Here is a 576,716-nt window from a genome sequence, read left to right as displayed (position 1 = left end):
TACCTACAGTAAGTCTGCATGCTCAGGGCAGTTTAAGAGAGAAGCGGGTCTGTGTGCAAAGCTGTGCGGAACCATTCCCCTTAGTAGACTCTCGTATTGTGCCAGCGTTTACTGCTCATGCTGGGTCTACGGGAACGGAGTTCTGGCAGCTTATTCCTGGAGAATTCTCTACTGCGCATGTGCAACATTGCAGATGAGCGATCGGGTCTGAATCAGGCCCATCCTGATACTGTAGGCATTTGGGGGCAGCAATGAGCATGTTTAAAAAAAAAGGGAGGGATTGTGCAGTTTTGGGGGCATGGCAAAGACTGCTTCCTTCCTTGAATGTAAATTCACCGGCCTCAGCAGCTCATGGCCATCATCAGAGGGGTGCTGTGGGTACTGTCCCGGCCTGGCCTCTCTGAGTGCAGCCAGTGCCATGTAAGATGGCATAAAAGTGCAGAAGGTTTTTAGAGGCAGTTATATTGGGTAGTAATCAATGCGGGGGCGAGCGGCCCAGCGAGGGGGTTAAACGGTGGGGATAGCAGAAAACCAGCGATCCTAGCTGTTTAACCCCCTCGGCGGCCTCTCACCCTATTCTAGGTTCCGGGGAAAGTCCTGTGACAGTGAGGATTCCCCCAAACAGCGAGGCTCATGGCTAATGCAGGGAGCCTGCTGCATTTAGCCGTGGGTCTCGCTGCTTCTGCAGTCGCATACGCCGATTCCCCCTCGCTCCAAAAACGGAGCGAGGGGGAATCGGCGTATGCGCGCGCGGGGGATGGGGTGGTGTCAGTTGAATACTGGCCTGGCGAGCGGTGACAGCGAGCAGGCAGCCCTGCTCGCTGTCACCGCTCGCCCCCGGCATAATTGAATACTACCCAATATGTCACAGGATTTGTTTTTGCAACTTGTAAATTTACTCAGTTTCCAGTCTCATATTTGGATAGTGGACAGTCTGAAGGTAAACGAGATTGGAGTGACCAATGGTAAAACAGGCCCACCACATAGGTGTTTTGTCAAGATGCTCACACAAGGGAGGGTCAATTCCCTAATGGATTAGAACAAAGTAGTGTAGGCAATGGTGAAGCGCTATAAAGATTCAATGGGATCAGTTGGTTATTACAATGATAGTAAATTATTTATTCAAATATTAATCGTCTCAGGCAAAAACTTTGTTGAAAAAAACAAGTACACTTTACTGTTAAATTAAACACTTCAAAAAAACATGAGAAATTGGACATTTTACAGAGGAAAGTATACTCATTGTTGAAGTCCCTCCTGTTCCTATATTGTTTTATTTTTAGAAAGCATAGTCCCCAAGGCAGGGTTGCCTACCCTCCCGAAAATCGTGTTCCCCTCACAGCTCCCCCCCCCCCCCCCCCCCCGAAAGGTGTGAATCCCTCCAGAAAGCCGAAATTTGTGGCTTTTCAGGGGAGGGGCTAAATATGCAAATAGTGCCATTTAGCCCCATCATCTACATCAAGCCCGGCCCAGAAGTGCTGCTGACAGTCTCCTCTCCGGGTTCCCCTGCAGAGGAGACTTTAAAAGTAGGCAAGTATGTCCCAAGGTGATTAAAGATGAAAGATATCAGCCTGGGAGTCCATATACCTGACTTAGTTTAGGTACCGCTGGAGGATGTTATGCTCCAATGCTAGGAAGATGACTTCACCATCTTGCGGTTATAGCAGTCCAAGGATTGGCCAATGGTGTCCCTATTGCTGCATAGGATATTAGGATAGATACGGTGACTAGATCAAGTGGGGATTAAAGTTTAAAGGAGCCCATACACGCTCCGTTTTGCGGCTCCGTTATGTACTTTTAAAGTACACATCGTATCGGATCGCATGCCTTGTGCATGCACTGCGATCCGATGTATAAGCCAGTACAAAAAGTATGTGCAGCACATACTTTTTGTACCGTACTATGTGATGCGCGGGAGCGCGCATCGCATAGTACAGAACGGAGCCGGACACAACGGAGCGTGTATGGGCTCCTTAAGAGCTGGTTCAATGTGGGATGTACATCCAGGTCCTCTAATGTCCAGTTGGGCCAAGGTGCTACTGATGCCTTTCGTTGTTGTCCAACAACTTTTTCAACCGTTGCGTCTGTGCGTAATCCTAACCATTTAACAAGTGTACAATAGAAACAGGTTGATTGAGATCGGAGCTGACATCACACACACACACACCATCCCCTAAAATGCCTGGGCATGCCTGCTTTTTTTTCTGACACTGGAAAACATTTGGTTACCTTTCTGTCAATCAACTTGCGAACCATTTGCGAATAAATTCAGACAGTGTGACAGGCACAGCGCCGGCAGCAACAGGACAGCAGCAGCAGGGTGCAAAACAGGAAGTTCCTGCCCAGTGCCTACCTGCGCTGTACCCTATGCCGACCCTGTGGGGGTCGGCATAGTGTACAGCGCAGCACAACCCCACAGACACATGCTTATACCAACATCCCATCTTCATTCACCTCCATCTTAGTAAATAAACCCCACAATGCCTGATTAATATTTTCTGGGGTGTGAATCATAGGGTGGATAGTATCTTGGTCATTATGTCAACATTGACAGGTTCACATGAGATTTTTGCATTTCTGTTGTGTCAGAATGTGGACTCCCAGTTATACCCTTGCCCAGCTTTGGGCTTTACCATTCCCAATCATAGGGGGTTATCCAGAGCTGATCGCAGGCTGGGAAATGATCAAACCACTGCACATGTATTACGCATGTGCGAGGCCGTCCTGTGACTTTTTTATCGCTGACAGGAAGCCGGCGTTGGAGGGTGGAAATAGTCTCCTGTTTCTGGGATCAGGCTCCAATCAGCTTGTTTCTATCAATGTCACGGACCCACCGGTCGCCTGCTCCGATACGTCAATCTGAGCAGCTCCGGCCGTGACTGGGGTTCACTTTGGACTCTCGGGTCCTTTACTTGAGGTACACTGCCACCAGCCAAGACCTGATATTAGCGCTTGAAACTGCGCAAGGGGCGGCTTGGCTCGCACCTGACCGTACAATACAATATACAAATGGTAACACGCTGGAGCGTTCTCTTCTGAGGCTAATGAGTCTTAAGAACACAGAACCAGGACTGAGAATATGTATTATTTATTCCTAGAAATACTACAGAGCTTTAGAAAATAGTTACAAGATTTTACAATGATTTTAAAAGTACACACGAGTTTAAATGCAATTTCAGAAATAAAATAAAAAGGAAAAAATGACAGAACCGTATCTTACACTTAAGTACCGATCCTGACCTTTCTATCGCAGCCATGAGAAAGTCCTGCGCTACGCATAGACTGCACATACTGGGCGAATCAGGCGACGGTGATCGGCTTGCGGATGGATTTGCTGCTAATCGCAACACTGTAAAATGTTCACAAGCTTTTCGCAGGCTTGCACAGAGCAGCAACTCACTCTATCTGGGTGCAAATTAGCAGCCCAGCAATCAGGTCTGAATTATCCCATAACTCATATTGACCTTGTCATTTTGTCGATCTTTTGATTATGTTGACATTATGCATGTTGACCACATGTGTTGACCCATCATCCAGATCCCCATTTTCTGGGCATGCCGAATCCAGCGGCTATGTCCCTGGATGCAGCGTCACTGGCCCCGGCAGTGCGATTTTGTAGGTGGTTCTGTGTTGCCCATTAACCATGTGGATTCACAATTTTGGGAATGCTCTTGTTCCTTGTGTGCATATGACTAAGGGGGTTACTCTGATTGATTCACAAGGCTGCGAATTCGCAGCCTTGCGAGTCCACCAAACCCCGCCCAACGCATGAACGCTCACCCGCCGCCCCCTAGAAGTGCGGCTTCGCTCGCACAGGCTGCGATTGGCTGTTTTGCTTAAACATCCATTTGCATGCCTCGGGTAACCGCCCACATCATTCGATGGTCGCCGACCATCGAATGATGTGGTGCGTGCACGCATATACTGTATAAGTGACTTTTAAGTCACTTACATATGCGTGCACGCTGGCGTGGATATGGGCGGGCAGCTGACATCCGGTGATGTCAGCTACCCGCCCCCCGCACCCGCGTCACTGCCTCATTACCATGAGAACGCCCAGCGTTCTCATGGGAACGCCCATGGAATGCTGGGCGTTCCTATATGGTAATGATGCAGCCCGGCGTTCCCCGCCCATCTCCGACCCCAGCACGCCGTGGGTGCACGCACCCTACGTCTGCACATGCGCTGAAACGCGCCTGCGCAGACACGCACCATCGGTCCTCCGTGCGTATGCACAGAGGACTGAACGGATAAAAATAACCCCCTATATATACAAGTACTACTCATATGCCACGCTGCACCAGCACTATTGCAAGATTAAAGAAATCCAGAAACACGATCTGTTGGTGGCACTTTTGGGGTTAAGAACCTTACAGGCTTCTGGTGCCCATAGTTGGGTATCTAGTACAAAGACCTATCTGCCGGCACTACCCCCCTACCTGCATGTTTTGTAGAGTTTTAAAACAAAGTAGTGCCACTGCCACAAACGCCACAGCAGTTTTCATACCACTCTAGCGGCACTATATGGTGCTGCCTATCCACCACGTCTGACATGAAGAGAAAAAAAGTGGCCATCAAGACTATATAGGAGTTTAAATGGAATGCAGTACGGGCCAGTATCAGTGGGTGCTGCATCGGTCATCCAATTCGAACAAAGTGGTCTTAGGAGCGGGCTTCGATCATAGGCTCAACAGTAAAAAGGTAGGCAGTCATTTGGCAGACCATAATTGGTCAACAGGCCAAAGGTTGGCACACTAATATATTCCCCCCTACTGTATGTCCACTGGGGTGGTAAAGTATGAACAAGTCCTTTTTTGGGGGAAAGACACATGTTGACCTTTGTTTGTGTGGGAGGTTCCCCCTGGCTTGCGAATGGATGTTACTGTGTAACATCCATTCGCATGCCCTGCGTGCGAATCGCGCTTGCGAATGGGTGGCGGCAGACAACCATTCGCAAGGCGGGGTTTGGTGGACTCACAAAAATAATCCCCCATGCGTCATATCCTCGTATCGCCTGCTACTCTCCCACTAGTGACATCACTGTGTCCTATGGCGTCGCCTAATATTTAGTAAATTCCCCAACAAGCTCCACCCCCTCCACACAACCGAATAATGAACAGGACCCTAAAAAAAAACAAAGACCCGGTTCACCATCTTTGCCAATTCTCTTTTCTCCACGCACCGTAGACGAGAACAGACGGGGGCGCAGGTGGTGGCTGTAAATGCCTTTCTCCATAAACAAATCCTCTCTGACGAGCGAGGTGAAATATTCTGTACAAGACTGGTGATATTCTACTGCGGTAGCTTTGGATATATAGCTCATGGCCTCCGCCGAAGACTTCCGTGAATCAGATTAATTGCCCTCTAGATATGTAACAAGCTATTCTTCTCCGGAGAGAAATGCTAAGTGCAGTAAGGTAGTCTCAAGTGTGGGGCCAGAGAAATATGGTCAATGCGAGAATGTCAATATTCAGCAAGGGCTGCGGCAGGGGAAGCATTAAATGAACAGTCGGCACAGTGAGGAGATCTATTGATTATGTTACTTTTACTGAAGTAATTTGTGAATAACTGTGCACTTTATTATGTAACTGCTGCGCCGCGGAGTTAACACGGAACGGCTGATGGTATCTCTTTCCTGGGCTCACAATCTGTATTAAAGGGGGGGGAATAGTTTCCTTTGCTGGCTATAAACCAGGCGAATTCTCACCTTGGGGACGCTCCTTGTGCGATTACTACTGTTACAGGGTACAGGCACAATAGCAGCTGTGAGCACTTGCCAATCACTTTGTTGATGTAACCATAGGTGCCGACAGTGCCAGATTAAGCCTGCGGGGGCCCCGGGGCACTTTAGACAAGGGGGTCCCCTTGCACTTGTCATTACTGGTCACAAACTGCATGGGAGAATATTACACTGTCAGGGTGTAAAGGCCGTATAAACTTGGCCAATGGGTAACTACAGGGGATATATAGATATATAGATATATAGATATATATATACACACATACACATAAATACATACCACATGAAAAGCCTGTGTTTGTCCCTCTGCACCTTACTCTGTAGGAGACCTCACAGTCCCAGTGCTGCCTCTGATTAAAAACCCTCCCATGACTAGTCTGCTGCTGCTGTTCTCCATGGGCCTGAGAATCATGTAATGAGCTCCACCAATCAGAGCTCAGCACAAACATCTCAGCCTCTGCCCTCTGGTGCAAAGTGTCATGGGACTTAGTCAACTCCCAGTAATGCATTGCACACTTGTGCAGTCAGTGTGCCTCGGCTCCCGATGCTCAGCACCATTAATCATTGTCACATTGGCAGATAGGTGAATCTGCAGCACTACCCCACACCCATGCACAAAACCTTTAGCTAAAAAAAAAAAAAAACATGACCCCTTGTGCCCCCATTATAATCCGGCCCTGGGTGCTGAAACAGGGGGGGGGGGGGGGTTCTGGCATGGTCACACCCATGGCAGCTATTCATGGGCGTACTCATGCAAACGCTTGGTGTTCACATGCTAATGGCGGTGTGACGTGGGTGCCAGGGGCGGGCAGCTGACAGGGGCTGGCTGGCAACTTTTAGCCTGGGGGGCAAGTCCAGAGCACCGGCCCATAAGTAACAGCGTATCGTTAAATGGAGGTTTTTCGTATATGTATTAATAAAATAAAAAAACAATAATAGGACACCACAGGCTGCTCCCCTGTATAATATCAGGAGCCCCACAGGATGCTCCCCCTGGCTAGTTATACCAGAACCAGTGGCATTACTAGCCACTTTGGTACCCTGTGCCAGAAAGGAAATTGGTGCTTGCCCCACCACCACACTAAAAATAGGAGAGTGCGCGCCGAAGGCGCGCGGCAAAATGTAGGAGAGATACTTCATGGGGAAGAGGCGTGGCCCTATAAAAGTACTAATAACATCGTAATGCCCATAACACATTATACCACACACAGTAATGCCCATTATGTATTATGCCACACAGCATAATGCCCCTTACACAATATGCCGCACACCATAATGCCCCGAGTACACCTGCATATGACTAGATAATGGCCCAGGGTTACCGACAGTAGTAGCGCTGTATATATATATATATATATATATATATATCTATATCTGTATATATATATATATATATATATCGCACACAGTTACCGACAGTAGCAGCGCAACTTATATTGTACATAACGTCCACATCAGTTGCCGACAGTAGTAGTATCACAACTTATACATAATGCCCACAGCAGTTGCTGACAGTAGTAGCACTGCTTATACGTAACACCCACACCAGTTGACGACAATAGCAGTGTTGCCTATACATAACAACCGCACCAGTTTCTGACAGTCAGGGCCGTTTCTAGACAATTTTGCTTCCAGGGCGAAGAAGAAAAAATGCGCCCCCCCCCTCAGAAAATGGTAGCGAATAAATTGCGCGCGCCGAAGGCGCGCGCGGCGAAATAGGGGTGGGGCTTAACAAAACGGGCATGGATTAATGTTTAAAAGGGGTGTGGTCTAGCAGGAAAACAATCACCTTACATCTCACTTTTGCAACCTGCATGACCAGACATTGGTTACTGCAGGAATTGTCATTGTCCTTCCGCACTTAAGTTGGCGGGCTGAAAATATAAAGGCCCACACAATGACCTAGTACACCTCACAGATCAAGGCCAAACAATGACAGACTACTTAAATCATTATACACTGTTTATCCATGATGCCAATTACACATTACGCCACACACCATGATGACAATTACATATTACGCCGCAAACCATGATGACAATTACATATTACGCCGCACACCATGATGCCAATTACACATTACGCCGCACAGCACACCGTGATGACAATTACATATTACGCTGCACACCGTGATGACAATTACATATTACGTTGCACACCGTGATGACAATTACATATTACGCTGCACACCGTGATGACAATTACGCATTATACCTCACACCATGATGGCAATTACATATTACGCTGCACACCGTGATGACAATTACGCATTATACCTCACACCATGATGGCAATTACATATTACGCCGCACACCATGATGCCAATTACACATTACGCCGCACAGCACACCATGATGACAATTACATATTACGCTGCACACCGTGATGACAATTACATATTACGTTGCACACCGTGATGACAATTACATATTACGCTGCACACCGTGATGACAATTACATATTACGCTGCACACCGTGATGACAATTACATATTACGCTGCACACCGTGATGACAATTACGCATTATACCTCACACCATGATGCCCATTAGACCCCACACCGTGATGGCAATTACACAATACTCCCCACACACCGTAATGCCCATTACACATTATGCCCCACACGCCGCTGCCACACAACTGATGCCGATTACTAGTGCCAGATATGCCCCCACAGTGTCAGATATGCCACACATATATGCCTCCATAGTGCGAGGTATGCCCCCCAGTGCCAGATATGCTCCCACAGTGCCACACATATATACCCCCACAGTGCCACATATATGCCCCCACAGTGCCACACATATATGACCCCACAGTGCCACATATATGCCCCCACAGTGCCACATATATGCCCCCACAGTGCCACATATATGCGCAGTGACAAACATGCCGCCACAGTGCCAGACATATATGCCCCAACAGTGCCAGAGATATATGCCCCCCCAGTGCCACACATATATACCCCAACAGTGCTACATATGCCCCCACAGTGCCACATATATGCCAAGTGACAAACTTGCCCCCACAGTGCCAGACATATATACCCCAACAGTGTCAGACATATATGCCCCCCAGTGCCACAAATATATACCCCAACAGTGCCACATATGCCCACAGTGCCACATATATGCCCCCACAGTGCCACATATATGCCCCCACAGTGCCACATATATGCCCAGTGACAGACATGTCCCCCACAGTGCCAGACATATATGCGCCCCCAGTGCCAGACATAAAGGTGCCCCCAGTGCCAGAACATATTATCCCAGCAGCAGCACAACTCACCGTTGTTGTTGTTGCTGCTGCCGGGTAGAGCAGAGTTCAGGTCTCCGGGTCCCCCGCCGCCTCCATCGCCGCTGCTGCTTCAAAGGGGAGGAAAGGGGAGGGGAGCGCATCACGCAGCGCGTCTCTCCTTCCGTCTGTCCCAGACTCTGTGATTGTGCCGACAATCATATCTCGCGGGCTGGCTCCTGATTGGCTGCCGGCCCGCGAGTTCTGTCAGACAGTGAGTGACATAGTCAGGGGAAGGAGAGAGTGAGACACGTGAAGCGCTCCGCTCCCCTCCCCTCCGAACGATATCTGCTGTGGCGGGGGCGGCGGGGCACGGTTAGAAGAGGAGGAAGGGGGGAACTGCCAGGCGCCCCTGCTATTTAACAGAGGCGGACAAGCCGTGCGGCGCCCGGGGCAGCTGCACGGCTTGTCCGCCTCTAGAAACGGCCCTGCTGACAGTAGTAGTGCTGCTTATACGTAACACCCACACCAACACCAGACGCAACAGCAGTAGTGCTGCCTGTACATATGTCCACACCAGTTGCCGACACTAGTAGCACTGATTATACATATGCCCACACCAGTTGCCGACACTAGTAAAGCTGCCTGTACATATGCCCACACCAGTTGACGACACTAGTAGCGCTGATTATACATATGCCCACACCAATTGCCGACACTAGTAGCGCTGCCTGTACATATGCCCACACCAGTTGCCGACACTAGTAACGCTGCCTGTACATATGTCCACACCAGTTGCCGACACTAGTAGCGCTGATTATACATATGCCACACCAGTTGCCGACGCTAGTAGCGCTGCATGTACATATGCCCACACCAGTTGCCGACACTAGTAGCGCTGCTTGTACACATGCCCACACCAGTTGCCGACACTAGTAGCGCTGATTATACATATGCTCACACCTGTTGCCGACACTAGTAACGCTGCCTGTACATATGTCCACACCAATTGCCGACACTAGTAGCGCTGATTATACATATGTCCACACCAGTTGCCGACACTAGTAGCGCTGCTTGTACATATGCCCACACCAGTTGCCGACACTAGTACCGCTGCTTGTACACATGCCCACACCAGTTGCCGACACTAGTATCGCTGCTTGTACATATGCCCACACCACTTGCCGACACTAGTAGCGCTGATTATACATATGTCCACACCAGTTGCCAACACTAGTATCGCTGCCTGTACATATGTCCACACCAATTGCCGACACTAGTAGCGCTGATTATACATATGTCCACACCAGTTGCCGACACTAGTATCGCTGCTTGTACATATGCCCACACCAGTTGCCGACACTAGTACCGCTGCTTGTACACATGCCCACACCAGTTGCTGACACTAGTAACGCGCCTGGACATATGCCCACACCACTTGCCGACACTAGTAGCGCTGCTTGTACACATGCCCACACCAGTTTAAGTACACTCACATTTTACTTAACTGGTTCAGGGCACTTCAGGCTGGCAGCTCATCATCTCCTTCACAGTCGTGTAGCTCTGCCCCCTCCGGACGTTAGCCCCGCCCCTTTTTCGATCCCTACAGGGACGCTGACCAGGAGCAGGGAGGGATCCTCTGTGCTGTCTGTGCTGCTGCCTGTAATGCAGTGTGATACAGGCGCAGCAGCTGCTGGCAGCCACAGAGGTCTGAGCTCCTCAGAGAGTCCAAAGCCACTCTCTGTAGCGGCCTCCTGCACTAGACGTCCTCAGTGCAGGAGGCCGGCGGCCATGTTTCCGAAGACCAGTCGGAGACTGGTTAGCCCTGGCTGCAGCAGCAGCCTCAGAAACAAACAGGCGGCCCGCACACAATAGATTGAGCGGCCTGGGGGGCACATGGCACCCTGCCCCCCAGCCCGCCCCTGGCAGCTGAGGTCACCAGATGTCAGCTGCCCACCCTGCTCACGTAGCAGGCGGGCACCTCAAATATGAGTCACCAGAAAGTGACTTAGATTTGTGAATGCTTAAGAAATCATTCGATGGTCGGTGATCATGGGATGATTTTGGGCCCCGCAAATGGATGTTTATGGAAAACAGCCATTCGCCTGCGTGCAGGAACATTCGCCGTGCGAGCGGGTGTTCGTGCAGGCGGCGTTTAGTTGGCTCGCAAAGTTACGAAATTCGCAGATTTGCGAGTTAACCAGATTGACCCACTAGGAACACGCTCTACAGTAAACCTTTGGGGTGAGGGAATAACCAACCTGGGGTTGCTTTACAAATGACTCAAGCTTTAAAAATACGGATGAAATCCTGGACCCAAAGCAACTGGGTCCCTATTACATTTGTCCACACAATGGATAATACATTTAACCACTGCTCTTTGTCCTTTAACATGTATCATGTATGTACCCTTGACAATGCTAAGTGTTGGGGGCTTACTTGCCTATTAACCCCCCCCCCCCCCCCGAAGGCTAATTAGAAATGTCCAGAATACTAATTAGAAATATCAGCTACTCCGCTGAGACTCTACAGACCACAGAGTCTGATTACCCCCAATGTCATTGGTAGTCTGACGGCTGAGTGAAAGGCTTGTGATGTACATGAAGATCAATGTCACCAGAATGGGCTCCATCTGATCAATATGCTCCTTATATTTTAGATACTACAGAACAAAGACCTTGGCAAGAATGCCAACATTGGAAGTCATAAGTGATCCAGGCCAAGAAGACGGGGAGGATGGTTATCAAGACCTCAGATGCTTGTCCATTGTTCCTTCTCTAGCAATAGTAGTAGATTTATTTTGATAGACCATTAATAACTGGAGCTTCTCTTGTTGGAGAAAGACTTCAAATAAACAACAAATCTCCCATTGGCCCTTATTCTGGTTGGTGTGGTAATGTCCGCGTGCGGTCGGTCCGCCGATGTTTTGTGTCTGTGCATGTGCAGAGGCGTCTCTGCGCATGTGCGAACGGGACGCACGTCCAAAATCCGCATGAAATGTGAACACTACAAACAGGGGGTGGAGAGGGGCGTGAAGGGCTGTTTGGGCTCATTACCATATGTTTACACCCCGCGTTTCATGGGCGTTCCCATGAAAACGCTGGGCGTACGTATGGTAATGCGGCCGTGACGCACGTGTAGGGGGCGGACATATGACATTGCCGGATGTCAGCTGCCCGCCCAGATCCCTGCTTTTGCACGGAGAAATGCCCGTGTGGTCTGAGGTTGCGGGAGCTGGTGGACCACTCGGTCCTGCATTCGATGGTCTGCGACCATCGAATGATGGGGGAGGTTCCCTGAGATGGAGGAGGTGTTCACATGCGAAATCCACTCGTGCTCCGTGCGGTCATCGGCTTACCGCATTCGGACAGAGTGAGCGATCCGTACGAAAGGCGGGGTTTAGGACGCACGGTCCTGGCCGCATATTCGGCTCCGTCCGCACCGACAAGAATAAGGCCCATTGTGACAATGTGATTGGAGCAGGCCATTGATCATGAACAACCGTTGATGGACAGATGCACAGGTGCCAACTGCACACGGGTAGAACATAAACCATTGATAGGTCATCATTGATCGTCTCTGCCGTCAATGGTTATAAATCAATCGGGAAAAGCCCATGATGGTCACCACTAACAAGAAACTAGAGATTCCAGGTACAATATAAAGTTAATATTGTGCAATGACATCACGAGAATATGCAGATTCAGGAAGCAATAATTTTAATAATGTAATAAACCTTTCTTGGCCGGTCATTTAAGCATTGGGGCAGTAGATGTCGGAGTGCTAGATTTTCATGTTAGGAAGAGGGTAGTAACCTCCCCTTTTTCTAAAACATATCAGTTTTTATTGCACCAACTTGTTCCGATGGACGTTCTTGGTTTTATAAGCCCACAGCCATCATTGATCTCAGCATGACGGGAGAGTGCACACTCCGGGCCTGCACAAATTTACACATGCAGGCGGATCGAAACCTGCACGGGGCGGGGCGGGTGATGTCCCATCTCCGCGGCATATATAAAAATCAGATCAGACTGACGTCTATCTTAAGGTGCATACACACTGTACAATTTTTTTGACCAATTTGGTTGAAAGACATTTCCATTGAACCCAGTGTCCTGGACGAAAGATGTTGACAAAAGATATTGTCAACAAACAAACGACGAATGATGATGCGCATACCTGCCAGTTGTTCATCAAGATTGTTCGTCAACTGTGTGCGCAGCTCAATTTGAATATCTTTCAAAAAGAGCCTATAAACTGTAGCTAGATCTATCTTCTTTCGTCTGTCGTCAATATATTTCGTCAACATCTTTAGTCCAGGACACTGGGTTCAATAGAAATGTCTTTCAACCAAATTGGTCAAAAAAATTGTACAGTGTGTATGCACCCTTAGAGCGGGTGAAAAATCATTTGATGGTCGGCAACCATCAAATGATTTTTCATCCATACGGCCGCATCGGAATAAATGTGTCAGCGTACACATCCAGGTGGACATTCACATGTCAGCAGGGGGGGGGGGGGGGATGTTCGCTGCCCGGTGTGCACCTCAAATGTGCTTTTGATTGGCATATAAATGGTGCAAGCCTTGAAAAATTAACCCCTTAGGATGAATGGGGGTATTATGGGAAAGCACCCAACTGGGAAGGAGAAGGCGGGGGTGCTGTAGACTAACGCGTTTCGCTGGGTATCCCCCAGCTTTTTCGAAGGTCGCCCTTTAAAAAAGCTGGGGGATACCCAGCAAAACGTGTTAGGCTACAGCACCCCCGCCTTCTACTTTGCAGTGTGGCTGAGGAACAAAGTCCAACTTTCCACAAGGATACCTGAACAAGGACCCAAAAAGTGCACATTTGAAGTGTATTATGTACTACATTTATTCATTTAAATGTGTTTTTTTTATGTATTTTTAATAAATTGGTTGTAATTATTGTGTGATTTCCTTCCTTAAAAAGGGCAGTTTCTATTTCTGAATTTTCTTGTTCTGAATAAGGGCCTCTGTGTTGTGAACACAGCTGTATGTTCCTCCCTTTAGGCTTTTCAACAAAAGACCAGTAGGGGGCAGACTAGATGAGCCAAATGGTTCGGATCGGAAGTCACATTCTATGTTGTAAATTCTAACAACAGAACATGGGAAGGGGGTTAAGAAAAAATGAAAAGAACGCATTTCAACAAACAATCAATAACCATGGAAAAAGTGTGTGTGTGTCATTTTAATTTTTTTTTTTCTTACCCGATGTAAACAAATCCATGTTGTAAATTGAATATACTTTAGGTAGTATTTGGATGTATTTCTTCCGCAAACCTGTGAAAATGAACATACTGCATGGAAAACGGGCTCTTATTCCTCAGTAATTCTGAGATCCAGAAGGTGGCGCTATAAGGTAAGTTATTTTGGTTCTGGCTCCGCCATCAAAAGCAGTTGTTGGTTTTTTTTTTCCGTATACGGATACCTTTGTAGTGGGCGCATAATATCCCATTCTGTGATGGGGAGGGGAATACTCCATCACCCTTTATTTTTTAAATAAAACCTGTACTATAACCTGTACTATAAAAAATGAAAGTTCAATTACAGCCTTTGGTTCTACTAACGTCAATTATGTGGACAAGATGAGAGAACCTGAAAAAGAAATGTTTAGCAGAACGGGTGCGTGATAAAGACAACATGTAAGGACATGGGAGTATAATGCGATTATAGTTTAATGGGTAAAAAAAAAAAACAATTATGTGGGGTACACGCCAGGACGATATGGCCCAAAACGAGTCAATCGACCGATTGTATGTAAATCAGCCATGTTTTGGGCCATTTCGCTGCTCGTGATCGGATCGCAATAATATTAGGGGCATTTTCGCGGCAGGTCGGTGGCGCCGTCAGCTCGTGAGCGGGTCATATGTTCCCGTGACGACCCGCTCACGAGCACCATCTTTCTGGTGTGTACCGGGTACTATCCATAACTTGGAAACTTTGCAAATAATCTTCAATATGTTAATTCATTGGCTACTGCCGCACACGCAGCAGCATTTACTACATTTCACTTTATGGCATTCTAGGTGTCTTTCATATTAAGGTAGGTAATACGCATTTCCCTAGGATGCGAGATGCAGTCAGTGTTGTACAGAGAGCCACTCTCCGCCAGAGGGCTGCCCAGTGTTTTGAAATGTTTTTTAAAATTCTGCCACCTGCTGTTGAATACCGCAGCACGCCAGCCTTCCTGCTACCCACTCCACTACACCAATGCCTACCAGCCCTCTTCCAGCACCCTATGGCATGTGACAGGTGGCCCATCACAACTGATCGCACAAGTGTATGGCCACCATTAAGGGCCAATCCAGTTAAGAGCACCAGTTTTAGAAAGGCGCAATGCTTCTCTGCGGGATGGTCACGGCATAAACATTGCTCATTTTTGTCTGCATCAATGTTTTATGGGACTAATTCATATTTGTAGACAATTGCAAAAGCAAATATGATCATTTTTTTTAGGCCTCAGAACCGGTAAACTTAGCAACTGAAGCTGCTGCCAAGAAATGATAGACTCTGACCGGAGCCAATGCAAACTCATATGCAACTGCGTACACATACGCAGTCTATGCGCAAGAACAAGGGGCGACTGCTAGGGTTGCTCTATGGTCACCCATGACTGACCACAGCAGTAGCGACACTAGCACCATGTTTCACTAAGTGCATGATCGCACTTGATGGCTGATATACACCCCAACAGCTAGTATGACAGCTCTGCAGTTTTGGCAGTCACTTCCGAATACTACTACCAAATGGTCACTTCCTGTCAAACAGTCTATGATAAAAAATCTTAGTGCGATCGCAATGGAACCAGGTGTGATCACAGCACATGCGCAGTCTGCTCACTTGAGGGAACATGAATTGTACGCAACTGGTAGAATTGTGCAATGAAGCACGTTCTCTGTTGAATAGGCCCCTCTAACTAGGTTCCAATTTTATATGTATGTAGATAGATAGATAGATAGATAGATAGATAGATAGATAGATAGATAGATAGATAGATAGAATGAAGACAGCGGCACTCACGGATTTGGGTGATGAAAAAAATTTCTTTGTTTAAACATAAATCACAAAACATATTTCCAAGGTTTCAAAGCTGGACGCCTCTTTGTCAAGGTGTGATTGAGGGCACCACGGTATTTTTCTACTCATTTGGGGTGAGTGCCGGTCTTCCATACTTGTTTATATATAGATAGATCTCCAAATTGAAGAAGGCACTCAGAGACAAAAAGACAAATCTGTATTGCGGCTTAGCGCTTGGAGGAGCTTTCTCCAATCCTCAGGAACCAGATACAGTGACACAAATACATCAATAGATACTTACATAAATACTTCTGAATGGCACCGGAGCAGTTACTGGATGGAAGTGATATATATATATATATATATATATATATATCAATAAAAAAATGAATTCCTCTGCGCAGCTATGTGTATAGTCACTATGGACTAGTGAATTATATGGACTAAGTGGAAGACTGGACATTATTTTACACAATCGCCACCATTGGGATAATGCTAAGAATGCAGAGAAATAAAATATGTGCCTTTAGTTATGTTGGCCTGAAATCATTTGGACTCCATAAAGGTAAATACTTGTGTTCTCTCGATCGGACATCAGGGAGAGGAGCAATAAAGGAAAGATGTTTGACACTCAGCGTGTGCAGTGTTCCACCGAGCAGTAACAGACACTTGAGCGACGCCGCGGGCAAACGCCAGTAAGTAATAAAGACCCTTTGACTTTAGAACAGATAACACTGACGTGCCACAGGATTACCTCTGATTAAACCACAGAAGAGATTACATGTGGCCGGATTCAGACCTGTACACTCCCCTGCAAATTCACACCCTGAGCAATTATCGAATGAATACGCACGGATCGTAGTGCGCATGACCTCCCTGCGATAAAAGCCAGCGTAGGGTTTCCATCGCTGTTTCCAGGGAGTGTCAAGGAAAAACCCCAGACGTAATAAGGGAGGACCTCTGATGGCAGCTATGGCCTGCGCAGCCGCTAACTCCCTAGCTACTCAGCAATGCCATTCGCAGCCTTGCACGTGGGCGGGATTTCACTCTGGTGACTAAATGATCACTGGGCTCTGCTTTTTTTTTTAATAGCAGCCTTTAATCCAAAAAAAAAAAAAAAAAATACACAAATGTCTACAAGATGCTTCAAGCCTGCTTTGCCATCTTTAGTCTGGCCTGTGGGCATGACGCAGTGAATCTTGTAATCCAGGCAAGAAACGGTTTTTGTAGTAATGTAATGCAGCATTCTGTACAAACCGCAATTATAAACCTGGCAAAGCTCCAAACTCATATTACAGTTTTTTTGTCTCCTATATATCACTTACACACACATAAAAAATAAAAAAAGTACAAAAAAAAAAATATTTCATTAACGGGTTTCAAATTTACAATTTTTTTTTATTAGCTAATTAAACACCGACATGCAAAAATAAGCACTAAATACAAATTTCTACAGCACTGTTTCCTAAAGAATGTAAAGGACTAAAATGTTCGTCGTTGCTCGTGTGTTTATGAAGATGAATCCTGCGCTACTAAAATAAAAACCGTGGCTTTTTCTCATGGCTCATGGTTAGCTTTTAAAACATATTAAACAGTCGGATCTTTCCCTGGGGAACCGAAGAGACCCAACGCAGAAGGGGCTGTAATATGTGTACATTCTGGAAGCTGGGTATAAGGCAACAAATACTGATAGGATGATCCCTAACACAGAACTAATGAGACCCTCGTAGGCTGACTACGTTGTGTAGTAGTAAAGGGCTAGAAAGTAAAATAATTCCTAGACGTGTGAAGACGTCAGAAGCATCAGTCTTGACTAACGTTACAAAAAAAAAGCTTACAATCAAAATGATTTATCTTCATCAAGTACAAATTGTTTGTCGTTTTGTTTTTGCACTTTAAGGATGTAACTTTGTGAGTACTGTTGTTGCTTGTTTATGATCTTTGGTCGCAAACGGACGATAAATGCAACCACTGAACCGGGCGGAAGCCCCTATCTGCCGGTTGTGCGTATGATGCTGCTTAACGGACCCCTCCCCCCTGTCTTGGCGTCAGCAGCGTTTGGAGGCACGTCGGAAGATGAGGTCTACATGATGTAGACCTTCTCGGCTTGGGAGAAGTTGAAGACTTCTTTGGTTCTTGGACAGATTACTTTGTCCTCTTGGCGTATAGAGAGAAGAGACTGGATTAAAAGAAGGGGAAAAAAAACAGTTTTAGTGGGAGGTTTTTATACGTACTTTAAAAAAAAATAAACTGATTAAGTAGTGTTGCCTAAGCCTAAGGATTATTATCAACAATTTGTTTAGAAAAAGTGCAGATACATTTTTTTTTAAATTACATATTTTAAAATTAAAATGTAAAAAAAAAATGTAATGTACACATTTTCAATGACCATTTATCTAATAAAGTTTAAAAGAATTAAAAAAATAAGGAATTTGGTACTCACCGATAATTCCCTTGCTCCAAGGCAGCAGGGGACACTGCAGTCATAACGTGTGGGATAGCATGGTGTACTGGAGGAGTCGGCACTTTAAGAAAATTTGAATGTGGCTGGCTCCTCCCCCCTTCTATCCCCCCCCAGACCTCAGTCTTAAAAAACTGTGTCCGCGAGAGGAGATGATAGGGCAAGCAACCGACAGGAGGAGGATACTGTCACTCAGAGAAAACAGAGATTAGGCCAACACACATTGAAAAAACAGCAAATATGTATCAACAGACACACTTGTACATATAGAAACATAGAAAAAGAAGAACTTTTAACAAACATACAATTGCATGTTCACCCTTTATGTTAAAGGTAAGTACAATTTCTGTATGGCAGGAAGACTAGCGCTGGGTGGGCGTGCAGTGTCCCCTGCTGCCTTGGAGAAAGGGAATTATCGGTGAGTACCAAATTCCTTATTTCTCCCTCGGCCAGCAGGGGACACTGCAGTCATAACGTGTGGGAATAATACCCAAGCACTACTCCCGGGTGGGAGAGCCCTGGGATTCCTGCAACACCGCCCTTCCAAAAGATGCCTCAGAAGTGGCAAAGGTGTCGAACCTGTAAAACCGAGCGAAGGTATTTGTACCAGCCCAAGTGGCCGCCCTACACACTTGTGCAAGGGAAACCCCCCTAGCCAGGGCCCAGGACGTACTTACCGACCTGGTGGAGTGGGCTGATATGGTAGCCGGTGCCTGTCTTTGAGCCTGCACATAGGCTTCCTTTATGGTCAGGCAAAGCCAGCGGGCCAGCGTTTGTTTCGAGGCTGGCCATCCTCTCTTTTCGGCTCCATACAGAATGAAAAGATTATCAGATTTTCGTACATCTGCCGTACGTTTCAGATAAATTCGTAAGGCCCGAACTACATCCAGCAACTTAGATTCTCCAGATAAGACTGGAATCACGATGGGTTCATTTACATGAAATGCCGAAACTACCTTTGGCAAAAAATCCTTTCGGGTCCTTAGCTCTGCTCTGTCTTTGTGGAAGATTAAGAAAGGAGCTCGGCAAGAAAGAGCCCCAAGCTCTGATACTCGGCGCGCCGAAGCTAAAGCCAGTAACATGACCGTCTTCCATGTGAGATATTTAATGTCTACCGAGGAAAGAGGTTCAAACAGGTCTGACTTAAGGAAGTTCAGTACCAGTGGGAGTTCCCATGGCTCTGTAGGTGATACAAACGGTGGTTGTATTCTCAGTACTCCTTTTAGGAATGTTTGCACCTCCGGGATAAGGGCTAACCTTCGATGGAAAAAGATAGAAAGGGCAGAGACCTGTACCTTTAACGAGCCCAACCGGAGACCGGAGTTTAAACCCACCTGTAGGAATTGTAGTAGTCTGGACAAATGAAATACAGCCCTTGGAAACTTCATGGACTCACACCAACGGATATAGGCCCGCCATATCCTATGATAGTGGGCCGATGTGACCCCCTTCCTGGCCTTTAACATGGTGGGAATAACCGAAGATGGGATTCCCCTCCTTTTTAGCAGATTGGCCTCAATAGCCAGGCCGTTAAATGCAGATGACCTAAGTTTTGGTAACCGAATGGTCCTTGTTGAAGTAGGTCTGGACGCATTGGGAGGCGCCAAGCGTCTACTGACAGGAGCTTGAGGTCGGAGTACCACGATCTCCTCGGCCAATCCGGTGCCACTAAGATGACGGTTGTGTCCTCCCTCTTTATCTTTTTGAGGACTCTTGGCAGAAGAGGAAACGGAGGGAAAATGTAGACAAGTCTGTATGGCCACCGAATGGACAAGGCGTCTACTGCCGCCGCCGCTGGATCCAGTGACCTGGCGCAATAGAGAGGCAGCTGATGGTTCAGTCTGGAGGCCATCAGATCTATCTGTGGAGTCCCCCACCGGAGGGTGATCTGATGAAACACCTCCGGATGGAGGGCCCACTCCCCTGGGTGGAAATCTTGTCGACTGAGATAGTCCGCCTGCCAATTTTCCACCCCTGGGATGAAAACTGCCGAGAAATCTGTGGAATGAGCCTCTGCCCATTCTAAAATGGGTCGAACCTCTCTCATGGCGGCACGGCTCCTTGTGCCCCCTTGCCGATTTACATAGGCCACTGCTGTCATGTTGTCGGACTGAATCCTTATTGAACGTCCCCTGAGCAGGTCGTGTCCCTGCAACAGGGTGAGTCTGATGGCTCGCAACTCCAGGATGTTTATGGGGAGTTTGGATTCTTGGAGTGACCATCTTCCCTGAAACCTGTGGTTCAGGGCCACTGCTCCCCAGCCTCGGAGGCTGGCATCCGTCGTCACTATGGTCCACGTACAGGGTCTGAAACTGCGGCCCTGCAACAGATTCGGGGTATGGAGCCACCACCGAAGAGAGGTGCGGGCTTTTTGTGACAGGGTGATTCTCTTGTGGATCTGAAGGTGTGATCCCGACCACTGGGATAACAAATTCCCTTGGAACTCCCGTGAGTGGAAGCGGCCGTATGGGAGAGCCTCGAAGGAGGCCACCATCAACCCCAACAGGCGAGTACAAAGATGTGCAGAGACTCTGCGTAGAAGCAGGATCTGACATACTCTCGACTGAAGGGTCCTGATTTTGTCCATTGGAAGGAATACCCTTTCCTGGACTGTGTCCAGTATCAGACCTAGGAACTGAAGTCTTTGAGACGGGTTTAGTTGTGACTTTCTGAAGTTTACTATCCACCCGTTTTGTGTTAGGAAATTGCAGGTCAGAAGGGCATCTGCCTCTAACTTCTGTTGACATGGCGACTTTAAGAGGAGATCGTCTAAGTAAGGTATGATGGTCACGCCCTGTAGACGAAGAGCGGTGACCATACAGGCCAGCACCTTTGTAAAAACCCGCGGGGCGGATGAGAGGCCAAAGGGTAAACCTCTGAACTGGTAGTGACTGTCTTGGATGGCGAACCTGAGGAATCTCTGATGTGGTTCCCAAATGGGGATATGTAAGTATGCGTCTTTTATATCCAGGGAAAGAAGATATTCCCCTTTTTCCAAAGATGTTACTACTGAACGAATTGACTCCATTTTGAACTTGTGATAAAACACAAATTCGTTTAGGTTCTTTAAGTTGAGAATAGGACGGACGGAGCCGTCTGGTTTTGGCACGACGAAGATGCTTGAGTAATACCCGGTTCCCCGTTGATGAGGTGGAACCGGGATGATTACTTTTGAGAGAATGAGAGACTGGATGGAGCCGCAGAGAGCTGAGGCTGTTTCCACACAAGATGGAAGGCCTATTGGAAAAAATAAGGTTGGAGGTGGGGCCGTGAACTCCAGTTTGTAACCCTGAGTCACTATCTGGAGTACCCAGGCGTCTTTGCAGTGGGACTTCCAAGTGTCTGCAAACAACAACAGCCTGGCGCCCACCTCGGGATCCCCCAGGTGAGCAGGGAGACCGTCATGCCACCGGTTTTTCAGTGGCCTTCTGGTCTCTAAGGGAGGAAGTGGCTGAGGGTTGTGCTGTTCTAGCACCACGTCCTCGGCGGCCTCTGTAGGATGAGAAACCTCCCCTGGACCTACCTCTAAACCCTGCGTTACCTCGAAAGGACCGAAAAGTAGGAGACACAAATGGCCTTTTTGCAGCCGGAGCAGAAGAAGGAAGGAAAGGCGACTTTCCCCCCGTTGCCTGTGAGATCAGCCTATCTAGATCTGGACCAAAAAGCATGTCACCCGTGAAAGGAAGGCCTTCCACAGCCTTTTTGATCTCTGGTTCGGCCTGCCATGAGCGCAGCCAAACAGAGCGTCTGGCCACCACTGCGGAGGCCGAGGCCTTAGCTCCTAAAACTGAAATATCAGAAGCCGCTTCACCTATGTATGAAGAGGCATCCCTGATGCACTCTGCCAAGGGAAGTAGTTCATCCCGCGGAGTGTTTTGTTCTAAACCAGTGACAAGGTCAGAGGCCCATTTTTCCATTGCTCTGGCTACCCAAGCAGATGCCAGAGCAGGGCGGAGCAGAACTCCTACATTTGAATAAATGTTCTTAAGAGAACTATCCAAGCGTCTATCCTGAGATTCTTTTAGGGACACTGCCCCAGGTATAGGGAGTGTGGTTTTCTTGGATAGGCGGGATAGAGACACATCCGGAGTGGGAGGGGTCTCCCATTTTTCTCTTGAGCTATCTGAGAAGGGGTAAAGGACCTTTAATCTCCTTGACATTTGAAATTTTCTGTCAGGAGATTTCCAGACTTTTAAAAGAGGGTCATCTAACTCCTCTGAGTCTGGGAAGGTTAGGGGGTGTTTTTGAACCCTACCAAAAATAGATACCTGAGGTGGTGCTGAGGTATCAGCAATCTGAAAAGTGTCCCGGATTTCTCTGATCAGGCCTTCCACTCCCTGCACCTCATCTTCTGGAAGGTCATCCCCAATAGGATCCTGAGCCAGATCTGGAGGAAATTCCCCCTCCTCTAAGGGGATACAGTTATCAGTGTCGTCTGCTAGGACTATAGCCGGCACTGCTCTTCTCTTCACTGGAGGTGAAGAGGGTCTAGTTTGGGAGTAGGAAGATACAGACTGTTTTAGGGAGTCAACCGACTGAATAAGGGATGAAGCCCATAGTGGCTCAGTAGTAGCAAGCTGCGACAGGTGAGAGTGAAAAACTTCCCTGTCCTTTCTGGAAGCCTCCATTTCAGCTGTGAAGTTAGAAAGGAGGGTCTGTAACACATCCCCAGAGTTCTGGGTGGTATCCTGAGGCCCAGGGGAACTAGGAGTAACAGCAACCTGCACCCTTGCAGCGGTCTGTATACGTGTATAGCAAGGGCCACACCCTTAATGTGCTGCGTGTACTGCTGCTTGCAGTCCTTGCAAGTGTACACTTTTTGTGCAGCCTTAGAGGAGGTAGCCCTTCCTGCCATATTAGTGTAGACAGAAGTCCCCCAGAGCAACTACCCCTGTTAATCAACACACACACACACACACAGTCACAGGCGCTCTAAGCACAGGTAAGGCAGAGGCCTGAGAGAGAACAGGGAGAGAGGAGCCAAGCCTTCCCCCCGATTGTGTTGAACTGGGGATATTCCCCTGACTCACAGTACTGCTGAGGTCCCTGGGGATGCGCTGAAGCCCAAACAGGAGCCGGTACACCGGGACTGCAGGGTTGATGCTGCTTTACAGTAGCGGAGAGATGCTGCGCTCCGTGTAATGGCGTCGTCTGTTCAGGAGAAGCACGAGGGAAGCACCGCCCTCCTGACGCGTACGCTTCCCGCGCCGATCTGCTGGGCGGGAACCTGAAGCCAGCCGCGTCAGCGCTGCCGGCAACCATCAATGGCTGCGGCCGACTGACACTCTCCCCAGCCAGTGCGCTTCTGGCTGGCCCCCTTTCTTTGTGTCCTGGAAGCCGGGGGAACGTAGCCTTGGACCCGGACGCACGCCGCATGCAGCTGCGGCGGGTCCCCGGAGCGAAGCTCCGGTGGCTTGGGAAGCAGAGGAAACACTGCGTGCAGTGTCGACTGCTCCCTTCCAGGATTCTTCGTTGCAGGCAGACCGTCCTGTCTGCCTGTCTCTATTAATAAAAATAGTAGAAAATAAACAAAATTAAATAAAAAACCTAATCTCCCAAAGGAGACTATTGCCCAGGAGACCGACTCCTCCGGGCACTTTTTTAAGACTGAGGTCTGGGGGGGGATAGAAGGGGGGAGGAGCCAGCCACATTCAAATTTTCTTAAAGTGCCGACTCCTCCAGTACACCATGCTATCCCACACGTTATGACTGCAGTGTCCCCTGCTGGCCGAGGGAGAAAAGTTATTATTTTTCACCTACCATAGAAAATATGTAATTTAAAAAGGGGCAATTAAAAAATATTGGGGCCTTAAGACTTCTATTTTTTTATTATTATTATTAATTTTGGAACAGCTAATTCTTTTTCCTTTATTTTAAAAAATAACTTTTTGTAATTGAATATATATATGCCTTTTGGTGGCAACATTCTTATACATAATACTTTGGGTGACATTTAATGGGATGTTATTTTTAGTAAGGTTCTGAAATCGCAGATTATCGCATTTTCTGATATCGGGAATTAAAAAAAAAAAAGAATGCAAGTCATGAAATGTGTGATTTTGGGGGACACGGTAATGTGCATTTTGTGTAAAAAAAAAAAAAAAAAAACGGCGTGGGGAAATACTCGTTTTGTATTTTGGGAACCAGGACCGGAGAAATTCCAATGCCCGATCATGATTAGCTGGTGGGCGGTCCTAACTCTTGGTCTGTGGGCGGAGCCACAGATAATAACAGAAGATCGCCTTATCTGAACAGCTTTCGTAGGGAGCCGGAGAAGTACAGAAGACAACATGTGAGTAAGGATTTCTTTCCACAGGAACCCAAATGGGTTCTACATGGACAAGAGGACAGGCCATTGGTGTACCCATAGGTAATGTATGAGTGGATGATTGTAGTATGCAATAAAGTTTTACTATTCGTATGTGTCTGTGTTTTTTTTCCATTATTTGTTGCCGAACTACAAGTAATGCTCCACATGCTGGGACTTGTGGTTCTCCAAGTCCCTGCATGCGGTGCAGGCTTGCTGGGACACATAGTTCCACAACAATACACTATTTTTTTACACAAATATCAGCCCGGTGCCCACCGCACAGGGGCTACAGGGAGAGCCCTGGGCAGCAAAATTCTGGAGGGGGTGGACCCCTTCATTTGGGGGGTCCCCACTTCCCCAGGATCCCTGCCCAGACTGACCGATCAGGGGGGGATGCTTTGGCTGGGGGCACTTGTATAAAAAAAAGTCTCCCCCCGGCTGTGGCATTACCCTGCTGGCTGATAGGGCCCAGGGCCCAGTGCTGGTTCTTGAAATACGGGGGACCCCTACTCGTTTTGTCCTCTGTATTTTGGGAACCAGGACTGGCCCTTGAGTCTGGTGCTGTTTTTAAAAAATCCAGGGACCCCTATCTGGTTTGCCCCATGACTTTTTTAAACCAGGAACGCCTCTTTGAGTCTGGGACTGGTTATGCTCAGGGTAGGGGGGACCCCACAAGGTTTGTTGTTTTTTGTTTATTTACTTTTACACATTTGTTATGGACAGAACCATGCACACTTGCACAGATCGCACTGTTCTGTGAATGATTCTGTCAAACTCGTATGCCAGAACCTGGTCTATTTGTGTTAAGAGTTTCCCAAAATTGCATCCTATTAAATTTGCGAGTTGTATACTTTTTAATGGGAAAACATCTGGTTGCGAATTGAAGTGTGTTGAAGAGACTACAGGTCAAAATGTGCAATTTTCATGGCAAAAAGTGCATTTTTACCGTAATTCGCATCCTATTGCCAATTTTGGTAAAACTTGCAAATTTGGCAATTTTTTTGACTAAAAAAAAAAAAAAAAAAAAATATCGCAAAAGTCGAGATATCTCATCCCATTAAATGTCACCCTATGTGTTTCGAAGGAAATCGTGGCTTTGACTAGGAAACGACTGCAACTTTGACATGGTTCCGTCCCACAAGCCGGTACAGATACAGAACATAGAAGAAGAGGTACTCACATTGTAGCCATACACATATCCGTTAGGAAGCATCATGGGAGGGTTGTTTTCATTCATTACGTCTCCTGAAATCTTGCACACCAGCCTGGAGTTGGCACAGTGTGCCATTGGAAGTGGCTGAGCGAGTTTATTCAGGGACTTGCTGCACACTGGACAGTCAGGGTTTTTGGAAGTCCCATCTTCTTTGTAGCACTGTCTGTATCCGATTGTTCAAGGACAATAGACTGTTACAAGAGAAGGAAGGGAAAGAGAAAGGAAGTGGAAGAGAAGAGAAAACAAAAAGGGGGGGGGGAGAGAATACGAGCAATATTTACAAAATACCCACAACCCACTTCTATCAGCTCTGCACCCACACACACGATTCTATCAACACATCACACAGAATCTATTAGTCCGACACACATACACACCGATTCTATCAGTCCAGCACACATACACACCGATTCTATCAGTCCCGCACACATACACACCGATTCTATCAGTCCCGCACACAAACACACCGATTCTATCAGTCCCGCACACATACACACCGATTCTATCAGTCCCGCACACATACACACCGATTCTATCAGTCCCGCACACATACACACCAATTCTATCAGTCCCCCACACATACACACCAATTCTATCAGTCCCGCACACATACACACCGATTCTATCAGTCCCGCACACATACACACCGATTCTATCAGTCCCACACACATACACACACCAATTTGATCAGTCCCGAAAAAAAAAAAAAACGATTCTATCAGTCCCACACACATACACACTGATTATATCAGTTCCGCACACATAACACCAATTCTATCAGTCCCGCACACATACACACCAATTCTATCAGTCCCGCACACATACACACCGATTCTATCAGTCCCGCACACATACACACCGATTCTATCAGTCCCGCACACATACACACCGATTCTATCAGTCCCGCACACATACACACCGATTCTATCAGTCCCGCACACATACACACCGATTCTATCAGTCCCGCACACATACACACCGATTCTATCAGTCCCGCACACATACACACCGATTCTATCAGTCCCGCACACATACACACCGATTCTATCAGTCCCACACACATACACACACCAATTTGATCAGTCCCGAAAAAAAACAAAAAACGATTCTATCAGTCCCACACACATACACACTGATTATATCAGTTCCACACACATAACACCAATTCTATCAGTCCCGCACACATACACACCGATTCTATCAGTCCCGCACACATACACACCGATTCTATCAGTCCCGCACACATACACACTGATTCTATCAATCCCGCACACAACGATTCTATCGGTCCCGCACACATACACACTGATTCTATCACAACACCACACAGACACAGAATCTATCAGTCCCATACACATAAATCGATTCGAACAGTCCCCCCCGCACACACAAAGCCCCAATCTACCAGCCCTTCACACACGCACACACACCTCCACCCTAAACACATGGCCTTAGCGGTGTCCTCACAATAAAAACTCTATTTCACAACCTCAGGAGGTGTCAGTTCCAGGAAAAGCCAGAATGACTATTTCCATGATAAAGCCGCCAGCCTGATACATAGACATCTCGGCTGCGTCACGTATGAAGGATACGGTGTTTTGATGGCAGAAAGGCCCGCTTGAAGAGTTATAGTAAACACAGAGTTATTCCCCAGTTGATGTAGTCTATAGTTGTCATATCGGAACTGCTGTATGAGCATGCGCCATCGCGCCGGGTCCAAAAGGTCCTGTACAGGAGAGGAGAGGGCTCATTAATCACATCACTACCACTGCCCATCATCCTGGTCCTACAGCAAATATCGTAACTACCATCCACCAATTGCTCAGTACAAACAATGGCTGCTCCTGACACCGGCCTGGGCCTTTCCCTGGTAGACCATGAATACGCCAGCCAAAGCTCATAGTGATATTTCTAGTTTTACGCTGCAACCTTACAATGGGCAGCATTATATGGGCAATGTAATCGGCTGCAAAACTCCCGCCAGCCAATCACAATGCATCACCACTGAGCTTTTTGAAATTGTGACAGTCTGTCAACTTTGCCCGATGACCTGGGGCATGGGACCTGCCGGGTGGCCTGAAAACTGTGACAGTTATTTGCAGCCACCTACTAAGCGGGGATACTGTGGGGTATTTTTTTATTTTTTTTTACTATTAACAATTAATAGCATATAATGCAGTCTTTTATTTAGGAGGACAATTCAAAAGCCAGTGGACTACAGGAGGTCCCAAGGCACCATTCATAGGTGATCTATCCATCTATGTATGTATTAGTAAGAAGGACCAATCACAACACAGTTCCCCAGGAAATTGCAATCCTTGCATTAGATGTGATGGCGCTTTCATGTTCCCCGATATTCTTCAGCTGGTTACAAAGGAAGCAATACGTATAGCATGACATAGCATGATGCTATGAAGTCTGTAGAGCAGGACATAATGGGCCTCATTCTGTGTCGCACGCAACTACTGTATGTTACCTGCAACCGGAATCAGTCATCACTATTATTTCCACTTACACCATGTTAGGTGGTAGAGATTCATCTGAATTGCCGTTCTTTCAGAATGACACAATGGGGCAGTTGTATTAAGCCTGGAGAAGAGATAAACTGGAGATAAAGTGGAAGGAGTTAACGCACCAGCCAATCAGCTGTGTTTGAAATATGACAGTTGGGATCTGATTGGCTGGTGCGTTATCTCCTTCCACTTTATCTCTTCACCAGGCTTAATACATCTGCCCCATTGTATCTATCGCTATGGCGCATGTGCCGTTTGCTATAACTTGCTAAACTCTGACACATTCGGACCAGTGTGCAGGATACATACAGATGACTGGTGGTCAGTAACCCAAAGGAGGGAGTCCCAACAGGGGTCAGCTAAGTATACTAACCCCCTCCCATGGCCCCCCTAACCCTCCCTCCGTTGCAGCCTGACCCTAATTCTCTCTGCTAGTGCCTAACCCCCGCACGCCACCACCTAAACTAAACCCTTCCGCCCGCCGCCTAACAATAAGTGCCTAAACCTAACTCCTCCTCCACCATCCTAACCTTCCCATCCCCTGCAGCTTAACCCTAACCTTCCATTCTCCCTCCCTCCTACCTCCCTCCCCCCCAGTAGTGCCTAAACTTAACTCCTCCTCCACGCATCCAAATCCTAACCTTACCGTCCCCTGCAGCTTAACCCTAACCTTCCTCTCATAGTAACCCTAAGTTCCCCTAGTAGAGCCTAAACCTAACCCCTCTCTCCTTGGAGTGCCCCTAACCCCTAAACTCACCAATCTGGATGCCGGCCCGGAATACAGACAGCCGGCATCACAATTGGTGAGTTTACGGCACCAGTTTTTTGAAGACAGTCAGGATGCCAACGTCGGTATACTGGAAGCCAGCATCCAGACTCCCAGAATGCTGACTGCATCACCAGCGTGTGACTCAGAATCCGGTACGTCATCAGCTTTGACGGCCATTTCCACTCAGATACTTTGCAGTTTTGTGGAATCCCCAGGTTTGACTTGAGCATTGTGTTTCTACAGGTTCCTGCCGTTCTGTAGTAAGTACAGGGAGGTGGTGTACAAATCACTTTGATAATACCGGTCTGATCCTCATGGCGGGCGCAGTCGCACAGCACCCTTCAGAACTGAGACTTGCCCAAATTTGTTTATGCCGCAGGTTGTGTAAAGAGTAAGGACGCACGTACCTTATACGGAGAGATGTGAGTGTCTGAGGGAAAAGCCAACATCCCCATCACTTGTCGTACCTCGTCCAACTGGCTTCCTTCAGCCTGACTGAAGTGTTTCCTCGCATGTCTAGGAGGACAGCCATTTTTAGACAGGTCAGTGCAGAAAAAAACATAGATCCGTTCGGCTTTCATCAACAAGCAGGAAGGGAATAGATATTTTTGCCTGAACTGCGGCAACATTAATAAGTTGAACTTAGTACTTATTCTGCCCTAAATAACAAACACTTGCAGCCACTCCACAGATCTCAGACACTGGGGATAAGTGGTGAAGGCATAGGATAAACATCTCACTGCAGGCCAGTATCAGTACCAAGTCTCCTGTGTATTATTATTTATTAACAGTTTCTTATATAGCGCACACATATTCCGCAGCGCTTTACAGAGAATATTTGTACATTCACATCAGTCCTTGCTCCAGTGGAGCTTACAAACTATATTCCCTACCATATGTACACGCGCACGCATACATTCAAGGGTTTTTTGTTGGAAGTCAATTAACCTACCAGTATAATTTTGAATTGTGGGCGGAAACCAGAGTACCTGGAGGAAACCCACGCAAGCACGGGGAGAACATACAAACTCCGCACAGTTGAGGCCATAGTGGGTATCGAACCCATGACCTCAGTGCTGTGAAGCAGTAATGCTAACCATTATACCATCCGTGATTGTATAAGAAAAAACTAATTGTTTCCCCCATTGGTTTTTCTTAAGGTTCATACACATGATGAGATTTTGACTAGGCGATTTTTCCCTTGAACTACCCGGAGCCCAGAACCATACAATATTGCCTATATTTACTAGTGGACGATTTTGACTATACTAGAATGCCAGACTGTACACAATATAGTCAAAATCAGCTTGCCTACACAGTCTATTTTTTCTTGTGATGCCAATCCCACAGGGGCGCACATTGGCCTCACAAGCTGTATACACACTGGGACTAATTCAGGTTAGCTTGCAAAAGCAAAATCTCTCTAATGGGCAAAACCATGTGCACTGCAGGTGGGGCAGATGTAACATGTGCAGAGAGATAGATTTGGCTGGGGTGTGTTCAAACTGAAATCTAAATTGAATTGTAAAAATAAAGCAGCCAGTATTTACCCTGCACAGAAACAAAATAACTCACCCAATCTAACTCTCCCTGCACATGATGGTTTTGTCCATTAACCCCTTGAGTGGTGGTTTTTGCTGGGGCAGGACAAACTTACCAGGGCAGGTTTGTCCTGCCCCAGCAAAACCCACCACAGATCCTAGGAAGCCGCCGTCTCCCCCCCCCCCCCCCCCCCCCCCACACCTCTGCTCCCCTCCAGCGTTAGTACGCCGGAGCTCCCCTGCCGCCACTGCTCCCTGCCGCCTGTCAGTCATCACAGCGGCAGGCTCGGGGATGTTTTGCGGCGGCTCGGGAGGACTCGGGCGACTGAACTCTACCGAGTCCCCCCGAGCCGCGCCGACCATCCCCGAGCCTGCCACCTACGTCACTTATGCAAATGGCGGCTGGCGGCAGGGGAGCTCCCCAGTCCCCTCTTCTGTGTTTAGCAGCATTACAAGGGGAGCTACATGTGTATTATCCTAGGGCACCTGGAACCTTTGCATAGATTACAAATAATAAAACAGAAGTCTATCAATCCCTGAAGAATTTAATATTACTGCCGTAAATAATGTGTGTTTAGACTGGAAGAACAGAACTCCTGCACCGAGCAGTGATCATACTGTTTATTAATTATCCCAAACAACTCTGTAATGGCATCTTTATTTGCAGCCGACTGGAAAGAAAATAACGTCAATAATAGAAACACACTGGGTAGCAATTTGCCACAGCCAGAGGATAAGATGTACGGGCCACGGTGCTGATGGAGTGGGGACCGATAAGTGGCACTTTCTAATAGTCTGTATGGAACAGAGGCGTGACGTCGCCACGTAAAGTTAAAAGGAAAAGTTGTTGTTTGCAGAACCAAAATTGCTATTAAGTAGTGAACATTAATTAGGACTTCAATACATTTATGTTGTGCCTGGTGTCAAGGATTTGGGATTGGAAATGCTGGAGGCTGCTTCCTTAGTTTAACAGTACGATTTGGCAGGGAGGCCCCTCTCGGACTCTGTGAGCTGCGTACTTTGCAGAGTCAACCAGAATCCGGTCCTAGGATTCAAGAAAGTTTGGGAACCAATGGTCTACAGCATTTGGCTATTCAATTAGAGGCAACACATCTTTTTCTCCTTGTACCTCCAGGGCAAGTTTGATTTCTCCAAAATATTTTTATGCAAAAAAATGAAAATCAACAGGACTTGGTGGCCATACACACGCAGATTTATCTTCAGATCTGTCTGGTTGGAACAAAAACATGGTTATGGATGAGAGCAAATGACAGTTGACCATTTGCTTGAAAATGCTAGAAAACTTACAAACTGTCACTCGTCCATAACCATGTTTTTGTTCCAACCAGCCAGATCTGAAGATAAATCTTATGCAGCCCACACACGCACCGATGCCGGCGGTGCGATGCTGTACGATGGGGTGCGCGCTCCCGCGGCACCTCATCGTACAGTACAAAAAGTATGTGCTGCACATACTTTTTGTACTAGCTTTTTCTAGCACAGCATCGCATCGCATGCACATCGTATGCACAAGGCATACGATGCGATGCTGTGTGTGCTAGTTAAGCCCACAACGCACGCTGGAATCGGTGCGTGTGTGGGCTGCATTACAAGTGTATGGGCACCTTTAGAGCAGTAACTTGGATCTCAAGTCACCTCAACAACAGTCCTTGTTTAAGGCAGCGGTTCCAACCTGGGGTATTTGTACCCCTGGGGTTATGCTGTGGACCAGTTGGGGGTGCTTGAAAATAATATTGGTAATGGTGAAAGAAGTTGTCTACCGATGGTGGTAGAAGTCTTCCGTTGCCATGGAGATGAACCGCTTTGCGTCACTTCCGGTTCCGTCTGCAGAATCATCAACTCATGCTTTTGCTCGACAAGCAATCCACTGGGAGCTACCCGAGCTGCCATCAAACATCACGCACTGAGGCAGGTGGAGGAAGCAGCGGCATTTATCCTACAGGTGTTTAGCGGGAACCCCAGAGACAGTTCACAGTCAGTGGCCAGACACAATTCCTGACAGCACACTACGCCTTAATATAAGGACACGCATACCACTCGCATCCACTCCACTCGTAAGTACTGTGGATATTTCACTTTTTCAGTCCTATATTCCATGCTTGTCTGGCCAGTTACAGATTAATTGATTACATGGCATTGGCTTAGGAGAGAAGGGGTACTCCATAAATAAAAAAGCCTCTTCAAGGGGTATGAGGGAGAAAAAAGGTTGGTAACCACTGTTTTAAGGCTATCAATACTAAAGCACAGTAGACTTAATTAGTACCTCAGTTAGTTTGTGCACAAGCTGGGATATCCGAGAACCTGGATTGTGGGGGTGCTTCGAACACCAATTTTAGGAATCGCTGCCTTTAGAGTGTCATAACTGCTCATACCACAGCAATGGCATTTACCGTTCCTCAGCGGAGACCAAGGACAATAACTAGGTCACTCGTCTATTAGGACAACACAGAATATAGTCCAATTACCAGTCCATTTCCTGCAAGCCAGGCGGACGTTTGTTAAGACACAGCTGGAGTTTAAATAAGTTTGAAAGCTGCCTGCAAAGGTTCTTCACAAGTGACAGACAATTGATAAGAGCCTTAAAAATGTAAATGTGCCTTATTAATAGCTATATTGCACTGAAGACCACTTTACATCTTTACGTATAAAGTGCGCCTACTTGGCATGCTATGAGGGATGACTGTAAAAAGCATTTTAGTATGCGCACAGCCATGAGCCGTAATGATTGTTTTAAATAACATAAAAATTCAATGTATGTTAGAGACAATTGAAGTTGATAGTATTCGCTGGTTCCTACTCTCTCTTCACAAAATGATCTTCATAAGATTCCACTTAGCGTTTCATAATGAATAAACGTGTGGTGTGGGGACTGTAGACAGTTTCGGTGGGATTCAGATTTGCACCTTGACAGAACCGCATTGCACTGCAGGTGAGGCGGATTTCAAATAAGGTAGATTAAGGGGGGCATTCAATTGTGCGGGAGGTTAAAAACCTCACTTACCTTATGTCCAGTTATGGATTACTGTGGGTATGTGTACTCCCGAAACCCGCGGTATACTATTTAAAGAAATTGTAGGGTTTTTAGTGCAGCGGGTGAAAAAAAAAAAAAAAGCGATCTTCCCTCCATCTTCTGATTGCGGAGGTAGCTGCTGGGAGGTGCAAGGGTTGTTGGGAGATGTAGTTCTTCCAGCTGTTGGTGTTGGTGAGTTACACTGTCACTAGGGGGTTACACACACTCATACAGACGCTTAAGGTGGCCATACAGACGTAGATTTATCTTCAGATCTGGCTGGTTGGAACAAAAACATGGTTATGGATGAGAGCAAATGACAGTTGATCATTTGCTTTGAAATGCTGGAAAACTGCCAAACTGTCACTCATCCATAACCATGTTTTTGTTTCAACCAGCCAGATCTGAAGATAAATCTTACTAGTGTATGGGCACCTTAAGAAAAAAATAGAGATAGCTTAGCGCCCAGAATGCTGCCATCTGCTGGTACACATGCAAAGTGACAGAATTCTATTGATGGATGAAGAAAACAAATGTATGCATAGACTGCAAAGGAAAGGTGGGTAAATATGTTGATTTTTGCCTTCTCTTGGACTGATCTCTGGTTTACAGATTGCTATTTTCTCAAGTAATAGATAACTAATATGGAATGTGTCAGTTTTGGATTCACCAAGTGTAATAGAAACACTTTCATAAGATACCAGTCTCTTGGTTTACATCCATCCAATTAAAGCGGCATCCATGTAGCTTGAGGCCACCCAAGGGATAATCCAAGTGTGTACACTCCACAAGATTTATCACTCTAAACAAAAAACAACTAATCAACCTGCAGATATTTTGGTACAGTAATGGGTGCGAGCGGAGTCCCTTAGCAAGAACTGCTCCTACTTCCTTGCCTCTCTGCATTGTCAATGACCTTTTTTTACCAAGCTGTATTCTTTCATTAGAAGAGTTGGGTGACTACATACTAACACACACCTAAGGCTGAATAGCAATAAATGGATTCCTGTTTGTTCAAAAGCCTCACTCGGCTGACAAAGGAGAACTTCAGCAAGAACCTGGCAATACAATATGTATACATACATGACACATTCGCTCAGAGGTTCCCAAATGCGGTCCTCAAAAGTATTCCAATGGTGCAGGTTATAAGGATAACCAAGCTTGGATGCAGGGGACTTAATTAGTACCTCAATTTGATTTAACCATCTGTGCTCATCCATGGCAATCCTTTAAACCTGAAACCTTACGGTGCCTTGAAGACAGTGTTTGGGAACTTCTGCGTTCATTAAAAACTCAAGGCTGATGTGGAAAACGAATGGCAAGTCATTAGTAACATGAACAAATCAGCCGGCATGATGAAACATTATACAAACAATGCCACTGATCCAATTCAAGAGACTAGTAGACCAATGTGGACCACTATTAGAGAACAGTGTCTTATTATTGCTTTTTGCAAACAGAACACTACTCCTTGTAAGTATATTCATCACTGCGGAACACAGGTTGTGCTTACAGGAAATCTAAAAACGAGTAAAGACAAAGTAAAATCTTCTCACCTAACAGCGTCCAGCCTTTTGTTCTGTCGAATGAGTTCAATAAACTCCTGGATCCTCAGGCTAAATTCAAGGCAGCTCTGGAAGAAGAAATTACAGTGAGAAATGCCTCCTGCCAGGCACAGATCAATCTCATGTCGCTATAAATTATCCCTTTTCCAAACATACATGTTAGAAGAGATGAACACTTTACAGACAGCCATAAGCGACTGTTACCAGAAAGTAGATCCATGACGATCCCTTATAGGATACACCAGGAATTGGGATGCCTCCTTATCCTTTACTTTGCCTTAAAATCACTTAGACCAGGGGTGGCCGAACCTGTCCTCGAGATCTACCAACGGTCCACATTTTCCAGATCACCTAGCTGCTGCACAGCTGTAGTCATTACTAACTGTCACATTTCCCAGACTCCCTAGCTGGTGCACAGCTGTAGTCATTACCAACTGTCACATTTTCAAACCTGCTGCATTCATTCCTACTATAGATCCACAGGTGGCCTGAAAAACATGAACTGTTGGTAGATCTTGCGGACAGGTTTGGCCAACCCTGGCTTAGATCTTGGTCATTCTAAGAACATTTGGTAATCTGATCACTTGAGAGCCCAAATGCTCTACAAATGTAACCTAGCAAGTGTGGCAATCTAGTCTAATGCAAGTACAAACTGTATATGAATTAAACTTAATTCATTTTATGGGAAGTAAAAGCAAGTTTAGGAAATATCCCTTTCTCTCAATAGCAAACCTGACCTACTGTATACAGGGAAGTCGGATACACAGATTACTAGCAGGTAAATGTAACAGAGGAAGCAAGTACTTGCATATTATCATTATTACGTATCCTAAATAATAAAAGGCCGACATTGCTCCTCACTTCTATGGGTGGGGGGGGGGGGATTCGAGTGTTCTGCCTCCCATCCCATCATTCTCTAGATGGGGTCTGACGGAGCAATTCAAGTGTTGCTCTGTTCAGATGAGCACAGCCGTCGGCGCTGATATTACTTTTATATTGTTCTGTCATTATGACAGGACGGTAACTAGTTTACTTCTAAAACATTATGACAGTGCCTTGCATGTTATTTTACGGCAGTGGGAAACAGATTGAATGAATGGTCGGACTGCAGTCATCCCTCCCTGTTCTTGCAATAATTGTGTTTGAGGTGTGGGTTGCTGGGTGTAGGTCACCCCTACAGTCACTCTAATCTAAGCTTGCATTCGCTATGATGCCAGTTGCCCCTGTTACTATAGGCACCAGGCCAAAGTTTATTCCACATGACATTTCTATGCAGCCCCAGTAGCAGCGATAACAGTAACGTCAGGGAGCATGTATAGAACATATATGATAGGCTGTACCAGTGAGCATCACTTTCTGGTCTGATTTGATTATGGCTGTTCTTTTGATGCCGACACACTTAACTATCTGTAGGCGAATACTGTAGACAGGTTAGGCGATTAGATACAGTATGGCAGCTGGCTGTAGAGGATGGAGAGTGAATGTGATAAAGCAGACTAGGGCAATATTCAAACCGGGGCACGACTGTCGGAAAGCCCAGACAGTCGTGACCCTGGCCCATTCTCGGCCCGCTTGCCTGTTATTCAGCAGGCGGGATTAAAGGTATAAAAGGGGGCGTGGCCGTGGAAATGGCCGTGGATCCTCTAGATACGGCCGTGATCTCGACAATCCACGGCCGTTCTCGGTAAAACAAGACAAGACAAAAAAAAAAAAAGACAGCATTGAGTAGGCACTCGCCGTTATTTCCCCTGTCGGAAATATCGGCGGGGGATTGAATACTGTCCTAGGCCTGGGAGGCAGGCAAGGAAGATGCAATAAAGACAGATACTGGCTATTTATGGTTGCCTTATTGATGTGGTTATCAGAAGGGAAAAAGCGGATGGCGATGAATAGCACAGTTCAGGGAGGAAAGATTAGAGGTCTACCCAAGCCATTATTTCCTTGTATGAAGTTTTGTTCCCCATAGCCCCAGAATTGGAGGTGAGATAGCAGTCCATGTCATTTACTGTGCCTGGAAAGGGTGTGACAACAACACTGGATTTTATTGGCTGCTGCACCTGTTCAATCAGAGGCTGACTTTCAGCTGCCACCCTGTCTGTCAATCATGACTTAACAAAATCACAATATTGCACCGAAGAGAGATTACACTGTGTAGACATATCTTATTGCCCGACATCATCGTGTATCATCGCAACATTTAATAACTTTGTAAGCCACAATCACATTTTCTAGAATTCTGTGTGGATGTGGGATAACGAGCTATAAAAGAAGTTTAATTCAGCTTTAAACAAATTTTGCAGAGAGAGCGTTTAATCCATTCCAGATCATAAAGCGTTCAGCCAAGAGCAACGAGAGACACGTAGGCAGGACGGGGAGTGGGATAGCAACAGAGAGCTCAACTAAAGTACTCATTGGGGGAAACACAAGGGGCTGCGTTATAATCCGGCACCAACCACGCAGCGCAACTAGAGAAACCATCTCTGCATTATTCTGACCACCGGGGGGCGCTGTACTACAGAGTTAAATGGAAGACAGGTTTTATATAAAGGTTGACAGATGGTACCCGATCATTTGATCAACATGCGTTGGATCGACCACTATAGGTGGACATGGCTTAGGTCGACAAATGAAATAGGTGGACATGGCTAAGGTCAACAGGGTTGGAAGAGCGACAAATGAATTAGGTCGACAATGGAAAAAGGTTTTTTTCAGCCGACATGTGGCGACAGACGGTATTTCAAGCCCTACCATCCACTAGGGCGTGGAGGGAGAATAGAATAGAGTGACGAGCCTAGAGAGGCAGCAGCCCATGCAAGGGGATGAGGTACACTTTTGACGGTGTCCATGCCGACATTCAGGACAAAAAAATGCGACAAACTTATGTCAACCTTTTGACTGTTGCTTGCGTCGACCTTCCAACCTTGTCGACCTTTAGTGGCCAACCCAATGCATGACAATCTAATATTGGTCGACCTAATTGCCCATATCCTGACAGATCAGGTATAGTGTAATGACCTTCTCACAACTCCATGTATAAGATTAACACAGAAAGGTATTAATCATATACAGTAATAGTAATCTCTGACAAGAGTATAAAAGACAATGGCAAATAGCGTCCGTGGCCTATTCAATGATGTCGGTTCCAACAGCATTGACGGCAGACTCCGACAAAACAGAACCGACTTTAAAACAAGTTTTGTCGAATACGGGTGCGGAATATCCAATTCACAGCTGTTTAATCGACAATCCGCGGCCGTTTTCGCTGACACGCCAACTTTCCGGAACTAGACAGCCGGAACATTGAATTCCGGCTGTCGAATTTCAGTCGAGCTGGGGAGCCTGGGATTCCGACTATCGGGATGTTCCCACAGTCGGAATGCAATATTGAATAGCCCCTTATATAGTTTAAAAGAGCAGATAGAAACATAAAATGGAGCAGATGTGAAGAGATATAAATATGGCATATAAAGACCGATGAAACCCACAGCAGAGGAAATTGGGGCAGATGTATTAAGCTTTAACAAGAGATAAATGCAAGTGTGATAAAGAGAGATAAACGTCCAGCCAATCACCTGCCAACTGCCATGTTACAGGCTGTGTCTGAAAAAAGTCAGTAAGGAGCTGATTGGCTGGACGTTTTTCTCTCCTTATCATACTTGAATTGATCTCTTGTTAAGGCTTAATACATCTGCCCCAGTGTGTTGTGTACAAACAGTAGGTCTGGAATTCCTGTGTGACTCACTGTGGCAGTCCTCTGGAATAGAAGGAGCCCATGTACAACGTACTGATGAAAACCCAATGTTCAAGTTGGTTTTATATTAGAAGAATAAAAGGAATGCAATCATAATGTCAACATTTACATTGTTAACAACCGCAATGTTGACAGTTATGATGCACCGAGTCGACAAGTTAAATATCAATATTCTGAATGCACTTTAGGGTTAGCTTAAAGCAGCGGTGTGGAACCTCGGGCCCGCGGGCTATATACGACCCCCGTAGCGGGTCTGAGTGGCCCGCCCACCCGCTTTGCCGGGAGTCAAGTACAGGGGAATTCTCGTGAGAGGTCGGTAGTTCTAGCGAGATTCCTCATAATCAGCAGCATCCGCAGACTGTCAGTCCTATTCAGCGGCAGCCGCCGGATCGTGGGACGGCTGCAGCAGGACAATTTGTAAGAGAAATTTTTACATATGGCCAGTGATATGTAAACCATGTTCCAGCATTTGTTCTCTATGTTACACCTTGCGGTCACACCTTCCCATTGATTTTACAGTTCATATACATACTGCTGGTTACTTACAGTCCGCGGGTCTCTCTTAGTGGCCCATTATATTTTAGAAAGCTGCGGACAGGATTTGGCTCATCCCCATTGGACAAGCCTGCTCACCAGTCTTCTGTAGGTCTGCCCCTAGTGCTGAGGTGTCGTCTATTACTGCAACCCTTTATAACGTGACCCACACAAAGGACGGCGGAGGGACTTACCTTCATTTTCCTGAGTCTGGATTTGTTATCATGACACCACGCTAAGCAGGTCATGGTTTCCTGTCTTTCCAGGGATTCCTCAACTTCCTTCGCAGTTAGGAACATTTCTATATTCACTAGATCCTACGTAGAGAGAAAATAAAACGTTTAATTAACTACAGTATAATATTTTTACTGTATTGCTTAACTAGGTACGGCGCATTGCAGCAGTACCTGGAGGAAGGGTGCTAAAACGAACTGCAGATATAATTATGTAAAAAGGGCCCAGGATAAAGAAATGTTGCACCAGGAAAATTAACCCTTTGAGCGCCAATATCTCTGTGAGAGATGTGCAAAATATACGCTACAAATGGCAGCGTCTCTCACATTTGTTATATAAATTCAAAAAAAATATGTGTTTAAAAAAAAATGATATTTCCTATATAAAAGTAAACATTATAGGTCATTATGATGAAAAAAATGTTTGCATGGTAGTTTTCATACACATTTTGACAAATATAATTAAAGTACCTAGATATTAGCATTGGCAGGCCACAGATACACTTCATAACGAAAGTGTTAGGGTGTACAATTTTTTTTGACCAATTTGGTTGAAAGACATTTCCATTGAACCCAGTGTCCTGGACTAAAGATGTTGACGAAAGATATTGACGACAGACGAAAGAAGAAAGATCTAGCTACAGTTTATAGGCTCTTTTTGAAAGATATTCAAATTGAGCTGCACGCACAGTTGATGAACAATCTTGATGATCAACTGGCGGGTATGCGCATCATCATTCATTGTTTGTTTGTTGACAATATCTTTTGTCAACATCTTTTGTCCAGGACACTGGGTTCAATGGAAATGTCTTTCAACCAAATTGGTCAAAAAAATTGTACAGTGTGTATGCACCTTTAGATCCAGCCAAAGCAAAACTTAACCCGAACAAATCCATCAGAGCCAGTTTTCAGTATTTCTTCATCTTTACCGGCTTTACCAATTATAGAAGGGATTCCTCACCGCAGCAGTAACAACTCAGGCTGAAGGATCGCGAACATTGCTACCAGTAGCATCTTCGCACTTTTGTTTATGATAAATGACCCTGCATGGACCAGTGTAGATAAGCGGCTGAATGCTCTGGTTACCAGAGAGTTATTGCCAATACAATGACAGAAATGATTACATTAATAATCCCTGAAATGACAAAACCGGTATGGTCATGTGAGGTGGAGGCAGAGGATCAGTTGAGCGGGAGATGATGGCAGAGGGCAACATTGGGCCAGGTAAGTAAGATGGAGGCAGAGGGTCAGGTGAGCGCGAGATGGTGACAGCAGCAGAGGGCAAGGTGATGATGGCCAAGCAGATGGTCAAGTCAGCGTACGGTGGAAACGACCGCAGAAGGCCAGGTTAAGTATGACGACACAACAGAAGGCTGTTGTGTAGGGTACGAGGAACATGTGACTAGTTAGTGATCTGTAGAAGGCACAGCCAATCAAACCAGATTTCTGCTCCCTAGCATGGTGATTAGCTGGCTGTGCACAGATAACATTCACTATCAATTTACACAAAGATAACCTGCCTGGCTACAGGGCTCTCTTACTTCTTGGTCTTTGTAATTACGGTTTTGACCCAAATATATACAGAGGCAGCATATTTCAGTAAATAAATACATTGCTTTTCTCATTTACTTGAAAATAGTTTTTATATGAACATTACTAGAGACTTTCTGGTCACTTGGGAAGTTTTTGGAGACCATTGTTACTCCGCTCCCAACAAAATAAAAGGCAGCAAACAAAAAACAGCTGTTCCCCCAGGATGAGCTGAAAGGAATCAAAATATCGGCATGGCGGAAATATTCCAGCACTCACCCCGCTTTGGCAAAGATCTCACATTCCAGAGGAGAAAAGCTGCAAGGCCTATGCAGAGACACACACACACAGGGGGGAGTCACTGCTTCTAGATATACATTTGTCAGACCGCCAAGTCTATCATTAAGAAGAGGAAAGCTGGGTTCTCGCTGGGGGACTGCTCAAGTTACCCAATCCCTGTATTAAACAACCAGAAGTTACCCTGGAGGAAAGATTTAATAAATGGAAAAAAAAAAAATCACCACCAATATACGTTTAAAATGTCTAAATTTGACAGGATTTGGGGTCAGAATGAGTGCAGTGCATTGCTCTATGATATTATGTAAATGCTGATAAAATGGGTGTGGTATGACTTGCCGACGGGATCCTGACAGCCAGTAGTATGTTTGTGACCAATCAGCTGCTCCGTTATGCAATTTCTAGGGAAAGGCCCACGGAACTATAGACACATTCAGGCATAGACAGTGCGTAAATCTGATTGTTAACATACATATCCGATTGTGAAGCAGCTATGCATGTGTAGGACCCCACACACAGTGAGCCCAAGTCACTAATGTCCGGTGTTTGGGGTCGGACGGACCTGGCCTGCACTCCCAAAAAGGGAGAGGGCAGGGAGTTGCCACCATTATTTGAGAGTGGTGCAGCCAGAGCTTGCATCCTTGGAAGCAGATTTCCTGGCATCTTCATCACTGACAGTCCACCTATACTACATAACCCAGGCATGGCCAAACTTGTGACATCACACTTGGCCCCCATATTGGCCTTTTAGCAACAGTCCAGGAAATGCTGTCCCGTGTGTCTAACATTTCAGCATGCTCAGATATGTAATCATTTTGTCTCCTTTTTACCAGACACTAAATAAAGGTTCATACAGAATAGGTCACTTCTCCATTATCTTCTTCAGAGGGTCCAACTCATAAGTCTCCCCTATGTTTTTAGTGCCTGAGGCTATGTTGCTTGATACCCACCACTGGAAAATCCACAACGCTCAGTAAATACATTGATGATTCTTAAAAGCTCGGTGTGCGAGGGTGGACATCCTGTGTAGGATGCCCAGGACCGTTGGCTCTCCGATACTTGTGGGTAGGGGTGTGTAGAAGTAAAACATGTGGTCCTACAAGTGGGATACAAATGACCTTTGCCAACACAAAGAAGAAGATGTCCAAGTTTTTTCAAGTTTCTTGTACCTTCGATAAAGAGGTGGCAGGATTATTATATATTTTCGAAAACTACTTAGTTTCCTCTTCTTATTTTCCCTTCAAACTGTGACTTTCTGTGCCGCACGTAACAAGGAACCTGCAGGGGTGGTACCACACTGTGCTCGTCATTGGTGGAATGGACAGTGGTAAATGTCTCCACAAGTGTTTTTTAACCAATCTGTATTTTTCAACCCTGCAGATGATCCTGTTGAGAACGGAGTTACCCCCCGCCGAAAAACAACACCACTCCACATACAGACATGTTTGTAGCTGGCCACCACTGGGGTTTCGAATTCTTGACTTATGGCCGGGACTCACTTCGGGTTACTGTGCAATGTAAGGTCTGTCCCTATGATGCCTGCTTTAAAAAATTGTTGTGTGCTAACAACTAATACACTAATTACTATTCCAGCTGCTGCCTGCTAGCAACTAAAATGCTAATTACTATTCATTTTGTAAAAGTCTTCTATTTCCCATTCATTACCATTTACATTATCATTAAAATGTGAAGTAACTAATAGAAAATACAGTATTATTAAAAAAGAAAACTGCAGGAGATCTGTTCTAGCCTGATTTATGTACTTACCACAGACGCACAAAGTAAAAAAAAGCAAATCCGGATATAAAATAACACGAGTATTAGATGGATCCGGCTGCAAGAACATTCGGAGGTAAAACGTAAAATTAAATCGGTCACCTACTTATGAGGAAGGCAGCCATTTTGTTTACATCTTTTTGTGCCTCGCGTCTTCATTACATGACTTGAGAACGGTTTGCTAGCACTCAGAATGCTGAATTGGCCTGCAACATGGCTGCCTGCCTGTGCAACAGGCGGCCATGTTTCCAGGTATACATGAACTTGCAGCGTCAGATCTGCAGTTCACTGTACTCTGCTTCGAGGCGCCGTAAATGCTGCCAGTTAACTGGTACCGCATTTCTTGAAACTCCACTGAAGGGAAACGGGACGTCTTCGAGTAAGCGATGAACCTGATTTATTTTGAATTGGCATCCACAGAGATTATTTGGAACTGCATAAATATGTCACGCTGTGACAGTTCATTCTTCCACGGAAGAAGGAGAAAACCTCTGTGGGGAGCTGTACAATTCAATGTACTGCAAACACAATAATCCAGTCCTGAGAATGTTTGTATTAACATAAAAATGAACTTGTTCCAGCACATTTAAAGTAGATGCATTTCCGAAGGCACAGCGCGGAGATCCTTTCAATTGAAATATTCTGAATATGACAGTTATCAAGAACAGCTCTGGGGTGAACAAAGACACACAGCACAAAGCAGCATTATTAGCTGTTAATAGTAATAAAAAAAGAACAGAAAAATATATATATATATATATATATATATTATACACAAACATACAGATAGAAGATACTGTAGGTACATGTGTACATGTGTATATATATATATCCATACTAATACATACAATTTTTAATGGGTGGGGCATGTTCAAACCTAAATTGCCGTGTAAAAATAAAGCAGACAGTATTTACCCTGCATGGAAACAATATAATCCGCCCAAATCGAACTCTCTCTGCATATGTTACATCTGCCACGTATCGCTAACGACCCTGCACATCGTCTGAAAATTTCTTCAGTCGGGAGAGGGGGTCCCAGTGTGTATGCGATATGCGATTCTCCTGTGGCACCGCCAATATAGTTCTCAGTGCCGGAATTCGCCCAGTGTGTACGCCGCTTAAGTCGATGCTGGTCAGTTTAGTCATTTGTGAAACAGGTGCAGGCGCAATAGCTCAGATCTCTACAGCCTAAAGCGAATCATAGAGCCCCCCGGCAGCTCCAAGCGCAGACCCAGCGAGAGCTGCTCATGCGAAACCACACGTTCATCTAAAGGAAAACCAAAAGAAAGAAGAGAAAAGACGACAAGCTGAGGGAACCGCTAGGGAGAATGAACCCTTCCATGATACATAGGTGCACAGGTGGTAAAAAGATAGTTCTAATCTGTATTTTTTTTCTTCAAAAAAATAAATAAAATTTAAGAACAGATTATTACGGTTAAAAATGCAGAAGAGGATTTAAAACGTCACTTTGTGCGCTCTGGTGGCTACAGGGATAGAACGGGTCCATCTCATGCACAGATGAACCACTGAGCAGAGAGTGGCTGCACGTAGTACATGGACTAAACAGTATTGGCATTCAGGACAGGGGTGGGTGAAGCTCAGCAGCATTCACCAAGTGTAGGCCTGTCTCCCTCAATTTCTGGGAGTGGCGAGGCCACTTCCTCCTGTGAGATGCACCCCTGCAGAACACCTTCCTCCTGTGAGATGCCCCGCCCCCCCCCCCCCCCCCGCGTGCAGTACATCTTCCTCCCAAGAAGCACCCCTGCAGTACGCCTTTCGTCTGTGAGATGCCCCCCTGCCCCTCCAGCAGTACGTCTTCCTACCATGTGATGCCCCCCCTGCAGGGCCGGCGCCACCACTAGGCAGCTCTAGGCATTTGCCTAGGGCGCCGGCACCTGGAGGGCGGCAATTCGCCCCTCACCCCCAGCATGTGCATATAGCTGGCGGCGTCGGCATCCCTGCAGTGCTGGAGCGGGCAGGGGTGTCCGTGCCTCGGGGGTACCTGCGGCGCTGTCACTGTGTATAAAGCTGCTGCTGGCGGCGGCGGGGTCCCTGCAGTGAATAGAGAATAACTAGCGCTATGCGGCGACGCGGGAAGCGCTTCTGGTTTTGAAAACACTTGCCGCACGCTGATTGGCTGAGATTCAGCCAATCAGCGTGCGGCAAGTGTTTTCAAAATCAGAAGCGCTTCCCGCGCCGCCGCATAGCGCTAGTTATTCTCTATTCACTGCAGGGACCCCGCCGCCGCCAGCAGCAGCTTTATACACAGTGACAGCGCCGCAGGTACCCCCGAGGCACGGACACCCCTGCCCGCTCCAGCACTGCAGGGACGCCGACGCCGCCAGTTTTATAATACAGGTACCACCACCCGGGCACCGGGGCGCCCCCACCCCGACTCGCCTGGGGCGCTCCGGGGCCTTGCACCGGCCCTTCCCCCCTGTAATACGCCTTCCTCCCGAGAAGCACCCCTGCAGTATGCCTTCCTCGTGTGAGATGCCCCCCCTTGCAGTACACCTTCTTCCCTTGAGATGCCCCCTGCATTACATCTTCCTCCCTTGGGATGACCCTGCATTACATCTTCCTCCCTTGAGATGCCTCCTGCATTACATCTTCCTACCTTGGGATGCCCCCTGCAGTACATCTTCCTCCCTTGAGATGCCCCCCGCATTACATCTTCCTCCCTTGAGATGCACCCATGTAGTCGGCCTTCCTTCAGAGAGAGGCACCCATGCAGTCCTCCCTCCTCCATAGAGATGCACCTCAATAGCCCAGCTTTCTCCCACAAGATGTACCCCAACAGTCTGCTTTGTAGATATCAGAACCCGCAGCATCACATAAAACAGGAGACATTACCATATATATATACACACACACACACGTAGGCTTTAATTTCAATTACCTTTCCCCTCGCCTTATCATCCACATCACGTCCGTTATTTTGAAATCCTCCAGTGATTTTCCATTTCAGGAAGAAAATTAATGCAAACCATTATTTGTGTGTCTCCTTGATGATGGCTGTCAGGGCTGAGGTTTGGCCTGATCAGCCTGCAAGGAGGAAGGGCCTCTGCTCCATTTACCTCATCACACGCTGCCCCTAATGGCAGGCGCTTCATACACACGGGCACGTCAGAGGATCCAGTCAGTTAGATTTACTTGTGAAATGCCACACTACAGGAAAGTAATCACTAGCTAGGCATAGCTTATGGCAGACAGCACTGGGGCATGGTGGGAGAATAAAAAATAGTGTGCAAAGCGTAGATGAGGCACCATGCCCGAATCAAGGCAAGGGTAGCGAGCCACGCAAGGGGACGGGGTGCTACATATTAGTGTTTATGTTGACTGTGTCGAAAAAAAAAACACATGTCGAGTTTTTCAATGTCGACCTTACACGTCAACCTAATGATCCTGTCGACCTTAAGTCATGTCGACCAACTTGCTGGTGACCTAATGATCCATACCCCCTAAGTGAGCACGCACCTAACCCACTAACAGAGTAGCAATGGTATACACATTAGGTCGACACGCATTGGGTCGACAACTGAAGGTCGACAGGCCTTAGGTCAACACCTGAAATAGGTTGACATGGGTACGGTTGACAGGGTCTGAAGGTCAACACAACCATTATGTCGACAATGGGGAGGTCGACAGTCAAAAGGTAGAAAATGAGTTTTTCAAAGTGTTTCTGAGCCGACATGTGCCGACAGGCTGCATGTCATGCCCCACCATGTCGCAGTGGGAGAATAAAATAGTGTGGCGAGCCTAGCTGGGCACTGTGACCCAAAGCATGGCGAGCACAGAAAGTCATGTGGCACACTTAGACGGTGTCCATGTTCAAATTTGTCGACACAAAAAAAGTGAAAAACACGTCGACCTTCCCCATGTTGACTTATTTCAACCCAATGACTCATACCAATGTATAATCTAAATGCATAGTCTGGATAATAACATTAGAGCAGGTTCTCAAACTGTTGGTCCTGACCCCAAAGTGGGTCCCGGCCTTCTCAGCATGGGGTCGCGACTCCATGTTGCTGATCATCAGGCTGATGACTTCTCTAATCTCAGTCAGTGATTCAAGAAGTCTGAAAAATCTGTTATATTAGACTCCTCCCATCATTTTGTGCCTCCACAATGCTGCCATGTATGTGCTATCTGCTGACTACCCATGTGATGTGATGGGTTAAGGTATATTACACTCCTCCCATCACTCTGTGCCCCCACAATGCTGCCATGTATGTGCTGTCTGCTGACTACACATGTGATGTGATGGGTTACGGTACATTAGGCTCCTCCCATCACTCTGTGCCTCCACAATGCTGCCATGTATGTGCTGTCTGCTGACTACACATGTGATGTGATGGGTTATGGTATATTACACTCCTCCCATCACTCTGTGCCTCCACAATGCTGCCATGTAGGTGCTGTCTGCTGACTACACATGTGATGTGATGGGTTATGGTATATCAGACTCCTCCCATCACTCTGTGCCTCCACAATGCTGCCATGTAGGTGCTGTCTGCTGACTACACATGGGATGTGATGGGTTATGGCTGGGGTAGCCAACCCTAGTCCTCGAGAGCTACCAACAGTGCATGTTTTGCAGGTCTCCTCACAGAATCACAAGTGAGCTAATTAGCTCCATCTGTGTATCTTTTAAAATGTGTCAGTGATTAATGAGTGCAGCTGTGCAGCAGCTAGGTTGTCTGGAAAATGTGAACTGTTGGTAGCTCTCGAGGGCTAGGGTTGGCTACCACTGGGTTACGGTATATTAGACTCCTCCCATCACTCTGCCTCCACAATGCTGCCATGTATGTGCTGCCTGCTGACTACACGTGTGATGTGATGGGTTATGGTATATTAGACTCCTCCCATCACTCTGTACCTCCACAATGCTGCCATGTATGTGCTGTCTGCTGACTACACGTGTGGTGTGATGGGTTATGGTATATCAGACTCCTCCCATCACTCTGTGCCTCGACAATGCTGCCATGTATGTGCTGCCTGCTGACTACACATGTGATGTGATGGGTTATGGTATATCAGACTCCTCCCATCACTCTGTGCCTCCACAATGCTGCCATGTATGTGCTGTCTGCTGACTACACATGTCATGTGATGACCTTCTGCAGTAACTTGCCGGGGTCCTGTCATTTTTTTTATTGTCTGATGGGGTCCAAGAGCAAAATAGTTTGAGGAACCCTGCATTAGAGAATGGGGTGGGGCCCTCAAGCGATCAGGGATTTCCCCTGTTCTCCAGTGCGCCAATCCAACCCTATCCACTACACTACATAGTCTCTGGCTGGATAGCCTGCAAATAAGAGCAGCAACTTCTTTAAATGACGTCTAGAAAAGTAGGGAGCAAAGGGCAGAGTAGCAGCATCAGTGGAAGAATTAGCTGCTATTTAATAGCATTTGATTTTACAGGCAATATTTACTTTGATTCCCGCTAATTGCGGTGTTTCAGCTGCTCTCTGGGGCCTTTGAGAAATGTTCTCTTTTACATCTCGCAATAGAATGCTTCCAGCAAAACTAAATAATACACACACAGGAATTATTCATCGCCGAGCAGGATCTGTAATGAGGGGCTGCATGAAAGGGAATAAATAACAGATTTTTTTGCAGAGATAAAACAATTTACACAGAGACACAAAGCCCACAGACAAGGGTATCAATTAGTTTGTTAGCACTTTGTTCGTTTTAGTTGAGCAACGTGAAAAGAAAAATGATTTGCATACGCTTTTCATATTGCCATTAAACAAAAAATGGGGAGAGAAAATATGTTCTTGGTGATTTTCAGCGGCGATGGAAGCTGTGAAGTAATGATGACAGGGGACTTTAGGGTTTTTTTTTTCCCCACTGAGTTTCTGATGAGCTTCATCAATAGAATTCAGACCGGCGATAAAAACGGCTTTACATGGCCGACATATTAAGAGTTAAACGCACAATTTTGCCTGCACAGAGGGGGTGATTGAGGGCTAGATTTATTAAGCTTGGTGAAGTGATAAAGTGTCTGGTTTTTATCACCGGCCAATCAGCTCCTACTTGTGCAGTTACAGGCTTGGTTTGAAAAAAGGCAGTTAGGAGCTGATTGGCCGGTGATAAAAAACAGATACTTTATCACTTCACCGCGCTTAATAAATCCGCCCCTCGGACGGGGGATTCTGTGCATGATCACGGGAATGAATGGCTTCGGCGAGAGAGGGCGGGCAGAGGCGGACACCAGGCCGGAAGAGGAGAACACCTGAGCGTTCCCATGGGAACGCAGGGGGGACGCTGCCTGCCGGGGACGGGCGCCTGACGCCACATGACACCATGTCAATCCTGACTGACTTTTATTTTCGAAGTTGAGCAAAATCATCCGATGGTCGGTGACAATCGAATGATTTCTCTCCCCTTCGGCCACATGCGAGGGGATTTGTTCGCGTCCATCCCCTCGCATGTTACCGTGGGTATTTTCTGGTGGGGCCGGGCGTTCGGGCGGTGTTAAGCCACTTGGTAAGCAGAGAACGACTGCTGCTTGGCAAGCGGTACTGAATCAGGAGTTTATATATTCTTCTTCAGGGTATATTTTCGTTTTATCGACATTCAGGATGTTCACGTTGATATGTCGATATAACACTGACAGTGCTGTGACTGTCGACTGACAATGGTAACATAACAGGTCTAGGTTGACATCAGGATTTCAGTAGGGTTAGGAATGGGGGGTTCTAACACTAGAATAAGGTTATGCTGACTGTCAGCATGCACAATGTCGACAATATGACATGTCAACATGCTACATGACATACCACACCCATTCAGTGTTGTTCTTTCCATGAGGAAAGCACCAAAATACCTTTCCCCCATGCCCAGTAGGTGACGGCAGCCATTTCTCTCCTCGGTGGTGACAGATATCACTGTACACTTCCTCCCGTAGTCACTGAGAGGTTGGAGAGTACGGATACTCTATACAATCTTTCATCGTGCTAGCAATCACTGTGTCCATAGGTTCTGGCTTTAGGTGGTTACCACCACCAGGTATGGAGCCCGCAGGTAGAAGTGCAAAGGACTGTGGGAGGTGGCAACAGTTTATTAAGATACTCAGTTTAAAACCTAAAATACTACAGTTTAGGCTACATGAAGGGAACCCTGCACCATTGCATGTCTAGGTGTAGTTTTAGTATAAATCAGTCATTCTGCATTCCATGAACATTTTTTGAAGCTAAACTGGGTGCAGGGCATTGTGCTGCCCATGGGAGGATCATAAGCAAAGTGCATCACAAAACGCCCCAGTTTTCCTCGCTGTGCCAAGATGGGTGACTCAGCGTGGGTGACTCTCTGCTTTCAGGGCACGCTTCTGCATGCTAGACGCTGACATGTGCGGAGAGGCGGACAAACCTCCAGAGATGCACTGAGCAAAAGTCACATGAACGTCCAACCTTTCACCGCTCTTCAGCGCCCCATTCCCTTTACAATGAAGTGTTTAAAGTTGCCCACTAAAAACATGATGCAGTTTTACCTTATCAATGGCTGTTAAACATTCATATGTACTTGCTCAGCTCCACAAAATGAGACGGCGTCCCCATGTGAGTTTTTGTGTGCGAGTAATAGCCATTTTATGTAGCACGGATCCTCTAATTATCGCGATGTGTATAAGTCTTGTGTGCTGAGCGATCTAGTCTAGTCTGATCGCTCAGCAAACAGGGCTTGCCAGATGGCCCACACACACACGTAGCCATGTGTGTATGGGCCATCTATGCTAACCAATCTGGTGAGAACACTGGCGATTAACTACATGTAGTCAAGATCTAGTCAGGTGATGGCGACACGTGGGGCCGCGCATCCCGCTGCTCGGTTGCAAACATACGGAGCTATCCGTGCTTCGTTTCTTACCGGTCTATTCAGATCGCTTAGGTTTGGGCCACACATAGAGGGCCAAGCAGGTCCCGTTCAACGGGACCCACTTGGCCGCTATGCGTCTCCTTGCTGAGCAGCGACCCGCTGCTCAGCAAGGAGACACATAGCGGCCAAGAGGGTCCCGCTGGCACTTTAATGTGCTGCCCGCAGCTATGTGCGGCCTGGCATTTAAAAAAATGGGCTAAAATGACCCCATGTTTATGCCCCTTTACTGCTGGATGATAACTCCCGCGCACCATGGATGCTACAGCGTAACAGAACAGAATGTGATTATCTCATGCAATGTAGCAGAACACAAACACATATAAATTAACACAAACACGCGCTTCATTGCTGTCTACGGATAAAATAAATAAATAAACAAAAAACCCCGAAATGTGTTTGATTCCAGAGTTGAATTCCAAGGTCATAAGAAAATCAAAATAACATCATTACTCAGTCTAACAAGCTTGCCCCGACGAGCCGGCTTTACAGCCCATTCTATCAAAATCATTTGTTACTGTCGCTTCTATTTCTCCAACTCAACAGTGTTTATCACCTCATTAGAGAGCTGGAGACCATTAGCAAATTACCTCAATAGTCATATTTGATTAGCACAGATTTCGCTGTCAGCACCTGTTGATGTAAAAGCTCTGGTGTCATTATTTTCTCAGCGAGATGGAATAACTCTGCATAAGGGAAGGGAGAGCCGGAACGCGGAGGGTGTATGGGTAGGTGGTGTGTAGGCAGGCTGTACAGTTATTCGCACTTGGTGATATGGGTCTGCTTATTGATGTACAGATTGAAGCACTGTGTCACTTTAATGTGCTGCCCATATTTCATGTTTTCCTGTAGATGAATGCAGGACCGTACAAGTCGCACGCTCCTCCCTCTCAATCTCAGAGTTACTGCTAAAATCTGACATCTACAAGCTGCAGCCAAATTGTGGAATAGACCAGTTGTCATGAAAGCGAAGCCCATCAACAATCTAGTGACGTCCCTGAGGCATGTCGTGCTTGTGCCTCGGTATAGAAGTAGGTAAAACCTTTATAACTAGATTATATTGGTAGAGTTGCAATTTAAACAGCGCAGTACTGCAAAGCTCTTTAATCAAAAGCTTATTTAACTGGCTGTGTGGAGAACCGGATTCCCACATGGTGAGTCATAGGGGAATATCCAATCGTCATCCCTGACTGATTCAATTAGCTACCAAGACCCCGCCTGTGAAGCCTCAGAGGGGGCACTTTGCTTGGCAGCCTCAGGCGCTGCAATGAAAAAAAATAAAAAAAAATTAGCATTACAATGCACCGTCTGGGATTTAACGTGCAGGGAAACACATGGATTAACCCTTGCGTCTGATTGGATATCACCGACAGAGGATAGCATATACAAAATGACGGTGACTTACCAAGCAAATCTATAGATATCCAGCCTGGCAAAGCTCAGCCAATGACATTAGAGTCCTTTTTGGCCAGTGCTTGCACTGAGTGGGCTCTCTGTATATCGGGAACCTCGTGGGGCTATTCAGTTGTTGCCCAGATGTGACTCCCACCACCCACTCCTAAGAGTTTGGCTTTGGGAATAGCGCCCAATAGTTTAAATGCTTTACATGTCTGAAAGCGATCCACTTTGAAAGTGTTGGGCATCCAGTTTCTTGCGTCCACTGGCATAAATCGAGTGGATATTGCCCCATTTAAAGTGATAGGAGGTCAGGTGCCAGCAAAAAAAAAAAAAATACTAATGGATTCCCTCCTTCCCTCAGGAGGACAGCATGAACGGGAGGTCAACACAACAAGTGTCAATACTTGCTATGTCAGCAATGCGAATATGGACAGTTGGCATGTCAACCATGTCCCTAACCGTAAACCTAACCTGACCGGGAAATTTACGAAAGCCATCACCTTCTACGGACTGAGAATACTCCAGAGGCTCCCCCGGTAAGCTGCCGTGCAAAGACCTCTATTCTGAGACACCTTCTATCTGGGTACACAATGGCCGACATGTCGGTCATCCAATGGAACGGCTGACCAATCGTAATCATGTTGGTGAGTGTGTACCAATGTCTGCGATCAATGTCAGCAACTCCAACCACACCTGAGAGACCCCCAAGGTACAAGCACCTAATAACCAATAAAATAGCGCTGTATGTTAATGCATCAGGGCTTATTGGATCCCCATTTAGTGTGAAGGGATATCGGAAAGCTGCAATTCAAAGCATGGAAACCGCACAGACACCTATTACTCTTGTATGGTCACATCGTCATCTTCATTCCTCCTCAGGAACTCCATGTGCCTACACATAGGTGTAACACCACAACTGGAGAATTCCCCACACCAAATCGCTTTTCCATCAAATTCACAACAATCCAAATTCGCGCAGGCAAAGATTTGTGGTTTGAAAACGGATTTGTATTATTGCAACAAGTTGTTGGTCGAAACACAGACCTAGGCCCCCATACACTATGCAATTTGGGTCCGGCGGATCGGGCTGAGAAATCGGGGGAAATCGGCCCAAATACCATGGCTGAGATTTAATAGGAGGAGAGTTTCAGAAAGTGAGAGATTTGGGACTAAATCTCCAGTGTGCAGTGCATTACTGGGAGTTGACTAAGTCCCATGAGACTTTGCAAAAGAGGTCAGAGGCAACAAGGCTTGTGCTGAGCGCTGATTGGTGGAACTTATCACATGCTTCTCAGGCCCATGGAGGACAGCAGCAGCCTCATCATGGGAGGGTTTTTAATTAGAAGCTGCACTGAGCCTGTGGGCTCCTACAGAGTAAGGTGCAGAGGGACAAAAACAGGCTTTATATGTCATCAGGTCAAATAGGCCCAAATCGGAATAGTATATTAAGGCCTTAAGATGCCCTGGTTGGACCCCCTCCCGGCGTCAGGAAACAAGGATCGCATGCGATCCTGCTGGCCAGGAGGCTCCTTGGTGGCTCAAGGGGAATTGGATGCGACTTCTCTTGTAGAAGAATTTGCATAGTGTAATCTCTGTCTCCTTGCCCACCACCCCTCCTCCATCCATCCCATTTACCCATAAGAATGGGCTCTACCTACACACAGACAGCTGTCTGAACACAATCAGTATCATTGGAATGTTAGAATTGCTCATGCGAGTACTATGCACACTGGTGTCTCACCTCTATACCGCTTTGCCTGGCCAGCTTGACCGCAGTGTTATAGTAGCCACAGCGCAGGAGGTGTTCCACCATCATACGGTCCATGCGTTTCTTCTTCCACATGTTGGCAGCCGCCACCTGGTCACTGCTGTGCTCCTTCAGGTGTTCAATCCGCCGCTTGCACAACTTGGCGCTCTCATCCTCTGCCTGGATGGACTCCACTGCCTGAAATACACAGGGACAGCCAGATGAAGGCGGATACTCTGATATGTATGACGGGGGGAGTGGGGGCATTCTAGTATCTGATATGGGACCTCCGATAAACAGATTGACACTGGTAATAATGCATAGACAGTAATAGGGATAATAGGATCCCGGATAGAAAAAACGGGGCTTTGTAGAAACAAAACCAAGGGAGTGAGAGATAAAGTACCAACCAATAGACATTTTTGTAGCACAGCCTGTAACATGGCAATTAGGAACAGATTGGTTGGTACTTTATCGTTCTCCAAGATTTGACATTAACCACTGTGGTTACGTAGCCCAAACACACCCTGCCTCAAGCTGAATAGAGTTCCGACCAGCACAATATCCCAGTAATCAGCAAACATGCGATGTGAGTAACACGGATTTGTATTCTGCAATGTGACTCCACACAGCTATACTAAATCATCAACAATGTATGGGGTGGGACGAGGTAGGTCACGGAACGATACTGTTCATATGTATAACTTTGGTCACAAATAGCGCGACACATTCATAACTGCACACCAATCGGCGGAACCAAGGATACGGAGCCAATATAAGATATCATGGAGCAAAGTGACCATAGTTATTCAAGTCACTGCATGACTATCATCAAGGCCTTCATTTCTGCACTATCCCAGACTGCTGACGGATAGAGACACACCCACCTCACGCCCAAAGCAACTGCTGTAGCAAAAGAACAAAAACAGACATGAACCTGGACAGCTAAAAATAAATCCTAGAATAACAAAAAAAAAAATATGATAAATATAAATAACAAGATGCCCCATTAAGTTTACTGGCTCTTTAAATGCTCACACTCGGAGATTAAGGCGGTGATCGCGTCATAAGCGACTCAATCTGAAAGGGCTAAAACATGTCACATCCTGAACGTCTACACCCCGGGTAGCCTATTATTACCAGACAAGTGTCAAATTGGGATGCAGTGCTGCCCAGCTGTGTACACTTAATAAGTGTTGTCTGCATATTATATTTTGCCCAGGTCGATCCGTATAAAATATCACAACATTAAGACCATTACATAAATCTATTTATCCGTACGAGATCACAGAGCTGCACGGGCAAGAAGTCTTTTTATAGGCAGACAGGAAGGCATCAGACAAGACCGGGCCTACATTCCATTTCACATGTCTACATAAACCCATCAGAAATTTCATTACTCAAAAACACAGGGGTCATCGGCGGATTATTTGCAACAAATAAAAATAAATAAAAAAAAGTCAATCATTTGCTGAGTGTAAAAAAAAAAAAAAAAAATCTCCCAAAAAAAAACCTCATCCACAATTCAATAAAATGCTGTGAAGTGTAGAAGCCGCGGCCGCGCAGTCAGCGTTCTGCTGGAAATGTGCGGATGAGAGGAGCTGCTCTCCCCCAGCCTCATTCATCAACGTCTCCTACTTGCTGGATTGAAAAGCAAACATGCTTGAACCAGAATACATGTAAATCGCGGTGATTGATTTGATGTCTCTTTCATTCACTGCACTTGGATGGCAGTCATATATTGTTAACTGGATGTTATTCCGCTTCACATTCACGTCGCGTAAAGCCACGATGCCAAATAACGGCAGAAGGAGAAAAGAGAAAGAAGGAGTGGGAATTTAACAGACACACAAAAAGGCCGCACATAAATCAGAGAGACGGCTTTAGACGAGATCCGGGTAAAGTGCAAGATCCAAGATCTTGGTTAGCAGGCTTTAGATATTGATACGCTAAAATCAGTGGTTCCTTACCACAGTCCTCAAGTACCCCCAACAGTTCACGTTTTCCAGGTCACCCGGCAAGCGCAAAAGTGTAGTCGGTACTCATTGACACATTTTAAAACACGGGTGTCAAACACAAGGCCCGCGGGCCAAATGTGGCCCGCGCAATTTAGAGTCTAGATCCACTTTGCATTGGCTGCCTGTGGTGGAATGAGGGACCGGGCTGATGGGAAGGCGCCCGCCGGGTTCTCGCCCTCTCCTGCCCGGCTCGTGTCCCACTCGTCACCGGAGAGACGCCGCGGGTTGCCGCGTCACACTCCCTCCTCCACGTGTCTGCCGCGTCACTCTCCTGCGCCTCGCGCACCCGGCCACTAGTCTCCGGCTCGCTCCGATTCTCTCCTCTCTCTCCTCTCGGCACAACACAGCAGCCAGCACGGACGGAAGCCAACGCCACAGTCTCCAACGTCAGACCTTGCACCTGATACACTCAGCAGCAGGTACCTTTATCCAACTATGGAGCTCGAGAGACGGGGGTTTTTACCACCTTTCAGCGGCTCAGTGTATAGATCAGGATATTAATCCAGGGAGCAATCTACCCCACACTTCTTCACTTCTGCCTCGCCGTGGCCACGCCCCCACACTTCACAAGTGGTGTTTTAATAGTTGTGCTTTTAATAGAGCTAGCATTCTGACACTGCATGTAAACATTAGTCACATTAATTGGATATCTACATAGTATTTATATACTCTCAATGTGCTTGATTTCCAGCATGGGGGTGCAGGGGGGTCCCCGGTAAATACCAACCAAAGATGAAGTCTCTGGAATTTTTGGTTTTAGGTGGGAGTATGGGATTGGTTTGTACTATGATGCCAACATACAACCGGCCCTTTGAGGGTGACCAAACTGCTAATGCGGCCCCCGATGAATTTGAGTTTGACACCCCTGTTTTAAAAGATCCGCAGGTGGAGCTAATTATTTCACTTGTCTTTCTGTGAGGAGACCTGGAAAACACGCACTGTGTGGGGTCCTGAGGGCTAAGTTTGAGAACCTGAGAGCTAGAAGATCAGAGTTATAAGCTAGCAGGCTTTAGAAGAGTTATAGGCAACATCAGTTATAGGCTAGCGACATGTTAGTAGAAGATCAAGTTATAGGCTACAAGGCTTTAAGGTGGCCATACACCCTTGAGATAAGGCGCCGCAGTGTATGGATATCAGATCCACCTTTAGCTGCCCAGGATCACATGCGATGTCCTTCTGCATGTTACGGGTTCGATCCCGTTCCCCACCACCAGGAGGGGGCCCCGAGTCAGAGGTCCGATGACCACCAACTCAGATCCGATGCAATGGGGCTGCACATCAGATCGGAAGTTATACACATGCGGTTTAAGCCGAGTTGACTGCCCGATCCATCGGAATCAGGTGAAATTGGGCCAAATCGTATAGGACTGTATATGGGGGCCTTTAGAGTTCTCCAGCATTTTATATATAGGGTTAGAAAAGGACAATGACCCCTCAAGACTGAACTCCCTACAGCAAGAATCTAGATAATGGAAATGCTGTAGATGTGGTCTTCCGGAATTTTGCTAAGGCTTTTGATACTGTGCCACATAAGAGGCCGATCAATAAATTGGAGGAATTGGGACAGGCCAGGCAAACGCTCTGAAGATGAACATTCTTCCTCATTTATTGTATTTATTTCAAGCTCTCCCAGGAATGATCCCCTCGCATACCTTTCACGGCCTTCAGAAAAAAATCTTGCACTTCTTATGGTCAGGCAAAAGACACTCTACAGCGGTTCCAGGGAAGGTGTCCCAAACATTAAACAATATTTTTATGCTGCTCATCTCTCTTGGGAGTTGCTTGGCATTCTAGCTCTACCTCACGTCACTGGTTCAATTAGAATCAGAATTGGTTTGAATGCTTTTTAGTTTCTCCCTTCTTTGGATTCCTCGAAAGACCAGACCTCCTGGCGTATCAGCTTTTCCATCTATCGCCTTCGCTCTATCTCTTTGGGATAGGCTAAGTCCTAGTTATTGCTTTATTGTCCTCCTGCCCTCCTCCCCCTCTTGGACAATCCGGCTTTCCCTAGTTGTAAAGACAGACCCCCACAAGATAGAACAACCCCTGTCCATCGGGATCCCTCCTGTCGGGCAGTCATCCGGCACCCATAACAAATAGACCAAAGGTTGAACTTGATGGACGTACGTCTTCTTTGAGCCTAGACAACTATTAAAACACCCAGTTCAGTCAAATTCTTGACAATCATCCAAATCAGTCCTCCCAAAGCTGGATTAGAAGTCAAGGGTGAGCAAGCTGGACCACCAAAAATGTAGTATTATTATTACTACATTTTATTTATTGAATAGAATCAAGTTTATTGGCCATGTATGGTTGCGCACACTAGGAATTTTTGGTGGATTACAGGGCAGCATCAAACAGGGGTAAGGGGTGTGTGTGGGGGGGGGGGGGGGGGAGACATTACATGCATTCCATTTCTAGCTACGACTATGGTGGTCAGGTCGCCAAGTAGGGTCACGTTGTTTGTCTGTTGATATTGGGATTGCATTTGCTTTGATTGGATTGTTCAGGTGATGGACGGCTAATGGAAAGAAGCTTCTTGCGGATCTGGACGTTTTGACTGGGATGGACCTGAATCATCTTCCGGATGGTAGGATGTTGAACAGGTTGTGACCGGGATGCAGCGTCCATCGCGATCTTCTCGGCGCGTTTCCTTACCCTGGATGAGAACAGATCCCTTATCGGGGGGGGGGGTTGGTCCCTATGATCCTTTCCGCAGTCTTCACTATCCTCTGCAGTTTTTGTTTGTCATTCTCGCTTGTGCCACCGTACCAGATTGTGATCGAGGAACATAAGACAGACTCCACAATGGCGGTGTAGAATACACACAGCAGCTCTTGTGGGATGTTGAATTTCCTGAGTTGCCTCAGGAAGAACAGGTGCTGATAGGCCTTTTTGATATTTGTGGTTATGTTTAATCCCCATCTTAGGTCGCTGGACATGGTTGTTCCTAGGAATTTGAAGGATTCAACCCGCGACACCACTGCGTTGGCTATTGTTAGCGGGAGCAGTGCATTTAATTTTTTCCTGTAGTCGACCACCATCTCAACTGCTTTGGTGGGGTGTAGATCGAGGTTGTTGCTGCTGCAGCACTGTCAGCTTCTCCACTGCATGCCTGTATGCGGTCTCGTCAACATCCTTGATTAGGCCGATGATAGTGGTGTCGTCTGCGAATTTGATGATTTTCACGGACTGCTCAGCTGAGGTGCAGTCATTCGTGTAGAGAGAGAAGAGCAGAGGGGAGAGAACGCATCCTTGGGGGGCTCCAGTACTGATTGTTTGTGTGCTGAATGAGAAGGCACCGGCTTTGACCACCTGTTCCCTTGCCGTTAGAAAGTCCACTATCCATGAGCATGTTGATCCTGGGACTGCTAAGGAGAGGAGTTTTGGCTGCAGGATGCTGGGGAAGATGCTGAGCTTAAGTCCACGAATAGGAATCTCGCATAGGTGCCTGGGTGGTCGAAGTGTTGTAAAATATGGTGCAGCCTGAGGTTGATCGCATCCTGTACACTTCTGTTCGCCCAGTAGGTGAACTGCATGGGGTCAAGGTGAGAGTTCGTCACTTCTCTCAGGTGCTTCAGTACTAGTCTTTCGAATGCTTTCATGGCCACTGAAGTTAGTGCAATTGGCCTGAAGTCATTTAGGTCCTTCGCCGGTATTTTCTTGGGGACCGGAACGATGACAGAGCGTTTGAAGCAGGCTGGAACCTTGCACAAGTCCAGGGAGGAGTTGAATATCGTTGTGAAGATGGTGGAGAGCTGAGCTGCACAGGTCCTAAGGCTGGATGGCGACACACCATCCGGTCCCGCAGCCTTCTTAGGTTTTATTCTTTTGAGTACTGCTTCTACCTCCCCTTGGTCCATGTGGAGGGCCTGGGAGTCGTGGTCTTTGTGATGGAGTGGGGGAGGTATGGCCTCCTGAAATCTGCAGTGGAACTTATTCAGGTCTTCTGCAAGTTCATGGCTGGTTTCAGACTGTGGTTGGGCTTTCTTGTAATTTGTGATGGTTTGCATGCCCTTCCATACTGCTGCAGGGTCCTTTGCTGTGAGGTTGTGCGTCAGCTTGTTTGTATATTCCCTTTTTTCAAGTTTGATACCCCGAATCAAGGAGTTCCTGGCTCCTTTGTACTGTGCCCTGTCCCCGCTGCTGTATGCCTCCTCCTTGGCTCGGCGGAGTTTCCTGAGCTGGCTACCGAACCATGGCTTGTTGTTGTTGAAGGATCGGATTTGCTTGGTTGGTACACAGAAGTCCTTGCAGAAGCTGATGTAGGTGTGACTGCATCCGCTAGTTCATCTATGTCAGAGGCAGAGGATTCGAACACCGTCCAGTCAGTGCAGTCGAAGTAGGCCTGGAGCTTTGTTTTTGCCTCGATTGACCAGTTTTTGACAGTCTTGATAACAGGCTTAGCAGTCTTTAGCTTCTGGATATATGTTGGAAGAAGGTGGACTATGCAGTGGTCGGAGAGACCCAGTGCTGCATGGGGGATGGATCGGTATGCAGACTTTATGGTGGTGTAGCAGTAGTCTAGCGTTCGCTCCTCTCTTGTGTGGCACGTGACCTGCTGCTTGTATTTGGGAAGCTCCTGGCTCAGGCTGGCACAGTTGAAGTCGCCGAGCACAATTAGCAGTGAGTCTGGGTGTTCAAGTTCGATGTCCATTATCAGAGTGGCCAGCTGAAGTTGGTCTTCTGTTGGACTTGGTTGTGGGGGGGATGTATACTCCCACTAGGATAATAGAGGCAATTTAACTCCTGAGGGGAGTAAAAAGGTTTGCATTTGATGGTAAGAGTCTCTAGTTGGGGGCTGCATGACTTGCTTAGGGACTTTATGTTGGTGCATATGCCCCCTCCTTTGGATTTGCCCGAGAGCTCTTTGTCGCGGTCGGCCCTGAAGAGGCTGAAGCCTGACCGAGTCACTGAGGATTCGGTGATATGGTCTTCCAGCCAAGTTTCTGTGAAGCATAGGATGGAGGATCTTGCAGTGGCCTACCATGCGACTTCCCTGCTGGCTGCAACTTTGTTGCATCCTTTCTGCACAGGGTAGCAAGGGCAGAGTGGACTGTGAAGGCTGCCAGTCTGCCCACCTCCCGCTTCGTCAGGCACATACAGGTGGTCTGCTCCAGGGGTGAGCTCCATTTCAGAAGGGCTTCTCTGCTGTGCTTGGTCACCACACTTGGCAGGGGCACCGCACTCGAGGGGGTGATGAATGATGAATGAGGACAAGGACAGGGGGAGACAAGAGGAGACATATAGTTTGGTTGAGCTGCACAGCTCAGAGGCAGCCTTCTGCGGCGCCATATTTGTGGTATATATATATATTTACATATCTAAAGAGGAGTACCCTGTGTACACATCTGCTGGCCTAGGAACTGTGGGCAAGTGTTCCTGTCACATTCCACACCAAAAGGGCTTTAAAAAATAAAGGATTACCCTTCCAATGCGAATGCCTCATTATAACTGCTCCGCAGACATCTCAACTGCAGATCCGCCTAGGGGTAAAATTGGCTTACACCTAAACCATCCACCTCCAGAAACCTAGTCATTTGCCCAAAGAGATGTATTATGAAATGACCAATACCAAAGTGCAACCTTCATCTGCTCCGCAGAACCACGCTTACAATCACCAAATATAGGTCATCCCTTTGCCTTAAGATATTACATTCCCTCACAGTCTTCATTTGTGCTATTGAGAAGGAATGGTTATGTCAGTTTTATTACTAGCTGATAAGGAACACTGTAATAATAAATCTGGAGAACACAAAGCGAGAAGGAGTATCAAACCTGGGAGAGAGAGACACCAATTACCAATCAGTTCGGAGCTTGTGCAGTATGTTGTCCCAACGTGGAGGGTTATTATTTTTTAAAGGGGCAATCATTTGCTTGGCAAAAACCATGCCTTGTAAAAAAGAAAAAGAAAAAAGAGAAAAGTCCGTACAGCATTGTGCACGGGCACTGAACTCAGACCTCATTTCATTGCACCATTTGTTTTGACAGAATCTGAGAGGTTGGTACCTCTACACTGGTATTTCTAGACAAGGTTTGATACTTCTCCCCGAAAGTGAGATTACCCAGGAATGCCCCGACTAATCCTACCCATCACATATAGACTACCTCTGTAAAGCACTACAAGTGTGGACAGTTTATATAAACATATCACACAAATCTGTTACACATAATTAAGAGCAAACTCTAAACCATACAACTTGTAGCTATGGCGTCTGGCCCTCAGCTGTCCCACGCCCTCCATATCTCTTATAGCTGTGCTTGTACATGAGAGTCGGGGATTAACATCTCTTAGCTACGAGAGGATGTGAATTAGAGGCCGAAGCAAGGCAATATATATAATAGATGTTGGAGGACTAGAGCTGCCATTAACCTTTTTCAGTCCAAATTATTTTTTGTCTTGTTTAAATTAAATTGAATGTTGAACGATGTTAATGTTCTTATTTTAAAGTGTCTCACCATTGGATCTGCTGCTAGCGCTAGTGCTGTTGAGCCTGACTAGACGTTGGACCTGAAAGGGTTAAGAGTAGGGATGGAAGTATGGCTGGAGACATGCCATGACTCACCCGGAGCACAAGCCTAGATCTTCCTAGCTATGAATGGATGGCTCTCCGTTTCCCAGGGTACAGACATGCTGTGTACAGACTGGAGGACTTTAGAATAAAGTCACACGCCCAATTTAAGAAGCATTTAATCCGACATTTAAGAGGCCAGACTTGTGTTCTGAATTTAGGGTTCGGGGTAAAAGCTGCGGCATATTAAAACCAGCCGATGATCTTAGGGAAAAAATTAAGCCTGAAAATTCAATGAAAAAAAAAAAGGGTACTTATGTATTATCTGGGCTCCCATGTTAAATACACCCCATTTTTTCATACCCCTACTATCCAACTACGCATGGAGTTGATTTTATATAAAGTGGCGAGCGCAGCGAGCCACCGTGCCCGAAGCGTGGCGAGCGCAGCGAGCCCCGCGAGGGGACGCGGTCTCATAAGAAAAACGGGAGCCCAGATATTACATAAGTACCAAAAAAAGACATGCCAATTGTGCTTTTTGGTTCATGTCGGCAGCATTATATTATTATAAAATGAATGTATATATTACTATGCCCAGATAAAGTCATTAACGGCTGTTATTTGGGAATCGTGGTAAAGCTGCAAATCTTGAAAGAAATAAGATGTAAACCACACCTGGTACCAAGGAGAGGAATACTAGCTTGGGCTTATGTAAGCTCAGATTCTGCTGTCAAAACAGTTGGAATCACCAGCCATATACACTGTACTGCCTCACCCAGACCTCCCAAGCTTTGTTACAAGAACAATAAAAAATAATGAAGTGAATTGTGATTAAAGGTTTCCTCCTCAGCCATCACAAACTGCAAGAGGCATGTGCACTACGAGCATTAAACAAGGTTTAATATGTTCTGATCTCAAACAAGCTAAAATGGCAGCGCAAAGCATGTCGGTTATAAATGTTTAAACCACAATATTATAGCACGGTTTCTCCCCAGTGTGTGTGAAGCCACCATAGGAGTTCTTACTGACTGTAATTCTGTCACTAAGGGGTCCATGCACAGCAGGGATGGGGAACCTTAAGCCCTCCAGCTTTTGTTGAACTACACATCCCAGCATGCCCGGCTACAGTTTCACTATTTGGCCATGCTAAACCGGTGGCACGGCATGCTGGGATGTACAGTTCAACAACAGCTGGAGGGCCGAAGGTTCCCCATCCCTTGATTTACTGCAGGCATGTCCAACGTTGGCCCTCCAGATCCAATAGTTTTAGCATTCTCTAATAGCAAAACTGTGGCAAAGCATGCTGGGATGTGTAGTTTCAAAACATCTGGAGGGCCAACGTTGGACATGCCTGATTTACGGGATACATTCAGCACACCAGATTTGGGGGGTGCCGGCAGTTGGAGAACTGATTTTGAAAACCCGACACAGGTCACAACGCCAACATCAGAATCCCAACAGTCCGCCCCCCCGAATGTAAGTATGCTTGGGCTGGTTGGGGTTAGGGTTAGACACTTTGAATGGAGGGTTACAATTAGAAGGCAGGTAAGGAGGATTAGGGTTGTGTGGGGGGTTGAATACTTACCTCCAAGGTGCCGCTGTCAGTGTTCTATCATCTGGCATCCCGGCTGAAGATATCCCATACCCAACCCTTATGTACTAAGCCATGGAGAGATATAAAGTGGAAAGGGATAAAGTGCCAACCAACTCCTGTCATTTTTTGTAAACACTGCAGGAAACACAAGGAGCTGCTACTTAAACTCTCTCTTCACATAGCATGGTACGGTCACACTGCCGGTAGTGATGGGTTACCCATCTTAGAATGTATGAGACACATGGCATGCTACAAACCGTGGTGGCTGCTCCGTCTATATATAAGCAACAGCAGGTGCACGAAAGTGAACAGTTACTTTGTGTGTGTGTGTGGGGGGGGGTTTATAGTCTGTGTATTACTGTTGGTGTGGCATGCAGTGTAACTGACAGGGAGCAGGTCTAGCCCTGTCATAGGCACCCTAGCCACTTGCCTAAGGCATCCTAGATCCATATGGGCATTAAGCCAACCTTATTAGCCAATAGGGTGCTTGGATTCCGGGGGCGAGATTCTGCATACAATGAGGAGGTTAATAAATATCACTACTCCTCAGCCTTCATAAGCTGTTTAAATCACAGTTCCTGTTGGCTGCTTGACTATACATACAGTAGTAACATCCTAAAGCATTACTCAGAGCATTGATCGGTATGCTGCAGCCTAGAGCTGCCCTCAGCCAAGAAGCCTCCCGATTGGCAGCCGGAAGTTCCACGCTGGCCTACCACCAACCCGGGCCTCTCCACATAGGAGCAAGCGCAACAAGAGCATGTCCAGTCTACAGATGGGATAATGGGGTCCAGACCACCCACTCCTGCTCATGTCGTATTTGTTTTCGGGCCTTCCCTTACAGTATATCTGTCCTGCTGCCTCTGGCCACAATACATGATATGGTAGACCTCATGGGCTGGGCACAAGAAAATAAATCTCCACAGCAATGTATCCAGGATATGGCCCAACGATCCATTTCTATGGGGAGTTGCTTTCCAAACCTCCAACCGTAAAAAAGGACAGAAGAAGATCCTTATGTTACACACAAAAATGGTTCTATACCTTCAAGGATAAAACCACGTGAAACTCACCTTGCCTCACTTGAAGATGTTCACATAAAGGTATCTTTAGAAACAGGAAATTTCACAACCCTAAAAAGGTGATTCCTATATTCATATAAAGGCTTCTTTATTGTGGATTCCATGCAGGATAAAACACCTCCAATCCAAATGCAGAACAATATAGAACAAATTTTGTGCCTAACATAAGGATCTTCTTCTGTCCTTTTATGGTTGGAGGTTTGGAAAGCGACTCCCCCTAGAAAAGGATAATTGGGCCATATCCTGGATACAGCGCTGTGGAGATTCATTTTCTGGTGTCTAATATATCGATGTGTGAGGGAGAGTCTTCGTTCTAGGTTAAGTGGGACAGGAAACAGGAATGTGTAGCTTGCAATGAATAAGTACCTTTCTCTTAAGAACACTTAGTTTCTCCACCACCCCATCCAGAAGGCTGACTACGGAGTCCACAGCATTGCAGCTGCTCAGGGTCTTCTCCAACTCGGCCACAACCATGGTGACATGGCTTGTCTCTCGATCAATGTTCTTCTGTGCCGCCCGGAAACGTTTGTTCAGCGTCTCATAAGGTACCTGAGAAAGACAGGGAACGGCACATATGTGATCAGTGTGACACAGACATCTGTGCTGAGTTTATACCATTACAATCTGTTGGACTCGCAGCAAACTCTCCTGCCAAAATCTTGTTCTGCGTTCTTACACCCTAAAAGCAACTCTCAGATTATAGAATGCAACAGGGCTGGTTCTGAGTGGGAAGCAAGGTAACTAAATTTTCATCTGCACAATGCATTCATTATCGTTGCATGCAGGGTAAATACTGTCTGCTTCTGCATGCAGCTAATAAATACAACACAGCTTTATTTTTACAGTGGTCAATGCTGGGTCCAAGCCCATAAGAAATCAGGTCAATGTTGGGGCCAAGCCCATAAAAAATGATTTATCCTATGATAAATGCTCTTTGCCGTTGTGCCGCACTTAAACCCTGGCAAAGGAATCCTTAATTCTTAAATTGCTCTAAAATGTGCATTTAAATTTGCAACCTTACAGAAATGTTTGTATGAATGTACACAGATGTAGCCATACCCAAGTACGGGATTTGCGCGCACTGCGTACTTCCGGAATATTGCATCGCTTCTAAATGAGGACCCCATTTTACGACCAATTCAATTATGTACATCAGTGGGTCCTAATCTCGGCCCTCAATGCACACTAATGGTTAAAGGTTTCAGTGACATGCTTGAGGTATTCCTTAATTCACCTGTTCTCAAGTATGGCTATCCTTAAAACCTGGATGTAAGTATGCATTGAGGGCCGAATTTGGTAACTCCTGTGGTGGGATGTAATGGGGTATGAGTTGTCGATATGTGCGACTTAGCGCTAAACGTTTGTAAACTCGACCAATGCGATAGGATATGGGATATGGGAACACACAAACTCGCTGGTCTCCTGCCATTCCAAAACTAGGAGATGTGCGGGTCCGATATTACTCGGTTTTACTTGGTTCTCAAATCCGGATGGTATTGGCTATCCAAAACATGTGACAGCCGATAGCCAATACGATCCTCATTTGAGAACTTAGTAAATCCAATTAAAACTCAACCCGCACATCTCTACCCAGCACTCAGGAAAAACATCTTTAGTATAATATGCGTTTTATTGGTACCAATGGGATCTTTAATGCCCCTACCCCCCATGCTGGTATTTGTGGTGCTCCAAGCAGCAACATGCACGGGGAGGCTTGCTGGGACCTGTAGTTCTACATGTAAAACATAATATTAATTTTTTATTTTTTTTTCATTGAAATGCTATGGACTTGCCACAGAATTCCTTAATTGCTCTGGGGGAGGGGCATTTATAGGGGAGTCCTCACTCCCCCAGGGAACCCCAGACAGTGCTGACTAGTTTTGGTCCCTACAGTCCCAGGGACCAATATAACATGTCCCCCGGCTGTGGCATTACCGCCCTGGTAATGTCTAGTGAATGCGAGTCTCCAAAACACTGCCATCTGCTGGCAGAGAGTGAAACTACATCTCTCTCTCACACATGCTCAAGCACAGAAGGCAGCAGACTAGCTTTCAAAGCTTTTGCGTCGAGCAGGTTTACTAGTATTATGTATATATTGCTTACCATAAATACATACTTTATAGTTAGTCTGCTGTTCCCCAGGCATTCTGGTACTTGTTGTGCTACCCCCATACATACACACGTGTTGCCCAAGCTTGCTGTGCAGCAATTTGCCAAGTTCCAGTCACAAACAAGACAAGCTGGCAGAATCCCGCCATCCTCCATGTAATTAAAGTGTCATTTTATCAGTTACAATGAAGTCATCCGGAGAGCAATCAGAGTCTGGTTAGACCAGTTTAAAGGTGCCCACACACTAGAAAGATCTGCGATCATAAGATGTGCGCATAAATTAGCCTTCAAATCTTTTGTCCGATCTGGACAAAAGATTTCAGGCAAGTGCACATCTTTACCAAAGATTTTTCTTAAGATCCCGTGTGCGTTCCTATGGATCTTTTGTTAAATCTTCTGATCTTTTGTGCAGCAGGTAAGATCAGAAGATTTAGCAAAAGATCCACGGGAGCGAGCATCGGCCGATTTTCGACCGATTATCGGTAAATATCGGCCGATATATCGAAAATCGGCCAATCGGCCCAAAAATCGTTCTAGTGTGTGGGCACCTTAAGCTCACATGTTCGGAATGGAGTATTCATTTACCAACATAAACACATAGACTGTGACAGCAGATAAGAACCACTTGGACCATCTAGACAGCCTTATCATCCTTATGGTACAATCTCCCTTTTGAACCTGGTGCCCACACACTAGAAAGATCTGCGATCTTAAGATGTGCGCATAAATTAGCCTTCAAATCTTTTGTCCGATCTGGACAAAAGATTTCAGGCAAGCGCACATCTTTACCAAAGATTTTTCTTAAGATCCCCTGTGCGTTCCTATGGATATTTTGTTAAATCTTCTGATCTTTTGTGCGTGCTGCAAGATCAGAAGATTTAGCAAAAGATCCACGGGAGCGAGCATCGGCCGATTTTTGACCGATTTTTGACCGATTATCGGTAAATATCGGTCGATATATCGGCCGATTTATCGAAAATCGGCCAATCGGCCCAAAAATCGTTCTAGTGTGTGGGCACCTTAACCCATGCATGTTTAAAAAAGCTCTACTGTCGAATCTCACCATGGCCCTAAAGGCCCCCATACATTAGGCCGACTTGTCCTCAGGACAAGTCGGACCCAATTCTCCTGTGAGCCGCCCGGGAGGCTCACATACAATTTGGCACTTGATGAGCCAAATTTGGCATGTGATAAATCTCTTGCGATTTATCACGTCGGGGAGCAGGGGGCAGGCAGTGAGGTGCAGAGGGGGCGGCGGTGATCCTCATCAGGGGGAGCAGTGGGGCGGGCAGCGGGTCCCTGAGCGCTTAGCTGCCGGCGAGTGCTGACCTGGCCGGAGCGGTGTGATGATCACAGTCTCTCATTCAGCAGCGCTGCGGGACGGGAGTGGGACGCGCAGTGGCGGGTATTAGATTTTTAAAAAACCTGTCAAATGACTGGCCGTTCTCTGATTGGCTGAGAGCTCTCAGCCAATCAGTCATTTGACAGGTATTTTAAAAATCTAATACCCGCCACTGCGCGTCCCACTCCCGTCCCGCAGCGCTGCTGATCGAGAGACTGTGATCATCACACCGCCCCGGCCAGGTCAGCACTCGCCGGCACCGCCAGCTAAGCGCTCAGAGACCCGCTGCCTGTCCCACTGATCCCCCGGTTGTCTGCATGCATATGCCTGTCAGGTGGGCAGGCATATGCATACAGGGCGGTCAGACGTGATCTTATGTGCAGACCGTCCGACCTCCCTGATCCGGTCCGATGTGCACGGGACCGCGCATCGGATCGGATCAGATATCACACACCTGTGATTTTGGGCCGATTTCACCCGGTTATCGGCCCAAAGTGCTGAAATCGGATGAAATCGTCCCAAAATTGCATAGTGTATGGGGGCCTTAACTGTGCGGAGTTTGTATATTCTCCCGTACTTGTTTGGGTTTCCTCCGGTTACTCCGGTTTCCTCCCACAATCCAAAAATATACTGGTAGGCCAATTGGCTCCCAACAAATTAACCCTAGAATGTCTGTGTGTGCGTGTACATGTAGTAGGGAATATAGAATGTAAGCTCCACTGGAGCAGGGACTGATGTGAATGTTCAACTATTCTCTGCGAAATAGGTGTGCGCTATATAAGTAATACCCCTTCTACACCGCCGCAAAAACTCGGGTCAGAGGCAGTGTAAATGGGTCATTGTATAAATGGCCCTATAATGGAAACTACTGAGGAGGAGAGGGATCTAGGTGTCACTATTCCAGGTTATATAAAGGCAGGTAGGCAATAGAACACAGCAATGAAGAAGGAAAGTCAGATGCTTGGTTGCATAGGGAAAACCCCATGTATTTGACAGCATGTCCGATGAGATGTGCGGTCCCGTGCACATCGCACCAGAGCTTGCAAGTCGCAGCTGCTGCACTAGCAATCTGCCAGATCGCAGCCAAGCCATGCAAGTTTCACTGGGATCTCATGTGATATATCCAGGGCTGGTACCACCACAAGGCAGCTTTAGGCATTTGCCTAGGGCGCCGGCCACTGGAGGGTGGTAGTTGGAAGCAGGGACCCCCTGGATGGAGGTGAGCGGCGGTCAAGTGACTCGGCGGTCGCCGCATCACCACCCGTTCCCCGTGGAGAGACTTAGTGGAGCATCACCCCCTGTAGAGCGACGCAGTGGCCACAGTGACTTGGCGGCATAACCCCAGCCACCCACCCCCCGAGCAGCACAGCGGCCGCACTACCCCACCCTCCCCGGAGTTTAACCTGCAGCCGCCGTGATCATGAAGCATGGTCTGGAAAGTGAAAGCTGCGGGCTGAGACTGGGGTACATCCTGCAGATGTGTTTCCTGCTGCCCTGGCCATACTGACCGCCAGCGGCACCTTCGCAGCGCAAGGTAAGGACTCGGGCAGGTGGGAGCAGGGGATGAGGATGCCGAGATCTGACACACAAGACAGGGCTGGTGAACCAGGCACTTTATGGCTGCTAGGATGATTTTACAGTAGTTCTGGGGACAACTATCTCTATGGGCTGGGTACACTGCACTTAGATGTGCATGTGATCCTGTTTCCCAGGTGGCTTAAGGGGAGATTGTGCGCAACTTATCTGAGGGGAGAATTCCCTGTAATGTATGGGGGCCTTCAGATGCATTTCACTAATAGAGCAATTTTTACTTCATTTGTAACTCCATACATTAGGGGCATGCAGCCTACGTCACACCAGCTGCTGTGGTACCACAAACCGGCATGCTCTGTGTAGGCCTGCTGGGATGTGTAGTTCCACATGTTGCCTACTGCTGACAATAATGGAGCACAGTACATGTACACATACCTCGCTACTTTAAGGAGGGATGCAGTGAGCGCGCTGGAGGCCTACCCGAAATTGTGGGGCGTGGCCTAGATGGAAGTGGGCATGGTCTAGAGTTGCGCCGTTTTCTCAAGGCCACGCCCCCGTTTTCAGAATAGACGGTGACGGTGTCGGGGGGAAGGTTTATCATTTTCTTGGATGCAATAGAGAAATTATAGACAGAATTAGATTGGTTGCTATGGGCAACATCAAAACTTTTAATTTTTAGAAACTTTAGTAAATGTACCCATAAATTATTATTACATCATAAATTTAGTGTAAATGTAGGTCTCATATACGTCCCATTGGGGACTCCTAAGAACAGAGCGACGGTGAGCTCCTGATCCTGACCATACCCTGATCTGCAATGGTAATTCAGGTCACACAGCCGTAGCTTCCCAGCACAGAAACTGACTGCTCCATCCAAACCCTCCTGATAAATGTTGTCTCTGTGGAAGCGTGATCAGACTGCCCCTCTCCATTTCTCCCAGCATTGGGAACATCATGCAGATCACTGATCCAGCAGGAAAATGCAACACTTTACATGATAGAAAGCACCAGAAGCACCAGGCTAAATCCTGTGGAAATGATTCGACCAGAGAGTGCACATTAACATCTGACTTGCCGGTACCCAACACCGATGCAAAACTGTGCCCCCTTTTCTCATCCCTGGCAGTGGGTGCACAGAGCAGTTTGGAATTCTAAGAAGTCAATTTCAGGAAATTAAAGGGTCGTTAGGTCTACACATATGTCGACATGCACTGGGTCGACTTGGCTTAAGTCGACACAAGAAATAGGTCAACATGGCTGGAATGTCCACACAATCATTAGGTCGACGGTCAAAAGGTCTCCATGAATTTTTCACTTTTTTGTTTTCAGGATTTATTTTAAATCTTTCAATAAAACCAATTTTAGACTAAACAAAATTAAAACATGCAAAAGTAATTTTCAGAGAGACGCACAAATTCAAAATAACGAAGGAGTTAAGCATTGGCACTGGATAGGTCACTGGCATTCAACATTTTGGATAAAACCATTCGTTTAGATGCCTTTTCAGTTCCCAGTCTGTTTCGAAGCTTCGAATGAACTAAAAAAAAAATTCTACACTAGCTGAAGATGATTCAGCAGTCAGTTGTTCAATAATGGGAAATACAAAAGGATTTACGAATGTTGGGGGGAGAAGCTTGATGCTAGGCAGACTTAGCACCTCTTATCTGAATCACCTCCCTATATCTCTGTTGTGTGTCTGATTTACTGCATTGGTTCAGCTTACTTATACCCCTTTCACACAGAAAAATCCCAAAAACCCAGGTATTTCCCGGATACAAAAACCCGGGTACAACTAGGCAGCAAGGGGCTGACCCCCTTTCACACAGGAGCAAAAACCCGGGTATTTCCCGTGTCGACCCCTTTCACACAGAAGCCGGATTTTTCCTGCAAAACTCTGTGTGTCATAAGAAAAGGACAGTTTTAAAGGCACACAGAGATGAGGTCATCAAAAGTGGGAGGTGTCTGCTCACTGGATTGCATTAAACATGGCTGACAAGTTGCAGAACACCCTCACTATTAACCTAAATACTATGACACAGTAGAAAAACAAGGACACATTGGTTGTATGTTTGAAAGAACTGGTTTTATTTTTCACAAAATGTGTTTTATGCAGTTCACTTTAAATATAAAATGTTTTCAAATATAAATCTTTAGTGGTCATAAATATCCTTACAACACTGAAACGACATTGAACTATTGCAACACGAGGTACAATATGTATTTAGCATAGGTATACTATCAGTGGTGGGTGAATAGGTTGTGCTGCCATCCAAGCTGGTATAGTATAGGGGAGACACACACCTAGTCCGACTGTCCAGCAGCCACACATTTTCATCCGGCACTGTATATATAGATAAACACTTGTATTTGCAATTTTTGGTATCTGTAGGGCACAGGTCTTCAACCTGTGGCCCTTCAGATGTTGTGGAACTACATGTCCCCGCATGCCCTGAGTTTTTTTGCCATCCAACTATAGGAAAAAATGTGGCAATGCATGGTGGGACATGTAGTTTCACAACATCTGGAGGGCCACAGGTTGAAGACCTGTGCTGTAGGGCAATTCTAAACACTCTGGCTCCTGCCGGGCAGTGAAAACCCGCACGGCCAGGAATCTGTGCCGCACACAGCAGTTTACAATGATGGGATCCGGCTGAAACCAGGCGGGCTGGGTGAATGGTCACATCTGTGCCCATTATTAACTACGGTGTGTGTCACGGCTTCCTGGCCGTGCGGGGTTTCGCCATCCGACAGGAGTCGGAGTGTGTGAAATAGCCCTTAGTACACCCAAAAAAAATATAAATATATAAATATAAGCCCCAAACAGGGAATTTTTTTATTGCCTTAAAGATAAAGAAGAAGGCACACTGTGTACACATTATAGATTATGTTCAGCCACATATCTAGAGTATACTCTATTTGTACACATTTAAATAAAAAAAAGTTTGAGAACTTTGATTCAGCTCCAAACTGAAGAACCAAATGAGCTTTTTTGAGGCTCATAAACTAAAGAACCATAATACTCTACTGTGTGCATCAAAATGGAACACAGCATTTAAAGGCCCTTGTAAGTGCCACTTTTTAACCAAGAAAAATTGAACGAGGCCAGAAAAAATAGAAATAGAACAACCATATAGCAACATTACTACAAATGCCTGTAGGCAGTGCTGATTACAGTGCTAACAGGAGTGTTATGATTACTAGCATTCACTGAATCATCAGCATAATTTTTCACATTGCCATATTGCCTACTACATCCTGTGCCATTGACAGTATCATGCACTGTCTCCTGTGGACTGGTATTGGCATGTGGCCTACTTGGCTGTGTGGCATGTGAAAAATTATTGCCCATGTTTTCAGTATAACTACGCCCTTGGCCCTGCACAGTAGTTTGGCTTGAATTTGAAGGCATAAATGTATGGCCTCTGTGTGGTGGATTACAATAATCACCCTCAGCGTACGGACTACACAGCTTGTAAGGGTGCGGATTCTGTAATGTAGACACCATATTGGAAAGGAAGGTCATCTGTGCATCACGATTTTCACGCGCTATGCGTTCGTGCAGACCCACCAACTGTGTGAGAAAGGAATCTTGCAACTGTCTCTCGTTGTCAAAGAAGCGCTGTAGTCGGGCATCCTCTTGAGTTTGAAATTCAAGATCGGACTCTCGGAGATGATCTACCAGGATTCTTGACATTGAGCGCGTAGCAAGCTCCATCTTTGACGGTTTTTTCTTCCTTGCAGGTACATCAAATACTAAAAAAAAGGAAAAATCATTACAATCCAATAGCGCCATGCCAGTATATATATATATATATATATATATATATATATATATATATATATATATATATATATATATATATACACACTACTACTACTGGTTCCCACAATACCCCTCTCCAGGGCACACCACATGTGTGCTGTAGTAGTGGGTGCGTGGTTGTTACCTGTGTTACTGTGGGACTACAGGTCCCAGCAAGCCTGCAACACATGCTGATACTTGGGAGAACCACAGGTACTAGCATGTGGGGCATTAAAGGCCTGCTGATACCTATAGCCCCCTGTACATCTATTAAAATAGATACACAAACAATACTTGAAAAACTTACTGTTACGACGCAACGTTGGGGTCTCAGTCTGTGCAGGAGCGGGTGTCCCAGATGGGGTAATGGTGCTGGCTCCACTGTCGTCAACCTCAGCCTCTATTGGATCAATTGTGTCCTCCATGGCAGCAATAGGATCAGGGATGCTGTTGTCTATGCTGTCTTCCAACTCCATTATAGGTGGGCAAGATGGGCTGCATTCTGGAGTTATGCTCCGTGATGAAGCTGCACTGGATGATGATATGGCAACAGGGTTCACCAGGGCAGAATTGCCAAAGACCTCGTTACATTGGTCGAAGTAAACCCATTCCATCCTCCCAGCACCACTTTTCCTCCTGTTGTTGTCACAAACTTTGTTGTAATACCTGCGCAGAGCTTTTAGTTTGTTGACCACCTGCTGCTGGGTGCGCACAATGCCCCTTGAAGTGAGGACCTTGGCAATATTGGTGTAGACTACAGCGTCCTTCACTGTGCCAGTAATCTGTTTGCGGATTTCTTCCTCCCCTCTGACACTGAGCAGCTCACGGATCTCCTCATCTTTCCAGTGCGCCATGTCCTCTGCCACGTGCGCTCAGCCAATCAGGGAAGCTGTAAAGATCAGCCAATCACGCAGCACCATGCTGCACAGCCAATGAACATGATTTTTCAATAGTCGGGAGAAAAACACGGGTCGGGACCTTTCACACAGCCGCAGACACGTGTCTGACACGGGAAAAACCCAGGTAAATTACTGGGTCGAAGTCCCGGAACTTTAGACCCGTGTTGACCCTTTCAGACAGAAGAAAAACCCGTGTCGACACGGCAAGAGCAGGGAAATTACCGGGTCTTTTTTTCTGTCTGAAAGGGGTATTAGATAAAGAGCACAAGCAAAAAGAATTTGGAATAACACCAGGGATTCCCTTACAATAGGCTTTGTTTTGATGTCACAACATATTAAATAAATAATAATTTAAAAAAAAGTTATAAAAAAAAAAAAAAAAAAAAACAACATTTGGTTTAAACCAGCCAACCCTGACCAAACCATAATTGGCCAAACAGATGACACGCAGGCACAAATTACTTTATTTTATATTTCTTACAAATACATCAATTAAAAAAATATATAAACTTTTATCCGAGGAGTTCCATGGACAAAAAATGCTGATTAAAGACAGTTTGGGAACCACTGGGTTAGATAATTATTCCAATGCACAACCCTCTTGCCTGAAGGCGTCATTAAAATGAAAAACAAGGGCGAAACAAACCAACAAAACTCCAACAATGACATAGCGGAATACCAGAAGATATTAGGAACGGCGGATATGTCATTAATTATCTCTCGCTGCCTTATACCATGGAAGACTGGGCTCGCAGACAGACAATCCAACGTTTGTATTCCCCCCCTCGTGATATGGCCCAGCTAAGAACACGCCGCATATTTACAGCTCCCCTCTGACTGATGTGTCCTACAGAAACATCTGGTCATTAGAGCTGGAGGCGATTATTAGTGTATTATTTTTGTTTGTAACATTTACAGAAGGTTACTAGTGTTCATTCTAGCACCCTGCACCTTTTAAAATACATGCAGTTCCTCTTTCCTGCCTGGGGTGTCGCTGTCTGCTTTAGAGCTTGTAGTACATTCTGGTATGTAGAGATGGAGCAGCTCACATTGGAGCTGCGCCTAGCGATTCTATCGCCATTCGGCAGCCACCACTAGCCGCCGCCAGAAGAAGGCACAGCACTAACTAATAGAAGCAGGGGTGAGCTAAGACAAAGGAGGGTAATGGCTAGTTGTAGCTACAGGTTGGCAGTGGGTTACTGGTAAGAACAGCAGGACTCCATGGGTTTATATAACGCCGGTTTGGGGGAGGAGAGCCACAGTTTGGAGCGGCCAAGGGCGGTCTTCCGCTGAGTGGCCACTCGCAAGTCTGTGTGATCGAACGCAAGTCCCAAAATTTATACCTTAAAATAAAGATTTTTTCCCCTACCCTTTCCCAACCTCGGGGTGTGTGCACAAATAACCCCCACAAATTTCCTCTTGTGAGCTTGGAATTTATACATGGTGCTAACTGGAGTGAACCCTTCATATTACTGGAAATGAGCAGAACCTTTGAGGACTGGTGGGTCAGGCCATTGGCGTATGTCATGTTCCAAAAACAATAATACCCCTTTCACACTTGCACCTAAATCCCAGGTTTCTGCATGTTCATACCCACCAAACCGGGATTTTGTCAGGTGTGAACGCAAACTACCCAGTGTCCTAGTGTCACTTCTTTCACAGATAACCAACTCAGTATGTTTAGGTGAAAAATATGATCCCAGACAAATATGACTGAGCCCAGGAATACACTATGCACCTTCTGTTCCTTTCCCACTGCACTCAAAAATGTTTTCTGCGCCAGGGCAGTGGTATGAAGAATGTGCTTTCCCCTCTGTAAACAAAACAATGTTTTGCTTTTTTTTCAACGTGCCGTGAAACAGAGCATAGCTCCGCCCACAACACCCGCAAAGCCCCGCCCCGTATTTTGATTAGCTCACAGGCCAATCAGTCAAACACAATGGATGATCATCGATAGGTAAAAATATCAATGGTCATCCATTGCATAGTTTAACACTATCGATGGGCAGTTGCATTATTGCCTTCGATGGCAATGGCAATGGCAACGATGGCCATCCTTACCTCTGGCCACCACTACCAGGGTCTGTTAGGTCTGCCCCCATTAAAAATGTCATTATGTCCTTCCCAAAATGGCCACCGCCTCCGCTAGCAACCAAAATATCTCATCTAAGGTGACTGCCATTTTGGGAGGGACATTTTCAATGGAAGGCAGATGCGACAGACCCCAGCGAATGGAGGAAGGGTGGAATCCACTGATAACGACCAGTTGTAGAAAAAGTCTACGCAGACCGTCAGCACCCACAAACCACCAAGGGGTCTGTGGGGGGCTATTGCTACTCCACTGTACCAGGGAATAAAATACTTAACCTCTACAGGACCTAAAATGGGTGTTAATACCTAGAATTACCTAATTCTGTTACTTAAGTTGAAACAATATAAATGTACTGTGGAAATGTGAGTAATGAGCAGTTTATATATGTAGTACATATATACAGAAGCACCAGTGATCCATTTGCTACTACAGGAAAGCCGCAGCTGCAAATGGATCGGACGGTCATGCTGCGTAGTGCTCCCACGTGTCATGCGCATCACAGGAGCAAACGCTGCAAGGTAGTAGCAGCAGACATCTGCGGTGACATCACAGAGGCGGGTGCAAGCCATACCAGGGTGTCACTGGCCAAGTGCCAGCTCCTGTTCCGTGTAAGGATCTGGTGCTGCACTATACTGTTATGTGCACAAATGCCCCCTGTCACGGTGTAGGAGTTGGCACTGCAGACAAGACACTCCATCCGGCCACATCTGGTTTTGTTTTATTTTCATACAATGCATACAGTACATTCCTAAACTGCATTTTTTAAAACCTATAAAATCCTAAAACATGGGCTGAAAAACCTCATTTTGGTTTTCTAAACATCCTAAAAAATCCAACAGTTCATTATGACACAGTGAAGTTGCTCATCGGAAACCTGGGTCGGACCCAGGATTCTGAACCCCCAGGCTGACCCGGGTCATCCATTATACACAGGGCTACCCTGATTCAACTTTTTTTTTTTTTGAACCCGGGTTGAATTGCCAGGTTCTTCATGTTGATACTTTCACACTAAACCTTGACCCGAGTCGACCCAGCAATAACCTGGGTTTAAATCGTTAATACCCCTTTCACACTCGCAGCGCCGAGTCATACCCGGGAATGTATTCCCGGAAGCTTCCCGGGACTCTACCCAGGAATGTACTCTTTCACACTGCACTCAGACCTGGGATCGACCCGGGACAGCCCCATTCACACTGATCCCGGGAAATCCCTGCAAATACATATGCATGTCATTAGAAATGGACTCCAGGGGCCAAATGTAATAGGGTGAGAGTTTCAGATAGTGAGAGATTTTGGGAGAGTTTTCCCATGTTTTTTTAAAGCAGCAATCAATTATATGGCAAAATCAACCTGGTTTTGCAGTGTAATTGATTGCTGCTTTAAAAAACATGGGAAAACTCTCCCAAAATCTCTCACTATCTGAAACTCTCACCCTATTACATTTGGCCCCAGGGCTCTGAAAGATGACATCAGCATTTGTGAGCCCAAGAAAGCTCCAATGAGCAGCTTTTTTAAAGTTCTGTGTACGGGACCATTCACACTGACCGCATCCCGGGTCGATTCCGAAATCTACCCAGGTCAGGACGTGGGTAGCAATCAGATATTCTTTCAAGACCCTTTCACACGGAGCTAAATCCCGGGTTGATGCGCGTTCATGTGCAAAAACCCAGGATATAAGGGGTATAAGCGAAAGGGGTATTAGGAACATTAGAAGCTGCTGTAGAACTACAGGTCCCATTATACCCTGCCACGACAGAACACTATACATTTGCTGTGTGTTACTGCACATGTGTGTAATTGCACTCCCTATACAGCTGGTTACAGGCCGCGGGAGCAGTAGAACACTGCAGCACTTCCTATAAGGTTGCATTCAGCACACAGGAAGCGCGCAGAGAGCTGGCCTGTCAGCATAATCCCCCACGTATGCAGAGTCCTGGCAGGTCCTGCTGTCTGGATATACAGTAAATAACGCACTGGTCATTACCCACCACTATCTGTAGGAAATAGATGCTGCTTACAGAAAAGGCAAACGTTCTACCAAGAACAGCTGCCAGGAGAGAAACCGTAAAGCTGTCCAATAACAGGACATACAGAAACACAAGGGCCTGATAGCTGTCTAATCTAGTACAGTGGAGGTGACCTAACAGCTGCGCCAACATCTCACTGCGACGCGTTCTATGGCAGTGAGAACCCCAATGCAAAGAAAGAAAAAAGTAACACGGAAAGGGGCGGCTGACCGGCCGAAATATACATTATACATCCACTGCAAAAGGAGCAGAACAAGGCTATAGACGGTTATGGTACAGTGTGTCAACACCCATAAATTGTCAACATACCCTAGGTTGACATTGATTTTTCCCTTTTTTTGGTGTCTATGTGAACACGTTTCCATGGACAACGTAAAAGTGTACCGCTGCACTCGCCATGCTTCGGGCACACTCTTATAATCTAACGCCATGCCCATGAAAATCTTGTGTCTAACTTTCCAGCGTCAACCGTCACTGTAAAATTTTTTGATTGTCGAATTTAGTGACTGTCGACAGGGATGGATACCGCTACAGACACCATGTAACGGAGCATGGAAATATACTGTAAGTGCCACTCTGGACATTATCTTCCCTTAAGGATGGCACAACATCATGCCCAGCCAGCAGAAAGTCAGTAGCAAGTTAGCAGGTGGGGCTAGACATAATACATACGGTGATGGTGGTTCTCATTCCCTATATAATATTAACATGTTATAGTTAAGTCCTTTCTCTACAGAAATAATACCGCATCAGAATAGGAGTGCCCGCATTTTATATGGGGGCCACCCCCCTATAGACACCATATCCCATCAGAATAGGAGTACCAGCATTTTATAGCCGAGACCGCCCAGACACCATACCCCATCAGGATAGGAGTACCAGCATTTTAAAGCGGAGACCTCGCACTATAGACACCATACCCCCATCGGGATAGGAGTACCAGCATTTTAAAGCAGAGACCTCGCACTATAGACACCATACCTCCATCGGGATAGGAGTACCAGCATTTTATAGCGGAGACCTCGCACTATAGACACCATACCCCCATCGGGATAGGAGTACCAGCATTTTATAGCTGAGACCTCGCACTATAGACACAATACACCCATCAGGATAGGAGTACCAGCATTTTATATGGGGACCTCCCACTATAGACAGCATACCCCATCAGGATAGGAGTACCAGCATTTTATATGGGGACCTCCCACTATAGACAGCATACCCCATCAGAGTAGGTGCAGAGAAAAAAAAAGGAATGATGGAGACACACTCCATACATCAAGAACACTGGCAGCCAGAACAATGATGATAAACTCTGTTATATGACATTGAGTACAATCAATTTTCTTGGCATCATTTATGGCCAAAAATATGGGTCCACCATGACCAGGTGACCTCATTAGGTGGGTCACTAACATTCCTAAGTTCATGATCAGAACACTGGACCCCTGGGCCAGCACAACCCAACCACCCCAAGGCATCAGACAAGGGTGAAGTAGCAGTGTAATAGGGGGCAGCAGGGGAGAGGTGCTGCCCAGAGGGTCCTGTGTTCTTAACGTTAAGGACTCCCCTGGTCAGGGTATGACAACCTATATTTTTAGCCTCAAAATTATGCCAAGAAAATCACTTTGACTCTATATTATATAAGAGTTTGTTCTGATTGCCAGTCAGTGGCGTAACAATGGCACTGCAGACTAAGCGATGGCTTGGGGAGCCGGCACTGTGGGGACGCATGTTGTCTGCAGATTACAATGGGTCTAGCTGTCTATACGAACTCTATTAAAAATGTCCCTCCAAAAATGGCCACCGCCTTGGAGGAGACAGATGCTAGAGGTCCTACTGGACAGTTGAATAGATGGTAGAGGTCCTACTGGGTAGTATATATTGCTACCCGGAATTTAAGGATTACAGGTAGGGATAGAGTTATATCCCCAGGCAATGGACATGTAACTCCCTTGTAACAAGCAAAAACACTACCAATTAATAAGAAAACCCTGGCAATGAGCATTTCTGTCCCGAAGGGGACAGAAATCATTCGTTGACCATTGAATGCTTTCTCTCCTTTTCGGTAATAAAAGTCAGTCTAAACTGACTTATTTCTGTCGGAGTCCGCTGAAGAGGGGGCGGCCGCTGACATGGGGATGCCCTTAAAATGCTGGGCGTTCCCCTGCTACTGCCCCCTACACGCCCCCAGTAGTACCTCTTATGTTTAGAATAAGAGTGTGCAGCCCATTCACCCCTATACAGACTTCCAATAGACACATCATACCCCATCCAAATAGTAGTAGAAATATTTTATAGCGAATACCTGCCACTATAGCCATCATTGCCTTTCAGAATAGGAGTACCAGCATTTTATAGCGGAGACCTCCCACTATAGACACCATACCCCATCAGAATAGGAGTAGCAGCATTTTATATAGGAAACCTAACACTATACCCAATCAATATAGGAGTAGCAGCATTTTATATGTGACACTTCCCACTATAGACACCATACCCCCATCATAATAGGAGTACCGGCATTTTATAGTGGAGACCTCCCACTATACACACCATACCCCCATCAGAATAGGAGTACCGGCATTTTATAGTGGAGAACTCCCACTATACACACCATAACCCATCAGAATAGGAGTACCAGCATTTTATATGGGGTATTCACTCTATAGAAACCATAACCCATCAGAGTAGGAGTTACATCATTTTTTAACCGAGACCTCCCACTATAGACACCATACCCCTATCAGATTGGGAGTACCAGCATTTTATAGCGGAGACCTCCCACTATAGACACCATAACCCATCAGAATAGGAGTAGCAGCATTTTATACGGGGGACCTCCCACTATAGACACCATAACCCATCAGAATAGGAGTAGCAGCATTTGATAGCTGAAAACCTCACTACAGACATAACACCCCAACAGTATAGGAGTAGCAGCGTTTTACATGGCACACCTCCCACAACAGACACAATGCCCCATCAGACAAGGAGCAGCAGCACATCATAAGGCAGACTTGCCCCTACATATATAGAATAACACTGCCAGCTAGTGTGTGAGACGTCCCTGTGCCCCCACCTTTGCCAAGGCATGGGTACACATGAGGGGTACTGGTATATTCCCTGGACCATGTGACACACCTTTAAAGTTGGGTACTCCTGAACCTTCAGAGCCATTGAGAGCTGAGCAGCTGATTCCTGGACCGCCATCTTGGATAGAGAGGGGGAGGGGTACACAACACTAGCTGGAAGCTACATGCCCACTGTCCTGGGCATCATGGGTAATACTGCTCACCCAGCAATGGGGCAGACAATACTAATAACAAATAATAGGAATCGTGTAAAAGAAAAAAACCAGGGCGGGCGCATGAAGGAGAGGACCCAACTGACAGCTCAGCAGCAAAACAATTAATGCCCAGACTGCTCCCTGGCTTAGCTCGTCCCACTCTCAGACACACCTCTCAATTCCTGAACGACACGTTTGCTAGCCAATCGTAGCCGCCCAGACCCGCCCGCTGGCCAATCATGACTGGAGCGACTTGACACTCCGCTGTGAAACCACAGGTAACTTACTGACGTAACAATGAAAGTGGGAGGAGAGACAGAAAGGGGACGGCTGAACCAATGTCTCTGTAGAGGAATTTTTCACAGCCAATAGGCAGACCCGGTTAGCTTTGTAACCTGCCCACTGACTGGCAGTTGGGCGGTCCTACTTGTTTTGTTGACAGTTGGGACAACGAATGGGGTGGACTGTGCCATGTATGGCAGCGTGTCTGCACCAATAGCTACGCTCTGTGTTGTGTCTCTGTGTGACGGAGAAATGTCACAACGAAAGACAAGTGGGCGGGTGAGAGTTAAAAAATTATTCTCCTGACAGAGCATTATTACTATTAGCGTTATTATTACTCTATAATTCAAAGCACAACCTTATGGTGTGGCAACTTTTTATCTCATGTGAAGAAAGGGAAAGAAATTTATGTCATACTGAATATGGCTTATTAAGTCTGCAGCCTGGGAATTGGTGAATTTTTATTCCCAAAACAAAGTTATTCTTTAAGGGGCATACACACGTAGAGATCTGTGCTAAGCAATTTTGCTAAGTTATTTTGCTAAGCAATTTTGCTGGTGTCAAGATCTCCCATGGGGAGCACATACACATGCAGAGATTTGTGCTAAGTGATTTTGCTAAGCGATTTTTCTAAGCAATTTTGCTTAAGCAAAAAAAGTCAGGGTAATGGTTCAGAATGGGAGATTGTGATCAGTATCTCTCATTCTGCACACACAGAGAGATTTGCAGTCATTTGCTAAGCAATTTGACTAGATTTTGACTGCATGCACTGACTTAGTTAGCAAGAGATATTTAATCTCTCGGAGCATACACACGGAGAGATCTGTGCTTACTTTCTAAGCAATCTAGTCAGATTGCTTAGAAAATAGCAAAAATTTGCTCCGTGTGTACACCCCTTTAGTCGTGTGTGTGTGTGTGTGTGTATATTTATATATATGAAAGAAAAGAAGAAAATAGCGCAACCAATGAGCATTCACATAAAAGTATTTTACTTATAAAATCAAGCTCACATACATATAAAATATCAGCAATCATTTCGCCCAACACTTGGAGTCCACAACCGCATCAGGCAGACGGAAGGAGTCGGGACACGTTCACCGCCACCGGTGCGTCTCTAAGCGGACCAGGAGACCAGAGAGGCCTTGCACAGCGTTGTATGAAGGTAACCACGCCTCAACATGTTTCGTGACACAAAGGACTTTGTCAGGAGGTGTGGCTATCATGGATATATATATATATATATATATATATATATATATATATATATACTTACTATATACATATATATAAGTATATATAGAGAGAGAGAGTAAATCTTGTCCCCATCACTCCGTGTCCCCAAATGGGGTGTCTTGCCCTGGTGCCCTCCGAATGTGGTGGTGCCACAGTGTATATTCCTTGGTTGCTGGCGGCACTCAGGGACCCACGAAACAAGTTTAGAATATGTGAAACATTTTATTCATATAATGTTATACCTATATTTATAGAATAAAATCTTTCAAATGTATTCTAAACTTGCTTTGTGGGTCCCTGAGTGCTGCCAGCAACCAAGGAATATATATATATATATATATATATATATATATATATATATATATACACACACTCTAATACCAGCGGCACTCTGTAGACTTTGTACAATGTCAGAAAAAAATACACCAAACTCAAGAGCGTTCTAGCCTATAGAGGGCTATTATCTCTCTTGAGTTTGGTGTATAAAGTCTACAGAGTGCCGCTGGTATTACAGTGTGTATGTTTCTCCTAAAACAATAAGGAGACAGGAGGCACCTGTGGCAGTTGTCACCTACTGTATTTTGCAAGTGCCGGCTATATGGAAAACTATATATATATGTTATATACCTGCCTTTATGTCCTGACGATGGGGGCTTGACCCCCAAAACGTTGACAGACCTTATTATGGAATGAACCTGGTCATGGGTTTGATTCCCACCATGGCTCTAAGGGCCCTCACTTCCACTGAGCTCCCCTGGCTGGCATCTCCCGGGAGGGCTTCATAAGATTTGCAGCGGAATGTACTAAGCTAAAAAAATGCAGTAAAATCCCTGTTTTCAGGAGTTTTACCGCATTTCCTAATGTATGAATCGCCGGCCGCCGCATCACCGCATAGCAGCCTATGGGCTTCTTTTCGTCGCAAACCCACCGCCTCCACCGATCCCCCCTCTCCCCTTCCCTCCGGCTTACCTTGCTGCAGGTCCTCCTGGACCCAGAAGGTAAACCCCTCCTCCCCCTAGCAAGGCAGCCAGACACCCTTCCAGCTGTAGGGGGGGGGGGGGGGAGGCGCCGGGGACAGCCACTCTGAGCTATCCCGGAATGAGGGGAGGAGGAGGTGCCAGGGAGGTGATGGAGACCCCCGCACACCACATTGCAGGTATCGGGAGGGCCTCCGTCACCGCACCGCAATGCCAGACGCATATGTTAGTACATATGCGCTGGCATCGTGGCAGCGAGGGGCGGCAATGTATATACATACATCCCACCCTTGGCACTTGATGTGCCATTTTGTACATGTGATAAATCGGATGCGATTTATCCCATATAAAACCCCGGGGAAGCTGCAGCAGAGCAGGTTCAGGGGGAGCTGCAGGATAGGTAGTGGGAAGGGTCCGTCATAGAGGCAGACGGGGACCGGAGAGCAGGGTGGTCCGGTCCGGGGGAGCGGCAGGAGAGGTAGCGGCAGGTGGGGACTGCAGAGCAGAGACTGGGGGAGCGGCGGGAGAATAGAAAAAAAAAACTATTCAAAATATTTTGGTTTCTATTCTCCCGCTCGACGTGGGGACCGCTGAGTAGAGTCCAGTGTAGCGGGCGACAGGCGGCAGCTTTCAGTCCTCCTCCTCCGGCAGTCACTCCCCGGCACCAGCAATGTACGTAATTCAGCGCATTGCCGCTGGGGGAGCATCACATGGTTTCCCTGCTCCCCCAGCGGCACTACGCTAATTGTGTACATTGTACACTGGCAGTGCCGCAGGAGGGGGACTGAACGATGCCGGGGAGTGACTGCCGGAGGATGGGGAACCATCGGTGGATCGCGGTGACCCAGTGGACGTGGTGGCCGGGCCGGAGGATGGTAGGTATAACGCACAACACACACACATTTCCCCCACTATCCACATCATATCCCCACTATCCACGTCATACCCCCAGTATCCATGTCAGCGTGGAGTTGATTTTATAAAGTGTGGCGAGCCACCGAGCCCGAAGCGTGGCGAGGGGAAGCGTATCCGTATCAGTTACGTAGTTTACGTAGGCAGCATAGTGCTGTATTGGTATTCTCAATACAGCACTACGTAAACTACGTAACTTTATCATTTCTGTAGATGGTCTGACCTCCGGATCTGATCCGATGCGCACTGGACCACGCATCGGATCAGATCGGACGTCAACCCCTACGCAATTTCAGCAATTTCACCTGATTTCTCGGCCCAATCCTCCAGAATCTGATGAAATCAGGGCCAAATTGCGTAGTGTATGGGGGCCTTAACTGTGCGGAGTTTGTGGTAGGGAATATAGATTGTAAGCTCCACCGGAGCAGGACCTCACACACCTCCTGAGGAAGCCGCCGAGGATACAGAAGGTGGAGAAATGCGTAGAGCACCACGGGGATCGTTGCTGGCTAATACACAGGACAGATATTGTTGAGGATACTCTGAAAGGACTGCATAAATATGGATTGCACCAGCGGTCGGGCTGCTTACCAGGTACTGGAAGCCGGACCCCCTAATGTTTTTATGAGCTCTAATAAAGCTTAAAGACCACTATTATGTGCACATAGCACATGCTGACTTTGAAGTCAAATGGTTACGCCGCACAAGCCGGAAGTGGGGCAGCACGTGTCCCACTGTACTACAGAGAGCCGCGACCAGAAGTCAGCGGCCGATGTTAGGTATGGCAAACGGCATACCTAACAAACATGCTGGACTACTGATACCAGCGTCGCTCACGGCATGATGTCATTCCTCGATGCCCGACAGCCAGAAGCTGACTTCCGCCAACCACCGCTCTCCCAGATGGCAGTGTTTCGCACACATACATGCAGTGGCGGATTCAGAAAAAAGTTAAATGGGGGGCACCATAAGAGAAGAGGATTTCTATTTTGCACGTGAGCCACTTAAAGTATCGCTAAAGATGTGGCCATTCGAAACTGGGATGCCCATTTCTTGTCACTTTGGGAGCATTCCTCTCCATTCTTTTTCAAATACTCCTTACCTGCATGGTGGTTTCACTGCAAACAGGAGCCTCACCGGGAAATGCATCCTCGGGGGTGTCTCCTCCCTAACCTTCCTCCCTCACTCAGTCTCCCCTTCACTCTATGGCCCTTATTCAGATCTGATCGCAGTACAAATTTGTTCTCAAAATGGGCAAAACCATGTGCACTGCAGGTGGGGCAGCTGTAACATGTGCAGAGAGAGTTAGATTTGTGTGAGTTATTTTGTTTCTGTGCAGGGTAAATACTGGCTGCTTTATTTTTACACTGCAATTTAGATTTCAGACCTCTATGCGTCTCTTATCCTCCCTGTGGGTCAGCCAACTTGCCTCCTCTTTGTCTCCTCAGCCTCCCTCCCCTGTGATTACCTGCCTCCTTGTGTCTTCCAGCCTCCCCCTGTGTCAGTCTGCCTCCTTCCCTTATGTCTTCCAGTCTTCGTCCCCTGTGATTTCTGGCCTCCTTGTGTCTTCCAGCCTCCCTCTGTGTCAGCCAGCCTCCATCCCTTGGGTCAGCCAGCCTCCCCACCCTGTCACTCAGCCTCCCTTCCCTATGTCAGCCAGCCTCCCTCCCCTGTGTCAGCCAGCCTCCATCCCTTATGTCATCCAGCCTCCATCCCTTATGTCATCCAGCCTCTGTTCCCCATATCAGCCAGCCTCCGCTCCTCTGTGTCAGCCAGCCTCTGCCCCATTTCAGCCAGACTCCCCCCTTATGTCAGCCAACCTCCCTCCCTTGTGTCAGTCAGCCTCCCCACCCTGTGACAGCCAGCCTCTGTTCGCAGTGTCAGCCAGCCTCCCTTACTTGTGTCAGCTAGCCTCCCCACCCTGTGTTAGCCAGCCATTTCAGCCAGCCTCCCCCTCTCCTGTCAGTCAGCCCCCCTCCCCTGTCATCCTGCTTACACACCCTCTGTCAGTCAGCCTCTGTCTCCCGATATTGCCAGCCTCCCTCCCTTGTGTCATCCAGCCTCCGTCCCCTTTATCAGCCAGCCTCCAAATTATTCCCAATGAGCGCACACATGCTCTCAGTACCTGCATTTGACAGCTGACAGCCAGCCCCTGCTGCACAACAAAAATTTTCTACTGACTTTGGGAGCGGAAGGTGTAGGGGAGGTGTAGGGGGAGGAGCAATAGTGGCAGCACTCACCTTCATCACATAGGCAGGCTGCTGGCTGCCACAAGCTCCTCACATGGCAGCCAGTACGGAGAGCCCCGCTGGCCGGAATTAATTTTACCGCCCAGCGCTGAGCTCAAATCGGAGTGCAAAGCTGTGCTGGGTTCTAGTGCCCGACTGCTACTTCCTGTAAAATTCAACTTCTCAACAGGGGAGGGAGGCAACCCCCCGCGACCCCCCCTCCCACGATTTGTGGACCTTAAAGCAGTAAAGCAGCCCATACCCGCGACCCCCCCTCAAATCGCGGCACCACCGCCCCCCGTGACCCCCTCCCGCGATTTGCGGCAAAACACTCCCCCCGCCCCCCCTCCCGCGATTCGCGGCACCCACACCCCCCGCGACCCCCCACCACTCCCGCGATTCCCGGACCCCACCCCCCGAGATTCACGGCAATCCCAGGATTGCACAAGCTAAACACTGACATGGCTATGGTCGACAATGAAAAAGGTTGACATGAGTTTTTGAAGATTTATTTTCTATTTTTTGAATGTTTTCATATTCATTCTCATGTGTCGACATGGACACCAATGAAGTGCCACACTTATGTCAACATTTACATGTGTTGACCTTTCTGTGTTTATTTTTTCTTGTGGCGATTCGGCACATGTGTCGACATGGACACCAATGAAATGCCACACTTATGTCAACATTTACATGTGTTGACCTTTCTGTGTTGATATTTTCTTGTGGCGATTTGCGGCACCCCCCGCGACCCCCCTCCAGCGATTTGCGGCACCCCCCATGACCCCCCCTCCCACGATTCGCGGCAACCCCTGCCCCCGTGACTTCCCCTCTAATGATTCGCAGACAACCCCCCTGCCCCCGCGACCCCCCCCCTCCCGCGATTTGCTGCAAACCCCCGCGCCCCCACCTCCCTCGATTCGCGGCACCCACCCCCCGCGACCCACCCTCCCGCAATTTGCTGCACATCCACACACACACCCCCCCCCGCGACCCCCCTCCCGCGATTGTCGGACCCCCCAACTCCCCCTCCCGTGATTCGCAGCACCCACTCCCCCATCCCCCGCGACCTCCCCTCCCGCAATTCCCAGCACTACCGTCCGTCCCCCCCGACCCACCCTCCCGCCGCGATTCACGGCAAACCCAGGATTAAATGGCACAAGCAAAACACTGACATGGCTATGGTCGACAATGAAAAAGGTTGCCACACTTATGTCAACATTTACATGTGTTGACCTTTCTATGTTTATTTTTTCTTGTGGAGATTCGCTGCACCCCCCCCCCCCCCCGCGACCCCCCCTCCCGCAATTCGCGGCAACCCACCCCCACCCCGTTACCCCCCCCTCCTGCAACCCACCCAGGAAGATTAGCTCCTAGAGGGGTATATGTACATACATATTGGAATTACTATTTGTGCAATAGGTTGCTCATATAATCACTATTGTAGAATTTAATTTAAGATTTTATTTTTACCCATCTACTATAGATGTTCCTAAAGTATGTGACTGGTTAGAGCGCATATAAACTCTATATGATAGTAACACAGTGGTACCTACAAAAATGCAAGGACACACTATATCATTCACTAAATCATTGATAGACTTTATCAAAAATAGTATCATTACGCCCTTTGGGTATCATGCTGATATTAGCCCTTGGGCACATACCTTAAAGCAGTAAAAAGATCAAATGTGTCAATCTACTGAGGGTCTTTTGTGTACCAAGATTCTCAAAGATAAATACATTATAACTGTTATAACTTTTTACAAATACAAAAAAGGCATTTGCTCTGTTGTGGTCTCAAAATAGAGTTGAGTGGGTCCATTTTGAATTTTGCTGCAGTGTATTTGGCAACACAGCGCTGACGCATCCAGTGGCACTGTCACTCCTCATTGGCCAGCCAGATGAAGAATAAACAGGAGGCCCCTGACACACAGTCGTCCATGTCCACGTCACAGTTCACCGATCCTCAATATCTAATAATGACAACAACTGCAGTGGACTCGGTTCCTCTGTCCTGTCCGACGCCGCACAGCCCATGGTAGAGTGTGAGTCCGAGGCAACCACAGAGCAGGAGACCGAAAGCAAAGACCACAACTGCGGTAAAAAAGTAATAAAATCTAAATACCAATAAACATTTTTTCTACTAATCCAAAAGCTATATGCTGCAGAGTGCCTCTAGTGTGCAGGTGGGAGAGGGCCACAAGCACATATATGCAAACACCTCTGCTATTTTTATCTATGGTTTTTAATAATAGTGTTTTCTGTTTATCCCACTTGCCGTTTACAACGTGCCGCCAACGAAGAAAAGTCCAAACCATCCAGCAGTATGCAGTAAGAGCTTTCTCATCCGTAATAGTAGAACACCTGAGGGAAATGGATTTGGAGGCTAAGAAGGATGCTCTGAGAAGTTTTTAGGCAATGAGCGACAGCTGCAGCAGTCCTTTTTGCCTTCTTGGAACGGACATTTGCTCATGGGTCATAATCCACATTATCCATAGGCCACAGCATACCTACGCCCCTAGCAGTTTGTTTGACCACCAACCACACCAAGAGCACCCTGAATATAGAGGGTCCAGTAGCCGATCCCCCAGCACTGCTACTAGCTACGCAACCAGAACTGCTACTAGCTACGCCCCCAGAACTGCTACTAGCTACGCCCCCAGAACTGCTACTAGCTACGCCCCCAGAACTGCTACTAGCTACGCCCCCAGAACTGCTACTAGCTACGCCCCCAGAACTGCTACTAGCTACGCTCCCCAGCACTGATACTAGCTACTCCCCCAGCACTTCCACTGCCTCGCCACCAGCACTGCTACTAGCTACGACCCCCGACACTGCTACTAGCTATGCCCCACGACACTGCTACTAGCTACGCCCCCAGAACTGCTACTAGCTATGACCCCCCGACACTGCTACTAAATTACCTTAAAAAGTACCTATTGTTTTATTTGATGTCAAATTTTATATTGTATTTGGTTTGTAATGTTTGTACTTCTGGGTGCATGCAATTGGTTCCTAAATTGTGTTAACAGGTCTGCAGAAGAGACCATGTTAGATAGGTAGGTGGAATGTCTTGAACACCTGGTGCCTGGTGTAATATAGTTGAAAGTTGGAGTTGAAAAGGAATGGGGCAGTCATTTACAAGACCAAACCATGTCTTGTACATGACTGCCCCTTTCCAAAAACTTCCAACATTGCTGCTGAAATCTGAGGCTATTACATCCGGGACCCTAGTTTATTAAGGGGCCCTTTTATCATGATCGCATTTACAATGCGATCTGGGCGGAATAGTACCGCCCACGATCGCATTGTAAAATGCGATCATATCGGGGCAATGTATCATTTTTAAGGGCGCAGGGACAGGGCTCCGATATAAGCCCGTCCCTGCGAAGCCCTAACCCGGAAGCCGGGCAGTGCGAAGTGTAGCCATAGGCTACAATGGGCTATCGCCACATTACAATGGCGATAGCCCAGGGGTGCGATGCCGGGCTGCCCGATATTGATACATCGGGCAGCTTCGCATCCCCCATAGAAACCTATGGGGGATGCGGCCGGCGGCACTGCGGTCCCCCTTTAATACATTTGGCGAATACTAAATATTTGCGGTGAACCCCCGAAAACGGATGTTTTCGGGGATTTAACCGCAAATATTGCTTGATAAATGCGGCTCTAAGTCACCTTGTGGACACAGTTTGACATATTATATGCAGCAATTCCTCAGTTGTGCTGTAGAATAACAAAATGACTGCAATAGGCATGTAGAGGGTTAAACATCCAAAGCTGTTTGTACCTAGGGAAGCATGTGACTCGGATCCGATAAGGATGCAGGGGATGGCAGAGTTAGCCGGGATATCAGGGACAGGAAAGGGAGCCCTTGTGGGCTTGTTTGTGGGCGGGTGTTGATTGCGTTGGCTGATAGGCAGGAAAGAATGGCAGGTTAATTAATTAAAGTCTTCATTAAGTGATGATGCAGTGTATATGGTTGGTTTTCCGTGTGCTCACCTCTCATTGACTACAGGCCTTCGCTCAATCACCCGCTCGGGGGCAGCGACCCCACCCGGACGGGTGGCCAGTCAATGCAATATGTCGAGCGGATACCGCTTGTTTAGGGAATGTTTGTTTACATCTGTCAGTTGTGGCGTGGAACTTAGATAATTAGCCGTTGTTTCTTTGCCACCATTAATTAATTATAATAGAATTAATTAGCTTAAAGTGCTTTAAATAAATCAGCTAAAATTTTCTGCCAATCCTAAGTCTCCAAGTCTTTATTTCAGGTTTAGATAAGTAAGATCACTGAATGTGAAATGTATACATGCTAAAGGTCACACATCAGATGCTAGGATGTTTAAAGAATTGACACTAAAGTATTACAATGTCTTCCCTGAATACACTTTTCACAAGTCGTAAACTTTTCAAGTCTCTTTAATGTGGTAATGATTCCTTTAATGGTGGCCCTTTTGTGTAATGGTGGCTCTCTTTTATGACCTCCCCCTTGTTAGAAACCTTAAAAAAATGTAATCCATAGGAAAAACCGGGGCTTACCTTGGTTCTATTTGAACGGAGCTGATCCGGCAATATCCTGGGAAGCAGTGCAGTTGGAATGTGTCTAAAACCCGTGTCCACCCCGGGACTGATCCAGGAACAAATATCCAGGTCTAAAGCTGCCCATACACGGCCCGATGCCGGGCTGTGCGTTCCTTGCTTTGAGGTGCGCGCTCCCGCGGCACCTCATCGCACAGTACAAAAAGTATGTGCTTGCACATACTTTTTGTACTTAGGCCCTTATTCTGGTTGGTGCATACTTTTCCGTATTCTTACGGTGCGGTCCGCACGCCACTCTGTGCGGTGGCGTACGGGCAACGTCCGTAGAAACGCCCACGTGTCCTCCGCATTCGGACGGACTCACTCTTTAAGAACAGGGCGTGTGTACGGACGACAAACAAACCGTGCGTGTGCGGTGGACACGTACAGATTCTGCACGGTCTTCCCGCGTAAGCACGGTCTTACCGCGTTAAAACGGACGGGAAGCTGTCCGTACGCACCGATGCGGAGTGTTTACGCAAAATACAACCCTTTTGTACTGAGTACACACAGCGATCACATGACCCACTTTTAGGCAACCTAATTAAAAAGTGATTGTTAGCTATTTCAATCAATTAAATCCTAATCTATACTGAACCACATTCCTAGTACATTCATTACACACATTAACCCTTACAGCATGTGACCCTAACATACATCTATATACACTATTTACATTTAGCTTATTGAAAAGATTTGAAACAAGTTACACATATACTTTTGCATGTTTTAAAAAAACACGGACAACTTTGAACTGTAATTAACAATTTATTTATGAAACAAAACGTAGAAAATAAAGAATAAATAAAAAAATGAATTGGCCCCATTAAGGACCCGGTCCAATTCTGCCATTACCTGGCGCATGTGGCCTCTAATCAGGACCGTCTTTTCATATGGGCTTAATGGGCACTTGCCCAGGGGCCCCAGGTGTATAAGGGTCCTATAATGATAGCTGAGGATCCCCTTTTTCCAGGGATACCAGAATTTTGAAAATTGGCCCTGGGGAACTGGAGATATCCAACTTCAAAGCAGCAGTCCACATCCGACCTGTTAATTGCAGTTACCAGTCATATTTCTCAGATTCTCTCTGATTTAAGAGTTTTTCTGAGATTATATTCCAAAAGCTGGGACTCTCCCCTTTCTGTCGACACTAGCGGCTTGTCTCTATCATGCCCAGAACCAGAGATATCAGCCTTCCAGCAGCCGGTCCCTGCTCCAACTCCAAACGTCTGGTGTACAGTTTTATATTTTTGTCAAAGGATTGCTCTGCTCCTGATCTCTGATCCCAGCACCACCTGAAAGTTGGGATTCTAGGTTTTTATACTATTGAAGGCTAAGAAATCTATTTCCAGATAATGGTGATATCTGCAGTCAAACAAGCTGCCCTTCCACCGGAAAATGACAAATATTAAGCCCACTCCATTATCCAACCCTCCCCTGCATATAAAACACCCCTACCTCCCTGGAAGGTATTTACAAGGGACCCTTCATTCAGCGCAGTGCCCCCTTCCACACGTTAGTGTTCTCCCTCCCACCACCTGTGCAGTAAAGGAGTAATTAGCATAAGTTATTGCTCCAGGTCCTACATGTTGACTGGAAGATAGAGCACCCCCTGCCACCCGTGGGACATCAAAGCTGCTTCTAATAGCACCCCCCACCCCTAGGAGGGGAGAATGGGTAAGGGCCCCAGTGCATTGCTTTGCCCAGGGGCCCACACAGCTGTTAAGACGGCCCTGCCTCTAATTCTGATGAGGGCCCCACGGAGACCCTCTTCTGCTTGGGCTGGCTCATCTGTGGACCAAAGAAAAAAGGAAAAATTAATAATGATATTCAAGCATACATTTAACATAGTCATACCTACATTTTAAACATGCACCGTGACAGGTGTGTGTGTATATGTATATATATATATATATATATATATATATATAGAGAGAGAGAGAGAGAGAGAGAGACACATATATAACTATATATATGACACATACACCTATACATACTACATGGAAAGCCTGATTTTTGCCCTATACCCTTTACTCTGTAGAACACCTCACAGTCATACTGCTCCTTCTCAATCCAAACCCACCCATGACTAAGCTCTGAGAAGCATGTCACGCGCTGCACCAATCGCACTTCTGCAAACAAAGTTCAGTGTCTGTTATATGATGGAGCCTGGCAGGGGAGTTACACAACTCTCAGGAATGCTCAGTACATTTGTGCAATCACACATGGCTTGCCTGCTGATGGTCTGCTCCAGAAATCATTGTCATAATGCCATTTAGGGAAAGCTGCAGCACTAACCCACTCCCATGCTCAAAATCATTACTAAGACCAAATCAACACACAATTATGGTGCAAAACATACATGCAGACCGCAGGGGGTGGTTAGCTAGAGGAGGGCCCAGGGGCACTGACCACTTGTTACTCCAGTCTAAGCCACGCCTGTCCATACTCCATTTATGCCATACTTAATCTAGTTTAGAAAGATCATTCACCAGTAAACTCTACTCACCTATATGAGGCTACAGATTGTATGCTTGCAGCAGGGACATGTAACCCTTACATGAGCAAGTCATCCCTTTCTTCCAGGATACAGATTAACTACACAGGTTCAGTGGCACTTAAAATCGACATGAAAGCCATCCTCACAACCTGTGTCATTTATATGTGTCCTGGATGAAAGGGATGGTTTGGCCACCCTATCTAACCCCAAAGTGTGTCTGTTGCTATCCCGTTTGTTTTGTCACTTTATAGTATTGTAAAAATCAATTGAATCACCAGTGCTACATAGCAAATCGTAAATGCCAAAAGGATAAATTAATCCTTATGTATACATACCAATTCCGGCCGCCTGGACGACCTCACAGGCCTCCACCTCCTCCTCAGGGGCCTCCAATGGTCCCACCTCGTCCTCGGCTTGGATGACCTCCTCCTCGGGTGGCAGCGCCTCCACAGCCCACCCCTCCTCATCCTCCACTTCTTGGGCCCCCTCCTCCGGCCTCCCTTCCTGAGGAAGCTCCTCCAGGGCCACCTCTGCCTCCTCCTCCACTTCTTGTGCCCCCTCCTCCGGGCTCCCTTCCTGAGGAAGCTCCTCCTGGCCCACCTCTGCCTCCTCCCGGGCCTGTCTTGCTCGATCACGTGCTGTGTATGGGAAAAATCAAAAAAGTGCCAATTAGTGGTAATTACTATTAAGCCTTATCAAGCTATAAATGCAAAGGTTATAAGTACAGATAATTGTACAGGCAAACAGCTCCTTAGTGGCCTTTACAAAACACAGCCTGTGACATTTGGGCCATTGTAAGCATCACAAGCATTAATCCTCCCCAATAACATATTGTATGACCATTACAGGGTGTCAAACAGGAAGTAGCACACATATAGTGTATGCCATGTTTAACTCATGATCAGGCTGGTGACCTTAGTGGCTTACATAATGTCATTTAAGCAATTATGTACAAATGGACATTTCATGTGAAAACACTCACATCTAGCAATACTGCCCCTGATTTGCTGGAGCAAATCCGGCTGGGGCGGGCGGGCCCATTTATAACAAACCGGCAAAAACGCAATGCGTATGCGGTGGCCCGCCGCCGCATATTCGCCCGCACACAGGTGCGGCGGACCATCGCTCAGCTGGAGCGGCGGTGGTCTGACCTGAGGCGTCGGGCCTCAGGTCAGACCACCGCCGCTCCAGCTGAGCGATGGTCCGCCGCACCTGTGTGCGGGCGAATATGCGGCGGCGGGCCACCGCATACACATTGCGTTTTTGCCGGTTTGTTATAAATGGGCCCGCCCGCCCCAGCCTGGTCTCCATAACGGAGACCAGTGTCCTGAGCTCCGCAGCTGAGAAGGGTGCTGCTCTTCCATAAGCCGCCATCTTAGCAATGGCACTAATCAAGCAATCATGAGCTGTCATTGGTTGATCAGAGTGATATTTGGTATTAACTTTATTGTTCATTTTTACACTAACAGCGTGTATGCGCCCGAACAGACGGCTAACCCATTGCATCGCACATCCACACTTGCATTTTAGCAATGGCACATGAAAATACTTCCTGTCCTGTGATTGGTTGTTAACTTAACTATTTGGTATTAACTTTATTATCCATATTGACATGGACGTTGTGTATGCGCCCAAACATCCGCGATAACATCGCACCGCCAAGCAACGCATGCTATAGCTTGTCATCGCTTAGCTGTACTTCGCATTACTTACTGTATGCATTTATGTGTATGCGTACATTTATGAGAAAAAAACACATACACATACTAGCACTTGGCCATTACATTGGACACCTGCCTGGTTGGCTGCCTGCCTGCCTACCTCCTACTGCTTCTATATTTAGAACTAACCCCCCAAAATCAACATATATTGTATGTGATCATCAAAAATACATCTGAACCAAAAATATTCACATCCACATCCCACACATACATGGTGAAAAAAGTAAGAAATTCAATGTACTCACCAGACTCGGATGATAAGGTCAACTAAAAAAATGAATACATAAAATATGAATTCAAATCTATGGACAATACGTGCAATATTGGCCTTAAACCAATACACCTCAAACACAATACGTAGTGCTATTGCTATTGCCATTAAGAGGCCATGCTGGCTAATGTTTCAATCCGAGGACACAAAATTTAAGTCATTGTCAACCTTAATGGGGATAATAGATCCAAAACATGTTTGGTCTGGACAACATTCAGAAATGTACCTGAAGTATCCCAGGGCCACAGAGTCCCGCAGTTGGTATCCTCTTCTGCTTTCTGGGGAGCGGGATGGGCGCATGGGCGGGTCTTGCGGCTCAGATGGAACCTCCCACTCATCAAAGGGTATCTCACGCCGCACAGCTATGTTGTGGAAAAAAACACCCAGGCCCACAATCCTCGACACCATTTCAGGCGCATACTGTAAGTCACCACCAGTGCGGTGGAGCACTCTAAATCGACCCTTCAACAGGCCAATTGAGCGCTCCACCACTTGCCTGGTGGCAACATGCGCCCTATTGAATGCCTCCTGTGGACCTGGTTCTGGGGAGCTGTACGGCGTAAGTAGCCAGGGCGTACATGGGTAACCGGAGTCACCCAGAACCCACGCATCACGGCCTTCAAGCTCTTGGAGTCTTTGCCAAATCCCGGTTTGTCGGATAACATGCGAGTCATGGGCACTTCCAGGAAACTTCGAGTTGAAGGAGAGAATCTCCATGGATGGGCCACATACCACCATCACGTTCAGTGAGTGGAACAATTTTCGGTTCCTATATATCTTCCCACTTCTTGATGGAGGCACAAATGGTACATGGGTGCCATCCACAGCCCCTATCACATTAGGGAAGCCAGCAATTTGATGGAATGCCTGCTGGCTTCCGTGAAGGGTTTCTTGGGCAAAAGACATGGCCACGAAGTGCCCCTTGCGCCTATACATGGCTGACGTCACACGCCTCAGGATTCAGCAGAAAGCCGGCTGAGATATTCCAGCAAGTACTGCCACTACTTGTTGGAAAGATCCTGAGGCGCAGAAATGCAACACCGCCAGCAGCTGTGTGTGAGGCGGAATTGCTGTCGTGATCCCATGAAGAGGTTCTAGATCACTCTCAATTAAAGAGAGTATATCTAGAATTACATGTCGGGGTAACCTGTACCTAGTAAGTACTTCATCATCGGGCATCCCAAAGAGTGTCACCCGTGTGCGGAAGATTCTAGCACGTCCTGGCCTCCTTGGGCGACGAGTGGGGTGAGCCGCAAGTGCCCTTAGCCTCTCACCCATGTACTGCATCACAGCTTCAGCTAGCTACTGTACAACAAAAAGTGAATAAATAAGGATAGACCTATGCAAAGATTGGTGATGTTCCATAATTTGACACATTTGATGCAAATATACGTACAATGCAGGGGCGCCCAGTGTAGTCCCACAGATCCATATTATCTATAAAGAAGTCACAATAATATAAGCTCACCACACACCTTGTTAAAGACAAATGTCGTTAAAACATGTAAGAAGTAAACACAAAGTAAGTATTACTGGTGTGCTCAACTGGTCATTAACTACATAAAAACAATTCAAATAATGCTGGGACATGTAGTTCACAATTATATGGTGACACACACGTTTAACATCTGTCAGTTAAATGGTGGCCAGGTAACATGTTTCTGTAATGCTGTACCAACAATCTGGAGCAGCAGAATGCTTACCTTACAACCTGGTCCAATACAGCTCTGGAGACAAATGCACCTAGCTGCTATGCACTATTTATAGGCCTAGCACATGTGTTGTGCATGACATCAGTGATCACTATTGCATGACTTCTGGGACGGATTTGAAAATGGATTGGGGAAATTTATTTGTATGGACAAGCTCCAGACTAACACAGTGCTACTGAACATTGACAGATAGCATTTAGGATTGCATAACGTTACAGGTGTTCATGGCAACAAATCTTTAAACAGGTCACCTACATTACAGTTTGATCTGACGCCAGGTTTTGCACAAGCGAGTTACAGCTACTATGGGCGAGGCCTATGCGCCGCACACACACCACGGCGTACGCTGCCGTACGTGACGCTGGCGCACGGAACGCAGGTTGTTGCTGATTTACGCCTATTACACAAAAAGTATTTAAAGTTGTGCTACAAAGGCACACAGTTGTTTCTAACATGTCTGGCTCTGATTCAGAGGGAGACCAGGAGTTGCAGAACCTGTTAGCCCGCATGGAGTCCAACACCACCTATGTCCCCCTCAACCCAGACCAGCCAGTGGGAGAACAGCAGCCAGCTGGGCCATTGACATCAAGCCAATCGGCAGCAGGCCCATCTTCAGCATCAGCAGAATCATTGGGAACACAACAGGTGGCTTCCCAACAGAGTAGCCTAGCCAGCACTTCGAGTACAGCGACAGGTGGCCGTGGCCGTGGGCGTGGCCGAAAGAGGACAACAGAGGAACCAAGCAGCAGGAACATGGCATACGAAGCGCAGGAGCTTGCCATCCTGGTGACCCGCGCACGGGATTGGATCGAGTGTCCACAGGACCGGCTGACACACACAAGGAGATGGAAGATCTGGGAGGATATAACGGCGGAGATTAATACGGTGGCTCCACAAGTTCGTGAGACGGAGCACGTTAAGAAGAGGCAAGTTCATGTGTGTTACATTTGAGCAGTACAAGTCCAGTAATATTTACATTATATCTTAGATGTAGTTGCTCAATGGCCGGTCACGTTGTTTGGAGGCACAGACATGTTTGCCATGTCATTGAATTGATAGTTATTGTAGGGTGAGTGTAAGTGTATGTACTAAGGGTTGGTTATCAAAATTTATATTATGTAAGTTTGGTGTCAGGAGGCACATGTTGTATTATGTTGCAGATTGCAATGGGTGCTACAGCAAACATGAGGAGTGACATGTATTCATATGTACACTTTTGATTGCAGGTGGCACGACTTCAAAGCGAACCTCAAGAAGAAATTGACCCAGCGGTGGGAACACAGCCACACCTCTGGGGCTGGCCCCATGCCTGGAAAGCTGAAGCTCACCCCCCTGGAACAGATGGCAGAGTGCTGCATTGCAGTGGAGGAGATCCGGGGGGTGAGCACCATAGACAGCGAGCCCCCAGCGGAAGTCATGGCTTCTTTGCTTGAAGGTAATTATTTGCCATGCCATAAGTAGATGTGTCGAATTTGGCATGGAATGTGTTGTAATTGTAATGTTCTCTTTCAACAGCATCCTCACCGCTTGGTCAAGCATCTCTTGAGGAGGTTGAGGAGTCTGTGCCACCTGGCCCCAGTAGCAGGCCCGTGCAGCAGCAGCCAATGTCCGTGGCTGAATTGTCCACGTGGGGGCATGTGCTTGGGAATATTCAGCAGCAGGGAGAGTCGGCATCAGAGCGGGTGCGTAGGACCGAGGAGGTGTTGCAGGGTTTGATCAGCAGCCAGCAGAGTATAGCTGAGAGCCTGCAGGCTATGAGTGGCAGCCAGCAATCTATTGCTGCTAGCCTGCAGGTGCTGGCTGATCAAGCCCTGCGGCAAAATGAGCTCCTCCTCCGCCATAATGATCTTATGGTGGAGCTAGTTAACAGCAATAGGGTCCTGATAGCATCCGTTTCTGGTGCATTACCAACATCAGCACTCCCTGCTGCCAGAGGGGGAAGAAGATCCACCCCCTCCCCAGCATGTGCTTCACCTGCCCCACCATCTGACCGTGGCCGTGGCCGTGGCGCAAGAGCTGCTGCACGTGGCAAGGAGCCTGCCAGGGGCAAACGTGCCTGCAAATGAACTTGTGTCCACATTAATCTCCACCGTTATGTCTTCCCAAATCTTTCATTGAGCTGTGTGTGTCAGCTTCCTGTGTCCAATTCCGTGCCGAGGGTCACCACATTTGCCCTGGCTTCGAATGTCATGTTTGGTTCCCCTGTTGCCCTGTTTCAGCTAGCATTACTGTCTGCTGTACTTGAAGTGTTGGTGCTCTACTTTTGTTGTGAAGCCACCTGATGTGTTCCTAATGATTCTGCTGGGGCTATGTATGTCTATAATACATTTATTATATATTATTTACTTTTATTGCTGGTACTGTATGCTACCTTTTATTTTGTGATGATTTCAAATGTATTTTATAAGTAAGTTCCTTTAATAAATGTTTTGTTGTTTCCCCCAAATGTGTGATTTAATTGGTACATGTAGAAGTGACATGTGTATTTGTATTATTTATATTAAGTTGCGTTCATTATTTGCAGTGTAAAAGTGTGTGACAAGTGCAGCATGTAATGTTCCCTTTAAGCTGCAATGGTTCCAATTGAAGCAGTGAGAAGCGTGTAATTAACAAGTAATGAGTAAAGGAGGTGATTGTATTGTGTTCAGCTGACATTGGTTGAGGTGCGTCCGTCCTGATTAGGCGTTCCGATTGCCTAGCGCATGACCGAGTGGTGTCCGCCAAGCAATACTTGCTTATGGACACCGCACATTTCTTGCCTTTTTGTTTGCGTGCATTCGGCGTGCTGTCCGAATGCACGCCCAGCAAAATAAGTGCACTCCCCCGTGTCCGCCCATGTTTCCGCCCTGTTTAGCCCACTTTGAAACTACGCCCCTGTGTCATTCCGAATGACGCCCATAACACGCCCAAATTTCCCGAGTGATTGCGGTGCACATTTCTGTACGGTATTAGTGAGAACGAGTACGGAGACCGTGCGTGGCACATGCGCATAGCGTTCCCCACGCATCCGCAGATGGCTAAAAAACGCCATCCGAAAGAATACGGGAAAGTACGCACCAACCAGAATAAGGGCCTTAGTTCTCATCACATTGCATCGCATTGAATGCACAACGCATGCACATGCAATGCAATGTGATGTGATCTGTGCTATTTAAGCCCACAACGCAGGCCCGTATCGGGCCGTGCATGGGCAGCTTAACTCGGGTCTCTAGAGGAAAAGGGGTATAACTTGTTCTAACTTAGGCATGTCCAAACTCTGGCCCTCCAGCTGTTGTGAAACTACACATCCCAGCATGCCCTGCCACAGTTTTGCTATCAGGGAATGCTAAAGCTATTGTAAGGTATGATGGGATGCATAGTTTCACAACAGCTGGAGGGCCATCATTTGGACATGCCTGTTCTAACTGTTCTATGCTCCCCACATACAAGTCACTTGTTTGATAGGCCGTGAGATTAGAGATGGGTACACACTGATCAGACCGCCAAAGCCGTTGGCGGGTGTGTATCACACATAAGTCTGTGACCGACGTCACAGATAAATCAGGTCAGCTGTTCATCACAGTCGATGGCAAGCCAATCAGATTCTATCCATTATCTTCTAGAACATGCTAAATAAATAAGACGTTGAATCTGATTGGTTGCAATGAACAACATCCCATCTTCAATAGATCTCCCATCTTAGTAAATTTACCTCATAGAGTAGATGTGTATACTGACCTGGATCGGCTGCATGAATGGTGGGCATGTCGACATCTTGGTCAACTGTGTAGCAGCCTGCGTCTTGGGTACCTAGGTATGCTGTGGCCCTGTTTCCCTAGTGCGAGGTCCATCTGATGGCTGGGTTTGCTTGGCCTTCGTTGGCCAGGTTTAAAAGGTTAAGAAAGTCTGTGGACAGGTTTGGCGTCCTCAGTGACTAGTTCTTCAGGTAGGTAGTAATGATTTGGGCAGGTGTGAAGCCTGTCGAATGAGATAGCGCCCAGATGAAGTTTGGGACAGCATTCGACAAAGCATGTAAGAAAGTGTATATAGCTGGATCGCAGTAGGGCGATCACCTAGAACATGGTGCAGACTCCATGTTTCTGGAGACCAGTGATTGAAGGGAGGGTTTGCACAGAGGCCTCATCTCTTAATCCAGCCCGGGGATTTAACTACAGAAGTAAAGGTGGCCATACACACGCAGATTTATCTGCAGATCTGGCTGGTTGGAACAAAAACATGGTTATGGATGAGAGCAAATGACAGCTGACCATTTGCTTGGAAATGCTGGAAAACTGACAAACCGTCACTCATCCATAACCATGTTTTTGTTCCAACCAGCCAGATCTAAAGATAAATCTTACTAGTGTATGGGCACCTTAAGGTTATCTGTGAGGTATTTTATTTTCATTATATCAAAATTTCAAGTGAAAACAAGCTCTACTTCTAGATGGAATCCTGTATACTGGACGTTCTCTGTATATCTGTTATTCGAGTGAGGCAAGGCTTAGTTATTATTGTAGTGCACTACTTGGATTTTGTTAAACATTCTTTTTAAATCCGCTTGCCAATAACAGAGATTTATTTGCACTTATTTTGATATCCTTTGAATTAGAGCTGTGACAGACAGACCAGGAGAAGTATTGTCAGTAGGGTTTTCATTTCATATCTTAGAACAAAACTAGGAATATTGTAATTGAACTGGAAGACTGTCATTGCACATTAAAATAAAACACTGTCATCGAATTCTGACTCGTGTGAATGAATAATGCAATACTGAAGCAGACATGGTTTTAATCTTAGAGAATGATTGACACATTCGGCTCATCACAAATTTCGCTATTTAGGTGACTAAAATGCATCAACATTCATTTTTAAGTATTGTTTAATATATTATTGATTTACTTACTCATACTTTAAGGATGAAGGAGTCACGGATGATTATACTCCGGGCTAGGAAATACTATTTTAGAAATGTTGGGTGCTACAACTGTCCTCTTCACTATAGAGATCTGGGGAGAGAGTATTAAATCTTAAAAGGACAGATGTATCAAGCTTCAAAAAGTTATAAAGTGGAGAGTGATAAACAACCAGCCAATCATCCACCTGCATACTCCCAAGTTTTCCATATAGAGATTAGGGACACCACGCGAGTGCCCGAAAAGGGGCGTTGCTTATGTAAATTAGGGTGCGACGTATGCAAATGAAGGCCACATCCCCATTTTCGGCCACTGCACCTCTGAATAGACGCTGTGCGCATGCACACAGCGTCTATTCTGTCAGATTGGGGGGACTCCCAACTACCTCTCCCCCCCCGCAGTGGGACTCTGCAGGCCGCGGGAGGGACAAGGGATGCTCCAGTGTTTAGCGGGACAGTTGGGAGGTATGTACCTATCATTTTTAAAACTCAGTCTGTAACATGACAGTTAGGAGCTGATTGGCTGGTTGATCATTACTTGGTTGCTACTTTATCTTTCTTCACATTATAAGTAATGTTTCTCCTCTTATGTTCTCTGCATTCAGTTTTCAACACGAGTACAAGCACTGGTATACTAAGCAGGGGTGGAATATTCAGTGAAGGGTAGTAACGTTTGGCCAGAGTGGCAAATGATTGCGGCCTGTGAAACCTTGTCATTCACTATGACAATAATCCAGTCAGGCTGCCCGGTGGCCTCAAGCAACCAGAATACTTTCCCTAGAGCATGCAGCGCTGGAATCCCTTGTGCCGCTACTAGACCGGCGTACATTCTGTTCAACGGGTGAATGCACCCAACATAACCGGCGGGGGATGGACAGGGGAGTGGGGCACCGGGCGGCCCCATTACCATGTGGGAACACCCAGCGTTCTCATGGTAATGAGGTCGTGACGCGGGTGTGGCGGGTGGGCAGCTGTCATCACCGTGGCCCTTATTCTAATCGGTGCGTACTTTCCCGAATTCTTTCGGATGGCGTTTTTTAGCCGTCTGCGCATGCGTGGGGAACGCAATGCGCATGTGCCACGTATGGTCTCCGTACTTGTTCTCACTAATACCGTACAGAAATGTGCACCGCAATCATTCGGCCAATATGGGTGTGTTATGGGCGTCATGCGGAATGACACAGGGGCGTAGTTTCAAAGTGGGCTAAACTGGGTGGAAACATGGGCGGACACGGGGGAGTACACTTATTTTGGTAGGCGTGCATTCGGTTAGCACGCCGAATGCACGCGAACAAAAAGGGTAGAAATGTGCGGTGTCCAAAAGGCTAGTATTGCTTTGCGGACACCACTCGGTCATGCGCTAGGCAATCGGAACGCCTAATCAGGACGGACGCACCTCAACCAATGTCACCTGAACCCAATACAATCACATACTTTACTCATTACTTGTTAATTACACGCTTCTCACTGCTACAATTGGAAGCATTGCAGCTTAAAGGGAACATTACATGCTGCACTTGTCACACACTTTTACACAGCAAATAATCAACACAACTTAATATTAATAATACTAATTCACATGTCACTTCTGCGTGTATCAATTAATACAGACATTTGTGGGGCCAAAACAACATTTATTAAAGAAACTTTGCCAAAAATGTCAAAAACATCACAAAACAAATGGTACCATAACAGGACTAAAAGTAAATAATATATAATAAATAGCCACAGCAGAATCATTAGGAACACATCAGGTGGCTTCACAACAAAAGTACAGCACCAACACTTCAAGTACAGCACACAGTAATGGTAGCCGAAACAGGGCAACAGGGGAACCAAACATGACATTTGAACCGCGGGCAAATGTGGTGACCCTCGGCACGGATTTTGACACAGGATGCTGACACACACAGCTCAATGGAAGATTTGGGAAGACATAACGGTGGAGATTAATGGGGACACAAGTTCATTTGCGGGCACGTTTGCCCCTGGCAGGCTCCTTGCCACGTGCAGCAGCTCTTCGGCCTCGCCCACGGCCACAGTCAGATGGTGGGTCACGTGGAGCACATGCTGGGGAGGGGGTGGATGTTCTTCCCCCTCTGGCAGCAGGGAGTGATGATGGTGGTAATGCACCAGACACCATTAGGACCCTATTGGTGGTAACTAGCTCCACCATAAGTTCATTATGGCGGAGGAGGAGTTCATTTTGCCGCAGGGCTTGATCAGCCAGCACCTGCAGGCTAGCAGCAATAGCTTGCTGGCTGGCACTCATAGCCTGCAGGCTCGCAGCAATACTCTGCTGGCTGGTGGTCAAACCCTGCAGCACCTCCTCGGCCCTACGCACCCGCTATGATGCCGACTCTCCCTGCTGCACAATACTTTCTAGCACACGGCCCCACGTGGACAATTCAGCCGCGGACATTTCCGGCTGCTGCTGCACGGGCCTGCTACTGGGGCCAGGTGGCACAGACTCCACAACCTCCTCAAGAGAATCTTGACCAAGCGGTGGGGATGCTGTTGAACGAGAAAATACCAATTACCACACATTCCATGCCAAATTCAAAACATCTACTTATGGCCTGGTAAATAATTACCTTCAAGCGTAGAAGCCATCACTTCCGCTGGGGACTCGCTGTCTAAGGTGCTCAACCCCCGGACCTCCTCCACTGCAATGCAGCACTGTGCCATCTCTTCCAGGGGGGTGAGCTTCAGCTTGCCAGGCATGGGGCCAGCCCCAGAGGTGTGGCTGTGTTCCCACCGCTGGGTCAATTTCTTCTTGAGGTTTCCTTTGAAGTCGTGCCACCTGCAATCAAAGTGTACATATTAATACATATAACTCCTCATGTTTGCTGTAGCACCCATTGCAATCTGAAACATAATACAACATGTGCCTACTGACCCCAAACTTACATTTTTAAAACCAACCCTTAGAAGATACAACAACAGTCACCCTCCAATAACTATCAATTCAATGTCATGGCAAACATGTCTGTGCCTCCAAGAAACGTGACCACCCATTGACCAACTCCATCTAATATTTAATGTAAACATTACTGGACTTGTACTGCTCAAATGTAACACACATGTACTCGCCTCTTCTTAACGTGCTCCGCCTCACGAACTTGTGGAGCCACTGCATTAATCTCCGCCGTTATCTCCTCCCAGATCTTCCATCTCCTTGTGTGTGTCAACTTTACCGCTGGGCACTCTATCAAATCACGTGCCCGGGTCACCAGGATGTCAAGCTCCTGCGGTTCATATGCCATGTTTCTTGTGGTTGGTTCCTCTGTTGCCCGACTGCGGCCACGGGCACGGCCACTGGCACCGCCACTGCCACTGGCACTGCCACGGCCACAGCCACCGGTTGCTGTACTTGAAGTGCTGGGCTGGCTACTCTGTTGGGAAGCCACCTGCTGTGTTCCCAATGATTCTGCTGATGCTGAGGATGGGCCAGCTGCTGATTGGCCTGATGTTGATGGTCCATCTGGCTGCTCTGGGTTGAGGAGGACATAGGTGGTGTTGGCCTCCATGCGGGACAAGAGATTCTGCACCACCTGTTCTTCCTCTGACTCTGAGCCAGCCATGTTTGCAACAACTGTTTGCCTTTCTAGGACCACTTTAAATACTATTTCTGTAATTGGCGTTAATCAGCTGCAACCTGCGTTCGGTACGGCCCGTGCGGCGCATACGGGACGCCCCTTGGTGTGGAAAAATATTTCTCAAAAACCTGGCAAACTGAGTAAGTCTGATTTAGTAGCTAAATGCAGATTCCAACACCAATGACAAAATAAAACTGAGGTCACACATGAAATGTATATTTGAATGTACATCTGTACTGTGCACTTGTTTGGTATGTAGTACAACTGACACTACCCATTCCATATGTAAATCCAGTCCACCACTTAGCCACAAGTAATCAGTGCTAGCATCCAAATCACATGTGAAAGCACTCCAAATTCAGGCTGGATGCTAGCTACTTTTCATTCCACCTCTGTAGTATGGGCCAGTAGAAGGTAAGTGTACACATGGCAGCATGGCCTAATTTTTGGAAAAGGTCTGCCACTATTTGCTATGTTTCTGCTGCATACCTTTCATTATAAAATAGCTGTTTAGTACCTTGTGGAGTTAGGTGTAAGTGTCTAGTGATGCAGACTATTTCACCTGTTGCTTATACCCATGTTTGGTGAATGTTATAGATTATATATAATGTGTTTCCATCTTATTTTACACTGTCTGTTTAGGATGGGTGTGCGATGCAATGGGTTAGCCGTCTGTTCAGGCGCATAGACGCTGTTAGTGTAAAAATGAACAATAAAGTTAATACCAAATATCACTCTGATCAACCAATGACAGCACATGATTGTTTGATTTGTGCCATTGCTAAGATGGCGGCCTATGGGAGAGCAGCCCCATTCTCACCAGCGGAGCTGAGAACACTGGTCTCCGTTATGGAGACCAGGCTGGGGCGGGCGGGCCCATTTATTACCAATAGGCAAAAACGCAATGCCTATGCGGTGGCCCGCCGCCGTATATTCGCAAGCACCCAGGTGCGGCGGACCATCGCTCAGCTGGAGCGGCGGTGGTCCGACCTGAGGCGCAGGGAGCCAGACAAGCTGCAACAAATAAGGGCCAGCATTGCTAGATGTGAGTATTTCGACAGTAAATGGGGATTTGGACATGATTGCTTACCTGACATTATTTAATCCACTAAGGTCACCAGCCTGATCATGAGTTAAACATGGCATACAATATATGAGTGCTACTTCCTGTTTGACACCCTGTAATGGTCATAAAATATGTTATTGGGGAGGATTAATGCTTGTGATGCTTACAATGGCCCAAATGTCACAGCATACCTGCCATGTTACAGGCTGTGTTTTGTAAAGGCCACTAAGGAGCTGTTTGCCTGTACAATTATCTGTACTTATAACCTTTGCATTTATAGCTTGATAAGGCTTAATAGTAATTACCACTAATTGCCACTTTTTTGATTTTTCCCATACACAGCACGTGATCGAGCAAGACAGGCCCGGGAGGAGGCAGAGGTGGCCCAGGAGGAGCTTCCGCAGGAAGGGAGCCCGGAGGAGGGGGCCCAGGAAGTGGAGGAGGAGGAGGCAGAGGTGGCCCTGGAGGAGCTTCCTCAGGAAGGGAGGCCGGAGGAGGGGGCCCAAGAAGTGGAGGATGAGGAGGGGTGGGCTGTGGAGGCGCTGCCACCCGAGGAGGAGGTCATCCAAGGCGAGGACGAGGTGGGAGCATTGGAGGCCCCTGAGGAGGAGGTGGAGGCCTGTGAGTCGTCCAGGCGGCCGGAATTGGTATGTATACATAAGGATTAATTTATCCGTTTGGCATTTACTATTTGCTATGTAGCACTGGTGATTCAATTGATTTTTACAATACTATAAAGTGACAAAACAAACGGGATAGCAACAGACACACTTTGGGGTTAGATAGGGTGGGCAAACCATCCCTTTCATCCAGGACACATATTAATGACACAGGTTGTGAGGATGTCTTTCATATCGATTTTAAGTGCCACTGAACCTGTGTAGTTAATCTGTATCCTGGAAGAAAGGGATGACTTGCTAATGTAAGTGTTTCATGTCCCTGCTGCAAGCATACAATCTGTAGCCTCATATAGGTGAGTAGAGTTTACTGGTGAATGATCTTTCTAAACTAGATTCAGTATGGCATAAATGGAGTATGGACAGGCGTGGCTTAGACTGGACTAACAAGTGGTCAGTGCCCCTGGGCCCTCCTCTAGCTAACCACCCCCTGCGGTCTGCATGTATGTTTTGCACCATAATTGTGTGTTGATTTGGTCTTAGTAATGCTTTTGAGCATGGGAGTGGGTTAGTGCTGCAGCTTCCCCTAACTGGCATTCTGACAATGATTTCTGGAGCAGACCATCAGCAGGCAAGCCATGCTTGATTGCACAAATGTACTGAGCATTCCTGAGAGTTGTGTAACTCCCCTGCCAGGCTCCATCATATAACAGACACTGAACTTTGTTTGCCGAATTGTGATTGGTGCAGCGCGTGACATGCTTCTCACAGCTTAGTCATGGGTGGGTTTGGATTGAGAAGGAGCAGTATGACTGTGAGGTGTTCGACAGAGTAAAGGGTAGAGGGCCAAAATCAGGCTTTCCATGTAGTATAACACTTTTATTGGCAAGCTGCTTAATCAGAGGTAAAGTCATTCAGGTGCCAACAGGGAGGGGTAAATCTGGTCAGGAAAGAAAACAGTTTGTATCCCTATTGCACACTGAATGAGAAATATACATATAATAATCAGATATTACAGAGATCTTGGTTGCATATATCTGCAGATATAGGGTTAAGCCCCCAGGCCGTACGTCAAGGCATCTCTGTCACTGGGGGTCCCTAACACTGGGTATGGGTCTGGGGTGTGGGCCCCCAATATGCCGGCACAGGCTGACTACTCCAGGGCAGCACACAAATGAAAGTTAGTAGGTGTTAAATAAGAAGCACATAAGTGCTATGTAAGGAGGTGAAGTTGTGGTTAAAATAATATATACAATGTGATAGGGAAAAACATAAATGTTAATAAAGTGTTAGGGTGTGCTACCCTGGAGCAGACCAGCCATACCAACAAAGAGGGAATCACACTCCCAAACCCATCCCATGCACAATAACAAATTTATGGGCCTAATAGCCCAGTGTAAGGCCACATGATAATGGCTTACAACATCTGAGAGCCAGCTTACCTGGAGATACCCCTGGCTTCTCCAATGGCACTCAGGTGTCAGCAATCCCTCCTAATGCTGACCCATCTGTGCCTCTCTCAACTGCACAACACTTTTATTGGCAAGCTGCTCAATCAGAGGTCTGTCATTCAGGTGCCAACAGGGAGGGGTAAATCTGGTCAGGAAAGAAAACAGTTTGTATCCCTATTGCACACTGAATGAGAAATATAATTATAATAATCAGATAATACAGAGATCTTGGTTGCATATATCTGCAGATATAGGGTTAAGCCCCCAGGCCGTACGTCAAGGCATCTCTGTCACTGGGGGTCCCTAACACTGGGTATGGGTCTGGGGTGTGGGCCCCCAATATGCCGGCACAGGCTGACTACTCCAGGGCAGCACACAAATGAAAGTTAGTAGGTGTTAAATAAGAAGCACATAAGTGCTATGTAAGGAGGTGAAGGTGTGGTTAAAATAATATATACAATGTGATAGGGAAAAACATAAATGTTAATAAAGTGTTAGGGTGTGCTACCCTGGAGCAGACCAGCCATACCAACAAAGAGGGAATCACACTCCCAAACCCATCCCATGCACAATAACAAATTTATGGGCCTAATAGCCCAGTGTAAGGCCACATGATAATGGCTTACAACATCTGAGAGCCAGCTTACCTGGAGATACCCCTGGCTTCTCCAACGGCACTCAGGTGTCAGCAATCCTTCCTAATGCTGACCCATCTGTGCCTCTCAACTGCACAACACTTTTATTGGCAAGCTGCTCAATCAGAGGTCTGTCATTCAGGTGCCAACAGGGAGGGGTAAATCTGGTTAGGAAAGAAAACAGTTTGTATCCCTATTGCACACTGAATGAGAAATATAATTATAATAATCAGATAATACAGAGATCTTGGTTGCATATATCTGCAGATATAGGGTTAAGCCCCCAGGCCGTACGTCAAGGCATCTCTGTCACTGGGGGTCCCTAACACTGGGTATGGGTCTGGGGTGTGGGCCCCCAATATGCCGGCACAGGCTGACTACTCCAGGGCAGCACACAAATGAAAGTTAGTAGGTGTTAAATAAGAAGCACATAAGTGCTATGTAAGGAGGTGAAGGTGTGGTTAAAATAATATATACAATGTGATAGGGAAAAACATAAATGTTAATAAAGTGTTAGGGTGTGCTACCCTGGAGCAGACCAGCCATACCAACAAAGAGGGAATCACACTCCCAAACCCATCCCATGCACAATAACAAATTTATGGGCCTAATAGCCCAGTGTAAGGCCACATGATAATGGCTTACAACATCTGAGAGCCAGCTTACCTGGAGATACCCCTGGCTTCTCCAATGGCACTCAGGTGTCAGCAATCCCTCCTAATGCTGACCCATCTGTGCCTCTCAACTGCACAACACTTTTATTGGCAAGCTGCTCAATCAGAGGTCTGTCATTCAGGTGCCAACAGGGAGGGGTAAATCTGGTTAGGAAAAAAAACAGTTTGTATCCCTATTGCACACTGAATGAGAAATATACATATAATAATCAGATAATACAGAGATCTTGGTTGCATATATCTGCAGATATAGGGTTAAGCCCCCAGGCCGTACGTCAAGGCATCTCTGTCACTGGGGGTCCCTAACACTGGGTATGGGTCTGATTGTTTGATTTGTGCCATTGCTAAGATGGCGGCCTATGGGAGAGCAGCCCCATTCTCACCAGCGGAGCTGAGAACACTGGTCTCCGTTATGGAGACCAGGCTGGGGCGGGCGGGCCCATTTATTACCAATAGGCAAAAACGCAATGCTTATGCGGTGGCCCGCCGCCGTATATTCGCACGCACCCAGGTGCGGCGGACCATCGCTCAGCTGGAGCGGCGGTGGTCCGACCTGAGGCGCAGGGAGCCAGACAAGCTGCAACAAATAAGGGCCAGCATTGCTAGATGTGAGTATTTCGACAGTAAATGGGGATTTGGACATGATTGCTTACCTGACATTATTTAATCCACTAAGGTCACCAGCCTGATCATGAGTTAAACATGGCATACAATATATGAGTGCTACTTCCTGTTTGACACCCTGTAATGGTCATAAAATATGTTATTGGGGAGGATTAATGCTTGTGATGCTTACAATGGCCCAAATGTCACAGCATACCTGCCATGTTACAGGCTGTGTTTTGTAAAGGCCACTAAGGAGCTGTTTGCCTGTACAATTATCTGTACTTATAACCTTTGCATTTATAGCTTGATAAGGCTTAATAGTAATTACCACTAATTGCCACTTTTTTGATTTTTCCCATACACAGCACGTGATCGAGCAAGACAGGCCCGGGAGGAGGCAGAGGTGGCCCAGGAGGAGCTTCCGCAGGAAGGGAGCCCGGAGGAGGGGGCCCAGGAAGTGGAGGAGGCAGAGGTGGCCCTGGAGGAGCTTCCTCAGGAAGGGAGGCCGGAGGAGGGGGCCCAAGAAGTGGAGGATGAGGAGGGGTGGGCTGTGGAGGCGCTGCCACCCGAGGAGGAGGTCATCCAAGGCGAGGACGAGGTGGGAGCATTGGAGGCCCCTGAGGAGGAGGTGGAGGCCTGTGAGGTCGTCCAGGCGGCCGGAATTGGTATGTATACATAAGGATTAATTTATCCGTTTGGCATTTACTATTTGCTATGTAGCACTGGTGATTCAATTGATTTTTACAATACTATAAAGTGACAAAACAAACGGGATAGCAACAGACACACTTTGGGGTTAGATAGGGTGGGCAAACCATCCCTTTCATCCAGGACACATATTAATGACACAGGTTGTGAGGATGTCTTTCATATCGATTTTAAGTGCCACTGAACCTGTGTAGTTAATCTGTATCCTGGAAGAAAGGGATGACTTGCTAATGTAAGTGTTTCATGTCCCTGCTGCAAGCATACAATCTGTAGCCTCATATAGGTGAGTAGAGTTTACTGGTGAATGATCTTTCTAAACTAGATTCAGTATGGCATAAATGGAGTATGGACAGGCGTGGCTTAGACTGGACTAACAAGTGGTCAGTGCCCCTGGGCCCTCCTCTAGCTAACCACCCCCTGCGGTCTGCATGTATGTTTTGCACCATAATTGTGTGTTGATTTGGTCTTAGTAATGCTTTTGAGCATGGGAGTGGGTTAGTGCTGCAGCTTCCCCTAACTGGCATTCTGACAATGATTTCTGGAGCAGACCATCAGCAGGCAAGCCATGCTTGATTGCACAAATGTACTGAGCATTCCTGAGAGTTGTGTAACTCCCCTGCCAGGCTCCATCATATAACAGACACTGAACTTTGTTTGCCGAATTGTGATTGGTGCAGCGCGTGACATGCTTCTCACAGCTTAGTCATGGGTGGGTTTGGATTGAGAAGGAGCAGTATGACTGTGAGGTGTTCGACAGAGTAAAGGGTAGAGGGCCAAAATCAGGCTTTCCATGTAGTATGTATGCATGTATGTATAGGTGTATGTCTCATATATATAGTTATATATGTGTATATATATATATATATATATATATATATATATATATATATATATATACACACACACACACACCTGTCATGGTGCATGTTTAAAATGTAGGTTTGACTATGTTAAATGTATGCATGAATATCATTAGTCATTTTTCAATTTGAATTTCCTCCACAGATGAGCCTGCCCAAGCAGAGGATGGTCGCCGTGGGGCCCTGCTTAGACTGCGAGGCCTGATGCGCCAGATGTTGGCGGAAATGGACTGCATCATTGATGGCGATAATTAATTATGTTTTTGTGGACAGTTGTTTTCTAATAAATAGTTATTTAAAGTTCAAAGTTGTCAGTGTTTTTTTCTAACATGCTAAAGTATATGTGTAACTTGTTTAAAATCTTTAAAATAAGCAAAATGTACATAGTGTATATAGATGTATGTTAGGGTCACATGCTGTAAGGGTTAATGTGTGTCATGAATGTAGTAGGAATGTGGGTCAGAATAGATGAGCATTTAATTGATTGAAATTGAGAACAATCCCTTTTTCAGGAGGTTGCCTAATTGTGGGTCATGTGATCGCTGTGTGTACTCAGTAAAAAAGTGTGGGATTGAGCATAAATACTCCGCATCGGGGCGTACGGACAGCTTCCCGTACGTTCTGACGCGGTAAGACCGTGCTTGTGCGGGAAGACCATGCAAGAATCTGTACGTTTCCACCGCACACGCACGGTTTGTATGTCGTCCGTACACACGCCCTGTTCTTAAAGAGTGAGTCCGTCCGAATGCGGAGGACCCGTGGGCGTTTCTACGGACGTTAGCCGTACGCCACCGCACAGCGTGGCGTGCGGACCGCACCGAAATAATTCGGGAAAGTACGCACCGATCAGAATAAGGGCCCTAGTGAGATCACGCCCTGAAATCACCCCGTGTGGAGGCCCCATTAGTACCCGCGTCTTCCAATGTTGCCTGATGCAGGGCAAAGACAGAGAATGTAAACCACGTGCCAGTCACACCGGGCACTGCGACAACACACTTCTGTGTGTTTAATCTGTTCCATTCACAATAGATGACATTCTGTTCTGTACTCTGCACAAAACTCATAATAATATTTTCAAAGAAACACACAAAAGACAAATCCCCTGCACACAATGATGCACAGTGAGGGGGAGAGCACGGGCGCAGCGCTGTGCCTAATGCATGCACATCGTCCTACAGCTCTGGGCTGGTTTGCAAACTAAACCCATCTTCAGTTTGACGTCTATAGATAACCATTTGTCAGGGACGTCGCAGCCAACTGGAAGGGCTTACACTTAACAGAACAGATGGCCCAGCCACCATCATCTGTCAGAGGAAACAGCGCGCGTTCCTGGTGCAACACAAGAGGGAGCATGTCTAATCTTTAACCTTTAACTAATGAAACTTAGCTGAAGCTGTTTTAATTGCTGTATGTCAACTCGTTTATTGCAAAGGTAACGTGATTTAATGGGGATTTTACTTATGCAGCCTGGGCATTCTTGCTGCCTGGCATCCAATCCATAAAGAGCTTGTAAAGGAAAGTTGTTTGCATGTTAAGCATCACACATAAGTTAAGGCAATAACTGACAACTCAATTTCGATTGTCTTGCAGAAAAAAAAAGATGAGACAACAAAACGAAAGTGTATGAATGCTTACTTGCCTACCCTCCCGGAATGGGCGTGAGGCTCCCGAAAACCAGATCCTCCTCCCGGCCCTCCTGCGTGCTTCCCAAAACACCCCGCCTCCCCTGGATTGGCTGAAATAAATTCCGGAATACGTGGGTCCACAAGAGGAGGCGGGACTCAAATGATACATATTGCATCATTTTAGCCCCACCCCATCCTCGTAGACCCGCGGAGTTTGCAAGGATTGGGGGCGGGGCTTTGTGACAAAGCATCGATTTGGGTCTCCGCTCTGGGCTTCTCCCGTTTGTTTAAAATGTTAGTTCACAGCCGTGCCTGATTAAACAATAGACTGATAAGGCTGCAGCCTAGGGTGCCAGGATTGGAGGGGGCTCCTTGAAGGTGACAACCGAGGAATATAAGGAAGGCCTTTCTTAGCTAATCCCGATGTACTGTGGTGGGTAAAGTTCTTAAAGTGACTGCCAGATAGCTGTGCCAATGTAACTTACTGATGTACATTGTGCTACAGCGCCAGCTGGGCAGCCTAAAGCCAAAGTCTCCTTCACACGCCACAAGCATTAGATCCTACATGCCAGTTCTATAACCTTTGTTACATGCACATGGGCAGTATGAATGGCGAGTCCTTGAGCACCCATACACATGTGTGTTTATGAACATTACAAGGGATGCTACATGTGTATTAGTTTAGGGCACCTGAGGCCTTTAATCAGGCCTTGGTGTACAGCATTATTCTTGAGACATGTAATGTGCTGCATGTAGAACAGGGATAGTTACGGAAGGGATGACAACCGTTCCCTAAACTATGGGCAGATGTACTAAGGCTTGGTGAGTGGAGTGTTGAGAGATAAAGTACCAGCCAATCGGCTAGTAACTGCCATACCGTGTACCGTGTTTCTACGCCTCCTACTACCGGCTAGCTGCTGTGTATGTGCAGAGATGCTGCAGCCACACCTCCTGACTAGCATCACCTTACCCTTACTGGTCATTAGTAGCTGGTAGAGGGTGGAGCTTGGAGACACTGCGCTCAACCCAGTACACCTGTAGAATGGGACTGTGTTTGTCACATTCTGATTTGTCGCAGCATAAAAGGCAGTCTCCTTGAAGGCAAGATGTTTATTGCTCAAAAAGTATTACAAAAGACTATGGGTTAGATGTATGAAGCAGTGGAGAAGTGATAAAGTGCCTAGTACTTTGGCCCTTATTCTGGTTGGTGCGGTCGAGCCGCATATGCGGCTCCGACCGCACCAGACGAATCCCCGCCTACAAGACGGATCGGCACGGCCGTCCGTACACGGACGGCTGCCGATCCGCATGAAAATGGTGGAGGCGTACGCCTCCACCATGGTGGGAGCTGCCCCCTGCATTCGATGGTCGTCGACCATCGAAGGCAGGTCCGCACGCCGCGGCAGCTCCCGCAAGCTGAGACCACACGGACAATCGTCCGTGTGGTAGCTTGTATGGGGGCTGAAAGCTGACATCCGGCGACGTCAGCTTTCCGCCCCCATGAGTTGCGTCATGGCCTCATTACCATGCGTACGCCCCGCGTTTGCATGGGAACGCCCATGAAACGCGGGGCGTATACATAGGGAAATGAGGGCATGAAGCCCCTCACGCCCCTATACGCCCCCTTTGCGGCGTACTAACGCTATGTGCGGCGAATTCGCCTGCACATGCGCAGATTGACCTCTGCGCATGTGCAGACGGAAAACATCGGCGGTACGGCCGCACGCGGGCCGTACCGCACGAACCAGAATAAGGGCCTTTATCACTGGCCAATCAGCTTCTAACTGCCCCTTTTTAAACACAGCCTGTAACTTAACAGTCAGGAGCTGATTGGCCCCCCTCCAGTTGATCTCCGTCCTCTGCTCCTCCCACCTTCTTCACACGATTCTTTGCCCGGTGTCATGATGTCACCCATGCGATGTGACAGGAGGGGGAAGACACCTGACACAGGCAGTGCCAACATCTCTGTGAGTGATGTTTAAAATATCCGCTAAAAAAATGGCAGCATCTCTCACATTTGTTATATAAATTAAAATAAAAATTGTTGTGTAAAACAAGATTATATTTCCTATATAAGGTAACATCAGGGGTCATTATGATGAATAGAAATGTGTCCTTGGCAATTTTCACACCTATTTTGAGAAATTCATTTGGCACGCAAAGGGTTAATACCTGAAGATTTTATTATGTGGAGGAAATCCTATATAATATGTAAGTGCAATATGCATTCTTTCTTCAGAACATCTGCTGGAATGTGTATCATTTGTTATTATGTTTTTGTTTTTCATTTTGATTTTATAGCAGCAATAAAATGTGAATGTTAATACTACTATATATATATAGTAATTCTGTTCCCAGATCGCTGGCACAACTTGGAGTATTATTTAGTTTATAATTGTTTTGATTTCCAGAAGGTGACTGATGCTCTCCGTTTGCAATTACACTTAAGGTGCGTACACACTGCTGCAATTAGTCATGAAATCGCTGGCAAAATGGTCGCTCAGTGACCATATTGCCAGTAATTTCATGTGCAGTAAATGGCTGGGAGCGCGCTCCCGCGGCCAGCCCTTCATGGTCGCAGGAGCTTGCTCCTCCGATTCTCCCCCAAAATTGCTGGTCGCCGGTGCACAAAGCACTGTGCACCAGCGACAAGCGACACCTACTAGTCCAGCGTCGGCCGTTTCACCGCCCACCCGCCGCGTCACCGCCCACCCGCCGCGTCCCCGCCCACCCGCCGTGTCACGGAGCCAGCCCCTGCATCTACAGTACCTCCGTTTCTCTGCCCGCGCTCACAGCAGCATCTCCCCCCATCAGCACGCTAGTCCTGCACAGCCGCACTATCCAGTAAGTGCATAGGCTGTAGTAGAGGGCATTGGTGTTGGGCAGCATGATTATGTTCATGCTGCCCATCGATGGTGATTTGCACCATCGGTGGGCAGCATGAGCATTACCATGCTGCCCCACACCAATAGTACATGACATCAAATAAAATGAAGGGGCATTAGTGTACGGCAGCATGATTATGTTCATGCTGCCCATCGATGGTGATTTGCACCATCGGTGGGCAGCATGAGCATTACCATGCTGCCCCACACCAATAGTATGTTAACTAATTTTAAATGAAGGGGACATTGGTGTCGGGCAGTATGATTATGTTCATGCTGCCCATCGATGGTGATTTGCACCATCGGTGGGCAGCATGAGCATTACGATGCTGCCCCACACCAATAGTATTTGGGCTCAATATAAATGAAGAGGGCATTGGTGTCGGGGTGGCAGGGGCCGCACGGCCGTCTTGTGTCCCCACACCCCTGGCAGGAGCGGGGCACTAGCGGCTGCTGCCGCTAGATTATCCTGCCCCTACAAAGATGACCCCTGCTACATCTGTATATACACCATATACACTTTTATTCCCTTCCAGAAGGACTTCCCACAACCCATGTCAATCATAAATGAATTTAAATAGAGGGTAAAAAAATCTAGTCAAAATTGCTAGCAATTTTCAGGGAAAATTGCTGGTCCCTCTGAAAAACTGGAAACTGAGCAATATATTGCTGAGAAATATATTGCGGAGATATATTGCAAGTACACTGAGCAATATATTACTCAGCAATATATTGCAAGCAATATATTGCTAGCAATATATCTCCCCCGTGTGTACACAGCATTATTTAATTATAGAAACAAATGTGTTTATAGATACAGGTTGAGTATCCCTTATCCAAATATCCGTTATCCAAATTATTCTAAAAAACATACATTCCAGAGAGTGGGGGAAAAAAAATTCTTGCTAAAGACTTACTGGGACATCTGTAACTGGCACTACTGAGAACATGATATGTAACTGGCACTACTGGGGACATCTGTAACTGGCACTACTGAGAACATGATATGTAACTGGCACTACTGGGGACATCTGTAACTGGCACTACTGAGAACATGATATGTAACTGGCACTACTGGGGACATCTGTAACTGGCACTACTGAGAACATGATATGTAACTGGCACTACTGGGGACATCTGTAACTGGCACTACTGAGAACATGATATGTAACTGGCACTACTGGGGACATCTGTAACTGGCACTACTGAGAACATGATATGTGACTGGCACTACTGGGGACATCTGTAACTGGCACTACTGAGAACATGATATGTAACTGGCACTACTGGGGACATCTGTAACTGGCACTACTGAGAACATGATATGTAACTGGCACTACTGGGGACATCTGTAACTGGCACTACTGAGAACATGATATGTAACTGGCACTACTGGGGACATCTGTAACTGGTACTACTGGGGGTAGGACATGTAACTGGCACTACTGGGGGTAGGACATGTAACTGGCACTACTGGGGACATTATATGTAACTGGCACTACCCCCCCCCCCCCCCCTAGTTACGGCCCTGGTCATGGCAATCTGTTAGGGAACCTGGATTATGACATTGTTTACAAAGTTTATAGTTTTCAAGGTGTAATTAATGTGGCTGTAATCTGCTGCACACAGAGGCTATATACTGTATAAATTCTGTATCTGGTGGTGATTGTTGCTGATTTATCAGCTACTGACTGTACATAGTGTGCACAGGGCACACAAGGTGGTGGCAGAGCTTCTCAGAGACAGCTGGGGGATCCAGAGGAAGTGCCAAGAGCTGTTTTGTTTGGTCCCTGGCACCAGAATTGGATGCACATATTTAAAGCTGAATGCTGGGTGTTTCGAATGCAGAAGAAGATTTTGGGGCAGATAAATAACAGGTCCCGCTTCTCCTGCATAACGTGGAGAAGCATTTCACCGCAATGTATTATGCAGGGGGCAGCCAATAAGGAGAGCCGTTATTTCATGTCTCAGCAGCTCTCCTTATCGGTGCCCCCTGCAGCCCTGCGCATGAGCATTTTAAATAACCCTCCCCCCCTCCGTCCGGCTCTCTGGGCATGTGCGAGATCTCGCTATTATCGTGAGATTTCCAGCGCAGCCCATTGCCCAGCAGCAGGGCTAGCGTTGTCCCTGCAGTGGGGATAGGACAACGCTAGCCCTGGGCTGGCAAAGTGTCCTGGGCAATTTAACGCCTTGAAGGTTGTTAATACATCGCCCCGGCCGCTAATTGCTGGGGAGGATTGCAGGGGACAGCCCCGCTGAGTGTTACTCGCCGGGCGGTCCGTAGCGCACGTTAGGTGCGCTGCTAAAACATATGAAAAAACATAATACCCCCCCAGTTAACTAGCGTTAAGTGCAGATATGCGCTTAACGCTAGTTGATACATCCGCCCCTTTATTGGGTAATAACTTTTTAAAAGTCTCATTATAACCCTTTCGGGTCCAACGTCTAGTCAGGCTCAACAGCCCTAGAGCTAGTAGCAGATCCAATGGTGAGACACTTTAAAATAAGAACATTAACATCGTTCAACATTCAATGTAGACCATTTTTTTATATATAAAAAAAAAAGACATCTAATTTAAACCAGACTGCTTGAATTGCCAAGAAATTTGAACTGCAAAGGGTTAATGTAAAATTTGTTCATATTATTTTTCTTTAAAGCAGAGATATGGGTGTTATGAAGTAGGACATGATCTACTGTATGCTAAAATACGATCTTGTCATTATTCTTCATTGATCAATAAAACATTGTCAAATATAGCTCGCTGTATCCAGGGATTGTTAGCTGAAATGAGCTAATGTGTTGCTAAACCAGAACATAGGGGCAGATTTATTAAGCTTGGAGAAGAGATAAACTGGAGATAAAGAGGAGAAAAGGTAAAAGGAGATAAAGCACTAGCCAATCAACTCCCAACTGTCTTTTTCAAACACAGCTGATTGGCTGGTGCTTTATCTCCTTTTACCTTTTCTCCGTTTTATCTACAGTTTATCTCTTCTCCAAGCTTAATAAATCTGCCCCAAAATGAGAGGGATTTGCGCAAACAAATAGATCAATTGAATATCGCTCCACAATCTCCCATTACATTAGACGGGAGATTGGGCGTGATATAATAATTGAATGCCACCCGATGTGTGATATTTGTACATCCGTGTATGAGTCAGAATCTGTATGAAATGGGTTTCGATGCAGAGTTTGCCGCTTTTTACCACACCAATGTCTGCTGTGTTTCACCTGCGACTTTCACCTGCGAAATCCATTCCTGTGCAGATGATCTTGCAGCCAGTAGAGATTAATACGAAAAGACAACAAAATTACTGAAAGATAATAATATCATGAAAAATAATGACAATTCCAGACATGATAGTGTAATATGGGCTGACAATATCCAGAGGTAGTCAGAAGGAAGGGTCATTATTTAATGATTCCAGGAGATACCACGTGCGAGAATTCATTTCTAAGGGCCAGTTTCAAAGGGGGTGACAAGGTGAACATACGGTAACCATGTATCGAAAAACGTTGTTGTCGGTTTATCTTTTTGGAGTGAAGTTTCAGTTCAGTCCACTGTGACTGTGACATGGGGGATGGGTCCGTAGTGATCCACTGGGACAGAATGTTATTTTTTTTTTGTAGTCTCTGTCAACGATTGCCAAGGGTAAATTTCTTATGATCAATAGTGGAGTATGTTCCCCAAAATACCCAGGAAATGGAGATGTCAAAGTCTATGTTCAATGTTGACTTTGAGGGTGACATTCTATGCTTTGAGATAAATGCGCATGTTTTTTTAGCGCACCACATCGCCGCTATTCGCACTTTTTAAAATCGCATTTTTCAGTCATAATTCGCATATTTAGTGTGATGCGATTTGGAGGCTGAAAAGTGCGAAGTGGTGCGATTTGCGGCGAAGTGGTGCGATGTCTTTAGTCCTGAAAATGTGCGATTTACATGTCTGAAAATCGCACGTTTGCAGGAAAGCGCAAATTTAAAAAAAAAAAACGAGCGCGGGGTCCCCCGCCAGAGCATAACCAGCCCCGGGCTCATTGAGCCGGTGCTGGTGACATAAAATCAGGGTCCCCGTCAAATAGGGGTCCCCTTGATTTAATGAAACCAGCACCAGGCTCAAGGTCCGGCGCTGGTTCCCAAAATACGGGGGACAAAATGACTAGGGGTCCCCCGTATTTTAAGAACCAGCACCGGACCCAACCAGCCAGCAGGGTAATGCCACAGCCGGGGGACACTTATTATATAAGGTCCCGCGGCCAAAGCATTAACCCCCTGGCTGGTCAGCATGGGCAGGGGTCCTGGGGAAGTGGGGACCCCCCCAATGAAACTATTGTTTTCTACTGGCGAACTATGAGTCCCAGCAAGCCTACCCCGCATGCTGGGACTTGGAGAACCACAAGTCCCAGCATGCGGGGCATTAAAGGGCCCGCTGGCACTTGTAGTTCTACAGTACAAAAAATAGTTAAAGAAAACACACTGACACCCTGAAAAATAGAGATGTTTCTTCCTCGGCGTCTGTATTCAGAATGATTTCTGGCCAATCAGGAGCCGACTTTCTCGGCTCCTGATTGGCCAGAAATCATTCTGACTAGAGACACAGAGGAAGAAACATCTCTGCGCCTGTGAAAGTCCTGTGAGCCGGGTACCAGATGGGAGCAGCGCTTCTGCCGGAGAGGATGCCGAGGTCGTCGCCGGGGACCAGGTGAGTAGGATTTCCTTCCTTAGGTACCCCTGGGGACTACCTCGGATCCTGGACCCCGGATTCTTCAGCCCAGGAGCCCCGGAACCCCGGACCAGCCCCGGAACCAGGACCAAGGCCCCGGAACCGGACTCTTCTGCCCTGGAGCCCGGACCCAGGATCCAGGGACCGACCTACGGGCTCAAGGTAGGTAAGTATCAGTGTGTGTGTGTTATGTGTGTATTAAACTTTTATTTTTCAGGGTGTCAGTGTGTTTTCTTTAACTATTTTTTGTACTATAGAACTACAAGTGCCAGCGGGCCCTTTAAGGCCCCGCATGCTGGGACTTGTGGTTCTCCAAGTCCCAGCATGCGGGGTAGGCTTGCTGGGACTCATAGTTCGCCAGTAGAAAACAATAGTTTTTCTTCTTTTTTTTACACAATACATCAGCCCGATGCCCACCGCCCAGGGGCATCGGGGACAGCCCCGGACTATCAGCATGGGCTGGTAAGTCCTGGAGGGGGGGGACACCTTCATTGGGGGGGTCCCCACTTCCCCAGGACCCCTGCCCATGCTGACCAGCCAGGGGGTTAATGCTTTGGCCGCGGGACCTTATATAATAAGTGTCCCCCGGCTGTGGCATTACCTTGCTGGCTGGTTGGGTCCGGTGCTGGTTCTTAAAATACGGGGGACCCCTAGTCATTTTGTCCCCCGTATTTTGGGAACCAGCGCCGGACCTTGAGCCTGGTGCTGGTTTCATTAAATCAAGGGGACCCCTATTTGACGGGGACCCTGATTTTATGTCACCAGCACCGGCTCAATGAGCCCGGGGCTGGTTATGCTCTGGTGGGGGACCCCGCGCTCGTTTTTTTTACACCAGAACCCTGCACAGAACATTGCGATCTGTGCAGGGTTCTGGCTAATTCGCCAAACAGAACCGGGTCTGAAATAAGTGCGAATATTAGTCACCTTAAAAGTGCGATTTGCGAAAACGCATTGCATTAAATAAGCGATTTGGGTACTCTTTACCTAGAAGGGCGCCCGTCGTGGTGATCGCGGGTACATTTATGTCTGGCCGCGACGCGACCGACGCGATGCCCGCGATTTCCCATTGAAACCCATGTTAAACATGGAAATCGCGTCGGTCGCGTCGCGGCCGTCCATAAATGTACCCGCGATGCCCGTGACGCGATGCACCCGATTTCCCATAGGAATCAATGTTAAATGGCCCGACCGACGCGATTTTACTGTTAAATGCCTCAATGGACCCGATTTGGCCATAGGAATCAATGTTAAATGGGCTACAGAGCCCAAATAGGCACAATTAACCCTTAAATGTCCCCCCAAATTTTTAACGCCACCCCACCCCACGATTCACCCCACGATCCACGCCAACCCGTACGCGCCCTCCGACCTTTTCATGCCCTACTATCCACGTCGGCGTGGAGTTGAGAATAGAATAGTGTGGCGAGCGCAGCGAGCCACCGAGCCCGAAGCGTGGCGAGCGCAGCGAGCCCCGCGAGGGGACACGGATACCTTCACAGTTATACGCGTCCCCTCGCGGGCTTCACAGGTGTCCGTGGCGACGCGGACACCTGTGAAGCCCGCGAGGGGACGCGTTTACCTGTGAAGGTATCCGCGTCCCCTCGCGGGGCTCGCTGCGCTCGCCACGCTTCGGGCTCGGTGGCTCGCTGCGCTCGCCACACTATTCTATTCTCAACTCCACGCCGACGTGGATAGTAGGGCATGAAAAGGTCGGAGGACGCGTACCGCCGCCCCGCGCGGGCTCGCTGCGCTCGCCACGCTTCGGGTTGGCGTGGATCGTGGGGTGGCGTTAAAAATTTGGGGGGACATTTAAGGGTTAATTGTGCCTATTTGGGCTCTGTAGCCCATTTAACATTGATTCATATGGCCAAATCGCGGGCATTGAGGCATTTTACATGAAAATCGCGCTCAATCAGCCTTTTTAACATTGTTCCCTATGGGAAAATCGCGGTCATCGCGGGTAGCAGATTTTTATGTACCCGCGATTTACCCGCGATGCCCGCGATTTTTACCCCCGACGCCCGCGATTCCAATCGCTGGCGCCCTTCTAGGTAAAGAGTACCGCGATTTGTATACTTTTCTTAACGAAAACATCTGGATGCGATAAAAATGCAAATTTATCTCGCACTTTTGGTCAGCATGTATTAACGCACATAATATGCGATTTCTGTCCCTTAGCGCATCCTATTAAATATGCGTTTTGAAGGAAAAATGCGATATCGACATTTTTTTTACTAATTAACGCAAAAAAACGCAAATCTCATCCCATAGAATGTCACCCTATGTATTCCTGAAGAGAAAGCCAGGGAGAGATAGTACAATAGTGCAAGACCACATGCAATGTACAAGACCCGCATCAGGAGTCCCACATATTTAGCATCAGAAGCGTCCTCTATAAGGTGTTTAAAGGTGGCCATACATCTACAGATTGATTGTCAGATTGGGCTGGTTGGAACAAACACCTGGTAATATCTGAATGACATTTTTTGTCAGTTTTCCAGCATTTCAAAGCAAATGGTCAACTGTCATTTGCCCTCATCCATTACCAGGATTTTGTTCCAACCAGCCTAATCTGACAATAGATCTGTAGATGTATGGCCACCTTAAAGGTGCCCATACACTAGTAAGATTTATCTTCAGATCTGGCTGGTTGGAACAAAAACATGGTTATGGATGAGTGACAGTTTGTCAGGTTTCCAGCATTTCCAAGCAAATGGTCAACTGTCATTTGCTCTCATCCATAACCATGTTTTTGTTCCAGCCAGCCAGATCTGAAGATAAATCTGCGTGTGTATGGCCACCTTTAGTCTTGGGGTGAAGTAAGATCTTCTAATGCCTCTCCATATAGGAGGAGACCAGGCATTTATTTAAGAATTGGTAGGATTTCATAGTTAAGTCAGGGAATTCCAGCTGCCATATTAACATACCTCTTGGGGTTTGATCTGCATCAACACCTCTAATAAACTTTAGGGCCCTTATTCAGATATGATCACAGTACAAATTTGTTCTCAAAATGGGCAAAACCATGTGCATTGCAGGTGGGGCAGATGTAACATGTGCAAATAGAGTTAAATTTGGGTGGGGTGTTTTGAAACTGAAATCTAAATTGCATTGTAAAAATAAAGCAGCCAGCATTTACCCTGCACAGAAACAAAATAACTCACACAAATCTAACTCTCTCTCTCTCTGTACATGTTACATCTGCCCCACCTGCAGTGCACATGGTTTTGCCCATTTAGAGAACAAATTTATACTGCCGTCAGATCTGAATAAGGGCCTAGGTGTGTTATTGGCCCTTGCATACATATTCTATGGTGCACTAAAGAAATAGCTTCCAGGTAAAATGTACTGTGGATCTATTAATCTCTTATATATTTGGCTACATCTATCACTCAAAGTGTGTCTGACTCTCTAACGCTGGGTGGAGCCTCTGACTCACATGACTGACTCACATGACAGAGAACCAGCACAGTGAGACACCCTCTGCCTCCCCATGTTACCCAGCAAAGACACAGCTACTCACCAGACACACCAGGTGAGCGCCCCCCGCCGCCCCCCTCCCGCGATTCACGGCACCCCCCCCACCCACCCCCCCCTCCCGTGATTCGCGGCACCCCCCTCCTGCGATTCACGGCACACACCCCCCGCAACCCCCCCTCCCGCGATTCACGGCACCCCCCCCACGCGATTCGCGGCAAAAACCTCTCCCCCCGCCCCCCCTCCCGCGATTCGTGGCCCCCAGCTCCCCCCCTTGCGACCACCCCTCCCGTGATTCGCGGGGCCCCTCCCACGATTCACGCGCTCCCCCGCCCCCACAAACCCCCCCTACCGCAATTCGCGGGAACCCCCCCCACTATTTGCGGCAACCCCAGCCCCCACGACCCCCTCTCCGGCGATTCGGGGCACCCCAACCCCCCGCGACCCCCCTCCTCCCGCGATTCGCGGCAGCCTGCCCCCGCGTCCCCGCTTCCGCGATTCGCTGCAACCCCGCGCCCCCCCTCCCACAATTCGCAGCACCCACCCCCACGACCCCCCCTCCCGCAATTCATGGCACACCCACCCGCGACCCCTCCTCCCGCGGACACCCCCCCCACCCACCCCAGACGCCGCGATTCACAGCAACCCCAGGATCAAATGGCACATGCAAAACACTGACACGGCTATGGTCGACGATGAAAAAGGTTGACATGAGTTTTTGAAGATGTATTTTTCATTTTAAGATTGTTTTCATATTCATTCTCATGTGTCAACATGGTCACCAATAAAGTGCCACACTTATGTCAACATTTAATGTGTTGACCTTTCTGTGTTGATTTTTTCTTGTGGCAATTTTTTTCCAGTGACAACTATGTGCACATCAACCTAGACATCATCAACCAATTCTTTGTATAATATATAACACCTGTTCTGTTTTACTGTAGGTGTTTTAAGTCAGATCTTTTACTGCTACTATTACTGTTTATGTAAATGCATTCTGAATGACAGCAACATCCTACCATCCTTTTACAAGAATATATAACCAACTAGGTGATTCATTGTGCCCCGTGCCCCCCCTCCCGCAATTCGCGGACCCCCGCGCACCCCCCCTCCCGCGATTCACGCCCCCCTCCCACGATTCACGTCACCCCCCGCGCACCCCCCCTCCCGCAATTCGTAACCCCCCCTCGCGCGATTCACGCACCCTCCCATGCTTTCGGACCCCCGCCCTCTCCCGCGATTCGCGGACACCTGCGCCTCCTCCCTCCCTTGATTCACGGCACCCCCCGCGCCCCTCCTGCAATTCACGGCACCCCTAAGCCCCTCTTTAGTCCCCCGTATACTCACACACCCCTATCACTACCCAGCTTCCTGCACCGTAACTTCCACCACTGGGGAGTCGCTGACGCTGTTTTGCCCACATGCCCCTATCATGCCTCATAGCCCAGCCTCCTGCTCTCATGCACCCTAACTCCCACCCAGTAGGAGGAGACACTGACTCAGGGCCACCATCCTGTACTCCTGTACTGCCATGCTGGACCCTCACCCACTGGCAGAAGCTGCACAGTGTTTCCCACCCTCCTCTTTAGTCCCCCTTATGCCCACACACCCCTATCACTACCCAGCCTCCTGTTTTCCTGTGTCGTGACCTCCGCCAGTGGGGAGCCGCTGACTCAGAAATACCCTACTATACTATTGCACACACACACACTCCTAAACAACACGCACTCACAGCCCCCCCACACCCACAAATGTCACTGTACCCTCCACACTATCAATGTACATCTTACTCTGTAACCGCTTTTTAATTAAACAAAACAATACACACCCCCTTCCACATCATATGCTCTCTATTTAACACATTTCACCTATAACTCAAGTTACAATACAGGCATCTTTCATACAATTCTAACCATATTTCTCATATACAAACATTCACAAATTAAGGGGGCGCAGCCACCTACGACGGTGTGAAGTGCGCCCGTAGGGCGTGATGAATCACCTAGTAGAGAAGTAATCAAAGCAGCAGAATGGGTGATTGGTCAATGCTTTGTTTTGGAGATAGATCTATCTATCTATCTATCTATCTATCTATCTAGGTGTGATAAAGAGGCGTCCAACCTCGAAACGTTGGATTATTTTCTTGTGAACCATTTTTAACAAAGAAAGGTTTTTTTTACACTACAAAACCGTGAGTGCCGCTGTCTTTTTCCTAGTATGCTTACTTTTTACTGATGGCACCACAGTGTTTTAAAACAACATTGGGGAGAGTGTCGGTCACCCACAAGCATATCTATCTATCTATCTATCTATCTATCTATATATATATATTATTTCTAGAAGGTGATTTGTGATGACGATCCCTTTTTCTCCCTTCATATGTAACCAAAATCAATGAGGTACAATTTTAAAGATGAAGTTCTCCGCTTCTGACGAATTGTTAATTTAGAATTGCATATTGTATTGTTTGTTTCAAAATCGAAGTTCAAAAAAAGCACAGTTGAGACGGCTTTTCGCGACCATCTACATATTCTGTTCACCTGCCAATATACCTGAGCTGTGGGAAACATTTTGGGAGGTGTTATCCGAAGAGACAACATCAACCCCAGGAATCCTACAATCTCACATTGCAAGAATTGCAACACATTTTTATACATCATATTGGAGGTAGGAGCAGATAGGGACTGGGGGTAGGGTGGAGACTTTAGTGGGCTAAAAACTGTCACAGCTCAAAGTGAAAGTACATTGCAGAAGCCGTCATTTTGACAGGCTTTTAACTAGTGTATAATAAAAGGAGTGTGGTAAAGGCAAATCAAATTTAGATTGTCAATAGTCATCCTTGTTAGAAACTCTTTCATCTTTTACCGTGAAATAGGCGATGGAGTATTAGCCCCTGCAAACACACGTTTCGGACACTTTTTTTAGATTAAATTAAATTTGAACTTTTTTGACTTTGTTACCAATGGATTTCTTGTTGGGCAGTTTTGTCATTTCACTTAATTTGCATAAGATGTGTTTGTAGTAATAGATACAATTGAATTGGAAAAGGAAAATTGAAAGAAAAGTGCAGAACGATGCTTCCCGTGGTATATCTGTCGCACTGGACATCCTGCGCTGTATGGCGTATAGACGCTGGGTATATGAGGACACATCTGTATCTATCTGGGGGTGCAGGGGAATTTCCCACTCTCAGGCACATTGCACATATCGTTCACTGTAGAACACAGGCGGTACACCAGTGGGATGATCGTTGCCTGCAATTGAATAGCGCCTATTTTATTGTCATAAACTTCATGCATAATGTGCTAATTATTCACTGCAAGGAGCGCACGGCAAACCGGATCTGCAGTAGACTTGAGCCACCGCGAGTCTAATAAAATGTTGACATATTTAGAATTTTCATCGGCCAGTGACGGCTACTTGCACCAATGGGCACGTCATGCGCTTGACGGTTAAGGAGTGTATGTGGCGGTGCCATATAAAAGCATGCCGGCAAAAGGTGAGCTTACGAGCGGCCCATGTTTTCCCGGGTGCCGCTTATCATTTCTGACTGTGATACGTTTCATTTATTCGTGGGCAGAGGAGCTGACATCAATAGAATATTGTCAGCGTGAGCTCCAAATGTCCAACAAAACTGTGGTCCTGTACAATGCATGGATGCGGGAGGCCTGTACCATGGACCTGGTGGCACAGCCGCAGTGCCGTATCAGTGGACCGGGCCAGATAGTTGAGGTAGACGACAGCCTTTTTGTTAACCCCTTCCCGCCACAGCCTGTTTTTGCCTTCCTGACAGAGCCCTTTTTTTCAAATCTGACATGTATCACTTAAGTGGGGATAACTTTTTTTTGCTTTTACTTATCCCAGTGATTTTGAGATTGTTTTCTCATGACACATTGTACTTCAAGTTAGTGGTAAATTTTCGTCGATACAGTCTGTGTTTTTTTGTGAAAAATACCAAAATGTCGTAAAAAAATGGAAAATTTTGCAATTTTCAAAATGTTAAATTTTCTGCTTGTGAGACAAATAATCATACCACTCAAAATAGTTAATAACTAACATAGACCATATGTCTACTTTATGTTGCCATCATTATTTCAACCTCCTTTTAATTTTTTTGGACACTAGGAGGCTTAAAATATGAATAGCAAATTCTCAAATTTTCAAGAAAATTTCAAACACTGATTTTTTTAGGGACCAGTTCAGTTCTGATGTGACTTTGAGGGACTTGTATGTGAGACACCCCCATAAATGATGCCATTTCAAAAACTGCACCCCTCACAGTATTCAAAACAGCATTTTGGAAGTTTGTTAACCCTTTAGGTGTTTCACAGGAATTAAAACAAAGTGTAGGTGAAATTTCAAAATTTCATTTTTTTTGCAGATTTTCAATTTTAATACATTTTTCTAAGGAACACAGTAGATTTTACTAGAGAAATGTGACTAAAAATTGATTCCCCCAATTCTTTTGTTTTAATAAATATCCTATATGTGGCCCTAGTGTGCACGTTGACCAAACCACAGGCTTCATAATAGAAGGAGCACCTACTTGATTTTGGAGCCTTCTTTTTATGAGATTATTTTTTAGGCACCATGTAGGTTTCTAGGCACCATAAGATGCTAAAAGTTAGGAACCCCCCCACAAGTGACCCCATTTTGCAAACTACACCCCTCAGGGAATTCATCTAGGGGTATAATGTACATTTCAAACCCCCAGGGGTTTCACCAATTGTGGTACAACTGGGCAGTGAAAATGAAAAATTAAATTTTTTACACAAAAATGCAGTTCTGGCTCAAAATTTTTCATTTTCACAAGGAATGAAGGAGACAAAGCACCCCAAAATCTGTGCCCCAATTTCTCCCGAGTACGGCAATGCCTCACATGTGACCAAAAAATACCATTTGGGTGCATGGCAGGACTCAGAAGGGAAGGAGTGATTTTTGTATTTTGCAGCTCAGATTCTGGTGGAATTTTGGTGGGTGCTATGTCGCATTAGCAAGACCCCCAAAGCACCAATACAGTGGAAGCCCCCCACAAGTGACCCCATTTTGCAAACTACACCCCTCAGGGAATTCATCTAGGGGTATAATGTACATTTCAAACCCCCAGGGGTTTCACCAATTGTGGTACAACTGGGCAGTGAAAATGAAAAATTAAATTTTTTACACAAAAATGCAGTTCTGGCTCAAAATTTTTCATTTTCACAAGGAATGAAGGAGACAAAGCACCCCAAAATCTGTGCCCCAATTTCTCCCGAGTACGGCAATGCCTCACATGTGACCAAAAAATACCATTTGGGTGCATGGCAGGACTCAGAAGGGAAGGAGTGATTTTTGTATTTTGCAGCTCAGATTCTGGTGGAATTTTGGTGGGTGCTATGTCGCATTAGCAAGACCCCCAAAGCACCAATACAGTGGAAGCCCTCCACAAGTGACCCCATTTTGCAAACTACACCCCTCAGGGAATTCATCTAGGGGTATAGTGTACATTTCAAACCCCCAGGGGTTTCACCAATTTTGATACAACTGGGCTGTGCAAATGAAAAATTACATTTTTTTACACAAAAATGCAGTTCTGGCTCAAAAGTTTTCATTTTCATAAGGTATGAAGGAGAAAAAACACCCCAAAATCTGTGCACCAATTTCTCCCGAGTATGGCAATGCCTCACATGTGACCAAAAAATACCATTTGGGTGCATGGCAGGACTCAGAAGGGAAGGAGTGATTTTTGTATTTTGCAGCTCAGATTCTGGTGGAATTTTGGTGGGTGCTATGTCGCATTAGCAAGACCCCCGAAGCACCAATACAGTGGAAGCCCCCCACAAGTGACCCCATTTTGCAAACTACACCCCTCAGGGAATTCATCTAGGGGTATAATGTACATTTCAAACCCCCCGGGGTTTCACCAATTGTGGTACAACTGGGCAGTGAAAATGAAAAATTAAATTTTTTACACAAAAATGCAGTTCTGGCTCAAAATTTTTCATTTTCACAAGGAATGAAGGAGACAAAGCACCCCAAAATCTGTGCCCCAATTTCTCCCGAGTACGGCAATGCCTCACATGTGACCAAAAAATACCATTTGGGTGCATGGCAGGACTCAGAAGGGAAGGAGTGATTTTTGTATTTTGCAGCTCAGATTCTGGTGGAATTTTGGTGGGTGCTATGTCGCATTAGCAAGACCCCCAAAGCACCAATACAGTTGAAGCCCCTCACAAGTGACCCCATTTTGCAAACTACACCCCTCAGGAAATTCATCTAGGGGTATAGTGTACATTTCAAACCCCCAGGGGTTTCACCAATTTTGATACAACTGGGCTGTGCAAATGAAAAATTACATTTTTTTACACAAAAATGCAGTTCTGGCTCAAAATTTTTCATTTTCATAAGGTATGAAGTAGAAAAAGCACCCTAAAATCTGTGCACCAATTTCTCCCGAGTATGGCAATGCCTCACATGTGACCAAAAAATACCAGTTGGGTGCATGGCAGGACTCAGAAGGGAAGGAGTGATTTTTGGATTTTGCAGCTCAGATTCTGGTGGAATTTTGGTGGGTGCTATGTCGCATTAGCAAGACCCCCGACGCACCAATACAGTGGAAGCCCCCCACAAGTGACCCCATTTTGCAAACTACACCCCTCTGGGAATTCATCTAGGGGTATAATGTACATTTCAAACCCCCAGGGGTTTCACCAATTGTGGTACAACTGGGCAGTGAAAATTAAAAATTAAATTTTTTACACAAAAATGCAGTTCTGGCTCAAAATTTTTCATTTTCACAAGGAATGAAGGAGACAAAGCACCCCAAAATCTGTGCCCCAATTTCTCCCGAGTACGGCAATGCTTCATGTGTGACCAAAAAATGGCAGGACTCAGAAGGGAAGGAGTGATATTTGGATTTTGCAGCACAGATTCTGGTGGAATGTTGGTGGGTGCTATGTCGCATTAGCAAGACCCCCAAAGCACCAATACAGTGGAACCCCCCCACAAGTGACCCCATTTTGCAAACTACACCCCTCAGGAAATTCATCTAGGGGTATAGTGTACATTTCAAACCCCCAGGGGTTTCACCAATTTTGATACAACTGGGCTGTGCAAATGAAAAATTACATTTTTTTACACAAAAATGCAGTTCTGGCTCAAAATTTTTCATTTTCATAAGGTATGAAGGAGAAAAAGCACCCCAAAATCTGTGCCCCAATTTCTCCCGAGTACGGCAATGCCTCACATGTGACCAAAAAATACCAGTTGGGTGCATGGCAGAACTCAGAAGGGAAGGAGTGATTTTTGGATTTTGCGGCTCAGATTCTGGTGGAATGAATGGTGGGTGCTATGTGGCATTAGCAAGACCCCCGAAGCACGGTGAAATGATGAACCTAATAATCCATAGATGTGTGGTATATTTTAAAACACTCCTTTATACATAGGCCGTGTTTTTCGGGGCAAGTGTCACACTGGAAAATAGTTTGCTTTCTTATTCCCTTTTTATAGCAAACTTTGCACCTTTTTTGTGTCCTGCCCTTTTTTCCAGTGGAGGGGATTTCATCAGGAAAATGCTGCCCTGGTACAATACGGGGCCCTCTGCCTGCTGGTTCCCAAATATTAGGCCCTTTATGACTTCCTCTTGAAAGTGCATAAATGTCCCCCTCTGGCTGGTAGAACGGAATAGCACGTAAGCGTTATACAGTGCCATCTGGATGATATACACGGCCAGCTTCTTGTACCAGATTTTTGTTTTCAGCAGGGCACTGTACGGCTTCAGTACCTGATCTGAAAGATCCACTCCGCCCATGTACTTATTGTAATCCAGGATACAATTAGGTTTTGAGGTGTGGGTACTGGTACCTCGTACAGGGACGGAGGTGGTACTGTCTCCGTGAATTGTTGTCATCCCTCTTGTCCTTATATTTGACCAACAACATATTTTCGGTGTATTGTGCCCTGCTTTCACCCCTTCTCATTACTTGGGCAATGTGCGTTTTTGGGAGGCCTCTTTGGTTCTTGCGCACAGTACCGCAAGCTGCTGTACCTCTTGAACCAAGGGCCTTAAACAGGGGGATGCTAGTGTAAAAGTTATCCACATAGAGGTGATAACCTTTATCCAGGAAGGGGTGCACTAAATCCCAGACAATTTTTCCACTAACACCTACGAGGGAGGGGGGGCATTCTGGCGGTTCAATTCTTGAATCCTTCCCTTCATATACCCTAAACCTGTGGGTGTACCCTGAGGTGCTTTCACACAGCTTATACATTTTTATGCCATACCTTGCCCTCTTATTGGGAAGGTACTGGCGGAATTTAACCCTTCCTTTAAAATGTATAAGGGACTCGTCTATGCAAATGAATTTATCTGGGATGTACATCTCTGCAAATTTGGCACTGAAATGATCAATGACCGGCCTGACTTTGAATAGCCGGTCAAAGGTGGGATCATCTCTGGGTGGGCACTGTGCATTATCGTTGTAATGCAAAAATTTAAGGATTAACTCAAAACGAGTCCGGGTCATGGCCATACGGTAAAGTGGGGTGCTGTACAGAACATCTGTACTCCAATATTGCCTAATTTCTGGCTTTTTTACTATGCCCATATGAAACACCAGACCCCAAAACGTCATCATCTCTACTGCATCTACAGGGGTCCACCTAGCAAATGATGACGTGGGGTTTTGAGCAATAAACTGCTGGGCATATAAATAAGTTTGGTCCACCATTAAATTTATAAAATCATCAGAGAAAAAGAATTTGAAAAAGTCAATTTCTCTGAGACCTGTGGAATCAAATTGGATTCCTGGGATGGCCAAAAACTCAGGAACCTGGGGCTCAAAATTGTCTGGTGGTGGGGTCCATACGAGATCAATTATTGGGGGGGGGGTCTCAGCTGCTCTACGGGGGCGTCTTTGAGGGGGTCCCTCATCACTAGAGGAGGAAGAGGAGCTTAAGATGAATCCTTCAAATTCCCTGCTTGCATCACTGGCTGTGTCAGAGTCAGAGGCAAGCATGGCATATGCCTCCTCCGCTGAATACATTCTTCTGGATGACTGGGATGACATTTGGGATGACATTTGGGATGCCATTTTTATTTTTGTGTTTCTGGTAGTGAAATGTTTCAACACGTGTATAGTGTAGGGGGGGTACAAACTTTATTTCAACCCGGGGGGGTATGTAGTGTGTAGTGTGTATGTAGTGCAGAAAAAAAAAAGGTCCTGCGCCAAAAATTGAGCACAGATGTTGGTCAGTAACGTCCGTCACTGAACAGCGCTCAAAGGCAACAGGAATTTGATCAAAAAAAAAAAAAATAGATCAACCCTGTGCCGAAAAAGCTGATCAGTGATGTACGTCACTGATCAGCGCACAGTGGCCACAGGACACCCACAAAATCACAGTGTGTGTAAAAAAAAAAAATTAAAAAAAGACCCCACAGCACCCTCAAAAAAAAAAAAAGGTGATCACTGATGCGACACTGATTACCAGTGAGGGGCAGCAGGTGCACAACCTTTGGTGCAACTGACAGTGCAACTGGCAGCAACTGACAGGTATATATAAAAAAAAAAAACCCTGCACCCCCAAAAAGTTGCTGATCAGCACAGATATACTGATCAGCACAACAGGGGGGGGGGGCAGCAGACACAAAATATAGCACTCTCTGTCACTATCTCTCTCTATCTCTCTATCTATAACTCTATCACACTGCAGCAGCACAACACAGGAAGTCACAAGAAGTCACAAGATCCAGGAAGCATCCAGCACGCTACAAGCAGTGATCAGGTAAGTATTTGCAAGGATCAGGTCAGTATATCACGGCAGATAGGCACGGTGACCGCACTGCACGCAATTCCAGACCGGAATGGCGTCTGCAGTGCAGTCACTGTTAGTTTAAATCACCCTCCATGGCTGTGATTGGTCCGTCGGTCCGACGGACCAATCACGGCCTTTGGGGGCGGGTGGGGTGACACCAGTGTCACCCTTACACCCCGTGGTGATTGGTGCTGTACTTTACAGCACCAATCACCACCGATCCCTGTGTCACCGGCAAACGTTATTCGCCGTTACACAGAAAACGCTGTAATTGGCTGTTCACATTTGAACAGCCAATCACAGCGATCGCCGACGGGGGGGAGGCATCGCCGCCCCCCCTGGACATGCTGGGATATGTCTGCTGTCAGGGACAGCAGACATCTCCAAACTGTCACCACGTCTATAGACGCGGTGACAGTTTAAAGCCATGACGTACATTTATGCCATGCGTCGGGAAGTACATCCCGGCCATGACGTAAATGTACGTCAAATGTCGGGAAGGGGTTAAAAGAAAAAGCAATGTCGGCCGTGTTTTACCTCAACAATGGGTTTTTGGAGGCATCTCACGAGAAACTGGGCAGTGCTTCATTACAGTTGTGCCGAAACGTGACGCCGCCACTCTTGTGTCCGCCATAAATGACAACATTGAGCCTGGAACAACCATTTACCTTTTCCTCTCCTCAAACTGCTGCGAAAACCTTCTTTAGAGCGCCTCAATCGTTCATGCCAACCCCGCTTGCCAAGAGCTTCTGCAGCATCTGAAGCCCCCCCCCCTGTCATACACACACACATGCAGCCTTGCAGTGAGCAGCTACTGTAGTTTTTATCTATTACACTGAGTTATCTGTAACAGTATGTCACTGGCTTTGCCCCTGCCCACCCTGCAGCCAAGCCCACCACCACCCAGAGGGCACCGCTGGCCCCATCAGCTGCAGCAGCTCCTGAGTGGGAGACAATGCAGGATGTGAGTGCTGCTGAGACACCCAGGCTCTGCTGCTAAACTTTGCAGAACTAGTGTCAGTGTGGAGGAGAGGAGCGAGGTGCTGCAGGCAGCAGCATGGAGCAGTAGTAGCGGCATGGACCGGAGCATCTCCGCCTGAGCCCGTCACTGCGCAGCAGAGCCGCACAACTCCGGCTGGGGCAACGTTCCAAAGGTTTGCATTGCGTTCTGTGCACCCCCCAGACTCCCCCCTCCCACCCCCCGCACCCTCTGCATCCCACCCCTCCATCACCAGCGTCTTATATAACCCCCCTGATACCTGTCCGTGGGTCCGGGGAGTGAGTGTGGATTGTGCATCTGAGTGGAGGGGGGTGTGCTGCTGCTGCTATTGGGGGGTGTGTGTGGGGATAACAAAATCCCATGCTCCAGAAGAAGAAGAAAAGGGCTTGCTTCCCATGCAAATGACCGCTCTGCCTGTAACAAAAGCCTTGATGTGGAGCTGGGAGGGAAAAACCTGATGTGACAGTCTAACAACCTCAGGCCACTCGCCATATTTTTGTTTATACATATTCAATCCCCCCCATCCACTCCCCCCCCCCCCCCTTTAGCCCCTTGACATGGCTGAATCTCCTGGTTTGCCATCATTTTCCTTTTCTCCTGCATCCCCCCTGTCGATCAACGTTATTATTGTCATGATTCTATTATTGTAATTGTGTTTGCTGCTGGTGAGGATGGGGGGTGGTGGTGGAGAGTTCACAGGAGATGTGTACAAGAATGTTTCATTCAATGCAGCCCTGTGCCCCTACTTTACTTATGGGGGGGGGGGAGTCCTTCTGTTTCTACTTAATTATTCTAATAAGACCATACTCAAATCTGGATACAGTATATTAGAGATGAGACTAGAACTATAGCAATACAAAAAGGAAGCACATGGCTTGCTATTTGCTGGATTGCAAGCTCTTTGGTCCAGCAGCTGTTGCAGTTTGGCAGCTGTACAGATACATAAACACAATCATTTGCCGCCCGGGGGGGTTTGGGTGAGAATAGGACACGCTTATTGTGTTCTGTATCGCACATTGGACATTAACCCCTCTGTTGCTAGGAAACACTTTGGCGACTCACTCGCGATCCACCACTGCCACAACCCCGGCACGGATGAGGTTAACGTATAAGAGTCGATGGAAGTGTAATGGAAAGGGGCATGCGGAGATAGGAGTAAAAAAAAAAAAAAAAAGCTCCTCGGGATGTGAAGTGTGGACACTGCCAGTGATTTGCTCTCGTGGATTCTAAATAATTACTGTCAAATAACTGTCACGTCATTTCACGGTCAGCAGGAGAGATGAATAGTTGGAGCTCGTTGGCGAAGATGCGGAGGATCTTACATGGAGGGTAGGTTTCATCAAAATAAAGAGCTTTTTACGTAGGGTTCCTTAGGAGGCGAGTTGATTAAGGCAGCAGCTAAAACAGGTTTTTTTTTTTTTTTTTTTGGATAGAATATGTTGGTGACAACATGGTGAGGCTTCAGTTGTGAGAGGATAGTGCGGTCCCTGCTTTAGGCTAATACGTTGAGAGGCTGGAGTGCCACAGATCCTGACAGATCGCAGAGCACAAGGCATCCCAGCGGTTGTTGGGGTTTTTTTTGTGTGTCTTTAACTGTCTTACAGTATGTGTCATTGTTCTGATTTTCATTGAAAGCAGAAGTGATTGGTGTGAGGGGTCTATCGATCACGTACCGGAGCACACAGCGATGCATGGGGGTTTTCACTGTTTTTTTTTTTTACCTGAATGTCAACACAGTCGACATGGACACAGTTTTAAGTGCACCGCATGTCCTCGCATCGTGGTGTGAGGGGTCTATCGATCATCACGTACCGGAGCACACAGCGATGCAGGATTCTCTTCTGTGGTGTATAAGATAATTCTAACACCGATGGTGAAGCTCTTCAGGGTAGTAGGGGATGGAGGAAAGTTGCTGAAATAATTGCAGAATGGAAATGAAATAAAAGATAAAAATGCACTGGGCTATCAAAGCGATATGTTGATATTTTGAGATCAATTGTCATTTTTTTTTTTTTATCGGTGATCAATACATTTTGCAATTGTTCATACCAGCATGAGTCTATCTATTTGGATTGTATCATTCGCAACGGTGCTCCGATCTTGCATTGTATTATGGCACAGTAAGATGACAGTTATGCGTTTCATGGTTTTTGGAATCTGCTTTGGGTCAGAGAGACAAATGATACAGGGCCGTCTGGTACTAAGCTTGAAAAAGTGATAAAATAGAGAGTGATAAAGCACAAGCCAATCAGCTGCTATCTGCCATGTCACAGGCTGTGTTTGTAAAAATGACAGGTAGGAGCTGATTGGCTGGCGGTTTACCACTCTCTTTAAGGCTTAGTAGATCTCGCCCATAGTATTTATGAGCACTGTGACCCGTCCATAAAGATGTACAGTGTTTGGAAGGTACTGTACTGTATGTTAGTTACCTGTTCAAGAATTGGACAATTAAGGACTGAGACAAGGAACAGGCAGAAGAGGCAACTGCCTTGGGTGTAAAGGAATCTAGGTGGACCAAATACAACACTGAACACACAGTTTGTGTCCTGTGCGACATTTCTGCTTGTGCTTTTCCAGACACCTTTAGATTCATCTCTGACTGTTGACAGGGGTTGGGATCATTTGGTCTACAGCATGATGGTCGACAGTCATTAGGTCGACACCATCAGGTCAGCATGGGAAAAGGTCGACGTGGGAAAAAGTCGACATGGTTATAAGTCGAAAGGTCATTAGTTTGACAAGTCGTTAGTTTGACAGGTCATTAGTTCGACAATGTCTATGTCGACAGTCAAAAGGTTGACATGGGGATTTTCACTGTTTTCACTGTTACCTGAATGTCAACACAGTCGACATAGACACAGTTTAAAGTGCACCGCATCCCCTCGCAGTGTTCGCTGCGCTCGCTATGCATCGGGCACACTATTTTATTCTCCCACCACGCCCTAGTGGATGGTAGGGCATGAAATACCACCTGTCGGCACATGTCGGCTCAAAAAACAGTGAAAAACCCCATGTAGACCTTTTCACTGTCTACCTAGACACTGTCGAACTAATGACATGTCGAACTAACGACCTGTCGAACTAATGACCTTTCGACCTAGAACCATGTCGACCTAGGCCCATGTCAACCTTTTCCCATGTCGACCTAATGGTGTCGACCTAATGACTGTCGACCATCATGCTGTAGACCAAATGACCACATCCCGCTGACAGACAGAAACTGATAACCCAATACTGGGTGGTGCAGGGCCATTCTAGGGTAGAGGAACTGTTTGGCATCTATGGGCTGGATAACAAAACTCTGCTACCCACCACTAACACAGCGACAGAGAAAAGGCTATATTTATAAAGAGGTGTAAGTGCTAGCAAAAGGCTCTCTATCTAACAAAGGGTTAATGCTGGGAAAGTCCGAGTTTTCCAGGCCTTACCGTCATTTGTGCACTTTACCGATATCCCCATAGTTTCTTAAATGGTCAATTGTCATTTTCTCCCAAAAATTTCCAGTCAGATTGGAAAGATAATCTTCTAGTGTGTATGGCCTTAACCCTATTTAATAAGCTGTGAAAAGTTTCACTGGATAAAACAGTTATGCGAACGCACAGATTGTTGTTATACATACGCATTTCACAGTGACCCAACACCAGGGGCGAATCGGCAACAAAACTCCCGGGGAAGATCCCCATTGGCCGGGATCCCAGTGGCCGGGAGAGGATAGAGGCTGACGAGCTGGTTGTGTGCACGTGTTAGGTGGTAGAGGGTGGCAAGTGGGTGTGTTAGGAGGCAGAAGGTTGCAGGCTGGCAATGTGGGCATGTATGAAGGCCACATTCCCGAGCCACACACGCCCGTCATTGGCAGCATTATTAGGATACCCGAGTATGTACAATAACAGGTACCACAGCTACTGATACTTATACCGCTTAGGCGACCACTGAAGATACTGAGGAAAGCTGAAGTTCCTCAGTGACATACAATCCACAGGTAGGAAGCAGAACGACAATTACTTCTGAGTTTAGGAAGAGCTGCCGCTACACAATGAGAAATGTGGAAGCTTTTCAAATGCAAATGACACAGAACTGAATAGGGTGGATAACGCTCCCTGCAGATGGCTTTACGTCTGACGTCCTATTCATACCTAACGTTTTCTACAAGTGTAATGAATTAAAATAGATTTATATAAAGGTACCTCATTGTAATGTGCCCACTCGCTGCTGAAAATAGGCTACCATCTCTGCTCTCATTCCAATGCTTAGATGATCACATCATCTGACTTGTTCGCTTTTAGCCCCTCCCACTTTAATATCGCCGAAACAGGGACGGGTGCGATTTGGCCGGTCTGAAATATTATGTGCTGCTGTTGATATTCTAATGTACTATAAAGGGGCGGCGGTACTTATGTAGTATCTGGGCTGCCGATTTCTAAATCGGGTCGGATCGGGAGATCGCATCGCATCGCATGCGACCATGCGATTCGATGCGATGCGATGCGATGACCCGATTTTTCCATAGGAATCAATGTTAAAATGGACTGAGTCCATTTTAACATGGAATTCAATGGGAAAAATGGGTCCTTTTCATACCCCTACTATCCAAGTGGGCATGGAGTTGGATATAAACCTGTGGCGAGCGTAGCGAGCCACCGAGCCCGAAGCGTGGCGAGCGAAGCGAGCCCCGCGAGGGGACGAATACCGTCCCCTCGCGGGGCTCGCTTCGCTCGCCACGCTTCGGGCTCGGTGGCTCGCTACGCTCGCCACAGGTTTATATCCAACTCCATGCCCACTTGGATAGTAGGGGTATGAAAAGGACCCATTTTTCCATAGGAATCATTTTAACATTGATTCCTATGGAAAAATCGGGTCATCGCATCCGATATCGGATGCGATGCGATGCGATGCGATGCGATATCGCATCGCATCGCATCTGATTGTATGCCTTAACTTAAGGCATACAATCAAAAAATCGGCAGCCCAGATACTACATAAGTACCGGGGCGGCTTTTTGGAACATATAGTGCAGGGGATAAACTGCTTAGTACATATAAACATACATGTTATCGTGCATGGAATATATATGCTGGCTGGTTACCAGAGAGATCGGGTACACTGAGGGTATCTCGAGCTTCAAAGATCTGTCTTAGGATGCCTCTAGGCTCTGATTGGCTAGTTTCACAGGTCAAGCGTTGGGCTTAGGAGTGTATGTGCAACCTTATGTTGATTCCCAGTCACCGCCAGCTCCAGATACATCATCCTCTGCACCACCGTGTGGTAGGGATGGCCATCAACGCTATTGCTATCGATGGCGATAGTGCAAATGACCATCAATGGTAGGTAGCACACTATATGATGTATGACCGTTGATGGTTTTAAATATCAATGGCCATCCCTTTTATTTGACCGAATGGCCCATGGGCCAGTCAGAACCTGGGGGGCGGGGCTTTATGGGTGTTAGAGGTGGAGCTATGCTCCATGTCCCGGCCCCTTGGCTAAGAAAAAAAAAAAAAGCTATTTGGTTATGCTTTGACATCGATTGAAGGAAAGCATCTGGTTCTCCGCCATTGATGGCAAAACTATTCTTCATCGGTCATAAATCATCAATGATGATACCATGGGGTTGCAAGGTAAAAGAAACTATTTAGGGTGCCGTTGCTGGTATTTACAAGTCATCCCAGTGGTGCATTGCCCCTATATCGCATTTAAATGAATTGCCCCTTAAGTCAAATAAGGGACTATCCCCATCCTATTCATCCCCTGGGCATCTATGTGGTTGCCTACTTTTAAAGTCTCCTCTCGGGGGGAAGCCTGGAAAGTAGACTGTCAGCAGCACTTCGGGGGGCGGGGCCTGATGTAGATGTCATCAAGTCTTCCCCCCGTGACTGCAAATCCCGTAATTCATGGGTCTTCAATGAGGGGACGGGGTTAAATGATGATTTGCATCTTTAGCCCCGCCCCTCCCCCCCAGGAAAGCCGTGAAATCGCAGTAATTTACCGCTGCAGCCATGGGGATTCAGGGGGTGCAGCCAGTATCCTTGAGGATTGCCCACCTTTCCGGGTCGCCGAGAGATGGACCCAATTTTCGGGTGCCTCCCGGCCATTCCGGGAGGGTAGGCAACCCTGGTGTTACCAAATTTAATGCATAAATACAGCCGACACTCGGATTCTAGTAATAAATTCCCAAAACGTATGCATTGTGCTGAATATGAATACACACTGCTAAATGGTGTCTCAGAACAATAACACATTGAGCGGGATGTATGTATCATGTATCACACACATATTATTGCGCTTATGCAAGCCATGTTGGGAATGGTGAAGGATCTTTGGGATCCATCTTCGAAGGACTCAGGCAAAAATAAGCCCGTAGGCCACAAGAAGCTTATAGAATGCAAAGGGCAAACTGAATTGCACCTTTGGATATATCTAAGTGATAAAAGAGCTCTTTATTGATTTGAATTCCATCCTGGGACTTGTAGTCCACATTCAATATTTTGTAATACTTTTTATATCTAAAGCAGATACACCAGTATATATAGGGGTTGTTTTGAAGCCCTAAGGTACTGTACTGTATACTACTACAACAGGAGAATGTAAAATATGTCTCAGGGTGACACTACTTATAGGTGTCAGTTCAGGCCTAAGTCGCTTATTTGGACAGTAGTGATAGGATTCATTGAGCGACCAGTGGTGTCAAAATTAAAATATATATGAACCCCTTGATGAAGTCACAGAGATCAAACATGCTGGCCGCCTTTGCACACCTACCTCATTTAATAAGACAAGCGCCTTCTATACATTGCCATGGTTTTATCCTTTTTAAACCTTTTCTCTTGTGTAAGAATCTGTTTTTAGAGTTTGTCTAACTGATACCTGTTTTTTTTTTAAATTTACTCTTATATGTAGAAATTGGCGTTTTTGAACTGTATACTGTCATAAATGGTTCTTTATTTATATAACCAGTTGTCAGTATATAGCGAGAAAAAACAATGAACTCAATACCAGCCTATACATAAAACCCACAGATTGTAACACTCTCTTGGAGGTAAGTAGCTTTCACCCAGCTTCATTAAAAAGAGGTCTTCCTTACTCGCGACTACATAGAATCTGCAGTAACCCGATATATGAGCAGCAACAAATGCTTAAAATGAACGATAAATTCCTGCAGCGAGGATATCATAATAAACCCCTCATTTGGCTATGGAAAAGCACTAAAAGCCCCCAGAAATGTGACACAAAATGATACTGCCCCAGAACCGATGGTATGGGTGAATTCCTTTATAACGGCTACTACCACCTTCAATAAAACTGCCAAAAAACATTGGCCCGTGGTGCAAAAGGACCCAAATCTGACATCCCTGAGTAACAAACCACTCCTGTCTTGCTAAAAGAGAGGTAAAAATATATAGGATTACATCATGCACACAGATATAACAGGATATAAACCGTTACAAGATCAAACTTTGTCGTTACTCCACTGTATGTATATATATATATATATATATATATATCTTATATATTTGGCTACATGTGTCAATCATCCGGACACTGTGTCCGTAACGCTGGGCGGGGTCACACACCCCCTCCCAGCTGACACATGTAGCCAAATAGCCATACAGCACGACGTCATGGAAAGAAGTGCGTCAGGACCAATTAGCCAACGGCAGCAGGCCGGGGGGGGGCGTGTCCGGCAGAGGGGCGGGGCAGGCGCAGGCAGCTCACACTCCGACAGCGCCTACTCCAGGGCGCGGACCAATGTCGGGCTGGGCCGAGGGCAGGATGCCATATGCCCCCCGGCACACTTACCCAGTCCCTATCTGCGGCCCGCGCTGGACCTCCTGAGGACATGTACTCAGTGCAGGAGGCCGGCGGCCATATTCCTGTAGCCGCCTCCGTGTTCTGGAAGCCGCGGCCTGCGCTGGAGGGCTGGAGGAGGTCCAGCGCGGGCCGCAGACAGGGACTGGGTAAGCGCTTTCCCCCCCCTCCACGCTCCCCCCAGCAATATCTAGCACTGTGGGGGCATATCTCCCTCCCCCCTCCCCCCAGCAATATCTGCCACTGTGGGGGCATATCTGGCACTCCACGCTCCCCCCAGCAATATCTATCACTGTGGGGGCATATCTCCCCCCTCCCCCCAGCAATATCTGCCACTGTGGGGGCATATCTGGCACTGTGGGGGCATATGTGTCTGGCACTGTGGGGGAATATGTGTCTCTGGCACTGTGGGGGAATATCTGGCACTGTGGGGGCATATGTGTATCTGGCACTGTGGGGGCATATGTGTCTGGCACTGTGGGGGCATATGTGTCTCTGGCACTGTGGGGGCATATGTGTCTCTGGCACTGTGGGGGCATATCTGGCACTGTGGAGGCATATGTGTATTTGGCACTGTAGCGGAATATCTGGCACTGTGGGGGCATATCTGCTACTGTGGGGGCATATCTGCCACTGTGGGGCCATATGTGTATTTGGCTCTGTGACGGAATAACTGGCACTGTGGGGGCATATCTGGCACTGTGGACATCACATTGTGCGGTGTAATGGGCATCATGGTATGGGGCGTAATGGGCATTACGGTGTGGGCGTGTCTGCCACTGTGGGGGCATATCTGGCACTGTGGGGGCATATGTGTATCTGGCACTGTGGGGGCATATGTGTCTGGCACTGTGAGGGCATATGTGTCTCTGGCACTGTGGGGGCATATGTGTCTATGGCACTGTGGGGGCATATGTGTCTCTGGCACTGTGGGGGCATATCTGGCACTGTGGAGGCATATGTGTATTTGGCACTGTGGCGGCATATCTGGCACTGTGGCGGCATATCTGCTACTGTGGGGGCATATCTGCCACTGTGGGGCCATATGTGTATTTGGCTCTGTGACGGAATATCTGGCACTGTGGGGGCATATCTGGCACTGTGGACATCACATTGTGCGGTGTAATGGGCATCATGGTCATTACGGTGTGGGCAGCATTGGGTAATTGCCATCACAGTATGGGGTGTAATGGGCATCAAGGTGTGCGGCATAATGTGTCATTAGCAACACAGTGTGCTCTCATTTTAATGGGGCGTAGCCCCCTATGACGGTGTGAAGAGCGTCCGTAGGGCGCGATGAATCACCTAGTATATATATATATATATATATATATATGCATGACGCAGGCAAAATGTACAGTACCGGTGGCTGTCCGAAACAGTCAACAGGAACATATTGTGCGTGACCCTGTACAGTTTTGTGAAAGACTGAACAATATATTGATCCATCGTTCATTAAATCGCTTAGTTGTGTACCAGCAATATGGCATGGTGCGGGGAAATCACCAGAACATTGATTGCCGGTTGTCCTAGTGTGTACCCAGTCATATAGTTAAAATGATACAGAACACTTGAAAGGATAAAGTATCTCCTGCATCAGACATCAGCATAGATTGGGCAATCTGCAGTATTTACTTGTGATGTCATTGACCTTACGGGTCTCCAGGTGACACAGCGGTGCTGCATAAAGTCATTGTTATATTGGATTTGGGGATATTTGGACTCTTTGGCTTTGTGACGTAGAGTGCAGTAATTTGGAGGTAGAGACTGCTTAATTAGGTTTGTGTCTGCATGAATGTCTGCGCTCTGATAAGAAGGCCCAGGGACCTGTTTATGTGTATCGGGAACAAGAAATGACATATCTAATTCTCATGCTGAAAAGCAGCTGCTACATTATCTTCTATGACATATTTCCGTTTTCGGGCTGTCGACATATATACATATAATGTCGACATGTGAAATGCCAACGTTCATCCATGGCTGGGCAGCTTTATATTAGAGTTAGGCTGCGGGAGGGGAAGGCTAGGGTCAGGCTACTGGAGGAGAGGATAGAGTAAAGCGCCATACACATTGGCTCTTATTCTGGTTGACTCGCAAGGCTGTGAATTTCGCAGCCTTGCGAGTCCACCAAGGGCCACCCACTGCATGCACAGGGAGGGGGGGGGGAGTGATGGTCATGTTACGGCTGCAGCATGACCGTCGTTAATGAGGACTCCCTCGCGCGCACGCATCGTTGACAATATTGAGTGTACACACTAGGTGATATTGTGAACAATATCGCCGTGTGTATGGGGCGTTAGACTGCCAAATTGTACATTCATGGAGTGTGAGAGATTTATGTTTAGCATTCATTACTCTCTTACGGAATGTCATTGATGGGGGATAGATTGGGCTTTTGTGTGCCACCATATTTGATCTGTTTGGATTAGCGACAGTTCAGCGAGCAGAAATAAGTGCACTGAGCCATAATTCCATCATTGTCGTTATCAGCCATTTAGGACAACATCCATATAGAGTCGTTGTTGTGGGTGGTCTGTGCCATCTCCATCTTGCAGAATGGGATGGGAATGGACAGCACGCAGCATGGCTGATGAAAGAGAGGGTCAGAAGGAGCGCTGAGGTTACGTCAGACATTCCTGAAATGTCACTTACTGACGCAGTGGCCCTTATTCTGATTGAGTCGGACGGAGCGCGTTTTTTAGCCAACTGCGCATGTGTACCGTACGCAATGGGCATGTGCGGCAGCCCAACCACCGTGAACGGACGTAACATAGCGACCAAAAAAAACTATGCTGTGCATGGTCGGACACAGTGGGTGTAATGTGGGCGTATAACAGGGCGCGGCATCAAAACTGGACGTTAACGGGGGAGTGCATGGGGGGGTGACAACAAGTGCTGGGCGTATGCCTCGCACGAGTCTACGAGCAGTCGGAGCTGCTCACATGAGAAACACTCTTAAGAAAAAAAGCAAGTCTCAAGCTTCGTTGACCAGCCGATCACCAGCCACATGATTGGACCCGCATTCGGGCGGGCAATCAACATGCACAATGGCTAAAAAACTTGCATGCAATACACCCCCCTGCAGCATAGATGTTTCTCTCATTAATCAATTAACTAGCTACACTAGTAAGTGCCGTACGCACACGGGAGCGCACGTGCATCAGTACACCACTCCCCTTTGCGTGTTGGTCCGTCCGAACGGAATTGGTGGGCTTGTAGGCTTGACTTCGCTCACCGTGTGCGCGGTTCAACCGGACGGATGCGTGCGTACAAATATCCAAAGGAATGAATAGAATAGAATAGAATCTTTATTTGTCATAAACATGGATTGTATGTATGTATTAAGACCTTCCCATGCAAATTGTTACTGCCCATGTATGGTTTATATAGGACTCATTTCTCCATGGTTTATGTAGTATTGGCACATGGACCCCTTGGAGTCATACGCATCTCAAACAACTGTCCACTTGCAGATGAGTAGGAATAACTGGGCTGCAACTCTGTGTTCACATATAGGCTGAGAGATCTGAGGCAATGTCTTGAGCATCTAGGTGGAACTGTGGGTTATTCAGACCTGAACGTACCCATAGGACCGTCTTGCATCAGGAATTGGGATGGCGCAGATCTGTGCTGGACGGATGCCGGGTCACCCACGCCTTGAAATATTGGCAGCCACAGAGTGATGAGCTGCACATTATGTGTAAATGACCATATCTCCATTTTTTAGGGACATTTTGGCCTAACACATTACAAGTGAAGAGTCACCTTTATTTTCTAGCACAATACAATATCTGCAGCTGACTTGCTTAGGGCCCTAACTGGTATAACATGGTAGGCGGCTCTGCTGGTATAATGAGGTGACTGGGTAGCCCCTGATGGAATAAGCTGGGCACTGATGGTATAAAATGGTAGGCGGCTCTGCTGGTATAATGAGGTGACTGGGAAGCCCTGATGGAATAAGCTGGGCACTGATGGTATAAAATGGTAGGCGGCTCTGCTGGTATAATGAGGTGACTGGGTAGCCCCTGATGGAATAAGCTGGGCACTGATGGTATAACATGGTAGGCGGCTCTGCTGGTATAATGAGGTGACTGGGTAGCCCCTGATGGAATAAGCTGGGCACTGATGGTATAACATGGTAGGCGGCTGTGCTGGTATAATGGGGTGACTGGGTAGCCCTGATGGAATAAGCTGGGAACTGATGGTATAACATGGTAGGCGGCTCTGCTGGTATAATGAGGTGACTGGGTAGCCCCTGATGGAATAAGCTGGGCACTGATGGTATAACATGGTAGGCGGCTCTACTGGTATAATGAGGTAACATGGTATTCATCATTTCTCCATGGTTTATGTAGTATTGGCACATGGACCCCTTGGAGTCATACGCATCTCAAACAACTGTCCACTTGCAGATGAGTAGGAATAACTGGGCTGCAACTTGGTGTTCACATATAGGCTGAGAGATCTGAGGCAATGTCTTGAGCATGTAGGTGGAACTGTGGGTTATTCAGACCTGAACGTACCCATAGGACCGTCTTGCATCAGGAATTGGGATGGCGCAGATCTGTGCTGGACGGATGCCGGGTCACCCACGCCTTGAAATATTGGCAGCCACAGAGTGATGAGCTGCACATTATGTGTAAATGACCATATCTCCATTTTTTAGGGACATTTTGGCCTAACACATTACAAGTGAAGAGTCACCTTTATTTTCTAGCACAATACAATATCTGCAGCTGACTTGCTTAGGGCCCTAACTGGTATAACATGGTAGGCGGCTCTGCTGGTATAATGAGGTGACTGGGTAGCCCCTGATGGAATAAGCTGGGCACTGATGGTATAAAATGGTAGGCGGCTCTGCTGGTATAATGAGGTGACTGGGAAGCCCTGATGGAATAAGCTGGGCACTGATGGTATAAAATGGTAGGCGGCTCTGCTGGTATAATGAGGTGACTGGGTAGCCCCTGATGGAATAAGCTGGGCACTGATGGTATAACATGGTAGGCGGCTCTGCTGGTATAATGAGGTGACTGGGTAGCCCCTGATGGAATAAGCTGGGCACTGATGATATAACATGGTAGGCGGCTGTGCTGGTATAATGGGGTGACTGGGTAGCCCTGATGGAATAAGCTGGGAACTGATGGTATAACATGGTAGGCGGCTCTGCTGGTATAATGAGGTGACTGGGTAGCCCCTGATGGAATAAGCTGGGCACTGATGGTATAACATGGTAGGCGGCTCTACTGGTATAATGAGGTGACTGGGTAGCCCTGATGGAATAAGCTGGGCACTGATGGTATAACATGGTAGGCGGCTGTGCTGGTATAATGGGGTGACTGGGTAGCCCTGATGGAATAAGCTGGGAACTGATGGTATAACATGGTAGGCGGCTCTGCTGGTATAATGAGGTGACTGGGTAGCCCCTGATGGAATAAGCTGGGAACTGATGGTATAAAATGGTAGGCGGCTCTGCTGGTATAATGAGGTGACTGGGTAGCCCCTGATGGAATAAGCTGGGAACTGGTGGTATAACATGGTATAATGAGGTGACTGTGTAGGCTCTGTTGGAAGTAGTTGGGCACTGAGGGTATAATGAGATGACTTTAGCGCTATTTGTAAAACATGGTAGCCTCTGATGGATTAAGCTGGGCACTGATGGTATAACATGGGAGCCCCTGATGAAATATACTGGGCACTCATGGTATAACATGGTAGGTGGCTGCTAGTATAATAAGGTGACTGTGTTGCCCCTGACAGAAAAGGCCAGGAGCCGATGGTTTAATGTGACAGGTTCTGGTGATATGATAAGGTGACTGTCTAGCCTGTGATGGAATAAGCCGGGCACTGATGGTATAATGAGGTGACTGTGTAGCACTGATGGTATAACATGGTAGCCACAAATGGAATAACCTGGGCACTGATGGTATAATGAGGTAATAGAGAGCACTCTCAGCCTATCAACGGCCAGCCTGTCTTCTGAATCTTAAAAAAAATTCTGCCGCCGCTGGCCGCACGGCACCCCCCCCCCCCCGCTGCCACCCCATCGCTCACCTTGGACGTACCTATGCCGCTGATGGGTTTGATAAGATAGATTTTATGTTAAGGACCTTCAATCTCTAGGGTACGACCCATTGCGCACATCGGGTCGGAAGGGATGTCAAACACATCCAATTTGTGCCGATTTCTCAGCCTGATCCATCGGGATCGGGTGAAATCAGCCCATATCGGATAAGTGTATGTGCACCTTAAGATAGTAGATACACTAGATTTGACTGTATAGTAAGGTTGCTGTGCTGTGTGGGTATTGCCACCACCGGTATAGCACTATTCTAGTTACAGATTGGCACTGTATACTATGCTTAGTTCGGATGGTACAATACGCTTTTATTTCTTTTTTTTCTTTTAATATACAATTATACGAAGTTAGTTATATACAGACATGAACAGTGGACCCCTGATGTTTGCTACTTGAAACATGTTTTTAATGTAAAAATGCTCCCAAGATGTGGCAGAATTATTTCAAAGAAATACTTTTCTAGCCACCTCTTATCCTGTTGAAATTTTTGTATTTTAATTGTGCTTGTTAAACTCTTTTATTTGCTTTGAAGTGAAAGTAAACGAGCCTAATAACTGGCGCTATACCCCGTACATAGTCACATGACTTCACCTCTCCGCTTGGCCTAACGTTTAAAAGAAAAGTTGTCGTTATTGGCCTCGTTTTTCCTGTGCCAAAAAAAAGAGCAAAAAAATTGAAGGTCATAGCTTTATTTATAGTGAAAAATTTAAAAGACAAATTAGAATCTCAGCTGCCTTTGACAGCGCTGCGGAGTGCGAGCTGCTTGGATTGTCATTCATTTTTAACACCTGCCATTGTAGTTTATTTTAAAGACATTCTTCCCATTGCAATGGTAGCTAACGATACCTAGCTTAATAGTTTTATCGTGTGTTTGCAAAGTATCAGTTCCACCAAATATTGGAAGAAATGCAGCAAGCTGAAATATGCACCAAACCTCAAAAAATACCTATTTTACAACTTAACCCACCATTGCTCCACATTGGGGGTTATTCTGGTTCATTCGCAAAGGCAAATTCCTTTTCAAATGGACAAAACCATGTGCACTGCAGGTGGGGTAGATGTAACTTGTGCAGAGAGAATTAAACTTGAATTTAGAAATAAAGCAGGAGCAATCATAGGGCAGTATTCAATGAGAATAATTCTCTGTGCATGGCGAGAGATTTTTTCTCTCGCCATGCACTCACCCTGTTCCGGAGGGCTCGCTGCCACTCCTGCTCCCACTATTCAATGTGGTTAAGACTCGCCGCCACTCGCGGCGAGTCTTAACCCCTGCAGCGGACGAGCGTCCGCGGCAGGGAGCTGGCAGGGAGCCGGGGGACGGTGGCAGCCAGGGAGATTAAAGTCTCCCTGGCTGCCCCAGAACATATGTGGAGGGAGGAGGGCTCCCTGGGACCCAGGCAGCACAAGCTGCCCCCCCCTATAGCCAGCGGGGGACCCAGTATTCACTGCACCCGATCGTGCATATGTAATGATCGGGTGCAGTGAATATATGAATATCTAATGAGCGGCTCGAGAGCTCCGGCCCCCTGCTGGCTGCACTGTGTATAAAAAATTTTTTTTTTTTTTTTTTAAATATATTTTTTTAAATTAAATATATATTCATGTACTATAAGCACATGAATAAAAATAACATGCCCCTTCACAGAAAAAAAATCCTGATTTTTTTACACCAAAATTAAAAAAAAAAGTTCACATTCCAGTTCTCCATGAAAAGATGGAGAATTGCTACACGGAGAGACACGGCGAAAATCACTTAAAAAGACGGCGAAAATATCACATTGAATAGGGTGGTTCACTTTTGGAGAGCAAAATGCTCCTTCCAACGCGAAAATAGCACAAACTCGCCATAAAACACGGCAAATTTTTCTCATTGAATACTGCCCAAAGTAGCCAGCTGCATTCTCTAACTGCCTCCCAAGAAGAAGTGAAGGGATACGGTCATTAGGTATACAACAACTAGGGTCAAGGTCGACATGGATCTAGATCGACATGGGTCTAGGTCGACATGACATTAGGTCAACACAAGCATGTGGTTTTTCACAATTTTTTGAGCCGACATGTGCCGACAGGCGGTATTTCATGCCCTACCATCCACTAGAGCGGCGGGAGAATAAAATAGTGTGCCGAGCGCAGCTAGGCACCGTGCCCGAAGCATCGTGAGGGAAGCGAGCGATGCGAGGGGATGCGGTGCACTTCAAACTGTGCCCATGTTGACATTCGGGTCAAAAACAGTGAAAAACCCCATGTCGACCTTTTGACTGTCGACCTAGCCCATGTCAACGTAATGCTTGTGTCGACCTAATGTCATTTCAACCTTGATCCACAATGCTGCCGGAAGCTGGGTGGGCGCCTGTTGTCCTGGAGCCAGGCAGGAAGCAATAGATGCGGTGAGAGGGCAGTGTGCCCATGATGAGTTGGGCTGTGCATCCGGGTACGGGAGAAGCCGGGCAGCGTCTGCTCAGGCGCTGCCCAGCATTAGTCTGCACATGTGCAGTCTAATACCAAAATCTAAAAATTGAAATCCATGTGTTTTGGGGCCAAATCCCGGGATCCCGCCGATCCTGAGATTGGCCACCCTAGATGTGAAGCACTCGGCCATGGGGCATATCTCCCCCCTGCACAGCCTGACTCTGTGTGAAGGCCCCTAGAATAGTTGGTGCCTGGGCATCTGCCCGGTGTTGCTATAGATTAAGATGGCCCTGGCTAGTAATACAAAGAACTTCCAAGGCTACAGCATAATATCAGGGCCGGTGCTACCACTAGACAGCTTTAGGAAGCTGACTAGCCGCTGGCCACTAGAGGGCGCCCCTTTACTTTGATGAACATGTAAATTAAATATTTTAAGAGAAATCCCCTGCAGTGCACTCTGTTATATTTTAAAATATTTCTGCCCGGCAGTGGCGGCACCAAGCAGGAGACAAGGCCAGTGTCTCCGCCGAGCGGGAGACCCGGGCAGTGTCTCCGCTGAGCAGGAGACCCGGCCAGTGACTGCGCCTAGTGGGAGACCCGGCGGCCGGAGCCGCTGACCAGAAGACCGGGCTCCAGACAAAGGAGAATTTTTGCCTAGGGTGCTAAATAACCTTACAGCAGCCCTGCATATTATCTACCCTTTCAGAATAATGCTGTAATTAGCTTTCAATTAATCTCTATAGAAATTACATTTTCTCATTGTCTTCATTTATAAAATACTAAAAAGTAGCTACAGAAACACAATCAATGCAAATTAGCTGTAATGTAATTTTTACTAAAAGATACAATATAAAAATCACATTGCTTTGCGGGAATAGGATGATGATGCTTTCTGTTTGTACTGTGGGACTGATTCAGTCCTGCACGCACAATGGTGGCCCGACTGTACATAGGCATTGTCAGTAATGTGCATAGGCAGGGCCCGGCTGTGATCGCCTTCAGACAATTTCTCCCTTGGCAAGGCGCTCGCATCTGAATCAGTCACCTGTGTCTCAATGTTCTTTCTAAAAAGGTACCACAGTAGCCGCCCCATCACTGCGGGGTCCTAGCCCCTGTGGTAGCAAAGCTCTGTGGTCAAAAAGTCCCAATGAAATTATTTAGCCCTTGCACCATCCAATTTGTCAGGAAAAAAGTCTAGATGGGATTGTAAAAATGAATTTTAAGTGTCATTCTACAACCCATATTTTTGATGATCATCGGTGGGCAAGCACCTGTGACCAATTCCACCGACAAAAATCCCAGGTTGGTGCGCATTCATGTGCAAAAACTTGGGATTTTTGGGACGGTAGAGAAGGGGCATTGGAATGAAATACTTTCATCTTAAAATTTCAAATTTTCCAAATATGTAAAAAATGTGACGTAATCAGGGCTGTTTTTGTGCAGGCTCCAGCAGGAACTGAGGCCCTTATTCTAGTTCACTCTTTCTGACAAAATATTTCTTAGATGGACAGAACCATGTGCACTGCAGGTGAGGCAGGTGTTACTTGTGCAGAGATAATTAGATTTGGGTGGGGTTTTACACCTGCCTCACCTGCATTGCACATGGGCCCTTATTCTGGTCGGTGCGGATATATCCGCGTGCGTTCGGCCCGCCGATGTTTTGTGTCTGCCTATGTGCGAGCGGGGCGTACGGCCTAATCCCGCATTATATGTGAACACTCCGAACAGGGGGTGGAGAGGTGCGTGAAGGGCTATTTGGGCTCATTACCATATGCATACGCCCCGCGTTTCATGGGCGTTTCCATGCAATCGCTGGGAGTACGCATGGTAATGCGGCCGTGACGCACGTGTAGGGGGCGGACATATGACATAGCCGGATGTCAGCTGCCCCCCCAGATCCCAGCTTTTGCACAGAAAAATGTCTGTGTGGTCTGAGGTTGCGGGAGCTGGTGGACCACTCGGTCCTGCATTCGATGGTCGCAGGTTCCCTTAGATGGAGGAGGCGTATTCCGTGAAAAATACACGTGCGGTCCGTTCGGCCAGCTTCTTACCGCGTACGGACGGAGTTTGCGATCCGTATGGAAGGCGGGGTTTCGCACGCACGGTCCTGGCCGCATAATCGGATCCAGCCGCACCGATCAGAATAAGGCCCATGGTTCTGTCCATCTAAGAAATATTTTGTCAGAAAGAATGAACTAGAATAAGGGCCACAGTTCCTGCTAGAGCCTGCACAAAAATAGCCCTGGACGTAATATACAATTTCTGATGGTATATATGGATTCTCCATAAAATGTACAAGCTGAAATCTAAATTGCAGGGTAAATATAAAGCAGTCAGTGTTTACCATGCACAGAAAAAGATATAACCCAACCCAATCTAAATCTCTCTGCCCCACTGCAGTGCAGCATGGTTTTCCCAGTTGCTTTGATAATTTACTTTACTTGCAAATATGAAACAGGCCCATTTTGAGCTCGCTGGAGGCCAGATGTATCAAGCTTCAAAAAGTGATAAAGAGGGGAGTGATAAACCGCCCGCCAATCAGCTCTTAACTACCATGTTACAGACTGGGCTTGTAAAATGCCATTTAGGGGCTGGTTGGCTTGTTGTTTATCACTCTCCACTTTATCACTTTGTCAGATTGGGCTGGTTGGAATAAAAAGCTGGTAATGGACAAAATCTGGTGACAGCTTTTGGCAGTTTTCCAGCAATTCAAAGCAAATGGTCAACTGTCATTTGCTCTCATCCATTACCAGGATTTTGTTCCAACCAGCCCAATCTGACAATCGATCTGTAGATGTATGGCCACCTTAAGGTTGTAATGTATATGTGTATATATATATACACACTACAGTATATACTGTGGAGATTTATCCCTTGTAGTTCACATGTTTCCCTAATGATACTGAAGTTTTGAGATCAGTACTCACTGATTATAAGCGATGACATAAAAAGTCACCATTTGTAGTTATTATTTACAGGAGATTATTAATACATTCAAATCCCTTCTGTATTACTGTATGTCAATAAAATGTGTTGAAATCTAGTGGCATACAAATGTGTATCTAACTATAAATGATGCATTAAGTGCTAAAAATAATCTCATTCTGTGCTCCCAGAAGGAGTACCCGCCAGGGGCACATTTATTTGCCAAAATTTGCACTTGCAAAATGTGTTGTCCTGGAAACTATTTATAGCATTTAAATATTTGTAAGGAACTAATTGTGCTCAGGGGCTTCCAGGAGAATTAATATTGGAGAAGGAGCCAATCACGTGCGTAGGAGATTATATATATAGTTACATAGTTACATAGTAGGTGAGGCTGAATAAAGACTTGCGTCCATCTAATACCGCTTTTAGACCGCACTCTAGACCCGGGTTATTGCCGTGTTCTTGCGGCCCCAACACGGGTCATGGTGCGGTCTGAAAAGGCCACCACGGGTCGAGCAACACGGTTGTTCAACCCTGGTAATGACCAGGGTTGAACAGAACACGGCTATGACCCGTGTCAAGTGCAGTGTGAACGGGTGCCTGGATCGAGCGACCCGTGTCCCGTTCACAGTATGGAGGAGGCAGTACTGCCTCCTCCCGTGCCCCCGATGACGCGCCGCCGCCCAGCTCCGCCCCATGTGACGTCACCGACTCGGCAATACGCTGTGTCGGAACTTTCAGACCACATTGCCGTGTTGCTCTGGGGATGGGACCCGTGTCCTAATCCCGTGTGCGACACGGCATTTGCGGTCTGAAAGTAGTATAATTCAACCTATGTTTATAGTAGCTTATCCCTTGTTGTATAGTATGTTCTGATATTTTAAAGACAGATTATGTTACTTACCCGTAGATGTTTTTTACCAATAAATGTTTATCCAACCTTATTTTAAACAAATTTATAGTGTCTGCCGACACCACTTCTCCAGGAAGAGAGTTCCAACGTTTGACTGTTTTTGACGATTTTTCCGACCCGATCAATACAATCAAAATCGCGGGCGCCGTGCTAGGAAACAAGTACCCATTGAGCACTACACCCCAGTGTGTTATCTATTTGGACTCCTAGATCCTTTTTGAGTACTGATTTACCCAATTCATCCCCACTTAGGTTATAAGTAGCACACTGGTTATGTCTCCCAAGGTGCATGACCTTGCATTTGTTCACATTGAACCTCATCTTCCACTTTTTTGTCCACTCATCTAGATTGTCAAGATCATTTTGAAGCGTGGTGACATCTGATGATTTAATAACTCTGCTCAGTTTTGTATCGTCCGCAAAGATGGATACATTGCTGAGTAACCCCATCCCAATATCGTTAATAAAAATGTTAAATAAAATGGGCCCTAGAACCGAACCCTGAGGCACTCCACTTAGTACTGGTATCATATTAGATACGGCACTGTTCACGACCACTCTTTGTTCTCTATTACACAGCCAGTTCCCTACCCATCTACAGATATTTGCCCCTAATCCCAGGTCCTCCATCTACAGCGTTTCCATTATCAAGGTTTTTGCTAACCTCTTCATAGAAACCAAGTAGATTAGTTTGGGATGAACAATTTTTTCACGAACCCATGCTGGTTATTACTGAGTAAACTATGAAGGTCTAAATATTCCTGGATACCATCTCTTAAAAATCCTTCAAATAGTTTACCCACTATTGATGTTAAAATAACAGGTCTGTAATTAGCGGGATCCTCCTTTTTTGAATAATGGCAATACCTCTGCTATTCTCCAGTCTTTTGATGGGAAGCGGTACATCTGTCAGAATGAACTTAGGTCTACAGTCATTAGGTCGACCCCACTAGGTCGACTGGCAGGAAGGTCGACCTGACTTAAGGTCGACATGGGCCAAGGTCGACATGACTTAAGGTCGAATTTGCATAAAGGTCGACATGAGGAAGGTCGACTGGTCATAAGGTCGACATGGGTTTTTCACTGTTTTTTTATCCGAATGTCGACACAGTCGACATGGACACAGTTGGCAATGAGAATCGGACCCTCGCAGCGCTCGCTTCGCTCGCAATGCTTCGGGCACGGTGCCTCGCTGCGCTCGGCACACTATTTTATTCTCCCACCACGACCTAGTGGATGGTAGGGCATGAAATACCGCCTGTCGGCACATGTCGGCTCAAAAAACAGTGAAAAACCCATGTCGACCTTATGACCAGTCGACCTTCCTCATGTCGACCTTTATGCAAATTCGACCTTAAGTCATGTCGACATTGGCCCATGTCGACCTTAAGTCAGGTCGACCTTCCTGCCAGTCGACCTAGTGGGGTCGACCTAATGACTGTAGACCTAAGTTCATTCTAATAGATGACCGCTTCCCTTTTGATGATAGTGAATTATCAAATATATAATGTAGAGGGGAAACTAATTACTCCCTTAATTCCATTAGTACCCTAGGATGAATCCCATCTGGCCCAGGTGATTTATTTGTTTTGATTTTGCTGAGCCTCAATATTATTTCCTCGGTAGAGAAATCAATATTGAGGTCCGTCTTGTTCATCCCATTTGTGGTATGTGTGTGTTCCACAGTCTGCTCTCCCTTAGTAAACACTGATGAGAAGAACTCATTTAACAGTTCTGCTTTTTAATTATCCTCCGTAAAACTTTTTCCAGTGATATCGGTTAGTGGGTCTATGTTGTCCTTAATTATACGTTTACTGTTTATGTATTTGAAAAACTTCTTGGGATTAGTTTTGCTTTCAGTGACTATACATTATATACTGTATGTGTATTCCACAAAAAGGGGCTGATTCAGTCGGGGTTTGTGCACTTAATTTCTGCACATGTGCAAACCTTGAAGCGAATGGCTTTGGCGAGTGACAAATCACCGGTCTGTTCACTTGAGGGAGGGCCGGACTGGGCACCCCCATAAAAACGCCTGGGGACGCGGGCGGGTCAGTGCCTGCTGGAAGCGGGCGTGCGGTTGACCCCAATGCACAGGCCAATCAATCAAAGAAAATGGATGACCATCGATAGGTAAAACTATCCATAGATGGCCAGATGGCCATCCCTACTCTTTACTACCTTATGCCACATGTAACCGCATATCGCGATCACTGCTTTTCTGGCCTCAGCCGTAATCTTTCATTTCTGTACTTACACCAATGAGTTGTGGCCTAACTAGAAATTTTGCACCCCCCCCCTGCCACAGAAGTTTCTGACATGGGGGCGCCCCGCTGTGTGACACGACCGGTGGGTCAGACTCAGCCATCTGTAGCATGCAGAAACTGTGGCTCTCCAAATGTTGTGAAACTACACATCCCAGCCTGCTTTGCCACAGCTCTATCATTCCTTAATAGCAAAACTATGGCAGTGCATGCTGGGACTTGTGGTTTCACAACAGCTGGAGAGCCACAGGTTGTCCAGGCTTGCATTTACATATTTCTCCTGCAGGCCATCTTCTCTCATTGGTACCTCCACCTGCTTGAAGCCAGAGTTTGCTGGAACAAATGCACTGCACATGTACAGTAGTCATATATATACACATTTATACTGTATTTATTGGAATCCATAATCTGACAATGACTATGGGGCTGATTTATTAAGCTTGGAGAAGAGATAAACTGGAGATAAAGCGGAGAAAAGGTAAAAGGAGATAAAGCACCAGCCAATCAGCTGTGTTTGAAAAAGACAGTTGGGAGTTGATTGGCTGGTGCTTTATCTCCTTTTACCTTTTCTCCGCTTTATCTCCAGTTTATCTCTTCTCCAAGCTTAATAAATCTGCCCCTCAATGCTTCTTACCTGGAAATAATAGATATTAACACAGGATTTCCAACTTTAACAGTCTCCTCTCTGACTTTCTGCAGCAGTTTTTAGTTTTTTTTGGGGGGGGGGGGGGGGGGGGGCTTGAGCGTGACCTCATTAAGCCCCGCCTCCGGGATGTAAAATAACCTAATTCACGGATCTCGGTGGAGAAGGCGAGGCTAAAATGTCGCGATTGTGTCGTTTTAGCTCCGCCCCCTTCGCTGAGACCCGTAAATTGCGGCATTTAAATGCTGAGGTTGGGGGGATGACGCCGCGATCGGGGGGCCAGTAGGGGGAGCCGATTTTCGGGAGCCTCCCGGCCATTCCGGGAGGGTAGGCAACCCTGTATTAACACAAAGCCAATAATATAGAATTGTTATGGAATGTGGGCACAATCTGAGTCCCAAAACTAGGATGTTTTTAGGACATAATGTGCTGGTGGAATCTCATTTATGGCCGCATTACATCTCTCCATCACCAAAACTCATTTCCTTTATTTTTCTTTTTTTTATTATTGTATAAAGCATTGATTCTGTTCAGCTGGTTGCGCAGTGCTCTCAAAGGGGGTTTAAGCTGTAAATTTCAGTCAGAATATCTGTCCGTCATTTCTCTTCTCGGAGCTTTAAACTCTGAAGACAAATTAGGACAAAACTGTTAAATATAAGGCCAAAATATAACAATCTTTTTTTTTTTTTACTGCAACATGTGTGCTTCATCGTGTGTTTTTTTGTTCTACATTTATTTTTGGTTTAGAAAAACTCTCCCTGTCTGTACAACGGCTGCGGATTGTCAAATTCACCCGTTCAAAAGAGTCCGAATTGCATCGCAAGCCGCACACAATGAAATTACTTTTACATAGAGCACAAGTCATTGCAGACGACTTAATCGGCGCCTGCGATAAAAACACCTCCACATGCGTACTTCCTGTCAATCATCCTGCTTACTGCCAGCGAAGTTGTAGTTGAACTGAAAGACGGGAACTGCCCTCTCAGAATAAGAGTCAGAATCAGTTTATTGGCAGGTGTATCAATACAAGGGCAGCACGGATGGTGTAATGGTTAGCATTACTGCCTCACAGCACTGAGGTCATGGGTTCCATTCCCACCATGTGTTATATATACGGGGCAGTACGGATGGTGTAATGGTTAGCATTACTGCCTCACAGCACTGAGGTCATGGGTTCCATCCCCACCATGTGTTATATATACAGGGCAGTACGGACGGTGTAATGGTTATTACTGCCTCACAGCACTGAGGCCATGGGTTCTATCCCCACCATGAGTTATATATACAGGGCAGTACGGACGGTGTAATGGTTAGCATTACTGCCTCACAGCGCTGAGGTCATGGGTTCTATCCCCACCATGTGTTATATATACAGGGCAGTACGGATGGTGTAATGGTTATATTACTGCCTTACAGCACTGAGGTCATGGGTTCCATTCCCACCATGTGTTATATATATACAGGGCAGTATGGACGGTGTAATGGTTAGCATTACTGCCTCACAGCACTGAGGTCATGGGTTCCATTCCCACCATGTGTTATATATACGGGGGCAGTACGGATGGTGTAATGGTTAGCATTACTGCCTCACAGCACTGAGGTCATGGGTTCTATCCCCACCATGTGTTATATATACAGGGCAGTACGGATGGTGTAATGGTTATATTACTGCCTCACAGCACTGAGGTCATGGGTTCCATTCCCACCATGTGTTATATATATACAGGGCAGTATGGACGGTGTAATGGTTAGCATTACTGCCTCACAGCACTGAGGTCATGGGTTCCATTCCCACCATGTGTTATATATACGGGGGCAGTACGGATGGTGTAATGGTTAGCATTACTGCCTCACAGCACTGAGGTCATGGGTTCCATCCCCACCATGTGTTATATATACAGGGCAGTACGGACGGTGTAATGGTTATTACTGCCTCACAGCACTGAGGCCATGGGTTCTATCCCCACCATCCCCACCATGAGTTATATACAGGGCAGTACGGACGGTGTAATGGTTAGCATTACTGCCTCACAGCGCTGAGGTCATGGGTTCTATCCCCACCATGTGTTATATATACAGGGCAGTACGGATGGTGTAATAGTTATATTACTGCCTCACAGCACTGAGGTCATGGGTTCCATTCCCACCATGTGTTATATATACAGGGCAGTATGGACGGTGTAATGGTTAGCATTACTGCCTCACAGCACTGAGGTCATGGGTTCCATTCCCACCATGTGTTATATATACGGGGGCAGTACGAATGGTGTAATGGTTATACTGCCTCACAGCGCTGAGGTCATGGGTTCTATCCCCACCATGTGTTATATATACAGGGCAGTACGGATGGTGTAATGGTTATACTGCCTCACAGCGCTGAGGTCATGGGTTCTATCCTCACCATGTATTATATATACAGGGCAGTACGGATGGTGTAATGGTTATATCACTGCCTCACAGCGCTGAGGTCATGGGTTCCATTCCCACCATGTGTTATATATACGGGGCAGTACGGATGGTGTAATGGTTATATTACTGCCTCACAGCGCTGAGGTCATGGGTTCCATTCCCACCATGGATCGAACCCCAAAAAAAATTAACCCTAGAATGTGTGTGTGCGTGTACATGTGGTAGGGAATATAGATTGTAAGCTCCAATGTGGCAAGGACTGATGTGAATGTTTAACTATACTCTGTAAAGCGCTGCGGAATATGTGTGCGCTATATAAGTAACTGTTAATAAATAAATAATAACACACAGGAATTTGTTTCCGATAACTACCGCTCGCTGTGACAATACATTACATTACATTAGAACATACAATAAGACAATATGCAACATGCCAGACATGATATAGGGAAGAGACATGACAGATACTTGACTACTAGGTGATTCATCGCGCCCTACGGGCGCTCTTCACACCGTCGTAAGGGGCTGCGCCCCCTTAATTTGTGAACGTTTGTATATGAGAAATATGGTTAGAATTGTATGAAAGATGCCCTGTATTGCAACTTAGGTGTCCGCGAATCGCGGGAGGGGGGGTCGCGGAGGGTGCCGCGAATTGCAGGAGGGGGGGGTCGCGGGGGGTGCCGCGAATTGCAGGAGGGGGGGGTTGTGGGGGGTGGATGCTGCGAATCGCGGGAGGGGAGGGATTGCAGAGAATCGCGGGAGGGGGGTCGCGGGGTGGGTTGCCGCAAATCGCGGGAGGGGGGTTACGGGGGCGGGGGTTGCGGCGAATCATGGTAGGGGGGGTCGCGACGGATGTGCCGTGAATCACGGGAGGGGGGGTCACGGGGTAAGGTGCCGAGAATCGCGGGGCGGTGTGTGTGTGCCGTGAATCGCGGGAGTGGGGGTTGCGGGGGGGTGGGGGGGTGTGACGCGAATCGCCACAAGAAAAAATCAACACAGAAAGGTCAACACATGTAAATGTTGACATAAGTGTGGCACTTCATTGGTGTCCATGTCGACACATGAGAATGAATATGAAAACATTCAAAAAATGAAAAAAAAAAATTCAAAAGCTCATGTCAACCTTTTTCATTGTCGACCATAGCCATGTCAGTGTTTTCCATGTGCAATTTAATTCTGGAGCTGCCGCGAATCACGGGGATTGCCGCGAATTGCGGGAGGGGGGGGTCGCGGGGTTGGGTGCCACGAATCGCGGGAGGGCGGGGTTCACAGGGGTTCCGGGGGGTTGCCGCGAATTGCGGGAGGTGGGGGGTCACGGGGGGGTGCCGCGAATCGCGGGAGGGGGGTTTGCGGGGGGGGTGTGACGCGAATCGCCACAAGAAAAACTCAACACAGAAAGGTCAACACATGTAAATGTTGACATAACTGTGCCACTTCATTGGTGTCCATGTCGACACATGACAATGAATATGAAAACATTCAAAAAATGAAATAAATCTTCAAAAACTCATGTCAACCTTTTTCATTGTCGACCATAGCCGTGCCAGTGTTTTGCATGTGCCATTTAATCCTGGGGCTGCCGCGAATCGCGGGGGGGTGCCGCGATTTGCGGGAGGGGGGGGTTGCGGGGGGGTGGGTGCCGCGAATCGCGGGAGAGCGGGGTTCATGGGGGTTCCGGTGGGGGGTTGCCGCGAATTGCGGGAGGGGGGGGGGGTCGCGGGGGGGTGCCGGGGTCCCGCGAATCGCCGGAGGGGAGGTTGCGGGGGGTGTGACGCGAATCGCCACAAGAAAAAAATCAACACAGAAAGGTCAACACATGTAAATGTTGACATAAGTGTGGCACTTCATTAGTGTCCATGTCGACACATGAGAATGAATATGAAAATATTCAAAAAATGACAAAAAAACTTCAAAAACTCATGTCAACCTTTTTCATTGTCGACCATAGCCATGTCAGTGTTTTCCATGTGCAATTTAATTCTGGAGCTGCCGCAAATCACGGGGGGGTGCCGCGAATTGCGGGAGGGGGGGTCGCGGGGGTGGGTGCCGCGAATCGCGGGAGGGCGGGGTTCACAGGGGTTCCGGTGGGGGGTTGCCGCGAATTGCGGGAGGTGGGGGTCACGGGGGGTGCCGCGAATCGCGGGAGGGGGGGTTGCGGGGGGTGTGACGCGAATCGCCACAAGAAAAAATCAACACAGAAAGGTCAACACATGTAAATGTTGACATAAGTGTGCCACTTCATTGGTGTCCATGTCGACACATGACAATGAATATGAAAAAATTAAAAAAATTAAAAATAAATCTTCAAAAACTCATGTCAACCTTTTTCATTGTCGACCATAGCCATGTCAGTGTTTTGCATGTGCCATTTAATCCTGGGGCTGCTGCGAATTGCGGGGGGGGGGGGGTGCCGCGAATCGCGGGAGGGGGGTCGCAGGCGGGGTGCCGCCAATCGTGCAAGGGGGGGTCGCGGGGGGGTCCTTTTTGCCGCGAATCGCGGGAGGGAGGTCACGGGGGGGTGTTTTTTCCGCGAATCGGGGGGGGGGGTCAGGGGGGAGGGTTTACAGCGATTCGCGGGAGGGGGGGGTCGCGGGGTGGTGGTTATGCCGCGAATTGCGGGAGGGGTCGTGGGGGGGTTCTTTTTGCAGCGAATCGCGGGAGGGGGGGTCGCGGGGGTGTTTTTGCTGCGAATCGCGGTAGGGGGGGTCGCGGGGGAGCGGGTATTTTTGCCGCAAATCGCGGGAGGGGGGGGGGGCGCGGGGGGGGGAGGTTTTGCCGCAAATCGCAGGAGGGGGGCGCTCACCTGGTGGCTGTGGAGTAGCAGTGCTGGGCAACATGGGAAGGCAGTGGGTGTCTGGCACTGTCTGTGGGCTCACTGGGCTGGTTCTCTGTCACATACCTCCCAACATGACCCTCTCCAGGAGGGACACAATGCTCTGTTTCTAGACTTCCCCTTAATGTATGATTGCCATCACCTGTTTTAAACAGGTTAATTTCTCAGAAAGGTGTTCAGCACAGATGAAGGCAATCACACATTAAGAGGAAAGTCCAGGAACAGAGCGTTATAGACACAGACACCCACTTTGAGTGACAGATGTAGCCAAATATATAGGAGATGTGGTAGGGGTGTGACTATAGGCCCAAACACACTGGGCGACTTTCAGCTCAAAGCTGCACAGTGTGTACACCCCAGCGGGAGCCCCATGCTCCCACATCATCGCCGGGAAAGTCGCTCATCTGCTGACAATACCAGCTGGCCAGGGGGAAAGCCGCTCAGTGTGTATGGACCTTAAGTGTGAGGGCTACGCTAGTGAGGAATTGACTAGGATGGCCACCTGGGGGAAAAAACAGTTTCTGTGTCTAGTCATCCTTGTAGGCCTTAGGCTGTACCGTCTGCCCCGCGTGTTCATTCACGCGGGGCGGTCACGGCCCGGTTGCAGCCGGTTGGCACCACTGGAAAGGATGGCTGCCATCCCAACCATTGTAAACTTCTGTGCATGGCACGGCCTCTTCGCCGTGCAGGGTTTCGCCCCCCCGGCGCCAGCCAGAGCATGTGAAACAGCCCTGAAACAATGATTTTCTACTTTTTTACCACACTTAATAAGATTTCAAAATTGCCAAGGCACATCATGAGATCCCCACAGGGCAAAACACATTGGCCCCCACAGGAAAAATAATAACTTATTGGCCCCATATAATAAACAATCACACTGATCCCCACAGGTAACAAAAATAAAATACATTGTCCCTTTTACATGAGAAGAAGAGACCAGTAAATAACAATTGAACTGGTGGTGGCTGTAAACTGGTTTGGGCATCTCTAGATCAGGGTTACCGACTTTCTTATTCTCCTCTCCGGGAGAAGCCCGGAGAGGAGAGTTTCAGTAGCCGCTCAGGGGGCGGGGCGTAAGCGTGACATCACTAAGCCCCGCCCCCATGCTGGTAAACCAGCGAATTCAGGGATCTCCATGGAGGGGGCGGGGCTAAAATGACGCGATTGTGTCATTTTAGCTCCGCCCCCTCCTCTGACACCCGAGGATTGCGGCATTTTAATGCCGCGATCCGGGGGTCAGCGGAGGTCCCCCCTGAATCCGGGAGGGTTGCCCACCCTTCCGGGGGGCCGGGAGGGGGACGCGATTTTCGGGAGACTCCCGGAAATTTCGGGAGGGTCGGCAACCCTGATCTGGGGGCACACTTGAGAACAGCTCAAGGCACACTAGTGTACCAGGGCACAGTGGTTAAAAACAGTGCCTTAAAAGATAAAGTGGATGGAGATAAAAATGCCAATGGTTGTAAGTTATCTCTCTTCAATGCTTAGTACATTGGGCCCTCACTTGTAAACAATCAATAACATCTGTGCATATATTTGGAATGTCCGCATGCGCAGTTATTCGATAACCGCTCAGTTCTCTCATTAGCGATCCGTGCTGAATGAGGCCCATGCCTTCGTAGTGCTACTTATGGTGGAATCTGTGCGGAAATCTATTGTGTATTATTAACCACGCAGAATGAGAATGCTTTTATGATGTTTTCATTGCTCTTCCAGTCTGCTTATTAAAAATAATGTACTTAATTTGCTGACAGTAAAGTCATTAATAGGAAATAAATGATTCATTAAACATTAACCATGAGTTGTGATTTACAGACATCATTTGGGTCCCGGCCAAAACCAATTAAGACCTGGGAGCATATATTCATACTAGGTGATTCATCGCGCCCTACGGGCGCTCTTCACACCGTCGTAAGGGGCTGCGCCCCCTTAATTTGTGAACGTTTGTATATGAGAAATATGGTTAGAATTGTATGAAAGATGCCCTGTATTGCAACTTAGGTGTCCGCGAATTGCAGGAGGGGGGGTCGCGGGGGGTGCCGCGAATTGCAGGAGGGGGGGTTGTGGGGGGGTGGATGCTGCGAATCGCGGGAGGTGGGTCGCGGGGTGGGTTGCCGCGAATCGCGGGAGGGGGGTTACGGGGGCGGGGGTTGCGGCGAATCATGGTAGGGGGGGTCGCGGGGGATGTGCCGTGAATCACGGGAGGGGGGGTCACGGGGTGGGGTGCCGAGAATCGCGGGGGGTGTGTGTGTGTGCCGTGAATCGCGGGAGTGGGGGTTGCGGGGGGGTGGGGGGGTGTGACGCGAATCGCCATAAGAAAAAATCAACACAGAAAGGTCAACACATGTAAATGTTGACATACGTGTGGCACTTCATTGGTGTCCATGTCGACACATGAGAATGAATATGAAAACATTCAAAAAATGAAAAAAAAAACTTCAAAAACTCATGTCAACCTTTTTCATTGTCGACCATAGCCATGTCAGTGTTTTCCATGTGCAATTTAATTCTGGAGCTGCCGCGAATCACGGGGGGTGCCGCGAATTGCGGGAGGGGGGGGTCGCGGGGTTGGGTGCCGCGAATCGCGGGAGGGCGGGGTTCACAGGGGTTCCGGTGGGGGGGTTGCCGCGAATTGCGGGAGGTGGGGGGTCACGGGGGGTGCCGCGAATCGCGGGAGGGGGGTTTGCGGGGGGGTGTGACGCGAATCGCCACAAGAAAAACTCAACACAGAAAGGTCAACACATGTAAATGTTGACATAACTGTGCCACTTCATTGGTGTCCATGTTGACACATGACAATGAATATGAAAACATTCAAAAAATGAAATAAATCTTCAAAAACTCATGTCAACCTTTTTCATTGTCGACCATAGCCGTGCCAGTGTTTTGCATGTGCCATTTAATCCTGGGGCTGCCGCGAATCGCGGGGGGTGCCGCGATTTGCGGGAGGGGGGGTTGCGGGGGGTGGGTGCCGCGAATCGCGGGAGAGCGGGGTTCCGGTGGGGGGTTGCCGCGAATTGCGGGAGGGGGGGGGGTCGCGGGGGGGTGCCGGGGTGCCGCGAATCGCCGGAGGGGGGGTTGCGGGGGGTGTGACGCGAATCGCCACAAGAAAAGAATCAACACAGAAAGGTCAACACATGTAAATGTTGACATAAGTGTGGCACTTCATTGGTGTCCATGTCGACACATGAGAATGAATATGAAAATATTCAAAAAATGACAAAAAAACTTCAAAAACTCATGTCAACCTTTTTCATTGTCGACCATAGCCATGTCAGTGTTTTCCATGTGCAATTTAATTCTGGAGCTGCCGCGAATCACGGGGGGGTGCCGCGAATTGCGGGAGGGGGGGTCGCGGGGGTGGGTGCCGCGAATCGCGGGAGGGCGGGGTTCACAGGGGTTCCGGTGGGGGGTTGCCGCGAATTGCGGGAGGTGGGGGGTCACGGGGGTGCCGCGAATCGCGGGAGGGGGGGTTGCGGGGGGTGTGACGCGAATCGCCACAAGAAAAAATCAACACAGAAAGGTCAACACATGTAAATGTTGACATAAGTGTGCCACTTCATTGGTGTCCATGTCGACACATGACAATGAATATGAAAAAATTAAAAAAATTAAAAATAAATCTTCAAAAACTCATGTCAACCTTTTTCATTGTCGACCCATAGCCATGTCAGTGTTTTGCATGTGCCATTTAATCCTGGGGCTGTTGCGAATTGCGGGGGGGGGGGGGGTGCCGCCAATCATGCAAGGGGGGGTCGCGGGGGGGTCCTTTTTGCCGCGAATCGCGGGAGGGAGGGAGGTCGCGGGGGGGTGTTTTTTCCGCGAATCGGGGGGGGGGTCACGGGGGAGGGTTTGCCGCGATTCGCGGGAGGGGGGGGTCGCGGGGTGGTGGTTATGCCGCGAATTGTGGGAGGGGTCGTGGGGGGTTCTTTTTGCAGCGAATCGCGGGAGGGGGGGTCGCGGGGGTGTTTTTGCCGCAAATCGCGGGAGGGGGGCGCTCACCTGGTGGCTGTGGAGTAGCAGTGCTGGACAACATGGGAAGGCAGTGGGTGTCTGGCACTGTCTGTGGGCTCACTGGGCTGGTTCTCTGTCACATACCTCCCAACATGACCCTCTCCAGGAGGGACACAATGCTCTGTTTCTAGACTTCCCCTTAATGTATGATTGCCATCACCTGTTTTAAACAGGTTAATTTCTCAGAAAGGTGTTCAGCACAGATGAAGGTAATCACACATTAAGAGGAAAGTCCAGGAACAGAGCGTTATAGACACAGACACCCACTTTGAGTGACAGATGTAGCCAAATATATAGGAGATGTTAAAGTTAGCTGTACCTGTTATGATTATGAGCACTTTGGGGGAGATAGGGCAAAGATTCGAGAGGTAAAGTTGTAACTGGCCTGAAATTTAGCAACTTTGTCATTTTCTAAGTGATCTGACTTCATTTGACTCGATCGCTTAGAAAATGACCCTTCATCACGCAATGTGTAAGGGCGATATTGATGCGCGGTCCCATGCGTTGCTATCGCCGGGCGATGTAGATCATGCATGCATGATAAATCTAGTCAGATCGCCAGTGTTCTCACCGAAGAACACTGGGCCTGACAGATTGCTCAGTACACATCGCTGACACATCACTGTGCAGCGCTGTGTGCTGAGCGATCTTGCTGAGCGAACTACAGTAGCATTGGAGCTGGAGATCATACATGCTGCAAGTAAGATCTCTGGGGCGGGCCCGGCGGCAGGGAATGGGGAACGAATGGGATACATCACATGCATGTGACTTCTCCAAGGGGAAAAGTCGCAAAGTGTATGGGGGCCTTAAGTTAGAGGTGGCCAAACCTGTTCTCAAAATCTACCAACAGTTCATGTATATCAGGCCACCTGTGGATCTATAGTAGGAATGAATGCAGCAGGGTTGAGAATGTAACAGCTGGTAATGACTACAGCTGTGCACCGGCTAGGTGGTCTATGTGACAGTTAGTAATGACTACAGCTGTGCACCGGCTAGGGAGTCTGGGAAATGTGACAATTAGTAATGACTACAGCTTTGCACCGGCTAGGGAGTCTGGGAAATGTGACAGTTAGTAATGACTACAGCTGTGCACCGGCTAGGGAGTCTGGGAAATGTGACAGTTAGTAATGACTACAGCTGTGCACCGGCTAGGTGGTCTATGTGACAGTTAGTAATGACTACAGCTGTGCACCGGCTAGGTGGTCTATGTGACAGTTAGTAATGACTACAGCTGTGCACCGGCTAGGGAGTCTGGGAAATGTGACAGTTAGTAATGACTACAGCTGTGCACCGGCTAGGGAGTCTGGGAAATGTGACAGTTAGTGAGGACTACAGCTGTGCACCTGCTAGGGAGTCTGGGAAATGTGACAGTTAGTAATGACTACAGCTGTGCACCGGCTAGGGAGTCTGGGAAATGTGACAGTTAGTAATGACTACAGCTATGAACCAGCTAGGTGGCCTGGAAAATGTAACCGTTAGTAATGACTACACATGTGCACCCAGCTAGGTGGCCTGGCAAATGTGACAGTTAGTAATGACTACACCTGTGCACCAGCTAGGGAGTCTGGGAAGACAGTTAGCAGCTGATTTCCTGGTACTTTATCTCCATCCACTTTATCCCTCTCCAGGGCTTAGTACATAGACCCCTAAATTTGGTGCGCAGACCTCAGAACACGCACAGCTTGCTAAAAATCCCAAGAGCCGACCGCAACCGGAATTACGCGCCAGTCGTAGTCAGGCACGAAATGACGAAACTAAGTACTAACGTATACGCGGCGCCTGAACCCGCTGCAGATGCACTGCGCTTGCTGCTGAGACCAAAGTACATCTGCTGTCACTTAGCATTTCCATCACCTTATTTAGCCCGTCTGTGTGTTCTCTGAGAGGTTAGAATTTAATGATCAATGGTGCAATTACTAATGTTCTCTGCTGTGGCGTATTTATTGTACTGTCATTACAGTCCATCCGCACATAAAACTCGATTTGAATGTCATTTAGAGCTGTGAGAGGGACGCACGTCTGCCAAATCCCAAGTGATGGTTTTACTTGTTCAAGCAAATAGGTAAATGCTTATTTTTAATGTTCTTCTTCCTTTAAGTGACTTTCTGCAGAAGTTACAGACTATGAAGCCAAATTCTCTCTGCTCACAATGAAAAATAAATGCAAGAAATGTTGAGAACTCTTAACGCTGATGTTGCTTTGGACAGCACGGATGTCAGCTGCCCACCCATTTCCTTCCCAGCGTGCATGCATAGGTAAATGAATTGAAAGTCATTTTTATATGTGTACATGCACCATATCTTTCGATGGTCAGCGGCCATCGAAAGGTGTTGGTGTTCCCCCCCTGGCCTGCGAATTGAAGTTACTATGTTGCACTTGCGAATGGGTGGCGCCAGCCAATTATTCGTAATGCGTGGTTTGGTGGAATCAACCAGAATAACCCCCATGGTGTAGAGGTTAGCATTACTACCTTACAACACTGAGGTCATGGGTTTGAGTCTCCGCTGTGTGGAGTTTGTATATTCTCCCCATGCCTTTGGGTGTTTCCTTTGGGTCCCCCCAGTTGATCCTAAATCAGCCCCAAAATATATGTGCGGTAAGGATATAGGGGTGTTGTCACGGTTTTAAACTCGGAATGGTGAATACCAGACCAGGAATTGGCTTGACCGGACTCAGGTGTGCGGAGTCTAACCGTACCGGTGGATTTCACCAGTGACCCCTCCAAGCGGAATTTGGGCTTCGCTGCACCCGGTACGCCGGTCGCGGTCCTCTGGTCAGGTTTCCCACATGGTGCTGGTATACACGGAGAGTAATACCACTTTTACACCAGAATACCGGGTAGGACCCGGGAAATCGAACACGGGAAATTGCCAGGGCATGCCCTGCCTCAGACCCCATTTACACTGCAATTCAATCCGGGTTATTCCTGGGTAAGGCCCTTTCACGCTGAAAACGGATCAGCCCTGTCTTTCCTTGCTGGTGTCATTAAAAATGGACCTTTGGGCTGTTTGAGATGAGGTCACAAGAAAGGGAAAAGGGAGGGGGTGGGTTCTGCTCCCAGCATTGCAGAAAAGATGGCAGACGGAGTAGCTGTGTTGCAGTTTGTGCTGTACTTTTCAGCAATTGAGAGTTTGAAGCAGCTTCTCACCCTGTGCTACTTGCTTCACACTTGGAGGAGGAGAGCACAATTCTTGGCTGAGAGGTCAGATCAGGTTTGGGGTCAGCCAAAGTGGAACACACTGCGTGACAGCCAGTGTGTGCTGCAGCAGATGAGGCTGTAAACACAGTGTGGAGTGTGCTTGCAGCACAGAGCGTGGTAACGCTGCTGCTGCGCTGCTACATGCGCCCTGTGCGGGTCTCCAGCAGATGACATCATCTGCCAGAGCCGCAGAAGCACCAATCAGCTCTTCGCGCCCCTCTACCCACCAAATAACCCGGATAATGACCATTTACACCACCCTGAGCCCCGGATAAGCCCAACCCTGAACATTTGCCGGGTCAGATTCCCGGGGAACAGTACCCGTGTTATTTTTTTTTCAGCCCATTTACACCATGCCCTGCACCGGACTGGAGCGGCAATATCCCGGGTCCAACCTCTGGTGTAAAAGGGGTATAAGGCAGGGTAAGCTCAGGGGTACTCACTGTCAAACTAGCCAGGTCAGGAACTTGTGGACAGATATAGGTAGCAAGAAGCAGGCGAGAGCGAGAGCTTTTGGGGGGGGGGGGGGGAATGTCAGGGAAAACACAGGCGTGCCCTGACATATGAAGGCAAGCCTTATGACGTCAGCTCTGGTCCCGATCAACCTGTTTCTGTCCCAGCCGTCGAGTAAGTCCTGGGGTACGCACACAGTGAGAAAATCATCCGATGGTGAGCAGCTTACGTATGGATTTGCTGATAATTACAAACCGCGCGTATCAGTTCGGAGGCTTGCATTGGGTAAGATCTCCCTGTGGCTGGACAGCGATTTCCTGTTTGCAGGGCTCAGCAAATTAGCCCAGCGTGCAGGTCTGAATAACCCCCCAAGTTACTTAATATACAAAAATAAGTAAGAGTTTTGTTACTTTTGTTTACAGTGATCGCCCAGAGCAGAGGTGGAGCAGTACTGATAGTGCAGAGAATTGTATTAGTCCGTGGTGTCATAGATGGGCGCCTCTGCGTTCTGCCGCACATGTTTACGGAATTCCATGTAATGATTTATTAATGACTTTTCCCCCGAGTGGCCCGAAGGCAGAAGGTTAATTGAATAAGGTACTGCAGCAGTCCATAGCAGCGCTGCTCCGGTCTGCTCAGTGCGGACGGGAAAATCCAAACATCATTTTTTGTATGATGGTAATAAATATTTGAATTGAAAAAACTCAAACCTGACGCGTTTAGGAAGAAATAAGGGTACTTGTGTAGTTTCCATGCGGCAGGCTATGCTAGGTTTTCAGCGTAGGCTAAGCTATGTTGTCAGAGTAGCCCAGCGGCTGCCTAGTGTAGTCAGCGTAGTGACTCCGCGGCAGCCCTGTGTAGTCAGCGTAGTGTCACCGTCAGGCAGCTAGTCACCGTACTGTCCCCGGGAGTTGCAGCTCTGTCCCCGGCCAGCCTAGTGAGCGCCTCTCACACAGCACCGGTAACCGCCAGATCCCCTGTGCTGGCGGACGCTGGCGGAGAGGGAATAATGCGGGTGCTGGCTGAGAGGCTCTCCATCTGTCAGAGACGCAGGAGTGTCTCAGACGCTTGTGCGTCTCAGTAATTAACCCCCACTATCCATGTCAGTGTGGAGTTGAATGTATAAAGTGTGGCGAGCCACCGAGCCCGAAGCATGGCGAGCGGGCGCCGATTACTTGACGTGTATTCCGCGTGCCCTCACGGAGCTCGCTGCGCTCGCCACGCTTCAGGCTCGGTGACTAGTGGGGGTGTTTCAGGAACACATTCACACCTGTCATGTCAGGCAGGTTAAAATGGTCAATGGTTCCCACACAATGTAATAAGCGCTGACTGACTACGCTAACTGCGTAACTCTGACTGACTATGCTAACTACGTAATGCTGACTGACTACGCTAACTACGCAAGCTCCGGCTAGCTGCGAACGGGCGGGAACACAACGCTGATACTGACAGGGACGCCTGACTGACTATGCTAACTACGTAAGCCCCGGTTGGCCACGAACAGGCGGGAACACTGCGCTGATACTGACAGGGACGCTACGCTAACTACGTAACTGCTGCCGTGAAACTACACAAGTCCTGAAATAAGAACTGCTGGGAAAGAGGGTTTAGTAACCTGGCCTCATTTACCTACTGTAACTACTGTTACAGTTTACAGAGGGAAAGACATCTGATGACACAGTTGAGGTTACAGACAGGGCCAAAAGGAGGGTGGTGCGCAGGTGCCAGTGCACAGGGTTGAGTGCTCTGGGGATAGCATCATCGCTGCCCCTGCATCTGTAGCAAGGTGACCTGTGGTGCCTTTCACTTGGGACGCTCCAGCCAAGCACCCTGCGGTGCAGTAGTGTCAGGCCATAGTGGTTTTTGCCCACCCACCCTGATGGGGGCAGCTTTATCATAGCATGCATTTAGGGCATGGAAAATGGCTGCTGTCCTGTGTAAGTATACATAATGGGGGGTATTCTGATTCAATCGGTCCCCCATGCGTTCGAACGGGGGACCGATTGTTTGCAACTGCGTATTCACATAGGTTTTTATGCACATGTGCAGCGCCCACAACGATCGCACACGGAAGTCCAGGCGGGAGTCGTGGAGGAGCAGGAGGTGGCAGGCCGGGCAATTTTGCATATGGGAATGCCCAGGGCGTTCCAATGCAAATTGCGGGGGAGGGGGGCAGCAGCTGGGCCTTGGTGGACTTGCAAGGCTGCGAGATTCGCAGCCTTGCGAGTCAACCAGGATAAGGGCCAATATATCTGCCATCTGTACAGAGAAGACTCTGTATCTGTAAATTGAGGTACCAGCTCTGCTGGCGCATGTCTAATGAATGATGGATAGGTACATGTGTTTTCAAAATAGACATTCATGTCCTATTACTGTACCTCTAATTATACAGTGCAAAAAAAAAAATTGAAAGTAGGTTGACGTGTCATTTATATGAATATGTGACAGACTCATTTGCCGCTTTTTAGGGAATTTATAGGAGAGCTGGAGGTGAGGCAGGAAGATACAGATACTGGTAGTGGAACAGAAGACAGGAAGGGTCTCAGAATTAGGAAGGGTCTCTAGCGATTGTTAGCAAACAGCGCATGGGTGGTGATGTGCTGTGTCCACGTCTTTGCCAACTTACCAGGATTCAGTCATACCCAACTCCGTTGTTTCCTTGACACCTGTACCTAGTATGGGGTAGGTGTACCTGCCGGTGACAGTAATGGCGGGTGATCTTGTGGGGCGGTGCGATTACAAAGATGTTTTTGTCTCATAATACTCGTATTGGCATTTTACTGGGCGTCCGGAATTGCGTTCACATTACAAATCAGTCAGAATGAGGCCCAGAGCTGTTACCAATGGCTCATAGAGTCAGGGGCGGGTTGGGCCAGGGTGCCATGTGCCCCCCGGGCCGCTTACCCAGTCACTGGATGCGGGCCGCGCAGGATCACCAGGATGGTCTACCTCCTCCAGCCCTCCTGCGCTGGCCCCGGCTTCCAGAACACAGCCGCGGCTACAGGAAAATGGCCGCCGGCCCCCTGCACTGAGGACATGTCCTCAGTGCAGGAGGCCGGCAGCCATCTTCCTGTAGCTGCGGCCGTGTTCTGGAAGCCGCGGCCAGTGCAGGAGGGCTGTTGGTAGTAGCCTTACTGGACTGGGGTGTGGGCAGGAGGGGCATGTACTGCGCTCTCCCCCACCCCCCCTCCCGCCAGCAGCAGATGGTGAGACAGCAACAATGGTGAGTTGCTGGTGGGAAATTCTGGCACTGTGGGGCATATGTGTTTCTGGCACTGTGGGGGCATATCTGGCACTGTGGGGGCATATGTGTATTTGGCACTGTGGAGGAATATCTGGCACTGTGGGGGCATATGTGTCTCTGGCACTGTGGGGGCATATGTGTATTTGGCACTGTGGGGGAATATCTGGCACTGTGGGGGCATATGTGTCTCTGGCACTGTGGGGGCATATCTGGCACTGTGGGGGCATATGTGTATTTGGCACTGTGGCAGAATATCTGGCACTGTGGGGGCAAATCTGACACTGTGCGGTGTAATGGGCATCATCGTGTAATGAGCATTGGGTAATTGCCATCACAGTATGGGGTGTAATGGGCATCAAGGTGTACGGCATAATGTGTAATTAGCATCACAATGTGCAATCTGCAGGTACACAATACAATCATGGTACAGGCCACGCCCCCTTAGGATAGGCCACACGCCTAATTTTTCAGAATTCCGTCTTCCTGAAAGTTGGGGGGGGGGGGGGGGGTATGGGCCAGTGCTCTGGACTTGCCCCCTAGGCTAAAAGTTGGCAGCCAGCCCCTGCATAGAGTTGTTGTATAGTGTAGTGTTAAGCTAGCTTAAGATAAAGGTATAAATGATCACAATAAAATGATGGTGTCATACATCTGACTCTAAATAAAGATGTTTTTGGAGATGAAAGGGGAGAGAACTCAAACTCCCCCCCCCCCCCCCCCCCCCCCCGCCAAAAAATAATAATAATCACACTTTCACACACTTGACTGAAAATCATTGTTTAATATATCACAGAGCCTGGCGTACGGCTCAAATCCCTCCGTTAAACCTCCATTTTGGAAGTTGACAGAAGATTGTAAAAATAAATGTGAATCTTCAGCAAATTTGTGTCTCTTTAATGATGCCCAGTCATTAAGAACATTATACAACATTGGCAGTGCTTCAGATCAAATCCCATTTATCGGCAGATGTGGACCGAAATTAGGATAGCTGAGTACAAGCAAGTGGAATACTTACTGCAGTCATTTGTTTCTTCTCTGCTGGGTCTGCAGAGTTTTGTCAGAAATAATGAGTATTAGGACGAACCAATAATAATAAAATGTAGTGAGACGTTAGTCACAACTTAAAGGGAACAAAAATATTAATGTTTATAAAAGAAAGCCCAGGCTTAGAAAATCAGGTAAAATATCTGATATCGCCCATATTAATATAGCACAACCAAAACAAGGTTGGCGACTAGAGGCCGCTCAACGGACTAAATTACTCCTTTGTGTGCCAAAAGATGTCATAATAGAAAGTGAAAGCAATTTTTGCAGGGACACTAATCTTTTTTAATACCCTTTTCACACCAGCCAATATTCCCAGGTTGTCCGTGGAAACAACTCAGGACTAGCGCTGGTGGGAAAGGCTCCAGGGCCAAAATCCCTGAACTGATGTGCTAGCTAGCAGGCTTGTTCCCGGGACCGTCACGGGTTACTGGCCGGTGTGAAAGGAAACTTACCCGGCTTGTCTAAGTGTCCGCCCGTCATTCAGGGGAGCTGGGTCAGCGACGTGGTGATTGGCTGTAACTCGCCGTGTCCCGGAATGGCCGGGGCGGGGCTGGGCACTGGTTAGCTGGAGGAGTGTGGTTGTGGAGCTCCTGTGTCCCGAAGCAGAGGATCCCGCACAGCCGCTGACAGTCTCCTCCGGAGTCCGCGTCCAGTCACAGCCAGCAGCTCCTGTGTCCCGCAAGCGGAGGATCCCACACAGCCGCTGTCAGTATCCGCCAGAGCCCTGGAGTAGTCCCGGGATTTCATTGGTCGCCTGTCACACAACCCTTACCAGCGGCAGCATGTTGCACCGCAACAGCCTTCCTAGCAACCACAGCGGCGCGCTTTATCCTCCTGCACACCGCTCTGAGCACCCGGCCAATCCCGCTGCCCACACTATCTCTCCCCTAACACCAGAAAATGCAGGGACTAGGTGGATGTGAAAGGTGCCAACCCAGTTATGTCCCTGCATGATTCCTGGACTGTATTTACTGGTGTGAAAGGGGTATAACTTGCTGGATATGGAGAGAGGGAGCTATGAAGACAGAGCTTGGAGGTAGGAGCAGATAGGGACTAGGGGTGGAGTGGCGAGTTTGTGGGCTAAAAACTGTCACAGCTCAAAGTGAAAGTACATTGCAGAAGCTGTCATTTTGACTGGCTTTTAGCTAGTTAATACAGAATTGTTCTGAAAAGTAACCAGTCCGGAGGGGATTGGTAAGACATCCCATTTATCAACAGATTTTTAGTTATTTAAAACTCATTGCATATGATAAATGGTGCCGTAACCAATCAGCTCCCAACTCCTTTTTCAAACACATGATAGATGGGAGATGATTGGCTGGAGCGCCATTTTTCATATGCAACGAATTTTTAATCTCTAAAATCTGTTCATAAATGGGCCGTTATTTTGCTCTGTTTTAAGGCTAAGTTTGGCTAAGTTTATTTTCATGTACCATGAGTACCTGACAGAAGTGAATTTGGGGCTGATGCCTGTTTATGGAGAGAATCTTGTGTAAGTTTTTTGCCAGTGAATATGTCAAAATTGAGCAAGACAAATTTTGGTCTCATTGACGACTCAGTATTTAGTGTGTCTTTTTCACACAGTATAGAGCGGTATATTTTTCCAGCACACACTTGTGGGAGAAGATTCACATGTTTCCCTCAAACCACGCTTACAGGCGGCTGCCATATTGGGCCTGCACCAGTAATAACTAGAATGCAGCCTAGAAGCTAGTGACATCACTCAGACACGAAGGCAGATGTTACAGTGATGTCATCGCTTCCGGTCACAAAACAATGGTATAAGTAACTGTATTCTACATTGAGACACCAATGTACTTTTGCAATGCTCCTTGCAGTGAGATTTTGAATGCAGAGTGATTTACAAGGGGTGCCAGGTGGCTGTTCAACGATCGGGATCTCGACAGTCAGTCAACAGTTTTCCGACTGTTTGACTGCCCGAGAGCCGGAATTCTGACCAACAGGGGCTATTAGAACCTGTGGCGAGCGCAGCGAGCCCGCAAGGGTCTTTTTTGCGCTCTGTCGTGATCCCTGACCTTCGGCCAGTTATACCACACCCATTTACAAGAAGGAAACATTTGTGGGTGGAAATAGGAAGTGGTGGCAAAAGCACAGGTGTGTCAAGGCCATTTTCAAGGTATGTATCTTCCTTCAGCTGCGATCATGTATTTATAGAAACTGTGAGCGTTTATATTCATTTCTGAGTGTCAGATACACGTGCAATGATTAGCCATTCTGCAGCCTGCCTAGACATGTGCATACAATCCTGAATTAGGCCTTTAGTCTATAACTGCCTGTGATCGGGCGCCTGCCCTTACGCTCTGGCTACGCGCTTCAGGTCCACAGATGCCGGTTCCTCTTCTCACGGGACCTGGCCAATAGGAGATTCCCTGTTACTGACTCCGCCCACAATGCAGTTGGCGGGGATATCGCTGCCACCACCAGACTCCTCCTACGTGGTGCCTGGAACCACCAGAAATGACCCGGGGCTGCAGCGTGAGTGTGTCCCGGCTCCCCTTTGCTGGCGCTGGGAGCCGATGGACTTAGACTCCCAGCGGCAGCGCCGGCCACTATCCTCGGGGGGTGCTCAGAGGAGGGGGGTCAGCGGCCACTAGAGGGGGACCAGTGCTGCGGCGCCCCATGAAACAACCCACAACAGTCCACATTTGAATTTGGCGCCAAGCGGCCTTTGTCCAGATAGCGCCACAACACGGAGAGTTTACCCCTTCAGTACTGTGGCAGCCATTCACCACGTGTGCCGGGCTCTCCAGCCAGATGATTGACTGACATGCTTGCCTACTTTCCTGGATCCTACAGTAGACACTTATTTTTTTGTTGGGTAGTCCCCCAAAGCCCTTGAACAGTGGCCACCCCTCCTGCATTCTGCCCACTTCCTAGTGAGCAAAATGTGGGAGGGGCAATGCCTAATGTCAAAATGAGTCTGGCCCCGCCTCTGCCACTGCCCACCTGCTTCTCCTCTCCAGGCACCTCCTGGAGAGGAAAACTTGAAAGTAGCCAAGTACTGTATGTTGGTTGTTAGTTTATATGATGATAAGGGTGGTATAGCGCTCACCTTGGTGGGTGTTCTATTATGGCTGCTGGTCTCTGGGAGCGGGCTAGCCTTCTGGGATAATCTGGATAAGATAGGGGTGTAGAGATCTGCGCTCTGTACTAAGGTTGTAATACGTCTGGCTAGGTGATGTGTCTCTAAGCCTATCCTGATATTTCTGATGTGTTCATAGGTTCTCGTTTTCAGTTTGCTAATGGTTCTCCCTATATATTGAAGGCCGTATGGGCATGAGGCCAGATACATCATCCTGTGCTGTTACATGAGATGTGATTCTTAATTATGAACTCTTCTTGTGTTGTGTTAGATCGTTATCGTTGTTTTAGTTGATGTGTTTTGTAGTTTGCAGTAGTTGCAGGATCCACGGTTATAAAAACCATTGGTGATTCTGATCTTCGTGATGTTCCTAATATGGTTGTGGGTTAGCTGTTTCTTGAGGTCTGGAGGATTTTGTAAACGATTCTTGGTTTGGGTATGAGGACATCATTCAGAGTCTCGTCCTCTAGAAGCACATGCCAGTGTTTCTGGAGTATTGTGTGTAGTTGTTTAGTGTCTACATTGTACTGTGTTATGTTGGTCCGTTTGTGGTCTTGGGCTTGTACAGTATGTGAGAAGTTGGTCCCTTTCTATCTCTGCTGCTTTCTGGTATGCTTCCTTAACTCTATTTCTTTGTAACCCTTGTCTGTGAACTGTGTGGTTAAGGGATAGATGTAATCAAGCTTCAAAAAGTGATACAATGGAGAGTGATAAACAACCAGCCAATCAGCTCCCACCTGCCATGTTATAGGCTGGGTTTGAAAAAAGACAGGTAGGAGCTGATTGGCTGGTTGTTTATCACTCTCTACTTTTTCACTTTTTGAAGCTTGATACATCTGGCCCTTAATCTGTCCCTTGTTTGTGATAGTCTTGTAATTTTGAGCAGTTGCAGCAGATTCTTTTGAATTGGCTTAATAGAACACATTGTAGACAATTGGGGTGATGTCCACTGTTTGAGAGGATGTAGTTCAGGGGTGGCCAAACTGGTCCTTGAGATCTACCACATTTTATAAATCACCTATGCACAGCTGTAGTCATTAGTAACTGTCACATGACCCAAATCCTCTAGCTGGTGCACAGCTGTACTCATTACTAACTGTCACATGACCCAAATCACCTAGCTGGTGCACAGCTGTAGTCATTACTAACTGTCACATGACCCAAATCACCTAGCTGGTGCACAGCTGTAGTCATTACTAACTGTCACATGACCCAAATCACCTAGCTGGTGCACAGCTGTAGTCATTACTATCTGTCACATGACCCAAATCACCTAGCTGGTGCACAGCTGTAGTCATTACTAACTGTCACATGACCCAAATCACCTAGCTGGTGCACAGCTGTAGTCATTACTAACTGTCACATTTTCAAACACGCTGCATTTATTCATACTATAGATCCACAGGTTGCCTGATATACATGGACTGTTGGTAGATCTTGGGAACAGGTTTGGCCACCTCTGATGTAGTTTATATGTTTGGACTTTATCGCTATGTTTCAAGCCATATAGGGGCCAATTTATCACCATCCGAATCCTCCATTGCAGATGTGCTGTGATAATATCATCCAGATTCGTAATGTGATAATCAATTACATTGCACGGATGTTTCAATTATCGCCTGCAGGGACAGAGCTTGCGAGAAAGCTCTGTCCCTGCGATGGCTCCCTGCAGCATTATCGGAGTATTTTTCATTAAAAAAAAAAGGCCTGATCATGTGCTGCGCATGCCCCACCTCCTTCATCGCTGCCGCTACCACCACAGTACCCCCTTCCCATTATGAAGACACCCCCTGTGTCGCAAAAAACCCCCACACCACTGACATACCCTGTTGATCTCTGATTGAAGCTCCTACAGAGCTGTCAGTCATTGGGACTTCCAGCTCCTCTATAATGTGATAATATGACAGGGAGGCCGGGACCCACCCGGAATGGCCCGACCCACCGCTGTGCAATGCCTTAAAAACGGCATTGCATGTTGGGGGCGTGTCTAAATCACTGCAGTTTCTCTGACCACGCCCCCAAACATGTAGCCACTCATGTGACTCCACCCTCACCCCCCTGCAGCTACGAGATTGGGAAAGTTCCTGCCATCACAGATGTGTTAGCTCTCCTCTAATGCCTTATATACTTGCGGATTGTGCATTGTGTCACTTGTTTACAAGATACGGCTGCATTACATTACATCTCTAACCTGTACACATTCCTGTTTACTGCAAACATTTATTTGACTCTGGCAGCTGAACTCAACAGGCGGCCGCAGATCCGTGGTGGATTACGCCGTTATATCGCATTAGGCTGATAAAAGTTCTGCTTATCTGAGAAAAGTATTTCAAAGTGTGCAACAAATTACACTAAATCAGAGCAACATGTTGCCAAGGCAATCTAATTATCTGTGAAAGCCTGGCTAAGTTATCAGCAATATAACAGGAATTAGCAGGTCTCACGATGGAGAGCTGTGCACTGGAACTGTTCTCCGTTTCAAGAACCGACGTTTAGAAATGAATTTCTATTAATACGGGGGATGTACGGCATCACCACAATTTAGAGTAAATCTGATTAATATTTAATAACCTTATGTTTAAGTCTTATAAGATCAGGCTACAGTCTTTTCATCATATATTGAAGCATCTGTAGTCTAGTACAGTGGTTCTCAAACACGGTCTTCAGGACCCCACACAGTTCACGTTTTCCAGGTCACCCGACAGGTGCACTCATTACTGACTGACACATTTGAAAAGGTCCGCAGGTGGAGCTAATTATTTCACTTGATTCTGTGAGGAGACCTACAAAATATGGGGTCCTGAGGACCGACTTTGAGAACCTGTGGTCTAGTATCTGCTAATAGCCAATGCCCACCTCCCCATCAAAAATAATACCCCACATCATACTTGCCTACTTTTGAAAACTAGTTTCAGGGAGATTATAGTTGGTAGTAGAATTTTGCAAAGTGCCCCATTGAAGGGGCGTGTCATGCTCCAACCAAAGGGCGTGTCTAGTTTCATATATGGAGAGATTGTGAAAAGAGATTTTGAATGTGGCCCCTAAAAGCGTGGGTGTGTAATTTTAAAGGACATATACAAATGTAGATGAGCCCCAAAGCAGGTAGTAAGAGATACTATACTTGGTAAAATGCTGGGAAATGGGCCCGATGATTCAATGTAAATGTATCTGACTCTCATTCCTTTTTTCCCCCCAAAATGTAACCGTGTAATGTGGGCTAGGTGAAATGAGGGAGATTGCTAGACTAATGAGGGAGAGGTACTTATGTAGTATCTGGGCGTCCGATTTAGAAATCCGATCAGATCGCATCGCATCGCATCGCATGCGACCAAATCGTATGCGATGCGATGGTCAAGATTTTTCCATAGGCTTCAATGTTAAAATGGTCTGAGTCCATTTTAACATAGAATTCAATGGGAAAAAGGGGTCCTTTTCCTTTCCCCACTATCCAAGTGGGCATGGAGTTGGATATAAACCTGTGGCGAGCGTAGCGAGCCACCGAGCCCGAAGCGTGGCGAGCGTAGCGAGCCCCGCGAGGGGACACAGAATACTTTTTAAGAAATATGCGTCCCCTCGCGGGGCTCGCTTCGCTCGCCACGCTTCGGGCTCGGTGGCTCGCTGCGCTCGCCACACTATATAAAATCAACTCTGTGCCCACTTGGATAGTGGGGAAATGAACAGGACCTTCTTAACATTGAATCCTATGCAAAATCGCATCGAATCGCATCGCATCGCATCACATCTGATTGTATGCCTTAAGGTAAGGCATACAATCACAAAATCGGCAGCCCAGATACTACATAAGTACCGAGGGAGATTGCTGCTATGTCAGGGAGTCTCCTGCAGAATGTAGGAGGGTAGGTAACTATGATGTAACCATGTAATGTGGGCTAGGTGACATGAGGGAGATTGCTAGACTAATGAGGGAGAGAGGGAGATTGCTGCTATGTCAGGGAGTCTCCTGCAGAATGTAGGAGGGTAGGTAACTATGATGTAACCGTGTAATGTGGGCTAGGTGACATGAGGGAGATTGCTAGACTAATGAGGGAGAGAGGGAGATTGCTGCTATGTCAGGGAGTCTCCTGCAAAATGCAGGAGGGGAGGTAACTATGATGTAACCGTGTAATGTGGGCTAGATGACATGAGGGAGATTGCTGGACTAATGAGGGAGAGAGGGAGATTGCTGTTATGTCAGGGAGTCTCCTGCAGAATGCAGGAGGGGAGGTAACTATGGTGTAACAGTGTAATGTGGGCTAGATGACATGAGGGAGATTGCTATACTAATGAGGGAGAGAGGGAGATTGCTGCTAGGTCAGGGAGTCTCCTGCAGAATGCAGGAGGGGCGGTAACTATGATATAATGTGGGCTAGGTGAAATGAGGGAGATATGGTAGACTAATGATGGAGAGAAGGAGATTTCTGTTATTTCAGGGAGTCTCCTGCAGAATACAGGAGGGTAGGCAACTATGCTCTATATACGGTATATATATATATATATATGCTTGAGATTGTGGCTGCAAAAGGAAGGATTCAGAGCCTTAATGACAAAGAGACTGTTTAACTGTCCAAAGGCTTCTTTAAAGAGATACACAGACTAATTCAGACTTCAGCACCTGTATTCTAAGTAAATTGTGTCCATTGCTATTGTTGCTTGAAGAAGCTGAAATTGTAATAAAACCCCTTTATTTCACTATCACCTGTTTAATTCGTGCCTCTCTGTGAATAAATCTGAGTTGCCACTGAAGACATTGCCGAAAGGTAAATCTCTGTGACCTCTGACCCGACACATTTCTGGTAGCAGCAGTATACTTTTATAAGTTAACAGACTTTTTGGCAATTAGGGAATCACAATAGGCAATATACACTGTGGCAGGGGCAGCATCTTTACACATGAAAGTAATGTGGAGGATCCGGTCCAGGTTTTTGAGCAGCAGCAGTAAGAAAACTGATGTGATCAGGGTTGGGCTGATTAGCAGCAACTGTGCTCTCCTGATATAAGGCTTTTCAGGGCAGAGAGTCATTGTTCCTGATGGTGGATTAGGTGCCCAGGTGATAGACCGGGGTGTGGGAAACGGTAGGGAGCACTGGAGCATTGTGAAGAGCTTGTACTATACTGTGAAACCTGTATGCTGCATTGCTGTAACCAACCTGGCTTATGCTGATTACCTGGTATGCTGTTTACATGCTACAAAATAAAGACCAAGACTTGATCCTATCCAGTGTACGTGATTCCTTGTCACAACACATATGGCTTATCATACGGGATGCTGTTTGTAATCTATTTTTCGGAATGATGTGTTTTAATCCATTATATTCTATTTTAATATATTTTCCCATTAAAAGGAAAATAAAATAAAGGAGAGTGTGGAGTTTAGGGGACAATTCCGCTACCAAAAAGTTATTTTTTTTTTTCACCTTGATCCCCCTGAGTGATGGCATTCCCTCTCTGCGAACTCTCCTCCTCTTTATAAAACTGACTTATAGTAATTAAGTTTATAAATACTTTCTATTAAGTGGATTTGTCATTTCATCTGCAGAACTGCTGGCATTCTAGGAATACTTTTGTCTGCGGCCAGGTCTGGTTGCACCACTTGCCAAATCTCCATTTATCTAAATCATCCCTCTATCTCCCATTTGCTGAGCTGGACATCCAGATAGATGCGGCATTTTATGGCTCATCTGTGTATGATCAGCAGAATGACTACTCTGCACTAATTCTGTTGGAGACACATTCATAAAAATAAATCAAGTTCTTATTTCCAAATGGACACTTACCATAGGTCCCAGGTGTCCTGATAACTGCTGCATAGCTCTGATTTCAGGGCTCTGTCCCACCGCTGTGATCAGGACTGCATTGTCCTGATTTTCCACGCAGTCGGGAGGTACATTCACTTCTGGTCTGCAAAAGTGCACAGAAAAATCCCGTATTCCTGCCCACATAGAAAGGATCGCACATCGGGTGCACGTGCATCAGGGTTATGTCTAGAGGTGTGTATGTGAAAGACACGTGTACATTCATGCACTGTTACTGTACACCAACATTTGAACAGTCTGCTTAAGTGTAAGATAAGATTCATAAATGGCTTATATGTGAATTACACTACATACAAATGGAGATGCGCTCGTTAATTAGTCCGGAACTCCACAGCTTTCCTTCTCGGTACAATGTTCGCTGAGACGGGGATGCACGAGCGTCTCACACAGTTTCATGTAAAAAATTGGGAAGCCATACCAGTCCCCCTAAAAGGTGTGCAAGTCTACCGCATAAAAAGGTGTTTTTGAAGCAGCGAGTCATGGATGTGCTGCTGTCAGTGAGGCTTGGATGTGCTGCTGTTTGTGAAGCAGGAATATGCTGCTGTCCGTGAAGCAGGGATGTGCTGCTGTCAGTGAGGCGGGGATGTGCTGCTGTCAGTGAGGCATGGATGTGCTGCTGTCAGTGAGGCGGGATGTGCTGCTGTCAGTGAGGCGGGGATGTTCTGCGGTCAGTGAGGCGGGGATGTGCTGCTGTCAGTGAGGCATAGATGTGCTGCTGTCAGTTAGGCATGGATGTGCTGCTGTCAGTGAGGCGGGGATGTGCTGCTGTCAGGCATAGATGTGCTGTTGTCAGTTAGGCATGGATGTGCTGCTGTCAGTGAGGCGGGGATGTGCTGCTGTCAGTGAGGCATAGATGTGCTGCTGTCAGTGGGGCGGGATGTGCTGCTGTTAGTGAGGCAGCACAATTTTTTTTTTTATATTCATTAATTTATATTTTTTATTGTCCTAGGATTTATAGATTAGCTGTCCATAATCATGTATAATGTTCTACTTTGCTGCTTTGTTTGTAAGGTGGAGTGTCTCTATCTGTCAAACTTGCCTCCTTTGTGTTTCTTTGGCAGCTACAGCGCATGAGGCAGGTAAAACAAAATCCCTGATAAACAGCACCTTATGGATGTTACTGTACTTGAGGAATCGAAAACACGGCAGTATGCTGTGAACTCTAAAAACATATAGGCTGTATTGCTATCATTACACATCGGTTCTTATCTATCTTCTAAAGTTCAGGGCATTCAGTATACTATTTTGTATACCCAGAGCCACCTCAATGGTTGTTATTTTGGATTTGCTCCCATTATCGCCAGGTTTTATCTGCACTGCAAATTTGTTTTATGAAAAGATTACTGGTGGCGCGAGGTGAGCTGCCTTCTGGAAGCATTTCTCATCAGCGGTTCCTTTTATGTCAGATTTGTTGATACTTTTATTTTTCTGCTGCAAAATAATACATTTTACAAGTTATTTATTATAAATATCTCTGGAATATACAAAGACACATTTCAACACGTTGTGATTAGCACACATAAAAATCCAGCTTCTCAGTAATGGCTGAAGACACCAAGGATCAAATGGCGGGCAAAGGTGTCCATGGACAGGAGGCCTTGTCTGCAATGATCCCGGTTGCCTGGTTACCAGATGTAAAATAACACGATTACCGGCTCCTTGGAAAGTGTAAACAGTAGATAATTTATGTGTTATTAATATTAGAGTTATTCAGATGTGACATTATTCGTTTGTCTTGCTCCCCAAATGCAAATCTTGGAATAATAAAATGTACGTGAATGTTATCCTACTTACATTTAATTATATGACTGAAGAAAACAAAAGATGTCCGTGAACAGTGCATGGAGACTGCATCGCTGCACCGCGTCCCCTCGCATGATGTGCTCGCCATGCTTTGGGCACGGCGCCTCGTTACACTCGGCACACTATTATAGTCTACCTCCACGCCCTAGTGGATGGTAGGGCCAGGGCCGGTGCAAGCCCCCCGCCCCAAGCAAAAAAAACCCCGCGCCGCCCGCCCGGGCAATACAAATCCCCCCCCCCCCAGCGGGGAGCGGGCGGCGTGGGGGAGCAGCGTTGATTCACGCCACGCAGTCTCTTATTCTTCTGACGCTTCTAAGGATCCCGCCTCTGTCTCCCAAGCTTGTCAAAGGCACTAGTATGAGCGACTAGCAAGATTATTGTATGACTGCATACTGTATGGAGGTCATTCGGGTTGGCTCGCAAAGCAACTAAACACCGTCCAGCGCCTGCACAAACGCCCACCCACTGGGCTGCGAATGTCTCCGCAGGCATGCAAATGGCTGTTTTGCATACCCTTTGCAGCCTTGCATGCAGGACCGATTTCATCCGATGGTCGTCAACCATCGAATGATTTCTTCGGTGTTTGCAAATCTGTCCCTCTCTGGTAACTCAGGATTTGTGGTGTCCTGCCCGCCCACGGAATGAAGGAAGCCGCCTCCGTTCGCACAAGGATGCCCAGAGCCCCCAGCCTGCCTCCTGCACGCCCCCCCACCCCCACTGCGAGCACCTCGGAGACTATGCAAGTCTCCCAGGGTGCCCGCAGTGAAGATCTGCACATGCGCATGTTCCCATATGCACATGCACAGATCTACAACATCGGTCCTTGTTGTGAATTCGCAACGGGGCGAATACACAAGAAGGGCCTCCTATGTCTTCAAAAAAGGGGCACATGCGCAATAGCACCTATGTGCATTGGTAGACCCCCACCATCGGACCTGGGGAGCGAATTCGGACCTGAAAATACCGCATTGGTGATATTGAGCCTACACACTGAGCGATATTAGAAATGATGTCACTCAAAAGGGGCAAAATTGGTGATAGTGTTTATAAAATGTGTATGTACTAGTGTGTATGGGGCTTGAGCGCCAGCAGAGCCGGACAACCCCAACAATTTTGGGGATACGGTCATTTGGTCTACAATAACTACGTTGACAAGTATTGAGTCGACATGGGTCAAGGTCAACCTGGGTCTAGGTCGACATGGGTTAGGTCGTCCGGGTCATTAGGTCGACACAAGCATTAGGTCGACAGCCAAAATGTCGACATGGGGTTTTTCATGCCCTACCATTCACTAGGGCGTGGTGGGGGAACAAAATAGTGTACCCGAAGCATGGCGAGTGCAGCGGTGCACTTTAACCTGTGTCCATGTCGACTGTGTTGACATTCGGGTCAAAAGACAGTGAAAAACCGCATGTCGACATTTTGACTGTCGACCTTGCCCATGTCGACCTAATGACCCTGTCAACCTAGACTCATGTTGACCTAGACCCATGTCGACCTTGCTGCATGTCGACCTAGTGGTGTTGACCCAATGCTTGTCGACCTAGTTGTTGTAGGCCACACCCCAGTTTTGTATCTGCTCTCCCTCTATCAGCGCTCCTGGCTCTGTCTGCAGAACAATGAGACAGCAGCAGAGGTTCTGACCTAAGAATGACTTGCTAGCTACTTATACAATGTTAAGACCATTTCATTTATGCGCAGAGTTATGATGAGCAGAGAGTAATATCGTTGCTGCTTTTGGAGACAGTTGGGACCAGTTAAAGACATTTAAACATTCATTAAATGCTACATTTGTCTAACTATCTCTCCTTGTTGTGCGCGCTTGCTACCATAGAGGTCTGTAGTCCTAATGTGATTAATTTATTCATTAATATGGATATTTTATGGCATGAGTTACAGTGTCATCTCTGCCTTATGCTCTGTATAGTTACATGAAATGTTAATCTCTGATCTCAAGTTTGCAAGTTCTTTCAAGCTCCCTACACACTACACCATCCCCGCCGACGGTGATATTGGGGCAGCGGGAATACGGTGGAGTCCCGGCTCCACCAAGTTCAGTGGTGGTGGTGGGGGGGGGCGGTGTTGTTGGGGGGTTGCGACGGCCATCGTTAGCATGGCTGTCGTTAATGAATACCTTCGTACGTTTGCCATCTGTACATGTTCAGATGATGTAGAGGGTGATAACGATATTCAGTGTACACATTAGGTGATATATTAAAATATATTGTTTAAAAGGGCCCTATATCTTTTACTGTATCCCCTAGTGTGAATGGGGCTTTACATAACTGCATTATAATAAAAACACAATTATTAATAACTAACATTGAGATAATTTAGGCAAAAATGCATTTTAAATACCTACTTATACTAAGTTGATTTAAATTAGACCTTGTAAATGAATTGCCTCTTGCTGTGGGTTCATGGGCGGCGGTGGCATTATGTACAATGGGTGTCTCGCATTGCTAGGACTGTGGGTTTAATTATCTCCCTGGGAGACATCTGCTGTTAGATTATTCCAAGTGCTCTGTTTAATTCCCATGATCAGTGCTGCTCAGAAAACTGTCGTACAGCAACTGTCAGTATAGATGGCGAGGCTGAGGAAAGCAAAAATAGCAAGTAACGTTTTACCTAGACAAATAATGTAGCAGTGCCCAGTGACAGGAACTAGCACCATGCCTGTACACAACTGCCCAGAGCCAGGAACTAGCACAGTGCATGTAATCACCTACTGCCCAGAGTCAGGGGCGAATTTAGGGGTCAGGCCGCCCCTAGGCACAACATTTTTGTCCCCCCTGTTACCATATAAAACTCTTATATTTTGGGAATTAGATTGATTAGTACTCTGCATATTGTATTGTTAAGTCTATTAGAATATAATTGCAGATGTCAAATATATATGTTATATCAATACAAGATATAATAAATATATTTTATATAATATTTCACTCTCAATAATTATTATTGGGATAAGAGAGATATATGATTCCTAAAACTCAACAGTAATCACCTACTGCCCAGAGCCAGGAACTAGCACAGTGCCTGTAATCACCTACTGCCCAGAGTCAGGAACTAGCACAGTGCCTGTAATCACCTACTGCCCAGAGCCAGGAACTAGCACAGTGCCTGTAATCACCTACTGCCCAGAGCCAGGAACTAGCACAGTGCCTGTAATCACCTACTGCCCAGAGTCAGGAACTAGCACAGTGCCTGTGATCACCTACTGCCCAGAGTCAGGAACTAGCACAGTGCCTGTAATCACCTACTGCCCGAGCCAGGAACTAGCACAGTGCCTGTAATCACCTACTGCCCGGAGCCAGGAACTAGCACAGTGCCTGTAATCACCTACTGCCCAGAGCCAGGAACTAGCACAGTGCCTGTAATCACCTACTGCCCGGAGCCAGGAACTAGCACAGTGCCTGTAATCACCTACTGCCCAGAGCCAGGAACTAGCACAGTGCCTGTAATCACCTACTTCCCAGAGCCAGCAACTAGCACAGTGCCTGTAATCACCTACTGCCCGGAGCCAGGAACTAGCACAGTGCCTGTAATCACCTACTGCCCAGAGCCAGGAACTAGCACAGTGCCTGTAATCACCTACTGCCCGGAGCCAGGAACTAGCACAGTGCCTGTAATCACCTACTGCCCAGAGCCAGGAACTAGCACAGTGCCTGTAATCACCTACTTCCCAGAGCCAGCAACTAGCACAGTGCCTGTAATCACCTACTGCCCGGAGCCAGGAACTAGCACAGTGCCTGTAATCACCTACTGCCCAGAGCCAGGAACTAGCACAGTCCTGTAATCACCTACTGCCCAGAGTCAGGAGCTAGAGCAGCGCCTGTAATCACCTACTGCCCAGAGCTATGAAGTAGCACAGTGCCTGTAATCACCTACTGCCCGGAGCCAGGAACTAGCACAGTGCCTGTAATCACCTACTGCCCAGAGCCAGGAACTAGCACAGTCCTGTAATCACCTACTGCCCAGAGTCAGGAGCTAGAGCAGCGCCTGTAATCACCTACTGCCCAGAGCTATGAAGTAGCACAGTGCCTGTAATCACCTACTGTCCAGAGCCAGGAAATAGCACCATCTCTGTAATCACCAACAACCCTGACTTGATCCGTATTGCTGAGTTCACCCACAACATTTTCAATGGTCCTATGTTTGGGCATCCTCATATTTACAGTACCATTCATCATGATCCCCTCACTGTCATTATTGCTGAGGCTTCTCGGCATAATGCAGCTGTCTTGGCACGAATTTAAGGATTAATCACACAATAGGTTATTTGCTATCGCCGTGACAAGTGGCAAATAGAAAACGAGGTCTTATTGCTGCATACTAAATAACAGAACCGTGGGTGAGAGAATGGATGTGGGGAGCGAGGCAGGGTCTGTGGTAATAGCATATCAGCAGGATTTGGGCTTGTTAATGCTACAGGGGTAGGAGGTGACTCCAGGAGTTGGGTGGGTGGCCTCTGTTTTGTTGAACTTTACATAAAGTTTGGACATTAATGTGGAAATAGTGTTGATACAAGAAACCTTTTTAATAGCTGGTTATACCGTATATATATATATATATATATATCACCTCTCGCACATCCACCCACTCGCCCTGGGGATGAATGAGCCACCACAATGCAAATGAGATGTACAGTATAATCCAGTTTACATTAGAATACAGAAACTATTTTTCAAAGCCAAACATGAAAACGTTTGTATCTAATTCTCTAAAAGGCTTTTAGCAGGACTTTCTTTGTAGCAGTATAAACGTATCAATGTCATAAATTAATTTGTTTCTAAGTGCCATTTATACTGAAGTTGATAGAAAGCGCTGTGTTGAAGTTATAAATTGATTTTCCCCCCATTTAGCCATCCCTCCACGCGCTATACTCCCGGCCTCTTTATCTACACGCCATTCTCTGCTGCTGAGATGCTTGTTCTTAAGTTCCATTGAAGCTGATATTGTGAAATAATAGAAGTTGCCTTGTTGTGTTATAGAAAACTATCTTTTGTATTAATATTATACTTTACTGCCGAGTTTAATGTCCGTTTTGGCGAGAGCCTTATCTTCGCAGGAAAGGCATTTTCTCCCCCATTCATCTGCCTCTTTTAATGGTTACTTGTATCTCATTGTTCAGGACTGAGCAGTGGCTGTTTTCATCCATAAAAATATCTACGGTACTTTCATAGTAATTCATTTTTAGAGGCCGTGCATAATATTTTTTAAAAGTGCATTTGCCATTACAGCGGGCTACAAAAAGAGAAAAAAAAATCCAATAAAATTCCAAGTAAATATGCCAAGTACTTGTCTTCCCAACGCATTCATCTATAGTATATCTGCAGTGTAGGGGGGAAAAAGCTTTTCAGCGCCTGTGACAAAATAATAACGGTTATCATTAGATTGGAATGTTAGTATGGGTATTTGCATTCCCCTTTTTTGTTATTATTACCGGGCTAGTGTTTTTCTCATTTTTATTGTATTATTCTGAATATTGGTTATGTATGCCTTCATAAGTATACAATGGCGTGTATACCTATACTGTTCTGTGCATTTAAACGCACTTATCTTACAAATCATATAGTGCTGCAGCTCGGTTAAACTGAGCTTCGGAATTTCTCTATTAACCGTTTAGTTTGTTGCAGCCAGGATGGGAGAGATCTGGGAATCGGAGCCCCCTGTCACCCCATCTTTGGACATAATGCTTTCTATAGTATATTACCAGGCAATAACTAGTTAAGGGCACATTGTTTGGGGGCCAGTTTGTTTTTAAAGAGGGGGTTCTTCTGTTTAAAATGTGGGTTCCCCTGAGTTTATGGCAGCTGAGATCTTCACCCACCCGTTAGTACAGTGACCATGTTGCATTACATACTTGTCTACCCTCCCGGAATGGCCGGGAGGCTCCTAAAAATCCGGTCCCCCTCACCCACGCAGCCCCCACACCCGCTTCTTGCTGCACCAAATATGGTTTTAATACGGGTTTTACGGTTACGCGTTGAGGGCGAGGGGCTAAAATGACTCAAATTGCATCATTTGGCATCATGTTATCCCCTTCTACATTCCGCAGACCCAAAAATTGACGCATTCGCCTACCAAGGGGGTGGGGCTTGGTGATGTCAGCCTCGTCCGTTCCCCTGACTTGTTTTATGTGGTCTCCTGTCCAGAACACAGTTTCCATCAAATGAAGCCACCCCTAGTTTTTAGTTGCCAATTTGATGGGTGCCAAACACTTTGTGTCATCGCCACTTCCAATGACTCTGAACTTTTATTTTTTTCTGTAGTGCTGTGATCTAAGCCCCATGTGTTCTATAGTGCAGTGAGCTAAGTCCCATGTGTTCTGTAGTTCAGTGAGCTAAGCACCATATGTTCTGTAGTGCAGTGAGCTAAGTCCCCTGTGTTCTGTAGTGCAGTGAGCTAAGCCCCCTGTGCACTGTAGTGCAGTGAGCTAATCCCCATGTGTGCTGTAGTGCAGTGAGCTAAGCCCCCTGTGTTCTGTGGTGCAGTGCGCTAAGCCCCCTGTTTTCCGTAGTGCAGTGAGCTAAGCCCCCTGTGTTCTGTAGTGCAGTGAGCTAAGCCCCCTGTGTTCTGTAGTACAGTGAGCTAAGCCCCCTGTGTTCTGTAGTGCAGTGAGCTAATCCCAATGTGTGATGTAGTGCAGTGAGCTAAGCCCCCTGTGATCTGTAGTGCAGTGAGCTAAACCCTTTGTGTTCTGTAGTGCAGTGAGCTAAACCCTTTGTGTTCTGTAGTGCAGTGAGCTAAGTCCCCTTTGTTCTATAGTGCATTGAGCTAAATCCCTTATGTTATGTAGTGCAGTGAGCTAAATCCCCTGTGTTATGTAGTGCAGTGAGCTAAGTCCCCTTTGTTCTATAGTGCAGTGAGCTAAGTCCCTTATATTCTGTAGTGCAGTGAGCTAAGTCCCCTGTGTTATGTAGTGCAGTGAGCTAAGCCCCTCTGTGTTCTTTAGTGCAGTGAGCTAAACCCCCTGTGTTCTGTAGTGCAGTGAGCTAATCCCAATGTGTTATGTAGTGCAGTGAGCTAAGCCCCTCTGTGTTCTTTAGTACAGTGAGCCAAACCCCCTGTGTTCTGTAGTGCAGTGAGCTAATCCCAATGTGTGCTGTAGTGCAGTGAGCTAAGTCCCATGTGTTCTGTAGTTCAGTGAGCTAAGCACCATATGTTCTGTAGTGCAGTGAGCTAAGTCCCCTGTGTTCTGTAGTGCAGTGAGCTAAGCCCCCTGTGCACTGTAGTGCAGTGAGCTAATCCCCATGTGTGCTGTAGTGCAGTGAGCTAAGCCCCCTGTGTTCTGTGGTGCAGTGCGCTAAGCCCCCTGTTTTCCGTAGTGCAGTGAGCTAAGCCCCCTGTGTTCTGTAGTGCAGTGAGCTAAGCCCCCTGTGTTCTGTAGTACAGTGAGCTAAGCCCCCTGTGTTCTGTAGTGCAGTGAGCTAATCCCAATGTGTGATGTAGTGCAGTGAGCTAAGCCCCCTGTGATCTGTAGTGCAGTGAGCTAAACCCTTTGTGTTCTGTAGTGCAGTGAGCTAAACCCTTTGTGTTCTGTAGTGCAGTGAGCTAAGTCCCCTTTGTTCTATAGTGCATTGAGCTAAATCCCTTATGTTATGTAGTGCAGTGAGCTAAATCCCCTGTGTTATGTAGTGCAGTGAGCTAAGTCCCCTTTGTTCTATAGTGCAGTGAGCTAAGTCCCTTATATTCTGTAGTGCAGTGAGCTAAGTCTCCTGTGTTATGTAGTGCAGTGAGCTAAGCCCCTCTGTGTTCTTTAGTGCAGTGAGCTAAACCCCCTATGTTCTGTAGTGCAGTGAGCTAATCCCAATGTGTGCTGTAGTGCAGTGAGCTAATCCCGATGTGTGCTGTAGTGCAGTGAACTAATCCCCATGTGTGCTGTAGTGCAGTGAGCTAAATCCCCTGTGTTATGTAGTGCAGTGAGCTAAGCCCCTCTGTGTTCTTTAGTGCAGTGAGCTACGTAAGTCCCCTGTGTGTGTGAGCACCTTAAGAATTAACAGAAGATTAAAAAGAAAGGATAATGTTTTATGTGAAGATGTATGTAATGTATGTGCTGTCAGTGTATACAGGATCAGCAGCGGCGCTGTCTATCACAGCCACCTGCAGAACCCAGGACTTGACACAAGGCTGCACTCTCCTAAACCCCTCCCCAGACTCCTGTGAAAGTAGCCAATGAGATTCTTATGGCGTGCATAGGAGAGTGAAACCTAATGTCAGGTCCCGGGTACACAGGTGCTGGATGACTCGCGGACAGTCGGGATCCCGATGGTCAGTATACAGACACCAAAATCCTCTTTGTTCAACTACCCAACAAACGCGATCCTGACCATGAGGGTCTATTCTAACACCAGCGGCCTAGATTCCTATGTCTGTATACTGACCATTGGGATCCCGACCATCGCTGAGTCATACCGATTTTACATAGGGAACAATCTGAAATGGGGCAATGGACCTGATTTTTCATTGTATACCCACCCTTATGGGTATTTTTCATGAGAAATGCCCCCCCCCCCCCCATTGTTAACACCACCCCACGATCAAGGCCAACCCGAAGCGTGGCGAGCGCAGCGGTACGCGTCCTCCGACCTTTTCATACCCCCACTATCCACGTCGGCGTGGAGTTGATTTTATATAGTGTGGCGAGCCCGAAGCGTGGAGAGCTCAGCGCGCTCCGCGAGGGGAAGCGTAATACCTGCGAAGTAATGCGCGTATCCTCGCGGGGCTCGCTGCGCTCGCCACACTTCGGGCTCGGTGGCTCGCTGCGCTCGCCACACTATATATAATCAGCTCCGCGCCGACGTGGATAGTGGGGGTATGAAAAGGTCGGAGGACGCGTCTACGCGATTTCGGGGGGTCCTGATGGATACAATCTTTATCGCTGGTGCCGTGCTAGGTAACAAGTACCTATATTACATACATATTCGCATATATGTTGATATGCGCTTAGCGGTGTCCCCCTCTCCCCTCCTCCCTGCCTGGACTTCTGCTTCCAAAGTGTTTAACCTTTATGATAAAATGTCATTTTGTTGCCATCGTCCTCACCTGTTACTATGCAGTTTGTTTTGCTCATTATTATGTGTCGTTTCATTCTCCCGAATTGTTTTCAATAAATATGTAATGTTCCCTCGCAGTTAAATGAAAAAAATGTGAATTCATGGAGGGAAAAGACACCTGAAAATAGAAAATTATCTTTTGTGAAATTCGTTTTCGTCGGCCGGCTTCTAATTCTCATTTCATTTTGTGACTTCTCCTAATGCGATAAACGTGTTTTTAATATATTTTTTGGAACAAACAAACATAACACCGTAAACTAAAAATAACCTACTGTAAATTAATTTGTGGTACATGTGATAATTATTTTATCAAGTCTGTAAAACTGATTACTTATCAGGGTATGTGATCTGCTATAAACACGTATAAAATGTCACCTCATAGCATAGAGGAGATTGGTGCTAAGGCCGTAAGTGCAGACTGTAACAAGGTATAAAATCTCAATTTACAGAAGAATTTAGAGCGGGGCTTGTTCTACACAAACACCAGATACAGCACTTAAGAGATATGTATTATTCTATATTTCATAATTTACCCTTTGTTATTAGTAGGGCCAGCAGGGTCCAACAACAGAAGTCTTATGGCCCTGTACATTGTTATTTCTAGCCCCACCCCCACCCCCTTAAATATTAAGCCCCCTGTATTGCTCAGTCACCGCACTGGCTAGTCTGGGCTCCTGCACTGTTGAAGGAAGGAGTGTGGAACACAGGCTTCTCCCATTCCTACGTCATCCGTTTCAGATATGACGCCGGCTAATGAGCCAATCGTAGTTTGCAGGCCTGCAGCCAATCACTGCGGCTGCCGGTACACAAGCTCTAACTGGCTGGCGGTCGGCGCCGTATTTTCAAATGGCATTTGGTATGACCTCGCTAGTGAGGCCACTGTGGCAGAGGAGATGGTGGAGCGGCTGGCTCGCAGAGAGCAGGTGGCTGGGGGTGCATAGCAGACAGCCAAGCCGGCGGAGGCACAGAACAGACAGCCGAGGGGCTGGGGACACAAAACAGACAGCCAAGAGGCAGGGGGAACACAATACTGAGTACAACATCATTGCCGCTGCAGCCATACTCTGGGGCCCCTCCCCTTTGACCACCTTGTTGCCGGGACTGCCAACCAACTCCTATTTCAATCAACAGATACAGTAGTAAGGCTCTTCTGGTTATTGATGCTATACTTTTGTGTGGGACATTCATTGAGGTCAAACACAGTCTTTCTGGAGGAGAATTTCCAGTATCAAGATCATTTCTTTTTTTTTACTGCTTGTTTGGATCCAGGAATGTTGTAACTAGGGTTACCACCTAGTCCCTTTAATTCCGGACACATATTAATTACACAGGTTCTGTGGCTGGCTGACTTCAAGACTCCACTTCACCTGATTTTAAACTGCCACAAAACCTGTGTAATTAACATGTGTCCGGAATTAAAGGGACTAGGTGGTAACCCTAGTTGTAACCCTGCTTGGTGCAGATATTACTCAGATCTGATCGCAGTACAAATTTGTTTGGAAAATGGGCAAAACCATGTGCACTGCATGTGGGGCAGATGTAACATGTGTAGAGAGAATTAGATTTGGGTGGGGTGTGTTGAAACTGAAATTGCAGTGTAAAAATAATGCAGCCAGTATTTACCCTGCACAGAAACAAAATAACTCACACAAATCTAACTCTCTCTGCACATGTTACGTCTGCCCCACCTGCAGTGCACATGGTTTTGTCCATTTACTGCGATCAGATCTGAATAAAGGCCAATGAGTGAACGCTCTGAGTTGATTTATTTTGCCAACTGCGGCAGTTCTCCATGCGATCGAGTTCCAGGCGGGCGGGGTGATGCCATGATCTACGTCTCCCCTCTTTTGCCATTGTTTCTGGCATTACAATGCTAACCATTACACCAGTGGTTCTTAAACTCGGTCCTGAGGACACCACACAGTTCACATATTCCAGGTCACCCGTCAGGTGCACAGGTGTATTCATTACTCACTGACACAGGTGGAATTAATTTTTTTACTTGATTCTGTGAGGAGACCTGTAAAACATGCACTGTGTGGGGTCCTGAGGACTGAGTTTGAGAACCCGTGCATTACACCATCCATACTGCCCTAGAAACCGCCTGGAAAATGGGGCAGAAGCCATTTTCCTGGAGACGTGTGCATTAGATTCCGGGACACCGCTAGTGACAAAGTGGAACCGCATGGCCATGGCTGGAAAGGGGGCGGGGCATCAGATGGAGGAGGTGTGGTCTCATTGAGTGACCCCTGGCTGCTTTGCCAAAGCAAAGCATAGGTTATCTCTGGCTCCCTCACCCTGCCCCCGCCCCACATGCGTGCCCACGGGACACTGTGGCCTGCTGCTGGTGGGACACCGGGACAGTGTCCAAATAGCTGGAGTGTTCCTCCATAATCGGGACCATTGGGAGGTGCGTATACATGTGCAGCTGTACAATTACATTCCCACAAAGGTGGTGCTAAGTTGTATATTGTGTAGTTAGAGGAACATTACGAGCACAGTGCCGGAGGCCTTCCTTCCCCACTATACATATAAAATGCTGCTTAGACTCATTCTAAAATTTGAGTTAATGATGTGGCTGCTTAGTTAAACCCCTATTTGGAGTGGGGAGAATCCATCTGCTCCCTAAGCTGTTGTGAAAGGTAAAGTGATGGTAATGGCTGGGATGTTGCAGAGAATTTTATGTACAGTTTCACTTAGGAAATTCTACTCCTCCGATGTGATGTGAATGTGCAGGTCTACAGCGTTCTGACTGGTATCTGTGCTGGTGTACGGCAAAGCTGATTTATCCTGCATAAAGCCAGATTATAGAAGTACTTCCCCTAACTCCATTACACCCTGCAGCTCCGACGTGTGAGGAGAATATGTATGGAAGGTGTAATAACATTTTATGGCCTAAAGTAAACACTGAAACATATTAACTGGCAAGGAATGGATTGTTATAAATCACGCGGGATTGCAAGTGCCAAGCGAGAGTTCATGGCTAAAGCTCATTCATGCCTGGAAAAGGCATTTTCTTTGGGATTTTTATTTTAATTACCATATAGGATTTTTTTCTTTCTTTTCTTGTTAATTATATTGTTGCTACAATAGAGCCATTCTGAGGTATTGGTGTTGTTCGCCTTTTAATTTAAGCAATAATGGGCTATTAACTATCTATCTATCTATCTATCTATCTATCTATCTATCTATCTATCCCGTATCCTCAGTAGAATTTGAAATAGCCCATGAAAAACATAGGGGACGATGTATATAAATGCCAACCAATTGGCTTCTTTAATTTTTTAGGCACACCTTATCACATGACAGTTGGATGCTGATTGGTCATCTTTTTTTGCTGAAATTTGATCTGAAGGCCCCCATACATTAGTGCAATTTGTCTGAGGAACAAGTCGCATCCGATTTCCCTTGATCTCCCCCCGGGAGTCCTCCATTCGGGCTGGTAATGTTTTCAGCCCTGCGATCAGTGAATTCTCTTACCAAATCTGCAAATCCGTAGGCAAGCCGCTCACCGTGGGATGATTTTTCCAGTGAGTGCAGTCTGTACGTAGCCCAGGACTTACTCGGTGGCTATGATAGAAACAGGCTGTTCGGAGCCAGGGCTGATGTCACATGACTTCCCTGAAAACCACTGGCCAATCCTGGTTGCATCACATTGCAATTAGGGTGCAGTTTCGTAAGAAAAAAGGCTCCCAACGCCGCCCAGCTGTTGATGAACTACACATCCCAGCATGCCTTGCCTTAGATTGACTCTTTGGTCATGCTGAAACTGATGCAAGGCATGCTGGGATGTGTAGTTCCTCAACAGCTGGAGGGCCGCTTATTACTCACCCCTGAGCTAGAGGGTCTATTTACTAAAGTGCGTGTTTATCGAAGTGGTGTTGTTGCCCATAGCAACCAGATCAGATTCTAACTACTATTCTCTTCCAGATGGAATCAGTTAAATGAGTAGAATGTGATTGGTTGCTACGGGCAACATATTAATTTCTAAAAAACAATTCTTTAGTAATTATACCCCTGGATCAGTGGTTCCGAGCTTGGGGTACTTGTACCCACGGAGGTACTCTGCAGACTGGTTTGGGGCACTTGAAAATAATATTGATAATGGCAGAAGAAGTCTCCCGATGGTGGAAGAAGTATCCTGTTGCCATGGAGATGAACATTGCGTCACTTCCGGATCTGTCTGCAGCATCATCAGCGTCTCCTCATGTTGACTATGGGAATGTCGACAGCCATAAGGTTGATGTGAGTTCTTAGCATTTTTTTTTTTTGGCCAACAGGCTCAGCAAGGCATCGTGTCCGAAGCATGGCGAGCGTAGAGAGCTATGTGATGCACTTAGCCTATGTTGACTTTCTGATAAAAAATAAAAAAAAAACGGAAAAACTCGTGTCGACATTTTGACAGTCGACCTTCTCATTGCAGATCTAATACTTGTGTCGAACTTCCGACCCTGTCGACCTTAGCCATGTCAACCTATTTCAGGTATCAAACACATATACAAATGGGGATTTCCAAATCTTGGGCGCAATACTTAGATGAAATGAGTCTGAAGGTCTGTATCTTCTGGTATCTTCAAACTCTTCAGTAATATTGTCAATGGTATATAGAGAAAAAGAAGGGATCAAATAATTAAGTACTTCTATCCCAGTTTGAAGAAAAAAAACATATGAAGGAGATAAAATGTATGGGCGTACCCCCACTCACGGTAAGCAGGGCAATGTACAAACACGTAGAGGTTTCTTTTTTTCTCTCTCCTGTTCGATTCTTCTCCACTAGGTGAGTTATATTCGTCTCCATAGATGGAAGTAAAAAAAAAAAATTATAATCAATTTTTATTTCATTTTTTATCATTTTTTTTTTCACTTCCATCTATGGAGATGAATATAACTCACCTAGTGGAGAAGAATCGAACAGGAGAGAGAAAAAAAGAAACCTCTACATGCTTGTACATTGCCCTGCTTACCGTGAGTGGGGGTACGCCCATCCATTTTATCTCCTTCATATGTTTTTTTCTTTAAAATGGGATAGAAGTACTTAATTATTTGATCCCTTCTTTTTCTCTATATATCATTGAGAATATTCCTGAAGAGTTTGAAGATACCAGAAGATACAGACATTCAGACTCATTTCATCTAAGTATTGCGCCCAAGATTTGGAAATCCCCATTTGTATATGTGTTTGGTATTTGAAGGGTTATTGGGTGATAACCAGGGGAAAGTACAGTTCATAGGACGCAGCGCGCCATTTCAGGTCATATCCTAAGAAAACCTTTTTTTCGCAGTTCTATTTCAGGTATCGACCTGAGGCCTGTCGACCTTTAGTGGTAGACCCAATGCTTGTCAACCTAATTTGGGTCAACCCAATGACCCGTAGCCATCCTACAGGCACTAGCGGGAACCCCGGAGAAAGTACACCACCAGCGGCAGACACAGGGGGACCCGTAATATCACCACAACATAACAAAGAGATATATTTGAAGGATATCATTATCATGTTACCGGAGTACTCGTACAGGGCTATGTACGTAGCTGTGTGTACACAACTCCCACCTCTGAATCAGGGCCAATGCGGGTTATTTCGATTCTGAAGGATCTGTAACAGGATGCTCCAGGTGCTAGTTATCGGTACAGGACCTGCTCATGCCCTACATGTGTGCGAACAGGTCCTACGATGTAGAGAGCAACCTGGCACCAGACTGTAAGTGATTAACAGTCTTCTGACATTTGGGGGCCTGGCGGGGGCAAAGATGGCTTCCATTCCCCCCCCAAAAAGAGATATATTGACGCTGTTTAGAGGATGGAAGAGGCCAGGGGTCTCCATCATTACATGCCTGACGGTGAGTCCAGTGAACCAATGCAGCATCCTAGAATGCAGGTCACATTACTACTGCAGCAGGAGTCGTCTGCAAGCAATAGATGCCTCCTGCTGCTTTACAATACAGAGATCGTCCCTCCAACCACATCTAAATTAGTCTCTATGTGAACACACACACACACACACACCCATGAACTGGTTACGATATCATGCAGCTCCACCCTCTTGTAACAAATTGCAGAGATTTGCGGGTAACTGTGGAGAAGGTGGAGCCAATTTAGCACAAGCTCATTAGAATAGCATCATTAGGTCCCACCACCTCTGGACAGGCCTACAAATTGCAACATTTTGCCATGAGGGGCCGGGGCGATCTATATATGGAAATACCCAAAGAAAAATCAGACTTTTGACCCTGTTACAGGTGACTTAATTGGTACCTCAGAAAATTTGACTTAACCATGTGTGCTGAGCCCTGAATATACTTAACCTGTACCGTTGGGGAGCGTTGAGGACTAACTAAAGGCAATATAACACCTTATGGGCAGTTCCACAGTAGAATAAGTTGGAGGCCACGATATTCTCACAAGTGACTAATTTCTGTGCAGAATGCATTTTCTCGATAATTGTTAATGTGAGTCACATCCTGCAGTTCACAAAGGAGTAATAACATGTCTGTCACATTATATTTTCCATCTCGACATCCCCGTAAACCTTAGGAGAGAAGAGCAGTGAGCTGTGTGCGTCTTACAGGGTTAATGAGACACAACCATATTTTATCTACAGTTTTGGCAATGTCACACGTTCCGTAGTGGGTTAGCGGTATAATCGCGGAGTTGAAATCTTGAAGATGATTTTAGTTTGTACAACAGATGTCATTGCCGATGTTTTTTCTTCCCCCTGAATTTGCATTGGCCCATCGGCGGGGGTCTGGGAGAATAATATTGACCTTTTCAGACCAAGGCTGACTAATGAAAGATCTGACACAACGGGGAAAAGTGACACCAGAAAGTCTGTGGTTTTTTTTTTCTGCTGTTCATGGAAAATTGAGCCTGTAGATTGTAATCTAAAATAAATTGCTGTTCAGCCAAGAAAAGCCGCGGTCTAACCTGCTCAGACCGGTGTTCCCCCCTCTATGTGATTCAGGTTTATTGGGGTGTTTTTTTCATTATCTCATGCAACTTTTTCAAAAAGCTTTGGTTTATCTTTGTGGTTTGCCTGTTTTCAGCAAAACATATATGTTATCTTGGTCAGTGGGGTAGCTAGGACAGCGCAACCTGCTCGGGTGAGCGGATGCCGGTAGGACGCAGGGTATTTGCAGATTCCATGTAGTCTGTCTGTCCGCATGGAGGGCCAGATGTATCAAGCTTCAAAAAGTGATCAAGTAAAGAGTGATAAACAGCCAGCCAATCAGCTATTAACTGCCATGTTATTACAGGCTGGGGTTGAGAAAAGAGAGGTAGGAGCTGATTGGCTGGTACATACGGCCCCAAATCTGCTGAAATGGCCCTGTAAAATGGCCGCCGCCTTGTTGGGAACAGATGTTCAAGGTTCTACAGGAGCTCTAGCATCTGTCAGGGTAGCGCAGCGTGTACAGCTTTACACGGGAGTGCCAGATTCCGGGAGCGATGGAGTACTGTGAGTATAGAATGCCCTGGCAATGAGCATGTAACCCCATGGCAATGAGCATAGAACACTGTGGCAACGAGCATAGAATCTCATGTTTAGAGTATAGAAACTCATGCTTAGAACAATGTTTACAACATAGAACACTGTGGCAATGAGCATAGAAACCCCTGGCAACACACATATAACTCCCTAGCAATGAGCATGTAATCTCCTGGCAATGAGCATGTAACACAACAGAGCCTCCCCAACCGGTATGAAATCTCTTATCCAGAAACCTCATTATCTAGTAAGTTACAAAAGTTAAAAAAAAAAAAAATTGTGCTGCAGTTATGGGTTAAAAGGTGACAGAGAATAGAGCAACAGCCAACAGGTCTACGCTCAACGGTCAACATAGATAAAAGGTCTACATAGGCAAGTGGAATAGCCTCCCATCAGAGGTGGTAAGACAGTAGAGCAATGTAAACATGCATGGGATATGATATTCTTACATATAAATGATCAAATAGGTTTTAAGGATAACAATATGTGTAGCAGACAGGAGGATGTTTGTACTTTTAACTGCGCTGATGTACTGAGATGCTGCCTAGGGTATACGAATGTGAAGGTTCACCAACCTTCAAATACAAATGGAAAAAGACAAAAGAAATCGACACCCCTGGCGCACTTCAATCATATAACACTTACACTATAAATCACAAGGATATTGAATCCACACAAATCCGAATCAAAAGAGAAAGAGTCCCTCTGTGTTTTTCCACATGGACAATCAAAGTTCCAGTAAGGATAATATCCTCCAAAGTATCCAATGTTTGTTTTGGCCCTCTCTCCTCTGGGTTTTTCTAAAGAAGAGAAAAACTGATTGTGCAGACACCTTTTTTATAGATGACAGATATTTAATGTTGCACTCACAATTTTGCAGAATTAAAATGGCATTATAGTCACCATCCGGTGATAGACGTTGTGGGAGGTTACACCCAATAATTCCGCGATTGTGCCCAGTATTTTTAGCTCTCTCCCCTCTGAGTTTTTCTAAGGAAGAAAAAAAACTGATCGTGCAGACACCTTTTTAAAGGATAACAGATATTTTTATTGTTGCACTCACAATTTTGCAAAATGTTGCCTTTTTTATCCTGTAAAATTGTGAGTGCAACAATAAAAATATCTGTTATCCTTTAAAAAGGTGTCTGCACGATCAGTTTTTTTTCTTCCTTAGAAAAACTCAGAGGGGAGAGAGCTAAAAATACTGGGCACAATCGCGGAATTATTGGGTGTAACCTCCCACAACGTCTATCACCGGATGGTGACTATAATGCCATTTTAATTCTGCAAATTCAGCCGGTGACAGACGTTGTGGGAGGTGACACCCAAAACTTCCACGGTGATAAGGCTCCGGAACCTCTCAGACGTTAAAGTATGGTCCACAGCGTAAAGCATACACAGAAAACGGGTATTTCTTCCAGCCACGGGAACACCAGCTTAATGCATTTCGGACCTGTTTGGTCCTTCATCAGCGGATAACAATATGGATAAAAAAGGGACAAACTAAATGGGCACCAGCCAATCAGCTCGTAACTGTCTTTTATCATACACAGCTGATTGGATGTTGGGGTATCACCTTCCACTTTATCACCACTGTCTCACTTTGGGCCAGATGTACTAAGCTTGAAAAGTGATAAAATGGAGAGTGACAAAGTGCCATCTAATCAGCTGCTACCTGCCATGCCACTGGCTGAGTTTGAGAAATGACAGGAACAGATGCAGCACCTCTCATTCATCACTGGGAATTGCCAGATTGCCCCCGCTGGCGATCGCCAGCAGAGAGGCGCTCCAACCGACTGGGATGCGCGAGTGGCTCACACGGCGGGGAGCAGAAAACCTGCCCGCCTCTGCTTCAGGGAGGTGGGCAGGGTTTGGGGGGTGTGGCCAGCGACTGGGGAGCGGCAGGGAGGTGGTGGAGAGCTCGAGCGTCTCGTGCGCACAAATTCCCTTCTGGTGGTTGGCGATTCTATCGCCAGCCGCTGGCAAGAAGAGCGGCGCTCCATCTGTAGGAGCTGATTGGCTGGTGGTTTATCACTCTCCATTTTATCACTTTTCTATCTTAGTACATCTGGCCTATATCTGCCCCATTGGATTGTGTGCTACAGTGCTGGAGCTTCAGGAAGTCTCTTGAATCTTGAGGAGGTCTTCTGGAAGAGCAGGGACCTCTCCCGGGTCTCAGAGAAGTCTGTGGGGACTTTTTGGCATTCCCAGTATTGCTCAGCGGTGATTGATACCATGATGTGCGAATGTTCTTGGCAAGCTTCTTGCCCCTGTCACTCATTAGCATGCCTTGGTAGTATAAGATATGACTGCAGCTCCCATGCTACCAGGGTATACGGGAACATACGTAGAGCCACAGGTTGCCAGTACATATTGCCGTATCACTGCACACTGGATCCCATGCCTGTGACTGTCATGTCCGGACTGCTGTACCGTACGTAGGAGTACAGGTGTTCTGGGGAAGTGTCAGGGCTGATTAGTGTTTGCGTTTCCAGCTGTCATTGTTTAGCATACATTTCCCGCGTGAAGCCGGCTCCAAGGTGACTGTTGTGAAAGGTTTTCTCCGTGTGAGAACTGTTTGTGTACTCACAGAATAAAGTGCTCGCTGCTTAACGAGCTGCCACGGCGGAGCGGTTCTGTGACAGCCGCACCGATCCATGTACAGGAGTAAATCACAGGAGACTTTGCGTCTGCCGCTCACATCACTGTGCCACACTGCTGGGTGTGAGCGTAATGACAGCTCCGACATTACGCTGTTACATAAACCCCTTGTTTTAATCTTTTGTGCTTTTTTTTTCCCAGTGTACTGTATGACTTTTGCTAACATACGGTGGTACAAGCGCTTTGGAGAATATGATTCAGTGCCATTTCTTCTATTGCAGCTCATTATCGTGAGTGTCTGAGGAAATGCAGCAGAGTTTAACCCCCCGCTGTTTTATAGATCCCTGGCTTTCTGCTAAACACAGAGGGCCAGATGCACTAAGCTTCAAAAGTGATCAAATGGAGAGTGATAAACAGCCAGCCAATAAGCTCCTACCTGCCATGTCACAGGATGTGTTTGAAAGATGTCAGGCAGGAGCTGATTGGTTGCTTGTTTATCACTCTCCATTTGATCACTTTTCAAGCTTAGTGGCTCTGGCCCAGAGTCTGAATATTAAGCCTGATTCAGACCTGGGATGGTTGTACAATCTACAGCAGGGGTTTTCAAACTCGGTCCTCAGGACCCCACACAGTTCACATTTTCTAAGTCACCTGGCAGGTGCACTCATTACTCATTGACACATTTTAAAAGAGCCACAGGTGGAGCTAATTATTTCACATGTTATTTTGTGAGGAGACCTGCATAACATGCACTGTGTGGGGTCCTGAGGACCGAGTTTGAGAACCTGTGATCTACAGTGACAGGAGAGGAGAAGCAGGTGGGGCAGGGATGGTGGCAGGCCCCCAGGGCTAGGCTAGTTACTGTTAGGTGCAGCCTCCCACAGTGAAATTCTGTATTTGGGACATATTTGCATAGAGGTGGGGTTAACATAACACAATTAGCATAAATGATATCAGTAGGCCCCGCCTCCTCTGCTGGGACAGCAGATTCCGGTACTCTTTACCTAGCGCGGCGCCCACGATTTTGAGCGTGGGCATCGCAGGTAAAAAAATCGCGGGCATCGCGCGCATTGAATGCACTAAAAATCGGGTGCAACGCGACCGACGCGGTGCCCGCGATTTCCCATAGGGAACAATGTTAAATGGCTCAATTGACCCGATTTTCATGTTCAATGCCTCAATTGACCCAATTTTTCCATAGGAAACAATGTTAAATGGCCCACAGAGGCCAAATAGCCACCCTGAAGTGTGAAATGGCCCCCACAATTGTTATCGCCACCCCACGATCAACGTCAACCCGAAGCGTGGCGAGCGGTGGCGGTACGAGTCCTACGACCTTTTCATACCCCCACTATCCACGTCGGCGTGGAGTTGAGAATAGAATAGTGTGGCGAGCGCAGCGAGCCACCGAGCCCGAAGCGTGGCGAGCGGACGCGGATACCTTCACAGGTAAACGCGTCCCTTCGCGGGCTTCACAGGTATCCACGTCCCCTTGCGGGGCTCGCTGCGCTCGCCACGCTTCGGGCTCGGTGGCTCGCTGCGCTCGCCACACTATTCTATTCTCAACTCCACGCCGACGTGGATAGTGGGGGTATGAAAAGGTCGGAGGACGCGTACCGCCGCCCCTTGCGGGCTCGCTGCGCTCGCCACGCTTCGGGTTCACGTTGACCGTGGGGTGGCGTTAACAATTGTGGGGGCCATTTCACACTTCAGGGTGCCTATTTGGCCTCTGTGGGCCATTTAACATTGTTTCCTATGGAAAAATCGGGTCAATTGAGGCATTGAACAGGAAAATCGGGTCAATTGAGACATTTAACATTGTTCCCTATGGGAAATCGCGGGCATCGCGTCGGTCGCGTCGCACCCGATTTTTTAGTGCATTCAATGCCCGCGATGGCCGCGATGGGCGCCCTGATAAGTAAAGAGTACCCAGATTCCCAGTGTCCTGGGCGGAATCAGCTACTTAGGGGTAAATTTACTAAGATGGTAGTTCTACTAAAGATGGGATGTTGCCCATAGCAACCAATCAGATTCTATTTATTATCTTCTAGCAGGTGCAAAACAAATATATAGTATATACATAATAGTACATTTACCCCTTAGTACCCGCCTTTCCCCTACTGGTCTCAGGTTTTTAAAGTTATAACGATAATAATAATAATAATAAAAAATATTTTTAAAATAAAAAAATTGTCTAAAGTATTAAAAAAGTGGGAAAAATATATAATTGACAATAAAAAAAAAAAAGGGATGAGGTGGTAACCCTACCCTACCCTGCCCCCATCCTTGCCCCACCTGCTTCTCCTCTTTTGTCACTGTAGATCACAGGTTCTCAAAATTCTTTATCCAAAGTTTCACTTTTGTTCCAAGATCACTATCCTGAGGCCGTCCAAATGCACTCTTTTAGCATAGTATCTCCCTATGATAACAGGAGGGGGTGGGGCCAGGGCCGGATTAAGGGGGGGGGGCGGCACAGGGGGTCAGTACCCCTGGGCCATCCTCTATCTAGGGGCCCCCTGTGGTTGTGGGGTTTTTTTTAGCAAAAGGTTTTGGGCATGGTAGTGGGGTAGTGCTGCAGCTTCATCTATCTGCCAATGTGACAATGATAAATGGCGCTGAGCATCGGGAGCCAAGGCACAGTGACTGCACAATTGTGCAGTGCTTTACTGGGAGTTGACAGTCCCATGAGACTTTGCACAAGAGGTCAGAGGCTGAGAAGCTTGTGCTGAGCTCTAATTGGTGAAGCTCATCATATGCTTCTCAGGCCCATTGATGATAGCAGCAGCAGCCTCGTCATGGGAGGTTTTTTAATCAGAGGCAGCGCTGAGCCTGTCAGGTCTCTTACAGTGTTAGGTACAGAAAGACATACAGTCTTTTTATGTGGTATTTTATATATTTATTTACTAGGTGATTCATCGCGCCCTACGGGCGCTCTTCACACCGTCGTAAGGGGCTGCGCCCCCTTAATTTGTGAACGTTTGTATATGAGAAATATGGTTAGAATTGTATGAAAGATGCCCTGTATTGCAACTTAGGTGTCCGCGAATCGCGGGAGGGGGATTCGCGGGGGGTGCCGCGAATTGCAGGAGGGGGGGGGGGTTGTGGGGGGGGTGGATGCTGCGAATCGCGGGAGGGGAGGGATTGCAGAGAATCGCGGGAGGGGGGTCGCGGGGTGGGTTGCCGCAAATCGCGGGAGGGGGGTTACGGGGGCGGGGGTTGCGGCGAATCATGGTAGGGGGGGTCGCGGGGGATGTGCCGTGAATCACGGGAGGGGGGGTCACGGGGTGGGGTGCCGAGAATCGCGGGGGGGTATGTGTGTGCCGTGAATCGCGGGAGTGGGGGTTGCGGGGGGGTGGGGGGGTGTGACGCGAATCGCCACAAGAAAAAATCAACACAGAAAGGTCAACACATGTAAATGTTGACATAAGTGTGGCACTTCATTGGTGTCCATGTCGACACATGAGAATGAATATGAAAACATTCAAAAAATGAAAAAAAAAACTTCAAAAACTCATGTCAACCTTTTTCATTGTCGACCATAGCCATGTCAGTGTTTTCCATGTGCAATTTAATTCTGGAGCTGCCGCGAATCACGGGGGGTGCCGCGAATTGCGGGAGGGGGGGGTCGCGGGGTTGGGTGCCGCGAATCGCGGGAGGGGGGTTTGCGGGGGGGTGTGACGCGAATCGCCACAAGAAAAACTCAACACAGAAAGGTCAACAAATGTAAATGTTGACATAAGTGTGCCACTTCATTGGTGTCCATGTTGACACATGACAATGAATATCAAAACATTAAAAAAATGAAAAAAATCTTCAAAAACTCATGTCAACCTTTTTCATTGTCGACCATAGCCGTGCCAGTGTTTTGCATGTGCCATTTAATCCTGGGGCTGCCGCGAATCGCGGGGGGTGCCGCGATATGCGGGAGGGGGGGTTGCGGGGGGTGGGTGCCGCGAATCGTGGGAGAGCGGGGTTCATGGGGGTTCCGGTGGGGGGTTGCCGCGAATTGCGGGAGGGGGGGGGTCACGGGGGGGTGCCGGGGTGCCGCGAATCGCCGGAGGGGGGGTTGCGGGGGGTGTGACGCGAATCGCCACAAGTAAAAAATCAACACAGAAAGGTCAACACATGTAAATGTTGACATAAGTGTGGCACTTCATTGGTGTCCATGTCGACACATGAGAATGAATATGAAAATATTCAAAAAATGACAAAAAAACTTCAAAAACTCATGTCAACCTTTTTCATTGTCGACCATAGCCATGTCAGTGTTTTCCATGTGCAATTTAATTCTGGAGCTGCCGCGAATCACGGGGGGGTGCCGCGAATTGCGGGAGGGGGGGTCGCGGGGGTGGGTGCCGCGAATCGCGGGAGGGCGGGGTTCCCAGGGGTTCCGGTGGGGGGTTGCCGCGAATTGCGGGAGGTGGGGGGTCACGGGGGGTGCCACGAATCGCGGGAGGGGGGGTTGCGGGGGGTGTGACGCGAATTGCCACAAGAAAAAATCAACACAGAAAGGTCAACACATGTAAATGTTGACATAAGTGTGCCACTTCATTGGTGTCCATGTCGACACATGTAAATGAATATGAAAAAATTAAAAAAATTAAAAATAAATCTTCAAAAACTCATGTCAACCTTTTTCATTGTCGACCATAGCCATGTCAGTGTTTTGCATGTGCCATTTAATCCTGGGGCTGCTGCGAATTGCGGGGGGGGGGGGGGGGGTGCCGCCAATCGCGGGAGGGGGGTCGCAGGGGGGGTGCCGCCAATCGTGCAAGGGGGGGTCGTGGGGGGGTTCTTTTTGCCGCGAATCGCGGGAGGGAGGTCGCGGGGGGGGTGTTTTTTCCGCGAATCGGGGGGGGTCACGGGGGGAGGGTTTGCCGCGATTCGCGGGAGGGGGGGGTCGCGGGGTGGTGGTTATGCCGCGAATTGCGGGAGGGGTCGTGGGGGGGTTCTTTTTGCAGCGAATCGCGGGAGGGGGGGTCGCGGGGGTGTTTTTGCTGCGAATCGCGGTAGGGGGGGTCGCGGGGGAGCGGGTATTTTTGCCGCAAATCGCAGGAGGGGGGGGGCGCGCGGGGGGGGAGGTTTTGCCGCAAATCGCGGAAGGGGGCGCTCACCTGGTGGCTATGGAGTAGCAGTGCTGGGCAACATGGGAAGGCAGTGGGTGTCTGGCACTGTCTGTGGGCTCACTGGGCTGGTTCTCTGTCACATACCTCCCAACATGACCCTCTCCAGGAGGGACACAATGCTCTGTTTCTAGACTTCCCCTTAATGTATGATTGCCATCACCTGTTTTAAACAGGTTAATTTCTCTGAAAGGTGTTCAGCACAGATGAAGGCAATCACACATTAAGAGGAAAGTCCAGGAACAGAGCGTTATAGACACAGACACCCACTTTGAGTGACAGATGTAGCCAAATATATAGGAGATGTTTATATTAATCCCTCCCCCTGCAGTTACCCATTAACCAAGTTTATACTGACTTTACTCTGTGTTTTGGCAGTGTAATATTCTCCTGTGAAGTTTGCGGCCAGTAATGACAAGTGGGAGGGGGCCCCCCCGTCTAAAGTGCCCCGGGCCCCCCAAAGGCTTAATCTGGCCCTGGGCGGGGCTGCATCCTAGTGGGTGTGGCCACATCTGGCTTTACAAGAAAAACACCTTTATTCTTTTGCATGCGGTAAACTACTATCCCAGGGGGATCATGGAACATCGTGACCATTCTCAAATAAATGTGACTTCCCTGCCCAGGCAGGACAGTTGCGTGGTACAGTATATAGAGTGGGGTGGTTAGTAAACTGGCAATTATGTATGCAATATTTATTTAATTTGTTTCTTATATAGCGCAGCATATTCCATTGCGCTTTACAATTAGAAACAACAGTGATTAAACAAAGTATACAACACATACTAAGCACATATGCAAGCAGAAGTGAATGCAGGGAATACATATAAGTTGTAGAAAGGCAATCAGCTCAAACTCGGGCTAAAAATTAAATAGATTCTTCAAACTATAATATTATATGACCCAGGTTTAGAGGTTCAGCAGTAATCCTCCGATGCAGCCCCAGGATACTGTATGTGTGATTTGGCCAATGATGTGGGGGAGAGGTCACTGGTTATTGATTGGCGCTGGTCTGCGGTGCTTGGAGAGTGACGCAGTGCTTCCCTCATCACACAATTTGGGCACCACTGGTGTAATGGGCCCCATACATCAGCAATCACAATTTATGGATTTTCAGATATTGGGATATTTTGGCCAGATAAATGGATTTTCAGATCTATCCGACTTTGCCCACACATTACAGATTTTTTCAGTGATCGGCAGATTTTTCCATCTAAAGATTGCATCTTCATATCTGGAAATTGCCCCAATCGATTGTCATTTCAGCTGTTCATAATGTAAATAGATAAAGAAAACGAATTGGGAATGCCCACACATCTAAAAAAGATCTGCAGATAATACCAGATTATTAAACATGTTTAAAAACCTGATTAAGCAATCGATTGGCGATTCTGATTGGGATTGCCAAAAGGGGGAGCCCATACATCTAAAATTAATTGTGGCAATCATCTCTATATCTGAAAATTGTCACAATTAATTGCTGATGTATGGGGCCCTTAACGTATGCTTGTGTGGAAGGAAACAGCAGAATGAGTCATCGGTACGAATATGATCACACACATAAAAGGCAAATTAATTTGCAGCGATAACTGAATCAATTCCAAAAACACATGGCACAGAACAATAGTAATATGTTATTGTGTTCATTTCTGTTACAAACTTTATTATAATTGCCCTATTTATTACATGTGATAATAAAATAACACTACAGTATGTGTCACTCCGCGCCTGAGCAGCGAATCTGTTAATCCTGGCTTTTACCAGTAATGATTTACTGATTTAATATCGCATTTCCCCAGAGACTTGCCAATAACCTAATGCAGACTTTTATAGAAAAACACAATGTGGAGTCGCAAAGTGCTAGAAGCTGTCACAGACTTAAATGCAGGAATGTCGGCCATTCGTTTTTCAGCTGTCCTCAGTTACAAGTAAGGGGACTACAGTATTTACTCAGAACATCGATTTTACTAATTTGATAGATTTTTTTTGTAATTGTTATTGTTGCTCATTGCAGCAATAAAATAATCGGCTAAAATCGTCTGCGGGCGGCTGAGTGATCATTATACCTTCATCAGGCCAGTATCGGGAGCCATGTGCAGGGGAACTGAAAACTCAGACTAGGGCCAGATGCACTCAGCTTCAAAAGTGATAAAATGGAGAGTGATACACAACCAATCAGCTCCTGAATGATATTTTTCAAACACAGTCTGTGACATGGCAGGTACGAGCTGATTGGCTGGCTGTTTATCATGTTTATCACTCTCTAGTCATCACTTAGGGCATTTCAGTGGCTATTTATCAAAGCCTGGAGAGAGATTTAGACAGATGTATATTTACTAAGATGGGAATTTTATTTCACATGGGATGTTGCTGTAGGCAACCAATCAGCATCTACATCTTATTAATTTAGCACCTTCTAGAAGATAATAGATAGTATCTGATTTGTTGCCCATAGCAACATCCCATCTCCTATATATTTGGCTACATCTGTCACTCAAAGTGGGTGTCTGTGTCTATAACGCTCTGTTCCTGGACTTTCCTCTTAATGTGTGATTGCCTTCATCTGTGCTGAACACCTTTCTGAGAAATTAACCTGTTTAAAACAGGTGATGGCAATCATACATTAAGGGGAAGTCTAGAAACAGAGCATTGTGTCCCTCCTGGAGAGGGTCATGTTGGGAGGTATGTGACAGAGAACCAGCCCAGTGAGCCCACAGACAGTGCCAGACACCCACTGCCTTCCCATGTTGCCCAGCACTGCTACTCCATAGCCACCAGGTGAGCGCCCCCTTCCGCGATTTGCGGCAAAACCTCCCCCCCCGCGCGCCCCCCCCCTCCTGCGATTTGCGGCAAAAATACCCGCTCCCCCGCGACCCCCCCTACCGCGATTCGCAGCAAAAACACCCCCGCGACCCCCCCTCCCGCGATTCGCTGCAAAAAGAACCCCCCCACGACCCCTCCCGCAATTCGCGGCATAACCACCACCCCGCGACCCCCCCCTCCCGCGAATCGCGGCAAACCCTCCCCCCGTGACCCCCCCCGATTCGCGGAAAAAACACCCCCCCCGCGACCTCCCTCCCGCGATTCGCGGCAAAAAGAACCCCCCCACGACCCCCCCTTGCACGATTGGCGGCACCCCCCCTGCGACCCCCCTCCCGCGATTGGCGGCACCCCCCCCCCCCCCCCGCAATTCGCAGCAGCCCCAGGATTAAATGGCACATGCAAAACACTGACATGGCTATGGTCGACAATGAAAAAGGTTGACATGAGTTTTTGAAGATTTATTTTTAATTTTTTTAATTTTTTCATATTCATTTACATGTGTCGACATGGACACCAATGAAGTGGCACACTTATGTCAACATTTACATGTGTTGACCTTTCTGTGTTGATTTTTTCTTGTGGCAATTCGCGTCACACCCCCCGCAACCCCCCCTCCCGCGATTCGTGGCACCCCCCGTGACCCCCCACCTCCCGCAATTCGCGGCAACCCCCCACCGGAACCCCTGGGAACCCCGCCCTCCCGCGATTCGCGGCACCCACCCCCGCGACCCCCCCTCCCGCAATTCGCGGCACCCCCCCGTGATTCGCGGCAGCTCCAGAATTAAATTGCACATGGAAAACACTGACATGGCTATGGTCGACAATGAAAAAGGTTGACATGAGTTTTTGAAGTTTTTTTGTCATTTTTTGAATATTTTCATATTCATTCTCATGTGTCGACATGGACACCAATGAAGTGCCACACTTATGTCAACATTTACATGTGTTGACCTTTCTGTGTTGATTTTTTACTTGTGGCGATTCGCGTCACACCCCCCGCAACCCCCCCTCCGGCGATTCGCGGCACCCCGGCACCCCCCCGTGACCCCCCCCCTCCCGCAATTCGCGGCAACCCCCCACCGGAACCCCCATGAACCCCGCTCTCCCACGATTCGCGGCACCCACCCCCCGCAACCCCCCCTCCCGCATATCGCGGCACCCCCCGCGATTCGCGGCAGCCCCAGGATTAAATGGCACATGCAAAACACTGGCACGGCTATGGTCGACAATGAAAAAGGTTGACATGAGTTTTTGAAGATTTTTTTCATTTTTTTAATGTTTTGATATTCATTGTCATGTGTCAACATGGACACCAATGAAGTGGCACACTTATGTCAACATTTACATTTGTTGACCTTTCTGTGTTGAGTTTTTCTTGTGGCGATTCGCGTCACACCCCCCCGCAAACCCCCCTCCCGCGATTCGCGGCACCCAACCCCGCGACCCCCCCCTCCCGCAATTCGCGGCACCCCCCGTGATTCGCGGCAGCTCCAGAATTAAATTGCACATGGAAAACACTGACATGGCTATGGTCGACAATGAAAAAGGTTGACATGAGTTTTTGAAGTTTTTTTTTTCATTTTTTGAATGTTTTCATATTCATTCTCATGTGTCGACATGGACACCAATGAAGTGCCACACTTATGTCAACATTTACATGTGTTGACCTTTCTGTGTTGATTTTTTCTTGTGGCGATTCGCGTCACACCCCCCCACCCCCCCGCAACCCCCACTCCCGCGATTCACGGCACACACATACCCCCCCGCGATTCTCGGCACCCCACCCCGTGACCCCCCCTCCCGTGATTCACGGCACATCCCCCGCGACCCCCCCTACCATGATTCGCCGCAACCCCCGCCCCCGTAACCCCCCTCCCGCGATTTGCGGCAACCCACCCCGCGACCCCCCTCCCGCGATTCTCTGCAATCCCTCCCCTCCCGCGATTCGCAGCATCCACCCCCCCCACAACCCCCCCCCCTCCTGCAATTCGCGGCACCCCCCGCGAATCCCCCTCCCGCGATTCGCGGACACCTAAGTTGCAATACAGGGCATCTTTCATACAATTCTAACCATATTTCTCATATACAAACGTTCACAAATTAAGGGGGCGCAGCCCCTTACGACGGTGTGAAGAGCGCCCGTAGGGCGCGATGAATCACCTAGTCTTAAATAGAACTCCCATCTTAGAAAATGTCCCCCTTAGTGTCACCCAGTGCGCTGTATTCATCATGTCACCCTATGTGTAAAATGTAATGTGGTACACTGATACGGTGTCCAGGTCCTAATGGATTTTGCCCTTCAGTGTTGACCCTATGACCCATGCCCCACAGTGGTGAGCGAGGACATATCGTCCATGTTCCCTCCAGTCAGGACAAACATGTCGGTGACAAGATTGTCCACTGAAATCGTGACTGTTTCTTCGAAACTCTGGGCAAGTGACAGGTTAACTGCATAACAGGCATATGGGGCCAGGGCCGGATTAAGGGGAGGATCAGGAGCCCCCTGTGGTTGGCATGTATTTTTTTTTGTGCATGGCAGTGGGGTAGTGCTGCAGCTTCGCCTATCTGCTAATGTGATAATGATTAATGGCGCTGAGCATCAGGAGCCAAGGCATACTGACGGCACACGCAGTGCATTACTGGGAATTGACTAAGACTTTGAACAAGAGGTCAGAGGCTGAGAGGCTTGTGCTGACCTCTGCTTGGTGGAGCTCATCATATGCTTCTCAGGCCCATGGAGGACAGCAGCAGCGGCGGCCTCGTCATGGGAGGGTTTTTAATCAGATGCAGAGCAGAGCCTGTCAGGGCTCCTACAGAGTACGGTACAGAGGGACAAACACAAGCTTTTCATTTATATATTTATATTAATCTCCCCCCCCCCCTGCAGTTACCCATTGACCAAGTTTATACTGCTTTTTGTGTTTTGACAGTGTAATATTCCCCTGTGCAGTTTGTGGCCAGTAATGACAAGTGGGAGGGAGCCTCCTTGTCTAAAGTGACCCGGGCCACCCAAAGGCTTAATCCGGCCCTGCATGGGGCATAATCACTCATATCCCCGGGCTTTGCTGGACAATACAACAGCATGCCACAACCCAGGGAGTTTTATCATACATCTTTAACTTTCAGTTATGTTGCTATCTTTGTATAACTCTTATCTTTGCACAGTGTTAGTACATCACTCCCAGTGTTACAGCCTAACAATCTCCAGCCTAGGAACTAACAGGCAGTCATCGCTGTCATTAAAATGTCAGCTTCCTAGATTAGCTCCCTGACTGACAGCAATACAGATATGATGACAGCGGGATGTTTCTGTGGAACACGGAGTGACACTTATACACCAAGCGTGTCACAGCGAAATGTGATTTCTGTATCTTAAGCAGGGAACGTAGCTCTGTGTAAGAATACAGCTCCCATCCGCTGTGACAGAGAGACAAATATTGTGCTTAGCGTTCCGCCAACCATTCTTTCCAAGCCGCTCACTCTCTAGTATTTCTGGGGATTTTTAGGATTGGGTATGAATAATAGTGGTAACGTTATAATAACTCTGGAGACAGGCTGACGAGTGAGACGTGGAGCCTGTCGCATAGCTGTCAGGGAGAGTAATTAGATGGGGCTTAGAGTACACCATTGTGACAAATACATCTAAAAAGAATGGCCCTCGTGTCCTGTGTTATCCTATTTAAACGTCATATCATTTATTTTGTACTTTTTTTTTTTTTTGTAGAATGTCATTTAGGTTTTAGATTTTGTTGGGACATATATTTTATTCCGGTATAACGCTGGCTGTTACGGCAAAGTAATGGAACTACAGTATATTGGGCCTTATTCTAGTTCACTCTTTCTGACAAATTCCTTCTTAGATGGACAAAACCATGTGCACTGCAGGTGGGGCAGATGTAACTTGTGCAGAGAGAATTAGATTTGTGTGAGTTATTTTGTTTCTGTGCAGGGAAAATACTGGCTGCTTTATTTTTACACTGCAATTTAGATCTCACTTTGAAGCAAAACCCCACCCAAATCTAATTCTCTCTGCACAATAACATCTGCCCCACCTGCAGTGCACATGGTTTTGTCCATCTAAGAAGGAATTTGTCAGACAAGTGAACTAGAATAAGGCCCAAAGTGCACTGCAGGTGGGGCAGATGTTACTTGTGCAGAGAGAATTAGATTTGGGTGGGGTTTTGCTTCAAAGTGAGATCTAAATTGCAGTGTAAAAATAAAGCAGCCAGTATTTACCCTGCACAGAAACAAAATAACTCACCCAAATCTAATTCTCTCTGCATATTTTACATCTGCCCCCCTGCAGTGCACATGGTTTTGTCCATCTAAGAAGGATTTTGTCAGAAAGAGTGCACTAGAATAAGGCCCATTGAGTCATGTTACTTCACCCTTTATACTAGTGTTGCCCCATTCTGCCTTACCCCCGTTTTCTCTGACAGAAGTCCTCAGATGGAATGTACATTGTACATTATAACATTGATACAAACGTCAATTAGAACTTTGTTATCATTAAAACAGACAGTAAATGGGTACTGCGCTGCCGGTGGGGCAGATGTAACATGCAGATTAGATTTGGATGGAATGTGTCCAAACTGAAATCTAAGTTGCAATGTAAAAATAAAGCTGCCTAACATTTGTGGTCTACATTCAAAAGCAGCCAGTATTTATCCTGCACAGAAAAAATATAACTCAACCAAATCTAACTCTCTGCACATTTTACATCTACCCCACCTACAGTCTTTTTTTACTTTACTTACAAACATGAATCAGGCTCTTTATACACTGTATAGTAGAGTAATTCAGGTTGTATTCACTGCTATGTGGTACTTGATGGGCCACACGCCCAGCTTGTTGTATGTACAGTTATGTCAATTTTAATGGCCATTCAGACTGTAGTGTAGTCTCACTGCGTATTACCCTCTTGATAAATGAATGAGAACGATAGAAGACGTGGCCCTTCTTCTGCCAATGACAGTTGGGGTTCCGGAGAATACCAACTTAATTGTCATTTGGGTACTTGTGTATTATCACGGCATCCATCGCATCGCATACCAAAAGGTATGGGATGCGACGCGATATCGCGGGATGTTGTACAATGTCATACAATTTTAAAATTGTATGACATTGTATATGGCATACAATGCCATACAATGCGAAGCGATGCGATTAAAAATTGTATAAGCACCGTAATGGGTGCTTACAATCTGAAATGTACCCTAATGGGTGCAAATGCACCCCCACGCCACCCCCCCACTATAAACGTGAACCCGAAGCGGGGCGGCGGTACGCATCCTACGACCTTTTCATACCACCACTATCCACGTCGGCGTGGAGTTGATTTTATAAAGTGTGGCGAGCGCAGCGAGCCACCGAGCCCGAAGCGTGGCGAGCGTAGCGAGCCCCGCGAGGGGACGAGGATACCTGTGAAGCCCACGAGGGGACGCGGATACCTGTGAAGGTATCTGCGTCCCCTCGCGGGATTCGCTGCGCTCGCCACGCTTCGGGCTCGGTGGCTCGCTGCACTCGCCACACTGGAACTAGACACGCCCTTTGGGTGGAGCATGACATGCCCCCTCAAAGGGGCGCTTTGCAAAATTCCACTACCAACTATAATCTCCCTGAAACTAGTTTTCAAAAGTAGGCAACTATGTATTATAGTTGCAATGCAACATTCATTGTATCATGTGGATTAACTGTGCCACTACTTTCCTCTGGGAAGCTGTATAATTATCAGCTAACAGATGGAATTCCAGTCTCCCCTAAAGACAAAAGCAGCAAATTCACTTATAGCTAACTTAAAAAGTTTTTTCTTTTCCCCAATATAATAGAGACATCCGGAACTTTAAAGTCACCTTGCATATCTCATATAACATTAGTAGATGTGTGGATGCAGGGCAGGCATGTAGTATGCTGAGAGGGGCATGGTAACGTTATAGTGGGAATACTTAGCACACACAGTGGGGAATGGGGCGTGACCAGTGGGGGTAGTGTAGCCAGTCTAAGAGACTGCACTGGCTTCACTGTGGCTGGCAGTGGCTTCCTATTGGACGTCAGAACTGCCAGTCACCCAGGGCAGTCCCATTGGGAGGTTTTCCCTTCCTCTGGGGTTGCCTCTTTGGTTTCTATGGGCTGCAGCAAAAGGGGGAAAAGTATGTGCATGCACAGTCGTGAGGTCATTACTGCGCATGCGCCAGTCCTGTCATCCGCATTGTACAGGCGATGGGGAGCAGGGAGGAGGAACATCGCAGACATCAGCACCGCCCATAAAAACTTATGTTCACTATTTGTGTTTTGACCATGGCCATGTTGACATTTTGAACCTGTGGACCTATCCTAAGGATGCCATGCAAGAGATAGGTGATAATCAGTTGGAAGGTTGAAGCAGTAACGGCTCAGTCTTCTCAGTGCTGGACCTGGAAACCAGTAACGTGTGGAGCTACCAGTGCAGTGTGTCTGATTTACGTGCTGTATGTGTAATGAATATGACAGTTCTCACAGTGCAGGTGCCCAACATTTGGCAGATCACTGTTGCGGAGACAAATTATCATAATGCCCCGGTGGCTACAGAGAGACACCATCTCCAACAAACACTTAATCATATCATAATGTACAATGGGGATACTACTGCAAATTGCTAGGTGCCAAACAAACACTTTGGGGATTCATCGGAGTCTAAAAATAAATCTCTGCTTCCGTCCTCCTTATGACATACGTAGCTCATTCTATCTTATCCCACGGGTGCTCTATAGGATTGTGATCTGGTGACTGAGGAAGCTGCTGCATTAAGATAAATTCACTGTCATAGAGCTGGAACCCTTCCAATAGCGCTATATTGCTGAAGAAGCCCATTCACAGCTGCCGAGGGATGGACCCATACAGCTACTATGTTCCAGTACCTCTTAGCATTCTAACATTGTTCTTCTTGTCCTGTGTCATGGACAGATGCCAAGTCAGCGTTCTACGTCTGGCAATATCGATGGGTGGCACTTGTGCATAATTGCCTACCCTTTCGGGGCCAGGAGGCTCCTGAAACTCGGGTCCCCCTTCCGGCTCCATGGGAAAGGGGGCGAGTCTCCCCCATAGCCCACACATCCCTCTTTCCTGCTGCACCAAATACTGGGTCTGCGGCGAGGGAACGGGACTAAAATGATGCTATTCACAGACCCGTGTTTGACTGACGTGGGGGCGAGGCTTGGTGATGTCAGCCTTGTCTCCCCCCCACCCCGACAATTAGTGTCTGAGATTCCCTCTGGGCTTCTCTCGGAGAGGAAAAAAAAGGAGGCAGGCATGTCTAGTAGATCCCAGGTGTGTAATTAGCAGCACCTGGGATTTCCTGATATAAGGGTTTCCAGGGCAGAGTCAGCTTGCTCTTGATGGTGGATTAGCTACCCAAGTGATAGGCCGAGGGTGGGCTATGGTAGGAATCATTGGAGCCTTGCAAGAGTCTGTTATGCTGAGATTTTCTGTAAATACGATTGTATATGGAATTAACCTGGTATGCTATGACCTGCTGTTCAAAATAAACAACAAAGTCTCCCCCCCCCCCCCCCCCCCGTGTTTGAGATCCTTGTCACAGTAGATTGTAATTTTCTTTGGTCACTTAAATTAAACCTAACCCTAAACATCATTAAAGCTAGCCCTAACTCGAATTAAAATTTAACCCTAACCTAAAATCATGTGTCGACATCTGTCACATCTTCCTATATGAACAAGACCATCAAGAAACAGAATTGTCTTCAAAATGGAATTAACACAGAATTGATACAGCCAAAACATATTGTTATAAATTTATTTTAGGTATAGTCTAACCCTTTAGCTCCCTCTGGTGTACCTTAAAAAAAAAAATAGATGTAGACTGGAAATGTAGATAACTAGTGTGAAATCGCTGAATATTAAAGCCTTTTATGCAATTAAATCAACATGCAGCAATTGTCTAGGAAGCCTCACCTCAGACCTGACCATTGTCTGTCTGTAGCAAACCGCAGAGTGAAACTTTCATTACACCAATGTCACTGAATGCAATTACCTGACTGTTCGTTGTTAATAGCCAACATTTCCAGGAAAAATAAATGATGTATTCCATAATGCAACTGGCAACAGTGATAATTAATTAAGATTGCGGCTCCTTTTAAATTGAATCTCTAAAAACTCACTACGACCCCTGCCTATTAGGATGTTTCTCACATGTTCTGTACACAAATTCTGATAACTGGACAAAGTTATGTTAGTGATTAAAACATCATTATTAGAATATAGCGTGATCTCTCTGCACTATCACACTAATCCGCGTCAGAAGATAAGCTCAACGCACTATGGGCCACCCTAATTTTAACAGATCCAGAATCCCTCTGGGTTATCTCCCATAGAGGAATTCAAAGGAACTGAACCCTGTAGAGGATTGGGGTACCTCTCTGACCGCGAACATCAAGTAAGGTAGGTGCAGATCTTAATCTCACTTTTCATGAGACACCGCCCTCTTTATCATTTGTTTAAGGGTTTAATTAAACCTTTCTACCAGGCCGTCTGTTTGCGGGTGGTACACTGAGGTGGTAATCCTGGCTACTTGTAACAACCTTCATAAATTTGGAAACAAAAGCAATACCTTGGTCCATTAAAACCTTCAGTATTACCGGGTGGGTATACAGGGTTAGTAACTCTCCGGCAATAGTGGCAGATTTCATAATACGCAGGGGTATAGCCTCCAGATATCTAACATACGTATGTAACATACAGCCGGTATTTGAAAATACTCCTAATTTTCCAGCCGTATTTGGCAGATAAAAATAGATAAAATAAATAAATCATTAATCTAAAAACCCGACATGCGGCCCCCCCTCCCAGCAATTACCAGCCCCGGGCTCAAAGATCCTGGTTCTGGTTTAGAAATTCAGGGTTCAAACCAGATAGAGGATCCCCACAATTTCTATAACCAGCACCAGGCTCAAGGGCCAGTCCTGGTTCCCAAAATACAAGGGACAAAATGAGCAGGGGTCCCCCCCGTATTTTGAGAACCAGCACCGGGCCCAAACAGCCAACAGGGTAATAGCACAGCGGGGGGGAGACTTTTTATACTTAAGTTTCCTGGCCAAAGCATTCACCACACTGCGTGTGTGAACTACACAGCATTTACCGAGCAGCGGCGACGGACCCCCCGTTCACACTGCTAAGGCAAATTCCCGGGTTAAGCAATTCTACCTGGTAATTTGCCTTTTAACACAGGTTTTTTTTTTCAGAGTGAATGGGTCAACCCGTGTCTGTATACCCGGATCTCAAACACGGGTAAAAAGAAGGGTTCACACTGCAAAAAAACCTGTGTTAAAAGGCAAATTACCGGGTCAACATGCTAGACTCGGTAATTTGCCTTGCAGTGAGAACGGGGTATTATAGTGTGACAGTGCTTGGCCATGATGAAGCTCCAACCCTAGGCAAAATCCCAATCCTGGTCAAAGCATACCACCATGCCAAATTTGGTAGAACTAGGCACAAAGACACAGAAATAAAATGATGATTACTATCCACTTGGATTAGAAGTAGTACAGTAATGTATACGCAGGTACATAACGGTACAGCATGCCAGGATATTCATTACAGCCAGATAGGTGAACATGTTTGTACAGTATGGTCTAAGCTGGGTATGGAAGTGTTACAGCGTTTCTTGTCGTGTGTTACATACTGTAAGTAGGCTCTGTACTGGTTAGTGGTTGTCTTTCATTTACAATAAAAATGGTTATTAAGCGTCTGTCAGGAGCTGTGTGGTTGGCGTGTCATCCTTCATTGTCAGTCAGTTCCCTGCTAGCCCTGATTGTGTCACGTTTGAATTAATTGCAATGTTTTGTTCATGTCTTTTGTATCAGTGTGTATCGGGAGCTGAGCCTTGAGATTTCTTCTGTGTACAGTGTTTTCTTTGCTACGCTGTCAGATAGTAATCTGCATTTCTGGTATGAACGGTGATATATAATAAGCTATGGGGGCAAAGGTCACTGACTCATCTGCAGTCCCTGTTTTATATCTGCATGTAAAAGGCATGTTCTGTATTATACAGAACGTATTCGGTGAAAGGGTGAATAATGGGATGCATATGACATCCTGGTGTTTAGGACCCTGGCGGTTAAAAGACCGACACCAATATCCCGATTTGGAGAATCCCGACAGGGGCTCCGTAGTATCCAAACCCTCTCACTATTTTCCCTACCCCGCCTTTGCAGCAGCCTAACCCCCCCCCCCCCTTCCCTGCAGCTTAACCTTAACCACCTTAGCCTGACCCCCACTCTCTGCAGCCTAACCAGGGGCGTAACTAAGTTTTTAGCGCCCCCCCGCCGGATGGTTTTTCGGCGCCCCCCTCGAACACCCCCCCCTCCCCGCCGCCCGCCACCTAACCGGACCCCCCTTCTTACACTTACCTGTCCCCGCAGTCTGCATCTCGCCCGGCTCTCTGCCGGGACCTGCCTGACGTCACGGTCCCGGCCGGCTCCTGCTGCTGCAATGAAAACTGACTCTTAGAAAATGGCTGCCCCCATACTGCAGACAGAAAACTGTCTGCAGTATGGGGGCAGCCATTTTATAATAGTCAGTTTTCATTGCAGCAGGAGCCGGCCGGGACCGTGACGTCAGGCAGGTCCCGGCAGAGAGCCGGGCGAGACGAAGACCACAGGTAACTATACCTCCGCAGCCCCCGGCGGCGCCCCCAATTTCTCTGCGCCCCCCCGCCACCGCGGGGGCTGCGGAGGTATAGTTACGCCACTGAGCCTAACCCTAACCTTCTCCTTCCCCCTGCACAACCTAACCCTAATGTGGCCCATACACTTGTTTATGTTAAATGCAGTCATTTGATCTTGACCACATCTGTTCGGTAAATCGAACGATCGTATGCAATCTTTAGGGACCATACGCAGGCCCGGTGGTTGATTTAGCGTTGATAGATAGTATGTGCTGCACTTAATATCTACTGAATTGCATGAACGATCGCATGTGGTTTTTTACTACATACGATCGCTCAAAATGCAATCCGCAGGTGGGGGGGGGGGGTGGGGGGACCGCTTTCAGCGGCAGCAGGTTTGGGGTGAGGGGCCCGGAGGTCAGTCAGTTAAAACACTGGGCGACCCTCTGATTGGCTGAGCTCTCTCAGCTAATCAGGGGGCCCCCCCGCATGGTAATTTTTTATAAAATTATGCCGCCGCGCTGACCCCTGACACCTGCTAGCGCCACTTCATAGCGCTACGCTACTCTGCCGCCCTCTGACCGCTCTCTTTAAGCACCTGATGTGCCATAGCGAGATGAAATGCTATATTAGGTGCTGAAAGGGGCACTTTCTGCACCATAAGATGCGATCGGATACGATGGACATTGCATTTTGATGTTGCATCGCATCCTATCGCATAAGTGTATGGGCAGCATAAGTCCCCCCCACTAGTGCCTAAACCTATCCCCCCTTCCCTGGCCGCTTGGCTAGCCCACACCTACTACATACTTACCAATTGGGATGCAGGCTATCGGGTATCCGGTGCCGGCATCCTGAGTCTTTTGCAGCTTCGGCGCTGGTCTCCTGGAGGCAGTTGGGATGCTGACAGCGGTATACTTAATGCCATCATCCTGACCTCTGGTATACCTCCCAACTGTCCCGATTTTCACAGGACCATCCTGTTTTTTTTGGGGGGGGGGATGGTTCCGCATCCCGCCCAGGGCTGGCAGTGTTCTGCAATGTGTTGAGGGGCAATTGGGAGTTCCCCCTGCCTGCCGCTGCTCTGCCCAAAATAACAGCGGTGAAGGTCTATTCCCACAGATAGAGGGGCTGCGGGCAGGGCCAGGAGCTCACACAGTGCTGGCCATGCCCCCAAAGCTTTGAAAATTTGCACGGGAGTCCCGCCGAGCACATACACAAAGTTGGAAGGTATGCCTCTGGGCTGCTGACCACATCCCAAAAATTCTCTGTAGACATAGGGCACATTACAGAAAGCAGTTGCTCTCTTTGGGGTAGTTGTTGCCCCCGTGGTGTCACTAGTACTAATTGGATGGACACGCTTACAGTGTTGCTTCCCCCAAAAAAATGTCTGGCTCCACTTTGTTGACACAATGGGGTAAATTTACTAAATCTTCTAAAAATGAAATAAACTGATGTTGCCCATAGCAATTAATAAGATTCCGTCTATAATTCTCTAGAGCAGTGGTTCCCAAACTGTGTGCCGCGGCACCCTGGGGTGCCTTGGGGAACTTGCAGGGGTGCCCTGGGTTGATGGTCCAGGGCCAATTCAAGTTATTTATATCTAATATAATAGTCAAATTATGGACAAACAGAAGTACATTTTGTCCATTACCACATAACTGATCCTAAAGATGAGATATAAACACAATTTATTTAATTTAATATTTGTTTCTGACTTTATCAATGAGAAACGTTTAGCCTAGGGGTGCCGCGAAAAAAATTCTGATGCTTTGGGGTGCCGTGATCAAAAAAGTTTGGGAACCCCTGCTCTAGAGAAATGATTGGTTGGTATGGGCAACATCACCCCTTTTCATTTTTAGAACCTTTTGTAAATTACCTAAATAGTTTTTACTCATATTTCTTTACTTTTGAGAACTTCGCTCCAGGAATTCCTGAAAGATGGTTCAAGTGGAAAGTGCAGTGGGAGTGGGGACTAGCGGCAGTGGGGACTAGCTGCAGTGGGAGTGGGGACTAGCGGCAGTGGGACTGGGGACTAACAGCAGTGGGAGTGGGGACTAATAGCAGTGGGACTGGGGACTAGCTGCAGTGGGGACTAACAGCAGTGGGCACTAGCGGCATCAGACAGCATGTTGTGAGGCCACTGATTATCTGAATGTCAGCCAAATGTGTTATCAAGCCCTACGTATTTTGGTAGGAGTATCCCCGGCATTCTGGGAAAGTAGGCAAGTAAGCGATACATTATACATAGGGTGTATGCAATCTGTGCTGATAGATCCCGATAGGGGAAATATCGTTACTCACTTATTCAATGCTGCCATTACCGACAGCATTGAAGGTTGTCAGATCTAAAAAAAAAATTTTAAATCGGATCTGTTTTGTCGGAAACAGCCGCGGATTATCGAATTTACGTCCGTTTTCCGAAACCCACTTTATGGGCTTTCCTGCACTCAACAATACGACCGTTGAATTCTGACTGTCAAGTTACTGTCGGATCTGAAGAAAACAGACAGGGATTCCGACTGTCAGAATCCGGGATTGAATAATCCCAAAGAGTAGTCTGATCTGACATTCAATTTAGAATGTGATTTTGTGATTTTCGTGATTTTATGAAAAATTCTTATAGCATCTAATCAGATTATACTTAGGCCCTCATTCTGGTTGACTCGGTAAGCTGCAAAGCTCGCAGTTTACCGAGTCCTCGCCGAATCGACGACCACATTTGGAATCCACAACCTGAAATTCAAATTTAAAATTTGAATTCTGAACCGCGGGAAGATCTGAACCGGGACTTGGTTCAGAACGGATCTCTCTGTGAAATCTAGACCAGGTTTTCATTCGGTTAGGACAGCGGCGGCTGCAGTGCAGAAAATGTGGTGCAGGGAGGGAATACTAAGCCCATACAGTAAAATACGTACATGTTGTCATGTAGGTAATATATGTGGTGAACGGATCGCCTGGGGACACGGCAACCGAGAATCAGCACAAGCCAAAACATACTCTTTCTAAGACTGCCCCTAGGCTCCCATTGGCTAGTTTTAAAGCTTAAAGTTTTGGCGGGCTTAGAAAGAGTTTGTTATGGATTATGCTGATTCCCTAGCGCTGCACAGCCCCGATACATACAGTGCTGCTGATCCCCGGAGGATCCAGCAACCACATATAATACATACACATTCCTCCCAACATCTTAGACGAATGCATCTGGGAAGATCCTTTCAGATGCCTTCTACTGAAGTGTTTTTTGTGCACATAGCCTAAACTGTTCACTTCTTGCAGCTATTGAAGACGACGACAATAAGATAGAGGATGGTATATCATTTAGTTCTCAGCTGGGGAGAGAGGCTGTGCTGCGGTGGCAGCATTTCAACTCTCTCCCAACTTCCCGGCTTCCTGCAAGGAGGGAGGGGGGATCGGGACCCGTGCTTCTCCTGCAGACCCGTGCCCGGGTAAAAAGTACCTGCTCCCCCCCCCTCTCGACACCCCTGTATGTGCTTAGCGTTCCCCCGCCATTCACCACAAAGTTGGCGTTGCAGCCGCCGCTGGGTTCGGATCCACAAATTTCGTTTTATGGAGATCCGAACCGCATATCTCTAGTAATATAAATATATTGCATACAATTATCAAGCTGGAAGTCAGTTCATCTATATTGCAGGGCTCGGGTGTAAGACAGAGCAGTAACAGCAGCTTTGGTAATGGTCCATGTAGGTTTGTCAGTGTGATTATCTGCTTTGTATGTGTAAGAATAAACCCGCACATATGTACAGAGCGACGGGTGAACGCACTGGCTTTGTGCGCTAAGTGCTGTCCATTATGAAGGTGAACCCGAATGTGCACCTTTCATATCCTACGTACAGAGAGTTCTATACATATGTAGATTTCATTTTATATGAATAACTTGTGCCATAAGCCGGCAGGGATGAGATTGTGATTTTCTCAGGTTTTTCATCTCTCCCTTTCACTGAAATATTCATCTTCTCTATATACCGTCTGCATAGACTACATCGTGACTATATAAAGAACTGACTTATGCACAGCATATATTTTCTGCCTCGGAAAAGTCTGGAGAACCTCAGTCAGCCAATGCAAATGTTCCGCAGTGACGGAGACGGGTTCCAGAATCAGACCAGTACATATAAAGCATATGTCGTTCCGTATCTTTACCAATCAGTAAATAGGAAAATAAAATTTTCGTGGAATTTCTGACTTGTTCCGTGGAGTATGGGTTCTGCATAGATCACTGCATTTTCTGGTGGCTTTGGAATACTCACTATAGCTACGAGTGTCAGGGACTGATGTATCAAGTGGTGCAAAGAATGGAGAAGTTGCCATAGCAACCAGTCAGCTTCGAAGTAACATTGATCAAGTGCATTGTGTACAACAATAATAGAAGGGGTACCGATGCGGTGGGGTACCCTTTTAAAGCCTATAGGCTTCTCTCCACAGTGCTGTGTGAGGGATCCATCACAGATCCCTCCCAGCATACCCCGCAGCCGGCGCCTTCACTCTACGCATGCACAGAGGTACTCCCGGGTCTTAGACCCAAAAGTCCAGCGCTAGAGCCACATCGCAAAGTACAGGTCTTATCGCAGGAGCTGCCCTTTGGGTTAATAATCGTATATGTTAGTGCATATGAGATTGTTTTGAATGCAGCAGCCGGCGATGTGGGGCTAAGGGAGGCCAAATGTTGCACAGCCCCCCGTGATCTAGGGAAAGCCAGTGTAATCACTGGCTTTCCCTGCTGGTGATAGCGATGCGCTTGACCGCACATCCCCATCGCTGCAGGGCATACACATGGAGCAGACCTTGCAAATTTTCTAAGCGATCTATCCCCCCACCTTGACGAAAGGGGGGCATGACTATGCGATTGCAGACATCCCACAAACTCAGGCCACTTCTGTCTGCAGCCACGCCCCCTTTCCGGTTCCACACATGGTGGGCCTCGCAGCCACGCCCCCTTTCTTGGTCCACACATGGTGGGTCTGGCAGGAGTCCCGGCTTGGATCCTGAGCATGTTGTCAGGCCATGCAATAAACGAAGCAGCAAACTCCCCCTAACATGTGTGGTACAAGATGGCAGCTTTGTCTGCTGACCATTTATTGCAAATGTAACAGATAAAGAAAACACATTATTTTGGCTGTACTTTCCCTGTTCCCGGTTGCCGGGGGAGAATGCAGATTCTGTGATTTCCTTTTGTTTGTATTGTGGATCAGACATTCTCTTCCTGCACTGTGTGTGTTTTATATTACACCTAAAGCATGTTCCTCTAATAACAATCTATAAACGCAGAGGCTAAATAACAATAAAATTGCACAGACGTGACTGCGTGCTATGCGGGCGCAATCTCAGGTCCCGTGGGCGTGGATCTGCCTCCGGAGTGTCATAAAGTGTTTGCTCAGAACGTCTGCAGTCTCCCTTTAATGAATACTACATATTGTTTCTTTCCTGTGATTTCAATAACCCCTTGGGCGTGCATGTGGGGATGTGATTAAATAGAAGTCTATGAATGCAGACAGGTCTGACCTTTTGCTGAAAAATGAAAGTTAAAAAGGTTATGTTAATTATTTATTTTCTTTCCATGGAATTGGGTATGGTATGAAATAATGCTGGTGAAGAGCAGGCACATTGTCAGGTTTGGCTAGTGTTAGAACACCCTCATCCAAAGTCAGAACTTTCAGCGAATGCAGTGGTTTTAATGCTGTGTGTGAGTACATAAGTTGGCTGAAAGCAGTAATCACACATAGAAGGTGGTTTGTATAAATAACTAGTAAGTTAATGTAGGTATCTTTTAAGTGAGAATCTAAAGAATACAGTAGTTGCCTACCCTCCCGGAACCTGCTGGAGAGTCCCCTTGTAGTTTTTGTCTCCTGCTTCCCTGCATCATAAATAAAATCTCCTGAATGGTTTATTGCTGCCAGTCACTATAGCCACATAGACACTTGGCGGTATTGTGAACAATGTCACTCAGAAATGGGCTTCTGGGCGATATCATTCACAATATCGTGCAGTGTGCACACTCAATAAGCCCCGGATTTGGACCCGTTTTCGATGGTGGTTGTGGGTCTCTGCATGGGGTGCCGGATAACGCTCCGACAGCGGGGATCCCGACAGTCAGTATCCCGAAGTCGGGATCCCGACTGCCGCTGCTCCGACAAGGGGGATCCCGGCTCACAGGGGCTATTCTCCCTCTGTTGGAGAATACAACCTGTAGCGAGCCACCGGTTCCGCAGAGCACCGGCAGACGGGATCGGAGCCCTATACCATTCCCTCTGCATGCACATGTGCAAACCCTCTGTGGGAACACCTTCGGTGTGAATCACACTCGCCGTGGTGCTCATATAGTAAGGGGTGGGCCAGGGCGGGCAGGCTGAGCAGGGGAGCGTCCACATAAAGTGCTGGCCATTCCCCTAAGAACGTAGGCGTTTCGATGACTGCCTGGAGTGGGCGGCTGATGGTTTCGGACTACAGCGGCCATCTGAAAAGTAAGTACACACGATATTAACTTATCGGCCGTGGCCAGTGTCTGAGACTGCTGTCTGGATATGTCAGACCCTAATATCGGCTCTCTGTGGGATACAGTCAGTTGGTCGACCTAAAGATGGTCGACCTGGGTCTAGGTCGACATGGCACAAGGTCTACACAAGCAATAGGTCGACATGGTCTAGGTCGACAGTCAAACGGTTCCCACCGGGAAATTTCCACTCCCTGTGCCCTTGTGGGGGGCAGTCTGACCCTGATAATACACAATGGGTGGTATTCAATGAGAATACCTGCGAGGTGCAGCGAATCCTTTTTAGGATTCGCTGCACATTCGCCACGTTCCGGAGCCGGCGGACTCCGGTATTCAACGTGTCAGGGGCTCGCTGCCCCTGACTGGCGAATATGAGCTCCTGCGGCGATTGCCGCAGGGAGCCTGAGGATGGTGGCAGGCAGAGAGATGGAAGTCTCTCTGCCTGCCCCAGAACTTTGTGGGGGGGAGGTGGGCTCCCCGGGTGCCAGGCAGCACAGGCTGCCCCCCGGGGGTGCCAGCAGGGACCGTATATTCACTATACCCGATCGTAACGATCAGGTGCAGTGAATATATGAATATGTAATGAGCGGCTCGGGTCCGGGGCCCCCTGCTGGCTGCTGTTAAAAAAAAAAAAAAAAATTTAAATTAAATATATATTCATGTGCTTACAGCACATCAATAAAAATAGCATGCCCCTCCTCAGAATAAAATTCCTGATTTTTTTACACCAAATGCAAAAAACAAAACACTTTATTTTAAAAGTTCACATTCCACTTCTCCATAAAAAGATAGCGATTGCTACTCGATGAATCATGGTGAAAAAAACCTTGAAATGTATTCGCCATGTGGTCATTGAATAGGGTGATTCACCGTTTTAGTCAGAAATTCGCCAAACAGCACAAATTCGCCATAAAAACATGGCGAATCAGGCTCATTGAATACCGCCCAATGTCATTAGTATATGAAGATCACTGACTTGTTATCCTCCCTTCATGGTGCAGAATGCCAGCACAGTGTCATTTATCCTTATTTCCCCAACTAGGCTACGTTCTAAATGATGATTATCAGCAGAAAGACATTTGCAGCTGAAATTGTATTTTATTGTTTCAATACCTAAGGCAAATACATCACACTGTGCGCCTGCCACCGCGCAGCGGCCCGGGGAGGATAGTATGTGACCATGGGTTATACTGGGTATATATACTACATAAGTGATGTTAATGTATGCACAAACTCCTGTAAATTATATTGTATAATTGTGAGCTGTGATGTCATCACTTCAGTATTCATTAAGACATCTTGTCATAATGTACTGTCTAATGTGAATATACATATATAGTTGTCATGATTTTGGATTATCTCTGAGTCTCTGCATGTTTACTAGTGGCATTGAGTGCGGCCCCACTGCTTTATATTTGAATATGTTTTACAGACTGAGGGAAGTATTGATGATCGCTATTGCTTTCTGTAGTATACGGCAGGCTGTCATTAATGCTGTGTATAGTCTATGGCAGTCAGTAATGCTAGGTGTAGTATATGGCAGTCAGTAATGCTAGGTGTAGTATATGGCAGTCAGTAATGCTAGGTGTAGTATATGGCAGTCAGTAATGCTAGGTGTAGTATACGGCAGGCTGTCATTAATGCTGTATATAGTCTATGGCAGTCAGTAATGCTAGGTGTAGTATATGGCCGTCAGTAATGCTGCGTGGAGTACAGTATATGGTGGTCACAAATGCTGGGTGTAGTATATGTGGGTCACTGTCACGATTCATCATGCTGCACACTTACCTCTCTGGGTGGTCCAGCAGTCCCTGCGGCTCAGGGTACGCGTTGTCCGGTGGGGGGGTTGCTGAATCTCCTGCTCTCAGTACGATAGGCGTCATGGATCCCTGCTGGGCACCTCCATCTTCTCGGCCAATGGGCGAATCCTGTGCAGCAGAGCCCAACAACCAATCAGGGCAGGCCAGGGGGTATAAGGCTAGTCCCCTCACATACAGCAGACACCAGTACAACACTTTGCTGTCCTCTGCATTAGACATGTCCTGAGTTCATTTCAAATGTCTTCAAACCCTGATTTAGCTTGTTTCTCCGGAACCAGTTTTAGTTTGTTTGATAATTTCTCCGCTTTCAGTTCCGGTCCACTCATCTGGTAATTCTCCGGATGATATTCTTCAATCTTTATTCTTTGGTTCTGGTTCAGTCATCTGATAACTCTCCAAATTAATATTCCTCCGGCTTCAGTTAGTATAATATTCTTCAGCCTGCGTTCTTCAGTTCCTGGCCAGTCACCTGGTAATTGTCTGGCTATATTACTCCATCCTCAAAACTCCGCTTCAGGCCAGTTACTCCACCAATACTTTGGACTCATATTCTTCTTTTCTCAGTTGTCTGTGTTAGTCTAGTGGGAGAGCCCAGGCAAGGAGTTGTGACCTGCATGTCGGGGCCCGATAAAGTCTCTACCTCCTACATTCTTGGTGAAGACCACCTGACGTATCAGACTCTGTGCCCCTGTCCTAGGTTACATCAACCTATTTTGCTAGCTACAGGCAATCCTAATGCTGATGGGCAAGCAATCATTAAGCCTGCAAAATTACAACTTCCAAATTCTGGGAGTACTCAAGACTTCCAGCCGGGTCTGCAAAAAAAACCCCTACCCTGACAGTCACTAATGATGCGCGCAGAATATGGCGGGTCACTAATGCTGTGTTTAGTATATCGCAGTCATTAATGCTGCATGTAGTATATGGGGGTCACTAATGCTGTGTGTAGTGTATGGCGGTCATTAATGCTGTGTGTATTATATGGCGGTCACTAATGCTGTGTGTATTATATGGTGGTCACTAATGCTGTGTGCAGTATATGGTGGTCACTAATGCTGTGTGTATTATATGGCGGTCACTAATGCTGTGTTTAGTATATCGCAGTCATTAATGCTGCATGTAGTATATGGGGGTCACTAATGCTGTGTGTAGTGTATGGCGGTCATTAATGCTGTGTGTATTATATGGCGGTCACTAATGCTGTGTGTACCATATGGCGGTCACTAATGCTGTGTGTATTATATGGCGGTCACTAATGCTGTGTGCAGTATATGATGGTCACTAATGCTGTGTGTATTATATGGTGGTCACTAATGCTGTGTGTATTATTTGGCGGTCACTAATGCTGTGTGTATTATATGGTGGTCACTAATGCTGTGTGTAGTATATGTTGGTCACTAATGCTGTGTGTATTATATGGCGGTCACTAATGCTGTGTGTATTATATGGCGGTCACTAATGCTGTGTGTAGTATATGGCGGTCACTAATGCTGTGTGCAGTATATGATGGTCACTAATGCTGTGTGTACCATATGGCGGTCACTAATGCTGTGTGCAGTATATGATGGTCACTAATGCTGTGTGTACCATATGGCGGTCACTAATGCTGTGTGTATTATATGGCGGTCACTAATGCTGTGTGTATTATATGGTGGTCACTAATGCTGTGTGTATTATATGGCGGTCACTAATGCTGTGTGTATTATATGGTGCTCACTAAGTGTGCAGTATATGGCGGTCACTAATGCTGTGTGTATTATATGGCGGTCACTAATGCTGTGTGTAGTATATGGCGGTCACTAATGCTGTGTGCAGTATATGATGGTCACTAATGCTGTGTGTAGTGTATGGCGGTCACTAATGCTGTGTGTATTATATGGCGGTCACTAATGCTGTGTGTATTATATGGCGGTCACTAATGCTGTGTGTATTATATGGTGGTCACTAATGCTGTGTGTATTATATGGCGATCACTAATGCTGTGTGTATTATATGGTGGTCACTAATGCTGTGTGTATTATATGGCGGTCACTAATGCTGTGTGTATTATATGGTGGTCACTAATGCTGTGTGTATTATATGGCGATCACTAATGCTGTGTGTATTATATTTTGGTCACTAATGCTGTGTGCAGTATATGATGGTCACTAATGCTGTGTGTAGTATATGGCGGTCACTAATGCTGTGTGTAGTATATGGCGGTCACTAATGCTGTGTGTATTATATGGCGGTCATTAATGCTGTGTGTATTATATGGCGATCACTAATGCTGTGTGTATTATATGGTGGTCACTAATGCTGTGTGCAGTATATGATGGTCACTAATGCTGTGTGCAGTATATGATGGTCACTAATGCTGTGTGTACCATATGGCGGTCACTAATGCTGTGTGTATTATATGGCGGTCACTAATGCTGTGTGTATTATATGGCGGTCACTAATGCTGTGTGTATTATATGGTGGTCACTAATGCTGTGTGTATTATATGGCGATCACTAATGCTGTGTGTATTATATGGCGATCACTAATGCTGTGTGTATTATATGGTGGTCACTAATGCTGTGTGTATTATATGGCGGTCACTAATGCTGTGTGTATTATATGGTGGTCACTAATGCTGTGTGTATTATATGGCGATCACTAATGCTGTGTGCATTATATTTTGGTCACTAATGCTGTGTGCAGTATATGATGGTCACTAATGCTGTGTGTAGTATATGGCGGTCACTAATGCTGTGTGTAGTATATGGCGGTCACTAATGCTGTGTGTAGTATATGGCGGTCACTAATGCTGTGTGTAGTATATGGTGGTCACTAATGCTGTGTGTATTATATGGCGGTCATTAATGCTGTGTGTATTATATGGCGATCACTAATGCTGTGTGTATTATATGGTGGTCACTAATGCTGTGTGCAGTATATGATGGTCACTAATGCTGTGTGCAGTATATGATGGTCACTAATGCTGTGTGCATTATATGGCGGTCACTAATGCTGTGTGCAGTATATGGCGGTCACTAATGCTGTGTGTATTATATGGCGATCACTAATGCTGTGTGTAGTATATGGCGGTCACTAATGCCGTGTGTAGTATATGGCGGTCACTAATGCTGTGTGTAGTATATGGCGGTCACTAATGCTGTGTGCAGTATATGATGGTCACTAATGCTGTGTGTAGTATATGGCGGTCACTAATGCTGTGTGCATTATATGGCAGTCACTAATGCTGTGTGCATTATATGGCGGTCACTAATGCGGTTTTATAGTACATTGCTGGGACTGACATTGTCTGTATTATGAGTCATATACAAAAAAGTGATTGTTATCTACTGGTATACTGCTGCTGTGATGAGACTGGCCAGGTGGCAGAAAGGCTGTCTTCACTCCTGCAGAGTAGGAAGTGGGCCTCCGTCCCCTCTCTACCCCTCATTTCTCACAGTTCCTGGCTATACTTCTCAGCCTCCCTCAGGTGGTACTGCTCGTGCCACCAGCAGCAGGCATCTGACATCACAATCTCACGATTGGTTGGTACTTTTTCTCTCTCCACTTTATCTCTCTGCAAACTCTGTTACCCATGCCCCCTAGTATGGTACATTAATCATCCCACGTGATAGTATATAAACAACCAAAATAGACTAAACATATTGCTGCACCAGTGCCGCCTAATACCCTTCTACCGACCCCTCTTCGTGTTATGTTAGATTTGAGGGTTTGTATTCTTACACTAAATATTTCCATACGGTATATATTTCTGCCTGTAATAAAGATATACTGTATGCATTGTACTTGTGGAAGTGACAGTTCAATAGTTACAGAGTTACACCCTCTGCTGTAATGCAAAATCAATTTATCAGATTAACAGAGCCAGGTAATTACTGTCAGGGCGGACGTGTGTTCAGCCAGACGCTGTCTTCCGCAGCGGACAGCAGAGGGCGCTGGCAGATCACTGGAGCCCAGCCAGTTCCACATCAAGATTCAAACTAATAATATGCTGAAGTAATGACAGTGAGGCTGCTGATCCGGCAACTCTGCATGGAGTGAAACTCTATGTACATCGCAAGCTGTGCATAAAGGGACATACACATGGAGCGATTTTGTGCTCTTTTCTAAGCAATCTGACAAACGGCAGGGGGAGTGGGGGGCCGGTTTGCATTGACTGCTGCACAGTCTATTTCTACTTTCGATTCTGATGCCGCAGGTGCGATTTTGATTACCTTGCCATCGATATTGACTATATGGTAAAAATCGCTAGCCAAAAATCTCCCCGTGTGTACACACCATTAGCAAAACAAATGGGAAGTGTGTGTGATGAGTGCCGGGTGTATAACCAAGTTGCTACTGGTGCAGGCCCGTGTGCAGCTTGCAGTAGCCACATTTGCCCGTTAGTTAATAAATGTGTTTTTTTTTTACCACTTTTACTATCACTGAACCCTGTGCCAACCATACCCGTAACAATGATGTCATGAAGAGGGTGGGGTCACCCGCCTAAAGTGCAGCATGGGCAGTACACCCTGGCGCATCTCTACAGACTGCAGGGTACCTGCGTGGAGCTTTTAATTATTACGCTGCTACTGTCGCTAGGTACACTGTCTGTGGGACAGTGCCACCCACAGTGCCCTTCGCGTGCCACGGCCAACCCTTGTTATGCCGTTTCATTTTACTCCTGCCATTCCTGTGGAATTGTGTTAAGACTGCATTAGGCTGGAAATGTTAAACGAATAAAGTCTATCAGAAGACAGATGCTTGGTGGAAGTTAGATCGCAGTAACCTTTTCATTTCTGAAATCGAGCTCTTTAGAAACCTACCCAGAAAAGCCTCTCTCTTGCTCAGAACAGAAGGGACCTCCCATAGGTCAAGTACAAGTAATTGTGTCATTTCAGTCTGTGCTGCTCTGGGGAAATGAATTCAAATATGGAGATCAATGTATGACCAGTCTCAGCTGCATCACAGTGATATGAGATGTTTAGCAGTCCATCGGGAGGGCGCGGAGCCAGAGGACTCAACTGATCTTGCCACGCCCCAATCACCATCCACCTGCTTCTCATTTTACGGAGAGAAAAGTATGTCGGCAAGTATGTTATAAAGTGCACTTATTGTCTACGGTAAACCCCCAGGTGGGCCTTTAACCCATAATGTGCCAATCACAGTGACTGTACTTACTTGCCTACACTCCCGGAATGGCTGAGAGATTCCCAGAAAATCGTGTCACACACACTGATACAGCCTGAAGAAGGGGATTGCTCCCCGAAACGCGTTGCTGCTATACGCTGGTGTACACACACCTAAATTTGGACACCTGGACATCCATTGGAAAGGGACGCATTTGCACTTTTTCTACTGGGACCTCTACCCTAAAATCCTCTTGATTTCCAAAGTCATAGCCCACCGCAATCCAGCTATAGGGTGAGGTATTTTTTCCATATCTGCTAAAGAACTTTTTTATGTCCATGTGCACCTTGTATGTATAAAATATTTGTTCTTAAAAATTCGTTTTTAAAAAAAAAATATTTGATGTCAATAAATGTTGTTTTAAATTCAAACAACTCAAATTTTTATTTATGAACTTGCGCCAAGCTGTGCCATATATCCACAATACATGCAAAATACTGACATGGCTATGGTCGACAAAGAAAAAGGTTGACATGAGTTTTTGAAGATTTATTTTTCATTTTTTAAATGTTTTCATATTCATTCTCTTGTGTCGATATGGACACCAATGAAGTGCCACACTTATGTCAACATTTACATGTGTTGACCTTTCTGTGTTGATTTTTTCTTGTGGCGATTCGCGGCAAACCCCCCCTGCGACCTCCCGCAATTCGCGGCACAACCCCGCGACCCCCCCTCCTTCGATTCGCAGCACACCCTCCCGCGATTCGAGGCAACCCCCCCGCCCCGCAATTAACGGCACCCCCCCGCACCCCCCCTCCGGCAATTCGCAAACCCCCCCCCTCGTGCGATTCATGCCCCCCTCCCGCGCTTTGTGGACCCCCACCCCCTCTCGCGATTCGTGGACACCTGCGCCTCCTCCCGCAATTCTGCCCCCCTCCCTCCCTTGATTCACGGCACCCCCGCACCGCTCCCACAATTCACGGCACCCCTGCGCCCCTCTTTAGTCCCCCGTATGCCCACACACCCCTATCACTACCCAGCTTCCTGCTCTCCTGAACCGTAACTTCCACCACTGGGGAGTCGCTGACCCTGTGTTGCCCACATGCCCCTATCATGCCTCATAGCCCAGCCTCCTGCTCTCATGCACCCTATCTCCCACCCAGTAGGAGGAGACACTGACTCAGGGCCACCGTCCTGTACTCCTGTACTGCCACGCTGGACCCTTACCCACTGGCAGAAGCTGCACAGTGTCCCCCACCCTCCTCTTTAGTCCCCCTTATGCCCACACACCCCTATCACTACCCAGCCTCCTGTTTACCTGTGTCGTGACCTCCGCCAGTGGGGAGCCACTGATTTAAAAACACCCTACTATACTATTACACACACACCTCAACAACACGCACACACAGCCACCCCCCCCCCACACCCATAAATGTCACTGTACCATCCACACTATCAATGTACATCTTACTCTGTAACCGCTTTTTAATTAAACAAAACAATACACACCCCCTTCCACATCATATGCTCTCTATTTAACACATTTCACCTGTAACTCAAGTTGCAATACAGGCATCTCTCATACAATTCTATCCATATTTCTCATATACAAACGTTCACAAATTAAGGGGGCGCAGCCCCTTACGCCGGTGTGAAGAGCGCCCGTAGGGCGCGATGAATCACCTAGTATTGACATAAAATTGTCAATGCAGTTGTAATATTTACAAGCTTGGCATGTTGACATTCACCATGTCGACACTGTTAAAATTTCAACATGATTCGGGTGTTGACCAGTGTGCTATGTCACAGTGGTTATGTACCTGGTAGTGACTCTCTCCATAGGTTTCCATGGAGGCTGCAGTCAGAGGGCCCCTTCAGTGTCAGTTGCATTGGGGACATTTGTACCTCTATGCAGCTAACCTCATTGCCACTGGTGTCATGAAGTATGTACAGTAGCAACCTTATTACTTTCTTTCCTGGTCTCACTTCTACAATTGCATTAGTGGACAGGTCTCACTGGCTCCCACGTGATTAGCATATTCATCTGAAATAATCTGTGCTGCTCTGAGCATTGCAGTGATGGCTATTTGCAGTTGTGGTGGGAAATGGGGTGAGTACTAATAACCCAGCCCTTGGCTTGTTGAATCCCCACCTCCGTCCAACCACCCGCACCCTCTATGTGGCTGCGACCGCTCACAGTCTTGGCTACCTTGGCTATTTTGAACCCTCCGAAGAGGGTTCTGTCTCACTGTCCTTTTCCGCTTGGCAGTTGGGTGATGGTATGACCCAGTTATACTGCTGTGCTGCAAGCACCATTCCCCAGAGTGTGCAGCGGTGTAAAGGTCTTGAGTCACAGGAGTGGGATAATGGGGCGGCCTAGTGCTTTTTACCATGGCCACACCCACAGTGACACAGGCACACCCTATTGACATTGACCCTATTGACATTATGGTACACCTCTCTAAACAGCTGAAAGGTGCAATTTTGCATCTGGGCAAATCAAGGCATGATGCCGGGAGTGCATCATGACACTCACACACTTCCTGCACACAACTATAAAGGTGCATAATACATACAGTACTTGGTGTTTATGCCCGTCCAAGTGATTTTCCCAGGAGATCGGTGGCTTTCTATAGCAGGACGCTATGGAAAACCACCCACCCGGTCACTCATCTGCTGGTAATACCGTTTATCGACGGACCGTACACACTGGGCGGCTCAAACAGTAAAACTGAGCGGCTTTCAACTCAATATCGCCCAGTGTGTATGGGCCTTAAATCTGTCTGCACAATTTATATTTGTCCCTGCTGCAGCTTAACATGGATTTGCCAAAGTGCAGAATTGAACATGGAAAATCTAAATGTGATTTATTTCGGTATCGTATGAATGTTTCACCTCCCTCTGCATCCTGTACCAAGACGGGAACCGGAACATTGATATATGACTGTTGGATTTGTCAAGTCCCATGTGTGCCATTTAACAAACCCATATGTATGGACAGTATAATATATAAATTAAGTGTATAGTATCTGAAGGTCTTTATTTTTTCTAGGTACTTAAATTATAAGTGAAATCATCTCACTGATATCTGCCGGGTCACGTAGAACATTTGGAACAGTATACGGATTATAACTAACGCTGAGTAGGCAGATTTGGAGATTAGCATACTTTTAATACAGTGAAAAGAGCATAAATATTAGGCCGCTTCCATGTTTTCTAGCAGCACCTTTTGATACTGAAATAACGCCATAATTTTCGGTCTGTCTTTTACCTATTTCCAGCACTCCTGCAGAAGGTGCGATGTTGGCTGCGGTACAGTTTCCTCCAGCTGTTTGACATTTGCTCTGAAACGCAGCGGAACAGATGGACCTACAAATCTAAACACACTTCCCTGTGTTCTCCTCCTGCGCCTCCTGTCAGAGACCATTTGAATCAGGCAGACAAGGGGTTTGCCGTGATCACAAATGCGCTGCCTGAGATTCTGTTAAGAGGCCGGATCATTTGTTGAGGCCTCTGAGCAGCAACGCACAGTGGGAATGGTGACAGCACATTCTGGGGGGGGGGATGGGGAATTCAGACCCACTCGCTGCGGACCAAACTTGCTCTCCCCATCCGAATATGTGCATTTGCAAACCCCCGGAGCCAACACATTTGGTGAATTTTACACTCGTAGGGGCATTTTCTCCAGGATGGGAGGACAGGGGGCACGTGCAGGGGACTGGCCACAAAAATGGTGGGCACGCTCATGGAAATGCTGTCTGTACCTCTGCAAACACATACCTGCTTTGGGTAGCACCATCCCTCCTGTGTCTCTCCAGTACCATCCCTCTTGTGTATCTTCAGCACCATCCCTCTTGTGTATCTTCAGCACCATCCCTCCTGTGTCTCTCCCATAACATCTCTCCTGTGTCTCTACAGTACCATCCCTCCTGTGTCTCTCCAGCACCATCCCTCCTGTGTCTCTCCAGTACCATCCCTATTGTGTATCTCCAGTACCATCCCTCTTGTGTGTCTTCAGTACCATCCCTCCTGTGTCTCTCCAGGACCATCCCTTCTGTGTCTCTCCAACACCATCCCTCCTGTGTCTCTCCAGTACCATCCCTCCTGTGTCTCTCCAGCACCATCCCTCCTGTGTCTCTCCCATAACATCTTTCCTGTGTCTCTACAGTACCATCCCTCTTGTGTATCTTCAGCACCATCCCTATTGTGTATCTCCAGTACCATCCCTCTTGTGTATCTTCAGCACCATCCCTATTGTGTATCTCCAGCACCATCCCTCTTGTGTGTCTTCAGTACCATCCCTCCTGTGTCTCTCCAGGACCATCCCTTCTGTGTCTCTCCAACACCATCCCTCCTGTGTCTCTCCAGTACCATCCCTCCTGTGTCTCTCCAGCATCATCCCTCCTGTGCCTCTCCAGCACCATCCCTCCTGTCTATCCAGCACCATGCCTCCTGTGTCTCTCCAGCACCATCCACCCTATGTCCCAGCACCATCCCTCCTGTGTCTCACCAGTACATCCCTCCTGTGTCTCTTTAGCACCATCCCTCCTGTGTCTTCCAGTACCATCACTCCTGTGTATCTCCAGTACATCCCTCCTGTGTCTCTCCAGGACCATCCATCCTGTGTATCGCCAGTACATCCCTCCTGTGTCTCTCCAGCACCATTCTCCCATGTGTGTTATTATTCAGCCTAGTTCAGTCCCAGTTGACATCTTCCAAATCTACTCAAAGCATGCTTACTGACATTCTATTGCAGACGGATCCCAACGCTGGAAAGGATGGCTGCAGGGCTGTGGCCATCCACCATTGTAATCTTCTCAGTGCGGCACAGCTTTTTGGCCATGCAGGGATTCGCCGTCCGGCAGGAACCGGAGCTTGTGAAATAGCCCTTATACAGTGCAGTCAGGGAATCCTGAGTGAAGCAGGTCCCAGATATAGTGATGACGGGTATAGACAAGTCTCTCCAGAAGCTTGGATGGGGCAATACCTCCTTCTGAATATGCTACTCAGCAGGAGATTCCTGGCATGAGCTATCTGATAGATGGCGTGTAACTCCGCTGGCCTTTATTCGGTGAAATATGCATCTTACTGGCAATGAGATGCACCTAGGACGCACAGGGCGGCCATGCTGGTTCATTTGATATGCGATACTGATGTATCTGTGCTCGACCGATTCCATGTATGAAGCAAAATTTAAATTTTGCATGGAAAAAGCTGCGTCCATTGCATAATATGAGAAACGGAATGAAAACATCAATATAGGAAATTTAAACCTCAGGGATTGGTGCTGATCACTGAGGTAGTAGCCTATAGCAGGTTGGGGGTGTGGTTAAAGGGATTGCTTATTTAATGTCCAGACATAAAGGATGACATCTCTTTGTTTCCAGCCTTCCCACCCTCCCTCCTCTTTGAGTTTTGGTTGCGGTTCTGCATTGGCATTACCGTGGCGGGAAAGAATAACAGGTCACCAGTCTGAGTGCTATTGCTTAGTTGAGATGCGCTCCCTTCATTTACGGGTAGTTGGTTGTATCGCCCTAATGGGGGCAGTATCCTCACCTGAACGGTTGGTAGTAGAGGTACAGGGTGTTTATTTACTAAGATGGGAGTTCTATTGCAATCGGAATGTTTCCCATAGCAACCAATCAGAATCGTCTTATTTATTTAGCCACTTCTAGAAGATAATTGATAGAATCTGATTGGTTGCTATGGGCAACATCCCATCTTAGTAAATTGACCCCTTGGTTTTTATACCCTGACCTGATTCTGCTCGTCCACTGTATTGCCAAGTCAATGTATTCTCAGTTCATTCGTACCCAGCAGACCGTGCATTGGAACCCAGTCAGAGAGCTGTGACCTGCGTATCGGGTGCATCAGATTCCTAGCCCCCTGGCAGGGGTCCCTGGTAAAGACCACTTATACATTAGATTCCACTCCTCTCTTCTGGTTCTATGCCAATTCCAAGCGTGCAGTCCGCATCCTCACCCACATCCACATCTTTCCAGGAGATGTAAGTCTATGGATATATTGAATCCCCCCACCCACATCTTCTGAAAAGCCCATTGGACATCCCTTCTTAATCCAATATCACCCATCAGGGTTGCCTACCCTCCCGGATTGGCTGGGAGGATCCAGAAAATCGGGTCCCCCTCCCGGCCCCCTGGGAAAGGTGGACAATTCTCCCTCCGCAATCTGCCTGGCCGCCTCCTTGAATTACCGCGATTTGTGGCTTTTCGCGGAGAGGGGGCAGGGCTAAATAGGCAAATTGTGCCATGTAGTCCTTCCCCCTCCTCGAGGTCCTGCAAATCGAGGGGATTTTCAGTGCTGGGGGCGGGGCTTGATGACATCTACATCAGGCCCCCCCAGAAGTGATGCTGTCAGTCTCCTCTCCGGGCTTCTCCCAGAGAGGAGAGTTCAAAAGTAGGCAACTATGTCACCCATTGGTCTCCTCCCCACCCCCGATTTGCTCAGTGCGGAAGAAGGATGGAATAAGATGACGGTTGTTGAAAAGTAAAAATATATTTTTTAAATGATCTAAACATTGCCCCGGACGTCTGCTTTCCTTACCTAGCGCTATTATAGCATCATTACCTCGCTGCGCCTCTCATTAATGTCCTTTATAGAACGACTGTCTGCTTCTAATGCACACATATTCTGTTAAATGAATGCTGAAGGCAATATGTATAAACGTCCCTTTAAATCAATATGTAATAGTTAAGGTTGTTTAAATAAAACCTTGCCGTGGCAGACCAAGGACTCGCATTAGTCGCAAGTGTAGAACTCTTCCCTCTTATATAAATAAGTTGCAGTTGTTGTAACCTTGGGTGAATAAACAGCATTGAATCAGAATCCTCAGCCGTTGCCGGAGTAGGTGTAATAGGAAGCAGGATTCATTCTAGAGAGTCAATTCTGGAGACCTACAACCTTACCAAGTGCTAGGGTGACTGTGGGTGTTCTACGCCGTCCTGTTTGTATGTGTTGTAAAAGCGTGCTTATATCGAAGTACTCTATAACCCTTATATAACGGCAAACGCTGAAATAATTGCACGCCAACAAAAACTTGTAAAAATAAATGACAATGGTCTACTTATTATTATTATTTACAGTTTCTTATATAGCGCAGCAGATTCCGTTACAGTGTCTTATATAGCGCAGCAGATTCCGTTACAGTGTCTTATATATGCAGCAGATTCCGTTACAGTGTCTTATATAGCGCAGCAGATTCCGTTACAGCGTCTTATATAGCGCAGCAGATTCCGTTACAGCGTCTTATATAGCTCAGCAGATTCTGTTATAGTTTCTTATATAGCGCAGCAGATTCCGTTACAGTGTCTTATATAGCGCAGCAGATTCCGTTACAGCGTCTTATATAGCTCAGCAGATTCTGTTACAGTGTCTTATATAGCTCAGCAGATTCTGTTACAGTGTCTTATATAGCACAGCAGATTCCGTTACAATTTCTTATATAGCGCAGCAGATTCCGTTGCGCTTTACAATAGTAGACAGAGATAAAACAAACTGGGTAACAACAGACAGACTTGGAGGTAGGAGGGCCCTGCTGCAAGCTTACAATCGATAGGGACATAGGAGGGAAACACAAGGACAGGCATCAGTAATAGCATAGCAGTCCCACCAAGTTACAAGTCCAGAAGGGAAGCTATATAATACATAGGTTCATCAGAGGGTTATGCGTATAGAACTTAAATATGATAGGCTTGCCTGAAGAGGTGAGTTTTCAGGGAACGCTTGAAAGTTTGGAGGCTAGTGGAGAGTCTTATTGTGCATGAAAGGGCATTCCATAGGATGGGAGCAGCCCGATGAAAGTCCTGTAATAGTGAATGGGAGCTGGTGATCCGTGCAGAAGACAGACGCAGATCTTGTGCAGAGCGGAGTGGCTGAGATGGGAGATATTTAGTGATAAGTGCAGATATGTATGCTGGTGCAGTATGGTTAATAGCTTTATATGCTAGTAGAAGTGTTTTATATTGAATACGGTAAGATACAGGCAACCAATGGAGGGACTGGCAGAGCGGATCAGCAGACGATGAGCGTCTTGCAAGGAACATCAGACTAGCAGCAGCATTTAAAATGGATTGTAGTGGTGAGAGTCTGTTCTTGGGAAAAAGACTTAAAAGATAGCTTGATTACATGTATTGGCAAATGCAGTCTAACACAAGAAACATAAAGTTGATTGCTAATACCTCAAGAATAATCTAAATCAAAATGGAAACCTAACAAGGACAGTGATCAGCCATGATAACCCATTCATAGTTACCTCCTGCCCAGTGGTGTAACTATAATTTGGGCGCCCCCCCGCCGATAATAAAGCACGCGCCCCGGCCGCCCATGCCCCCCCATCCTCCGCATATTTACCTGTATTCACTGCCCTGGTCCCGGTTCCCCTCCTGGCTTCATTCTAATGCTAAACACGGACCATCACAACATGGCCACCCCCATACAGCAGAGTTTCATAGAACAGTTTGCTATATGGGGGCGGACATTTTATAATAGCCCGTCTAAATAGCATCAGAATGAAGCCAGGGGAGCCGGGACCACCGCAGCGAACATAGGTAAAGCTGCGGGGGATGGGGCATTATAATAGCACCGCAGCCCCCCGGCGCCCGCACTTATCCAGCGCCTCCCCGCGACCGCGGGGGCTGCGGTGCTGTAGTTACGCCACTGCTTCTGCCCCACTCCATGTGTTCTTACTCAACTGCCTACTTCCTCCTTCTCTATCTCCCAATATTTTTACCTTATTTAATTTCATTAAATAAATTATTCATATGCACCAAATTGTCATTGGACAGCTCTGCCTTCAATCACAATGTTGTCATAATTCACCCCTTACCCAACTTCTTGTTGCTGGGGTAAGATTTACTGGCTATGCGTGCCCATGTTATCTAGTTTTGTCAACAAAATGCTCCAGACTTCCTGGTGGCTTCTGATTGCCGTAATTTCAACAAAAGACAATTCTCTAACAGAAATCCACTTTTTAATAGCATTTTAGTCCATGTGCCATTTTAGAATAATTACTTAGTCATTGTGAAACAAAATGGATTCTGCATAAGACCAACACCTGCGAATAGGGGCAAAGGGTAGGCCTTACACGCACCCTTAGCAAGGGGCCTGTGCAACAAGTAATGTCTTCTGCAGTATTAGGACATGAAGTAAATACATATAATAAAACATAGATTGATTGATGAGTTGCTGGAGAAATAGGTATGTCTATATATTTCTGTTTTATCAGTGTCCATATGCCAAAAAGAGGAAAAGAGGAGTGGGATGGATTTTTTTGAGTTCTGATCATTCTCTAGTCTTGCTCATAAACTCTCTCCTGCAGTCACGGTGCAGAAGTCCCGGTGACTGGCAGATTCTACATCGTCATCCCAGCATTCTGCTGATGCGGCCTGTGGCCTCGCTGACTGTGCTTCTCGGCATGTTCTCCATCTGACATGTTACAGGCCTCAGACCTATTTAATATGCATTCCAAGCTTCCCTCCAATTCCCAGGATGGGAGCAGCCATCTTGGAGACATCCGCATGATGCTTCTCAGCCAATCGTGTCAAAGCCATTCTGAAATCGTCCTGCAACAACCAATCCGCTGCACTCACTCCCTATAAGTATGCGGGGGGAAGGCTTGGCAAATCATCAGTGCAGTGTCTCTTGAGTAACAATGTCTCCAGCTTGCTCGAGTGTATTCTGCTTTCTACAACAAGAGCAGTTTACCATCCTGCTGCAGCCTGACTCCCTCCAGTGTCCAGACTGGGAATTGTCTTTGGTTCCATCCAAGCTGATGCCCCTTTCCCACTGCAGCCTTAAAACGGTATATTGCCGATTTTTTAGGGCAAAATACCGTTTAAGGCTGCAGTGGGAAAGCGCCAGAGTTGAAATACCGTTTAAAGTTAAACGGTATTTCAACCCGTTTTCAAAGCAGAGTCCTACACGGTTAAATAACGTTTAAGAGGCAGTGGGAATGCCTCTTAAACGTTATTTAGCCTCCAGGCAGTCCCAGTGCCTGATGAAACCTAGTAGTTCACACTTTGTGCATGTGTAATGTGTGCACGTGCATACTAATGAGCCGCTAATTACATATGCGCATATGTAATGAGCGGCTCATTAGTATGCACGTGCACTCATTACATATGCGAAAAGTGAGAACTACTAGGTCTCATCAGGCACTGGGACTGCCTGTACCCCGCATGGACCCTGCAATGACCCCCGCTGCCTCCCCACTGCCCACAGGTAAGTACAAGGGGAGGGGAGGTGGGGGCACAGGGCAGGTACGGGGGTGGGGGTTAGGCACTATTTACACTGGGGGGGGGGGGGATTAGGCACTCTTTACACTGGGGGAAGGGGGGGGGGTTAGGCACTCTACGTTATACACGGTTCACTGCAATGGGAATGGTACTTAAATGGTATTTAAAACGGTAATCTGCTGCAGTGGGAATGCTAATACCGTTTTAAATACCATTTAAGATTACCAGTACTTTAAACTGGTCTGCAGTGGGAAAGCAGCATTAATTTGCTTATTTTTGTCAGTTACCAGTTTATGATCGCTGGCCATCGTGATACCATCCATCGCGTCCTTTGCCAATCACTGCTTACTTAATTTGCTACACCCGCTCGTATACCCAGTACCACCCAAAATACCAGCCACCTTCTCAGATTGTCAACATCCATTTTACCACCATCAGTGCATTGACATCGGTTGCAGTCATCCTCGGTGGACCTCTCCTGTGCCTGTGTTAGTGGTATTTGCCTGAGCCATATACTTACCTGCCGTGTTCTCCTGTGTCGTCCTCCACCATCGATGGTCAACATCGTTCAGGACTGATTTCTTGTTCTAGAGACTTCAGTTTTGTGTTCATCACCAAACTTACCTGACTCCCCCTGGTTCCAGTCCAACGCTTCAACCATCGGTTCTATCTGATTTCCTAAACCTCGCAGTCACACCTACTCTACCAGTTCCTGCCCCAGTGGAACTTACAATCTATATTCCCTACCACATGTACACACACACACAGACATTCTAGGGTTAATTTTGTTGGGAGTCAATTAACCTACCTGTATATTTTCGGATTGTGGGAGAAAACCAGAGCACCCAGAGGAAACCCACGCAAGCACTGGGAGAATATACAAACGCCACACAGTTAGGGCCGTGTTGGGAATCAAACCCATGACCTCAGCACTGTGAGGAAGTAATGCTAACCATTACACCGTCCATACTGCTCCAATAGAGTAAAGTAGGAAAATCAGATAATTTCTCCTGCAATTGATGTGGAGTGATTTCATTATACCAGGGAGGTCATCAGATTGAGAGTTACACCAACAGAGACAGGATGATTATCGGATCAGCATGCACTCAGACACTGAGCCAATCCTGGCTCAGTGTGTGCTGTCTTCACATGTCTTCAGCTCCAATCATAGTGCCACTTCCCACCCTAGCACTGCAGGTGGCAGTGATAGCAATCACAGCCTCGGCTACGGAGCCAGCCATGGTTCTCACAAGATCACCTCTTCCTGTCATCCCTGCCTTAAGGCCTTCATACACGTTGCGATGAGAAGCCTGCAATGCGACGCGATGGTATGCGCGCTCCCGCGGGCATCCTATCGCACAGTACAAAAAGTATGTGCCGCACATACTTTTTGTACTGACTGTATCGCATTGCATGCGATGCGATCTGCCCGATAACACGTCGCATTGCACGCAGTTATCATATCGTGTATGGGCACCTTTTAGGGATGCTGGCAATCCCAGCAGGCACTACTGCTCTGACCGTTTCCAGGGAGATCTCACAAGACCTTGCTCTGCCACAAATCCAGCGGCAACAGGTAGCTCTCCCATCCCAGTGCGATCTATTGTGCCGGTGCTAAACCTAGGACTCAGCGCTCCAAGCTGCAGCCTAATCAGCCTATTGGTTAATCAGGCCCTGCCTAGCAATCCCCAATACATCTCGGCCAAACAACAGCTCTAACTATGTCTCACTTAATAGAACTTTTTTGTGTCCGACTTTCTCAGTCAGAGTCCGTTACATCGGATCAGTTGTACGTGGCCAAAACATCTGGATCCAACTTTTAACAGGCTGCTATTATTCTGAGCCAAAAGCATCCGACTATTATTAAACTCGAGCATGCCTACATTGGCCGTCTTTGCCAAATGTCCGACTTTAGTGGAAAAACTGGACATTTCTCAAAATCAGCTCTCATTACATTATGGATAGACTGCACATTGGTAATGCCCATAGCAGGCATATGCCAGGCCTTCCTGAAACTTTTTTGCTTGACAGGAACCCGATGTGGGTGCCGGACAGTTTCCCGACGTCGGGATCCCGACAGTCAAAACCCTGACGCTACTCTCCCTCGTGGGGGTCCATGAACCCCATAGAAGGAGAATAGAATAGGTGGTGAGCGCAGCGAGCCACTGTGCCTGCAGCGTGGCGAGCGCAGCGAGCCCGCATGGGGCTTTGTTGCGCTTGCCCCGCTGTCTGAGTCCAGCCAGTCAGGATCCCGACGTCGGGCTAATGACTGTCGGGATCCCGACTGTTGGGACCATATACCACACCCGCCGATGTTTGGGAATGGTAACAGGCCGTTTTCTGGGAGTGTCAGGGAAAACACAGGCGTGCCCAGGTGTTTGAGGGGAAGTCATGTGACGTCAGCTCCGGCCCCAATCAACCTGTTTCTATTGCAGCCGCCAAGTAAGTCCTGGGCTACGCACAGACTGCGCACTGTGGAGAATTCAGTAGATGGTGAGTGAGTTGTGAGTGGATTTTCAGCTATTTCCAGGCCTGCGATATTTTTGTGCTAAGCAATTCGCAGGCTTGCACATGGCGGGATTTCACATTTACTAGGCGACGTATATCTGCTCGATAATCTCCAAAAATTAACATCCGCAAATCAGGCCTATAGTGTGTACATGACTTTAGCTGCACAGGTACACTGAACCAAAAACAGATTGCTTTAAAAAAATATTGGAAATCAATGATGAAGGCCCCATCACAGCCCCCTTTTCCTGATTTGACAGCACCATTAACCGGATCAGCCGATTGGTGACAAGCCATGCTGATCCCTGCCTCTGGCTCTGCCCATCGCTATTTGCCACCCCCCACTCCCATATTTACCCAATACTGTCACCGGCTGGGTCCTCTTACTAAGCTAGGCCTTTAGCAGAGATGCTATTGTACTAGTATGTTTGAGGTAGAGATGTGCAGGCTCTGATTTACTCTGATTTCAAAGCAGGATCTTATTGGCTATCAACTGTCAACAACTGTCATGTGATTTGGGATAGCCTATAAGATTGTGCTTTGAAATCAGAGTAAATCAGAACCTGCACATCTCTAGTTTGAGGCGGGACAGACCTCACAGAATTATTGTATAGGTAAAGGTATAGATATGCGGGTTTGGTTTTACGCGGATTTACTCGGTTCTCAAAGAACTACATATTGGCTATCGGCTGTCACATGTTTTGAATAGCCAATAAGATCCCACTTTGAGAACCAGGTGAATCCAATAAAAAACAAGCGTATCTCTAGGTAAAGGTATTCCTTCACCTATGCAATAAATATACATAAGTGGGGTGACATCAGAGATTTCAGTCGGCATATTAATTAATTGAACAATGTAATTAAACTGCTGTGACCCCACTACTCTAGCATCACACAGACCCCACTACTCTAGCATCACACAGCCTGTGCCCTAAGCAGAGTGTATTTGTGTTGCCTGGAGATGTACTATAGTATTGTCATCTGCACGCTCAGTCATTTCCGTGGTGTTGTGCTATGTTTAATCCTCGCCGATGCTTTATCGCTTTCCTGATATGCCAGCGTTCCCACATAATTGCTCAGGTTGTGGTCTCCTAATTGCAATAACTAGTGTTGGTTTAATTATAGGTCTCTTTGTTTTGTCAGTGAATGCATCTCCTATCTTGTTCTTGTTTCATTGTAATTCATAACATTCTGTCTGACACGTGCGCGGCCTGAAAAACATGCGAACAATGGAGGAGGAAGCATTGCCAGCGATGCCCTAGATAGAACACTGTACAATGGGACCTGGAGCCAATACTGAAGGTGTTGGGAATAAAACAAACATTCCGTTCACTCGGCCCAGGTTTGCCTGGCCAGGGCGAAGCTGCAAATCTCTGGGGCGCTGATTGATATTAGTGACAGGATGCAGTTCAACCAGATAAAAATAGGGATGTTCAGTCCACACCGCTGCCACACAGTGATTGAATCGGGCGGCCAATTACAAAGCATTGTGTCGGCAATTTGTCAGGATGTCACTATTGAGAGGCGTTTGGGCAGCAACATGGACAATATAAAAGAAAAAGTAAATGCAGCCCTGGAATCCAATGTGCTTTACCCAAAATAAGCAAAGCTGTAACTGAACTGACTATACTATACCTACAGTAAAAGAGTACAATCGGCAATATAGTATCTTGTACTGTATCGTGGACTGTAAATTATAACAGGGTTGCCAACCCTCCCGGAATGGCCGGGAGGATCCCGAAAATCGGGTCCCCCTCCCGGCCCCGCGGAAAGGTGGGCAACCATCCCGGCGGTCCACCCCCCCATTTACCTGGGGGCTTTTATCCAGCTCAGAGAACTCTTTGTTTGTTTTTTATAACCCATTTTTATGTTAAACATGCTATAGACCAGGGGTCCTGAGTTATTTTGCTCTGGTACCCCATTAGACAATAAAAATAATGATAGGACCCCAGCAAGTTACTGTAGAAGGTCATCACATCCAGGGCCGGCGCCACCACTAGGCAGCCTTAGGCATTTGCCTAGGGCGCCGGCCACTGGAGGGCGGCACTTGGGAGCCCCCCTCATGGAGCAAGTTGACAGGTAGTGCCGCAGCGGCGCCCGCACCATCCCCACCCCCCCCCCCCCCCCCCGTGGAGCCGGGTGAGCACAGCGGCGCCCGCACCGTCCGCAAACCCCCGTGGAGCCTGGTGAGTTAGAAACGCCCACACCATCCCCACACCCCCGCCCCTCATGGAGGGACTCGGCAGCAGCGGCCGCATTCCCTCCCCTTCCTCGGTTGTAAATTCTCCCACTTGCGTGTGTGTGAGGGGAGGTGGAGCGACCCGCCGCAAACCCCCCCCCCTGTCATGAGCGACTCAGCGGCCGCATCTCACCACCACCACCCCCCCCCCCCCCAGGAACAGGTGAGCGGCGGGAGGGGAACAGGTGAGCGGCGGGGGGAAGGGGTATGCGGGCGCTCCCCCCCCTCCCCCTGCCTGGGGCGCTGCTGTACCTGGCACCGGCCCTGATCACATCACATGTGTAGGCAGCAGGCAGCACATACATGGCAGCATTGTGGAGGTACAGAATGATGGGAGGAGTCTAACACAGGGTTGCCGACTTTTACAGTCACCTCTCCGGGAGAACCCCGGAGGGGAGACTGTCAGCATCACTTCTGGGGGTGGGGCGGAGCTAAAAATGCAGATTTGAATATTTAGCCCCCCGCCCCCTTTAGTCGAAACACAGCGAATCGCGGCAATTTCACGCTTCTGCCCCCAGGCAAATGAGGGGGGGAGAGGGGACCGCCGGAATCCGGGAGGGTTGCCCACCTTTCCGGGGGGCCAGGAGGGGGACCCGATTTTCGGGATCCTCTCGGCCATTCCGGGAGGGTTGGCAACCCTGGTCTAACATAACAGACAACTAAACCGATTTTTCAGACTCCTTGTATCACTGATTAGAAAAGTCATCAGCCTGACGGTCAGCAACATGGAGTCGCAACCCCATGCTGAGAAGGTCGGGACCCACTTTGGGGTCAGGACCCATAGTTTGAGAACCGCTGCTATACACACCTGCAACCTCAGCATGCGGCTCTGCACTTGCTTGCCAAGAAATTGCACCGGTTGGGAGATATGCCTATAAGCCAGTTTCCGTTTGGAATAATATATATAATTTGACAGTTGTCGACATTGCCACAAAAAAAAGTTAAAAACCCATGCCAACATTTTAATTTGTCTACCTTTCTCAAGTCGACATTTTGACCCTGTTGACCTTTTGACCCTATGGACGTCTTACACATAAACCTTTTGGGGGTCGACCTTTAGACTGTTTAAACGCCCCTCCCAACTCTATACCAGCCCCACCAGCCATGCTGGGCGGTATATCTGACATTTGTACCCTTCGAAAAATCAATACTTTACGGAGTCGCTTCTAGTGATGTCACTCTCCAAAATCAAAGTAATTACACCAGTAAAGGTTCGTTTTCTACACCTCACCATCTGACCCCATTGATTATTTCTTATGGTTTATATATCCAGACTTATTCATTATTGCTTCGATTCAAGGTCACAACGTTTAATGTAATTTACAGTGCAGTTGCCTGATTGCCGCTGGAGCACGTTTCTATAGCACGTACTCTATGGGGAGAACGTTAGTGTATAAGACTGGTTGCAACTCCTATAATGTAGACAAGTGAAAGTGTTGCCCATAGCAACCAATCATATTGGGTTGGGTACAAAATGTTGGCATGCATAATGTTGACATGTACAATAGATAGTGATGAAATGTCGACATGTTTAATGTATCACACCCAGGGCCGGAACAAGGAATCTCAGCGCCCCAGGCACAGATACAGTTTGGCACATGAAGGGGTGTGTCCATTATCAAGCTCCAGAAAGGGTGGTATTCGCTAACATGCTCCAGGGGGAGGGGGGGGGGGTATTTGCTCCTAATTGCCCCCTCCTGCTCCACCATGTTTGCTGCTGCCCTGCTCCACGTGCAGGGGGGTTCGTGGTGGCTGCCACCGCCGCTGACCTCAACCACAGGGGAGGGGGGTTTGTTAGTACTCGTTTTCGCTACACTGGGGAAGCGGGCACCACCCGTGGTTGTCGCTGACCTGCTCCGGGCGGTGTCGTTTGGGTGCGGCCGCCGCTGACCTGCTGCAGGGGGGTTATGGGTGCAAGTAGTAGCAGGTCAGTGGGTGTGCAGTCGCCGCTGACCTGCTCCATGGGGGCGGCAGTGGGAGGGTGCGGAAAGTGTGAGGGAGACCATACCATTCCCTGCTCATCACGCGCTGGGCACGTGCTTTCCTGTTTCTTTAGAACTCTGTACTGCCCTCCAGTGGCTAGCGCTCACAGGCAAATGCCTAAAGCTGCCTAGTGGTGGCGCCAGCCCTGATCACCTCTGGTGACTTACCTGCTCCTAGAGGCTGCACCAGCTCTAGTGTTGTCTGTCTCCCGGGTCTTGGTGGTCATGTGACTGTCACATCCTGGTCACACCTCCAATCCTGTGGCGTTGCAGGAGTTATCTCTCGTCTATAATTAATTATTGACCATGACAACCATATATTTCCGTTATTTGGTCCCGCGCATACGCAGTCTTTCAGTAATCACTCAAATTGTGAAATCTCTGATTTGGGATCTGCTGAATTAGGCCCATATGTAAGCGATTGGAGGCCAGAAGTATCAAGCTTCAAAAAGTGATAAAATGGAGAGTGATAAATCCGCCAGCCAATCAGCATCTACCTGTCATGTCACAGGCTGGGTTTGAAAAATAACAGGTAGGAGCTGATTGGCTGGTTGTTTATCACTCTCCATTTTATCACTTTTGAAGCTTGATACATCTGGGCAATATGTCTGACTTGTGTTGAGCTCTCCATAGCCCAGTGCAGCAAGTGAAAGGCCAGTAGGGGGCAGTATTGCCAATGCTGTGATAGTTTTAAATAAACCTATAAATAATCTCTGACCCCAGATTTCTTTCAGCAGAGTCAAACAGGTCTGCTGTACGTCCCGATTCTTCACACGGTATCTGATTTCATCCTACATCAGATCTCTTTGCGTTGGCCTCACAAGCTTTATGTATTGAACGCTGATGCGGTCTGTCCTTGCAATTTTAAGATTTATAACTAGTGAATGGTCTTATGCGAAAGTCAAACTAAACAGAGTGACTGCCAAACAGAACTGCTGTATCCATATGATCAGATATCATCAGCGCTTTCCTTCCACCAAAATGCTGGCAGAAAGTGCCAAGCGGATCCCAGATTTATAGGAGCTTCTATACCAGGCATGTCCAAATTGTGGCCCTCCAGCTGTTGTGAAACGACACATCCCAGCATGCCTTGCATCAGTTTTAGCATTAGGCATGATGGGACTTGTAGTTTCACAACAGCTGGAGGGCCATCGTTTGGACATGCCTGCTTTATACTATGGATAAAGCCGGCCATACATCTACAGATCGATTGTCAGATTGGGCTGGTTGGAACAAAATCCTGGTATCGGATGAGAGCAAATGACAGTTGACCATTTGCTTTGAAATGCTGGAAAACTGCCAAAAGCTGTCACTCAGATATTACCAGGTTTTTATTCCAACCAGCCCCATCTGACAATCGATCTGTAGATGTATGGGCAGCTTAAGACTTATTTGATCAATTTTTTTCAAATTATTTAACCAATTTCTACCTGTCCCCTGTGTCAGTCCATTGGATGTGTACTCTGGGCTTTATTCTGGTTCATTCACTTGGACACCTGCACGGACACTTGCAAATGCCCCAAACCCCGCCTTGTGATTGGTTATCCCGCACCACCCATTCGCACACCGGATTTGTTCACAAGGCTTATGAATGGATGATTTACATGAACATCCATTCACACGCCAGTGGGAACCTCCTCCATCTTTTGATAGTCGACGACTATTTTAATGGGATCGCTCATGAAATGCAGGGCATACACATATGCTAATGCCCCAGCCAGCACCCCACGCCCCTCTCCACCCCCGTTTGCAAGGCTGGGAGCATGCACTCAGCGAGCAGACTTCTTGCCGAGTTCGCACGCACCCAGCGTATACACAGCGCAGAAATGCTGCTGCGCACACGCAAAACATCGGTTCCCCCATCCTAATTCTCATCCGAGCGAATGAACCAGAATAAGGCCCTCTCTCTCCAGGGTTCCCGCTAACGCCTGTAGGATTACTGCCGCTGCTTCCTCCACCCGTGTCAGCGCGGGGTAGATTATCGCTGATGTCTGAGGGCAGCGCCGGTAGCTCCAAGTGGATTGCTGGTCAGGCAAAAGCATGAGGAGACTCTGATGATGCTGCAGATGGAACCGGAAGTGACGCAAGGTGTTCCATCTCCATGGCAATGGGAGACTTCTTCCGCCATCGGGCGACTTTTTCTTCTTCTAGTCTTCAAGTCGCCCCAACCAGTCTGCAGAGTACCCCCAGAAGTATGAGTACCCTAGGTTGGGAAACCGATGTTCTAGAAGGTGCTAAATAAGAAGTAGTAAATGATTGGTTGCTATGGGCAACATCCAGAACTCCCATCTTAGTAAATTTGCCCATAAGGTACCAGTACAGTTTGCAGCTGAGGACCATCGAAAAAATATTGGGTGCAGCAGATTGGATTGGGGGGCAGCCATGGGTCTATTTGGAGCATCGCAAATAATGAATATTTCCTCACAATTTCTGTTGAGCTTTGATAAATATCAGACTAAGAGCCAGATTCTCTAAGCTTCAAAAGTGATAAAATGGAGAGTGATAAACAGCCAGCCAATCAGCTCCTGTCTGACATTTTTCAAACACAGTCTGTGGCATGGCAGGTAGGAGCTGATTGGCTGCCTGTTTATCACTCTCCATTTTATCACTTCTGAAGCTTAGAGAATCTGGCCCTATGGCAGTGTTTAACCAAAAGAGATTATGTTACATAGTTTATGCAATACAGAGTATTAAGACCAATTGCTTTATCTATGATCAGTATTTTCTTATAATATGCTGTAACATTGATACTATTTTTATTGTGGTTTTTTTGCAGGTGATTCTGTATCTGTAAGGACCTTTTACTCCTGGTTGGCGACTCTTGCATCACTATTAGAAGTTGCGTGGTGACTACTGTTGGCGCCCAGGTCTCATGTCTCTGATGGAAAAGCACAAAGTAAAGCGGCAGAGATTAGATCGGATATTTGAAGGTGAGTTACTCTGTTGTTTTCTCCCGCAACCGACAATCAGATATCGCTGCTGAATGTTACACCAGCGTGACAGCAATTCACCCTATTCCACACTGTTGCTGGATATGCTGTAAACAACATGTATTCAGAAATTAAGATCGAAGATATCTATATAGTAATTCTATAAGCTCTCAACTGTCTCCAAAATACACGTGCGGTGGTAGCCAACGGGTAATGGCCAGTCAGTCCAACAGTCCAAGTGGCTGGACTCATATAGGGGAGGAGGAGAACCCGCAGGACACTGAAAATGAGTGTAAGTATGCGGGCAGGACAGATTAGCATATTTGGGTGTGTCTTAGATGTATTCAGCAAATCAGGCTTAGCCAACGGCCATCATCATCATTTCGCAACCAGCCCAAGGTTTGGAAATACCCAAATCATGTCTCCCCTCCTGCATTCTGCAGGAGACTCCCTGAATTAAAAGCAATCTCCCTCTCTCCCTCATTAGTCTAGCAATCTCCCTCATTTCCCCTAGCCCACATTGCACTGTTACATTTTTTTGGGGAAAAAGGAATGAGAGACAGATACATTTACATTGAATCATCAGCACCATTTCCCAGCACTTTACCAAGTATAGTATCTCTTACTAACTGCTTTGGGGCTCATCTACATTTGGATATAAGTCACTTTAAAAGATTCCTCTCAGATGTAGCAGTGCACACCCACGCTTCTAGGTGCCACATTCACAATCTCTTTTCACAATCTCTCCATATATGGAACTAGACACGCCCTTTGGGTGGAGCATGACACACACCCTCAATGGGGCGCTGTGCAAAATTCTGCTATCAAGTATAATCTCCCTGTAATTAGTTTTCAAACGTAGCCAAGTGTGCTCTACAAACATGTGCATTAAGTGGCCATCTTAAACGTATTTCACTTTAGAATGCCCTTATTTTTTCGGTCATCTCTTCAGGGGGTACATTTACTAAAGTTAGCAACCAATATGATTCTGTCTATCATTTTCTAGGATGCAATAGGGAAATAATAGACAGAATCTGATGGTTGCTAAGGGCAACATCACATATATTTTATTTTTTTTCATTTTTAGAACTTTTAGCTAATTTGCCATCAAACCCTCTGTTGTACGGAAATGTAAGAGCAAGTTTAGTGCAAACTATACAATAGGAACCCTTACAGATAGCAGCTGTGTTAGGTGGGGGAGGCTAAAATGTTTTTCCTATAGGCAAAAGCAATGCATGTCTGAGGACCCCTGGGCATTCTCCCAGTCAAGGTCTTTACTAGAACTTAATGGGACCAATTGCAACATTTTGAAGGTGGTTGTTAACATACCCTCCAACATCTGAAGTGCAGAAACCGGTACAAAAAAAAAACAATCGCCACCCACCTGGATAAAGGTGGTGCGGTCATGCCCCCTTTCCTATACTTTCAATGGAGAGTCGGAGACCCAGAAAATCGGTACAAAGCCCTTTTGGCCGGTACAGGCAAAAAAAAACGGGACTGTACTCGCCAAAAAGGTACAGTTGGAGGGTATGTGTTCATTTATGCCCCATAGCAGTACTTTGGATCATGGGGGCATGGTAGTGCTAGATTACATTTCCCCCCCCAGTGCCCCCAGACGCTTGTTGGCACTGCTGCAAAAATATCCCCGCGGCCTTCCAAAATTGATTTATGTTTTATATTGGAGGGAAGACGAAATGTGGTGCCCACTGCCGTGTAGTCACACCATATTCCACAAGGGGGCATGTCCCTGATCGTTATTTAATTCTTGGGTGCATTTCCCTTTAAACAATGCAGTCATTGCCATTAACACATCTTCTGTAATAAAATAGAGCTGAAATGAATCTGTACAAATATAAGATTTATTGCACGTTCCGTCTGTAATATCCATCACTGTACTGTAATTGAATTGGCTGTATTTGCAACAAAATGAATACCAACTAGAAGGTGAGAATGTAATTTAATAGGCATACATTTTCTAGAATAAACAGTGGAAGGCCGGGGAAGCAATCATTTCAGACGCGGCTCCTCTCAATGGAACTATAAAGTACCGTCCTCAGAAAATAATGCCACATACTTGTACAATTAATTCCCGGGTTTGCTTTCTTACCGCTGGTATTCCAACACTTGTCAGGTGCAATAGGCTTACGCGTTTCAGAGGATGTTCAGGGACACCTGCAGCAGAGAGCACAATAAGATTACTGCAAGGGGGGTACATACGAGTTCCCGGCTGTGTGGATGGTGACGTTCAAAAGACTGACACTGGTGTCCCGATATGGAGGATCCCAACATGGGCTCTGTAATGATGAGCACACACCTGAACGATTTGGCTTCAATTCCCCCAATTTCAATACAATCTCGACCGATTGTATGTAAATTGGGCATTTGGTCGTTTGGTCTTTTGCAGATCCTACCTGCTGCAGTCAGGGCTTAAAAACGATCCCTTCAACTGGCTACATATCGTGATCGGATTGTTTGTTCTAACAGATCATGTGACCATCGTACAGTATGATCGTCTTACGACCTCCTCCCGATCATGATCGTTCTGGTGTGTACCCTACATGAGTACCTTAACTCTCCCTGCTTGCATCCTAACCGTAAACCTCCCACCTGCAGCAGTCTAAAGATGGCCATACACACGCAGATTTATCTGCAGATCTGGCTGGTTGGAACGAAAACATGGTTATGGATAAGAGCAAATGACAGTTGACCATTTGATTGGAAATGCTGGAAAACTGGCAAACTGTCACTCATCCATAACCATGTTTTTGTTCCAACCAGCCAGATCAGAAGATAAATCTTACTAGTGTATGGGCACCTTAACCCTCTCACCCCCCCTACTAAGTGACTAACCCTCCCTCCCTGCAGCCTAACCCTAATCTTTCCCCTCTCCAATCCTAACCCTATGTTCCCCCTATTGCCTATACTGTATCGGGTTGGGATCATTTGGTCTATTGCATTATGGTCGAAAGTCATTAGGTCGAATCCATTAGGTCGACATGCTAAAAGGTCGACATGACTCTAGGTCGACATGGGAAAAGGTCGACATGATTCTAGGTCGAAAGGTCATTAGTTCGGCAGGTCATTAGTTCGACAAGGTCATTAGTTCGACATTGTCTATGTCGACATTCACAAGGTCGACATGGGGTTTTTCACTGTTTTTTTACCTGAATGTCAACACAGTCGACATGGACACAGTTTAAAGTGCACTGCATCCCCTCGCATCGCTCGCTGCGCTCGCTATGCGTCGGGCACGGTGCCTCGCTACGCTCGGCACACTATTTTATTCTCCCACCACGCCCTAGTGGATGGTAGGGCATGAAATACCGCCTGTCGGCACATGGTGGCTCAAAAAAACAGTGAAAAACTCCATGTCGACCTTGTGAATGTCGACATAGACAATGTCGAACTAATGACCTTGTCGAACTATTGACCTGTCGAACTAATGACCTTTCGACCTAGAATCATGTCGACCTTTTCCCATGTCGACCTAGAGTCATGTCGATCTTTTAGCATGTCGACCTAATGGATTCGACCTAATGACTGTCTACCATAATGCAGTAGACCAAATGACCGCATCCCACTGTATCTACCCCCCCTAACCTTACTCTGTGAGACCCTGCATACTTACTATTGGGATTACAGCTGTCAGGCGTATGGGTCCGCAGAGTAATCCATGTCGGAGTTCTGGCGGCAGTTGGGAATCTGGCACCAGGCTTGTGTCAGCCAGCATCCCAACCGCCAGGATTTTATCTGCATCCCCTGGGATTGGCGCTATATAGTACACCCATGAAAGGTAGCAGGAAGGCTGTCTTGAGTGCACTACATATGATTACCCTGGTGCAGTGGGCTACCCCTACATATGAGATGACACAAAATGTTGTGTTATTTATAGAGGTCTCACGCTGCTTGTGTTTGTTTCTCACTCTAATTGGGAAATAGAACATTAAAGGTATGATAATGTTGGATAGAGACCAATATATTGGTTTGAGATGTATAACACCATCTCAATTTGGGGGGCATTCAATGTCGGTGTTTGCAGGAAAATTGTCGAAATATTGTCCATTTCTATACAGAATAGATGGAATTCGCATTCCATCCATTCAATGTTTTTTTGGGGATTTTTGGAAACAATAGGAAAATTGGAAACGGCTGCTAACTCAAAAATGTTGCGGCCTTTTCCGCAAAAGCAGATTTGGCTTTTTAAAGAGCTGGATCTGCGCAGATGCGAATCCCAGCCGTTTCCCTGACGAAAACTGCCTGGATTAAATACTCAAGTCCCATTATTTCCAAAAATTGGAAATAATGGGGAACACTGAATATGTCCCACCACAGGTGTTATGTTCTGTGAATCAAGAACCGGCTGTGGTAGAGGACCCCCAACTGATACGTGACGTTAAGTAAAGTATTGGACCTTAGTCATTTCAGTTGCAGCTTGAACCTTTACACTTGGACATCGATAGTGCCCATATTAGTTATACTAATGGTCTCTGGATTTCCACGATCAGTGGTCAAGTTTGAAACTTTTACAATGGTTCAGCACACGTCGCCAAAACCCAACGAGACCCAACGAGAAGCAATATGCTCACCCTATGAAGAATTTTAACATTCTCTGGGAACACTGTATCTCTGACGTGTCTCCTGGACAACGAATAAAAAAAAATGATCGTCTTTAAGTAAAGGAGTGTTCCAATTCCTAATTTGCCGTAGTACCTTTCTACCCATGCCCTTATGTCTTTGACTCTTTCCAGTCTTGCAGCTGGTATTATTCCTTATGTGTCCACTTTCTATGCAGCTTTGTGACAAACAACTTCATTAGTTACAAAAAAAAGTATACCGTATTTAGTGTAGTTCTGTGTGTATTCTCTACACAAATGTATCAGGATACAAAAGGTCAGCTGTACCTTATGTTAGTTTTCATGTCTTGGTTAAAATTAGCTCACGGAATGTGGCCTTTCGTCTGATAAAATGACCTTTACTTTGTACATGTTGACATTTCCTCCAGCGTGCTCATTATTGACAGGTACGGGACAGTCAGAATGCCGACACAGATCCGACGCACTGCGCCCATTATATGTCATAGGATTTCTCATCATTTCTATGATTGTAGTGAGTTGAGCACTGCCTTCAGTGTCTGCATGCAGGAGCTACTGTACATATATCGTAGATTTTTTTTATGTGATTAAAAGAATTGTATCATATTAGCCAGTCACCTCCCGCTACATCCGCAGAACACAGTGTTACACAGCAAGGGGGTGGGGCTATTATTCTGCACCCTCATGAGCCGCCAAGACCCAAGAGCTGAATTTGGCTCCGGTACTGAGAGTCATGGAGGGGACGGGGCTAAAAGGACGCGATTATGACATATTATCCCCGCCCCCTCCTCGGAGACCCACGGATTGCGGTATTTAAAATGCCACGGTCGGGGGGAGGATGCCGCAATCGGGAGGTGGAGTGGGGGTCCCCCAGAATCAGGGAGAGTTGCCCAACTTTCCTGGGGCTGGGAGGTGGACCCGATTTTCGGTAGCCTCCCGACTATTCCGGGAGGGTAGGCAACCCTGGTCTATTCTGTCTCCAAGTGTATGAGTTGGCATTGGAGAAGATGTCTTTGGCAGCTATTGGCAGATCGGGGAGGGTGTCCCGTATAGAGGCAGCTACACTGCAGCCCGAAAACCAAATGTAAAGAAAAATGTAGATGTATTTTTGCACTGAGGATTTAACGGTGCTAGCTATAAGCATTGGAGCACTTGCAGGTAGGTTATGTTTGGGCACCTATTTCTTAGTGAATATGGTGGCATATACTCCAAAAACAGGTGAATATTAAGGATCCCCCGAGTATATGAAGAAGGAACTGCAGCTGATAAATCCTGGGTCCGAAATGGTCAGATTTACCCACTCCCCAGAATGCCAAGTATCCCAGAGTGTGGCCACAACAGCTTAATGCCATCTTAGGCCCTTATTCTGGTTCATTCCTTCAGATATGTGTTCGCGCGTATCCGAGTGAACGAACCGCGAAGCCGTACGGTGAGCGAAGACTCGCCTATAAGGCCACCGCATCCATTCGGACGGACTAACCCACAAAAGGGAGTTGCGTGGTAATGCACGTACGCTACCGGGTGCGGACGGAACTCACAAAGAGAAGTTACAAAGGTGTCACTTAGCTTGCGCTGGTTCAAATAAACATCAATCCAGAGGTATATGAGTCTCCGGGAACTCACAAAGTTTGCATGATCTTCCTGCGTGCGGACGGCCAGACAGCCGACCAAACGCCCTCTGCTGGTGTTTAACATGATCCAGCACGATTCCCCACGGAGCTCATGCTCAAATCCATTAACCAATTACCCAAAGTGTATGTTGTTCATTGCATTCAATTAATACTGGTAAATACATGAGAAGACATATGTGTGTGATGTGATGAGAGCATCATGGTTGGGTTTGTATGTGAGTTGACACATGTGGACTTGTTGTAATTGTGTGTAGTATTGTCCTAACATGCCAAGAGCACTTGTGTTCCGGTTTGAGTAAGAGAATTGGCACATACTAGCAGTTAATAACAGTGGTGCCTTTGTGTGGTCAAATAATCAAATCTATAAGCAATTCGAATGCAGAGAAGTGTAAATGGTTAAAGTTTAAAAGTGCGCTTCCCGTGCTGCTGCCATGTAGTTAATTGATACATGAGAGAAACCTCTATGCTGCATGGGTGTGTATTGCGTGCAGCTGAAAGTAATGTAGCTATTGTGCATGTTGATTGGCTGACCGAATGCAAGCTTGTTTCTTCCGAGTGTCCCTCATGAAAACAGGTCCTAGCGGGTCCGTGCACTCGGTGACTCGAGCGGGGCGTACGCCCAACCCTTGTCACCACCTACATGCACGCCCCGATTACTGCCTAGTTTTGAAGCCGTGCCCTGTGATAAGTTGGGAATAAATCCACTGTTAAGTTCGAGGATAAATAAATGACACGTAATTACATATTTATCCAAAATAATATATTATACAATATTGCTTAATTCCGAACAGACAGAGCAGAACAGCACAGCATGAAGTGTGGCGTGTGGAGAAGGAGTGTGAGAAGGAGGCGGGGCAGGCCCCAGCCCTCCTTCCTTTGCTGTCGTCACATCATACAATTTATACTTTTTACTATCTATTTTTGGCCACAATAGTATGGGGGTGATTTCATATATGGTGATAATGCTAACTACCTTTATTTAAATCATTACATATATGGAAGAACATATTTAGTATTGGTCAGCAGTTCTTGTTGGCTCTCTGACGTAAACATGTTGTAATTAGAGTATACATTTTCAGCTATACATTCACTTCACGATCTCTTCTATTGACAGCAACAGGTGATAGTAGCTTCAAAATAGATTGAGCTGGTAGTCTTTGATTGATGACAACAGATGATAGTAGCTTGCAATAGCTTTTCAAAGTCACAATTTGATATGTCTTTGCTGGTTTTCCACAATAAATTATTTGTACATTGATGCAATAATTAATATAATCAAAATCCATTTTATCAGTCCCCACTTTTTGCAGCAATTTAGAAATCATTTCTGAGTCCATTTTGTCTTTCAATAAAGGCTGCATACGTTTCAGTAGGCGGTGGACTAGTCACTGTCATCATACGGATATCTGCAGTCTTAGAAGAGAACGCATTAGTGACTGTTGCATTTATTTTCTTTCCACACAAACGGAAGCATTTCAACACTTGAGGGATGCACAATGCATTAATAATCGTGTAACCTATTGTCTTGATTCATAAACCATTTTATTAGAATCTTACTAAGAATCTTACTTAGAATAAACCCATGCGTTATTCTTTATGTAGAATCAGCTTCATCCCTTAATGTATAATTATCGGTCTCAAAAATATAGAATTATCTCTATAAATGATCATCTTTCTTATGGATACCATATGTTCAGCTAAGTGTAAGTGAAAAGAAAATTGTTAATTATCACCCTATCTTTTCATCATTATATCAATTATATAGTCAATCAATGGATATTAGTAATATTGTCAATATGTAGGAACAATACGAATATGATAGACTGTCGACTAATATCTTAGACTATTATACACATTAAACCAGTGTCATTAGCTTTAAATTACTTTTCTCTTCATTGAACCTTAAATCGTGAATTCACTTATAATATCGAATAGTTATTGTGCTTTTCTTAATCAAAGATGTTTTTCATTTGATTTAATGTCAGTAGTATGTTGCACTCCAGAGACAATAAGGCCATTGTACTTATAATCACTTAGTGTGATTGAGACAATGTAAATTCTCAAACTATAGCAATTTAATCTATATCTATAGTAAATCTAATTTTGTGTAACATTATCTACGTCAGTAACCCTAGCTATGTGCAATGAACACAGACTAGAGAAGCTATTGGTAATACCAGGAAACTTGAACCGAATATCCATCGCTCACAACCACGCTCCAGGATTGGACAGCCTTTTCTACATGTATTTTTTATTTTTATTTAGAGCATGGAGTTCCAATGTGCTACAGTACTGGGTTTCCTACCTCAGATCTCCTGCAAGACCCTAGATAGGTATTCCACTTACTGTGTGTTGCGGTTCTCCATTCTACCTTCCATCTGTTTTGACGGATAACCCAAATTTGGGTTCTGGCCTGCCTTATATGTGAGCACACGTGATCTTCACGGCACACACTATTGTCCTGAGGTGTAGTCTGTGAACAGGTCACAATTCCCCACACTTACCAATAGTTGCTCTGAAATAAGACAATATTTCTTTAGTACATATACAACTACCTTTTGACCATAGGATAATGTTTCACACAATAGATTTTATGTAAAATACTTCTGCAATCCTTATATCAGCAGATAATCCATTTTCCATTTCATAATGGATACTTTTGTTACTGAATAACTTTTAATAATTGTCTCTGTACAGTGCAAATACTTACTGTCTTATCCCCAATAGCAGTCTAGATGTTTCCTATGAGGTAGCATAAGGCAAATCTTTTCTGTCTGACTATTTTGTAGATTTAACTTCATAATTTACATATTTTGGATTTTATCTATAAAACATTTAATAACATATAATCAATAATGTCTCACACATGATAAGCCCTAAACAAGGAATCTTATCAAGGCATATATACTTATTAAATAACACTTAGACATTAATTTTTCCATTGGTGTTATGTAAATAACCATTATTTGAATGTGCATGGTTATTGTATAACAAAATAAAATATTGAAAACTGCACAGCAGCAGTTATGTCATTATAAAACTAAAAATATATTTATTACATATATCCCCTGTTTGTTTGCACAATGGTTCACCCATAGAGCAAACAAAACACGTAAGAAACATATATTTTTTTAAAAACAATTAGCCATTATCTCCTATATATTTGGCTACATCTGTCACTCAAAGTGGGTGTCTGTGTCTATAACGCTCTGTTCCTGGACTTTCCTCTTAATGTGTGATTGCCTTCATCTGTGCTGAACACCTTTCTGAGAAATTAACCTGTTTAAAACAGGTGATGGCAATCATACATTAAGGGGAAGTCTAGAAACAGAGCATTGTGTCCCTCCTGGAGAGGGTCATGTTGGGAGGTATGTGACAGAGAACCAGCCCAGTGAGCCCACAGACAGTGCCAGACACCCACTGCCTTCCCATGTTGCCCAGCACTGCTACTCCACAGCCACCAGGTGAGCGCCCCCCTCCCGCGATTTGTGGCAAAACCTCCCCCCCTCCCGCGATTCGCGGCAAAAACACCCGCTCCCCCGCGACCCCCCCTACCGCGATTCGCAGCAAAAACACCCCCGCGACCCCCCCTCCCGCGATTCGCTGCAAAAAGAACCCCCCCACGACCCCTCCCGCAATTCGCGGCATAACCACCACCCCGCGACCCCCCCCCCCTCCCGCGAATCGCGGCAAACCCTCCCCCGTGACACCCCCCCCCCCGATTCACGGAAAAAACACCCCCCCCCGCGACCTCCCTCCCGCGATTCGCGGCAAAAAGACCCCCCCCGCGACCCCCCCTTGCACGATTGGCGGCACCCCCCCTGCGACCCCCCTCCCGCGATTCGCGGCACCCCCAGGATTAAATGGCACATGCAAAACACTGACATGGCTATGGTCGACAATGAAAAAGGTTGACATGAGTTTTTGAAGATTTATTTTAAATTTTTTTAATTTTTTCATATTCATTGTCATGTGTCGACATGGACACCAATGAAGTGGCACACTTATGTCAACATTTACATGTGTTGACCTTTCTGTGTTGATTTTTTCTTGTGGCGATTCGCGTCACACCCCCCTGCAACCCCCCCCTCCCGCGATTCGCGGCACCCCCCGTGACCCCCCACCTCCCGCAATTCGCGGCAACCCCCCACCGGAACCCCTGTGAACCCCGCCCTCCCGCGATTCGCGGCACCCACCCCCGCGACCCCCCCTCCCGCAATTCGCGGCACCCCCCCGTGATTCGCGGCAGCTCCAGAATTAAATTGCACATGGAAAACACTGACATGGCTATGGTCGACAATGAAAAAGGTTGACATGAGTTTTTGAAGTTTTTTTGAATATTTTCATATTCATTCTCATGTGTCGACATGGACACCAATGAAGTGCCACACTTATGTCAACATTTACATGTGTTGACCTTTCTGTGTTGATTTTTTTCTTGTGGCGATTCGCGTCACACCCCCCGCAACCCCCCCTCCGGCGATTCGCGGCGACCCCCCCCCCCTCCCGCAATTCGCGGCAACCCCCCGCCGGAACCCCCATGAACCCCGCTCTCCCGCGATTCGCGGCACCCCCCGCAACCCCCCCCTCCCGCAAATCGCGGCACCCCCCGCGATTCGCGGCAGGCCCAGGATTAAATGGCACATGCAAAACACTGGCACGGCTATGGTCGACAATGAAAAAGGTTGACATGAGTTTTTGAAGATTTATTTCATTTTTTGAATGTTTTCATATTCATTGTCATGTGTCGACATGGACACCAATGAAGTGGCACACTTATGTCAACATTTACATGTGTTGACCTTTCTGTGTTGATTTTTTCTTGTGGCGATTCGCGTCACACCCCCCCGCAACCCCCCCCCCCGCGCGATTGGCGGCACCCCCCGTGACCCCCCACCTCCCGCAATTCGCGGGAACCCCTGTGAACCCCGCCTTCCCGCGATTCGCGGCACCCAACCCCGCGATCCCCCCTCCCGCAATTCGCGGCACCCCCCGTGATTCGCGGCAGCTCCAGAATTAAATTGCACATGGAAAACACTGACATGGCTATGGTCGACAATGAAAAAGGTTGACATGAGTTTTTGAAGATTTATTTCATTTTTTGAAAATTTTCATATTCATTCTCATGTGTCGACATGGACACCAATGAAGTGCCACACTTATGTCAACATTTACATGTGTTGACCTTTCTGTGTTGATTTTTTCTTGTGGCGATTTGCGTCACCCCCCCCCCACAACCCCCACTCCCGCGATTCACGGTACACACACACACACCTCCCCCGCGATTCTCGGCACCCCACCCCGTGACCCCCCCTCCCGTGATTCACGGCACACCCCCGCGACCCCCCCTCCCATGATTCGCCGCAACCCCCGCCCCTTAACCCCCCCTCCCGCGATTCGCGGCACCCACCCCCGCGACCCCCCTCCCGCTATTCGCGGCACCCCCGCGCGATTCGCGGCAGCTCCAGAATTAAATTGCACATGGAAAACACTGACATGGCTATGGTCGACAATGAAAAAGGTTGACATGAGTTTTTGAAGGTTTTTTTTTTCATTTTTTTAATGTTTTCATATTCATTCTCATGTGTCGACATGGACACCAATGAAGTGCCACACTTATGTCAACATTTACATGTGTTGACCTTTCTGTGTTGATTTTTTCTTGTGGCGATTCGCGTCACACCCCCCCCCCCCGCAACCCCCACTCCCGCGATTCACGGCACACACCCCCCCCCCGCGATTCTCGGCACCCCACCCCGTGAACCCCCCTCCCGTGATTCACGGCACACCCCCGCGACCCCCCCTACCATGATTCGCCGCAACCCCCGCCCCCGTAACCCCCCTCCCGCGATTTGCGGCAACCCACCCCGCGACCCCCCTCCCGCGATTCTCTGCAATCCCTCCCCTCCCGCGATTCGCAGCATCCACCCCCCACAACCCCCCCCTCCTGCAATTCGCGGCACCCCCCGCGACCCCCCCTCCTGCAATTCGCGGCACCCTCCGCGACCCCCCCTCCCGCGATTCGCGGACACCTAAGTTGCAATACAGGGCATCTTTCATACAATTTTAACCATATTTCTCATATACAAACGTTCACAAATTAAGGGGGCGCAGCCCCTTACGACGGTGTGAAGAGCGCCCGTAGGGCGCGATGAATCACCTAGTTAATTATAATTAACTAACCATATAATTATAAAGGAGAAAATAATTATGGAACTTGGGCATTATTCATACTATGGAAAAAGATTAATCCACTAGCATAGTTATAAACCAATTAATCAAGAGATTGCATACCACAGTTGTCAATATAGGCTATGACATAATTTCAAGTATCAATCTTTTGTTAGGAGGCGGTATTACAAGTAACGGTCAAGCTGTGATTAGTAGTGATGTTTCAACAGCTCTACTTAGTCTGAAGCCCTAGACTGGGCCCTTTGAGGTGCTGTAAAACACTTATGGCACCTTATAAATAAAATAATAATAATATTATATTATATCCCCATAGTGGTCCACCGGTGCCTGCAAGGTACTAGTCTTCACCTGTGGCCGCCGCGGTTGGAAGGGCAAATTAGGTTCGCCCAAACTCCGTTGCAGCATGGATTTATCGTTATATACAAGGCACCCGTAGAGGCTATGAGGTCATAATTGGAAAATTGACTTAACCCACAAATGATACAAAACAGACTATAAAGCACACAAGCTACACCTGAGCAGCTGTGCTCACAGATACAAGGACAATGACAAATGAATAAGGCAAAACCCAGAAAACTTATCTGGAGAGAACATACAAACTAAACACAGAACATAAAAATTCAACAAAATCCTAAAACAGGAATGAGCCACTCTGTGGCTTGTAACAATGTATCAGTGTTCATATTAGGCTATGAAGGATAACATATGAAAAACAATAGTAATCCGTGTTTTGTTTTTACATTCTAAGCAATCTGTATACTAAGTCATTACACTAGTGCTAGTCTAAAATTATACCACTGAACTTTTAAGTACTGTCAGTTCTAATTAAATGCACACATAATGTGTGTTAGTGTACATATCACATACTTCTTGCTTTAAGGAAAAATTCTAGTAGAAATAATCAATGAAATATAAGAAATATCTTATCTGCAAACATAATGTAACTGTACTTTGCTTTTGAACTTTGAAAAAAAAGAAATAGCAGTCAGATCGTATTTCTACTTGACTTGAGGAGACAGAAAAAACAAATGTTACTGTCACATAATGGTTTCAAAAACAAATGAAACATACAATATTAGATACTGATCAGATTTCTAAAAGAAAAAAAAAATTTCAAATTTAGCGCTATTGATCTTAAAGATGTTCTTGTAGCTAGCTTCAGCTTCCGTGCACGAGCAGCTGCTACGGATGTCACATGCTTTAACACAGAGAGACATTACTCAATTCACACACTGGTACTAAAAATAGTGCAGCACCGTGACCTGTTTGACCTGAGTTCTGACATGCAGTTGGTTAGATCAGTACATGCTCAAATGTTAAAATATTGCACTTACTGAATGTTCAAATACAGTGAAGTAGTAAAATTCACCAAATGCAGAGCATACAAAGGCATACGTAAGAATTAGGCATTCACATGAAACATTTACAAATTACTTTAGACACATGACATAAACTTATGTCAAGATTTCTTAGATAATTTTTAGTTTGTTACTTTTGAGCTCATGAGCGTAACTCAATATATTTGACTGTTTATTGGTAAAGGGAAAAAAACTAAATAAAGATATAAATGTATTTTCCTGGCCAGGATACATTTTCCCATTTTACCAAATTGCAGACTTCAAACATAAGGCGTATTAGACATTTTTACTTTCTCAGATCATGTTGTTTGATCTGGGCACACATTTATGTATTCCTAGGATTTTAAAAACTTTAATTTCATTGTAACTAGTTACTTTAGTTGGCATGTTTTATATGAATTTTTATACTGTCTGTCTTTAAGATACTTCATTTTATTCTTAATTGCTCTCAGTGTACATTATTTTATTAAGTTTAAGCTAAGTTAATCTCTAACCTGTTATGATTATCTTAACACTTCTACTTAAGTTACTTTTTAGTTTAATTTGCTTTATTAAAAAAAACTGTATACCATATGTTACTTCAATTTCGAATAGGCTATGATTTTGATCTAGTTAATAGATGATTACTGAATTACTATATTCAGAACAATCCAGTTCAATATCCGAGCAAGACGTCTCTTGCTAAGACTTATATGAACTAGAATAAAACTTCAAGCAGATAGTCCCAGACATATCTCATCGAAGTTTTGTAGGTTTTAAAAACCCGTACAAATGAAAGGCTTATATTTTATGACACAATAGTCATTGTACCTATCACATACTAGAGCTGACTTAACGTCACTCACTGCGATTAAATTACATCTATTTAAACTTATTAGCCTATAATTTTTGTATTATTTTGCAAATAACTACAGTTTTTATAATAAGTTTTCCAATTTAGACTAAGAATAAGCAATATCACATAAGATATATCGTGTTACATACCGTTCTCCATTAGGCCACCTACTCCCCACATCGTGACTTATTAACCACATTACAGTAAATAAAAGGTACGCTTACCTTATTTGTGTGGAAAGTCACATATAAGTATGGAGCAGGCAGTCCAATGCAGAAGGCAGCAGCCGTCGGAGTCACCATTGATAAGTTGGGAATAAATCCACTGTTAAGTTCGAGGATAAATAAATGACACGTAATTACATATTTATCCAAAATAATATATTATACAATATTGCTTAATTCCGAACAGACAGAGCAGAACAGCACAGCATGAAGTGTGGCGTGTGGAGAAGGAGTGTGAGAAGGAGGCGGGGCAGGCCCCAGCCCTCCTTCCTTTGCTGTCGTCACATCATACAATTTATACTTTTTACTATCTATTTTTGGCCACAATAGTATGGGGGTGATTTCATATATGGTGATAATGCTAACTACCTTTATTTAAATCATTACATATATGGAAGAACATATTTAGTATTGGTCAGCAGTTCTTGTTGGCTCTCTGACGTAAACATGTTGTAATTAGAGTATACATTTTCAGCTATACATTCACTTCACGATCTCTTCTATTGACAGCAACAGGTGATAGTAGCTTCAAAATAGATTGAGCTGGTAGTCTTTGATTGATGACAACAGATGATAGTAGCTTGCAATAGCTTTTCAAAGTCACAATTTGATATGTCTTTGCTGGTTTTCCACAATAAATTATTTGTACATTGATGCAATAATTAATATAATCAAAATCCATTTTATCACCTGTGATACGCCCAGATTACGCCCACGGTTTCTGACCATGGACGGCAGAGTTTTTCTGGTCGCTGAGTTACGTCCGTGCACGGTGGAGTGCAGCTGCCGGAAGGTTGCAGTCGGTACGCATGCGCAGTGGGCTAAAAAACGACAGAGTCAATCAGAATAAGGGCCTTAATGCCTATGGGCTACTTGTGGGCACTGCACAGGCGTGGTCAGCATACGCAGAATGGCCCCAGAAGAGGAATGATTGCTTTCTGTGCCGCTGTTCCGGGTGATTTTAGTACATTGGGTAAAATTTAAGTTGCTTATTGCTACAAATCGTGGCAATAATAAAATCCTAATTATCTTGCTACAGGTGTGACTGCTGTAGCAAGATAATTAGGATTTTATTATTACCACGAGGCGGCATGTTGGCACACAAACATACAACTCACCATGCAGGGGAATATCCACATTTAGGGGGTTATTTTGGTTCACTCTTTGTGACAAGTTCCTTCTTAGATGGACAAACCCATGTGCACTGCAGGTGGGGCAGATGTAACATGTGCAGAGAGAGTTAGATTTGGGTGGGAGTTTTACTTCAAAGTGAGATCTATATTGCAGTGTAAAAATAAAGCAGTCAGTATTTACCCTGCACAGAAACAAAATAACTCACCCAAATCTAATTCTCTCTGCACATTTTAAATCTGCCCCCCTGCAGTGCACATGGTTTTGTCCATCTAAGAAGGAATTAGTCAGAAAGAGTGAACCAGAATAACCCCCTATGTGCTAGGACTTTGGGGTATATTTACTAAAGGTGCTAAAAATGAGGTGATGTTGCCCATAGCAATCAAAAAGGTCCTGTCTGTTAGGAACAGGGAGATCTCGCCTACCCTAACTCCGTTGTCACCCCTTGGAGTTGGCGGATGCGTGCTGAGCTAACCTTCACCAATAATAGCCGCGTTCGTGGGAGCCCGTTAGTCAGGCTCCCACCCCGATGCCACCTGGTCTTACTAGTGACAACGCAGCCGCCAAGGCCGGAGGTAAACAAGGGGAAATCTACCTAACAAACCAAAGAGGCGAGAACCACCCTGCCCCAGGGAGGGGGGTGTCAGTGGATAGCGGACTGGGCTGGGACCCGCGGTGCTAATGCTGTGGGCAACAGGCAAGACCATGTACCGTGGCCAAACTGACCGGTATCACAATACACGAGGTGTACCCAGATGATGGGCAAGAGTAACAATACACGGTATGCTGACACAATCCGACCTGCTGACGGGTGTAACAATACACCATATGCTGACACAATAAGAACTGCTGACGGGTGTAACAATACACAATATGCTGACACAATAAGAACTGCTGACGGGTGTAACAATACACAATATGCTGACACAATAAGAACTGCTGACGGGTGTAACAATACACAATATGATGATACAAAAGATAAATGACAATAAGAGAGGCAAGGAGGGAGAATCTCCCAACTTATCTGAACACCAAGAGATCGGCAGGCAGACACAAGCAAGGATTCTGGAGGCAGCCAGGAACAGGGACTGGAACACAGGAACCACGAGTGAGCAGGAGCCTGGAACCGGAAACACTCAGGACGCCAAATCAAGAGCTATAGCCGGCGCCTGAGTGTTCCAGCAACCAGGTTTAAATAGCGCGCCAAGCGCTACCCTGACGCTGCGTGCGGCATCATGCACACCCCTTCCTCCCTGCGGCCGCCAGGCGTCCTCCGTCGCCTTGGCAACCGCTGCGGCAGGGGAGGAAGGGGTTGTACGCCGGCAGCCTGACTGCCTGCCGGAAGCTCCCGGCTGATGACGCAACGGCGTCGCGGTAACCCGGCAACCGCCGGAAGAACAGAGGAGACTGCCGGGCGAGCGGAGGCGCTGCCCGTGCAGCTCCTAACAGTACCCCCCCTTGAGGAGGGGTCACCGAACCCTTAGAACCAGGTTTGAACGGGAAGGTCTTAAAGAACTCTGCTTTGAGCCTGGGCGCATGTAACAATCGCTCAGGCACCCAAGACCTCTCCTCTTCTCCGAACCCCTTCCAATGGACCAAAAATTTCAGTTGACCCCGAACAACCTTGGAATCCAATATCTGTTCTACTATGAATTCTTTGTGCCCTTGAATGAGGACTGGTTCGCGGTTGGAAGCAGGCCCTGATTGGGAAGCCATCGAGGCTGGTTTAAGAAGAGAACAATGAAAGACATTATTGATCCGCAGTGCTCTGGGGAGCTGCAACCTAAATGCCACCGGATTGACTTGAGCAGTGATCAAAAATGGACCGATGAACCTGGGCCCTAATTTAGGACATCTCTGGCGAAGCTTAATGTGGCGAGTAGACAACCACACCTTTTGCCCCACTCGGAAAAAACATGGTCTCCTATGTTTGTCAAAAAAAAATTTTGAACGTGCTGAAGATTGCCTCAGAGCCAAATGAACCTTTTGCCACGACTTCCTAAGGAAGGACACTGTGGAAAAGGGCGGCCGAGAGGAATCCCTAGGAACAAAGAAGGAGTTGCACTTGGGATGGAACCCGAAATTACACAAAAAAGGCGAGCTCTTGGAGGCCGCATGATACGAGTTGTTATAAGCAAATTCTGCCAAAGGTACCAGTTCGGCCCAATTGCTCTGACATTTGGAGACGAAGCAGCGTAAATATTGCTCCAATGCCTGATTGACCCTTTCGGTCTGCCCGTTGGACTGTGGGTGATGCCCGGAGGAAAGACTGACCTGTATTCCTAAACCGGAACAAAAACTTCTCCAGAACCTGGCCACAAACTGAGATCCCCTGTCAGAAACTATATCCAAGGGAAGGCCATGGAGTCTAAAAATATGCGAGATAAAGAGCTGTGCCAACTCTTTAGCAGTGGGAAGTTTACGCAAGGGAATAAAATGTGCCATCTTGCTAAAGCGGTCGACCGTGACCCAAATGGTGGTAAAACGAGAAGAAGAAGGAAGATCGACAATGAAGTCCATAGAAATTTGGGACCATGGCCTTTCTGGAATGAACAACGGCAGGAGCGTACCCACTGGTGATGATCTGGGAGATTACCGGACAAGAGGAAATAAACAGGGCAACATCCTGTTTTATGGTGGGCCACCAAACCGCCCTAGACAAGTGCTCAAGGGTCTTGGTAACGCCAGGGTGTCCAGTGACCCTACTGGAATGAAAGTCTTTGAGGACCAATTTTCTGAGGTGTTTAGGAATAAACAGTCTATTATGTGGAGTCCCCTGAGGAGCAGAAGGCTGGGAAGCCAGGACACGGGAGGCCAAGTCCTGAGTCAGACCCGCAAAAATGACAGAAGACGGGACAATGGGTGTATCTTTGAGTCCAGTGCTCTGACAAGTCTGGAAACTACGAGATAATGCATCAGCTTTGACATTTTTGGGGCCGGGTCTGAATGTAATGATGAATTGAAACCTGGCTTGTCGTGGGTTTAATCGTTTAGCAGACTCGATGTAGGCTAAGTTTTTATGGTCGGTAATCACAGTGATGACGTGTTTGGCCCCTTCTAACCAATGACGCCATTCCTCAAAGGCCCACTTAATGGCCAACAATTCACGATTTCCGACATCATAGTTCCTTTCGGCCGAGGAGAACTTACGGGAGAAGAAGGCGCAAGGATGAATCTTCTGATCATGAATGTCCTTCTGAGACAGGACAGCTCCAGCCCCTACATCCGAGGCGTCAACCTCCACAATGAAAGGAATTCTGGGATCAGGGTGATGTAAGACAGGAGCTGAGCAGAAGGCCTTTTTTAACTGATGAAAAGACTCAACGGCCTGTGGGGACCAAATCTCAGGATTGGCTCCCTTGCGAGTCAGTTCCACAATGGGGGCAACAATGTCAGAAAAGGACCGGATGAATCTCCGATAATAATTGGAGAATCCTAAGAATCTTTGGATGGCCTTGAGATTGTTGGGACGAGCCCAGGACATGATGGCTTGAACCTTGCTGGGGTCCATGGAAAAACCCTTTGGAGAGATGACATAACCCAGAAAAGAGACTTGAGCAATTTCGAATTCACACTTTTCGAGTTTGGCGTATAATTGATTTTCACGCAACTTCTGAAGGATCAGGCGGACGTGCTGCCGATGTTCAGAAAGTGACTTGGAAAAAATCAAAATGTCGTCTAAGTAAACCACAGCAAATACCCCCAGGAACGGCCGGAGTACTTCATTGATGAAATCCTGAAAAACTGCAGGAGCGTTGGCCAAGCCGAACGGCATCACAAGATATTCGTAGTGACCTGAATGTGTGTTAAAGGCTGTCTTCCACTCATCTCCCTTTCTAATCCTGATGAGGTTATATGCTCCTCTAAGATCAATCTTGGAAAACACCACCGCTTCCCGGATTTGATCGAACAAAACAGAGATGAGTGGTAACGGATAGGAATTTTTTACAGTAATTTTGTTCAAGGCCCTATAGTCTATGCAGGGACGCAAAGAGCCATCTTTTTTTTCAGCAAAAAAAAACCCTGCACCTACAGGAGATTTAGAAGGACGAATGAATCCCTTTTCGAGACTCTCTTTTATGTATGAATCCATGGCCTGGGATTCAGGTTCTGAGAGGGCATATAGACGTCCCTTGGGCAATCTGGCATTGGGAACTAAGTCTATAGCACAATCAAAGGGACGGTGAGGGGGCAACGTATCAGCTTCCTTCTTGGAAAACACATCGGCAAAGTCTCTGTAGGGTATGGGTAAAGAAGAAAAACCGGGAAGGACAAGACGAAGAGGAAGAGAGAGACAATGATCAGAACAGGAAGAGCCCCAACGTATGATTTCTCCTGTGGTCCAGTCGATACTGGGATTGTGCTTCCTAAGCCACGGTAACCCCAGGACGAGTGGCGTGAGTGGACAGTGAAACAACAGAAAAGAAATCTCTTCCGAATGAAGAGCCCCCACCGAAAGCTGGAGAGAAGGGGTGCACGCGGTAACACTGCCGTTGGCGAGTGGCTGACCATCCAGGCCACAAACCGACAAGGAATTGACCAGGGAAATGGGTTTGAGCCCCAACGAACAAACCAGCCCCTTGTCAATAAAATTGCCGGCTGCACCGCAATCAACAAAGGCAGTGGTAGCGACAGTGCAGTTATTACAGGTGACAGAAACCTGAATAATGATCGAGTCTAGGGGAGAAAAACAAGATAGGCCCAAGTGAGTTTCCCCAAACCCACCTAGGCCCTGTCTTTTCCCGCCTTCAACGGACAGACCACTGCACGGTGACCCTGACCTCCACAATACAGACAGAGACCCTTCAGCCTCCTACGATTCTTTTCTGCGGCAGATAAACGTGTAGCCCCAATTTGCATGGGTTCGTCACAGACAACCTCCGAGGTCTCCCCCGGTGATGTGGAAGGATATACCCCAGAGACCCTTTCCCTCTGGCGTTCCCGGAACCTCCGATCTACCTTGATGGCTAACTCCATAATTTCATCCAGGGAGGTCGGGGTAGGGTAGTGAACCAATGCATCTTTTAACGTCTCTGATAAACCAATGCGAAACTGGCTACGGAGTGCTGGGTCATTCCAACCAGAGTCAATGGCCCACCTCCTGAATTGGGTACAATAAGCCTCTGCGTTACTCTGACCCTGCCGTAGTGCCCTCAGGTTGGCTTCGGCTGAGGCAGCACGGTCTGGGTCGTCGTAAAGCAACCCCATGGCAGAAAAAAAAGCATTCACAGAGGTAAGGGCCTCGGACCCTGCGGGAAGGCCAAACGCCCAGGTCTGAGGGTCTCCTTGTAACAGGGAGATGACCATTCCCACACGCTGGGATTCCACGCCAGAGGAGGCCGGGCGGAGTTTGAAATAAAGTTTACATGACTCTCTAAAGTTAAAAAACTGGGAACGTTCCCCGGAAAACCGGTCCGGGAGACTCAACTTGGGTTCGGGGTTTCTAGATGAGGATAAGACCCCCTGTACCCGTTCCTCTTGTGAGTTTACCCGGAGGGTCAACTTCTGAAGCTCTTGGGTAAGAGTATGCATCTGCCCCGCCAGAGCGTGATTAGCAGCCTGCTGGGCCGGATCCATAATAACTGACTGGAAGTTGGGTGAAGTATGGGCCGGCTATAATGTTAGGAACAGGGAGATCTCGCCTACCCTAACTCCGTTGTCACCCCTTGGAGTTGGCGGATGCGTGCTGAGCTAACCTTCACCAATAATAGCCGCGTTCGTGGGAGCCCGTTAGTCAGGCTCCCACCCCGATGCCACCTGGTCTTACTAGTGACAACGCAGCCACCAAGGCCGGAGGTAAACAAGGGGAAATCTACCTAACAAACCAAAGAGGCGAGAACCACCCTGCCCCAGGGAGGGGGGTGTCAGTGGATAGCGGACTGGGCTGGGACCCGCGGTGCTAATGCTGTGGGCAACAGGCAAGACCATGTACCGTGGCCAAACTGACCGGTATCACAATACACGAGGTGTACCCAGATGATGGGCAAGAGTAACAATACACGGTATGCTGACACAATCCGACCTGCTGACGGGTGTAACAATACACCATATGCTGACACAATAAGAACTGCTGACGGGTGTAACAATACACAATATGCTGACACAATAAGAACTGCTGACGGGTGTAACAATACACAATATGCTGACACAATAAGAACTGCTGACGGGTGTAACAATACACAATATGATGATACAAAAGATAAATGACAATAAGAGAGGCAAGGAGGGAGAATCTCCCAACTTATCTGAACACCAAGAGATCGGCAGGCAGACACAAGCAAGGATTCTGGAGGCAGCCAGGAACAGGGACTGGAACACAGGAACCACGAGTGAGCAGGAGCCTGGAACCGGAAACACTCAGGACGCCAAATCAAGAGCTATAGCCGGCGCCTGAGTGTTCCAGCAACCAGGTTTAAATAGCGCGCCAAGCGCTACCCTGACGCTGCGTGCGGCGTCATGCACACCCCATCCTCCCTGCGGCCGCCAGGCATCCTCCGTCGCCTTGGCAACCGCTGCGGCAGGGGAGGAAGGGGTTGTACGCCGGCAGCCTGACTGCCTGCCGGAAGCTCCCGGCTGATGACGCGACGGCGTCGCGGTAACCCGGCAACCGCCGGAAGAACAGAGGAGACTGCCGGGCGAGCGGAGGCGCTGCCCGTGCAGCTCCTAACACTGTCTATTATTTTCTAGGATGCAATACAGAAATGACAGAAAGAATCTGATTGGTTGCTATTGACAACATCACCTCTTGTCACCTCTTGTCATTTTTAGAACCTTTAGTCAACGTACCCCTTTGATAGGAATAAATTGGGTGGAGATAAAGTACCAGCCAATTAGCTCCTAGCTGTCATCTGTAACATGACAGCTAGGAGCTAATTGGATGATATTTTATCTCTGTCCACTTTATCTCTCCCAGTGGCTTAGGGCCCGATTCCAATATGAACAGATGATTGAACATGTGCACAGTACGCAGTGCGAGCCGTCCATGTGAAGGCAGCCAGTGATGAGCAGCCATTGCTGGCTGCCAGGGCTGCCGCTAGGAATTGCTGGGCTCCCCCTCATCCCCCCTCCCTTCCTTCCTTCACTTACCGCCCGACTCCTGCTCCCTCATCCCCTCCTGCTGAAAGCAGCAGGTCCCGAAGCACAGGCTTCTTCAATGCAGGAGGCCTGCGACCAATTAAAATGCAGCATCGGCTAGTGAGCCAATCAGAGCTGATGTACCGGCAGTCGCTCTGATTGGCTAATGGCACACAAACTCTGATTTGCTTAAAAGCTGGTGCAGCACTCCCCTATTGGCGGCCCTTCTGGTTGCACACAGGGTGATTGACACCCTGTGGGCATTTGGGGGCAGTAGCGCTGCGTTTTCTGGGCGTTGGGAGGGAGAGATGCTGACATCAGCAGCAGCCTCCTCCCCATGGCCATCGCATCGCCAAGTAAATTCTGACTTACTCATAGCGGCAGGAATTCACTTGTGCGAGGCAGCAGCATTTACCTGATCAATTGTCTCAGAAGATTTGCAGCCCAGTGATCATTTCTGAATCGGGCCCTTACTGCATAGTTCTGTACAAACGTAATCGCAGTTCACTTAAGAGCAGTTGTGAATCGGCCCCAAAGAGACCACGTTGAAGCTGTTTGTGATGCAACGGCTGGAATGAAGATAAATCACGTCAGACGATAATACGATCATGTAACCAGCAAAATACCAGTGAACAGCAAATAAACCATTTTTAAGAAATGACATATTTCACCTGCCCCGGGCTCCCCTCGTGCTGAGAGACAGTGTGCATTCTTCTTTTCAATCAGAACTTCATCCTGGTTGCCGGGAAGTTTATCAGGCGTGAAATGTCCGGTGGTGAAAATGAACGATGCGCCAGCTGCAGAATCAGACCTCCAGCAATAACGGCAGGCTGGCATAAATCCTCTACGAGGCACCACAAGTTACCTGGGTGAAGTCTTCTAAACATATAGAGGACGGACGTCCTTGGACGTTTTAGTACTAAATGATTTGAAAAATGCGAACAAATCACATTGAAGGGCGCGGTCTTTACAAATATATAAAACATTTTTTTTTTATGAAATGACCTCAGTATAATGAGTTTCATGCAGTGATATATGAGGACGTCAGACAAGGAACATAGAGAAGTTCTCTGACCAAGTTCTAAGTCACAAAACTCTGACTTGTACTGTAATATTTACATTTTAAATTTTACATTTTTAAATGTCAAATTAACTTGTGCTATAGGAGGTTTTCTTCCTAAACAGGTGTACTGTCCTTTAATGTGGGCCAAGGGGACCCACATTAAAGGACAGTACACCTGTATAGGAAGAAAACCTCATATACTGTAGCACAAATTAATTTTAATTGAAAAAGTCGTTTTGGAGCTGTTATTTCCTGTCACACCCCTGATTCCCCCTGCCTCTCCCTGCCTCTTCCTGTCACCTGCTGCGTGGCAGGGAAAGGCAGAGGGCGGCAGGAAGAGGCAGGGGGAGGAGCTTCAAAACTACTTTTTACACAATAAATATAATACAGTCATGTGCAAAAGTTTTGTCCCTTCCAGATTGCTTCCATTTTGTAGCATATTTGTCATACTTAGGGATAAATTTACTAATGCTTCCAAAAATGTAAAGAAGTGATGTTACCCATAGCAACCAATGAGATTCCGTCTACCATTTTCTAGAGGAATCCAGCCCGGAAACAGAATTGTTTGGTACAGGAATACAGACTAGCTTGGTGCATAGATAAAATGCTAGGTAAGACAAGTATGCAGAGAGAACTGCTGTTTGGAGCAATAGGACATCTGGCGCCTTTTGGGCTTCAGAAGCCACCTTTTATTCCCCTTGCTACTCACTCATTAATGGATGTGGTCCAGTGGCGTAACTATGAATTTATCTCCCCCAGACAAAAAGTTTGTGGCCCCCTCCCCCGGGCTCCTCTCCAGCGTGTTTCCCCAGCGTGTGACGTGATGACATCACACACATAACGGAGAAGCTGAAGCAGGATAGAGGAAGAGAGACCAGCAGACACTGCTGCTTCCCTTGGCTCCGATGCATCCCAGGCCGCCCTAGCACGCCCATCCGCCCGCCCATCCTGCACACAGTAGCCAATAGCCGGCTCTGTGTACAGTCAATTAAATCAGTGGGGAGATTTGTCGTCTCTGCCATGGCCGCATCACACAGACCCCACTGCCGTTTGCTTCCCCAAGTGGCAGCTGGGGCTGCCTTACAGTAGTTACGCCACTGACGTGGTCAGCTTATCAGGTAACGCCATCGTATGGGTTTGTCATAGGTCAGCTGATCAGGACCAAGATGGCAGCCTCCAGAGACCGGAGTCGGTAGGACCTTCCCATGAGAGATGACAGAGGAACATGACGCTGGTACACAGCACCCACGCAAGTGGTCTGGTGATTACCATGCTGAATCCTGACACCGTTTTAAATGAACATATAATTTATATATAGAAAAGGTTTCCAACACCAACTGGTCCTGCGTGAAATAGTAATTGGGCTCCTAGTTACTCATTTAACCAATTAAATAAATTGAATTATGAAGTGGGATTAGTTAGATTCGATACAATCAGGCTTGGTTGCTGCCAGCCCTGTTGAATTTAAACATGAATTAAATGGAACCTTTGCAGCAATGGCTAAAGGTCTCTGCAAGCAGCATGGTATGGGTTACAAAGCCATGTCTAAGGCTCTACGACTTTACCGAACCACAGTGATAGTTATAATGTCCAAAGGGAGAAAACTGGAAACAGTGTTGACTGAATCGCCCCAGGAGTGGCCGACCCACCAAAATTCCTTTAACCGAATTGACGGCTCCAGGAACTCACAAAAGAACCCAGATGAAAATCTAAAGAGCCGCATGATCCCACCACAACAAACCATCCAGGAAAAAAATGGACTATGTGAAAACCACTGGGAAAACCAAGAGGGCCATAAAGACTAATCCCGTATTTGGCCAAACTCCCCCACATTGATGACCCCCCAAAGCTTCTGGGATAATGTTCTCTGGGCCGAGAAGAAGTTTTTGGAAGACATATCCTGTTACATCGGGCAGCTAAAACAGCACACCACAATAACAATATTGTACACGCTTTGTTGCCTGGGCAACCTGCCATAAAATCATGAATTCTGCTGTCCGCTAGAAAATTCCGAGGGAGAATGTCCTGTCATAAATCTGTAATCTGAGGCTCAAGTGCGATTGGGTGATGCAGCAAGACAACGATACGAAGCATATGAGCAAGTCCACCTCTGATTGTCTCTAAAGAAACAAAATTAAGCTTTTGGAGTGTTCTAGTCAAATTCCTGACTTGAATCCGATTGAGATGCTGCGGCAGGGCCGGAATCCCAACTGCCAGGATGTCGAATGTAATAGGGCCTACACACGGTTCCATTTCATCTATTTTTCAACTATTGTTCTATTTGATTATAATCCCACGGCATTGAGATCAAATAGAAAATAGACTGAGCAGGCAAGGCTATACAGATCTGTACTATATTGTCTAATCCAGTGGTCAGGGAACTCGGCCCTCATTACCCCATGCAGTGCATGTTTTGCAGGTCTCCTCACAGAATCACAAGTGAAATAATTAACTCCACCTGCGGACCTTATAAAATGTGTCTGTGAGTAATTAGTACACCTGTGCACCTGCTGGGTTACCAGCAAAACATGCACTGTGTGGGGTAATGAGGACCGAGTTCCCTGACCACTGGTCTAATCGAATGTGTACGCTGCAACGTGCGTTTCGATCCCGATTGAATCGAGATGGAATAGAAAGTAAATCGAAACGCGTGTACACCCCTTAAGTACGTGGGTAGCATTAGCGTTAAGGGGATAGATCCTTTTAAAAATACCCCTTTTGATGCATCAAATTTTGGGGTAACTGCGTTACACGAGGACGTGAGGGGGGGTGCAGTTTTTTTGTTGATGATGATGACGATGATCTCACAAGCTGTCTTGGAAAACATAAATGTAAATTTAAATTGCAAACTGTCACCTTATATCGGTGAGCTTTGTAAGGGTTAATAAATGGCTGCCACACTTCATGCCAACATACACTATGTATCTCACGCGCTATTCTTTATTACAGCACCCTACCCGCTAGCCTGGAGGGCACAACATGCTCTTGCTCCTTCATCTGGCAGCAACACAAACCCTTGGTCAATGATGCGAAGCTCGCCTGAGGCAGGTAAGGTGCAGACTCCTGTTATACTGTTACATTGTACTTTAGCTGTGATGATTCTCTTAGTATTGATATTGTTTGTTGGTTTTTATTCTGTTAAATGCTGATCTATGTGTTTAGCTTTCTTGGCTTTGCCTGCTTGGTTATGACAGTGGTGAACTTTCCAGTTTTGACCTGTTTATTCAGTACAGCCTTGCCAATTGTTTTGTGTTATTTGCACCTTCTAGTTCAGAACTGCTTGCAAGAAAGAGCAGTGAACTTCAGAGATGACTGACGGTTGTGTTGTGTTAAGACTTTGTCACATGTTGCACTGTAGGATCCATTAAAAACTAACCTATGCCCTAATTTTTACTTTTTGTAGACATGTTTATCATTAACTGTGATAATCCATATTGAAACTATTTAAATACCAAGTTATGTATCTTTTCAGTGTACAACTGATATTCTCCTACAAATGATTATCTCCTTTCTAAATTTCTCAGGAGGGCCAACAACAATGGCCACTATACAAAGTTCACCTGGGGAGGCTCAAAGCTCTCAGCTTGTCCTGTGATGCCAAAGGAAGAGCGGAGAATGACATCACATGTCCTGTGTTGCATTACTGTCACATGCTGTACAGTACTTTGCATATACGCCATACAGGATGTGTCATATTTTTGCAGTACGCCATCAGATTCTCAGCATTTGACAGTCTGATGCCCTTTGGAGTTGGGAGGGGGTGGTGACTGCCTGGTGTCGCTTACTATTGTTAGGGAGGGACAGGGTGAGTATCTTTGACTGAGGACAGAGGTTTCCTGGCCTCTTTTGCTGCAGAGGCAGCGGTCGGATTGCTCATCTCCACGGCTAACGTAGCTAGTCAATGATGTTGCATGTGATTTTTATGCTGTATCCTGGGATGCAGCTTGGAACATTATAACGCATGCATGAGGTGTGGTGCCTCCTGAGAAATTTCTGTGGCTTACATGTAAGCAGCAGCAAAATCTGCCCTATCCATACCTAAATCAGACCGACCGTGCTGACAGAGCTCAGAGGGGCACTTTAAAGCCTCTCTGCTCAATTCATCAAGTGCCATGTGATTGTGGTTGCCATGGTAATCAAGAATTATAAATCATTGATAGCAACAACAACAACAAAAAACACAGGGAAATGATACACTGGCTAGAAGGGGGGGGGGTGCACAGAGGTGGTACATGGACTCTCCTCTCTGTTAATTCTCCCCTGCTAACTTTATTTGAAGGAATAACAAATGTGATATTGTTATTCCTCACCTTGTGCATGGTATACACCAACCTTTATTCAATCTCTAGTGCAGATTTGAAATATAAAAAGTGCTGGAGAAACATTGTATGTGCTGAAATAAAATATTTGGGAAAGCTTGGCTGAATATGAATATGAATTATTAATACTAATCTGTATTTTGAAATGATATAAATTAGATAAATAATAAATTACTTTCAATTATAAAGCTGAAATTAAATCTGAATAAATGAATCAGACAACAGCACTGAAAATGTCAGTGTAAAACCTGCTTTCTGCCAGTCACTGAGAAAGCCATAATTATCTCTGAGCGGAGGTAGAGCGCGCGGTGCAGACTCTTCTTGGCAGCCATCAATTGGAACAGCACAGTCGTGTCACTGGGCACATTGCCGTTCATGTTTATTTCAGCTTTATTGTGTCTTTAACTGTATTTCACCTTTTTGCTATGGTACACAGGAAGTTCTGTAGCTGCCCGGTAGCGGGTGGTGTGTTTGAGTATCTGGTGTGGCAGCGACAGCATACTGTCACATGAAGGATAATCTGGAGGATCCAGTCCATGTTTTGGAGCATTAGCATCAGGAAAACTGATGTGGTCAGGGTTTTGCTGATTAGCAGCACATGTCGTTTCCTGATATAAGTTTTTCCAGGGCAGAAGGACAATGTTCTTGATGGTGGAATAGTCTTCCATGTGATAGGCTAGGGGGTGTGGTCTACCGTAGGGACCACTGGAACATTGTAAGGAGTTTGTACTATGCTGTGACACCTGTATGCTGCATTGCTGTAAACATGCTTGCCTATGCTGTTTACCTGGTATGCTGTTAATCTTCTTCATGTTATCCAGTGTATGTGTTTCCTTGTCACATTGTTCACAGTGTCTACAGTAACCATGTCGACATGCATAATATGGCCACTAAAATGTTGACATTACACTCCTGGGGTAACCAGTTTTTTTTTAAAGGTCACAGAATTGATTGGAGTCTACTTATAAGCGTTACTACATTCATTTATATATAACTGTCCGGGAGAGGTTTTTTTATAGTTTGTTACAGCATTCCAAAACAGGAGCTTCATCATGAAAATCAGAGAATAAACAAATCTGAGAAAAGGCATCTGAAATGTATCAGTGCCACTTGGTAAGATCCCTAATGAGCCTGGTCAAGTCCATCGAAAAAGAGGGGGAGGTAGTTCCATATAGTGGCAGAACTTGGGGATTGTGTGCCCAGGTGCAAAAATATAATTTGGGTCCCTTCCTCCACCACAACCCAAGTTCACAATATGCAACAGTGGGTGTCAGTGAGAGGCAGAGGGTGACAGGGAGAGGCAGGGGGAGGCGGAGGGTGACAGGGGCAGCAGTGGTCCTCAGGGGCCCTGGTGCACTGCACATTCTGCACCAATAGTAGTTCCTCTCTGGTTCCATAGGTAGGTAGATAGCAGTATGTGAGTAGGCGCAAGAGGTGGGAGAGGCGCAGGTAAGTGGCTGGGCACAGAGGGTGAGCTGGGATATATTTCATGATGAGTCAGGATGTATAGAGTGGAAGTGTTGGTCATAGATGAGCGTAAGCTGCTTGAATAGAATTATGGATAGTATGGTGAGACAATGACGGGACTTGCAGACTGGTGCAGGGGAGAGGGAGCTTAGCCTCGCTGCTGCGTTAAAGTCACAATGGCTAATTCCATTCCAGAGCTTGGGAAATCTCATGATACCGCAGGCCCCACATGGGATGCTTCCAATTTCTGGTAATCTCTTCATATGGCTGTTTTACTGATTTTCAGTAAAATGAGTCCCATAAATAGCCAGCCCAGTCACAGTGATAAAGACAAGCATTCAGCAAGCAGAAACATGGGGGGTTATTCTAGTTCATTCTTTCTGACAAAATCCTTCTTAGATGGACAAAACCATGTGCACTGCAGGTGAGGCAGGTGTTACTTGTGCAGAGAGAATTAGATTTGGGTGCGGTTTTTCTTCAAAGTGAGATCTATATTGCAGTGTAAAATAAAGCAGTCAGTATTTTCCCTGCACAGAAACAAAATAACTCACCCAAATCTAATTCTATCTGCACATGTTACATCTGCCCCCCTGCAGTGCACATGGTTTTGTCCATCTAAGAAGGATTTTGTCAGAAAGAATGAACTAGAATAAACCCCATGGTTATTACTGATAATAAATAACACTGTGTAACAGAGGGAGAGATTCTCTATGTAAAACATGCAGAATTGTCAGACCCTATTTGCCTTTGCCTGAGTACTGCCGCTGGCACAATTGTGTCATCGGATTACACAGACGTTGCTGATGTTAGTTGCAGGGATATGGATATAATGCAGGACACTGGAGCAGGCAGTTCTGCAGAGTTTACTGCTTTTAAAATAACTTCTGCTTCTAACAACACATTAATTATGAATTGTTTGAATCCATGTTCCAGCCTGATAAATGAGTGCAGAGACTGTATTGATGCTACTATAAAGGTAGGGGTGTGGTATGACAGGCCGACAGTCGGGATTCTGATGGTCAGTATACCGACATCGGAATTCCGACCACCGCTACTCCAACAGGTGGGCTTGCCACAGGTTCTATTCTCCCTGTATGGGGGATGTGGTCCCCCCATGAGGGAAAACAGCCCCTGTCAGCTAGGATCACAATTGTCGGGCCAGCATCGCCACCCAAAGGTAGAACCGAACTGCTCGCTATGCATTGTGCTGTCCTATGGCACATGTATACATAATACATATGTACCTTCCAGCTGATATTACATAGGTGCTTTGACATAGGTCAATGTAGCCTCATAATTGCTAGCATTCAACTTAAGTATCAGGAACCGATTTACCACATTATCCCCCCAGGATACGCGTCCCCCCATATTGACTGTGCGCTGTGTCTCCTGCCTTGTAATGGTCCGCGCTGCTTGCTAGTCTTCTCTTCGGCATCTTTTTTTTTTTTTTTTGAATCATGTGTTTTTATTGAATTTTCAAGTTTACACATACAGTTTATACATTAACTTTACTAACATATAAAAGAAAAATAAATGAAAAAAGAAAGAAAAAATGGAAATTGTGATAAATAATTAACAATAAAGACAATTAAACATTATATGTGTGCTGCATCATTCAAAAGATATTGTATCATATTATAGTCGCTTATATACATTTAGGATCTAGTATTAATTAGCAGGTTCATAGGCATTTGTGATCACAAGGTATAGATAGATTGGGGGGTGCGCTCCTGGGGGCATGCGAGCTGGTTCTGGTCATAGACTCTAGGCTATATTTATTACACAAATAGGTAACACTAACGAATTACGTGTTGGGGTCTTGTAAATACAATGCAGAGGCCTGCCACTGGCCCCATACCTTGCCAAATTTCCCCAGGCAGTTCCGTTTAGTGTACATAAATCGCTCATGCGATATAGTGGTATTCACAAGTGCAACCCACATATTGGAGGATGGGGATGCGGGGCTCATCCAGGCTCTAGCAATGCATACACGGGCCAGGGTAAGAAGGTTATTTACATATATCCTCTGGTGCCTAGAAAGTAGCTCTTCCAATTCTAGGCCAAAAATACAAATGCGGGGGTCATTGAGTGGGGTCTGCATACCCGTATCCCGAATATTAGCCAGGACAGTTTCCCAAAAGGAATGCACCCGCGGGCAACGCCACAGCAGATGCCAGAAGTCTGCGCCAGGTTCCTGACATTTAGGACAGGCGTCCGACCCAGTGCCACCCATCTGCATTAGCCGATGGGGAGTCCAGTAGACTCGGTGCAGGATATACAGCTGGATCTGTTGGAACCTGGCAGACGCTGTGGCATCCCTGGGGGAGCTCAGTATATGGGACCAATCCTCATCCTCAATAGGTCCTATGTCCACCACCCACCTAGCTCTAAGGGCGTTCAGCTGATCCGTGCCGGAGAAGGTGAGGAGAGGAGAGTACAGAGCTGAGACCCTGCTCCGATCCGGGAGCTTACGAATCATTCTATGGACTGGGCTTTCCACAAGTTACATGTAAGCAGCAGCAAAATCTGCCCTATCCATACCTGAATCAGACCGACCGTGCCAACAGAGCTCAGAGGGGCACTTTAAAGCCTCTCTGCTCAATTCATCAAGTGCCATGTGATTGTGGTTGCCATGGTAATCAAGAATTATAAATCATTGATAGCAACAACAACAACAACAACAACAAAAAACACAGGGAGATGATACACTATCTAGAAGGATGGGGGGGATGCACAGAGGTGGTACATGGACTTTCCTCTCTGTTAATTCTCCCCTGCTAATTTTATTTGCAGGAATAACAAATGTGATATTGTTATTCCTCACCTTGTAGATGGTATACACCAACCTTTATTTAATCTCTAGTGCAGATTTCAAATATAAAAAGTGCTGGAGAAACATCGTATGTGCTGAAATAAAATATTTGGGAAAGTTTGGCTCAATATGAATTATTAATATTAAACTGTATTTTGAAATGATATAAATTAGATAAATAATAAATTACTTTCAATCATACAGCTGAAATTAAATCTGAATAAATGAATCAGACAACAGCACTGAAAATGTCAGTGTAAAACCTGCTTTCTGCCAGTCACTGAGAAAGCCATAATTATCTCTGAGCGGAGGTAGAGCGTGCGGTGCAGACTCTTCTTGGCAGCCATCAATTGGAACAGTACAGTCGTGTCACTGGGCACATTGCCGTTCATGTTTATTTCAGCTTTATTGTGTCTTTAACTGTATTTCACCTTTTTGCTATGGTACACAGGAAGTTCTGTAGCTGCCCGGTAGCGGGTGGTGTGTTTGAGTATCTGGTGTGGCAGCGACAGCATACTGTCACATGAAGGTAATCTGGAGGATCCAGTCCATGTTTTGGAGCATTAGCATCAGGAAAACTGATGTGATCAGGGTTTTGCTGATAAGCAGAACCTGTGCTCTCCTGATACAAGTGTTTCCAGGGCAGAAGGACAATGTTCTTGATGATGGAATAGTCTTCCATGTGATAGGCTGGGGGGTGTGGGCTACCGTAGCGACCACTGGAACATTGTAAGGAGTTTGTACTATGCTGTGACACCTGCATTGCTGTAAACATGCTTGCCTATGCTGTTTACCTGGTATGCTGTTAATCTTCTTCATGTTATCCAGTGTATGTGTTTCCTTGTCACATTGTTCACAGTGTCTACAGTAACCATGTCGACATGCATAATATGGCCACTAAAATGTTGACATTACACTCCTGGGGCAACCAGTTGTTTGTAAAGGTCACAGAATTGATTGGAGTCTACTTATAAGCGTTACTACATTCATTTATATATAACTGTCTGGGAGAGGTTTTTTTTAATAGTTTGTTACAGCATTCCAAAACAGGAGCTTCATCATGAAAATCGGAGAATAAACAAATCTGAGAAAAGGCATCTGAAATGTATCAGTGCCACTTGGTAAGATCCCTAATGAGCCTGGTCAAGTCCATCGAAAAAGAGGGGGAGGTAGTTCCATATAGTGGCAGAACTTGGGGGTTGTGTGCCCAGGTGCAAAAATATAATTTGGGTCCCTTCCTCCACCACAACCCAAGTTCACAATATGCAACACAGCAGTGGGTGACAGTGAGAGGCAGAGGGTGACAGGGAGAGGCAGGGGGAGGCGGAGGGTGACAGGGGCAGCAGTGGTCCTCAGGGGCCCTGGTGCACTGCACATTCTGCACCAATAGTAGTTCCTCTCTGGTTCCATAGGTAGGTAGATAGCAGTATGTGAGTAGGCGTAAGAGGTAGGAGAGGCGCAGGTAAGCGGCTGGGCACAGAGGGTGAGCTGGGATATATTTCATGATGAGTCAGGATGTATAGAGTGGAAGTGTTGGTCATAGATGAGCGTAAGATGCTTGAATATAATTATGGATAGTATGGTGAGACAATGACGGGACTTGCAGACTGGTGCAGGAGAGAGGGAGCTTAGCCTCGCCGCTGCGTTAAAGCCACAATGGCTAATGCCACCCATTCCAGAGCTTGGGAAATCTTGCGATACCGCAGGCCCCACATGGGATGCTGTTTTACTGATTTTCAGTAAAATGAGTCCCATAAATAGCCAGCCCAGTCACAGTGATAAAGACAAGCATTCAGCAAGCAGAAACATGGTTATTACTGATAATAAATAACACTGTGTAACAGAGGGAGAGATTCTCTATGTAAAACATGCAGAATTGTCAAACCCTATTTGCCATTGCCTGAGTACTGCCGCTGGCACAATTGTGTCATCGGATTACACAGACGTTGCTGATGTTAGTTGCAGGGATATGGATATAATGCAGGACACTGGAGCAGGCAGTTCTGCAGAGTTTACCGCTTTTAAAATAACTTCTGCTTCTAACAACACATTAATTATGAATTGTTTGAATCCATGTTCCAGCCTGATAAATGAGTGCAGAGACTGTATTGATGCTACTATAAAGGTAGGGGCATAGTTGCCTCCCCTCCTGCATTCTGCAGGAGACTCCCTGAAATAGCAGCAATATCCCTCTCTCCCTCATTAGTCTAACAATCTCCCTCATTTTACCTAGCCCACATTACACGGCTACATTTTTGGTACAGATATAGTTACATTGAATCCTCAGCACCATTCCCCAGCACTTTACCAAGTACAGTAGCTCTTACTAACTGCTTTGGGGCTTATCCACATTTGTATATAAGTCATTTTAAAAGATTCCTCTCAGATGTAGCAGTACACACTCCCGCTTCTAGGTGCCACGTTCACAATCTCTCTTCACAATCTCTCCATATATGGAACTAGACACGCCCTTTGGGTGGAGCATGACACGCCCCCTCAATGGGGCACTGTGCAAAATTCTACTGCCAACTATAATCTCCCTCAAACTAGCTTTCAAAAGTAGGCAAGTATGGGTAGGGGTGTGGTATGACAGGCCGACAGTCGGGATTCTGATGGTTGGTATACCGACATCGGAATTCCGACCACCGCTACTCCAACAGGGGGGCTTGCCACAGGTTCTATTCTCCCTGTACGGGGGATGTGGTCCCCCATGAGGGAAAACACCCCCTGTCAGCTAGGATCACAATTGTCGGGCCAGCATCCGGCACCCAAAGGTAGAACCGAACTGCTCACTATGCATTGTGCTGCCCCCTGGCACATGTATATATAATACATATGTACCTTCCAGCTGATATTACATAGGTGCTTTGACATAGGTCAATGCAGCCTCATAATTGCTAAAGTATCAGGAACCGTTTCACCACATTATCGTGGTGAAGCGGGTCCTTTTACCGGCTGAATGTATCATTCCTGCTGCATCCGATATGGAAGTGCGTTACTGGCGCATGCGCTGTTTTAATTTGAAGACGCCGAAGACCAGCAATCGGCATGGAACATTACAAGGCTGGAGACCCGCATCAGGGACAGGGCAGTATACGGAACGAATCCCCGCAGCGCCTGATGATACATCAGGTAAGAGCCAGGCGCTCTATTTGAAATAAGGCAGCTCAGCTAAGCCTCCTCCTGGTGAATAATAAAGTACTATGACGAGTTATACAGTAGTATGGTGAGTAATAAAGTAGTATAGCAAGTAATACAGTAGTATGGTGAGTAATACAGTAGTATGGTGAGTAATAAATTACTATGGTGAGTAATACAGTAGTATGGTGAGTAATACAGTAGTATGGTGAGTAATAAATTACTATGGTGAGTAATACAGTAGTATGGTGAGTAATAAATTACTATAGTGAGTTATACAGTACTATGGTGAGTAATACAGTAGTATGGTGAGTAATACAGTAGTATGGTGAGTAATAAATTACTATGGTGAGTTATACAGTACTATGGTGAGTAATACAGTAGTATGGTGAGCAATAAAGTAGTATAGCGAGTAATACAGTAGTATGGTGAGTAATACAGTAGTATGGTGAGTAATAAATTACTATGGTGCGTGATACAGTACTATGGTGAGTAATAAAGTAGTATAGCAAGTAATACAGTGGTATGGTGAGTAATAAAGTACTATGGTGCGTGATACAGTAGTATGGTGAGTGATAAAGTAGTATAGCAAGTAATTAAGATGTATGGCGAGTCATAAAGTAGTATGGCAAGAAATAAAGTTGTATTATGAGTCCAATAGGAGCCTGTCCCGGGGGGGGGGGGGGGGGAGCTGGAAGCAGTGTAAAGGCCACCATACACTGTACGACTTGGGCCCGATTACAACTGATTCTGGCAGATCAGGCCAAGAAATTGGGTAAAATCAGCCCAAATCGCATGTGTATGACATCCGATTTCATGCACGGTCCCATTCACATCGGGTCGGAGTTAGAGATCGGACCTGCAGAACATACGATAAATCGGAATCGGACCCATCAGTGTCAGATGTATTGCATCCAATTCCGCCTGTGGGCTTGTGCCAGCGGTGCCGGCTCACACCGATCTGCAGGTCCGAGCGGCAGGCGGGCAGAACATTTTGAAAAAAAGAAAATTCAAACTGGCAGCAACTGATCAGCGTCCGCCCATTCCTTTGAATGCTTTTTTTTTATTTCTCTCTCTTCCTTTTCTTATCTCCATCTTACTTTCTATCACACACTTCTCCTTTCCCTCCTCTGTTTTTGGTCACTCTTTACCTGTTTCGTCCTCTCCTCTCTCTATCCCTCTCTTCCTCTCCTCTGTTACCTCTCCTGCTTTTCTTATTTTTTATCCCTCTCCTACTTCTCCATTTGCATCTTTCAGTTCATGCATGCTGTCCCCTTTTTCTCTTTATCTCTCCTTTCTCTATTACGTTCATTCTTTCCTCTCTCTTCCAGTCCTTGAATTATTCTCTCTCTCTCTCTTTCACGCTCTCTCTCTCTCACTCGCTTTCCCCTTTTCTTTAGTTAAGTTACATTACTAAATACACATAGAACAAATGGCCCTTTCCCAGCTCTGCTGGTTCTCACAACTAGAACATTAAAGCGATTTATTTGCATCCTCAGCCTGGACAGAAAATCAATCCGGCAGAAACAATGTAACAGTAGGTGGAGCCATTATCATGTCAGATGTTTCTGCATTACTTACAGGGGAAGAAATAATGGTTTTCTAGCAAGGATTTCACTTGTAGCACAAAGTCTCTATGTATTCCTCTAGGATTTACACTGCTGCTATACAAAAATACTATTATTATTATTATTATTACCCGGTGGGCGCGGTTGAATCTACAACTTGGAAATATTCTAACGATGCTGCTGCGAATGTTTGCACAGAGGCACCGACTGATGGCATCTCCGATCCACCGCTTGCGCACTGAGACTTACCATCGGTCAAACCATCCCTATGCCTGCTCAGAATGCCCATCACAAGTTACCTGACGGAGCCTTTACAGCTGTGTATGATTTTGCAGTCACAGGCTCGGACACGTCCCTCAAACGGTCGTGTCACACTTGCAGTTTTGTAGCCACACCCCCATGGCCATCATTGCCATTGCCATCAATGCTTGACATCAATGGCAATAATGCAACTGACCATCGATAGTGCTAAACTATGCAATTGATATTTTTACCTATCAATGGTCATCCATTGTGTTTGCCTGATTGGCCTGTGGCCAATCAAAACACGGGGGCGGGCTATGCTCTGTGTCCAGCAATTAAAAAAAAATTTATGAAGGGAAACCATCCCCCCCATCAATGGCAAAAGTATTTGACATCGGCCATAAACCATTGATGATTTTGAATCATCGATGGTCGATGGCAATCCCTACCCCTGTGACCTACCACAAACGGTCACTATGGAGTCACTTTTCTTAGATGGGGGTTCTAGTAAAGATGGAATATTGCTATGGGCAACAATCAGATTCTATAAATTATCTTCTAAGTACTAGAATATAAATGGTTGCTATGGACAACATCTCATCTTCAATAGAACTCTCATCTTAGTAAATTTACTCCTACCTGTCACTTACTTTGCAAACAAATTCTTTAGCCAATCGCTGCGTGACCTCAGAACATAAGTTGCAAAACTGCGCAAACATCGGCATGGGGGCCCATCACTGAATTGGGCCCAGTGTCCTCATTCTGATTTCTGTGCATTGCATAGAGGGATTTAAAAAAAAAACAACTGTGTGTGATACTACCCTGGTGTCCCTGCCCTGCATAATGACCACCGGGGCAGTCCTGTAACTGGGCTGCGAGTCAGCTGCTGCCTGGGCAGGTGTTTTATGACTCTACAACATCTGCCAGCAGAGACCGGCCCCGCTTTCTTGTCCTCCCTCCCAGCCTGCAGATGGTCATGTTTGCTTACCCAGAAGCTCCCAGCCCCTGTGCTCCTAAGTGCTGTTTTACACTTCTATTTCAGCTCAAGTCATTTATCAAATTCAAACCATCTAGCAGCAGCCATCGCGTCCTTAAAAAACAAAAGCAGCTGTAGTCTTTTCGTTCCTTATCAGCATGGATGCACACAGTGCGTCCTCCTCTCCGTACGCGGTCCTTTTTGATTTTGCACGGCATAATATTTACAATAGTAAATAAAGGGAAGAATTTAGGGCAAGTGCTCCGAACGGCCCTGCTTAGAATATTATCGTTCAGAATGCCGAGTTTGTTTCCATAACAACTGCTTTGTGTTTTAAATTCGCTCCGACAGTGAATCTCGCCCCGGCAAACGGAATTAAAAGGGAGCGTTAATTACGCACTGGATGGTTGTGAATGGCTGTTTATTAAAAGTGAAATTAACTTTCGTTGTGTGGTAAATGGAGAACGCGAATCAAGTTTTGTCTAGCGAGCGATTAATGGGTGCGTTGGGCTGCCGACAGCCGGCGCCTTAATGCTGTACTTTGAGAAATGGGCATTAACGGCACAGAAAATGTGGCTTATTGTTCATTGGAGCAGACACAGGAAATGCCCAAATTCGTTTTCACTGAAGACGCACAATGACTTCCAAAGCAATTATGTTAAATACACCTCTAACTTTGGGGGGGACTATTGTCCGCGGTGTTGTCTGCTCAGTTTTATGTCTGTTTTACTTAGAGAGCAGCTTCTGGTCTCGTTACTTACAGCATGATAACCTAATATAAAGCAGCAGGAGGTTTAATGTACTTACATTTGTTGTGCGAGCTATTCTTCTCTGGTATCAGCCATTTACGGCTATTACAGGAAGTCTGCCGTGGGCAGGAAAAAGTCACAAAAGTTGGGAGGTATGTGTGTGTGTGTGCATATGTGGCTGTGTGTGTGTGTATATGAGGCTGTGTGTGTGTATATGTGGCTGTGTGTGTGTGTGTGTGTGTGTATATGAGGCTGTGTATGCGGATTTGCATGTGTTCATATGTGGCCATGTGATCCTTAATTTGGCCAGACTGCAATGGTGTTGGTGTTGAAGGAAGAAGGGGCACCATTATTATTAGACACAGTGGATTTAGGGATGTTCCTAACATCTGCAAAGCTTCTCGCACTCATACCGCCGACTGAGCAGCCTACGATGTTGCCGTTTCAAACGTAAAGCCATTTTGTGATCTAATCAGTGCCCTTTTTCCTATTTATACCTTCACGAAAACATGTCGGCTGCAGGAGCACACCATTTTGCTTGCACGGGGGTGTCCCGCTATACATAGCATATACAGTTTACATACCCTAGCAGAATTTGTGATTTTCTGGCCATTTGAATGACAACTCACAGACTTTTCTTTCACTCATGGTTAGTGGTTGGGTGAAGCCATTTATTGTCAAATAACTGTGTTTACTCTTTTTAAATCATAATAGATTTAAAATATATAGACAAGTACATTGCATAGTTGGCTTCAAGATTTTATGCTGCGCCTACGCATTTGGCAAGGAACAGACCTATATCATGGTCAGGAAGAGCGCTGCTGTGTTTATATAAAGTAGCAATTTCAACCATATTCATTGTGCCAAAAACAAACAGATTGCAGGAGCCCGTACATCTGGAGCCAGTCAGTGTTCCTTATCTGCTGGAAAATCCACATACAGTTCATGATGTGCCTTGTTAAATCCACAGGATAACGTTTTTTTTTATTATTATTATTTTTTTCATCCCAGCTGTATTGTGTACTAAAGTCCCATACACTACGGTATTTGGGCCGATTTCACCCGATTCTGGAGGATCGGGACGCTAAATTGGGTGAAATAGCCCATATTGCGTAGTGTATACTATCCGATTTAATCCGATGCATGGTCCAGTGCACATCGGATCAGATCCGGAGGTCAGACGATCTGCACAATCAGCAGCCAAGCCAATCAGCGGCCGCCCAGTCTTTTGAATAGGATTTTTTTCTATTCTCACCCGCTACCCCGGATCCTGCTCTCTGGTCCCTGCCCCCTGCCTGCTACTACCCCAGACCCTGCTCTCCTGCTGCAACCCGTCTGCTGCTTTCCTGGGTTATTACATGTGATAAATCGGATCCGATTGTGAAAAATGGCACATCAAGTGCCAAATCTTATCATGCTCTCCCGGGGAGCTTCCGGGGGGAGCTCAGGGGAAGTCAGGCCTAGTGTATGTGGGCCTTAAACTGATAATTGTTTCCTGTGCTCTGTGTGTGTTCTTCACTTTCTGTTCTGTTGATGATTGTCTAGCTGGGTGCTTCTGCATCCTTCACATGCTGAAGGCAGTCTACACACCAGGAGCCTCCAGATTTGTTTTTCAGACTTCAACTTAAAGAATTGTTTTATTTCCAAACAAAGTATAATCTGTGACAACATATGGTACATATACAGTTACACATGATACAAACATATGGTACAAATACAGTTACACATCTTACTTGCCTACTTTTGAAAACTAGTTTCAGGGAGATAATAGTTGGTAGTAGAATTGAGGGGGCGTGTCATGCTCCACCCAAAAGGTGTGTCTGGTTCCATATATGGAGGGATTGTGAAGAGAGATTGTGAACGTGGCACCTAGAAGCGTGAGTGTGTACTGCTACATCCGAGAGGAATCTTTTAAAATGACTTATATCCAAATGTAGATGAGCCCCATAGCAGTTAGTAAGAGATACTATACTTGGTAAAGTGCTGGGAAATGGTGCTGATGATTCAATGTAAATGTATCTGTCTCTCATTCCTTTTTTTCTCAAAAAACAGTGTAATGTGGGCAAGGTGACATGAGGGAGATTGCTAGACTACTGAGGGAGAGAGGGAGATTGCTGCTATTTCAGAGAGTCTCCTGCAGAATGCAGGAAGGGAGGTCACTATGATGTAACAGTGTAATGTGGGCTAGGGGACATGAGGGAGATTGCCAGATTAATGAGGGAGATTGCTGCTATTTCAGGGAGTCTCCTGAAGAATGCAGGAGGGGAGGTAACTATGATGTAACAGTGTAATGTGGGCTAGGTGACATGAGGGAAATTGCTGGACTAATGAGGGAGAGAGGGAGATTGCTGCTATTTCAGGGAGTCTCCTGAAGAATGCAGGAGGGGAGGTAACTATTTTACACATGATACAAACAATTGCATGGAAAACATCCAGTGATCAGAGTTACAAACTGCAGAGCATATCAGAATAACATTCACATGCATAGATGTATGAAGCCTGTTGGGGTGGGGAGAAGGTACACTATGCTAACCAGAAGCAATGGAGGCTCCATCCTCTGTTCTCCAAGCCATGTACAGCAGCATCTGTGTGGTTCACAGCGGGATACAAGTGTAACCAATGCTCGTGCAGTGGAGCTTTGTGGTGCACTTGTAGCTAATTGGCTCTATACCTCTGCAATAGGGGTCAGGATGGCTCCTGCCTGGCATCATGCTGGGGCAAGCAAAGCTGCTGGACTCTAAGATGATACTCACAGGTGAATGTTGACACAGACTATGGGTGGGGGGCACCAAACTCCAACTTGCCTCCGGGCGACTGAGATGAACTTACGCCCCTGACGTTACCTAATCAATATATGACAAAGCTCCCAACTGTCCCTATGTTTGGAGACTGTCAAGCTGTCCCACCTCTGGGCCACATTGTCCAAGGGGCGTGGGGAGGGGGAGAGGTAGGGGCGTTGGAAGCCTTTGATTATCGCTGCTCTGCACAGAAAAGGAGCAGGTGACCCCAGAATAGATGCCATTCGCAGAGAGGTGCGCCAAAAAGCACGCCCTATAAATGAATAACCCCCCTTTTCGGGTGGTGCACATCTATGACATGCGAGGTTCCTGCATATTCATCTACTGCTGGACGATATGATATTACCTCACGTAGGTAGTGGTACTATGGGTATGGGACCTGCCTATGTAGGACTTTTGTCATTCAGAGGCCGTGGACAAGCTGCAGAATGTTTTCGGTAAATTTGACTATATCCGTCCCCATGGAAACCTATAGGGTCCGCTTTTGGAGGGACAATGGCAGATGTCAGTGATATTGTCTGCGGCCTCTCCTAACAGTGTAACACACTTAGCATGAATGATACTGTATGCCCCTTGGTATCTTAACTAGAGAATCTATTATTTGACTGTTCTGAATGTAGTTCTTCTATAGGTTATTAATCCCTGGCTGGCACCAATAGGTGAATCCGATTCCACAGACAATAAAGTAGTGGACATGTTTAAGTTTGTCAGAAGGCCCAGATAACCCTTCTTTGCTCTAGGCCAGAGGTGGCCAAACCGATCCTCCAGATCAACCACTCTTTCACATTTTGCGGACCACCTAGCTGGCGCACTGGTGTAGTCATTACTAACTGTCACATTTCCCAGACCTCCTAACTGGAGTATAGGTGTAGTCATTACTAACTCACATTTCCCAGACCACTTAGCTGGTGCACAGGTGCAGTCATTACTAACTGTTACATTTCCCAGACCACTTAGCTGATGCACAGGTGCAGTCATTACTAACTGTCACATTTCCCAGACCACTTAGCTGGTGCACAGGTGCAGTCATTACCATCACTCACATTTTCCAGACCACCTAGCTGGTGCACTGGTGTAGTCATTACTAACTGTCACATTTTCCAGACCACCTAGCTGGTGCACAGGTGTAGTCATTACTAACTGTAACATTTACCAGACCACCTAGCTGGTGCACAGGTGTAGTCATTACTAACTGTCACATTTCCCAGACCACCTAGCTGGTGCACAGGTGTAGTCATTACTAACTGTCACATTTCCCAGACCCCCTAGCTGGTGCACAGGTGTAGTCATTACTACTGTAACTGTCACATTTTCAAACTTGTGCTGCATTCTTCTTTACCAACAGATTGTCCAGATACACAGGTGGCCTGTAAAATGTGGTCTGCTAGTAGATCCTCCAGATCTACCACTCTTTCACATTTTGCGGACCACCTAGCTGGCGCACTGGTGTAGTCATTACTAACTGTCACATTTCCCAGACCTCCTAACTGGAGTATAGGTGTAGTCATTACTAACTCACATTTCCCAGACCACTTAGCTGGTGCACAGGTGCAGTCATTACTAACTGTTACATTTCCCAGACCACTTAGCTGATGCACAGGTGCAGTCATTACTAACTGTCACATTTCCCAGACCACTTAGCTGGTACACAGGTGCAGTCATTACCATCACTCACATTTTCCAGACCACCTAGCTGGTGCACTGGTGTAGTCATTACTAACTGTCACATTTTCCAGACCACCTAGCTGGTGCACATTACTAACTGTCACATTTCCCAGACCCCCTAGCTGGTGCACAGGTGTAGTCATTACTACTGTAACTGTCACATTTTCAAACTTGTGCTGCATTCTTCTTTACCAACAGATTGTCCAGATACACAGGTGGCCTGTAAAATGTGGTCTGCTAGTAGATCTCGAGAAAGGCTTTGGCCACCCCAGATCTAGGCCAAACAAAAGTGGCCATACTGTACATATATGAGGGTGGTAAGGACTCAATTATTCAACTCCTACATATATGTATAAGCAAAAGTATGGCCTTAGGGACTAATTCAGACTTGATCACAAAGCACATTTTTTCTCAAATGGACAAACCATGCGCACTGCTGTTGGGGCAAATGTTACATGTTATTGTACAACCAACAGTGACACATGAAGTGAATGCTTTGGATGTAGGACCTATATAAACCTATCTGGAAGGCTGCAAAGACCCTATTAACAGGCCCAAAAGGGGAGGAGCGGAGGTAGTAGGAGACCCGCTGTGGGTGCTTAATGTGCTTGAACATACAGTATAGATCAGGGGTGGGCAATTCATTTCTATCGGGGGCCACATGAAAAATCTGACCTGTGTCGGAGGGCCGAACCAATGGTAACTTGAACTTAATTATGCTCAATATTAATTTTCTCCCATTATAAAAAGCAGCAAATTATATATTTTGATAAGATGCTGCTGGTAATCAAAAGTTTAAAAAAATAATTAAATAAAGAAGTTTAAAAGTCTGTTCATTGCCAAGGCCCAATGCGTTCACCTGACCCCAGCCTGCAGTGCTGCACACAGACATATGGCCGCCCACCGCACCCCTGTCTGCGCCGCCTCAGCCTTTGTCTGCTGCACGTGGCGTCCGGAAATCGCCACTGCACATGCGAGAGGGCTAAAGTAAACAGGCAGCCCACAGTCGTTCTCTGACTCCTTCTGTCCCCTGAGAGTGCGCCGGGTCCGCAGTGCGTGACATAATGACATGTCGCACGCTGGCCTGGTGCTTAGCCAGGGGATGGAGCTCACCAGGAGGAGGAAGCAGGCTGGCTGAGGCTTGAAGCAGGCTGCGCTGGCTGTGTGCAGTCCGGGCAGTGCACCGCTGACTGTGCATTGACGGCTGGGGAGATACAGCAATGCGTTCCTTAGGGCAGGCACCCGGCGCGGCCGCTCCTATCGAGCGTGCCTAGAGCCAGCCCTGGTCATAGCGCACAGGTGGAGGGCAGCGGGCCAGTCCAGATCGGTGTGGCCCGCAGGCCGTAGTTTGTCCACCCCCGGTATAGATACTTTTACAGTCTCTTCTGCGAGAGAAGCCCGGAGAGGAGACTGTCAGCAGAACTGCTGGGGCGGAGCCTGATATTGTCATCATCAAGCCCCGCCCCCAGTCTGATGAGGAGGCAGGGTTAAAATGATGTAAGCTGTGAATTGCGGTATTTAAACACCCTGTCGCGGTATTTCCGGGGGGGCGGGAGGGGAACCCAATTTCTTTGCTATCATTTAACCATTTTTTTTTTTTGCACTTGAGTTAACAGGAGCCACATTTTGGAAAGTCTCTGTGCTAGATTTAGCCTATTAATGGATATAAACCGCTCTGGATCAATACAGAGCAGCTCCGTACTTGTAAAAGAGAAAGGACTAATAGGTAATCAGAGCTGGGATGTCAATAGACTTTCCACTTATGTTTCTGAGTGTTTTACATATGTTATTTACATAGCTGCAATGGGACAGGGGGTGTCATTTATAAGGAGGCGGTAATTCCTGGTAGAACACTGTATCAGGCTGCGTGCTTGCTGATTCTCCCTCTCCTGCTCTACCCTGCAAAAAGCCGCAAATCACAGTAATTAAACACTGCAGCTGGGGAGATGCGGGGGGTCCAGCAGAATCCAAGAGTATTGCCCGTCTTTTCGGGGGGCGGGAGGGGGACCCGATTTCTGGGACCCGATTTCTGGGACCCTCACGGCCAATCCGGGAGGATAGGCAGCCCTGCCCCAGTCCCTCTGTCTCCTGTGAATAGATGCTTTGCGCATTTGCACATCCATCTATTCACCGTTGCTCTGATAAGGGGGACTCCCAACTTGTGCAGAGAGAGTTAGATTTGGGGTGTGTTCTAATTGAAATCTAAATTGCAGTGCAAGAATAAAGCAGCCAGTATTATTTACCCTGCACAGAAACATAATAACCAACCCAAATCTAACTCTTTCTGCACATGTTACATCTGCCTCAACTGCAGTGTAGCATGGTCTTGCCCATTTTGAGAACAATTTTATACTGAAGTATGAATTAGAGCCAGGCCCTATGATAGGCAAGAGTCATTATGATATTGCTCTGTTGCGGGCAAAATAACAGTGTCACCAACTTTGGGACATGTTGCCCCTTGATACAGAAAAGAGAAAGCGAGGGCTGCCTAGGCATGAGGGAATATAAGAGTCTGTGCAGTTTGGGATGGTATGACAAAAGCTAGAAATCAGAGTGTCACTTACCCATAGAGGTGCAGTGTAGATGGGGTAGCCAATCAGGTGTAGAAGGGGTGGTAGCTTAGGTGGAGGTATATAGGAGGTAGTCAGGTGATCCATCTTCCTCTTGAGTCTGGATTCCCACCCTCCCTCCCTTGTGCTAATCTACCTCATGGCCTTTCGGCCTTCACCCAAATTTGGCTCTCATCAATTTAATATAATTGGCGGGAGGGCGCTCTCGATCAGCAGTCCAGTTTGAAGTACAGGAGGTCACTGTGAGGTATTGCCACCCTCTGCCAGGAAGGCTGGTGAGTTCTGCCCCCGAGGGGGGACGCAGGACACTTTTAGAACTGTCCTCATCATGCCCTAGGAGGGGCGGCAAGATAGTCACAGCGCAGGCTGGCTTTGAATTCAATGGGGGCGGTTCATCGCCCTGGTTACAAGTTGGGGCGTTGTAGTCGCCGCCATTGTTAACGTTTTATGACTTGCTGGTCTCCAAGCGCTCTCCAGGCCATTCCTTTTCAATAGGGTCATACCACAATAAATACCCTTGACCTTTTAAACTTATGCAGTGGTTGTCCATGTCGTTATTTCAGGTCACGTGTCCGTGTGAGTTATTTCAGGTCATGTGTCCGTGTGATTTACTTCTAAGGGTAATCAAGGTTTAAATTGAAAGAAAAGGTTCATCCCAATAATGCAGTTGACGCCTTACCCATAATAACACTGAACAAAACTAAATACAATTTTATTTTTTCGTATTGTAGTCCGTGGGGGCCAGACAACTGATCCACGCACCATCGCAGATCATTATCCCAATCAGGAGGTTGCCATGAAAAGACCAATTAAGTTTCATATCGACATTCAAAGTCACAGACATACTGTACGAAGAACAATCCAAATGATTTTAAAAACGCCTTAAACATTTTTTTTTGAGACGGCGCATAATTAAAATGACAGAGGTACGCAGAAGATAGCCTGCAACCATTGGGTGGTTCTTACATATTTACTTCCCTAAATATGTTGTGTCTACATTGCTAAATCCTATGCCAGAAAACATGTCTGGATCCTGCCTTACCGATGACATCAGTGCATCTTAGCGCCACGCCCAGTGAGACCTTTACAGATGGAGACGAGTCACAGGGCCACAAAGTTTATTTATTTGCAGTTATGCCTCACACTGGTAGCTCACTACAACCATCTGGTGGTGAGTAATTCACATTTATTACACTGTGACGCCTTATTGTAAAGGTGACCTTCTCTCATCTTCCACCGCTTATTAAATAGAACTTGTTTAAATATTGTCACTTGTTGAATGAGTTTGTAGGTAACAAATAAAAAGATCACATTATAATGAGAGAAAACTACAAATGTAAAAGACAAAATAAAAAAAATGTAAAATACATTTTAATGCAAAACAAAGGAGACCAAAATAGTAGAAATATACGAGTATGATAGACAGCAACTAGGACAACAAGCATTAGGTCGACACCACTAGGTCGACAGGCTTTAGCACACTTATTTTATTCTCCCACCACGCCCTAGTGGATGGTAGGGCATGAAATACCGCCTGTCGGCACATGTCAGCTCAAACAAAAAAAAACGTGAAAAACCCCATGTCGACCTTTTGACTGTCAACCTTCCCTATGTCGACATAATGTTTGTGTCGACCTAACCCATGTCAACCTACAGTCATGTCGACCTTCCTGCATGTTGACCTTCAGTCATGTCGACCTTAATGCATGTCGATCTAGTGGTGTTGACCTAATGCTTGTAGACCCAGTGACTGCATCCCGAAAAATACGTATTGCCTTCATCTATAAATACTGTTAACTTGCTTGAGCGTAACCATGGTAATACAGGATGCTGGGAGGTGTTTAAGGGACACTCCCCAATGATGTCACAGCCACACCCCCATGGCTTGTGGCCAGGCCCTGCCCCCCAGTTACGATTCCTTGATTGGAAATGTTGGGAGGTATGCAAAAGTATTCATACTTGTGACAATACAATGTAGCATCACAAGTTTGCCATCAAATAGTGGCTCGTCGCCGCCATCACAACACTCCTTGTGATGTCATGTAGTCATTGCAAAGTAATCTTTTGAAGGTTTAACCATTGATGGTTAGTGCGCAAGCACAGTCAACCTCGGAAGCTTGAACTTGTATGACTGAACGTTGTTGCAGACACTCCTTACTGATGCAAGCAGCTGATTGGACATCAGCCATTGGAAAGAAACATGAAGTGGCACCATCCACCGCAATCCCAGCGAATCAGCATTGTAGATCAGTTTCTGATGGCCTTCCCTACACTGTAGATCTGTGGGGTCACTTACAATGTAACTAGGACACTATACCACTGGGAAGCTTTAGTATGAGTTAAGGAATAAGTTGTGACGTTTCCTTAAAGCCAGGACAAAGTATAATGTTTTTTTTTTTCTATTGAAAGAAGACTATGTTTTTCAGGGAGCCTTCATGTACTATTCCAAGATGGCCACTGGAATGTCTACTGAGCATGTGCGGAGCAATAAAGGGACTACTTGCAACCGAGCCTGCCACTCAGTTACAAGCCCGACCCCCAGACTACATGAAGATCTACTGCTACTGCATGTGGCCTGGGTCTTTGGCGTGCAATGTTCCTTTAGACAGTATGGGGGTTACTGTAGGTCTCTGTGAATTTCAGCTCCAGGCCCATGTGGACCTTAATCTGGCACTGCCTGCAATCCACAATTCCAGTATTCCTGCACCTGTACGCAATGCCTATACAAACACTGACTGGTGAGCTGTGTATGACAACCTGCCCTTCTCAAGCTATGCTTCATCACCAGTGTGCATGTAACAGTGAGTACAGCTGCACCTCCTATCTATCAATAAACAAACACCGCTGGCTAAGTAAACTGTTTGCAGTTGTATGAGCTTATATATAACTCAACACACCCACTCATCGTTTAGAACAGGAATGGGGAACTTTTGGCTCCCAGCTGTTACTACACATCATACTTGCCTACTTTTAATTTAATCTCTCCGGGAGAAGCCCAGAGAGGCAACACGTCAGGGGGGCGGGAGCAAGTCTGACATCACTTGGCCCCGCCCCCCGTGCCGGAAAACTCATCGATTCGCGGGCCGCGGAGAGGGGGCAGGGCTTAAATGCTGCAATCGCGTCATTTTAGCCCCGCCCTCTCTGTGGACCCGCAATTTCAGGTAATTACACCGGCCGGCCCCCTTGCACGATCGAGGGCAATTAACAGAATGCGGGAGACTTGCCCACCTTCCCGGGGGGCCGGGAGAAGGAGCCAATTTCCGGGAGGCTCCCGGCCATTCCGGGAGGGTAGGCAAGCCTACTACACATCCCAGCATGCCCTTTTACCGTTTTGCTATTTGGCCATGCTAAAACTGTCGCAGGGCATGCTGGGATGCGTAGTTCAACAACAGCTGGGGGCCAAAAGTTCCCCATCCGTGATTTAGAACATACCCTACACTTCAAACAAATGTCGTCTTGTTAGTAAAAGCGTATTAGCTGTGTTTCACCCCTGACATAGCTGACTTCCTGTACATAGAGAGTATCGTTACAGAAACCTAATTAAATACATTACAGCACTCTCCCGATGTTGTCTCTCGCTGCGATACAAACAGATAGCTAATTAGCAATCTTGTCTCTGAGCACCAGCGAGTTAAACATTCACGGCATGTATCTAACAAATGATTTATTGTCTTTCAGAATAATCTGGCACTATTAAACAAATGATTATAATAATCAGTCTTCTACAGTCGCCTAAATCCCCTTTTTTTATTTTCTAGTTTACATTCTACGGCGCTGAAAGAGAGCGTCTCCGTACCCCATCCGCAGACTGTGACACAGACAGATATGTCATTATGCTTCTCCAACACATCTTTTATCTTCACTTTATTCTGTTTACATCGCACATTGTACAAATATTGCATAATTGCGTAGCTGTAAGCCGCGCTTTTTGTTTGCATTTTGAGCTCTTGTTTTTAAAATCATTAGGATTATTCTTTTTTTAATTATCATCACATGACTTTCAGCATCAAGTTTTCGCAAGCATTGAAATATGATTATGAATTTTCCCGAAAGGGATTTAAAGCAGTGTCAGGCTACGAGCAGAGTTCCCTTTCGGCGCCATTGTTTGCCTTCAGTTACACGTGTGCGCTGAGATTTCCTGCAGGGCAGGTGGGATCGCGAAGCGAAATGGCAGTGGTGGCAAAAGAAAGGACTGTTTGATGGGACTGGTTGGGTACACTGCTGGCAGTCCATGCTAATAGGTGGTTAGGTTTAGGCTGCATGGCGGGAGGGTTAGGTGCTAGCAGGGAGGGTTAGGGTTTGGCTATGGGTTGGAGGTTTAGGAATAGGCTGCAAGAAGGGAAGGTTAGGGGGGGCAGGAGGAAGGTAAGTATACTTGCTGGATGCCTGTCAGGAATTCCTCTGTCTGCCGGTCATACTGTACCTATGTATGCCTCCGGGAGTAGATACTGAACTCCGTAGACTAGAGAAGCTGCAAAGTTGTTCTGGCGACTTGCTGGTGAACTGGCAAGTCCATTTATCCCCCCTTCTGCATTGTGATTGGTGGAGAGAGTCAGCTGAGTGATTCTGGCCTTGAGGCAGTATTCAGTTGATCCTGGCCGACTTGGTGGCACCAAGTGATGGCAAGGGATACACCAAAAGATTATGGGTGCACAAATGACTGGAGAGCAGGATCGCTCTCAGGATGTTTAGAGACAAGCTGACCAGGGCACTGGTAAGTAAATGGCCTGATATTCCTGAAATTTGGGTGAATTCCCTAAAATTGTGTAGTCTCGGTTGTATGTAATGCTTGGGGTAAGGGGGTGGCGGTGGTATGTAATGCAAATGAGGTTTGACACGCTCCGGTAAAATTTTGGGGCAAGGCCAAATCACGGGAGGCATGGCCACCTAACGCAATTAGACCACGCCCCAAATTTTTTAAAGGGGGTGAAAAACCGGTCTAAAGTCGAGGGGGTATTGTTGGTATTCTCCCCCCCCCCAGCAGCAGCACATACCTACTGCATGTGCTGAGCTGAAAGCAGGCTCAGCATAAGCTCTCACGCTGTCAATGACTCGCTCATGCTGAGCCTGCTGTCAGCACAGCACATGCTGTAGAGGTGTGTGCTGCTGCTGCCCAGAAGGGACGGAGGGGAAGTGGGGGGTGGGCAGACCAGGGCCCCTCCAGCAAGCCTTGGCCTGGGTATTTAGTAATCCATGTGAGATCGGTCCCCAGTCAGTTATTGTTTCTCTTTATTGTTTGCTTGTTCATTGAGGGTTTTTGGGATCTTCAGGTACAGCAGGTACAGATAGTTGGAGACTTGCTCTGGCTGCTGCAGCAGCTTCTGCCCTGCTGTGGTTGGGAAGGGAAGGTGGATAGTTGGAGACCTGCTCTGGCTGCTGCAGCAGCTTCTGCCCTGCTGTGGTTGGGAAGGGAAGGTGGATAGTTGGAGAACAGCTCTGGCTGCTGCAAGAGCTTCTGCCCTGCTGTGGTTGGGAAGGGAAGGTGGATAGTTGGAGACCTGCTCTGGCTGCTGCAAGAGCTTCTGCCCTGCTGTGGTTGGCAGGGGTAAGGTGGATAGTTGGAGACCTGCTCTGTGTGCTGCAAGAGCTTCTGCCCTGCTGTGGTTGGGTAGGTAAGGTGGATAGTTGGAGACCTGCTCTGGCTACTGCAGTAGCTTCTGCCCTGCTGTGGCTGGGTAGGGTGGGTGGATAGTTGGAGACTTGCTGCAGCAGCTTCTGCCCTGCTGTGGTTGGGAAGGGAAGGTGGATAGTGGGGAGACTTGCTGTACCTGCTGCAGCAGCTTCTGCCCTGCTGTGGTTGGGAAGGGAAGGTGGATAGTTGGAGACTTGCTGTGCCTGCTGCATCATGGGATGGTGGAACAAGAATTGCATAAGCATACACTTTCCCCCGTCTGTCGGACAGGCCTTGAGACTAGTAGGATATGAAATAAAGGCACAAAATAGTAATAAATGACCTGTATTGTGGCTGGGAAAAGTGTCAGCAGTTTGGTGGCATATATACTGTAGCTAGGCTGGCACTATGATACACCTGCATAGAGAAATACAGAGGCACTAGGTACTAGCAGGGTGTAAAGCCGTCATACAATACTAGGAAATGCAATTGTTACTGATATCACACAAATGAAGATCCTTCATCTAAGCCACAGGGATTTGTCTGCACCTGGCCAATCATTCCGGAATAATTCCCGCTGCCACACAACACGTCTCATTCCGCTGCCCTCAGGGCAAAACACAACATTATTATCTTTCCTGTTCTTAATGGAGGAGGAATGGGGGATGGGGGGATGATTGTACTTTGCATATTCTGATTGTGATTTTATGTTCATTTGTCATTGTGTTTAACCCATGCACCTTCTGTATAGGTGCGGGGTCAGGGACGGGTATCAGGTGGAATGTACATAACATATACGCAGTCACTATGTGCTGCTTCCAGATGGCCATAGTCACACTGTAGGAAGTGCACATTCATCATGTTCATAGGGTTAAAATGAATGGTATCACTTGCAAAATGTCAACATTGACAGAATGTCACATTTCCAGGAGAAATGGGGGAGATGTGTCAAATCTTGGACAGAGATAAAGCACCATCCAATCAGCTCCTGTCATTTTTTACAATCACAGCCGACCGTTTATTTTACCCGTTCGAAAATAAAAGTCAGTTAAGGCTCAGATATGGACGAATATGAGGCGGGCGTTGTCATGTGACGTGCAGGCTCCGACACACCTGCGTTTGCATGTGGATGTCCAGCATTGTTGTGGGCATGCCCAAGAAGCACTGGGAGTTCCCATGCGACAGCATCAAATGATTTCTCCTGCTGCGGCCACATGCGAGGGGATGTGTATTCGTGACACATGCCCTCGCATGGTTGTGAGGGGATCCGGGGTGGGGGCGCAATCATGTCATTTTAGCCCCGCCCCCTCCACGGAGATCCCTGAATTTGCTGGTTTACCAGCATGGGGGCGGGGCTTAGTGATGTCATGCATAAGCCCCGCCCCCTGAGCGGCTACTGAATCTCTCCTCCCCGGGCTTCTCCCGGAGAGGAGAATAAGAAAGTCGGCAACCCTGCACTATGCACTTTGAGGAGCACTTATGTACACTGTATCTGTCCTGTGCACTATGAGGAACACTTCTGTACACTGTATCTGTGCTGTGCACTATGAGGAGCACTTCTGTACATTGTATCTGTACTGTGTACTATGAGTAGCACTTCTGTACACTGTATCTGTACTGTGCACTATGAGGAGCACTTCTGTACATTGTATCTGTACTGTGCACTATAAGGAACACTTCTGTACACTGTATCTGTACTGTGCACTATGAGGAGCACTTCTGTACATTGTATCTGTACTGTGCACTATAAGGAACACTTCTGTACACTGTATCTGTGCTGTGCACTATGAGGAGCACTTCTGTACATTGTATCTGTACTGTGTACTATGAGTAGCACTTCTGTACACTGTATCTGTACTGTGCACTATGAGGAGCACTTCTGTACATTGTATCTGTACTGTGCACTATGAGGAGCACTTCTGTACACTGTATCTGTACTGTGCACTATGAGTAGCACTTCTGTACACTGTATCTGTACTGTGCACTATGAGGAGCACTTCTGTACACTGTATCTGTACTGTGCACTATGAGTAGCACTTCTGTACACTGTATCTGTACTGTGCACTATGAGGAGCACTCCTGCACACTGTGGGGCTTATTCTGGTTGATTCGCTCAGATGCGGATTTGCAGCCTTGCGAGTCCTCCAAACACCGCCTTGCGAATATGGTTGGAGGGGGCCAACCATTCACAAGGGCGATTCGCACGCAGGGGCTTGCGAATGGATGTTACATCGAAAGATGTAGAAGGTGCACACATATAAATGTGACTCAAGTCTACAAAAGACTTTTCTGCTTGTACGTGATCTTGTTACCACTTTTCTGCTTGTATCTTGTCTGTGATCTTGTTGTTACTTTTCTGCTTATATCTTGTATGTGATCTTGTTGTTACTTTTCTGCTTGTATGTGATCTTGTTGTTACTTTTCTGCTTGTATCTTGTATGTAATGTTGTTACTTTTCTGCTTGTATGTGATCTTGTTGATACTTTTCTGCTTGTATGTGATCTTGTTGATACTTTTCTGCTTGTATGGTGCTAGGATATTTAAACTGCTACATTGATAGCGTGACGGTTAAGAAGCAGGTGCGCTCTTTTCCAAACGATAAACCTTGGATAAATGGTGAGGTTCGCTCCCTGTTGGCAGTGAGGGACAAGGCCTTTAAATCAGGTGATCTACTTGCTTTTAGGGCTGCCCGGCTGAATTTGAAAAAGGGGATCGTGAAAGCTAAAAAGTTGTATTCAACTAAATTAGAGCATATGGTTTCCCAGAGCAATGATGCAAAGTGTCTTTGGAGGGGGGTTCAGAATATTGTTGATTATAAGGCAAATAAAAACTTTAGCGTGGATACATCATTGGTAGAAGATCTGAATATTTTTTATGCTCGTTTTGACAAATCAATTTCATTTTCCCCTCCTTCTACAAGCCATTGGGACACAGGGGCCTACCTTGAAGTAGATGAGGAGTCAGTAAGGAAATGTTTCCTCCGCACTAAGGTTGGGAAGGCTGCTGGTGCAGATGGCATACAAGGCAAGGTTTTGAAAAAGTGCGCTGCCCAGCTTGCAGGAATTTTTACATTTATTTTTAATTTATCCCTTAGAGCTTGTTACGTGCCCAAATGTTTTAAATTTACTACTATTGTACCTGTCCCTAAGAAAGGCAAAACCGAAAGTCTTAATGACTTTCGACCAATTGCCTTGACGTCATTGATTATGAAAAGTTTTGAGAGATTGGTTCTTGCTCATGTTAAGGAGTGCATTCCCCCTGGCTTTGACTCCTTTCAGTTTGCTTATAAAGCAAATAGATCTACGGATGATGCAATGCTCATGTTAGTTCATGAGCTTTCTGCCCACCTGGAATCCAAGGGTTCGTCTGCCCGGATTTTGTTTGTCGATTATAGCTCGGCGTTTAACACCGTGCCGCTATTACTATTGGTAAAAAAACTTTCTGGTATAGGTCTGAGTGGGTCCATTTGTAGCTGGATTCTGGATTTCCTGTCGGATAGGCCTCAGGCCGTCAAGATAGGTAATCAGGTCTCCACTACACTTGTAGTTAATACTGGAGTCCCTCAAGGGTGCGTTTTGAGTCCTTTATTGTATTCATTATTTACGTTTCACTGTTTTTCCAGCTCAGATTCTGTCCGTCTTATTAAATTTGCAGACGACATCGCCATTGTGGGTCTTATCACCAATGACGATGAGTCGGCTTACAGATCAGAAGTTTCGAAATTAGAGTCCTGGAGCAGAGGGAATAGTTTGGTCCTTAACGTGAGCAAGACAAAAGAAATGATTTTAGATTTTAGGAGGTATAAAAAGACTGTGTGTTGTCCGTTGTTTTTAAATGGTCAACAGGTGGAGATTGTTGATACTTTCAAGTTTTTGGGTATCAATATTGCTAATGACCTTTCATGGAATACCCATATTAACATCATTATTAAGAAGGCCAACCAGCGCATGTATTTCCTGAGGAAACTGCGACTGGCTGGTCTGAGTGAGAAGACCCTGATTAATTTTTATTCTTGTGTAATTGAGAGTAGCCTCACTTATGGGTTATTGGCTTGGTTCGGTCCCTGCTCGGTTACAGATCTAAAGTCCCTTCAGAGGGTTGTGTCAATTGCGGGAAGGGCAGTGGGTGTTGTTCTGCCGAACCTGCATGACATCTTTTTGAGTCGACTTTCTTTGAAGACAAAATGTATTCTGAGTGACTTAACCCACCCATACAATGATTTTTTCTCCTTACTTCCATCTCATAGGCGTTATCGATCAGTTTTATGTAAGACAAAGAGATTTAGAGAGAGTTTTTTCCCAACAGCTGTTCGGATTTTAAATAGTTGTAAATCCTAGGGTTAAATAATGTAGGCATGTACGATTTGGCTGTTTGTTATCACTGTCTTTTTATGCTTTTGCTTGTATATATGTGCTGTATGCTATTTATTTTCGTTTAATGTTCACTGCGTGTGGCCATTTTATGACAAATAAAGATTCTGATTCTGATTGTATCTTGTATGTGATCTTGTTGCCACTTTTCTGCTTGTATCTTGTATGTGATCTTGTTGCAACTTTTCTGCTTGTATCTTGTATGTGATCTTGTTGTTACTTTTCTGCTTGTATGTAATCTTGTTGTTACTTTTCTGCTTGTATGTAATCTTGTTGTTACTTTTCTGCTTGTATGTGATCTTGTTGTTACTTTTCTGCTTGTATGTGATCTTGTTGTTACTTTTCTGCTTGTATCTTGTATGTGATCTTGTTGTTACTTTTCTGCTTGTATGTAATCTTGTTGTTACTTTTCTGCTTGTATGTAATCTTGTTGTTACTTTTCTGCTTGTATGTAATCTTGTTGTTACTTTTCTGCTTGTATGTAATCTTGTTGTTACTTTTCTGCTTGTATGTAATCTTGTTGTTACTTTTCTGCTTGTATGTGATCTTGTTGTTACTTTTCTGCTTTTATGTGATCTTGTTGTTACTTTTCTTCTTGTACATGATTTTGTAACCACTTTTCTGCTTGTACGTGATCTTGTTGTTACTTTTCTGCTTGTATGTGATCTTGTTTATACTTTTCTGCTTGTATGTGATCTTGTTGATACTTTTCTGCTTGTATGTGATCTTGTTGCCACTTTTACTTTATAGAAAGGTCTATCGGAATTCAGAGAAGAAGCACTCAAATACTTTACTGACTATTCACAATACAAAAGGCTAGCATAGTAGGACGCAGCACGATCATATGATGTAAATCTATAAAGCAACCTTTGCAAAGTATGTTTGTAAAATGTAAACGAGTAATGAGCTTTAGGTGAAATCTCCACTTACATTTAATGATTTAATGAGATTGGTTATTTCCAGCCCACATGGTAATAATCAGTCATTCAGCATGAAAAAGTTTATGTTCTCTGGCTCTTCCTTGTGAATTGGAGAAATTAGCCGGCATGTTCCGTACATTGCCTCTCCATGTATACTTTGTGGAAATGCAATAACATTTCAGTAGGTTCCAGTTGGGAACTCCATGCCATGTTTTGCAGTTGGTTATGGATCTCAGTGTCCTGTTATGATTGGCCGATACTCGCTCACTAGTCCACTGCTTGACTGTTGGATTCTCAGTTCTACATTTACTAAGATGGGGGCTCTATTAAATATGGGATGTTGCCCATAGCAACCAATCATATTCTGCTTATTATTTATTTAGCACCATCTAGAAGATAATACTTAGAGTCTGATTGGTGGCTACATCCCATCTTCATTAGAACTCCCATCTACTACCCCTTAGAGTTGTTTCAAGGGGGAATATAGTGCGACTTTCTGTCTGCCAGCTCGGCAAAGCAGGGGGTGGGGCTAGGGGGGCGTGATGTGGATATGGGCGGGGCTCACATGAGGTGGTTGTTCAGGCGGATTGGTAAATGCGATCAGTATTACAGACATTGCTCAGTGGGGGGGGCGTGGCCACAATGATGTGGTTCAACATGAATCTCGTTGCCACCTGGTCCCCACCAAAAAGGAAGTTGCGGGGACTGGGGGGACTTGTCCACCTTTATAAGGTGCCGCTTGGTATAAGGGAATGTAATGACATTCCCCCTCTGATTTGCATATAACAGAGCAGCTGGAAATAGACGCTATACACATGCGTACAGCATCTGGCCATGTAACCATAGTGACATAAAAACGGGGGGAGGCTTGCCCTCACAGCATCCCCATGAGGCCACACCCCCTTTGACAGAGGCCACACCCCCTTTCCTGACGTCCTGATATCCAAAATGAAAAGGTTGTAACTATGGTTGCATGGCCAGCACTGTGTGAGCTGCTGGCCATGCCCCTCTGTTTCACAGAATAGATGCTTGTAGATGCTCACGACCATCGAGTCGTCCACATCTTTGCATAGACACATCCACTGCTACATTCACACTAGGTGTCCTCATCAGTGGCGCAGAGACGGGGGGTACTTTTTACCCAGGTCTGATGGAGGGGTCGGGTCCCACTCCCCTTCCCTCGTTACAAGCAGCAGCACTGCCTCTCTCGACAGCTCAGCAGTTGCTCAACACTGCTGTGTGCTGAGCTTGGGAGAGAGATGGGCAGATGCAGCGGCAACCTGATATCTTTACCTGCACCCCTACTGGCGCCTGGCCAAACAAAGTTTTTTTCAAAGACACGTGGCCAAGCCTCCCTGGCGGTCAAGCCCTCTCCGATCACCAGGCCCGTTAATTTTACTGGGACCTGTCGGCACCCCTAGTCATCATCATTATTATATGTGCTTACACGGTCACCTACCCTATACTATTTGCAGGAGATTAGTCTGCATTGGTCATCCATGGCCACCAAGCGGGGGAGGGATCAGGTACTAATTACCCCAGGCCTGGGCTTGTTTGCTGCAGCTGTTGTGGAAACAAATGCCCCTTCACAGGTGTGCTGTGATGATAACATCGTCCCAATTTGCAATGTGATAATTGATTACATCGCACAGATGAATTAATTATTACATGCAGGGACAGAGCTTCCTAGTTCTGCAGCCATATTGGGATAGAGCCATATTGGGATGGTTTTCATGAAAATACTCTTCTTTACATTATTTTAGTAAAAATACGGTTAATAAATGGGCCCCTTAATATGACTCCAACAGTCACTGCACACAGTGACTGTTGGAGTTACTGTGCATCTGTACAAATATAAAAGACCCATCCTGAGCTGTCATTTATTATGTCTGACTGCTGCTACCATCCCCTAGTGAGGTTAATCTCACCCTAAAACAGTCAATAACATTTAAGATCTGTTTACAATTTCCACTTCCAAAATCTGGCATCATAATGATGTGTCAGCACAGGAGCCTGCTCTGGCCTTCAGGATATAATATACGACCCTTCTGTGATGGGCAGTGACTTAGGTGAGAACAGTTACCAACATTTTAGATTAGTTTCCAGGGACACTTTGCTGCTGAGCCCAATCGCCCACTAAGGGGACGCACAACACTGTACTATAATAAAAAATACCTGCCAGCCAGCACCAAACTGTCATTTTGTAAACACAGCATGCTTCATGACAGTTAGGAGCTGTGCACAGAGTCTATTCAGCTATAGGTGGTAAATGGGGGCGTGGCCTGAGGACACGACATCCGGTGAGGCCACGCCCCATTTCAATAGGCCACATCCCTTTTTGGGTGTCCCGGTTGGCTACACACAGATGTTGGGAGGTATGCAACGACGATATCAATAATGATATTGTATTTTGCATATCTTCTAATGTGAAACCACTATACTGTTAACAATGCATGCTCCCACTGGCCGTTATAGACCCCCCCCCCCTGTTGTCTGACCCTGCAGTCAACTGCATGTACAGCGTGGGGGGGGGGGGGGGTGGAACGCAGCAGTTTAGCACAGGCAATCCTTAAGCATACCTGCGTTTTCACGAACACACCCAGAGAATGCCATGTTTCCACCCCCCTAAATGCCAACTTCCTGTCAATCAAACTGTGACTTCTATGCTTTCGCTGTACGTATGGATACGTAAGCCCATAATGCAGGCTGAGTAGCTTTTATGATCCATCCTGAATTAGCCCTATCGTTCAGTGTTTAAGCGCTAGATTCCTTTGGGATCACAGCGAATGTTGATGAAGATGTCGGCGGTGCCATACGATAGTACGTAGTACGTACCCAGCTTTATTAGCACAAAATGTGCCGGGCCAATGGGTAGCGCTCATTACTTGCAGAATGCCGGGCTGCACAACACTGCTTTCTGCTCACACTGCAATGTTCCCGCTCACTGTAGTTTCGCAATAGCAGCGAGCGTGAAGCAGATTGAAATGAATGCACATGGCACAGATAGAGCCTTCTGCCTTCTATGCCTGTGACAGCATCAGTGTACAATAACAGCTTGTGCCGGAGTTATTTCAGTAATATATGTGGTCTGCACATTTCAATTCTATTAATATTCATGTGAGAATAAACGCTGATTCTATCAGCTTTCTGAGCAGCAGGAAGTAGTATTATAATGGGGTGATCCATTGCCTACACACAGGGCAGCCATGTTGTGACATCGGCAAATGCGCAAGCCGGCACCAACGGTGGGGCATTCTTAAGCTCCATGTGCACGGAGCAATTGCTCAGTGTCCCGTTTTTATCAGCGATGAAAATGGGACACTCTGCCGGGGGAAGCCGCTGCAGGGCTGGTCGCGGGAGCTCGCCCGCGGCAACAGTTTCCCCTGTATGCACGGGGATATGGGCGCTCAGCGTCTTATGGCTGACATCGCCCCGTGTGTACGGGGCTTTAGGCTATTACAGGCTAAACACCCTCTGAAGAAGTTGCAGGGGTAAATTAACGAAAGCTTCTAAAAATGAATAGAGCAGATGTTGCCCGTAGCAACCATTCAGATTCTATCACTTTCTAGCAGGGGCGGATCCAGGATAAAATGACAGGGGGGGCACCATGATAAAAGAGGGTTTAGGTGGGGGAGGGCCAGTGTTAGTGGTGCCAGTGTACATGCTAAGAGAGCGGCAGAGAGAGGGTGGGAATGGGATTAAAAATAGGCCCTGGCATTTAAAGTACGCAGGCCCACCATGGCGACAAAAGTGAAGGATGTAGTTGTGCGCGCGCCGAAGGTGCGCTCTGGAAAAGGGGGTGTGGCCACTCAACAGGGGGCATGTCCTTGAGTGTAGTGTACAACACCATATACAACTTCTACACATTATGCAACAAAATACTACACCCCATTATACTTGCCCCTTACACATAATGCCAAATGGATTGAGCCAAAATTCACATAATGCCACATGGATTGTGTCAAAATTCACATAATGCCACAAGGATTGAGCCAAATTCATAAGATGCCATATGGATTGAGACAAAATTCACATAATGCCATATGGATTGAGCCAAAATTCACATAATGCCACAAAGATTAAGACAAAATTCACAATACGCTTCATAAACAGGGACATTGTCCACCAAAGGAGCGCATTAAACATTTACACCATAATGTCCATTGCACGCTAAGTTACACGGCATGATGTCCATTATGTATTATGCCAAACACCATAATGCCTATTAAAAATTAGGTACTTGTTTCCTAGCACGGCCACAATCGTAAGTAATCGTATCCCTTAATTAAGGGACACGATTACCCCGATGGACCCGATTTCTTTTGAAATCAGGTCCATTTTGCCGGCTAGGAAACAAAAATCGGGGGCATCGCGTCGGTCGGGACCATTAACATTGGTCCCGACGCGACCGACGCGATGCCCCCGATATTTGCATTGACTTCAATGTTAAAAAATTTTTTAACATTGAAATCTTGTCGGGAACGGTAAAATATCGGGGGCATCGCGTCGGTCGGGACCATTAACATTGGTCCCGACGCGATGCGACGCGATGCACCCGATTTTTACATAGGATTTAATGTTAAAAAAATTTTTAACATTGAAATGGTGTAAAAATGTAAAAAAATGTGAAATGGGTCAATATGACCCATTTCACATTATAAATGTCCCCGTCGTCGCCCCACGATAGACGCCAACCCGAAGCGTGGCGAGCGCAGCGAGCCCGCGAGGGGCGGCGGTACGCGTCCTCCGACCTTTTCATGCCCTACTATCCACTAGGGCGTGGAGTGAGAATAGAATAGTGTGGCGAGCGCAGCGAGCCACCGAGCCCGAAGCGTGGCGAGCGCAGCGAGCCCCGCGAGGGGACGCGGATACCTTCACAGGTAAACGCGTCCCTTCGCGGGCTTCACAGGTGTCCGTGGCGACGCGGACACCTGTGAAGCCCGCGAAGGGACGCGATTACCTGTGAAGGTATCCGCGGCCCCTCGCGGGGCTCGCTGCGCTCGCCACGCTTCGGGCTCGGTGGCTCGCTGCGCTCGCCACACTATTCTATTCTCACTCCACGCCCTAGTGGATAGTAGGGCATGAAAAGGTCGGAGGACGCGTACCGCCGACCCTCGCGGGCTCGCTGCGCTCGCCACGCTTCGGGTTGCCGTCTATCGTGGGGCGCTGTGTACGCGCTTCAATTTGGGGGGGTTTGGAATTTTTTTCATTCAATCCAATGTAAAATTGGGTCCCAGGGACCCAATTTACATTGGATTTAATGAAAAAATCGGGTCAAAAATCGGTCGGTCGCGTCGATCGCATCGCATGCGACCAAATCGCATGCGATGCGATCGACCCGATTTTTTTCAGCACGACCACCCCGATCTTAATCGGTGTGGCCGTGCTAGGAAACAAGTACCAAAAATTATGCTACATACAGTAAGTGCTGCTTATATACATGCTCATTGCCAAGGGTTCCATGCTCATTGCCAGAGGTTCCATGCTCGTTGCCATGTGGGATTACATGCTCATTGCCAATGGGGAATACATGCTCTTGGTAAATGGGGGACAGCCGCCGCCAGGCAGAAGTGATAGCCACTGACAGTGGCAGAGCCTGGCTGTATTGCGAGCACTGCAGGTCCCAGCTAATTGAAATAATACCCATTTCACACCAGAAAATGCATCCCCAGGTTGGCCCCTTTTACACCAGCCTAGTCCCTGCATTTTCTGGTGTGAGGGGGAGAGAAAACCACCCCTCCCCCCTTAACCAGTTATCTCATGTAACCGGCTATATCTTCGGAACTAACTGACCCATTTACATGAGACAAGTATCATATTGAAGAACTTTTGAGCGGGCTTTTAATGATTTTGGTCCAGTGAAACTGGAACGTTTGGTTCCAGAGTAATCTGCCCTCAAAGAACATGAACAGCCATGAAATTACATTTCAAAAATAAAAAATTGATTTACACGCTATATCTCTGGAACCGATTGACCGATATGGACCATCCTGGTATCATATTGAAGGCCCAGCGATTTGGAATTGAATGACATCAACCCCAAGCTCCTGTGATGCCAGGGGGGGAACTGGCAGCCGTCGGAACTGGGTGGGGGTCGGAATTGACGGGTCCCATATTATTCTATGGGGAAAAAAAATGTTACAGCTTTGCCAGGCGATATCTCCGGTTCCCGGGGGGCTAGAGACATGGGGCTGGGCTCGTTGGAAAGCTCTGGTCCTCATCTACAAAATGAATGACAGGGGGGGCACGTGCCCGGGTGCCCCCCCCCCTGAATCCGCCACTGCTTTCTAGGATGCAATAGAGAAATGATAGACAGAATCTGAATTGTTGCTATAGGTAAAATCACCTCTATTCATTTTTAGAAGTTGTGTAGCTTTGTAGCGAGCGGCTTAACGCCCGCCCCATCGAAGAGGAGGCGGGCGCTGACATCTTGTGACTTCACCCGCCCACCCCCAGCAGGCATAGACCCGCCTGCGTTTCCAGGGGAGCTGGAAGCCTGTGGTGTATACAGAAGCCCTTACAGAGAGGAGGAGGCCCGTGTGCTGCCAGGCCCCCTCCGCTCAGACTCTATTGCGTGTACGCAGACCTCCAGGAAAATGGCATGGCCACCCTTTTCTGGCGATTCCGACATTGCTGCCGCCTTCATTGCGCGGCTCCGGAATGTAAGTATTAAAACATGGGTGCAGTGTGTGTAGTGTTGGCCCCCTTAGGCCTGCAGCTTTTTCAGAAGCTCTGTCCCACTGCTCCAATAGTAATAAATACCTGCTGCCATATACAGGAACACATTGCGAGGGAATAATCATCACCCCGCCGCTAATGCGGTTGATGATGTTGACAAATGGCTTTGCCGCAGGCTTGCCTACCCTCCCGGAATGGCCGGGAGCCTCCCGAAAATCGGGTCCTTTTCCCGGGCCCCCATAAGGTGGGCAAGTCTCCTGCTTTCTAGTGATAGCCCCCGCTCCCCCCTTGCCTGCTGGTTTAATTACCATAAATCGCGGGTCCGCGGTGAAGGGGCAGGGCTTAAATGACGCGATCACTGCATTTTGCGGCATTTAAGCCCCGCCCCCTCTCCGCGGCCCACGAATCACAGCGGTTTCTCTGCATTGGGGGCGGGGCCAAGTGATGTCAACCTTGCCCCCCGCCCCCCCTGACGTGCTTCTCCCAGAGAGGTGAAATCAAAAGTAGGCAAGTATGCCTTGCCGCCATTGTTGACGTTGAATTGTGTGGAGGTATGCTAACCACAATCACTGACTTTATTCAGATTACAATGTGATGGAACACGCGCCCTCAGTCTGCACTGTAACATGTAATACATAAGTGTATTTTGGGATCACACGCTGTATATTTATTGGTGGATGCAGCATCGCTAATCCCGCAGAGCCTAAGTTGCATCCATGCAGAGAAAAATGTTTGTTCAAATATACTTCCGTGGTTTGTTTTAGCGTTGCCCTGCAAGGTCAGCCATTACATATTGCCAAGACCTCAAGGAGATAATATGAAAAATGTGTTTAGCATCAGATTCCACCGCAACAATAGCTGCATTGTGTACTGGTATCACTGTGTGTATAAGCCGGGAACGGTCACACTAGGAAACGCAGGGAAACCTTCCCAATCTGCAGACGCTCCTCTGCCACCGAAAACAAAGCCACACTTAGCACTTAGGACAAATGATTCACAATTTCGGAAGATTTCGTTAATGACAAATGCCAGGCACAGGCTATCATTTAATATGATTTGTTGGGAGTGGTCAGATGACATTGCTGTGTTAGGGATGGCTCAAAATCATCAATGGTTTATGACCGATGGGCAATAGCTTTGCCATCGATGGGGGGGGGGGGGGAACCAGATTGTTTCCTCCATCGATGTCAAAGCATAACCTTTTTTTTTTTCTTATCCCAGGGGCAGAGACAGGGAGCATAGCTCCACCCCCGACACCTGTAAAGCCCAGCCCCCAGGTTCTGATTGGCCAAGAGGCCAATCAGACAAATAATAGGATGGACATCGATTAAAACCGTCGATGGTTATACATCGCATAGAATGCTGCCATCGATGGCAGGTTGCATTATTTCCATCGATGGGGATAGCGTCGATGGCCATCCCTGCGCTGCGTTCTGTCCTAGGGTTGCATGAGGCCCAGTAAGGGGGGGGGTTTGCAACTGCTTGGTATCCAAACAGATCACAGCCAATGTCTAGGTAAACAATCATTAAGTCAACTCCAAAAGTTGTCAACATTGACCGCCAAAAAAACTGAAATCGTTTTGTGTGCCGACCTTTTCAGTGTGGACCTTTTGTCGCTGTCGACGAAGTGCGTGTTGACCAAATGTCTGTCTACCTAGACAACGTATGTGAGATAACAGACACCCCAATTGCTTACACAGCCCTTCCTCAGGGCCGGGGGCACTAAGCTTCAAAAAGTGATAAAATGGAGAGTGATAATCAACCAGCCAATCAGCTCTTGCCTGCCATGTTACAGACTGGGTTTGAAAAATGACAGGTAGGAGCTGATTGGCTGGTTGTTTATCACTCTCCATTTTATTACTTTTTGAAGCTTGATACATCTGGCCCTTAGTGTGTCTGATCCAGAGCGGTGGATTCTGGGTATCAGTAATGCACCGATATATGCCATAGCAATATTAGCAGTTAATTAAATTAGCCACGGTGGGGTAATTTACCTACTCTCGCCCTGGACTCTGGTCTGGAGGAGCATAGACATCTCAGCTATGGGTACAATTCCAGTAAAGCCTAGGTACTAAGACACATAACTGAGCAGGGCCCTCTCCCCTCATGTGTTTTTCCTTCTCTTACATAAACTATCTCTGATGGCACCAAATCCTGTGGTTTTCTGCCACGCTGATACTTATTCCAGTGTCCTCTGCTGATGCAGCTATGTGTATGTACCCTGTACTTGTCCTCTATTGTATTCAACTGTTAAGATTGCCATACATACTACTTCAGGGTTGCTTACCTTCCCGGAATGCCCGGGAGGATCCCGAAAATATGGTCCCCCTCCCGGCCCCCCGGAAAGGTGGGCAACCCTCCCTGATTCTGGGGGGCCCCCTGATCGACACTTCCTCCCCCTTACCGCGGCATTTAAATAACCCTATCTGTCGATCTCCAAGGAGGGTGATAAAGTGTAATAATCATGTCATTTTAGCCCGTCCCCTACACAGAGATTGGCAAATCGGGTCATTTTCCATCTCGGAGGCAGGGCTTAATGACGTCACACTCAAGCCCCGCCCCTGAAGTCCTGCTGAAAGTCTCCTCTCAGGGCTTCAATAGAAGAGCAGAGGCTTCAATATAAGAGCAGAGGATAGTGCTATGAACCTCAGATGTGCTACTGTACATGAATGTGCCCCTTCAGGGCTTGGAGCCCAGAGTCAGGCGTCTCCATTGTCTCTGGGAGTTACACCCATGTCAGTCATGAATGAACTCAATAGTCATGTGACTGCAGAGGAAAGAGAAATGCTCTGGTATGAATATGCATGCTGGACAAGGGGCATTCCTCAGTATTTCATAATGTCTTGTCACTGTGGTTGCCATGGCAGCCTGAGTTGAAAAATGTTTTCTTAAAAGTAACCAGATTGATATACCTTGAGGAAGCTTTAGTGAAACGGTCGTTGGTAGTTAGAATAGGGTGAACATGTGTAGTTAGCTATTGTAACTGTTATATGTAGGATTTAGGATGTGTACCACGTTAGGTTAAAGCATAGTTCATTGTTAGAATCAAACATTATCCGTGTTTAGTTACTGACAGTGGCACTAGCGGGCAGTGAACGCCGGGAGCACTGACATAGCGCTACCCGGGACCTGCCTGCCTTAATAGCGGCGCAAAACTAAGTGCGACCGCAGTTCATGATACAGTCGGGAGCACAGCAAAACGCTGCCCGGGAGTAACCCTGACGGACAGCGCTGGGAGCACACATACTGTGCTACCCAGGACTTGTGCTGATAAAGCGGTAACGCGAGTGTATATGCGACCGCGAAATGTCTATTTCTAACAGCCCATGTTAAGAGGGTAGTCCCTATCTGTTAAACACGGGGACCCCCAGATAACACTGAGGGCACTAAATGACACTATCACGTATATATGACATATAACTGCAAGAGAACACTGCTTAAATCAGGAGTCGCGCACAGCGCAATCCTATAAAAGGTACAAAGATTATAACAATCCCTGTAGTCCAAGATTGGGAGAGGGAATAGTGTGTATGCACACACAGACCCTGAGATCCCAACGGGACATATATAAACAATACAATAAAAGTGTGTTGTGTGTGCACCTTATAATATAAATAAGCACTGAAACAATGATACAGTATATACAGACACAACAATAAGGGAGATTTTTATTTGTTTTGTACCTATATAGAATATTTACTGTTCGGTGGCAAAGATGTGTGTGTGAGAACTAAAACACTAAACAAAGTTCGCCGACCTGAGGCACGTTTGAAATCTGTATGAATTGGGTGTTTACACTAGACGAATAAAATAATACGCTGAAAATATTTATCACTGCACTTCCCGGCGGTAAAACCGCTTACTATCGGGTATTTAGAAGAGGTGGGGAGCACCAAATGGGGTGCTAGTACAAACCACTCCAGTTTCATCTGTCATATAACGACACAGCCACTCTGATCCCAGCGAGAATTCCGCTTATTTCTGGGTAACAGAGACTTTATACATACGGGCTGCATGACAAGAATTAATTTTCTATATATAAGGAGAGGTATTAGTAATAAACTCTCAGTATCCAACTGCACCTGTTCTGGCGGTTAATCCGCTTAAATACAGATACAGAGATATGCAGGTTTGATAACATATATACAAAGGATACCCCTCGCTTCAAATGAAGTCATAAAGGTCCTCCCCATACCGATTCAGTACAGAGGTGTAAAATCACTACCGATTAGTGAACACTATCATATCCCTGGACAGAATAACGTGGTTCACAAGAGGAATATTGACAATAGCACAATGCCTCTGTACTTTTAGTAAAATCCTATGAACTACATGGATAACATATTTGTTTGCACAATTGCAACATAATAACAATAATAGATAACAGTTACAAAAAAAAGGCAATTGTAGCCAAGAATTGAGTAATAACCTGACATACACATGTTCATCCTTTTCTTTTGATTTTAAAATTTGTACACATTTCTTTTCATTCTTTATCACTCTTTCTATTTTTTAATATTTCACTCTGAGACAAGGTAATATGGTCTCCTCTGAATTGAGAGACCCTTTTTAAGTGAATAAATAAAAGTTATTTTTTATGATAAATAATTAATGAATATTTGATTCTCAGTGCACCCTACAAAATACTTCTTTTTCTTTGTGGGTGTATAGGTTAAACTTTAAGTAGTGGGTAGCACCCCCAGATCATTTTAGGAGAAGACTTGTTCTCACCTAAATTTTTGAAAATAACTGGGGGAGGAGAATCTGAAGAATAAAAATTACAATTACTGGTGCGGGAATTCCTTTTCTTGTGTCTTCCAGATTGATATACAGGTTGATTATTCCTTATCCAAATAGCTCGGTACCAGAATCATTTTATTTAGCAGATTATTCCGTATTTGGAACATCTAAGCACATCAAACACAAGAAATACGCACAAACATATTTTATGTGTGCATGAAACCAGGTCTTAAACATGAAACAAAATTTGTGTACAATCTCAACCCCCCCCCCCCCAAAAAAAAGGCACAATCTGGAAACTATGGTTTGCAGAATAATTTGGGTATTAAACTACATTATTGAACGATCTCTGCCTTGGCCAAAAATGAGTTCTCAAGGAGTCACGGCACAGAGTAATTACTGCTCCCATAGAGCACCATTATTTTGTGCCAAGGCCAGTTCCGGATTATAGGAAGGGGGGGGGGGCAAAGGGGGTCAGTACCCCTGGGCCCTCCTCTAGCTAGGGGCCCCCTTTGGTTGGCATGAATTTTTTTTTATGTTTTTCTTTTTTAGCTAAAGTTTTTGTGCATGGCAGTGGAGTAGTGCTGCAGCTTCACCTATCTGCCAATGTGACAATGCATTGTGTTGAGCATCGGGTGCCAAAGCACACTGATTGCACAAGTGGGCAGTGCATTACTGGTTGCTGGGCAGTGCATTACTGGTTAGTGGTTACTGAGTTGACTTAAGTCCCATGACACTTTGCACAAGAGGGCAGAGGCTGAGAGGTTTGTGCTGAGCTCTGATTGGTGGAGCTCATTACATGCTTCTCAGGCCCATGGAGAGTACCAGCAGCAGCCTAGTCATGGGAGGGTTTTTAATCAGAGGCAGCACCGAGTCTGTGAGGTCTCCTACAGAGTAAGGTGCAGAGGGACAAACATAGGCTTTTCATGTGGTATATATATACATACCCTCCAACATCTGATGGCCAAAAATTGGTACACATTTGGAAGGGGGTGGCCACAAGAAAAAGGGGAGTGGTTATGTGTAAAATGGGCATGTTTTAACACTGACCAGAGAGCTGCTGCTTTCCTTAAATGTCCTCGACTTCTCAAACTGGGCTTGCATTCTGCAGCAATCCGGACCAGCCGGTCACCCGCTAGCTCCGGCTGCCGCTGACGTCAGTTCACAGGTGCCTGCGGTGTTGGTACAGAGAATGCACAGGTTCGCTGTTGAGAGGCAGGGTGGGTGGAGTGAGGATTTGGCCATCGGATCTGTCACTCCCTCCATTGGAGGCTGGGCTGCAGTTAAGGCCCCCTTACATTAGGGCACTGGGCAGGAGAACCGGGCAGGAGAAGACGCTGCAGCGGCGCAGCGCCAGCGGCAGGAGAACAGGACTTTTTTTTTTAAAAAGCCCATAGTGAATGGGCAGCCACTGATTGGCTGAGACCTCTCTCAGCCAATCGCTGATTGGCTGAGAGAGGTCTCAGCCAATGAATGGCTTCCCATTCATTTGTATGGGCTTTTTATTTCTCCCGCCGCTGGCGCTGCGCCGCTGCAGCGTCTTCTCCTTCCCGGTTCCCTGCACCACCACCTCCGTTCTTCTGCTGCCGCGCTGCTAGTCGCCCTTGAGAGCAGTGGCCCGCTGCACTTCGATTCCTGATCGGGTTCCTGATCACACAAAAAGGTACATTCGGTACACATTTATTTAGCCGGTACAGACCGTGAAAAAACGGTACTGTACCGGCTAAATCGGTAAAGTTGGAGGGTATGTATATACAGTATATATATATATATATGCCCCCCCCCCCTGCAGTTACCCATTGACCAAGTTTATGCCTTTACTCTGTGTTTTGACAGTGTAATATTCTCCCGTGCAGCTTGCGGCCAGTAATAACAAGTGCAAGGGGACCCCCCCCCCCCGTCTAATGTGCCCCGGGCCCCCTGAAGGCTTAATCTGGCACTGGCCAAGGCTTAAAGCTCATGATCACTGCAGGAGTAGGTGAAATTGATATAAGCAGAAATATGGTATATCGGTACACCCCCCCCCCCTCAGGGCAGATGGCCTCTTTGCACTACCCAGGAGCAAACCCTGCCACTTCCATTTATATCATATCTGGTAGAGCCCTGCTATTATTCCAGATGGGCCAACATACAGTTGTGGCCATGACAGCAAAGTATATTTATTCTCCGGACTATCTTAAAGGGTCAATATTCCAGTCCATTTGGTAACAAGACATAGATAAATGCAAGTATAATAGCAATAACATTAACAGCTTATTAAACGTAGCAATTCCTCCCTGAAGGCCACTGTGACCGTGACTCTATTAATGTTATCCTGGGGTCCCTGTGGACGACGTACTTTTTAAAATAAAAAGGCTTGACATTATTGTTTTCTTAATCTCTGAGGTCCAGTAACCATGGTAACTACGAGCTGTACTGGGCCTCATGCAAGCAGCCATTTTGACCCCTTGGACATGTAATTTTCCTCCGTCGGCTTCCTTCCCCCCCCCTGACACACACACCTGAAGTAAAATATATAGAGTATTTGAAAATTAATAATTTTATTAAAAAAATATCAAAATTATTTGAAACTTGATATCCTAATCCTAAATGTTTTTTTAGTACTACGTATAAGTTAATGTGTATTTACTGGAAATAATACTAATTTACAAATAATATAAAATAATAATGTGGGTCTGTGCTTCAGTACAGATATCCATGCGTCTTTTCACCGAATGAAATGTAAGGTGTTTTAAGATAATCATTAGAGCAGAGGGTCCCAAATTTAGCAATTTCGTTCCAGGTTTTAAGGCTATCCTTGCTTATTTTGTAGGAGACTTATTTTATTATTTTTGCCCCCATTCCCTGCTAAACCTCCTCACTAAGGAGCCTTGGAATTGGACCCTGGGCGAGATGTACAAAGCTTGAAAAGTGATAAAATGGAGAGTGATAAACCAACAACCAATCAGCTCCCACTGTCATATTTTAAACACAGCTTGTGATATGGCAGCTAGGAGCTGATTGGCTGGTGGTTTATCACTCTCCATTTTATCACTTTTCAAGCTTAGTACATCTGGCCCTCTATGAGAAGCATTAAGGGCGGGATGTATTAATATACATCGCCGCCCTTCGCCTGGCAGCCGCCGCGATGCTTCCGCATACGTGCTAACATATGCGGCTAGCATCGGGTTGTGGTGACGGAGACCCCCGCGATACCTTTGATGTGGTCTGCGGGGGTCTCTCCGTCACATCCCGGCGGCTGCCAGTGTCCCCCTGCGTCTCCTCCTCTCCCCTGCAGCTGGATGTCCTCCCGGCTGTGACACCTGCTGGGGGAGGAGGAGGACGGGAGGGGGGGGGGGGGCGCGCGGACGGCGGACGTCAGGCGGCGATAGAAGGCCATAGGCTTCTATAGGGTATCGCCACCCTATGGGTGGCGATACCCTGCCAAGCATAAACGGGGCGGACGGGTAATGGTACATAGGAAAATGCTGTAAAACCCCCGTATTACCGCATTTTCCCTTTAGTACATCCCGCCCTTACCCTTCCCGGCAGAGTTCCTGTCCTGCCACAGAACGCACCTCATTATTTGTATCCCCCTATTAGAACACAGGACTGCTGGCCTGTTCTGCAGTACGGTGGTTCATCCAGGCCTCACACCATTGATGGTCAATAATGATCCAGCAATAGTTGGCCACAGAATATGCATGAACTTCCAATATTGGATATCCATAGCAATGTATACACTTGTACCTCCCAATGACAGATGATGGTCATTAATGAGCCAGCAATCACAGCCCTTCACCATTGGACGTCCATCACTATGTTGTATTCCATTGTACCTTCCCCATTGATCAAAAAAATGATTGGCCACAGACCATCGATGGTTGCTAACCACTGAAGGCTCATCCTTATTTTGCTATATATTAATATATATATATATTTGCTGTATGTCCGGGAACGGAGGTAACCGGCTCCAGTCTGTGGGTGCTTGCATGCACCACTCATAAGCTGTTTGACCGCGGTGATTAAGAACCGCCACCGTTGGTACGTTTACCCATTCCTATGTTTCATGTTTTTATATGTCTGAATAAATTAAAAAAAAAAAAACGACATTTATGCACTATGAAGCGCCCGTCTTTATTTCTCTAGATATATATATGTATATATATACATATTCCGCACGTATTCCCATAGATTGCTAATAACATACTAAAGTCACGTGGATAGCCACAGGTGGAATGTTTCCAGCCCCCCCTCGGTTACATTCTCCTGGTCTATTCTCAGTTCCCTGGTAGACGTTGATGAGATGTAAATGTGCTGTCATTATCTGATGCTTTAATGGTCAGTTCTGAAAACGAGTCTCCCCGTGGTCTGCAGCTTAATGCCGGGAAACAAGGAACAATCAGTGAGGCTGAATGGGCTCTCAGGTATTCATCACGACTTTGTAAAAGACCTGATTAGATCCAGATATATCTTCTCTGCGCAGAATGACTTGTCCATTTACATCGATAATAATGCAGCAGTTGACTGGGTTATTGTCAGACGCTACTGAGCGTACAGGAGGAAACAATAGGGATTTTATTGATTGATCGATTGGCTGTCCCTTACTCGGGTTACTCACATGGTCTCTGACCATCAAATGATTTTTCTCCTCTTCTGTAATAAAAGTCACTGGATACTAAAAATAATAATGTGTATGTATATATATATCTATCTATATATATATATATATATATATATAGATAGATATATATATACATTAAAACACACAGCCAATTTTCGCACTTCAAGTTCGAGTGACAGCGCTAGGCACCGAGGGTTTACGATGCTCCGTATAGGGGGCGTGGTCCAAACAACACAGCCGATGTCCAGACCATATGACACACGCAGCCGCTGTGTTCCAAACCATGACGGCGGTGCGCTTGCCTTTGCAGCGAGCCTGCGGAGGCAGGGGTAACCCTAATCCCAAACGGCAACTGATGCTGAATTAGACCCATTGTACGATATTTTAGAGGATATATAAATGTCAGTGGTAGTTTCCACACTATGACGTAGTTAATTCATGGTTTTTTAACTCGTGTTGGTTAGATGGATGGGATCTGTTCTATGCAAAGTAATTGTTCTCTATGCAATGAAATCGTGCTTCCAGGCACAGCCATATCCGGATCCCAGAACGAGGCAAAATGTAACTATACCGAAGTCGGATCGTATGTGTTTTGGATTCCATGTAAAAATTCCTGTGATTGGACGCCGTTTCACGCTGGGAGCAGGCGGCGAGGGGTGGGGCTGGTTTAGCACGCCATCAGTTTTTTATTAGGGTGCTATTAGTCGTGGGACGGGAGTAGACTCTGAGGCACTTATGTATTATACAGCTTCCCTTCTGGACTTGTAACTTGGTGGGACTGCTATTACTGGTGCCTGTCCTTGTGTTTCCCTCCTATGTCCCTATAGATTGTAAGCTTGCAGCAGGGCCCTCTAACCCCCAAGTCTGTCTGTTGTTACCCAGTTTGTTTTATCACTGTCTACTATTGTAAAGCGCAACGGAATCTGCTGCGCTATATAAGACACTGTAACGGAATCTGCTGAGCTATATAAGACACTGTAACAGAATCTGCTGCGCTATATAAGACACTGTAACGGAATCTGCTGCGCTATATAAGACACTGTAACGGAATCTGCTGCGCTATATAAGACCCTGTAACGGAATCTGCTGCGCTATATAAGACACTGTAACGGAATCTGCTGAGCTATATAAGAAACTGTAACGGAATCTGCTGCGCTATATAAGACGCTGTAACGGAATCTGCTGCGCTATATAAGACGCTGTAACGGAATCTGCTGCGCTATATAAGACACTGTAACGGAATCTGCTGAGCTATATAAGAAACTGTAACGGAATCTGCTGCGCTATATAAGACACTGTAACGGAATCTGCTGCGCTATATAAGACACTGTAACGGAATCTGCTGCGCTATATAAGACACTGTAACGGAATCTGCTGCGCTATATAAGACACTGTAACGGAATCTGCTGCGCTATATAAGACACTGTAACGGAATCTGCTGCGCTATATAAGACACTGTAACGGAATCTGCTGCGCTTTATAAGACACTGTAACGGAATCTGCTGCGCTATATAAGACACTGTAACGGAATCTGCTGCATATATAAGACACTGTAACGGAATCTGCTGCATATATAAGACACTGTAATGGAATCTGCTGCGCTATATAAGACACTGTAACGGAATCTGCCGCGCTATATAAGACACTGTAACGGAATCTGCCGCGCTTTATAAGAAACTGTAACGGAATCTGCCGCACTATATAAGAAACTGTAACGGAAACTGCTGCGCTATGTAAGACACTGTAACAGAATCTGCTGCGCTATATAAGACACTGTAATGGAATCTGCTGCGCTATATAAGACACTGTACCGGAATCTGCTGTGCTATATAAGAAACTGTAACAGAATCTATCGCACTGAATAAGAAACTGTGACGGAATCTGCTGTGCTATATAAGAAACTGTAACGGAATCTGCTGCGCTATATAAGACACTGGAACGGAATCTGCTGCGCTATATAAGACACTGTAACAGAATCTGCTGCGTATATAAGACACTGTAATGGAATCTGCTGCCTATATAAGACACTGTAACGGGATCTGCTGCGTATATAACACACTGTAACGGAATCTGCTGCGTATATAAGACACTGTAACGGAATCTGCCGCGCTATATCAGAAACTGTAACGGAATCTGCCGCACTATATAAGAAACTGTAATGGAATCTGCTGCGCTATATAAGAAACTGTAACGGAATCTGCCGCACTATATAAGAAACTGTAACGGAATCTGCTGTGCTATATAAGAAACTGTAACGGAATCTGCTGTGCTATATAAGAAACTGTAACGGAATCTGCTGCGCTCTATAAGAAACTGAAACGGAATCTGCTGCACTATATAAGACACTGTAACGTAATCTGCTGCATATATAAGACACTGTAACGGAATCTGCTGCGCTATATAAGACACTGTAACGGAATCTGCTGCGCTATATAAGACACTGTAACGGAATCTGCTGCGCTATATAAGACGCTGTAACAGAATCTGCTGCGCTATATAAGACTCTGTAACGGAATCTGCTGCGCTATATAAGACACTGTAACGGAATCTGCTGCGCTATATAAGACACTGTAACGGAATCTGCTGCGCTATATAAGACACTGTAACAGAATCTGCTGCGCTATATAAGACACTGTAAATAACCCTAGGTAAAAATCCAGCAATCCAACCCATGTAACGAACGGGTAAACTAGCTGTTAGAATAGTCCCACTGTACATGCGTGCTGTGTAAGAGGGGTTTGTCTCGGGTCTGACCCGGTTTGGAACCGTATTCAAAATCCTGGGTCAGAAGGGTTTGTGATTTGTATAGAACAGGCCTGGGCAACATCGGCACTGCAGATGTTGATGCACTACACATCCCAGGATGCTTTGCATTAGTTTTGCTATGTGGCCATGCTGAAACTGATGCAAGGCATGCTGGGATGTGTAGTTCATCAACATCTGGAGGGCCGGTGTTGCCCAGCCCTGGTATAGAACAAAAATCCAGCAATTGCAATATTTAGTCGGAGATCATTGGGGCTTTGTAGCTATTAAATAGCTATGGTACAGTAATCCCCACAAATGAGGTGTGTGAGCACTGGAACCTGCAGAAGAACATAATGCCAAATAACATAAGACTTGGTTTCCTGTGGAATGGAAAATATGTGATCGTTACAGGACTCAGTGTTTGCAGCATAAGAGGAACGTTTATCTGCAACAACGGGGCGGTACAAAGTGCTTTACGGAGAACCCTTAACAGGTCACAAAGCTCAACCCAATGGGGGATATTGAAAAAGTGGCAATTTGTTTGCATGACTTGCTAAACCTTTTACATTCCCACCAAGTAGGGGTCCAAACAGTAAACCCTAAAAATACCATGATCATCAGGTCACACCCCTACACTAACTAGCTACGCACGCACACACACACACATATATATATATATATATATATATATATATCTCCTGCTGCATGTACACTGCATCTCTGTATTTATAGAATAGCACAAATGTTATATTATAGTCACCGGCCATTTCTATTAGTGCCAGTGACAGTCTCCCATTGTGATGTCACAGTGTAATCAGTCACCATACTCAGTGTCTCCAGCCATGCACACTGGAAATAAATGGGACACTAAAGTGTTCAGCCAGGGTCATATTAAAGGTCTTACAGGAAAACGTCACCTTTATTGTCTGAAACTTATGGGGTGATTCAGGACTGCTCGCTAGGCAGTGGTCGTTCGCTGTTTAGCGAGCGGCTTAATGCCCCCCAGCCTAACCCCCCACCACCACCACCAAATCCCCTCTGCGACATGGGAGGGGATGTACGCAAAAACATTCCCTCGCAGCGAATTATTTCTCTCCCCTTCGGAAATCATAGTCAGCCTCCGCAAGGGTGTTGATGTCATGTGACGTCAGCTACCCGCCCCTGGGAGACATCAGGCATTCCCCTGCTCCGGCCCGGTGTCCGCCCACGCCCGCCCCCTCTGGAGCAAACGGCTCAGCGATTGTGAAACTCACCAAAGCCTTTCGCTCCCGGGGGTCTGCACGCGCATGTGCAGACCCCCCACCATCGGAACGGGGTCCTGAATCACCCCCTTAATCTGTCACATAATAATAATAATAATAACCCTCCCCGGGACTTACCATCAGGATTCCGGTGTCTGCATTCTGACACGTGTCCAGATTCTGGCGCCGGTAATCTAACCGCCAAGATCCTTTTCACTGAGATGTCAGCTACATCCTATTGGAGTGATTAAGGGTCGGGTAGAAAGTTGGGTACTCTTTACCTAGAAGGGCGCCCGTCGCGGGCATCGCGGGTACATTTATGTATGGCCGCGACGCGACCGACTCGATGCCCGCGATTTCCCATTGAAACCAATGTTAAACATGAAAATCGTGTCGGTCGCGTCGCGGCCGGCCATAAATGTACCCGCGATGGCCGCGACGCGATGCTCCCGATTTCCCATAGGAATCAATGTTAAAAGTCGCGATGGACCCGATTTTACTGTTAAATGGCTCAATCCACCCGATTTGGCCATAGGAATCAATGTTAAATGGGCCACAGAGCCCATTAACCCTTAAATGTCCCCCCAAATTTTTAACGCCACCCCACGATCCACGCCAACCCGAAGCGTGGCGAGCGCAGCGAGCCCGCGAGGGGCGGCGGTACGCGTCCTCCGACCTTTTCATGCCCTACTATCCACTAGGGCGTGGTGTGAGAATATAATAGTGTGGCGAGCGCAGCGAGCCACCGAGCCCGAAGCGTGGCGAGCGCAGCGAGCCCCGCGAGGGGACGCGGATACCTTCACAGTTATGCGCGTCCCCTCGCGGGCTTCACAGGTGTCCGTGGCGAGGCGGACACCTGTGAAGCCCGCGAGGGGACGCGTCTACCTGTGAAGGTATCCGCGTCCCCTCGCGGGGCTCGCTGCGCTCGCCACGCTTCGGGCTCGGTGGCTCGCTGCGCTCGCCACACTATTATATTCTCACACCACGCCCTAGTGGATAGTAGGGCATGAAAAGGTCGGAGGACGCGTACCGCCGCCCCTCGCGGGCTCGCTGCGCTCGCCACGCTTCGGGTTGGCGTGGATCGTGGGGTGGCGTTAAAAATTTGGGGGGACATTTAAGGGTTAATTTGGCCTATTTGGCCCCAAATCGGGTGCATTGAGGCATTTAACAGTAAAATCGCGGTCAATCTGCCGTTTTAACATTGTTCCCTATGGGAAAATCGCGGTGATCGCGGGCATCGCGGCCATCCCGATTTACCCGCGATGACCGCGATCACCGCGATTTTTACCCACGACGACCGCGATTTCAATCGCTGGCGCCCTTCTAGGTAAAGAGTACCGAAAGTTAAATGCAAGTTCTTTTGTGGAACGTATATTTTTTTGGGATGCGGTCATTTGGTCTACAGCATTATGGTCGACAGTCATTAGGTCGACACCATTAGGTCGACATGGGGAAAGGTCGACATGAGAAAAGGTCGAAAGGTCATTAGTTCGACAGGTCATTAGTTTGACAGGTCGTTAGTTTGACATTGTCTAGGTCGACAGTCAAAAGGTCGACATGGGGTTTTTCACTGTTTTTGAGCCGACAGGCGGTATTTCATGCCCTACCATCCACTAGGGTGTGGTGGGAGAATAAAATAGTGTGCCGAGTGTAGCGAGGTACCGTGCCCGACGCATAGCGAGCGGATGTGGTGCACTTTAAACTGTGTCCATGTTGACTGTGTTGACCTTCAGGTCAAAAAACAGTGAAAAACCCCATGTCGACCTTTTGACTGTCAACCTATACAATGTCGAACTAATGACCTGTCGAACTAACGACCTGTCGAACTAATGACCTTTCAACCTAGAATCATGTCGACCTTTTCCCATGTCGACATAGACAAATGTCGATCTTTTCCCATGTAGACCTAATGGTGTGGACCTAATGACTGATCCCAACCCATATTTTTTTTCTCTGGGCATGCACCAAATGCAACTAGAAATTATATACATCTCTATTAGCGGCTGTAGGGTCGTAACTAGGCCACTGCAGGATGTAGACACGTCTGTCTGTCTATCACCCATATGTACGGAGATGAATACCGCTTGTGGCACCTTATAAAAATGATATAATAAATATCTATCTTTCTACTTTATAATATATATCTAAACACACACACCCATAGACCAGAATAAACTACCAAATATAAAAATAGCATCAATAAAAAAAATGTAAATAACCAGTGCTGTATACATAATTTGTCTAACTCTAAAGGTGCATACAAACTTTACAATTTTTTTGTGTGCAATTTTTTTGACTAATTTCAGCCATTCTGAACAAAATTGGTCAAAATATCTTTCAGTTTGACGGCGACGAACGACGAATGATGATGCGCATACCCGCCAGTTGTTCATCAAGGTTGTTCGTCAACTGTGCATGCAGCTCAATTTAGATATCTTTCAAAAAGAGCCTATAAACTGTAGCTAGATCTTTCGTCTTTCGTCAATATCTTTCGCCAACATCTTTCGTTCAGGACACTGGGTTCAAGGAAAATGTCTTTCAATGAAATTGGTCAAAAAAATTGTACAGTGTGTATGCACCTTAGAATATGCATCCATTTAAATGAAAGAACATTGAGCAGATATTTTAAATATATATTTAAAGCATATATATGAGCAGCTTATTAGTAAACTTGGGGCATCTGGAATAATTACTTGTATGGGAATTGAGACAATCATTCATAACAATGAGTGTGCTTTTACCGGAGTGTTTAGTTTGTAGAATGAAAAGTCTGGTACAGCGGCGGCATGCCAACTGCATGGACAGATGGCCATCAACCATCAATGGTCAAGCATTTTCTATTTGCCTCGCCAACGATGGAGGTTCCCTGGTTGAGGAACATCAGCATGGTGGCATTCTGATTAAGTGCTCCTCCTCTATTATCAGGGAAAGACTGTGTGCAGTCGCAGCCAGTGGTAGAAAGCAACTCTTGAAGTGCCGAGTGTTTATGTATAGAAGATGACATAGGTAGTGTCAACATATAGGACGTGGTAAATGCTGTCAGATATTTGTTGTCTCACCTTCTGGATCTTAAGTTATAAATAAGCCGCTCTTGACAGAAAAGTTCACATTTCCAATGAAACCACCATGGGTCCACCAGTTATCTCTGCTAGCCAATCAGTATAGAATCCAGTGTGTCACATGACTGCATGAAACAGAGGAGGTTATTCTGATCGTAGCGGCCAAACGTGCGTACGTTCGCTATTAACGTACGCTATCCGTACGCGGCCGTTGGGGTTAAGTCCACCCACAAATCAGCCGCATACGTACGGGCAGAAACAACGTCGAAGGGGAGTGGCGTACAATTGAGCGTACGCCAACGTACACGGACGGACCAGCCCTTACACTCCGACAACTGGCGTACAATTGAGCGTACGCCACCGTTTACGGACGTCTCTCGTCCGTCTTCCCACCGACTTCTTGCGGCTATCTGAGCGTACGCCAGCTTGCACGGACGGGTCCCTATTGTTTTCAATAGAAAACTCAGCTTATGTCACCGCTCGTGAGAGTGAGCGTACGTCCGTGTACGCTGGCATACCCTTCACATATATGGACCTGCAAATCTTGCCTTTCAACTATAATTATGAAAATTAATTAATTGATTGAATTAATTAATGTGCAAAATAGTGGGCATGGGCTTAAAACATTGCTGAAACATCCTTTGTAGGTGTTAGATGTGGTTTATGTTATTGTATCATAAATACAAAACCTATGTTTGTATTAGAGTGAACACGTTGACACATGTCGACTTGTGTAGATTGAGTGTGCTACTGTGTAAAGTCTATGAAAGCACGTAGTGAATGTGTATAACTGTTTAACAAATACCTACCTTAGCATATATAAGCAGGTCTTAAAAAGATTCTTACCTTAAATTAAACAAACCTTTAAATGTAGAGAAGTATAGAAAGATAAGCTTCCAATGTGTTTGAGTGCTGTGTGTGGCTTGCAGGTAGTAAAATCATGGTTTGGACTTAATAGACTGCAGCATTGCTTATTACATTCAGGTGTATGTGTTTGAGTAGTAATCAGCGTAAATTAGCAAACCCAGGCGCACGCTGGCATGCGGTATCTGTAGGGGTGGTCTGAGGTGGCGGTTGGCGGCCGCCTGTTTTGTGTCCGAAATGAACGGTGCTTTAGGCGATCATGCGGTAGTAGCACCGTTCATTTTTGGTGCACACCCCCGTGTACGCCCATGTTTACGCCCATTTTCCCTCATTATTTCGGCCGCTCCCCTCAACACGCCCCTATGCCGCCCCCAATGCCCGTACTCTCGCGTACAGGTTTTTTCGCACGGAGAGACCCGTCCGTAAGCGTTGTGGAGTGTTCGCGCCTGCGCATTAGCGAATGTACGCATGCGCAGATCATGAAAAACCCCGGAACGTACGCGTACGGCCCGGCCGCACCAACCAGAATAAGGCCCAGAATCTCCAGTGAGAGTAAATTAATCTGCATAAACACAATAAAAATCACACACCTGCTGCCAAATATACTGTTATGCGGAAATCACGAAAAAGTAACATGTTCGGAGTTTAATTACCCCTTAACGATAGAACAAAAATCATTATACATGCAATTAAGCATTATCCGATCTCCAACCCTGACGTTACTAACCAGCTCTTCATTCATTTATCTTTGAAAAGTGGATAAAAACAGAGGCGTAGGTGACATTTTCATTAACCTATAAGGATACAGCCTCAGAATATACTTGTTTAGATAGAAAGCAATTGCGTGTTTGATGGAAGGGTATGATCTGTATTGTTGAGCTCGTGTTGGGAACTTTGGACGTCGGTGCTGTGTTTTGCAGCCAAACCTCTAGTCTTCCAATGATCACGCAGTTTCCCTTCTGTGTACGCTATGTATTATTCATGAAATACATTTCCAAGCAGCTGCCTCACTGGAGTTTCAGCTAACGTTAAGAAGAGTGAGGTATAAAATCACAGAGTACCCACAGAAGAAGAACTTCCGTGATCCACCTCCAGCTAGAACGTTGGAGGACTCTTCGGGACTCTACTTCTGCTCTCCATAACTAACCATCAGGAAGCCGACAATGAAAGACCACCGTAACCAATTGTTATATTCAAAGCATCGTTTACTCTCCCTTGTCAACTTGAATGATAGCGCATTCAGATTGCAATGCCGGGTCGGACCCAAGACCTTGATCCCAGGTCCGACCCGGCTACGAACCGGGTCTAGCATTTTCACACTAAGGACCTCATTCAGACCTGTTCGCTGGGCTGTGTACTCACATATACCTGCATGCACAGACCCCCCATCATCGAAAACAGGGTCAAATTCAACCCTTAAAACCGGGTTGCCCATTATACAGAGGGTGACCTGGGTTCAACCCTTTTTATAACCTGGGTCGAATTGCTGAGTTGGTCGACCCAGCACTGACCCGGCAATTACACGGATTATTTTTGTGATCTGAAAGGGGAGGGTTCCTCTATCCACAGGAATTGCCAAAGGAGAGACTCAGATAAAAGTCAAATTAACCTGGTGATGATGGTGGACTACAAAGCCTACAGGGATTGGCCTCTGAAATTATTGTTTTCAAGAGCACTTCTGGTTGTGTCATTAGTAGAGACAGGATTATATGCAACAAAAAAAGCTTGAAATATGCATGAAAAATACTTAAAATATGCATGAAAAGTGTTAAAATATGCTACATTAAATAATAAAAAAAAACTAATTTTTAACTTATTTATTTAAAAACCAGCATACAATTAGTTGCAAATAAACTTCAAAAATAGGCCCACAGCATCTGCAGATGTATCGTGCTGTACACAGGATTTTTTTTCTTCCTGGCTGCTACAGCAGACTGCAGTGTCCAAAGCTCTTCTTGCATCAACTACATGGACCCTCATCTCCAGCGCAGATGGATCAAATGTCAGCATAGCGTGTGAGGGCGGCGCAGTGGAAGGCTTACTCCCTGTGCCGCATACTCACTGTGACACAGCATTTTCTCCGCGCCGCGTGATGTCACAACCCTTCTCCCCGCCTCCTCTGCGGCAGAAGTTTGTCTCTTGGTGTAAAATCCCAGCCCAGGGGAGGGCAAAGGTTCAGGAGCTTCGTAATGGCATCCGCCCTGACTGACTTTTATCAACATGGATTGACAGCCTAGAGCAGTGTCAGACATAGGGCGGTATTCAATGAGGCTGATTCGCCAGGTTTTTATGGCGATTTTGTGCTGTAAGGCGAATTTCTGACTAAAACGGTGAATCATCCTATTCAATGACCAGATGGCGAATACATTTCAAGGTTTTTTTCGCCATGATTCACCGAGTAGCAATCGCTATCTTTTTATGGTGAAGTGGAAGGTGAACTTTTAAAATAAAGTGTTTTGTTTTTTACAATTGGTGTAAAAAAATCAGGAATTTTATTCTGAGGAGGGGCATGCTATTTTTATTCAATGTTTTATGGGGTTTTTTTTTACACAGACCAGCCAGCAGGGGGCCGGAGCCGAGCCGCTCATTAGATATTCATATATTCACTTTACCCAATCATTACATATGCATGATCGGGTGTAGTGAATATACCCTGTCCCCTGCTGGCACCCCCGGAGGGGCAGCCTGTGCTGCCTGGCACCCGGGGAGCCCACCTTCCCCCCACAAACGACTTCCATCTCCCTGCCTGCCGCCGTCCTCAGGCTCCCTGCGGCGTCCGCCGCAGGAGCTCAAATTCGCCAGTCAGGGGCAGCGAGCCCCTGACTCGTTGAATACCTGAGCCGGCGAGGCTCCGGAACGCAGCGAGCAGTGGCGAATGTGCAGCGAATCCTAAACAGGATTCGCTGCACATCGCCGGTATTCACATTGAATACCGCCCATAGCGTACATCCAAGGTTCCCCACAGTGCACACATATTGCCCCAGCCTGCACACTCTACCACTACCTGGCCAGCAGCAACAGGGCAAAGCAGTGCTGTGAATATGCACCATCACTAGATTTTAGGTAAAATATGCAATAACCAGTGAGAATGGGCAAAATATGCAAATGCATATAATCCTGTCTCTAGTGTCATTAGCAAAGGTCAACCGGCCCAGACCAGATCTTCTCCATAAGCAATGTTTGTTCCAAATCAAGTTCTGTGTTCCCCGCATAAGACAGGTGCGACCGATCCAAGGATTTTTAACACACTTAATAAAACAATGAAAAAAAAAATACACTCATGCTATGAATAGAGAGTCGCAATGTTGACACCACAATGTCGGCATTGATGCTATGTCAACAAGACTAATATCAACATCATTGCGTATTGAGCAGATTTTATCCCCAACTCTACCCACAGCCTATACCTAACCCTAAAATTCACTGTCGACATTCTTCTTGTTGACATTCACAATGGTGACATTATGATGGCTACTGTCCTGTGATAAATAATGCCACCTCAGAATATCATTAGCTGTTGGGCACCATGGAATATAATGCTGTGTTATTAAAAAAAAAATGTACATGACAGACAGACAGACAGACAGACAGACAGACAGACAGACAGACAGACAGACAGACAGACAGACAGACAGACAGACCTAAAGGGGTGTACACACGGAGCAAATTTGTGCTATTTTCTAAGCAATCTGACTAGATTGCTTAGAAAGTAAGCACAGATCTCTCCGTGTGTATGCTCCGAGAGATTAAATATCTCTTGCTAACTAAGTCAGTGCATGCAGTCACAATCTAGTCAGATTGCTTAGCAAATGACTGCAAATCTCTCTGTGTGTACAGAATGCGAGATACTGATCACAATCTCTCATTCTGAACCATTACCCTGACTTTTTTTGCTTAAGCAAAATTGCTTAGCAAAATCACTTAGCAAAATCACTTAGCAAAATCACTTAGCAAAATCACTTAGCAAAATCACTTAGCAAAATCACTTAGCAAAATCACTTAGCAAAATCACTTAGCAAAATCACTTAGCAAAATCACTTAGCAAAATCACTTAGCAAAATCACTTAGCAAAATCACTTAGCACAAATCTCTGCATGTGTATGTGCTCCCCATGGGAGATCTTGACACCAGCAAAATTGCTTAGCAAAATAGCTTAGCAAAATTGCTTAGCACAGATCTCTATGTGTGTATGCCCCTTAAGTTGTATGTTTTTTTTTTTTTTTTAATGAAACAACATTTAATATTTTTACATTTAATATTTTTGGGGTATGGCACACTATTCTATTCTCCCTCCAAGTCCTAGTGGATAGTAGATAATGAAATACCACCTGTCAGCACATGTCGACTAAAAAAAGAGTGAAAACCCCATGTAGACATTTTCACTGTCGACCTAGCCATTGTCGACTTTATGCTTGTGTCCACCTTCCAACTATGTCGACCTTTGCCGTTTCGACATATATCATGTGTTGACCAAAGCAATGTCAGCCTTCAGTGGTCGAACCAATGCATGACATTATATGTGTCGACACAACTACTGTATACCGTTATTTTTAGTTCCAGTGTATGGCAGAGCAGGTAAGTTGGTTGGTTCATCAGCAATTTATTGTAAGGTGGTTCCTGCTGCTGCGGGGAACAGAGCATCATTCCGCTGTCACTGTGATGTTTCTTTGCTATATTGTCTTAAACGAAGATTTACTTCATGTCACCTCCGTCTTAATAAGGACCCCTGTCTTTATTAAGCATTGCGTCTCACGGGGGTTTGGGATCATTTGGTCGACAGCATGATGGTTGACAGTCATTAGGTCGACACCATTAGGTCGACATTTGTCTAGGTCGACATGGGAAAAGGTCGACATGGTTCTAGGTCGAAAGGTCATTAGTTCGACAGGTCATTAGTTCGACAATGTCTAGGTCGACTTGGGTTTTTTCACTGGTTTTTTAACTGAATGTCAACACAGTCGACATGGACACAGTTTAAAGTGCACCGCATCCCTCGCATCGTTCGAAAAACCCCATGTCGTCCTTTTGACTGTCGACCTAGACACTGTCGAACGAATGACCTGTTGAACTAACGAGCTGTCAAACTAATGACCTGTCGACCTAGAACCATGTCGACCTTTTCCTATGTCGACCTTTTCCCATGTCGGTCTAATGGTGTCGACCTAATGACTGTCTACCATCATGCTGTAGACCAAATGAGGGGAATCCAGTGGATATAAATGTAATCTCTGCTGTTCTTTACTTGACTGATTCACTGTTTATCTTATGCAATTGTTACTCCAGCCCATATTTTGTGATCTTTAGGCAGATGGGGGAGGGGGCTGAAATGGTACTGTACCTAGAGCCTACCCAGTATATATGTTTCTCCTTTCACTTGATGTGTGTTCCATTATAATGTGCTCTTGGGACAGGTGTTCCCAGTGCCAGATTAAGCCTTCGGGGGACCCGGGGCACTTTAGACAGGGGGGCCCCTTGTACTTGTCATTACTGGCTGCAAACTGCATAGGAGAATATTACACTGTCAAAACACAGAGTAAAGGCAGTATAAACTTGGTCAATGGGTAACTGCAGAAGATATATACAGTAGATTTAGGTAAATATATATTATAGATATATATAGAGAGAGAGATGTGTGGTAAGTGGCACTCCTTCAGACTTTACAAAAATGACTACGCAAACACAATCAGCTCCAACATTTCACATTTTACTCAGTTTTCAAGGACAGAACCATTTCTTTGAGTGCAGCACCCGGGCAGTTGTCATGTGTATCTTGGAGTGCCGGTAACCACGTATCTATTTATATATATATACATATACACACATACATACATACATACATACATACATACCACATGAAAAGCCTGTGTTTGTCCCAGTGCTGCCTCTGATTAAAAACCCTCCCATGACTAGGCTGCTGCTGCTGTTATCCATGGGCCTGAGAAGCATGTAATGAGCTCCACCAATCAGAGCTCAGCACAAACCTCTCAGCCTCTGTCCTCTGGTGCAAAGTGTCATGGGACTTAGTCAACTCCCAGTAATGCAACTCCCATTGTGCCTTGGCTCCCGATGCTCAGCACCAATAATCATTGTCACATTGGCAGATAGGTGAAGCTGCAGCACTACCCCACTTCCATGCACAAAACCTTTATCTAAAAAAAATTTTTTGGTACTTGTTTCCTAGAACGGCGCCCATCACGGGCATCGCATGTACATCGCATGCCATTATAATGGCATGCGATGCGACCGATTCAATGGCCGCGATTTTACATAGAAATGCATGGTAAAATGTAAATCGCGTCGGTCGCATGGCATGCGGCCAAAAAATCGCATGCGATGCGACCGACGTGATTACCGTTTTTACATAGGGAACAATGTTAAATGGCCCACAGACCCCAAATAGCCACCCTGAAGTGTGAAATGGCCCCCCCAATTGTTAACGCCACCCCACGATCAATGTCAACCCGAAGCGTGGCCTTTTCATACCCCCACTATCCACGTCGGCGTGGAGTTGAGAATAGAAAGTGTGGCGAGCGCAGCAAGCCACCGAGCCCGAAGCGCGGCGAGCGGACGTGGAATACGAGCCCGAAGCGTGGCTAGTGGGGGTATGAAAAGGTCGGAGGACGCGTACCGCCGCCCCTCACGGGCTCGCTGCGCTCGCCACGCTACGGGTTGACGTTGATCGTGGGGTGGCGTTAACAATTGGGGGGCCATTTCACACTTCAGGGTGGGTATTTGGGGTCTGTGGGCAATTTAACATTGTTCCTATCAATGTTGATATTTATATAGCCAAAGAACAATAAGTGAAATGTGCAGTTTACGTACTTATTCCGTAACTTGCGTACCCTTTATTCCTAGCTACGTGCGAACAAAACGTAGGGCAGCGTAGCGTACCTTTTCCGTGTATTGTACATGCTGAATCAATAACAGTAATGGGAAATCCCTTCGCAGTACTTAGTCTCTAATCTGCGAATACCTTTTAAGGACAATGTCCGTAATATACGTTATCGCTAGATGCGAATAATAGACGAGACCATGATATGACAATTGAGGAGATAGATTCTCTAATATAGTGTATTTAGTCCCTAGCGGACAAAAGGGGATTACAGAAAGAAGAAAATACAGGACAACACGTGATACAATTATATAACAATACTAATATACTCTAAACTAAACAGGGGAACAGTAACATATACAGAATACAATTATAATCAGCCACGTTACACAGAAGGGGAACACAAATGTTACCGTCATGGAATATGCGCAGCGCAGTCCGGTCGGAGCTCGCTATATTCAAATTTAACTATAGCCCGGGTCAATGGTGAGGGGATACAGCTGATTATCAGCAGTGCCAAAGTGAGAGAGAGCGAGCCAGCTCAGGGATGGCTATCTTATAGGGTCCAGGAAGGGGGGGTCAAAGGCCCTTACGATTGGTTAAGGGTTCAAATGTCCAGTCCTCAGTGATTGGGGCAAGGTATTACATCTGGCTTGGAGAAGTGAAGGGGGGAAGGGTACTTTGGTGTCCTTTTGTTTGCTGGCATCGTCGTCGGGGGTCGTAAGCAGCAACAAGAACTGGTTACAACTGCATTCCTTTGTCTCACACAGGACACATGATAAAAGTACATATAATAGGTATTTTGTCTAATTATCAGACCATAGGACTTGCGAATATTTGGCTGCGACCGGAATGCTGCACACGGGACACTGAACATAAAGATACCAAACATGTACAGAAACAATCGTGTATTTCTAATTAAACTATGTGTAGTGCACTAATCCTTTAATTAACTATATTTTATTTGGTGTAAGTATGGTATTATGAATTTATGTGTAATAGTATGGCTGCGCTTCTGGTCCACTTTGTCACACAGACTCGGGTATGTATACTTTATTTGCGCAACTCTGCGAACCAAAATGGCGGCCATACTATCCTAAAATGGCGTGTGTGTAACTCGACTTTAACATTCCCTATGTGAAATCGGGTCAATAGGGCCATTTAACATTGTTCCCTATGTAAAATCGCGGTAATCGCGTCGGTCGCATCGCATGCGATTTTTTTGGCCGCATGCGATGCGACCGACGCAATTTTTTTTCCTTGCAATGCCTAAGATCAAAATCGTGGGCGCCGTTCTAGGAAACAAGTACCAATTTAAAAAAAAAAAATACATGCCAACCACAAGGGGCCCCTACCTAGAGAGGGGCCCAGGGGCACTGACCCCTTGTGCCCCCATTATAATCCGGCCCTGGGTGTTCCGATCCGCACAGCAGTGTCCCAGCAGCTGACCTCTGGAGTGGATGCTGGAACGGCTGATGCTGCAGAGCTTTGCGGAGCATCTATTTTGTACAGGATATCATATAACTTGCTCTCTCTGTCTCATTTTCCTCTGGTTTCCTTGTTCATATAGAGCACATTACTCATTCACTGCTCCTTCCTCGTCCACGCTGGCTCACACAGATCTCTGGCTGTCACCGCTCCCATACTGGGCTCATCCACCTGGTTTGGCAGATGGAGCCCTATTTATCCTGGGCATGATAGGAGGCGCATATTGCATATTGAGAATGTGTTTTGTGGTTATTAATGCCGAGGACTCGTATTCTCACATTCCCACAGTCATGGAAATTCTGGGATACAATTACCACTCGACAACCTGTTTTACTGTCTTTTAAATATTTACATACAACATAAGCGATGCTGTGTTCCATGATAGTACATCCATGTATCTAATCATTAAGGGGCCAATGCTGAGGTGTGGAAGTCCCTTTCGTGGGCAGATCTTGCAGATTTATGCACTGTAACCGGGCGTGTGCAGCATCGGTTCCACATCAGGTTTTAATGAGGTACTAATTCAGTCACCAGTGCTGAAGCATGGATATCTTTAAAACTTTAGTAGTTATAGACTTGGAATCTGCCTCTGTCTCACCTTGCTCTGTGGCTGTCCCCATCTTGGGCACTCTCTGGTCACCCCCGTCTTACCTGTTCCCCTGCTTGCCATTTTTTTTTTAATCCCTGAATAAAGTTTATTTTGTAAACTGAAACGTTTGAATAATACTGTGGGGATGTGCGGCTCTGGGCTGAGGCGCTGCAGTACCAGTGGAATAGCTACACCCAATGAAATACAAAGGCCTCAAGTAGCAGGGGTCCGTTGGTCAAATGAAGGTATGCATAAAACTGGCATTGCATGGTGGGGGCGTGGCTAAAATGACACTCTAGCCACACACCCCGAACCATTTATCCTGCCCGTGGCTCCGCCCCAGCACCACCACTTTTTGCTCCCGGATTAGTCCCCGCCCCCCTGACATACTGAGCTGGCTGCTCTCTCCCAGAGAGGGCAGCCAGAAAGTCGGCAACCTTGGGTATACCCTGTCCCCCCTCCACAGACACATTAGCCTGATGATCAGCAACATAGAGTCGTGACCCCATGCTGAGGTGGTCGGGACCCACTTTGGGGTCAGCACCGACAGTTTGAGAACCGCTGGTTTAAACTATGAACAGCAAAGGCCCAAAGCTTATAGTTGTTCATCGTTAAATTTCAGAATAACCATCAACAATACGAAACAATACAGCAAATAATAAACCATTGATATATGTATTCCAGCACAATTAGGAAGCAAAGAACAGGATTTACAAAAGTGGATGATGTTTCCTTTTAAAGGTCAGTAAACGCATTCATCACTGTAGATGAGGAGGGCCAGAAGAAACGCTGAGAAGTGTTTGTCATTTTCACTCCACTAAATTGTCTGAAGTAGCTAATGAATGAACAGAGCATGAAAATCACAGCACTTGTTAATTTTTGTTTCCTTCTCTCTGCGGAGTGTAAGCAGCCTTTGCAATCATAGCTGTTATCTCTGTGTTACTGACACGCTGAAGATGGTGAATGAAAGTGTTCCGCCTCCCAGCCTAGAACAGGAGAATGGCATCAGATGCCTGCACAGATAATAACAACTGTGTAAAGTCTCTTCTCCAGATGAGAGACTCCGCAACAATGGGAATTTTCACAATGACACTTTAGTATTACAGTGCTTCTGTTTCATTTCATGTGTTTGCAGGAACGCATAGCGTTTGGTTTAGCTGTATACAGCGCAGCTACGAGAAATTCCATTCAGAGCCTCATTACATGGCTGAAATCTGCACAAAGTTCCATTGCGATCAGATGTGTGTAGTGTAGAGCATTCAGGGCAGAGCCAGGCTGTATTCGCAGGGGCCGCCGAGAGGGGGGGGGGGGGGTGTACAAATTACCCAGGCCCAGGTCTGATGGAGGGGCCCAGCAGGGCCACCGTTGCCAGGGTGAAGCAGCAGTTCATAATTGCCTGCTTATTGTATCTACCCTCTGGGAGAAGCCGGGAGTGGAGACTCTTAACAGTATTTCCTAGATTACGATGAATTCCGCAATTCATGGTCTCCAGGGAGGAGCTAACATGACGCAATTTGCATCATTTTAGCTCCACCCCTTCCCAAAGAGGGGCAGATATGGGGGGTTCCATGTAAATGTGCAAGGCTTTCCCAACCTTCCGGGGGGCCAGGAGGGGGACCCGATTTTCGAGAACTTCACAACCTTATCGGGAGGGTAGGAAAGTATTCAGCAGCTGCAGAAGTTCTTCTCACCCCAGTACATACTGCTATGTGCTGGGCTGCAGTGTGGCCAGGGAATACTGCTGTGTGCTGGGCTGCAGTGACGCCAGGGAATACTGCTGTGTGCTGGGCTGCAGTGTGGCCAGGGAATACTGCTGTGTGCTGGGCTGCAGTGTGGCCAGGGAATACTGCTGTGTGCTGGGCTGCAGTGACGCCAGGGAATACTGCTGTGTGCTGGGCTGCAGTGTGGCCAGGGAATACGGCTGTGTGCTGGGCTGCAGTGTGGCCAGGGAATATACTGCTGTGTGCTGGGCTGCAGTGTGGCCAGGGAATACTGCTGTGTGCTGGGCTGCAGTGTGGCCAGGGAATACTGCTGTGTGCTGGGCTGCAGTGACGCCAGGGAAAACTGCTGTGTGCTGGGCTGCAGTGTGGCCAGGGAATACTGCTGTGTGCTGGGCTGCAGTGTGGCCAGGGAATATACTGCTGTGTGCTGGGCTGCAGTGTGGCCAGGGAATACTGCTGTGTGCTGGGCTGCAGTGTGGCCAGGGAATACTGCTGTATGCTGGGCTGCAGTGTGGCCAGGGAATACTGCTGTGTGCTGGGCTGCAGTGTGGCCAGGGAATACGGCTGTGTGCTGGGCTGCAGTGTGGCCAGGGAATACGGCTGTGTGCTGGGCTGCAGTGTGGCCAGGGAATATACTGCTGTGTGCTAGGCTGCAGTGTGGCCAGGGAATACGGCTGTGTGCTGGGCTGCAGTGTAGCCAGGGAATACTGCTGTGTGCTGGGCTGCAGTGTGGCCAGGGAATACTGCTGTGTGCTGGGCTGCAGTGTGGCCAGGGAATAGTGCTGTGTGCTGGGCTGCAGTGTGGCCAGGGAATACTCCTGTGTGCTGGGCTGCAGTGTGGCCAGGGAATACAGCTGTGTGCTGGGCTGCAGTGTGGCCAGGGAATACTGCTTTGTGCTGAGCTGCAGTGTGGCCAGGAAATACTGCTGTGTGCTGGGCTGCAGTGTGGCGAGGGAATACTGCTGTGTGCTGGGCTGCAGTGTGGCCAGGGAATATTCTGCTCTGTGCTGGGCTGCAGTGTGGCCAGGGAGGTGCTTAACATGCTATTTGTTTCTGTAGTTTATTCTAAGGGTGCATGGACACGCCTTCCAGGATTAGACCACGCCTGCTAAAAAGTAATTTAGATAGATAGATAGTATGCCATGCCTCTGACATGCACAATGGGAGACATGACGCATAACAGGGGCCTATGCTTTGAAACAAATATTTAAGTCAAAGCAGCCCAGATAGCTTAGTGAAGGGGGCGGTGTGTAGGCCGGGGGTCACATATCACAGGGGAAGGGTCTGGAGGAGAGGGGAGTGGTACAGGGTGCCATAGTGGCTGAGATTACTGTATGCATTATACAGCCAGAGCGTTGCTGGAAGAATCACATAATCAGCAGGCAGGACCGCCCACTTTACTCACAAAGTGGGTGGCTGGGAACCTTCTGGGGTAGGCATTTGGGTCACTATATTTTCGGGAGCCAACCAGTAGGTCTGGGAGAGTAGGCAGCATGATATATGTTTTGCTAGCCATGAGCAGTTGTTACAGGTAAAATAAAAAAAATGTACAAAGGTCACAGGAATAGTCTGCATGGATGATGATGATGATGATAATTCCTGATTTCAGCAGGGCAGTCCTGCAGTCTCATCTGGGGGCGGCAATGTCCCACAGGTGGGGGGAAATCACTCAATCACCAGTACTGCAGCGTGTAAACTGATTTCTTCACAGTTAACGGAGAGCCTGGTGGCTGCCCAGCATCTCCGGGAGTACTGACCGACAAAACGCAGGTGCACCCTCTGTTTGACAGGTCATATCCCCTTTTTAGGCATCCATAAAGTCCGGACTAGCTAGCATATTAAGTTTTATTCGCATTGGGCTCACAATAAACCATTAAGCTTCATTCTCATCGGGCTCACATTTGTACATCTTATTTTTTTGTAGATTCGGACAGAAATATTTTATTTAAAAATATACTGTGTATATGTAGAGGGTATGTTGCACCCCACACTTCCCTTGGGTCCATAGGCCCCCATTGTAAAATAACTTCAAACCCAGTATTGGCAATAGACCTCCCCAGTAATCCTATATTCTATTCTATTCTAATACTGCTTTCACACTGCCAAAACGTTTTTAAAAACGGTATTTTTAAACTGTATTTAAAACGGGTCTGAGCCTTCACATTGCAGTAGATTACCGTTTTAAATACCGGGTACTTGTGTATTATCACGGCACCCATCGCATCGCATACCACTAATTAAGGTATGCGATGGGACCCGATTTCAGGGTTTTAAGGGCTGACTGTACAATTTTAATATCGCATTGCATTGCATGCTATTATAATGGAATGTGATGCGACGTGATCATAGCCAATTTTACATTGTACAGCCACCCTGATGGCTGATTCCTATGTTAAATGCACCCCCAGACCCAATTTTTAATTGTACTGCCACCCTGATGGGTGATTACTATGTTAAATGCCCCCCCATTGTTAACGCCACCCCACTATCAATGCCAACCCGAAGTGTGGCGAGTGCAGCGAGCCCACGAGCGGCGGCGGTACGCATCCTCCGACCTTTTCATACCCCCACTATCCACGTTGGCGTGGAGTTGATTTTATATAGTGTGGCCGGAGCGTGGCGAGGGGACGCGGTATACATGTGAAGTAATCCGCGTCCGCTGGCCACGCTTTGGGCTCGCCACACTATATGAAATCAACTCCACGCCGACGTGGATAGTGGGGGTATGAAAAGGTCGGACGCGTACCGCCGCCCCTCGCGGGCTCGCTGTGCTTGCCACGCTTCGGGTTGGCGTTGATAGTGGGGTGGCGTTAAAAATGGGGGTGCATTTAACATAGTAATCACCCATCAGGGTGGCTGTACAATTAAAAATCGGGTCTGGGTGTGCATTTAACATAGGAATCACCCATCAGGGTACCTGTACAATTAAAAATTGAGTCGCATCGCATCGCATGCGACCGATACAATGCCCTACGTTGGAAATCGGGGGCGCCGTGATAATACACAAGTACCAAATACCGTTTAAGTACCATTCACATCAGTCAACCCGTTTAATCCCCTGAACACGTTTCAAGGCAGAATGCAGTGGACAGCCTATCACAGGTCTGTAATCTGTTGTTTTTACTAAATACCGTTTCAGAGCCATTCTCACTGCATAAAAAGCGGCTCTGAAACGTGTAGGACTCTGCTTTTTAAACGTTTTGAAATCCCGGTTATCTTTTACCGGTAAAACAACTCTGGCACTTGCCCACTGCAGCCTTAAACATTTAGAAATGGGAAAAAAAACGTCAATATACCGTTTAACAAGTGCGGTGTGAAAGGGGTATTATTGTACTCTGACATGAAAACCCTCTGTCCAGTGATACCCAAATCCCCACTATGGCTGTATATATATCACAACCACAAAGACTGGTATGGGAGAAATCTGCACACAGGGATTTTCTTCTCTGGGAACCCGGAGCAGATTTGGAATGAATAACCGGTTCTAAATGAAAGTTATCAGGTACCATCCTACAAACAGAGCAGCCTCAGCTTCCACCAAACCATTTCTTTACCTCGACCTCTAAATAATGTAGGACATATCCGCACTTAAATGTTACCGTATGCAGCCAAGCATCCTTGTATAGCCCCCTACTCCGCTCGGTGATATTACTTGGCTCACAGTCCTAAATTAATCCTGAGCGTAGTACTGCAATATCCTCGTCCACCTAAATAATAGTTTTATATAATAAAAATGATTAGTAGTAATCTCCCAGCTGCTGTTACAATAAGGGTCATGCTAATGTAATGTTTGGAAATAATAGCAGTTCCTATTTGGAAAGTGATTTAAAAACTGAGTTTAACAAATACTAAAGCTAACGAGGTGTTTGAGATGGAAGAAATATATTACAGGGGGTGAAGTGGAAATCTGGGGAAACAATAATTCGTTAATGCAGATGCAATAGCGTATTCTTACAAATGGTGTTTGAGTGCATTTTGTGGTTCCTGCTATGGTGGGGGCTTTGTAATGTTAGTTTATGGACTGTCAGCCGCGTTACATACCCCGGTTTCCATTGCAGAATACTCCTACGCTTTATCACGCAAAGCCAGGTTTGCTTAGCATGTAATTTAATCTTATGCTCCAAAGCATCCCCATTACGTGGTTATCACAAAATTATTATTTAATAAAAATGTGTGCCATGTGATCTATATTTTATTAATTTGGTGAGCTGCTTTATCGATTGTCGCAGATGCTATGAATATATAATTTGTCACAGTCATTGGCGGAGTGTCAGGTTTTACTAGCAGTCCAGAACGTGGAGTTTTGAGGGCACCTTGCAAATAATTCTTACCTGATCTGGGAACCAGCAGAGGAAACATTTATTTGCGTTTCGCTGGCGGTCTTTATAAATTAAAATAGACCCATAAAAGCTGAATATTTACATTTATTGGCAGGACACTATGTACACCTCCTGAGCAGATAGGTAAATGTTTCTTAATCTGTTCATATCAGTCGACAATGAAACTTTTGAAAAATGACTTCATTCGTTGGGGTGTATAATCTTTTTAGAGATGTAGTAACATTGTGCATCGTGACTCACTTTTCCAATGATGGTTTTGTGAGCCTCAGCTTTACCACGGCTCCCACTACTCCTGGGCTGTAACCACGGCTCCTGATCCTTCACGCCATAACAACGGCTCTTGCTCCTCCTGGACTGTAACCACGGCTCCTGATCCACTGCGCCATAACCGCGGCTCTTGCTCCTCCTGGACTGTAAGCACGGCTCCCGCTCCTCCTAGGCTGTAACCAGGGCTCCTGCTCCTCCTGGCCGTAACCACGGCTCCTGATCCTCCAGGCCATAACCGCAGCTCTTGCTCCTCCTGGATTGTAACAACGGATCCTACTCCTCCTGGACCGTAACCATGGCTCCAGCTTCTTCTGAGCCTTAACCATGGCTCCTGCTTCTTCTTGGCCACAAGCAAGACTTCTGCTCCTCCTGGGTCATAACCACAGCTCCTGCTCCTCCTGGGCTGTAACCATGGATTCTGATCCTCCTGGACCATGACTATGGCTCTTGCTCCTCCTGGGCCATAACCATGGCTCCTGCTCTTCTTGGGTCATAACAATGGCTCCTGCTGTGCCGTAACCCTGGCTCCTGCTCCTTCTGAGCCTTAACCACACCTCCTGCTCCTCCTGGGTTGTAAGCAAGACTTCTGCTCCTCCTGGACTGTAACGATGTCTCCTGCTCCTTCTGGGCCTTAACCTGGGCTCCTGTTCATCCTGGGCCATAAGCAAGACTTCTGCTAATCCTGGGTCATAACCACGGCTCCTGCTCCTCTGGGCCATAACCATGGATTCTTCTCTTTCTGGGCCATTACTATGGCTCCTGCTCCTCCTGGGTCATAACCATCACTCCTGTTCCTCCTGGGCCTTAACCATGTCTCCTGCTCCTCCTGGGCTGCCCTCATGACCTCCTGCTCCTCCTGGGCTGTAACCATAGCTCCTGCTCCTCCTGGGTTGTAACCACAGCTCCTGCTCCTCCTGGGCTGTAACCATGGATTCTGATCCTCCTGGACCATAACTATGGCTCTTGCTCCTGCTGTGCCATAACCCTGGCTCCTGCTCTTCTTGGGTCATAACAATGGCTCCTGCTGTGCCATAACCCTGGCTCCTGCTCCTTCTGAGCCTTAACCACACCTCCTGCTCCTCCTGGGTTGTAACCAAGACTTCTGCTCCTCCTGGATTGTAACAATGTCTCCTGCTCCTTCTGGGCCTTAATCTTGGCTCCTGCACCTCCTGGGCCATAAGCAAGACTTCTGCTCCTCCTGGGTCATAACCACAGCTCCTGCTCCTCTGGGCCATAACCATGGATTCTTCTCCTTCTGGGCCATTACTACTGCTCCTGCTCCTCCTGGGACATAACCATTACTCCTGTTCCTCCTGGGCCTTAACCATGTCTCCTGCACCTCCTGGGCTGCCCTCATGACCTCCTGCTCCTCCTGGGCTGTAACCACAGTTCCAGCTCCTCCTGGGTCCTAACCATGGCTACTGCTTTTCCTGGGCCGTAACCATGACTATTCTGTGGTGAGATCCTCTTAGCCCCGCCCCCTGTACTCAGACCTGAGATTCTAGCAATTGTTTCTGATTCTGCTTGCTCCTGGTCCCAACAATTGTTTCCCATTCTGCCTGGTTCACTAGGAAGCACCGGGAATGCATCCACCTTTTATGGAGGTGCGGGGGTCTAACAACCAAATTGTGAGAATCCTGACAAGCGCCCTCTCTCCACCCCCCCCCCCCCCCCACCCCCACTGATCGGCACCTTGCACCTAGGGGATTATTCTGATTCACTCGGAAAGGCACAATCACTTTCTAATGGACAAAACCATGTGCACTGCAGGTGGGGCTGATGTAACATGTGCAGAGAGAGTTAGATTTGGGTGTTTTATTGTTTCTGTGCAGGGTAAATACTGGCTGCTTTATTTTTACACTGAAATATAGATATCAGTTTGAAGTACACCCCTCTCTCAAATCTAACTCTCTGCACATGTTACATCAGCCCCACCTGCCAGGCATATGATTTTGTCCATTAGAGAGTGAATGTGCCTTTCCGAGTGAATCAGAATAACCCCCCTAGAGTGAGCCTAAAACAATCACATCAGTGGCCAAGTCACTGTTTTCTTTTCTTGCCGTACAAATGAACCTGCCCTAGTTAAAAGTATACTGGGCTGTGTCTAAAACAGGGTTGCCGACTTTATCAGTCTCCTCTCCATCTTGTGACTTGGACAAGTTAGGACCTGCCTCTTTTCCAGATTACCTGCCCTCCCTCCCCAAATCACCAATCATATGCGGTGGGAAAGAACGGAGGGCAGCGGCTATTGTGCTGCTTTATGGAGGTGCGCTCTCTTCCCAATACACTGACCTTCTCTCAGGATTGCCTACCGTCCTGGAATGGTCGGGAGGCTCCCGAAATTTGGGTCCCCCTCCCAGGCCCCGCCGGGAAGGTGGGCAAGTTTCCTGCATCCATCACACTGTCCCCTTTCCCCCCATCCCCCCATCCCCGCTGCGATACATACAAACTGCGGTGAGGGGCAGGGGCTAAAATGACGAGATTCATTTTAGCCCCTGCCCCAATTGGGGGAGGGGCTAAATGAATCTGAATGACCCCTGATTGGGGGAGGGGCTAAATGAATCTCGTCATTTTAGCCCCTCCCCCAATCAGAAGACCTGCAAATTGCCTGCTATGGGGGTGGGGCTTGGTGACTTCTGCCTCATCCCGCCCCCTTACAAGCTGCTGTCTGGTCTCCTCTCTGGGTTTCACCCGGAGAGAAGTAAAAAGTATGCAAGTTTGCCTTCTCTACTGGGGGGTACAGCCCTATTATGGTGTATTGGGGGGAGGGTTGGAGCCTCAGCAGTGTATAGGCGTGGCCAATTTGACGATGTAAAAATGATGTCGTATAAATGAGATCAGCTTTAGGACATAATATCGGTGATCATCTGGCCGTTACACAACCATAATTATTTATAGTTTTGTTAAATAAATTATCGGTTGACCGATTTTAATGGCATTTCAGTTATTTTGAGATAAATTAGAATTGCATTATATTAGTACTTAAGATTGAATGTGTGGGGATATCACTCAGTCTCACATCTGCCGATAGGAGGTTTGTATGTTACCTGTGAGCTTTTGTTTGCAAGATCCTGCAATGTTTGGCCGCCGAAGGAGTAATCATTGGTTTGGTTGCTGTGGGTAACAGACATTGCTATGCAGCCTCAGTTGGCACTGTCTTGCCTGCCCTCTTACCCATTCTCTGCAGATGTTGGTCTCCTGCAATATAAATCCATAGGTCATACAACTTGGTTAGCGCTGGGCATGCATAAAAATCCTGATAATCGTGACAGCTGTTATAGGGCCAGATTAACAATAGGGTGGATGAAGCTGAAGCTCCAGGCCTCCACCTAAAAATAGGCCCATCATGATGACAGCATCACTGCAGTAGCCGATCCCCAGGTGCCGAGTTGGGTTTTTCTTCCCCAAAAATTCTGTCCCTGCATTCAGTAATTGATGTCGTCAAAAATTGGAAGCTCAGATTGCATCATGTGTATGCACCATAATAGTCAGAGCTGCCCACCAGCCAGAACAGGCACCTCGAGAGGTAAGACATTGGGGGAAATTTACTAAGATGATTTAGTAGGAAAAAAATCGTATTTTCCTACGAAAATACACATTTTTGGGGGTGTATTCGTATTTTTGGTATTTACTATGCCAAAAATACAAATATTCGTATTCATATTGATGGGACATTCGTATTTGTATTTACAAATATGAATGTCTACACCATCGATAGAATACGACAGGAATCACCATTCAAAAGAATGGTGGTTCCTGATTTACTAAGCAGCCGTATTGAACATACGGCTGCTAATTAGTGTAAAACTGCCACGAATATACGGCAGGAAAATAAACTTAATTTTCCTGTCGTATTTGGTAGAAGCCTGCACGGATCAGTCAGATCCATGCAGGCTTTAGTGTTAAAAAAAAATGTAAAATAAATAATTTTTAAAAAAAATTAGCGTGGGGTCCCCCCCACAGCTGTAACCAGCACCAGGCTGACAGAGCCGGGGTCGGTAATTAAAAATCAGGGAACCCGACAAATAGGGGTTCCCCGATTTTTAACAACCAGCCCCAGGCTCCAGGTCCGGGGCTGGTTCCCAAAATACGGGGGACAAAATGACTAGGGGGCCCCCGTATTTTGAGAACCAGCCCCAGGCCAAACCAGCCAGCAGGGTAATGCCACATCCGGGGGGGAGACTTTTTATACAAATCCCCCCGGCAAAAGCATTAACCCCCCTGACCGGTCAGCCTGGCCAGGGGCCCTGGGGGAGTGGGGACCCCCCCAATAAAGGGTTCCCCCCCCTCCAGGACTTACCTGACCTGAAGCCTGGTGCTGTCCCTGGTGGCCCGGGCTGATTCAGTGTAAAAAAAATAGATTTAAAAACTATTGTTTTAAACTGTGGAACTATGAGTCCCAGCAAGCCTCCCCCGCAAGCTGGGACTTGGAGAACCACAAGTCCCAGCCTGCGGGGCATTAAAGGGCCCGCTGGGTTCTTGTAGTTCCACAGTTAAATAAATACACACTGACACACCAGAAAAATAAAACTTTAATACATACATAACACACATACTGATACTTACCTATCTTGATCCCGTCGGTAGGTCCCGGGTCCCTGGCTCCGGGGTCTGGGGTCGGTGTACAGTCCAAAGAAATCCATGGTGGACCTGTCGAAGGAAATCCACTCACCCAGGTCCTTCATGGAAGTTCTTCAGTCTTGATCCGCCATAGTCCTGGGCTTCTTCCATCTTCTTCAAGCTGCCGGCGATTCCTGGAGCTCCCCGCGTCGGACTGTGAGAGGCGCAGAGATCCTTCATCCTCCACGCCTCTCATCAGAATGATTCTTTTGCCCGCTAGGCGGCCAATCAGGAGCTGAGAAAGTCGGGTCCTGATTGGCCGTCTAGCGCTCACCCAGCGTGAAATTTCCGGTCAGTGGCATGCGGGAACATGCTGGGGGCTCAAAGGCTGGAGCGGGGGGAAGGCTCCGAGTCCGCGCAGCAGCCGGTAATTGCCAAAGAGAGAGAGAGAATGTCAGTAAACCTTTAATAGATGGGATAAAAGATAGCAGCAGTCTCCCTCTCTTCCTCATTAGTCTAGCAATCTCCCTCACATAGGCGCCGATTCTGTGGGTGCTCAAGGGCTTGAGCACCCACGGAAATTCCTGAGCACCCACTGACGGCCGCCCCACCCCCCGCTGCCTGCTGCAGCACTGCTGTATTTTTAATTGATAAAACAGATACCTGCCGTGGCTACCCTAGGCTAATACAGGGCAATTCCGCGCAGTGCGTCCACGTCCCGCGCACTATGACTATATGACACGCCTGGCGCCTTCGCCGACGCGGCCAACCTCCTCCCCCTTCCTGCTTCCTCCTCCTGACGCGTCTGTCACACAGCGCTTTGCAAAAGTCAGAGAACACTACAGTGCTCCAATATCCTCCGTGGCTACTGTGAGTTCACGTGCCCCCTACCCCCTGTCATCTCTGACTTTTTTCGCAGCCGCACACTGAAGCAGCAGCCCGCAGAGAGCCATAATAAACTGGAAGCTGTCCAGCTCTGCCAGACAGTCCCCCCCATCCCCGGCTTTTACTCCCTAATTGCCGGGCCTTGTTGTCACGAATTAGTGACTGCCCCGGCGCGTAACACTTGAGCGGCGGCTGGGGGTGCAGGATAACCCGTCACTTCCAAAACCAGCTACTCACATGGAAGGGTGACGGCCAGGTCCACAGCTGACAATGGGACGGATTCCTGGCTTCCTTAGGTACCTGTTCTATTGCAACAGGGCAGGAGGGTAGCTGGGGTGGGGCCCGGTGTGGGGAGGTTCAAAGTAACCCACATGTACTCTGAGGATGGCATAGGGTAGAGAGATATAAGCACAGTGATACCTCGCTGTCTCTCTCCCCTTCTATCTGTTTCTCTCTCCACCTCTCTCCCTCCCTCTGTTTCTCTCTCCATCTATCTCCCTCCATCTTTTTCTCTCTCTCTCTCTCTCCCTCTCTTTCTCTGATCTCTCTCCCTCCATCTCTTTTTCCATTTCCTCTCTGTTCTCCATCTCTCTCTGCTTTTTATCTCTCTGCTCTCCGCTCTACATCTCTCTCTCCATCTCTCACTGTTCTCCATCTCTCCACTCAGCATCTCTCTATCTACTCTCCATCTCTTTCTCTCTCATCTTTCTCTCCCTCCGTCCATCTCTCTATCCGCTCTCCATCTCTCTCAGCTATCCATCTCCATCTCTCCACTCAGCATCTCTCTCTCTTTCTCTCCCTCCATATCTTTCTCTCCCTCCCTCCATCTCTTTCTCTCTCATCTTTCTCTCTCCCTCCCTCCATCTCTTTCTCTCTCCATCTCTCTATCCGTTCTCCATCTTTCTCAGCTATCCATCTTCATCTCTCTCTCCGCTCTCCCATCTCCATCTCTTTCTCTATCCATCTCTCTATCTGCTCTCCGTCTCTCTATCCGCTCTCCGTCTCTCTATCCGCTCTCCGTCTCTCTATCCGCTCTCCGTCTCTCTATCCGCTCTCCGTCTCTCTATCCGCTCTCCGTCTCTCTATCCGCTCTCCGTCTCTCTATCCGCTCTCCGTCTCTCTATCCGCTCTCCGTCTCTCTATCCGCTCTCCATCTCTCTCCGCTCTCCATCTCTCTCTCTCTCCGCTCTTCATCTCTCTCTCTGCTCTTCATCTCTCTCTGCATCTCTACCTCCATCTCTCCGCTCTCCATCTCTTTCTCATCTTTCTCTCTCTCTCCCTCTTTCTATATCTGTTCTCTATCTCTCGCCACTCTCCATCTCTCTCTCTGCTCTTCATCTCTCTCGCATTCCATTTCTCTCCATCTCTCTCTCTGCTCTGCATCTCTTTCCCTCCATCTCTTTTTCCATCTCTCTTTCTGTTCTGCTTTTCTGTCTGTCTCTCTCTCAGTTCTCCATTTCTCTCTCTCCGCTCTCCCTCCGTTCTCCATTTTTCTCTACGCTCTCCATCTCTATTTCCGCACGCCATCTCGATCTCTGCTCTCCATTTCTCCCTTTCTGTTCTGTCTCTCTCTCTCTCTCTCTCTCACCCTCCATTCTCCATTTCTCTCTTTCTGTTCTCCATATCTCCCTCTCCGATCTCCAATTCTCTCTCCTTTTCTGTCTCTCGATCCCTCTGTTCTCCATTTCTTTCACTCTCTCTCTCTGTTCTCCGCCTCTCTGCACTCTATCTCTCTGCTCGCTATCCACTATCCATTTCTCTCTATGCTCTCCATCTCTCTTTCTATGCTTTTCTGTCTCTCTCCATCCATTCTCCATCTCTTTCTGGTTTCCATTTGTTTCCCACTCTTGGTCATCCTCTGCCTCTCCATATTACCCACTGCTTGCTTTCTGTCACATCTCTCACTCCCTGTTATCCTCTTTGTCCTCCACAGCTTATCAGTCACCTCCTAATTGTCACCCTCTCTCTCCCTATCCCCACTGCTTGTCACTGTCATTCTATATACTTCCACCATCCATGATCCTGTGAGGCCATGCCCTTTTTCTGAAAGTGTGTGCACCCTGGCACCACTATCCACCCTTTCCCCTATCTTGGTGCTCCCCCCTCCCCCGCAGTCCACTCCCGCCTGCTCCTTTGAATGTCGGGCATGATGTCATCAAGTTTGCCCATCATTCAGTGAGGAGCATGCAGAGAGGATCCCTAGAAGAAAGAAGACAGAAGGAGAAGAAAAGAGAGGAAAGACAGAAGAAGGAGTAGAAAGAAAACCAAGCAAATGGTAAGTGAAAGAAAGATCATGTTGGCAGCCAGACAGTGGCTGATTTAGGGGGGGGGGGGCAGTGTACCAAGGACAGTGTAAAAACATAATAATGTCTATGGGTGTGGGCAGAAGCAGCCTGATTTGTGTATAACACACAGGGCCGTAACTACTGGTGTGCCAGTGATGCCTTGCCCTGTGTGCACACCATCTAGCAGCACTGTTTGCCCACCACTGGTGATGAAGACGGCAGATGGAGAGAGGGGGAGAGGAGGAGCGCGCAGCACAGAGAGCGCTCCTGCTCCCCGGCTCTCTCGGCTGTTAAGATGGGGAGCAGGAGCATGCTCTGCGATCTCCCCATCTGTCGGCTTCATCAGCAGCATCAGCTCCCCACAGCAGCAGTGAAGATTATAATGGAAGTGGCACTTTTGGGGCATTATTTGTAAATGGCACTACTTTGGGCATTTGTGAAATGCACTACTGGGGGGCAGTGTGTAAAGGGCATTGTATATGGGGCACTACTTTTTGAATTGTGTGAGGGACACTTCTGGAGGCATTTTATGTATAAGCAGGAGTACTGGGGAATTACAGTATGTGCCATGTTGTGTAATGGGCATTACGGTGTGTGGTGTAATGCGGCATGGGCATTACGGTGTACTTTATGTAATGTGTAAAGGGCATTATGGTGTGTGGCATGTTGTGTAATGGGCATTACGGTGTGAATCATAATGTGTACAGGGCATTACAGAGTACATTTTTGCATCTGTTGCTGTACAACCTTTTATTTTCTATATTACAGCGTTTTGTAACCCTAATGCGATTGTGGTCAGAACCTCCTCTTCATAAACTGTGTCTGAGAGTCTGGCAGATAAAAAGTTGTATAACCCTAAAGGCCCCCATACATGGACCTAATGATACTGACAAATCATGATTGGCACTTGATGTGCCAAGTTTTGCATGTGATAAATCGCATGCGTTTTATCACATGCAGCCCCCGGGGAGCTGCAGGCGGAGGCGGGCTGCAAGCAGGGAGCCGGGCTGGAGAGGCAGTGGGTGCACTGTCCTGGGCGGTGAATGGCGAGAGCCGGGCAGGGGAGGCAGTGGGCACCCTGGTTTGGCGGTGAAAGCCGCAAGGGGACCAGAGACCGGTTAGCTTAGGGGAAGCTGGGCAGCAGCGGGCGGAAATAGAAATGATTGAACAGTCAGTGATTGGCTGAGAGCTCTCTCAGTCAGAGAGCTCTCAGTCAATCACTGGCTGTCCATTCATTTCTATATGCCCAGCTTCCCCTACGCTACCCGGTCTCTGATCCCCTTGCGGCATTCACCTCCGGGACCAGTGCGCCCACTGCCTCCCCTGCCCGGCTCTCTGTTTGTGGCATTCACTGCCCAGGACAGTGCGTCCACTGCCTCTCCAGCCAGGCTCCCTGCTTGCAGCCCCCCGCCCTGCTCGGCTGTTTATTTGAATATTGGAGACAACTGTGCAGCGTAATATAAATCCATATTATTTTATGGCCACGCCCCTTCCCCATGAAGCCACTCCCCTATAGTTTTGGCTTGAGCACCCACCAGCAAAAACATAAATCGGCACCTATGCTCCCTCATGTCACCTAGCCCCCATTACACTGTTACATCATAGTTACCTACCCTCCTGCATTCTGCAGGAGACTCCCTGAAATAGCAGCAATCTCCCTCTCTCCCTCATTAGTCTAGCAATCTCCCTTATTTCACCTAGCCCACATTACACTGTTACATCATAGTTACCTCCCCTCCTGCATTCTGCAGGAGACTCCCTGACATAGCATAAATCTCCCTCTCTCCCTCATTAGTCTAGCAATCTCCCTCATGTCACCTAGCCCACATTACACTGGTACATCATAGTTACCTCCCCTCCTGCATTCTGCAGGAGACTCCCTGACATAGCATCAATCTCCCTCTCTCCCTCATTAGTCTAGCAATCTCCCTCATGTCACCTAACCCACATTACACTGTTACATCATAGTTACCTCCCCTCCTGTATTCTGCAGGAGACTCCCGGACATAGCAGCAATCTCCCTCTCGCCCTCATTAGTCTAGCAATCTCCATCATTTCACCTAGCCCACATTACACTGTAACATTTTTTGGGAAAAAAGGGGATGAGAGACGGATACATTTACATTGAATCATCAGCACCATTCCCCAGCACTTTACCAAGTACATTAGCTCTTACTAACTGCTTTGGGGCTCATCTACATTTGGATATAAATCATATTAAAAGATTCCTCTCAGATGTAGCAGTACACACCCACGCTTCTAGGTACCATGTTCACAATCTCTTTTTACAATTTCTCCATATATGGAACTAGACACGCCCTTTGGGAGGAGCTTTGTAAAAGTCTATTGCCAACTATAATCTCCCCAAAACTAGTTTTCAAAAGTAGTCAAGTATGATGTACACCTTACGGTCCAATATCGCCATTATTAAATGGACCTTAAATTTTACAAAATTTAAAGGGAACATTTTTTGTGCTTAAAATTTTTTTTTAGACAGAAGTATTGTAAAATATTTTTTTGGGGGGGAGAGGGGGGCGGGGGTGCACTAACATCTGCCACCCCACATCGCCGCCATTTGCTGGGTACAGCATAGTTAAAAATGGCATATGCACCAAGGCCCTTATTCAGATCTGATCGCAGTACAAATTTGTTCTCAAAATGGGCAACACCATGTGCACTGCAGGTGGGTCAGATGTAACATGTATAGAGAGAGTTACATTTGGGTGGGTGTGTTGAAACTGAAATCTAAATTGCAGTGTAAGAATAATGCAGCCAGTATTTACCCTGCACAGAAACAAAATAACTCACACAAATCTAACTCTCTCTGCACATGTTACATCTGCCCCACCTGCAGTGCACATGGTTTTGCCCATTTTGAGAACAAATTTGTACTGCGATTAGATCTGAATAAGGGCCTTACAGCGGACAGCTCTTGTCATAAGATCAATACTTTGCGATGCGGGGGGGGGGGGGGGGGATCCCTCAAACAGAGCTGTGGAAAGAAGCCCAAAGCCTATTATAGGGTGCTGCCAATACCCCCTACCAAGGAACCCCCCGGGCCTGCGGGCTTTAGTGTATGTGAAAATGTGGTAAAACCCCCAAAAATGGGGGGTTTACCGCATTTTTTCTTTAGTGCATCCCGTCCCGGTTGGTTGTAATATTTATATATATTCTTAATCCTCTGTTGGAAAAAAAAACCATCCATTTCAATATTTTGGATTTTCCCCACCTAGACTGTGTGATGAAATGTGTTCCCTGCTGCACTGCTAAACCCTGTCACTATAATTTGGAAACTCTCCGCTTCATCTCCCCTGGAACGTTGACCTTGTTTAGGCTGCCCAATGAATCTCTCTATCCTCTCCCATAATAAAACTCCCAAATGATCTATTGGACTATTACATTGACTGTAACCCGCAGATGATTTCCCTCACCCCTCCCTGCTGTCCCCACAGCTGTCTCCTGCAGCCACACCCCCAGGTTACTTTCCCATCTCAGCCATGTCTGAGGGTGGAGGGAGGAGAATGTTACAGTTTCTCCTCTTCTACACTCCAGCTGTGCTTCGATTGGCCGCCCTGCAGCACTGCTTACCCGCGATTGGCTGCCCGTGAATGCGTGTACGCGCTGATTGGTGGGCTTCTCTGCTGCTGCTGCACACTTGCACAAGCAGCAGCCCAGCATAATACAGCAGCCTGGATAAGCCCCAGAAGGTGGAGATGCAAGGTCTGTTTCCATCTTGATACATTGTTGCAGGGCTGTGTGCCGCCGCTGTTGAGAGGGGGAGGAGGATGAGGCGGTGGGGTGTCAGCCTGTGGATGGGGATTTGGGCGGGGTGGCTTTGATCCCATGCTGTTTGTGTGTTTCTTGTAAGAGGAGGAGGAGGGTGTGTGCTGGCTGCAGGGGGTCTTTCACTCCTCATCATGTCTCCAACATGAGGGGTGGGTGCATGCTGGAATCACAGGCGGGGGGTGGCATTGCTGGGTGCTGCTAGGGAGGGTCTTGTCCAGCAGAAGTTTTGGCATACAGGAATGGCTGCAGAGTGTTGGTGGGCATGGCAGGGGGCAGGGAGAGAGGCTGCTGCTGCCAACTCAGCTTACAGGGACTGGCAGCACATCCCTATTTCCCTGCACCGCCTTATGATGCTCCATAATGGACTTTCTACCTGTATTCCCCAATGCTGTGCAGATGATAGAATGCAATAGGTGTTACATGTGTCACTTTGCTTGTGTTATTGTATATCTTCTATGTGTCAGATTGTTGTGAACTCTTCTAGTCCTAGGCCATTATAGAGGATTGCAATGCCCAACCTGGAGCTTCATTCTGGGCACTGCAAGCTATGGAAACGCATTCCCTGCCTGCCTAAAGGGGCTTCAGCTTTGTGCTGTGTGATGGGATTTATTCTGGCAGCAAGCGAGTTAATCTCTTAGGCCATTCCGCATGTGTGAAGACTGATTTGCTACCATCAATGATTTCCCATAACTCTTGCTTTGCCTCTGAGCCATGGACACTTCCCTCCACTCTGGCACTAGAGAGAACCACCACCTCCTCACACCTCCTCCTCACCATGGCCCTTATTCTGATCGGTTCGGAAACGGCCGCATGCGGCCGTTCCGCCGATGTTTTCGCTCTGCGCATGTGCAGAGGGCACTCTGCGCATGTGCAGGCGAAATCGCCGCACACTTCTTTTGACCGCCGCAAAGGGGGCGGATAGGGGCGTGAGGGGCTACTTAGCCTCATTTCCCTATGCATACGCCCCGCGTTTCATGGGCGTTCCCATGCAAACGCGGGGCGTATGCATGGTAATGAGGCCATGACGCGCGTGTAGGGGGCGGGCAGCTGACATCGCCGGATGTCAGCTGCCCGCCCCAATACAAGATTTCACACGGACAAGTGTCCGTGTGGTCTTGTGTTGCGGGACCTGGTGGAGCGTGCGGCCCTGCATTCGATGTTCAGCGACCATCGAATGCAGGGGCAGCTCCCAAGGTGGAGGAGGCGTATCCCCGTCCACTTTCATACGGATCGCCACATATCCGCGTACGGACGGAGGTGGCGATCCGTACGCAAGGCGGGGATTCGTCTGTGCGGTCGGAGCCGCATATGCGGCTCCGGCCGCACCGATCAGAATAAGGGCCCTAGTTTGGAGTATTTGTGATTATGTTTATCTGTAAACGACTCGTCTGTGTTCTGCAGATTGCGCTGCTATGTCACCTGTCAGTGGTACTCAATGGCTGCATACATTCAGTAGGCGGTCAGGTTGTATGTGGGTCTGGTTTGCCACCTTACACTCGGGCCTATACATGCTGGCAGATAAGCCCCTATTCAGACTCATATCCGCAATTTTGGGACTGCGGTTTCCAGTGTGATTCCTAATGACTATAGCATTTGGTAAATAGATCTACACAGTGCAAAAATAGTGTTTTCAGCCCAAGGTGACACAAGGAGACTTCAGCGAAACTCCACAAAAATGGCAAGCGTTTCACATTATTATGTATACTGTACCAAATAATAAACTGTACACCACTGGAGTTTCTATACTTGATGTAATCTGATCCGCCTGCTCTCCTCTCCTCTGCAGTTGGGTTGCTGTGTAATTAGGAAGAAGTTTTCTGAGCAGGCAGAGTTTGAGTGACAGCTTTGTAGACTTGCTATACAGAAGTCTGCCATTTGATTGGTCAGTTTGTGCGGAGTGACAGGGCTTGCGATGTCACAGTAACTTTGATACCTGCCTAATGTCTTTCTATACTTTGTACCTATATCTGATCCCATACCCAAAACATATTCAGAGGTTTAGGGTCATTCCATTACAGATCATCATAGCTTCCAACCAGTCCAGTTCAGATTTTCAGTAAATTTGAGGTTGATAGATGACATATCATTCTAGCCATCAGTGATACACGGGGTTCATGGAACAGGGTTGCACACATGACAACTAATGTGAATCATAACTTTGGTTCTGGTTGTGGTATAATACCCCTTTCACATCGCACTTTTAAAACGGTATATTGCCGTTTTTTTTCCATTTTAAAACGTTTAAGGCTGCAATGTGAAAGTGCCAGAGTTGATTTACCGGTTAAAGTTAACCGGTATTTCAACACGGTTAAAAAGCAGAGTCCTACACGTTTTAAAGCCGTTTTTTAGGCAGTGTGAATGGCTCTATTTCAATGGCTTGAAACGTGTTCCTTGGGGGTTAAACGGGTTGAATGTTTGAATGGTATTAAATGATTTTTAAAACGGTTTTCACCTGCAATGTGATAGGTCTCAAGGCTCAGACCCGTTTTAAAGTCCCATTTAAGAATACCGTGTCATTACCCATTTCTGCAATGTGAAAGCAGTATAACTTTCATGTTGGTTTTGCTTTGAAGCTAAAGATACCCCAGTTTTCATAGAAACTTGTTTTCATATTTAATATAAGTATTGACTTTTACATTTCAAGGTCACATGATGTGACTTTTAACCTTGAATATCTAAAAAAAAACACCTTAATTTGATTTGTACATAAAGTTACACAGTTAAATACATACAATCGCTCTTTAATACATTTCATTTTGGGAAGAGGAGTAATGGTGCCCATCACATCCGATTGCAACTTATGGTGCCCTTATGTCGCATGCCACATTGGGTGCTGGCGGCGGTGCAGCGGAGCGCTGTGCAGGAGAGCTCGTGCGGCGGGGGTCAGCGCATGCAGCAGAATTTGAAAAAACGGTACTTCTGTACTTTCACGGCGCCACTAGAAATCGCGGGCATCGCGGGCATTGAATGCACTAAAAATCGGGTGCGACGCGATGCCCGCGATTTCCCATAGGGACCAATGTTAAATTTCTCAATTGACCCGATTTTACTGTTCAATGCCTCAATTGACACGATTTTTCCATAGGAAACAATGTTAAATGGCCCACAGAGGCCAAATAGCCACCCTGAAGTGTGAAATGGCCCCCACAATTGTTAACGCCACCCCACGATCAACGTGAACCCGAAGCGTGGCGAGCGCAGCGGTACGCGTCCTCCGACCTTTTCATACCCCCACTATCCACGTCGGCGTGGAGTTGAGAATAGAATAGTGTGGCGAGCGCAGCGAGCCACCGAGCCCGAAGCGTGGCGAGCGGACGCGGATACCTTCGCAGGTAAACGCGTCCCTTCGCGGGCTTCACAGGTATCCTCGTCCCCTCGCGGGGCTCGCTGCGCTCGCCACGCTTCGGGCTCGGTGGCTCGCTGCGCTCGCCACACTATTCTATTCTCAACTCCACGCCGACGTGGATAGTGGGGGTATGAAAAGGTCGTAGGACGCGTACCGCCGCCCCTCGCGGGCTCGCTGCGCTCGCCACGCTTCGGGTTCACGTTGATCGTGGGGTGGCGTTAACAATTGTGGGGGCCATTTCACACTTCAGGGTGTCTATTTGGCCTCTGTGGGCCATTTAACATTGATTCCTATGGAAAAATCGTGTCAATTGAGGCATTGAACATAAAAATCGGGTCAATTGAGAAATTTAACATTGGTCCCTATGGGAAATCGCGGGCATCGCGTCGCACCCGATTTTTTAGTGCATTCAATGCCCGCGATGACCGCGATATCTAATCTAGTGGCGCCGTGAAAGTAAAGAAGTACCGAAAAAACTTTCAAAAGACCACCGTTTTACGCCAACCCTCATGCACAGCGCTCCGCTACACTGCCGCCAGCACTCCTGCCGCCCGCTGCCAATTGCATTGCAAACAATCGCATGTGGTTGAAAACTATTCGATAAATGTTAAGTGCAGCACATAATATCTATCGACGCGCCATTCGACCGGCAGGCCCACGCTTTGCGTCGGGTGACACATTCAACGTGCATATAATCCTTCTTCGATTTATCGCACAGATGCAGGCGAAATCGAAGGATTGTATGCAGTATCGCCCTAGTGTATGGGCACCATAAAAATAAATATTAAGTATTGGAATTAAACCCTTCTTGCAGTAACCATGCACCTGGTAATATCATACTTGTCTTATGTCTCTCTCTGTGTTCTTCTCCGTCTGATTCAGAGTCAGTTGTACTTTTGTGAAACTTTGGAATCCAATCAGCAATTGTGAGTCTGCGGTTTTTGGAGATCTGGGAATGAATAAGGCCCTAAAGCTGGGTGCCGCAGACAATGTGCAGGAGTGCGCATAGTCAACGACGTATCGGGTACACACTAAACGCGTTGGTCCAATCTGCCGTGTCAGACGATGTATTGTCTAGTATAGGGATGAGGAACCTTTGGCCCTCCAGCTGTTGTGGAACTACACATCCCACCATGACTTGTTACAGTTTTGCTATGTGGCCATCCTACAATTGTTGCAGGGCATGCTGGGATGTGTAGTTCAACAACAGCTAGAGGGCCAAAGGTTCCCCATCACTGGTCTAGTATGTACCCTGCTCAAGACCAATGGGTAAAAATGACATTAAGACTCAGGGCCTGATGTACTAAGCTTAAAAAAATATACAATGGAGAGTGATACACCACCTGCCAATCCGCTCCTAACTGCCATGCAACAGGCTGTGTTTGAAAAATGACAGGTTGGAGCTGATTAGTTGGTTTATCACTCTCCATTTTATCACTTCTCAAGGCTTATGCAGGGTACACACCAGAACGATTTGGCCTCAATTCACCCAATTTCGAAACAATCGTGAATTATTGTATGTAAATTGGGATTTCTGATCCGACTCCGATCTGATGCGCATCCCCGCTGGTCATTTGGTCGTTTTTCAGATCCTACCTGCAGCAGGTCGCATTTGAAAATGACCCCTTTAACTGGGTACGGATTGAGATCGGATCGTATGCAGATCATGTGCTCCAACCAGAGGCGTAGCAAGGGCGGTGCCGGTGGAGAACAAGCTCTGGACGCCGGAAGCTATCGGGGCGCCAGAGCCTTGCCAGCACATCCAGCTCGCCCGTTCCCCTGCAATCTCATCTGCCTAGTGCCTACTCCGTCTCCCCCTGCTATCTCCCGGCTCCCCGCTGTGTCCGGGTGACGTAGTGCTATTTAAAATTCACGTCTCCCGCTAGCCAATCAACTGGTGGCTGCTGGACCGCGAGGGCCTATTGGCTAGCGTGGTCAAGCGGGAGATGTGAATTTTAAATGGCAGCACAGTGCACGTCTCCCGGGTACAGGGGGGAGGTGGTGCACTGTTGGCCATGCGACTGCAAGTACTACTGCTGTGCCGACCGCACACTTCCCCTGACAGCTGGGGGGGGGGGCTCCGCACTACTCCCTCCCACCCTCACTCCCCACTACTACTCCCACCCTCACTCCACACTACTACTCCCACCCTCACTCCACACTACTACTCCCACCCTCCCTCCCTGCTCCGCACTACTACTCCCACCTGCTCTGCACTGTCACTCCCTCCCTCCCTCCCTGCTCTGTACTATCACTCCCACCCTCCCTGATCTACACTATTACTCCCACCTTCCCTCGCTGCGAGCAATTTCAGTCCCCCTTGGCATGTAGCATGAAGCCCCTGGCATGGCGCATGTAGGTAAGGGGCACTTATGTGTTAAATCTGTAATGGGCATTACGGTTTGTTAAATAGTATGTGATGGGCATTTCGGTGTGTTATATAGTATGTAATGGGCATCATGTGTGGCTTTATGTGTAATTGGCATTATGGCATGTGGCTTTATGTGTAACTGGTATTACAAAGTTTGCTAAAATGTGCAATGGGCATTACGGTGTGTGGTATAATGTTGGGCCGTGCCCACTCTTCACTGCGCAGGAGCCTCACCTACTACAAATTGGGGGGGGGGGGAGCGAACATGCCCTTGCACCGTGGCACCTAGCTACACCACTGGCTCCAACAGATCATGAGACGATTGTAAGATCGTCTCACGATCTGCATCGTTCTGGTGTGTACCTAGTATTAGTAAATGCGGCCCCCAGTGCTTTAAAGGTGGGAAAGGGCAGTATGATAAGATGCACACTCCCGTGTACATCCCATCGCACAGCACAGAACGTCTATGCAGCCCATGCTTTTAGTACTAGATTGCATCGCATCTAGTACAAAAAGCCCGGTGCTGTAGCACATTGTATGCTTTTTGTACCAGATACAATGCAATCTAGTACTAAAAGCATGGAGTTGATGGCACCGTGTATGGGCACCTTAACGCATTAGAAATGAAAGGATACCACAGCTGTCGAAAACAATTAAGGAATGTGTTATCATGGATGATTGAAATACTGACGCATGTCAATAGTGATCAATTGATTTGTGATAACTAGGAAACAAATGAAAATGGATCCTTTACTGCTGAGGTAGGACGTAGCAGGTTGATTGATGAGGACAGGCAGAGCTGAACCAGCTTTGTGGTCATGAAATGAAAGTTTAAGCAGTATGAGGGCGTCAAGTTCTACCATATATTCCAGCTGAGGAACCTGTGCCTGAATATTGTCAATGTTGCGATGGTGTCATACTGTGATAACTGTACCTCTTGAAGAGACCACAAAAAGTTGTGAGAAAATGACTATTTTGACGCTTTTTCCAAAAGACTGGAGTATTATAGAAAAATAAAACAAAAATCTTCTCAGGCAAGTAACTACACGATAAGAAAAGCAAAGCAGTTAAGGTCTCCACTACAGTAGGCGATATACATGCAATTTGGTCACTTGTGCGATTGTGGCAATCAATCACATACAAAGCATCCAAATGGCATGTATTTTGCAGCAGATGTGATGCTTAGTCCTGTGCGCATCACACCGGAGCCTGCGACTCACGCTGGCTGCAGAAGAGATTGGCCAAACAGGCTTGAGATCTATCGTATGCAAAATCCTAAACCAAGCAGCGGTGGCACCTGCGAACGGAGTCAACACATTAAATGTCAACATGCATAAGGTTGACACAAGCATTCTGTAGACTTCGGTTTTTCACTTTTGTATTGAGCCGACATGTGCCGACAGGCGGTATTTCATGCCCTTCCATCCAATAGGGCAGTGGTTCCCAACCTTTTTCCTCTCCCGTACCCCTTGATTAGGCTTTTCATTTATAAGTACCCCTCCTCTCAATTTGAAATTTCTACAGTACTTATGAGTGGAAGTGAGCAGGGCCGGTGCAAGGCACCGGAGCGCCCCAGGCGAGTCGGGGTGGGGGCGCCCGGGTGCCGGGGGGGGGGGGGGGGTACCTGTCCTGCGGCGCTGTGTATTTAAATCTGGAGGCGGAGGCAGCGGGGGTCCCTGCAGTCCATTAGAAATCACGAGCGCTATCCGCCGGGCTATGCGGAAGCGCTTCTAGTGTGAAAACACTGGCAGCACGCTGATTGGCTGAGATCAGCGTGCGCCGTGCTGCCAGAGTTTTCACACTAGAAGCGCTTCCGCATAGCCCGGCGGATAGCGCTCGTGATTTTTAATGTACTGCAGGGACTCCCGCTGCCTCCGCCGCCAGATTTAAATACACAGCGCCGTAGGACAGGTACCCGGGCGGCACAAAATGCCGCCCTCCAGTGGCCGGCGCCCTAGGCAAATGTCTAGATTTGCCTAGTGGTGGCGCCGGCCCTGGAAGTGAGCAGTATGCGTGTCCTAATATTAAGGAGTATCTGTGGACTAGCATATGGGGCTTTATTCTAGTTCACTCTTTCTGACAAAATCCTTCTTAGATGGAAAAAACCATGTGCACTGCAGGGGGACAGATGTAAAATGTGCAGAGACAGTTAGATTTGGGTGAGTTATTTTGTTTCTGTGCAAGGTAAATACTGGCTGCTTTATTTTTACACTGCAATATAGATCTCACTTTGAAGTAAAACCCCACCCAAATCTAATTCTCTCTACACATTTTACATCTGCCCCCTGCAGTGCACATGGTTTTGTCCATCTAAGAAGGATTTTGTCAGAAAGAGTGAACTAGAATAAGGCCCATGGTCAGGAATCAGGTCCGTCTTTGTCTGGCCGCTGGCTGTGAATTGTCTCCAGAGTTCCTGCTAACGCCTGTAGGATTAATGCTTCTTCCACCCATGTCAGTGCGGGGCAGATGTACACAGGTAGCTCTCAGTGAATTGCTGGTTGGGCAAAAGCACGGAGACGCTGATGACGCTGCAGATGGAACTGGAAATGATACAACGTGGTTCATCTCCATGTCGGTGGTAGACTTCTTTTGCCATTGGGAGACTTTTTCGTCTACCGCCATTACCAATATTATTTCTAAGTACCCCCAACTGGTCTGCAGAGTACCCCCAGGGGTACTAGTACCCAGGTTGGGAACCACTGCACTAGGGCGTGGAGGGAGAATAGAGTGAGCAAGGCACCATGCCCAAAGCATGGCGAGCGCAGTGGTGCACTGATGCATGTCCACATTCGGGACCCCCCCAAAAAAGTGAAAAACCCATGTCGACCTTTTGATTGTTGACCTAGACACTGTCAACCTAATGCTTATGTTGTAATGGTTAGCATTACTGCTTCACAGCACTGAGGTCATGGGTTCTAGTCCCACCATGGCTCCAACTGTGCGGAGTTTGTATATTCTCCCCCTGCTTGCGTGGGTTTCCCCCGGGTACTCCGGTTTCCTCCCACACTCCAAAAATCTACTGGTAGGTTAATTGGCTTCCATCAAATTAACCCTTGAATGTCTGTGTGTGCGTGTACATGTGGTAGGGAATATAGATTGTAAGCTCCACTGGGGCAGGGACTGATGTGAGTGTTCAAATATTCTCTGTACAGCGCTGCAGAATACAGTATGTGTGCTATATAAATAACTGGTATAAAACAAGAAGTGTATGCCCACTTCAAACAATCACAATCAGTGTTGAGTTGTTCTCGTGGTAGCATGTGGTCAACACACTAATGCCGTGTCGGCATTCTCCCATCATAAAGGCTCCTGTTTAAGTTGGAGAGTTGACACTTTTAAAATGCTTCAAAGAACATTACACCTGTGCCGGCATTTTTACTTTACCACCCCCCTGCTGATTTGGGGTTCCTGCAGCTGGGAATCTATAGTAAAGGCCTTGGATCCTTCCTCTCGGTGAGGAAGATTTAACCTTTGGCGATGTACAGTTTATAAATCGCTAACCTGCATCCCCAGAGCTTGTTCCTAGCGACTGCGAAGCCATCAGACAGATGGTGATATTTGGTTTCCTGGCAGTTTTAATGAATTGTGATCGAACAGATAAGAACATTTGTTTCGCTTAGCAAACTTCCTCTCCTGGCTCATTATTAATGAAGAGCTCATTGAACTTTACCTCCTACAGTAGGTGCAAGGGTGGGAGGGGAGGGTGTTGGTAAGTGGGAGGGGGGAGATAACCTGACCTGAATCATTACACGGCAAACTGCAGTCAGCAAGAATTATACCGCCTTCCGTGGCATCTCCCCTGCTTCACTTGTTACACACCAATTTAATCTTGAGTGAATAATGCACATTAATGTACATGTTAGGCCTGGTTCAGAGTTGGGGGCTACCGCAGCTGCAAATTTGTACGCTGGGAATGCTTCAGCCGCTATGTGCATATTAGCGGATGTGTACATAGACACCGTCCATTGTGGACAGTCAGAAATTCTGATTGGCTGTACCGCTGCCGGACGTTTTACCTAATAACTCATTGCAGCTGCATACAGGATGGCAGTCGTAGGCCTAGATGCCGCGAGAACGTCTGCGTTTTTACCGCCGTTCCCCTTTACCTCGACCCAAATGCGCCGACTGTCGCTCACTTTGCCAATAAATCCTCTCTGACGGTCATCGCAAGATCGTTGTGGCACATTCGCAGTGCGGCCTACGCACATGGGCGATGATCGTTTAGCTGTGTACATTTGTAAACAACGGCTAATGATGTTGTGGACATTTGTCTTTTGTCGTTTATTTTCCTTATATAAGTTAGGATGAAAACACGGCAACAGGCTTCTATTTAATCACCATGGAATCAATGCTAAATTGATAAAATAAGCTTGCGAGCAGGGCCCTCCTACCTTTTGACTCTCTGTAAATTCTGTTTGTTGTATCACTGTCTCCTTTGTAAATCGCAATGGAATATGCTGCGCTATATAAGAAACTGTTAATAAATAAATAAAATAAATAGCTAGTGGCTGGGAATGTGCTGCAGAGCAGACCTACAGTAAGTGCTGCTTTATCACGGAGCTACGGTGAAGGATTTCTGACAGCAAATGAAGGAGATTGTGAGAGTCAGCACTTTCTGTCCCATTGTGGATCTGCAGCAGCTGATGGAGACTCGCAGGCATGTAGACTGCCGTGATCGGATCTCAGTCCCGCACCCTGCACGTTGGGAAAGGAGGAGATTACTTGCTGCTCTGTTGTTAATCAGGATGACCCATCTGCTGGGGTTAGGGGGATGCCACCACAAGTTATACTAGAGATTGGGCACTTACAGACTGACAGAAGGATGGAGGTGGTGGCCGGGGTGGGGTGTGGTAGGGACACACCCACCTTACAGTTCTGTGACATATGGTCCCTGGAGATATACCATCCAGTCTATATGGCATATTCTATATTTATCTTGCTGTACAGGAAATGATAGAAAGAGATCAAGTGGAGACAGATAAAGTACCAACCAATTGGCTGTCTCCTAATTGTCATTTTTCAAGTAACAGGAGCGACTTCCCTGGTACTTAATCACTCTTTGGCCTTATATGTATTTCTTCCTCCATGTTGCATACCCGCACAGAATAATCATTGGGCATTTGTGACTGTGTGCGTCCGGTGCCTCTTTGCAGTGTCTCACACCCATGAAGGGAGTCTGTGCGCCTGCGTCAGGGAATACCTTGCGTTTCTGATGCGCTGAGCTTCCATCCCTTCAATGCTTTGTGTACTTGGTGACGATAGCGAGGTATGCCACATTTACTACTCCCAGGGGATTGGGTCTGCATGAGTTTGTGGTGGCGAGGATTGGAAGGGGCCATAGGAAGGGGGATGAGGTGCAGTAAATTTACTAAAGTGTGAGAGATGTTGCCTATAGTAACCAATCAGATTCTACCTATTATCCTCTAGAACAGGCATGTCCAACCGGCGGCCCTCCAGCTCTGAAACTACACATCCCAGCCTGCCCTGAAAAAGTTTTAGCACTCCCTCATAGCAAAACTGTGGCAATGCATGATGGGACTTGTAGTTTCACAACAACTGGAGGGCAATAGTTTGAAATGCCTTCTCTAGAAGGTGCTAGGAAAAGTAGGTAGCTATCGGCAACATCTCTCACTTCTAAAAGCTCACATTTTAGTAAATTTAACCCTGAATATCCCTTTGTACTGATGGCTGTAAAAAAAAAAAAAAAAATATGACCTTTTATTTTTATACATAAAATTATTTTTTTTAGACTTTTACCTCATTAAGGGCCAGATGCATGAAGCTTCAAAAGTGATAAAATGGAGACTGATAACCAACCAACCAACCAACTCCTGCCTGACATTTTTCAAACACAGTCTGTGACATGGCAGGTAGAAGTTGATTGGCTGGCTGTTTACCACTCTCCATTTTAGCACTTTTGAAGCTTAGTGCATCTGGCCCTGTGTCACACATATGAACACCGCTTATTTGCAAAACCTTTTTCCAGAGCTTTCCCTATGACCATAAGGCAGGTGCATAAGACCGAGGAATGTAATGGTACAAGTATGTATAAGTGCCAGTCTTTTAGTGACTTTGTCATGAATTAAAGCTGTGATTATTTCTTTCTTTCTTTTTTATCCAAGTAATTGTAATCTTCACGTTCATAGCGGTGACCATCGGAGTATACACGGTTCATCTGGAGCCGCCTGAGGGCCTAATCCTTCTCTATCTTACATGATGCATGTAAAGTCCAAATGTTCTTCCCTTACTCGTCTCCCTCCTGGAGACCCTCTTAGGACGGAGATGCAGATCTCTCTCTCTTTTCTTTCAGCAATTTGTACCCCCCCCCCCCGCCATATATCCTATATAAGTTGCACGAAAGGAAAGTTAGCCTATAAAACAGATGGGTAGGGGTCATAGGGTTAACAGCACTAAGGTCGATATGCATTGACTTGACCACTGAAGGTTAACATGAGCCAAGGTAGAAACATAGAAATATCGACATGTCATTAGGTTGACACAAACATTATGTCGACACAGGTTTCCCTTTTTTGCCATGTATACCTGTGTCCACACAGTTGAAATACCACCTGTCGGCACATGTTGGCTCAAAAAATATAGCCGCGAGCCTCGCCATTTTGACGGCCACTTTCCCAGTTTCCACCTTGCTTTTTAGAAACCGTGAGGTGGAAACGGTGAGTAAAGGGGGGTAGGTTGAATACTGCTTAGGGCTATGAAGGCATATACCCCATAGTTTACGATTGGCAATAGAGATGGGTCGTTCGTGAATGAAGCGGGTCTTTTGAACAGATCCCAAAAAAGACTGAGGAAGCCGCTGATCCCAAAAAGGTGATCCGTCGTTCTTTTAGTTTCAGTTTCGTTTTTCATTACAATGCATTTGCCTGAGCTCAGCACTGCCACCTGTGGCAGCTGAGATGTACTAACTCAGGAGACTGAGTACAGTGCTGCGACAGCAATTAAAAGAAAGAATAATAAGGCTGCTGCTGCTAGGGATGGCCATCGGTGCAGACGCCATCGATGGTTGCCATCAATGGCGATTCTGCACCCAGCCATCGACTCAGTGTTTTGTTCGGTTATGTATGTTCTTATTTGTTCAGCTCAATGTTTAAAAAAAACAAAATGGCAATAAATGATTGTAAAACAAATTATGCTTCGTTATTATCACATTACCCCTTCTTTCAAAGCGGACCGTTGATTTGCCTAAAAGATACGGATCTTTTCACCGACTAATCTACTGGATCCCAGCTCTCGCTTGTGACCCGTTTTGCCCATCATTAATTGGCAACCACAAGTTCTGATTTTGCTTTTTACACTAACCGTCAATATTTAGAATTAATTTCTGGAACACCAACCCAAGGAACCCATGCAAGTTCCTCAAGGCACCCCAGGGTGCCACGGCACACAGTTTGGGAACCACTGGACTAATACAATGCATAAAAGATGACACCATTATAAAGTCTGAGGTTAAACTAAAGTATGGACCGTCAGATCAACATAAAATCTGTGATTTGGTAACTGGGGCTATTTACTAACCTCGCTCACTCTGCGATCATTGCAGCAAATCCTGGAGCTCCCACCATACAGCTTACTATTACTGTACGTGCAGGCTTTCTGCATTATTGGTAAATCCGCCTCTTGACTTCGATGGGAACTTTGGAAGAGACAAATTCTGGATATTTAATCTGCTTCCTACTGGCCTATAGGAATTGCTGCAAATGCTGTTCGATCTGTGGAGTTTATAGATATCCCTGATTTATAATGCATAGATCCGACAACATGACTGCTAAACTATGATTAACAAGCGTCTTCATCGGTGTTTGAAGTTGGTAACTAAATACAGTCTGTTATTGAATTACGAATCCTCTGACCTTACTTGTCTCTTTAATCTGCTGTTCCTGCACAATGTATAGCGCACTAAGTATATTACTGCCGGGACCGCTGGCTTGTAGAACTGAATGTGTGAATGAAAGCTCATTAACCTTTCTAATGGTGCGAGGGGGGGTCACGTGATAATGGGCAAAAGAAATCTAGAAATGGAACATAGGGGTGTGTGTGTGTGTGTTTGTGTATTCATGCATATATAACAATATATCCTTTATGTATTTATGGCAATGGAAAAGACAAGTGCGTGGCAGTGGTAGTATACAGTGATCTCTAGTGCCACGTGCATGCGTACCAGAAACTTCATTGTAATATGCTTTTCTGTCTACTGATAAGTCAGTTCCTTGTTTTTATAATATGAAAGCATTGTCTCTCCTAGCTCACCCAGAATAGGAAATATTTTAAAGACATAAAAGAAAATAATAGCATACCACAATACGATATGGGGAATGTGGTGAGCAACTTGCATGTGTGTCACAGCTATTAATCTGCGTACCAAATAACAAAATGAAAGTTCTCCTATTGTGGTCCTCCGCTATTTCGTGTGCAGAAATGTATTTCTTTATCACTCACATGAATATAAGGGATATAGCTTTTTTGAGGAAGAGTCCATACGTGTTTTATCTCCCTAGGACTTCTTCTATTACTAGAGCAGTCTCACTTGGCACTTTGGGCGTCATTCTGATCTCTTCGGAGCCGTTCCGATGGTTGATGGACTGCCCATGCACACGGTCTTTTATTCACATGTACAAGTCCACTGTGCGAACAGATGCACACATTTACATTGTCGGTGGGCCATTCGCATGGAGCAGTGTGAACTTATACTAGTATACTAAATCTAAATACTTTGCATTTTAGCAACATTGTTAAGTAAATCACCAAAACTTTTCCAGAATATCTAGAGCAGGGGTGGCCAAACCTGTCCTCAAGATCTACCAACGGTGCATGTTTTCCAGGCAACCTGTGGATCTATAGTAGGAATGAATGCAGCAGGTTTTAAAATGTGACAGTAATGACTACAGCTGTGCACCAGATGGGTAACCTGGAAAACGTAGACCGTTGGTAGATCTCGAGGACCCGTTTGGCCACCCCTGATCTAGAGGATCTATACACGATCTCTTAGTTGAAGTTATGGTACATTTCTTCTACATTTTAAATTCCGGTCACATTTTAAGGTCTCCTGTACTGTGGAGGCTGTATTCCCTCAAAGCTAAAAAAATATTATTTGTAAATTATGCGGAAAGTAGTTGAAAGCCGTGCAAATGACGGACACCAGGGCTGTATTACATGGGCGCGCAGGGTGGGGTATTCGGTCGTCACGTATACAGCAACTGGCGGGTGCTGGAATTTAGGGAATTGTACGGCTCTCCAGGATGATACAGCAGAAATGGCGTGTTTATCTGTTTGTGTGCCAGAGCCATATTGGACCTCATGTTACCCTAGGCAAGATACCAGTTTAGGGCCCCCATCTTGAAACCATCCTTAGCACCATATTTGCCTTCCTCATTCATGCCCCTCATATCCCTAATAACCCCCCCCCCCCCACACACACACTATTCTGCTTTGTATACAGACTCCATCACACTCAGTATACAAGTGTCATATATCGCATTAATCAATGTTGTCCTAGTCACAATACACTGTGACTAAGATGCATTTTCAGTCCAAAAAGATGGGCAGCATTGGAGTTGCTCGGGTCCTGGCTGCCCACTCATGCCAGGCATCTCACGCTGCACGGGGTATTGAGGCTACATGTTTGTGGACAAATTTGCATATTCATATTAATAGTCTGAGAACAATGGCTGCCTGTCACAGCTCCATCCGCTAGTTTGAGGCTGAATGGTGCTGCTAAGATGAGAGCATTGAACTTGTAGTGTGCTGTGGGCAGGAACCCCTACTTCATATTTTTTCTTTTGTCATTCTAAATGTGACATTAATTGGACTTGTGTCAGGAAGACAAATTCCCTCTCCCCCCCCCCCCCCACACACACACACAGCCACTCTCCCCCATATGATCTGTATAAAAGGAGCCTGTGGTCACTGCACTGAGGCCTATTCGTTACTAAAGGCAACCACACAAGAGGATATTTACATTGGTAATTTATTCACAGTTTTGTAACTGAACAGCAATAGTGTCTGCTCACTGCTTCTCCCCATGTCCTAGTGTGGTTGTTGGAGGCGCACTCTGGGCCAGAAGCACTAAGCTTCAAAAGTGATAAAATGGAGAGTGATAAACAATCACCTAGGGCGGCCAATCCTGGGATCGGCTGGATCCCGGGATTTAGACTCAAAATGTCTGTGATTTCAATCCTGGGATTGGCATTTCCAATCCCGGGATTAGACTGTGCATGCGCAGAGATGCTGTTCCCAACCCCGTCGTGCGGCCTGCGCAGCGTGACAAGGTCATAGGTCATGCTGCACTGCTGTATCTCCGTCGCTGGAAATCTCTCGTTGCCCGCTGCGGCACCATACCAGATAACTGCCGCCTGCCCTGATCCCCGCTCCTCCAAGTAAGTTAATGTGGGTGACGGGGATGCGTTTTTTCTTTTAGGGATGCTAATCCCAGGAATCCCAGGATTGAAAAAATGCCCCGGGATTGGCATCCCTACAACCAACCAGCTCCTGCCTGACATTTTCAAACACAGGGGGAGATTCTCTAAGGTGAAAATGCGGTAAAACCCCCGTTATCGAGGTTTTTACTGCATTTTGAGATGCTGTAAGCATCCCCCGCCGGCGGGGGTCATCGCCAGAAAAATCTGGCGATGCCCCATAGAAGCCAATGGGCTTCTACCGCATCTTACCCCGCAACGACCCCCCGCCGCCCCGCATCGCCCCCTCACCTGTGTCCGGGCAGCACAGAGCTGTGCTGCCCGGACCTGTGACCTCCTCCCTGCACTGATCTTTTTCCGGGTGCAGCAGCAGCAGCACCGGTTGTGGGAGGGGAGGGGAGCCACCGGGACCCGGCGACTCTCACCGCAAAGGACAGCTCTAAACGCAAGAGCTGTCCTTTGTTATAATTATCACATATGTTTGAACATATGCGATAATTATAATTGCGAAGGGGGGTGGATAATTTTAAAGAATCTCCCCCACAGTCTGTGACATGGCAGGTAGGAGCTGATTGATTGGCTGGCTGTTTAGCACTCTCCATTTTATCACTTTTGAAGCTTAGTGCATCTGGCCCGGAGTGTGTTAGTAGCACTGTTTTACTATTACACCGCCTCACTTATAGCACCACCTCACTGCAGCAGTTGGGTGTAATGGTTTCTCAGTGAAAGTAATATACAGCTAGGAATGAAGTCTGTGGCCTGCTTGCCAGTGCTGGATAGGAGTATGACTTCCTTCCCTCACACTATCCACTTAACAATAGGCAGATGGGATATGCAGCATTCAATTACCTTTAATAGATTCCATAAATCCTTGATTTCATCCATAAAACACAACACTGGCGTCATTTTGAATGATTTATTATTAACTTATATGAATGTAGTACAAGTAATATGTGTGTTGATATTATAATGTGTATGGAGTGTAAGCTCACTGGGTCAGGAACTGGAGTGAATGACTGAGCTATTCTCTGCAACCCGCTGCATAATATCTGTGCACCATATGAATACTTAGGACCCTTTTTTTTTTTTATATTATGGTTTTGCCAGCAGAAAGGTTTCTCTGACGTTCCCACTGGGTTGTCCTTTCCCGCTCCAATAGGCAAATGGAGGTATATAATGGCGAGTGGGCCTGAGGGGAACCCTGTACCACTGCGCTACTTGGTGTGTTACACAGGCGTGCTTCTAGCTGGGTTACACGCGTGGAACCGCTGGAACATTGGGTAATGATCTGAGCAGCATCTGAAAGGCCTGCATCATGTAATGGACCCATGTGCGAATCCCCATCATTGACTGGGACTCCGTTAGATGCCAGGGGATGTAACTCCTGGGGCTGTTCCGTGGTGGGGAATGCAGGGTATTGTGACTAATGCGCGGGACGTAACCGCGACTAGTGCTGAGGTTTAAGCAGAATCCTCTGGTCGCTGGGGCGGGCACTTGTTCCGGGAGCTATATCTTCTTGATTAAACCCCCCCCCCCAACCATCCAATGTGTACTCTCCCTATCCCCTCACCAACACCCAACAAAATAATATATATTGTTTTTTCCCTAAATAGCAAAAGAATTACCCCATTTCTAGATGGTACAGATGGAGCGTGCCCCATCTTTGCAGGGGCTGGCAAAACTATTGCCAGCCACCAGCCCCCGCCAGGGGGTGCGCGTGCATGAGATGCTTGCGCACCCCGTGGTGACGTAGCTCCCCGATGCCGTCTGCCACCGCCAGAGCCGGTCCTCACTGCGTCCCGATCCCCTTCTAACCCTGCCCATCTCCCTGAAGCGGAGACGGGCAGGAACCTGCTGCCCAGCCACCAAAAGACTGGGATGCGCATCCCAGTTTAATGAAGTACCTCTCCGCCGGCGTTTGCCAGAGGGGATGTTCTGGCGAGCAACGGGCAAAGACAAAAGGGGCTCCATTTGTACCACCCATTCTTTTCTCCCTCCACTGGCCGCCTGTAAGATGACAAATTGTCCTCAAGATTGGATTACTCACTTTCATGACCAGGGCCCAAGGTATCTGAAGCCATTTCTGACCCCTTACAGCCTTGCTCGCTTAAGCCCCATACACCCAAGACCAGCGAATCTCAAACTCTGGGTCCTGACCCCAAAGTGGGTTTTGAACTTCTCAACATGGGGTCGCGACCCAGGTTACTGACCATCAGGCTGATGACTTTTCTAATCTCAGTAAGTAATTAGGGGGGAGATTCTCTAAGAATCTCCGCCCCCCTTCGCCGCCCATCGCATATTTAATTATCGCATATGCTGTAACATATGCGATAATTAAGGCAAAGGACAGCTCTTGCGTTAAGAGCTGTCCTTTGCGGTGGGAGTCGCCGGGTCCCAGCAGGTCCCGGCGGCCCCCCCCTCCCTCACACACCCGGCGCTGCTGCTGCTGCGCCGGGCTCTCCTCCTCCCTGCACCCGGAAGAAGATCAGTGCAGGGAGGAGGTCACAGGTCCGGGCAGCACTGCGCTGTGCTGCCCGGACACAGGTGAGGGGGGAGGGGGCGATGCGGGGCGGCGGGGGGTCAGCGCGGGGCGGCGGAGGTATGCGGTAAAAGCCCATTGGCTTCTATGGGGCATCGCCAGATTTTTCTGGCGATGCCCCCCGCCGCGTTAACCCGGCGGGGGATGCTTACAGCATCCCAAAATGCGATAAAAACCCCGATAACGGGGTTTTTACCGCATTTCTTGTTTAGAGAATCTCCCCCTCAGTCTGAAACATCTGTTGAGTTGTCTGGTATATTAGACTCCTCCCATCATTCTGTGCCTCCACACTGCTGCCATGTATGTGCTGACTACCCATGTGATGTAATGGGTTATGGTATATTAGACTCCTCCCATCACTCTGTGCCTCCACAATGCTGCCATGTATGTGCTGTCTGCTGACTACACGTGTGATGTGATGGCCTTCTGCAGTACCTTGCTGGGGTCCTGTCATTATTTTGATTGTTTCATGGGGTCCCAGAGCAGAATTGTTTGAGGACCCCCCTGCGCTAGACAAAACGGGAGCCTTGTGAGCGATATATTTTACTATCTCATCTAGTGTGTACACGCAATAGCGTAAATAAGCTGCACTCCCGGACATCATTAACGCCCCCCTCCCTTGCCTTGCATGTACAAACAAGGGAGGTCCTTATTAACCATGGTGCTCACTCCCCGCCGGAATTGGCAAGTGTGTATGCTCTTGCGGATGTCTGCACCCTCCCAAGTCCCCACCACTGTCGATATCAGGGTCGGCGAGGATAGTATAATGTATGTGGGGCTTTACTGTAGATGATGAACTCTTAGCTGTACATAGAATCGCCCATAATTCCTCTGGGGGTCGAGCTTTTAGCCAATGCGACTCCGACCCCCCCACAGTGGCCACGGGGCCCCCCACTCTAGTATCCTTCAAAAAGAAACTCAAGGCTTTTTCCTGTCTACTCAGCATTTCCGTAATTGTCCCTTTAATATCTCCATGCTGTCTGTATTTTCTGTGCTTCATTGTTTCTGTAGTGTATAATGTTCGTTTTATCTGTTAAGTGCCTAGAGTCCAATTGGGGAAAAAGGACGCTCTATAAATAAAATGGCTTAATACAAACATCCAATCATATCATCTGACACATGTACCGTGATATTGAGACTGTTATGCAGGAAAATTCTAGTGGACCGGAAGTTTCTGAGATATTCAAACCCAACTCCTCTGGGGAATGCGGTCATTTGGTCGACAGTCATTAGGTTGACACCATTAGGTCAACATGGGAAAAGGTTGACATGGGTCTAGGTCGACATGGGAAAAGGTCAACATGGTTCTAGGTTGAAAGGTCATTAGTTTGACATTGTCTATGTTGACAGTCAAAAGGTCGACATGGAGTTCTTCACTGTTTTTTGAGCCAACATGTTTTTAATGCCCTACCATCCACTAGGGTGTGGTGGGAGAATAAAATAGTGTGCCCAACGCAGCGAGGCACCGTGCCCAACGCACAGCAAGCGATGCGAGGGGATGCGGTGCACTTTTAACTGTGTCCATGTTAACTGTGTTGACATTCAGGTAAAAAACAGCGAAAAACCCCATGTCGACCTTTTGACTTTTTAATGTACAACAGCTGAACCTCTTGACCATGTCAGCATGCTTTTTATGCAAGGAGTCGCTAAATATTTGCTTTATTGAGAAAGTGTCATCCGATGATTGCTCATTGTGTGTGTATATGTGTATACTGTATTCCCTGGAGCAATGTGCGTGTGGTTAGTAGATTACTAGATTGGATATTCATTAGCATATTTCACCTCTCCGACTGTCCTATGCAGATCCGCGCACTGTCAGTGCTGTAGACAGATGCATAATTTAAGTCACGGCGCGTTATGGTTATTATTCTTGACTGCAGTTTAATATTTTCTCCTGCTTCCATTTGAATGTCTCAGAGCTGTCCCAATACATTCTGCACGGACACATTCCACATAATTTAATCCCCGCTTAATGATTTATTATGCGCAGGTCATAACTGCAAATGTTAAAGTCACTTGAAGGACCAATCTTCTATTTTTCTGCTGCCATCCTGTAAATAAATGGGTACAATTTCTGCTCGGTCATGTCACGCTTACTCAATGTCATTAAGTCCTTTCTCCTCTCAAACCGACGATACTTTAGGTCGTCCTGGAGGTAATTTGCGTCCATCAGCCTGACATTTAAGAGGGGGGACAAATTATGCATATGAAAGGGAGAACAGTTGTACAGTAAATTGTCCACTTTCATTTTGGAAGAGTCCCATTGGGGTGTGGGGGGCAAAAATCCGTCCATTGATTCGCGTGTCACAATCAATGATGAATTCTGATATTATTCAGTTAGAATCTGGTGAGCTCTGATGTCATCACTTCAGTGTTTATTCGGAACGCTTGGGAGTTCTCAGATATTACGCACCCCATAGTGTATTACGGTCATCTTGCATTTTGGTGACCTGTATAAAACGTGCAGTGTAATGGCCTCGTGCTCTGATATAGGGGGGATGTACAAAGTCTTGGAGAGTGATAAGTCCAACCTGCTCCTAACTGTCATTTTCAAACCCAGACTGTAGCATGGTAGCAAGAAGCTAATTGGTTGGTAGTTTATCTCTCTCTCTCTCTCTCTCTCTCTCTCTCTCTCTCTCTCTCTCTCTCTCTCTCTCTCTCTCTCTCTCTCTCTCTCTCTCTCTCTCTCTCTCTCTCTCTCTCTCTCTCTCTCTCTCTCTCTCTGTCTGTGTAATCACTCTAAAAAGGTTCTGTATATCCCCCTGACAACCATGAAGCCTCACCCACATGTTCTGATTGGCCCACGGGGCCAGTCAGTCAAAGTATAGTTTTATCTATTGATATTCATCCATCGCATAGTTCATTACTATAGATGGCCAGTTGCAGTATTGCCATCGATGGTGACTGCACCAATGGCCGTCCCTAGGGAGAATAAGGGGGTCCTGCTGTGAAGTAAATATGCAGTTAGGGGAGGGGAAAATGAATGAGTGCACAGTATGGGGGGAGGAGCAGTGAGGAAGGGGGTGGGGCTTTAAGGATGGTAGTGGTGGTGGTGGCTGGATGGGTCCAGACGAAGGCTAGACGGGCCCAGGGCAGCACCCCGGTGACCTTGCATTTGCCAAGTGCCTTTATTATAATATTAGGCTGTGCTACATTCTGGATATGTTATTTTGTGTGTAGTCATCTGCATGTATCCTTGTTACTCAGTATGGATAACTGCACAGTATCACTTCTTGTGTATGATATTGGTGTATTCCGTGTTTTAGTATAAGCTGCAGCCTATTAATAACTCTGTATTCTGCTCCTGTCGGAGTTGTTGTACCTAATACAATGGCATTACTGCAGCAAGTGCAGGCCAAACCTCTGCTGAACATAATCCCCTTTCTTCCCTTCCTCCTACCTGCTTTATGTTCTATTTGCAACTGCAATAAATAACACTCCTCTTGTTTTTTATTCTCTCTTCATTTATTTAATTCGTTTTGGTAATTGCCTGGCTGGCTTTTCAGGGCTATGCAATACCATTAATAGATTTGCATGGACCAGTTCGCTATACCAAGCAGTAACTTGTAAACAAAGCTTCTGTGACAGGGTAACATCCTTCCTTTATTCAACTGTCAGAGTTTTGAATAACTGAAACCCATTGGTTGTGCTGAAGCAATGCTGACCACTGTGCTGCTCAGTAATGACACCAAAGGTATGTCCATAAATGCTGGGACTGTCTGTAATACACTGTTGGTAAGTATATTTTAAGGTTGGCTATTATTTCATTATATCAGCATGACGTTTTTACATTTTTGTGTAAAGAATTCCAGCGTAAAAAGCCGTCCTTTACGCTGTGCGCTTAGCAGTCATTCGATGTCAGCCTAAAATGACCTAGATAAGGTCTCCCAGAGCCCCTTTAGTATTGGGACAGGTGACGGCGTCGGAGTGCTACGCCACAACAGACCGACATGCTCCAGATAGCTGGCACGTATGGTGCAGTCGCAAAGGATGGACTTGTAAGTGGTTATGGGGGAAGTTCCGGCCTCTGCAGTGATGCTTGTTATTTCTGTATTGCACCTATGGGGCGACAGTTCTGGCCTCAGAGACTGATTCTGAGTTGGCAGCAAAGTTTAAAAAAGAGCAAGTATCTTTGTATTTGGAGCGAACCGCTGACAATGGTGCAATTATATTATTATTATTATTATTATTAATAATGATAATGATAATAATAATAATAATATTTGCGTGCAGGGTATATACTGACTGCTTTTGAATGCAGCCCAGAAATGCTTACACTGCACGATAGAGTTTAAAGTTTGGGCACTCCTCTCCAAAATCTAAATCTGTCTGCACGTCACATCTACCCCACCTGCAGTGCAGCATGATTTTACCCCAATGCAAAGTTACTGGCTTTTCCTGCTTAGCTGCTAACTCTATGTGAGAGATATACAGTAGAGTCATTCAGTTGATCCATATTAGGTCAACATGCATTCGGTGGACCACAGACGATTGACATAGCTAAGAGTTGGAAGGTCAACGCAATCATTAGGCCGACAATGGCTAGATCGACAGTCAAAATGTCGACATGAGCGGTATTTCACGCCCTACCATCCACTAGGGCTTGGAGGGAGAATAGAATAGCGTGCCAGAAGCATGGCGTGCGGACGTGGTACAAATTGATGGCGTCCATGTCGACATCCGGGATAAAAAAAAAACATGAACACTTCATGTCTGCTGGCCTCACTGTGTATGGAAGGCCAGAAGACTGCCTTTGTGTGCATTTGTGCTCGCCATCTCAGCTTGCCATCTCCTGACCCGTCTTTCTACTAACCAAGCCTAAAAAATGAATCCTACCCATCAAACCACTGGCCTGGCCAAATACCGGATGTAACGGAACAGTGTTGCCAGCCTTTATTGTACGGGCAGTCCTCCCATTGTAGAGGAAGTCCACACGTGCTCGGTAATTCATGTATCATGACCTGAAGGTGCCTCTTGCTTTGTGGAGCGCAGAGTTCCGCATGACTGAGCGCTAGGGATGAGCCATGTTTCTGTGCTGAAGGCTGTTTTGGATCCTTGCATTGTGTGCATTTCATTAGGTAGACTTGCTGCCTGGAAACCGCTGGCCTGGTTGAGTGACGGGAAGACTGCTAAGCCGGCATGGCATCCTCATAACCAAGATACAGTTGTCTGTTCAGACCACCGTTCTGTCACTCAGCTTCGTCCGGGACCTATGAATATTCAATGAGATTGTCAATGTATTATCAGGAAAGAGATTGCGTTCTGCTCTTGACAAACGTTTTGTCATCTTCTTGCTAAAAGCACTTTTTTTTTTTTTAGGTTGTGAACTGACCTCTGATTTTGTATGTTTTTTTTTTACTATACTTAACAGAAACTTTTTAGTTTTTTTTTTCTCTCTCCTCCGACATTCGTTGTCTCATTTCCTGTATTTTCTGTTCACGTCCGTTCTCTAATTTTAGATGCGTTATTAAAATTGCTTTGATTGTGCAGCGTATAACGCTAATAATGTCAGTCTCTGCTTTATATTACTTTAACCCATTCTCTTTGCTTAGTTATGTTGTGGTGTGGTGGTTATGGGTATGGGTCATAGGGTCGACATACATTAGGTCAACCACTAGAGGTTGACAGGGCCGAAAGGTCAACAGTCAAAAGATTGATCTTGCCATGCTTCATGCACGCTGTTGTATTCTCCCTCCATTCCCTAGTGGATGGTAGGGAATGAAATACCGCCTGTTGGCACAAGTCGGCTCAGTTACCGATGTCGCTGGGTACGGTTTTAAGTGGTTCTCTGCTGCTTAATTGCTCATGTGCTGTTCCTTCTACTTCTCCCAGTTTTTGGTGGGGTCTCCACCAGGTTTCCCGGAATGAGGGATACACCTCTTGAACTTGTTGAGACCTAGAATGACTCTGTGCCCTACAGAAGATGCGGAGGAGGAAAACGAAGACTGGATGCGACTCGGCACCATTTGCATTAACACGGCAAATCTTTCTTGCCTTGGGCGGGGGGTGGACTGTCCTCTCTGGTGTGTGGTTGTTGTCTGATTCCCTAGTTCAGGACCCGTCTGGACATTCCACCAGTATGTTTTATAATGTTGCTATGATCTATTGTGTTTGTGTAGAGAGTGGTTGGGGGGGGGGGGGGGGGGTTATAAAGTCAGACTTTAGGCATTATTATGTGAAACGCCAACAGTAGACTTGGGGTTCCCCAGGTAGAAGGAAACCTCTAGGTGATGGTCATCTGATAAGGATGCTCTCTTTGGTTTTGATTAGTGGGTAACTAGAAAACAGACGTGCGCCATCTGTGATGACCTTACTCAGTGTTGAGCAATCCTATCCCCAGAACATAGGACACTGTATATGGCCCTCCTTTACCTGTTCTGGTGTGACATAAGCTAGTAAAACATACGTTCTGTATTGTGTGCTCACCCAATGTATCCATCGTGTAAACGCTGCTAGTTTTCTATGTATGTACCTCTCCCGGCACATTAGATCACTTTATTAAAAATCATTTGGATTTCTCCCAGTATTTCATAAATGAGTCATTAGGCAAATGGCTCACTTAAGGTCCATACACACTGAGCGGCTTTACCCCTGCCCGGTGCTGTCAGCAGGGGGAGCGGACGGCTTTTCATAGCGCAGAGCTATTCAAAGCCGTCCTTAAAGGTAATACCAGCAGATGAGCCGCTGTCCTGATGATGATGTGGGAGCGTGCATCACCGCCGGGCCGTACACACTGGGCGGCTTTGAGATGAAAGACGATCAAACTTGTTGTTTTGAGCGGCTTTCAGCTCATAATCGCCCAGTGTGTATGGGCCTTAAGATGTAATGAACTACTTAGCCTTGTACAGGGATGTTGGCAACAGGATGTAGGCTATTTCGCTTGCCTTGCCTATCACATGCAACTCCCAGGGAGCTGCAGGCGCCGGACGCCGGCGAGGGGACCATGGAGTGGGGATGGCAGTGTCTTCTCCTGCCTGGCTCCCTGGTTCCCTACGCCGCCGCCCCCCCTGCTCCCGCTGGTGCTCTGAAGACAGCGGCTTCCTCCCCTGCCCGGCTCCCTGCATCCTCCATCCCCCCCTACCCCCCTGCTACATTGAAAAGTTGCCTTCTACGGGATGCAGTTTGCATTTCCATTTTATAAAATGTCCTGGTTCTACTGGATTTAAAACAAAATCCCACTTATCCTGAGCTGTGGACTTGGAGCGTTCATCCTTTCCTGGCTCCCGCTTACCAGACGCTACCTAATACACCTTATCTTCCTGACTCTCGCCCCTGCTCCCTGACTAGATGGATTGTGCGCTGTATGCACCAGATTGCAGAAAGTGTCATAGATGCAGGTTCAGGCATTTTTATGTAAAAGGAATCCGGCTGCTAGAACATAAGCACTGAGGATGTTGTTCTGAACACTCTGTTCGGGAAGTCTCTTCAGCTATGTTGCCAAGGTATCAGGAATAAGGGGTGTGGTCTATTGGTGCATAGTGTTGGCCGCAGGTGAGAATATTAGTAGTGTTCATTCTAGCACCCGCTATCTTTGAAAACCCATGCAGTTACTCTTCACTGCCTGGGGTGTCGCTGTCTGCTGTGGTGTTTCTAGCACAGGTCTGGTTTGCATATCAGTGCTGATAGACAGGACCACACTGTGCTGGAAGCACTACAGCAGACAGCGACACCCCAGGCAGGGAAGAGGAACTGCATGGGTTTTCAAAGATAGCAGATGCTAGAATGAGCACTATATTAGTTTGTAGAACTTCCCTCCAACCAACTACTGATGGCAGCAATGGGGCCATTTTGTAGACCCTGTGAGGCCGGGAACATGGAGCTAATAACTGATTAATATTTGTCGTACTTAGTGACTTTCTTTAAGATGACAACCAGGAGATTTGTCAAAAGGAGGTCCGGGTGGGAGGAGCATTGGGTGTGGTACCAGGAGTGGTGGCATTTTGGCTCCACCCACTTCAGTGTAATTGGCCCCATGGCCTTGAAGAGGCGGTTTTAAGCACTGGATTTGTGTGTCATTAAGTAAAGCTGGTTTTAAAAATCTTAAACCCTTAATTTTTAACTGAAATCAGGTAAAATGTATCCAATTTGAGCAGTATCGTAAAACGAGATAAATCGGATTTTTGACTGGGATAAGTAAATATAGATCTATATAATGTTGATCCCTCCCCCCAGCTCCAGAAATATATGAACAATGATCCTACACCTTTTTTATAACGACAATAGTTAGAAAATGAATTAAATGCATTTTTCCGTCGGGCCAATGCGATATCCAAGGTGTCTGTATAGATGCTGTATCCGAAGAGGGTTGCAGGAATTTCTATAGCCTCTATGAAGCTGTGTGTGTGTGTGTGTGTGTGCGCGCTATCCAAGATTTATCCGGGAAGGGAGAAAATGAGCAATTGCTGGACTCCAAGTTATTAAAAGTCCTGCAAGATGCCAAATCCATTGGCCCTTCTTGCTGTGAAGGGGCTGGAGGAAGTCCTGCTGAATTGGACGACCTTGCTGCGGAGCTGGCACAGAACGCAGCCCAGCACCCGTTCCATTGTCACAGATCATTTTATTTGCAGATTATCAGCCTTCTGCTTATCACACGACGGAGTCGGATGAGTTCTGCTGCTTTTATGGTTTGTAAATAGGCAGGCTTTAAAGATTTGACCATTAGTTCTACACTTGTTGTTGGGCATATGCCCTGCCAATGCCATCTGAGGTAATGCGGAGAAGTGCCGTTCTACAACCAGCGAAAGAAATAAAGGTCCATAGGCACTAGACAATTTTTTTGACCAATGTCCTTCATTTTGGCCTTTCGGAACGAGATTGGACAAAATATCGTCCAGTGTGTATGCTACGAGCAACGAACGACCATGTGTGGTCCAACCGCTCGGTCATCAAGGTTGTTTATGGACTGTGCAGGCGGGTCAATTTCGGATATCTTTCACAAAAAGATATAGAGCAGGGCTGGCCAAATCGGTCCTCGAGATCTACCAACGGTCCACGTTTTCCAGGTTACCTAGCTGGTGCGCAGCTGTAGTCATTACTAACTGCCACATTTCCCAGACTCCCTAGCTGGTGCGCAGCTGTAGTCATTACTAACTGTCACATGTCCCAGACTCCCTAGCTGGTGCACAGCTGTAGAGCCAACAGCAGGAGTCGGGCAGGGAGCTGTGCGGGCGGCCGGGCAGCGCAGGCGATAACATCATCATGCTGCATGCCCAGGACGGGGCTGTGGAGCTGCTTGGCCTGCGCAGTGTGACCTCTGGCCTCGTCACGCTGTGCAGAGCCACAATGCCGGGACGGGAGTAGCCGGGCAGCGTCTGAGCACTTGCTCAGACGCTGCCCGGCATTAGACTGCGCATGCGCAGTCTAACCCCGAAATCCCGCGCCGAAATCCCGCGGCGTTTTAGGGGCCAAATCCCGCCGATCCCAATCCCGGGATTGGCCACCCTAATTCCTACTATAGATCTGCAGGTTGCCTGGAAAACATGCACCGTTGGTAGATCTTGAGGACAGGTTTGGCCACCCCTGCCATAGAGTCTACCTAGATCGTTCGTCGTTCCTCACATCGTTTGTTGTGTACGCACAATATCGTTCGTCCAGGACACTGGGGAGGTTCAAGGGAAATTGGTCACTAATATCTTTTATTGCATACATCGTCTAGTGTGTATGCACCTTTAGTTGCCTTGTGTTAATCAGATGATAAGGGCCTGATTCAGCTCGCAGCTTACCAGAGAGGTCTCCCCGCCGAATACTCACCCCCCCTGCCGCTGTTTCCCCTCGCAACCATGCCTTGACAAATAAGTCAGTCTCAACTGATTTTTCTTTGTGTGTGCTGGGACAGAGACAGGGCGGGCGGCTCACATCATCCGCCCGCCTGCATACCCATTGGAATGCCCAGTAAATGCTCGGCATTCCCATGGCCCAGCGCTACCACCGCCCCATCCCTTCCTGTTGCGAACGGCGGGGGAGGCAGGAGTTGGGCCTAACTTCTATAAAGACGTCATTAGGGTAGGACGAGCCTGCCCAAACACGGCTTTAGCTGCCCAATATTCATTTGTAGGTCTTCTGAAAGGCCCTCCTGCCAGTCCTATTGATGTGATTTTTATTTTTCTTCACAGTACAGAGACGTGTCAGGAGTGGCTTTAACATCAATGAGCTTTGGTATGTCATTAAGTTGGTGGCAACTCCCGAAAATTGGGACAGCACAGGCAAAAGCGTGGCAGTACGCATACAGAGGGACACGATAGGACTTTGTCTAGCATATGGTTACTGCTGAACACTCAAACACCATACAAAACAGAAGGTCAGTAGGTTGTAGAGGCGCAAAAACCATGTGCAGATGGAAAGTCCCTTTAGCAAAAAATAAAACATCGGATTTATTGTATATTGCAGTCTGCTTTATACAGTGCTTGCTTAGATGTAGAAGACAATTTAAAGCATACCTCCCAACTTTGGCCGGTCAGCAGGCGCGCCGAAATTTTCGGGGACGTGGCCTAATTTGGGGGTGTGGCCTATACTCACGGCTCTCCCGTGAGGCCACGCCCCCATTTTGCCGCTATGGGGGCATGACCCAGAGGCTCTGTGAGCCTCTAGCCATGCCCCCAGCCCCCCTGGCTGCGGGAATAGACGCTGTGCGCATGCGCACAGCGTTTATTCCCCGCTGCTTAGCATCTGACTGGGGACTCCCAACAGCCCCCCCACACCGTGGGACACTGCCGCCCGTGGGTGGGACAGCGGGACAGGCCCTGACAATCGGGACTGTCCCGATAAAATCAGGACTGTTGGGAGGTATGTTTAAAGTCCAGTCTGACAACCTATTTGTTTTTTTTCTTTATTTGTTTGGTTATTTGTTTGTTTATTTTCTTTATTTGTTTGGTTATTTGTCTATTTTCTTTATTTGTTTGGTTATTTGTTTGTTTGTTTATTTTTTATGTATTATTATATTTTGACTTGCTACTCTATGAATGCAGAAAAGAATGCAGGACATTGAATGTAAATCGAAAATAGAGGACAGGTGTGATACTGTCCTAGTGGGGGGACCAAAGTCCTTTCAAAAAGGAATAAATAATACCCCTTTTACACCGCCAAAAAATCCGGGTCAGCAGCGGGTCAGACCCGGATCATCGGCGGTTTAAATGGGGTATATCCGTGTCCATTTACACGGGTCCTCTACCCAGGTCCTGACCTGGGTAGAACCCGGATAGGACCCGTGTAAAGGCCGGTGTAAATGGTCCCGCTGCGGGTGCAGGCACCCGTAGCGGGTACACAGCGTGTAGCACTGGGGAAGCTGTCCCCAGGTGCTGGGAGAAGGGGGGTGTCTGTGGCTGCTGAGGGGAGGTGGGGGTACCTGTCAGCCTGAGGTCGGAGCCGGAGGGGATGATGTGCGCCGCCGCCGCTGCTGCTGGTGAATCAGGCCATATAGCATACAACTGCGGGCTGCGGGGGATGATGGTCGGAGCCTGAGGTCGGAGCCGGAGGGGATGATGTGCGCCGCTGCTGCTGTACCTCCCCCCGCAGCCGCGAAGTTCCTGCGGCGAATGGACAGTCGGCATCGGGGGTCCCTCCGGTGCATGGGAACTAGTACTAGTTCCCATGCGCCGGAGGGACCCCCGCCAGCAGTGGCACACATCATCCCCTCCGGCTCCGACCATCATCGACCGCAGTTGTATGATATCGGGCCTGATTCAGCAGCAGCGGCGGCGCACATCATGCTCTACGGCTCTGACCTCAGGCTGACAGCCAGGTACCCCCACCTCCCCTCAGCAGCCGCAGAAACCCCCCTTCTCCCAGCACCCGGGGACAGCTTCCCCCCTCTACCCCTTCAGAATTTTTATTTAAGTAGTATGTATGTATGTATGTATGTGTGTATGTGTGTGTGTGTGTGTGTGTGTGTGTGTGTGTGTGTGTATGTATATATATATATATATATATATATATATATATATATATATATATATATATATATATATATATATATATATATATAGTCCTTTGGCGGCACTCCAAATTGAAAGGCAAATGGTTCCTAAGGTAATAAACTGGTGCCATCCAATGCAGATAGTGTGTGCTGTATCAATGTAGAGTCCTGGGGGGTACAGCGGCACTCAGAAATAATCCACACGTAGGCAAAGTTACCTGTCCCGGGATTCCCTGTCTATGCGACGCAATCCAGCGTGCGCACCTACAGCGTCCCGACAGACATCAGCACGGATCGCGTGAGCTGTTATTGCCTTGTGATTGTGTTTTAACCGTGTGGTAACCAGCCCACAGAGCTTTTATGATAGGTACGAGCATACCTTTGAAGTACCTTGGAGTTTGTCACTCCGCTTTTTCTTAAATAATTCTCTTTTAATGCACCAGGAAGCGCCTTCTTCCTTTCCTCTGTTCTACCTAGATTGCCATCTCCTGTGAACCCGGGAGCTACATCATCTTTGGAGGATTGAACTGCAGTCTCATTAACAGACTTTGGTGCCATCGACCTCAGTGTGTGTCGACACCGTGGTTTTTGCTGGACATATAATAGCATCAGCGCAACAGAATCCAAGTACTGTACACATATATATATATAGATATAGATATAGATATATAGATATATAGATATATAGATATATATATATATATATATATATATATATATATATATATATGTATATACTAGGTGATTCATCGGGCCCTACGGGCGCTCTTCACACCGGCGTAAGGGGCTACGCCCCTTAATTTGTGAACATTTGTATTGTGAGAAATATGGTTAGAATTGTATGAAAGATGCCCTGTATTGCAGCTTCTGGCAGTGGGTGAGGGTCCAGCGTGGCAGCACAGGAGTACCGGACGGTGGCCCTGAGTCAGTGTCTCCTCCTACTGGGTGGGAGTTAGGGTGCATGAGAGCAGGAGGCTGGGATATGAGGCATGATAGGGGCATGTGGGCAACACAGCGTCAGCGACTCCCCAGTGGTGGAAGTTACGGTTCAGGAGAGCAGGAAGCTGGGTAGTGATAGGGGTGTGTGGGCATACGGGGGACTAAAGAGGGTGGTGGACACTGTGCAGCTTCTGCCAGTGGGTGAGGGTCCAGCGTGGCAGCACAGAAATACAGGAGTCAGTGTCTCCTCCGACTGGGTGGGAGTTAGGGTGCATGAGAGCAGGAGGCTGGGCGGTAAAGCATGATAGGGGAATGTGGGCAACACAGGGTGAGCGGGTCTCCACTGGCGGAAGTTACGGGGCAGGAGAACAGGAGGCAGGGCAGTGTCCTCCCACATTGATGGCAAAAGTATTCAACATCGGCCATAAACCATCGATTATTTGAAAATCATTGATGGTCGATGGGCATCCCTAGAACTGGAGGAGGGTGGGGGACAGTATGCAGCTCCCGGCAGTGGGTGAGCGTCTCCTCCCACTGGGAGGGAGTGAGCGTGCATGAGAGCAGGAGGCTGTATAAAAGTGGTATGTGGGCAAGACATTGATAAAAGTTGTGGCGCTGGTGCAGAGGGCAGTGGGGAAACCTGCAGTGCGGCAGCCAGGGCCGGATTTCCCACCTAGGGGCGGTACCTGCTTGTGGTGGTACAGGATCCCCTATTGTCACGGGGGTATGTGAAATGCGGGAGCGGGGCCGCGGTGGTCCGCTGGGGGGTGGAATTGCCGGAAGGGGGTCTGGGGGGTCTGCAAATTGCGGGAGGGGGGGTGGTGTTTGGGGATCCGCGGTTAGCGGGAGGGGGCGGGGGTCCGCAAATCGTGGGCGGGGGTGCGGGGGGGCTTGAATCGTGGGAAGGGGGGTCCGCAAATTGCGGGAGGGGGGTTGTCGGGGTTAGTGAATTGCGGGAGGGGGGGTTGCGGAGGTCCGTGAATTGCGGGAGGGGCGCGTGGGGTGCCGTGAGTCAAGGGGGGGTGGTGCGGGGGTCCGTGAATCACGGGAGGGGTCATGAATCGCAGGAGGCGGGGGTCGTGGGGGGGCTGCGAATCGCAGGAGGGGGGGTGTGGGGGGTTGCCGTGAATTGCATGAGGGGGCGTGAATCAAGGGAGGGTGGGCGCAGGGGGGTGGTGCGAGGGTCCGTGAATCGCGGGAGGGGGGGTCGTGGGGGGTTCCGAATCGCGGGAGGGGGGGTCCCCGAATGTGTGAATTACGGGGCGGTCGCAAATCGCGAGAGGTGCCGAGGGGGCCCGCAAATCGCGGGAGGGGGGCGCTACGGGGGGTTTCGTGAATCGCGGGAGGGGGGGTCGTGGGGGGTTGCGAATCGCAGGAAGGGGGGTGTGGGGGGTGCCGTGAATTGCGTGAGGGGGGCATGAATCGCGGGAGGTGGGGTCCCCGAATGTGTGAATTAGGGGGCGGTCGCAAATCGCGAGAAGTGCCGAGGGGGCCCGCAAATCGCGGGAGGGGGGCGCTACGGGGGGTTCCGTGAATCGCGGGAGGGGGCGGCGCGAATTGCGGGAGGGGGGTCGCAAATCACAGTAGGGGGGGGGAGGGTCGCGGGGGGCCCTTTTAATGCCGGGAGGGGGGGTCGCAGGGGTCCCGCGAATCGCGGGAGGGGAGGATGCAGGGGTCCTGCGAATCGCGGGAGGGGGCTCGCGGGAGGGAGGGGTCGCTGGTGTCCCGCGATTTGCGGGAGGGTCGCGGGGGTCCCGCGTTTCGCGGGAGAGGGTGGTCGCGGAGGTCCAGCGAATCGCGGGAGGGGGTGGTCTGGTCTGGGACGGATATTAGACAGCACTTACATCGACAGCCATTACATCGACACCATTAGTTCGACAGCTCAATAGGTCGACATGGTTTTAGGTCGACATACCATTAGGTCGACATGTCATTATGTCGACATACCATTAGGTCGACAGCTCATTAGGTCGACATGTTTTTAGGTCGACACTGCCATTAGGTCGACAGAGTCTATGTCGACAGTCAAAAGGTAGACATGGGTTTTTTCACTGTTTTTTGGCCGAAATGTCGACACAGTCGACATGGACACAGTTTGAAGTGTACCGCAGCCGCTCGCTATGCTTCGGGCACGGTGCCTCGCTGCGCTCGGCACACTATTTTATTCTATTCCTTTTGACTGTCGACATAGACACTGTCGACCTAATGGCAGTGTCGACCTAAAACATGTCGACCTAATGAGCAGTCGACCTAATGAGCTATCGACATAATGACATGTCGACCTAATGGTATGTCGACCTAAAACCATGTCGACCTATTGAGGTGTCGAACTAATGGTGTCGATGTAATGGCTGTCGATGTAAGTGCTGTCTTACAATAGTCCGGATACCGGGGTGGTCGCGGGGGTCCCGCGAATCGCGGGAGGGGGGGTCGCGGGGGTCCCGCGAATCGCGGGAGGGGGGGTCGCGGGGGGTCCCGCGAATCGCGGGAGGGGGGGGTCGCGGGGGGTCCCGCGAATCGCGGGAGGGGGGGTCGCGGGGGTCCCGCGAATCGCGGGAGGGGGGGGTCGCGGGGGTCCCGCGAATCGCGGGAGGGGGGTCGCGGGGGTCCCGCGATTCTCGGGAGGGGGGGTCGCGCAAATCGCGGGAGGGGGGGGTCCCGCGAATCGCGGGAGGGGGGTCGCGGGGGTCCTGGCAGAGGGTAGGGATGTGCAGGAGTAATGGTGGATGGTGGATGGTGGATGGTGGCTGTGGAGTAATGGTGGATGGTGGGCGTGTACTGTAGCCCTGGCTGGGCGGGGGGAGGTGATGTCAAGGGGGTGGAACGTCAGACACATGAAAGTGAAACTGTTCTACACAGGAACGTTCTCCACAGGGGTTGAGTGACAGATCTGGCTAAATATATAAGAGATATATAGATATAGAGATGAATTCTCAGAGGCGAGAAGGCAGCACACGGTGGATAAATCAAACTCCGACAGGAAACTTGCAACGTTTCGATTTTATCAAAATCGTCATCAGGGATTTTGAATTAATAAAATCAAAACATTGCATCTCTACATAGGACCGATGCCTTGGCAACAAGCAAGCATTTTTTATGACATCCACAAGGAAAGGCAGTGCTGACCCAGGTTCAGTATAAATGGTGCAGACCCAGGTCGAAGTTTTGTGTAAATGGGGTATAAACCAGGGTCAGACCCTGGAAACTCCAGCGTTCAAAGACCAGGGTCGGACCAGGATTTTTGGTGTAAAAGGGGTATATTTGATACTTTATTTCTATTTTTATTTAAACAAACAAAACAAAAAATAACTGTCTTAAGTCTTTTGTAATATTACCTCTCGCTAACCCTTTCTTCAGCGTAAGGCTGCCCTAGCCTGGGGATAATTAGGAATGACCTAGTTCTCTGCAAAAAAAAAAAATAAGCCATAGAAGCATTAGGCGCAGATTGCTGGCCTAATTGCTTAAAAAAAAACAAAAAAAAAAAAACCTCCAAAACAAATAAACAAAAATATACACTTTCATCCAGAGATTAACGCCTTGTGTGCCAGCAGTCTATTGGTGTTCAGCGATTTTGGAACATACCATGGACGTTCTTAATGAAGGACCAAAACAGATTTGAAGACAAACGCTAAAGGCCCATACATACTGGGTGACGGAGCTGAAAGGTGTAGGGTAGGGCTAAATAGATGCGATTCACATCATTTGACCGGCAGACCCTGCCGCCATGCGGGGAATTGCAGGAGCATTTGGCCGCTTACTATCACTAATGAATCACCCCCTTTGTCTAATCTACATAAGTATAATTGAATGATGTTTGAGTGTGTCTGTGTGTGTGTATGGATGGATTGATGTTCCACGATAACTCTAGAACGATTTAACTCATTATCTTCAAACTTTGCACACTACCTTATCAACTTAAAGGGACGATCGAAGTTCGAAGATGGGTTTCATCGGACGAGCCCTTAAGGGTGTTGTCATAAGGGTCATGCACTGTGATAGGTCATTGGAAATCTTTTGATTTTTTGGAATAAAACAGACTACAGATTGAGCCCCTTTTGTGTTTGCAATCGCCAGCCGTCGCCCGGAGGGCTTGCGCACGAGATGCTCGCGTGCCCCGTAGCAACGGAGCTCTTCCCCGCCACCATCGCCGGTCCCCACCACCGCCCTGACATCCCCCCCCTAAACCCTGCCCGTCTCCCTTGAGCAGAGACAGGCAGGGTCCCAGTGCCGAGAGATTAAGACGCATGTGCGGCTGATGGAGTCTCTCGCCAGCGGGGGCGTTCTGGCGAGCGCCGGTCAAAAAAGAGAGGGGCTCCTTCTGTAACTTTAAGTAGACCCTTAAAAATTTTCACTTTACAAAACTTTTTGACAAACTGAAATTGATAAGTGACTCATTGGCAGAGTGGTCTGTGACGGGAACACTGTATATAGCGTTGTGATATCCATGTGAGATCGATCCCCCAGTCAGTAATTTTTTCTCTTGTTTGCTTATTTATTGAGAGTTTTGGGATCTTCTGTACCTGCTGCAGCAGCACCTGCCCTGCTGTGGTTGGGAAGGGAAGGTGGATAGTTGGAGACTTGCTCTGGCTGCTGCAGCAGCTCCTGCCCTGCTGTGGTTAGGAAGGTAAGGTTGATCGTTGGAGACCTGCTCTGGCTGCTGCAGCAACTTCTGCCCTGCTGTGGTTGGGAAGGGAAGGTGGATAGTTGGAGACTTGCTCTGGCTGCTGCAGCAGCTTCTGCCCTGCTGTGGTTGGGAAGGGAAGGTGGATAGTTGGAGACTTGCTCTGGCTGCTGCAGCAGCTCCTGCCCTGCTGTGGTTGGGAAGGGAAGGTGGATAGTTGGAGACTTGCTCTGGCTGCTGCAGCAGCTCCTGCCCTGCTGTGTTTGGGAAGGGAAGGTGGATAGTTGGACACTTGCTCTGGCTGCTGCAGCAGCTTCTGCCCTGCTGTGGTTGGGAAGGGAAGGTGGATAGTTGGACACTTGCTCTGGCTGCTGCAGCAGCTCCTGCCCTGCTGTGGTTGGGAAGGGAAGGTGGATAGTTGGAGACTTGCTCTGGCTGCTGCAGCAGCTCCTGCCCTGCTGTGGTTGGGAAGGGAAGGTGGATAGTTGGACACTTGCTCTGGCTGCTGCAGCAGCTTCTGCCCTGCTGTGGTTGGGAAGGGAAGGTGGATAGTTGGAGACTTGCTCTGGCTGCTGCAGCAGCTCCTGCCCTAATGTGGTTGGAGAGGGAAGGTGTATAGTTAGAGACATGCTGTGGCTGCTGCAGCAGCTTCTGCCCGGCTGTGGTTGGGAAGGTGGATAGTTGGAGACTTGCTCTGGCTGCTGCAGCAGCTTCTGCCCTGCTGTGGTTGGGAAGGGAAGGTGGATAGTTGGAGACTTGCTCTGGCTGCTGCAGCAGCTTCTGCCCTGCTGTGGTTGGGTAGGGTGGGTGAATAGTTGGAGACTTGCTCTGGCTGCTGCAGCAGCTCCTGCTGTGGTTGGGAAGGGAAGGTGGATAGTTGGAGACTTGCTCTGGCTGCTGCAGCAGCTCCTGCCCTGCTGTGGTTGGGAAGGTTAGGTGGAACAAGAATTGCATACGCGTAAACTTTCGCCCCTCCGTCGGACTGGCCTTAATATTTGTATAGTTTGTAAAAATAATTTGTATATTTGTAAAAATAATAGTAGCACATTTCAATTTAGACCAGGAGAGGGCAGAAAACTTTTACCATACAATGGATATTTTGTCTGTGTCCGTTCGCATGACACACTGGAGTTGTGTAGTGTTTGTTTTTAGCAGGCACGCCTGGCTAAGCAAAAATTCAGGTTCTCTACGGCCTAAAGATATTTCAGCATTTCCGTTTTCCCTGTTATATTGCCAGCCGGTGTTGTCAGGCAGGGTGTGGATGCAGCTGTGCAGGCGAAGATAATGGTTCTTTTGAGTATTTTGGCAAACGACGGCTCCTCATCTGTCATCTGAGGTTGCAGATCTTCTACAGATCCAAACTTTTTTTGGGGTAACTTCCTGTAACGTATCAGCATCTGACACACACAATGCATCACATTGTACTACGCGTGGTCACACTACATAACTTGCTTTTGTCTTCTGAAATATAAAATAAAAAAGCATAAAAGTGATGACTTGCAAGCTCCTTATTTTTTTTTTTTTACTTTATTGAAACAAAGCACTGTTAGCAAAGTAGCAATCCATATGCATATGAGTCAAACGTTCTGACCAGCAATCGTATTGGAAAACAATATACAATAAACAATTCATAGTGGTTTCCAAAGACATACATTGTGTGGTAAATGTACTAAAAAGCTTCTAAAAATGAAAAGAGGGGATGTTCCCATAGCCAACCAATCAGATCCGTTCTATCATATCTCCATTGCCGCCTAGAAAATGATAGAATCTGATTGGTTGCTATGGGCAACATCAACTTTTTACATTTTTAGAAGCTTTAGTAAATGTATGTTTGTGTGTACAAGATAACAAATAAAGAACAAGTATACAAAAAAAAACAAAAAACGGTCCAGTGGAAATTAGATAAAGGTCATGTACAATATAAGGTAAAATAACAAAATATAATAATGAATTAATGTACAGTACTGGGCTACATTATCGATGAATACAGATCAGGAACAGTATGCTGAGCATAGATCTGTAAAGGCCACCATACAGTACCGCGATTTGGGCCGATTTCACCCAGTCCCGACGGATCGGGCCATGAAATCGGCCCAAATTGGATGTCTTTGATGACCCATTGGGTCAAATGTTCGGTCCCGTGGGCATCGGCCCTGAGTCCAACCTCGAACCCTCCTCCCAGCGGCAGGGAACATGGCTCGCATGAGATCGTGCCGCCTGGGAAGGTCCCGGGCGGCTTGCTGGGGATTGGCTGGCCCATACACTGCTGTGATGTATCACCGTAGCGCAGGGCTGGGCAATTGTGGCCCTCCAGATGTTGATGAACTACACATCCCAGCATGCCTTGCATCAGTTTCAGCATGGCCACATAGCAAAACTAATGCAAAGCATCCTGGGATGTGTAGTTCATCAACATCTGGAGGGCCGCAATTGCCCAGCCCTGCCGTAGCGTGTGGCCAGCTTAAGGGGTGGGCTAAGCTCGGCATACATCTTCATTCTGTATCCCTGGGTCTGAATCTGCGACTACGTTGCATAGTAACACAGTCGCGGGTGGCAGAGACTATCCTCGTGAAGCTGAGCTCCGCCTACATTTCTCCTCAGTGTCCCCGGAGCTGAATGAGCAGATTTTTTTTAAATTGGCGATGGGACAACAGTACTACCGGACTTCCAGCAGAATTTACATAAAATACTGTTTATTTTTGTACAATAATATTGTGACAAACCCCCAAGCGTAGCCATAAACGCCATTTATTCACTGTCAAAATGGCTACCATGATGTATCGATATCGGTAATTGATATCATTCAGTGACGTTGCTGGGACCTGCTGAACATGAGGTTGTTGGCTATATAGCCACATTGACCTACATGTTCAGCATACAGCTGGGGTTATTACCGATATTGAGTGTGCACACTCGGCAACACTGTGATAAATATCGCTCCAAAGTCCCTTTCTGAGTGACAGTATTAGGCATGTCCAAACTGTGGCCCTCCAGCTGTTGTGAAACTACACATCCCAGCATGCCTTGCCACATTTTTAGCATTCTCTAATGGCAAAACTGTGGCAAGGCATGATGGGACTTGGTAGTTTCACAACAGCTGGAGGGCTATAGTTTGGACATGCCTCCTCTAGTTTGTTAGGGGCTTTAGTTACATATATTTGCGTAGACCACCAGGTCTCGGTAAGGATTTCCTGGTACTGGTGGTCCCTAACTCTGCATGGTGGCTGCACACAATCCGAGACATAACATTTCATGCTGTTATTCTACATGATAATAGCACATACAAAAATAGATCTATATGGAAAGCCAACTCGCCTGTAGTCGCCCCTAGACTCTCCATATGGCACTACTAGAACCAGCATGCCCTCCATAAAAGCTAGCTGCAAAATATTCAGTTTGTTTTTATTATTACTATTCTTTTTTTTTTTACTGTACCTACAATCGCCATGATTTTTCTTGCAGCGGACGGTCTTGATCTGGGCTATATGCTGTACAATTTAAATGGAATGGCTGCCGACTTTGTCAACATGAAAAAACACACATAAAATGGTCGACATGATTGAAAAAAAAATTTGGGGTGTCCATGTCGAAATGGAGCCCCAATTAGTGAAACGCGTACTCTCGCATGGTCAGCAAGCTCTATGCCGACATCGATGGTGAAGAAAGTACAAGCCGGTAAAAAAAAAAGAAAAGAAAAAAAAAGCATGAAACTCCTCTTGACCTATTGCATGTTGAACTTTTGACCCTGTCGACCTTTTGACGCTGTCAACCTATTGCATGCCAGGTTTTTGGGGTAGATCTATCAACTGGAACACTGTAATCTCTGTAGATATATCAGCTGGAACCACATTGTTAGCGGTGTCGGAGTTCTGGACTGGTCTTCTGTTTATCCAGAACTTTAGAGACGATTCCACCAAGCGGTTCTAGGACCGTAGGAGAACAGTAGCTAAGCATCTGACCATCATATACATTCCATTATAAGATCACTCCAATGCAGAGGTTCCCAAACTTTTTTGAAACACGGCGCCCTACAGTATCAGGATTTTTTTCTCGGCGCCCCTAAGCCAAAGGTTTTGTATTGACAAATTAAGAATAAAATCTAAAGTGAATATATTGGGGCGTACGGAGGGTGTAATGGTTAGCATTACTGCCTCACAGCGCTGAGGTCATGGGTTCTATTCCCACCATGGCCCTAACTGTGCAGAGTTTGTATATTCTCCCCGTACTTGCGTGGGTTTCCTATGGGTACTCCGGCTTCCTCCCACAATCCAAAAATATACAGGTAGGTTAATTGGTTCCCAACTAAATTAACCCTAGAATGTCTGTGTGTGCATGTACATGTGGTAGGGAATATAGATTGTAAGCTCCACTGGGGCAGGGACTGATGTGAATGTTCAACTGTACTCTGTAAAGTGCTGCGGAATATGTGTGCGCTATATAAGAAACTGGTAATAAATAAATATTGTGTTATAGGCCATTGTTAGGGTCAGTTATGTGGTGAGGGTTAGGATTGACTTCTGTTTGTCCACATATGGAACCCACCAGCACTGGTTTTGCCTATTATACTGACCATCATTTGAATTGATCCTAGTCTAGTCAACCTAAGGCACCCAGTTTGGAAACCATTGCTCCCACCCGTAAATAAGTAGAAATTTGGAACTGTAATTTATTTATTTCCAGTTTCTTATATAGCGCAGCAGATTCCGTTGAGCTTTACAATAGTAGACAGTGATAGAATAAACTGGGTAACAACAGACAGACTTGGAGGTTGGAGGGCCTTGCTGCAAGCTTACAGTCTATAGGGATACAGTAGGGAAACACAAGGACAGGCCCCAGTAATAGCATAGCAGTCCCACCAAGTTACAAGTCCAGAAGGGAAGCTATATAATACATAAGTGCCTCTGAGGGTTATGCGTGTAGAACAGGGGTTCCCAATCTTTTTTGAATCACGGCACCCTAGAGCATCAGAATTTTTCCAGGGCACCCCTAGGCCCCCAAAAATGCAGAAAAATAAATATAAAATGAAGTAGACTGTGTTTATTTGTTATTTTTAGGTTCCATTATGTGGTAAAGGGCAGAATGTGCTTCTGTTTGTACACATATTTTATTATTGGCAGCCACCAGCTCTGGTTTTGTCCATAAATAATTGATAATAAATAACTTGAATTGGTCCTGGACCACCAACCCGTGGCACCCCTGCAAGTGTCCCACGGCACCCCAGGGAGCCACGGCACACAGTTTGGGAACCACTGGTGTAGAACTTAAATATGATAGGCTTGCCTGAAGAGGTGAGTTTTCAGGGAACGCTTGAAAGTTTGGAGGCTAGCGGAGAGTCTTATTGTGCGTGGAAGGGCATTCCATAGGATGGGAGCAGCCCGATGAAAGTCCTGTAATAGTGAATGGGAGCTAGTGATTCGTGCAGAAGAGAGACGCATTGGTAGATATTTAGAGATTATGTAGCTTGATAAAAATTTTTTTTTGCATTTCCAAAGTCCCAACTGTTCTTCTTCTGCAAGTTTGATTTGCATTTTCTCATTACATAGGGACATATCCAGCAGTAATTTATTCAAACCTATTTATTCATGCTAGTTAAATGTCATAGGGTCAGTTAAATGCTAAAATAATCATTATTGTATCGCTAGATTTGTTCTCTGGAACACCAGCTTGTTCAGAGGCCTTCTGTATGTGTTGCATTTAAATAACATTCTGTGCACCCTATCTTTTGGATAAGGGTTTCTACCGATATCCATGTCGCTTTTTAAGGTGCTGCCTTGTATAAAAAAAAAACATATTTCACATAATAAGTACGTTCCCGGTAGTGGATGCGCTTCGGACCCGACTGCATGTCAGGGGCAGCCGATTTGGTCAGATTTAATGGCCCGATTGGTCGCAGTTGGCCGAAAATCGGACCAAATTGGCTCAGTGTATGGGGGGGGGGTGCTTAAGACTCTAAGCAGGGATGCCCACGATGTCTTGTTCTGGGCCAGATAAAGGGATCTGTTAGATCAGAGAACAGCAATTATGAATTAATGATATCGGTGGTGCGACCGGATGAACGATGTAGCACTAGCACACTGAACGATAACGCTCAGTGACGTCACCCGCGCTCCCGCTGAACATGCAGTCGCTGATGATATAGGGCGAGATTTACTAAAGGGAAAATGCCGTAAAACCCTCGTTTTACGGCATTTTCCTATGTATCAATCCCCGTCCGCCCCGTTTTCGCAAGGCTGGGTATCGCCACCCCCTGGGTGGCGATACCCTATAGAAGCCTATGGGCTTCTTTCGCCTCCCGCCGTACAACATCCGCGCCCCCCCCCCTCCCGTCCTCCAAAATCTCCTCCTCCCCCTGGTGTGACAGCCGGGAGGACATCCGGCTTCAGGGGGGAGGAGGAGACGCAGGGGGACGCTGCCAGCCGCCGGGAGGTGACGGAGACCCCCGCAGCCCACATCACAGGTATCGCGGGGGTCTCGGTCACCGCAACCCGATGCTGGCTGCATATGTTAGTAAATATGCAGCAGCATCGCGGCGGCTGCAGTGCGAAGGGCGGTGATGTATGTTAATACATCCCGCCCATAGTCTGATTTCATGTATTATTATTAGGACTGGGGGGGATCGCTAACTTCCCACGGGCGCATGCATGGTTAGCGATAGAGAGGGTTATTCAGACCTGATCGCACGGCCGCTACTTTGTAGAGCCCTGCAATCAGGTATACCTTGCCCAGCCAGAGAGAAATGCCACCCTGTGCAAGGTCTGCGATTAGCTGCAAATCCATTCGTCACCATCAAAGGATTTCCTGATAGAATTTTATTTTTTTCAAATTGGGAAATTGTGAAGGGGGATGAGCACTCTTATACTTTATAAGGATGACTTTGTGTAGGATACAGCTCAGCACTGCGGTGCTTAACCAGCGATTAAGTAGTAAAAACATTGCGGCTTTTGACATAAAGGTTCATGACTATGTCAGTGGAGCAATTTACTTAGCTCTCCGGAGGGCATACGGAGGTTACATGAGATGGCGGGGGTATTATTAGAAATGAGACTGATTGAGCCAGGTCCGCTAAATGGGGTTTCTGTTACTCTGCAGTGTCCATACAGGAAAAAGTCCACAAATGGTGCGTATAAAAGCTTTGCGTGGTTACTAACATTAAGTACCTTTAAAAAGCTGTCAAACCCCTTTCCCCAGTTTTACATTTACAGGGATTCTGTTCAATGCATTATAGATCTGAGTTATACAGTACATTGGTTTCCCACCTGGCCCAGTTCTAGGGGCTGATTTTCAGTTGGGAACTAAGAAAACTAAACGAAGCAAGTAACTTTCCTCCTGTAACGAAACATCCTGCAAACACATTCGTTTATTTATTTGCATGCAGGGTAAATGCTGCCTGATTTTGCATGTAGCCCACAAATGCTGGACAGCTTCATATTAACTTTTTTATTTAAATTTCCCTTCAAATATAAGAGGGTGATCTACTAACCTGCGGTTTGTGAAAGCGAACGGTGATAGTGAGTATGGGGGCCGTTAGTCCAATTAGCCGTGACGATTTTGCAGATGAGAATCATCGTGGATGCAATATACGGCGTCCGAGATTCGCACAAAAATGCCCCATAATTCTCTGAATATTTTTGTGTGTCGGCTGCAGTAGGATTGACCCCTTAATCTGCAAATAACTTACTTTTTTTTTTAAACTTGATCCCAGCCTAGTTTGTTTAACCCTTCGAGTGCCAATTGAATTTGTCAAAATAGGTGTGACAATTGCCAAGCAAACATTGTTATTCATCCGAAAACAACAAGACAAAATGAATCGGCGCTCAAAGAAATACAAATTTAAGTGCTTGCATCAATTTAAAATATTTAATAGAAAATATACATAATTAATTCCTCACAATATAATCAAAATAGACAATAAAAAAATATAAAAAACACATAAGTAATTAATTAAGAGCAATGGACCTGTTATGGAGGGTTTTAGTATAGTCACCAATAATAGTTGATATGACCTGCTCTGATCCAGGGGCTTGTGTCCATAAGATGGTATAGGAACGTCCGTATTAATAGGGCCGTTTGCAAGTTAGTAAGTCCTGTATGTTGCCTTGGAAGTCCACCCGTTGGCAATAGATTTGTTATAGCCAGCCCGGGGTATCCATAGATTGAAATGGCGTTCAGGATGAGTAGGCCTCTTACGGTTCCAGTGTAGCAAATGCTTTGGACAGGATCAGATAAATGATGCAGCAGGTGGTCAACCAATCTTCAGGGTGAATCCCTCTCTCCAAAGGTGGTCCAATAAACACCAATGCGTTTCGCTGTGTTGGCCCACAGCTTTATCAAGGTGATAAAGCTTGATAAAGCTGTGGGCCAACACAGCGAAACGCGCAGTAAACTACTATTTTGAACTAGTACCTGGAGTGACGCTTTTTCTTACACGCTATCTGACAAGCGCTGGTGCAGCCAGCGATCAGCGGGCACCCAGGTCAAGCTATCCAGTGAAGCAGGGGCAGGTGAGGAGTGCCGGACCTCCTACTATATATATATAGATATATATATATATCTATATATATATAATCTGATCTGATCTCAATGTGCAGTTCTCAGAGATACTTAACAGCGTTGTAATGCATATCTTACAGCCGGCCTTATTGGAAAATCAAACCAACTTATAATATGCCACATATCCATACAAACCAAAACTGTGCGGTGCCTATTTCATTGTACGGTTTTATCTTTTGGACGGTAAATTATTTCCCCTTTGAACTCCAAGGATCAGGATTGTGCAGCAGAATCTCGCCCATTGGGGCGGCTGCCTTATTAAACTATGGGATATTGCACATGTATGGGTTTTTTTTTTCCTTTTGCAGAATCACAAAACAATGGAATCAGTGTCTCCCGGCCCCGGTCCTCAGGGTCCCCTAACAGCATGTATTACAGAGCTCCTCACAAGTTACATAATAAGCACCACCTGTGGCTCTTGTAAAATGTGCCAGCTGGTAATGGATATACCTGCGTACCAACCAGGAGAGCTGTAAGGAGTTCACTGTTAGGGGTCCCTGAGGGTTGAAGTTGGGAACGCTGCTGTAGAGCAGTGGTTCTCATCCTTGGTCCTCAAGGACCCCCAACAGTGCACGTTTTCCAGGTCTCCACACACAATCACAGGTGAAATAATTAGTGATCTTTTAATATGTGTCATTGAATAATGAGTGCACCTGTGCAACTGCCAGGAGACCTGGAAAATGTGCACTGTTGGGGTCCTTGAGGACCAAGGTTGAGAACCACTTCTGTAGACGACCAAACTTAAACAAGAAACAAAAAAGTCTGGGAACTCTGGAGTCTATGATGCAATTCATCCTGCTGGTTAGACCAGGGCCGTCTTAACATTTGCCCGGACCCCTGGGCAAAATAATTCAGTGGGCCCCCTCTCTCCCTCTCCCCCTCCTCACCTTGCCTAGATGCAGGCAGCGGTGTCCGGGCAGGGGGGGGGCAGAGAGCTTGTAGTGCTATTTGCCGGGCAGCGGGAGGTAAGAGCTGCTGAATTTGAAAAGACTGGCCCGACGCTGATTGGCTGAATTCTCTCAGCCAATCCGCATCTGGCCAGTCTTTTCAAAGGTGCCTCCAGTACTCCAGCTACCCCTGATATGGTGACCTTCAGTGATTTAGGGGTGCCAAAATTACAATATGGCCGCCCAACCTAAAAACATTCTGACGCCAAGACAAGAATCTCATGCCAACCTCCATGCAAGGTGAGTGGTGTTTTATGGACTTCTTTTTGATATCTTAGACCTGGGGAAGGTCGACATAGGGTTTTTTCACCATTTTTTGTCCCGAATGTCGACACAATCTACATGGACACTAAAAAGTGCACCTCGTCCCCTCGCATGGCTCTGCACACTATTTTATTCTCCCACCACGCCCTGGTGGATGGTAGGGCATGAAATAACCGCCTGTCGGCACATGTCGGCTCAAAAAAAAAGGTGAAAAACCCCATGTCGACCTTTTGATTGTCAACTTTCCCCATGTCGACCTAATGACCCTGTCGACCTTCAGTCATGTTGACCTAGTTGTTGTAGACTTAGTGACCGTATCCCATCATCGGGGGCAATTAAAATGTTGTTTTCCCAATCTGTCTAAAATGAAGGGATATTGGGGTGTGTTTTTCAAGTGTTTTTTTTTTTTTTAGGGCAGTGCATGTAAAATGGCTAAACCCAACTAAAGTTCTGGGCTTGACTGAAAAGTGCCAGTTGTTTGCCCATTTCAGCTCACCAGCTCAGGGGGCTACAAGCAGAAATGCCGGTGCCGGCAGCTATATATGACCGAATGTAAGGCCCTGTGCCAGACCAGCTGAAATGAGACCGCAACCGGGTACTAACCCTTCACTCTCGGCCCTTCCAAATCTTTCCTTCTTTTTCCGTTGAAGACCAGACCCCAGCCTTTACATGCCAATGCTGCACAAACCCTGGATAAAAGTTGTAGGCCCCAACTGTGGAAGCTCGTTCAGCTTTCTGCGCCCCCGCTGCAGGCGGGCACGTTCCTCTGTGACCTGGGATTATTAAGCCGGGATTTACCGCCAGTTAACAGCCATGAACTTTTCACTCCGCAGATACGCTTTCCACAGAGTTCCATTCTTTTCAGCCTTTCTCACTGATCCCATTTTAATCTTAACCTTTGCCTTGTCTGGCTATTTATGTTTTCTCCTTCTAAATTCCTGTTCCACAGTTCCCCCTGGGCGGCTGTTGGGCCCCAGTGTATGTGCTGCCAGGTCAGGGACAACCGTCCCAGTAAGTTCTGGACAACGTGTGTGTGTGTGTGGTGCTTCTTGAACTTCCTAAACTTTTTCAGTTTTATATCTTTAAATCAGTCCAAAACACTGCATTAAATGTGGATTCCTCATACAGCTGTGGTTCTTCTGCACACAAAAAAAAGCTAGTCAGCTATGGCTGCTTTCATTTGTACAAGTACTAATGTATTAAACTCCACCATTACGCATGAGGTATTTCCATGCTTGAACACAGATGCTAACCTGAAGCTTCTATTTATAGATGCCAGAATTGTTTGGTGACGTTCTACCATTTAGAAAGTAAAATCAAACGAGCAGGGCCCTCTGCCCCCATGAGTTTTTCTGATACCGTCAATTTCTCCCCACTGCCTTCAGTGGCACCTAAACTTTTGGCTCTGCCGCCCTGCAGCTTACTTCAGTACTATGATCGCTGATGCAGAGATGTTTATCACCCATGTCCGGGATCTGCAATGTTCTGTACTGTATGGGAGTTTTTCTATAATGTCGCAATGTATGAGGTGAACACAGGCCTCTGCACACATTTTTAAATACTCGCGTCTCCGGAGTCCTGCACTGGACCGCCAAAATGGCCACTGCTGTTAAATCGCGCACATACGTCATTTTTTTTCTTCTTCTGTTGTTCATATTGTTTATGTAGTTTGTAAGCTGCTACGGAACCCTGTAGTGCCATATAAATAAAGGATCACAGTAATAACGTCCAGTGACCGGACAGGAACGCCCCCCATACACTGTACCGTTTATAACCTGACCCATATACATCAGTAGCAATGCGAATTAGTCGCCCGGTACATTATACAATGCTCCAGCTGATTGGACAGTGCGAGAACGCATAGCATTACTTCTGTAGTAAGACTTTGATAAATATTACGCTGAAGTTACCATGAAGATTCATTTGCCAGATGCTATAATAAGCTCATTCATGGTTCTTTACAATCCTTTCCTAATTGCTTTGTTGTAATTGGTTTACTTTAGTACACGGAGCTCTTCTGATTAATTAACTAATTAAGGTATCTTTCTAAACACGCACATTCTGGAAGCATTTCCATCCTGGCCCAGACTAGTATAGATCATACTTGCCTGCTTTTGAAAAACTAGTTTCAGGGAGATTATAGTTGGTAATAGAATTTTTCACAGCGCCCCATTGAGGGGGCGTGTCATGCTCCACTCAAAGGGCGTGTCTAGTTCCATATATGGAGAGATTGTGAATGTGGCACCTAGAAGCGTGGGTGTGTACTGCTACATCTGACAGGAATGTTTTAAAATTACTTCTATCCAAATGTAGATGAGCCCCAAAGCAGTTAGTAAGAGATACTATACTTGGTAAAGTGCTGGGAAATGGTGCTGATGATTCAATGTAAATGTATCTTTATCTCATTCCTTTTCCCCAAAAAATATAACAGTGTAATGTGGGCTAGGTGACATGAGGGAGATGGCTAGACTAATGAGGGAGAGAGGGAGATTGCTGTTATGTCAGGGAGTCTCCTGCAGAATGGAGGAGGGGAGGTAACTATGATGTAACAGTACAATGTGTGCTAGGTGAAATGAGGGAGATTGCTAGACTAATGAGGGAGAGAGGGGGATTGCTGCTATTTCAGGGTGTCTCCTGCAGAATGCAGATGGGGAGGTAACTATGATGTAACAGTGTAATGTGGGCTAGGTGACATGAGGGAGATTGCTAGACTAATGAGGGAGAGTGGGAGATTGCTCCTATTTCAGGGAGTCTCCTGCAGAATGCAAGAGGGTAGGCAACTATGGTATAGGGTACATCCATTAGTTGGATACAATGGGCAGAACATGTCCCGTGACAATACATGTAATGTTATATAGAAGCAAATTAATAATAAAAATACTTTGCTATTTACATAAAGCATTTTTTTTACCACTGGCGAAAACTTTTATTACTGGTTTTAAATTTTTTTTTTTTTAAATCTGCCTTTAACCCTTACCTCTCCAGGCTAGGATCACTGGGCTGCCTCAGAGAGTCGTACTGCCGGGTTCTGCATTTTAGAAGATTCCCCTAAAGACCCTAGTGTGAACCGCTTCCCATATCCTATATCCTAATCCTCAAAATGAAAAGGAAAAGATGTGTTTCATAGGCAGAAAATTCATGTTCTCTTCCATTTAAGTAATCCAATTATATTTCTGTTTTCTTGAGGGAATTCATGTTTAAATGTCCAAATGTAGTAACGAGTCTTCAGGTAGAGCCTACTTCACCGCTTTAGCTTGGCAAGAGCCTGGTAGTTCTTTACACGGGAAAACCAAATACTGTATGCGGCGCCAGTGTTAAATGCACCCTTCTGGAGGTGCCAAAGGTAGCTCCAGGATGCTAGGGATGGGCAGAACTTGTGCTGCAACACCCAGCCCACCACTGTAAAATGCAAATCGCCTTATCATGAAGTTGTAACTCCGCCCACTGCTCCTCTGTTTGGCTCAGCGCCCGGCCAATATGTGAGGCCACCAGTGGCAGTTGCAGAGAAAGGGTCACCGCACCATTCAAAATTCATAAAGGGTAGCCACACCAACTGCCACACATCACCGACTCACAGGCAGTTGGTGTGGCTTCCCTATTTGAATGTTAATCTGTACTGCAGCACCGCCACTGGGGGACACCCACTGTAAAACAGGAAACCTCTATGACAGGGGTGGCCCAACGGTACACTTTTTCCAAACCCCCTAGCTGTTGCACAGCTGTAGTCCATTACTAACTGTCACATGACCCAGATCACCTAGCTGGTGCACAGCCAGGGCCGTTTCTAAAGGCGGACACGCCGTGCAGCAGCCCGGGGCGCCGCACGGCTTGTCCGCCTCTGTGTAACAGCCAGGGCGCCCTGCAGCTCCCCCAATGCCGCCGCCGCAGCCTCCTCCCCCCTCCTCCCCGGCGTCCATATCCACACACAAGCAGCGGTTGAGAGGGAAGAGACAGGGAGGGGAACGCATCGCGCGTCTCTCCTTCTTCCTCGCTCACACTGTCACTGGGCTCAGCTGTCAGCCTATCAGAGCTCGCGGGCTGGCAGCCAATAAGGAGCCAGCCCGCGAGGTATGAATGGCTGACTGCTCAGGTACCCAGTGAAGGGGAAGGACAGCGGCGCAATGTGCTCTGCTCCCCTCCCAAGGAAGCAACAGCAGCAGCAGAGGCAGACTCGGCAGGGGCGATGGGAGCAGGGGACACCCAGAGTGAGTTTGGCACTGTGGGGGCATATCTGTGTGGTGCTGTGGGGGCATTTTTGTCACTGTGGGGGCATATGTGTGGCACTGTGGGGGCATAAATGTGGCACTGTGGGGGCATGTGCGGCACTGTGGGGGCATATATTTGTGGCGCTGTGGGGGCATATCTGGCACTGTGGGGGCATCTGTGTGGCACTGTGGGGGTATATATTTGTGGCACTGTGGGGGCATATGTGGCACTGTGGGGGCATATTAGTAAATGGCATCAGTTGTGTGTCAGCGGCATGTGGGGCATAATGTGTAATGGGCATCACAGTGTGGGGTCTAATGGGCATCACGGTGTGCGACATAATGTGTAATTGTCGTCACGGTGTGCGACATAATGTGTAATTGTCATCACGGTGTGCGACATAATGTATAATTGTCATCACGGTGTGCGGTGTAATATGTAATTGTCATCACAGTGTGCGGCGTAATGTGTAATTGTCATCACGGATAAATAGTGTTTTAATGATTTAAGTAGCCTGTCATTGTTTGGCCTTGATCTGTGAGGCGTACTAGGTCACTGTGTGGCCTTCAGCCGGCCAACTTAAGTGCGGGAGGACAATGACAATTCCTGCGGTAACCAATGTCTGGTCATGCAGGATGCAAAAGTGTGATGTAAGGTAATTGTTTTCCTGCGAGACCACGCCCTTATATTAGGCCACACCCTTTTTTAAATTAAGCCACACTCCCTATTTCGGCGCGCGCCTTAGGCGCACACAATTTCTTTGATACCATATTATGTATTTGTTCGGGGGGGGGGGGGGGGGGCATTTTTATTTCTTCGCCCTGGGAGCTAAATTGTCTAGCAACGGCCCAGTGCACAGCTGTAGTCATTACTAACTGTCACATGACCCCCATCACCTAGCTGGTGCACAGCTGTAGTCATTACTAACGGTCACATTCGCCAGACTCCCTAGCTGGTGCACAGCTGAAGTCATTACTAACTGTCACATGACCCAGATCACCTAGCTGGTGCACAGCTGTAGTCATTACTAACTGTCACATTTTTATACATGCTGCATTCATTCCTACTATAGATCCCCAGGTGGCCTTATATACATGGACTGTTGGTAGACCTTGAGGAAAGGTTTGGCCACCCCTGGTCTACAACATTCTGGGAGTTGGTAAGTATGTTTAAACGTATCTACATCTATTATAACTTCTATCTCCTACAGATTTGGTCTTGTGGTCTGATCAGATTGCTCACCTGTGCTATGGCCATACTTTTTTCCAGCTTCTCATCATGTCCTCTTACTGGGTGGATCACTGCATTCAAAAACAGTTGTTGGCTTGAACGAGCCCTCTGTCAGAAACAGCCTTTTGCATTTATTTGTCCCTGGAACCCTGCTCTAAATTTCAGCTGTACCCAAGGAATAGCTTTGCACTGAGAGATATGTATATAAAGCTTATTGGTTGCTATGGGCAACGGCACTTTGTCTCCCTGAATCAGCGTCTATGTATAATTTATCTAGCACAGTCTTTAAAATCACAGTTAGAAGTGGGTTAGTTGCTACGGGCAACGTCTCCACTTTATTGAAGGATTGACGTATTTATTTTCTAGAGTTGATGCATGTTCATTAACGAGCACAAACCATTAGCGAGAATGATCAGACAAAGGTAATAATGAGTGTTGCTTATATGATTGGCGCCTTTACGTTCTCCCCAATCCCTTTGGACCCACCATCATGTGACCCTTTAGTGATACACCTACTTAGGTTGGCATAAAAAAGACCTGTACATAAGCTATAGCCTGATCTATCCCACCAGAGGGAATGACTTCTGGTTCCCAGACAAATCCCTGGATCCTCGCAGCACCTGTAATACCAGTAGCACTGTGTATTCTGCTTTCCAATGATGTTCCTTTATTGCATGCTAAACATTACATACTTTAAAGTAGCACCGGCGGTACAGCGGACCTTTCAAGAGGAAGGCTTTGAATTGGAGTTGTAGGTTAAATATCTGTGTGTAAGCATGCCGGCGGTATCCTGCTAGGATTACACCCTGGAGGGGGATGTAAGAGACTGAAGAATCCACTTAAGCAAATAATGGCTCTGTCGATATGAATACCTTTTAGCTCCGTACTGCAGATTCTCTCTCTAGCCATAAATTGTATATTCTAGCTGTGATTTGCTGGCTTTTATCTATAACCTTGCTTCCATTGTTGCTGTCTCACTAATGGGTTGACATGGACTGGCCTGTTTCCATTTCCTGACTGTGAGCTAATGAAACAAGGAGAAGCAATGTGCATGTATTTGCAATACAGAAACGGTGCAATGTAAGTATAAACACGTGTTCAGTGGAAGCAGCCGCTTTCTGGGTGGAGTCCGTATATTTTTGGGACAGCCTATGATGTACACTGCAATGTGCATTGGCATACATACAGTATACCCAGGCCTTAGTGATGTCACTAGTGACTTGCACACTGTCCTGGATTCCTGGAGCTTGAAAGGGGAGGGGATTCATCCCATAGTGGGTGTGGTTTGGTCAGGGGTGTCGCTTATTTTGTCCAATGGGCATGGAAGGCATTTTATGTATAATGTACATTCTTTGATGTAACCAGATGAATCTCTACCTTTTTGATGACACACTGATGCAATTCAGTACAAACAGAATGATCAAAGGCGTCCATGAGAGCCTCTGATATTCAGGACTCTTGTTAACGCATGTGTGTAAAGCTGCCTACCCACCATTCTCTGATCTAGGAGTCACGGCTGGGGGCGTGGCCACATCTCCATGTGGGTGTGGCTAAAAATCACCTCCGACACCTAGAAATCAAACAATGTTCCAAACAAAATGCCTATTAATAACCAAGAGCTGATACAGGGGGATCAGTTATCACAGTTTAGAGAGGGAGAGATAAATTGTCGAGAGATAAAGTACCGGCCATTCAGCTCCTGTCATTTTTCAAACACGGCCTGTAAAATGGAACTAAAGGCCCCCATGCACTAGTACGATATGGCCCTTTCTAAAACAATTCCGACCCATCAGGCCGATAAATTGTGTGAAAAGTGCCACATCGTACGTAAATGGACCGCATTCGATGTACCATATTCAACCCCTCTTGAATTTGGGGGTTATTTTGGTTGGCTCGGTAAGGTAAGCAGTGTAAATTTGCTGCTTATCCAGCGGTTAACCGCCTGCTGGGCGAATACACGCCCCCCTGCTGCTGACCGCATACACGCCCCCTGCTGCTGACCGCATACACGCCCCCTGCTGCTGACCGCATACACGCCCCCCTGCTGCTGACCGCATACACGTCCCTGCTGCTGACCGCATACGCGCCCCCTGCTCCTGACCGCATATACACCCCCTGCTGCTGACCGCATACACGGTCCCTGCTGCTGACCGCATACACGCCCCCCTGCTGCTGACCGCATACACGCCCCCCTGCTGCTGACCGCATACACGTCCCCTGCTGCTGACCGCATACACGCCCCCCTGCTGCTGACCGCATACACGCCCCCTGCTGCTGACCGCATACACGCCCCCTGCTGCTGACCGCATACGCGCCCCCTGCTGCTGACCGCATACGCGCCCCCTGCTGCTGACCGCATACGCGCCCCCTGCTGCTGACCGCATACACGCCCCCTGCTGCTGACCGCATACACGCCCCCTGCTGCTGACCGCATACACGCTCCCTGCTGCTGACCGCATACACGCCCCCTGCTGCTGACCGCATACACGCCCCCTGCTGCTGACCGCATACGCGCTCTGCAAACTGATGTAAACGCTGACACAGCCGGTCCCTGCTGACCAGCAAATGATTTTACCCCGGGTCTGAACTTACTGTCATGTGACCACAGCGTTCACATGGGGGCCAATGCCAGCCCCCTGTCCGCCTTCTTCCCGTCCCCCTCTGTGCGAACGCCTCGGCGACTGTGGAAGTCGTATATCCACCTATACGCATGCGCAGAGCCGCACCATCAGTTCCCGGCCTGAATTAGACTCTTTAAGAGCCAACCTGAATCACCCCCTTTATCTCCCTCCCAGCTTCTATACATTGCCCCAATATTATTTACAGCTACAAAGCTTGTCCCCCTGTCCCAGCTGGGCCTCATTCCCGCAACGGCCTCTGCGCACACTTTATATTTTGTGCTCCTAATTTGCATATTACTAATTTACCAAATCGCCCGGGGGGAACTCGGTGTTTTTCTAGAGCCGCTTTACTGAATCAATCCGTTGTATTCCTACTTCTGAGCAGTGCTCAGACGCTACTGCTTAGTAAAGTTATAAAAATAAACTCAGCCTTACGGGTTTCTCCTCCCCCCCCCCCTCCTTTAAGTAAACCGCGCTCCTGCCAAGTCATCATTATTGCAGAGTCATTAGAGAAGCAGAGCTTTGTTCAGTCCCTCTGACAGTCCATAATCCTCCATCCTCTAGTCTGTTGTTTGCACCATCCCCGGCTTCCTATAGAATCCGCGGTGGTTACATTGCAGCGTTCCGGGTATAATGGCACTTATGGCGCGCTCGGTCTGCAAACATGATTGTAACCTGGAGCGATCTGTGGAAAATATGAGGCCGTTCCTTCCCCTGAGATGTAAACCGTCAGGCTGCTAGCTGAGCGCTGGCTCTTCCTGCACAGGATTTATTAGTGTGTGTATATACACACTCACACACACACATCTTCATGTAAGTGCACACAGCTGCCCCCCGTACCCACGCACCCATTGCCCAGGCGCCGAGAACATGCTGTTCTGCTACCTACAATCAGTCTCAGGAGGCCGCTGACATTTCCATTGACGTTTGCCCTCGGGCGAATGTATGTGACGGTGCCTGCTGTCAAACCATTTTCCGGCAAATGGATCAATTAGTTGGAAGCACTGATGGGATGTCCTAATCTCCAGCCCGCTCAGCGGAGAGATGTCAGATATAATGTATTTCACACTGCGAGGCCCAAACAGTTGACATTGATTATTTACAAAGGCTTCTTCTCCTTTCGCTTTCTTTCTCCGAGATTCCGCCTTATAAATTGCTTTTATCGGGTTGTTTCGGACACCCGGATTCCAGATGAGTTTATAGGTTTCTTTAGCTTACTTCAGTGGCGGATTCAGGGGAGGGGCACCCGGGCACGTGCCCCCTGTCATTTATTTTGTAGCTGAGGACCAGGGCTTTCCAACGAGCCCAGCCCCGTGTGTCTAGCCCCCTGGGAACCGGAGATATCGCCTGGCAAAGTTGTAACGCTTTTCCCCATAGGATAATACGGGACCCATCAATTCCGACCCCCACCATGTTCCGATGGCTGCCAGTTCCCCCCCTGGCATCACAGAAGCTGGGCCTTCAATATGGTACCAGGCTGGTCCATATCGGTCAATCGGTTCCAGAGATATTGCATGTAAACCGATTTTTGTTATATTTGAGATGTAATTTCATGGCTGTTCATGTTCTTTGAGGGCAGATTACTCTGGAACCAAACGTTCCAGTTTCACTGGACCAAAATCATTTAAAGCCCACTCAAATGTTCTTCAATATGATACTTGTCTCATGTAAATTGGTCAGTTGGTTAAATGAGATAACTGGTTAAAGAGGGGGAGGGGTGGTTTTCTCTCATCCTCACACCAGAAAATGCAGGGACTAGGCTGGTGTAAAAGGGGCCAACCCGGGAATGCATTTTCTGGTGTGAAAGGGGTATTATTTCAAATAGCCGGGACCTGCAGTGCTCTGAATACAGCCAGGCTCTGCAACTGTCAATGGCTATCACTTCTGCCTGGCAGCGGCTGTCCCCATTTACCACGAGCATCTATTCCCAATTGGCAATGAGCATGTAATCCCACATGGCAACGAGCATTTAACCTCTGGCAATGAGCATGAAACCTTGGCAATGAGCATGTAGATAATCAGCACTTATGTAGCATAATTTTTAATAGGCATTATGGTGTTTGGCATAATACACAATGGACATAATGGCGTGTAACTTAACGTGTAATGGACATTATGGTGTAAATGTTTAATGCGCGCCTTTGGTGGACAATGTCCCTGTTTATGAAGCGTATTGTGAATTTTGGCTTAATCTGTGTGGCATTATGTGAATTCTGGCTCAATCCGTGTGGCATTATGTGAATTTTGGCTCAATCCATGTGGCATTATGTGAATTTTGGCTCAATCCATGTGGCATTATGTGAATTTTGGCTCAATCCATGTGACATTATGTGAATTTTGGCTCAATCCATGTGACATTATGTGAATTTTGGCTCAATCCGTGTGGCATTATGTGAATTTTGGCTCAATCCATGTGGCATTATGTGAATTTTGGCTCAATCCATGTGGCATTATGTGAATTTTGGCTCAATCCATGTGGCATTATGTGAATTTTGGCTCAATCCATGTGACATTATGTGAATTTTGGCTCAATCCATGTGGCATTATGTGAATTTTGTCTCAATCCGTGTGGCATTATGTGAATTTTGGCTCATTCCATTTAGCATCATGTGTAAGGGGCAAGTAAAATGGGGTCTAGTATTTTGTTGCATAATGTGTAGAAGTTGTATATGGTGTTTGTACACTACACTCAAGGACACGCCCCCTGTTGAGTGACCACACCCCCTTTTCCAGAGTGTGCCTTGGGCGTGCGCACAACTACATCCTTCACTTTTGTCGCCATGGTGGGCCTGCGTACTTTAAATGCCAGGGCCTATTTTTAATCCCATTCCCACCCTCTCTCTGACACTCTCTTAGCATGTACACTGGCATATCATGGTGCCCCCCCTGTCATTTTATCCTGGATCCGCCCCTGGCTTCCTTGGTTGGTGTTCCTATCTGGGGCACCGTCTCTCAGCCCTAAGCTGTGATGTAAGGAGCGGAGCATTATACAGAGGCTGCAGTGAGTGGGGTATAGAGGAGTTTCCGTGTAACTGCCACCAATATTTCCCGGACAGCTGCTGATGACACCTTGAGATTCCAGCCCCAGAGACCAATGTAATAAGGAGGTAATTCTGGTTTGTCTGGTCCTTGGCGTGTTCGCAACCGGGGACCGATGTTTTAGTACTACACATGTGTATCTTCGGAGACTTGCATAGCCTCTGTGGCACTCGCACAGGGTGGGGCAGTACACGTTGGCATGCAAACGCCCTGCGTTTCCTGGGCGTACCTACAAGGCTTTCTAAAACGCAAAAAAGTGCTACTTAGAGAGCCAACTAGAATGACCTCCTAAATCCCTGACAGTGTTATTTATTTGATACGCGACACTTGAAGATCTGGGTGTGTTTTGTTCCACGCTAAGTTTTGTTGTGCCCCATACTGTATGTACAGAGTGTCGCACACAGATATACAAGCGTTGTGTATTACATTAATTCGCAAAGTCTCCTGGTGTGTTACAATGGTATCGCTTTTTTGGGGAACAAAGGCGCCTACGCATGACGAGTCACTTGCACCATTCGTATAATGTCACACGTGGCTTATTGAGGCTAGTTGTATGAGGACACAGCTGTGCAAAGCAGAATCTACAGCAATTAGTAAGTAAAGACAATTTTCAATTGAAAAAAAAAAATATTAGAGGCCTTGGGGTCAAATAAGTTGTCATTGCCGACCTCGCAGCTCACACCCTCAGCAGCCTGAACTCGTACATCAAGCAGACAAACAGTTTGTTTCCATAATCCCAGAATATCACAAATATTCCCACCTCAGTGGAACCAAAAGTTATTACACACCCAAATAGCACCAATTCCGGTCTGTTTAACCAATGTCACAATGGATATTGTGATGTGGCCACTACTCTGGGTAGGCGGCTGCACAGGAGAGGTAGCCTACCAGGAATATTCCCAGTAAGGTATATGACTAATAGTAGCTAGAGTGACTGACATCTATGAAGTCACAGCAGCTCATATTGCTGCTGTTCAATGTTGTCGTGAGAGGTTTTGTTTTTTTACATACACGAGATTCCATCAGGGCATATAGAATACTTTGACTTCTCAACAGGGCAACAGGGAATATTAGTGAAACACTGTACAATGTGTTTTGGTTTCATGGTTCATATTGGATAAGGAGTGGGCATTTAAGTTTAAGGGGGGTATTCAATCTGTGCCGATATTTCCCAGCCTCGAAAGGTGTCAGATCTGACTTTTTTTTAAGTCAGATCGGTTTTGTCGGAAACGTCTGTGGATTGTCAAATTCACGGACGGTTTTCCACAATCCGTGGCTGTTTTCGCCGACTGATGGACTTTCCGAAACTTGACAGCCGAAACATTGTATTCCAACTGTCGAATTACAGACGGATCAGGCGAAAACGGCCCGGGATTCCAACTGTCAGACTCACATATTGAATAGCCCGACAGTAAAAAGGTTGACGTGCATTAGATAGACATGGTCAAAAGGTTGACATGAGTTTTTTCATATTTTTTGGGTGTCTATGTCGACATAAGTGTGCTGCGCTCGCCATGCTTCGGGCACGATGCCTTACTGTGTTCGACACACTATTATATTCTCACTCTATTCCCACTGGGATGGTAAAGTACGAACAAGTCAATTTTAAAATATTGTGACAAACCCATGACGACCTTTTTAACCATGTTGATCTTTTGACCATCTCGATCTAATACATGTCTACCTTTTTAATGTGTTATTATTATTTATTACTAGTTACTTATATAGCGCATACATATTCTGCAGAGAATATTTCAACACTCACATCAGTCCCTGCCGCAGAGGAGTTTACAATCTACGTGTGTATACACACACACACACACACACACAAACACACATTCTAGGGTTCAACCACCCAATATAGTCTTAGATTGTGGAAGGAAACTGGAGTACCCGGAGGAAACCCACGCGAGCACGGAGAGAATATACAAACTCCGCACAGTTAGCGGATGGTGGGAAATTTCCTCAGTGCTTTGAGGCAGTAATGCTAACCATTACACCATCCGTGTTACGATGTATCCACTAGGGATACATGGAAGCACAGGCGGCTGGGAGTGGAGTGGGTTCGGAGGCAGGCGGGCGGCCAGGAGTGGAGTGGGTTCGGAGGTGCACGATACCTCCGGACGCGTGCACCTCCTCCTCAGCAGCCAGAGAAGAGGCAGTCGGGTGGTCACGGGAGAAGAGGCGGGGGGGGCGGGCGGACGGACAGGAGAAGGGGCGTGCAGGCGGCCAGGAGAAAGGGTGGCAGCAGAGTGGGAGTTGTGACAGCACGCTGCGCAGGCCGCACACCGGGGTCGGGAACAGCCGGGCAGCGTCTGAACGAGTACTCAGACGCTGAATCCTGAAATCCAAGGATTGGATACTCCCGGGATTGGAATCCCAGACTTTTTGGGGCCAAATCCCGGGATCCCGCCGATTCCGATCCCGGGATTGGCCACCCTAGTCCACCTTGTGACTGTTGACCAATAGACCGCATACCATAACAATGGAGTACAGATCTGAAGAACATGTAAGTTACGATTCAGTAAAATGCTTGTTCTAGCCAAGAGAGGAACTTCTCCACCCTCCGCCGGACATAGAACCGACCAGTGTTTTTTTTTTTTTTTTTCGTTTTCTTTTTTCATTATTAATAAGGTGGAATAAACTGTCCCAGTGTTCTAGCCGCGCAGTACAGACCATTCCTGTACCCTTTAGTTGCTGAGCTTCTACTGAGTCACTCTTTCTGTTACTCATGTTTGTCCTGTGTCTGGTGCGCAGATTACAATGACATTTTTCCCCTGTTAATTATTGAGAAAAGGTCTTTTTCTTGTTGTAGTGGTTTAAAGGTGATTTATAAACCGGTTTCTTGCATCCGGAAATGTACATGCTGCTTGGAACTTTCTGTTTTTAACATAATTATTGAGCACTGTAATTACCATTTTGCGTTTGTATACATTTTACAGTAATTGGCTGCTGTACAGGGAGCCATCTTTATGGTACCTCATTCACAAGCAGTCTTTTTTTTTTATTTTTAGACCTGTATATTTTTTTTCTCAATGTCTTAATGTACACAGCAGTGAATGGGTGTTAGAAGTGGTGGAAGGGGTAGTCAAACACTTCAAAAATGCTAGATTCTCCCATTCCAAGTGCTTCTAAGCTGGGAGCAGTGACACTGTGATGAGCAGAGAGGCTTTGGAATGTTCTCCATGTAACCCAACCCCCTCCTCCGGTACTTCTGACATCATGTGACCAACAAGGAGCTTCCTGGCTAATTGGCTCATTTTAATTTGTGTCTTGAGTCGCAGAAGAGCAGTGTGCTTGTGCGTGTTTTTTTTATATTTATAGTTTTATTTTTTAGCAACTGCAGATCTTAATAATAATAATAATAATAATAATAATAGGCAGGGGACTTAAAATTTAAAAAGCAGGACAGTGTAAGAGATAAATCCCTCTGGTGGCTGGGGAAGGCTGGCAGAGGGTCTAGAAATGCAAAACCATTTATTTCCAACAATGATTTTCTCTGTAAAGTTTTAAAAAGTAAGGATTATTTATTTAAAGCAAATACATGAGAAGAGGGGCGTGGATCGTATTGTTGACACCACTTAGGTCGACAGTCATTAGGTTGACACCGTTGTGTCGACAGGTGGGAAGGTTGACAGGTGTCTAGGTCGACATGGGACAAGGTAGACATGGTTTTAGGTCGACATAGTGTTAGGTCGACACGGGTTAGGTCAACAGGTCGGAAGGTCGACATGTTTTTTTTACACAGTCGACATTGACACACTTGGAAGTCAACTCGCTACGCCCGCAATGCTTAGAGCACGGTGCCTCGCTGCGCTCGGCACACTATTTTATTCTCCCACCACTCCCTAGTGGATGGTAGGGCATGAAATACCGCCTGTCGGCACATGTCAGCTCAAAAAAACAGTAAAAGAAACATGTCGACCTTCCGACCTGTTGACCTAACCTGTGTCGACCTAACGATGTGTCGACCTAAAACCATGTCGACCTTGTCCCATGTTGACCTTGACACCTGTCGACCTTCACCCATGTCGACCTAAACACCTGTCACCCTTGCCACCTGTCGACTCAATGGTGTCGACCGAATGACTGTCGACCTAAGTGGTGTCGACAATACGATCGTCTCCCGAGAAGAGGTGCCTAAAGTACGTACATCGATGTAACATTCCTATTCAAAGAGCCAGGTTTAATTCCTGAACTTTATACAGTGAAACAAAAACATTCTTATAATTGCTGTATCTTCAGTAGCAGCGATGGCCTTCTCATGAGTGTAGGGCTGGGTGCTTGAGGTCCCCAGTTCATATACAGAAGTATGAGATAGTACCACTAGGTGGCACGTTACTGTTTGTGTCTTTTTAGGTGATTGTGTATTAAATCATTGAAGTGTTTTATTAAACTGCTCAGCATCGTTAAATGAGTTGTCCTTGGCAGGTGCCAACTCTGCTGTTAGTGGCAGTTAGGAGGGGAGAGTGTACAGTACCTCTCATCCAGGCCATCGCATTGTGTGTAATGGTGCCCATACACATGTGAGATATTGCATGCGATCCATGCGAATTCAATAAATCGCTATGACCTATTGCATGCCATCGCATGTGTCACCCGACATGATGCCCGGTGCGCCGGTCGAATATCTTGTCGCCAGATATTATGTGCTGCACTTAATATCTATCACATTGCATGTACGATCGCATTTGGTTTTTAACCATGTGCGATCGCTCACAATCTGATCTGCAGCGGCAGGAGGGCTGGTGGGTGGCTGTGTAGCAGAGGGGGTGGCAGGATTTGTTGGTGGGCAGCCGTAGTCGGTGGCAGAACTGGAAGACAAAAAAAAAAAACATTTAAAAAGACTGGGCTGCCCTCTGATTGGCCGAGAGAGCTCTCTCAACTAATCAGCGTCTACCCAAATGCGAGGCCTCTGATTGTTTTTTTTTTTCAAATTCTGCCACCAGCCCTCCTACCACCCGCTTCGCCCACCAGCCCAGCTTCCAGCACCCGATGTGTCATCGTAAGTGGCATGAGACATCGGGTGCGGGATAAAAGCACTCTGATCGCACAAGTGTATGGGCACCATCAGTTTGTGCGTGTACATGCGGTAGGGAATATTTATTCGCAGCTGCACTGGGGCACGGACTGATGTGAATTGGCAGATATTCTCTGTGCAGTGCTATAGAGTACATGTGTGAGATATTAATAATTGGTAATAATAAATAATGGAGGTGAAAGCTATTGCGCAGAAGAATCGCACACAGTAGATATTGAACCTAATACATGATCAGAGTGTTCCAATAACAAAAGTTCTTTGAATTTCTTTGGAGCATCCTGGAATATTCATGATTTTATCCACCAGCCACTGTGTATACTGTGTATACTCGGTGTAGGATGGTGCAAAGCTGCCCAAGGAATCCAGGCAAGCGTGAAAACATGCTTCTGTTCCCAAAGTTTTCGGTCAGAGGGGGGTGTTAGTGACTTTCTGATCTGCACATCTCGGGTGTATAAGGGGAGCTGGTACAATGACCTAATCAGGGGATGATAGAGGGGGCGGCTGGCTGTTCATATGAAGAGTTGTATTGTCTGCTTTCAGTCTCCTCTTGGGAATATCAGATCTGTCCCTTTTGCTTTGCAGATGGCGATGGAGAATCGGTCTGAGAATGCACCAAACGGTCACCTTTTTAGGTCAGAAGGTTACTGGGTCACCATTTGTTCAGGGACAAACCTGGAAATTTATACACTGGCTTTTTCGTTGGCCCTTTGTGAATGTTCAGGCCGGGATAATAAAGGATTTTCTGGAGAAAGGTTTTTCGTTTTTGTAGAGAATTGTTTGGTAGTTGCACAGGATTGGTGGCGTTTTCATTCTCCAATGCGATTGGCCGAACACGTATAATAATCGAGACATTGGACTTAAGAATGCCCTGAAATAGAAATGTTACACAGATAGCGGATTAAAAATAAATAAATAAATACGCCAACAGATGTGTTCTTGTACATTTAATGGGTACATGTTTCACCTTCTGCTGAATATTTCCCCAGCATTCCTTGCACCAGTAGCTGTGATGAGAGATGTAGTGCTATTTGTTACTTGTGTACTGTATGGTACTGTATTGTCTTACTCTTATTGTTTGCCCTCTGTGGGTCATCGCTGACCTCCGTAAATAAAGATTTACCGTACATTGGGCCAGATGTATTAAGCCTATCGAAGAGATAAACTGGAGATAAAGTGAAAGGAGATAACGCACCAGCCAATCAGCTGTGTTTGAAATATGACAGTTGGGAGTTGATTGGCTGGTGCGTTATCTCCTTCCACTTTATCTCCAGTTTATCTCTTCGCCCGGCTTAATACATCTGCCCCATTCTGAGATTCCGTCCATCGATTCACATCCTTGCAATTAGTCCGTGTGAAATGTCTACCATGCTGTATAAGGTTACATTAGAAGCGCACAGCGTAGGTGACCACATCTGGATCTATATGCAGCAACAAATGATTGTGTGAAATAAGGTGTGATATTCCCATGGGTTGGGATCATTGGGTCTACAGCATGATGGTCGACAGTCATTAAGTCAACACCATTAGCTCGACATGGGAAAAGGTCGACATGGTTATAGGTCGAAAGGTCATTCGTTCGACAGGTCATTAGTTTGACAATGTGTAGTTCGACAGTCAAAAGGCCGACATGGGGTTTTTCACTTTTTTTTTACCTAAATGTCAACACAGTCGACATGGACACAGTTTAAAGTGCACCGCATTGCTCGCTATGCATCGGGTACACTATCTTATTCTCCCACCACGCCCTAGTGGATGGTAAGGCATGAAATACTGCCTGTCGGCTAAAAAAAAGTGAAAAACCCCATGTCGACCTTTTTGACTGTCGAACTGATGACCTGTCGAACTAACGACCTATCGAACTAATGACCTATCGACCTAGAAGCATGTTGACCGTTTCCCATGTCGACCTAGACCCATGTCGACCATTTCACATGTCGACCATCATGCTGTAGACCAAATTCCCATTCCCAAACTGTGACGATTAACACTGTGATCCAGGCCCATTCCAGCTAGCGTAGGTGAAAACATCACCGTACTGTCAGACTGGTTAATGATTGAATGTGCTGCAGTTATTGTGACCACGAAGGCCACACGTGAGCCAATTCTGTGTCGTCTCCTGGAGTGGCCGGTGACGTGCTGATGGTGCACTGCTTACAGAGGTAGGGTCAATATCTGTAAGGTCTTCTTATGTGACGTCTGGGCTGGCAGGAAGCAGTTTGCAGATGTCGCAGCAGGTGGCAGAAGAGGGGTATTGAGGGAGTGGGTAGCATTAGTTTCTGCCCCAGTACAGCTTATCGCTCGTTATGTTTGGGGAGCACGAGGAACAGACAACTTCATTTTAAAGCTACTGCAGTATCATTCTATGGGACAGATGTACTAAGCCTTGAAAAGCGGAGAGAGGTAATGTACCAACCGGCAAGCTCATAACAGTCACTTTTCAAACACAGCCTGTAGCGTGGTAGTTAGGAGCTGGCTGGTACTTTATCTCTCTGCACTTTATCACTCTTCAAGGCTTAGGACATATGCGTCTGTGTGTGAAAAGTGGCAGTAGGATATTCCCAGTGATATTATATCAGTGTGAAGTCTGCAGATAAGGATAGAAAGACCTGAGCAAGCGATATCTTGCTGGTTGAAAGTGTAGACATGCAGCGGTTGCGGGCACATTATTATCTATTAGAATCTACTTTGCACTTTAACCCAATTTCATTTCCTAATATGGTCATTGGTACAAGGTGATTTTCCTTGTTTCCAACATGTGCTCACAGTCTAGCAAGTACTGGGACCACGGTAATGGGTGTTTGTTTAGATAAGAGTGTGCACCTTCCTCCTCTTCTGTACAGCTACTGGTGGGGAGCTGTACTGGGAGCTGTGCACTGTGCACCGGTCCCCGCCCTGTCCTCTGTATGTGTAATATTGTACTGGAGCTGTGCATCGGTCCTTGCCCTGTCCTCTGTATGTGTAATATTGTATAGAAAGATGTGCATCGGTCCCCGCCATGTCCTCTGTATGTGTAATATTGTACTGGGAGCTGTGCACCGGACCCCGCCCTCTCCTCTGTATGTGTAATATTGTACTGGGAGCTGTGCATCGGTCCCCGCCCTGTCCTCTGTATGTGTAATATTGTACTGGGAGCTGTGCACCGGACCCCGCCCTGTCCTCTGTATGTGTAATATTGTATTGGGAGCTTTGCATCGGTCCCCGCCCTGTCCTCTGTATGTGTAATATTTTACTGGGAGCTTTGCGCCGGACCCGCCCTCTCCTCTGTATGTGTAATATTGTATAGAGAGCTTTGCATCGGTCCCCGCCCTGTACTCTGTATGTGTAATATTGTACTGGGAGCTGTGCACCGGTCCCTGTCCTCTGTATGTGTAATATTGTAGTGAGAGCTGTGCACCGGTAATCTTTATGCGTACTGGGAGCTGTGCATCAATCTCTGCCCTGACCTCTGTATGTGTAATATTGTACTGGGAACTGATCACTGGACCCTGCCCTGTCCCTAGTGGATGGTAAGGCCTTAAATCATAGTTACCTCCCCTCCTGCATTCTGCAGGAGACTCCCTGAAATAGCAGCAATCTCCCTCTCTCCCTCATTAGTCTAGCAATCTCCCTCATGTCACCTAGCCCACATTACACTGTTACATTTTGGGGGAAAAATGGAATGAGAGATAGATACAATTATATTGAATTATCAGCACCATTTCCCATCACTTTACCAAGTGTAGTAGCTCTTACTATCTGCTTTGGGGCTCATCTACATTTGGATATCAGTCATTTTACAAGATCATTCTCTGATGTAGCAGTACACACCCACGCTTCTAGGTGCCACGTGCACAATCTCTTTTCACAATCTCTCCATATATGGAACTAGACACGCTCTTTGGGTGGAGCATGACACGCCCCCTAAATGGGGCGCTTTGCAAAATTCTATTACTAACTATAATTTCCCTGAAACTAGTTTTCAAAAGTAGGCAAGTATGCCTTAAATATTGCCTGTCAGCCCAGCCATTGTCGACCAAATGCTTGTGTCGACCTGCCAACCCTGTCCACCTTAGACAGGTCGCCCGTATAGGGGTCCAGCATCCCGCTGGTGTTGCGCTGAACATTCCTATTTCTGCTATGGGGTTTATAGCAGTAATGTGTGTTTTTTGACGTTTTTTCCTTACCATGCAAATCTTGTTTCAGATGCCTGAGCACCACAGCTAACGACCCCAGGGACCTCCTAACGCTGATAACCACTTTCTGCTGGAAGTTTATTAGAAAGAGCTGAAATATTTGTGGCTTTGTATTTTACAGTGTGGTGCAGCCTTTATCCTGGAGAACATAAGGACACTTCTCCAGAAGACTAAACTATCTTCAAAGTGAAACTTTATGGTGTTAAGTCTTGTCCTTGGCGGCCTCACAGGCCCCTTATTAAGCCCTATACACACAAAAGGATATTTCCAATGATATCTGTAATTTTGGCCCTTCTGTGGTGTATTATCGCTTAGTGCAGGCCTGGTTAACCTGTGTCTCTCAGCTGTTGTGAAACTACACTTCCCAGCATGCATTGCCACCGTTTTAACATTTTCTAATAGCAAAACTGTGGCAAGGCATGCAGGGACTTGTAGTTTTACAACAGCTGGAGGGCCACAGGTTGATCAGGCCTGGCTTAGTGTGTGCGTCGGTCGATAACTGCAAGTTCAGTGGGAGGCTGGGTGTCGTCACTTACAATAACGTTCAGTGTGTGTGTGTGCTGTATTGTTCGCCTGGGTGTTCAAGGGAAATCGTTGACCATATTGTTCATAAACGATATCTTCTTGTGTGCATGGGACTTTAGTCACATTCTCCTGCCAGGTGGCACAGTGGGTAGAATATGCGGTACCTTGCGGAGACTGTAAGCTGGCGAGCAGGGCCTTCCTACCTCTGTGTCTGTCTGTTATTACCCAGTTTTGTTCTATCATTGTTGTTTACATTTGTACAGTGCAATGGAATATGTTGCACTATATAAGAAAATGTTAATAATATTAGCAATGTTTACTGATGTGTTGGAAGGGGCGTGGTTTGTTTGTGATATGTTGACGCTATATTGCCGACACGTATTGCGAATTTCAATAGAATGTCAACAACTCTATTTTATTGCAAAATAAACCTAACCCGAACTGCGCCCCAACTCTGTAGCCTTACAATAATTGTATGTGTCAGTGTCGACATTTTTGAACATGTTGACATACTATCTGTTGAAATTTCAAGCATGTGGACAATCTGGATATTGATGCTTTTCTTGGAACCCTGCCGGTTCCCTTACCTGCTAGTTGTCAATGTTAATATGTTAATACCCCCCTCTCCCCACCTCACGGCATGTCCATTTAAATGGCAATAATGTAACATGCGGCGAATGTTCTTCTGACACTGATGCTGGGTACACAACAGATTTGGGCTCAATTCCGCCAAAATTCGAGGCAATTTCGACCAATTGTATGTAAAAAAAAAAAAAAACAGAATTGGGCATGTTTTCAATTCCATTCCGATCCAATGCTCGTCCCCGCTGGTCGTTCGGTAGCTTTGGAGATTTTACCTGCTGCAGTAAGGATTTGTCAATCTCCCTTCGACTGGGTACCGATTGTGTGCTCCAACAGGTCTTGTGACCATCGTACGATTTCAAGGAAATGGTCGCACGATCATGGTCGTTCTGGTCTGTACCCAGCCCTATTCTTGCCGATGGGGTTAACGAAATATGTGGCCGACGTACCAAGTGTGAATGCGCCAGGCTTGCCCTGTTACAGGAATTAGCGGGAGCGAATGGGAGAATCTATGAGATTGGCGATTACAGAGAAATAATCCTCTACTGATCTAGAGTGCTGATCAATGGGAGTAGGTGGGGAGGGTGGACTGACAAGTCCCTGTGATTACACAGCGTTAACTAGATCCGGGCGCTATTCGTGGTGCAGGAATTCCGATCGCACACTTGTTACGTCTCCGATGTCTTCATGTCATTTTTTTGTCATCTGAAGTCATTGACATTCCTGTTACAGTAGATCTACTTGGGGGGTGTTGGGGGCTGGTTGGGCAGGTTCTGTACACACTGTCTAAACGCTCTGCTGACAGAGTGACAGGGAGTGGGAGGGTGGGGCGGGACTGCAACAATGAAGGCAGAATGCTAATTTCTTATTTAAGTAAACATGTGCTCTTTAACCCCTGAATGATATTGTTGATGAAGTATATTTTACAGCTGTGGAGCACCTGTGGGGGTGGGGGGGATTTCTGTCCATCGCTGAAGCTCAGTGTGTCCTATTTCTCAGCCACTAGAGACAGTCACGGTAGGGAGCGCAGCCCGCCGCACTCTCCCACCTGTGCTGTCCCTGTGTTCCGCCTCGGGCATTGCTTGCATTTTGCACAAATTACACACAGATGTGGATAAGCATCAGGGACCACCTAGGCCTCAGTGCTGTAGATGGCAATAGACAAGTCGGCAGGATCTGCTTAAACATGATCCATGGCCACAGTCTGACGTCACAGAGATTGTAATCTGCCATTCAGCTGCTATACGTTGATGGCGTTATGTGGGCAGATGTATCAGCAGTATCAGTTTCTGCAATATTTATTAATTACCAGTTATTTATATAGCGAACACATATTCCACAGTGCCGTACACAGAATATTTGAACAGTCACTAAATTTCCCTGCTCCAGTGGAGCTTACAATCTATATTCCCTACCACATGCACACGCACACATTCTAGGGTTAATTAGGGAGCCAATTAGCCTACCAGTATATTTTGGATTGTACCTGGAGGAAACCCACGCAAGCACGGGGAGAATATACAAACTCCGCACAGTTAGAGCCATGGTGGGGATCGAACCCATGACCTCAGTGCTGTGAGGCAGTAATGCTACACCATCCGTGCTTCCATATGCCGGTTATGTTATAGTATGTCGACGGTGTCCAGGTCGACATTTTCTAGGTTGACCACGAATGGCCAACAGTCTCTAGGTCAACACCTGTAAATGGTTGACATACCTTAGGTCGATATTGACAGAATGTCGACACAACATGGTTGACGTGTTTTTTCACATTTTTTGGGGTGTCTATGCTGACATATATAATCACCAAATAAGTGTACCGTGTCCCCTCGCATGGCTCGTCACACTCGCCACTATTATAATCTAATTCTATGCCCACTTGGATGGTAAATTATGAACCAAGTCGGCCTACAAAAAAAAAACATGAAAAAATTGTGTCAACCTTTTCAGTTTCGACCATGTCAATGCCGACCTAGGATAGGTCGACCATTTAGAGGTGTCGACCCTAGGTCCTGCCGACCATTAGTGTTCGATCTAGACATTGATGACCGAGGGACCGGATACCTATACGCCTGTGGGTAAAAATGCATTTGCTGTGTGACTAGTTCAAAGTTGAATGAAATATTCTACAATTTTGTTCTGTTTGCTAAAGGGGTGGAGATCCTAGCAGGAAGCATTGTGGGCGGTGGTGGGGGTGGTTAAAGTGAAGATAGAAGGCCCGGATATAATATTCGTTCGCATTATGTAAAGGCGCATACACACTGGGCGCCTTTTGAACTGAAAGTCGCTCAAAACAGCAGGTTTGAGCGGCTTTCAGCTCAAAGCCGCCCAGTGTGTATGGCCCAGTGGTGAGCGGTGAACGCTGCTGCACGCTCCCGCAACATCGCCGGGAAAGCCGTTCATCTTCTGGTTATACCAACTTTAAACTTTTTTTTTATTTTCTTTCACTCTTTTTTTTGTTTAACTTTTGCGTTTATTTGTTTTAGCAACCGCTTAAATCTTTTTATATATATATTTTTTTCATTCTGTGAAATCTCTCCATCCATCATCTCTAAATAAAGCAGCGAATAGCGTAAAATGTCAGTTGGAAGTTGGGGATTTGTCATAAGAATCCGGTAACATTTGGGATCTGATATTAAGAGTCGTCTTAAGGACTAGGGGAAGCAATAGCTGCAGGCCTCCTGGGACAGGAAACTACAGTACAATGTGCTTTTACTAGTGAAAGAAGTTATTCATCGTCACTGACTTCCTGCACAAGATATTCTAGTCTCTAACCTCCTAATGTGGTAGGATTGGCAGGGGGGTGGTACGTACTATGTCAGCGTTGGAGGGGGGGATGTCCCCATGTTGCTCAGATCATGGCTTCAGCTTCCCACCCATGAGACGTAATTAGGCCTCATAGGCAACGGACATTATTTAGGCCTGATTGTTCCTTTTGATAGATGCCTATTGCATACAGTGTACTGCATTATTGGAGTCAGCTGACCACGCCAGCCAACGTATCTTGCAAAGAAGGAAGAGAACTCTTTGTTTCATGTTGCCACCCAACCTTTTTTTTCTTTCTCACTTTTGATTTTAAAAGGACTTGCTCTTGCTGGGGTGGAAGTGGGTTGTTATTCTTCATGCTGGCCCGACCGTCGGGATTCCGATGGTCAGTATACTGACATCGGAATCCTGACCTCCGGTACTCTGACAGGAAGAAAGCGCAAAGAAGTCCCTTGGGGGCTTGCTGTGCTCGCCACAGGTTCGATTCTCTATCTATGGGGATCGTGTACCGCCACAACTGTCGGGATTAAAACAGTCGGGATTCCGATGCCGGTATTCTGACCGCTGGAATCCCAACTGTGGGACATCATCCGGCACCCATTGAAATGCACATTGGCCCCTGGATTGCACCTTCTGGTCATTAGGGGGTTAAGGGGAAAAGCTATACAGCGTCCTACCACAAACATCCAATAGTTAAGGTGGCCATACACTGCTACGATGTATCGCAGCAGTGTATGGCCATCTGATCCCCCTTGAGCCGGCCAGGCCCTTCCCTGGCGGGCAGGAACGCGTGCGATACATTGCGTGCAGTCCTTCTGCATGTGACATATCGCATGCAACCCCGCTCTCTTCCGCTGGGAGGGGGGCCGTGTCTGATCACACGGGACCACACATCGGATCGGATGGCAACTTTTTCTCGGCCGATCTGTCGGAATCGGGTGAAAAGTGTCCAGATCGGACTAGTGTATGGTGGGGTCTTAACTACTTCTGTAAGCTTGCCTATAGATTGTGAGCTTGCGAGCAGGGCCCTTCTACTGTTTTGGCTGTCTGTGACTACCCAGTATGTTTTATTACTGTTCCCAAATATAAAGCGCTATATAACAAAATGATAATAAATGTCACTATTATGCGTGCTTGATTCTGCCTGAAACTACTTTAAAAAAGGTTTATTTTACAAAATGTGAAACTTTTTGTCCACGGATTGCAGCATTTGACCCAACTGCTGCGAAACTTCGGAATATCCTTTATTTTCTCTCTAGTAAAGGGTTAAAAATCCAGGAAGTAATGTTGTGCGGGAAGGCATACACGCGGCATGACCCGTGTATTTACACTGCGCGACTCACACCTATGGCAAGATGTAAACAGTGTCATGATTTGAATTGTAGATCTTTTCTAAATTAAAGCTAGTTAACGGTCAACATTATCCGTAACGTTGCTTTTATAAACATTATTTTTTGTGTTTGTTTCATCTTTATTATATATTTTTAATATGTATTTTTTGTTTTGTTTTCTTTCTCTTTTTTTTTTCCTCCCTCCCACGCTGCTTTCGCTTAGCATTCCTGCTGAGAAACCTAAAAATGTGCTTATGGCAGGAGAGCTCTCTCCTCCCCTCCTTGCCTGCCTCTCCCACTTGCTCAGACAGTCGCATTTGCACTGTGTATATGTGTGTGTGTGTGTTTCCCCCTGCATGTGTGCATTGCGCCTGTGTGTCTCTCTTACTTCTGGGAAAAATTGGCGGCCATATGCTTGGGATTAATTTTCCATATCTCACTCATTTTTAGAGAGGCCGGACACACACCTCAATGGGAAGTTCTCACTTGCTAAACAAGGGTTTGCCTCTAGGTAATGCTATTTAAACATTAAAACTAATATATACATTTTTTATTTATTTTTCATTTGATTTTTTGTTGTTGTTGTTGTTACTATTTTATATATCTATATATACATTTTATTTTTGCATTGTGTGTGATGTAGCTGTAAGTATTATTAGCTTTTCCAAATGCACATCCCATCCCCCCCGCCCTGCTCTCCCTGACTTGATTCCTTTCTGGCTTTGTGTGTATGAGCGAGAGTCAGTAAGCGAGAGAGAGCATTTTCCCCCTGCAGAATAAAATATTTATATATATCCCAACTAAGCTGATGGAGAATTATGCCATGCAATCGCACAGCGGCGGCTGGGAAACCACTGTCCCCTCTATCATTTTTTTTAATCTTTATTTTATGTTGTTTTTTTTGCACTTTTAGCATGAAAGAAATGCCTTAGTCTGTTTCTTATTCTTATTATTGTTCACGCTGGTTCAAATGGATTAGATTTAAATTTTAACTGTTCGCTGGTATTTCTGCCTGTGTTTCGGAGCCCGTAAAACTTGCCTTTGATTGCGATCTTAGCATCGATTGCAGGTAACGCTTGTCATTTTTGTTTAAAAAAAAAAAAAAACATCTTTATATTGTGCAGTTTTTGAACTTGTTTTGTTGTTTAATTGCTGTGATTGTAATCAGTCTGGGCGGGCTTTAACCCCTTTCTCTCTGGCGGAGCTTTACAGCTAAGTCGATGCAGCTGTCAACCGCTTTGATGCCTTCTGTCCAGTAGCGGAGGGGTTAAGTTTATTTTTTTCTGCTGCCCCTGACACATGTTGGTTTGGGAGGCGAGCAGGCAGATTTTTTGCAGGCAGAAAAGGGAACTGGCTTTCTCTGTCTCCTTCTCTCCCCCCTCCCCTCCCCTACCCCCCCACCCCTTGGCAGTACAACCACATTGAGTTGAGATCATAATCCCGGCAAAAAAAAAAAAAAAGGCTTGTGCGGCGATGGGATTTTTAAGAACTTTCCAAGAGCGGAAATAAAATCTGTTCTGGGCGAGATGAAAAATACTGCTAGGATCAGCAAAAAAATCTATAATACCCCAGGACTGCAGCAGCTGATGCCGGCAGAGTAAACGGCAGCGACATTTCCTGAATTCTTTCTCCAATGCTAAATTTTCCTACAGAATTTTCGATCCTTTTTTAATTTTTTTTTTCTTTTTGATTTTTTTTTTTTCCCTTCAAGATTTTTTACTGACCTACGATGGATATGGTTCATCCGCGCACCGGATCTTCACGTCCCGCAGTGATTTAAGATGAGCCTACGGTAGGATCCGGGGGGAACGTGTTGCTGTTACAAAGCAGGATATAAATATATATTTTTATTTTTGCTTTTTGTTTTTGGTCTTTTGTCACAAGAAAACACTTAGGGACGGTGATATCTGCTTGGGGGCCACTTGGACATCCACCGGATCTCTCTCTTTCTTTTTATTTTTTGAGCTGTAAAAGATTACCCGAGGTTTTGAAGTTTCTTCCGAAGGAAATAGCCTCTAGTGGCGTTAGGTGCTTAGAATGCACGCCTGGAACTTTTTCCCTTTGGCGGCTGAAAAATGTAAGTTACACTACAACCTACTATTCAAGGGACGTAATGCATTAACCCTTCTGTGGCTGGGCAATGTTTGGCGCACGTGGTGGCAAAGTCTGTTTTATGTATTTAAACCTGTAAGGGAGTAGTGATATTTTACGTACAGTGTTATGGGCGGCAAGCTTGATTTGACTGTTTTTTTAATCTATTGAGGGCGGCTTGTCTTCCGTGATTGAGTAATCGTACTTGGCTTCCCTAGTGACTGCATGTAAGACTTGATGATTGTGAATTTTCACCCTGCAACTAACCTGATTTGCATCTTGCTTTATTTTTTTCCATTGCTGGTCATTGTTTATTAAAATATTTATAAAAAAAAAAATTAAAAAATACTCATTTTCTTAAGGTGATAGTTGCTCTAGGCCTATACAAACGATAACATTCAGGGGAAAGTTTGACTAATGGCCTATACCTGCAGGAAATAGTGGGATAATTACGTTCTATTGTAGACGGAACCCTTTTTTTTTTTTGGGAACGTTGGGAATCCAGTGCATTCATTAGTGATTTTTGTTTTGTCCCAAGGCCACCACAATGGCCGATGCAAAAGACGAAAGCTTTCACACGGACAAAGCCTACCCATTATAAAGCGGTCCAGTACTCCTCTGCGTGTTCTATAGCAGTCTGTTGAATCTGGGTGTCAGACCAGTTCCATGTGTGATCCTGAAAACAAATAGGATTCGGTTTCCCAGAATGCCTAGTCTATGCTGTCAGTGTTGCATTGCCGATCCCTGTGTACAAATAGCTGCTCTTTACATTGTGAATGCATTCGAGGAACCTTTCTATACGCCGGTCTCATTTGCATAATGTGCAGATGACTTTTTTTTTTTCTGTCGTGTTAGTCAGCCGTTCAGCAGGAAGAATGCTTTGTTACACGATTACTGTGTTCATCTGTTATATTTGCATCGAGTACACTGTCCCTATTGACACTGCTTGCCTATGCTACATTTTCTTAATGGGGTCTGTCCACGGTTTCTGAGCAACAGCGTACGGCAGTATGTGTGTCATCTAATGCATGCAGCGTGCATTTTATGTCACAGAGTGTTGCCGTGCTCATTGATCACGGGCTCGAAGTGTATTTTTGTTTTATTTCGGGTCCTGTGTTAGCAAATTGATGGGCATAATTGGGTAAAGTTCTTATTAACTTTGTTCCAAATGAAATAGGGAAGGCGGCGGAATGGCCTTTGTAGCACGCTCCCCTCCCTTCCACCCATCCATTTCTGAAGATGCTCTTACTGCGGGCGTACCACCGGGGTGGTGCGCAGATCACAGGGGATGAACGACTTGCAAAACTATTGCTGAGCTTCATGTACATTCAGAATATCCAACCCGTGTGATATATCATAGTGCAGGGGTGGCCAAACCGATCCTTGATATCTACCAACGATCCACGTTTTACAAATCCCCTAGCTGGTGCACAGCTGTAGTCATAACTAACTGTCACACTCCCCAGGCTCCCTAGCTGGTGCACAGCTGTAGTCATAACTAACTGTCACACTCCCCAGGCTCCCTAGCTGGTGCACAGCTGTAGTCATTACTAACTGTCACACTTCCCAGACTCCCTAGCTGGTGCACAGCTGTAGTCATTACTAACTGTCACACTTCCCAGACTCCCTAGCTGGTGCACAGCTATAGTCATTACTAACTGTCACACTTTCAAACCTGCTGCAGTCATTCCTACTACAGATGCACAGGTGGCCTGAAAAACATGAACTGTCAGTAGATCTTGAGGACAGGTTTGGCCATAGTGTGTACCCAGCTTAAGTGTCTCATTATTTACCAATACCCCCCCCCCCACACACACACACTCTTGTGTTATCTCCGGTATGTGGTGTTGCCATAGTTATTGTAAATAGACTAGGCCAGGTAGTTGAAGATTAACTACAAATTATTTATTACCAGGAATGGAGAACATTTTTGTATTTTTTTTTTTTTTGCTGAGATGTCATTATTGATATAACTTATTCACACCTGCAGAGGGAGGAATCTGCTGCCATTTCCCTAGATGTGGGCAGGGCCAGGGCTAATCATAAATGGAATACAGCAGACAATTGCTTACATTGTTGAATGCATGGCCTAGTGGGATTGGCCACACTGGACAATACATTGCGTATGATATATGGAGCTACAGCCAATCAGCTCTTTATTGAAAGATGACAGTTGAGAGCTGACTGACCGGAACACTGATTGACTGGAGATAAAGTACCAGTTAATCTCCTAGCTGCCGCATTACCGACTGGGTTTGCAAAAAAAAAATGACAGTTAGGGGCGCATACGTTTATCCTTTATCTCTGTCCACTTTATCTCTCTCCAAGGCTTAGTAAATAGACCCAATTATACTCAATATCACTAATATGCGAGATAATGCATGCAGTGAAGGTATATGCAATAACATGTCGTGTATTAGTTATAATTGAAACACAAGGGGGGGGGGAATACACAGTAGTATATAGTCTCTTTTAGGCAGTGGGGTGAGAGTTAGGCTGCAGAAAACAGTGCTGGATCTACCATTAGGCAGCTACCTATGGGCTCCAGAATCTGGACGGCGCACGGCGCCCCTGAGTCTGACTACCACAAGATTAAGGATGACTCTGAGAGAGGCGTCCTTGCTGCACGTAATGCAAACAGCAAGTTTTTCAACTTCTAAGACGCCACCAGCACACTATCACCTGAGGCGCTGGAAAGTCGGTATTGGTGTGTGGGTGGTGGGAGTAGTAAGCTGACGTTTTGCCAAAAAAAACTTGCACTGGCCCAGGCAGGATGGGCAGGTTAGGGTTAGACTGCAGGAAAGGTAGGTCAATGTTAGTCTGCAGGAAGGGTAGGTTAGGGTTAGTCTGCAGGAAGGGTAGGTTAGGGTTAGGCTGCAGGAAGGGTAGGTTAGGGTTAGGCTGCAGGAAGGGTAGGTTAGGGTTAGGCTGCAGGAAGGGCAGGTTAGGGTTAGGCTGCAGGAGGTTAGGGTTAGTCTGCAGGAAGGGTAGGTTAGGGTTAAGCTGCAGGAAGGGTAGGTTAGACTGCAGGAAGGGTAGGTTAGGGTTAGGCTGCAGGAAGGGTAGGTTAGGGTTAGGCTGCAGGATGGGCAGGTTAGGTTAGGCTGCAGGAAGGGTAGGTTAGGGTTAGTCTGCAGAAAGGGTAAGTTAGGGTTAGTCTGCAGGAAGGTAGGTTAGGGTTAGTTTGCAGGAAGGTAGGTTAGGGTTAGTCTGCAGGAAGGTAGGTTAGGGTTAGTCTGCAGGAAGGTAGGTTAGGGTTAAGCTGCAGGAGGTTAGGGTTAGGCTGCAGGATGGGTAGGTTAGGGTTAGACTGCAGGTAGGTTAGGGTTAGACTGGAGGAAGGGCAGGTTAGGGTTAGGCTGCAGGAAGGGCAGGTTAGGGTTAGGCTGCAGGAAGGGCAGGTTAGGTTAGGCTGCAGGAAGGGTAGGTTAGGGTTAGGCTGCAGGATGGGTAGGTTAGGGTTAGGCTGCAGGAAGGGTAGGTTAGGCTGCAGGAAGGGCAGGTTAGGGTTAGGCTGCAGGAAGGGCAGGTTAGGTTAGGCTGCAGGAAGGGTAGGTTAGGGTTAGGCTGCAGGAAGGGTAGGTTAGGGTTAGGCTGCAGGAAGGGTAGGTTAGGGTTAGGCTGCAGGATGGGTAGGTTAGAGTTAGGCTGCAGGAAGGGTAGGTTAGGGTTAGGCTGTGAGGAGGGGAAGGTTAGGGTTAGGCTGCAGGAAGGGCAGGTTAGGGTTAGGCTGCAGGAAGGGCAGGTTAGGGTTAGACTGCAGGAAGGGTAGGTTAGGGTTAGGCTGCGTGATGGAAGGTTAGGGTTAGGCTGCGGGATTGAAGGTTAGGGTTAGGCTGCAGGAAGGGCAGGTTAGGGTTAGGCTGCAGGAAGGGTAGGTTAGGGTTAGGCTGCAGGAGGTAAGGGTTAGGCTGCAGGAAGGGTAGGTTAGGGTTAGGCTGCAGGAAGAGTAGGTTAGGGTTAGGCTGCAGGAGGGGAGGTTAGGGTTAGGCTGTGAGGAGGGGAAGGTTAGGGTTAGGCTGCAGGAAGGGTAGGTTAGGTTAGGCTGCAGCAAGGGTAGGTTAGGGTTAGGCTGCAGGAGGTTAGGGTTAGGCTGCAGGAAGAGTAGGTTAGGCTGCAGGAAGGGTAGGTTAGGGTTAGGCTGCAGGAAGGGTAGGTTAGGGTTAGGCTGCAGGAGGTTAGGGTTAGGCTGCAGGAAGAGTAGGTTAGGCTGCAGGAAGGGTAGGTTAGGGTTAGGCTGCAGGAAGGGCAGGTTAGGGTTAGGCTGCAGGAGGTTAGGGTTAGGCTGCAGGAAGGGTAGGTTCAGAGCACCGTCAGTCAGAATACTGACCGTTGTGATCCCCATGTCGGGCAGACATCCGGCACCCAAGCCCTACAGCCGCCTTTTACCCATCCTCTGTACAATCTGGCTTTCTGATATCGTTATTTAGTCTTATGACATCAATTTTGATGTTCTAGGCGTGCGGTCCTTACCACGTGAAGAGCAAGTCCATTCATAGTGGGCACCTTTTGTTACGTTCATTAATAATGTATAGGGTCACAATGTAGTTGCGCTGCTCTGTGGTTAAAATGCAGTTGGTCAATACTGAAAGGTATGCGGTCCCTGGGTCGACAATGTCTAGGTCCATCACTAATGCTTGACAGTGACTAGGTCGACACCTGGAAATGGTGGACACATACCATAGGACAGAAGGTCAACACAAGCTTAAGATCAACATGTACATGGCTAACATGAGTTTTTCGCATTTTTTTTGTGTGGGCATAAAGTGAGAATATAATAGTGTGCAGAGTGCAGCAAGCCAGGGGACGCGGTACACTTATACGGTGTTCATGACGACACAGGTCGACATAGACACCCAAAAAAATGTAAAAAATGTGTGTTGACCTTTTGAGTGTTGTCCTTAAGCTTGTGTCGACCTGGCAATGTCGATTATTTTCAGGTGCCGACCTAGTCACTGTCAACCTGGTGACTGTGGACCAACCTAGACTTTGTCGACACAACATACCGTAACCGTAATGAAAAGCACAGCGTTTGCAAGGGGCAGAAGAATAACCTCGGAGGCACTGAAAGCAGGACAGTATTGTACTCTGCGCCCATCTTGCAGGAGCAGAAGATTGTCCGCTCATCCCATTTGGAAAGCCGATTATGACGTCTAAGACGCAGATGTCACTAAACCTTTTAAGGAACCGGCTTCCGTGACTTCGCTCTTAACTGGCGGAAATACTTTCTTGCAAGCTGTCAATTGCAGGACTGCAACAATAGTCGGCCCAGCCAGATTCTCTTTCTTTTATTTCCTTCGTTCATCAGAACAAACTGAAGACCCGAAGACAAGCCTGTGTATTATTCCTTTGTGAGTTATCGAGGTCGGCTGTTGAAAGGAGAGACGATGCCTGTTATCACTGCTGCAGATATTCAGGGATTTGTCTCCCAAAGGGCCTTTCGGCATCTCTCCGTGGATAAGGATATTGTCCGAGTGGTGATGCGCCAGCTATAATACATCCTTATTTAGAATAGCGAGCTGCGCAGAAAATAGCCGCGTGACCTTGGGACTAGCGGTCTCCAGGCCAGGTGGGCTTGTCTGGGTTCCTAATGTGTGCAGTGACGCTGCTACAGAGCTTATGGCTAACGCTGGGTTCCTAATGAAGTCTAGTAATGAGATCAGAACTAGCTCCTAAGGCCATGGTTGTGTATTATACTGCAATCAGTGGCGGAAATAGAAGCATTGTGCCCCCTTGCCCCAAAAGTTTCTGGCTCCCCCCTACCCCCTTCTTCCCCACCATACATTCATTATATATATATATATATATTTTTTTTTATTTTTTTATCCTTGCTAGTTGCTAGGAGGGTCCTTGCTCATTAATAGGAGTTTTCATGCTCATTGCTAGGAAGTTCCATGCTCATTGCTAGGAGGTTCCATGCTCATTGCTAGGAGGTTCCATGCTCATTGCTAGGAGGTTCCATGCTCATTGCTAGGAGGTTCCATGCTCCTTTCCAGGGGGTTCCATGCTTGTTTCCAGGGAGTTAAATGTTTGTTTCCAGGGGTTCCATGCTCATTGCCAGGGGTTCCATGCTCATTGCCAGGGGTTCCATGCTCATTGCCAGGGGCTCCATGCTTGTTGCCAGGGGTTCTATGCTCATTGCCAGGGGTTTCCATGCTCGTTGCCAGGGGGTTCCATGCTCGTTGCCAGGGGGTTCCATGCTCATTGCCAGGGGGTTCCATGCTCATTGCCAGGTTTTACATGCTTGTTGCTAGGAGGTTACTTGCTCATTGTCAGGGTTTACATGCTTGTTGCTAGGAGGTGCCTTGCTCATTGCTAGGAGGTTCCTTGCTCGTTGTCAGGGGTTACATGCTCATTGCCACTGGGTTACATGATCGTTGCCAGTGTACGTGCTGCGCTTCTCTGACAGATGCTAGATAACCTCTAGTATCTGTCTTCTTTCCAAGGCGGTGGCCATTTTTGGAGAGCTGTTCCCAGCATATCCATGTAGATGGCCAGATCGCATGGAATCTGCTGACTAGACCCCGCCACCCAGCTTGGGCTCTGGTAGCGGTTTTATGCCACTGACTATAAGGGAGGATATTGATAAAACCTTGCTAAATCTCCACCAGTATTAAATACCAACCATTCGGCTCCTACCTGCTATTTTTCAAACACAGACTGTAACATAATTCGCGAGTACTTTATCTCTCTCCAAGAGCTGATAAATGTCTGACCAGAACACCCTATAACCCTGGTAAATGTAAGCACATTGCAGGCAGCTGGCTCCTGTTTGCAGCAACAATGAATTTAATACACCAAGAATGGCCTTAGGGGGAAAAGAAGCGAGAAGCAGGCTATAAATACCAACCAATATACTGCGTACTTCCCCAGAGCTGTTACTTAAGCCTGCGGGAAAGACTGGACTGTGCGGGAGGGACGGAGACCAAAACATTATTTGATAAGTCACTTCCTCCATTTGGCTGCTATGACAAGCTCGAAACTGCGTAGGTTTTTATTTACGGTCACCTACACAGTCATCCATTTTGTTTGCTGACCCATTAATACAACAGGAACCAGTCTCATCTTGTGTTGGTTTTCTTATTATTTACTTTTAATTTTAAAATGGCGGCACTCAGCCGAGTGCAGCGTTAAAGAACATCCTCCCAGAACTTGTGAAACGGAAGCCTTTCATTGTGGTCTCCTTCGCTTTTTATGCACCGGAGTAAACTATTAATAAATACGGGACACCGAGAAGAAATATGAGATGGGCAGAGCTTGCTGTAAATTGGCGTTCTGATGCGGAACATTCGCTCTGCGACGCATATGATGTGGTAAATGTTGGAGATCTGATATCACGTGTTCCAAGAAAACATTCCTCACCGCATTACGCATTTGTCAGCCTGTTTCTTTGATGCCAAATCTGACCCTTAAATTTGCATGTTATAGCGGGAACCAAATTTATCAAACCAGCTGACTTTTACCCATTCTATAATGGTGGCCACTGCAGACACTCGGCATGATTCACAGTTTTACGCTACGACTATGCTTGGAAATTATTGGCGGATACCATATATGCTACTGCCACAGACTGAACGCGTGCAAATTGAATTGTGATTATGTTGACGGTGCAGAGTCATGCACAGGTGATTGACAGGGAGCGGATGCTTTGTGGGGAATTTACTGAGATGGGAGTTTTATTTCAGATGGCATGTGGCTATGGGCAACCAATCAGATGCTATCTGTTATCTTCTAGAAGGATGCTAAACATCCCATGTGAAATAGAACTCACATTTTAGTGAATTTCCCTCTCTGTGTGAGGTAACTTAGAGTGGTGGTAACAACGCAGGCATTTCTGGACCATTTTCGGTCGCCGTTCAGCCGCCCGCTGTGATTCTGTACGCAGGGAACATAACCCCGTCTCAGGTGACCATAGACTCACTCATGGGACCAGTGTACAGTTCTGTGCCAATAACAACTGGTTACTCACTGATACTGCTTTCACATTGCACAACCTGCTCTGACCCGGTTTTTTAAACGTTTCTTTAACCGAGTCAGAGCAAGTTTAACCCCCTTCACATTGCATGTTGTAAACGGTATATTACTGGTTAATTACCGTTTTTGTACCTTTCACATTGAACCCGTTGTGAAAGGTACACGGTAATTAATCAGTAATATGCCATTCCTCCCCTGGTGTTTGCCAGCGCACACTGCGCACTCAAGCACACCAAGCAAAGCTACCCCAATGCTGGGCATTAGAGCTGCATTGCTCAGGGGGGTGACCCGGAGGCGGCAGCCAAAGCAGCAGCCCACCGCCGCCTTACCAACAGCCAGACCAGTACCTACCTCCCTCCCCTTCCCCAGGCAGAAGCCTCACTCACCCGCCTTCAGCAGCATCTTGCTGTGCGGCTGCTGCCTTCACCCCCTCCGCTCCGTACTGCGGGAGCTGTGGCGGCGCAGCTGGGATGATTTGTGGAGGCCTGTTAGGAGCGCTCCCGGAGCGGCCGCTGCTCGGGTCCCCGGGCCACCCTCACCCACGCCTCTATGATGGAGACTTCCGTGGGACCGGCCGCAGGCAGGGGGCGACGTGGGAACCGGCTGTTCGCCACGGAGGAGCCTTTTCAGGCGGACTTCCCCTCCGTGACCCCGGCCGTCAACGCTGTCTTCTGCTGTCTCCCCAGGTACCTGGGGAGGGTGTGGGAGATGCCGCAGGTGCGAGGGGGGGGGGGGGGGGGGGCGCGAGTTTCCACTGGCCAGGTACCAGGGGAGGGGGTCCAGTGTGTAGGGTCCAAAATACCGGTTCAGACCCGTTCACACTGCAGAAAAAAACGTGTCTGAACCGTGTAGGACTGCTTTTCAAACGTTTTGAATTACTGGTTCTCTTGAACCGGTAATTTGAAACTGGCACTTTCACACTGCAGCTATAACCGTTTTGAAACGGTAAAAAATCGGCAATTTACCGTGTTATAGCTGCAGTGTGAAAGGGGTATTCATGGGGTTTTTTTTTGTTGTTTATTTGTGTGTGTGTGTTTGTAAATATGTTAGTGTGTGCCTCCCCTACTGTGCATAACACTCAAAATCACCAACTCATGAACAACAACTGAGCCTCTTGACCTTTTTTATGCATTGAGTTGCTGCCATATGTGTGGCTGATATAGCCAAATATACCATTTTTGTTATTGATATTTTTTTCTTCTTTTAATTCTGTTTGTGCCACAACATTTAAATTGGTGCGACCTGTGTTTTGTATCCTGCTCTTTACTCCTATTTCTGCTGGGCCCTTTCATGACTAATCACTGCCCAAGGCCTCTCTGGCGAATGCCTGAGTTTCCCACAGCGAATACAGAGGCCTAAGGAGCAGAGCTCTGTATTTTACTCAGAGGCCAGTGGTGGAGTGCAGTGATCTCCTGTCACTCCGCATCTGGATGAAACCATTTCCTGCTTGCTTGCAGATATCCATATTAACCCTCTTTCTCGCCGAGGGCCCTGTCAGAGCCCTGAACGGAGGATAATGCTGGAGGAATTCAGCGTTCTCCATGAATTTGTTATTGATTTGTTGCAACATAACTGCCCCCCCTCTTTATCCTGTTCTGCTATTAATCTGCTGCGTAAAGTTGTAACCTGGCGATCTTTTTTATTTACACATTTATCTGTGTAGCCATGACAACGGTTTCTCGGCTACACAACGCGTCACCGCTTTACAGAGTGGATGCGAAATCTCTTAATGTAGACACGGCCTATAAATTTCCCACTGACTGAACGCGTCACAGTCAGCTGACTTGATATGAAGGCTGCATATGGGTCACGTGATCGCTGTATGCTGCTGGAAGGGGATCTGTGTGATTGGAGGCTTCCTGCTAGCAAGCCGTTGTGCCAATTAATTGCCAGAAACTGTCCTGGGGTTCAAGTTTGCTGTTTATTAAGCATTTCTCTTGTGTGCAGTTTTCTAAATACATTAATTAGATTTTATTTTCTTACAGTAATTGGTAAAAGGGATCTAGATCTTTTCATCAGTCTTTAAGCCGGTTTCCTTGCTAGAATGTTGCCTGATCCAGCAGAGTGTGACTGGCAGGCTTGCAGAATTGCTGTTGGCGCACTGGTGAATGTTATACACAAGCAGTATCCATATGATTACTTTGTGAAAGTAACTGTGTACCTGTGCAAAAACGATGCGGCGCTCCAGGTGGGGCGGATGCAACATGTGCAGAGAGAATCAGATTGGGGTGGGTTGAATCCGAATTGAAATCTAAGACGATGGGCCAGATTCTCTAGTCTTCAAAAGTGATAAAATAGAGAGGGATAAACAGCCAGCCAATCAGCTCCTGTCTGACATTTTTCAAACACAGTCTGTGACATGGCAGGTAGGAGCTAATTGGCTGGCTGTTTATCACTCTCCATTTTATCACTTTTGAAGCTTAGAGAATCTGGCCCATAGTCTTATAATACCCCTTTCACACCAGCCTAAATGTCCCGGGTTTTTAACCCTGCTATCGAGCAGGGTTGTTCCCAAGTTCAACCCAGGGTCCTGGCTGGTGTGGAAGGGGTAGGGAGTACTCACCCGGGTTGCCGGTCCTCGGTGTGCTGTCAGGCCGGGGATCCACACAGGCAGCGTGTGCAGATAACAGGACAGGCGGAGTATGTAGATGACGCAGCTCTCCGGCGCCCTCACTGCAGCTGGAGAGCTGCGTTCTCTGCTCCCACCGTCTGAGCTGTCATCTGCGCCCGCCGTCTGACAGCACACCGGGGACCGGCAACCCGGGTGAGTACTCTTCACCTCCTTCCCACACCAGAAAATGCAGGGACTTTTCTGCTGTTTAAAGCAGGGTTGCCGACCCTCCCGGAATTTGCGGGAGTCTCCCGAAAATCGGGTCCCCACTCCTGGCCCCCGGAAGGGTGGACAACCCTCCTGGAATCAGGGGGACCCCCACTGAGCCCCCCCGATCGCGGCGGGTCTCAGAGAAGGGGGCGGGGCTAAAATGGCACCATCGTGTCATTTTAGCCCCGTCCCCTCCATGGAGATCAGTTATTTAGGCTATTTGCCGTAATGGGGATGGGGCTTAATGACGTCACCATTAAGCCCTGCCCCCCAAACGCTTAATGAAAGATTCCTCTCCGGCCTTCTCCTGGAGAGGATTTTTTGCAAGTCCGCAACCCTGGTTTAAAGGGGCCAACCCGGGAATGCCCTGGCATGATCCCTGGGCCATATTCCCAGGTGGGTCACTGCATTTTCTGGTGTGAAAGGGGTATAAGATGCCTTTTGTGTGTCTGTATATGACTGTATATATATATATTACTAGTTTGAGGTATTTGGGGGGGGGGGGGTAGAATTGTATGCCTATGTACTGTATAATTTAAAGAACTTGTATATTACAGTTGATAAAACACAATCTGTTCCTGTGTAACCATGTATGGTGACACCGTGCCCCACCCATATAATAAATGGCTTTGTACTTGATATTTCTTTCTCTGTCTAGATTATAGACATAGCGCATACTCCACGTAGGAAGATCTGGCAATACTGTGTTGCTGTCATCTACAATGACTTGTTCTTTGCTGAGAGCATTGTGTTACATAATAGTCCCTGATTTGAAGTTGGGTGGAAGTGATGTGTACGCCTGGCATCATTCTGCCTGCAAGCACTCCGAATACTAACATGGTGCTTCGAATTAACCGGTTCCTTACTGGGCTCGCTTCAAGAAGCCGTGTATAGTGACTGTCCCCACTTCGGAAGCTTTTTATGTACAGTATTTTAAGGTAGAGCATGTACAGTTCATAGTATAGGATGATGTGGCGTAGTGGTAAGCATTCCTGACTCTCAGCGCTGAGGTCAGGAGTTCAATTCCAGGTCATGGCCCATGTGTGTGGAATTTGTGTGTTCTGCCCTGTTTGTTATGGGCTGGCACCCACACTCCAGAGTCATACTACTAGGTTCATTGGCTTCTGTCAGACTATTGACTGTAGTGTGTCCATGTGATGTAGAGTATAGGGGGAGATATAGCGAAGCTTGGAGAAAGATGCATTTCAGACCTATCCGCTTCTAACTGCTGTTTTTCAAACCCAGACTGCAAAACGTTGAAGAGTTGATTGGTTGATACTTTTTCTCTCTCCAAACTTTGATACATCTACCCCATAGATTGTTAGCTGCACTGGTGAAGGGACATGCAGGTAAAATCCACTACTGTGCCCTGAATAAGTCAATCCAGATAAAGGGCCAGATTCTCTAAGCTTCAAAGTTGATAAAATGGGGAGTGATAAACTATTATTATAATAATAATAATAATAATAATAAAAAACACACACACACACACACACACACACACACACATATATAACAGCAGTGTAGACCCCTGGGCATAGCAATGTATTGGGGCCCCTACCGATCCTTCAGCGGTAGGGGTGGGGGAAGCTTTGATGTCCCGCGGGTGGTAGGGGGTATTATATCAACCGCTCAGCATGTAGGGCCTGGATCAGTAATTTTTACTAATTACCCCTTTACTGCACAGATGGTGGGAGAAGGGGGCATTGGGCTGAATGAAGGGGCCCTGATACATAACTTCCAGGGTGGTAGAGGATGTTTAATACGCAGAGGAGGGGTGTATAGTGGAGTGGGCTTATTATTCATAATTTTCTGGTGGGAGGACAACTTGCTTGACTGCAGATATCTCCAGTTCCCGGAAATAGATTTCTTAGGTTTTAATGGAATTAAAAACTAGAGAATCCCACCTACCAAATGGTACTGGGGACAAGGGGATCAGAGTTCAGGAGGCAGAGCAATCTGTCAACGAGAATATAAAACTACATACCAGGTGTGTGGAGCTGGAGTAGTAACCAGCTGCTGGAATGCTGATATCTCTGGTTCTGGGAAAAGTAGAGACAAGCTTCTAGTGTCCATCAAAGGGGGAGAGTCCCAGCTTTTGGAATATACCCTCAGAAAAATTCTAAGTCAAAGAGAACCTAAAATATCTGACTGGGAAGAGCGATAAACAGGCTTGGATGGGGACCACTATTTTGAAGTCAGATATCTCCAGTTCCCAAGGGCCGATTTTGAAAATTCTTGTATCCATGGAAAGAGGGGACTCTTAGCTTTCAGCCTAGGATACTAGACTCCTGGGGGGGTTTCTGGGTACTCAGAAACCCCCCTGCGTGCGCTACTGCTGCTTATCACTCTCCATTTTATAAATTTTGAAGCTTAGAGAATCTGGCCCACAGTCTGTGAGGCTGCACTGGCCTCACTGTGGGCGGGATTCTCTAAAATCCGCAGCCCTCTTCGCCGGCCACCGCATTTCTAATGACCGCATATTCTCTAAAATATGCGGTCATTAATGCAAGGGACAGCTCTTGCGGTAAGAGCTGTCCCTTGCGATGCGGCGCCGTTGCTGGACTTCCGGGTCTATGACCCGGGAGTCCGTCTGCGCATGCGCAGACTGACGCGCCGGCCGCAGGGCATGCTGGGAGGGATCCGTGACGGATCCCTCACACACCGCTGCGGTAAGAAGCCCATAGGCTTCTGCAGGGAACCGCCAGCTTTTGCTGGCGATTCCCTCCGCAGCGGTGACACTGCGGAGGGACATTAGAGAATACAGAAATGCGGTAAAAACCCCGATAACGGGGTTTTTACCGCATTTCTGTAATAGAGAATCTCGCCCTGTGACTGGCAGTGGCTTTCTATTGGAAGTCCGACCTGCCAGTCACAAAGGGCAGTCCCATTGAGAGGTGGTCCCTCCCTCCGTTATGCATCTACAATGGGCTGAATTGGCTGCAGCCCATAGAATCTGGGGTATGTGCATGCTCAGTATCTAGGCCAATACTGCGCATGCGGCGGTTCTGGTGCCCGACATATGCAGTGTACAAGTGACCTGACCTTGACTTAGCTTCTATGGGCTGCTGCTGAAGCAGCCCATAGAAGCTGGGGACATGCGCTTTAACGAGGATGATACTGCACATGCGCCGGTCCCGGGACCACTGTGGAGTCAAGCGGCAGCCCACCTACACTGAGTAAGCAGCCGACAATGCAAATAACTGTTAATATACAAATATCTACCGACGGTCCCAGTTGTAGCGCTGCGCGTTTCTCATCATACTGCTATACAGTATTTCTGTGCATCTTTTCTGGTCATGGGCATGATTCATACTGCAACCCCCTGGCAGTAGTCTGTGGGAGGGCCACCCAGTACAGAGCAAGGCCACCGTGCTCCCAAAATGTGCACCATTACCGAGTGCGAGCTCTTTGCTACACAGCAAACCAGTTACACATCTGCTCTGTTTACGGCGGCTTTAATTACCTGCAATGCTTTTTAAAGGCCAAAGTATATTTCCCTTACGTTTTTGGTATATTACGTGCGTGTCGCGCCGCGTGCCGTTGGCCGCTGCGATGTTTAGAGAACATAAAGGGTAAGAGAGAAAATGGACTATCAAAGCGGCGTGACATTCTGAAATGTCAGAGGCAGGCCTGGCAGGTTGGCCCTGGTGACTTTAGAAGAGAGCAGGGGAAAGGGCTTTGAAGCCTGTGGGAGACGAGCCCTGACATTCCACTGCAGTCACTGCTCGCAGAGCGCAGCATCTAGGAATCCTGGCGCTTTCTAGGAAAGCTGCTTGACAAGTACGCAGCCCCGCAGGAAGAGCCATGTTTGCCGTTTCCTCTGCACTTCCTCCCTGGTTAATGGATTGAAAGAACAAGATTAATACAAGAGCTCGAATGTTCTCCAGACCCTATGACGTTGCCTGTGGCTGTAACTGAGTGGATAATTGTGGCACTAGGAAAAAAGCCCCCATCAGATGGGATGCAGTCAAAATCCCGACAGGGTCGAAATCCCGAATGGGTCATAATACCGACAAGGACGAAATCCCGACAAGGACAAAATCCCGACATTTAAAATCACGACAAGGTCAAAATACTGACATATAGAATGTACAGGTGAAACAGTCGACATGACTTTCCGTCGGCAGGTCGCGAGGTCGACATGGGTTTTCTCACAGTTTTTTGACCCGACATGTGCCGACAGGCGGTATTTCATGCCCTACCGTCCACTAGGGCGTGGTGGGAGAATAAAATAGTGTGCCCGAAGCATTGCGAGCGAAGCGAGGGGCTGCGGTTCACTTCCAACTTTGTCCATGTCAACTGTGTCGACATTCGAGTCAAAAAACAGTGGAAAAAACCCATGTCGACCTGTCGACGGAAAGTCATGTTGACTTTTTCACCTGTACATTCTATATGTCGGTATTTTGACCTTGTCGGGATTTTGACCATCGGGATTTCATACCGAATCCCATCAGACATAGGGTTCGGGAATGGTGCTCAATCACGGGAACAGGCGCTCAGTAAACTGCGATGTTTGCAGATAAGCGAGCCATCCTGAATCGGGCACTTAGTGTCATTGATTCCTGACGTTCGCTTTGCATGTCTGTTATTCGTGTACTTCCCTATTCCCTACCATCCTCTGAATGAAGGTTTACTGTACGGAGGATTTTATTCTCAGCATCAAGTAGGAAGTTGCAGGTTCCACAAATAACTTACAGGAGAAGTTTGAGATCACGTTTGGCCTGTGATTGGTGGATTGTATTTCTGTCTGTTGCTTTTATACACTGATGCTTCCGCCGATCCACGCGGGTCCCCGCTGCCAGTCCATGCTGGTCCCCGCCGGTCCTGACTCCCGCCGCAGGACTCGCCGTAGCTTCTTCAGCACTGCACATGCGCATCTATGGGCTGCTTCGTCCTGGCACCTGTACACTTTATGGGCACCAGGGCCCTTATTCTGATTGAGTCAGACGGCTGCGTGTTCGGTCGGACAGCCGATGTTTTGTGTTTGCGCATGTGCAGAGGCGTTTCTGCGCATGTGCGAACGCCGCGCATGTTCGCATGAATTCCGTACAGAAAACAATTGGTCAGAAGAATCCGAGCAGGGGGTGGCGAGGGGCGTGAAGGGCTGTTTGGGCTCATTACCATATGCGTACGCCCCGCGTTTCATGGGCGTTACCATGACAACGCTGGGCGTACGTATGGTAATCCGGCCGTGACGCACTTGTGGGGGGCGGACAGCTGACATAGCCAGATGCCAGCTGCCCGCCCATATCCCTGCTTTCGCACGGAGAAATGTCCGAATGGTCTGGAGCACTTGGAGCTATCTGACCGCTCTGTCCATTATTTGACGGTCGGCGACCATCGGAGGATGGGGGATATCCCACAGATGGGGAACTTCCACTTGCGGTCCGTTCGCCTGGCGTCTTACCGCATTCGGACGGTGTGAGCGATCCGTACGGTAGGCGGGGCTAAGAACACTCGTGGCCGTACGAAAATGCGCATCCGTCCGAGTCAACTAGAAAAAGGGCCAGGACCGGTGCATGCATAGTATTGACCTTGGTGTATGCACTGACCACGGACTCTATGGGCTGCAGCTGTAGCAGCCCATAGAGTCATCCCGGAGGGAGGGAACACCTCCCAATGGGACTGCCTTGGGTGACTGGATTTCCCAATCATTGCCAGATCAGGCTCTTGGTTCCCAAGGCACACAAACGCTGGGTACACTGCTTGCCTACTGTACATCGCTGTGTGTACCGGCTATATGTGCACTCTCGCGGTCGCATACGTCAACATCAAGCTCGGTCTGTCTGGCTGCTGTCAAGATGTGACCTGCTCCTGCTGGCAGCCGCTGTAATTACCTTATACGTGACCACTATACAAAGACTAAAGGTGCGTACACACTAGACGATGTATTCAGTGAAATATATTGCTGAACAATTTCTCTCAAACTTCCACCGTTGTCCTGGATGAACGATATTGTGCGTACACACTGAACGATATGATGAATGTTGAACGATCTAGTTAGACTCTATTGCTTTTTGTGAACGAGATCGGAGATTGACTTGCCTGCACAGTCCATGAACGAGTGGATGGACCGCGCATCGTCGTTCGTAGCATACACCAATATCACTCAGAAGGGCCAAAATGAACAACTGCTCGACAGTTAGGATCCCAACCAACAGGGTCTGTTCTACCTAGTGGTAGCCCGCAGTATGGTGAGCTGCAGCAAGGGCTCCCCCCCCCCCCTTGTCGGAATACCGGTGCTGCAGAAGCACTTGCTGCATGGAAATAGTAGTGCTGACACGCGGTTAGGCAAAGCCCTGATAGTTAGGGAGCACTCTGTGTAATCTGTCATAGCGTTCTGTGAGGCACATGTTGGCATGTGGAGTACATGATGGTATGTGAGGCACATGTTGGTATGTGGAGTGGCTAGTGTTCCTACAGTACTCAGGGCACAGACATACAGTATTCTATATGACTCCAATTGAAGAAAGTGAGCTATAAATATAAAATAATCATTATAATAACTGGCTGTTGTGTCAGGTTTCAACCAGGGCAAAGGTTGTGTGGAACATTCTAAGGGCGGAATGTATTAATATACATTAATATACATTGCCGCCCTTCGCCACGCCTCCGCCGTGATGCCAGCGCATATGTACTAACATGCGTCTGTCATCGCGGTGCGGTCCATCACCTACCTGCCACCTACTGCTCCCCTGCACCTGGGACAGCTCAGCGTGGTTGTCCTTGGCACCTCCTCCTCCCCCTGCAGCCGGAAGGATGTCCGGCTGCCTTGCGGGGGAGGAAGGGCTTACCTTCCGGGGTCCAGGAGGATAAGCTACCATGTGGTATTGTGGCCGAGGGGTTTTAATACATAGGAAAATGTGGTATAACAGGGTTTCACCGCATTTTTCCCTTGGTACATCCCGCCCTGACACTTTTTACCCCTATAGGAGCCAAATTTCGAAAAAAATCCCATCTTAGTTGCTGTAAATAACTGTCACAGTTTCTAGACTACACAACCGGTCACATGATCCAGATCCAGGCAGCAGGTGCACAGGGAGAGTTCACCAACTGTCACATATTCCAGAGCACAATGCTGCATAGGCTTGGTGTCTGATATAAGGAGTCTCTGGCAATGCTAATTATTATTTGTTTATATGGTGCCACAAGGGTTTCTAGGCGCCTATGTCCTTCTGGTGAATATAGACGGCAGAGCACAAATGGAAACTCTGTATTTGCGATTACAACAATTAATTCTGCCAGCCTTCACAATACGTCAACCCCCCCTTTAACCCGACCGGCCGGTCGTGTTGATGTGACCAGCAGCTTACAGCCGTGTAGTGCTCGATTTTAGACCGACGTAAAGAATATTTTAATGACCACAAATCATCGTTGCACTGGTTTGTGATTTTGGAACAGTGTTTATAACATACACAGGACACACGCGGTAGCTGCGCTTTGTGAATCCCACTTGTGGTAATTCTCCTTAAATGTTTGTAACACTTTTTTATATGATGAATATTTGGGTATAATGTGAAAGTATGAAGAAAACATTCTGTAATTATCCCCACTTGAAGTCTGTTTATAGCGCTGAATAATCATTTGGCAGCCGATTCCTGCGAGCACGCATTAGGCATGTACTGTACACACACATGCACTCACACATGCAAATGAGACGCCGGAACCACAGCGCGCTGGAAAATGTTCAAATTAAAAAAAAAAAAAAACACTTTATATTCAACTGGCAATCGCTGTGCTTAGTAATTGGGACAATAGAGTTGTGATTTTTGTTTTCTGTAATCTGATTTCGGCGAAAACATTTTAATGTCATTTTCTGTTATCATTTTTATGTCATTAAAATGGTACAATGACCAGGGAGGGCTCTGTAGGAAAATGCTGGGGACTGCGGCCTGGCTGCAGTGCAATAGGGATCACTTTTATGCACTTATTTACTATACACGCCTCACAACTAGGCAGCACGCGTCATGAAAACACGTTCACTAGTGTAATTAGTCAGTGTTTTATATCGGATGATTTCATTGGTTCCCACTCACATTTCTCAAGGATCGTCTCTCCGTTGTTTACCTATGGGGCTGTTGTAGATTTTACAGATTTGGATGATATTTGAGGACTGTGCGTGCGTCAAATACGCGACACATCTTCCCTAATACCGCGGGGACATTAGTCGCAGTGCGCTGTAAGCTGCAGCATGATTGACAGACTGTACTCGTTTGGTGGTGTAGACAGAGTGTTGTACAAAATGGAGGCATGCAGGAGCCATCTTCTGTATCATCTAAGGCAGTGGTTCTCAACCTTGGTCCTAAAGGAACACCAACAGTGCACGTTTTCCAGGTCTCCACACAGAATCACAGGTGAAATCACCTCTATTCAAGTGTCTCCACTTATTGCATGGTCAGAACAGTCCCTAGTGGTCTGTTTTGAGATTTTTCTTTTATTACAAAAAAAGTAAAATGTAAATTTACGAAAGCTTCTAAAAACGCAAAAAGTTGATGTTGCCCATAACGACCAATCCGATTCTGTTTATCTTTTCAAGTGTGCAAAAAAAAAAGGGGACCAAAACTACAGGTATAATGTTGTGGCCTCTATTAACCAATCAGATTGTTGCTGTAATTTCTGTTGTGCATTGTAGAAAATTAAAGCAAAGGGCTGTCCTTGTGACTTTTATGTTCTCCGTAATAATATTATCTGGTGCCGCCCAGTGTGTACGTGATGGATTGTTACAGGTCCGAGATGATGGGTATCGCACGGGGTAGAATCTAATGAGGTTGTTGGGAGCGATTGTGACCGCATTGATGAATATTGTAAATGATAGGAGAAAGGTCTGTGACCACATAAAGACCTGAATGTTGCATTCTATTTTTCGACTCTCTATACGTTGTGTGAGCCATATATATATATATATATATATATATATATATATATATATATATATATATATATAATTACTTTTTCTTTTTAATTGAATAGACTTTGTTAGGGTTGGGGCAGCTGTATCGCTGTACAGATGCTAATTGGTATTTGCAGCATCACACAACGTGCCTTTGTTCTGCATTGTGGCTGGCCTCGGTGACCTCATTGCGCGGCAAATTGAAACTGACAGCTGACAGGGGGGGGGGGGGAGAATGTGCTCATGTGCTGGGACCAGGAGAAGGCGTATGCGGATGACGTGTACTAATCATGTTCAGCTCTGAAGGATGCTAACTCAGCATCTGTTGTAGTTTTACGCACTGTAGTCTGGATAGGATACGCACATTTGTATGATTTCCCCATTACACGCACGTTGCATTATTTATATCCAGTGGGACGGGATCCTCCGCAGGCTGCGATGATAGTGTAAGATAGACACCTGGATTCATGCAGTACAGTAATTGTAATAATAAGTCACATCAGTGCCTGCCCCAGTGTAGCTTACACTATATAATCCCTAGCCTATAACATGGATAAATTGGGCAAATCTGATCTAAACAAAGATTATCAGCGAATAAGTGGTCTATTTACGAATTGGGGAGACTTCTGCGATTAGTGCGTTATCAGATTACCCCCGCTAAAACCTCAGAAGCAAAAATTCTTATCTTTATGTGGTGATTATCCTCACTGATGTATACCGTGTATGTGGCGATTATCCTCACTGATGTATACCGTGTATGTGGTGATTATCCTCACTGATGTATACCGTGTATGTGGCGATTATCCTCACTGATGTATACCGTGTATGTGGTGATTATCCTCACTGATGTATACCGTGTATGTGGTGATTATCCTCGCTGATGTATACCGTGTATGTGGTGATTATCCTCACTGATGTATACCGTGTATGTGGTGATTATCCTCACTGATGTATACCGTGTATGTGGTGATTATCCTCGCTGATGTATACCGTGTATGTGGTGATTATCCTCACTGATGTATACTGCGTATGTGGTGATTATCCTCACTGATGTATACCGTGTATGTGGTGATTATCCTCACTGATGTATACCGTGTATGCGGTGATTATCCTCACTGATGTATACTGTGTATGTGGTGATTATCCTCACTGATGTATACCGTGTATGTGGTGATTATCCTCACTGATGTATACTGTGTATGTGGTGATTATCCTCACTGATGTATACCGTGTATGTGGTGATTATCCTCACTGATGTATACTGTGTATGGGGTGATTATCCTCACTGATGTGTACCGTGTATGTGGTGATTATCCTCACTGATGTATACTGTGTATGGGGTGATTATCCTCACTGATGTATACCGTGTATGTGGTGATTATCCTCACTGATGTGTACCGTGTATGTGGTGATTATCCTCACTGATGTATACCGTGTATGTGGTGATTATCCTCACTGATGTATACCGTGTATGTGGTGATTATCCTCGCTGATGTATACCGTGTATGTGGTGATTATCCTCACTGATGTATACTGCGTATGTGGTGATTATCCTCACTGATGTATACCGTGTATGTGGTGATTATCCTCACTGATGTATACCGTGTATGCGGTGATTATCCTCACTGATGTATACTGTGTATGTGGTGATTATCCTCACTGATGTATACCGTGTATGTGGTGATTATCCTCACTGATGTATACTGTGTATGTGGTGATTATCCTCACTGATGTATACCGTGTATGTGGTGATTATCCTCACTGATGTATACTGTGTATGGGGTGATTATCCTCACTGATGTGTACCGTGTATGTGGTGATTATCCTCACTGATGTATACTGTGTATGGGGTGATTATCCTCACTGATGTATACCGTGTATGTGGTGATTATCCTCACTGATGTGTACCGTGTATGTGGTGATTATCCTCACTGATGTATACTGTGTATGGGGTGATTATCCTCACTGATGTATACTGTGTATGTGGTGATTATCCTCACTGATGTATACGGTGTATGCGGTGATTATCCTCACTGATGTATACGGTGTATGCGGTGATTATCCTCACTGATGTATACGGTGTATGCGGTGATTATCCTCACTGATGTATACCGTGTATGTGGTGATCATCCTCACTGATGTATACCGTGTATGTGGTGATTATCCTCACTGATGTATACCGTGTATGTGGTGATTATCCTCACTGATGTATACCGTGTATGCGGTGATTATCCTCACTGATGTATACCGTGTATGTGGTGATTATCCTCACTGATGTATACCGTGTATGTGGTGATTATCCTCACTGATGTATACCGTGTATGTGGTGATTATCCTCACTGATGTATACCGTGTATGTAGTGATTATCCTCACTGATGTGTACCGTGTATGTGGTGATTATCCTCACTGATGTATACCGTGTATGTAGTGATTATCCTCACTAATGTGTACCGTGTATGTGGTGATTATCCTCACTGATGTATACCGTGTATGTAGTGATTATCCTCACTGATGTGTACCGTGTATGTGGTGATTATCCTCACTGATGTGTACCGTGTATGTGGTGATTACTCTCACTGATGTATACCGTGTATGTGGTGATTATCCTCACTGATGTATACCGTGTATGTGGTGATTATCCTCACTGATGTATACCGTGTATGTGGTGATTATCCTCACTGATGTATACCGTGTATGTGGTGATTATCCTCACTGATGTATACCGTGTATGGGGTGATTATCCTCACTGATGTATACCGTGTATGGGGTGATTATCCTCACTGATGTATGCTGCGTATGTGGTGATTATCCTCACTGATGTATACCGTGTATGTGGTGATTATCCTCACTGATGTATACCGCGTATGTGGTGATTATCCTTACTGATGTATACCGTGTATGTGGTGATTATCCTCACTGATGTATACTGTGTATGTGGTGATTATCCTCACTGATGTATACCGTGTATGTGGTGATTATCCTCACTGATGTATACCGTGTATGTGGTGATTATCCTCACTGATGTATACCGTGTATGTGGTGATTATCCTCACTGATGTATACCGTGTATGTGGTGATTATCCTCACTGATGTATACTGTGTATGTGGTGGTTATCCTCACTGATGTATACCGTGTATGTGGTGATTATCCTCACTGATGTATACCGTGTATGGGGTGATTATCCTCACTGATGTATACCGTGTATGGGGTGATTATCCTCACTGATGTATGCTGCGTATGTGGTGGTTATCCTCACTGATGTATACCGTGTATGTGGTGATTATCCTCACTGATGTATACCGTGTATGTGGTGATTATCCTCACTGATGTATACCGTGTATGGGGTGATTATCCTCACTGATGTATACCGTGTATGTGGTGATTATCCTCACTGATGTATACCGTGTATGTGGTGATTATCCTCACTGATGTATACCGTGTATGTGGTGATTATCCTCACTGATGTATACCGTGTATGTGGTGATTATCCTCACTGATGTATAATGTGTATGGGGTGATTATCCTCACTGATGTATACCGTGTATGGGGTGATTATCCTCACTGATGTATACCGTGTATGGGGTGATTATCCTCACTGATGTATACTGTGTATGTGGTGATTATCCTCACTGATGTATACCGTGTATGGGTTGATTATCCTCACTGATGTATACCGTGTATGTGGTGATTATCCTCACTGATGTATACCGTGGCCCTTATTCTGATCGGTGCGGATATTCCCGCATTCTTACGGTGCGGTCCGCACGCCACGGTGTTCTGCCGCGTGCGGCCATCGTCCGTAGAAACGCCCACGGGTCCTCCGCATTCGGACGGACTCACTCTTTAAGAACAGGGCGTGTTTACGGACGACATACAAACCATGCGTGTGCGGGAGAAACACTCAGATTCTGCACGGTATTACAGAGTATTACAGAGTATGCTCGGGAATACCGCATCCGAACGGGAGCCAAGCGGTGCTACCGCACGTAAGCGGAGTATTTACGCCAAACAACCCACTATTATGTATCTTCTGCAATACATCACATGACCCACTTATTCAATTACCTATCCTCATAAAAAACTTCTTATTTGGAATTGTAATCAATTAGATGCCAATATATCCTTACAAGCATGCCTAACACATGCATTGCACACATTAACCCTTACAGCAATTGAAGTGCAATGGTTTCAATTAAAGCACTGACAAGCGTCCTATTAGTGAGTAATGAGTAAAGGAGTCGATTCTATTGGGTTCAGGTGTTAATGCTTGTAGTCATTAGGCGTACGTTCGCCTACCGCATGAACGAGTGGTGTCCGCAAAGCAATAGTACACTTGTGGACACCGCACATTTCTTCCCTTTTTGATCGCGTGCATTCGGAGTGCTATCCGAATGTACGCCCCCCAACATAAGTGTACTCCCCCGTGTCCGCCCATGTTTCCGCCCCGTTTTGCCCACTTTGAAACTACGCCCATGTGTCATTCCGCATGACGCCCATAATACGCCCATATTTCCCGACTGATTGCGGGGAACAGTTTTGTACGGGATTTGGCCGAACAGGTACGGAGTCAAGGCGTGGCACATGCGCGTTGCGTTCTCCACGCATGCGCAGACGCCGTAAAGACGCGATCCGAAAGTATGCGGTAAAGTACGCGTCAATCAGAATAAGGGCCCGTGTATGGGGCGATTATCCTCACTGATGTATACAGTGTATGGGGCGATTATCCTCACTGATGTATAATGTGTATGAGATGATTATCCTCACTGATGTATAATGTGTATGTGGTGATTATCACATTGATCTGTAAAAGGCAGATAACCAATAAATGACTACAGTCACTGTGTTGTATGTGAAGAACAGGATAGACAACATGGACTGGTTACTCTCTGGGCAGTATTCAATTACTTTAATTGCGCTGTGCAGCGAATCCGGTTTAGGATTTGCTGCACAGTCGTCGTGTTACGGAGGGCTGGAGCCTTCGCTGCCAGCCCTCGCTGACACAGTATTCAATGCCGCAGGGGCTCGCTGCCCCTGACGGTGAATGTTAACCCTGTGGCGGACGCTGCAGGGAGCCGGGGGATGGCAGCAGGCAGGGAGATAGAATTCTCCCTGCCTGCCTCAGAATATATGTGGGGGGTAGGAGAGCTCCCCGGGACCCAGGCAGCACAAGCTGCCCCCCGGGAGAGCTAGCAGGGGACCGGGTAGGAGCCACTAACACTGCTCCCGATTGTGCATATGTAATGATCGGGAGCAGTGAATATATAAATATGTAATGAGCGGCTCCCGGCCCCCTGCTGGCTGTTATGTGTAAAAAATATATATATTTTTTTAAATTAAACATATATTCATGTGCTATAAGCACATAAATAAAAATAGCATGCCCCTTCTCAGAATAAAATTCCTGATTTTTTTTACACCAAATTTAAAAAAAACACATTATTTTAAAAGTTCACATTCCAGTTCACCATGAAAAGATGGCGATTGCTACAGGGTGACACACGGCGAAAATCACTTAGAAAGCAATTCGCCATCTGATCATTGAAAACACTCACAGCGAATTGCGGAGACTATCAGACGGTGAATTGTCCGTCATTCACTGTTCGCAGACGGTGAAAAGTGCACGTTGAATAGGGTGATTCACTTTCTGACACAAAAAATCACCTTCCAAAGTGAAAATAGCACAAATTCGCCATGAAAAATGGCGAATTGGCCTTATTGAATACTGCCCTCTGAGTCCAACAAAGTACCTGCCCCCTCCTCCCCTATAATCTACCTGCCCTGCCCCGGGGCTCTTCCTGATATCCCCCAATAATGTGGAGTTAGGGAAACTAAGAAGATTATAGATCCCTGGCATGACACCCAGTATTATGTGCACATGGGTTTAAGACTAAGGGGGGTATTCAATCTTTGTCGTGCACCCGCAGCCATTTCCCGACGGGGGAGATGGCTGCGGGGCCCTATTCAATGCTGTCTTCCCCGACAGCATTGAACAGGGGTTTTGCGCAGAACGAGCCTGACAGCACAAGCTGCCGAGCTCCAGGCGAGCAAAACGAGAACGGGACAGGGGCACGGCTGTCGAGCTTGCTCGACAGCCGTGCCCCTGACATTGAATACCCCCCTTAGACCCCCCTTACCCCCCTTAGACGGAGAAAATGTTCCAGCCAGTCAGCTCATTGTCTGTGTTCACAAAATGACAGTTAGGGCCTGATTTATTACTGCTTTACATCTCTAATGCTTAGTACATAGATCCGGCGCTCCATTTTTATAAAAAAGCTGTGACCTATTGTTATATTTGAAGTGGATGCAGAAATCTTTGAAAATTGCTACAAAATGTATGAAGCTGACACAAAATAGTAATTTGGTCAATAAATTCCATTTTCCCGCAACTGGTGAAGCTTTATGTGGTAAATTTACTAAGACGGGAGTTCTATTGAAAATGGGATGTTGACTATAGCAAACGCGAAAACGGCCGTAGATTGTCGATCTGCGGCCCGGATAATGACAATCCACGGCCGTTATCGGCAGAACGGGCCCGACAGCTTCTGCAGTCGGGCCCGTTCTGCCGTGATCCTGCATCAATGCTGTTGTTAATGACAGTATTGACACATTGCATACCCCGCTAAGTGGCTTTTTAGCTGAAAGCAGCTCAAACGGTTAAAGTGAGCTGCTTTCTGCTCAAAATCGCCCAGTCATTACACCACCGTCGGAATCCCGACTTCTAAAAGCCTGACAGTCAGGATCCCGGCTGACTGGCTGTTTTCCCTTGCGGGGGGGTTCCACGTCCCCCATAGAATAAGAATACAATAGGTGGCGAGCACAGCGAGTCCGCAAAGGGCTTTGTTTCTCTTGCCCTTCTGTCTGATTCCTGGCAGATGGGATTCCGACGATGGACTAGGTGCGCTTTTCCGCACCTGTATTGGATTTTTGGCAATCCCAGTTCTTTATTCCTGTTGCATACTGTTCTTATCTAAAATGTATATTCCCTGGTTTAGTAGGGAATGAGAGAAAACCTCCAAACGGAGATATTTTAGGGTGTCCTATGGGGTGAAACATGCTAATAATTTGCTATGGGTGTGTTGGGGGATATGACCTAATGCCCTCCCAAGCACAATTATTTATTATTTATTTATTTATTTGCAGTTTCTTATATAGCGCAGCAGATTCCGTTGCGCTTTACAATAGTAAACAGTGATAAAACAAACTGGGTAACAACAGACAGACATGGAGGTAGGAGGGCCCTGCTGCAAGCTTACAATCTATAGATTAGACTCTCAATAAGACAACAATAAGACTCTCCTCCAGTCTCCAAACCTACAGTATAAGCGTTCCCTAAAAACTCATCTCTTCAGGCAAGCTTATCAAATTCCAGAACCAGTCACAGAACCTTGCATTCTGGTGGAATCGATGCAATAAAGAATACAGTATCTATCCTTATGTATCAATGCCTATTTCCCTATAGATTGTAAGCTTGCGATCAGGGCCCTCCTACCTTTTGATTGTCTGTAAATACCCAGTTTGTTGTATCACTGTCTCCTTTGTAAAGCGCAACGGAATCTGCTGCGCTATATAAGAAACTGTTAAAAAAATAAATAAATATGCCTTGCCATAGTTTTAGCATTCCATAAGGCATGATGGGACTTGTAGTTTCACAACAGCTGAAGGGCCATAGTTCGGCCATGCCTGCCTTATACCCTATAGCGTGTGCTATAAAGGAGTTGTGGTTCGTTGTTAAATGGGGCCCTTTTTTAGGTCTTAGAAGTATCCCTTGTCGCCCCCCCCAGCTTTCCTCCCAATTTTGGCCTCTGTACACACAATTCGCTGGTGGTTATTATGTGACTTTATTTGTCTTTATATTGTGATTAAATGTAACATAAGTTCAGCCAAGAATGTGCCTGTTGTGATTGGACACGACTTCTGTTGTTGCTGGCCTGTTCTCAGTCACCCAGTCTTTATTTTTCCATTTTCCCCCTATTTTTCTTTCCAGCGAATCTGGCAATTTTTTTTTTTAGTTTTTAACCCCTTACATGAGTAGTGAAACGCGCTCGCTTTTACTACAAAACCCTCTAGTGCTCCAGAATATTGCAGGGTAAGTGAGAGGGGGGGGGGGATACGATCGCTAGGCCGACACTACGAAGGGGACACTGTACACTGAAACGGTGTAGGTGTCGATATTACATCGAAATTCGGGACAAAAAAAAACCATGAAAAACTAATGTCGACTTTTTGATTGTCGACTTTAACTCTTAGTATTCTGTGAATTATACGGTCACTGCAGGAGGATATGCAGAGAAAACCAATACATGTTATGCATACAGTATAAACACAATGGGAATAGATGTTACGCACTTGCTGTTTGAAGAGGGCCTCCGTCGCCTGAAAATGCAAGATGTGGGAGGGGCTATTTAACAATGCGTGGGAGCGCGCATCGTTAACGACATTGAGTGTACATAGTAGACAATGTTGTGTCTATAGGGTAGCTAATCCCGGGATCGGGATTGGCGGAATCCCGGGATTTGACCCCGAAAATGTTTGAGATATTAAACCCGGGATTGGCAATCCTAATCGCCTACTGTGTATGGGGATTTAAGGAGAGCTATCCGTTTATTATTTTTATTATTATTTTATTTATATGGCGCTGTTTCGCAGCGCCGTACAAAGGAACAGTGCAGGGAGACAAAACTCAACATTACAGCAGGGTTGCCGACTTGTAGCCAACTTGCTACAAGTTTGAGCTTTCACTTGAGATGTTATGGGCATTCAGCTTGGAAAGTGATAAAACGGAGGATGATAAACCACCAACCAATCAGCTCCTGTCATTTTTCAAACACAGACTGTAAAATGTCAGTTAGCAACTGATTGGTTGATGTTCTATCACTCTCCATTTTATCACTTTCCAAGCTGAATACATCTGGCCCATAACATCTCAAGGGAAAGCTCAAACTTGTAGCAATGCAGAAATGGGCATTACCTGTACAGACTAAAACACGCGGCTGTATTTAAGGAGGCAATAAGCCACATTTTATGTGCTGTGTTGAATCTTTTTGGCTGGTCGTTGTTGCGATTATGACTGAGAAACTTGTCTGTATTCGGCTTTATCTACTCTCTAGAAGTAATCATTTACCTTGTATCAATTTTATTTATTATATATTACCTTGCCAGCTTAGTGAATAAAACCGGTGGGAAGAATAAGAAAGATTGTATTGGACTCTTGGTCACTATAAAGCAAAGCTGTATTACTGGATGTACTTCAGGGCTGATTCCTGTCCCTATGACGTTGCTATCGCTGTTAGTAACCGTCCTGGCAGATATTAGTGCAGAGATGGGAAACCTTTGGCCCTCCAGGTGTTGTTGAACTACACATCCCAACATGCCCTGCTACTGTTTTGCTAGTTGGCCATGCTAAAACTGTTGCCGGGCATGCTGGGATATGTAGTTCAACAGCAGCTAGAGGGCCAAAGGTTCCCCATCCCCGTGTTAGTGGCGCAGTCACTGCAGCAGACATGGTTGCCATATGGATTCTAACGCAGAGCCCTGATTGTCCGTCTCCAATGTCAGAGGATCATATTCCGCTGACTGGCTTCTCCGTGTGTCCGGCATTATTGCCACGGATTCATTCTATGTTTAGCACTTTGCAGCTTCCTCTCCTGCTGAGTGTCCCTCTGTACTTCTCCCATTAATTATTTGCACATTATTTAGAACGTTAAGGGCCTGATTGCTATTTGCATACAATTTGCTGTCCGCCTGCATGATAATGGCTCCTAGCCTTCATTCAAGAGGTCTGAATGAATGCACTGAACTTGCTGAAATCACCCTTGTTCCAAAATCTTAGAATTTATTGAATAACTTTACATGAGAGTGTGCTGTTATCATGAAGTCTGCCTGTAGAGCTCACCTGTTTTTATTTTTATAGTTACATTGTTTGCCTTCTCTTCCCCAAATCTACTTTCTATTAATCTCCTTCAAAAGCGGTCAGTCTGTTTTGTTGTTGTTTTTTGCAGACGGGTGTGGCTAGTGATGTAGCATCACTGGGAGCTGCGTGTGATGTCATTGGCTGCAGACGATATAATATTATGTCTCGCATGCATATTCCCATGTTGTAGCTGTGTTTAGATTTCAGTAGAACACGGACATGTGCTATGTACTCTACACTACATATAGACCTAGCTTCAGAGATCTTTCGCTCAATCTATAAAACCCGTTACTAGGCATTATTTCAGCATTCTTATTCTCAGTCTTTATTTTGAAGAAAAGAAATGTTGTAAAGAGTGTCAGCAGCACTTTTGGGGGGGACTATGTAAAAACCGGACCGGACCGGACTAGACTCCGGACCGCCGGACAGGACATCAAAATCTGCAGTCCGGAGCTTATAGGGTCCGGTCCGGGGGTGTCCTGTTCGGGCGGTATCTTGTCGGGGGGTCCCTGTGACAGCTATCATCAGGGACATGGGGAAGGGGAGATTACAGCCTCCCCCTGTGGTCCGGACCGTCCGGTTTTTGCTACATGCCCGGACCATACAGGGAGACTTTATTCTACCTCTCCTCCTCTACCTGGTGACAGGTGTCACAGGCAGACAGGACACCCCCGGACAGGACATCACCCGGACCGGACACTACAAGTTTCAAAATGCAGAGTTTGATGTCTGGTCCGGGGGTTTTGTCCTGGTCCGGTTTTTACCCATACCCCTTTTGGGGGGGCCTGATGTAGATGTCATCAAGCCCCATCCCCAGTATGACAAATCCTGCAATTCGCGGAGCGCGTTTTGCATATTTAGCCCCCACAAAAGTCGTAGGTGGGTGGGGGGGGGGGGGGGGGGTGGGAGAGACGCCGGTATCCGGGAGGGTTGCCCACCTTTTCGGGGGGCTGGGAGGGTAGGCAACCCTGATATATATTTTAGTATATTTATGTGTTTCTGAATGTTTTAGTATCATCTTCTTTTGTTGCTGAATTAGCACATGGTATTTGAGATGTTTTTAAGGCGTATGCATGGTGCGATTGCATTGCTATTCCATCAGGATCAAATCGCACACCAAGGCAAACGCATTAGATTTCGACTATATAGTACAGTCTATTTTTCTATTCGATTTTGATGCCGCGGGGCCGCGCTTCGAGGTCGAATAGAGAACGGATGCGGTTTATTATTTGATTTTTAGACCACATTTGATTTGATTTGTAGCCCACATCGCACCGTGCGTATGGGGCATTAGAGTAATGTGGGTTATGGAATTATTTTTTGTTTATTACTGTGCAGTTTGTATGTGTGATTTAAGTGTTATACTTGCCTATGGTATCTTATGATATGTTTATAGTGGGGCTAGCTCAGTACGGTATATCCAGACATATAGCTCTTTATGACACCCCTATTGTTTTACAATTTCACAATATACAATATTTTTTCTCTAAAAAGTTGGGACGTTGCCTCTAGCAACCTCTCCGCTTCTATCAAGTACAGTGCTGTAAAGTAAGAAGAAGCTGATTTGTTCCTATGGACGATTTACCTACTTTGCGGGCAGCATTTCCCCTCTTAAGGCTGCCATACATCTACAGATCGATTGTCAGATTGGGCTGGTTGGAACAAAAACCTGGTTATGGATGAGAGCAAATGACAGTTGACCATTTGCTTTGAAATGCTGGAAAACTGCCAAAAACTGTCACTCATCCATAACCATGTTTTTGTTCCAACCAAACCAATCTGTCAATCGATCTGTAGATGTATGGCTAGCTTTAGAACTTTAATTTTCCAGTCATGATCCCTCATATCCTTCCCCACAGCGAGTACTGCTCAGGGTATGGACTCTACTACAATGCATTGCTCAGGTTTCCTAGGGTGTGGGGATTGTGGCATCTGGGAACATTGAGAACAGAGGTGTCACGAGTTCAGAACACTAACTGGAAAGTTAAGAAGAAAAGGGGAAAAGTTCAAGGAATTGGCCGGCGTTCAGAAATAGCGGGGGGTGGGGGGGTTGTGGGCGTGCTGTATCCTGTGCGAGCATGTTCTGTGTTACATGTAACCGTCTATATCCGAAAAACCTGGTGACCTCTGTCAGTGGTCTCAGCTAAGTGACAGTTCTGCGGGTGGGTCAAACAGGACATGGGGATTCGGCCACTTCCAGGATACAATCTTAATTCTGCAGCCAATCAGGAAGGCTCTGGCATGCCACACCTATGCTATAGTGGAATTTATAGTGTAAAGATTGCAAGAATTCATAAACAGAGCTCCTGACCTTAAATACTTTGCCGTGGGAATGAGTGATGGAAAATGTGGAGTATGTGCAGCTAGTTTCTTGATAAATGTTCTAGTTCATCATATTAATAAGGCCGTTTGGCTGCCTGCAACACGCCCGCGTAAAATTTATGGTTTTACAATGATGTTATTTTTATTCTTTAACTTCATTTTATTTGCTTTATGTACTCATTGGTTGTAAGTTCATTATTGTACTTACATGTACAGTGGCTATAAAAAGTACTCGGCCGTTTTGGCATTTTTTTAACTTATTTTACATTATGGAATACATTTTTATTTTTAATTTGAAAAAAGATTTCACTGATAATACCCTCCAATCTATATAATAAGTTGAAGAGTGTGTTTGCTTGTCTGTCGCATTGCGGAGACACCATGGCACTCAGAGCCTGCAAATTCGGCAACAAGGTACCTCCTGGATCCGGTGGTGTGCACCTCAAAGCCGTTTATTTCACTTAGAAATTTAAAAAACACCAAGGTTTATTTTGCCTTCATTGATGATCTGGAAATAAGATTGACGATTTTGGAAACAGATGACGAAGGAACAACACCACACCTGATTTCATTTCTGTCATTGTGTAGTAATGCAAACACATTATGGTGGAGGCTTTAAATAATTAGGAATAATTGGGGATATACATATACTACACATCACACACGTACACATTGAGCACACACATTTCAAAATTCAGTGTGGAAATGTGGAAAGACACCCATCCCCCGTAGACTAAGCTGTAATTGCGGTTGACTTCCAACTTGTCCATGTCGACTGTGTCGACATTCGGGTAAAAAAACTGTGATAAACCCATGTCGACCTCGCAACCTGTTGACCTAACCCATGTCGACCTAATGCATTTGTTCACCTAAAACCATGTCCCATGTCAACCTAGAACCCAGTCGACCTTGTTGCCTGTGGACCTAACGGTGTCGACCTAAGTTGGGTCGACAATACGACCGTATCCCGTAATGCGCCCTACACACGGGGCGACATGGGGGGGAATGAGCGCTCTCAGCGATACTAGATCACAGCGGTGTGCCACTGAGCGATATGTCATGGCCATTATTCTCCGTGAGAACACTGGCCCCTGACACCAGCGATCAAGCTGATTTGTCCAGTGTGCTGGATATTAATCACCGGGGTAAGAGTGACGCGCTATCCCCCTACACGCGGAGCGATGTAGTGGGATTTGCTAAGCGAAGTAAGATGGCTTAGAGAATGCCCGGGGATGGCTATGTGTGCAGCCCCCATAACTGTTTATGTTTATGTGTTACCCTGTGTTTGACTTTGTACATTCCAAAGTTTTTCAAAAAATGTCCGTGCATGCCCAGCAATAAATGATTATATGGTGTATACTACACCTGTGTGCTCTCCGCTCTCCAGCCAGGCGTGTTATTACTGCGAGTGCCCGCTACCTCTGCCCAGACCACATTTGCTGCCAATTCATCAATTTTAAAATGAATTTGATTCATTATGAGCTGCATCTGTCAGATAACAATAACTGCGGTTCTCAGAATTTACCGTGATTGGACAGCAAGCCGCGTAGTTACCAATGGCATTGCTAGGTAATCATACACATGGCGGGGGGGGTGATTCTAGTTGTCTCGGTAAGCAGCAAAGGACGCAGCTTACCGAGTCCTTGTGACGCCGCCCTGGCGAATGCATGCCTCCTTGCCCGCCGTTTCCCCTCACAACCAAGGGCATAGAGGGAGAATATAATGGTGTGACAAGCTCAGCGAGGCACCGTGTCCAAAGCATGGTGAGCGCAGCGGCACACTAATACGATGTTGACATTTTTTTACCTAGACACCCAAATTTTTTTTGAGGGGGAGGGGCTGTTGACCTTTTGAACATGCCGCTATAATGCATGTCAACCTTTTTTTTATGTATCGACTTGTAGCATGTCAACCTATTGCCTGTTGTCCTAATTACTGTTGACAAAATGACCCACACCCTGTTGAGAGTAGGCACGACACCCTGTTGAGAGTAGGCACGACACCCTGTTGAGAGTAGGCACGACACCCTGTTGAGAGTAGGCACCTCACCCTGCTGAGAGTAGGCACCACACGCAGCTGAGAGTAGGCACCACACGCAGCTGAGAGTAGGCACGACACCCTGTTGAGAGTAGGCACTGCACCCTGTTGAGAGTAGGCACCACACCCTGGCGAGAGTAGGCACCACACCCTGGCGAGAGTAGGCACCACACCCTGGCGAGAGTAGGCACCACACCCTGTCGAGAGTAGGCACCACATCCTCGGAGGCTAGGCGGGCCCATCTCTGGAATTGTCTTCACCTGGCTTGTACCCCTTGTACATTGCTGTTCCGAGTCACGGGTGACCCGGCTGAGACCCCTTACAGATTTTACACCCGTCTTGTTGCCATGTTGGTGACATGACGGGCCAACGGGTCCAGAGTCGTCGTTTAGAGATCAGATCATGACTAAGTAGTATAATCTGATTGGTTGCCATGGGCAACATCCCATCTTGAATAGAACTCCCATCTTAGTAAATATTTCCCCTGTGCGTTCAGAAGCAAGAAGCGAATATATTTCTGGCAGTGTTAAAAGGCTATTTACAGCTGGGATTTCTTTAAAAGAAAAGCAATGTGTGATATAATTAATATATATATAAAACCTTAATCAGCTGCGTGAAGGTGCTCCGAGATCTGCCATGATCAGTTTATTCATACAGGAAATGAGGAATTACAGTACCACTGTCCGGGATGTATTGGTGTCTGCACCCTGCAGAGGTTGTGGTCAAAGTGTTGATCTGGCTTTAGTGAAACATACAGTCGCTGTCACCAGTGATGTCCAGAGGGCGCATGTCAGTCACAGGCCTGTAATTATCTGTCTTGGCTAATCTGATTGCCTCGGGATTGGTCCTCAGCCTCTCTCTCCTCCAGTCACTGTAATACGCTGCCGCCAGACTTGTCTATCTCTCCATGTCATTTCCTAGCTCTCTCTACCTTCTCTCGCGTCTCCATGTTGGCATATTTCCAGTCTGTGACGGGCTATTCCTGTTTATTGAGTTTTAGGACTCGGTGAGGAGTTGATGATTATGTTGTCCGGGCATTGAGTGAAAATGAATGACTAAACGGGCTGATATCAATGCTTTGTTTTGGTGTATTTTTATTTCCCTGTCTCTGAAGGACAGTGCCGTACGATGTGCTCCAATCCGTATCTGTACACATCAGCTTGACTTATTATTTTTCCTTTTGTTTCCTCAGGCATTCGACCTCCCATTATGAATGGGCCCATGCACCCGCGCCCCCTTGTGGCCCTGCTGGACGGCCGAGACTGTACGGTAGAAATGCCCATCCTCAAAGATGTTGCCACAGTAGCGTTCTGCGACGCGCAGTCCACACAAGAAATCCACGAGAAGGTAACGCAGACATCCCTGTTCCAATGTTCTGACTGAGACCCGCTGGCCATGAATTCTCTTATTCTCTTCCCTTTGTACCAAGCGCTGTTATGTTTTGTGATGCAGGGAAATGTTTTACCGATGATGCCGGTGTGACTGCAGTGGCTATTCTGCACGTTAGCCTACTGGATACATCTTATAGTATGCCCGTTGTCTATATATAGAATGATCATGCTTCACTTCTTGAACCTTGTCAATTATAGTTAGTTTTGCAGACCCGTCACCCAGCTGTGGACAGTTGGAAGTGTTGCCGTAGTAACCAATGAGATTTTAGCTGTCATTTTATAGAATGGAATTAAGATGGAAACTAGAAACTTGTCCCCTTTAGAAGGTTATATTAATCTCCTTCACCTTGTATCTAATGCTGGGTTCCCGATGGATAAGCAGCAGGGCCGGTGCACCGCCCCAGCGCTCACCCACTCCATGGGGGGTGGTGTTTGATGCGGCCATCGCTCCGTGGGCGGGTGATGTGGGCATCGTTCCGTGCGGGGGCCGGGTGATGTGGCCGTCGCTCTGTGGGGGGGGGGGGGGTGCGGTGCAGTGCCGGGTTAGGTGATGCAGTGTGCGGGCATTGCTCCATGGGGGGGGAATCGGCGCTCACCTCCATCCAGGCGGCCCGGCGCACACCTGCTCCACCAGGGAGGGGGGGTGTGATGCGACCGCCGCTGCATCGCTCCACAGGGGGGATGGTGCCGGGTGATGCGGCGCGGGCCCCACCGCATCAGGGCGCCGGTCCTGATAAGCAGAGCCGCAGATGATTTGTAAATGCATACACACTTACCAATAAGATATATTTACAACATTGCAGCATTATTGTTATTGTTGATTCAAGTGTTTTGTTCCGGTAATAGTTCTGCTATAAACGCCTTTATCCATCTAAGATCGATAGATGTCCGTGAATGTTCTCTACTGCATCTATTCTCTCCATCATGTACAGTACAGCAATATCTATGAAAAGACACTTTGACGTTGAGTATAATGTTGCCTGGGTCTTCCTCTGTGGAGAAACGCGTTGGTGTTCTTACACTTCATGCTGCATCCAGATTCAGTGCTCGCCAGAACCTGAGTCCTTATTATTATCATTTTATTTATAAGGCGCCACAAGTGTTTCGCAGCGCCGTACAAAGGAACAATACAGGGAGACAAAGCTTGGCATAACATTGAATAAATAACAAAAATACATTTACATTGGTTCCCTACGCCTCTGTATAGATGAGCAAATTCTCCAAATATTAAATAGCCAATAACCATAACGAACATACTTGCATTGTTTGTGCAGCAGCCACAGGTGCATACACACTGTACAATATTTTTTTGACCAATCTTTTGACCAATTTCATTCATTCCAGCCATTCTGACCGAAATTGGTCAAATTATCTTTCATTGCGTTTGCAACGAACGACGAATGACGATGCGCATTCCCGCCAGTTGTTCATCAAGATCGTTCGTCAACTGTGCATGCAGCTCAATTTGGATATCTTTCAAAAAACACCTACAAACTGTAGCTAGATCTTTCTTCTGTCGTCAACATCTTTCGTCATGGGGACTGGGTTCAAGGGAAATTGGTCATCAATGGCATTCAACAAAATTGGTAAAAAAAAAATAATTGTACAGTGTGTATGCCCCTTTAGAGCTCTGGTTAGTGGCTACTGTTGATCAGGCACAGCCAGCGTAATCATGTGGAATGCTACGTACTTCCTCCGTGGAAATCCTCCGCTTTGGAGTTAGGACTCAGAGAAATGTGTGGGTTATAAAATTCCTCTCATTAAGTATTGTCCTTGCTGGGAACAGGATGTTTGTCACATAGAATGCCACTTGAATACTCCATTTTAATTGTTGTTCTGGATATTGGTTTCAAGTGTTTTAATTTAGAACTTCTATTTAAGGAAAGCAGAAACAAAAAATACTTGACAGGAAACCGGTACAAAATAGTGACAGTGATTTACTTTTGGTCCCATGAGGCATAAATATATTACCCCCTTTTACACAAAAAAAGCAAATTACCGGGTCAAGCGCTAGTAATTTATGGATCAACACTGGTCCTTTTTTCTGTGTGAAAGGGTCCACCCGGGTCGATATTTTGAAAATTTAGAGCAGGGTTGACCGCCCGGACAGACAGATGGGATGCCCATGTTGATCAGCAAATTGCCGGTAGGAATGCTTGACCCGGTAATCTGCTCTTCTATTTGAAAGGGGGTCGGGCTGCGACCGGCACTCAAATGCTGGATAAAAGCTGGGATTTAGGGACATTTCTGTGTGTAAGTGGTAAGTCACTAGTCGTTTTAGGGCTTCTTGGATTAAGGTTCACCCCCGACAGGCTCTCAGCAGTCACACAACAGGCACACGGTACTTGACCTTAGGACCTTGCGGCTAAGAGCTAAACGCAATGTTCCCACAGATACTTTGGGTAAATTGACTAAGATGGGAGTTGAAGATGGGACAAACCATATACTGGCCCTATATACACTGCACCCCAAGCCTCTTGCATATTCTGCGCCCCCCTACCATATACTGTCCCTATATACACACACTGTACCCTCCTACCTCTCTACCGTATATACAGACAACCCTCTCCTCCATATACTGATTCTGTCATATACTGCATACTTTGTATGCTTTCCTCCATATGCTATGCTGCAACCCCAGGTTACTTGGCATCCCGGGACTCAGCAACAAGTACGGGAGCAGCAGTCACCAGGAAATGTATGCAAGAACCACCAGACGGTTCCACAGCAGTCAGAGTATAGGCACTGGGGACATAATGGCTACTTACCCATGGGGGAAGAAGGTGAATCAGTCCGGCAGGGAGAAGTACGATGTTGTGTGGGGTGGACAGTGTGTTAGCTGGGTGGATGAGGAGGGGTCGGTGGTGGGGCTGCATATTAAAAACCATGACGAAGAGAAAGATTACTGGCTCAGCTGCTTTATATATGCTGCACATTGGTGGTGGGGTGGGGTCCTGTGCTAGCCCCTCCCACAACCCTGCACAGGCCATGCCCAGACCCGCTGGTGGCTACTGGTGTGCTCTACCCCCAGACTGGTCATGAGCGATGCGAGGACTGGTGAGCTTACATGTCTCAGTACTGGTGTATATCAGTGACGTGCGGTGAGGTTAGTGGATGGTGAGGCACTAGCTTGGTGGAGCCAGCACCACGAGCTCTGTTGGGAGCACCGGGTCTGCGTTGCTTCTGCGCTGACAGGCAAGTGCGGGAGCAGCCGCCTGCATAAGCAGCTCCTACCCTGACCCAGCTCTCCCAGCAGACCCCGTCAGTGCTGGCTCCACCAAGCCGCCACGGAGTCTGCCCATTGTTCTACCACCCCTGCTTATGGGGGCACTGGGCTGTTGGTGGGGGGATGATTAGATGGGGGCTCTGGGCTGGGGATGGCTGGTTAGATAGGTGGGCACTGGGCTGGGGACGGGGATGGCTGGTTAGATAGTGGGGCACTTGGCTAGGGAAGGGGATAGCTGGTTAGATAGTGGGGCACTGAGCTAGGGAAGGGGATAGCTGGTTAGATAGTGGGGCACTGAGCTAGGGAAGGGGATAGCTGGTTAGATAGTGGGGCACTGGGCTAGGGAAGGGGATAGCTGGTTAGATAGTGGGGCACTGGGCTAGTGAAGGGGATGGCTGATTAGATAGGGGTCACTAGGCTGGAGACGATGGTGGCTGGTTAGGGGGGCACTGAGCTAGGGAAGGGGGATGGCTGGTTAGATAGGGGGGCACTGGCCTGGGGATGGGGGTTGGGGAATGGAAGCACTGACCTGGGGATTGCACTTCCTCAGCTCCAGCTGCACTGCTGAGCAGTGCTGGCGTCAGGCGAGGGGGGAGCCTTCAAGTCCCGCTGATCTCTTCATCAGAAATGGAGCCTGGGCGGCTGGGGCCAGGCGGCAGCCGTAAAGTCACTTCCCCCGCTGGTCTCATCTGGAGCTGGGCCCAGCGCCGGGGGGAGAGGGGGAGCCCGGCCACTGATGTCACATTCAGTGCTGATCAGTGCTGCTGAGCACATTCAGCTGCTGATCAGTGCTGGAACCACTGGAGCTGGGCCCGGGGAGAGGGGGAACCACTCGTTTCACAGTCAGCGCTTGGGACGGCGCTGGGCGGCAGCCAACCCTTTATCCCCCGCTGGACTAACGCTCAGCTGTGGAGCTGGGACCAGCGCCCAGGGAGAGGGGGAGCCGCTGGTGTCACAGTCAGCGCTTGGGATGGCGCTGGGCGGCAGCAACCCTTTATCCCCCGCTGGACTAACGCTCAGCTGTGGAGCTGGGACCAGCGCCCGGGGAGAGGGGGAGCCGCTGGTGTCACAGTCAGCGCTTGGGATGGTGCTGGGCGGCAGACAATCTTTATCCCCCGCTGGACGAACGCTCAGCTGTGGAGCTGGGACCAGCGCCCGGGGAGAGGGGGAGCCGCTGGTGTCACAGTCAGCGCTTGGGATGGCGCTGGGCGGCAGCCAACCCTTTATCCCCCGCTGGACTAACGCTCAGCTGTGGAGCTGGGACCAGCGCCCGGGGAGAGGGGGAGCCGCTGGTGTCACAGTCAGCGCTTGGGATGGCGCTGGGCGGCAGCCAACCCTTTATCCCCCGCTGGACTAACGCTCAGCTGTGGAGCTGGGACCAGCGCCCGGGGAGAGGGGGAGCCGCTGGTGTCACAGTCAGCGCTTGGGATGGCGCTGGGCGGCAGACAATCTTTATCCCCCGCTGGACGAACGCTCAGCTGTGGAGCTGGGACCAGCGCCCGGGGAGAGGGGGAGCCGCTGGTGTCACAGTCAGCGCTTGGGACGGCGCTGGGCGGCAGACAATCTTTTATCCCCCGCTGGTCTAACGTTCAGCTCTGGAGCTGGGACCAGTGCCAGGGGAGAGAGGGATCCACCAAATAATTCTCCCGCTTGTCTCTCTGGAGTAGCGCTGGAGCCGGGGCTTGGGGGGAGGGGTGGGGGGACGACGGACAGACAGACAACGATACCTATTGCAGTGCCTTAGTGACAGTCAGGGACATGCTTTCTCTTTCTGGCTATATGAAAGCACGCCCCTGTCACTGAGGCAGCGCCACTGTGCCCAATCACATCTGCCTCAGTGACAGGGGCGTGCTTTCATATAGCCAGAAGCAGCAAGCATGTCCCTGACTGTCACTGAGGCACTGCTATACGTGCCGCCTGTAATGCTTTTTCTAATGGGCATTGACAGCGCGCTACTTGGCCCCGCCCCCCTACCCGCCCCATAGTTCAGAAACTTTACCATTGATAACCCGAGGCACCGCTCTTGGTGCCTCCGTAATCAATTAGATAAAAAAAAGGGGGTAAAATGATTATAATAATATAAAGCATATAGTTATGACACATAATATGTGTCATAAGTATTTTCTTTGTATTATTTGATCAATCATTAATGACAGGGGAGGCACTGCCTCCCCTGCCTCCCCTGACTGCACGTCCCTGGTGTATATAGTACAGCATCATTATATCCTGCCCATTTCAGACATATAGCATCTATACATAAAAGGTGTCTCCCAGAGTACTGAGTGCCCCACCTATAATCTGACTGTAGTGTCTGTCATTTTGACAGGCTTTTAACTAGTGAGTACATAATTATAGAGATGTCACCTAGTGTGGGATATGTACCACAAAGCAACATCGCAGCCGCCCAGGAGCGGGATGGTAGTGTACTGGGAGCTTAGAATCAGTGTGGATGCAGTCATATTGGTCCGAGTCCTCTTTCCGTAATTGTCAGATTATTGATTTTCACACTTCGATCGTGCAAAAATCTAGTCGTGAACAAAGTATATGTACCTTGTGTTTATATCGCATAAACGGCTTGTAAATGACGCAAAAGACCCGTCTCGCAGTTTAATTGCATTTTCAGCCAAACGTGTGTAATACTTAGCAGTAATAAATCCTTATTGATTTGTGATTAAGAGAACACATTTTAAATTGAATCATTTTTCCAGACTCTTGCAGATGTTGCCTATTTGCTGACTGGACACACATGTTTGTGTCGGAAATTCTCTTTGAGACACTGTGTATGTGATGTTCAGTCCAGCACACTAAAGCTGTGTGTACTCCTCGACATTGTGGCCGATGGGACCCAGCATCAGTAACGGCGTACACACTCACTAATGCTACCAGCGCCGGCCATGCTGCATCCGGCAACATGGACACGCCTAGCTATGTCTTCCGTTGGCAGTGCAAGCAGGGCCGACAGGGGATGTCACTGATGACGCATAGTCGGCAGCATAGCGGGTAAACACTGGAAAATGTGCCCAATATGACGGTCAGATCCGCCAGATCTGATGACTTATCATCTAGTAGTGTACATGCCCAGCTTGAGGTCCGGCCAGTGTCTGGAACCTGACACCTAGAGGAGGGGGTGGGGCTTCCTGGGAGTTTCCCTGTGCCCCTGTTCGCCAGTCTACCCTTGAGTCTGGTGGGTCCTGGGCAGTTTTCTCTGAGAATAAGAAGACTGGCCAAATTTTTCATTATTTGATCAGCATTTCCGAATTTCATAGCAGATGTGGCATGTTACTGACGCGAGAAGGACATTCCTGTTGTGTCGGTGATTATATGGTGAAATGAGCAAGAAATCTACTACTCTGAAAAAGAACGTCACCTACAGTTTTCTCATCGCCACACTGGGCCCTTCTCCAGCATATTTTATATTGTTTGGAGGGCGGCCAAAACATGGTGGTGCACATCTGCGGCCCAAGGATGCCGTTCATTTGTGAGACGCAGAAAGCCCAGCTCTTCTTGAGGTGCCAATTTGGCACGTGGTCCGGTGCAGTGGCTGATGGGAGCATGTGAATGTTTTTGCGCTGATTCCTCTGTCTCTCGCTCTGTCATCACTGGGCTGTTTTCTGCTGGGATCCTTAAGCTTGGCGCGAATGGCCGTGGGTAGCGCTGATTGCATTGTAGGGAATGTTTTGTCCGTGCATGTGCAGAAATAAGACGGCGCTGATTAAATAAAGGAACAGGAGCATTTGCTAGAGATTGTGTTGTTTGCTATTTAAATAGAATGTAACAATATGCTGCCTTCTACTGCACACAATACAGGCTCCGGGTCTGAAAGCGATCTATCATACGTGATGGCTCCTTTTGGTTTGTAGCTTTCATTAACCGCTGGTTTGCATAAGAGTCGCTTATTGTGGCTGGAATGGGTACAATTGGTTTTTAGTTACTAGTTCTAGTCCTGTTGTGTTAGTGCCCCATGAGAATGGCAGCAGGGGGCGCTAGTGCATTACTCGCACCACACAGCGCATGGTTAAAACCTAGCAATTACCATCTGTCATCTCCTGTCTCAGTGCGCCATATGGTCATTAGGTCGACATACAATACAGTAGGTCGACACATGAAAAAGGTTGCCACGCTTTGGATTAACACAGACAAAGGGTCGACATGGATAAAGGTCAACATCAGTTTTCCTTGTATTTTTTTTTTTTTATAATAGATTATAATAGTGTAGCGAGCCATGCAAGTCGACACAGTGCACTTATACGGTGTCCATGAAAATGCATAGTCCATTATCTGTGTCGACCATTTCCATGCTGGGCGTTTGCTTGTGTCAACACTATTGACTGTTGACCAATAGTGGTCTATTTGGCTGTTGACCTAATGACCCACACCCCTCAGTCCCGTTCCCCCCCCCCCCCCCCCCCCATCCCCTGTAGCCCTCTGCTGATTACCTTTTAGGCTCCATTCTTCCCTTTTGGTAGAAGTGGAGATCCGACATGGATTCTCCTCTTAACATTTGTAGAGGTGAGCGGTGCCTAGCAACTCCGGCTTCCAGGCTGCTGCTGATCTAACATACAGGGCCAGATGTGCTAAGGGGGGTTTTCAGGCCTACTTAACTGCTCACTTTCTAATAGTTGTTTATAATATTTTGAGCAGCAGCCAATGGTGTCCATACAGAGTGTCGCCGGGATGGTCACCATGGTGATCTGATGCTGCGTCTTTGGAGGCAGCACTAGTCGGATGTCGGAGATACTGGCAGGGGAGGCAGCTACCCCCTACAGGTGCCTCCTGCTGCATTTGCATTATAATCCACTTCCCTGCAGCCAGTGGCGTAACTATAAATTTTGCTCCCCCCTGCCAAAAAATTTATTGCGCCCCCTATATATATATTTTATAATATATTTTGCGAAAACCACCCAAAAAAGTGGGTCCCGGGGACTCTTCACTTCTTAAAATTGGGGTCCTACCTGACCTTTTCTGGGTCCCAACGGAATAAAGCCTCCTCTCCCCTTCTTCCCAGCATGGCATATGTGGGTCGGGGGGGAAGTATGAATTGGCCCACTCGCATAAAGATACATATATACTAAAAACAATATAAACCGGAAAACAGGGACAGTGCGCGCCGAAGGCGCGCGCTAAAAATTTAGGGCATTTTTTGGGGGGGAAGTGGTGTGGTCACATAGTAGTACCAATTCACATTCCAGCATACACCGTTATGCCCAGTACACATTCCAGCACACACCGTTATGCCCAGTACACATTCCAGCACACACCGTTATGCCCAGTACACATTCCAGCACACACCGTTATGCCCAGTACACATTCCAGCACACACCGTTATGCCCAGTACACATTCCAGCACGCACCGTTATGCCCAGTACACATTCCAGCACACACCGTTATGCCCAGTACACATTCCAGCACACACCGTAATGCCCAGTACACATTCCAGCACACACCGTTATGCCCATACACAATACAGCACACACAGTTATGCCCAGTACACATTACAGCACACACCGTTATGCCCAGTACAAATTATAGCACACACCACAATGTTCAGTACACATTATAGCACTCACCGCTATACCCAGTACACATTACAGCACACACCGTAATGCCCAGTACACATTACAGCACACACCGTTATGCCCAGTACACATTATAGCACTCACCGCTATACCCAGTACACATTATAGCACACACCGTTATGCCCAGTACATATTATAGCACACACCGTTATGCCCAGTACACATTATAGCACACACCGTTATGCCCAGTACACATTATAGCACACACCGTTATGCCCAGTACACATTATAGCACACACCGTTATGCCCAGTACACATTATAGCACACACCGTTATGCCCAGTACACATTATAGCACACACCGTTATGCCCAGTACACATTATAGCACACACCGTTATGCCCAGTACACATTATAGCACACACCGTTATGCCCAGTACACATTATGGCACACTTATGTCGAGTACACATTATAGAACACAGCGTTATACCCAGTAAACATTATAGCACACACCGCTATACCCAGTAAACACAATAGCACACACTGCTATACCCAGAAAACATTATAGCACACACCGCTATACCCAGTAAACATTATAGCACACACCGCTATACCCAGTACACCTTTTAGCACACACCGTTATGCCCAGTACACATTATAGCACACACCGTAATGCCCAGTACACATTAAACCAGATAAGTGCTGCTTACCTACATGCTGGTTGCAGGAGTTACATGCTGGTTGCCACTGTGGGGTGGGTGTTTGTATGCTGGTTGCAAAGGGGGCATTTCATGCTGGTTGCCCAGAGGGCATTTCATGCTGGTTGCAAAGGGGGAATTTTATGCACTTTTCCCTGGGGGGCAGTCAGGTGCATCCCAGCCAGTCCCGTTCCACCCCTGCTCTTAGCAGCAGACTGTCAGCCGCACACTCAGTGAAACCTTGTACCTGGGCACGATAAGATGCTCAGCCCAATCTTTGATGCCCACACTGCCATGCCTGCCAGAAGCGAGCAGCACCTTTCCAGGGGTCTTGGCAGGCCACTGTCATAGAGTCACTAACAGATACTCACTAATTAGATGCTGGGCGGTCCCGCAGTGCCTGTGCCAGTAGTCTGTCATCTGTCTCCGTTTGTTGGGGACTGGGAGTCGGACTGGAACAGGGACGGGGTAAGCTGCCTCCCCTCACTCTGACACGGTCCAGGCCTCTTTGTGCAAGCTCGCCGCAGGTGGCGTGGCAGGCGCGCTGTGTGTGTAATGGCGCGCGCTGCTGACTAATGGCATGCGGAGGAGAGGGAGGGGGTTGGCGTCGGCGATGGCGCCAGGCAGAGAGAGTGACGCGTAAGTGTGCGCGGGGCGGCGACTACAAAGGGAGGTTTTTTCATCAGCTAAGTGCTCAGTGCAGCGGCAAGCGGGAGGGGGCAGCGTAACCAGCAGTGTAACCAGCAGTCACTGCTGCTGCCTTACCCCCGCCTGCTCATTGGACAGCCGCCTGACGCCTACCCTCCCATTGGACAGTCTGACACTGAGTCTGTCAGACTGTCATGGCTGCGCCCGTGCCCCGGCCGACTCTCCTGTGCGGCGCGGCGCACGGTCACCAGCAGCACAAACCAGCCACCTCGCTTTGCTCAGTGCCCCGGGCGGGAGCAGGCGCCCACGCAGCCCCCGCTCCCCCAAGCAGTGGCGGGGGCTGCCTTGCGCAATTTACGCCACTGCCTGCAGCTCTGCAATACAATACAGGCCCAAAGTTACTTGTAGTGCTACTGTACTGTATGTAGTGCTACAGTACTTGTAGTGCTACAGTATGTACTGCTACAGATTTCTAAACTCTTCCGTTAAAAGGCTATGGGCCAGACAAATACCCATTTTATACCCAAATCCTGGATACGACCTGGCATTTGGAACATGGATCCTTCCTACTCGCAGTGTAAATGGAGGCGACTCTTGGAGATGACATCATTTCCAAGTGCCGGGACTCGCGATCACCCTGCCGGGACCACCGATCGCCATGCTGGGGGCAAGCTTAGCACCAAGGTAAGCTGCTGGGATGCCCCCAGCCCCCACCCACAGGGTGAATGGATGCCGCACACAGGCATCTATTCACCTCCTCCCTGCCTTCATTGCTGTCTGCACAGTACAGCAGACAGCAGCAGAGGCTGTGTGGGCCCCCCGCCCAACCTCCATGTTGGCCGCAGGATGCTGCGGTCCAGAGGTTGGTCTTCACCCATTGATGTAAATGGGAGCTGGATCGGATGACCCGGCTTACCCGTTTACACTGCCATCTACCCAGGTCCTGGACCTGGGTAGAAGTCCTGTGTAAAGGGACATGGGTTAACTCCTTTTACACCGCCACTGACCCGGATCCACAAGGGAAAAACCTGGGTTTTGTAAAAGGGGTATAAGCGTGAAAAGTGATAAAATGTAGAGTGATAAAATGTAGAGTGATAAACCACCAGCCAATCAACTCCTAACTGCCATGTCATAGGCTGTGTTTGAACAATGACAGGTAGGAGCTGATTGGTTGGGGGATTTTCACTCTCCATTTTATCGCTTTTCAAGGCTTAGTACATCTCTCCCTATATCTGAATAGCAAATTATATGCAACAATATGAATGGTTCAATATAGATCTTATTATTTCCTAGCTAAATATGGAATTTGTAACTTCTATTCTCTATGCCCATAACTGCCTCTGATTGATCCCAATCACCTATTGGGCCTTAAGCCCCCCCACACACACTAGGCCGAGTTATCGCATGCTAGCAGCTCTCCAGTGCCTGGATCACATGCGATATATCACCCGATTTCTTGGCCTAATCGTATAAGTGTTTGGTCAGCTTTACAGTTCTGTGGGAATCTGAAATGAGACCGCTGCGGGACTATGGTAGTGCCAAGGATGCTCCTACCCTTACCAACACCACTCCGGTGCAGCATAGAGTACACTGCGCTCCTCTGTGACTCCGTCAGTATGGTAGAAGCAGTGACTAATTTCATTGATGTCAAATCCTTTTGGCACCACAAAGAATCTGCGGTAACAATCTTTAACGAGCCATTAACGGTTTACCTAACACTAGCAGAGTAATGTTCTATAAAGACTGCCCACTGGTGTGCAGTGTAGTCCTAGCCTGATGCCTCTGTGTACAGCTGGTGCCCAGACCTTGTATCTATCCTGCTTACCTACGTGTGGTCCACAGCTGGTCATTTCTGCCGGTGCTATCTCCGTGAGTGTCTCTGCCACTGGGAACGGGATCTGGGATCTGTTACAGAGCTTAGTACTGTAACGGTGCTTTATTTTGGGAAATGCCAATAAATGCATTTATTATTTATTAACCATTATTTGTATAGCGCACTCATAATCTGCAAAGCTTTGCAGAAAATATTTCAGTCATTCACATCCACCCCTGCCCCAATGGAGCTTACGATCTACTGTATAGTCGGATTGTGGGAGGAATGCAGAGTAATCGGAGGCAATCCACACATATTAGGGAGAACATATAAAAATCAATACCCAATGGGCAATTATTGGAAATAGAATGTCGACATCTGAATATCATCGGTCAGCATGTCGGCATGGATGGTATTTCAATATGGTCAAAATCTTGTCTTTGAACATGCCGAAACCAAGATATCGACAGCTCATTTTATTTTATTTTTTTTATTTTTTTTACGGTTAGGCTATGTTGACAATCTGGTGCCGAAATGTGAAATGTTGGCATTGTAAGTGTCATTCTTTTCAGTTGAACTAAAGTCCATATTGACGTTCAGATCATGTTGTCACCCCTTCATAATAATGCTTTTGTGCAGCCTTGATTGTGGAATTGTGTGGGTTGCATAAGTTTGCCCGCTTCCGAATAAGGGGGGCAGGTATTCTGCAGACACCTCCCAGTTTGCTTTTGTATTTGGGGTAGGGATGGAAAATGATCATCGATGATTTTAAATAATCAGTGTTTTTTGCCCAATGTTGAATACTTTTGCCATCGATTTCGGAGAACCAGATGGTTTCCCTACATCGATGGCAAAGGAGAACCGATGTTTATTTATTTTTTCAAGGTACTTGGACACTGAGCATAGCTCCGCCCCCAACACCCGGAAGCCATGCCCCCAGGTTCTGATTGGCCCATGGGCCATTCAGTCAAAGATAATGGATAACCATCAATATCTAAATCTATCAATGGTTGTCCATCACATTGTTTATGACTATTGATGGCTGGTTGCAGAATCATGATCGATGGCAGCCATCTATGGTGACTGCACTGATGGCCATCCATAATTCAGGGATCCTTAGAACCAACGCCACATTGCAGTACCTCCTCAATGTGTGACATTGGCCAAGGTCACTGTAACTATGAAGTAGGGGGCTGGAGAGGAGAAGATGTCGAAGCATAGGACCTCTATATCTATACTATGTCCATACAATGTCTATACTAGTAGAGACTTTGCTAAAATGTTCCATAAATATGGGGAATGTGTATAAGGTGACTGTATGTATATCCGCGATTAATCGTTTCTCAGGCGCCGGCTCCAGTTCTTATCTTCCTTCGTCTGCTTTAAATTCTGCTCTATACAGTCGTTTCTTTGATTAATTCAGCAGAGAGCCTTTTATCGATACAACTTCCATTATTCTGCTAGAAATTTGGAGTGCAGAGCGACAAGCACTTGAATGTCCCTCACTGCTATGCTAATACTGTGCGACTCCCACCTCCTCCTTTAATCCATATTAAAACTCAGGCAAACAGAGATTTGAACTCCTTAGATTATGCTGCATGGATACTCTCCTCTGGTACTGTAGCAGTACTTCATCCTCAGGCCCGTCAGCCAGGGATGTGTTATCTTTCGTACAAAAAAAAAGGGTACATGTAAAAAATAAACAAAACCTCTTAAAGTTGGGTTAGGGGTCATTCAGACCTGATCGCTGGGCTGCTATTTTGTAGAGCCCTGCGATCAGGTAATCACCACTCATCCAGAGTAAAATCCCGCCCCGTGCAAGCCTGCGAAAATATTGCAGCCCTTTGATTAGCTGCAAATCTATTAGATGCAAATCCATCAAATTTTTTTTCCAGTGTGTGCAGTCTGTGGATAGAAATCAGCTGATTAGGTCTGGAGCAGACATCACATGCCTTCCCTGAAAACGATTGGTTCCGCCTGCGTTTTCCTGACACTCCCACAAAATGGCCGGGTACCACCCTGAAATGCCGGCTTCCTGTCAGTCAAATTGCATATGGTCAGCGATTTAAAAAGATGTTGTATTTTATCGCAGGATGGCTTGCGTGCTACAAGCCATACGCGTGTGCATGCCATTGATTATTGTTCGGCCTGCGAATTAGCAGTTGTACGATCAGGTCTGAATAACCCCCTTAGTCCATGGGATTATTTAGTAAAAAAAAAAAAAATTTAGACTGTAGTAGATTTTATCATGTAAAGAACCCCAAGAAAAGAAAAAAAAAAACACTTTGGGGTAGATGTATGAAGCATCAGGGAGGAGAAGAGAGCCAGAGGAAAAGTGTCCCATGGCAACCAATCAGCTGCTCTGTATCATTTTATATTATGCAAATTATAGCTGTCACCTCAGTGCTGATTGGTTGCCATGGGCCACTTCTCCTCTGGCTCACTTCTCCCTTACTCCTCCTCCTTACTTCATACATCTACCCCATAGTCCTCCCTTGAGTAACACTGCCACTAAAATACAATTACATATAAATAAATGGAAAGGCCAATAATTAAATACATTGTAAGTGAAGGTCAACCTTTATTTACACTACCTATAAAAAGGTAAGCCCTTTTGGTGATCATACCCATGAGGAATTTGGTACGCCACAGAAAAGAGTATGATAAAAAAGTGATTTATTTGGTTCATAAACAAATGTAATATAAGAATGTCTGTAATAGGGTAGGCGCATATAAAACAAGCAAAAGGTTGCCACATGGAAAAAATCAACACGCGTTGTCCATGTTTTTTTTAATGGTGTCGACGCCTGAGCAATTTAGACCCCAAATTAGTGTAGAGCGACTTTTTGTCAGTGTCCACCTTGTGCACATTAATTCTTTTGGTGTCGACTTATTGACTGTCAACCTATACAGATGGAGCCCCTCTCTTCTTTGGCCAGGGATTGCCAGCATGTCTCTGCGCTCCATCTGACTGGGATGCACGTACGGCTCACACGCACGCGCATCCCAATTTCAGGACGGCGCCGTTGAGGGTCCCTGCCCGTCTCCACTTCAGGGAGATGGGCAGGGATATGGGGGGCAGTGGGGTGGCGAGGGGCACCGGGGGAGGCGGCGGAGCCAGCGCTGTAGCCACGGGGCGCGCTCAAGTGCCTCGTGCGCCCCTGGCGAGAGCCGGCGCTGGCGGGGGCTGGCGATAGAATGGCCAGCCCCTGCAAGGAGGAGGCCGGCTCCTTCTGAACATTATTGACCTATCATACAGATCCCGCCTGAGGGTGACTGAAAAATTGGTGGCGTGACATAGGGCCAGATGTACTAAGCTTGAAAAATGATAACATGGAGAATGATAAACCACCAGCCAATCAGCTCCTATCTGTCATTTTACAGGCTGGGTTTGAAAAATGACAGGAGCTGATTGGTTGGTGGTTTATTATCACTCTCCATTTTATCACTTTTCATGGCTTAGTTCATCTGGTCCATAGTAGTCACTGCAAGATGCTGAAAGGAACCTCTGACAATTTAGCAGCCATATCAATAGTTGCTTGTGTTACTACCAAGCTAATGTTACATGTATTCAAGATGGCAGGAAGGCAAGTGACTGGAATTGTCGTTACTGTCATTATATATCGCACGTAGGTGCCGAGTAATTTTTGCATTACTGCTGTTTATTCACATTAATGAGCAGAGCGGCTCTCAGGGTTCAGAGAATTTCAAATATTAGAGGAATTTAAATGCAGTGGAATAAACTTGACTTCCTAATAGACATGTGTGGGCTTCCATGGGGCAGGAGTTACGGGTTTCGCTGCTTTTAAATAAAGTTTATTTGAATCTAGTTTTACATTAAAATGTTTTGTTAAATGCATGTTTTGACCTACAGATATTCCAAGAGGCAATAACCACTTTAATAGTCAAAATGTCCATGAAGTATCTGCAATGTTTAAGTCAGTGGTTCACAGTGGTACCCAAACAGCCAAGTGCAGCCGAACCTCCCCGTATGGCCCTGTTCCTCCCCAGGGCATACCACAAAGGGGTTAAATTAAAAGACTTGCAGGGGTGCCCTGGATTGGTGGTACATGACCAATTCAAATTATTTATGAGCAATGTAATAAGCAAATTGTGGACAAACAGAAGTGAATCCTGCCCATTACCACATAACTAAACCTAAAGATGAGATGTAAACACAATTTACTTAATTTAATATTTTTTTCTGATTTTCTCAATGAGAAACCTTTGGCCATGGGGTACCGTGAAAAAAATTCTGATATTCAGGGGCGTCCGTGTTAATGTTCCAGCGACATAATCGATGTTAGCCTCATTGTCACTGGTTCTGTTTCCCCTCCCTAGCTAGTACGTAGAGGGGGAGCGAGCAGGGACAAAGTATCTGGGCTGGTGCCCCATAGGGAGGCCCATACACACATCCAATATGGCATGCCCCCAATCCAGATTGCTGGGCACCAAAGTCCAACAAGCAACTGAGCCTGAATGTACATTGCCGGAATGAAAGAAGGGGCAACTTGGCTCCTCTCCCAGTTGGGGCGGGGGGCAGATTTCAGTTGGCAACTATGATGTGATCACGCTACATTTGCATGTGTGTTGCCTCATTAAAGATTGACTTATTGGTTCAGTAACTACCCAGAATCCTTTAGTCAGTGAAAAATTCTAAGCAAGGGGCAGGCAGTACTATCCACACAGCATCCCCGTCGCCCCTACTCTGTAGTCTGCTCTGCTTCCTGCCTCACCAGTATTTACCGCCACCAGCGACAAAGTGCGATTTCATCTTTTGAGTACAGATCACAAAGCATTTGAGGATAATGGGAAACACAGCGCGGCTAATAATACACTCACAGAGCCGATTGTGTCTGACGCTTGTTTGCAAATAAGAACGTCAACATGTTGCAGCCATTTGAGCCCAGTTAGTGCTGGAATTCTATTCAGCGGGAGGCACAGAGCGAGCAGATTATGTTACTCTGGCACCATCAGCTTTTATTATGGAATGTGAAATGCTGCAGTTACGCAACACTCCGGTTCCCACTGTTTTCTGAACATTATGGGCCTCCGGGGCTGGAGTGTCGCGGAGAATTATCCAGACACTTCACAAGTTCAGTGCAGAGAAGATAAGCTTGTGGTGCCCGTGCTCAGGAACTAAATCACTATTTGCAAAATACCTCCCAGAGGGAGAAATATGTAATTCGCATGTATGCTGAAGATCTCCCCGCAGCCAGAGCAGTAGTAGCGGAGAGGGTTGCACAGGGGACCACAGACGTGGTGGAATATAGCAGAGAGACTGTCGGGACGGGCTGGCCACTGATTACAGGCTGGTTCCGCTGTATAAACATTCCCATTAATATTCTATCAGGTGTAATAGGCAATGTTCTGTGTGGGAAATGATGCCAATCCTTCGGCGCAGAGAAAGCTTAGACATTCAGATGTCTCCATGTACATGATCTAGCACGTTAAACAGCCTTTCTAGGAGCGCCATGTTGTAGCGGGACATGGGAGCGCCAAGCTTCTTCTGTGCGACTGTTAATAAGCACCATGTGTCCTGTTGGAGAAAGTGCGCTATATAAATAAAACTTATGGGCCCCATACATCAGCAATCACAATTTATGGATTTTCAGATATAGGGATATTTTGGCCAGATAAATGGATTTTACAATCTATCTGACTTTGCCCACACATTACAGATTTATTTCAGTGATCGGCAGATTTTTCCATCTAAAGATTGCATCTTCATATCTGGAAATTGCCCCAATCGATTGTCATTTCAGCTGTTCATAATGTAAATAGATGAAGAAGACGAATTGGGAATGCCCACACATCTAAAAAAGATCTGCAGATAATACCAGATTATTAAGCATGTTTAAAAACCTGATTAAGCAATTGATTGGCGATTTTGATTGGGATTGCCAAAAGGGGGAGCCCACACATCTAAAATTAATTGTGGCAATCATCTCCATATCTGAAAATTGTCACAATTAATTGCTGATGTATGGGGCCCTTTACTTACGCATGCAGTTCAAATAAGATGCACATACAGCTTCTGCTGATTAAAACGATATGCAGCTAGCCTATATTCTGTGTGCGGACGTGACTGCATCTGCATACATAATGCTACGCTACAGTGTTCCTCCTAGAAACATGACCTAGTGTTTCCTATGCAGTTACAGTTGCGGTCGCATGCAGAATATAGGCATGCTGCATATCATTTTAATCAGCAGAAACTGCTTGTGCATCCTTTAAGATGCATTTTCAGCAACAAAAAAATGCCAACACTAACGGAGTTGCACGGGACCTGCCAGCACACCAGGCATCCCTCAGTGCATTGTGTATTGAGGCAAGGGTCCCTATTCTGGTTTACTTGCTCCCCTGCGTGTTTGTGCAGGGGAGAGATATTGAGCGTTTGCGCATGCTCATTTATACACATGTGCAGCCGCTCGGTGCGAGCATCCCGTTCACACCTAGCAGGCTGGGGGGGGGGGGGGGGGGGCGTTAATGGGTCGTGCCCATGGTAATTCACCCGTGACGCGGTTGCGGGGGGCAGGCAGCTGACGTCAGAGAGGTGTCTTACATTTTCAAGCAATGGAGAGATAATTCGATGGTCGGAGAACATCGAATGATTTCGCCCCCGCACCCAAAGGCTGCGATTGGATGTTTATGCTAAACCTTCATTCAAAGCCTTGCGAGCAACTCAGCTAGGCAGAGGGGTGAGGGGGCGGGCAGCTGTGAGACAACCAGAATAAGGGCCCAAGGTATATGGGGACACATGGCAGGTCCCACTAGTGTTTTTGTTTATTTTTGCAATTCGCGTTATCATTTCCTTTTAGTTCAGTTTCTGTGAGGACTATGGATCTGATGCAGGGATGTAAGCCGATGCCGTCCCGGCTGTGATTCAGCACATGCAGCCTTTCTGAAAATATGCAAATATTGCAGCCACCAGGATTTGTATTTAGACTCCCACTGGAGGCTCCTGAGATCCGCTGCCGATATACGAGGACCTTCTGCGTAGCTCTATGGTTGCACAGTATACTGTAGGCGGTTGAAGGAAGATACTGGAGATAATATAATTGTCTGTTCGATTGCAGGTGAACGCTGTGACTCCCCCCTCCCCCCCCGTATTGGCCGCAACGTGCCTGCGTGTGAGTTGCCACTCCCCATTTACCTTCCACGAGCACCCCCGGACTGTCACTCTCTTTGAAACTGAAACCTCACTGCAGTTGTTACACCGCCGCGGCACCTGTGCCGAGCCGCCTATACAGTAGGCGTGCTCAGTGGGGAAAGAACGCTTAGAGCACCAACATTCCGTCACAAGGGAAATTTACTAAGATGGGAGTTCTTTTTAAGATGTGTTGTTGCTATGGGCAACCAATCAGATACTATCTATAATCTTCTAGAATGTGCTAAAAATGCATTCTACGTTAATATATATTTATTGTGCGTATTTTATACATGTCTGGTTGGAATGATAAGATCAAGATAGACACCTAACCCTCTACGAAGTGGCTTAAGCCCACCCGTTCACTTGTGCGACCTCTCAGAGGGGAGAAGTCGCATGCGGTCCCCCCTTGAATCGCCCGGCAGCTTCCCGGGTGTCAGAAACGCATACGATACATCATATGTGGTCCTTTTGCATGCAATGTATTTTATGTGATCCCAGCAAGGATCCGATAAATCTTCAGTGCAGCCCTTGCGATCTCCGGCTCTGATCTGATCAAACAAATGCGATTTCGACAGTTTGCATCCGATTTCTCAGCCCAATGCGTCAGAATCGGATGTTCGCAAATATAAAGCCTGTCTTGACTAGCAGGGTCGCAGAGAGGTAAAATGTGGGGTGTGTGGCCTAATAACAGGAGGCGTGACCACCGCACATGAATAGGCCACGCCCCCAAATTGTTTAGGGGAATAAAAAACACTTGAGGTCAAGGGGGAGTGTTATTGTCCGTCCCCCCTCAGGAGCAGCAGCACACACCTACAGCATGTGCTGTGCTGACAGCAGGCTCAGCATGACCTCTCACGCTGTCAGCGAGACCTTGCTCCGAGAATGGCATTGGCTTGCTCGCATACCCATGGGAATGCCTCGCGTTTTCAAGGGGATGCCCCTAAAATGCTGTTACCCTTTTGTTGGTGATCAGAAGGAAGCCGATAGAGAATATAGCATGTACAGTAAGTAATAGGGTCCCCACTGCTGGAAAAGAAACATATTCTACTGTAGGTCATGAAATACTTTCTAGATCTATGTTTGGTATGGAATAATGTTGGTTACTAAATAATGTATTTACTAAGGAGTGTATAGCAGTGCTAAGATTCTCAGGGTCTCGCTGGCGATTGTATGGGGTAAATTTGGGTCAAGTCTGGACGCTGGGTCGGAACGCACACGCATGATCTGGCTGGTTGTGTACAGCCTCCATGTACATTTTAAGGTTGAGATGTATGAAATCGGGTGTGGATCATTCGGTCACCAGCATGGTGGTCGACAGTCATTAGGTCGACACCATTAGGCCGACTGTTGACCTAATGACCCTGTCGACCTAACCCATGTCGACCTAGACTCATGACGACCTTCCTGCATGTCGACCTAGACTCATGTCGACCTAGACTCATGTCAACCTCTTGACTGTGGACCAACTTGCTGGTGACCCAATGACCATATCCCATCAAATCATCTTAAGAACACGGCTGGAGAAGTTGTATAGAACCAGTCTATGCTCAGCCCGTGCTGTAGGAAGAATGGTGATCGTCCCGCAGCCATGGGTGGGTGATCCATTGAGGAACTCCCCCGGTCTAGACCCTCCAACAGGCAGGAAGAGGCGGTTCCTCCAACAGGCAGGAAGAGGCGGTTCCTCCAACAGGCAGGAAGAGGCGGTTCCTCTGGGTTCTCTAGGTTTGTCTTTACTTCTCATCGTTCTACGTGGCTGAGCGATTAGTACAAGACCAAACTGTGTGACTGTGATATATAATACAGATGGAGGGTAAATCATTTGCGTCTGTCTTTGCAGGTACTAAACGAAGCCGTGGGCGCCCTGATGTATCACACAATCACTTTAACGCGAGAAGACTTGGAGAAGTTCAAGGCCCTTCGAATAATCGTCCGGATCGGAAGCGGGTTTGATAATATCGACATCAAGTCCGCCGGAGATCTAGGTATAGTTCCCATCAGGTCGTTGCTTTTCAATATAAAACCAGAAGCAGGTAACTGAGAAGTATGGCACATACCTGGGTCACTCAATATGACATTTATCCTGGTAGGTACACCTTACCACAACCAATGCCCGGGCCTTAGTGGTTGTATGCTGCGCAGTGCAGTTACTGAGCACGGCGATCCCACAGCTCCTCCCGGGACACTACTTAGCACAGCTTTCTGCTTGTACCTTTCTTATCTGTGTTGGCTAGAGCCACGGGACTAGCCACGGGGTTACCAGTGAAGCAAGCGACTAGCCCGGGGACTGAGAGCTACATTCTAGAACCAACCCCTTAACCTTTTGAGTGGTATGCCCGGGAACGTTCGGGCGTCTGAGTCCCCTGAACATCCCCAAGCCTGCCGTCCGGTCACTGCTGTGCAATGGTACGGCAGGGGAACTGCCATAGTGGGGGTAGCGACAGGACCGATAGGGAGGGGGGGGGGGGAGTGGTCTGCCCTGTCTGTGGTGGGTATTTCTGGGGCAGGAAAAACCTGCCATGGTAGGTATGTCCTGCCCCAGAAAAATCCACTACTCAAGGGGTTAATAAGTAAGGCTGGTAGCTTTTTTTTTTTATTTTTTTTTAGTTATCTTGCCTAATTAAGATGACTGGCGACACTATGGGCGGTATTCAATCTGGGATTCCGACTGTCAGAACATCCCGACAGTCGGAATCCTGGGCCGTTTTCGCCCAGCTTGAAGGAACTCGACAGTCGCAATTCAGTGTCCCGGCTGTCGAGTGTCAGGAAGTGGGTGTGTCGGCGAAAGCGGCCGCGGATTGTCATAAAACAGCCATGAATTTGACAATACGTTGCTGTTTCCGACAAAGCAGATCCAACTTGTTTTAAAGTTCCCCTGTCGGTAATAGAGGCTGAGATTGATTACCTCTATTTGTATCTCGTATAAAAACAAATCAATAACTTCTGCCATCCTATCACTTTAATTTTATAGTAACATAGTAGTTGATGTTGAAAAAAGACGTATGTCCGTCAAGCTCTACCTTTTTTACAGGACCCGTTAGAGGGTATGGTCAAGATGTGATATCCCCATTTAAATAATCTACTTTGTTTCAACTTCGGGCTAAATAGAGGTTATCGGTTGTACCCCTGAATGTGTTTGTCCAACCTTATTCTGAATATGTTTTTTGTGTCTGCCCTGACTATAAAAAAGCCTTTCTTTCTGAGGGCAGGGAATCTTCTCTCCTGCAGCCTGAGTGCATGCCCACGTGTCCTAGTCTGTGACCTCAAAGCAAAGAGGGTGCCAGGTAGTTCATTATATCGGGCTTTATTCTGGTTCACTCCTTCTGGCAAATTGCTTCTTAGATGGACAAAACCATGTGCACTGCAGGTAGGGCAGATGTAACTTGTGCAGAGAGAATTATATGTGGGTGGGGTTTTACTTCAAAGTGAGATCTATATTGCAGTGTAAAAATATAGCAGTCAGTATTTTCCCTGCACAGAATCAAAATAACTCACCCAACTCTAACTCTCTTTGCTAGTTACATCTGCCCCACCTACAGTGCACATGGTTTGTCCATTTAAAAACTAATTTGCCAGAAAGAGTGACCAGAATAAGGCCCATTGTCCGTTGATATTTTTGTACATGTTTAGCATTTTTTCTCTAAAACGTCTCTTCTCTAGAGTAAACTTTCCTTATTCAACCAAACTGTCCTTAAAGCTTAGACTCCAACCTTTTTATCCCAGAAAATGATAGACAGAATCTGTTGCTATGGGCAACATCACTTTTTTTAATTTTTTAAAAGGTTTCGTAAATCTACCCCTAAGTGTCTCATTCTGGAAGCAGGGGTGTGAGGGGGATGTTGGCCGGGATGGACGAGGTTGCACCGGTCATTGTGTCAGTGTTTGATGTGGGCATCTGAGCCACAAAGGCTAAAGTTATAGGGAGAAAGCTTCCCAGTCTCCGTGCAGCTGCTGTGTATGATAATTGTTGGTGTAGCGCCGTAGATCACTTCTGTCGCTTTGACGCATTACCTCCTGCAGGCTATACAAGGTATCACAATTAGCCGTATCCCCTGTGCAAATTGCCGATTATGTACACAGTTATGGCAATGAATTCCATTGTGCTTCACCTTCGATACGCATGATACTGTATGGCTAAGTGAGGATTATCTTGTGTAGATTGTCAGCTCTTTTTGGAAAAGTAGATCTTCTGTGAAGGTGTAAGGAATACATCTTTCTAGTTCATTTACTTATTCTTGTTACAGGTATTAAGTGGTTAATGATGGATTGTATTCTGTGCTTGCAATAGTCTTCCTCTCAATAGAAGAGTCAGATCAGGGCCGGAGCTGACGTCACACGTTTTCCCTCAATAGAAACAGTTGTATCAGGGCCAGAGCGGACGTCACATGACTTCCCCTGAATAGAAGCAGTCGGATCAGGCCCGGAGCTGACGTCACATGACTTCCCCTCAATAGAAGCAGTGGGATCAGGGCCGGAGCTGACGTCACATGACTTCCCCTCAATAGAAGCAGTGGGATCAGGGCCGGAGCTGACGTCACATGACTTCCCCTTAATAGAAGCAGTCAGATCAGGGGCGGAGCTGACGTCACATGACTTCCCCTCAATAGAAGCAGTCAGATCAGGGCCGGAGCTGACGTCACACGATTCCCCTCAATAGAAGCAGTTGTATCAGGGCCAGAGCGGACGTCACATGACTTCCCCTGAATAGAAGCAGTCGGATCAGGGCCGGAGCTGACGTCACATGACTTCCCCTGAATAGAAGCAGTCGGATCAGGGCCGGAGCTGACGTCACATGACTTCCCCTCAATAGAAGCATTCGGATCAGGGCTGGAGCTGACGTCACATGACTTTCCTGCAATAGAAGCAGTCGGATCGGGGCCGTAGCTGACATCACATGACTTCCCCTCAATAGAAGCAGTGGGATCAGGGCCGGAGCTGACATCACACGACTTCCCCTGGGCACACCTGCGTTTTCCCTGTCACTCCCAGAAAACGGCCAATTACCACCCACAAATGCTGACTACCTGTCAATCATCATCAAGGGCCAGCGATAAAAAAGTAACAGTCATTAATCGCTGGATGGCCCTCTGTATGCGTACTACAGACCATACTAATGCGCAATCTATCGATAATTGCCTGGCCGTCTAATTCATGTCTGAATCACCCCCATAGACCATATGCTCTCAAAGCCGAGTCTGTACTCGGGATCATGTTTTCCAGGTCTCCTCAGAGAATCACAAGTGAGTCTTTTCACGTGTTAGTGAGTAATAAGTATCCCTGTGCTTCTGATGGGTGACCTGGAAAACATGGCCTGTTCGGGATCCTGTTGACCTGGCTCGAGAAGCACGACCATAGGCGTTAACTATAAATATTGTGCTTTATTTAAAAATGTTTCAGTTACTTGGTCCAACTTTTTTCCAGCCTTTGTGCAAATGTTTCTTTGTTGCGTAACCGTCGTATAATCAAAGCTGTTCTGTTATTCTCGCCATGTGGTTCTCTGGTGGGCTTGCAACATGAATCTGGCCTTTTAACTTGCCATCATTAATCTCCATGGCAAGGTCAGTTCCCGGTGCTGATTAATGTTCACGTGCTCTATAATATACCCTGTCATGGAAAAACGAGAACAAGGCCAAATGTTTTTTTTTTGCAGTTTTTCAAACATGTCAATTGAGTGTAAGTGTTAAGGTGGCCATACACACGCAGATTTATCTTCAGATCTGTCTGGTTGGAACAAAAACCTGGTTATGGATGAGAGCAAATGACAGTTGACCATTTGCTTGGAAATGCTGGAAAACTGCCAAACTGTCACTCATCCATAACCATGTTTTTGTTCCAACCAGCCAGATCTGAAGATAAATCTTACTAGTGTATGGGCACCTTTAAGACCCAAACACACTGGGCGACTTTGGGATGAAAGTCGCTCAATTTACTCGTCTGAGCTGCTTTCAGCTTGAAAGCCGCCCAGTGTGTACGGGGCAGCAGTGAGCACTGGTGTGCGCTCCCGCATCATCGCTGGCCCGGCTGCTCATCGGCTGGTATTACCAGCCAATGAGCAGCGGAGTGGGCAGTTTTCCATGTCGTCCTGCTATGGAAAGTCGTCCACCCCCAGGAAATTTGCTAAAATGGTCAAAAACCATTTGATGTGCATACAGTGTGTATGCAGGGCGTATGCACTGAGCGTTCTTCAGCCTAGCCATTTCCCCCCATCATCTCTCACCATACACGCTGGGCAAAATCATCCAGTGAGTAGGGACCTTTACTCCCTGTATGGGCTCTCTATAACAGATTGTGATCTGTGTGCTGAGCCTTGGAGAGAGATAAAGTGTCCAGGGGTAAAGTACAAGACACTCAACTTCTAAGTGTCATTTTTCAAACACGGCATGTAAAATGGCAGTTGGGAGCTGGTATTTTTATTTTCAATACATTGACCCTGAATAAGAATTTGAGTTGCCTCCTGTTAAGAGGACAATGTTAGAGGTTGATGAGCTCAGCTGTGTCCTACATTGGCTCTTGAACCAGTTCTCCATGTTGGCTTTAAAGGTGGAAAAGTCTCGATAAATTCTGTAACTTTATATAGACTGAAGGAAAACATCACTTTCGTTATAGATTTAGCCACTGTGTATATGCGTGGAAGGGAAGCAGGTCCCAGCAGGTTACACATGAAATAGGTCGACATGCTCAAGGTTGAAAGGGTTGGAAGGTCAACATGGGGTTTTTCACTTCTTTTTTTGAGCCGACATGTGCCGACAGGCGGTATTTCATACCCTACCATCCATTAGGGTGCGGAGGGAGAGTATAACAGTCTGCGTAGCGAGTAACCGCGCCCGAAGCATGGTGAGCGCAGAGGTGCCTGTGTCCATGTAGACTATGTCAACATTCGGGACAAAAAAAGTGAAAAACCCATGTCCACCTTTTGACTGTCGACCTTCCAAACCCGTCGACCTTGAGCATGTCGACCTATTTCAGGGTATGAATCATTAGACAGCAACTAGGTCGACACGCATGAAGGTCGACATGGGGTTAGGCCGGTAGGGTCATTAGGTCGACACAAGCATTAGGTCGACATGGGGAACGTCAAAAGGTCAACATGGAATTTTTCCCTTTTTTTTGCCCCAAATGTCGACACATTCGACATGGACCTTGTTCTCTCGCATGGGTCTCAATGCTAGGCACAGTATTTTATTCTCCCGCCACGCCCTAGTGGATGGTAGGACATAAAATACCGCCTGTCGGCACATGTCGGCTCAAAGAAGAAGTGAAAACCCCATGTTTACCTAATGCTTGTGTCGACCTAATGACCCTGTCGACATTCAGTCATGTCGACCTAGTGGTGTCGACCTAGTGACCCATACCCAAAGAAAATCCTGGACACTGTACCTGTCCGGGTTTCTCAATCCGTCTACTTTTGATAGATTTTTTTTATTAATTTTAAATAATTTCTAATGAACAGAGACCAACAGCCATTAGGAGAGGTGTGCAGTATAATGCCACGGACTGTACCACAATGCTGCGTGTTTGTCTTGGACCGGCCGCGTGCGCTCACTGTTATCGCATTGGTACTTGGCAGACGCAAGTGTAATAACGCGTTATTCTTATACAGTGCATGTACTGGAACACGAGCATCAATACGTTCATCATGTCGCAGTTAATGAAGGCTAGCGGTCGCGTCCTTTCAGTTTGGATTGAACGGTAAAAATGTTGCAGCGTCTTGAACTCTAAGATGAATCTGAACGGCTTCAGTGACCGCCGCCCCACACGTTGTACTGCTATAAATATAACGATGCCTATATGTGAATGCTATTGGTTATGAGGTCCAGCTGCGTGTTCATTTCTTGAAGCATAAATTCCCGGTTGCATTTATGGCGTCTTTGACCACAATGCAAAGTCAACCTTTTCCCTAGGACAATAGCCTCACAAATAATCCACGACAAAGTCTTCTGTGGCACTTTGGGTTTTCGGAATCTATTTCATTTGAACTGTCTGCCACCAAGAGTAATGCCAGATGTAATAAGTAATCTACTTCGGTGTATATATATCTAAAGCTCCTGTATTTGATGTCTGGTCCAGGTATCGCAGTATGTAATGTGCCAGCAGCGTCCGTAGAAGAGACGGCCGATTCCACCATGTGCCACATTCTGAACCTGTACAGGAGAACCACGTGGCTGCACCAGGCGTTACGGGAAGGCACGAGGGTCCAGAGCGTGGAGCAGATCAGGGAGGTGGCATCTGGAGCCGCGCGGATTAGAGGGGAGACGTTGGGCATCATAGGGCTGGGTAAGTTCCGCTTTGTGATGTATATGTATTGTATATAAGTTGTTGCATGGTGTTCTTGTTGGTATGGATTGTTTATATATTGCTGTAGAGTGAATGTTATAGGTGATCCAATAGCAATGTGTATAGTTACCCCATGTACTGCTTGCTGCAGTGTATATATATATATATATATATAACACGATGGATTGTGAGCATTTAGGCAAGCATCCTTGCAGTGGATATGAATACCAGGAACACACATGTCCTCCTATAGTTAGTTGCTTATTTCTATGGTTGCTGCCCCTTCTGGTTTATTAGCTTGGACAGCCCTGGGATTCGCAGCAGAGAGCAGTGATGGCTGGTGAGGTGTAACCCTAGCGGTGATATATGCGGAACCATAAACCTAATACCCCTCAAATAAGAGCCACGCATTTCACTGCTAGGTTCCTGCTCACCCGCTGCTTAAGAGGGAGAGCAATAAAAAAATAAAAAAAAAACAACAACAATTCCGGCTCCCGTACTAGCCCCATGCTCAACCTGGAAGAACATGATCATAATAAAACAAAATTATATAAATATAGATTTTTTCTTGATTCATTCCACACCGTTTGAGGTCAATTTACTAAAGCCCCCCCCCCCCCCCACATCCATCTAACACCACCCGATTTAGCAAAACCTGGTCCGCACAACACATCAGTTGGAGCCAAATTAAGACCCAAAACTTTATTAACAGTTTTGTTAATACAGTTACAACACAAAAAAAGTTCAGAGAACAAATCCCGCTTTAGGTGATTGATGGGCTTTTTTTAAATTTATTTTTTACTCAATTCGAAAAAAGGATTATAAAAAAGTAATTTGAAGCCACACATACTGAACGGAGGAGGAGGGGTGTATGTGGGTGGAGAGATGCACCTGTACAAGGTAGATCATTGGACCCACAGCTGTAGCAGTATTTGACTGAAAACGATTATCAAGTGTCCCCAGTAGATTGAAGTATAATAAAAACAAAGGTAGCTTAACCCGTTGCCTGTAGAATGTTGAAGGCATTCCTAGCACACATTGTTTTGTGTATGTTCACATCTGAGCTACACTCCATTTACTGACGGAATGACTTCAGACTGCGTTCTGCTAATTCATACCGCATCTACTGAGACATTTGTGGAACAAAGACATTTTAAGGTCGGTGTGAACGGAGAATCAAATCACCAGCTTTAATGTTCTTGGCAGGCGTCAATAAATTTCTGCCCATCTTCAGCGCTGTCCTATTCCAACCATACACGTAATGTCAGATCATCTTCTAACGCTGGCTGAGTTCATCCTCTGCTCTTAAAGGGAACTGGCTGTATTATGCCAAGTCTGTAATGAAATGATGACAGAGAGCTATGCAGGCCAGGTTAATTACTTAGTGTGCAAAGGATGTTTGTTTTTTCGGTACTTATGTAGTATCTGGGCTGCCGATTTTTTGATTGTATGCCTTAAGTTAAGGCATACAATCAGATGCGATGCGATATCGCATCGCATCGCATCGCATCCGATATCGGATGCGATGACCCGATTTTTCCATAGGAATCAATGTTAAAATGATTCCTATGGAAAAATGGGTCCTTTTCATACCCCTACTATCCAAGTGGGCATGGAGTTGGATATAAACCTGTGGCGAGCGTAGCGAGCCACCGAGCCCGAAGCGTGGCGAGCGAAGCGAGCCCCGCGAGGGGACGGTATTCGTCCCCTCGCGGGGCTCGCTTCGCTCGCCACGCTTCGGGCTCGGTGGCTCGCTACGCTCGCCACAGGTTTATATCCAACTCCATGCCCACTTGGATAGTAGGGGTATGAAAAGGACCCATTTTTCCCATTGAATTCCATGTTAAAATGGACTCAGTCCATTTTAACATTGATTCCTATGGAAAAATCGGGTCATCGCATCGCATCGCATCGCATCGCATCGAATCGCATGGTCGCATGCGATGCGATGCGATCTCCCGATCCGACCCGATTTAGAAATCGGCAGCCCAGATACTACATAAGTACCGTTTTTTCTTTGTGAATCCAATGACCATGCTAGCACAAACTGATGATGCAATTTGGTGATACAGTACATCCGTCCTTACCCAGGGAAGTGGGTGGGATATGGGAGAAGGGCCTGGTCTCCCATGATTCCGAGGTGAACTCTGCAAATTCTAGATTCTCACAGACATTCATGGGATGTTTGTGTACAGTGCTGTAACAGGTCATAAGTCCTAAGCTGGACCCGCCCCTGAGAGAGCATGATGTTGCTCCGTGGGGGCGGGGCATTAGCACTGGAAACTAAGGCACTGCCTGGGGCGTCTTCAGGAAGGTCCATGTGGCTTCAGGAAGGTCCATGACTGCAGGGTTCAAAGCATTTTAAACGCTATATGCAGGGGTTTGTAGGTCAACGGTAGTGGCGCCACCAGTGCCCTGTGCCATGGCACTACTTGCACATACCTAGTTATAGCCATGGTTGTGCGACCATCTTTGGGTTAAGTACATAGTGCGACTGTGGCCGAGCTTCTGAGTATATATAAAAATCTAAATATACACAATTGTTACTTGTATTTTTGGTTGGGACTTATAGTGGTTAGACGACTGTTCTGTTATATTCGGTGTGTTCACTTGGGGTTCTAGAGCCCGGGCTGCTGGATGGTTGTGGACAGCGGTTACAGCTGCGGGCGGACGGCAGTGAAAGCTTATTTTTCACATCTCAACGGTCCTGTTAAACCCTTAGATTGTGCATTCTCCCGATGCGTCTGCAGCGTAAACGCCTAGTTAGTGACGGAGCACAGGCACCTAAGCGGCGGCAGCTGAGGCTTGGCAATGTTCAGCTGATTTGTTGTCCAAGCCATAATGGAAAATTTGGCACAGCAATAAAAGCAGACGCAGAACCCAACCTGACAGGCCTTGGCTTACCTTCCTGCTCACGTACATAAGGACGGGCTGTGCTCTGATTTCCACTGGGCGGCAGAAAATCGCTGCATCTGTTCCAAGCACAGGAAGAAAGAAACAGCGCTGCGGAACATTTCATACGAGTGTTCCTAATAAGAATGCTGCTCTTAGTAAGTCACCGGAACGCCTCTTACCAATATGAGGGCTCCCTGTAGGGATTGTTTGTCATTTTATGTTGTTGTTTTGTTTTTTGTTTTTTTTAGCCCTTATGTTTTTTTGTTTTATGTTTTCTTAATTTTCTTCTGGCACATGGTAGTAGGTGGTCTTATCGCTATGGGCCTGATTCAAGTTGGTTCGCTCAGCAGCATAAATTCACTGCTTAGCAAGCCATCTAACTCCACCTGCCATGCGAGCGAATGTCCGCCCCCCCCCCCCCCCCCCATTCCAGGCACCGTGCGAACATCCTCACTGCAATGTGAACGGATGTTTACCATATGTTGACTGACCTATATTAGCGGCATCCGGTCTGGTCACCCCCGGCAGTCAGCTGCCCGCCTTCACATGGGGACACCCAGCATTTTTCTGGGAGCACTACTTAACCTCTACATTGCTTCAAGGGAAATGTGAATTAGGTTTATGACAATTATACTTCTTTAGACTACAGTTCTATACCCCCTTTCTGTCTGGGCCCAGGCCTGGAGTGTCCCCCCCCCCCCCCCCACCCCCAGCCCAGCATCTCCCTCTTTAATTGCAAGAAATAAAAACTGCTGTGAGTGTGGTTTTATTAATTTTTGCTTTTCGTAAACCCGCGTTTAGATTCTTTATATTTATGTTTTGATATTTTTTTTTATAGTTATAAACATTTTTTTATGTTTTTTTTATTTTTATAGTTTCATGTTTCTTTTTATATTTTGTTTAGTCTAATGCCCCAATACATGGCCATCCAATGGCGTCTGCTACCAATTCATTTTTAGCCTTCCTTCAGATTGGCGATGGGTTTATACAAAGTGTTTGGTACTTATGAGTTATCTGGGCGCCCGATTTTTTGATTGTATGCCTTAAGTTAAGGCATACAATCAGATGCGATGCGATGCGATATCGCATCGCATCGCATCGCATGCGACCATCGGATGCGATGACCCGATTTTTCCATAGGAATCAATGTTAAAATGGACTGAGTCCATTTTAACATGGAATTCAATGGGAAAAAGGGGTCCTTTTCATACCCCTACTATCCAAGTGGGCACGGAGTTGGATATAAACCTGTGGCGAGCGTAGCGAGCCACCGTGCCCGAAGCGTGGCGAGCGAAGCGAGCCCCGCGAGGGGACGGTATTCTGTGTCCCCTCGCGGGGCTCGCTACGCTCGCCACGCTTCGGGCTCGGTGGCTCGCTACGCTCGCCACAGGTTTATATCCAACTCCATGCCCACTTGGATAGTAGGGGTATGAAAAGGACCCCTTTTTCCCATTGAATTCCATGTTAAAATGGACTCAGTCCATTTTAACATTGATTCCTATGGAAAAATCGGGTCATCGCATCGCATCGCATCGCATCCGATGGTCGCATGCGATGCGATGCGATGTGCCCGATCCGACCCGATTTAGAAATCGGGCGCCCGGATAACTCATAAGTACCAAGTGTTTAAAGCAAATGTCAATTTCCTAGAGAAAGAAAACAATGCGTGCTGGGTCCTGCCCTTCCCCTCTGTGCCGAGTCCCCCCTGCCCTTCCCCTCTGTGCCGAGTCCCCATCTCAATGGAATTACTGCAAGTGCTAAACCTACAAAGCTGCCGCCACACCCATAATACAATAATAGGTTTCCTAAGCGGCTGATTTATCTGGCGAGCTCCGAGATTGCAGCCACTATTAACGTGTAGGGATATTCTACACCGAGGCCCATACCTGTCACAATTCCACTTGCGGATGAAATATGCATAAGGTTGAGGAGCCGTGAAATAACATTTCCATTTAGCAGCCAAGCATTTCCACGCGTCTCCAGGCCTGCAAGTGGCTGCTTGCTGCTGAATAAGCCCTGTGTGTGTGTGTGTGTGTGTGTGTGTGTGTGTAATAATAAGGTCCTTTTTGCAAACAGAGTCCTCGAGCAACAAAGGAATCGATTGGAAGGGAGTGGTTGTGATTGTGGTGGATTTGTGTCATATTTTCACAGTGCGGCCCGGCTTTGTCTAAAGCACTTGTACCACACCTCAGTGTTCCGTGCATGGTGCCAAGGCACGGCGTTGCAGCCCTCGCTGTGTAGCCTGCAGGGGAGGAATTGTATTAATGTTAATGCACAGCTGAGATCTGTAAAAGTCCCTGAATCTCCCAAGTTCTCCCGTCCCAGCATTGTTTTCCCGCTCGGCAGTTTTTGTTTTATTTCCAGGATTTTGCAGGCCGACTCTGTGGTCTGCAGTTAGAGGCCCGGGGACGTTCCGTCACCACTCCAACAGGAAGTCTGCTGCTTGTGTGTGAGTTATCGTTACATGGTCAGCAGCAATTGGGCAGAATAAGCTGCTTCAGCTCAGGGTTTTGTTAGGAGGATGAGCCTGAGTGCCGGTGATAAGTGAAGCGTCCGAGCAGCTTCAATCCACCGCGTCTAAGCCCAAAATAGAATTACGTGTGTCAGTGAGAATGCTGGGATTCCATTCCGACAACCGCTGTCCTTCCCCCAGCCACGTGTGTTGTGTGTTAGGCCTGCTGGCGACTGGACAGCGGAAGCTGTGCCAAGGATACGGTCTAGCAAGGGCCTAAATGTGCTATCTTACAGATTTCAGCTTGGAATGGGAATCTAGCGCACAGGGTGGTAATTGCCTGCGCTTAGCGGATATAGAAGACACAGAACCATGGTCACACACATTGCATTTTAGACCAAGTTTTTTTATTAGGGCCCCCATACACTGGTCCGACTTGTCTGAGGCACAAGTTGGACCAGTTTTCTCTTGGACTTCCCTGCCGGGGGACATCAGAGGAAGTCTGATGCGATACATTGCGGGTGGTTAAAAGCACTGGTAATGTGGACCTGACTGCTGCACATACGATTTATCTTATGTGCAGCACGTCCGACCTCCGACTCGATGCGCTAGGGCCGATTCAGATGTCAGGCACATGAGATTTGACCTGATTTCACCCGATTTATCAGCCCGATCTGTTGGAATCGGCGGAGAACAGGCCAAATCGCACTGTACGGAGCCAGAACTGCAGATTCCCATGGGATCAAACCAGTGATTTCATTGCAATATGCTGCGCTTGATGTGTTTTATGGTAGAGCGAAGTCCATCCACCCCCCAACCCCCCCCCCCCCTTTTTTTTTACTTTTAACTTTATTAATTTCTTGAAACAAGTGTATGTATATCTAGTGTGTGTGTGTGTGTGTGTGTGTGTATATATATATATATATATATATATATATATATATTGTATTTTCTATTTATATTATAATTTACAGTATATTGATCCTTCAAGTTCATTGATTCAGTGACCATTAGAGAATAATGACATCCTATAAGGACAAACCCCCCCCCCCCCCCCATTATTACTACTGCCAGCAGAAACCTTGGATTATTGATGATTTGTGACCTATATATAGACAGTTGGCGAGAGCAGGATAGCCCCAAGACCACGCACTGACATCGGACAGGCTTTTCAGTTACAAAGATTGTACATGGTTTTCTTATACAATAATATTATATTATAGAAAATATTGTCACTGTGACTGAGATACTTTCTCAGTCAGGCTTTTAAAATGCACTAAACTTTTGCCAAAATAAGTTCTATTCTGCAAGGGCTTTCCGCTCCAGTTCTAAAGTGCCCGTAGCAGGTCATGTTTTTAGGATATCTTTTATCATGTTAGTGATACCCCTTTCCCACTGCAGGCTTTACACGTGTTAATGCCGTTTTTTTAGCCTTTTTAAACGGCTAGAGCTGCAGTGGGAAAGCTCCAGGTTGCTTTACACGGGTAACAAATACCGGTTTTTGTTACCCGTGTAAAAAGCAGTGTTTTTAACGTGTAATAGCCGTTTTTTCGGCAGTGGGAAAGGGGTAGCCCTTTACCCGTTAAAAAAAAAACCGGCATGGGGTCCCCCCCCACTGCCGAAACCAGCACCAGGCTGAAGGAGCCGGGGCTGGTAATAAAAAATCAGGAAACCCGACAAATAGGGGTTCCCTGATTTTTTACAACCAGCCCCAGGCTCCAGGTCCGGGGCTGGTTCCCAAAATACGGGGGACAAAATGACTAGGGGTCCCCCGTATTTTAAGAACCAGCCCCAGGCACAACCAGCCAGCAGGGTAATGCCACAGCCGGGGGACACTTATGATATAAGTTCCCGCGGCCAAAGCATTAACCCTACCGACCAGTCAGCCTGGCCAGGGGCCCTGGGGGAGTGGGGACCCCCCCAATAAAGGGGTCCCCCCCCTCCAGGACTTACCTGACCAGGCTGGAGCCTGGTGCTGTCCTCGATGCCCCTGGGCGGTGGGCATCGAGCTGATGGTATTGTGTAAAAAATAGAATAAAAACCATTGTCTTTTACTGGTGAACTATGAGTCCCAGCAAGCCTCCCCCGCAAGCTGGGACTTGGAGAACCACAAGTCCCAGCCTGCGGGGCATTAAAGGGCCCGCTGGGTCTTGTAGTTCCACAGTAAAAGAAAGAGTTAAATAAACACACTGACACACGTGAAAAATAAAAGTTTAATACATACATAACACATACATACTGATACTTACCTATCTTGAGCCCGTAGGTAGCCCTGGTCCTGATATCCTGGTCCGTGTCGGCGTCTGTATCCAGTCGGCATCCCTGTCGGCGACGGCGTCGGCGGTCCGGAGTCCGAAGAAATCCATTTGGGAAGCTGTGGAAGGAAACCATACTCACCTGTCCCAGCGCGACGTAGTCCAGGTAAGGTCTTTGCAAAAAAAACAAACCGACACCCGAACCAAGCGAACAGGCAGAGAGCCGCACGGTGTGTTTGTTTACATCGTGCGGCTCCGCCCCCGAATGCCGCTATTGGCCGCCTTGCGGCCTAGCGGCCAATCAGGAGCCGCTAGGCCGCAAGGCGGCCAATAGCGGCATTCGGGAGGCGGAGCCGCACGATGTAAACAAACACACGTGCGTCTCCGTCAGTCCGGTCTGGTTCGGGTGTCGGTTTGTTTTTTTTGCAAAGACCTTACCTGGACTACGTCGCGCTGGGACAGGTGAGTATGGTTTCCTTCCACAGCTTCCCAAATGGATTTCTTCGGACTCCGGACCGCCGACGCCGTCGCCGACAGGGATGCCGACTGGATACAGACGCCGACACGGACCAGGACATCAGGACCAGGGCTACCTACGGGCTCAAGATAGGTAAGTATCAGTATGTATGTGTTATGTATGTATTAAACTTTTATTTTTCACGTGTGTCAGTGTGTTTATTTAACTCTTTCTTTTACTGTGGAACTACAAGACCCAGCGGGCCCTTTAATGCCCCGCAGGCTGGGACTTGTGGTTCTCCAAGTCCCAGCTTGCGGGGGAGGCTTGCTGGGACTCATAGTTCACCAGTAAAAGACAATGGTTTTTATTCTATTTTTTACACAATACCATCAGCTCGATGCCCACCGCCCAGGGGCATCGAGGACAGCACCAGGCTTCAGCCTGGTCAGGTAAGTCCTGGAGGGGGGGGACCCCTTTATTGGGGGGGTCCCCACTCCCCCAGGGCCCCTGGCCAGGCTGACTGGTCGGTAGGGTTAATGCTTTGGCCGCGGGAACTTATATCATAAGTGTCCCCCGGCTGTGGCATTACCCTGCTGGCTGGTTGTGCCTGGGGCTGGTTCTTAAAATACGGGGGAGCCCTAGTCATTTTGTCCCCCGTATTTTGGGAACCAGCCCCGGACCTGGAGCCTGGGGCTGGTTGTAAAAAATCAGGGAACCCCTATTTGTCGGGTTTCCTGATTTTTTATTACCAGCCCCGGCTCTTTCAGCCTGGTGCTGGTTACGGCAGTGGGGGGGACCCCACGCCGTTTTTTTTTTTTTAAATTCTCCCCCCCCCCCCCCCCCCCTATCTTTACACTGCTTAAACGGGTTTTTAAACGGGTAAGTGTGAATGTGACAAAAACAGCTTTTAAACGGTAATTTACCGTTTAAAAGCTGCAGTGGGAAAGAGTCTTTATGGCTCTTACCCGTTTAAAGACCCGTTTAAAAAAAACGGGTCTTTACCCGTGTAGGCAGTGGGAAAGCAGCATTAATCTATTTTGCTGGGTCGGTATCTATTCCATCTATTACCTAAGAGAGATATGGTGAAAACATGACCTACTGGGGACAGTAGCATGGTAGGCAAATTATCATATTTTATTAAAGGGAGTGTATATGATGAGACATATGTATATACACTCGAACTCACACACCTCCCCTCCTCCCATATACACACAGCGCTAAATATAGAGCAGATGTTAGTAATGCATACTGACCTGAAGGAACCTTTCCCTGCATGAGTGAGCCCCCTGCTGGTGAACTGTGGTATTGCAACAATTATATCGCGTCAGACACATGTAACCCTCAAGGATGATGTTCCTGCTCTGTCTAATCATTTCATTGCATTGCGATATAACCGTACCACGCCCTGCGATGTCAGGGGACACTTGCTGTAGCCCTACCTACTGAGTACTCGGGGTAAGGCATGTATGATATTGCTACTGCAGCATAATGTGCATTTACAAAGTGACATAGGCAAGTATATAATGCAAACTAATGTATGCGCCATAGAAAGGAGTGAAGCACCAATTAAAGTTACTTTATTTTAGCAGCTGGTGGCCAGGGTTGTGCTAAAACGCAGGTTCTCAAACTCGGTCCTCGGGACCCCACACACAGTGCGTGTTTTGCAGGTCTCCCCACAGAATCACAAGTGAAATAATTAGCTCCACCGGTGGATCTTTTAAAATGTGTCAGTCATTAATGAGTGCACCTGTGCACCTGCCGGGTGACCTGGAAAACGTGAACTGTGGTGGGGTCCTGAGGACCGAGTTTGAGAACCCCTGCACTAGAACCTCCATTCCCGCAGTGACCTTTTACCATGCCACACGTCATTGAGTGGACATTGCCGGTAAAACAGAACTAGCTGTTTAATGGTCAGTTACAATATGAATGGATGAGGTGCCTCTATGACGTCACTGAATATTGTTTGCAACCTGTGTAGCGGAAGGTAACGCCCTTCTTACATTCTCTCTCTCCCTTTGCAGGGCGGGTTGGACAAGCGGTTGCTCTGCGGGCAAAGACTTTTGGTTTTAATGTAATTTTCTATGACCCGTACCTGTCGGATGGGGTAGAACGGGCGCTGGGTCTCCAGCGCGTCACCACGCTACAGGACCTACTGTTTCATAGTGACTGTGTTACTCTACACTGCAGCTTAAATGAGCACAACCACCACCTTATTAACGATTTCACCATTAAACAGGTAAGTGCCGTTCACCCGTAACAGTGACCCGGGTCTGTTGTCTTCTACACCAAGCCAGTTCCGGGGACCTCGCCACAGCCTAACGCGGGCATTGTTAGCTTGCATTCTCTGCTCAGATGTAGGTGCAGGTAGGTTGTAGATGAGAAAGGTCATTTAGCAGATGCTGGGGAGGTTCTGCCCCTGCAACTCCCTTCCAGCTGTGGAGCATAATCCGCTAATCTACTCCATGCCGGGCCTTGGAGAAGACTCCTCATAACGGAGCACTGGTCATGCCTAATACAAAGGTCCATGTTATCCTTCTCCTATGAAGCAACGGAAGCCGAGACCTCTTAAGATAGATTTACAAAGTAATCTCTCTGCTGCTTATTACTCAGGGAGTTTGTAAATCTCTATTTTACAACATTATACTATGGGGGAGGTTGGTCAAATCTCGAAAAGAGCCTCTCACGGATTTTTTCAGTCACATCCTGTAAAATGTCAAGAGCTGATTGGTTGGTTGTTTTTTCCTCCAAGATTTGATACATCTTCCACTATATGCCGTATCCACTTGACTCAGTATTTTTTCATGTATAGTTCACATTGCAATTATGCCAAGAAAAGGCGATAAAGTATGGGTCAAGGATTTGGGATGGGATATGACCGGATCCCTCTGGCAAAGCCCTTAGGGTAATGCCAGTTTATGCTGGCATTACCCTCAGCTCTGAGGTACCAGCTTCCAGGGCTTAGTAAATACGGGAAATGTGGTAACTTGCCATTTGCATGGCACATCCCAGCATGCATTGCCACCATTGTTAGCATGCTAGAGCAGCATAACTGTGGCAGGGCATGCTGGGATGTGTAGTTCCGCACATGATGCCTAGCCCCGGTTTAATGCACGTTGTAGTGATGTGAGTGTCACAGATTATAATCCATTATATGCGCAGATCTTGAAGGTATCCTATTTCTTCTGGATATCTGTCCTATCCCTATACTGCGATGTCTTTCTATAGTCCTGACCGTGTTTTATACTGTTATGTGGATAATTTCATATCCGATCGATGTGGCCTAGATCAACCACATAATGGCCGACCATGCTTAGTCGAGCGCGTCTAGTTAGACGCCTACAGATAGCGGCGTCTAGATCAACAGTAATAGAACTTCGACGCAAGCATTCCGTCGACGGGAACGTGATGGACAGACTCAAGGTTCGACATGAGTTTTCACTGTTTTTGGGCTTTACACCGACTTGGTTCATACTTTCCCATCCAAGTGGACATAGAGTTAGATTATAATATTGTGCCGAGAGTAGCGAGGCACCGTGCCTGAATCATGGCGAGCCACGCCGGGGGGACATTGTACGCTTATTTGGTGTCCATGTTGACCTATGTCGACATAGCCACCAATAAAACGTCTCATGTCGACCTTGTGTCTGTCATTCATGCTCCTGTCGATCTAACGCTAGCATTACTTTTGTTACTGTCGATCTAGACCTGGCATGTCCAAACTGCGGCCCTCCGGCTGTTGTCAAACTACACGTCCCAGCATGCCTTGCTATAGTTTTAGCATTCCCTAATAGCAAAACTGTGGCAAGGCATGATGGGACTTGTAGTTTCACAACAGCTGGAGGGCCATAGTTTGGACATGCCTGCTCTAGACGCTCTACCATAACTGATTATTTTACTATGTACGAGTAAGTAGGTGACTATAGACTAGTGATATTTATTGGTCTGATATTGTCCATCCAGAAATGATTCCTTATCCATTCCATTTGCAGAACCTCGCGTTCTACTGATCTTTATGCACTTTAGAATGTAAGCTCTTGTGAGCAGGGCACTTGTCTCTAATACCGCTCAATGCGGTGTAAGTATGCTCTTGTACTGCATATATAAAGAAACTGCTAGCAGTGACCTCTTGTGTGTCCATATAATATCTTATAAACGTCTCCTTTTTGATGGGAATTTAATGTCCTCATTTTCAGGGTTTGCAAAAAATGTCACATGGGCTTCTGTGGGGCGTCTAAGCATCATCTGCTAAAGGGTTAATTGAGACTGTTGGAGTTGAAGGGGTACTGCTGCGTCCTGCATTGCACATTTTGCAGGTGTTTATATATATATATATATATATATATATATATATATATCTGCTAAAGTGTTAATTATATATATATATATTTTAAATATTCTGTACTTGTAACAGTGATGAATAGCATGTATTGAGCTATTGTCTGTGTATATCATTAATGTATTTACTTGCAGTATCTCATATGATTTCTAATATGCATGGATGGTGTAGTGCAGGCATGTCCAAACTGTGGCCCTCCAGCATGCCTTGCCATAGTTTTAGCATTCCCTCATAGCAAAATTATTGCAAGGCATGATGGGACTTGTAGTTTCACAACATCTGGAGGGCCATAGTTTAGACATGCCTGGTGTGGTGTAGCATTGATGCCTCCCTGCACAGATTTCCTCACCAAGGCACTCTTGTGTGTGGAGTTTGGATGTTCTCCCCACGAGTGTATTTTTACTCTGGGTGCACCAATTTACTCCAACTAGCTGAAAATGTGCTGTTCTGTTACTGGATTCTGACGGTAAATTGACCCTAGTGTGTATGAGTGATAAGGAATATGGGTGAAATAAGCTCCACTGGGACAGGGTCTGATGTGAAATACTCTCCGTAATGGGTGTGTGCTACAGTATAAATGACTGTTCTCTATCTCTGTGCAGACAGCGGTGCTTTCCTGTGGGGACTATGTATTCATTTATTTTGCTGGTTAACCGCGAAAAACATTTGTGTTTTGAGCCCCTGTTTTAGTACATTTATGAAAACCTTTTTTGAGCAAAACAGCACGGATAAAAAATGATAATTATCAGAGCCAATAATATACGGTATAGCATTCGTATGGCTGTTCTTAGGTCTTGTGATAGCTCTCTGGCTCCCTCTACTGTTCAAAATGTATATAGTCCTTTTAGATGTATCTACAGTAAATATCATTATTTAGCGATCACTTAAACAATTATACAATTGAAATTGTATAGACTTCTATTCAGTAATCTCGTTGTTGGAATTTGAAATATTTTTTTTTTACGTCTTTTAGCCAATAACCTTGCAGTCAGTTTGTATGGCATGTACGGGGATATATAAATGAATGTCTCTGCATTCTATCCTGCTGTCGAGCATTCTGTTACCATGGTGACCATGGCAGGCTTAGCCTTTCTCAGTGACAGCTGCCGTATATCTGGTTAGTCAGGACATTGTGTAGCGAGTCCTGATGTGTTGTGTAACCTGCAATAACTGAACCTCTATTCACTATGGCATCGTGCCTCCTTTATAGGTGCAGATGCAGTTCAGTTTTAATGTGGGACTTTTTGAGGGTTTTGTTAATGCTATTTAGGTTTAGTCTTCAAAGTACAGGAGTTGGGAGTTTAATAAATGGAATAAGTCTAATTTGCTTATTAGTGAAGGAGGGGGGGGGGGGAGACTTTTACAATTGTGTAACTAAAACTTTTTACATAAAATGATGGGTGTTTGCTTTGCCGGTTTCTGACCCCTTGGTTTACGTTGCAGATGAGGCAAGGAGCCTTCCTGGTAAACACAGCGCGAGGGGGATTGGTCGACGAGAAGGCGCTCGCACAAGCCTTGAAGGAGGGGAGGATACGAGGAGCGGCTTTGGATGTCCATGAGTCCGAACCTTTCAGGTACTGTCCCTTATCGGCGTTGATTTGTCACACTTGCCAACTTCTGGGACCACCGCTTCAGGAGTTGGGAAGAGAAGTCCGAGGGGTGAGTGCAGATGGGTGGGTGTGGTCACACCAATGGCAGACACACCCTTTGATGCACAAAGACGCGATTCTTCTAGTGGTGCAGTAGGGGGTGGGGCCTGGAGTTGCATCCTTAGAACCACCCAGTGGTGATGGAAAACGCACCACAAAGGCTCTTTATTAGAATGGGAATCGCAGAAGGGTGGCCTAGGCCCTACTCTGAGAGGAGTCTGAAAGGGTTCCCCAAAAGTTGGAAGTCTCCTCGACGTTCCATAAGGGTTTGTTTTCTAGGTCGCCCAATAATGTATGACTGTGGATACCACATGCGTTATGTTCAGATCGGTTCCCTGCTTCACGGAGTATATCATTGAGCCCCATGTTTACAGAACGAATATAAAATACTTTGCTGACAAAATCTAGAACAGGCGCAGGAGGTGTTTATTTCAGAAACTATAATCTATATATGTAATGTAATGGCGATCTATATACTACTAGGTGGCCTGGGCCACAGAGAGCTCGCTCTGATGCTTCGTTATTCTATTGTAATGACTTACTGCTGATGTCATCATTTGTGTTGGTTAGGGAAACCTGTGTATATATATAAGGAATAATGCATCCCTTACTGTAAATTATTATATATATTATTAGAAGTCATCGCAGAGATCTGTGACCTGTATAAAAGTACCCGGCCTGCTGCGTCGCCCAACCCCATAGAAACATTTTGGGGGAGTGCCTGGCGGTGCCACTCCGGCCTGAGAAGAGCAGAGCAGGGGGCCCCTCCTGAGCATGCGCTGGCCAATCATATGGTATTTATTATCTGCAGTAATCATGGATTGCTCTCTAATACTAGACTGCATTTACCACGGGTTCTCTCCCCACACTATCCCATACCTGGAAATGTCAATACATTTGTTATACGTTTGTACCCTCTTCTGTACAATAAAGAGTAATCAATTCAAAGAAATAAAGTCATTTAAATAACGTCAGTAACTAATGTGATGTAAGGGATGTACATACGTGTTATGAATGTAAAAATAATGGATTTTGTTGTCAAGGAAGAGATTGGATCTATGGCTGACCAATCATAGGTCTTTATGCTGCAGCCAATGAAACGGATCCAAGGCTCCTCATCTAGAGGCAGCCCCTCCTAAATGCACATTATTACATGCTCCTGTTGGTGCATAGAATGTGCATTAGACACCATTACATGGTAAAGCTGCTGACTTTGCAAACGCAGCTCTCAGTCATTAGCCCTTATTCAGATCTGATCTCAGTACACATTTGATCTCAAAATGAGCAAAACCATGCTGCACTGCAGGTGGGGGCAGATGTAACATGTGCAGAGAGAGTTAAATTTGGGTGGGGTGTGTTGAAACTGAAATCTAAATTGCAGTGTAAAAATAATGCAGCCAGTATTTACCCTGCACAGAAACAAAATAACTCACACAAATCTAACTCTCTCTGCACATGTTACATCTGCCCCACCTGCATGGTTTTGCCCATTTTGAGAACAAATTTATACTGCAATCAGATCTGAATAAGGGCCATTGTCTCCTATGTTCACACTCAGCCGGACGGAGTCCTGCGCGGTGCACAGGAAAGCTGTACTATTAGTCAGCGGCAGAAAGTCAGTGAGCTGGCTGGGGTGGGCTTTGTATATGTGCTGTAATATACATAGTTCCATCTACTAAGGTGGAGATCAGCTGTGTGTGTAATATATGCCTGTATGTAGCTGGAGAGATTGCCCTGGTGTCAGCTATAGGCCAATCTGCTGTCACTCACATTATAGGTCCGGCTGATGACCCAGCCAGTGGACATAAAGGGTGCAATACAGCAGGGCTTCTGGTTCCCTGGACCCCTGTGCGCTGGGCATTGTGTATGTGTGTGTGTGTATATATATATATATATATATATATATATATATATATATATATATATATATATATATATATATATGTATATATATATATTTGGGGTGACCTGGACCCCTGTGCTCTGGGTACTGTATATATATATATATATGGGGTGACCTTCCCTTTGCTCTGGGAACAGTATATTAGACTGTTTTTTTTTAGATGTTTTTATTCATTAAAAAAAAAGAAACGCTGTTCAGTTGGTTCCTTTTCTGGCCCATGTGTGACAGATTTCTTTGTCAATTCAGCTTTGCTCAAGGTCCACTGAAAGATGCACCGAACCTCATCTGCACACCGCACGCAGCTTGGTACAGCGAGCAGGCTTCCATAGAGATGAGGGAAGAGGCAGCCAGGGAGATCCGCAGAGCCATCACAGGTAAGGGCCGGTCTGGGCTGCAGTTCCGGAGCCTGGCACTCGGAGGCTGCTGGCTCTCCACACTGAACGTCCTTTAATAGAGATTCAATTATATTATACATTTTCTCTGAATATTTCATTACGTAGAACTTTATCGAAAGGTTTCCGAGAAGACGAACAACCTTGAAATTTGTGAAATTCGCCATATTTTCTAATGAAAGTAACAAAAGAGCGCCTTCCATTGTATCAAAATATTAATTTTCTTGGGTGTTTTTTTGTCTTTAAAAAAACAAAAATACAATGAGATTGTATAGTTATTCACAGGCATATATTGTGTAGGCCTGTTGAACTACGAGATCTTCAGAGAGCCCGTTTGTATCCAAAGTTTGGGATTCTCTTATACCCTTTCACATGGCAAAGCCGGATTGGCCATTATACAGAGAGTGACCCAGCTTTAACCCTTCTTATAAATGGGGTTGAATTGCTGGGTTGTTCGACCCGGGATGTGCTTTCACACCGTACCTTGACCCAGGTCCATAATTCACCAACCTGGCAATATCCTTATATCCGCATTATTTGGTTAGTGACCCCCAGATGTGAGATATTTTTACATTTTTTACTACAGATGAAGGCAACTTCATTCATCCCGACAGTGCACTATATATTCCCGTCTTGGCACGTCGTCAGAAGTGAATGAGACGCATATGCATGATGCTCACACGTCGCCGTCTCATCGAATGGCACGCTGAGGCAGGAAGATATAGCGCGCTGTCGGTTTGATTGATTTTTCTATAATAACAGTTACAAAGATCTAACAAATAATGTACAGTAAATCAATGACAATGACAATATTTATAACTGTGATAAGTCAATATTTGCACTTTAAATAACTTGACCTTAATGTTTACTGCTAATATGTTTTGGGGTCAAATTTAGTGCTATAATTGCATCATTACATTCAGGTTCTATTCTTGGTTTACAGAAATCTCTGGGTTCTGTTTTGCCATTGGGAGGGAAGAAAGTCCCATAAAAGTCCCATACAATCCTCAGATCCTTGATCAACTTTATTTATTTTTGTAAATGTTATTGTCATTTTGATTGTTTTGATGGGAGTTCTGTCCTGTGAATCCTGTGACCTTTGGCTTGTATTTGTGTCTCTCAAAGCTATATATTTGTATTTTGTAAAGGGCGTATTCCCGACAGCCTGAAAAACTGTGTCAATAAAGATCACTTAACAGCAGCAACACATTGGGCCAGTATGGATCCTGGCGTAGTTCACCCAGAACTGAATGGTGCGGCGTACAGGTAAACACGTTTTAGCTTATATATAAATATAAAGATTTTTATATATGTACTATCTTTAGAAAAATCATTGAACAGAACTGTTGATTGGGCAACAGAGTTACCTGTGCACTCAGAGCACCAACAACCGGCCAGCCACTGTCATGGTCAGTTGCTTGTCTACACCAGGGGTGGCCAAACCGGTCCTCGAGATCTACCAACGGTCCACGTTTTCTAAATCACCTAGCTTGTGCACAGCTGTAGTCATTACTAACTGACACATGACCCAAATTACCTAGCTGGTGCACAGGTGTAGTCATTACTAACTGTCACATTTCCCAGATTCCCTAGCTGGTGCACAGGTGTAGTCATTACTAACTGTCATATTTCCCAGACTCCCTAGCTGGGGCACAGCTGTAGTCATTACTAACTGTCACATTCCCCATATCACCTAGCTGGTGCACAGCTGTAGTCATTACTAACTGTCACATTTCCCAGACCCCCTAGCTGGTGCACAGCTGTAGTCATTACTAGCTGTCACATTTCCCAGACCCCTAGCTGGTGCACAGCTGTAGTCATTACTAGCTGTCACATTTCCCAGACCCCTAGCTGGTGCACAGCTGTAGTCATTACTAACTGTCACATTTCCCAGACTCCCTAGCTGGTGCACAGCTGTAGTCATTATTAACTGTCACATTTGCACACATGCTGCATTCATTCCTACTATAGATCCACATGTTGCCTAATATACATGAACTGTTGGTATATGGTAAGGACAGGTTTGGCAACCCCTGCTGTACACTATCCTAGTTTCTATTTAAAAAGACATTTCATATGTATCTACTTGACTCCTGTATTAGATCCACATAAGTAACTGTGTAGGGAGTGATTCAGGTAGATAGATTACACACTCTAAAGTTCATCTTTTCAGCAAGAATTGCATTAGACCAGATCAGTGAAACACATGTCGTTTTTTCTATTACCTCCGCCTGCTGTATGTCTGAGTACTAGGCCACTTATTGTTGTGAGATGAGGTGGTGGCAGCACAAAATGTTATCTGAATACCTAATTTTCTGCCTCGTTACGTTTCACTGGGTTCTTTATGGTCTTAATGTTAATAAATATATTTGAGGTATGGTTGAGGAAAAAGTGGCACTAATTACATTGTATAGCTCCTGTTTAATAGAGGGTACTTTTCAGGGAGTTCCATTATTTAGAAGTAGTCCTTAATGTAGCAATATTGTAGTTCCTTCAGTTACCTGCAGAGGGTGCTATTGTATTTAATAGTTGCTGACCAGGAAACATTTACTTCAAGCTGCCCAAGTGCGGTGTATTATAGCAAGTTCCAATTTTCTTTGTCTGAGCGATGTGAGCAGTGGTTAGCTGCAAAGTTCTCTCACGTGCATATAAAACGTCCTCTATTATGAAATTAGATGTGAGAGAGGTGTGTGTTTTGCACCCCTTGCAGTGCAGCATGGTTCCGGGTACAAAGATTAAGACAACCCTAAATTTACCAAAATTGGTATAAAATGGAGATCAGTCATACTCTTCCCTATTAAATGGTTCCCAGAGCGCGTCCATATGCACCAATTAGCCATACCATTAAAATCACCTGCCTAATATTGTGTACGTCCCCCTTTTGCCACCAAAACCGCTTTGACCCATCAAGGCATGGACACCTCTGAAGGTTCCCTGTGGTATCTGGGACTAAGACATTATAAGGAGATTGTCTAGGTCCTGTAAGATGTGAGGTGGCATCTCCATGGCTCGATCAGATTGAGATCTTTTGGAGGCAACTCAACACCTTGAGCTCTGTGATGTTTCTCAAACCATTCCTGAACAATGATTGCATCCGTTCTTCTGTGGGATAGGACCAGACAGATCACTGGTTCTACTTCCTTTACCCCCCTATTGGTAGGTACTAACCACAGCATAACGGGAACACCCCACAAGACTTGCATTTTGAAAATTCTATGACCTGGTCATCTTGCCATCACTATTTGGCCTTTGATGACCAGTTTCGTCACTGTAGTTCTAAGCGCCCATATTCATCAAAGAGCAGTTTCTTCATATTTCTCACACATGTAGGTAGCAGACCCAATCAGCAATGTAGTAATATAGCAGATGTAGCATTAATGATATTGATGTTGGACTCCATCCCTGTACACTAGTATTCGGAAACTATTCTTGAGGCTCCAAAAACTGAACTTCATTCATTGCTTCCCGAGACCCACTCCTTAATAATCCTCTGTGCTTCTCTGGTCCATGAAGTGCACCCACATGACATAGTACAGACTGTACAGTAATACTGCAACGAAGAACCTGGCAGAGTACACGGGTGCCAGTGGCAAAGGCAGGATTTTAAAAGGGGGGTTTCCAAACGGTACACCCCTCCCCCCTGTGACTTTAATACCCCTTTCACACCAGCAATTTCCTGGGTAGGGACCGCAACTAGCGCTGGTGTGTAAGCTTCCCGGGCCAAAATCCCGGCAAAAATTTCTGGGATTTCAACTCCGCTATGGAGCAGGGTTGTTCCCGGGTTAAACCCGGGGACCATGCTGGTGTGAATGGGGTAGGGGGTACTTACCTGGGTTGCCGGTCCTCGGTGTGATGTCAGGCCGGGGATCCACACAGGTGGTGGGTGCAAATGACAGTACAGTACAGGCGGCGGATGAAGATGATACAGCTCTCCAGTGACCTCACTGAGAGCTGCATCATCTGCACCCGCCGTCTGACCTGTCATCTGCACCCGCCGCCTGACAGCACACGAGGACCGGCAACCCAGGGTGAGTATTGGCCACCATCCCAGCTCCTGCCCATCTCCTGGCCTCCTCCCCACCTCCTGCATGCCTCATTCCCATACCAGAAAATGCTAAGACTTTTCTGGTGAGAAAGGGGCCAACCCGGGAATGCCCCAGCATGATCCCCAGGCCGAATTCCCGGGTGGGTCCCTGCATTTTCTGGTGTGAAAGGGGTATAATGCAGCCAGTCACAAACAGTCAGAACCCCCCCCCCCCCCCCCCCCCCCCATAGGCAGGCATTTCACATATTTATAGAATCCCCTCCAGCACAGCCTACAGTATTAATGGCACATGCAGTGAAATGTACCTGCCGTACCCCCCAGCCCCCCCCCCCCCCCTCCAATGTACTGAATCATGCCCACAGGAGTGGTCACCCCAGAGCAACAGTAGCCCACTCACTTCTGTCAGAAAGCTGCCCAGCCACAGCGCTGCTGCTCCTCGGTCTCTCTCCCCTCTCAGGTTGCATCAGGGAGGAGGGAGCCAGACGGGAGCACAGCTCATCTGACTCACCTGTTTTAGCTGTTCTGCCCGATTTTTAAAGGGCAAAATGCACCCCGCTAAAACAGCCTGCATATGAGACCGGGGAATCCCGGCGCCGCTGTAGATAGCGATGCCTGGTGCTTCCCCGGGAGTGCACAGCCTTCGGGGCGGTCAGGCCCGCCCCCTTTGGTGAAAGCGATGGCCGGGCCGGCCCCTTTTCTTGACGTCGGAGGCCCGGGACCACCCAAAATAGCGATGTCGGCGGGCCCAGTCCGCCCCCTTCACGCTGCCCCCTTTGAAGTGGCGCCCTGCCCGCCGAAGTTCCTAGAAGGAACACTACCCACCGGCGCCCGGCAGGGAAGAAAACATCGGAACTGGGCCATCAATAAATCGGGCACCCAGGGGGTGTGGATGAAAAGGTCTAAAGCAGGGGGTGGGCAATAAGCGACCCTCTAATTGTTGATGAAATTCACATCCCAGCATGCCTTGCCTTAGTTTGGCTATGTGGCAGTGCTTATTGCCCACCCCTGGTCTACGGTGTCTCAGTCGACAGTCAATAGCTCAACACCAAAATGTTGTCATTCAAAGGGTTGGCGTTGACAAAATATCGTCATGCAAAAGATTGACTCAAGCAAAAATGCCGGCATGAAAAGGTCGACATGAGTTTGTGAGGTTTTTTTGTGCGAATGTCGACACCTGCCACAACGGGACCCCAATTAGTATAGCTTGTACCCGCACAGGGCTTTCCGTTACCACTGCACTTGGCACACTTTACTGTTTCCAATCTCATTTAATGTGGATGTGAAAGTATAAAAAAGTCCTAAAAATGAAGACCCCCCCCATGTTGACCGTGTGCTTGTGTAGACCTTTTGTATGTCGATATTTGGCAACCTTTTGTGTGAACATCCCCCTAGATAGTGCAGATCTAAAAACCGGACACCATGTAAACTTGATGGTAAGGATTCTTTCTAGAGCACCTGTGTCAGAACCAGATCAGTGCCGGACGGCTGCGGCAGATTTGGAACTGCTGCTGAAACATTGTGATGAGTGTGCGCCATTATTTGCATGGGGCCACCACATGTATCAAGGAATAAGCCTTTAAATATCCTTCATTGTTAATAGTTTTCCCAATTTAGCGTTCCATTTAATGTTGTATACGGATCAGTTCTGGAAAGTCCCCCCCTTTCCCCCCCGCATATGTTTGTAAATTCTGCACAGCCTGGAACACGCAGCCTGAACCAACAACTGGAGTCCTTCAGGTTCCTTTATCTTGCATTCCCCATCCCACCTTATCACACGGCCCCGCTTCTTCCCTGTACGCAGGATTTAAAGCGTGACGTGTGTAAGCACTTTCTAACCTCTGCAGATTGATCACTGGCATGTTTAAAATGCTAATGGACTCTCCGCTGCGAGAAACCCACCCGTCGCAGCCATTGTGAAGCTGGAAATAACGACATACAAATACATTTTGTCCTGCCTTACTATAAAAGTGTCACACTGGTTAAATAACGCCTCTCCTGTAATTATGTGCCCCTGTAAAGGCTCCTTATCTGCTTCCAATCACCTTCCTGCCCACAGCGCCACTTTGTTTGCTAAGCAGAGTTCTGTGTTACATTCTAACGACTATATATATATATATATATATATATATATATATAAATATAAAATGCAAAAAACAATGTCACTCCAGGTCTTTTACTTCAAGCAAAGCGTTTACTGCGTTTACGCAGTGTATATATATATATATATATATATATACCCAGCTCACGATTTCTTTAATAATTAATCATGCTGAAGACAGAATCTGGCATTAAGCTCGGACTTTTATAGTCTTGTTATATTGATCTAGAGTCTGCGTCTTCCGGAGGTAAAGATTACTGATCTGTTGGCGGAATATGAGATGAGGGAATGTTCACATATTGATTTATCAGCTCATTCATCACTATAATTTAGATGTATCGTTCTCAGACGCCCACGCCGCTGGAAGACAAAGACTAGAAAATAAATAAAACCAGGGCACTCGGTCATGTGACATTTTTTTTAAAATACAATAATCAGCCTGGTTAATGCAGAATATGACCTGTTCCCCGGGAATGTCCGAGAGACTCCCCAATTTCTTAGCATCGTCCTGGTCTCACAAGGAGGAAATAAGGTGAGCCTCCCTTATACCACCTTGGGAAGCGGATGGGGGTTGGGAATTGGTGATGCTTCATTAGTTTCCGCCTCTTCTGCATGAAGGGAATAATTGCGTTTGGGCTGCAGTGGGCGGGGCCTGATTCAAATCACACCAGTATGGGCCCGCTTCCTTGGACGTAGGCAAACGTGCGCTGTCTTGTTCCTGCGTAGGTATTAACAATGATTGCATTCATTAATACATTGTTTACATAATTACCCAGGTTATTACAAATGAATGTGTGCGTTATACAGATACCTAAACCAACGTGACTGCACATTCCTCCCTTACCCCTATGCAGCGTGTCCATGTCTGCTTGGTTTGCAGGGTACATAGAAAGCAACTAACCCTGATTGCACAGCAGTCTGCTGTAGATGATTAGAGCTCTGTTACAGCAGTATTGGGGTAATAGTGCTAGGAAGGCCATCTAGTGGCAGATGTGTGTATTACGCTACAGTTGGTATGAAATTTTTGGATCTGCCAGAACTCCATCAGATATAATGCCAGACAGTAACGGTGCCCATCAATCCGCCAATCCTCTGATGGTCATACCAGGGGATCAGGGGTATTAAACATGTCTAATAATCCCGATCCCGGCAGGAATCTGGTCTTTTCAACATGCTTAATATCCCCAATTCCCTATTGCATGGCCGATCATCGGTGTATCCGGTTGGCAGGATTGGGGACTGAGCCTGTAGGTATATTCCTTAAGCGGGTATGGATCAGTAGGTCACCAGCATGTTGGTCCAAAGTCATTAGTTGACATGCATTTAGGTCGACATGCAGGAAGGTCGACTTAAGTCTAGGTCGACATGCAGGAATGTCGACATGGGGTAGGTCGACAGTCAAAAGGTCGACGTTGTTTTTTTCCCATTTTTTTGTCCCGAATGTCAACACAATGGACATGGACACTGAAACGTAGCACTGCGTCCCCTCGCATGCTTCGGGCTCAACAGGGTCATTATGTCGACATGGGTAAGGTCGACAGTACGCTACACTCGGCACACTATTTTATTCTCCCACCGCGCCCTTGTGGATGGTAGGGCATTAAATACCGCTCAGTGGCACATGTTTGCTAAAAAAAAAAAGTGAAACCCTAATGTCGACCTTCCTTCCATGGCCATCCAGCTGTTGTTAAACTACACATCCCAGCTTGTGCGGCAAAAGCTTTAGCATGGCCAAATAGCAAAACTGCAGCAGGGCATGCTGGGATGTGTAGTTCAACAACAGCTGGAGGGCCGAAGTTGTCTCATCCCTGACCCAGACTCATGCCGACCTTCCTGCATGTTGACCTAGACTCATGTCGACCTAAATGAATGTTGACCTAATGGTGTAGACCAACATGCTGGTAACCCAATGACCGTATCCCCCTTAAGCTGGGCACGTATGTGGATGCGGTATTGTACACCTTGTTTAGTATATATCCCTGGCTCCCCCTTCCCATCTGGTGTTCATTGAATTGACCCTTGGGATGTGCTGCACGGGATGAATCGACGGACAACGCGCAGTAGTTACATGTGGCGCGTAATGATAAATCACACCATTGTGCAGCAGATTGTATAGTGTGTATGGTATTGTATTTTCAATGTTCCTACTGTACTATGTCTTGCCTTAGATCATTTTTCCCAAAACTCCTGATCCAATGACAAAGATACAAAACAGTAACTATTATGTTCTTAAATTCCAATCCGCCCCGGCCTTTGCCACCTTGTTGGAGTCGGTTTACCTAGAGGTGGCCGATACTGCCCCCTTGGTGGAGTTGGGAACCACCACCCTTTATTCTCGATTATATGACCGATATCAAATTTTGTTTTCCCCAGCAGGTACCCTCCAGGTGTCGTAAGCGTGGCCCCAGCTGGCATCCCAACAGCAGTGGAAGGGATCGTCCCCAGCGCCATGCCTTTATCGCACGGCCACCCAACCGTGGTCCACCCGCCTCACGCCCCTTCTCCCGGCCAAACCGTCAAACCAGAAGCTGACAGAGACCACCCAAGTGACCAGTTGTAGCCAATGACCTAAACAAAAATAAATAAAGACAACCATTCCTTGCATTGGAGATCTGGAAATCATACGGAGGCAAAAAAAAAGAAGTGTAAAGAGAAATAACCTGGATTTGGATAGCGGCGGAAATAATGAACTTACAGGCAGATCCTAATTGTTTTTAGAGATTGGTCCAAATATACAGTGTAAAACGGGAGACGAGAGGATTTGGAAACTTCGCTTTTGATTTTTTTTCCCTTCCATATAAAAAAAAAATTGTAGTTTGTCCCTGTTGAGTGGACTGGCCTCAGTGTTCCGTGTCCTGTTGGTCCTTTGTTGAGCGAGAAAAGTTAGTAGTTAATTATATCATGAATGTACTTGTCTGTGTACAGTTTTTAGAACATAAAAAAAAAGGGGGGGGTTTGGTCGCATAATTATCAAGGGGGAATAACCTAAGGGAGGCGCTCAGCAAACCACTTCCAAATGTAAAAAAAAAAAAAGCTTAAATTTCTTTTATATGTTATATAACATGCCCAATAAACTCGGCAGATGGCAGATTTCTCAGGAGAATAACATTTTCCCATTCTTTTTTTATTTTTTAAAAACCACACAGTGCTTTGTTTTGGGTATTTTTTTTCTACCTGCTTGTCTTACATACGTGTATTTTTATTTTTGTTTTTTATTTAGTCGCAACAGGAAAGTCTGATTTTTTTTTTTTTTATGGTTCTGTTTTTCCTCCCCTTGTTCCGGCATGGATTCCCTTATTACAAATAATTATGACATTTACGTGAAAGATTTTTGAAGAAAAAAAGTCAAGATTTCAATAAACGAGCATTAGCGCTTCTTGTCACCAGTTTAAAAAAATAAAATAAAACTATATTATATTGGTGGTATGCGGGAAATCTATACTACTGAAAGGTAGTACATTTCATTGCCTACATTCCTTTCTGGTAACGTGGTAGGCTAGCAATATATATATTTTTTTTGGTTAAAAATCATGTTTGTGAGTGTAACCATTTGTATGAATTATTTTAAAGGAATAAAAATCCCAGACAATGAGAGAGTGCAGGAGTTCTAATTATTTAAACAGTCTTGGGTAATAATATTGGGCGGATTTGGAGAAGTGGTTTCTATCCCCATAAAGAACACTGGTGCAGATGTTTTAAGCCTTAAAAAGAGATAAATGCAAGGGTGATAAAGAGAGATAAACATCCAGCCAATCAGCTCCTTACTGACTTTTTTCAAAAACAGCCTATGACATGGCAGCTAGGATGTGATTGGATGGACGTTTATCTCTCTTTATAACCCTTGCATTTATCTCTTGTTAAGGCTTAATATATCTGCCCCATTATGTGCAAGGTGATAATGCACCAGCCAATCAGCTCCCATATGTAAATGAACAGTTAGGAGCGGATTGGCTGGAGGAGATACCACTTCTCCAAGCTGCTTACATTTACCCCTGTGTGTTTCAATGTTCTCATGTTATGATTAACGAATGAAAAGTGGAAGTGTTGACCGCAGCAGCCAATGAAATTCAAGTTAGCCTTTATCTAGTACAGTGAAGAAAATGATGGTTTAAATCTTATCGGTTGAAATAGGCGAAGCCCCCAAATTTTTCTTTTTTTTTTTAGGACATTTATAAAATCTAGCCCATGCAGCTAGATATACTACTTAGCAGTGGCTTTTGCAAGACAATTATTCTCAGCGGTTTTGAACCAAAATTTTAAGCAGCCGTAATATGTGATACAAAATTTACCTAAATTTCAGGCTCAAAATCTGAGACTTCCCAAAGCCACCGCTAATTGCAGCCGAACGGTACGGCCGGCATACGCAACTTGGAAAATAGCAAGTGAGTCACAGGGATTCCAGTCGCTGATTCTCAGACGGCAAATTGACGGTAGTGGGGGGCAGACGGAGCGTTTGCATGTGAGACAGATATGTTGAGGGTGTATAGGCAGCTTAGCAACCGATTATGCATTGTGAGTGTGAACCCCATTTTCCTCTGGATTGTGTAGGTGTAAATGCTGTCCCTATTAATGATGTTACCTCTCTGCTGCAATTGTGTACAGTTGATGGGCGGATGGACAAATGAGACTGACGGTCACTGTACTGCATAGAGGTGGATGGGCAAATGAGACTGACGGTCACTGTACTGCATAGAGGTGGATGGGCAAATGAGACTGACGGTCACTGTACTGCATAGAGGTGGATGGGCAAATGAGACTGACGGTCACTGTACTGCATAGAGGTGGATGGGCACATGAGACTGACGGTAACTGTACCGTATAGAGTTGGATGGGCACATGAGACTGACGGTCACTGTATGTACTGTATAGAGGTGGATGCGCACATGAGACTGACGGTCACTGTATGTACTGTATAGAGGTGGATGGGCAAATGAGACTGATGGTCACTGTACTGTATAGAGGTCGATGGGCACATCGAGACTGACGGTCACTGTACTGTATTAGAGGTCGATGGGCACATGAGACTGACGGTCACTGTACTGTATAGAGGTAGATGGGCACATGAGACTGATGGACACTGTACTGTATAGAGGTGGATGGGCACATGAGACTGATGGTCACTGTACTGTATAGAGGTGGATGGGCACATAAGACTGATGGTCACTTTACTGTATAGAGGTGGATGGGCACATGAGACTGACGGTCACTGTATGTAGAGGTGGATGGGCACACGAGACTGACGATCTCTGTAGTGTATAGATGCGGATGGGCATATGAGACTGATGGTCCCTGTACTGTATAGAGGTGGATGGGCACATGAGACTGACGGTCACTGTAGTGTATAGAGTTGGATGGGCACATTAGACTGACGGTCACTGTATGTACTGTATAGAGGTGGATGGGCACATGATACTGATGGTCACTGTAGTGTATAGACGCGGATGGGCAAATGAGACTGATGGTCACTGTACTATATAGAGGTAGATGGGCACATGAGACTGATGGTCATTGTAGTGTATAGAGGTAGATGGGCACATGAGACTGACGGTCACTGTATGTACTGTATAGAGGTGCATGGGCACACGAGACTGACGGTCACTGTATGTACTGTATAGAGGTGCATGGGCACATGAGACTGATGGTCACTGTAGTATATAGAGCTGGATGGGCATACGAGACTGACGCTCACTGTACTGTATAGAGGTGGATGGGCACATGAGACTGATGGTCACTGTACTGTATAGCGGTGGATGGGCACATGAGACTGATGGTCACTGTAGTATATAGAGCTGGATGGGCACACGAGACTGACGCTCACTGTACTGAATAGAGGTGGATGGGTACATGAGACTGATGGTCACTGTACTGTATAGAGGTGGATAAGCACATGAGTGACGGTTGCTGTACTGAGGGCCTGATTCTGGTTCACTTGACAAAGCTAATTCTCTCTCTAATGGACAAAACCATGTGCACTGCAGGTGGGGTAGATGTTACTTGTGCAGAGAGTTAGGTTTGGGTGGGATTTGTACTTCAAACGGATATCTATATCGCAGTGTAAAAATAAAGCAGCCAGTATTTACCCTGCAAAGAAACAAAATCACTTCCAACTCTCTCTGCACATGTTACATCTGCCCCACCTGCAGTGCACATGGTTTTGTCCATTATACAGAGAATTTGCTTTTGAAAGTGAACTGGAATCAGGCCCTGAATGCGGGCGGATGGGCACACGGTTGCTGTACTGAACACGGGTGGAGGGGCACATGTCACTGTTGGCATCTAGGATTGTGTCCACAGTACGTGTGACTTAGGAACAGGCCCCGCCTCTAGTTACTACAGGAAACTGCAATCTAATGTTCCAGGGAACAGAATGATTTCTCAGTCTCAAGAAACCTTAACCAAGCAGGGGTTCTCAAATTCGGTCCTCAGGACCCCACACAGTTCACGTTTTCCAGGTCACCGAACAGGTGCACTCATTACTCACTGACACACTTTAAAAAATCCACAGGTGGAGATAATTATTTCACTTGTGATTCTCTGAGGAGACCTGGAACACGTGCACTGTGTGGGGTCCTGAGAACCGAGTTTGAGAACCTGTGATCTGAAGTATAAGTGGATAATATTTGTGTATATGCTTTTGAATGCTGTCTTTCATATAAACACTTGCTGCTTATGTGTTAGTTTTTTGTTTTAAAAGGATTATTGTAATTGGATATAACTTATAGTAAGTAAGGGGTCAGTTCAATGCGATGTGCTGCACATATCAGCCAAGTACAGTAGACTATACATCTCCAGTTTTCCTGCTTACTCCATTATTATTTTTATGGTGACATTTTATATACAAGGCGCCACAAGTGGTTAGCAGCGCTGTACATAGGGCACACATTAGAACAATACAGAGTACACAGAACTAAACATCACAGTAACTGGAAAACTAGAACAGAGCACAGGTAACAATTAGCAGTGCAATTCTTAGTACACAATACAACTGAGATGTAGCGAAGCAGAGGAGCAGCCTGAGTACTACTAGGGGTGAGCGGGCGTAGGAAGAGATGGAGCTTTTGTATTATTTGAATCCAGGGACCTTTTAACCCTCCCTGGTCCCTTTTACTGGTTTGGATTGTGTAGGATGCTGTTGCTCAGACAGAGTGCATGTGGCGTGGCCCCACTGGTCTCCAGAACCTTCCGTCAGCCACCTGGAGAGTGAACTGAAGAGAATATGCCTGGACAAGGAGCAGAAGTAGAGGACTAGGCAGAGACAGCTGGGTAAGTCTGTGAACGATTGTATGTGTAGAACGGGGATTATTAATATGTCTTCTGTAGGTGGCTGCCCGGTTTTTAAAACATAAATGGAATTTAGAGGAATGTCACACTCCCAATACTGTAAGTACCGCTGCTTCTGAGACCTGATGAGAAACATTTGGAACTGTGCACAAATGTATATGTGGGATTTCAAATAAATACTTGAACAGTCAGGTGTTCTATAAAGGAATTCTTATCTCTGCAGGGAATTGTATATTAGAAACAGTCAGTGGCGGATTCAGGGGGGGGGCACCCGGGCACGTGCCCCCCCTGTTATTTCATTTTGTAGCTGAGGACCAGGGCTTTCCAACGAGCCCACCCCTGTGTCTCTAGCCCCCCGGGAACCAGAGCTATCGCCTGGCAAAGCTGTAACATTTTTTCCCCATAGGATAATATGGTACCCGTCAATTCCGACCCCCACCCCGTTCCGACGGCTGCCAGTTCCCCAATTGAACCTTGTGGTTGATCTCATTCAATTTCAAATCGCTGGGCCTTCAATATGATACCAGGCTGGTCCATATCAGTCAATCGGTTCCAGAGATATTGCATGTAAACCGATTTTTTTTTATTTTTGAAATGTAATTTCATGGCTGTTCTTGTTCTTTGAGGGCAGATTACTCTGGAACCAAACGTTCCAGTTTCACTGGACCTAAATCATTCAAAGTCCACTCAAAAGTTCTTCAATATGATACTTGTCTCATGTAAATGGGTCAGTTGGTTCCGAATATATAGCCGGTTAAATGCAGGGACTAGGATGGTGTAAAAGGGGCCAACCTGGGAATGCATTTTCTGGTGTGAAAGGGGTATTATTTCAAATAGCTGGGACCTGCAGTGCTCTGAATACAGCCAGGCTCTGCCACTGTCAGTGGCTATCACTTCTGCCTAGCGGCGACTGTCCCCCATTTACCGCGAGCATGTATTCCCCTTGGCAATGAGCATGTAATCCCACATGGCAACGAGCATGGAACCTCTGGCAATGAGCATGGAATCCTTGGCAATGAGCATGTAGATAAGCAGCACTTATGTAGCATAATTTTTAATAGGCATTATGGTGTTTGGCATAATACATAATGGACATAATGGCGTGTAACTTAACGTGTAATGGACATTATGGTGTAAATGTTTAATGCGTGCCTTTGGTGGACAATGTCCCTGTTTATGAAGCGTATTGTGAATTTTGGCTTAATCTGTGTGGCATTATGTGAATTCTGGCTCAATCCATGTGGCATTATGTGAATTTTGGCTCAATCCATGTGGCATTATGTGAATTTTGGCTCAATCCATTTGGCATTATGTGAATTTTGGCTCAATCCGTGTGGCATTATGTGAATTTTGGCTCATTCCATTTGGCATCATGTGTAAGGGGAAGGTATAATGGGGTCTAGTATTTTGTTGCATAATGTGTAAAAGTTGTATATGGTGGTGTACACTACACTCAAGGACACGCCCCCTGTTGAGTGGCCACACCCCCTTTTCCACAACTACATCCTTCACTTTTGTCGCCATGGTCTTCCTGCATACTTTAAATGCCAGGGCCTATTTTTTAATCCCATTTCCACCCTCTCTCTGCCGCTCTCTTAGCATGTACACTGGCGCCACTAACACTGCCCCTCCCACACCTAAACCCTCTTTTATCATGGTGCCCCCCCTGTCATTTTATCCTGGATCCGCCCCTGGAAACAGTCTTAAGATAAAGGTAATCACCAACTGATTTCATGCCGGAGCAATCCAATTAGAGGGGACCTGATGTCAAAAAAGATCCTCGAACCTCCATAAATTACAAGTTAAAGGTCTCTGAAAAGGGTCAAATTTGGGGCTTCACATCCGGAAAACCCGTTGATTGCAGTTTACGCTGTATCAGTTGGTTTCTGAGGACTCTTAAGGGCGCGGGTAGGGTGTTAGTGTTAGGATTAAGGGTGAGCTACGACCAGGTCACCAAGGTCCAGCCGGGACGAGTGACATCTCTCATGCTGTCCTCACTTCCTGCATTGCGGATGTAATGTTCCAAAGTGCTGTATACAGCGTTACAGTGAGCACTTACCCGTATACTCATGAATGAGAGGAGAAGGCTTTCAGTATTGAGATGACTCTTACTTGTTACACATAGTGCAATAAATTCTCCCCCCGCTCTTCATATTAGCGGGGATGCCGAATTGGAAGCAATTTTCATCAATTTCCTTTTTTTTTTCCTTCCCCAGAAGTTGATGGAACGACAAGTAAAAACATTCCTAATCATCCCTAATTGAATCGCTTCATAATGGTCTTGTTGGAAGAAACATTAGACTCTTCGGAAACGGCTGATTTAATGAAGAGAGAGAGAGCGGGATCTGCCTGTAGCGTACATTTACTGTGTATCTTAGAAATCGTCATGGGAAACGGTGTAATGCTGATGTATCGCAGCTGGAGCTTCATGTTAGTCATTGTTATTTGTTATCTCTGAGTGTAGCTGACAACCCAACCCAGTAACGTGGGGCTTTGCTCAGAACGATCCTTGCCTTTGTTTTCTACGTCAGAGCTGCTGGTAGTGTAATGGACAATGGTTGTCTGGTAATAGAACCTGGACAACTACTGAGCAGTTGTGCTCATCACTATTACCCCAACGTGCGGAGGCCTGGCCATAGGCCTTACCGGTGGATTTCCACATATATTTATTCATTCAAACTAATAAGAAAAAACAGGAACCATGGTCCGGAATGCTGGACTGGTTAATGCCACCCTGAGTTTCAGGGGTACTTCCATTAATGAAGTGGCAATGGGGTATGAGTCATAGGGCCGACAGTAAGGTGGTCGACAGGTCATAGGTCAACACATAAAGAAGAGTGACTCGCCATTGGTTAAAACCTTGACATGAGTTTTTCATTTTTTATGTTTATGTCAACATACGTGGACATAGACAAAGTATAAGGCGTACCGCACCCCCTTGCATGGCTTGCTTCGATCGCCATGCTTCAGGCACGGTGCGCCGCTACGCTCTGCACACTATTATATTGAAAAAGATGTGAAAAACTCATTTTGACCTTTTTCATGTCGACCTTTCCCATGTTGATCTATTGCTTGTGTCCTCCTAAGGAAGGTTGACCTTTTTCCTGTTGAGCAATAGTGGTCATCTTGTTGACGTTTGACCTTTTTATTGTTGACCTAATCACCGCAACCCGTGGGAACGATAGCCAATTGTTGCCAGCATTGTACACAGTCACATGACATTGTATACAGTCACATGACATTGTACACAGTCACATGAGAGAATTTCCTAATTCCTCGTGTGAGCAAATAAATGGGATTTCTGCTCTGCTGCGCTCACTCACCGTAGGACCAATGCTCTGGTCTATAACCACAGGTTATAAGGGAAATTTAGTAATCAATAGGCAGGTGTAGTTATGGTAGAACATCAATACGCAGGTGTATTTATATAGAACATCAATACGCAGGTGTAGTTATGGTAGAACATCAATACGCAGGTGTATTTATATAGAACATCAATACGCAGGTGTAGTTATGGTAGAACATCAATACGCAGGTGTAGTTATATAGAACATCAATACGCAGGTGTAGTTATGGTAGAACATCAATACGCAGGTGTAGTTATGGTAGAACATCAATACGCAGGTGTAGTTATGGTAGAACATCAATACGCAGGTGTAGTTATGGTAGAACACCAATACGCAGGTGTAGTTATATAGAACATCAATACGCAGGTGTAGTTATGGTAGAACATCAATACGCAGGTGTAGTTATGGTAGAACACCAATACGCAGGTGTATTTATATAGAACATCAATACGCAGGTGTAGTTATGGTAGAACATCAATACGCAGGTGTAGTTATGGTACAACATCAATACACAGGTGTAGTTATGGTAGAATATCAATACGCAGGTGTAGTTATGGTAGAATACCAATACGCAGGTGTAGTTATGGTAGAATAACAATACGCAGGTGTAGTTATGGTACAACATCAATACGCAGGTGTAGTTATGTAGAACATCAATACGCAGGTGTAGTTATGTAGAACATCAATACGCAGGTGTAGTTATGTAGAACATCAATACGCAGGTGTAGTTATGGTAGAATACAAATACGCAGGTGTAGTTATATAGAACATCAATACGCAGGTGTAGTTATGGTAGAACATCAATACCCAGGTGTAGTTATGGTAGAATACCAATACGCAGGTGTATTTATATAGAACATCAATACGCAGGTGTAGTTATGGTAGAACATCAATACGCAGGTGTAGTTATGGTACAACATCAATACGCAGGTGTAGTTATGGTAGAACATCAATACGCAGGTGTAGTTATATAGAACATCAATACGCAGGTGTAGTTATGGTAGAACATCAATACGCAGGTGTAGTTATGGTAGAACATCAATACGCAGGTGTAGTTATGGTAGAACATTAATACGCAGGTGTAGTTATGGTAGAACATCAATACGCAGGTGTAGTTATGGTAGAACATCAATACGCAGGTGTAGTTATGGTAGAACACCAATACGCAGGTGTAGTTATATAGAACATCAATACGCAGGTGTAGTTATGGTAGAACATCAATACGCAGGTGTAGTTATGGTAGAACACCAATACGCAGGTGTAGTTATGGTACAACATCAATACGCAGGTGTAGTTATGGTAGAATAACAATACGCAGGTGTAGTTATGTAGAACATCAATACGCAGGTGTAGTTATGGTACAACATCAATACGCAGGTGTAGTTATGGTAGAATAACAATACGCAGGTGTAGTTATGTAGAACATCAATACGCAGGTGTAGTTATGGTAGAATACCAACACGCAGGTGTAGTTATGGTAGAATACCAATACGCAGGTGTATTTATTTAGAACATCAATACGCAGGTGTAGTTATGGTAGAACATCAATACGCAGGTGTAGTTATGGTAGAACATCAATACGCAGGTGTAGTTATATAGAACATCAATACGCAGGTGTAGTTATGGTAGAACATCAATACCCAGGTGTAGTTATGGTAAAATACCAATACGCAGGTGTATTTATTTAGAACATCAATACGCAGGTGTAGTTATGGTAGAACATCAATACGCAGGTGTAGTTATGGTACAACATCAATACGCAGGTGTAGTTATGGTAGAACATCAATACGCAGGTGTAGTTATGGTAGAATATCAATACGCAGGTGTAGTTATGGTAGAATACCAATACGCAGGTGTAGTTATGGTAGAATACCAATACGCAGGTGTAGTTATATAGAACATCAATACGCAGGTGCAGTTATGGTAGAACATCAATACGCAGGTGTAGTTATGGTAGAACACCAATACGCAGGTGTATTTATATAGAACATCAATACGCAGGTGTAGTTATGGTAGAATAACAATACGCAGGTGTAGTTATGGTAGAATACCAATACGCAGGTGTAGTTATGGTACAACATCAATACGCAGGTGTAGTTATGATAGAATACCAATACGCCGGTGTAGTTATGGTAGAATACCAATACGCAGGTGTAGTTATGGTAGAATAACAATACTCAGGTGTAGTTATGGTAGAATAACAATACGCAGGTGTAGTTATGGTAGAATAACAATACGCAGTTGTACTTATGGTACAACATCAATACCCAGGTGTAGTTATGGTAGAATACCAATACGCAGGTGTATTTATATAGAACATCAATACGCAGGTGTAGTTATGATAGAATACCAATACGCAGGTGTAGTTATGGTAGAATACCAATACGCAGGTGTAGTTATGGTAGAATAACAATACGCAGGTGTAGTTATGGTAGAATAACAATACTCAGGTGTAGTTATGGTAGAATAACAATACGCAGGTGTAGTTATGGTAGAATAACAATACGCAGTTGTACTTATGGTACAACATCAATACCCAGGTGTAGTTATGGTAGAATACCAATACGCAGGTGTAGTTATGGTAGAATAACAATACGCAGGTGTAGTTATGGTAGAATAACAATACGCAGGTGTAGTTATGGTAGAATTATTTATTTATTATTTATTAGCAGTTTCTTATATAGCGCACACAGATTCCGCAGCGCTTTACAGAGAATATTTGACCATTCACATCAGTCCCTGCCCCAGTGGAGCTTACAATCTATATTCCCTACCACATGTACACGCACACACAGACATTCTAGGGTTAATTTTTTTTGGGAGCCAAATTAGCCTAGCAGTATATTTTTGGATTGTGGGAGGAAACCGGAGTACCCGGAGGAAACCCACGCAAGTACGGGGAGAATATACAAACTCCGCACAGTTAGGGCCATGGTGGGTATTGAACCCATGACCTCAGTGCTGTGAGGCAGTAATGCTAACCATTACACCATCCGTACTGCCCCAAGAATAACAATACGCAGGTGTAGTTATGGTAGAATACCAATACGCAGGTGTAGTTATGGTAGAATAACAATACGCAGGTGTAGTTATGGTACAACATCAATACGCAGGTGTACTTATGGTACAATACCAATACAAGGGGTGCATTATATAGAGTTGGTACTGGGGATGTGACATAATACTTCTTATATGACGGCTCCCCTGTATCTATACAGGGGTCAAGATATGTAGGGGAGTCAAGGGGGCTCAGGTAATGGCACAATGTATCACATGATGAAGATGAGGGGAATGGCTGCGTGGTACGAGAGGGGCGAATAGATGCATGGTACGAGGGGGGAATAGCAGCGTGGTACGACAGGGGAAATAGATGCGTGGTTCGAGAGGGGGAATAGCTGCATGGTACGAGGGGAGGAATAGATGTGTGGTACAAGGGGGGAATAGATGTGTGGTACATGGTTTCAAGGGAGGAAATAGATGCGTGGTACGAGGGGGGAAAATACATGCTTAGTATGAGGGGGAATAGATGTGTGGTAAGAGAGGTGGAGTAGATGCGTTGTACCTTGTACAAGAGGGGGAATTGATGCGTGGTACGGGAGGGGGAATAAATGTGTGGTACATTGTACAAGAGGGGGAATAGATGCGTGGTACAAGAAGGGTAATAGATGCGTGGTGTGGGAGGGGGAATAGATGCGTGGTACGGGAGGGAGAATAAATGTGTGGCACATTGTACAAGGGGGAATAGATGTGTGGTACAAGAAGGGTAATAGATGCGTGGTACGGGAGGGAGAATAAATGTGTGGCACATTGTACAAGAGGGGGAATAGATGCATGGTAAGAGAGGAAGAGTAGATGTGTGGTACATTGTACAAGAAGGGGAATAGATGCGTGGTATGGGAGGGGGAATAGATACGTGGTACGGGAGGGGAATAGATGCGTATGAGAGGGAAGATATACTATGGAGACTAAGCGGAATGTATAAGTGTAGCTGAATACAGCAGTTCATGGAAGCGTGTCTGTGTCTGTGTGTGTGGGGGGGGGGGGGGGGCTATTGTAATGGTACTTTAAAAAATACAAGATCAGATGAAATATGAATATAATTTTCTATTTATATGCGGCTGTTTTTCCTTGTTCAATTGAAATCTGTCAAACTGTATAACGTTCCCAGTCTTCTTTTGCTGTTGACATTGCATTGCTGTATTGGGAGAGGCTGCATAGATGTTACATACATGTACAGATTACAGCACTGCAGGGTAGGTCATGCAGTGCAGCACATCCCATCCCTGCTCTGCTGCCCAGTACAGTGTTATACAGAATATGGGATGTTACAGATTATAGCACTGCAAAGTAGGTCATGCAGTGCAGCACATCCCCTCCCTGCTCTGCCGCCCGGTACCGTCTTGTACAGAATATGGTATGTTACAGATTACAGCACTGCGAGGTAGGTTATGCAGTGCAGCACCTTCCATCCCTGCTCAGCCGCCCGGTACTGTCTTGTACATAATATGGGATGTTACAGATTACAGCATGGGTCCTCAAACTGCGGCCCTCCAGATGTTGTGAAACTACAAATCCCAGCATGCCTTGCCACAGTTTTGCTATAGGGAGTGTTAAAACTGTGGCAAGGCATGCTGGGATTTGTAGTTTCACAACATCTGGAGGGCCGCAGTTTGAGGACCCATGGATTACAGCACTGCAAGGTAGGTCATGCAGTGCAGCACATCCCATCCCTGCTCTGCCGCCCGGCACCGTCTTGTGCATAATATGGTATGTTACAGATTACAGCACTGCGAGGTAGGTCATGCAGTGCAGCACATCCCTTCCCTGCTCTGCCGCCCAGCACCATCTTGTACACAACATGGTATGTTACAGATTACAGCACTGCGAGGTAGGTTATGCAGTGCAGCACCTCCCATCCCTGCTCTGCCGTCCGGTACCGTCTTGTACTTAATATTGTATGTTACAGATTACAGCACTGCGAGGTAGGTCATGCAGTGCAGCACCTCCCATCCCTGCTCTGCCGTCCGGTACCGTCTTGTACACAATATGGTAAGTTACAGATTACAGCACTGCGAGGTAGGTCATGAAGTGCAGCACCTCCCATCCCTGCTCTGCTTCCCGGCACCGTCTTGTGCATAATATGGTATGTTACAGATTACAGCACTGCGAGGTAGGTCATGCAGTGCAGCACCTCCCATCCCTGCTCTGCCGCCCGGCACCGTCTTGTACTTAATATTGTATTGCACAGATTACAGCACTGCGAGGTAGGTCATGCAGTGCAGCACCTCCCATCCCCGCTCTGCCGCCCGGCACCGTCTTGTACACAATATGGTATGTTACAGATTACAGCACTGCGAGGTAGGTCATGCAGTGCAGCACCTCCCATCCCTGCTCTGCCGTCCAGTACCGTCTTGTACACAATATGGTATGTTACAGATTACAGCACTGCGAGGTAGGTCATGCAGTGCAGCACCTCCCATCCCTGCTCTGCCGCCCGGCACCGTCTTGTACTTAATATTGTATTGCACAGATTACAGCACTGCGAGGTAGGTCATGCAGTGCAGCACCTCCCATCCCCGCTCTGCCGCCCGGCACCGTCTTGTACACAATATGGTATGTTACAGATTACAGCACTGCGAGGTAGGTCATGCAGTGCAGCACCTCCCATCCCCGCTCTGCCGCCCGGCACCGTCTTGTACACAATATGGTATGTTACAGATTACAGCACTGCGAGGTAGGTCATGCAGTGCAGCACCTCCCATCCCTGCTCTGCCGTCTGGTACCGTCTTGTACACAATATGGTATGTTACAGATTACAGCACTGCGAGGTAGGTCATGCAGTGCAGCACCTCCCATCCCCGCTCTGCCGCCCGGCACCGTCTTGTACTTAATATTGTATGTTACAGATTACAGCACTGCGAGGTAGGTTATGCAGTGCAGCACCTCCCATCCCCGCTCTGCCGCCCGGCACCGTCTTGTACACAATATGGTATGTTACAGATTACAGCACTGCGAGGTAGGTCATGCAGTGCAGCACCTCCCATCCCCGCTCTGCCGCCCGGCACCGTCTTGTACTTAATATTGTATGTTACAGATTACAGCACTGCGAGGTAGGTTATGCAGTGCAGCACCTCCCATCCCTGCTCTGCCACCCGGCACCGTACAGGATATGAGATGTTTAAACACAACACGTTTGTCTCTGATTGATTCTCTGTTTATCCTGCTCCTCACTTCTGAAACATGTTCGGGCTGATAAACTAGAATAATCCGGACGGCTTTTATGGCGGAATAAAGAATGCATTGACGCACTTGCGGAAGATGGTCTTAAAAATCCCAGATATACTGAGTAACTCTCATGAAGTTCACGGCGGTTTTTATGCCTTTGCAGTAAATTGAGACGCTTTTATTAACCGTCTAATATAAGCACTCTCTGCTCATTGCCTGTGAGTAATGGCCGGATGGCAGAACTCCCAGCTACTCCGCTGATAGAAATTTACTTCCACCGCAAACACAGACACTTTGTGAACTGTGACACTATTAGTAACTTTATTTCTCATATCTGGATGGCAATTTCGCTTTCCGACGATAGATCGCCTTGGGGATTCTTTGGCTGCTGAATTCTATTCTGCAGTGCCTGTAATAGGACTGCGGTTGTGGTAATGCGGGGATCATGCTATGACGGGGAAAGCAATGACCCAATTTAGCAGCGGTGACATTATTTGTGCTACAGGTATCTGTATAATACAGACTCCGGGATGGATATTAGCATAACCTAGACAAAGGGGCTTTGGAGTGTCAGGGGGTAATCGCACTGGCTCACAGCAACTATTAATGGATTCTAGAACACCCTGAACTTGTTACAATGGTTTGATCGCCGACGGACGGCTGTCATCTGCAAATTAGAGACACGTTACTTTGATGCAGTAAAATAAAAAATGGCGCACGCCCCCCTCAAGACAGTACTGCTCCGCTTTGCCTTTAAATAAAAGTACTGACCTTGATATTATGCCGGTGAGATGTCTTATGTCGACACCTGAAAAAGGCCAACTGGGTCGGAAGGTCGACACAAGCATCAGGTCGCCAAAGGGAAGGTCGACGGTCAAAAAGGTTGACATGAGTTTCTCACATTTTTTTTTAACCCGACATGTGCCGACAGGCGATATTTTATTCCCAACCATCCTCTATTGCGCGGTGAGCAGCGAGCCAAGTGATGGGACGCGGTACACTTAGATGGTGTCTATTAGGGATGGCCATCGGTTTATGGCCGATGTCGAATAGTTTTGCCATCGATGGGGGAGAACCAGATGGTTTCCCACCATCGATGTAAAGCTTAAACGATTAGTTTCGTTTTTGCTTTTTACCTAAAGTGCCGGGACACGGAGCATAGCTCCACCGCCCACACCCACGAAGCCCCGCCCCTGCACAGAAAATGGATGACCATCGATATACAAAAACATCGATGGTCATCCATTGAATAGTTATACACTATCGATAGCCAGTTGCCATTTTCCCTTCGATGGCAACCATCGATGGCAAAGGCAGCGATGGCCATCCCTAGTGTCCAATGTCCACATTCGGGACCAAAAAACCTGAAAAACTCGTGTCGACCTTCCCATTGTCGATTTTCAAACCCTGTCAACCATGTCGACCTATTTCCAGTGTCCACCTTAGGCTTAATGCTTGGAAATATTCGCAAAGCTGGAAATGTAACATAACTCAACATTGCATTTATTAATACAGGACTATTGTCCACCTTCGGCTTAATGCTTGGAAATATTCGCAAAGCTAGAAATGCAGCATAACTCTACATTGCATTTATTAATACAAGACTATTGGTGACCTGTTTATTTCAATACATGTATCTTGGAAAGTATTTTCCCTCCCGCGTTTCTGAATATGTAAATGTATGCAGAATTCTTTTCACCGGGAGAGGTGCGGCCCCTAGTGCGACGGCGAGCGCTGCCTGGTTTAATAAAGCGACGTTTCGGTGTCATATTGTATTTTCAGCTACTTATGTTAAACCAATCTTCATGTTTACAAGCAAGCGCGCTATGTATAAGTTACAGGCAGATGGTATTTACTCTATAGCTCAGTGGTAAGTTGTTATAATTTAGCGGCTTACGAATCGCTGCACACGATTTGTCAGGAGAGATTTGTGCCAAGTCCTCGGAATAAATGCATTCATTTTCAGAATGCCGTTCTGTTTCCACACAAACTCCGGCAGCTAAATCCTATAATGCAAGAAGCATCCTGCAAACTGCTATTGGCAGATGTCACATACGGTGCTTACATGTAGTGCACGATACGCAGGCAATTTTTAATTGGGGGGGGGGGGGTGTATCAAAGCTGAGAGGTAAAGTACCAACCAATCCGCTTCTGTCACTTTGCAGGCTGTGCTAGAAATATGTTAACAGCTCATAGTAGATTGGTTTTTAGTCTCTCCCCAACGCTTGATACATCTCCCCCAGAGTGTTTCTCCTGGCGTAATAAAACAGTTTGAATGTACGCAGTGATGTCACTAGGGGGCAGCACCAAAGTGACAGGATCCAGGTGTGGGTGGTGCACAATGTACACTGATGTCAGAATCAGCTTTATAGGCCCGGTATACTTGGTACTTTTGTGGTAACAGTGGAGCAACAAGCCGGGAACACAACGGGGGAAAGATAAGATGTCACAGTGTAGTTCCCGGCTCCCAGACCTGGAGTAGCCTGCAGTAGGAAGGATATTCCCTCTTCCCTGCTGCAGGTGGGATGTTTTTACATCCGCCGCCCCCCTCCGCCGGCTACCGCATTCATACTAATCACATACTGTATGCACTAACATATGCGATTAGTAACGCAAAGGACAGCTCTTCTCATAAGCGCATGGATGCCATCCATCGGTGGCATAAAACGATTTGACCCATGCCTATCGATGCCCAAAACATCAATCACTAGGTCCCGACCATCGATGTTTTGAGAACATTGACCATCCCTACTCTGTAGTGGCGGCCGGGGTGCAGGGTCTCTGTAATGTTGTCAGAGATTCTGCTCCTCCGCGGCAGATGGGCGGGCAGCATCTGGAGGACGGACCAGCAGGCAGCGAGTGTGGTACCGGGAATATTTCAGACTAACTGCACAACTCATCAACTAGTACTATGAGATATGTTATACTTCCAAATGTCATATTATGCTGCTTACTGACCCAATCTGCACTATCTTGGAATATGCCAACAGTATTTAATTGTAGAATCTGACAGCAGACTGGAAGAAGGCCCCCCCCCCCCCCCCCCAGATCTACCACTGGGAGGAAATGGAGGCTCCTCCCTCTTCTTCCCTCTGCTAGTTCTAACCGATCTGTCTGAGTACCATGTAATCGTGTGAACCGGTATGCCACCATAAAGAAACCTTGATGTGAGAGAGTTAACAAAGATTGATGTGCGTAAGGTACGCAGAATGGATGATAACGAACATCTGTCGAATAAAAGATGCCCAGATATTCCTAGCCTCACTACATCGTTACGTAAGTGAGGTAGGAACACAAACATCTCTGGGACACCTGCACCAAGTTTTGAACAACTTAGAACTTTCCTAAAAGAATATTCCCCCTGCTTTTGTCTTCCATATTCATCGCGAGATTAACAATCAAATACAATAAAGAGCACACCGATAAAAAAGAAAGAACACCTTTAGGATAAGTATCTGACCCTACTATGATTTTACTAATCTAGCGCCATCTTCCTCACCAGTTTTCCTTTTTTTTAGCCAACTGTTTTTTGGGACTTAAGGGTACAGTCCAATTTTGGTGAGGTTGGGTTAGCATAAGATCAGAAGCAGCAGCGCTTGAGGTTTTTCCCCAAAAATTCTATAATTTCCAATACTGACAAAAGGTTGATATGCAATAGGTCAAAAGTTCGACGTGAAAAATGTTGACACATAAAAAGATTGACATGAGTTTTTTCAGATTTTATTGGTGTCAGTGTCGATGCCTGTGAACCCTAAATTAGTGTAACTCGTACCCTCACCTTGCTCACTACACTCTCCAATCGAGTCCACATGGATGGTAAAGTATGGAAAATTTGTGAAAAACTCATGTCAGCCTTTTCATGTGTTTACGGGTAAGGCATGAGGTAATTAACTGGGGTATTCGAATGGCTGACCGACCATGCCTAGGTTGGCATACATATGGTCGACACAGTCGGCACAAATAATAGGTCAATATGGCAACGTTATCTGTTTTTCTGCATTTTCTTCATTTTTTTCAGGACTTTTGCATTACCACCCATGACTGGGAGCGGTTAATTGTGGTAGTTCTCAACTGAGCTATACAGCCAGTACAGACACCAGTAAGAACAGGGTAACCCTGAACAGCACAGAATACAGGAGGCATTATATACAGAGAATACGGCAGTGGAAATATTTCAGTTAAGGAAATAAAACCAAAAAGCTTCTTCAAATAAGAATGGAACCCGACGAGAAATTGGAATTATTTTTCATTGAATCAAATCTGTTTCTGCGTTCTGTAACTGTAGCACTGAGCCACATCATTCACGCGGCGGCACAGGGTACAAGGACTATCGAAATGGGTTTCTGTCTTTCACATCTCCAGGAAGAATAAAACAATGTAGATATTATTCCCAATAACGAGACTAATCGCTTTGTGTGAGATAGACATCGGATAGGCTCCGCTGTGTGCACGAGTGTAATGTTTGCTACGCTTTTTGTTTGTTACTAGATGAAATATATTCAGTGTCTGCTGTAATCTTTCAGGCAGGGCGGAAATAACACATCTATTTTCCCCGCTATCTCTGTAACAGATGCGCGGTGAGCTCAATCCGCCTGCATTATGCAGCTTCTGTGCCTGGGAAACGCATGTTTTTCTCATTTAAACAAATAAGGGCATGCATAAAGCTGCGTAAGAGAAGGCTGACATTATCATAATAATATGTTATCCATCTCTGCTCCAGGAAAGTCTGTATCTCGGCCATCGCTTAGGGTTGCCTACCCTCCCGGAAAGAGGGGCAAACCTCTCGCAAAGCTTCCCAGCTCTCGTGGGGGGTCCCCGGGTCAAATTACACAAATTGTGCTATTTTAGCCCCTCCTACTGCTGTGCAATGCCTTAAAAATGGCATTGCACCTCGGGGGCGTGGCTAAAACGGCACAATCACTCAACCAAACAAATAGACACTCATGCGGCTCTGCCCCCGCTCCACCCCTTTTCACTCCCCGCAGCCACACCCCCCTCAGCTGGCTGCCCTCTCCCGGAAAGGGCAGCCAGAAAGTAGGTAAGTATGCTTATACAGTACATGTTACACCCAGTGGCCAGTTTACTAGCACCATTCTAGTACTGGCAGAGTGGCTGGACCCTCCTTTGCCCCTAAATTTGAACCGGGGCCATAACTGGGAGTGTTTGAGTGGAGCGGTCATGCAGGGTGCGGCACTGTTGCGGTGTTGTAGAAAGGCCCTGGTCATAGCACATGGATTTGGCTTGCATGATTCCTGGAGCAGCATCCCACAGTCTGAGCATGTACCCCGCAGCCTGTACATCCGAGCAAAGTGTTCTACCGATGCTTCGGTGTGATACTGGTTAGTATCACATAATTTAATGGCTTCTAGGGGAGTTTACTGTAGGTCTCTTGGTTTCGGATCAGTATGGATTTATGTACAAATCTGAAACAGGCCCGGTGTCCAGATCTGCTGACCAATGCATAATGAGCTGAAATTGTGGTCACTGCTGTATAATAAGGAGGCCATGTGCTGGTGACAGGGCCGTCATCAGGGGGGTGCTGTGGGTACAATTTAGGGATGGGACATCGAAAGAAAACATCGGTCAAATGATGTTTTTCAACATTGGTTGCAAAACATCATTTAGACCTAAACATTGGTACTGTGAACCCGATGTTAACCGATGTTTCGATATTTTTAAAAATAAACTGGTTATCAAAGAATATAATACACTAATAACCTTCTGAAATGATAAATAATCCCTCTATTAAGTTTATCTTGTTGGAGGCTTACACACACAATGGATATATGGTTCATGTTTTGTGGTAAATCAAATTTGTTACGGAAGGAAAAAAACATGAAGCATTAACTATCAAACCTTTATTGCAAGAACTCACAATCTGCTATTTTTACCTAGATTTTTAACTGTAGCAACAGGCTAATAACTTATGTTGATCATAGAAAATAGCAAAAAACTGTACACACAGTGCAACATAGAACATACTACATTGTTGCTTAGAATAACCATCAGAACAAAGACGCTGGAGCCAGTGCAACTGCAAATTAAGGTTTGAAACACGTCTGCATTTGACAAACCAGCCCCCATCCCCTCCCTCAAATAGAAACTACTGTACCTGTCACTCAGTATCTGCGTCCGCTGTTACTAATAAATCACTGCACATGTGCAGTGTGACTGACATTGCATTTCAAAGAAATAAACTGTGCAAATGTCTGCATCCACAACTGAATCAGGCCCTTTGTAAGGTGCTGTGATATGCTTGCTGAATAATAATAAATCAATTGATAGATTGTAAGCTTGCGAGCAGGGCCCTCATACCTTTGACTGACTGTAAATACCCAGTTTGTTGTATCACTGTCTCCTATAGTAAAGCGCAAGTGAATATGCTGCTCTATATAAGAAACTATTAATAAATAAATAAATATGAAGGGAGTTCACCACAATGTCACTACTAGTGACTTTTGTATTATACTGTTCATTCTAGCACCCGCTATCTTTGAAAACCCATGCAGTTCCTCTTCCCTGCCTGGAGTGTCGATGTCTGCTGTAGTGCTTCTAGCACAGTGTGGTCTGTATATCAGCACTGATATGCAAACCAGACCTGTGCGCAGTGACTCTCTAACAGCACCAGTTGCAGTGAGGCAGGGGTGGGGCTGTCCTGTGTGCTGCTGCTGAATGGCTGGCCAGACTGTCTTTCACTGTCAGCTACCACCCACAGCAGCAGCAGCAGCAGCAGCACACAGCCACACACACATATGAAAGCCCAGCCAGCAGTGATATTGTCATGTTTGTTAATGTTTTTTTTATCAGTCTCTTAAGTTTTTTTTTTTTTTTTTAATTTAGTCTTTATTTATATTTTCCATCAAACAACATATATATAAAAAATTTCAATTATTTTCATTAATTTTTCGCATACATATTTTTTAACATAACATAACACGACAATACATAACATACATGTTCCTGCGTTTACCCCGCCCCCCCACCCCAACCGCAGCTCAATAGCCCCATATTAGCCAGTCTACTCATTGACCATTGCCAGCGTTCTTTATACACCCAATTATTTTATACAGAGGTAAGCCTTTTATTTAGGTGAGTCAAGAGAATAAGCGAAGGGAGACTGAGAAAAATAAATAAATAAATAAATAATAACCAATAATCATAAAATATGAGTGAGACTCATATCGTCCCACATATGTGTATCATATCAAACTATACAATATATCTCCACTCTTGTATTTCATTGTAATGTATGCACCGTGCCCTCTACTAAAACATTGTGAGTTTTTTCTTTTCTTTCTTCTTTCCCTCCCCTCCCCCCCCTCCCTCACACCTTCCTTTTATTAAGACTCTATATTTGTACACCTCCCCGTATTGTACCCCCCCATTCCCACCCCCACCGAAGAAAATATATTTTGCTCTTTTGTGAAATTCCATACTGTATAACTCCCATATTCTTAACACGTATAATACCTATAAGTTATTTATTCTTCCCACTTGGTTGCTCATTTATTATATTATATTATACACACATCGTGATTCACACACTATTGTTATCTTATAAATTTCCCCTTGCCCTCTCCCTTCTATCCCTCTCCACACTATGGCTTACTCTGCCCCTAATTCCTATTTCTTGTACTTAATTACCTTTTGTCACTTTATAGTGTATTGATCTTTGCCAATGTCCCCATACGTTTTGAAATTTCTGACGGATCCCCCGCGATGCATATATAAATTTTTCGTGATCGTGTGTAGAATTTACTAGATTCACCCATTCAACCACCTCTGGACCTTTAACTGCCATCCAGTGTCTGGCCACAATGACTTTAGCTAGGGCGGCTAGATTCCTCACCATTTGCGTCATATCTCGTGTCATAGCTCCCTCCCTCCAGAGCCCTAAGAGTAGGTTCACTTCATTCAGTTGGCTTCTGGGGATGCCCAACTGAACCATAATTTGGATTACCTTGTCCCAAAAGCTGGCCACCTCTTGACAGCTCCAAAGTAGGTGCCAAAAAGCCGCCTCACCTTCCCCACATTTGGGGCAATTGTCTGTTTTTGTCCCGTTAAATCTTTTTAACTTCACAGGGGTAATATATATCCGATGCATTATATTGAACTGTACCTGCCGTACCCTTATTGAATTAGTAGCTGATTTAAGGGCAGAAAGGGCCCCTTTCCAACTTAACTCATCCAACTGTGGCATGTCCCCAATCCATTTATCCCGTACCCCCTCCAGCTCTTCCATTTGGGCGAATGAGTGTAAAAACTTGTACAGTTTAGATAATCACTTACCGGGTCCTAGTAGTTTAATAAATTTTTTACCTGGAGACTCCGCAATATACACCCTTATGCCACTGCTAAATTGGTTCAGGGCACTCCGAAGTTGTAAAAACCTAAAAAACATTTCTCTAGGGATCTCAAATTCAATTTGTAGCTGGGCAAAGGACTTCAATATTCCCTCATAATAGAGCTGTCCCAATATTTCTATCCCGTATTCGCTCCATACCCTTCTCCCTTGTTGTTCTTGAATAGCCTTAACTGTCTGTATAGATAGCACTGGCGTGTCTGGATCTAATCCCTCCGCCTTGCTTATTTTGCCCACCCATTTCCAGACTTTAATGGCCTGTATAATTATTGGAGGAGTTTTACGGGGGAGACCCTTCACCATTAGTCTCTGCAGAGGTGTGAATCCTGGGTCGACAATTTCAATGAGATGTAACAATTCCTTTGAGGCTTCCTCATGTCGGATCCATGTGCAAAGATGGACCATTTGTGCAGCCATATAATAGGTCTTAAAATCCGGCAGGGCGAGGCCCCCTCTATCCACATCCCTGCAGAGAATCTCCAACCTAACCCTTGGCCTCTTATCGCGCCATATTAGTGATGACACCATGCTATTTATTTTCCTAAAGTATTCGTCCCTGATAAATACTGGAGACTGCTGAATTATATATGTATATTTAGGCAATATGACCATTTTTACTAGGTTCACACGCCCCATTTGGGAAATTGGAAGCCTAGCCCAACATCTACATTTAACCCTTAATTCTTCCATAAACGGCACAATATTATCCTGGATAAAATCCCATGGTGCCCTTGCTACCCAGATCCCCAAATACTTAAACCTGTCAACTGTCTGCAGCTGAGAACTAATCCGCGATTCACCTTGGCTATTTTTACTTATCTGCAAGAGGTGGGATTTAGACCAATTCATTCTTAGTCCGGAATATTCCCCATACACTCTTATAATCTCTGCTATTACCGGAAGTTTTTCCTGAGGGTTCTCCAGCCCGACCAGAAGGTCGTCCGCGTACAACGATATCAAGTTATCACCTCTACCCCCCTCCATCCCTCCTCCCTCCACAGCATATCTCAGCATACACGCCAGGGGTTCCATCGCCACTGCAAACAGCAGAGGGGACAAAGGACACCCCTGCCGTGTACCTCTGGATAGAAATAATGGATCGGATGTGAATCCGTTGATCGTCATCCGAGCACTTGGAATCTGGTACAACCGGGCGACAAGGTTAATAAACCCCTCCCCAATCCCAAATGCTTTCATTGCCCCCCATAGAAACTTCCACTCCACTGAATCAAACGCTTTATGCGCGTCAAAGGAGGCAATGACAGCATCTATTTTCTTCTGCTCTATGCTTTGAATATATGTGAAGACCCTACGCAGGTTAATCATGGTGGACTTACCCTCCATGAAACCCGTCTGATCGGGATGGATAATCTGACTGATCACATGATTAAGTCTATTTGCGAGGATCTTCGCATATATTTTTGCATCTGATGTTATAAGTGAAATTGGTCTAAAGGAGTCGACCCGGGCTAGATCTTTACCACCCTTTGGAATCATAATTATCGTAGCCTCTGCCATTGAAGGGGGAATTGTTCCTGTTGTTGATATATCTTGAAATACCTCCAGCATTTGGGGACCTAAAAATTTAATATATCTCTGGTACACTTCTCCCGGGATCCCATCAAGCCCTGGCGCTTTACTACCCTTGAGTGTTTTTATAGCTAAATCCACTTCCTCCTGGGTTAATGGTGAGTCCAAATATTCCCTAGCTTCTGGTGCCAACCGTGGCATATCTATTTTGCCCAAGTACTCCTCTATTTCTTCATCGCTAGATCTTAACTTAGATTGATAAATTTCTTTGAAATATGACACAAATTCTGCTACAATTTTTGGGGTTTCTGTCAGTGTTACTCCGGCATCATTTCTAATTATAGGGATGATATTAGAGGGCTTGTCCTGTTTGACTAAGTATGACATAAATTTCCCCGCCCGGTCTGCTTCCGAGTACCATCTATGAGCCCCAATTGCCATCTTACGGCAGGTTATTTCTTGCAAATACACCAACCATTCATTCTGTGCCCTCAACCATTCAGATCTATCCTCTTCCGACTTACTTATAAGGAAAACATTCTCCCGAGCCGACATCCTTCCTTCCAATTCTAACACCCTAGCTCTATGTGTTTTTTTTCAAAAAAGCGATTTTTTTTATAAAGACCCCTCGCAAATAGGCCTTACATGCGTCCCAAACAAGCCCTGCTTGAGCTGACCCCTTGTTGTCCTTCATAAAACTCTCTATAGTTTTTCCTAGCTCCTCCTGTTCTCCCATCTGGGCTAACCAAAAGGGCTGAAGTTTCCAATACCGGAAGCCTACCTGAATAGTCAGGTTCAGTTCAACAACAATGGGGGAATGATCTGAAATCCCAGGCGGTTTATATTCTACTTGGGTGATTTTATTAAGAAGCCCGTCCGACACTAAGACCATGTCTATTCTAGAGAATACTTTATGTGCTGAGGAGTAACAAGAAAATTGTTGAAGCTCAGGGTTTCTAAGCCGCCACGGATCCCTCCAACCCACTTCAGTCATAAATTCTGCGAACCTAGTTCCCTCCCTAGAAATCTCATCCTCCGACCTATTCCACCTGTCTAATCTAGGTGCCAGGACTTTATTAAAATCTCCCAAGCATATTACCATGTTGTCAGGGCACTGTGCCGCAAACTCGACCGCCCCTTTTAACACTTCATATGAGAAAGGGGGGGGGATATACACGGCGAGAAGACACATACGTACTTGTTCTATACTACACTCCAGAAATATGTATCTTCCCCCTGCGTCAATCTTCACCCTTCTACATTCAAATACCAAGGCTTTCCTAACCATAATTGTTACCCCTCTTGAACCTGAGGAAAAGGTGGCATGATATGATGAGCCAATCCATGGCCGCCTTAAGGAACCCGTCCTTTCTTTAATTAAATGGGTTTCTTGCAGGCAGATAATATCTGCCTGCATTGTTTTACATTGTTTAAGTACAAGAGCTCTTTTTACTTTCTCGTTCAGCCCCCTGACGTTCCAGGTCAATATCTTAACCATGACACTCTATTACATTATATATACCATAATATTTCGATTCGTAAATACTTATATTTAGGCATGTATGGGTCCCTAGGGGTGTTTTTCTTTTTCTCCGCATAGATACTTCAGAAATCTATATACATTGTTTTCTAACTTATAGGGATTCATCAGGGACTTTTTAGGCATATTGCAATTCATGTGACCCTTTGGGGGCCTTGAACCGGGCCAAGAAACTCCAGGAACATACATAAACTTACACAAACACTTACCCCCCCCCTCCCCCACCCTGTATAACCTCTCCCCCTAGGCATACCTAGCCCCCAACCACCACCTTATCCCGTTATTGAGATACCAGAGGCAATAAACTAATGGCCACCACCGAGGCACGTTCTTGCCCCCCTGCGTCTACTTTCCTGCTTTCAATTATCACATTTTACTTTCTTTACCCCGTCCCCCCCACCCCCAAACTCAAGTAACACAGCCTTTCATTAAACATGATTTTAAGCAAGTTTATCAAACCCCATTACCCCCTTTAGCAACCACTAGGTCAATATACATATATCCCCAACAGGAAAACTATCTGGCCACAGTAGCTAATACTTGTTTTCTGCCCGGATATACACTATCCAGCCACTGTGCGACCTCTTCTGGAGAAAAGAAAAACTTTATAGCACCATCTGCAATGACCCTTAATTTTGAGGGGTATAACATTGAGTACTTAAGGTCAAGTTCTCTTAAGCGGGTCTTAATGTCTCTGAACTTGGCACGATCCTTTTGCACTTCAATAGGGAAGTCTGGATAGGTCGAAACCCTCTTGCCATTATATTCAAGATTTTCATTGTCCCTTGCCAACCTAAGGATTGAGTCCCGGTCTTTGAAATGCAAAAATTTTGCTATCAGGGTGCGAGGGGGACCCCCTGGGGGATATGGCCGACCTGGGATACGATGTGCTCTTTCTATTGCAAATTGTGCCGAAAAGGCCTTATCCCCAAATTTTTGTTTCAGCCATCCCTCCAGAAATTTTTCTGGGGCATTCCCCTCTGCTTTTTCCTCAAATCCGATGAAGCGCACATTATTACGCCTGAGCCTGCCTTCAATGTCGGACATTTTGTGGCGCATGTCAGACATTTGTCCTGTTAGAACTTTAACTTGAGACAGTAAGGGTGTGACCGAGTCTTCCAAAGCCCCTATCCTGGTTTCCGTCTCCGTGACTCTCTCACGAATTTTTTTTGCATCGTCCCTTAACAGCATAATATCACTTTGCACTTTATTGATCTGTTCCAAAAGACGAGTCTCACAATTATTTACAGCCTCCAGCACCTGCTGCAGAGTCACCTCAGGGGGCTGCATGGATTTGCTCTCTTTCACAGGAGTGGTAAGCGGGGTGCTAGTTTGTGAGCTACTACCTGCCTGCTGCCTGGCATATTTCTCTAGCCGTGTGGCCACCGCACTTTGTCCCGTTTTGCCCATCTTCCGATATAGCAATCACAAACAGAAGGAAAGAATTTTTTTTTACAAATAACTTTTTGTTTCCCAGGCAGGCTATCTGCACGTGCCCCACCAGTGCTAGCACCAAACACCCCCGCACAATTGACCTGTGCAAGGCACCGATGCCACCTCTGGCCACCACAATGTCTCTGGGGCCAAGCTGAATCTCCAACAAGCGTCTCACCACAGTCCACCCAACTGGGCACAAAAGACTTTTTTTTCCTTTTTTATGTATATGCAGTCAATAGTGTTAGGAACGTTATTAGGGTTTACCTTGACCCGCCGTCTTTCAGTTCCTTCCCATCCACCTTGTACCGTAGGTGCGGCAATGAAGAACTTGAGGCTTTACACGATTAGCCCACTCCTTATCCGCTCTTACCCCGCCAGCCCCGGCACACGTCTCACACCCGTGACCGGGTGAGCTGGTGAAGGCGGTGGGGGAGAGGAGTATTCTGCTGCAGGGGTCTGTGCTGTATTGCGGCTTTGTGTCCGGCAGCCACGCGGCAGACGCTCTCAGTGCACCGACTGTGCTGTATCTCCCGGCCCGCGTCTCTCACACGCGCCCGGTGTATGCCAGCGTGATGTCCGGCAACCTCACATCAGACGCTCTCGGCACTCCGTCTGTGGTGTAACACCCGGCCCGCGTCACTCACCCGCGCCCGGGGAGACAGGAAGCGGAGGAACTGAAGGAGAGCACTTCGTCACTGCCGGTCTTCACGTCCAACGGAGCCTCAATCTCTCCCAGACCACCCTGCGTACAGCGTTTCTATCAGCACGCCCGTCCAGGCTCACATAGAATGCGACTTCTCCACGGGGCACATGGGAAAGGTAAGGGGAATATTCCCCAGGCTGGGTCACTTGAAGTCTGGGAAGCTCAACCGAGCTTGGGGGAAGGCATCATATGCAGCAGCAGACACAGGGGAGCTCGCTCCCGTGCCCTCACTCACGTCCTGCCGTGGCCACGCCCCAGTCTCTTAAGTTTTTAATGAATATAAATCAAGGAGAGATTGAGCTGGCTGCAAAGCATTGAAAGCAGCACACATTGACACACAAAAGAAAAAACATTGGAAGATTGAGAAAAAACATCGGGGGAGAAATCTAGCGATGTAGATGAAACATTGGATCCTCAACATTGCAGGGTTAAACATCGAACATTGGAACCACAAATCCGATGTTACCGATGAAACATCATATGATTACCCATCCCTAGTACAATTGTCCCGGGCCTTACCACTCTGGCAGAGAGAGGAGGGCCCAGGCCATTCTGTGCACATTCCACAGCCAGCCTATAGTCGCCCGCCACCTTAATTTAACAGCGGCGGGCCAGGGGTCATCTGATGCGGCAGGCCATCACACATCGCCTGCCAACCTACTTCATTTACCAGCACCGAGCTACGGGTTGCCTGATGCAATTTCTGATGGCAGCCCTGGCTGGTGACCACTGTATAATGCAGAGTCAGTTTTTCTGGAAACCTTGGTACAATGCAGAGGCCATATTCTTAAGATCACAATAAATGCAGACTAGGGAAGCCAATCCCGGGACACTTTTTCAATCCCGGGTATCGGGATTGAAAAATGCTCAATCCCGGGATTCCCGGGATCCCGGGATTGGCTTCCCTGATTAAAAAAAATGCCCCGGCCGCCCCGCATATCCACTTACATGTGTGGCGGGTGCGGCCGGGTAGGGTGGGCTGCTCCTCCGGGAGCTGGGCAGGCGACGGGTAGGGTGGGCTGCTTCTCCGGGAGCTCGGCAGGTGGCGGGTAGGGTGGGCTGCTCCTCCGGGAGCTGAGCTGGGCAGGCGGCGGGTAGGGTGGGCTGGTCCTCCGGGAGCTGGGCAACATAACAATCAGCGTGGTGTGGTGTGCTGTGCGACCTGCGCAGCGTGACCTCTGACATAGTCACGCTGCGCAGAGACGCTCTGCCGGGCACGGGAGAAGCCGGGCAGCGTCTGAGCAGGGTCTCAGACGCTGCCCGGCATTAGACTGCGCATGCGCAGTCTAATACCGAAATCCCGGGATTGGAGAGTCCAATCCCGGGATTGAAATCCCGGTGTTTTTAGGGCCAAATCCCGGGATCCCGCCGATCCCGATCCCGGGATTGGCCACCCTAATGCAGACCTTATTCCTGACCCACAGTGGTGTCCACAATGTACATTGTCCCAGGTACTTTAGAAGGTGTGGCCAAACACGGGAGGCGTGTCCACATTCCCTCCCCAAAAAATTATTGAAGAAAATACTGTTGGAATTGTGTATACAGGCTTGTAAGTTTCTGTACACACCAGTGGATGCCTTGAAATGCAGCTTATTTATGATCTGGGTACCCTGATTCCCGGAGATCTGAACTCTGATTTCGAAATAAAATAGTTCCTCTAATATTTATGTTGTACTGTATTTTAAATTCTGGATGTGTCAAGCATATTGTAATTATCTCTCTATTTTATAAGGAAATATGGATGGTAAAAAGCGCATAACAGTGGAAACAGCCAAAATGCACAATGCGCCAAATCAAAGATCAGAGAGTGACATATGGAGTAGGCGTCACTAGGCAACCAAGAACGCCAAATTCCGGGGATCCCAGACCTGACTTATCATGGCTGAGAGCTCTATGGAAACCCGGAAGCGTGGGAGCGTAGCGAGCCCGCGAGGGTACAATGCAGCTAAAATAAAACAAAATAACCTACACCTAAGTGAATTACAGATAAAATAAAAAACATTGTGAGGGCCCTCACTGAACATCACATCCTGTAATCAAAACTGAAGGAGATCTAGTCTCTACCTTAGAGAATTTGGCCCTCAATGACTGCAATGAAATCAGGTGTGGAGTTGTCCCTTTGTCATTGGTTTCCCAGATCGTCAATTTTTTTCAGATCATCAATCAAGGCAACTTACAACTTGGTGTTTTTTACATTTCTAAGTGAAATTTCCCGAAAACGGCTTCAAGGTGCACACCACTGGGTCCAGAGGTACCTTGTTTCTTTCTCTCTTTCTCTTTCTCCCTCTCTTTCTCTCTCCCTCTCTTCCTCTCTAGGAGGGACACATTGCTCTGTTCCTGGACTTCCTCTTAATGTATGATTGCTGTCACCTGTGTTCAACAGGTTCATTGAAAAGAAAGGTGTTTTAAATGCAGATGATGGCACTCATACAATTAGAGGGAAGTCCAGGAGCAGAGCATTGTGTCCCTTCTGAAGAGGGCCATGTTGGGAGGTATGTTCAACTTATTATATAGATATATATATATTTACCTCTCTAGGGAACAACCAGCCCATTGCTTTTTCTCTGCAAACTGGAACAAGTCCAAATTGTCTGGCAATGGGCTGCTCCCTACAAAACAACTAAGAGCTCATACCGTGTGGCGTAATATGAATTTTGTGTGCGTCCCGCAAATATTTACTCAAATTGTTCAGTGTCCCCCCCGGCCAAAATAATTGTCCACCCCTGTCTTAGAGTATGATCTGTGGATCTTATTTATTAAAATAAAAATCGTTACTCTTATAACATTTTTCCTATCATTTTTAGCAAACAAACCCCCGAGACCAGTCGTTGTTGGGAAATATAAAAGACGAGTCATTAAATAATAAGGTTTGACAGACAGAGTTCTGTTATTTTGTAGCATTTAAAAAAAAACAAGATATCCTGTTTCAACAAGAACCAAAACCTGTCTGTCTCAAGCCAATTTTTAACTTGACCCAGGTGTTTGCTCACAAATGATCATGATATATAGTGGCAAATAATCTTTTCTCCCTGAGCCGCACGTGTCGAGGAAAAGGAACAGTCCGTTCCAGATTTGGCTGCAAACTGCCATTAATTTTACTGAAAGTCAGTAAAAAAACAAGTCAAACTTGTGTACAATGAAAATACCGAGCTACCAGGGCAGCAATTTGGGGTTTAGGCAGCAATGAACAATGATCTGTTAGTTAGTTATGGTCACCACTGAAATCGGTATAAGAACAGCTGGAAGTCACCTTCTGCTGACCTTGCAGATACCACTGGAGCCAATGAACCAAGTAGGTGACTGCTAGATTATCTGGAATGTTTTGTCAGTCTGATGAATGTTAACAAAATATACTGAACCTGTTTTGAATTGATCCGGTCCAAATGGTTGTGGTATAGGGTTCTGACAGTCGGGATCCTGACAGTCATTAGTCCGACGTTGGGATCCCGACTGGCCGTACTCAGACAGCATGGCGAGCACTACAAAGCCCCTTGCGAGTTCATTGCGTTCGCCACCTATTCTATTCTCCCTCTATGGGGGTCGTGGACCCCCACGAGGGAGAATAGCCGGTGGCCGTTGGGACCCCGTCTGTCGGTGTTTTAACAGTCGGGATCCAGACGTTGGGTAAATGACTGTCGGGACCCCGTCCGGCACCCCGTTCAAATACCAATAATCAGGATCCCGACAGTCAGAAAATCAACAGAGGAATCCCATCAGAGACATTACAGGTACATCCCAGATGTAAGTACAAAGGTTCGGGTTAGGGTTGCACTAGGGAAAGGGTTAGGGATAGGCTGCGAGAATGGGAGAGGGTAGGTTAAGACAGTACGAGGGGTCTGTTATTACTAGGTGTAGGGATAGGCTTATGGTAAAAATACTTACTGGGTTGTGTCGGAATTCTGGCTGTTGCTACCCTGACTCAGTGGCTGATTTTTTTAATAGGTGCAATGTGATTCGGCCCCTTAGTGGAAAAAAACACTAGACAACACTGTGGTAGAAATGTGTAATACTAGACATCATGACATTGTGCCATGCCAGATCATGTATTTGTTACATTCATCCTACAGGTTTTATGTGAAAACAAAACTTCAACACACAATATTTATAGTACCAATGTACACTACTCGGCAATGCATGCTTTAATAGCACAGATATTTAATTATTCTCTCTCATAGTTTCCTACCCTCCTGAGACCTGCAGGAGGCTCCTGATCAGTCATAAATCTCCTGCTGCCATGCACTGTATTTCTAGTCTCCCACATTCTGCCAGGGGTGCCACTAAGGAGTTTATTTGCAAGGACAGGAATTTGCTGTAGCTGCTAAGGAGTCCCTGATGATGGCTCTCATTATCCACCATTAACCCCTTAAGTGGTGGGTTTTGCTGGGGCAGGACAAACCTACCAGGGCAAGTTTGTCCTGCCCCAGCAAAGCCTACCACAGGAAGTTGGAAGACCCCACTCCCTCACCTCTGCTCCGGCGTACAAAGTACGCCGGAACTTCCCTGCCGCGGCTGTTCCTGCTGCCTTAGCCAGCTCCCTGTCACATTCAGCAGTTATGTCAGCGGCAGGCTGGGGGATGTTCGTGACCGCTCGGGAGGACTTGGGTGCCTGACGCTCCCAAGCCGCACCGACCATACCCGAACCTGCCACCAACATCACTGTAAAATGAGTGACAGCTGGCGGGTGGGTCAGGGGAGCTCTGGTGTACCGATCGCTGGAGCAAAGGTGATGGGGGGGACGACGACTCCATGGTTGTGACGGGGGGTGGGCTCTAGAGGTACTGCGCCAGTGGTGCACACCTGGACACCACTGGCGTGCACCTATTGTATATTAGTGGTGTGCCCGTAAAATTTCCAGGCATACCACTTAAGGGGTTAAGGGGACCCCTGGGCAGGTGTCGGAAGGGTGGCTGCGGTGGAGCTCAAGCTCCAGGAGCTGAGGAGGAGAGAGGGTGTACCGCCGGCCTCTTCTCCTCCCTCCTCTGGCAAGAAGTAAAGATGTTGATTCTAGAATTTCCTTCCACATACTTGATTGAAAGGGGTTTCAGTGTTGTGCGGCAGCTCCTGATAAATACGAGGAACCAGCTCCAAATATGTGGAAAGGGCGACCTACGACTGCGACTAACCAAGATGGAACCAGATATTGAAAAAATTGCGTCCACTCATCAAGCTTAAGGCAGCCATTAACAAAACTGACGTAATCACGCTCTTCGCATTCTAGGTACAGAGTACATCATTGTAATTGGTAAAGAGTTACAAATATTTTACCCTCTAGACAATTATACTGTGATTATCCGTGATTCGGAATTACTGTTATACTCTTTTACTTATTTATATGTTTTAAAGGGGCTGAAAATGAAAGGTTGTCTCCTTTCAGACGGCATTAGGTCTGTGTTATCAAAACTTGTCAGCTGACATCAACATCCCAACTCATGTGCGGGAAGGGAAGGAAGGAAGGGGGGGGGGGGGAACGAAATATTGTTAGGTAGTTAGAGGGCACTGGACAACTGCTCATTAACCAGGGGGGGGGGGGGGGGGGGGGGGGCGGCGTAGGCTGGAAAAGGTTGAGAACCACTGATCTAATGCATCGAAAATATACTTCTATGCTTGGGGAGATTACATCCTTTTGGGCAATAAGCGACCCTCCAACTGTTAATTAACGACCCTTCCCAGCATGCCTTGCATCAGCATGGTCAAATACCAAAACTAAGGCAAGGCCTAATGGGATGTGTGGTTCATCAACAGCTAAGGCAAGGGATGCTGGGATGTGTAGTTGGAGGGATGCTTATTTCCCACCCTTGCACTAGCTCATAATAAATCTCTTATATATTTGGCTACATCTGTCACTCAAAGTGTGTGAGTGTGTCTGTAACGCTGGGTGGAGCCTCTGACTCACATGACTGACTCACATGACAGAGAACCAGGCCAGTGAGCCCACAGTGCCAGACACCCTCTGCCTCCCTATGTTGCCCAGCTACTCCATAGCCACCAGGTGAGCGCCCCCCCCCGCCCCGCGGCCCCCCTCCTACGATTCCACGCCCCCCGCGACCGCCCCTCCCGCAATTCACGGCACCCCCTGTGACACCCCCCTCCTGCGATTCGCTGCAAAACACCCCCCGTGATTCGAGGCACCCCCCGCGATTCGCGGCACCCCCGCGACCCCCCTCCCGCGATTCGCGGCAACCCCCCATGACCCCCCCTTCCCGCAATTCGTGGCACACGCACCACCCCCGCGCCCCCCCTCCCAAGATTCGCAGCAACCCCCGCCCCGCAACCCCCCCTCCCACGATTTGAGGCAGCTCCCGCCCCCGCGACCCCCCCTTTCGCGATTCGTGGCACACCCTCCCTAGGGCCCCCCTCCCGTGATTCGCGGCACCCCCCTAACCCCGCGGCAACCCCCCGCCCCCTCGACCCCCCCCTCCCGCTGACAGGGCTATGGTCGACAATGAAAAAGGTTGACATGAGTTTTTGAATATTTATTTTTCATTTTATGAATGTTTTCATATTCATTCTCATGTGTCGACATGGACACCAATTAAGTGCCACACTTATGTCAACATTTACATGTGTTGACCTTTCTGTGTTGATTTTTTCTTGTGGCGATTCGCGGCAACCCCCTGCGACCTCCTGCGATTCGCGGCACACCCCCATGACCAACCCTCCTGTGATTCGCGGCTCACCCCCCCTCCCGCGATTCGCGGCACCCCCCCTTACCCCCCTCCCACAATTCGCGGCAACCCCCACTACCCCCCCTCCCGCAATTCGCGGCAACCCCCCCGCGCCCCCCTCCCGCAATTCGCGGAACACCCCCCCACCCCCACGACCCCCGCCGCGACCCCCCCTCCCGTGATTTGCAGCAACGACCGCCCGCCCCCACGACCCCCCCTCCCGCGATTCGCTGCAACCCCTCGTGCCCCGCCTCCCGCGATTCGCGTCACCCCCCACCTTTCCCCCATTCCCCGCTTTTTAATTAAACAAAACAATACACACCCCCTTCCAAATCATATGCTCTCTATTTAACACATTTCACCTATAACTCAAGTTGCAATACAGGGCATCTTTCATACAATTCTAACCATATTTCTCATATACAAAGGTTCACAAATTAAGGGGGCGCAGCCCCTTACGACGGTGTGAAGAGCGCCCGTAGGGCGCGATGAATCACCTAGTTATGAATACAAGGCTATCGCTATATATTTTCCTGCATGTTGCACTGATTGACAGTAGGTGGCGATGTTGTCTAATCCACTATTATTTATTTTCCAGCGACTAAAAATACTTCAGTAATACTGTATACTACACTATAAAAGATAAATAGCAAAATAAAGAAGAATACAGTGCTGATGTATACTCTATAATCATTATAATACAATCTGCAGTCTACCATAGAGCAATATTGAGGTTCTGGGTATTTATTTGCACTATATTTTTCTTTGTTTGTAGATTGGAAAACCACTCTCTGTCAGACCTTGCTCTAAGAATATGCAGTATAGTCATATGGGCAAGTGCATCTGAAAAAGCTTAGGGACATCAAAGCTCCGCCTGCCCTAGATTTTAGAAGTTGTGGCTGACAGAAATTGTCCTCCCACAGAATATACAGGCAGTAGTAGAAAGCCTGTACAGGCCACAGCCAATCATACAGCTCCTGAAGCTTTCATCAGTGTTGCCCTAGTGTGACCTAAGGTTATGTCAGCACCTGACTTCTGGCGGGGGCTGGGGATAGTCGCATGCATTTGGAGCTCCGAGCTCCCATCCTCGGCCCACGAGGAGGACTGCCATGTGTCCCCCGGTGCAGGACACGGTGAACCACCAGGCTGGGACAGGCGGCACCTCAGCCACGGCCCCGGGCTGGCCGCCAGAGGTGGTGGTCACCATCGGTCTGAAGGATCCCCCCCGATGAGACCACCGGGTACATCCCGGAGCAGCAGGATCCCCGGCCGCGGCTGCAACACCTGGCTGCGTCCCCCAGCTGTGACAAGACAGTGTAGGATTTACGGCCACTGTCCTCCAGCAGACTGCGGGAGCCCGTCTGCCCCCACATGATGCTCCAACTCCAGGCAAAACCCAGCATCGGCAGCCCCCAAGGGAGGAGGTACGGCTTCACTATCGGGGGCAGCGTTATGGACTACAGCACAGAGAGGGCCCAACTCTGGCCCCCGGCCTCTTGGACACCTTCCCCCTCAGCCTCATTGACTCTCCCCCACCGTGTCACTCAGCCAAGATATGTACCCTGTGTCTTTCCTGTCGTGTTCTATATCTGTACAATCACCAATTGGCGCTGCTGAATGGATGCCTGGGTGCTGTGCAGCTCTGTCAATATATGTACCTCATGTCCGTGTCCCTCAGGATACGTCTAGTGCAGCGGCGTAACTATAGCACCGCAGCCCCCGCCACCGCGGGGGGGCGCCGGGGGACGTGGTGCTAAAGTTACACCCCCCCCCCAATCCCCCGCAGACTTACCTATCTCGCTGGTCCCGGTGGCTCCGTTCTTCTGCTGAGGACCACTGAGTTCTCTGAAACTGTCTGCTGTATGGGGGCGGCCATTTTGTGGTGGTCCTCAGCAGAAGAAGAACGGAGCCGCCGGGACCAGCGCGATAGGTAAGGCTGCAGGGGATTGGGGGGGTGGGGGTTTGCATGGGCGGCGGGGGATTGGGGGTGCTTGGCGGGGCAGCGGGGGGGGGGGGGGGGGGGCGCCCAAAATGTAGTTATGCCACTGGTCTAGTGCATATCTATACATGCGATACAGTATATATCTGTACTGTCACTATTTACTTGTTCCCACCCTCGCTCTTGCACAGCAATCCAAATCTAATTCCTAGTATACGTAAGTATACCTGGCCAATAAAGCTGGTTCTGATTAACAGCAGGGAGTGACATGGTGGAGAAAAACAGAGGGAAGCAAGCACAGGTAGTAAATATTGAGTGCTGTGCAGGGGCATAACTAGAACTTTGTGGGCCCCATAGAAAAATCTTCAAAGGGATCCCAGATACACACAATTGTCACTACAATGCCTCTTAAGGGAGCAGAAGAAAGTGAGGGTGGTGAGACAAAAGAGGGTGTCAGGGGGAAAGAGAGAAAAAAAGAGAGATGAGCAAGAAACATAGAAAGAGAAGGGTCAGAGAAAAAAGGGGAGAGGGCTTCAATGACAAAAGCAAGCCAGAGAAGGTGTCAGAGAGAGAGAGAGCGGTAGGAGGAAGAACAGGGCTGGGCAACACCGGCCCTCCAGATGTTTATGAACTACACATCCCAGCATGTTTCAGCATGGCCACATAGCAAAACTAATGCAAAGCATCCTGGGATGTGTAGTTCATCAACATCTGGAGGGCCGGTGTTGCCCAGCCCTGAGCATGAACAAGACGGGGAGGAAAAGGAAAGAGGGAGTGTCAGAGATATAGACTGTCCGCGAGATACAGTGTCAGGGGGAGGAAGAGGAGAGTGTGTCAGTGAGAGAGAGAGGGAGAGTGTCAGGGAAAAGGAGATACAGGGTCAGCGGCGTAACTATAGCACCGCAGCCCCCGCCACCACGAGGGGGGGGGGGGTGCTGTGCATGTGAGGGCGCCGGTTGCTGCGGTGCTATAATTACACCCCCCCGCCCAATCCCCTGCAGACTTACCTATCTCGCTGGTCCCGGCGGCTCCGTTCTTCTGCTGAGGACCACCACAAAATGGCCGCCCCCATATAGCACACTGTTCTCTGAAACTGTCTGCTGTATGGGGGCGGACATTTTGTGGTGGTCTTCAGCAGAAGAACGGAGCCGCCGGGACCCAGCGCGATAGGTAAGGCTGCGGGGGATTGGGGGGTTTGCATGGGCGGTGGGGGTGCCCAAAACTTAGCTACGCCACTGTACAGGGTGTATGTGTGAGAGAGAGACAGTGTTAATGAGATACAGTGGGGAGAGAATGAGAGGGATGGGAAGTGAGCAAGAGGTAGAGATTTGATGGCTAGAGACACACAAGGGGGAGATGTTTGATAGCTAGAGACACATGACAAGGGGGAGTGATTTAACTGATGTTGACACACAAGAGGGAGAGATTTCATGGCTAAAGACACTACTTTATTAGAACACAGAATGAGGGGGGCATAGACAGACAGACCACGGACAGGGGCTGTCATGGGTGGATGAGAAACAAGGATAGACAGACAGTGCACCATCTGGAGGTATAGATGGTGCCACAGACAGACAGTTGATGGAAGGAGAAACAGAGCACCATATGGGGACATAGATGGACAGATGGGAGAGATTTGATGGCTAGAGACACACAAGGGAGAGAGATTTGATGGCTGGAGACACACAACAAGGGGGAGAGATTTGATGGCTAGAGAAACACAACGGGGGGGGGGGTTCATGGCAAGAGACACACAAGGGGGAGATATTTGATGGCTAGAGACACACAAGGGGGAGAGATTTGATGGCTAGAGACACACAAGGGGGAGAGATTTGATTACTAGAGACACACAACAAGGGGGAGAGATTTGATTACTAGAGACACACAACAAGGGGGAGAGATTTGATGGCTAGAGACACACAACAGGGGGGGTTTCATGGCTAGAGACACACAAGGGGGAGATATTTGATGGCTAGAGACACACAACAAGAGGGAGAGATTTGATGGCTAGAGACACACAACAAGGGGGAGATATTTAATGGCTAGAGACACACAACAAGGGGGAGAGATTTGATGGCTAGAGACACACAACAAGGGGAGAGATGTGATGGCTAGAGACACACAACAAGGGGGAGATATTTGATGGCTAGAGACACACAACAAGGGGTAGAGATTTGATGGCTAGAGACACACAACAAGGGGGAGAGATTTGATGGCTAGAGACATACAAGGGGGAGATATTTGATGGCTAGAGACACACAACAGGGGAGATATCTGCTGGTTAGAGACACAACAAGGGGGAGAGATTTGATGGCTAGAGACATACAAGGGGGAGATATTTGTTGGCTAGAGACACACAACAAGGGGGAGATATTTGATGGCTAGAGACACACAACAAGGGGGAGAGATTTGATGACTAGAGACACACAACAAGGGGGAAAGATTTGGTGTCTAGAGACACACAACAAGGGGAGATATTTGATGGCTAGAGACACAACAAGGGGAGATATTTGATGGCTAGAGACACAACAAGGAGGAGAGATTTGATGGCTAGAGACACAGAAGTGGGAGAGATTTGATGGCTAGAGACACAACAATGGGAGAGATTTGATGGCTAGGGACACACAAGGGGGAGATATTTTTGGCTAGAGACACACAACAAGGGGTAGAGATATGATGGCTAGAGACACACAACAAGGGGGAGAGATTTTATGGCTAGAGAGACACAACAACAAGGGGGAGAGATGATGGCTAGAGACACAGAAGTGGGAGAGATTTGATGGCTAGACACACACAAAAAGGGGAGAGATTTGATGGCTAGAGACACACAACAAGGGGAAGATATTTGTGGTTAGAGACACACAACAAGGGGTAGAGATATGATGGCTAGAGACACACAACAAGGGGGAGAGATTTGATGGCTAGAGACACAAAACAAGGGGAGATATTTGATGGCCAGAGACACACAACAAGGGGGAGAGATTTGATGGCTAGAGACATACAAGGGGGAGATATTTGATGGCTAGAGACATACAAGGGGGAGATATTTGATGGCTAGAGACACACAACAGGGGAAGATATCTGTTGGCTAGAGACACACAACAAGGGGGAGATATTTGATGGCTAGAGACATACAACAAGGGGAGATTGTGGATGGCTAGAGACACACAACAAGGGGGAGAGATTTGATGACTAGAGACACACAACAAAAGAGAGAGATTTGATTACTAGAGACACATAACAAGGAGGAGAGATTTGGTGGCTAGAGACACAATAAGGGGAGAGATTTGATGGCTAGAGACATACAAGGAAGAGATATTTGTTGGCTAGAGACACACAACAAAGGGGATATATTTTATTGCTGGAGACACAACAAGGGGGAGAGATTTGATGGCTAGAGACACACAACAAGGGGGAGAGATTTGATGGCTAGATACACACAACAAGGGGGAGAGATTTGATGGCTAGAGACACACAACAAGGGGGAGAGATGTTATGGCTAGAGACAAGGGCGGAGCCGGTGGAGCACAGGGTCCGGGTGCCAAAAGTTCACAGGGCACTGGCGCTCCCCCGCTCTTACTCCTGCGCCACCAAGCCGTATCAGCTGTGTGAGCCATGGCCCTTGCACTGCTGTAAAGGAAGTCGGATGCGGTGCAACTACAGCTGGTGGTTACTTCCTGGTACTGCTGGCCTGGAACAGCAGGGCAGCATCCACGCAGTTGGTATAGCTGGCACCACATTCCTGGAGCTGCCGCTGGAGAGGACACTGATTGTCAGTCTCCACACCTGTGCGCTGCACCCTGCCGCTAAGGGCTTTCCTGTGCAACAATCCAGAGGGCTACCCGAGCCTCCCACCACTGAGATGCTGCGTGTGAAAGAGGTAGTAATGTCCGGGGTTGGGCGGTGCGAGTTTAGTGCTGTGTGTGAGAGGGCATGCTCTGTGTGTACTGTATATGAAATAGAAAGAAAGGGGTGCTTTGTGTTTGTATGTGACAGGTGCCAGGTCAGATGGTAGGGGGGTGCGAGTCTGTGTGTGATATAGGTGTCAGGGGAGTGCTGTGCATGTGGGGGGATATATTTAATGGCTAGAGACACACAACAAGGGGGTGAGATTTGATGGCTAGAGACACACAACAAGGGGGATATATTTGATGACTAGAGACACAACAAGGGGGAGATATTTGATGGCTAGAGACACAACAAGGGGGATAGATTTCATGGCTTGGGACACACAACAAGGGGGAGAGATATGTTGGCTAGAGACAAACAACAAGGGGGAGAGATTTGATGCTAGAGACACACAAGGGGAGATATTTGATGGCTGGAGACACACAACAAGGGGAGACATTTGATGGCTAGAGACACACAACAAGGGGGAGATGTTTGATGACTAGAGACACAGCAAGGGGGAGATATTTGATGGCTAGAGACACAACAAGTGGGAGAGATTTGTTGGCTAGAGACAAACAACATGGGGGGAGATTTAATGACTAGAGACACAGAACAAGGGGGACCAATTTAATTGCTGCTGACACATCGGGGGGGGGGGGGATTTGATGGCTGGAGACACTGATCCCTTTGCCTCCCTAGTGACTCACTGTTATGAGGCCGTGATTAGTCAATAAGGTCATGCCTCCTTTTGGGTGCACAAGAGCCACACTGACGGGACGGTGGTGAGGTTGGCACCAGCAGAAGTCTTGCCTGGTGCATCAAACTAGTCAGGGTCAGCTCTGCTTTCCAACAACCACCACTTAGCCCTGCTCCACATAGCAGAGGTCTCCAGAGCAGGTAGTCTACACATTGAAGGGAAAAAATGCAGAGGAAATGTGGGATACTCTAAAAAAGGTGCTTGATTCACTAACTATTGAATACATTCCTAAAGTAAATAAAGGTAAATTCAATTTAAAAAAGCCACCATGGTTGGACAAAAAAGTAAGGTCAGCTATCAACAATATAACCAGAGCCTTTAAATTCTATAAAAATAACTTGAATGAGGAGGCGTTCGCAAAATACAAAGAATCAAACAAAACTTGTAAAGGGGTAATCAAAGCAGCTAAAATATTATATGAAGAGTGCATAGAAACTGAAAGCAAAACCAACCCAAAGAAGTTTTTTAAATACATAAATAGTAAACGTTTAATTAAGGAAAACGTAGGCCCACTAACTGATACTAGTGGAAAAAGTGATACTGAGGACAAGGGGAAAGCAAAACTGTTAAATAAATTCTTCTCATCAGTATTTACTAAGGGAGAGCAGACTGTGGAACGAACATTTACCACAAACGGGACAAATAAGCCAGATCTCATTGTGGATTTCACGCCGAAGGAAATAGTACTGAGGCTAAGCAAACTCAAAACAAATAAATCACCAGGGCCAGATGGGATTCATCCGAGGGTATTAATGGAATTGAGGGATGAACTAGCTACCCCCCTACATTATATCTTTAGCAAGTCACTATCGTCAGGTATAGTACCAAAAGATTGGAGAATAACAGAGGTAGTGCCAATATTAAAAAAAGGAAAAAATGAAGATCCGGCTAATTACAGACCCGTTAGTTTAACATCAATTATGGGTAAACTATTTGAAGGATTTTTAAGGGATGGTATCCAGGAATATTTAGACCATCACCGTCTACTCAGTACTAACCAACATGGGTTCGTGAAAAATCGTTCATGCCAAACTGATCTACTAGGGTTTTTTGAAGAGGTTAGCAAAAACCTCGATAATGGAAATGCTGTAGATGTGATTTTCCTAGATTTTGCTAAAGCATTTGATACTGTCCCACACAAGAGATTGATTAATAAAATGGAGAACCTAGGATTGGGTGAATATATCTGCAGACGGGTAGGGAATTGGCTATGTAATAGAGAACAAAGAGTGGTTGTGAATGGTGCCGTATCAGATACGATACCGGTACTAAGTGGAGTGCCCCAGGGTACGGTTTTGGGGCCCATTCTGTTTAACATTTTTATTAACAATATTGGGATAGGGTTACTCAGCAATGTATCCATCTTTGCGGACGATACAAAACTTAGCAAAGTCATCAAATCATCAGAAGATGTCACCATGCTTCAAAATGATCTTGCAATTCTAGATGAGTGGGCAAAAAAATGGAAGATGAAGTTCAATGTACAGTAGATAAATGTAAGGTTATGCACCTTGGAAGACACAACCAGTGTGCAAGTTACAACCTTAGCGGAGAGGAACTGGGTAATTCCATACTTGAAAAGGATCTAGGAGTCCAAATAGACAGCAAACTGGGATGTAGTGCCTATTGTAATGTAGCTACAAAAAAGGCCAACAAAATTCTGGCATGTATTAAGAGGGGAATGGAAACTAGGGACTCAAGGGTAATTATGCCACTATATAAAGCATTGGTGAGACCTCACCTAGAGTACGGAGTGCAGTTCTGGGCCCTACACTATAAAAAGGATATCATGGAATTAGAAAAAATCCAAAGGCGAGCAACAAAGCTTATTAGGGGAATGGATAATTTAAGCTATGGGGAGAGATTAAGCAATTTGGGACTATTTACATTGGAAAAGAGACGTTTAAGGGGGGACATGCTCAACATGTACAAGTATATCAGGGGCCAATATAAGGAACTGTCACACACCCTCTTTTCTACTAGAAAGGAATCTAGGACGCGAGGGCATGAGTATAGATTAGAAGAAAAAAGATTTCATTCAGCTAGTAGAAAGAATTTCTTTACGGTCAGAACAGTCAAACTCTGGAACTCTCTTCCCAGAGAGGTGGTAATGGCTGGCTCATTAAATGCGTTCAAGGCAAAGTTGGACAAGCATTTACTGGATAAAAACATCCATGGGTACAAATAAGAAATATAATCTGTCTGTAAAATTTTAGAACCTACCAAATCAGCAATGGATAATCTATACCAGGTTGAACTAGATGGACGCAAGTCTTTTTTCAGCCTTACTTACTATGTAACTATGTAATATTGCCAGAATGACTGTAATACATACAGTATACAGTACATGCCTACTGTACCTAAAATTGTGTGAGACTCTCCCGTCCTGCCCACATTCTAGTGAACTGCGTTGCTGTATAGGGGACACTGCTACATGTAAATTGTGTCATTTAGTACCACCCTCTCCCTGCCAACCCTAGAATCCTGGCATTTTCCTGTGATGGAAGCATAATGACACGACAGTCCAACCACGCTCGCCAAAGTCGCCAGCACCTTCTGCTTCCTGGGCTTCTCGAAGAAGAGTCTCAAAAGATGGCAAGAGTGACATAAGCAGATACTGCCCTATGCAAACAGGATATACTGTAGGGGCAATTTTTCAAATCGCACACAAACCCTAAAAAAACAATCTCAGAACAATACACCAGGTTCAGACAGGCACTTTTTCTGTCAGGAATAATGAAATTGACACATTTGACCCAAAATCCCGCAGGAGAACCTCTAATCACCAATCACTCCCCTATATATACACCCCCTTCATCAATGACACCTACAAGGGTGTATGCAATGGTGTTTTGCAGTCAGATTAGTGCTGCGCAGGAGGAGGGCGCGAAACCAGAACCAGGTCAGTATTTGACTCCGTGCTCCATGTGCAAGGGTGGACCTGGATCAGGATGTAGTTTTGCTATTTAGGCTGAACCACACAAGTTATGGAACAGGTCATAGTTGCCTACCCCCTGCATTCTGAAATATCAGCAATCTCCCTCTCTCCCTCATTAGTCTAGCAATCTCCCTCATTTCACCTAGCCCACATTACACTGTTACATCATAGTTACCTCCCCTCCTGCATTCTGCATGGGACTCCCTGACATAGCAGCAATCTCCCTCTCTCCCTCATTAGTCTAGCAATCTCCCTCATTTCACCTAGCCCACATTATACTGTTACATCATAGTTACCTCCCCTCCTCCATTCTGCAGGAGACTCCCTGACATAGCAGCAATCTCCCTCTCTCCCTCATTAGTCTAGCAATCTCCCTCATGTCACCTAGCCCACATTACACTGTTACATTTTTTGGGGAAAAAATGAATGAGAGAAAGATAAATTTACATTGAATCATCAGCACCATTTCCCAGCACTTTACCAAGTATAGTATCTCTTGCTAACTGCTTTAGGGCTCATCTACATTTGGATATAAGTCATTTTAAATTACACACTCCTGCTTCTAGGTGCAACGTTCACAATCTCTTTTCACAATCTCTCCATATATGGAACTAGACACTCCCTTTAGGTAGAGCATGACACACCCCCTAAATGGGGCGCTGTGCAAAATTATATTACCAACTATAATCTCCCTGAAACTAGTTTTCAAAAGTAGGCAAGTGTGGAACAGGTTATAGATGATTTTTGGAGCCTTTGGCTGATGACAACTATGCAGTGTCTGGGATGCATAAATGAATGTGTGCCCTACAAGCAAATGTAAAACACACACAATTATTCATATACTTTATTGCTGGTTCACACAGAGAACAAATCTGTGATAGATTATACACATTTGATGTCCCTGTAAAGTTACATAACACAATTTAGAGAATATTTAAGGGTTGAATAAATTGCTGACGGAGTTCTGCCAAAGTCTTTCCAATTTGCCCAATTTGAAGTTTGAAATGAAGATGTAATAAATGACATTCTTTCAAAAATTCCTTGCTTCAGCATTCCAGCACTTTCCAAGACAGCCTGTGTAATTTGTCATGTGGAACACATTGATCCGTGGCTGGAGGTCTATAACACTGATTTGGAGTCTGTATATACAGTAATGCATTCTGAATGTGAAGGGACTCTTGGAGACAATGGAGTAATCTGCAGCTGGGCTCCTGCTCCCAAGGGGAAACCTCTCCTCCCCTGCCAGTTTGAATCAGTTAATTGAAAGTCTTCTATATCGCTTCTGTGGCTGACTTGTGTGTGTGTGTGTGTGTAGGGGGGCACCAATATTTATCTTGCCTACGGGAAACTGGGATGAACTTATGCCATTGTAAGGACTGTACACAAAACACTAATGCAACTGTACGTATGTCTTATAGTAAGCACGCCAGCGCCACTCACATTTGTTATATAAATTCAAATACAAAATGTGGTACTTGTGTACTAGCACGGCGCCCACGATATTTGGTCGCACGACATATAATCGCATTGCATCGCATGCCATACACCTGATGCACTGCGATGCAATTTAAAATTGTATAAGCCCCAAATACGATGTTTAATTGTATAAGCACCCTAATGGGGGCTTACAATTTTTAAATGAACTCCCACGCCACCCCCACTATGAACGTGAACCCGAAGCATGGCAAGCGCAGCGAGCCCGCGAGGGCCGTTGGTACGCGTCCTCCGACCTTTTTACCCCCACTATCTACGTCGGCGTGGAGTTGATTTTATATAGTGTGGCGAGCGCAGAGAGCCACCGAGCCCTAAGCGTGGCGAGCGCAGCACGCCACCTCGTGGGGACGCGTAAGACATGTAAAGTAATCTGAGTCCCCTCGCGGGCCACGCTGCGCTCGCCACACTAAAATCAACTCCACACCGACGTGGATAGTGGGGGCATGAAAAGGTCGGAGGATGCGTACCGACGCCCCTCGCGGGCTCGCTGCGCTCGCCACGCTTCGTGTTCACGTTCATAGTGGGGGTGGCATGGGGGTGCATTTAACATTGTCAGGGCCAGATGTATCAAGCTTCAAAAGTGATAAAATGGAGAGTGATAAACAGCCAGCCAATCAGCTCCTGTCTGACATTTCTCAAAACACAGCCTGTGACATGGCAGGTAGAAGCTGATTGGCTGCCTGTTGAGGTTTGATACATCGGGCCCTAAGCCCCCAGTAGGGTGCTTATACAATTTAACATTGCATCGCATTGTATGGCATTGTATGCCATATACAATGGTATACAATTTTAAATTGTATACCATCGGGTGCCAATCGCGTCGCATCGCATACCATACCATCGCATGCCTTATGGTCTGCGATGCGATGGGCGCCGTGATAGTAAACAAGTACCCAAAATGTTGTGAAAAAAAGATTATATTTCCTATATAAGGTAATCGTTACCGTCATTATGATGAATAAAAAGCTTTGCTTGGCACTCAAAGGGGGATATTCAATCCCAGCCAATATTTCCGACAGGGGAAATATTGTCACTCACCATTTTGTAAAGTTGGATCTGTTCTACGATACCTGACATTCAGAACATTGAATTCTGACTGTCGAGTTACTGTCGGGTCGGATGAAAACGGCCCAAGAGTCTGACTGTCGATACCTTCCAACAGTCAAAAACCCAGATTGAATATCCCCCAAAGAAAATATCTTTCACAGCTAGATTTACCGTAATGTCTGCGAAGGGGAATCGGGAAAATCCAACTTATTGAAAAATCTTAAAAGTTGTTTATTTGGCCAAAAAAATAATTGAGATCGGCGAGTTGGGGATTGCACAGTTCTGCGTACAAGACACTGACAAGTCAATTACTAATACTCTACATACATGTACAACATGACCAATTCCATTACAGTAGGTACAAAATGCTCTGTTCCTGGACGTCCCTGCAAGAGGTTGGGCTCCAGGACAGTCCAATATTCAAAGAGGGGGGGTCACATCAACTGTCAGTGATGTTTGGGGTGGCAGTAGGTGAGACTCCCCTTTTTGAATATTGGACTGTGCTGTAGGCTCACATCTGTAACTGCCACTGGCAGGGACGTCCAGGAACAGAGCATTTTGTACCTAATGGAATGGGTCATGTTGGAGTGTATGGTACAATCATTTAAATCTAACAGGCACATTGCCAACCTTACATGTGTCATTGTGGGCACTGAGTGTTCCAATACATTACAAACATTCCCACATAACGCAATCCCGAATAAACGACCCTCCCTTGTGGAAATAACAGGCGCGATCCGCGCCCGGCGCCTGCACTGTGTAAGCAGGGGTATTAATAATGCATGGAGTTGGAATGCTGAAATGCTGGAGGTTTCTTTTTCTAATTACAAAACAATTGCAGATAACGGTAACAACACATTTAGAAAATCTTCATATTCATTACACAGGGCCTTTAATCAATATTCTGCCGGTGGAAATCAAACGAGAAGGTTATTATCCTCTCTCCTTGTGGATTTAATTATGCCGATATC

The 576,716-nt window shown here is 46.7% G+C and overlaps 3 protein-coding genes across 12 annotated transcripts; 1 reads left to right on the top strand and 2 right to left on the bottom strand.

Moving 5' to 3' along the window:
* Nucleotides 1-17,386: 17,386 nt before the first annotated feature.
* Nucleotides 17,387-83,018, bottom strand: MAEA (macrophage erythroblast attacher, E3 ubiquitin ligase). Its single transcript, XM_083149237.1, has 9 exons — nt 82,708-83,018; nt 66,126-66,308; nt 54,548-54,751; nt 39,892-40,014; nt 35,404-35,480; nt 29,683-29,791; nt 27,586-27,719; nt 25,961-26,156; nt 17,387-18,188 (listed from the first exon to the last, which is right to left on the bottom strand). The coding sequence occupies exons 1-9, from the start codon at nt 82,774-82,776 to the stop codon at nt 18,093-18,095; spliced, it is 1,191 nt and encodes a 396-aa protein (XP_083005363.1). The 5' UTR covers nt 82,777-83,018; the 3' UTR covers nt 17,387-18,092.
* Nucleotides 72,468-75,687, bottom strand: LOC146009062 (uncharacterized). Its single transcript, XM_083149117.1, has 2 exons — nt 74,853-75,687; nt 72,468-74,496 (listed from the first exon to the last, which is right to left on the bottom strand). The coding sequence occupies exons 1-2, from the start codon at nt 75,397-75,399 to the stop codon at nt 73,886-73,888; spliced, it is 1,158 nt and encodes a 385-aa protein (XP_083005243.1). The 5' UTR covers nt 75,400-75,687; the 3' UTR covers nt 72,468-73,885.
* A 54,853-nt stretch (nt 83,019-137,871) lies between the features above and the next one.
* Nucleotides 137,872-530,181, top strand: CTBP1 (C-terminal binding protein 1). Of its 10 annotated transcripts, none has more exons than XM_083148178.1 (11): nt 137,872-138,036; nt 259,769-259,922; nt 286,972-287,070; nt 476,585-476,739; nt 497,674-497,818; nt 503,901-504,107; nt 514,188-514,402; nt 517,946-518,076; nt 520,301-520,428; nt 521,595-521,712; nt 528,963-530,181. In XM_083148178.1, exons 2-11 carry the CDS (start codon nt 259,865-259,867, stop codon nt 529,147-529,149), a joined length of 1,443 nt encoding a protein of 480 aa, XP_083004304.1. In that variant the 5' UTR covers nt 137,872-138,036; nt 259,769-259,864; the 3' UTR covers nt 529,150-530,181. The 10 variants fall into 10 exon arrangements, with proteins under 10 accessions (XP_083004304.1, XP_083004389.1, XP_083004218.1 ...); XM_083148263.1 differs by lacking the exon at nt 137,872-138,036 and adding an exon at nt 139,057-139,211 and having other exon boundaries at nt 528,966-530,181; XM_083148092.1 differs by lacking the exon at nt 137,872-138,036 and adding an exon at nt 139,058-139,211.
* Nucleotides 530,182-576,716: the final 46,535 nt, after the last annotated feature.

Source organism: Crinia signifera, chromosome 1, assembly GCF_055691185.1.
Source record: "Crinia signifera chromosome 1, ASM5569118v1, whole genome shotgun sequence".
NCBI lineage: Eukaryota > Metazoa > Chordata > Amphibia > Anura > Myobatrachidae > Crinia > Crinia signifera.
Note: the sequence above shows the minus strand (reverse complement) of the source record. Positions and strands in the feature narration are given on the sequence as shown.

Bases quoted from the DNA above. Each gene is read 5' to 3' on its own strand.
- LOC146009062 (XM_083149117.1), bottom strand. From the start codon at position 75,399: ATGGCGCACTGGAAAGATGAGGAGATCCGTGAGCTGCTCAGTGTCAGA. The intron at 74,497-74,852 runs GTAAGTTTTTCA...CCTTTTTTTTAG, and splicing joins CCCAACGTTGCGTCGTAACA to TATTTGATGTACCTGCAAGG.
- MAEA (XM_083149237.1), bottom strand. From the start codon at position 82,776: ATGGCGGTCCAGGAATCAGCTGCTCAGCTCTCAATGGCTCTGAAGGTT. The intron at 40,015-54,547 runs GTGAGACACCAG...CTCTCTACGTAG, and splicing joins CCAGGCAAAGCGGTATAGAG to GATCTAGTGAATATAGAAAT. The intron at 27,720-29,682 runs GTACGTGCGTCC...TCTCCTGTACAG, and splicing joins CTCACATCTCTCCGTATAAG to GACCTTTTGGACCCGGCGCG.
- CTBP1 (XM_083148178.1), top strand. From the start codon at position 259,865: ATGTCTCTGATGGAAAAGCACAAAGTAAAGCGGCAGAGATTAGATCGG. The intron at 504,108-514,187 runs GTAAGTTCCGCT...CTCCCTTTGCAG, and splicing joins GTTGGGCATCATAGGGCTGG to GGCGGGTTGGACAAGCGGTT. The intron at 518,077-520,300 runs GTACTGTCCCTT...TTGTCAATTCAG, and splicing joins CATGAGTCCGAACCTTTCAG to CTTTGCTCAAGGTCCACTGA.